At 44.3% G+C, this 576,716-nt stretch overlaps 1 protein-coding gene across 3 annotated transcripts; it reads right to left on the bottom strand.

Annotated features, from left to right (window-relative positions):
• Nucleotides 1-1,284: 1,284 nt before the first annotated feature.
• Nucleotides 1,285-364,850, bottom strand: SHROOM3 (shroom family member 3). 3 transcript variants are annotated; one of them, XM_069743233.1, is made up of 11 exons: nucleotides 282,414-282,649; nucleotides 215,212-215,295; nucleotides 87,779-87,898; nucleotides 81,625-81,756; nucleotides 70,936-74,050; nucleotides 44,209-44,267; nucleotides 33,505-34,344; nucleotides 25,977-26,453; nucleotides 20,891-21,041; nucleotides 3,724-3,996; nucleotides 1,285-2,607 (listed from the first exon to the last, which is right to left on the bottom strand). In XM_069743233.1, the coding sequence occupies exons 4-11, from the start codon at nucleotides 81,681-81,683 to the stop codon at nucleotides 2,275-2,277; spliced, it is 5,307 nt and encodes a 1,768-aa protein (XP_069599334.1). In that variant the 5' UTR covers nucleotides 81,684-81,756; nucleotides 87,779-87,898; nucleotides 215,212-215,295; nucleotides 282,414-282,649; the 3' UTR covers nucleotides 1,285-2,274. The 3 variants fall into 3 exon arrangements, with proteins under 3 accessions (XP_069599334.1, XP_069599336.1, XP_069599335.1); XM_069743235.1 differs by lacking the exons at nucleotides 215,212-215,295; nucleotides 282,414-282,649 and adding an exon at nucleotides 364,832-364,850; XM_069743234.1 differs by lacking the exons at nucleotides 215,212-215,295; nucleotides 282,414-282,649 and adding an exon at nucleotides 145,290-145,658.
• Nucleotides 364,851-576,716: the final 211,866 nt, after the last annotated feature.

The following is a 576,716-nucleotide window of genomic DNA, read 5'->3' on the forward strand; positions in this document are numbered from 1 at the left end:
TTTGCAAATGCCACAAAGTATCTCACCTACAATATGCAAAACAGCACAGAGACAAGCCTCAAAACTTCTGGAACAAGGTAATTTGGAGTGATGAGACCAAAATGAAACTTTTTGGCCACAACCATAAACATTACATTTAGAGAGAGGTCAACAAGGGCTATGTTGAAAGGAAAATCATTCCTACTGTAAAGCACGGAGGTGGATCGCTGATGTTTTGGGGATGTGTGAGCTACAAAGGCACAGGAAACTTGGTCAATGTTGAAGGAAAGATGAATGCAGCATGTTATCAGCAAATACTGGAGGCAAATTTGCAATCATCAGCCCGGAAGCTGTGCATGGGACGTACTTGGACATTCCAACATGATCCAAAACACAAGGCCAAGTTGACCTGTCATTGACTACAGCAGAACAAAGTGAAGCTTCTGGAGTGGTCATCTCAGTCTCCTGACCACAATATCATTGAGCCACTCTGGGGAGATGTCAAGTGCACAGTTCATGCTAGACAGCCCAGAAATTTACAGGAATTGGAGGCTTTTTGCCAAGAAGAGTGGGCATCTTTACCATCTGAGAAAATAAAGAACCTCATTCACAACTACCACAAAAGTCTTCAATCTGTCATTGATGTTGGAGGGGGCAATGTATGATATTAAGCTATTGGGTATGTGAACATTTGATCAGTGTCATTAGGTTGTTTTGGGTGTCATTATGATTTAAAAAGGGAAAACACATTAGTTTGACAATAAATGGCTTCACCCAACCACTAACCATGAGTGGAGAAAAAGTTTTGGTGTTATCATTCATATTCTCTGAAAAAAAGCCAAGAAAGAAAAAATCCTGCCTGGTTATGTAAACCACAACTGTAGCTGATGCAGCTTCTTTTCTCTCAAGAGCAACAGTGAAGATTCGGCACTGGACTCGGTGCTGGACTCGGCTTATAAAGAATAAAGCTTTTTTTTTTTAAATAAAAAACAAAATACAGCTGGAGGACACGGGTGTTTTGAAAATTGAAAACTTCTTTAAGCCCATACAGTGTTTACGTCCTTCGAGAAAAGGCACACACAGGTCTTTTTTTTTTTTTGCAGTGGGGCTTGTCCATGCACATGGTCGTCAATTTCTAGTTTTGCAATAATCACATCATCTAGTGTCTTGTCAGGGAGAATTGAAAACAAAGGTAAGACACAACCGAATGTGACTGTGCTTTCTTTATGCCTCTCCAAACAATGAAAACCACCAGTAAACATTAAATAAATGAACATAAGATATAAAGATAAATAAGTTCAGTAATGAGTTCGTTTCGCACTTTACTTCTATTTAAAAATAATGCAGAAACACGCACAGAATAAAAATATCTGTAAAATAAATTACACAGAACATTTTATTGTCCAGAGGTGTATTTTGATCCTTGAAATCAGAGTTCCTATATGGTGAAATTTTTGTGTCTGTGCATAGAAAACAAGAGCAAATCAACACTGTGGACAACACAGAAGTGACATACATTATGTCTTTGTTCGGCAAAGTGCTTCCTTCAGAAGGACATGTCTTACGTAAGCAGTGGATTAGCCTTTTAAGTGCCAGCACAATGTGTTTTAGGCACTTCATTACACTGTAGGCCTGGCACGTAGTTATACTAACATAAAAACATGGCCATACAGGCTCCTCATTGGCACACACTTCGCAGAAGTTTGACTAAACCGGGGTGTTTTGGCCCAATTTTCAAATTTGTATCTAAAATGGCAATTTTTGACAATCTTAAACAAGTCACTTGATGTAAACTCCAAAAATAAAATCAATATAATATGTCATCTTACTTGTGACATCAGATTTAGTTACATTTCTTTACAAGACATTACAAAGGAATTTTCTACAGAAGAATACAGGTTAGCATATATACAAAACTTACAACATTCACTTAGAAAAATGAATTTTATAAATAGCAATAATTTCAAGGCAGAATCATTAAGGCATTTGTCAGAGGTGGCAAAATCATAAGTTAGGAGTCATGTATTGTCTTCTTGTTCCATCCATTAGTCGCTCAGGGATATTCATTATTCCCAGTAGCACTTATCACTGGTATAAGGAAGAGGCACTGACAAAGTACAAGTGTGATATGTCCTTCAGCATGATATTGAGGTCTCTACCAAATGCTGTCTCACTCACTTGGTATTATTGTCATAAAGAGTCTATAAGTTGTGTCAATGGCTTGACTGTAACACCCTAGGAATTTCACTAATACCTTACCCTACTGGAGTCTTCTGTCTGATTTTTAAGATACCATTAAAGAGAGGTGATTATTGGTGGAAGCATTTTTGCATTTCCCAATGATGATGAAGGCACTTTTCTATTGACCATGAAATCTCTAGGTAAACTCTCTAGCAGGCAACTAAGTTGCTCGTGACCAAGTTTAATCTTGTCATCCAGCTCCCTCTGTTCAATAAGAAGGGCTGATTTCATTTTGACAAATTGCTGGTAGTCCTGAAATTGTTCTCCAGTGAGGTAGTTTCCCAAGATGTCTGCCACCAGTTTCTTGCGACGATCCAAGTTCTCCTTGAGTTCTCGAGCATCTTCAAGTTGTCCACTAAGTTGCTTTTTCTTTTCGTTACAGGTATTCTGCAATTTGTTTCAATAATTGTATTAGTATTGCTGAAAGTTCAACACGAAATCTATCATCTGATATTAAATCTTTAGTGTCTATGAAGTTATTAATGCCTTGTTAAAAGAAGATGGCTGACTATGGAAAAGATCACATGTTCACTTGTGTTCTTAAATCAATTGCTTAAGCAAAGTTCACTTATTCACATTCTATAATGTTTGGTTAATTATTGACTATATTTTTTAAGCTCTACTGCATCATTAATGGCTTATCTTTAGCTTGGGTGTAATAGTATCAGTGGCTATGACAAGCCTTAAACTTCACTGCAGCTCCTTCAGATTGAATTATGCGAATGAAGCTTAAAGGGGTGTTTCACCTATATGATTGGTCATCAATATCAGATTGGTGGAGGTCCAACACCCAACACTCACAAATCAGCTGTTACCAGCTTGGGCAACCTATTTTAAAGCGTGAACAGATCTAACAGCACAGATTTGTACACTGTTTGGTGATCTCTCTCAGATACTACAAATCAGCTGCTATTAAACTAAATAGGACCTGAGCTTCAGTTCTTGTAAGTAGCCATTACCCAGTGAACCAAGCTGCTCAGTATTCACATTGAGTTGCTAATAGCTTATCTTTGGGGGTGTTAGACCCCTAATGATCTGATTTTTATGACCTATCTAAAGTACAACTCCTTTAAGGGGTTAAAGTTAATAATAACACATTATACAGTATCCTTCCATGTTCTCTCTAGTGACTGAAACCAATCAACATCTATGACTGAGCAGAAACAAAATAACACAAAACATTAGATAACCTTAAAATCAAAATGGTGCTCAAGGTGGGACGTTTTCTCCAAACAGATGCCAGTGCATAAAAACTAATTAGATCAAATATTGAATAATTATATATGCTACTTACAAATGAATACTATATTAATAATATTAAATAATCGAAAGCTACTTTAATTCAAAATACTGTTTATTATAGCCACCATAAAGGGGAGTTCCTTGATAGTTTTCCAAGGAGTTTATGAATAGAGGAGCTGGCATAAAATGACATCCAACCAAAGAGTTTCAATCTCTAGCGGGTCACTAAAATAAGATAATGTACAATATAGTGATGATTACCCATTCTTCAGCACTGGTATTTTCTCCAAATGTACTGAGTACGTTTTCCACCTTGGCCAGGCGTCCGGAGAGAGACAGCAGCAGATTGACCACTTTGTCCAGATCTCCAATGAACATCTTATACTTGTCAAACTCATTGGGTTTGCAGAGCTTCTCTATCAGGACTTCCATCTCTTCTCCTAGGCTGTTGTTGAGCTTTACATCAACTAGAAGACGTTCTTTGGAATGCTTCAGAATCTCAAGTTTATGATTAATACTAGCAATTAGTTTAGCCTGTGAATAAAATAAAAATATTCCACATATCACAATGCTTTCCATGACTTACAAAGCTACAAGAACGTACAAGAAATATTCAATGTCTGATGAGAAAATCAACAAATAATAAAGTGAAATCAGATATAAAAGTTTGAATAACCCACATTTTGCTAATGTATTATTAAAGAAATAAAAAAAATAAACATGTATGGTATCATCGTGTCTGTAAAGAGGTAGATCTATGAAATAATAATAATCTTTATTTTTTATATAGCGCTAACGCAGCGCTTTACAGTTTGCATACATTATCATCGCTGTCCCCAATGGGGCTCACAATCTACATTCCCTATCAGTATGTTTTTTCGGAAATGTAAAATTAATTAAAGGGAACCTCTCAGAAACTTTTATCTCGTCAAACCGTTAATATGACTGGGTAGCCCTTTAAAAGTTAAGCCATTCAATTCCTTTATGACCCCAAATTGTTACTTAAGCAGGGAGAAATTTTGTTTTGAAGTTCCGACAAGAAGTGCACTGGGGCGTGACAATGCACTTACAGCTCCTCAGCTTCTGCTGTATTGCTAAACCAGCAGCACCTTCCCTCTCTTATTCACCTGTCAATCAGCCGGGGAGGGTGTTACTGGTTTAGGTTCCAGGCATATGGACCTTTTTACTTAGTGCTAGTTGTTATGGTCTTTACCAAGGGTCACAGGAATTTCTGGGGACGAGTCTTTTGGCTGCTATGCCTAATTACTAGTGATGAGCGAGTATACTCGTTACTCAAGTTTCTAAAGCAAGCTTGGGTGGTCTCCGAGTATTTTGTCGTGCTCGGAGATTTAGTTTTTGTCGCCGCAGCTGCATGATTTGCGACTGCTAGACAGCCTGAATACATGTGGGGGTTGCCTGTTTTTTAGGGAATTCCCACATGTATACAGCCTGTCTAGCAGTAGCAAATCATGCAGCTGCGGCGACGAAAACTAAATCTCCGAGCACAACAAAATAGTCCGAGACCACCCTAGCATGCTCGGAGAAACTCGAGTAACGAGTATACTCACTCATCACTAGTAATTACCCTATGAGCAACACACCTTTGGTAAAGACCTTAAAAATTAGCACTAAAGAAAAGACCCAGATCTCTAGAACTTTATGGCTGATTTAAAAAAAAGAAATTCAACCATTTTAACCTCTTTAAGCAGAACAAACGCCAATACAAAGATGGACAGAGTAGCACAAGATGCTGCTAAACGACGCAGGCAAAGCCTTCTCTCTCACAGGAACAAAGGATTGGACATTTTTAAAACCAACATGCCCAATTACAGTTTACTTCAATTCATTGGAGAAGTTGCAAATACACAGATTATCTGCCAATTCCCTTATTTATATGATCATCATAAAGGGAATCTGTAATCAGGTTTTGGCTAAGTAAGGCCCCTTTCACTCATCAGTCTTTTGCCATCAATCGCAATCCGTTTTTTCAAAATATGACGGATCCGGCGACTGATGCTGCCGGATCCGGTTTTTTCTCATAGACTTGTATTAGCAACGGATTGCGACAGATGGCCTCATGTTTCATCCGTCGTTCACCGGATCCGTCGACAACCGTTTGTCCGGTGGCCGGAGACAACGGACATAGTAACGTTTTTTTGTGTCCGTCGAAAAAATAGACAATGAAGGATCTGTGCCGTCCATCGTTTGCTAGAATGGAAGCCTATGGCACTGGATTCCGTCATTTGGCGGATTCCGTTTTTTTTAGTTGAGCATGCTCCGATTTTTTTAGGATCCAATTAGCCGGATCAGCTAGTCGGATCCGTTTTTTTCGCATCAGTTTTTCACAATCTGCGACGGATCCATTTTTTTCAAAATTCGACAGATTGTGACTGATGGCAAAAAACTGATCTGTGAATTGGGTCTAATCTGAGAGCAGCATAAAGTAGGAGCATAGACCCTAATACCAGCAATGTATCACTGGTCTGCATGCTGTCATTTTGATACAATCACTTTTTTTTACTTCTGCAGATCTAGCAGTGCTGTGAACCCCGCCCACACTGATCAAGTTGACTAGGAAGCACGAGACAACTAGTCCTGTAGTGATAATCTCCTACAGATAAAACAATGATATTGAAAAAACAAACCAAAGCCTAGTACATGACACATCACTGGAGTCTCTGTCCCAATATTATGCTGCTCTCAAATTACAAAGCAAAAACCTGCTGACAGATTCCCTTTAATGCAGACATCATGTTTAACCCCTTAATCCCATATGACGTACTATCCCGTCGAGGTGACCAGGGACTTAGGTCAAAGTGACGGGAAAGTACGTCATAGTCGATTGGCCGCGCTGAGATTACAGCTGACATCTGGCACTATGTGCCAGGAGCGGTCACGGACCGCTCCCGGCACATTAACCCCCGGAACACTTCGATCAAACATGATCGCAGCGTTCTGGCGGCATAGGGAAGCATCGCACAGGGAGGGGGCTTCTTGCGTGCTTCCCTGAAACCCTTGGAAAAATGGCCGCGGGGCACCTTCCGGGTCCTGCAGGGAGGGGGCTTGTAAGTGTCTGCTCAGAGCAGGCGCCAGCAAGCCTCCCTGCAGTGCCTGTGTGATCGCTGATCTGATAATATATAGTGATTTCCCCCCTGGCTCTATGTTATAAAGTAAAAAAAAAATATTTACATGTGTAAAAAAAAATAAAAAAAATTCTAAATAAAGAAAAAAAAAATGTTCCAATAAATACATTTGTTTATCTAAATAAAAAAATAAATAAAAGTACACATATTTGGTATCACTGCATCCGTAACGACCTGACCTATAAAACTGTCCCACTAGTTAACCCCTTCAGTGAACACCGTAAAAAAAAAAAAAACGAGGCAAAAAGCAACTCTTTATTATCATACTGCCAAACAAAAAGTGGAATAAAACGCGATCAAAAAGACAGATATAAATAACCATGGTACCGCTGAAAATGTCATCTTGTCCCACAAAAAACGAGCCGCTACACAGCATCATCAGCGAAAAAATAAGAAACTTATAGTCCTCAGAATAAAGTGATGCAAAAATAATAATTTTTTATATAAAATAGTTTTTATCGTATAAAAGCGCCAAAACATAAAAAAAATATAAATGAGGTATCGCTGTAATCATACTGACCCGAAGAATAAAACTGCTTTATCAATTTTACCAAACGTGGAACGGTATAAACGCCCTGCCCGCAAAAGAAATTCATGAATAGCTAGTTTTTGGTCATTCTGCCTTACAAAAATTGGAATAAAAAGCGATCAAAACATGTCACGTGCCCGAAAATGTTACCAATAAAATCTCAATTCGTCCCGCAAAAAACAAGACCTCTCATGACTCTGTGGACCAAAATCTGGAGAAATTATAGCTCTCAAAATGTGGAGATGCAAAAACTATTTTTTGCAATAAAAAGCGTCTTTTAGTGTGTGACGGCTGCCAATCATAAAAATCCGCTAAAAAACCTGCTATAAAAGTAAATCAAACCCCCTTTCCCTTAGTTAGGGAAAACTAATACGAGGTTAGGTGTGGTTGGGATTAGGGTTAGGGGTATGTTTGGATTAGGGTTTCAGTTAGAATTGGGGGTTTCCATTGTTTAGGCACATCAGGGCTCTCCAAACGCGACATGGCGTCCGATCTCAATTCCAGCCAATTTTGCGCTGAAAAAGTAAAACAGTGCTCCTTCCCTTCCGAGCTCTCCCATGCGACCAAACAGGGGTTTACCCCAACATATGGGGTATCGGTGTACTCAGAACAAATTGTATAACAGCTTTTGGGGTCCAATTTCTCCTGTTACCCTTGGGAAAATACAAAATCGGGGGCTAAAAATTAATTTTTGTGAAATTTATTTTTTTTTTTCATGGCTCTGCGTTATAAACTGTAGTGAAACACTTGAGGGTTTAAAGTTCTCACAACACATCTAGATAGGTTCCTTGGGGGGGTCTAGTTTCCAATATGGGGTCACTTGTGGGGGGTTTCTACTGTTTAGGTACATCAGGGGCTCTGCAAACGCAATGTGACGCCTGCAGACCATTCCATCTAAGTCTGCATTCCAAACGGCACTCCTTCCCTTCCGAGCCCTGCCATGCGCGCAAATGGTGGTTACCCCCCACATATGGGGTATCAGCGTACTCAGGACAAATTGGACAACAACTCTTGGGGTCCAATTTCTCCTGTTACTCTTGGGAAAATACAAAATTGGGGGCTAAAAAATTATTTTTGTCGAAAAAAAAAGGATTTTTTATTTTCACGGCTCTGCGTTATAAACTGTAGTGAAACACTTGAGGGTTCAAAGTTCTCACAACACATCTAGATAAGTTTCTTGGGGGGTCCAGTTTCCAATATGGGGTTACTTGTGGGGGGTTTCTACTGTTTAGGTACATCAGGGGCTCTGCAAATGCAATGTGGCTACTGCAGACCATTGCATCTAAGTTTGCATTCCAAACGGCGCTCCTTCCCTTCCGAGCTCTGCCATGTGCCCAAACAGTGATTTACCCCCACATATGGGGTATCAGCGTACTCAGGACAAATTGTACATCAACTTTTGGGATCCAATTTCTCCTGTTACCCTTGGTAAAATAAAACAAATTGGAGCTGAATTAAATTTTTTGTGAAATAAAGTTAAACCTTCATTTATTTTTTTAAACATTCCAAAAATTCCTGTGAAACACCTGAATGGTTAATAAACTTCTTGAATATGGAATTGAGCACCTTGAAATGTGCAGTTTTTGGAATGGTGTCACACTTGGGTATTTTCTATCATATAGACCCCTCAAAGTGACTTCAAATGTGATGTGGTCCCTAAAATAAAATAGTGTTGTAAAAAAAAGAAATTGCTGGTCAAATTTTAACCCTTATAACTCCCTAAAAAAATGAATTTTGATTCCAAAATTGTGCTGATGTAAAGTAGACATGTGGGAAATGTTACTTATTAAGTATTTTGTGTGACATATCTCTGAGATTTAAGGGCATAAAAATTAAAAGTTGGAAAATTGCGAAATTTTCGAAATTTTTGCCAAATTTCCATTTTTTTCACAAATAAACGCAGGTAATATCAAAGAAATTTTACCACTATCATGAAGTACAATATGTCTCAAGAAAACAGTTGAAGCATTCCAGAGTTATAAACTCATAAAGAGACAGTGGTCAGAATTGTAAAAATTGGTCTGGTCAATAACGTGCAAACCACCCTGGGGCGTTAAGGGAGTCAATCTATGTGACTTCAGATCACACACACTGCCAACATAAGATCCAAATGGTGCATATAAATGTCATAAAATGTAACTTTTATTGAAGTAATAAATACAAAATAAAAACATGAATAAAGAATAAAACCGAGAAATCTCCAATGGAGGACCACATGAAAAATTGCATATGCTGTAAATAGATACCGTATATACTCGAGTATAAGCCGTCCGGAGTATAAGCCGACCCCCCTAATTTTGCCACAAAAAACTGGGAAAACTTATTGACTCGAGTATAAGCCAAGGGTGGAAATGCAGCATTTACCGGTGAATTTCAAAAATAAAAATAGATCATTATTTCCCCATAGCTGTGCCATATTGTGCTCTGCACCGTTCATATTTCCCCATAGCTGTGCCCCATACAGTGCTCTGCACCGTTCATATTTCCCCATAGCTGTGCCCCATATACAATGCTCTGCACCGTTCATTTTGTCCCATAGCTGTGCCCCATACTGTGCTCTGCACCGTTCATTTTGTCCCATAGCTGTGCCCCATACTGTGCTCGGCACCGTTCATTATTGCCCCATATTTGTGCCCCATATACAATGCTCTGCACCGTTCATTTTGTCCCATAGCTGTGCCCCATACTGTGCTCGGCACCGTTCATTATTGTCCCATATCTGTGCCCCATATATGCTCTGCACCGTTCATTTTGTCCCATAGCTCTGCCCCATACAGTGCTCTGCACCACACCGTTCATTTTGTCCCATAGCTATGCCCCATACAGTGCTCTGCATCGCACCGTTCATTTTGTCCCATAGCTGTGCCCCATATAGTGCTCTGCACCGTTCATTTTGTCCCATAGCTGTGCCCCATACAGTGCTCTGCTCTGCACCGTTCATTTTGTCCCATAGCTGTGCCCCATACAGTGCTCTGCACCGTTCATTTTGTCCCATAGCTGCTCCACATAAATCTGTGCCGCCGCTGCTGCTGCAATAAAAAAAAACAAACAAACACATACTCACCTTTCTTGCTTGCAGCTCCCGGCGTCCGGTCCCGGCGTCTCTCTGCACTGACTGATCAGGCAGAGGGCGCCGCGCACACTATATGCGTCATCGCGCCGCGCACACTATATGCGTCATCGCGCCCTCTGACCTGAACAGTCAGAGCGCAGACGCCGGGAAGATGGAGGCGCCGGGAAGATGGAGCGGCGCTCGGCGGCTGGAACGCGGACAGGTGAATATTACATACTTCCCTAGTCCCAGCGATCCTGACGCTCACTCTGCCTGTCACAGCTGGTCTTCGGTGCCGCAGATTCTTCCTCTGTCAGCGGTCACCGTTACCGCTGATTAGAGAAATGAATACGCGGCTCCACCCCTATGGGAGGTGGAGCCGCCTATTCATTTTTCTAATGAGCGGTCCCACGTGACCGCTGAAGAGGGGAAGAACTGCAGCACCGAAGACCGTGGGATGGCAGGGACAGCGCCAGGATTGCTGGGACTAGGTAAGTATGCCTCAGAGCACTCACCCCCTCACCCGCCGACCCTGCCACCCACCTTGACTCGAGTATAAGCCGAGAGGGGCACTTTCAGCCCAAAAATTTGGGCTGAAAATCTCGGCTTATACTCGAGTATATACGGTATATGTATAGATTAGTATTATAGTAGTCAGCATTCCCAGGGCAAACTGCTGATGAGTTGACTCTCTTTAACACTTTTAAGAGATGAAAACTCTCTCTCTCACTTAGGCCTCTTTCACACGTCAGTGTCTCCGATACGTGTAGTGACAGTTTTCTCAAGTACCGGAGACACTGACACACGTAGACCCATTCAAATGAATGGGTCTATGCACATGTCTCCGTGTTTTCATGGACCGTGTGTCCGTGTTGAAAACACGGAGACATGTCCGTTTTTCTCTGGCAGCACGGTCCGCAAAGCGTCCCACACACGTGCACACGGAGAACAGTGTGCACTCTCCTCCGTGTGCACGTACCGCCCACAGGAGAGACCGCGCTACAGTAAGCGCTGTCCCCCCCGCGTGTGGTGCTGAAGCCGGAATTCATCCTTTCTTCCCAGCAGCGTTCGCTGGAGAGAAGGAATGAAAAATCTTTTTTTTTTCTTTTCCCTTAAAAATAAAGTTTGTGCGTCCCCTCCCGCCTCCCATCCCCTGTGCGCCCCCCGCTTGCCAGGAAATACTCACCGACACCCAGCTCCAGCGATGTCTCCTCTCAGCGCCGGCAGCAGGCCGCAGGCCAGCGCATATTCCTCACTGTAATGAGCGGTAACACGTGACCGCTCACACAGGGCCTGCTGCCGGCGCTTAGAGGAGACATCGCTGGAGCTGGGTGTCGGTGAGTATTTCCTGGCAAGTGGGGGGGAGGGGGGGGAGGCGCACAGGGAATGGGAGGCGGGAGGGGACGCACAAACTTTATTTTTAAGGGAAAAGAAAAAAAAAAGATTTTTCATTCCTTCTCTTCAGCGAACGCTGCTGGGAAGAAGGGATGAATATCTGCTTCAGCACCGCACGCAGGGGACAGCGCTTAACTGTAGCTCTGTCTCCTGCACGGTCCGTGTGGTCCTCAGTCGGCACACGGGCAGCACACGGCTGCTGCACGTTTGCCACACCGATGTGCTACGTGAGCACACGGACACACGGACAATTCTGGTACCGATTTCTCCGGTACCGGAATTATCTGGACGTGTGAAAGAGGCCTAAGTGGTAATAGGTGAATTCCAATACGAGATTGCCTGTATATAACACCCCTAGTGGGGGGATAGGACTGTTTGTGGGACAATATTAGTAAAGTACTTGTGTACATGTATTATGATGTGGCAGATAAGAAGAGCATGGGGTATGTGAACTTTTGATCAGGGTAATTTGGATGCTTTGAGTTATCCTTATGATTTCAAAAGAGAAAACACAGTAGTTTGACAATAAATGGCTTCACCCAACCACTAACCATGAGTGGAGAAAAAGTTTTGGTGTTATCATTCATATTCTCTGAAAAAAGGCCAAGAAAGCAAAAATTCTGCCGGGGTATATAAAGTTTTGAGCACAACTGTATATTGTCTAAGGGCCTTTCAGATATCAACAGCATGGATCTAATGGCCAATAATGGTGGGATCGGCCAACCGTCTAATTTGTAAGTGAGCCGACTCTCTGCCAGCAGACAATGTGGGTTAAGGGAGGCATTCAGCCTGTTGTATTTCCAATGGCTGATCCTTTTGTTTGCTGGGAAATAAACCATTGCCAGAGAAGCCTGGCATCTGCCCTCATGGAGAACACAAGAGCGCACAGCCAAGCCTAACTTTCCCGTGTATGTGAAAAATCATCCAGTCAACATTTGTCTGATATGTATAGGTATCTTATAGAATCCCTCCCATGAAGTTTTTCTTACTAAAACTGTGTATATGTGTATGTAGTATAGTGTGAGTGTATACTCACCTACAGCTGCCTTTTTCGGAGTCCAGTGTCGTTCCACTCGTTCTGACTCCCGACTCCACAGCACTGGTCACTACTGAGCATGTGCATAAAGTGCAGCACAGATTCATCTCAGCTAAAAGCTGAGATCCTCACGTCAGGACCAGAACAGACATTTATAGAACACTTCTTAACTTTCCCAAATTCTTATGAAAACATTTACAGCACATCCTGCATTGTACTACTACACCCAATTTAGTATATGTTTGAGGAGTCTGAGTCGGCCGATTTTATTCCCACTCCAGCAAAGTGGACACCGATTCCACATCCCTGGCCCCACTCCTCTTCTGAGTGACGTCACCGCTCTTTAGACTGTTCGCTTCACTCTATGCTGTATACATGAGCCAGAAGTCTCTTTTACAATGTAAGTCTATGGTCATACGTTCCATAGGCTTACATTGTAAAAACCACCGTGCTCCGCTTGACGCACCCTCTCAGAAGTGAGGTGATGGCACTGAGAAGAGGAGCAGAATGGCTCTGGACACTGGAGAGCGCAGCGGTGAGTATATTAACCCCTTTACCCCCAAGGGTGGTTTGCACGTTATGGACCGGGTCAATTTTTACAATTCTGACCACTGTCCATTTATGAGGTTATAACTCTGGAACGCTTCAACGGATCCCGGTGATTCTGACATTGTTTTCTCGTGACATATTGTACTTCATGATAGTGGTAAAATTTCTTTGATATTACCTGCGTTTATTTGTGAAAAAAACGGAAATTTGGCGAAAATTTTGAAAATTTCGCAATTTTCCAACTTTGAATTTTTATGCAATTAAATCACAGAGATATGTCACACAAAATACTTAATAAGTAACATTTCCCACATGTCTACTTTACATCAGCACAATTTTGGAACCAAAAATTTTTTTTTGTTAGGGAGTTATAAGGGTTAAAAGTTGACCAGCAATTTCTCATTTTTACAACACCATTTTATTTTAGGGACCACATCTCATTTGAAGTCATTTTGAGGGGTCTATATGATAGAAAATACCCAAGTGTGACACCATTCTAAAAACTGCACCCCTCAAGGTTCTCAAAACCACATTCAAGAAGTTTATTAACCCTTCAGGTGCTTCACAGGAATTTTTGGAATGTTTAAATAAAAATTAACATTTAACTTTTTTTCACAAAAAATTTACTTCAGCTCCAATTTGTTTTATTTTGCCAAGGGTAACAGGAGAAAATGGACCCCAAAAGTTGTTGTACAATTTGTCCTGAGTACGCTGATACCCCATATGTGGGGGTTAACCACAGTTTGTGCGCATGGCAGAGCTCGGAAGGGAAGGAGCGCCATTTGACTTTTCAATGCAAAGTTGACTGGAATTGAGATGGGACGCCATGTTGCGTTTGGAGAGCCACTGATGTGCCTAAACATTGAAACCCCCCACAAGTGACACCATTTTGGAAAGTAGACCCCCTAAGGAACTTATCTAGAGGTGTGGTGAGCACTTTGACCCACCAAGTGCTTCACAGAAGTTAATAATGCAGAACCGTAAAAATAAAAAATCATTTTTTTTCACAAACATTATCTTTTCGCCCCAAATTTTTTATTTTCCCAATGGTAAGAGAAGAAATTGGACCACAAAAGTTGTGGCACAATTTGTCCTGAGTACTCTGATACCCCATATGTGGGGGTAAACCATTGTTTGGGCGCATGGGAGAGCTCGGAAGGGAAGGAGCGCCGTTTGACCTTTCAATGCAAAATTGACAGGAATTGAGATGAGACGCCATGTTGCGTTTGGAGAGCCACTGATGTGCCTAAACATTGAAACCCCCCACAAGTGACACCATTTTGGAAAGTAGACCCCCTAAGGAACTTATCTAGAGGTGTGGTGAGCACTTTGACCCACCAAGTGCTTCACAGAAGTTTATAATGCAGAACCGTAAAAATAAAAAATCATTTTTTTTTCACAAAAATTATCTTTTCGCCCCCAATTTTTTATTTTCCCAATGGTAAGAGAAGAAATTGGACCACAAAAGTTGTGGCACAATTTGTCCTGAGTACTCTGATACCCCATATGTGGGGGTAAACCATTGTTTGGGCGCATGGGAGAGCTCGGAAGGGAAGGAGCGCCGTTTGACCTTTCAATGCAAAATTGACAGGAATTGAGATTGGACGCCATGTTGCGTTTGGAGAGCCACTGATGTACCTAAACATTGAAACCCCCCACAAGTGACACCATTTTGAAAAGTAGACCCCCTAAGGAACTTATCTAGATGTGTGGTGAGCACTTTGACCCAATAAGAGCTTCACAGAAGTTTATAATGCAGAGCCGTAAAAATAAAACAAAATTTTTTTCCCACAAAAATAATTTTTTAGCCCCCAGTTTTGTATTTTCCTGAGGGTAACAGGAGAAATTGGACCCCAAAAGTTGTTGTGCAATTTGTCCTGAGCGCGCTGATACCCTATATGTGGGGGAGAACCAGCGTTTGGGCGCATGGGAGGGCTCGGAAGGGAAGGAGAGCCATTTGGAATACAGACTTAGATGGAATGGTCTGCAGGCGTCACATTGTGTTTGCAGAGCCCCTAATGTACCTAAACAGTAGAAACCCCCCACAAGTGACCCCATATTGGAAACTAGACCCCCCAAGGAACTTATTTAGATGTGTTGTGAGAACTTTGAGCCCCCAAGTATTTCACTACAGTTTATAACGCAGAGCCGTGAAAATAAAATAAAAAATTTCCCCTCAAAATTATTTTTTAGCCCCCAGTTTTGTATTTTCTCGAGGGTAAAAGGAGAAATTGGACCCCAAAAGTTGTTGTCCAATTTGTCCTGAGTGCGTTGATACCCCATATGTGGGGTGAACCAGCGTTTGGGCGCATGGGAGGGCTCGGAAGGGAAGGAGCGCCATTTGGAATGCAGACTTAAATGGAATGGTCTGCAGGCGTCACATTGCGTTTGCAGAGCCCCTAATATACCTAAACAGTAGAAACCCCCCACAAGTGACCCCATGTTGGAAACTAGACCCCCCCACGAACTTATCTAGATGTGTTGTGAGAACTTTGAGCCCCCAAGTGTTTCACTACAGTTTATAACGCAGAGCCGTGAAAATAAAAAATCTCTTTTTTTCCCACAAAAATTATTTTTTAGCCCCCAGTTTTGTATTTTCCCAAGGGTAACAGGAGAAATTGGACCCCAAAAGTTGTTATCCAATTTGTCCTGAGTACGCTGATACCCCATATGTTGGGGTAAACTCCTGTTTGGGCACACGGGAGAGCTCGGAAGGGAAGGAGCACTGTTTTACTTTTTCAATGCAGAATTGGATGGAATTGAGATCGGTCGCCATGTCGCGTTTGGAGATCCCCCTGATGTGCCTAAATAGTGGAAACCCCCCAATTATAACTGAAACCCTAATCCAAACACACCCCTAACCCTAATTCCAACGGTAACCCTAACCACACCTCTAACCCAGACACACCCCTAATCCTAATCCCAATCGCAAATGTAATCCAAACCCTAACCCTAACTTTAGCCCCAACCCTAACTGTAGCCTTAACCCTAACCCTAGCCCTTACCCTAGCCCTAACCCTAGCCCCAACCCTAGCCCCAACCCTAACCCTAACCCTAGCCCTAACCCTAACCCTAACCCTAGTCCCAACCCTAACCCTAGCCCTAACCCTAGCCCTAACCCTAGCCCTAGCCCTAACCCTAACCCTAGCCCTAACCCTAGCCCTAATCCTAGCCCTAACCCTAGCCCTAGCCCTAACCCTAGCCCTAGCCCTAGCCCTAACCCTAGCCCTAACCCTAGCCCTAACCCTAGCCCTAGCCCTAACCCTAGCCCTAGCCCTAACCCTAACCCTAGCCCTAACCCTAGCCCTAACCCTAATGGGAAAATGGAAATAAATACATTTTTTTCATTTACTTTTATAGCGGGTTTTTTAGCGGATTTTTATGATTGGCAGCCGTCACACACTGAAAGACGCTTTTTATTGCAAAAAATATTTTTTGCGTTACCACATTTTGAGAGCTATAATTTTTCCATATTTGAGTCCACAGAGTCATGTGAGGTCTTGTTTTTTGCGGGACGAGTTGACGTTTTTATTGGTAACATTTTCGGGCACGTGACATTTTTTGATCGCTTTTTATTCCGATTTTTGTGAGGCAAAATGACCAAAAACCAGCTATTCATGAATTTCTTTTGGGGGAGGCGTTTATACCGTTCCGCGTTTGGTAAAATTGATAAAGCAGTTTTAATCTTCGGTTCAGTACGATTACAGCGACACCTCATTTATATCATTTTTTTATGTTTTGGCGCTTTTATACGATAAAAACTATTTTATAGAAAAAAATAATTATTTTTGCATCGCTTTATTCTGAGGACTATAACTTTTTTATTTTTTTGCTGTTGTCGCTGTATGGTGGCTCGTTTTTTGCGGGACAAGATGACGCTTTCAGCGGTACCATGGTTATTTATATCCGTCTTTTTGATCGCGTGTTATTCCACTTTATGTTTGGCGGTATGATAATAAAGCGTTGTTTTTTGCCTCGTTTTTTTTTTTTTTCTTACGGTGTTTACTGAAGGGGTTAACTAGTGGGCCAGTTTTATAGGTCGGGTCGTTACGGACGCGGCGATACTAAATATGTGTACTTTTATTGTTTTGTTTTTTTTATTTAGATAAAGAAATGTATTTATGGGAATAATATATTTTTTTTTTTTTCATTATTTAGGATTTTTTTTTTTTTTTTTTTTACACACTTGGAAATTTTTTTTTTTACTTTTTTACTTTGCCCCAGGGGGGGACAATACAGATCGGTGATCTGCCAGTTTGCACAGCACTCTGACAGATCACCGATCTGTCTGAGAGCAGTGCAGCGTTACCAAGTGCCTGCTCTGAGCAGGCACTTGGTAAGCCGCCTCCCTCCCTGCAGGACCCGGATCCGCGGCCATTTTGGATCCGGGACTTACTGCAGGGAGGGAGGTAGGAGACCCCCGGAGCAACGCGATCACATCGCGTTGCTGCGGGGGTCTCAGGGAAGCCCGCAGGGAGCCCCCTCCCTGCGCGATGCTTACCTGCACCGCCGGCACATCGCGATCATCTTTGATCGCGGTGTGCCGGGGGTTAATGTGCCGGGGGCGGTCCGTGACCGCTCCTGGCACATAGTGCCGGATGTCAGCTGCGATAAGCAGCTGACACCCGGCCGCGATCGGCGGCGCTCCCCCCGTGAGCGCGGCCGATCGCGCTGGACGTAATATTCCGTCCTTGGGAATTAAGGCCCACCCCACATGGACGGAATATTACGTCCAATGGCAGAAAGGGGTTAATACACTCACAATACTCTTAATATACACAGCTTTAGTCAAATAATAACTTCATGGCAGTACTTCTTTAATAGTTGAGTTTTAATTGCAGCCATTGATACCCATCTGCAAGGAGTTTGTATGTTCTCCCCATGTTTGCGTGGGTTTCCTCCGGGCACTCCGGTTTCCTCCTACACTCCAAAGACATACTGATAGGGAATTTAGATTGTGAGCCCCATCGGGGACCGCGATGATAATGTGTGCAAACTGTAAAGCGCTGCGAAATATGTTAGCGCTATATAAATAATAGATTATTATTATGTAAGTGATTAGTGCCTTGCTGTTAATTACATTGGCATGGTGCTTGTGTATGAAAGGCACTGGCATAGTCATTATGAGGGGACTCATTTGGATGCTCAAAGCCCAATTGTTTTGTGAGGGCACATGTCTGCTGGCTTCTTGGAAATGTAGCAACATGTCTTAATTAAAAAACAAAAACAAAGGCCTTGTAGGTCAGGTATGTGACGCGCAGTCATGTCATGTACGGTATGTAACAGAAAGCTCTTACACTAGAGACCCAGTTAACATTGAATGGCAGGGACCGACTGGCGTCTTGTTCTCAATGTGTACTGCTGTTAATTAATGACGCACTGCTGATAATTATGTGCTGTACTCTGGCTTTACACGCTCATGTTTTAGACGTTGAGATATAATCTAGAAGTTGGAACCTGTCAGCACAACTGACAAGATAGCAAGTTACATTTTCACAACTTAAAGGGAATCCATCAGAGGTTTTTTTGCTATGTAATCTGAGAGCAGCATGATCTAGGGGAAGAGATCCTGATTACAGTGGTGTATCACTTATTATTGCACTGCTTGGTGCACTTTTGATCAACTCCCTGTTTTCTCTAATGCAGCAGTGCTATGAATGCTGAGCTCTGTATAATCCCGCCCACACTCCTGATTGGCAGCTTCCTGTGCACACTGTATAGTGTCAATAAAAGAGGACAACAAGCAAACTAACCATTAAAGCCCAGTATAATCAAAAATGTATCAAAATATAAATGTACTTTATTGAAAATCAGGAAGGCAACAAATGGGTACACAAAAATACAGGAACGCTCATCCAGAATTTACAAAAAAACAATATATAACAATGGGCAGTCATATTTCCATAATATGGTACAATGCCAATAACTATATAGGACCATACATGATGACGAAATTATAGATATATTTATTTTATTTGTATAGTGCTATTAATTCCACAGCGCTTTACAAACATTATTTGACACTGTCCGCATTGGAGCCCATAATCTAAATCTATCAGTATGTCTTTGGAATGTGGGAGGAAACCGGAGTACCCAGAGGAAACCCACGCAAACACGGGAAGAACACACTAACTCTTTGCAGATGTTGTCCTTGGTGGGATTTGAACCCAGGACCCCAGCACTGCGAGGCTGCAATGCTAAACACTGAGCCAACATGCTGTCCATATATCTGTCAATACGGTATATACAGTATATCACCAGTTAGTAAGGTGCAGAAGTGCCCAATATAAAGTGCCAGTGCAAAAATCAAGTAAGGAATAGTGAGGGTTGTAATTACTGCAAAGTAATGAAGTAACTGAGGACTCCCTGCTGAGTGGTGTCCACCCTGATGCTTGTTTCAGCTATGGCCTTTGTCACTTGGGTGAGAGGCAAGCTGCCAATCAGTAGTGGGGACTGACTTACACAGATTAGCTTAACATGCCTGCCATGAGACTCTAAGTCCTTCAGTGATACTCTTCTAGTGAGAAAACACTGATTGTATTGAAACTACAGCAAGCTGCTGTGAAAGCGACACATCCCTGCAATCAGATTCTCTGCCTCTATTATGCTGCTCTCAAGTTAAATAGCAGAAACGTGATGATGGATTTAATATAAAGGGGTTCTCTGGGTTTGAGTTAAATTTCTGCAGTCATTCCGCTCATTTGCCAGGTTGGGCAGTCATGTAACTACCAGTACACTGCCTACTGTTGGTTACACGCCAAATAGATAACTGGTGCTATAAAGTATTCTAATTTAGGGTGGTGTGCATGTGTCCGCATGCAGCGATTTGAGGTGTGCGGCGTTTCCGTGCGGTCGCCACACACCTCAAATCGCTGCATGCGGACACATCCGCATACAACGCATGTCCCTGCATACCCAATGTTAAAGATAGGTACCGTACACAGGGAAGCGAAGGACACATGCGGCAGTAGGCGGAGTGTGGGCGGAGCTTCACGGAGGAAGAAAGGAGGAAGTAAGCTGCCATCCACAGCCCTCCTCAACGCAAGTGTGAAACCACCCTTACTGAGATAATGACTTTTGGGTTTTCACTGGCTGTAAGCCATAATCATCAACATTAACAGAAATAAACACGTGAAATAGATCACTCTGTTTGTAATGACTCTATCTAATATATGAGTTTCCCTGTTTGTATTGACGAACTGAAATAAATTAACTTTTTGATGATATTCTAAGTTTGTGAGAAGAATCTGTAGGTCCGCCGAAGTCATTTCAAACCTGAATAGGTCCCTAAAATAATAGTTTTATAAATTTCCTTGAAAAAATGAAAAATTACTGCTACATTTTTAAACCTCCTAACAAAATAAAAGAATATTTTAAAAATGGTTCTGATGTTAAGCAGACATGAGGGTAATGTTATTTAATGACTATTTTACGTGGTATGACTATCTGCATTAAAGGGTTAATTATTATAAGTTTTAGAATTGTTAGTTTTTAGAATTTTTTGTCAAATTTCTGATAGTTTAATAATTAAACGCAGAAAACACCGACATAAATTTACCATTATCGTAAAGTACACCGTGTCACGAAAAAACAATCTCAACATCACTGAGATATGTTGAAGCATTCCAGAATTATTATTACATAAGGTGACACTGGTCAGGTTTGAAAAAGTTGGCCTGGTCACTAAGGGGTTACATTTCCCATTATTGGAAACCATTCTTTACCTTCTTTTCATTCACATCCAGGCGCTCTGCTCCTGCTCCTCCGGCGTGCATGTCTGTTATCCTCTTCAGAAGCTCGACTTCAGGAGCAGACATTGAATAGTACACTGAGGACCTCACTCCATTCCCTGCAGGAATCTTCTCAGTGTCTGTCCTACACATAGAGAAGTACAAACACTTATGTCATTGACGACAAGGGAGAAAGGGATTCTTTTAATGATTGATATTATAGGTTTATATACCGCGAAGGCAGCATGAGGCGCTGCTATGGTGTATGGAAAAAAGCTTTTCCTTTAATGGGAGCGCGTGAAGTGGGGAAATAACAAAAGAGTATGAGCCCAGGTTCACACGGTCAATATTTTACCTCAGTATTTGTAAGTCAAAACCAGGAGTGGAACAATCAGAGGAAAAGTATAATAGAAACATATGCACCACTTCTGTATTTATCACCCACTCCTGGTTTTGGCTTACAAATACTGAGGTAAAATACTGACCAAATACTGAGGTAAAATACTGAGGTAAAATACTGAGGTAAAATACTGAGGTAAAATACCGAATGTGTGAATGAGGCCTACTAATACCCATGAAGGCCTGTGTACAACAATTTCCATGTCACTTTTTTCCCTTCCCTTTAATTATTTCGCTAAAAAAATGAAAGGCTGTATGAGTTTATACCAAGGAAAAGTAACACTTTTGGTATTGGGCCACATCTGGTTTTGCAGCAGTAGTATTTACTACAGTCCATGACCACAGTGACTCCATTTTTGGTAGAGAATAGCCATACTTTTCTCATGCCATGTAACCCACTTAACCCCTCCCACCCCATAATTTAATAGAATATCATGGTACGCGGGTCATTCCTACAAACCAATGTACTGTTATTTTACGGTGATGGTGGGACACTGGAGCTCTGGCACGATCGCCAACTAACATCCTACTGTAACGACTGATATTGGAGTTAATCCCTATCCTGAATATTTAACCTTTTAGATGTGGTGGTCAATAGACAGACATCAGCTAAGGGGTTAGGCAGAGGGAATGGGCTTCAAGTGTATATTCAAAACTCAATTGTGCAGTTCCTATGGATTGTCATGGCAAGCAGGGGCCTAACAAAATGCCCTGTGTCGGCCTGTCAGAATAGCAATGACAAGCAGTGATACACTGAATAACGAAAAAGAAGAAAAAGCAGTGCATAAACAATTTAAAGGGATTGAAAGAAAAAAAAAACAAGTAATAAGAAGTAGCAATGTAATTAAGATGAAGTAAGTAGTAATAGGATGAATAAAAAAATCACTCTTATTACTACAAAAAAACAAAAAAAAAATTATGGGTCTTGGAATATGTTATTTTGTCTATAAAAAAAAATAGGTTTATTGGACAAAAATAGTAAAAAAAAAAAAAAAACTATGCATGGCTGAATATTATTGTACACAGTATGACCCAAAGAATAAAAAGAAATTATTAATTTTACTGAATGATGAATAGTGAAAGAAATAGAAAAAAAACAAAGTTAAAGGGGCTCTTCAGGGACTGACCAGACATATCATCGGTGCAACTTATGCTGACACAAAGGGGCCCAGGAGGTAAAGTAGCCCATTTACCCCTCCAAAGCAGGTGGAATTGTTTATTATCAGGACCCCATGTTCCCACATGGGGTCCTCTTCTGTCTCTGTCTGCCAGTGAGGCATATGATATTGATAAAAAAGAGAAAAGTTGTATATCGGCTCACCAACTGTTGAAAAACGCCCTATATCGAGGTGCGGTACATGGAGGCTTCAGACCGACCTTTGGGTGCAGATATAGCAGCAAAATGGAAAAATCCAGTATATTCAAAATTATATTCAAACATTATTTTATTAGCAACATAGTTAAAAAAAGTGAAAAATAAAAAATCAAAACATAGAAAGAGAATAAAAGGACAAGGGTCTACGTGCTTTGAGCAAACCGCTCTTAGGTAACGTTCACACTAGCGTTATGCTAGTGTGCGTCGGGTTAGTGTCGGGCGACGCAGCGGCGATGCACGCGTCATGCGCCCCTATGTTTAACATGGGGGACGCATGCGTTTTTGTTTGTTGCGTTGTGCGACGCATGCGTTTTTTTTGCCGCAAGCGTCGGACCAAGAAAACGCAACAAGTTGCATTTTTCTTGCGTCCGATTTTTGGCAAAAAACGACGCATGCGTCGCAAAACGCAGCGTTTTTGCGTGCGTTTTGCCGCGTTTTTGCGTGCGTTGTGCGTTGCGTCGCCGACGCAGCGGCGCACAACGCTAGTGTGAACGTAGCCTTAGTCCTGACCAGTCCTGTCCTAGACTAAGAGCTGTTATGATCAAAACGCGTAGACCCTTGTCATTTATTCTCTTTGTATGTTTTCATTTTTCACTTTTTTGAACTATGTTGCTAGTAAAGTAATGTTTTAATTTACTTACCTGATTTCCTATGGAGGATGGATTTTTCCGTTTTGCTGCTATATGATATTGATGATGACCGGTCCATTGGAAAGGTCATCAATATCAGGTTAGCGAGGGTCTGATGAGTACCATTCCCCACTCATCTGGTGACCAGGTATAAACACTAAATGGAGCTGCTGGATACCATTGATCAGCTCCATTCATTGTTTACTTGTACTTTCCACCTAAACGGTGGGGGTGAACGACCCTATTCCAAAAAGAGATTGTCAAGATTGTATGCTAAGAGAATCCTTTTAATAATTGAGTTGTTGGTAGACCAAAATGACTCCATTAAAAAAATGTTTCTCTTGACCTAAAAATGAATGAGATTTGTTTAGCAAGCCTGGGTCTGTCATGTCACCATCTACCACAAGATGGCGCCATATGCACAGTTTCACATGTTAGCCTTTATTTCTATGTTGTGTACTCCATTTTGCTAATTTTTTGTGAGCAAGTACATGTATCAAGTTGAGCCTGGGATATGTGATGCAGAAACAAACCTGACTGGTATCTAATGCCTTGTGATATTCTAAAGGTCAGGAAACGCACAATAGTATGTGAGCTGTGACTTATGATTTTTTCCAGAAATATTACCTTGTCACAGGCAAGTAAAGCATTGTAATGAAATGTTCAAATATAACTTGGGTATCAGTACTTCATGATTTTCCAGATCTATCACTGTCATTTATTGCAAAGTTCTGGTTTTTGTCCAGTGTGAATAGGGGCCAATTGCCTCCACACAATGGTGCATATCATTTCAGCCACCACCTTTATGGTGCATTCAGAGGGGCCATTTCCAGGCCTCCAGTGCACCTTTACGAGCACTGATCGACTATATACAAGTGGCTGATGCTTGTTAGCCAGCCTGTTTGTATAGCCTGAATACTAATAAGTAATGCCGCATGACTGTTCTGTCCCCATACACTATCAGTCATCAGTATATGGGCAGCACATCCTCTGCATACATGTGCTGCCAATGGCAATGATTGTTTAGTTGCTGGCATAAACTGATTACCTTATGACTGAGCATTTCAGTAGTTTGGCAGGGGATTGCCAGCATCTTTACATGTGCTGATAATCGGGAACGAGCGCTCCTATGAATGTCTAAATGTACCATTAATCTTAGCAAATGCTGACCATTGGGGGAAATCCTCTCTGAAAAACCTTCTTCTGTAGATTAACACTACTAACTCCAATCAACAGCAGAAAGTCAAGTGTACAATGACCATAACCATGGTTACATCCCGCCAACTTCTAGAATACAAGGCACATGCGCCTCCTGCCCCTCCCTAGCTTTACCTTTTTATTACTGTTCCTATCAGCAGAATATTTGCTTCCTTATAGACAAGTTTGTTTGCTGATCCCACTAAATTTGGTACATTCTGCCAACAGAAGGGAATCTGTCAAAAGGTTTCTTCACCTTCTTCACCTTATCTGATTGCAGCATGATGTAGAGACATAGACCCCGATTCCAATGGTGTGTCACTTACTGGGCTGCTTGCTATAGATTTGATAAAATCAGCATTTTATTAGCAGGAGATTGGCACTGGAAGACTAAAAACCCTGCTGCCCTGTAGTCCACTATAAATCCTCTATATAACCTCACCCCCTGCACTGATTGACAGTTTTCTGCCTATGTACAGTGTACATTGAATGTGGTCAATCAGTGGTGTGGCCAGGGTGATAAAGAGATCAGCAAGCAGATAAAATGGTAGATCTGTAGCATGTTAAACATTGATTTAATCAAAACTGTAGAAAGCCTTAGTTAAGTAAGTGATACATCGTTGGATTCAGGGTTTCTGCCACTACATCATGCTGCTCTCGGGGTAGCAAAAACTTGGTGACAGATTTCTTTCAAAGGGGCTGTCCCACAACAAATATATTTAATCTATATACAGAATAGGTAATAAATGTAAGATGCTCTCACAAGACCCTTACTATATATGATTCAGCTTGCATTACCTTACGTAAATGTTCCTTTATCTGAAAATTCTGGTAAACCTCACTTCACTTGATTCAAGTGATCCAGACTGTGACCCATTAAGAATTTTATGACTTTATGCTTTCTTCACTCACGTTCCCGCGGCTCATGGTGAGGGTATCACATCATGCGAGCCAGGCGCCCAAACAGAGCGGACATCACAGTCCCTTCCTTTGGACGTATTGAACATCAACAGGTAGTCAGGGCAGTGGCTGCGCTCTTACTTCCTCTTGATGGACAGTGACGCCAGTACTGATTGGACGCAGGGCTCACATGAACTGTGACGGCGAGTACCGAGACCGCTGGAATGGCGCTGGCACCGGAGGTGACTATAAGGCTGCCGTCACACTAGCAGTATTTGGTCAGTATTTTACATCAGTATTTGTAGCCAAAACCAGGAGTGGGTGATAAATGCAGAGGTGATGCATATTTTTCTATTATACTTTTACTCTATTTGTTCCACTCCTGGTTTTGGTATTTTTATTTTAACAGCGCCAAACATGAGGAATGAGAAGCAGTTGTCCAAGTAGTGGACGACCCCTTAAAACAGTGAGTATAATAAGAATCCCTACTTCAAAACAGAATATGAAGAAAAGTAAGTGCGTATCATAGTGTAGTAATTTCTACAGAATTATAAATGTGACAATTTTCTGGGCCACTTACATTTCGTTCTCCGTAGAATTAACCCTTTCTGGGAGAATCCTCTCTTTGATCCACCTCCTATTAGTATCCCTTATTGCACAGGTGCTCTTCAAAAACAGGCCACCCATTAGATCCATAGTGGTCTTCATCTTGAGCTCTGGATCCAAAATATCTGCTAGAGACTTGTCCTTGCTCGCAATCTCTTTGGCCAACTCCATAGATGTAATATCCTCAGGATTCATTACACTTGGGCTGGCCTGACTTAAGTTGCTTTCATAAGTAGATATTTTGCTGTCCGAAATGTCAAGTGCTTTGCAGGGGGTTATCTCATCCTGAGTGGGAGGGAATTGTAAGGAACCGTGACTGGACTCCAGGGAGCTTCTTCTAAACTGAGGTATTTCAGTCTGAGTAGGGTCAAAATTGTTCACAGGTAAATTGGTAGTTTGTGGCTCTACAGTTCCGTTTTCCTTGTCTAAACCTTCTACTTGGATGGGGTACCTATAAAGAGAAGAAAAAATAGGTACACAGCTTTTGGTGACTTTTTATATAATGTGACATCCTTTTAGGCTAGGGTCACACAACAGTATTTTCTCTCGTCAGAGAGAATCTTGCCGATTATGCTAATTATATTGTGATAAAAGAGTTTGATCAGAGTGTGCACATAGCGTGCTACAATATTCTCGAATGAGGAAAAGATCTCCATTTCGTTAGTTCATGAAAATCGGACTGCACTCAGATGTCACCCAAATGTAGTCTGATTTTTTTCTTTGACTCGCAAGGCCGAGTGTGATCCGAATATTGAATGTAAATCGGACATATGCAGCGCCCAATGGAGCAACATTGGTCTGCGTACAATCCGATTATTTTTCAGATATCACTAGGACCAAACTATGGACATCTGCTCAAGTTCTTAAACTGTACCTTTAAACTTTCCTTTTCAGCAATTTTGCACAATTTGTTGATTACCATCTCTAACTTTTTTTTTTATCATTTAGACTACAAAAATAATTGTGCTAATGGTACTATGACACTTATTATGACTCAATTAGAGAACTAATATATATATATCTAATACAGTATATAAAGATAAATGTGTGTATGTGTGTGTGTGTATGTATGTGTGTATGTCCGGGATTGGCATCTGCACTGTCGCAGCTACAGCCACAAAATTTTGCACAGTCACGTCTGGACCCCGAGAGCGTCATAGGCTATGTTGTGAGGCGAAATTTTAACCCCGCGCGTTCCAATTCACCAAAAACTTTTTGCCCCTATCTACATAATGGGGAAAAAGTGAAAGGACAAGTGTTGGAGGCAAATTGACAGCTGCCAGATGTGAACAAGGGGGACTTAAAGAGTGAGAGCGATGGCGCCAAAGAGTATATACCGTACAGTTGCTAAGGTGGGGCCCCGACATGGGATGCTCACCACACACGGGGATATGAACACACACACACAAAATGTGCCACAAACTACCACGTGCTTGAACACATATACCACCCTCAGCACACATTTCACCACACATACACCAACCTCGTCACATAAAAGTCGAAACACAAAAGTCGCCACTCAAAACTCGCCACATGCAAAACTAGGCTCACGCAAAACTCACCACGCGTGCAAAAATCACCTCATGGAAAACTCGCCACACGCAAAACTTGCACACATGGAAAAATTGCCACATGCACAAAAGTTGCAACACATGCAAAAGTTGCCTCACACAAAACTTGCACATACTCAAAACGCACCACACATAAAACTCGCCACGCGCAAAACTCGCCATGCACAAAACTTGCTGCACACAACTTGCTACACTAACCTGTCACATTATTATTATTATTTATTATTATTTATTTATATAGCACCATTAATTCCATGGTGCTGTACATGTCAAAAGGGGGTTATAGATATCGTTAACAGTAAACAAGTTTACAGTGACAGACTGGTACAGAGGGGAGAGGACCCTGTCCTTGCGGACTTACATTCTTCAGGATAGTGGGGAAGATACAGGAGGTTGGTGTGCTGCAGCACTGGTGGTGGTCATGGCAGCAGCTCAGGTGGTCGTGACGGCAACTAGGGTGGACTAACCTGTCATATGCAACTCGACACACAAAAAGTTGCTACACACATGTCGCCACACAAAACTCATCTCACTAAAGTCGCTAAATGCATATGGCCACACGTAACTCAACACACACAACCTGACACATGAAACTCGCCCTAAAACACACACAAGTCTGGTATTATCCTTCAAAAATAAAAATCTGATTAATAAGCAGACAAACTACAAGAGCAACAAATGTACCATATAGGAAATATGGCAGCTGTCAGTCACATGACCTGTCTATTATGTGTATGTGTGAGCTAATATATACTAATACTGCAACCACCGCGCTAAACTCAGGCTGAGAAAAAAAAAAAATCAATGTACTTACTTCTGTTATGGCTGTTTTTGTACTATATGGAGACCCATATGGGTAAAGGGTTACACCTAATTACAGCAATTCACTGAAAGGAAAAATATACAGGAGGTCGGTATATTGATTGGGGCCGTACAAATAAATTACCAAAGATATTGGTTAAGTAAACTCACTGCTCTTATAAGACCGTATAAGGTGTTCCTATGTGAGGTTAAGTGTTTTATAAGACCATATAGACTGCACCTGGAGTGTAAGGGTATGTGTCCACGTGCAGTAAACGCTGCGTGTTTGACGCTGCATAGGGACGCAGCGTCAAACACGCAGCGTCCAGATGTTACAGCATAGTGGAGGGGATTTAATGAAATCCCGTCTCCACTATGCGTGGTAACACGCTCGCGGCGGCCCTGCGACTCCGGACATGCTGCGCGTCTTTTCAGATCGCAGCATGTCCGTATATCTTGCGGCGACGCTGCGTCGCCGCAAGATATAGCACAGGGCCCTATGGTGGGGAGCAATGATCCCGGATGTGTGCTATGAACACATCCGGCATCATCGCGTCCCAGAAAGGGGACGGGGCTTACCGCAGAGCGGCTAAGCCGCTCCGACGATACCGCCGGCCATCCTGAAAGTGGACACATACCCTTACTGTGTGGGGTTGAGCGTTACTGTTTCCACGGTGTAGTAAACCAAATGCTGATAAATAGATAAAGCAAAAATAGAGCAAATAATGGTCTTATAAAAGGAGTAAGTGTATTCCACCAATATCGCTGATAATTCATTTATACGGTCAAATCAGTATATCGATTTTTTGTATATTTTATTTTACCTTCTAGCATTGGTTTATCACACCGTGGAAAGAGAAACACTTAACCCCACATAGGAACACCTTATACGGTCTTATAAGAGCAGTGAGTTTACTTAACCAATATCTTTGGTAATTTATTTGTATGGCCCCAATCAATATACCGACCTCCTGTATATTTTTCCTTTCAGTGAATTGCTGTAATTAGGTGTAACCCTTTACCCATAAGGGTCTCCATATAGCACAAAAACAGCCATAACAGAAGTAAGTACATTGATTTTTTTTTTTTTCTCAGCCTGAGTTTAGCGCGGTGGTTGCAGTATTATTATTTAGTCGGCAACATTTTTTTAACAGTGTCTTGCACAGAACCTGTTTTAACCACCTGCAGCTTCTGGGGCTTCCACCTTATCCTTTTCAGGTGTTTTAGCGCCAGTGTATATACAATTTATATCTTTTTAGCTAATATATACTGCCAGGGGGGAGGGCTTGCTGTTGGCTGGGGATTTATTAGGCTGCCAATAGCAACCAATCACAGCTCCGCTTCTATTTTGCTACAGTTAATTAATCTGAGCTCTGATTGGTTAAAGGGACTCTGTCACCTGAATTTGGCGGGACTGGTTTTGGGTCATATGGGCGGAGTTTTCGGGTGTTTGATTCACCCTTTCCTTACCTGCTGGCTGCATGCTGGCTGCAATATTGGATTGAAGTTCATTCTATGTCCTCCGTAGTACATGCCTGCGCAAAGCAATCTTGCCTTGTGCAGGCATGTACTACGGAGGACAGAGAATGAACTTCAATCCAATATTGCAGCCAGCATGCAGCCAGCGAGTAAGGAAAGGGTGTATCAAACACCCGAAAACTCCGCCCATATGACCCAAAACCAGTCCCGCCAAATTCAGGTGACAGGTTCCCTTTAAAGGGAACCTGTCACCTGAATTTGGCGGAACTGGTTTTGGGTCATATGGGCGGAGTTTTTGGGTGTTTGATTCACCCTTTCCTTACCCGCTGGCTGCATGCTGGCCGAAATATTGGATTGAAGTTCATTGTTTGTCCTCCGTAGTACACGCCTGCGCAAGGCAAGATTGCCTTGCGCAGGCGTGTACTACGGAGGACAGAGAATGAACTTCAATCCAATATTGCGGCCAGCATGCAGCCAGCGGGTAAGGAAAGGGTGAATCAAACACCCGAAAACTCCGCCCATATGACCCAAAACCAGTCCCGCCAAATTCAGGTGACAGGTTCCCTTTAATATAGGCAACAAAGGACATTCTCAGTATAACAAAGCTTGTTTAAGGTAATAGCATGTCAGTTAGGGTGTGTTGGTGGAAAGGCTGATGTCAGTCACATTACCTCTATGGCCGGGATGACACATACGCAAGATACGGCCGAGTCTCGCAGGTGAAAACCCAGCTCTGGCTCCGGCACTCGGGAGCGGAGCGTGCATCTCCATGTATTGCTGTGCGGCTGCACGCTCACCTGCGAGACTCGGCCGTATCTCGCGTATGTGTGATCCCGGCCTATGTGAGAGGATATAGAAACTGCCAGTTACAGACTATTTTTACCACAATAATGCCTCATAAGAAAAGGAATTCCATGGCACGAATGTCAGCTGATGCGAAAGGAAAAGCTGCATTACGGGACAATGAAAAATGTGAAGACCGAGAAACAAGGCTGACACACATGAGAACAGCAGCTGCTTCCTCAAGAGCCATATCCAACTGAGTTCCTCAATTTCTTGGAGCCACAAGGACTTCCTCTTCACAACCTCTTTCTAAAACCTGGAGCACCTATTCTGCAATTGGGAAATTTGGATCCACCAAAGCTGTGTAATGGAACAAGACTCTTGATTAAGAACCTGTTTCCACATGTAATTGAGGCAACCATTTTAGCAGGACGTGCTACAAGAGAAGATGTTTTCATTTTAACAATTCCTCTCATTCTATCTGATTTGCCTTTTGATTTTAAATGCCTCCAGTTTCCTGTTTGACTGGCATTTGCTATGTCCATCAACAAGGCTCAGGGACAGTTCTTGAAAGTAGTTGGAATTGATTTACAATCTCTATGCTTTTCTCAACTTTATGTGGCCTATTCAAGAGTTGGAACAGCCAAAAATCTATTCATCTTTGCACCTGAAGGAAAAACTAAGAATGTCGTTTATCAAAAGGCTCTTGAATAAGTAGTAGAAGATTACTTCACATTACTTGGCCAATTTAGTTAAATCTGTGTGGAATATCTCTGGTGTTGAAATATATGTTGTGAAAAGCTTCTATTAGCTTAGTTTTTGCCTTTTTAATAATTACATTTCTATCTATTTGTTTTGCGGTTTTTGTGTGCAGAATAAATTTTTGCTAACAGCAGCTATTAACCCGGGCGAAGCCGGGTAGTACAGCTAGTATATATATATGTATATATATATTTGTGGAGATTAGAAATGTGACACAATTTTTGAAGGAAGCCAGCTATGTTTTTCTAAAATGTGGATGATCCCCTTAACCATTAATGACTGCCTAGCTTCACGACTGGTGGTGTACTGTATGCCTCACATGATCATTGATGGTTTTCTGGGGCGTGACATATTATAGCTGCTGGGTTTTACCAGCTCTCTCAGTGACTCATGACAGATAGCCGTTTTTCCCTGTAACAGAGCTTCAAAGGGAAAAATAATTACAGTAGATAACTGAATTCTTCAGACGTCTCAAATGATTTGTTTGGGGACATGTTATGTATCAATAATTTGTGCTTTCAGGAGTAATAAAAAATACCAATTAAAAAAAGTCCACCATGATCCAAACTGCCACTATAGCTTCACCAAAAATATCTATCTATCTATCTATCTCTCTATCTATCTATCTATCTATCTATCTATCTATCTATCTATCTATCTATCTATCTATCTATCAAATCCGTGTATATATATATATATATATATATATATATATATATATATATATATATATATATATATACTAGATTGTGGCCCGATTCTAGCACATCGGGTATTCTAGAATATGCATGTCCCCGTAGTATATGGACGATGATTCCAGAATTCGCGGCAGACTGTGCCCTTCGCTGATTGGTCGAGGCAACCTTTATGACATCATCGTCGCCATGGCAACCATCATGACATCTACGTCGATACTGTGCCCGTCGCTGAATCAGAAACGTGGGATTTCTACGTCCTTTATAACATCATCATCGCTGTGCCCGTTGCTGATTGGTCGAGATCTGGCGGCCTCGACCAATCAGAGACGCGGGATTTCCAGGACAGACTGAAAGACAGACAGACAGACAGACAGACGGAAAAACCCTTAGACAATTATATATATATATATATATATATGTATACACAGTTTTGATAGATAGATAGATAGATAGATAGATAGATATTTTTGGTGAAGCTATAGTGGCAGTTTGGATCATGGTGGACTTTTTTTAATTGGTATTTTTTATTACTCCTGAAAGCACAAATTATTGATACATAACATGTCCCCAAACAAGTCATTTGAGGCGTCTGAAGAATTCAGTTATCTACTGTAATTATTTTTCCCTTTGAAGCCCTGTTACAGGGAAAAACGGCTATCTGTCATGACATGAGTCACTGAGAGAGCTGGTAAAACCCAGCAGCTATAATATGTCACGCCCAGAAAACCATCAATGATCATGTGAGGCATACAGTACACCACCAGTCGTGAAGCTAGGCAGTCATTAATGGTTAAGGGGATCATCCACATTTTAGAAAAACATAGCTGGCTTCCTTCAAAAATTGTGTCACATTTCTAATCTCCACAAATTGTATGTTTTATTGCAACTCAACTCCATCACTTCAATAGAGATGAGTGACAAAACCAGAAGAAAACACATGGCCAGGCTTACTGCTGTTTTTGAAAGAACTGGGCAACCCCTTAACAAGGTCTCCCAAAAATTACTAATTAATGACATGACCCATCGTTACTCACAAAGCTCTGTCGGCCAGTACAGATTCTTTTGGAATGGGAATAACAGTGCAATATCACCTAGAATTTGGCCCATTTCAATATTATCTAATCCATCCAGTTGATATTCCTAGTTTGTTCACAAAAGGTAGATTTATTGCACGCTTTTCTGTAACTGAAAATGCAGCTAAAACTCCAAAATGGAAAGGATTTCTGTAAGCCTCATACAAGAGATTGGGACTACACAGAAATTTGCCATGAATGAAAATTTCCCAAATATTCTAAAATAAATGTCATAAAATAATTGGTAAATGCTCAACTAAGTAGGCCTGATAAATCCAATAATGGAATAATAACTTAATAACATTGTGCAATTGTGAATTATTTCCAGCCCGTACCTTTCTTTTAGGTTCTTCTTGATGGGATCTGGAGAAACATTTTGTGTTTTTTCTTGTCTTTCCTTCAGAAGAGCATCCTCCAAAGAAGGTGGTGGGAAAGGAGGTGGAGATGGAAGAACAAATGCCTCTAATACATGTTCCTTGACAAACACTTCATCATCGTCATCATCTGGTACAACCACAGGAGAAGATGACCGGAGACAAGACTCAGATATACGGAGAGATACTTTTCCATGGTGGGAAGGAGTTTCTGGTTCTGATGAACTCGTACTCCACATTGTATTATTGTTTGGCAAAACAACCGAAGGACTTATCTCAGTTACAGAGCAGGAATTGTTGACGAGAGGTAAGTTCGTTCCTTTATCTGAATCCATGCAATTCGTTTTCAGAAGTGGAGGTCTCTGGGGTTGAGAAGACTTTGTTCTTAAATTCTCATTGTTATTTATAAAATGATTGGAATTTGATTCCAAGTCCATATGAGTTTTATTCTTATCTTCATCTGGCAACAAATCCTTATTTTTAGGAGCACATAAATTACCTTCAGTGGCAACAAAGTCTTTTGAATTATGACTGGAAGAAACTTCAGCAAGTTTGAATGAATTTGAAATAGTGGATGGAGTCACCATGTTCAGCCTTCCACTTTGGATGTGATTGTGTAATACAGAGGTTGGAGTGAGACTTTGGGCTCTGGTGTGTCTTTGAATTCCCATTTGGATAGTGCGAGTTGAAGGTTGATTCTGTTTCTCTCCGCCGGAACTAGGATGGTGAGCGGTGTAGGAACTAAATGCTGGGTCATGTGTTGCCTTTTCGGGTGCATCTTCACTTTTGCCCTTCAAGGACCTAAAAATAATTTAAGATATCTATTAATTTCACTGGTTTCTTCTACATGTACATGTAAAGCATTATGTTTAATGCTAGTAGCCATCAATACTACACTAAATGAAGGCCACACATTATAATCCTGACATTGAAGAAGATGCAGGCACATCATACTATTGCACAAACATTTGCTTGGAGATTTTTCAAAGCATGCCAACAAGGTTGTGGAAACCCTATTTACATTAATGGGGTGAAAATGTTTTCAAATTATGCACAATGCTGAGAAAAATGTAGAACCTGTGAAGAGACTCTTTAACTCAGAAATGTTAACACATTTTTATGAGGTTTGTGTAAATATGTGCATATATATATATATATATATCCTTACCAGATGGTGGTCTGGGTATTCTAGAATATGTATGTATATATATAGCAGCCACATAGCATATAGCAGAGGCCACGTAACACAGACAGCCACATAGTATATAGCACAGCCATGTAGTATATAGGAGCCACGTAGTATATAACACAGCCACGTAGTATATAACACAGCCCACGTAGTATATAACACAGCCCATGCACTATATAACACTGCGCACGTAGTATATAACACTGCCAACATAGTATATAACACTGCCATGTAGTATATAACACAGCCCACGTAGTATATAACACTGCCACGTAGTATATAACACAGCCCACGTAGTATATAACACTGCCCACGTAGTATATAACACTGCCCATGTAGTATATAACACTGCCCACGTAGTATATAACACAGCCCACGTAGTATATAACACTGCCCACGTAGTATATAACACTGCCACGTAGTATATAAGTGCCCACATAGTATAACACTGCGCACGTAGTATATAACACTGCTCATTTAGTATATAGCAGCCTCGCAGTATATAACACAGCCCAAGTACTATATAGCACTGTGGACACCATAACCCTGTTAAAAAAAAGAATGAAAATAAAAAATAGTTATATACTCACCCTCCGGAGTCCAGCGAAGCTGTCCCTATGTGCGCGATGCGGTCGCCAGCTTCCGTTCCCAGCGATGCATTGCGAAATTACCCAGATGACTTAGCGGTCTCGCGAGACCGCTATGTCATCATCTCGCGAGACCGCAATGCATGGTCCGGAGCGTCGCGATAAGTGGGAAAGGTGCCAGAAGGTGAGTATATAATGATTTTTTTTTTCTTATTTTTAACATTAAATCTTTTTACTATTGATTCTGTACAGGGTCACATAGCAGCGTTAATGGACTGCCTTACACCGCGGCATAACATGGTGTTACGCAGCCATTAACCCTGTGTGAGCGCTGACTGGAGGGGAGTATGGAGGGGGCACTGACAGAGAGTAGGAAGGAGCGAATTTGCGGCCGGACTGTGCCCGTTGCTGATTGGTCGCAGGATTTCCGTGACAGACAGACAAACAGACAGACAGACAAAGAGACGGAAGTGACCCTTAGACAATTATATATATAGATACCATAGAAGAGAAGCAGGACAAAGGCACAGCTGTATGACCTCGGGTTAATGAAGCTGCACACACCAGGGATTACGGGTGCCACTTCCAAAGAAAGAGAATCTGTATGCCCATAGAAAAGAAAGCGGATTGGCACATACCGTCCCGTGCAACTAAATCCTTTATTGTGGCATCATCAGGCCAACAGCAAGCAGATAAAACATTGGAGCAAATGCAGACAACAATTTTTTCAAATTTACATTGCCCTTCAACAGATCATATGTAGTTGAAAGCTCACAGAATATTTCTCAGCAGCCATTGGCCCTTGTCCCACCCACCAGCAGGTGAAAGCATATCATTAATTGTGAACAAGTGAAAACCAGATACACGCAGTACAAAAAATATTGTTGAAAACAGATAAATAAAAATAAATCACAAAAACACAGCCATGTCGAGTTTGTCATTAAAGCCTAATGGACCTTGAGTCCGAATAATCCATCTAGCCTCCTTTCTTAATAATAGTTTATTGAGGTCACCTCCTTGCGCAGGCATTTTAACGGTTTCGATCCTTGCAAACCGCAAGACTTCAGGATTGCCTGCATGTTTTTTCCTTATATGTTCAATTAATCTAGGGACCCCTTTACCTGAGGTGATGGAATTAAAGTGCTCACGGAAACGTACGAATAGTCTTTCCAATATAATGAAAACCGCATGGGCAAAAAAAAACCGTATACAATGTAATTTGTGCGGCATGTTATAAAATCTTGGACCTTATATGAAATACCTCCCATCTCTAAATATTTGGTGGTAAGATGGAAGGAACAGAAAGAACAATTTCCGCATTAATGATTGCCTACAGGTATATTTTTTTGCAGCCAATTATTGGATTCGATTTTTACACGATTCTGAACTAGAATATCTTTTATATTTTTTGTCCTCCGGTATGTAACCAGTAACCGGTATGTAATATGTGTGTACTATGTGAATATATCTAATATATAATTGCCTAGAATACTACTTCCTGCAATTTGTGCCAACTTCCTGTCCGGAGCTAATGTCCGGAGCTAATGTCCGGAGATAATGTCCGGAGCTAATGTCCGGAGATAAGTGACGTCAACAGTGTCCAGTGTCTGATTGGTTGCCGCCTGCTGCGAGCGACCAATCAGAAACGTGCCGTACTGTGACACACTCCGCCCGCCATTTTGGTGTGATTTTTGAATTTTTACCTCACAGCAAGTTTCTACTGCGTGGAGGCGGGCCCAGTGACGTTGCTCTTCAAGCTCCTGCCGAATTTCGTCAAAAAAATGATAATACCATTTACCAAAACTATATATATTTAGTTGTGAAGTGGTTCAGTGACATTTTCACACCAATTTTGAACTTTTGTTTGGTGTTTTCTCCATATACTGCCTATTATTCACTGACTGTTATACTGAGAGACTGCCGTTTATTAACCTCTTCTTTGCCACATTGGGTATATTGCTCTATCACATAAGGACATTGTCCATTATTGCCCAGCAATTTCTCTGCAATATAAACTGCCTATTTATTAATATCTGCATTCCTGCAAAGAACTATTGCCTATTATTAACTGGGTATTTTCCTACTACCTGACATTGTTCTTAAGCAAAGAACCGTTGTTGTGGCATTTGCCACAACACGCAAAGTTGTCGTCTGATGTCTTTCATCCCTCCCCTCATAAGCATGTTCATGGATCCTGTGTAACTGTACCTTAAATAACAAGAATTGTCAAGAGCTGGTGAGTGCAGCCATTTTTTGTTCTTTCTTACTATTATTTATTACCGTAATTGTATTATTTTTACATTTGAATAAATAAAGTATATATGGATTCTAGACTCCCGATTCTTTAGAATCGGGCTGCCATCTAGTGTATATATATTTCTGGTACTAAAGCCTACTTGAAAGTTTGGAAACCCTTCAAAATTTTCCATATTTCTGCATAAATGTAACCTAAACATAGGTTCTAAAAGTAGATAAAGAGAACCAAATACAGTAAAAGAAAATTTTAGACTTTTTTTATTTACAAAAATGATCCAATAACACATGCTTATGAGTAGCAAAAGTATATGAATATTTGCTTTCAGAATCTGGTATGACCCAGACATAACTGAATGTAAACATTTCTATAAATTGCTGATTAGTACGGCACAATAACTTTACCTCCCCCCAAAAAAATCTTCAAATCTGTTATGTTGGTGAGTTTTCTCCCATGAACTGTGTGCTTCACATCCATCCACAATATTTCTAAGGTGGTATGAATGTTTTTACCACTCGCACCTGCTTTTCCAGATTTGCGTTGGTCTGGAGCATACGCGACTCTTTGTGATAAAGCTCGTAAAGAACTTGCAGCAGTTAGTTGTACTGAACACAGATATACAGTACAGTATATTGCATTGCAGATCTCCTCACAGTGGAAAATCCATCACTGCTCACATTACATTTATAGGACTCTAGCAGTGGGAGATCTGCAGTATACACAACATTGGAGACACTGAGGCTGCTGTGTAACCATCACAAGAAACATAGGGCTCGGGCATGGACATCACAGTAATTATGGGGCTGGAGCATGGACATCACAGGAGAGATGGTGCTGGGGCATATACATCACAGGAGACACTTTGTGACTGCGGTATAGACATCACAGGAAACACTTTGGGGCTGCAGCATAGCTATCTCAGGACACACTTTGGGGCTAGGGCATGGACATCACAGGAGAGACTGGTCTGTCGCATAGACATCACAGGAGACATGGGGCTGCAGCATAGACATCACAGGAGACATGGGGCTGTGGCATAGACATCACAGGAGACATGGGGCTGCAGCATAGACATCACAGGAGACATGGAGCCGTGGCATACACATCACAAGAGACACTTTTGGTCTGCGCTATAGACATTATAGGACACACTTTGGGGCTGCTGCATAAACTTTACAGGGAAAACTTTGGACTGTGGCAAAGATATCACAGGAGACGTTTTGGGTGCCGTGGCATAGACATCACAGGAGACATTTTGGGGCTGCTGTATAGACATCAGATTAGACACTTTGAGGCTGCAGCATTGACATCACAGGAGACAATGAGCTGCAGTATAGACTTCACAGGAGACATGGGGCTGTGGGACAGACATCACAGGACACACTTTGGGTCTGCGGTATAGAGATCACAGGAGACAATTTGGGACTGTGACATAGACACCACAGGAGACACTTTGGGGCTGGAGCACAGACATCACAGGAAACACTTTGGAGCTGCAGTACAGACATCACAAGAGACATTTTGGGGCTGCAGTATAGACATCACAGGAGACAATTTGGGCTGGGGATTGACTTTACAGGAAACAGTTTGGGGCTGCAGCAAATACATCACAGGAGAAAGGGTTGCCACTAGGAATTTCGTGGCCCCATACTGGCAAAATTTTCGGGTCCACTTGAGAATCTGCCCAGGCTCCACCACAGCTCTGCCTCCTCTGTCCCACCACCTCTTGGAAAAACTCAACTTCACCACCACGTCCTCACCAATCAGATATTAACAGTTCCCATCAAACACTAGATCACATTCATAACCAGCAGCTTTTTTTGTTGCCAAAAGAATTTTTAAGCCACCACCATGACGCGGTAGACTCTTTTGGCTGGACCCTACTCTACTCTAACCTATTAAATATAAATATATTTTTATGTATTTTTCTTTAAAGGAAAGAGACACATTTTTTTAAAATGCCCATTAATACCACATACAAGGGACAAATACCGCCACACCATGACCAGACCCCATATTACCACCACATAGTGACCAAATAATACCACATACAAGGAACAAATACCACCACACCATGAGCAGATCACATATTACCACCACATAGTGACCAAATAATACCACATACAAGGAACAAATACCGCCACACCATCACCAGATCACATATATTTACTGTATATAGTGCATAGTGTACAGGTAATACAGTGATCACCACTGACATTGTAAGCAGGAGCTTTGTATACAGTGTCAGTGTATAGGCATTACAGTGATCACCAGTGACATTATATACAGGAGCTCTGTATATGGTGTCAGCGTACAGGTAATACAGTGATCGCTAGTGACATTATATACAAGAAATCTGTATATAGTATACAGTGTATAGTGTCAGTATACAAGGAACACATTGACTCACCAGTAATGTCTGCAGCTGAAGTCCTTGGCTTTTCTTTTTCATCCAGCACAGACCACCGTCACTACTTCCAGCCAGGACTCGTCTCTGCATAAAATAACACATAGTTACCTAGAGTACCTCTTCCATAGCGCATTTCCCACTTTTTCCCTTTCTTCTACAAAGCACATCTGATTACAGACATGCACCCACCATCAATATATAATCGGTTAATATCCAACCCACCATTCCAAATATAAATTATAATCCGCCATTGTGCCCCCACTAACTATAAATAGCCAATTTCCCAATTTCATATATAAATTAATTAGCACCTGCACTCTTTACCCCAATTCATTACCAGTCACTTCATCCTCAACACCCCCCACTGTGTGCCGCCCACTCTAACCCTAACCCCGATTCATTATATTTACATGTCACTCATGCCCCAATTCATTGTCATGCCTTTGTCTCCCAGCCTCTATTCATTATCAGCTGCTCTACCCCACATTGAATACATAATTTACTCCCTCACCCTCAAAATTCATCATTATTTGTTCTTACCCTAGATCATCATTTTCTCTCCCCACCCCCACCTTCGATTCGTCATTTGCTTTCCCCAGCCCTCACCTTCAATTCAATTGCTGTCCCTGTCTCTCACATTGAATTCATCATTTTCTCTCCCTCTCACCCCCTACTTCATCATTTGCAGTCCCCTGTCCCCTCCCCCGACTTCATCATGTGCACTCCCCCCTCCCCCACTTTAATTTGCAGTTCCCCTTACTGCATCAATTGCAGTCCCCAATCACCCCCTCACTTCATCTGCAGTGCCCCTTGCTTCATCATTTGCAGCCCCTATCCCTCTCTCATTACATCATGTGCAGTCCACCATCAGACACACTTTATCATGTGCAGTCCCCCCCACTTCATCATGTGTAGTCCCCTCCCTCCCACTTCATCATGTGCAGACCTCTTACCCCCCACTTCGTCATGTGCAGCCCCACTCCCCCACTTCTTCATGTGCAGCCCCATTGCCATCACTTCATCATGTGCAGTCTCCCTTACCCCCACTTCATCATGTGCAGCCCCACTCCCCCACTTCATCATGTGCAACCACACTCCCCCTTCATCATATGCTGTCCCCTTTACCACCACTTCATCATGTGCAGTACCCCTTACCCCCTTCATCATCTGCAGTTCCCCCTCCTCCCCTCACCCATTGAATTAATTTTATAAAGAAAACAAAGACTTTTTTTATACCTACCTCACAGTCGTTCCCCTGCAGCGCGGCCCTGCTTCCAGCATCTGGTACATGTCGGCACGTACGCGATGATGTCATCGCATACGCGCCTTCACTTGACCGGAAGTACAGAGCACATGGAGGGAGCGGGAGCTGTGCAGCTGTTAAGGTTAGACAGCCGTGCACAGCTCGGAGAAAGCTCCAAGGCCCCAGCACCGATTTGCACACCATAGTGCACAGAACTTTATTGCACGACGGGGCCTGTTCAGCAGAAGCAAAAGAGCTGGGGCCCCAGACCTGTGGGCCCCCTCTGTACTGCTGCTCACCAGGCCCCATAAAGCATCAGGGGCAGTAATGCCCTGATGGCGGCCCTGACAGGAGACATGGGGCGGCAGTATATGCATCACAGGAGACATGAGGCTGTGGTATAGATATCACAAGAGATGTCGGGGTTGCAGCATAGACATCACAGCAGATGACTGGGCTGTGGCATAGATCTCACAAGAGAAATGGGACTGGTGCATAGACATCACAAGAGGCACTCTGTGGCTGCGATATAAACATCACAGGAGACACTTTGTGGCTGCGGTATAGACATCACAGGAAACACTTTACAGTTGCAACATAGCTATCACAGGACACACTTTGGGGCTAGGGCATGGACATCACAGGAGAGATTGGTCTGTCACATAGACATCACAGGAGACATGGAGCTGCAGTATAGACATCACAGAAGACATAAGACTGAGGTATGGACATCACAGAAGACACAGGGCTGAGGTAAAGGTATCACAGGTGACAATTTGGGGCTGCAGATGTACATCATATGAGGTACCTTGGGGCTGCGGCATAGACATAACAGAAGAAACTATGGGGATGCGGCATAGACATCACAGGAAAAGCTGAGGCTGGGGTATAGACATTACAGGAGACATGGGGCTTCAGTATAGATATCACAGGAGACACTTTGGAGCTGCAGTATATACCTCACAGGAGATGCTGTCACTGCTGTTTTCTACTGTGGGCCGGGAGTGCATCGTGCACTAACTCCACCCACAAAGTAAGTCCTGACACTGGCATTGGCAAAATTCAGCTACTGGCCCAAGAACTGTGGTCCTGGTGCTTTAATAGAATGAATTGTGTGCTTTGGTCACTATATGGTGGTAATATGTGCTTTGGTCATGATGTGGCGGTATTTGTTCCTTGCACATGGTTTTATTCAGTTACTATGTGGTGGTAATATGTGGTCTGCTCATGGTGTGGTGGTATTTCTCCCTTGTTTGTGGTATAATTCGGTCAGTATGTGGTGGTAATATGTGGTCTGGTCCTGGTGTGATGGTATTTGTCCCTTGTATGTAGTATTATTGATCTTTTAAAAAAATGCATGAGACACATTCCCTTAAAAAAAAAAAGAAAAATATAACTAAAAAAAGGATTGGGTATTTTAAGAAATGTTTAGTAGGTTAGAGTAGAGTAGGGCCCTGCCAAAAGAGTCTACCTTGTTGTGGTGGCAGGCTTAAAAAATATTTTGGCCAAAACAAAAGCTGATGGCTATGTATGTGATAGTGTTCAATGTGAACTGTTAATGTGTGATTAGTGAGGACATGGTGCTGAAGTGAAGTTTTTCCAAGGGTGGGTGGTGGGACTGTGGAAGGTATGAGAAGTGGAGGCAGAGCTGGCGTGGAGCCTGGGAGGGGTCTTAAGGGGACCTGAAAATTTTGCCAGTATGTGAAACTGAAATTCCTGGTGGCCGCCCTTGTTGTCTTGCTGCATGAGCTAGGTTGTTGCCTTGGAACTTTCTTAAAATTTAGCTCATGGACAGATGTCCTGATATTTTCCTTTAGAACTTGCTTATAAAATTCAGACTTCATTGTTTCATCATTGATGGCAAGTTTTCCTGGCCCAGATGCACCAAAGCAGGCCTAAACCGTAATGGTACCTCCACTTTGTTTCACAGATGGTATTAGATTTCTATGCTGAAATTCAGTGTTTTTCTTTCTCCCATCATAATTCTTCTCATTTTAACCAAAAAAATGTGTTTTGGTCTCATCCATGGACAAAACATTGTTCCCATAGCCTCCTGTATTGCCCAGGTGATCTTTAGCAAATGGCAAGCAGGCAGCAATGTTCTATTTGGAGAGCAATGGCTTTCTCTCTGCAATCCTGTCATGCACTTCATTGTTGTTCAGTGTCTTCCTGAGGTGGACTCATGAATATTAACATTAGATAATGTGAGAGTGGCCTTTAGTTGCTTAGAGGTTACCATGGGATCCTTTGTGACCTTGGCAAACTGTTCTATGTCTTGTGATCTTTGTTTAACAACCACTCCTGTGCAGGATAATAATGGTCTTAAATTTCTATTTGTACACAATCTGTTTCACTGTGCATTGGTGGAGTCCAACTGCTTTAGTGCTGACTTTGCAACCATTTTGAACCTGATGAGCGTCAACAACACTTCTTCTGAAGTCCTCAGAAATATCCTTTGTTCATGCCATGACACACTTCCACTAACTTGTTAAGAAGATCTGACTTTGACAGATACTGTACCTGCTTTTTTTAAAGGGAATTTGTTTTCACGATTCCCCCCACCCCCAAAAGAAAAAATGTGTATATAGTCATGTTGTTCTCTGAAATATAATGAAACTCATACCTATACTTATGCAATCCATGAGTGAAAAATTGCTGTTTTAATTATTATATAAATAAAACTTAACTGCTCTAGGAGTGTGATAGCACTTCCCAAACTTCTGCCTCCTTGGCTTCCATCCTTACCTTATTGGTCTTGACTGTAATCAAGAGAGTGAGCTCGTGATTAAGGTACTGTATGTAAATAGTTTGTTCCAAGTTTATATAAAAAGATAGCATGTATTCAGTATTAAGATATCCCTGGAAGAATGCTAGCACTTTTTACAATATAATTAAACAAAACATTGGAATAATGTTAATGAATTTTGCTCTGTGTTAAACTGCAATTCAGTACTACCAGCAGTACAAGAATTGACAACTTACCGGAATCCTGATGTATATGAGATGTTCTTTACAAACACTTCTTGTTTCATGCTAAAATCCTGAAAAAAATAAACAAAAATGAATTAATTCTGAAGTAATTAATGATGTGATGCCACACTCAGGGAACATGGAACTTCTAAATAAAATATGTTTTTTAAGCTTTTTTCCAATTACAGACTTTAATCACTGTTAGGCTATGTGCACATGTTGCGGATTTGGCTGCAGATCCGCAACAGTTTTCCATCAGGTTTGCAGTACCATGTAAACCTATGGGAAACCAAATCCGCAGTGCCCATGGTGCAGAAAATACCGCGCGCAAACGTTGCGTTGTATTTTTCGCAGCATGTCAATTGTTTGTTCGGATTACGCAGCGTTTTACACCTGCTCCTCAATAGGTATCCGCAGGTGTAAAACCGCAGATGGAATCCGCACAAAAACCGCAGGAAATCCGCAGGTAAAACGCAGCGCATTTTACCTGCTGATTTTGCAAAAAACGGTGCGTAAAAATTCACACATGAATAAGCAATGTGGGCACATAGCCTAACTGGCACAACAAATGTGAAAGGTCAGGATATAGAATTTGAAAAAATTACAAGTGCGCATATTATATTCTTATCATGGCATGTTAACTGGATACTCAGTTTATTGTTATCTTTCATAAATTACTCTTTTTGTTAGGGGACTACTATTACTAGAGTACAATTTTGACCCAGCATACAATAAGAAGTTTATGGACTGGTGTGAGAACTGACAAATATATGAAATGGTAGCATGGCCGCCATCAGGGCATTACTGCCCTGACTGGCATATGGGGCCCGGTGGGCAGAGGGGGCCCGCATTGGGCCCCGTCTCATCTGCCCATTGGGCCCGGGCCCCAGCGGCAGACTTCTGACAGTATACTGAACCTGCGTCTGAGGCGCAGGTTCAGTGTCCTCTGTTGCCTTGAGGGCCCGTCCGGGCCTGCAAGGCAACAGTTAAAGACGCCAGCCAATCGGAGGCTGGCAGCTGACGTCAGCGCGCACGTCGCCAGCGTATGACGTCATCGTCATACGCCGGCGAGTCTGCGCTGAAATGCCCGGGATGGATGTCGGCGCTGGACAGCGGCCAGGTAAGGTGTTTTTTGTTTTTACTGAATGCGGCAAGCCCGGGGCATGATAAAGACAGGAGGGAAGGATGGGGGACACAGGGGCAGGAAAGAAAAGAACACAGGGGGCGGGAATGAAATTAGGGGGGCAGGAATGAAAAACACAGGGGGCAGGAATGAAAACACTGGGGGCAGGAATGAAAACACTACAGGGGGCAGGAATGGAAACACCACAGGGGGCAGGAATGAAAACACTGGGGGCAGGAATGGAAACACCACAGGGGGGCAGGAATGAAAACACTGGGGGCAGGAATGGAAACACCACAGGGGGGCAGGAATGAAAACAACACAGGGGGACAGAATGTGTGACACGGGGCAGAATGTGAGACACAGGGGGGCAGGAATGAAAACAACACAGGGGGACAGAATGTGTGACACGGGGCAAGATGTGAGACACATGGGGCAGAATGGGAGACACGGGGCAGGATGTGAGACAGGGGCAGGATGTGAGACAGGGCAGGATGTGAGACAGGGGGCAGGATGTGAGACAGGGGCAGGATGTGAGACAGGGGGGTAGAATGTGAGACAGGGGGGCAGAATGTGAGACACGGGGCAGAATGTGAGACACGGGGCAGAATGTGAGACACGGGGTCAGGATGTGAGACAGGATGGAGACAGATGGGGCAGGATGGAGACAGATGGGGCAGGATCATGGTGCAGGATTACGGGGCAGGATGGATACGATGGAGACAGATGGGGCAGCAGGATAATGGGACAGATGGGTCAGGATCATGGGGCAGGATGGGGAGATCATATGGGGGAAGAATGGATACTCATGAGGGCAGGATGGGAGAACATATGGCTGGAGCCAGGAATGAGATACATGGGGCCAGGATGTGGATATTATTACCATAGGGGCTAATTAAGGGATATTATTACTACAGTGATGTATTTATTTTATTTTTTGAGGATACTGTTTTAACCCCTTCATGACCCAGCCTATTTTGACCTTAAAGACCTTGCCGTTTTTTGCAATTCTGACCAGTGTCCCTTCATGAGGTAATAACTCAGGAACGCTTCAATGGATCCTAGCGGTTCTGAGATTGTTTTTTCGTGACATATTGGGCTCCATGTTAGGGGTAAATTTAGGTCAATAAATTCTGAGTTTATTTGTGATAAAAACGGAAATTTGGCGAAAATTTTGAAAATTTCGCAATTTTCACATTTTGAATTTTTATTCTGTTAAACCAGAGAGTTATGTGACACAAAATAGTTAATAAATAACATTTCCCACACGTCTACTTTACATCAGCACAATTTTGGAAACAAAATTTTTTTTTGCTAGGAAGTTATAAGGGTTAAAATTTGACCAGCGATTTCTCATTTTTACAACGAAATTTACAAAACCATTTTTTTTAGGGACCACCTCACATTTGAAGTCAGTTTGAGGGGTCTATATGGCTGAAAATACCCAAAAGTGACACCATTCTAAAAACTGCACCCCTCAAGGTGCACAAAACCACATTCAAGAAGTTTATTAACCCTTCAGGTGCTTCACAGCAGCAGAAGCAACATGGAAGGAAAAAATGAACATTTAACTTTTTAGTCACAAAAATGATATTTCAGCAACAATTTTTTTATTTTCCCAATGGTAAAAGGAGAAACTGAACCACGTACGTTGTTGTCCAATTTGTCCTGAGTACGCTGATACCTCATATGTGGGGGTAAACCACTGTTTGGGCGCACGGCAGGGCTTGGAAGGGAAGGAGCGCCATTTGACTTTTTGAATGAAAAATTGGCTGCACTCTTTAGCGGACACCATGTCACATTTGGAGAGCCCCCGTGTGCCTAAAAATTGGAGCTCCCCCACAAGTGACCCCATTTTGGAAACTAGACGCCCCAAGGAACTTATCTAGATGCATAGTGAGCCCTTTAAACCCCCAGGTGCTTCACAAATTGATCCGTAAAAATGAAAAAGTACTTTTTTTTCACAAAAAAATTCTTTTAGCCTCAATTTTTTCATTTTCACATGGACAACAGGATAAAATGGATCCTAAAATTTGTTTGGCAATTTCTCCTGAGTACACCGATACTTCACATGTGGGGGTAAACCACTGTTTGGGCACATGGTAAGGCTCGGAAGGGAAGGAGCGCCATTTGACTTTTTGAATGAAAAATTATCTCCATCGTTAGCGGACACCATGTCGCGTTTGGAGAGACCCTGTGTGCTTAAACATTGGAGCTCCCCCACAAGTGACCCCATTTTGGAAACTGGACCCCCCAAGGAACTTATCTAGATGCCTAGTGAGCACTTTAAACCCTCAGGTGCTTCACAAATTGATCCGTAAAAATGAAAAAGTACTTTTTTTTTCACAAAAAATTTATTTTCGCCTCAATTTTTTCATTTTCACATGGGCAATAGGATAAAATGGATCCTAAAATTTGTTGAGCAATTTCTCCCGAGTACGCCAATACCTCATATGTGGGGGTAAACCACTGTTTGGGCACACGGCAGGGCTCGGAAGGGAAGGCGCGCCTTTTAACTTTTTGAATGGAAAATTAGCTCCAATTGTTAGCGGACACCATGTCGCATTTGGAGAGCCCCTGTGTGCCTATGCAATGGAGCTCCCCCACAAGTGACCCCATTTTGGAAACTAGACCCCCCAAGGAACTTATCTAGATGCATACTGAGCACTTTAAACCCCCAGGTGCTTCACAGAAGTTTATAATGCAGAGCCATGAAAATAAAAAATAATTTTTCTTTTCTCAAAAATGATTTTTTAGCCTGGAATTTCCTATTTTGCCAATGGTAATAGGAGAAATTGGACCACAAATGTTGTTGTCCAGTTTGTCCTGAGTATGCAGATACCCCATATGTGGGGGTAAACCACTGTTTGGGCGCACGGCAGGGCTCAGAAGGGAAGGCACGCCATTTGGCTTTTTAAATGGAAAATTATCTCCAATCATTAGCGGACACCATGTCGCGTTTGGAGAGCCCCTGTGTGCCTAAACATTGGAGATCCCCCACAAATTACCCCATTTTGGAAACTAGACCCCCAAAGGAACTAATCTAGATGTGTAGTGAGCACTTTGAACCCTCAAGTGCTTCACAGAAGTTTATAACGCAGAGCCATGAAAATAAAAAAAAAAATTATTTTCTCAAAAATGAATTTTAGCCCGCAATTTTTTATTTTCCCAAGGGTAACAGGAGAAATTTGACCCCAAAAGTGTTGTGAATTTGCTTTTTGGCTCCCTCTAGTGGTTACTAGTTTTTTGACTCTGGTTTTTCTGTCTTTCCTTTTATCCGCACCTGGGTCGTTAGTTAGGGGCGTTGCTTTATAAGCTCCCTGGACACTCAGTTCTATGCCTGGCAACGTAGTTATCAGAGTTAATCTGCTGTGCTCTTGTCTACTGATCCTGGTCCGGTTTTTCAGCTAAGTCATTTACTTTACTTTTTGCTATTTGTTTTTGGTTTTGTATTTTTGTCCAGCTTGTTCCTAATCTGTATCCTGACTTTTGCTGGAAGCTCTAGGGCGCTGGTGTTCTCCCCCCGGACCGTTAGACGGTTCGGGGGTTCTTGAATTTCCAGTGTGGATTTTTGATAGGGTTGTTTGTTGACCATATAAGTTACCTTTCTATATTCTGCTATTAGTTAGCGGGCCTCTCTGTGCTAAACCTGGTTCATTTCTGTGTTTGTCATTTCCTCTTACCTCACCGTTATTATTTGTGGGGGGCTTCTATCCTGCTTTGGGGTCCCTTTCTCTGGAGGCAAGAGAGGTCTTTGTTTTCCTCTACTAGGGGTATTTAGATTCTCCGGCTGGCGCGAGTCATCTAGGATCAACGTAGGTATGACCCCCGGCTACTTCTAGTGTTGGCGTTAGGAGTAGATATATGGTCAACCCAGTTACCACTGCCCTATGAGCTGGATTTTTGTATCTTGCAGACTTCCACGTTCCTCTGAGACCCTCGCCATTGGGGTCATAACAGTTTGCCAGGCCTATATTAAATGTTTAATGCATTGCAAAAGAGGGATTATAAGAAAGAAGATTCTGAGTTTTTTTTTTTCTCCTCTCTCATTTTTTTTTTTTTTTTTCTTCATCCCCTTTACCTCAGAGTGGCTTATGCTTGCTGCAGACATGAATGTCCAGACCTTGATTACAAGTGTGGACCAGCTGGCTATTCGTGTGCAGGGCTTACAAGATTATGTTATCAGAAGTCCTGGGTCAGAACCTAAGATACCGATTCCTGAACTGTTTTCCGGAGACAGGTTTAAGTTTAGGAATTTCAAGAATAATTGTAAATTGTTTTTGTCCCTGAGACCCTGTTCATCTGGAGACTCCGCTCAGCAAGTAAAAATTGTTATTTCGTTCTTACGGGGTGACCCTCAAGATTGGGCTTTTTCGCTGGCGCCAGGAGATCCGGCATTGGCTGATATTGATGCGTTTTTTCTGGCGCTCGGTTTACTTTATGAGGAACCCAATCTTGAGATTCAGGCAGAAAAGGCCCTGCTGGCTATGTCTCAGGGGCAGGACGAGGCTGAAGTGTATTGCCAAAAATTTCGGAAATGGTCCGTGCTGACACATTGGAACGACTGTGCACTGGCCGCTAATTTTAGAAATGGTCTTTCTGATGCCATTAAAGATGTTATGGTGGGTTTTCCCATTCCCACAGGTCTGAATGATGCTATGGCACTGGCTATTCAAATTGACCGGCGATTGCGGGAGCGCAAGACCGCAAATTCCCTCATGGTGTTGTCTGAACAGACACCTAATTCGGTGCAATGTGATAGAAAAACCGCAAATTCCCTCATGGTGTTGTCTGAACAGACACCTGATTTAATGCAATGTGATAGAATCCTGACCAGAAATGAGCGGAAAATTCATAGACGCCGGAATGGCTTGTGCTACTACTGTGGTGATTCTACACATGTTATCTCAGCATGCTCTAAACGTATAGCTAAGGTTGTTGGTCCGGTCACCGCTGGAAATTTGCAACCTAAATTTATTCTGTCTGTAACTTTGATTTGCTCACTGTCGTCTTATCCTGTCATGGCGTTTGTAGATTCAGGTGCTGCCCTGAGTCTTATGGATCTGTCATTTGCTAAGCGCTGTGGTTTTACTCTTGAACCATTAGAAAATCCTATTCCTCTTAGGGGTATTGATGCTACGCCATTGGCAGCAAATAAACCGCAGTATTGGACACAGGTTACCATGTGCATGACTCCTGAACACCGCGAGGTGATACGTTTTCTTGTTTTACATAAAATGCATGATTTGGTTGTTTTAGGGCTGCCATGGTTACAGACCCATAATCCCGTCCTGGACTGGAAGGCTATGTCAGTTTGTAGTTGGGGCTGTCGTGGTATTCATGGGGATATCCTGCCTGTGTCTATTGCTTCTTCTACGCCTTCGGAAGTTCCGGAGTATTTGTCTGATTATCAGGATGTCTTTAGCGAGTCCAGGTCCAGTGCATTGCCTCCTCATAGGGACTGTGACTGTGCTATAGATTTGATTCCAGGCAGTAAATTTCCTAAGGGAAGACTCTTTAATCTGTCGGTACCTGAACATACCGCTATGCGTTCGTATATCAAGGAGTCTTTGGAGAAAGGACATATTCGTCCGTCTTCTTCCCCTCTTGGTGCAGGATTCTTTTTTGTGGCTAAAAAGGACGGATCTTTGAGGCCTTGTATTGATTATCGGCTTTTAAATAAGATCACTGTCAAATTTCAGTATCCTCTGCCGCTGTTGTCTGACTTGTTTGCCCGAATTAAAGGTGCCAAGTGGTTCACCAAGATAGACCTTCGTGGTGCGTACAACCTTGTGCGCATTAAGCAAGGTGATGAATGGAAAACCGCATTCAATACGCCCGAAGGTCATTTTGAGTACTTGGTGATGCCTTTTGGGCTCTCCAATGCGCCTTCAGTTTTTCAGTCCTTTATGCATGACATTTTCCGGAAGTATCTGGATAAATTTTTGATCGTTTATCTGGATGATATTTTGTTTTTTTCTGATGATTGGGACTCGCATGTGGAGCAGGTCAGGTTGGTCTTTAAAATTTTGCGTGAAAATTCTTTGTTTGTCAAAGGCTCAAAGTGTCTCTTTGGTGTACAGAAGGTTCCCTTTTTGGGGTTTATTTTTTCCCCTTCTGCTGTGGAGATGGACCCGGTCAAGGTCCGAGCTATTCTTGATTGGACTCAGCCCTCGTCAGTTAAGAGTCTTCAGAAGTTCTTGGGTTTCGCTAACTTCTACCGTCGTTTTATCGCTAATTTTTCTAGCGTTGTGAAACCTTTGACGGATATGACCAAGAAGGGCTCCGATGTAGCTAACTGGGCTCCTGCTGCCGTGGAGGCTTTCCAGGAGTTGAAACGCCGGTTTACTTCGGCGCCTGTTTTGTGCCAGCCCGATGTCTCACTTCCCTTTCAGGTTGAGGTGGATGCTTCGGAGATTGGAGCAGGGGCCGTTTTGTCGCAGAGAGGCCCTGGTTGCTCTGTTATGAAACCTTGTGCCTTTTTCTCTAGGAAGTTTTCGCCTGCCGAGCGAAATTATGATGTGGGCAATCGGGAGTTGTTGGCCATGAAGTGGGCATTTGAGGAGTGGCGTCATTGGCTCGAGGGTGCTAAGCATCGTGTGGTGGTCTTGACTGATCACAAAAATCTGATGTATCTCGAGTCTGCTAAACGCCTTAATCCGAGACAGGCCCGCTGGTCATTGTTTTTCTCCCGCTTTGATTTTGTTGTCTCGTATTTACCAGGTTCAAAGAATGTGAAGGCCGATGCTCTTTCTAGGAGCTTTGTGCCTGATGCTCCTGGAGTCGCTGATCCTGTTGGTATTCTTAAGGATGGAGTTATCTTATCAGCTATTTCTCCGGATCTGCGACGTGTGTTGCAGAGATTTCAAGCTGATAGGCCTGAGTCTTGTCCACCTGACAGACTGTTTGTTCCGGATAAGTGGACCAGCAGAGTCATTTCCGAGGTTCATTCCTCGGTGTTGGCAGGTCACCCGGGAATTTTTGGCACCAGAGATCTGGTGGCCAGGTCCTTTTGGTGGCCTTCTTTGTCAAGGGATGTGCGGTCATTTGTGCAGTCCTGTGGGACTTGTGCTAGAGCTAAGCCTTGCTGTTCTCGTGCCAGCGGGTTGCTCTTGCCCTTGCCTGTCCCGAAGAGACCTTGGACACATATCTCCATGGATTTCATTTCTGATCTTCCGCTATCTCAGGGCATGTCTGTTATCTGGGTGATATGTGATCGCTTCTCCAAGATGGTCCATTTGGTTCCTTTGCCTAAGCTGCCTTCCTCTTCCGATCTGGTTCCTGTGTTTTTCCAGAACGTGGTTCGTTTGCACGGCATCCCTGAGAATATTGTGTCAGATAGAGGATCCCAGTTCGTTTCCAGGTTCTGGCGATCCTTTTGTAGTAGGATGGGCATTGATTTGTCGTTTTCCTCTGCTTTCCATCCTCAGACTAATGGACAGACGGAGCGAACCAATCAGACTTTGGAGGCTTATTTGAGGTGTTTTGTCTCTGCTGATCAGGACGATTGGGTGACATTCTTGCCGTTGGCTGAGTTTGCCCTTAATAATCGGGCTAGTTCCGCCACCTTGGTTTCGCCTTTTTTCTGCAACACTGGTTTCCATCCTCGCTTTTCTTCAGGTCATGTGGAGTCTTCTGACTGTCCTGGGGTGGATTCTGTGGTGGATAGGTTGCAGCGGATCTGGAATCATGTGGTGGACAACTTGAAGTTGTCACAGGAGAGGGCTCAGCGCTTTGCCAACCGCCGCCGCGGTGTGGGTCCCCGACTACGCGTTGGGGATTTGGTGTGGCTTTCTTCCCGCTTTGTTCCTATGAAGGTCTCCTCTCCCAAATTTAAACCTCGTTTTATTGGTCCTTACAAGATATTGGAAATCCTTAATCCTGTATCTTTTCGTCTGGATCTTCCTGTGTCGTTTGCTATTCACAATGTATTTCATAGGTCCTTGTTGCGGCGGTACGTTGTGCCTGTAGTTCCTTCTGCTGAGCCTCCTGCTCCGGTGTTGGTTGAGGGCGAGTTGGAGTACGTGGTGGAGAAGATCTTGGATTCTCGCCTCTCCAGGCGAAGACTTCAGTACCTGGTCAAGTGGAAGGGCTATGGTCAGGAGGATAATTCCTGGGTGGTCGCCTCTGATGTTCATGCGGCCGATTTAGTTCGTGCCTTTCATGCCGCTCATCCTGATCGCCCTGGTGGTCGTGGTGAGGGTTCGGTGACCCCTCACTAAGGGGGGGGTACTGTTGTGAATTTGCTTTTTGGCTCCCTCTAGTGGTTACTAGTTTTTTGACTCTGGTTTTTCTGTCTTTCCTTTTATCCGCACCTGGGTCGTTAGTTAGGGGCGTTGCTTTATAAGCTCCCTGGACACTCAGTTCTATGCCTGGCAACGTAGTTATCAGAGTTAATCTGCTGTGCTCTTGTCTACTGATCCTGGTCCGGTTTTTCAGCTAAGTCATTTACTTTGCTTTTTGCTATTTGTTTTTGGTTTTGTATTTTTGTCCAGCTTGTTCCTAATCTGTATCCTGACTTTTGCTGGAAGCTCTAGGGCGCTGGTGTTCTCCCCCCGGACCGTTAGACGGTTCGGGGGTTCTTGAATTTCCAGTGTGGATTTTTGATAGGGTTGTTTGTTGACCATATAAGTTACCTTTCTATATTCTGCTATTAGTTAGCGGGCCTCTCTGTGCTAAACCTGGTTCATTTCTGTGTTTGTCATTTCCTCTTACCTCACCGTTATTATTTGTGGGGGGCTTCTATCCTGCTTTGGGGTCCCTTTCTCTGGAGGCAAGAGAGGTCTTTGTTTTCCTCTACTAGGGGTATTTAGATTCTCCGGCTGGCGCGAGTCATCTAGGATCAACGTAGGTATGACCCCCGGCTACTTCTAGTGTTGGCGTTAGGAGTAGATATATGGTCAACCCAGTTACCACTGCCCTATGAGCTGGATTTTTGTATCTTGCAGACTTCCACGTTCCTCTGAGACCCTCGCCATTGGGGTCATAACACAAAAGTTGTTGTCCAGTTTCTCCTGAGTACGCTGATACCCCATATGTGGGGGTAAACCACTGTTTAGGCACATGCTGGGGCTCGGAAGTGAAGTAGTGACGTTTTGAAATGCAGACTTTGATGGAATGGTCTGCGGGCGTCACATTGCGTTTGCAGAGCCCCTGGTGTGCCTAAACAGTAGAAACCCCCCACAAGTGACCCCATTTTGGAAACTAGACCCCCAAAGGAACTTATCTAGATGTGTGGTGAGCACTTTCAACCCCCAAGTGCTTTACAGAAGTTTATAACGCAGAGCCGTGGAAATAATAAATACGTTTTCTTTCCTCAAAAATAATTTTTTAGCCCAGAATTTTTTATTTTCCCAAGGGTTACAGGAGAAATTGGACCACAAAAGTTGTTGTCCAGTTTCTCCTGAGTACGCTGATGCCCCATGTGTGGGGGTAAACCACTGTTTGGGCATACGTGGGGGCTCAGAAGGGAAGTAGTGACTTTTGAAATGCAGACTTTGATGGAATGGTCTGCGGGCGTCACGTTGCGTTTGCAGAGCCCCTGGTGTGCCTAAACAGTTGAAACCCCCCACAAGTGACCCCATTTTGGAAACTAGACCCCCCAAGGAACTTATCTAGATATGTGGTGAGCACTTTGAACCCCCAAGTGCTTCACAGACGTTTACAACGCAGAGCCGTGAAAATAAAAAATCATTTTTCTTTCCTCAAAAATGATGTTTTAGCAAGCAATTTTTTATTTTCTCAAGGGTAACAGGAGAAATTGGACCCCAGTAATTGTTGCGCAGTTTGTCCTGAGTATGCTGGTACCCCATATGTGGGGGTAAACCACTGTTTGGGCACACGTCGGGGTTCGGAAGTGAGGGAGCACCATTTGAATTTTTGAATACAAGATTGGCTGGAATCAATGGTGGCGCCATGTTGCGTTTGGAGACCCCCTGAAGTGCCTAAACAGTGGAAACCCCTCAATTCTACCTCCAACACACCCCTAACCCTTATCCCAACTGTAGCCGTAACCCTAATCACAACCCTAACCCCAACACACCCCTAACCACAACCCTAACCCCAACACACCCCTAACCCTAACCACAACCCTAATTCCAACCCAACTCTAAGGCTATGTGCCAACGTTGCGGATTCGTATGAGATTTTTCAGCATCATTTTTGAAAAATCCGCGGGTAAAAGGCACTGCGTTTTACCTGTGGATTTACCGTGGATTTCCAGTGTTTTTTGTGCGGATTTCACCTGTGGATTCCTATTGAGGAACAGGTGTAAAACGCTGCGGAATCCGCACAAAGAATTGGCATGCTGCGGAAAATACAACGCAGCGTTCCCGCGCGGTATTTTCTGCACCATGGGCACAGCGGATTTGGTTTTCCATATGTTTACATGGTACTGTAAACCTGATGGAACACTGCTGCGGATCCGCAGCGGCCAATCCGCACCGTGTGCACATAGCCTAATTCTAAAGGTATGTGCACACGCTGCGGAAAACGCTGCGGATCCGCAGCAGTTTCCCATGAGTTTACAGTTCAATGTAAACCTATGGGAACCAAAAATCGCTGTACACATGCTGCGGAAAAACTGCACGGAAACGCAGCGGTTTACATTCCGCAGCATGTCACTTCTTTCTGCGGATTCCGCAGCGGTTTTACAACTGTTCCAATAGAAAATCGCAGTTGTAAAACCGCAGTGAAATGCGCAGAAAAACCGCGGTAAATCCACGATAAATCGGCAGCGGTTTAGCACTGTGGATTTTTCAAATCCGCTGCGGAAAAATCCGCATAGGACCAGAATACGTGTGCACATACCGAAACCCTAACCCTAGCCCTAACCCTAGCCCTAACCCTACCCCTAACCCTACCCCTAACCCTAACCCTACCCCTAACCCTAACCCTAGCCCTAACCCTACCCCTAACCCTACCCCTACCCCTAACCCTAACCCTAACCCTACCCCTAACCCTACCCCTAACCCTAACCCTAGTTCTTACCCCAACCTTAGTGAAAAAAAAAAAATTCTTTATTTTTTTTATTGTCCCTATCTATGGGGGTGACAAGGGGGGGGTCATTTACTATTTTTTTTATTTTGATCACTGAGATAGGTTATATCTCAGTGATCAAAATTCACTCTGGAACGAATCTGCCGGCCGGCAGATTCGGCGGGCGCACTGCACATGCGCCCGCCATTTTGGAAGATGGCGGCGCCCAGGAAAGAAGACGGACGGACCTCGGGCGGCCAGGTAAGTATAAGGGGGGGGAGATCAGGGCACGGGGGGGCGTCGGAGCACGGGGGGGTGGATCGGATCATGGGGGGGGGTGGATCGGAACACGGGAGGGAGGATTGGAGCACGGGGAAGGATTGGAGCACGGGGTGAGGGATCGCTGTGCGGGGGGGGTGTGGATCGGAGCACGGGGGGGTCGCTGTGTGCGGGGGGGGGGGATCGGAGTGCGGGGGGGTTTGATTGGAGCGCGGGGGGTGTGATTGGTGCACGGGCAAGCGGACAGGAGGACGGGGGAGCGGAGCACAGGACGGAGGGGAGCGGACCACAGATCGGGGGGCTGGGGGGGCGATCGGAGGAGTGGGGTGGGTGCACATAAGTGTTTCCAGCCATGGCCGATGATATTGCAGCATCGGCCATGGCTGGATTGTAATATTTCACCAGTTTTTTAGGTGAAATATTACAAATCGCTCTGATTGGCAGTTTCACTTTCAACAGCCAATCAGAGCGATCATAGCCACGAGGGGGTGAAGCCACCCCCCCTGGGCTAAACTACCACTCCCCCTGTCCCTGCAGATCGGGTGAAATGGGAGTTAACCCTTTCACCCGGCCTGCAGGGACGCGATCTTTCCATGACGCATATGCTGCGTCATGGGTCGGAATGGCACCGACTTTCATGACGCAGCGTATGCGTCAAAGGTCGGGAAGGGGTTAAATGGGGGGGGGGCGGTCCTGTTACTGTGCAGAGCGACACTAGGTCGCCTTTTTTTCTTCATCTGGTGTAGTATAGAAGTCGGGAAAAAATTAAGCAATGTGTTCTGCAAGCGGAGCTCTAGATAACTAAGTTATTTCCTGCAGAGATGAGCCCTGGCTGGAAGAATTGATGGCAGTCTGTGCTGGATGAAGATGGAAAGCGAGGCTGAAGGACTTCACCAAGAGACGTCACTGGTGAGTTAGAGTGTTACCTGTACACAGACACTGCATACTAAGTACAGATCTCCTGTGTATAATGGCACTTATGGTGATAGTATTGTGTTTTTTTTAAATTAATGATCAGTATTGCAGTATTCAATCACTATGCGGTGGTAATATGTTGTCCGGCCAAGGTGTGGCGGTATTTGTCCCTTGTATGTGCTATTATTTGGTCACTGTGGTGGTAATATGTGGTGTGGACATGGTGTGGTCGTAGTTGTCCCTTGTATGTGGTATTATTGGTCACCATGTGGTGGTAATATGTGATCTGGACATGGTGTGGCGGTATTTGTTTCATGTATGTGGTATTATAGGTCACTATATGGTAGTAATATGGTGTCTGATCATGGTGTGGCGGTATTTTTCCTTGTTTGTGATATTATTGGTCATTTAAAAATTGAAAAATAAATAAAAATATACCTAAATTGTATTGGATGTTTTAGCAAATGTTTAGTAAGTTACAGTAGAGTAGAGTCCGGCCAGAAGAGTCTACCTTGTCTTGGTGGTGGATTAAAAAATCTTTTCGCCAAAACAAAAGCTGCTGGCCATGTATGTGGTGATGGGAACTGTAAATGTGTAATTGGTGAGGATGTGGTGCAGAAGTGAAGTTTTTGCAAGAGAGGGCAGTGGGACTGTGGATGGTACGAGGGGTGGAGGCGGGGCTGAGGTGGAGCCTGGGCGGAGTCTTAAGGGGGGCCCGAAAATTTTTCCAGTATGGGGCCCCGAAAATTCCTAGTGGCAGCCCTGAATGGTAGTGCTGACTACTGTATGTGCTTCATGGACAACAAGATAGCTATTGTAAATGGCAGGCAATGTGCCTCAATGAATTAGACTATATTGATCTTCAGGCCATGATCACACATTCAGTATTTGGTCAATAGTTTACATCAGCATTTGTAAGCCAAAACCAGGAGAGAAACAATCAGAGGAAAAGTAGAATAGAAACACTTCTGTATTTATCACCCACCCCTGATTTTGGCTTACAAATATTGATGTAAAATGCTGAATGTGTGAATGTGGCCTAATTCTGAGTATCTTTAGGGAATATTAACACATTGCATAAAAACCTGCTGCAAATACTCAATGTGTGCACATTCCATTAGTACGATAGAATGAAGTTACGCTGGGAAAAAAAAATAAAAACAGATGCATCACAAAATAAGAGAATTTAAAAAAAAAATCTATGCACATGGTAGATTTTCAATTGTCTGATCAAGGCCATTATTATTGGACAGAAATGGAGCTGTTTGAATACACCACCATCTGTATGCCTTCTTTGTAATACAATTATAAAAGGTGGCAGTTTATCAAAACCATGACTTTTGGATATGGGATGGACCCCACTCCATCTTAAAACCACCATAACTACTGTAAACCTAGGTACTAAAATAAATACACAAAACACATTATTTTGGTTGTCAAAATGGCGACAGCTTTTATTCAAATCATAGGATTAAATAATCACAGTAGGAGTCAGGTGGAGTGCTAGTACATTGGGATTCACAAGTACTGCGATATCCCCAGCTGTCTGACATACAGCACCAGGACAGACAGCCATAAAGGGGCGGCACGCACTGGCTTGCCATTCAAGCAGAGGCAGTACACTTTCAGGGCACCAATGACCCTATTATCCTCACTCCTGTGCTTAACCACTGTGCCTGCCCCTGATTGATGTTACCATGACAACGTCCTTGAGGCTGGCCATCAAAGCCGAGCCTGCTCACCACCATGAGGTTTTACATCCTCTATTAGTTAAAATGAGTCCACCTTAACTTGTTTGCAACTTCCACCTGACTCCTAAACCGCAAAGCCGTGACGGGTTATAAATTCCAAGTCTCATTTGACACTTTTTTTTAATAATTAAATCATTTTTGTAAACTCAAAAACTAGAAGTCCCTGCAAAGCATTAATGGGACTAAACTTGGCAAACCTCCGACTCACAAAGAGTCATCCTACAGCACTCAGGAGAGGAAAAAACCCCTGTGGAGGAAACCTCCAGGGAACCATGGCTTAAGGATTGCCCTTCCCTTGGGCTTAGAAGGTTACCACAAATAATAACTCTTTATAACTAATATACAATTGAACTGGTACAAGATATACAATGACAAATTCAAAAATACCATAAAGCATCTATCATTGTACAAGCAATAATTAAAAAGTTTTAGGACAGAGGTTATAAACAGGGCGGGAGGGCGGGTAATGTTTCCTCCTGTCCATCCTGTGAGAGAAAAAGGGAGAGCCAGAGTTGCCTCCCCTATATAAGCCCCACCCTCCTCACAGTAATACAACAGGCACAAACATCTAAACTCCTTCCTCTTAAAGCAACAATGCTCTTGTTTAAAATCTACACCGCAATACAAACAAAAGCTGCAGGAGTTCTCTGTCCACCCATCCCCAAGTCATGTCCACCTCCGTCTAGTCTCCGGTGGTTTCTTACTCAAAGGGAATCTGTCACCATTTTGAACTTTTTGAGTTATTACTATGGGCATACAGGTTGTATACAGCTGAAATTAGCCATACCTGTATGCCTTCTGGATGTTTCCTTGTTCAATAAAAATAATCTTTTATAGCTTCGATCTTCTAGGCAGATTAGGCCCCTTAGCCTGGAAGATTGAAGCTATAAAAGATGATTTATAAAAGAAGCTCTGGTCTATATTATACAAGATTTTTACTCCCCTTCTTTTCAGTGTCCCTTTGACGTCATGTGCGCGGCCGGAAATATTGCGCCAGCACATTCTGCCTCCCGTCACTTGTCACTGTGCGCTGGAGATCACTGGGACCGAAAGTTATAGTGACTCTCTGGTGCTGGCGTACATCAAAATTGAAGACAATACCCACAGAAGGGTGAAACAGAGCAGAAGAGAGACGGCAGACAGAATGCACAGGAGATGGATTTACGGCCGCGCAAAAGGCGCCAAAAGATGAGAAGGGGAGGAGAAATCTTGTATAATGACTGGAGGCAGTGTTATCTTCTGGTCAGCCTATATACCATCGCCTTTGAGGCTATAAAAGATGATTTTTATTGAAGAAGGAGGCATACAGGTATGAATTATTTCAGCTGTATACCTGTGTGCCCATAGTAATAACTCAAAAAGCTCAAAAGGGTGAGAGATTCCCTTTAATGTAGTGAAGCTTTCTATAATCAGGAGAGATAAAGCTGAACAAGGGCTCTCTTGTACACTGCTCTCCTTATACGCTTCCAGTGGGAACCACTGTTACGTGACTTCTACACCATGAGCTTTGTTCTCCCAACCCCATGCATATGGAACGGTAGTGCCCAAAACTTAGTAACTCCACACTTCTAGTGTGTTGCCACTGGAGACAACCTGTAAAAGTCCCTTATTCAGTGAATTATTACCTCAACTGTGCTTTCCTCTGAAAGCAAGTGATGAACTGCACTGTAATCCCCAGAGAGGCCATTAATCTGCTGCTTCACAAGGAGACGAAACTGCAGCGCCCCAGAGATCTGGTCGTTGCAGAATGACACTCTGCCACTAAGGGGAGTGATGGTACGTCTGATGGCACTGAAGGAATTCTACTGACCAGGTATCACCAACACACATTACACTTCACACTCCGGCCACTAGGGGGAGAAAAAGGCTTTATTTATTGGGCCACTCCTCACACTGGTAAAACTAGGGGTTGGATAGGAAGTTAGTCAGAAGCTGACTGGGTTGGATTCAGGCAACATCCCGTGGCAGGGGGTGTTGCAGGGAGAAGACACGGGGGGGTCCCTGTCAGGCGTGGGAACCTGGCAGGTGCCTAGCGAACAGAGCAGAACGTAACAGAACCGCGCCTTCACACCCCGCGGCGGTATCCCAAGACAGAGACACGAAGGGAAGGATATTGTGGAACAGTGAGAAACAAAATCAAGCACAAAGGAGAACCAGTAGGAGTCGTGCCGTGAGACCGAGGCAACATCCTACTGAGGCGCGTAGCCGGTGGCCGAAAGACCGTGGGAGTAACTGACTCTAGGTCTTACTTAGAACTCCGCAGGACAGTTAATTATAGGTTGGCTGTCTACCTTAAATTTCCTACGAAGACACAGGAGGCAACGCGTGGAGAGGGGCGTCTCTAGGGTCCCGGAAGAGCTCCGAGCCTTCCCGTCATACGGGTGCGTCCTAGCCATAACATACTGGGGGACGAGAAACTAGTAACATCTGGAACAAGCGAGAGAGAATTAGAAAGAACGAACGAACGAGAACAGCAGCTGTGAGGACTATTCCGAATGCTCAGCAGGGTAGCACTACAACACACAGGCGCTAGTCGTAGGCACTGATTTCCACCTGCAAAGGGAACTCTGGATGTGCCCATCGGATCGGCCGGTCTCAGAAAACCCTGTTAAGTGTGCTCTGGATTGAGGATCCTGAAGTCTTCAGTAAAGAGGTAAAGAGACTGCAACCTTGTGTCCTCGTTATTGACTGCACCTCAAACCATCACCATCCACCTTACTGGGAAGCCCTGGGGACATACTTCACCCGTGTAAGGTATACCATCCAGCTGCCATTCCATCACCCCAGCGGACCCCACAGCAGCGTCGGTCACCCTGACCGAACACCACAGGTGGCGTCACAAAACCTTGACAGACTCATATCACCTTTTATTGGACGCCCCTTAGCAGGGTCACGGACCGGGTCTAGCCACCGTGACAGTCTCAGAACCGAACCAGAGAGGCCCGGTACTGAGAACTCATGGCCTTGTGTCTGGGGGCGCTCCAAAACCTCTTCTCAACCATGAAATACTGAGTATCCTATGCTGTGACAGCCACTGTGACTTTAAGAGAGACTGTAACAAGCGATGAGCAACCGTGCTCAGATATAGTCTTATGCGACCATGCTCTGGTGTCTTCAGCATGTTCGAAAAATATGTTGGATCTGAGACCTCACTACAAAAATACTCAGGCTGTTGCTAGATCCAGCTGAAATCAGTGAGTTTTGTTCGGCCTAGCCCTAATGTGTGTGACTAGTTGTAGTGTTCTTCAGGAACGAAAGCTGTTAACCATACCTATGTAACATGGAAATATGCCGACGTTGTCATTGTTACATAAAGCAGGTACATCATTTGTGTCCAAGAGCCTCCCTCCTGCCACCCTCCTGCCAAAGTCTTTAATCTTGTCACTAGTAAGTATGTTCCATATTAGGGGATTCCTAGCAACGCTCTAAAGAACCCCCCACAGTGCAATGATCTCATCAGAGACGAGTGCATACCTACATAAATCAAGCAAAAATTCTATGTGGTTACTGTACACTATGTTACAGAATCTACTAACATTCATATTCAAAGTCACTGATTCTAACCAGAAACCCAGATCTGCGTACATTTGGTTTACTCAAATGAAGTCCAACTAATCTGATTGACAAACAAAGATGTATAGTAATATTAATAATAATTGAAAGAACATGTTCTGCATGGACAAATGTATTGGGACACCTACTCATAAAGGCCCCTTCACATTAAGCGACGCTGCAGCGATACCGACAACGATCCGGATCGCTGCAGCGTCGCTGTTTGGTCGCTGGAGAGCTGTCACACAGACAGCTCTCCAGCGACCAACGATCCCGAAGTCCCCGGGTAACCAGGGTAAACATCGGGTTACTAAGCGCAGGGCCGCGCTTAGTAACCCGATGTTTACCCTGGTTACCAGCGTAAAAGTAAAAAAAAACAAACACTACATACTTACCTACCGCTGTCTGTCCCCGGCGCTCTGCTTCTCTGCACTCCTCCTGTACTGGCTGTGAGCACAGCGGCCGGAAAGCAGAGCGGTGACATCACCGCTCTGCTTTCTGGCTGACCGACGCTCACAGCCAGAGCAGGAGGAGTGCAGAGCACAGCGCCGGGGACAGACAGCGGTAGGTAAGTATGTAGTGTTTGTTTTTTTTTACTTTTACGCTGGTAACCAGGGTAAACATCGGGTTACTAAGCGCGGCCCTGCGCTTAGTTACCCGATATTTACCCTGGTTACCAGTGAAGACATCGCTGGATCGGTGTCACACACGCCGATCCAGCGATGTCCACGGGAGATCTAGCGACGAAATAAAGTTCTGGACTTTAGGTACCTTCACACATAACGATATCGTTAACGATATCATTGCTTTTTGTGACGTAGCAACGATATCGTTAAGGAAATCGTTATGTGTGACAGCGACCAACGATCAGGCCCCTGCTGGGAGATCGTTGGTCGCTGAACAAAGTCCAGAACTTTATTTTGTCGCTAGATCTCCCGTGGACATCGCTGGATCAGCGTGTGTGACACCGATCCAGCGATGTCTTCACTGGTAACCAGGGTAAACATGGGGTAACTAAGCGCAGGGCCGCGCTTAGTAACCCGATGTTTTTCCCTGGTTACCAGCGTAAAAGTAAAAAAAACCAAACACTACATACTTACCTAACGCTGTCTGTCCCCGGCGCTGTGCTCTGCACTCCTCCTGCTCTGGCTGTGAGCGTCGGTCAGCCGGAAAGCAGAGCGGTGACGTCACCGCTCTGCTTTCCGGCCGCTGTGCTCACAGCCAGTACAGGAGGAGTGCAGAGAAGCAGAGCGCCGGGGACAGACAGCGGTAGGTAAGTATGTAGTGTTTGTTTTTTTTTACTTTTACGCTGGTAACCAGGGTAAACATCGGGTTACTAAGCGCGGCCCTGCGCTTAGTAACCCGATGTTTACCCTGGTTACCCGGGGACTTCGGGATCGTTGGTCGCTGGAGAGCTGTCTGTGTGACAGCTCTCCAGCGACCAAACAGCGACGCTGCAGCGATCCGGATCGTTGTCGGTATCGCTGCAGCATCGCTTAATGTGAAGGGGCCTTTTGTTCAGCGACCAACGATCTCCCAGCAGCAGGGGCTTGATCGTTGGTCGCTGTCACACATAACGATTTCCTTAACGATATCGTTGCTACGTCACAAAAAGCAACGATATCGTTAACGATAACGTTATGTGTGAAGGTACCTTTACACCTACTAGGGCTTTATGACATCCCATTGTAAATCCATAGTCATAACTATGCAGTTGGTCCCCCCTTTGCAATTACAATAGCTTCCGCTCTTCTACGAAGGCCTTCTATAAGATGTTGGAGCGATTGGGGGAATTGTTGCCCATATGGCCAGTATGCCATTTGACTGCATGGAGAGGGAGCGGATGTTATACATCTGTGGCAATAGGAATGAATGAAAAACTTCAATTCAATTATTAAAGCAGCCCTCCCACCAAACTTTTTATTGGCGAAACCTGTGTAATGTATATGTAGTGTGCGGTAATATACTCACCGATCGCAGCATTCCCCGGTTTCCAGCACTGCTCTGGTCCTCTTCTCACTCATGTGATGGCCAGTCTGATTACACTGGGGTTTATGTGTGAGCCACTTTCACGATGCAGGCCTATGAAACTCCTGACTGCAAACATACCATACATTGATAAAGCAGCTTCTAGCTCACACTTAGAGCCCTATGTGATCCGGCAAGTTGGAATACAATTGGGATCATCAGAAGAAATCAGTGTATCTCAAATTATTATTGTTTTGGTCAGGAATATCAAAATATTTTCCCTAAAATAGTTTGCTTATCTTGTACTGAGAGTTCCCTGCAATCCCTGCTATAGGCGGCTAATGGACAGAGGCAGAGATGACCTAGCTGCCCTCCTATGCATTTAGGGGTAGTTTTTCTTTTAATAACTGTACAGATAACTCACATAATGTTAAATCATCACGGCAAGTTCTATACAGTTACTAATCCAGCAATGAATGGGAGATTTGAGCTCTTAAGCCTGTAGAAGCGTGTTTTTACATGTAACAGCTGTCGCTCATTTTCTCCTCCATGTCTATGCTCCTTATGCGTTGACCGAGTAAAGTGCTGTTTTTTAGACATCGGTGGTAAGTGCCGCTATGTCCGATCTCTCCTTCCTTCCAATTCCCCTTCTGCTTGGTTCTGTCCTGAGAGTACTACTAGGGTCAATGCAAAATAGCAAAAATTTGCTAATTTTTAAGCCAGAAAACTGCCAAAGACAAAATAATAATGTTCCCCTATAGTGCCTTTATCGTGTCCAGTTTTTATAAGGTGTTCAAAAAAACACTGCCAGTCAATAAACACGAGAGCAAAGCTGATTGAGTGCTCCTATGTTATGAGAAAGCCGCTGCTCGATATCTCTGAAGGTGACTAATTGCTTATAGACCAAAAGGACTGGACATGCCTGATTCTTCTGCTGCCTAACATCATCTGCGAGGGAAAGGTGGGTGGCCCCCATACACATTAGACTGTTTTCGAATCTGTTGTTATTGGCGGCAGCTACTTTCACACTGGCGTTGTTTTGAATAGGTCGCAATGCGTCATTTAGGGGAAAAAACGCATCCTGCAAAGTTGTTTGCAGGATGCGTTTTTGCCCCATAGAGTAATATTACCGACGCATTGCGACGTATTGACACACGTCCCCGCACCTCACAATGGGGCAGCGGATGCGCCAGAGAAATGCATCCGCTGCACCCGTTGTGCGGCGCATCAAACGCTAGCGTCGGAATCTCGGCCCGACGCACTGCGACGGGCCGAATCCGACGCTAGTGTGAAAGTAGGTTAGGCAAACAATAGTCAAATGTGTATAAAGGCCTTAAAGTATCTGAAGAGGACAATCCCTTTAAGAAAATGTATTGGATACTATATCTGTCATAGTTAATTACAAGTCGAGGCTCCATAACACAAGTTTCCTCCAAAACTTTAATCTATGCAGATAAAGGAAGGTTGATTAAAGCAGTTTTAAAGCAGCAAGGGTACATTTATTACAGCGCTCTGGAATCAGAAAAACTTCAATCTGTTTAGAAATCAAGTTGCTACCAATTACACTAGAAAAAGATTAGAGTTTGTAAACTGAGCCAACAAACATCAAAAAAGCCAAGAGGAAGTTGTATTCTCAGTAAATAGCTCTAACTACAATCTATTCCAAACTGGCAATCAATGCAAATGGCTTGGGAAAGAGAAATTGAAGGAGTGCCCCCTACAGGCAAATAGATGATTCCAGCAATGTATCGCTTAGTTTACTGAGAGCAGCAGCTATGATAGATTTGAGATGCATGTAGCAGAGCTCAGAAAGCTGTCCCCTCCCTTACACCTGATTAGCAGCTTTCTGTATACGTAGTATATTCACAGTAAGCTACTAATCAGTGGTGGGGGTGTGGTTGAACCAGGAGCTGCACCGAGTCCAGCAGTGATAATCACCCGCTAATGAAACACTCATTATATGCACACAGCCTAGCAAGTGATATATCACTGAAATCAGTATCTCAGCCCCTACCTCATGCTGCCCTTTTATTACATAGGAAAAACCTGTTGACATATTCCCTTTAAGATCATCAGCCCATGACCAACCATTAGAGCCTTGGATATGGCATGTAGGGCAAGTTGGGCAAAAAGAGTGTAACTGGCTAAGAACCTATGGGTCCTATTGTTTCTTGGGCACTGCTTTAGTGCACAGTCTACCCCTACGTGTTGTCTGCCGTGTATGCAGTGCTGTCTGCAGGTCTGTTAGCACGCTTCAAACTATCAATACTATGTAGACTTATTCTTGTTTAATAATACGACATTTGAATAAGTCTAAATTTGGTATAATTTCAGCATTTTAAGAAAATGCTTCCTAGCCGATATGAGGACATAACTTAGAGCAGACTGTACTAATTGTAAAAAGTTTCAATATTTTCTAAACTTAATCATTATGCATTATGCAATTCAAGAAAAGGAAAACAGCTATTAAGTGTTAGAAGACCAAAAAAGGTCAGCAAAGCTTCAGTGGAAGGCATTGGGCTTGGGAACGGAATCCTAGTTCTGCTCTGACCTAGTTAAAAGACATTTTTGTGTATTACCCTTGGAGCAGACGCAATTAAGAGACACGGACATTCTAATCCCACATGTTCGGCCGCATTCCCACATACTTCCTCCAGCTCACAGAGTGTGTAACTGACAGTGGTGGAAGCTGAGATATACTCACCGGAATCGACTATGCCAATAATCCAGTCATGCATCCTCTCAGATACTCTGATAGATATGGATTTGTGCACGTGTACTTTCTATACTAATTAGAGTTTAGCAAAAAGATTCGCTTGATCCCTGTTCAACAACCATGTCGGTAGTCTATGGCTGCCAGAGAGCTCTACGCACTTCCTCTTACTTCTCGGCTTCCCTAGCACCTCTTCTGATTAGTAAGCTTGCTGCAAAGTCAACAATGTGTTGCGCCACAAAGGGTGAATTCATTCTGGGCCAACTAATCAGAAGAGGTGCTGGGTATGCTGGCAAGTAGGAGGAGAATTGCAGGGCTCTGGTATGGCGGCCACGGAATCCTGATATTGCTGCTTGACCAGGGCGATGCAAATGTTTTTGCCCAACTCATAACATTAATACATGTATATATAGGGATGCACAGTGATATACTGTGTTAATATTTTTACTTAGAAACACAATGTTACCATCACTATAGGTAACTTCTATTAGGCAATGGTTCACTTCTCATTCAAGGAAAATTCATGGAAATTTTAAGAGGTTAATTACACTCCTCATTTACAGTATGCATATGGACTGTTACTTGGGAGTTTCTGTTTAAATAGATCTTCCAGGACCATGATATTAATGCCTCATCCTTTGGTTAGATCAGATTAGGTTACCAATATCAGTCGGACACACAACATTCCCACCCATCGGTGAACACAGACAGGAGAGCCCCTCTAGGCAATAATAGCATATGGGCCCTTTACAATATACAAGCTGAGAGAGAGAGATATTCCAGCTCCTAAGTTCGTGTCCCCATTGATTTCTATTGGGTTCAGGTGCAGGTTCAAGATCAAGTACAATTCTGGTAACGGAACTGGACCGTGGACTAAAGTTCGGTTGAACAAGACGAACCTGAACATCCATGGGTCCGCTCATCCCTACTCATCTTAACGCACCTGTGTGACATAAGTTACTTGCTGCCTTCGAAGTGGAAGTGGCACATTACTTCATGGGCCTCTGTGCGATCACCCTTCCCCCAATGATCAGCTGTTAGAAGACCTTCCATCGCTGGAAGTACACAGCCTGTGGAGCTGGAACACCACAGATCTATATACTGTAGAAATTAGGAGCTGAGCTCAAGTGCTTGATAATGTCTGCTGCAGAGCTGCGTAAACTGTGTCCAAACTCACCCACACCTGATAAAAGCTGATCAATGGTATACCAACTTTTGGGCCTCACAAATCAGATATTGGTCTTCAAATAGTCTTATGATTGCATCATTATCTCCCCATGTACAGTATGAAGAGCATCTCTGTGACACAATAAATGGAGTATTGTGGAAATTAAGCAAAAAGAAACATCCATGATCAGTGTCGGACTGGGGTGACAAGGGCCCACCAGTAACATTGACCTCGGGGGGCCCACTTTTCATCTGCATACAAATATTACACTACCCTCATTCAAATTTACCTATATCTCTATATAATAATAAACTGGGTAGTTTGGTGAGATGTTGTTTTTTCTGTACAGAGTGAATCAAGTGAATTATACCAAGTACTGCCCATAAAATGGGGTTGGTGGCCCAGATCTGCACAGGGGCCCACCGGTGGATTCCCCTGTTCCTCTATAGACCAGTCCAAGCCTGTCCATGATCACATATTGGGACCTGTTCAGGTTCACAATCTATAAGCCAAATCATTTCTCGAAGAACCTATATTTCTTGGTTAGACATTCTTTTGAATGTCCAGCTTTATATACTACGCTTTCACTGCTGTGACAACTGCAAGCTAAAACTATATAGCCATCGGCGACTTCCCATATTGACAACCGCTGATCGATGGGGACTAAATAAAATAACCAATCACAGCTTGGTTCAGTTTACAAAGGCTTGTCTTGTTGAGACAACCCCTTTAATTTATAATGAAGATGATAGTACAACTTTATGCTTGCATTTTGCCTAAACATTAAAATACCGTAACATTTGCCTCTTGGTTAGATCCATGATCTTATTGATAGGTCTAGAATTCTACACCTAAGCTGCTGCACATAAGTAATGCTGGGACAATACCAATGACTGCACAACAGTGAGGGCAATGGGAACACATAGTGAGGCAGGGGGGCAGAGTTAGAGTGGTTTGGATGCAATGTAAAAGCTTCAAGATACTGTAGTCTAATGTGTTATTATATGCAAACTTTATTATAGGAGAGAGCTGTGTCACTAACATGCGCGCCTCTGTAGAGAATGCATGTATAATGGTCCATTGGTTGATATCTGCATTCTGAATGCTCTTCAACGATGTTATAATGATAGCATTTCTGTCTGAAGCTAAGCGCATGGAATATAAATGAGTACAAGGCCTTTAATGAATAAAGCGAGACCTGTTTATTGAGGATGGGCAGCACTAGTAAAAGAGACTTTTACGTGATGAATTCTTTCCTCCAGAATGCCATCTATTCAGATATGGAATCTCCAGAGAGACAACAGCACAAAGTGAAGGGGGAGCTTGTCTCGCTGCTTGGGTCAAAGAGTCAGACAGAGCCGTCATCGACAATGAGTGAAGCTGCAATAGGCAGGACTGTACCATGCAAGTTACTGAAGCTCAGACCCACGGATTATTCTATCGAATGCAATTGTATATACTTATAACCATCTCTATATCTCATCTCAACAAGTCCAACATATTATTGTCACTTTCTTTTAAAAGATACATCTATGAAATGCAACTCTTATACCATATATAGGGAATAGATAAATTAATTTACCACGCTAGCAAAAAGACCTTCCCAAGTCAGGAGAAGCATCTTAATCTATAAAGTGGAACAAAAAAATAGGGATGATCCAATTCCTTAAATTAATCTTGTAGGATCTAAAAATGCTAAACTATAATTATTAACTAGAATAATAAATAATAATAATAACTAGAATAAAGAGTAAATCAGATGAACCATACAGAACTTTCTATAGGATGAATTACGGTATGTTAAGAGACAATATAAAGGTCTAGTTTCTCTTATAATTAGAAGCAAATCAAAAATCTTGTGTCCTGCTAAATAAATACAGTATGGTGACATTTGTGCCAGTTTTATGGTCCTATATTCATATTATCTACCAGAATGTTATAAATAATATGTAGCAGTGTACATAAAAATAAACAGAATATGCCATGAACATGGTAAACCATGATGGTAAAAAAATGTAATGGATTACATACAGTTGAATTGTACTTATACCTTAATATGATAGTAGAAGGGCCACAAACTATTTATCCCAGGGTACCAACAACCATACGAATATCGATTTATATGGTAGCCAGAACAATATTAATTCCATAAATTTTAACGTAATATATACCGTAGATCCTAAAATACATGTGTCTGCACTAAAAAAATGGAAAAAGGGGTCTTCAACAGGACAATATACATTGTTCAAAATAGCACACTATAACTGTTATACAATGCATGAATCGCACATACCTGGCTTGTTTTCTCACCAGCAGGAGAGGACTTTGATCTCACATGTAGAGAAGCAGGCTGTGACAATTTCTCAACCAAATCTTCAGCTGATGTTGCTCTGTCAGACCTTTCCTCTCTTGAAATCTCCGAAAATCCTGTTGGTTTTGAAGAGGTCACTTCCCTCGGTCGATTTATTAGGATACCTTTGAAATCACTTTTGGCTCTGTTTTCAAAATTAAGTCGTTGTTGGGCAAAAGAACTGGTACGACTCCTGCTTTCTGGATAATCAATCTCCTTCTCTAAGCTTACAAAATCAAAAAATCCTGTAAGTCCAGGGGGAAGCGTTGAAGATATGCGCCCTGTGTTTGATGGATTCTCCCTTGAATAGCTAGGGCAAAATAAGTTTTGCTCCTGAAGTGAATTCATGCTAGATGTAGATGAGACACTTTGATTGTCCATTAAACTCCCAGAAAAATAGGTACTTTGAGACCTTTCTTTTAGGAATCCAGTTTCCTGTGATGAAGGCCTCCGACCGGTTTTACGCTCTATGTAGTCAGCAAGGGCAGTTTGCTGTAGCTGCTTCAGCTCTGGTTTAGACAGGTTAACAGAGGAACATGTTTTGCTATCCCTTTCAAACATTCTTCGTCTGTCTGCCACCGTTTGTTCCAAGAAGTTGATATTTTGTCCTCTTTTTTGAATGCTCGTAGATGATAACTCGTTGTCAGATGCTCCAACTTCATTCATCTTTTCTGGCTCTGAATAAGAACGTTTTTTCTGCTCAGTTGTCAAACGTCTTCTTGCCCCAATTCGAGCTACTTGGTGTGGGACACCTGTTCCTTCTTGACTTTGAGATTCTTTATTCTTCACAAAGTTATCTGTGGGTGTAATACTGTGTCTTTCTTTTGGTGCATGTGGGGACACAGGAGACCTACTGTATACAATCGCTGATGTAGGTCTTTTAACACTTCTATCTGGCTTCTTGTATTGTGGTGGGCTAATTTCTAAATCTTTCCTCCGGTAAGATGTTGCTTCCAGGACTTTAGACTGTGCATCTTTGATACTGTTCCTGTAAGCCCTGTTATAACCAAAAGTGTCCTGTGAAGCACTCTGCCAGTGGTCTTCTTTATTTGGCATTGTTTGAGAATCAACTGTTTTTTTATCACTGTCTGGCAAAGTTTGAAAAACACATTGCTCATTATTAGTCTCCTGCATTTTGTCTGCTTGAGCCTCTGCTGTTGCTTTCTGAGCATCACCTAATTTTACACTGTAGGCACTTCCGGCTGTTGTTAACTCCTGTGTATAAGCAACTTTATCATTAACTTGTGAACTTGAAGGATTTCGGGATTCTATTCCGAAGACATTATCGTGTGAATTAAACTTACTCTTTATGTCTTCAATGCTGTTCACAGATGTTCTGTTACTTGCATCTCTTGGGCATTGTGCAGAATTCTGACCATATATGCTTCCAACTGAAGCCTGAGATTTTTGACTTTCATGTTCTCGTTGTTCAATTTTGCTTATTTTTTCCAAAACTGAAGTTCGTTGTTTGCCATCTGTCCAACCATGTATTGGGTTTCCGTTACTTTGGTTGCTACCTGAATGTAATCTCCTTCTGATATAGTCACCAGAATTCTTTTGAGAAGGTGATGAAGGTTCATCAGATTGTTGAATATTGGGATAAGACATTGATCTATCAACATCTTCATTGTGTTTTGTAAAGCTTGTGCTCTCTAATCTGCTTTTATAGCTGGTCATATTTGGAGACTGCCTTTCATCCAATTTAGTATTAAAAGAAGGGCCACTGTACCCACCGTTTTTTTCTTTATTTGCATCAGTGCTGTTATTAGTTCTGCATAGTTCCAAAGGTGAAGCAGCACCGAACACATCTGCCTTACTTTGGCTGTAGCTCCACTCGTTCTGAAATGCAGGCCCAGAATGTCTCCTTTTTTCAGGGTTATTAAGTTCATATGCATTTTTTCTGCAATCAATTTTCAATGGGTGATCATTTTTAGTAAACTGATTTAATCGTGAAGATGACATTTTATTTTCAATGCTTTGTGGAGAAGCAGTATGATGCTCAGGACTAACTGAGAAGTGGAGTTTATATTGAGCAAAATCTGTAGGTCCATCTACTTTTTTATCAAATCTATTGGACTGGTCTGCTGTCAAAGACAAAGTAGAACTGTTATGAGAATTTTGACTAATTTTTACATTGCTTTCAGAATGCAAATAAGAAACTCCATTACCTCCAGAAGATGATCCTTCTTTGGCAAGTGCTGGGTAAAGTCTTCCATTATTATTCTTAAGAGGTTGTGGAGCATGTGCAAAATGTGGTTCTGGAGGTGGAACAGGATATATTCCAGCCGGAAGCATAGGTTGTCCAGGTTGCGGAATCGGTGAATAAATCTGCTTAGGTTTCATTAGGGGGCTACATTCTGGACTTTTTTCTATCACCGTATGCAATTGTCCTTCCCCATACATTGGTTTCTGCTGTTGACATGTGCTGAAAGCCATAGGTGAACCTAGTCCTTTGGAATGTATTCGGAAAGATTTTTGCTGGTCCAAGCTAGACCAAGAGCTTGGTCTTTCATGATGCTTTATTACTGCATAACTGTCCTTCCGAGCAGGTGGCATGGGAGGGCCCTTTTCCGTTATATCACTCTCAGACAAAAATCTATTGTGATCTATTCTACCAACAGGACTGCCGCTGCTCCTAGAGCATCCACCAGAAAATCTACTTCGTTGTTTGACGAGTGATGAGTTGACCTCATACTCTTCTGACACTCCACGTTGAGAATCATATACTGTCTTGATATACCTTATATCTGCATGCTTTATTCCATCTTGTAAGGTTCCACGAGAAAACATACTTTCCATTGAGTAAGATCTCTCCTTGCAGAACATAATGGGGTGGTATTCTGGAATACTGGAGTTAGTAGAGAACGAGCTGTAAGCAGAGTCTCTTTTGTTGTGCAGATGACTAAGTTGGTCTATGGACTTGGCTGGAGAAAGATGACATTGATGGTATGCTGGTGCCGTGTGCTCCAGGCTTTCCATGCTACCTCTTGAGCTGTATTGGTCAGGGCTCCGTCTTAAGTATCCATGTTCATAGCTGGAGAGATCACTTGCAGATGAACTGAAGCAAAAAAAAGAACACAGGGAAAAATTTTACTGTTTGCAAGAAACATTTGAAAGAGCTTATAAATAAACTTGCAGATGAAATGTTTAGGTTATGGGAGGAACGGAAGAGAAACCATATTTGGATCTTGCTCTGTTCATTGCCAGTTGTCATTCCTGCATATTATAAGTAATTGCTTGTGGCTGCTTTGCTCATTCTTCTAATCACGCAGTACCTTCAGTATTACACAGATGTGTGCAGAATCTTTCACATTTCATAAACAACCCGTTTATTGATAACACTCAAACCTATCACACAGATTATAAAAGTAGAACAGGACAGTAAGAACATGAAAGACTTCAAGTAAAGAATACACTGTATGGGTATGTTTTACTTCTTCTCTTTTTATGGAGTTGAAAGTTTTCCCTGGCAATGTTCCTGGAAACTAGAAGCATTAGAGACATTTGTTTGCTATGAGAAATCTAAACAGACAAGACGAAGGAAAGGCAAAAAAACCCCAAAACACTCAGACATTCAGAGATGACTGTTAAAATGCCCTGCATGGCTCAAAAAGGGGAGGAATAACCTTTTAATTATGGGTGAGTTGAAGGATTTGTAGGAAGACAAGGGATTATATGATTTCAAAAAATAGTTTGGGCTCCCATTATATTGTCTTACCCAACAACTGACTTATTGTTTACAGCGAAGAGCAAAAGGGTTAACAATATTTTGAACTTTTGACTTTCAGACTCCATATCTCACCATCCACTACTGCTTTGATCGTCAGACTGCCATCATTTTATAAACAAACATCTTGACTATCTCATACATAAATTTGACTTGCAACTATTTAGCATATGATTAGTTGTGCAGATTCTTGTCTTGTGTACCCAGAAAGCTGTCAATCAGCGGTGTGTATGTGACGCCCCAGTGTCCTGATAAAAATAGATAAACACGGCACTCTGTGAGGATATGAGTTTTGGTGCTCGAGTAGGGTATCCAACCCTCAGTCACAAGTATTCAAGAATCACCCGGCACTCAAAAATTGTGAAAAGTTACAATTACAGTTTATTATTATCCAGACATAGAACCAGTTTGTTTGTTGAACGTTTTCGGTCCCAGATGGACCTTCTTCAGAACAGTTCAATTTATCTGGAATGGAAGGATAATGCGTATGGCCAGTAGGGGGATCCCTCTGACAATGTACTGGCTATCACCACACTACATGCAATGTGTACATCTGGGGTGTGTAGTGCACAGCGGCGCTACAGAGATCCGGAGGTCAGCACGTGGTGAAGCAGCAGCACTGGTGGCGTGCTAGGTCGCCGACCTAGCACGCCACCAGTGCTGCTGCTTCACCACGTGCTGACCTCCGGATCGCTGTAGCGCCGCTGTGCACTACACACCCCAGATGTACACATTGCATGTAGTGTGGTGATAGCCAGTACATTGTCAGAGGGATCCCCCTACTGGCCATACGCATTATCCTTCCATTCCAGATAAATTGAACTGTTCTGAAGAAGGTCCATCTGGGACCGAAAACGTTCAACAAACAAACTGGTTCTATGTCTGGATAATTATAAACTGTAATTGTAACTTTTCACAATTTTTGAGTGCCGGGTGATTCTTGAATACTTGCCCTAGTGTCCTGGTCGTCACAGTGGCATTTCTTGGAAGCGATGAAAGATCTCTTTTATCAGGTAATCACATACACACAACATGTTCATACTCCAGGCCAGAAGGGGGAGCTCTGAACCTGGATTAAGGGGAACTTCCCTATATTCTGGGCTGGAGGGAAAGGAAGTCAGTCAGTCTGTCAGAGGACAGAGAAGAGAGCAGTCAGACCTTGAGTGTCAGAAAGACTGAAGAGGCCATGCAGCCAGAGTTGCCTGAGCTCCTGGAGAAAGAGATCTGAGAAGGAAAGGACAGTTTGTAGAAAGTGTGCTGGAGAGCAAAGCACAGGAGAGAGACACCAGGGGAGAAAAGCAGCGTTTGGACTACCTCCCTGGCCGAGCGCAGATTCCGGTAGCTGGAAGACCGAGGTTGTGTCGGACTCTAGTAGAGACTGTGTTATGCTGATAGACTCTGCATTGTGAATTACCGCCAAAACTGCCACCATTACAGCACCACGAGGAGCGCAGGAGAAGAAAAGTGTGCCATTGTGGGCGGGGACTGGCTGTGTGGCGTGAAAATAATGGCCACCCACTCCAAATACTTCTGCAACCTGAGGATATGCCCATCAGCCAGCGAGATCCGCCTCCTGATTCTGCATGGTGGGAGAAGGAAGAAGAAGCTCTGCCACCGAAGGAGAGAGCGGGAACCGGACCGAGACACCGAGAGGAAGATTGTGAGCGGCCAGGACCCGGAGCGTGGGGTGGAAGCCGAGGACTCCCCAGCTACCAGGATGGAAGCTGTGGCGAGCCATCACCAGAGGTCCTGGAGATCCTAAAGGCGGAGGTGGAAGAGCTCAGCGACCAACTCCTGCGGATGCAGCTGAGCATCATGACTGGGTGGAAGGAGGCTTTCATCATGAGCCTTACTGGACATTCGCCTGCAGCCTCGTCTGGTCCAGAGTGGGAAAGAAGATCCCACCAAGGACAACATCTGCAAGGAGTTTGTATGCTCTCCTCGTGTTTGCGTGGGTTTCCTCCGGGTACTTCGGTTTCCTCCCACAATCCAAAGACATACTGACAATAGCCTTATACATATATCATAGGTCTGCAGACGTACAAATGGAACCTTTGAGGAACACTGAATGTAATGTTAGCAGCAAATATAAGTACGATAATAAGTTATAGACTAGATTACGTCATCTGCTTATCATACAGTGATGTGCAGTCAGGCCCTGTTCTCAAGATGGGCAGGTTCCAAAATTTGGAACCCTCTTCTATTTACAAGATATGCCATAAATGTCCCGAATAGGATAACCCCTTCAAATGTTTGATTTAACATTTAGCCATCGACAGCTTTAAGAAACTGATTCTAAAAGGCTCAATAACCTGTCTCAGGGCTTTTTTTTTTTGCTGAGTTTTGCTAAGTATTTTTGCAGCTGAAAAAAACTGTGTTTTACTGTACCAGCAAAGTGAATGATATTTCTGAAATCTCTACACATGCTGCTTATATTTTTCCTTGAAGATTTAAACCATCAAAGCAGTTTCTCAAATCTACATGTCAATTCTTTCAATGTTTTTGCACTTTTTCACCCAATGAAATGAATAGGAAAAAAACGTATTTTACACAGCGTTTTTCTTGCCAACACTCTGTTTTTTGCTTCAGAAAAATCAGCTGCAAATACTCAACGTGTGCACATACCCTTAGGCTACATTTATATAGCACAATCTTTGAGTGGAACCTAAAAGGTGCTAAAGTAGAAGTCTTAATTTTACACTGCGCATCCCATTAGGAACCACTTTTGGCCAAAAACAAAAACACAGTATACATTTCACCAAACTGCCCTGTGTGCCCCAGCAGACACCGTGAAACAGTTAAACATATTTCAATTTTTCCTTACCTCATCACAACATAACTTATTTTCCCAAGTGAATACAGCCTGAGATGGCATGAGACACATGACTAGCCTCCACTCAAGGAGCATCATGACCCACTTAGAGCCTTCAAGGATTGTTTCCCCATCTCTGACTGCTACAAATAAATAATGGAGAACAAGATATAATCATTCTCACAATTACTTGGCTGCACACTTACTCTTTGTTCTTCAAAGTCAACCAATGAACTGTCCATTTCAGATCTCATCTCTCCTGCACATATCCAGTGAGCACAGCACATGGTATTGGTAATTGAACACAATGGAGCAAACTATCTTCTGCAGAAGACTAGAAGATGCGGAAGCATCACAAAATCACTGAAGCCGATATACCGAAGGAGAAACTGAATGACATGCCATTGTCTTGGATGATGGTTCTTCTGTCTTCTACTGAGGTCCCCAAGTCAGATTTTTTAAGTATCTCTTGCACATGCCCTGGTACTGACTACAACTAGAATCCCAAGCAGGTCTCTGCCTCCAAAACAGCATGTGCTGTGAATTCATGAGCAGTAACAGACGTTGGAAATCCCAAGCTGAACTCCTCACCCTTCGAGGATTGAAAATGATGTAACATCTCTGGCATGGCTCATTCATTGCACTGTCTTCTGGGTAGTACTTGCTCACTCACTCGTACACTGACATTTTTGCATAATTTCTATTTTGATTGTACCGTCTGCTATTGTTTCCTGGTGGCCTACAATGAATCCCATTTTAAGCAATATTCATAAACAAGGCAGCCTGAACTGTGAGATAACAAAGAACCCCCCATGTCCAAATGTATGCACACACGCCTTTACAGCTAGGTCTTGTTTAATTGAGGCCCTTACTTGGTCAGATATAACAATACTTTTGATTTTAGGTCATAACTCCCGTATTTGTGGTGGGCTTGCCAAATCAAATCTGAGATAAAACAATAAAATTGGCTGGGATCCAGTATTTCAACAGTTAATGTAAAGCGCTTGAATTATTTGCATTTCCCTTTGTTAGTTTAGTCCTACTGTGGTCAGATGGCATACAGTGTGCACTGCAGCACAGACTCTGCAGTTACTACTTGCTACAGCATGAAACTGAAAAAAGGGGCATCTAGATATTAATACTGACAACTCAAGAACAAACTTAAAGTATCACAAATATGTATAGAATAAAAGTGTCATTCCCAATATAACAAATACATGCCATCATGCAATGATGGGTAGAAGACCTTAAAGGGCTGGTCCAGTAAATAGAAGTTATCACCTATCCAAAGGATAGATCTGCAGCGGCTCGACTGCTGGGGAACCCGCACCTTCGCTCCATTCAACCTCTATGAGGCTGTCAGAAAAAGTTTGTTCTCGGCAGCACCATAGGGAATGAATGGAGAGGTGGTCCGGGCATATGTACTGTCGCTCCATTCTAAAGCTAGGTTCCAATTATCCTATTTTAGATCTGAACAACAACACGGGCAGAGTTCGGTCCAATATTATTCAATGGGGCAGTGCACATGAGCTTTTTTTTGTTTTTCATTGACTGAATCTACGTGTAAAAAGAAATTGCAGCATGAACTAGTTTCTTCTGTGTTGGATGAAGACTCGCCCATTAGTCTGCGGGTGCGCCCCCCAAAAAAATTCAATACGGAGCCACAGTATCGCATTACATTGCAATTCTTTAGTAAATGAAACTGTATGTAGTTTTTGTTATACAGTTGTGTAAACTTAGCCTAATAAAAGTGCCGCATTCTGCCAGTTGATGAGTGTCTCATTGGTTGTACCTTCCACGATCTGTAAGTCATCAGCTATCCTGTGGATAGGTGATAACTTGTCGTTACTGGAATCCTCTTTAAAGTATCCAAAATGTTGATAGAATAAAGGGTTATTTCCATTATCACTAGTATATGCCATCACAATGTGATTTTTCGGACTCTAACTGGAGGGCAGGGACCCCTTCGATATTGAAAATTAAAAACCAAGATGCTGGTTTAGCAGTGTCCCCTACAAAGTTTACATGAATGAAGCATTTCATTAAATGAAGATATGCTGTAGTCTTCTGCATAGACATTGGGCAGGTACACAGCTATAGAAGTAAAAACTGTGTAGGGGATGCATCCCTAAATCAACACTCCTTCATTCTCAGGATAGTGGGGGTCTCACCCAAACCACTCACACAGAGATGATATACAGTATACTAATGATGCAAAAATAACTTTTTAAATAAAATCTTAATTTGGACATAAGCTGGAACCAAAATGCCCTGTGTGTCACACATGCTTTGCACATTGCAATGCAGTGAAGAAAAACTAAAGTATAATTATACGAACGTAATTGCTAAATATAATTATCATGATTATAGAAGTTTCTTTCCAAGAAGTAATAATGGTTGTTATAAAGTGCACAGGCCAAACATTCTTCATGTAAAGAAATACTTTTGAAAGTTGCTAATTCCACTGCTGCTCAGACTATACATCGTAGTTCTCTAAGAAAACATTGTAGCGTCTCCTTGTCTTCTGACTATAGAATGCAGTTCAGTTCCATCCCAGAAACATCCCAATTTTTATTTTTAAGTGATTTACAAAACACAGTTCTGTAACATATATATATATATATATATATACACACTACATGGTGGCCCAATTCTAACGCATCGGGTATTCTAGAATATGTATGTCCACGTAGTATATTGCCCAGCCGCGTAGTATATTGCACAGCAACATAGTATATTGCCCAGCCACATAGTATATTGCCCAGCCACATAGTATATTGCCCAGCCACATAGTATATTGCCCAGCTACGTAGTATATTGCACAGCCCACGTAGTATATTGCCCAGCCACATAGTATATTGCCCAGCTACGTAGTATATTGCACAGCCCATGTAGTATATTGCCCAGCCATGTAGTATATTGCCCAGCCATGTAGTATATTGCCCAGCCACGTAGTATATTGCCCAGCCATGTAGTATATTGCCCAGCCACGTAGTATATTGCCCAGTTATGTAGTATATTGCCCAGTTACATAGTATATTGCCCAGTGACGTAGTATATTGGCCAGCCACGTAGTATATTGCCCAGTGACATAGTATATTGCCCAGCCACGTAGTATATTACGTAGCCACATAGTATATTGCACAGCGATGTAGTATAGAGCACAGAGCCACGTAGTATATTGCCCAGTTATGTAGTATACAGCACAGAACCACGTAGTATATTGCTCAGCCACATAGTATATTGCCCAGCCACGTTTGTCACAGGTTAAAAAATAAAAAATAAACATGTTCACCTTCCGATCCGAGGGCCTCTTGTAGTTCTGTCGCCGCCCGGCAGCTTCCGGTCCCAGGGTGTGATGACGTCGCGGTCACATGACCGTGACGTCATGGCAGGTCCTTCTCACACAGGCGCGCAGGACCTGTGATGATGTCGCGGTCACATGACCGTGTCGTCATGGCAGGTCCTTGTCGCATACCATCATTGCCACCGGAACCTGCCGGTTGCATGGAGCGGTCACCGGAGCGTCGCGAGGAGCGGGAAAGGCGGCGGAAGGTGAGTATATAATGAGTTTTTTTTATTATTATTATTTTTAACGTTAGATGTTTTTATCATTGACGCTGCATAGGCAGCATCAATAGTAAAAACTTGGTCACACCGGGTTAATAGCGGCGGTAATGGAGTAAGTTACCCGCGGCATAACGTGGTCCGTTACCATCGACATTAACCCTATGTGAGCAGTGACTGGAGGGGAGTATGCGGGCGCCGGGCAGTGACTGCGGGAGGAAGGAGCGGCCATTTTCTTCCGGACTGTGCCTGTCGCTGATTGCTCATGGCTGTTTTGCCACGACCAATCAGCGACTTGGATTCCATGACAGACAGAGGCCGCGACCAATGAATATCTGTGACAGACAGACAGACAGACAGAAGGACAGAAAGACGGAAGTGACCCTTAGACAATTATATAGTAGATAGATATATATATATATATATAAAACCAGTCAATTTGGGGGAAAAAAATGCCTAATTTTCAGTATTATTTGTGCAGTGAAATGTGGGCAGTGACAAGGCAGATCTTGGGCACTTTCCTTACCTTGAATGGTAAGCCTGGTGCCATGGAGATCCTAACGTCCCCTGAGATATTTGCATCATGCTGGGATTCGGTTGGTTCTCCAGTAACTTGGATGAGTGCCAGGAATGGGGACGAGGAATAGACACACTTTGCCTAGGGAGACATTAAAAAGTATCAGTGCAAATTAGAAATGCTGTCCAAGTTTCTATCAGAAGATTTATGTAAAAAAATATTAATGCATAAAACAACATAGAAGTGTTAACCATAGTGCCAATCAAAAACACCAGCAAAAAAACACAGTAACTATTTTCTACAGAAGTTGGCATTTTTTGTTTTGCAGTCATTACTCTTTAAAGGGACTCTGTCAGCATAGGATAACTGTTCATACTTAGTCACATTGCTCGATACTTCACGGTGGGACCAATAATTTAAATACATCTGCCACCTGCTTGTTTTCCTCCACCCCCTCTTCTTTGATTGACAGCTCTGGCTTCATAGGGCCAGAATAGAGAGGAGATAGATGGAAAACAAGCAGGTGGGAAGGTGCATATACCGTATTTTTCAGACTATAAGACACACTTTTTTCCCCAAAATTGTGGGGGGAAAACGGAGGTGCGGCTTATAGTTGGAATGTACTTACAGTTATCGTGGCAGCAGCAGGAGTTGGGCGATTCTTCCAGTGGTCCGACACTGCAGGGCAATGATCTTGCTCCCAGCCTGATGTGGCAGGTTTGGCGGTGCTCGGTGGTGCGCAGTGGTGCGCAGTGGTGCGGGGGGGGGCTCCGGCGACATTTTGTGAAAGTCTGGAGGCCCCGCACTTCTATTGCCTCAATGCTGTGGCCCTTGGGAAAAAGGCGGCACATGCGCAGATTGAGATCTCGGCTCCGAGATTTCATCTCCTGAGATCTTGTTGCCGACATCTCAATCTGTGCCTGGGGAATCAATCTGGCCTTCAGGAAAATGGCTGCCAGAGGCGGCGCATGTGCTGATTGAGATCTCGGCTCCAAGATATCGTCTCCCAACAACAGGCAATAGAAGTGCGGAGGCTTCAGGCTTTCACAAAATGTTGCCATAGCCCTTGCACCTCTGAGCACCGCTGAACCTGCAGCACTGGGATGGGATTTCCCGGAGACCACCACATCGCAGCAATGGATGTGCGGAGGCTCTGGGATTTCACAAAATGTTGCTGCAGCTCCCCACACTGCTGACCTGCGGACCTGCGCACCAGTCTGGGTCATATCGCTGGACCACCAAACACCCCATGTGACTCCGCTCCACCAACACTGCCAATCTTCCCCCGGGTGCGCTGAATTCAGGACTGTAAGACAGACCCCCATTTGACGCATTATTTTTTTTACCCCGTTTTCCTTCTGAAAATATGGGGTGCATCTTATAGTGCAGTGCATCTTATAGTCTGAAAAATACGGTAAATGATTGGCCCCGCCATGAAGCAACGAGCGCCTGTACTTGGTTTGAACATCCATTCCATGCTAACAGAGTACCTTAACGCCTTTCTGACATCGGGCGCAATAGTATACTGATGTCGGACTCCTTCCTTTCGATGTGGACTCCCGCAGTGAGCTTACATCTTTTGCAGCACATGTCAACTGTTTTGAACAGCTGACATGTGCTGCTAACAGCTTCGGGAGGAATCCCGCGGATGTTAACCCAATAAATGCCACTATCAAACTCTGACAATGGCTTTTAACATGCGCTTCCGGAAAGTGCGCCAGAAATACTGCCCATTGGCGCCGATGTCACATGACCATGGGTTGCCGATGGGTTGGCATGACAGCCAAAGGTCTCCAGCAGACCTCTATGGTTGTTACTGCCAGATTGCTATGAGCGCCGTATGTAATTCTGCTACATACAGGCGATCTGATCATTGCTTGTATGTAGCAGAGGCGATCGGGTTATGGCAGCTTCTAGTCTCCCATGGAGACTATTGAAGCATGCGAAAAGTGAAAAAAATATGTTTTTAAAAATGTAAAAAAAAACATAAAAGTTCAAATCACCCTCCTTTTGCCCCATTCATAATAAAACAATAAAAATATCAAACATACACATATATTTAGTATCAGCGCATTCAGAATTGCCTGATCTATTAATATAAAAAAGAATTAACCCGCTCACTAAACGGTGTAATGACGAAAAAAGTTAAAACGCCAGTATTACGCTTTTTTGGTCGTCGCAACATTGCATTAAAATGCAATAACGGGCGATCAAACGTATCTGCACCAAAATGGTATCTTTAAAAATGTCAGCACGGCGAGCGAAAAATAAGTCCTCACTCAACTCGAGATCACGAAAAATGGAGACGCTACGGGTATGGGAAAATGGTACAATTTTTTTTTTTTAACAAATTTTGGAATTTTTTTCCCACAACTTAGATAAAAAAGAACCTAGACATGTTTGGTGTCTATGAACTCATAATGACCTGGAGAATAATAATGACAGATCAGTTTTAGCATTCAGTGAACATAGTAAAAAAGCAAAACAAAAAAACAATTGTGAAATTGCACTTTTTTGCAGTTTCATCACACTTGGAATTTTTTTCGTTTTCCAATCCACAATATGTTAAAATCAATGGTGTTGTTCAAAAGTACAACTCGTTCCACAAAAAAAAAAATCCCTCACATGACCATATTGACAGATCACAAGAATGGGGGTACCACATCCCATGTTGAAAAAGAAATGTGGTTGAATGGGGGGCTGTGGTGGGACCCGCACATGTATTTGAAATTTTCTACCTCCAGATCTATTACAATTCTATCGCAGTTTCCTGGTTGACAACTGTAAAGTGGCCATTAGTGATAAAACTAGACAAATTACCTAATAAAATGTGAAATCCATGACACATGGCAACAGATATTCAATGTTTAAAACATTAAACTGTGACTGATCTATCTAGATGTCCAGGTTGCTTTAACTGTGCATTAGAGGTTGATACAGTTTGCTTTTAAAATAATCTGCATTTTTTCTGACTAACCCATTTATAGTGGTGTATACATTAAGAATGAACAAAGACATTCCTTCTTGCATGAGTATCCAAGAAGTATCGTTTCTCCTTGTGGAGATTGACATGCTAAGCATGCTGAGATGAGGAGACTTAAAGCCGCAATGCTCCTCTGGGAAATATGCTAATTATGCAAATTGTCTCTTCAGGGAGGAAGAGAACTAGAACTCTAGTGCCACCTATTGGAAGTAGCAATCCTGCAAGTCAATGTTGACCCTTTTAATGAGCCTTGTCACATGACTTAGGATAATAGCCAAACCAGAATCTCAATTTGCAGACACTGTGTTTCAGGGTACTGCCCCTCGTCAGTGCAAAGTGGAGATCTGGTTTGGCTGTGTGAGAGGCGTCCGACCAATATCCAAGAAGTATCATTTCTCCTTGCGGAGATTGACATGCTAAGCATGCTGAGATGAGGAGACTTAAAGCCGCAATGCTCCTCTGGGAAATATAGTGTCTGCAAATTGAGATTCTGGTTTGGCTATTATCCTAAGTCATGTGACAAGGCTCGTTAAAGGGTCGACATTGACTTGTAGGATTGCTACATCCAATAGGTGGCACTAGAGTGGCACTAGAGTTCTAGTACTCTTCCTGTATAAGGAAATTTTGGGGCAGCTGTGCCATTGTTTGTTTTAGGGCTGTGACCTAAGCTTTTGCTTGTAAAGGTACCTTCACACTGAGCAACTTTAGAACGATAACGATAGCGATCCGTGACGTTGCAGCGTCCTGGATAGCGATATCGTTGTGTTTGACACGCAGCAGCGATCAGGATCCTGCTGTGAGATCGCTGGTCGGAGCTAGAAGGCCAGCACTTTATTTCGTCGCTGGATCACCCGCTGACATCGCTGAATCGGCATGTGTGACGCCGATCCAGCGATGTCTTCACTTGTAACCAGGGTAAACATCGGGTTACTAAGCGCAGGGCCACGCTTTGTAACCCGATATTTACCCTGGTTACCATTGTAAATGTAAAAAAAAAACCACTACATACTTACATTCCGGTGTCTGTCGCATCCCCCGGCGTCAGCTTCCTACTTCTCTGCACATCACCTTTATATCTTCTCCATTGATATCTGACCCCTCACACAAGGACTAGAATTCCGCATGATTTTGTTAAGGTAAAGAAATGTTTACTAAAACACATCTTAATGTCGTTAAACCTTAAAGGGAATCTATAACCCCCTGGGACGTATATGACCTATTAATATGGGCATATAGGTGATAGAAATATTAAACTAGTCCTACCTGTATGCCTCATATTTGCGGTCTTGTTGTTGAGAAATTATTATTATTATTATTTATTATTATAGCACCATTTATTCCATCGCACTTTACATGTGAGGAGAGGTATACATAATAAATAATAAGTACAATAATCTTAAACAATACAAGTCATAACTGGTACAGGAGGAGAGAGGACCCTGCCAGCGAGGGCTCACAATCTACAATAGATGGGTGAGAATACAGTAGGTGAGGATAGAGCTGGTCATGCAGCGGTTTGGTCGATCGGTGGTTACTGCAGGTTGTAGGCTTGTCGGAATAAGTGGGTCTTCAGGTTCTTTTAAATCATATTTTCTTTGTTTTTGCTAATGATTTCTTCCAGGCTCTGCAGCGTGCAGTGTCTGGAAGAAATCTCTGCCTCCTGTCTTCATTATCATACCACTGTGAGAAGAGAGTTGGACGCAGGTGCTCACTTCTCCATTCTTTTAGAGTGCGAGCCAGTGCCTCATTCTTGAGATAGTTCCCTTATTAAGGATCTGTATGACCCTTATTACTGTCATTCTTTATGACACAAATTTCCCTACAAATGCACTTCCCGGTCCACCTCCGGGGACCATATCTATCTCCTCTAGAGTGGCTTAATACATTGAATATTTTATTGAAGTCACCAGCTCTGTTGATATGCAACAGTCAAATTCATCACTTTCCTGTAAGGGTCACCTCACTCTAATAAAAATTGCCTATAGGCTTATGTAGAAGAAAGCAGCAATGTTTTTAAATCTTATAATACTCCTTCAAAGGCCAACGTTGTCCCCTTTCAGAAAATCTGGATTCCTTGGTGCAGTTCATTGTAAAAACCAAATACCACTTTACTCACTCTTCTGAGTCCACTGAGTCTATGCTCTGCTCCCGGTGTTTGATATCGGTTAAGGTGTTGTCATCACGTAAACATCACTGCAGCCAATTGCTCAGTGACTCTGCCGTGTAGACAGAAATCTCTGTTCAGAGCCCATGAGCTCAGTGATTGGTTTAGGCTCTGTCGAAGTGACATCAGCGTAGCAATCAACATTAGTGGTGGAAACTCAGCTCTAAACCTGGAGATGACGAGTAAAGTGTTGCTTGTATGATTTTTATAAGAAATTGTGCATGGGGATCGAGATTTTCTAAAAAGGCACAATCCTTCCATGTAGAAGGTCGCGTTAAACTTAACCCCCCCCCACAGGCCAGTAAAGATTAAGCAACAACCACAAGATGGATTTCATCACCCAGGTATCATTGTAATCAGTATAACGGCGCCGACCTGACACTGGCTGTAGGTTACTGTGCACAATCCTGCTGACAGGTTCGCTTTAAAGCAAAGAAGCCACTCCAGTACCACTGCTTTGGTATTGGTTTGGCCAGTCTTTGCTAATAGTTCTGCATTGACGTATTTGACTGTCAGGGTACATGCCCATGATCAGTAATTGCTGCAGGTCTGACGCTGTGTCAAACCCGCAGTGGCCAGCTGTGGCAGCATCGTGGATGGGATTTCTAGATCACCCGCAGACACTGACATGAGGCGCGTCTTTCAAGACTGCAGCATGTCAATTTCTCTTGCTAAGACAAGCAAGAGAAACTACATCAATAGAATGTATTGGACACGGTGAATCCGCACGGTACAGTGAACACATGCGGATTTACCTGCGTTCAATAGACGGCAGCGCTTTGGACACAGCGAAAATACGCTGCTAGTTCCAGATCGTGGGCGCCTTATTGTCGGTCCTCAGCAGTGATCCCTGCATGTACGGCATAGGACCACTTAGGCCAATAAGTTCCTGCTTTCATTCAATTTTTTTAAAATGAATTAGCCCATTTAGAGTCCTAGGATCCGTGGCCTGGATTTCCATGCCAAACCTCGGATTCGGATCAATGATTATGCTCTGCTTCTTAATGACCCCTCACCTGTTTCTGAGGCTCAGTTTAAGTCCATCTCCTGGGCATGCTCCAAAGCTGACGGATGGTTTGTCTTTTGTGGTTTCCAAGCAAGTGTCAGAACATTCCGTCTTTTCAATTAATGAAGCTCTGTAGATGAACAGAATATCAATATATCAGTTTTAAGTGTAGAAAGGGGTAATCATTAGGATTAAATTATGACGAGCAAAAATAAATATACAGTATATTTGGCTGGAAAATTAATAACTCACACAGCTTTCCCATTGAGTACAGTAGTTACACGTAAAAGCCTGCCTGGCATGCTTAGGCTACAAGTATTACAAGAAGCAAGCTATGAGTTAAGCTTGAATATCTGAAATAATTTGCATTCCGCACTTGTTGAAGAAAAGTCATTTAAATCTCCTGCAGGTGCCAACCAGGCAAATTTACATTTAATTTGTAGAAGAACGACATTTTTCACCAGAATGGATTGTGTTTTTAAACTTATTATCTAAGCTGAAAAGAAAGGCTTTGCTCACATCACACCTGTGGCGAATGTGTGACTATATACAGTACGTCATGTATTGTATATGTATATGCTGAATATGAGTGACTGCCATTGTAAAGAATGCACACTGTGCTAAGCATGCTCGCTGCTGATCTATTTTAATATGCTCACGAACCCCCCCATTCATGTGATTCAGCGCTGGATAATTTATCCCTTATACTGTGGATGGGTGATAAGTTGTGATTGTGAGAAACCTCCAGCAAAGTAATATTATTTTAGGCTAATAAACATAATTTACTCTATTATTTGTATTGAGCATTTTACTTTTTTCAAGGAATTTGTCACCAGGTTTTTGTTGCCTAATTTGAGAGCAGCATAATGAAGGGGCAGAGACCCTGACTCCAACAATGTGTCACTTACTGGGCTGCTTGCTTTAGTTTTGATAAAATCACTGTTTTATTAGAAGGAGATTATCACTAGAGGACTAGTAAATCTGCTGCTGTGTAGTCATCTATATTCATGAGCTGTGTATAACAATGCCGAAGGGCAAAGCTGTGATTGATGACATAGGAAGGTGATTGGCTCACTGAGAAGTAGCCAAATTGTTCATCAGTCTTAGCAGCACATCCCTGTTGACATGATAAATAAAATGGACCGCAGTTAGCAACTTTAATGTCCGCATAAAATATGGAAGTCAAATGATTGTTGAACGTGTTTAGATAAGCCTATATTCAGGAATTGTTCATGCACCCGATCATTGACCAATGTAAAAATACCCTGGATAATTTATGTATTAATATGAGAGACTAGTTTTAATATTCAATTAAAATGCACCAATGTTTTGATTCTTGGGTGGTCAGCCTCAGAAGTCTGCTTCAGATAACTTCTTTGATTTTCTATAACTTTCCAGTAAAATCACACTTCTTTTATTGACCTAGAACGGCAATGTCCAAACCATCGATAAACCTTAATATTTGGCTATAGACACTAGCAAAGCCAGAAACCCATCTACAGACAGCTGTTTCGGGGTACTTGGTCCTTATCAGCGCCGAGCAGGGTTTGGCTGTTGAAGGAGCTGCCTTCTGAGACTAAGCAAGGGTTTACTTTCGGAGCATGGTGGTCCAAAAGGATTTCTGGACTGAAAACACTTTACTGTAATTGGCTTCTCTATGGTTTTACTGCTCCTTGGCAGCAAGAGGGTCAGTTCGTCTATATCTATAAATCATAAAATAAGTTTATCTAATGTTCTGAGCATGTTGATATGTGTAATACACTCATGTCAAACAAAGTATTTTATTTGTAACAAAGGCAGATCTTCTGGGTTCTATCTAGGAAACGTATTATAAATCTTACACGTCTGTGTGTTCTTACTATTTTACTGATACATGAGAAGCAGATTACAGTTTGGAACATACAGATCAAGTGTGAACAAAGGGGCAGAAAAAAAACATCTAAATATTAATGGAAAAAGTAGTGACAAGTAATGGATACAGGTCAATGATACCAACTAAGGCTACTTCCACACTAGCGTCGGATTCGGCCCGTCGCATTGCGTCGGGCCGAGATTCCGACGCTAGCGTTTGTTGTGCCGCACAACGGGTGCAGCGGATGCATTTCTCCGGCGCATCCGCTGCCCCATTGTGAGGTGCGGGGAGGTGGGGGCGGAGTTCCGGTCGCGCATGCGCAGTCGGAAAAAGCGGTCCGTCGGCTGCAAAAAACGTTACATTTAAAGTTTTTTGCTCCCGGCGGTCCGCCACAACACGGCGCAACCGTCGCAAGACGGTTGCGACGTGTGTCAATACGTTGCAATGCATCGGTAATGTAACTCTATGGGGCAAAAACGCATCCTGCAAACAACTTTGCAGGATGCGTTTTTTCCCCTAAACGACGCATTGCGACGTATTAAAAAAAACGCCAGTGTGAAAGTAGCCTAGGTGATATGGGTTTCTGTTCAGCTTTACATTATATACAGTCCAAAAGATTTAGGTAGGTGAAGAGAAAAATGCTGCAAAGTAAAGATGCTTTAAAAACTAGCAGTGTTCATTTTAACAGTATGTTTACTTGTCTTTTCCATATCTTTATAGGACTTGTTCCTTTCAACTTTCCCACCCTTTTTCCTTTTCTTCCCCAGTTCTTTATTTTCCTTCTCTCTTCCTTACCTTCCCTAATACCAATTCTTTCATATTTATGCATTTCCTGATTCCCTCTTTCCCATTATTTAAAAAAATTTAATAAATATACCCGCATATACTCGAGTATAAGCCCACCCGAGTATAAGCCGACCCCCCTAATTTTGCCACAAAAAACTGGGAAAACTTAATGACTCGAGTATAAGCCTAGGGTGGAAAATGCAGCAGCTTCCGGTAAATGTCAAAAGTAAAAATAGATACCGTACCAATAAAAGTAAAATTAATTGAGACATTAGTAGGTTAAGTGTTTTTGAATATCCATATTGAATCAGGAGCCCCATATAATGCTCCATAAAGTTTATGATGGCCCATAAGATGCTCCATATTAAAATATGCTCCACATAATCCTGCATAAAGGTTAATAATGGCCCCATAAGATGCTCCATAGACACATTTGCCCAACATAATGCTGCAAAAATGCTGATTATGGCCCCATAAGATGCTCCATAAAGATATTTGCCCCATATAGTGCTGTACAAACCTTGATTATGGCCCCATAAGATGCTCCATACAGACACTTGCCCCATATAGTGCTGCACAAAAGTTATGGCCCCATACAGACACTTGCCCCATATAGTGCTGCACAAACGTTAATTATGGCCCCATACAGACACTTGCCCCATATAGTGCTGCACAATCGTTATGGCCCCATAGATGCTCCATACAGACACTTGCCCCATTTGCTGTTGCTGCAATAAAAAACAAATCACATACTCACCGCTCCATCGCTCAGGCCCCTGGCACTTTCAATATTAACCTGCTCCTCGTTCCGGCGCAGCTCCATCTTCAGTGTCTTCTGCACTGACGTTCAGGCAGAGGGCGCGCACTAACCACGTCACCGCGCCCTCTGACCTGAGTGTCACTGCAGAAGACGCTGAAGATGGAGCTGCGCCGGAACGAGGAGCAGATGAAAATAGCGCTCCCCTCCCTGTTATACTCACCTGCTCCTGGCGCTGTCCCTGCTTCCCCGGCGCCGCAGCTTCATCCTGTACCAAGCGGTCACCGTTACCGCTCATTACAGTAATGAATATGCGGCTCCACCTCCCATAGAGGTGGAGCCGCATATTCATTACTGTAATGAGTGGCACCATGTGACCGCTAAGTACAGGAAGAAGCTGGGGCGTCAGAGAGCCAGGGACCTGCAGGGACTGCGCAAGAAGTAGGTGAGTATAATTAGACAGCCCCCACTCCCCCTCCCCTGCCAACCCCTGGGTATGACTCGTATATAAGCCAAGAGGGGGACTTTCAGCCCCAAAAATTGGGCTGAAAATCTCAGCTTATACTAGAGTATATACGGTAATTTAAATAAAGACTAGCCGTGTTAATAGTATATTTATTATCATATATCAAAATGCTAAGTGAATGAACAAAAGAGAAATCTAAATCAAATCAATATTTAGTGTGACCGCACTTTGCCTTCAAAACAGCATGAATTATTTTGGGTACACTTGCACATAGATTTTGAAGGACCTCGGCAGGGAGATTGTTCCATATATCTTATTCATAGATTAATTTAATCCCACATAAATGCGACAAAGTTGAGATCAGGGCTCTGTGGGGGCCATACCATCACTTCCAGGACTCTTTGTAACCAATCAGATGCCTCCCTGATGGTATTTTATGATGAATAAGTAGCTATTTACCTTATTTCTCACCATGAAGACCACTTCTCGCCAGACTTTTCTGAACAGTAGTTGTGTGTAGCTAGGTCTCACTGGTTACTACCAGTTCTGAGATGATGGCACTGAAGATGCAGCCTAACGTACTCAGGCCCAAAGGCAAAATTTGTTACCGATCATATGTTATTAGCTCAACACAAGTGACTCTTATGTAGCAGAGAAACCTTAGCCCCCTCCAGTACCAGAATCAATATCTATCATTATCAGAAAACGGGACACAAATTTTTTTTTTACTAATTTCTGAAATTTTCTACACTTTTTAAAAGTAATTTGTCAACCGGAAATGACCTGTTATTTATATTATTATTTTTTGCACTAAATATATTACTTATATTTCTAAATATCATATTCGTTTAGACTCTAACATCCTATTTTTACAAAAAAATTCACATACAAATTAGTGACTACACACTGATTCAAACCCTAACTTTTGTATTGAAGAATCTAATGGGTGGGGGCAAAGGTTATTGTGAAGTGAGGAGGAGCAGGGAAAACTGTGACATCACTTTTTGTGAATTGTGGCTCCAATGTTATCAGCTGTGCATAGAGGCGTTACCTCTCATTAAATCCTGCCTCTGAAGATAAGGAAACTGCAGAAAACTCTTCCTGAAAAGACAGGAAGTATGAGCATAAAATAACCCCAGTGGCCAGTATGAAAATTGCAATATTACTATTTTTTTTTTTAATTCAGTTTGTGATATAGAAAAAAAATTAACATTTTAATGAAAAAAAAAAATACATGTAACATGAAAACCTGATTTAAATACTAGATTTACTAGGCAAATCTTTAGTAAATCTTTTCGCATGGTTCTCATACTCTATCCTACCTTACCTTTGCAAGTTGCTGGGAGCTAAACACTGTGACCTTATCTTGCAGAGCGCTGGTTATAAGAACTTGTAAAGAGCTGCTTCATCTACAAATAGAATAGCCCGAGGGCCCCTGAAGGTAATGGGGGTTTAATACTCCCTTCTGGTTCCCACACAGACAGATTTAGATGCTCCACAATTAATCAGGAACATATCACAGTTGTGTTACTTCAGAGAACTGTGTACATCACCAGTCTATGCTAAGGAAACCTAAGTATTTTCAAACGGTTGCATCGACCGAAAGTCTACTTTATCCAAGAAACAGCCGCTCTTATTAATGTGACTGGTATTAGAGTTCACGAAGTCCACGGGATATTTCTCACGCACCAAATGCCAATCTGTGCAGGCCCGGATTGCCCACCCACAAGGTCCAAATCAGCTTCAAAGTCCAAAAGATTCCGAGGCCCCGGGAAAAAAAAAAATCTCATTGGGATTAATAATATAATAACTTTTATTCTTTCTTTAAAAGCCTATGGCAGTAGTTACAAATGAGGTGGATGAATCAAACAACGTTTCGGCCATGACGGGCCTTTTTCAAGGGAAAAATTACAAGTTTGTTTTTGTAAACTTGTAATTTTTGGCTGTCATAGTCTCAATGGAGAAGAACCTCGAAAAAAACACCGTGGGTCAGGGATGGCCAAATAATGTATGCTTTAGGAAAAAATTGGATAATTCCAGAGGTAGATTTTACTTTTAAAAAAGGGAATCTGTCACCAAAATGTTCGTCACTTAATTTGAGAGCAGCATAATGTAGAAACAGAAACCCCGATTCCAGCAATATGTCACTTGGTAAGCTGCTTGCTGTAGATTTGATTATCAATACAGGACTAGTAAATGTGCGGCCATGTAGTCCTCCATATTAATGAGCTCTGTATAACGCCGCCCCCACCTGATTGGCAACTTTCTGCCTATGCCCAGTGTACACAGAAAGCTGCCAATCAGTGGTGTGGGCGGGGCTATACAGAGCTCAGCATTCAGAGCACTGCTAGATCTACAGCAGATAAAACAGTGATTTTATCAAAATGACAGCAAGCAGCCCAGTAAGTGACAAATCAGTGGGATCAGGAACCTACATCAAGCTGTTCTCATAAGGAGTATCAAAAACGTGATTTCAGATTCTGTGTAAGTCACCTGACAGTATACACCAAAAATTGTTACAGAAGACACCAAGAGCAAACTTTTATGTGTATATTGGCTACTTGGTTCCTGAGATGTGTCGCATGGCTGTAGGTAGTATAATAAACATTGTTTCATTTTTTAACCCTTGGCTAACCGACTAATATTATTGTGTTCCTCTTTCTTATTTTTGTGATTTTTAAAAAACATATAATCTAAATTTAAGATGCTGAATTTTCAAACAATAAGTACAATTTTGTATTAATGGGTTGAAGACTTTGCCACTTTCCCTCCTCACTGAGCTAATGACACTTCACATTAATGGCCTCATTCATTATGTCATCCATGGGAAAGCTACTTGTGGAAGTGTACTGACCAGGAATCTACTTGATTATTTATGAGGCGTTATGTGCCCCGTCCACAGAAGTGCTCGGTAAACAGAAACTAAGGCATTTCTTAATACCCCAAATAAATGATGGGCCTCTTGTCCGTTTGTAAGGTTTATGCCTCCTTCTGGCTGGTGTTTGTTTTTATTTGGGGGGGGATCTTTATAACAAATTGCATGTAATCTGTGGTCTTTTATACAAAGGAAACAAGTATCAAAAGCGCAAAAGGAGTCAGGAAAAGTGTGGAAACCAGAACGGCAGCCATACAGGAGCTGGCCTCTAGAACGTTGGAGTGATTGGAATAGGATTGGGTCTGTTTTGATGTTATTGTTACATTTCTACTTCACCTTACTTTAAAGTATTTAAAGGGAATCTGTCAGCATGTTTTTCCCATATAACATATGGCCACCACCTTTCAGCCCTGTTAGGCCAGTCTCACACGTCCAGATAATTCCGGTACCGGAAAAATCGGTACCGGAATTATCCGTGTCCGTGTGTCCGTGTGCTTACCGTGAACATCAGTGTGGCACACGTGCGGCAGCCGTGTGCCGCCCGTGTGCCAACTGGGTACCACACGGAGAGTGCAGGAGACAGCGCTACAAGTAAGCGCTGTCCCCTGCATCTGGTGCTGAAGCCGCCATTCATATCTTCTCTCCAGCAGCGTTCGCTAGAGAGAAGATATGAAAAATCCTTTTTTTTATTTTTCGTGTTTAAAATAAAGATCCCTGTCCCCTCCCCCCTCCGACCCCCTGTGCGGCCGCCCACTGTTACTAAAATACTCACCCGGCTCCCTCAAAGCGTTCTCTCCGCGCCACACCTTCTCCTGTATGAGCGGTCACGTGGTGCCGCCCATTACAGTCATGAATATGCGGCTCCACCCCTATGGGAGGTGAAGCCGCATATTCATGACTGTAATCGGCGGCACCACGTGATCGCTCTTACAGGAGAAGCTGGCGCTGAGAGGACACTGCGAGGGAGCCGGGTGAGTATTTTAGTAACAGCGGGCGGCCGCACAGGGGGTGGGAGGGGGGAGGGGACAGGGATCTTTATTTTATACACAAAAAAAAAAGAAAAGGATTTTTCATATCTTCTCTCTAGTGAACACTGCTGGAGAGAAGATATGAATGGCGGCTTCAGCACCACGCTGGGGGGACAGCGCTTACTGTAGCACTGTCTCCTGCATGGCACACGGACTGCACACGGACAACATCCGTGTGCGGTACGTGTTTTACACGGACCCATTGACTTTAATGGGTCCGTGTAATCCGTGCGCTCCCACGAATACTGACATGTCTCCGTGTTTTCCAAACGGACACACAGTCCGTGAAAACACGCTGACATGTGCAGAGACACATTGATTTTAATGTGACTACGTGAGTCAGTGTCTCCGGTACGTGAGGAAACTGTCACCTCACGTACCGGAGCCACTGACGTGTGAAACCGGCCTTAGAGCGTTCTGGAATGCTGTGTATAAGTCTCCAAGCCTCCCTGCAACACAAAAAGCAGAGCTTTTATTATTCTCACCTACGGGGCAGTCTGGTCCTATGGGTGTCGCTGGTCTAGGTCCGGTGCTCTTATCTTCTTGCGATCGTCATCCTCCTTCTCTGCTTCATGTAAAAGACACATTCTACGTTATCCACACAGTGTTTCTCGTCGTGCTCTTGCACATGCGTACTTCTCTCTGCCGTGTCGGGGGAAGAGCAAGTAAAGTTCTGCGCATGCGCTGGGGAAAAGGCAAAGAGTGACCGCGCATTCGCACTGCAGTACAAGTATATGGGTACGTGGAAAACATTGGACTGAACTTGGATGATATCTGAGTGCAGTTCGATTTCCACGCAGTCACAGAATGGACAAGATGGAGACATTTTCTTCTCCATCTTCTCAAAGAGAATGGTTCTCTCATCCAAGAGGATCGGATCACACTATACTGACTGACACTCAGATCAAAGTCTCATCAGATTTTAATCAGAAGGTTATTAGCACAATCAACCCGATTATCTATGATGAGACAATCTACGGCGTGTGACCCCGGCCTTTCACTCATTGTGAAATTGCTTAATAACTAAATAGGCTAAAAAATGTTGTGGAGTCCAGAACTGTCAAGAGCCAAAATAGTCAAAGTGTCCTAAGTAACAGACTTTGTAAAGACACTTATGTAAGGCAAAATTCACGTGTCAGTTTTTTTTTCTCCAGACAGATTTTCATCAGGAAGCAGGATTAGATTTTCACCTGCTTTTGCAACACACATGTCTATTTTTACCATGCAAGTTTTCTTACTATATATACTCAGCAAGAAAAAAATGACATGGGAATAGTCCCATAGAATATAATGTGCTGTCAATGAAAACAATCGACTGCACACGTATGTAAAAAGTGAAATTTCAATGAGCCCTGAAACAATTCGTTTTAATAGTGCTGGAGGATTACTTGTCATTGGAAATGGCAAAATACTATGACAAGTGCTGGCACAAGTTTCCGATTAACCCAGTGGGTCAATAGTAAGGTTATCTTCACTCGTTAAGTTTGACACACACACCTCTAGTAACACAGTAGTTCTTCTTAGCAAATCTTTTTTGGCACCTGTCCGGCCTGAGCTTAACTCCTCAACGGTCTGTGACAAGTTATTAAATGAAAGCTGTCAGATAGGACCTGGTGTGACTGAAAAGCAACAGACCCTAACTTAGGAACTGTCCTGACAAATTAATCAGCAAGAAACGTACAGAACAGGAATAGGAAAATGTAGCCCTCTTAATGGGTTCACATGTCCCTAACATAAATGCAACTGAAATTCTTTATCTCAACAAAACAAGACAGCAATTTTAATTTACATGTATCTGTGTTTGGGGTCCGTGCAAGTCCCCTGTCTGTTGCCTCCTTCCTTAGAACCATTAGAATAGTTACGTGACACAAACCTTTACATAGATTACATAGAATAATACACTAAATCTGTCCCATAGTAACTGATTAGAGCTGCCACTGAGGCACCCGTCAGTCGGGCAGACCCAAAAAGTTTTCAGGCTAGCCATTATTTAGGCCACCTAGTTGCCATGTGTTTTAGTGGCAACTTTAAATCGGCGTCCGTGTCCGAATCTGTAGTATGTGTGCACGCAATACCATGCTGTACGCATCTGAAGAAATGCCTCTTACTACCAGCCATTGAGGAGAGTGGGACCAAGCGGAGCGATGTACTGTAGATGGAGGCTGTGCATAGAGGATCTGTGGAGAGATGTACTGTAGACCGAGGTTGTGCATAGAGGGTCTGTGGAGCGATGTACTGTAGACCGAGGTTGTGCATAGAGAATCTGTGGAGCGATGTACTGTAGACCGAGGTTGTGCATAGAGGATCTGTGGAGCGATGTACTGTAGACGGAGGCTGCACATAGATTATCTGTGGAGCGATGTACTGTAGACGGAGGCTGTGCATAGAGGATCTGTGGAGCGATGTACTGTAGACAGAGGCCGTGCATAGAGGATCTGTGGAGCGATGTACTGTAGATGGAGGCTGTGCATAGACGATCTGTGGAGTGATGTACTGTAGACGGAGGCTGTGCATAGAGGATCTGTGGAGCGATGTACTGTAGACGGAGGCTGTGCATAGAGGATCTGTGGAGCGATGTACTGTAGATGGAGGCTGTGCATAGACGATCTGTGCAGTGATGTACTGCAGATGGAGGCTGTGCATAGAGGATCTGTGGAGCGATGTACTGTAGACGGAGGCTGTGCATAGAGGATCTGTGGAGTGATGTACTGCAGATGGAGGCTGTGCATAGAGGATCTGTTAAGCGATGTACTGTAGACGGAGGCTGTGCATAGAGGATCTGTGGAGCGATGTACTGTAGACAGAGGCCGTGCATAGAGGATCTGTGGAGCGATGTACTGTAGATGGAGGCTGTGCATAGACGATCTGTGCAGTGATGTACTGCAGATGGAGGCTGTGCATAGAGGATCTGTGGAGCGATGTACTGTAGACGGAGGCTGTGCATAGAGGATCTGTGGAGCGATGTACTGTAGATGGAGGCTGTGCATAGACGATCTGTGCAGTGATGTACTGCAGATGGAGGCTGTGCATAGAGGATCTGTGGAGCGATGTACTGTAGACGGAGGCTGTGCATAGAGGATCTGTGGAGTGATGTACTGCAGATGGAGGCTGTGCATAGAGGATCTGTGGAGCGATGTACTGCAGATGGAGGCTGCGCATAGAGGATCTGTGGAGCGATGTACTGTAGACGGAGGCTGTGCATAGAGGATCTGTGGAGCGATATACTGCAGATGGAGGCTGCGCATAGAGGATCTGTGGAGTGATCCTCTATGCGCAGAAAAGAAACGTACAGAACAGGAATAGGAAAATGTAGCCCTCTTAATGGGTTCACATGTCCCTAACATAAATGCAACTGAAATTCTTTATCTCAACAAAACAAGACAGCAATTTTAATTTACATGTATCTGTGTTTGGGGTCCGTGCAAGTCCCCTGTCTGTTGCCTCCTTCCTTAGAACCATTAAAATAGTTACGTGACACAAACCTTTACATAGATTACATAGAATAATACACTAAATCTGTCCCATAGTAACTGATTAGAGCTGCCACTGAGGCACCCGTCAGTCGGGCAGACCCAAAAAGTTTTCAGGCTAGCCATTATTTAGGCCACCTAGTTGCCATGTGTTTTAGTGGCAACTTTAAATCGGCGTCCGTGTCCGAATCTGTAGTATGTGTGCACGCAATACCATGCTGTACGCATCTGAAGAAATGCCTCTTACTACCAGCCATTGAGGAGAGTGGGACCAAGCGGAGCGATGTACTGTAGATGGAGACTGTGCATAGAGGATCTGTGGAGAGATGTACTGTAGACCGAGGTTGTGCATAGAGGGTCTGTGGAGCGATGTACTGTAGACCGAGGTTGTGCATAGAGGATCTGTGGAGCGATGCACTGTAGACCGAGGTTGTCCATAGAGAATCTGTGGAGCGATGTACTGTAGACCGAGGTTGTGCATAGAGAATCTGTGGAGCGATGTACTGTAGACCGAGGTTGTGCATAGAGAATCTGTGGAGCGATGTACTGTAGACCGAGGTTGTGCATAGAGGATCTGTGGAGCGATGTACTGTAGACCGAGGTTGTGCATAGAGAATCTGTGGAGCGATGTACTGTAGACCGAGGTTGTGCATAGAGAATCTGTGGAGCGATGTACTGTAGACCGAGGTTGTGCATAGAGGATCTGTGGAGCGATGTACTGTAGACCGAGGTTGTGCATAGAGAATCTGTGGAGCGATGTACTGTAGACCGAGGTTGTGCATAGAGGATCTGTGGAGCGATGTACTGTAGACGGAGGCTGCACATAGATTATCTGTGGAGCGATGTACTGTAGACGGAGGCTGTGCATAGAGGATCTGTGGAGCGATGTACTGTAGACAGAGGCCGTGCATAGAGGATCTGTGGAGCGATGTACTGTAGATGGAGGCTGTGCATAGACGATCTGTGGAGTGATGTACTGTAGACGGAGGCTGTGCATAGAGGATCTGTGGAGCGATGTACTGTAGACGGAGGCTGTGCATAGAGGATCTGTGGAGCGATGTACTGTAGATGGAGGCTGTGCATAGACGATCTGTGCAGTGATGTACTGCAGATGGAGGCTGTGCATAGAGGATCTGTGGAGCGATGTACTGTAGACGGAGGCTGTGCATAGAGGATCTGTGGAGCGATGTACTGTAGACAGAGGCCGTGCATAGAGGATCTGTGGAGCGATGTACTGTAGATGGAGGCTGTGCATAGATGATCTGTGCAGTGATGTACTGCAGATGGAGGCTGTGCATAGAGGATCTGTGGAGCGATGTACTGTAGACGGAGGCTGTGCATAGAGGATCTGTGGAGCGATGTACGGTAGATGGAGGCTGTGCATAGACGATCTGTGCAGTGATGTACTGCAGATGGAGGCTGTGCATAGAGGATCTGTGGAGCGATGTACTGTAGACGAGGCTGTGCATAGAGGATCTGTGGAGTGATGTACTGCAGATGGAGGCTGTGCATAGAGGATCTGTGGAGCGATGTACTGCAGATGGAGGCTGCGCATAGAGGATCTGTGGAGCGATGTACTGTAGACGGAGGCTGTGCATAGAGGATCTGTGGAGCGATGTACTGCAGATGGAGGCTGCGCATAGAGGATCTGTGGAGTGATGTACTGCAGATGGAGGCTGCGCATAGAGGATCTGTGGAGCGATGTACTGCAGATGGAGGCTGTGCATAGAGGATCTGTGGAGTGATGTACTGCAGATGGAGGCTGTGCATAGAGGATCTGTGGAGCGATGTACTGCAGATGGAGGCTGTGCATAGAGGATCTGTGGAGTGGTGTACTGCAGATGGAGGCTGTGCATAGAGGATCTGTGGAGCGATGTACTGCAGATGGAGGCTGCGCATAGAGGATCTGTGGAGCGATGTACTGCAGATGGAGGCTGCGCATAGAGGATCTGTAGAGCGATGTACTGCAGATGGAGGCTGCGCATAGAGGATCTATGGAGCGATGTACTGTAGATGGAGGCTGTGCATAGAGGATCTGTGGAGCAATGTACTGCAGATGGAGGCTGCGCATAGAGGATCTGTGGAGCGATGTACTGTAGACGGAGGCTACGCATAGAGGATCTGTGGAGAGATGTAATGTAGACGGAGGCTCTACAGATGGAGCCTGTGCTTTGTGGTCAGCTTCTCTGTCAGCAGAGCAACAGCAGATGCACCTTTTCTCCTGGAGTTTAGTTTCTGTTATCCAGTCTTTTCTGGGTAACAGATGTTTTCATTTACTCATTTGTTTTCCCTCTCACCTATCAGGTGCGGCTTTATATACTTTCCCCTTACTTGCATTTCCTGCTGGTCTCATTTGGATGACCAGCCATACTGCTGTAGTTTAAGCCAGTCAGTGAAAAAACAGCTAAGGTTTATCTCTCTGCAGTTTGTTCTTTACCCTGCACCTATGTACTTAATCCTTTATTTTGTATTTTGTGGTTTGACTCACTCTGGGATCTCTTTCTATTTCAGCAGGTAGTTTGCTCTCTGCTTTATCCTCGGGTTCTTTAGGAGAAACGTGAAGCGCTCAATGGTCTTTCAGGCAGCATAGGTCCAACTTGCCATCGCCTAGTCTGTGGTTAGAACGATCTCAGCTCACGCAGGAATAACTAGGGACTGCGGGGTCAGGATCTCTAGTCTGTACAGGAACCGACAGTGTCAGTTGCAGTTTTTAGTGTGTTACCTATTTTGCCAAGTGAATTGCTACACTATCATAACATCATAACATGCAGGCTGTATCTAGAGATGCTGAGCTGCAATATACTGCCCATGAAAGTTGAACATAGAGGGGCTGAGGAGTGATGAACTGTAAATGTAGGCTTTGTATGTAGAGGGGCCGATGAGCAATGTCCTACAAATAGAAACTGAGAAATAGAAGGACTGAGGAGGGATATACTGGAGATGGAGGCTGTGTATACATGGGCTGATGAGTGATGTAATGTCGTTGTGGGCTGTATGTATAGGGGCGCAATGTATATAACTGCCTTTATATATGCATATATGTATATGTGCACATTGTATATTATTATGCTGTTAGCCCATTACAAAAAAAAGAAAATAGAGCAAAACTGAATAACACCTAATATATTAAAAAATAGTTTCATGTGTCACTGCATAACAAACACGAATATTGTAAGGGGAAAGTAGAGTAATGATGGCTGCTGACCCTATATCATATGTTGCAGCAATATCATCTGTATTCTGCATATATTCTAAGGCAGCGCAGTTCACTGTACACCTGAAGTATAGGAGATATAGTGTCTATGACTGACTATACTTCTTGCGACTGTGGTGTACCCATGACTTTCTGTGCAGCATCCCATGAGCCCCATTTAGTGACCCATCAGGGAGCTCCGGTAGTTTTGAAGCTATCAGCTCCCGCCATCTTTTGCATAGCTTTACAAGAGAAGGTGAGGTGTGATGCCAATAGCTATGAAAGAGGCAAACCCAGGTATGCAGAGATCATTTTACAGCTTGCTCCAAGTTTTTACAATAGCCTCCTCTAGTGATCAGTAGTTGGAAATATAAGGAAAATTCCTTAGGAGGGTTGTTGTTTGATTAAAGTCTGCACTCACTGTTACTCCAGTCTTCATAAATTCTGATAGCGTGCATACGGTGCTGTCTGGATTCGCAGGTATTGCTATAGTGAGAATGGATGGTCAAGTGACCATAAGTATGTGATTTGCATACATATTGTCACATGACATAGACAAGGTAGGTTTCTCTCAATTCACTTGCTTTGAGTGAAGCCAGGCATGTCTAGTTGGAATGTGGCAAGAAGTATTCAGATGGCTTTTTTACGATAAGGAGACAGCCAGTTATCACCCGCAGGCCAGATCAATACTGTTACCCTGTGCACTGCAAGCTTTTAAGATTCAAAAGTGCACTGCTCAAAAAAATAAAGAGAACACTTAAACAACACAATGTATCTTCAAGTCAGTCACACTTCTGTGAAATCAACCTGACCAGTTATGAAGCAACACTGATTGTGAATCGATTTCTCCTATTGTTGTGGAAATGGGACAACAGGTATGAATTATAGGCAATTAGCAAGACAACTCCTATAAAGAAGTAGTTCTGCAGGTGGTGACCACAGAACAATTTCTCTGTTTTCATTATTTTTGACTGTTGTTTTGGTCACTTTTGCATTTTGTCATTGCTCTCCCCCTTAGAGGTACTGTACAGTAGCATGAGGTGGTGTCTACAACCCACAGAAGTTGCTGAGGGAGTGCAGCTCATCCAGGATGGCACATCAATGCAAGCTGTGGCAAGAAGGGTAGCTGTGTCTGTCAGCAAAGTGTCCAGAGCATTAAGCAGATACCAGGAGACAGGCCAATACACCAGGAAACATAGATTGGGCCTTAGGAGGGCAACAATTCAGCAGCAAGGAGGAACACAAAGAGCAGTTCCAGAGGCCTGAAAAATGACCAGCAGGCCACCAACATCCATGCGTCTGCTCTAATTGTCAGAAACAGACTGCAAGTGTCTACAACCCACAGAAGTTGCTGAGGGAGTGCAGCTCATCCAGGATGGCACATCAATGCAAGCTGTGGCAAGAAGGGTAGCTGTGTCTGTCAGCAAAGTGTCCAGAGCATTAAGCAGATACCAGGAGACAGGCCAATACACCAGGAAACATAGATTGGGCCTTAGGAGGGCAACAATTCAGCAGCAAGGAGGAACACAAAGAGCAGTTCCAGAGGCCTGAAAAATGACCAGCAGGCCACCAACATCCATGCGTCTGCTCTAATTGTCAGAAACAGACTGCAAGTGGATGTTGTGCTTACAGCCTAACACTGTGCAGGGCTATTGGCATTTGCCAGAGAATACCAAGATTCAACATTGGTGCGCTGTGCTCTTCACAGATGAGAGCAGGTACACACTGAGCACATGTGACAGATATGACGGTGTCTGGAGACGTCATGTGGAATGTTCTGCTGCCTGCAACATCTTCCAGCATGACCGGATTAGCAGTGGGGCAGTAATGGTGTGGGAAGGCATTTCTTTGCCCTCCATGTGCTAGCCAGAGGTATTGAGATGCTAGACTCGTGAGAGTTTCTAGCAAGTGTGACCCCGGCCTACTACTAAGCATCATTTCCTTGTCTTGAGGCATTTCCACTGAAGTTGGATCAGCCTGTAATTTAATTTTTTCCATGGGATATTAATTCTGATTAACATTGATCATTTTTATGTTTTATTGTTCTCAGCACATTCTACTATATAATGAATAAAGATTTGCAACTGGAATATTTAATTCAGAATTCTCTGGGATGTCTTATTTTATTGTTCCATTTATTTTTTTGAGCAGTGTATATACTGTGGTCACATAGAGTCAGAAAAATGGACAACCGATGTAAGTAGGGAAATACCACCACAAAAAATGAATAAATATATTTAAAATCTTTAGATTAAAACAATTAAAAATAACCAAAAATATATATATAACATACAGTAAAAGATAAAATACAATAACAAAATAAACAATAACTTCTACACAGCCTCGAAGCCAGCTACGCAGCACAATGGTATAAAGCACTTTGTTATACTTCCAGCTAGTAATCCACCCACATATTCAGACTTGTCATTTCACAGACTGTGCTGTGACCGTTCCAGATTATTAACATACAATCAAATAATAATTGTATAGAACAGCACAGCACTGAAAGGTCATTAAATGTACATAATGCGACGGTCCTTTGACAATTCTGCATTGACTGAAAACACAAATAGCGTGCAGACCACACACACTCACATGCACAAGAGCACAGGCGGTTATCTGAACTCAGCATAAAACTGTACAAACTAATTAATACATTAGCGCCAGCATTAAGATCATCATGTACTTGGGTGATGTCGTGAAAACTTCATTTACATATCACGATCTTTATTAAATCGTGATGTTAAGCAGCTGCAATGAATGGAAATTGACAGACCAGTTTAATAGACTATTAGGCTATGTTCACATGTTGCATTTTTGCTGCGTTGTTTTGATCCATTTTTTAATGCAAATTTTAAGCTGCGTTTTACAGTACCAGCAAAGTCTATGAGATTTCAGAAATCTCATGTGCACACATTGGTTTTATTTTTGTGACTGATTTGGAAAACTGCTGCATGTCCCTTCTTTAAGTTTTTTTTTGGCACATTTGCAGAATTTTTTCAATCATTGTACACAATTTAAGTGCAAAATCGCAGCAAAAAGTGCAGTTATCAGTTTTTGCTGCGTTTTTGCTGCAAAACCTTAAGGAAGTTGCCACATGATTTTTGAGGGGGCACTAAACTTTATCAGCATGCACAAGAGGTAACAAAAATGCAGCAAAAACCGCGGCAAAACCTGCTTTTATATAGCAACTTCGAGCAGGTTTTTACTGCAGAGAAAAAAACGCTGCAAAAACGCAATGTGTGAACATAGCCTTACAGTCTCCAGGAAGTGATGCAATTCAGCTCCCTTCCTTGGAAACATGCAGGTAAGTTTTTTTTTTTCTTACATGAATAGTCACATTGTTATCTTTAAAACAGTTAATAAAGTGGGTAATATCAGTTTTGTTATTATATTAAAATACTGTATAAATTGTGTCATTCAGGATAGAACATACCAGTCAATAGCAGTCAATTCAGATGCACAGGGGCCCGTGAAGAAGTAAGAAGCATCTGAATAAAGTCCTGTGTTATTTCTTACTCAGGATGCAGATGTCTATGTGCTATCATCTCTTCGTGTAGATTCTCCTCAGTTGATAAAGGAGCTCAGTAGGAGCTTTAAATATCTAATTAATTACTTTACTTGTAGCTCATCTTTCCCAGTACCTTTTGTATGGAAGGCAATAACATTAAAGGGGTACTCCGGAGAGATAAAAAAAATTTGTACTGTCCCTGCCCTCATAAACTATAAAAATGAGATACCCAGTGCACTTTAATTATCTTTATTACCCATGTAATTCCGTGTGACAGGAGCTGCTCCTCACTGCTCCCCTTTCCCATCTGGGACATTACATCACACAGCAGTGTTCAGCTCCCCTCTGGGAGTAACAGCCAGTCTGAGAAAAGGTGATGTGGCCATGCCCCATGTTCTGTGCAGAGAGACTGGCTGATAGTGACAGCATGGAGCTGCACACTGATGTAAGGTCTCAGAAAGAGGGGTGAGCAGTGCAGTGAAAAGCAGCTTCTGTCACACCAGCACCCTAATAATGTCTCCCTGTCTGCAGTTTGAACTGAGGGGGCATGGCCTGCTCTCTGCTAGGAGCAGCCAGTCCCCTGATAATGTCTCCTTCCCTGCAGCATGCGATGAGGGGGCATAGTGGGGGTGCGGCCTGCATTCCCACCCACCCCAGCTTCTAGTAGCAGCCATCTCCCTGGTAATGTCTCCTTCACTGCAGCATGCGATGAGGGGGCATAATGGGGGTGTGGCCTGTATTGACACCCACCCCAGCTTCTAATAGCATCCATCCCCCTGGTAATGTCTCCTTCACTGCAGCATGCGATGAGGGGGCATAGTGGGGGTGTGGCCTGCATTCCCACCCACCCCAGCTTCTAATAGCAGCCACCCCCTGGTAATGTCTCCTTCACTGCAGCATGCGATGAGGGGGCATAGTGGGGGTGTGGCCTGCATTCCCACCCACCCCAGCTTCTAATAGCAGCCACCCCCTGGTAATGTCTCCTTCACTGCAGCATGCGATGAGGGGGCATAGTGGGGGTGTGGCCTGCATTCACACCCATCCCAGCTTCTAATAGCATCCATCCCCCTGGTAATGTCTACTTCACTGCAGCATGCGATGAGGGGGCATAGTGGGGGTGTGGCCTGCATTCCCACCCACCCCAGCTTGTAGTAGCAGCCATCCCCCTGGTAATGTCTCTTTCACTGCAGCATGCGATGAGGGGGCATAGTGGGGGTGTGGCCTGCATTCCCACCCACCCCAGCTTCTAATAGCAGCCACCCCCTGGTAATGTCTCTTTCACTGCAGCATGCGATGAGGGGGCATAGTGGGGGTGTGGCCTGCATTCCCACCCACCCCAGCTTCTAATAGCATCCATCCCCCTGGTAATGTCTACTTCACTGCAGCATGCGATGAGGGGGCATAGTGGGGGTGTGGCCTGCATTCCCACCCACCCCAGCTTGTAGTAGCAGCCATCCCCCTGGTAATGTCTCCTCCTTCACTGCAGGACTACTAGTAAGGAACACCTTAGACTGCAGACAAGAAGACATTATCAGGGTGCTATTGTGATCAAGATTGCTTATATGTCCATAGGCGGGTACAGTGATGCCAGCACTGATTGGGCATCGAGCTCATGTGAGGCCCTGGAACGCGAGTGTCAACACTGCTGGAATGGTGCTGAAACGGGAGGAGGGTCTAGGTGTTTTTCTCTCAACATTCAGGTTGAGAATGGATTGTTCTAGTAGTGGACAATGCCTTAAACAGGAGTTTGAGCAAACCACCAGTAAATGCATTTGAAAAAAAAAAAATAGATATAGGCTAGTACTATTTTAAGAGAAGTCCACCTTAGTTTATTCAGAGCCTTACCAGGGCTATCCGTGGGAGAGGATCAGTTCACTGCCTTGTAACTAAACGCGGGTAAAAGTCCCTGTAGCCCCTCCAGCTATTTTACCTGACTGTAACAATAATGTCTCTCTATGTGGCTAAAATGGGAATAACATTCTTTATCTGCATCTTAATAAGCCTATGTGGTAGCTTAGCTGTATAGAGGATTGCTGATATTATTCACACCATAGAAGATACTGTACAGAAGTAACCTGGTAACTCAATGTATTGTGAATATCCCATCAACAGCTGAACAGTACATTAATATGAGCAAATATTATTCTAAACAGGTCTGTGGACAAGCAGCGATTTGTGAAGTTCTCTAAAGAGACTATGGAAGAGAAAGGTAGTTCTTTGTTCAGAAGCAAAAAGGAACACTTCCGTTCAAGATATTCAAGGTTTGACTTTTCAATAGTCTTGACAAAGTGGCTTCCTTCCCATACAGTGATGCTTCTCTAGGGGTGGGAGGAGGAATGTGTGGTCTATTGTTCATCTGACGCCATCCTCAAGATGAAATTATGAGAGTGTTTTGGGTCACAATAGTTAGATTAACAGGGCACAGAGGATGTCATGGCATAGAAATTGCAGAATCGTAAATTATAAAGTCTCTTTTTCATTCCACTCATCCTTAAAAAATTTCAAGAATTCTGCAAGTAGGTTCTGAAGACTAACCGTTAAACAATAATTTATTTATATCCACATACAAGTGTGATATATTAGGCGCCTCATCATTGAAATTATACCACCGTGAAGGAAAAGTCATGGAGTCAAGATTGATAGACAAGTTAATGATATGTAAATAATCAAATAAAACAAAATAAAAATTTTAAAACATCTTAATTTATTTGGTATTAAGTATGAGCTCCATGAACAGAAATACATGCACTTACAAGCCTTGACATAGTATCAATGAGGTTATTATTGATTGTCTGAGGAACGTTATACCACACTGAATGTACATGGGAATGTAGTTCATCAAGATCCACTGCTGGCAGCTCCCTTTCCAATTGCCGACCAATGATGTTCCTGGGGTGCTGAATGGAGGTGTTCTGAATATGATCACAATGAATGTTACCACCACCATGTATTTCCTTATTTACAGTACATGTAAATCAACTGCAAGCTACAGAAAAATCAAAAGCCACCATTTTAAGAGAAATCAGAAAATATCAGGGCTGTATGGAAATTTACATGTCACACCACTTCCGTACAGGCAATATCACCAGAATTTGGTGTTAGAATCATTGATACAATCTGCTTTAATGTGCATAAGGCTATGTGTAAAATTAAATGGCTTAGCACACGATAATGGAAACAGCTTTCTACTTAAAATGTTACAAAATTTAAGGAAGAAAAATGTTTCTGACATGCCTACCGAAGTCCAGCAAACATATTGGGCTTGATTCATTTTTTGCAATTTGCACCTTATTTTGTCTTGTTTTTGCTGCTTTTTGCCAATCTTTAATCTTCTTTAAATTGGTACCTTTTTTAAAGCCCATTTTATATATGCTCACCAGTTTTGTTTTTTCATATTTGTAATTGTAGGCGGGGTTTGGTGTGTCTAGATTTTTGGAGCTGAATTATCATTTGCAACTTTTTAAAAAAAATTGCAAAAATGTTTGCACAAATATACTCAAGTTCCTCACAGAACTGATTTTAAGTATTCTATGTACAATGGGAATTTTGGCTTAAATTTTGTGACATTTTGATGGAACAATGTTATGGACCTGGTGGTTAAGAGCACCCGGAACGACCTGATGGTTAAACTCACACAGGACAAGCTCTGGGAAGTGGGAACTCTGCTGACCGCAACCCCTAATCCTGTCACACAACTAGAAATAGCCGTGGAGCATACCTAACATGACCTAGACGCCTCTTCACAGCCTAAGAGCTAACTAGCCCTAAAGATAGAAAATAAAGCCTACCTTGCCTCAGAGAAATTCCCCAAAGGAAAAGGCAGCCCCCCACATATATTGACTGTGAGTTAAGATGAAAGTCACATCACACAGAGATGAAACAGGTTTCAGCAAAGGGAGGCCAGACTTACTAAACAGACTGAGGATAGAAAAGGTATCTTTGCGGTCAGCACAAAAAAGTACAAAAAACCACGCAGAGTGTGCAAAAAGACCTCCGCACCGACTCACGGTGCGGAGGTGCCACTCTGCATCCCAGAGCTTCCAGCTAGCAAGACAAAATCATGATAGCCAACTGGACAAGGAAACAATGAACAAATAATTAGCTAGCAGGAACTTAGCTTCTGCTGGAGTAGACAGGTCACCAGAAAGATCCAAGAGTGAACTGAACCAGTACAAGAACATTGACAGCTGGCATGGAGTAATGATCTGAGTGGAGTTAAATAGAACAGCCAGCCAAAGAATAAACTACGTCACCTGTGGAAGGAACCTCAGAAGCAGCAGCTCCACTCACAGCCACCAGAGGGAGTCCATGGACAGAACTCGCCGAAGTACCATTCATGACCACAGGAGGGAGCTCGAAAACAGAATTCACAACAGAACAAGCAATTTTTTTGCGCTGAAAACTCACAAAAAGGTTTAAAGACAAAAATAAAGAGCATTTTTGATTTTGCGCAAAATTCATGAACTGTGTTCACCATTTTGAGGAAATGGCACAAAAAACTCAATAAATACCATAAGACAAAAAACTAAGGGTATGTGTCCACGTTCAGGATTGCATCAGGATTTGGTCAGGATTTTATGCAGGTAAAATCCTGACCAAATCTGCACCTGAGGTCACTGGCAGGTTACCTGCGTTTTTCATGTGTTTTTTGATGCATTTTTGATGCGTTTTTCATGCGTTTGACGCGTTTTTTCATGCGGATTTGTGTGTGTTTTTGTAAGCTCAATAAAGATATACTAAAAAAAAAAAAGGGTGATGTGATTTCTTGTCCAACCTCATCATCTACATACTCCATTGAAGAATAATGTTTACACACACAGACAGATGATAGATAACAGATAGATCGATAGATGATAGATAGTAGATAGATCTATCGTATCTATCGTATCTATTATCTATAAATATATCTATTGATAGATATATCTATAGATAGCTAGATAGATATATCAATAGATAGATAATAGATAGATGATAGATAGATAATAGATAGATAATACCAAGCCCGATGTTTAGTATATCTATGTATCTTTATTCTGTCTGTCTGGCTGTCATGGAAATCCCAAGTCGCTGATTGGTCGCTGCAAAACGGCCATGACCAATCAGCGATGGGCACAGTCCGGCGGTGAAATGGCCGCTTCCTACTCCCGTGCAGTCAGTGCCCCCTCCAGTCAGCGCTCACACAGGGTTAATGGCAGTGTTAACGGACCGCGCTATTCCGCGGTGTAACGCACTCCGTTAACGCTGCTATTAACCCTGTGTGACCAACTTTTTTACTATTGATGCTGCCTATGCAGCATCAATAGTAAAAAGATCTAATGTTAAAAATAATAATAAAGAAAAACATTATATACTCACCCTCCATCGGCCCCTGGATCCAGCTGAGGCCTTTCCCACTCCTCGCGACGCTCCGGTGACCGGTCCATGCATTGCGGTCTCGCGAGATGATGACGTAGCGGTCTCGCGAGACCACTACATCATCATCTCACAAGACTGCAATGCACTCTTGGGACCGGAGCGTCGCGAGGAGCATTGGTAAACGCCTCGCCTGGATCCGGGGGCCGATGGAGGGTGAGTATAGAACTATTTTTTATTTTAATTCTTTTTTTTTAACAGGGATATGGTTTCCACATTGCTATATATTACATGGGCTGTGTTAGATACTGCGTGGGCTGTGTTATATACTACATCTCTGTGCTATATACTATGTGGGCTGTGCTATATACTACGTGGCTGTGGTATATATTATGTGGCTGGGCAATATACTTCATCGCTGTGCTCTATACTACGTGGCCTGTGTTATATACTGCATGGGCAGTGTTATATACTACGTCTCTGTGCTATATACTACGTGGCTGGGCAATACACTACGTGGCTGTGCAATATACTACATGTCTGTACTATATACTACATGTCTGGGCAATATACTACGTGGCTGCTATATCTACTGTGTTGGCTGTGCTATATACTACGTGGGCTGTGTTATATACTACATCGCTGTGCTATATACTACGTGGCTGCTATATACTACGTGGCTGTGCTATCTATTGCGTGGGCTGTGCTATATACTATGTGGGCTGTGTTATATACTAACTCGCTGTGCTATATACTACATGGCTGTGCTATATACTACGTGGCTGTGCTATATACTACGCGGCCGGCCACGACCAATCAGCGATATTGCAGCAGGATTGAAACACCACTTCGTAAATAAAGTACATACATATTCTAGAATACCCGATGCCTTAGAATCGGGCCACCATCTAGTAGATATATAATAGCAAGGGCGATGTTTAAAAATGAACGTTTAATTTAAAAAAAAAGTGGGGAAAAAAATGGCGTGGGCTCCCGCACAATTTTCTACACCATAGTGGGAAAGCCGACAGCCGGGGGCCAATATTTGTAGCTGGGGAAGGGGGTAATACTCATGGCCCCTCCCAGGCTATGAATATCAGTTCGCAGCTGTCTGCGTAGCCTTTACTGGCCATTAAAATAGGGGGACTCCCCCCCAAAAAATGACGTGGGGTCCCCCTATAATTTATAGCCAGAAAGGCTACACAGACAGCTGCGGGCTGATATTCATAGCCTAGAGAGGGGCCATGGATATTGACCCCCCAGCTACAAATACCAGTCCACAGCCGCCCCAGAAATGGCGCCAATTCTGGCACTTAGCCCCTCTCTTCCCACTCCTGTGTAGCGGTGGAATATGGGGTAATAAGGGGTTAATGTCATCTTGCTATTGTAAGGTGACATTAAGCCGGGTTAATAATGGGGAGGCGTCAATAAGACGCCTATCCATTATTAGTCGTAGAATAGTGAAAGAGTTAAAAAAAAGAAATAAAGACACAGCCAGAAAAAAGTATTTTATTATTCTTAATTTCACCATACTTACCATACTCGATCGCCTGCAAAAAACGTAAAAAAATAAACCGTATACTCCCTGTCCGACGCAGTCCAATTAATAACGAATGTCCCACGACGATCTCCCCTATATCGGGTGATGTCACTGCTCTATATGACCTTCAGTGACATACTGACAGGAGACAATGGCTCCTGCAGTGCATTACTGAGAGGTTACTGTAGTTCACTGGTCTCACTTCATGGCAATTGCTGTGTAGGAACTTTCTCACACAGCAATGCCAAAAGTGAGACTAGGGACTATTTTCTCACAGGGGCGTAGGAATACATTGTGAGGAATACATTGTGGAAGGATACCCTCCATCATTGAATTCCTGGAGAGCGGTCACATCAGCTGTTTTAATTGGATTTCTGCAGATCAAGGAGTATAGTGTTTGTTTATTATTTTAATATTTTTTACAGGTGACACTGGCTTCGGGGATGAAAGTGACAAGTGATGGTGAGTATGTACTCAATGTTTAATGCACTGTATGTCTATATATATGTTGTATGTATGTACTATATGAATGTGTTGTATTGTGTATGGTGCATGTCGTATGGTGCATGTTGTCGCATGTTGTTGCATGTTGCATGTCGTGGCATGTCGTATGTTGCAAGCATGTTGTATGTTGTCGCATGTTGCATGTTGTCGCATGTTGCATGTCACATGTTGCATGTCGTCGCATGTTGCATGCAGTCGCATGTTGCATGTTGTATGTTGTATATCACTTGTTGCATGTCGCATGTTGTCGCATGTCGCATGTTGTATTCGGCTCTACACAGCATCAAACACGCAGCGTTTTCTGAACGTGGAAACATACTCTAAATGTGACTTAAAACCCCAAGCTCAGAATCGACTCATTGCTAACTGTTACTAATTGAATAAATTTGATACAACGGTTTTCTTTTTTTTGTCTCTTAAAAAGGACCTTTCACTGGATTTTTATAATTTAACCCTTTAGTGACTGAGCCAATTTTGACCTTAATAACCAGGATACATTTTTTAAATCTGACCAGTGTTACTTTATGTGGTAATAACTCTGAAATGCTATAACGAATCCCACTGATTCTGAGAATGCTTTCTCATAACATATTGTACTTCATAATACTTGTAACATTTGTTCAATATGACTTGCGTTTGATTGTGAAAATATAGGAAATTTGGCAAAAATTTCAAAAATGTTGCAATTTTCAAACTTTTTATACTTTTGCCCTGAAATCAGAAAGTTATGTCCCACAAAATAGTTAATAAATAACATTTCCCACATGTCTACTTTACATCTGCATCATTTTTAAAAAAAATTTTATTAGGAAGTTGGAATGGTTAAAAGTTGATTAGCAATTTCCAATTTTTCCAACAAAATTTATAAAACCATTTTTTTAGGGACCACATCACATTTGAAGTGACTTTGGAGGGCCTATATGACAGAAAATATCCAATAGTGACACCATTCTAAAACCTGTACCCCTCAAAGTATCAAAACCACATTCAAGAAGTTTATTAACCCTTACGATGTTACACAGGAATTAAAGAAATGTGGAAGGGAAAAATGAACATTTAACTTTTTCACAAAAAAAATTACTTTAGCTCCAAATTTGTTATTTTCACAAGGGTAACAGGAAAAATTGAACTCCAAAATTTGTTGTGGAATTTCTTCTGAGTACGCAGATACCCCGTATGTGGGGGAATACTAATATTTGGGCGCATGGCAGGTCTCGGGAGGAAATGAGCACTGCTTCACCTTTTTAACGCAAAAATGGCTGAAATTGAGAGCAGATGCCATGTCGCATTTGGAGAGCCTATGATGTGCATAAACAGTCGAAAACCACTACAAGTGACCTCATTTTGGAAACTAGACCCTTTAAGGAATGTATCTAGATGTGTGTTGAGCATCTTGAACCCCCAGATGCTTCACAGAAGTTTATAACGTAGAGCTGGAAAATTTAACCGTGAGCACTATTAGAGAAGGGGTGCTAAGGACAGGTTCCCAAACCATATAGATTAATAGTAACAGACCTAGCACTTAACTTTAGGTAAGATGCAGCAGGAAAAATTTATTGTAGTAAATACAGGAAAACATTTCGGTCAATTGTGACCTTCATCAGTTACAGGAGGTTATTAAATAAAAGCCGCTAACGGGAATTATAATCACTGCACGATCATATATCAAAATTAGTTCAGCGTGGTTGTTGTAGGCAAACCTGCTATGAGCAAATAGGAAGATTCCTGGAGCTGCAGTGCTCTCCGACGGGGCATGAGTCAAGCGGTGGATGCTCCGACGGGGCATGAGTCAAGCGGTGGATGCCGGGTCACTCGGGACAGGAGCGTGCGGCTGCATGTATTTCTATAGAGCTGAACACTGCAGTCCAAACTGCCGGCGGCAGTGCTTGGTATTGAGACTAGAGAGTTTCTCGCATTGCAGTTGCAAGTGTGACACTGGCCTTAGATCAGTTGCGTAGTGGAGAGCATAGGTAGGTAGGTAGGGTGATAGACAGAAGAAATATAAGGTGGAAATGTGGGAGGAAATATAAGGTGGTGCAGAATTTTGGAGAGCTTTGTGGGTGAGTGAGATATTGTATTCTGTAGCGAATGAGCAACCAATAAAATGACTAGCACTGAGTAAAGGCATCAGTGTAGCTGCTGAATGTAAATTCCACCCTGCCTGCCGCATTCAGTATGGATTGGAGAGGAGAAAGGTTGTTTAGAGGAAGACCAATCCAAGGCAATTGCAATATCAGGTAGTATAAGTCAGTTACTACAGGGAGTAAAGTTCAGTTTTGGAGAGATTCCATCACAGATACAGTGAGGACATAAAGTTAGAAAAAGCAGACTGAGAATTCCTGGTATTTTGCATTAAAGTGGGGTAATGTCAAGAGAAGAGGTGTATAATTGGGTGTCATCAGCATAGAGATGATACTGGCTGAATATAGGGAGAATATGAGGGGGCCCATGACTGAGCCTTAAGAAACCCCAATAATAAGGGTAAGATTAAAGGAGTAGGAGCTGGAAAAAGATGCAGTGAAAGAGTGGTACACAGGAGGAGAACCAAGAGAGAACAGTTTCATTGAGGCTCGTAAAGCAGAGAATAGTGAAGAGGAGTTAGTGATCTACAGTACTAAATGCTGCAGAAAGATCCAGGAGAATCAGCAAGAAGTAGTGGCCATTAAATTTCGCTGTTAATAGGTAGTTGAGACCTTAGTGAAGGCAGTTTCAATAGAGTGGAAAGAGTGGAAAACACATTTTAATGGGTCAAGAAGAGCATTATCTGAGAGATAGCAGTTTAGCTGAGAGTGGACCAAACGTTCTAGGAGTTTCAAAATGAAGAGATTAGAGACAGGTCTGTTGCTAGCAGTGCAGTTCAGGTCGAGTGATGTTTTTCTAAGTAAAGAAGGGTATGACAGTGTGTTTGACTAAAAACGGAAAAATACCAGAAGAAAGAGAGGTTAAATATTTTAGTTAGGTGGGTGGTGACAGCCGGGGAAACAAACTGAGGGAAAAGTCAGGGAATAGTCACTGGTGCAGGTTGTAGGGCAAGAAGAAGTAAGGTGCCTGGCAATGTATGTGACTGGCTGGAGAGGTGGGAAGGATGGGAATCCAGGTTCTGAGGGGATTGTGCAAAAACCTCCTGGCGAATATGTTTGATTTTGTCTTGGAAATAAATGGCCTGATTGTCAGTGGTGAGGTTGGTTACCTGGGTCTGTACTTTAGGGCTCATTAGAAAGTTGAAAGTTTGAAGAGTCATTCTGGATTATCAGCTTGTGATGTGATGAGGGTGGTAAAGTAGATATCTTTGGCCAGATGGAGAGCAGAGTTATAAGTTTTGAGTATTGATTTGGCTTTTATCCTAAGTCATACTGCACGACTCGTTAAAGGGTTGATTGTGACTTGTAGGATCGCTACTTCCAACAAGTGGCGCTATAGAGTTTAAGTCCTCTTTTTCTCAGAAGAGGCAATTTGCAAGTTTTGAGTATGAACTTAAAGTGGCAGAAGACTTTCTACTGAAGCAATTTTCTCCCAAGAACACCGCAACATCCCTGGAGAAAACATGTTTGCAACGTGTGCCAGGGTTGCTGTCATCTGTGTTGGGTCTTTCTGCGTATAGCAGGTGCTGTTTCATCTGGAGCACTCTACAATATATTATTATAATTTGAAAATGCTGAGTCCGGACAGGAGAGGGAGTTAATGATGACTGTAGATTGTCCATAAGCTGCTGGGTATCAATGGCACATAAATTTCTTTGTGTGATAAGTGGGAGTGTCCAGGGCGAGGCGAAAGTTCTTAACAAATAGGGAAAGAAGCTTGGGGTCAGAGAGCTGGAGAAGGGAGTTAGTAAAGTTGTACACTGAGTAGAACCATAAAAAGACCAGTTTCAGAGTATTTCCATCTTCATGTGTATGAAAATTAGTAAGATATGAAAGGCCGAAGGAGGAGGTTAGAGAAAGGAGATGAGTGGCAGAGTGGAGAGCGGATAATCAATGGGGATCTAAAATGTCCCAATTATGAGAGTGAGAATGTCATAAGATAGAAAGTATGGAAGCAAGGTGGCAAAGTGGTTGAGGATTGGTTGGTTTTGCCTGGAGGGCGATACACAATTGCCACTTGCAAGGAGAAGAGTTTAAAGAGTCTAACTGTGTGGACTTTAAAGGAAGGAAACATAAGTGAGGGTACAGGGGGGACAGCTTGGAAATCAAATTATGATGAAAAGAGTGCAGATCAACATCTCCACCTTGTCTGCTCTCAGGTCTGGGGGTATGTGAAAATTGTAAACCACCATACTAGAAAGTAGCAGCAGCAGTGGTGTCTGACTGCTGGATTCAGATTTTAGTGAGAGCCAGAGGATTAAGGGAATTAGAAAGGAAGAAGTCATGGATATAGGGGGACAGGTGAATAGCATCCTCTGATGGATTAAAATGCAGCAGCTGTCAGATGTACAATATAGCTGACCAGGAAGGACATACTGCTGGTACAGCTGCACCGGGCCTGGAGATGGAGGGCCTTGTAGGCAGGCAGGGCTGGCATCCATTGGCTGGTGGGGCCCACTCCTATGGAGCCAGTGAGTTGGCGCTGGCACCCCCTCATGCTTTAAATTATTTGAAATACTTGCCTCTCCCTGTTCCTCTGCAGCTCCTGTCTCTTCAGCGTCTTCTGACTGTGATGTCTCAGGGCAGAGGGCGAGATGATATCAGTGCAGAGAGACAGAATTTTTAATTCCTGGCATGCCACTTTGCATTAATTCCTGAAAAGCACCCTAGGGTTTAATAGTTTTTGAATATAAGGGTAAATAAGGGAAAATAAGGGTTAAAAGTAGTTTTGAATATGTTGAGGGGTAGTGCTGTTTATAAAATGGTATCACTTTTTTTGGGTTCCAATAGATAGGTCCCTCAAAGTCAATTTAACACTAAATAGGTCACTATATATCATCCTAGCAAAATAAAGGAACATTTTACAGATGGTGTTGCTGTAAAACAGACATGAGGGAAATGTTATTTATTAACTATTTTGTATAGTATAACTTTCTGGATTAAGGGGATCAATGGGATATTCATTCAAAGTGTGAATATTAATTTTTTTTGTATTAATTTTGTCAAATTACTGATATTTTTATGAGTAAATATAAAACATATAGACCTAATTTTACCATAAAGTATAATGTGTCACAAAGCAACATTCTCAAAATCACTGGGATATGTTGAAACATTCCAGAGTTATTGCCATATAAATTGACACTGCTCTGGTTTGAAAATGTTTGGCCCGGTCACTAAGGCGTTAATAGCTGGAAACTGATAGGAATAGATAAAAAATATGCAAACTCCATGCAGATATTTTCCTGGTCAGTACATAAACCTATGCCTTGTTTATTGCTTGGCAACAGTGCTAACTCCACGCATGTAAGGTGTCTCTAAAGGCCCCTTCACATTAAGCGACGCTGCAGCGATACCGACAACGATCCGGATCGCTGCAGCGTCGCTGTTTGGTCGCTGGAGAGCTGTCACACAGACCGCTCTCCAGCGACCAACGATGTCGGTAATCATGGTAAACATCAGGTAACTAAGCGCAGGGCCGCGCTTAGTAACCCGATGTTTACCCTGGTTATCATCCTAAAAGTAAAAAAAAAAAAACAGTACATACTTACCTACAGCCGTCTGTCCTCCAGCGCTGTGCTCTGCACTCCTCCTGTACTGGCTGTGTGAGCACAGCGGCCGGAAAGCAGAGCGGTGACGTCACCGCTCTGCTTTCCGGCTGACCGACGCTCACAGCCAGTACAGGAGGAGAGCAGAGCACAGCGCTGGAGGACAGACGGCTGTAGGTAAGTATGTACTGTTTGTTTTTTTTTACTTTTAGGATGGTAACCAGGGTAAACATCGGGTTGCTAAGCGCGGCCCTGCGCTTAGTTACCCGATGTTTACCCTGGTTACCAGTGAAGACATCGCTGGATCGGTGTCACACACTCCGATCCAGCGATGTCAGCAGGAGTCCAGCGACCAAATAAAGTTCTGGACTTTATTCAGGGGCCAACGATCTCCCAGCAGGGGCCTGATCGTTGGTCGCTGTCACACAGAACGATTTCATTAACGATATCGTTGCTACGTCACAAAAAGCAACGATATCGTTAACAATATCGTTATGTGTGAAGGTACCTTTAGCTTTTAGGCCAAATTCCATCTTTTTCAAGCCTTTGTGTCACTTTTTATACCCCTAGGAAAGCAATCTGCTCTGCCCTGCTTCATATGGGTAGTCTGTTCGTACAATTTGCCAGTGATAATTAATATCATCTATGCAAGGTCGCCATCAGGGCAGTATTGCCATTACTGGGGCCCAGTGAGCAGAAGCAAATGGGAAGGGGCCCGGACTGGGTGAGACATGCTGTCCAGCCTGCGCAGAGGTAGTACAGCCAATCCATTGTATAAATGGCCTTGCTGACTGCGTGGCATGCCGGGTCCTGGGATAATTAGTTTACTTTGCTTTATTAAGCCCTGGGGCTCCAGTCACAGCCACAGCTACTAACATTGTATGGCTGCAGCAGAGGGGGCCGACTGCATCTGACATTAGTGATGTCAGACGCTGCCGGCCCTTTTTTTTCTACTAAGCTGCCGGGGTGCCATTGGCCCAAGCAGCACATTATATGCAGGAGCTAAGGGCCCGAAAGTGATGAGGTGCATGCGTCCACTCGCCCGTCCGACCTCCCATTCTCCTATACGCCCTCCCATTCGCCTGCCCGCTGGCCCACCTGTTACTTCTTGTGCCCCCCTCCATGCTCGTGCAGTGTGAAATTGGTGGCTGTCTGTCTGCTGCCGGCCAGCAAGCTACTAAGTACTACTAAGTTCAACCCTACTGACTGGGTGGTGGGACTGTGGAGGGTACAAGGGGTGGAGCTTCGGTGGAGTCTCAAGGAGGCCCGAAAATGTTGCCAGTATGGGGCCCCTGAAATTCCTGATAACAGCCTTGCACATATGACTTGAAAGTTGTTTGCCTGAAACTGGGCATAAATATTCATGTATATAAACGCAATCATTGGTCTTCTAAATCCTAGTGTACGATGCTGATAAGTGCTAGGGATTACTGCCATTTTGGAAAAAAACGTGCCTAAAGCTTTTAGGGCTCTCTGAACATTTCACAGTGTTAGCAGCACAACATGTAATTTAATAGTCACACTTTCCCAGGACTTGGCTGTTGGGTCTTGCAGGCCAGTTTATGTACTAAGCATAGACAATGCTTCACACTCAACAGATATATCATCATATTTTCCACTGGTTTAGGAAAATAAAATATAATAAATGTGACAAGTGTAGAAAATCAGGCACAATTGAAGCAAGTGTAGCGTCATATTTCTCCGTCCCCTGCTCCGATGAGAATCGGCGGCAATGGTTTCTCTATTCGAGCCCATGTTCACAAACTGTACCATGTAAGCTATTCAGCTGCCGTCCACACACAACTCGTTGGGTGTCTCTTAATGTCTTTAGAAACCAAATTCTTGGGAGCTGTTCAAAGGGTTCAGAACAAAAAGATACCACCTGCGACACTTTCTGGTTGCCTTTAGTTTAGTCTCTTTGTGGGGGGAAATTAAATTCCTTTTTCGAGCATGTACAGTGTGATCCTGTCTGCATTGCAGGGGATTTTCGCCACTGAAAGGCTTAAAATCTTTCGAATAAAGACCTTATAAAATAAACTGATAATGTGACCTCCCTGCGGAAAAATGCTCCTGGTATTACAGGGCCAACAGCTGGATATTCACAAATGTTTAACCCTATGTGTAAAAAGCAAACATTCATTCATTTTTTCTTTTTAAAGCGTGAATTGGTTTTCCTGAAATATATAACAGTAATTTATTGGGTGATACCGTATAGTTCCAGAATCAGTGCTGAACTTCATTATACATCACTATGTATTGTTCTACACCATGGCGTGAGTTATTGCCATCCTATACAGTCAAAAACATGTTGCCAGGACATAGCTTTGGTTAACACTGAGAATTGGGTGAGGAAGTTGTAAAAGTACACCATGTGCCATGTACACATCAGTCAGTTATGTAACTGCTTGTAAATGTTGTTTTAAGTGTACATTTCTTATTGGGATGCCCAACAGTCTCTTCAGGGAATCTGTCACAAGATTTTTGCCTCCTTGTCTGAGAGTAGCATGATGTAAGGGCAAAGAACCTGATTCCAGTGATGTGTCACTTATTGGTTTGCTTGTTTTAGTCTTTGTAAAATTGCTGTTTTATCTGCAGGAGAACTAGTAAATCTGATACATTGTAGTCCTCCATATTGATGAGTTCTATATGGCCCCATCCCCACCCCTGATTGGTAGTTTTCTGCCTATGCAGAGAGTACACAAAAGCTGCCAATCAGTGGTGTGGGTGGGGTTATACAGAGCTCAGCATTCAGAGAACTGGTAGATTTGCAGCAGATAAAACTGTGATTTCATCACAATAACAGCAAGCAGCCCAGTAAGTGACACATCTCTGGAATCAGGGACTCTTTTCCTACATTATGCTGCTCTCAGATGAGATAGCAAAAACTTGGTGACAGATTCCCTTTATGTTCCCTGTTTTCATCACTGCACACTTTCCAGTTAATAGGACTGAAATAGAATAGAAAGGTGCTTGAGCATGCCCGATGCCACGCCATTTATTATCTACTAGATGGTGGCCCGATTCTAACGCATTGGGTATTCTAGAATATGTATGTAGCTTATTTATGAAAATTTAAGAATAATGCAATGAATACACAGGATTCGGCCGGCCGGGCGCGACCAATCAGCGAAGCGTGGTTCAAATCCGGCGACCAATCAGTGAAGCCAGGGTCAACAGCAGGGCCCCCATTTAACACATACCACGATTCATGATGCACAGATGCAGCAGAGAAATATAACACAGCCCACGTAGTATATAACACAGCCCACGTAGTATATAACACAGTCCACATAGCATATAGCACAGCCACGTAGCATATAACACAGGGCACTTAGTATATAACACAGCCCACGTAGGATATAGCACAGCCACAAAGCATATAACACAGCCACATAGCATATTGCACAGCCCACATAGCATATAACACAGCCCACGTAGTATATAGCACAGCCACGTGGTATTTCACACAGCCACATAGCATATAGCACAGCCACATAGCATATAACACAGCCCATGTAGTATATAACACAGCCCTCGTAGCATATAGCACAGCAACGTAGCATATAACACAACCACGTAGAATATAACACAGCCACGTAGTATATTGCACAGCCACATAGTATATTGCACAGCCACGTAGTATATTGCACAGCCCACGTAGCATATAACATAGCCCACATAGTATATAGCACAGCCACGTAGTATATTGCACAGCCACATAGTATATAGCACAGCCCATGTAGTATATAACACAGCCCACGTAGTATATAGCACAGCCCACGCAGTATATAACACAGCCCACATAGTACATAGCACAGATACATAGTATATAGCACAGCCCACGTAGTATATAGCACAGCCCACGTAATATATAACACAGCCCACGCAATATATAACACAGCCCATGTAGTATATAGCACAGCCCACGCAGTGTATAACACACCCCACGTAGTATATAACACAGCCCACGTTGTATATAGCACAGCCCATGCAGTATATAGCACAGCTCACGTAGTATATAGCACAGCCCACGTAGTATATAGCACAGCCCACGTAGTATATAACACAGCCCACGTAGTATATAGCAGAGCCCACGCAGTATATAGCACAGCCCATGCAGTATATAACACAGCCCACGTAGTATATAACACAGCCATGTAGTATATAGCAGCATGGGCACCATATCCCTGTTAAAAAAAATAATTAAAATAAAAAATGGTTATATACTCACCTTCCTGTGGCCCCTGGATCCAGCCCAGGCATTTTGCGATGCTCCCGCCAGGTCCGTTCCCAGTGATGCTTTGCAGCAATAACCTGTGATGATGTAGCGGTCTCGCGAGACCGCTACGTCATCTGGGGTCATTACCGCAAAGCATTACTGGGACCGGAGCATCGCAAGGAGCGGGAAAAGCTGCCGGGGACGCCGGAAGGTGAGAATATCATGATTTTTTTTAAAAATCTTTTTACTATTGATGCTGCATAGGCAGCATCAATAGTAAAAAGTGAAGCGGTGTTTAAATCCCGCCCCAATATCGCTGATTGGTCGCGGCCGGCCGGGCGCGACCAATCAGCGACGCGGGATTTCCATTACAGACAAACAAACAGACGGAAGTGGACCTTAGACAATTATATATATAGATGGGGCCCACAGAAAAAGCCTAGCTCTGTACTTTGCTTTCACTGTCAAAACAATTGATGATGGAGCAGATGCTGGAACTCAACCACCTTTCTTGTGATTGATGGACGTTTCTGCTGTGACATCTCCAGTGGTCAAGTATTTAACAAGTATCCTGTGACTAGCTGATATATATCTTTTGTAGGACAGCACAAAACACCATTAAACACCATTTAACATTATGCATCTTGAGATGATGGTCACAATTTTCCTGACTGTTGCTGAAATTAGTCCACAAAATTGTAGGAAGACTCATCCTAGTAGTTCAGCGAAGAAGCCATAAGGCATTTGGAGAGTTAAGATTTTATTGATAAAATTACTGGACGGTGTCAGGAGTGAAAACTACGGTTACTAGAATGCAAATCACCAATCAATGCTTTGCATAGAAACTGAGCCTGCATGGAAAGATGGGAGACACTGAGGTATGCAGAATAGTGAGTGCTGTTCCAAGCAGGTGGTTATTCGGGGCCTGTACAAATTAAGGAAAACAACTGAAAGGGAACCTGTCGAGCAATTCGGGCAACATGAATCGCAGCCTGAACACACTCTGCACACCATATTGACTGAAAAAAAAACAGAAATGTAGAAATCGCTCAAGAACTGGCCAGGACAGCAGTCTAGCAGCAGTGGCCGAACATGCATAGTGCTTAGAAGCTCATTTCTATGTGATAACAATGTAGCAATAACATTTTATCACCCATACATATATGCCATCCACAATGTCCTTAAAATACAGTCAGCAGCTACTTATCGGTAACTAATACTAATCAAAAGGAAGTCAGAGAGCAGTCGCAGCTCTCATTTTCTGAGTGGTGGATAAACCCTTTAACTTTAGCTCAGCAAGCAAGGTATACTTTGTCTTGTCAAGTCTCTGGCTATGTCCCCCAGCAAGACCTTTAAAGTAATTTTCTCTGATATACCACAGCGAGACTCTGATTCATGCTGCTCATGGTTTGGAAAGCATTAATAAAATGCCAGGTTCCCTTTAAAATAAAGTGTGAGATGGTTGTCAAATTTTCCCTTTCATGTACAACTAATATTCTGTACATAGCTGGGGGCTAAGAAGCAGGTATTTTACTGAGGGACTCTTCATCCATTCCAAGGCTTTTGTAGGTCATGCTAAACATTTAGTGTTTAATATTAAAGAAGTCTGTCACCCTCAAAATTAAATATTTAGAACATTCATATGGGGACTAATAAAATCTTAGCACACAAAGTGCATTCTCATCCCACTTTTGTGCATTGTGGGCGGCCACTGATTTCACATAGGATAACATACCAATGGACAATTGCTACACAAAGGAGTGAGATAAGAATGCGTACACCCACTGCACAGTGTATGCACGCTCTTGATCCCTGCAGTGTCAGTGTGTGGGCATTCTCATCTCCCTCTCGTGTGTGTAGTGGCCGCTCGCTGCACACACGATCACAGCAAATGTTGCCAATGCTGTGGGAAGGGGACATGAGAACGCTGACATTATGTGCATACTCATCTCACTCTCCTGTCAGCATTGGTCGTCTCAGGAGAGGTAGTCAGTTGTTGACTTATTAATAAGTTGGATGGCTATCTTATACTCAATATTAATTAACAATTTCCACTCCAAACTGGATGATCTGTCAGAAGCTCTTTCGGTATGAGAGCTTTTGTAAATAATAATAATAATCTTTATTTATATAGTGCCAACATATTCTGCAGCGCTTTACAGTTTAACAGTTTCAATCACAACAGTCATAAGTAACATCGTTAACAATACAATAATTAAAGCAAAATAAGACGACCCTGCTCGTGAGAGCTTACAATCTGCAATGAGGTGGGGGAGATACAAAGTACAGGTGTGTATTTACAATGATGTATTTACAATGATGGTCCAGCCATCTTCAGGGGATGGAGGATAGATGCAATTAGGCTGGGTTCACACTACGTTTCCCCAGTCCGTTAGACGGTCTGCGTTACACCACGGCATAACGCGGTGTAACGCAGTGCGTTAACGCCACAATTAAGCTCTATGTCGGACGCATCACTAGCGCACACCCAAAATGGGCGTGCGCTAGTGATGTGCCGTCATTGAGTGATGGATCCTAGGACGCGGGTTGCAGCGTTTCTGGGTCCGTCACCGCTAGCGCAGATAGAGCATCTGCTAGTTCTATCTGCGCTAGCGCGATGACATGTCGGCACTTGCGTTAACGCAGCCTGTTTAACGCATGTGTTGAACGGGCTGCTGTTAACACAATGTGAACCTAGCCTAAGTGAATGGGCTACACACACACAAACATAAAATGACTTTGATTAGGGAATGTGATAGGCCGCTCTGAACAAATGTGTTTTGAGAGAGCACCTATAACTATGCAAATTGTGGGTGGTCCTAATATCTTGGGGTAGAGCATTCCATAGGATTGGCGCAGCATGGGAGATGTCTTGGAGTTGGGAGTTGGAGGTATAGATTAGTGCAGAGGTTAGTCGAAAGTTGTTTGCAGAGCGCAGTAGTCGGCTAGGCCCATAGACAGAAATGAGGGAGGCAGGGGCGTAACTACCACGGTCGCAGCAGTCACCATTGCGACCGGGCCCGGGGGGAGTCAGGGGCCCCAGTTGGTCAGATGCACGCCGACACCAGCAAAAAGTTAAAAACTGTTGCCGTGCAGGTGATTCGTCCCGCACGGCAACAGACAGACCTGCCCTCCACCTGACCTGCGGGGCGCACACATCAGATCAGCAGCCGATGCCTGATCTGAAAGGAAGAGCTAAAGATCCTGTGGTGACGTCATCACTATCATAGGTCTTTCACCATTTATCAGTTCCGCCTCCTGATCACATGACGATGACGTCACCACAGGTCCTTCAGCTCTCAGCAGCTCAGTCCTGGTTGTGTGCAGCTCGTGTTCTCTGGTATCAACCAGCAGCAGATTTCCGGTTCCTGCTGTTCTGGTGAGATATGGAGACGGGCAGAATGTGGAGATGGATGGGGCAGAATGTGGAGACGGATGGGGCAGAATGTGGAGATGGATGGGGCAGAATGCGGAGACTGATGGGGCAGAATGTGGAGATGGATGGGGCAGAATGCGGAGACGGATGGGGCAGAATGCGGAGACGGATGGGGCACAATGCAGAGTCGGATGGGGCAGAATGCGGAGATGGATGGGGCAGAATGCGGAGTCGGATGGGGCAGAATGCGGAGACGGATGGGGCAGAAAGCGGAAACGGATGGGGCAGAATGCGGAGTCGGATGGGGCAGAATGCGGAGATGGATGGGGCAGAATGCAGAGTCGGATGGGGCAGAATGCGGAGACGGATGGGGCAGAATGCGGAGACAGATGGGGCAGAATGCGGAGACGGATGGGGCAGAATGCGGAGACGGATATGGCAGAATGTGGAGACAGATGGGGCAGGAGCATGGGCAGGATGTGGATTTGGGTGGAAAATGTTTTGGTGAGGGGGCCCAATTTGAAAGTTCGCACCGGGGCCCATAACTTTGTAGTTACGCCACTGGAGGAAGGAGATGTAAGGGGGTGCCGCACTCTGGAGAGCTTTGTGGGTGAGAACAAGTACTTTCAATTGGAATCTATAATGAATGGGCGGCCAGTGTAACGACTGGCAAAGAGCGGACACGTCTGAATACCGATTAACTAGATGGACAACTGTTGTGAATTCTGTGGCAGAGCTCCCTCCTGTGGTCACAAGTGGTACTTCGGCTGATTCTCTCTGGGAGCTTCTGTTTGTGGAGGAAACTGGTACTGCTGCTTCTGAGTTTCCTCCCTCAGGTGATCTGGTGAGGTCGTTAGGTGCTTCTCTACTTAACCCCACCTAATGCTTTGATTCATGCTTCCTGTCAATGTTCCAGTGTTGGACTTGTGTTTCTCTGGATCATTCCTGTGGCCTGCTGCTCTGCATAGCTAAGTGCTTTTTTGCTATTTGTTGCTATTTTTTCTGTCCAGCTTGTCCATTTTGTTTTGCTGGAAGCTCTGGGACGCAAAGGGTGTACCTCCGTGCCGTTAGTTCGGTACGGAGGGTCTTTTTGCCCCTTTGCGTGGTTTTCTTTAGGGTTTTGTGTGGACCGCAAAGTTATCTTTCCTATCCTCGTTCTGTCTAGAATATCGGGCCTCACTTTGCTGAATCTATTTCATCCCTACGTTTGTCTTTTCATCTTACTCACAGTCATTATATGTGGGGGGCTGCCTTTTCCTTTGGGGTATTTCTCTGAGGCAAGGTAGGCTTGTTTTTTCTATCTTCAGGCTAGTTAGTTTCTCAGGCTGTGCCGAGTTGCATAGGTAGCGTTAGGCGCAATCCACGGCTGCCTCTAGTTGTGTTTGGAGAGGATCAGGGATTGCGGTCTGCAGAGTTCCCACGTCTCAGAGCTCGTTCTATTATTTTGGGTTATTGTCAGATCACTGTATGTGCTCTGACCTCCATGTCCATTGTGATACTGATTTGCCTTTCATAACAGTACAGGAAGCCAAAAGTACTAATGATTCTCAATAGAGGGAAAAAAGAAGTTCTGAGACCATTTTTTTTTTCTTGGCTTTGTGTTTTGTGTTTTTTTTTCCCCTAGACATTTGGGTGGTTCAGTACACAGGTGTAGCGATGGACATTAGAAGTCTGTCTTCATTTGTGGATCAGCTCTCGGCAAAAGTACAAAAGATTCAAGACACTATTGATCAGAAATCTATGTTAGAACCAAGAATTCCTATTCCTGATTTGTTTTTTGGAGATAGAACTAAGTTTCTGAGTTTCAAAAATAATTGTAAGTTATTTCTGGCCTTGAAACCTCGTTCCTCTGGTGATCCAGTTCAACAGGTTTTGATTATTATTTCTTTTTTGCGCGGCGACCCTCAGGACTGGGCATTTTCTCTTGCGCCAGGAGATCCTGCATTAAGTAATATCAATGCATTTTTCCTGGCGCTCGGATTGCTGTACGATGAGCCTAATTCAGTGGATCAGGCAGAAAAGAATTTGCTGGCTCTTTGTCAGGGTCAGGATGAGATAGAGGTATATTGCCAGAAATTTAGAAAATGGTCAGTGCTCACTCAATGGAATGAATCTGCGCTGGCAGCTATGTTCAGAAAGGGTCTCTCTGAAGCCCTTAAGGATGTCATGGTGGGATTTCCTATGCCTGCTGGTTTGAATGAGTCTATGTCTTTGGCTATTCAGATCGGTCGACGCTTACGTGAGCGTAAATCTGTGCACCATTTGGCGGTATTCCCTGAGCTTAAACCTGAGCCTATGCAGTGCGATAGGACTTTGACCAGAGTTGAACGGCAAGAACACAGACGTCTGAATGGGCTGTGTTTCTACTGTGGTGATTCCACTCATGCTATCTCTGATTGTCCTAAGTGCACTAAGCGGTTCGCTAGGTCTGCCACCATTGGTACGGTACAGTCAAAATTTCTTCTGTCCGTTACCTTGATCTGCTCTTTGTCATCATATTCTGTCATGGCGTTTGTGGATTCAGGCGCTGCTCTGAATTTGATGGACTTGGAATATGCTAAGCGTTGTGGGTTTTTCTTGGAGCCCTTGCAGTGTCCTATTCCATTGAGAGGTATTGATGCTACGCCTTTGGCCAAGAATAAGCCTCAATACTGGACCCAGCTGACCATGTGCATGGCTCCTGCACATCAGGAGGATATTCGCTTTCTGGTGTTGCATAATCTGCATGATGTGGTCGTGTTGGGGTTGCCATGGCTACAAGCCCATAATCCAGTATTGGATTGGAAATCCATGTCGGTGTCCAGCTGGGGTTGTCAGGGGGTACATGGTGATGTTCCATTTTTGTCAATTTCGTCATCCACCCCTTCTGAGGTTCCAGAGTTCTTGTCTGATTACCGGGATGTATTTGATGAGCCCAAGTCCGATGCCCTACCTCCGCATAGGGATTGTGATTGTGCTATCAATTTGATTCCTGGTGGTAAATTCCCAATAGGTCGACTGTTTAATTTATCCGTGCCTGAGCACACCGCTATGCGCAGTTATGTGAAGGAATCCCTGGAGAAGGGGCATATTCGCCCGTCATCGTCGCCATTAGGAGCAGGGTTCTTTTTTGTAGCCAAAAAGGATGGTTCGCTGAGACCTTGTATAGATTATCGCCTTCTTAATAAGATCACTGTTAAATTTCAGTATCCCTTGCCTTTGTTATCTGATTTGTTTGCTCGGATTAAGGGGGCTAGTTGGTTCACCAAGATTGATCTTCGTGGTGCGTATAATCTGGTGCGAATCAGGCGAGGCGATGAATGGAAAACTGCATTTAATACGCCCGAGGGTCATTTTGAGTATCTAGTGATGCCATTCGGACTTGCCAATGCTCCATCAGTGTTTCAGTCCTTTATGCATGACATCTTCCGAGAGTACCTGGATAAATTCCTGATTGTGTACTTGGATGACATTTTGATCTTCTCGGATGATTGGGAGTCTCATGTGAAACAGGTCAGAACGGTTTTTCAGGTCCTGCGTGCTAATTCTTTGTTTGTGAATTGATCAAAGTGTCTCTTTGGTGTGCAGAAGGTTTCATTTTTGGGGTTCATCTTTTCCCCTTCTACTATCGAGATGGATCCTGTTAAGGTCCAAGCCATCCATGATTGGACTCAGCCGACATCTCTGAAAAGTCTGCAAAAGTTCCTGGGCTTTGCTAATTTTTATCGTCGCTTCATCTGCAATTTTTCTAGTATTGCCAAACCATTGACCGATTTGACCAAGAAGGGTGCTGATTTGGTCAATTGGTCTTCTGCTGCTGTGGAAGCTTTTCAAGAGTTGAAGCGTCGTTTTTCTTCTGCCCCTGTGTTGTGTCAACCTGATGTTTCTCTTCCGTTCCAGGTCGAGGTTGATGCTTCTGAGATTGGAGCAGGGGCTGTTTTGTCGCAGAGAGGTTCTGATTGTTCAGTGATGAAACCATGCGCTTTTTTTTCCAGGAAGTTTTCGCCTGCTGAGCGGAATTATGATGTGGGCAACCGATAGTTGCTGGCCATGAAGTGGGCATTCGAGGAGTGGCGTCATTGGCTTGAAGGAGCTAAGCATCGCGTGGTGGTATTGACTGATCATAAGAACCTGACTTATCTCAAGTCTGCTAAGCGTTTGAATCCTAGACAGGCTCGTTGGTCGCTGTTTTTCGCCCGTTTTGACTTTGTGATTTCGTACCTTCCGGGCTCTAAAAATGTGAAGGCGGATGCTCTGTCTAGGAGTTTTGTGCCCGACTCTCCGGCTTTATCTGAGCCGGCGGGTATCCTCAAGGAAGGAGTAATTGTGTCTGCCATCTCCCCTGATTTGCGGCGGGTGCTGCAAAAATTTCAGGCTAATAAACCTGATCGTTGTCCAGCGGAGAAACTGTTTGTCCCGGATAGGTGGACAAATAAAGTGATCTCTGAGGTTCATTGTTCGGTGTTGGCTGGTCATCCTGGAATCTTTGGTACCAGAGAGTTAGTGGCTAGATCCTTTTGGTGGCCATCTCTGTCGCGGGATGTGCGTTCTTTTGTGCAGTCCTGTGGGATTTGTGCTCGGGCTAAGCCCTGCTGTTCTCGTGCCAGTGGGTTGCTTTTGCCCTTGCCGGTCCCGAAGAGACCTTGGACACATATCTCTATGGATTTTATTTCAGATCTTCCCGTCTCTCAAAAGATGTCAGTCATTTGGGTGGTCTGTGATCGTTTTTCGAAGATGGTCCATCTGGTACCCTTGTCCAAGTTGCCTTCCTCCTCTGATTTGGTGCCATTGTTCTTCCAGCATGTGGTTCGTTTGCATGGCATTCCAGAGAATATCGTTTCTGACAGAGGTTCCCAGTTTGTTTCGAGGTTTTGGCGAGCCTTTTGTGGTAGGATGGGCATTGACTTGTCTTTTTCCTCGGCTTTTCATCCTCAGACTAATGGCCAGACCGAACGAACCAATCAGACCTTGGAAACCTATCTGAGATGCTTTGTTTCTGCCGATCAGGATGACTGGGTGTCCTTTTTGCCTTTGGCTGAGTTTGCCCTTAATAATCGGGCCAGCTCGGCTACCTTGGTTTCGCCATTTTTCTGCAATTCTGGGTTCCATCCTCGTTTCTCTTCAGGACAGGTTGAGTCTTCGGACTGTCCTGGTGTGGATACTGTGGTGGACAGGTTGCAGCAGATTTGGACTCATGTAGTGGACAGTTTGACCTTGTCCCAGGAGAAGGCTCAACGTTTCGCTAATCGCAGACGCCGTGTGGGTCCCCGACTTCGTGTTGGGGATCTGGTTTGGTTATCTTCTCGTCATATTCCTATGAAGGTTTCATCTCCGAAGTTTAAACCTCGATTCATTGGTCCTTATAGGATTTCTGAGGTTATTAATCCTGTGTCTTTTCGTCTGACCCTCCCAGATTCTTTTTTCATACATAACGTCTTCCATAGGTCATTGTTGCGGAGATACGTGGCACCTATGGTTCCATCTGTTGACCCTCCTGCCCCGGTTTTGGTGGAGGGGGAATTGGAGTATATTGTGGAGAAGATTTTGGATTCTCGTGTTTCAAGACGGAAACTCCAGTATCTGGTTAAATGGAAGGGTTATGCTCAGGAGGATAATTCCTGGGTTTTTGCCTCTGATGTCCATGCTCCCGATCTTGTTCGTGCCTTTCATGTGGCTCATCCTGGTCGGCCTGGGGGCTCTGGTGAGGGTTCGGTGACCCCTCCTCAAGGGGGGGGGTACTGTTGTGAATTCTGTGGCAGAGCTCCCTCCTGTGGTCACAAGTGGTACTTCGGCTGATTTTCTCTGGGAGCTTCCGTTTGTGGAGGAAACTGGTACTGCTGCTTCTGAGTTTCCTCCCTCAGGTGATCTGGTGAGGTCGTTAGGTGCTTCTCTACTTAACCCCACCTAATGCTTTGATTCATGCTTCCTGTCAATGTTCCAGTGTTGGACTTGTGTTTCTCTGGATCATTCCTGTGGCCTGCTGCTCTGCATAGCTAAGTGCTTTTTTGCTATTTGTTGCTATTTTTTCTGTCCAGCTTGTCCATTTTGTTTTGCTGGAAGCTCTGGGACGCAAAGGGTGTACCTCCGTGCCGTTAGTTCGGTACGGAGGGTCTTTTTGCCCCTTTGCGTGGTTTTCTTTAGGGTTTTGTGTGGACCGCAAAGTTATCTTTCCTATCCTCGTTCTGTCTAGAATATCGGGCCTCACTTTGCTGAATCTATTTCATCCCTACGTTTGTCTTTTCATCTTACTCACAGTCATTATATGTGGGGGGCTGCCTTTTCCTTTGGGGTATTTCTCTGAGGCAAGGTAGGCTTGTTTTTTCTATCTTCAGGCTAGTTAGTTTCTCAGGCTGTGCCGAGTTGCATAGGTAGCGTTAGGCGCAATCCACGGCTGCCTCTAGTTGTGTTTGGAGAGGATCAGGGATTGCGGTCTGCAGAGTTCCCACGTCTCAGAGCTCGTTCTATTATTTTGGGTTATTGTCAGATCACTGTATGTGCTCTGACCTCCATGTCCATTGTGATACTGATTTGCCTTTCATAACAGACAACCCTGGCTGCTGCATTAAAGGGAACCTGTCACCCCGAAAATCGCGGGTGAGGTAAGCCCACCGGCATCAGTGGCTTATCTACAGCATTCTGTAATGCTGTAGATAAGCCCCCAATGTTACCTGAAAAAGGAGAAAAAGACGTTATATTATACTCACCCAGGGGTGGTCCCGCTGCTGGTCAGGTCAGATGGGCGTTTCTGGTCCTCTCCGGCGCCTCCCATCTTCATTACAAGATGTCCTCTTCTGATCTTCAGCCACGACTCCGGCGCAGGCGTACTTTGCTCTGCCCTCTTGAGGGCAGAGGGTAGTACTGCAGTGCGCAGGCGCCGGAAAGGTCAGAGGCCTGGCGCCTGCGCACTGCAGTACTTTGTCTGCCCTCAACAGGGCAGAGCAAAGTACGCCTGCGCCGGAGCCGTGGCTGAAGATCAGAAGAGGACGTCTTGTAATGAAGATGGGAGGCGCCGCAGCGGACCGGAGACACCCATCCGACCTGACCAGCAGCTGGACCGCCCCTGGGTGAGTATAATATAACGTCTTTTTCTCCTTTTTCAGGTAACATTGGGGGCTTATCTACAGCATTACAGAATGCTGTAGATAAGCCCCTGATGCCGGTGGACTTACCTCACCCGCGATTTTCGGGGTGACATGTTCCCTTTAAGGATAGACTGAAGAGGGGAAAGTTGAGTGAGGGGGAGGCTAGACAGTCAGTGGCGTTCTGTAGTACAGCGGGGGTAAGGTCAGGGGATGACGTGTATAGTTGTGTGTCATCAGCGTAAAGATGGTACTGAAAGCCAAATCTGCTGATGGTCTGTCCATTTGGGGCAGTGTTGAGAGAGAAGAGAAGGGGGCCAAGGACTGAGCCCTGAGGTACCCCGATAGCGAGAGGAAGAGGAAAGAGGAGATGAAGTGGAGCCAGCAAACAAAACACTGAAGGAGCGGTCAGAAAGATAGGAAGAGAACCAGGAGAGGGCAATGTCCTTAATGCCTAGTAACTGAAGCCTAGAGAGTAGGAGAAGGTGGTCAACAGTGTCGAAAGCTGCAGAAAGGTCGAGAAGAATGAGCAGAGAGTGGTCACCATTACATTTTGCTGTCAGAAGGTCATTGGTCACTTTGATGAGTGCAGTTTCTGTTGAATGTAGGGGGCGGAAACCGTACTGTGAAGTATAAGTATAATAGTGTGAATGTAAAAACAAACCGACATAAATTTCACATATTAATAATGCAAGTAGCACATGGCAAGATACATCAGTCACAAACATTTGATGCTGGCAGCCAGCTAGAGAGAGCATGAAAATAAAAATGTGCGCATAAATTGAGGCAACATTGCTTCTTTCTGTATTGGTGATGAATATGTGACACCCATCTGTTCTACAAGAACCATCCCCTATGCACTGGACTAGCAACAATTTGAGTAGCAAGTAGTGTTGAGCGATATTTTCCGATATTTGAAAGTATCGGTATCGGATGGTATCGGCCGATACCGGCAAAATATCAGATCTCGCCGATACCGATACCCCATACCAATACAAGTCAATGGGACACAAATATCGGAATGTATCCTCGATGGTTCCCAGGGTCTGAAGGAGAGGAAACTCTCCTTCAGCACTGGGATCCGTATTAATGTAAAAAATAAAGAATAAAAATAAAAAATATGGCTATACTCACCCCTCCGAAGGACCCTGGCTGTCACCGCTGCAAGCGTCCGCCTCTGTTCCTGAGAATTGCAGAGAGTGAAGGACCTTCGATGACATTGCGGTCAGGTGACCAGTCACCTGACCGCTCACCTGACCGCGACATCATCGAAGGTCCTTCACTCACTACATTCTCAGGAACGGAGGCGGACGCTTGCAGCGGTGACAGCCAGGGTCCTTCGGAGGGGTGAGTATAGCCATATTTTTTATTTGTATTCTTTATTTTTTACATTAATATGGATTCTAGGGCCTGAAGGAGAGTTTCCTCTCCTCCAGACCCTTGGAACCATACGCACCGCACACTACGATACCGATTTCCGATATCCCAAAAATATCGGAACTCGGTATCGGAATTCCGATACAGCAAGTATCGGCCGATACTTGATACTTGCAGTTTCGGAATGCTCAAAACTAGTAGCAAGAAATTTCTCAATATGAGACCCTGAAAGTAGTTCAGGGAACAGATCAAAATTTAATCTAGAGGTTCTCCAAATTTGCCTATTGTCAGTTTTGCTCGTATTTGATAATTTAGTAAAGTTGAACAAAGAGATCATATTTTACCAGTTTCAACTGATTTGGATTGGCTGATACTACACCTCTTGTGTGAGCCATCAGGTAATTTACCCTGATGAAGGGCTTGATCCGAAAAGCGCGTCGGGTAGCGTGTCTGCCTATACTGCTATGACCACACAGGTAATTACTGCTCATGGCGATAACTAGTTTTACCAGACACTTGTGATCTGGTTTTTGCCTTGCATTCCCCAGGATTATTACCTGCACGGTGCTTACGTCTCCTATTTGAATTATGAGGACTATTACTCTATCTTCCTTAACCTGGTGACTCATTGTGGTTATACCATTTTTTCGGCACATGTATTTTACTACTATTTCTGCACCTGTAGTACTGCATATATGTGATCTGCAAGGCTCCTTTACCTGTTTAAAATATTTGTGGTATTTGCTACACTGACATCCTACTACGTGTACCTTGAAATAGACACACATGACTTTTTTTTAATTCCTATCTGGTGTTCCTTTATTCTATCTTTTGCAAGTTGCAGATCTACAGTGAGATTATACATTGATCCATACATGCATACTTTGGCAACCTCTCAGCACACCAGTGTGGATACATATATATATAGACAAACATAAATATATTCATTTAGTCTATTTTCAATCATGTGTACATCTAGTCTCTTTTGAATAATTAGTATATCTAGTGGTTTATCCATGCCATGTGTTTATTGATGTCAGTATTGTATGGTCTTTTATGGTGGTAATTTTGTGTAATGGGCAGATATACACTTTGTGTTGCTATTATCCTGCTATAATTTTGTGCTTCCCTCTTGTCTTGAACAAATGTTTGCACTTTACTAACCTATTGGTTCTTACTTTCATTTATTGGACCTTATAGTTCGGTTTTCTCTCCTTGTTTGCTATGTACAACGCAGTAGATTATGTTGATGCTACATAAGCTATATATATATATAAATCACACTGCCATTGAATATCTACTGTATCTATCTATCTATCTAGAAATCCAAGCATGAAAAATGTTCACATCTTTATGAACCGAAACGTTGCTGGTTTCACATTTGCGTTTCTTGCCGCTGCGTTTTAGCGCAAAAAAGCATGCGTTTTTTTTCCTATACTTAAGATTAAAAACGCATGGTTTTTTTTGCATGCGTTTTGCCGCCACATGCGTCTTTTCTATGCATGCGTTGTGTTGCACAAATGTAACATGTAGTAATGTCTAGCTGCGTTTTTTTGCGGCAAAAAAACCTATTGCTGTCCATGTAAATGCATGCGTTTTTAAGAACATGCATTTGCATGCGTTTTTAAACGCATGCGTTTTAATAGAAAAACACAAGAACACACACTAATAAGCCAACCCCAAACCCTAACCCTAACCCTAAGGGATTCTAACCCTAACCCTAAGGGATCCTAACCCTAACCCTAGGGGTTAGGGTTAGGGTTAGGATCCCTTAGGGTTAGGGTTAGGATCCCTTAGGGTTAGGGTTAGGATCCCTTAGGGTTAGGGTTAGGGTTAGGATCCCTTAGGGTTAGGGTTAGGATCCCTTAGGGTTAGGGTTAGGATCCCTAGGGTTACTAGGGAGTCTAACCCTAACCCTAACCCTAGCTATTTCTGTTTAAAGTGGGTTTTCTTGTTGATTTTGAGGATTGGCAGCTGTCAGACACTTCTCATCATGCGTTTTAAAAACGCAAACGCAGGAAAAAACGCATGTAAATGCGTCAAAACGCCGCATTTGTATTAAAACATGCAAAAACGCATGCATCTAAAAAACGCAGCGTTTTAACGCGTTTACATGCGTTTTTTTCACCACATGCATTTGCGTTTAAAACGCTGCGTTTTTAAACGCAAATGTGAAACCAGCCTAAGATTGGCTAATAAAAGTAGCTCCTTTTCTTCACTGAGAATGGTGTGCTGCCTCCATTTTTTCAATTTCAACAATTGAGGTTTGGTGTGTGCCTGAGGGGCTCTGCACCCGAATTTTCTTTTTTCATATTTTGTGCTGATCTAATTCTTTTTTTTCTATGTCTATTATATATTATCTATATATCTATCATATGCTGTATTATCTATCTATCTATCTATCTATCTATCTATCTATCTATCTATCTATCTATCTATCTATCTATCCATCCCATATTTATCTATCTATCTGTCCATCCCATATCTATCTATCTATCTATCTATCTATCCCATATCTATCTATCCCATATCTATCTATCTATCTATCTATCTATCCATCCCATATCTATCTATCTATCTATCTATCCCATATCTATCTATCCCATATCTATCTATCTATCCCATATCTATCTATCTATCCCATATCTATCTATCTATCTATCCCATATCTATCTATCCCATATCTATCTATCCCATATCTATCTATCCCATATCTATCTATCCCATATCTATCTATCCCATATCTATCTATCCCATATCTATCTATCCCATATCTATCTATCTATCCCATATCTATCTATCTATCTATCTATCTATCTATCTATCTATCTATCTATCTATCTATCTATCTATCTATCTATCCATCACATATCTATCTATCCCATATCTATCTATCTATCTATCTATCTATCTATCTATCTATCTATCTATCTATCTATCTATCCCATATCTATCTATCCCATATCTATCTATCTATCCCATATCTATCTATCTATCTATCCCATATCTATCTATCTATCTATCTATCTATCTATCTATCAAGATTCAAGATTCAAGATTCAAAGAAGCTTTATTGGCAGGACCAAATACACATCAGTTTTGCCAAAGCAAGTGTATAGAGGCAATAGGGATAGGGACTGAGGGGATGTTGGGTAGGAGCTGTGGGGGGAGGTGGATGGGGCAGATCCAGGGTGGGGGCTATAGTCCATGGCATAGGGGAGATGGATGGGGCAGATCCAGGGTGGGGGCTATAGTCCATGGCATAGGGGAGGTGGATGGGGCAGGGCCAGGTTGGGGGCTATAGTCCATGGCATCATAGTTCTCTTTCTCGTAGTCTATGACATTCGCTCACATACCGCGCTGCTATCTCCACCGCTCTCTCTTCTTCTCCCAGCAAGATATAGGTTTTCTCTTCCTCCTTCATGGTGATGAAGTCTGGGAAGAGATGTGAGAGTCTCCTGAAGTGAGTGTCCCTCACTGCTGAGTATTTGGAGCAGTGTAGCAGGAAGTGGGTTTCGTCCTCTATGGCCTCCTGATCACAGTGTTGGCACAGTCTTTCCTCCCTGGGCTTGTAGCTCTGCCTGTGTCGGCCACATTCGATGGCCAGACTGTGGGCACTGAGTCTATATCGGCTCAGGATCTGGCGGTCTCTGGGGTCCGGGAGTTTCTCCAGATATGGGGCCAGTCTGTAGTCTCTCTGTAGGCTCCGGTACATGGTCAGTTTCTGTGAGCTGATGATATCATTCTTCCAGTCACTGACATACCTCTCCTGGCCTTCATCTGCCATCTTCCTAATTCCGGCTTTTGTCAGGTTGTTGTGATTGGTGTTCTGCTCTGGTTGGGTTTGGCTGGGCTGTTCCGGGGGTTCTGGTTTTTCTGTTTCACCTTCATGTATCAGGGCTTTATGGTGGTGGGAGCTTGGATTGCTCCTATGCAGGTGAGCCCGGAATGACAGCGCCCTCTTTAGAACTGTTAGGTGTAGAGGGAATCTGCCCAGCTCGGCCCGACAAGCACTGTTGGAGGTGCTCCGATGGACCTGGAGAAGGTGCTTGCAGAATTCCAGGTGGAATATTTCTGTTGGACTGGAGTCCCACTTTGACCAGTCTGGGTAGGTGTGAGGACCCCAGACTTCGCTGCCATACAGGAGGATTGGGGCGATGATGGAGTCGAAGATTTTTAGCCAGACCCTCACTGGTGGCTTCAGATGGTAGAGTGTCCTTCGGATGGCATAGAAGGTTTTGCAGGCCTTGTCTTTCAGGGTCTCTATGGCTTGTTTGAAGTTCCCTGACCGGTGAATCTCTAGGCCCAGGTAGGTATATTTGTCCGTTCCTGTGAGGTCGCAGTTGTTGAGGATAAATGATGGGTGTTGGTCTGATCTTCTCTTTCTCCTCTGGAACACCATGGTGTTGGTTTTCTTTAGGTTGACCGGTAGGGCCCAGGTGGAGCTGAATTTCTCTAGGATTTTCAGGTTGTCCTGGAGGCCTTTCTCGGTTGGTGACAGCAGCAGCAGGTCATCTGCATACAGCAGGAATTTCACCTGGGCGTCGTGGAGGGTGAGACCTGGTGCTGAGGAGGATTCCAGGGCGGTAGCCAGCTCGTTGATGTAGATGTTGAAGAGCGTTGGGCTTAGACTGCAGCCTTGTCTTACTCCGCGGCTCTGCTGGAAAAAAGCCGTTCTTTTGCCGCTCACACTCACGCTGCAGCTGTTCTCGGTGTAGGAGCTTTTGATGACATCGTAGGTCTTTCCTCCTATTCCACTCTCCAGCAGTTTCAGGAATAAGCCCGGGTGCCACACTGAATCAAAAGCCTTTTTAAAGTCCACAAAGCAGGCGTATATATTCCCATTCTTTGTATTGTAGACGTGTCTCTGAATGAGGCTGTGCAGAGTATAGATGTGGTCAGTGGTGCGGTGGTTCGGCATGAACCCTGCTTGGCTCTTGTTGAGGACGTTGTGCTCGGTGAGGAAGGTGAGGATCCTCTTGTTCAGGATACTGTTGAACAGTTTTCCCAGGTTGCTGCTGACGCATATGCCTCTGTAGTTAGCTGGGTCATACCTGTCCCCACTCTTGTGGATGGGTGTGATGAGGCCTTGGTTCCAGGTACGAGGGAAGTAGCCGGCACTCAGTACAATATTGAAGAGTTTAACCATTGCAGCCTGTATTTCTGGTGGGCTGTACTTCAGCATTTCTGGTAGGATTCCATCTAGGCCACCGGCTTTTCTACATCTTATGGAGGAGAGTCTCTCGGTTACTTCCTGTAGTGTTATAGGTGTATCCACCGGGTTTTGGAAGTTTTTGATTTTTTCCTCCATTGCTTTTAGTTTCGCCATTATGTTTTCCTGTTCTTGGCTTAGTCCTTCCTTTGGAATGTCTTTATAGAGGTCTCTGAAGTATTGGAGCCAGAGGTTGCCATTTTGGATATGGTTGTTGTTTTTCTTGTCTTTGGTGCCCATGTGGTTCCATAGTTCCCAGAAGGAGTTGTCTTGGAGGGCGTCTTGGAGTTGATTGAGCTTGGTAGAGATGTAACTCTGCTTCTTCCTCCTGAGGATGGTTTTGTACTGCTTTTGTATGGAGTCATAGGCTTCCCTCAGACCCAGGTGGTTGGGGTCTCTGTGTTTCTTGTTGGAGGCTGTTCTCAGGGTCTTCCGTACAGCTTTACATTCTCTGTCAAACCAGCCATTGACCTGTGTTTCTTTTGGTCTCTTGTAGTCGACTTTTTTAAGGTCAGACAGTCTGGCCATTGCGTAGAATATATTGTTGAGGTCCTTTGCTGCTTGGTTCACTCCCTCTGGGTTTGGCATGTACTCAAGGTTGTAGAAGTGGTGGAGCATCCGCTGTATTTCAGGTCTGCTGGAAGCTTCTTTATATCTTAGTGCCGACATTTTGGACCATTTATAGGATGGAGGCCAGGTGAAGAGGCCGCTCTGCTGTGGCTTCTGAGTGGATGGTTTCTCTGTAGATTTTATGTACAGAAGAAGTTGGCTGTGGTCTGACAGGTGCGTTTGTGGGGTGACTATGAAGGCGCTGACATCTGCCAGGTTCAGGTCTGTAATGGCGTAATCAACTACACTCCTCCCTACATGGGAGTTTAGTGTATACCTTCCTAAGGAGTCACCCTTGCTTCGTCCATTAAGGATATGAAGTCCTAAACTTTTACATACGTTCAGGAGCTTTCTGCCACTTTTGTTGACTGTACTGTCATAGCTGTTTCTCTCAGTGTGTACAGGGTCTTGGCCGTCATTCTCTGCTCCAAGTATGTAGATGTTTCCATCCGTGGTCAGGAAGTCTCTCTCTCTCCCTGTTCTTGCATTGAGGTCTCCAAAGATGAGAACTTTGCCCAGGGCCTGATAATGGGCGGCTTCTCTTTGTAAGATCTCGAAGCAGTCTGGATTGAAGTAGGGGGACTCTGGCGGTGGTATATAAGTGGCACAGAGGTGGACATCAGACTGGCAGGTGAGGATGGAGCTGCTGATTCTGATCCATATGTGGCTGTCTCCTTTCTTCACCGGTTTGATGTACTGGTGGAGCTCCTCTTTATACCAGATCGCTACTCCTCCTGAGCCCTGGCCCTGTTTGATGTTTTTATTTTTCTGGGCATGGACCAAGAATTCCTTGTATCCAATAGGCACCAGGGATTCGTTTTCGGCTCTGGTCCATGTTTCCAGGAGGATCTGAATGTCTATATTTTTCATACTTTGTATAAAATCAGGGTCCTTTGTTTTAGATCCAAAGGTTGAGGCGTTGAGACCCTGGATATTCCAGCTGCTGATTGTAAGTGAAGACATTCTTCTGTGTGGTTTGTGTGTATATATCTATCCCATATCTATCTATCTATCTATCTATCTATCTATCCCATATCTATCTATCCCATATCTATCTGTCCCATATCTATCTATCCCATATCTATCTATCTATCCCATATCTATCTATCTATCCCATATCTATCTATCTATCCCATATCTATCTATCTATCTATCTATCTATCTATCTATCTATCTATCTATCTATCTATCCATCCATCACATATCTATCTATCCCATATCTATCTATCTATCTATCCCATATCTATCTATCTATCTATCTATCTATCTATCTATCTATCCCATATCTATCTGTCCCATATCTATCTATCCCATATCTATCTATCTATCCCATATCTATCTATCTATCCCATATCTATCTGTCCCATATCTATCTATCCCATATCTATCTATCTATCCCATATCTATCTATCTATCCCATATCTATCTATCTATCCCATATCTATCTATCTATCTATCTATCTATCCATCCATCACATATCTATCTATCCCATATCTATCTATCTATCTATCCCATATCTATCTATCTATCTATCCCATATCTATCTATCCCATATCTATCTATCCCATATCTATCTATCTATCCCATATCTATCTATCTATCTATCTATCTATCTATCTATCTATCTATCTATCTATCTATCTATCCCATATCTATCTATCTATCCCATATCTATCTATCTATCTATCTATCCCATATCTATCTATCTATCTATCCCATATCTATCTATCCCATATCTATCTATCTATCTCATATCTATCTATCTATCCCATATCTATCTATCCCATATCTATCTATCCCATATCTATCTATCCCATATCTATCTATCTATCTATCTATCTATCTATCTATCTATCTATCTATCCCATATCTATCTATCTATCCCATATCTATCTATCTATCTATCTATCTATCTATCTATCCCATATCTATCTATCCCATATCTATCTATCTATCCCATATCTATCTATCCCATATCTATCTATCTATCCCATATCTATCTATCTATCCCATATCTATCTATCTATCCCATATCTATCTATCTATCTATCCATCACATATCTATCTTTCCCCTCTATCTATCTATCTATCTATCTATCTATCTATCTATCTATCTATCTATCTATCTATCTATCTATCCCATATCTATCTATCTATCCCATATCTATCTATCTATCTATCCCATATCTATCTATCTATCTATCTATCTATCTATCTATCTATCTATCTATCTATCTATCTATCTATCTATCTATCTATCCATCACATATCTATCTTTCCCCTCTATCTATCTATCTATCTATCTATCTATCTATCTATCTATCTATCTATCTATCTATCTATCTATCTACACTGAAATGACCTTACTGCATTACATGTGTATAATGCTATCTACAATGACTGTTTCCATGCAGTTGGCCTGTCAATCAGCCTATCTTGTAGCATTTAGAACTAAGCACTGTCCTATACTTAAGCACACTTCTGGCATTTCTCAGAGACAGCTTTATTGCACGTCAGTCAGCCCTAGTACAGCCATGAAGCCAGGTATGAGCACATAGAATGGTATGAGAAATATTTGATGAAATGACGCTCACCACTTTATAAGTGAAGCACCTTACAGACTTACAGATGTGGTCGAGCTGAGTTGGCACAAGTATTCACCATAACACAATGTCTTACTGTGGGCTTGCATAGTTCTGCGGGTAGACTTATTGCTTCATTTTGAGAGCTTGAGGCACTAACAATGGGCCCCTAGAGATCAGCCTGGCCATGGACATGAGATTTTTTTCTCCAAACACACCCCTGTTGTTGGAGCCCATAAGCATTGTTGTGGTCTGATCATGGGAAACTGAGATCGGAGAGGTTTAATTTTTACCTGTATAAATATTTGTGTACATAAGATAAGCGTCACTGCATATGCCGAATTTGGCAGCAGCTTATTTCCCTACCTCCAGAGAAGTAACCTTCCTATTCATTGGTGCCTAACAAGCACTTTTCTAGGAAAGCCATTTGGGCTGACGCCTGTGAAGAATATGCTCATCTGTGTCACTTCTGTATATACTGTTATACACGCTATACACCTCCATGTAGGTCTCATGTCTGACTGCACACAGCACTGTTTTTACAAGTTTCTGCATATTTTACTTCATTTACGTGTGTTAACGGAGAAATGCAACACTTGACTAGCAAGTTTCCAAACTTAAAAGACATATCTGCTAACACAGGGGTCCCCAACTCCAGTCCTCAAGGCCCACCAACATGTCATGTTTTCAGGATTTCCTTAGTCTTGCCCAGGTAATAATTGCATCACCTGTGCAATGCAAAGGAAATCCTGAAAACATGACCTGTTGGTGGGCCTTGAGGACTGGAGTTGGGGACCCCTGTAACACATACCATTTTGTAGATATGTCATCACATACACCTGCTCATTGGCAGGCATAGAAAGACATGGACAATGCAGATCTAGCTGTAACAACAACTACTGACAGTAAATTGTCATCATTCCGACAGTTATAAATAAGATGACAAAATGACAAGAATAAAATTAGTTAAAAAATGGATCGCACTCGGACCAATGTTATTAATTGGGGCAGTGCAGATGAATGATTTTTTCATTGACCAAATCTGTGTATAAAAATAAACGCAGCATGCATGATTTTACTCCAGAAATCGGATGAGACTCACACATTCAAGTCTATGGGTGAGAGAAAAAAAATCGGATGTCACACGAAGACACAGAAAAGCATCCAATATTTACGGGTACATTGCAATTCTGTGAAATAGGAAACTGTAAATGGTCCTGTAAATTATTAAAATGATTAATAGATTCGGAGTAAAAAAAGAGCAAAAACGGATTGGACGAGTGAGAAAAAAATTGGGCCACTTTTCTGGATGATAATGGGAACAATTTTTTTATACTGTTGTATGACCCTAGCCTGACTGGACCTTTAAGTGGAAAAACAAAAATCACATTTATAAATAGTGTAATTAGCAAGTGGCAAGAGGCCTTGATTACAAATGCTTTATACTAGCTAGAAACAGCATGAAAAACTAAGTGTTACCAATATGTAAATCAATAGAAACAGCAACAACAGAAGCACAAGCAAAATTACAGTATAACAATAATATAAAGCAAACAACTAATAATAATAGTAAATGTACCAACAACTAAACAGTAATAATAATAATAGTCATAGAATGAACAACTAAATAACAATATAATAGTAGTAATAGTACGAACAACTAAATAACAATATAATAGTAGTAATAGTACGAACAACTAAATAACAATATAATAGTAGTAATAGTACCAACAGTTAAATAACAATAGTAATTGTAGTAATAGAATCAACAACTATTATATATATATTAATAATAATAGTATATATATATATATATATATATATATATATATATATATATATATTGTAGGACTAGTACCAACAACAAAATAATAATAATAATAATAATAATAATATTTATGCTAGAACCTAAATATCTAGTATGGGTTAATTTAGTCATTTTAGACTCATGATAAGGCCACCTATCTCACTAGAAAACCATATTCCACATATTTGGCAGGGAAGAGTACCCATTAGTGTTATCTCAGTCAGATTGCTTCCATGAAATATCTAGTCGTCAAGCTCATCCACTTTTTAATTAGGATCTATCGTTATCCATCATACATGCGTTATCCATTTCCTTACCATTTTTACAGTGTCCCATGGGTAACGTGCCTTAGGCTTGCAATGATTGTGGGAAAAGGCACCCGAAGATGCAGCCTCCAAGCTATAGCACAGCAGTGATTGAGGCGTATTCAACAGTAAAAATCCCCAAGCAGCTCTTTTTGTACAAAGCGTATGAGAACCACAACCTCCGTTCCAATGTATCCTTCAACATGGACAAGCAGAAAGGACCCAACAAGAGCTCAGGACTTGTATCTCTCCCAAGACCTTGTGGTGAAGACTTTCCCCTTCCTAGTTGAGACTGCATAGCCAGTACTTTGTCACAAGTGAATGATTTTCTCCTCCTCCCCCTCTCCTCCACATCACTCTTCCACAACCAGGTAATCCCACAAGGAGGCTGGCCCTGATAGGCTGGGACTCAAGAGAAATCAATTTGCATCACAATGGAGATGAAGGCCCTTGTAACATTGGAAAATGGAATTTGGCACTGAAAAGTCAGGAGCTTCCCTCCCCCTTCTGCTGCTTATTGCCTGCATGATTTTCACCCAGAGTAGTAGTTACAGGAGGAAAGGTGGCATTGTAAGAAGAAATACCGACCAGGGCATCTATTAGAATGTCCAGTCAGGGCCTACAAGAAGTCAGGAAGCAGCTGCCGGAGGTAAAAAGTTCATGAAGGGAAAATAAACAATTCACTTCTAAGTGTCTCTAAATGAAACAGATCACATTTCCTAGTATGTTTTCTATTGCAAATCAGCAAACTGCTAAAAGCCCTAAAAAACAACAACATATGTGGAATCCGAGAAAATTCAGCCATTGACTAAATAACATCACAAAATTGTTAGCAAAACTAGCAATTTTCAAATTTTGAATGATTATCTCTTTAATCCAGATAGTTGCACCATAGAAATACATTAATACCGTATATACTCGAGTATAAGCCGAGATTTTCAGCTCACTTTTTTGGGCTGAAAGTAACCCTCTCGGCTTATACTCGAGTCATACTCAGGGGTCGGCAAGGGAGGTGGAGCGGAGCTGTTTAATAATACTCACCTGCTCATGGTGCGGTCCCTGGTTCCCTGGCGCCGGCAGCTTCTCTGCAGTGACGTTCAGGTCAGAGGGCGCGGTGACTTGATTAGTGCGTGCCGCCCTCTGCCTGAACGTCAGTGCAGAGGGCGGGGAAGACACAGCGGCGGTCGGCGGTGGAACGCAGACCAGGTGAATATAGCAAGTGCCGGGGGCCTGAGAGGTGAGTATGTCATTTTTTATTTTTTTAATCGCAGCAACAGCAAATGGGGCAAATGTCTGTATGGAGCATCTTATGGGGCCATGTGCAGCATTATATGTGGCAAATATCTGTATGGAGCATCTTATGGGGCCATGTGCAGCATTATATGGGGCAAATATCTGTATGGAGCATCTTATGGGGCCATGTGCAGCATTATATGGGGCAATTATCAGTATGGAGCATCTTATGGGGCCATGTGCAGCATTATATGGGGCAAATATCTGTATGGAGCATCTTATGGGGCCATGTGCAGCATTATATGGGGCAAATATCTGTATGGAGCATCTTATGGGGCCATGTGCAGCATTATATGGGGCAAATATCTGTATGGAGCATCTTATGGGGCCATGTGCAGCGTTATATGGGGCAAATATCTGTATGGGGCCATGTGCAGTATTATATGGAGCAAATATCTCTATGAAGCATCTTATGGGGCCATGTGCAGCATTATATGGGGCAAATATCTGTATGGAGCATCTTATGGGGCCATAATCCACATTTGTGGAGCATTATATGGGGCAAATGTGTCTATGGAGCATCTCATGGGGCCATAATAAACATTTGTGCAGCATTGTATGGGGCATACTTTAACATGGAGCATCTTATGGAGCCCATCATAAACTGTATGGAGCATTATATGGGGTCTATTTTGTATGGAGCATCTTATTGGGCCATCATGAACTGTATGGAGCATTATATGGGGCTCCTGATTCAATATGGATATTCAAAAACACTTAAACTACTGATGTCTCAATTACTTTTACTTTTATTGGTATCTATTTTTATTTTTGAAATTTACCGGTAGCTGCTGCATTTTCCACCTTAGACTTATACTCGAGTCATTAAGTTTTCCCAGTTTTTTGTGGCAAAATTAGGGGGGTCGGCTTATACTCGGGTCGGCTTATACTCGAGTATATACGGTAAATAACATTTCCCACATGTCGGCTTTACATCAGCACCATTTGTAAAATGTTCTTTTATTTTTAGAGCATTTTAGGAGGTTTAAAAATGTAGCAGTAATTTTTCATTTTTTCAAGGAAATGTACAAAATTATTTTTTTACGGGCCTATCCAGGTTTGAAGTGAATTTGGCAGTCCTATATATTGTCAACCCCCCAAAAGTGATACCATTTTTAAAACAGCACCCCTCGACATATTGTAAACTGCTTCAGATGCTTTTCAGGAATTAATGCAAAGTGACATGACAGGAATGAAAAAGTGTATTTTTACCACCTAAATGTCAATAACTGTTGAACAGGCCAGTGTAGCGGCAGACTCTAAGGGTACCGTCACACTATAACATTTCGATCGCTACGATGGTACGATTCGTGACGTTCCAGCGATATCGTTACGATATCGCTGTGTCTGACACGCAGCAGCGATCAGGGATCCTGCTGAGAATCGTACGTCGTAGCAGATCGTTTAGAACTTTCTTTCATCGCTGGATCTCCCGCTGTCATCGCTAGATCGGTGTGTGTGACACCGATCTAGTGATCTAGCGATGCGATCCAGCGATGCGTTCGCTTGTAACCAGGGTAAACATCGGGTAACTAAGCGCAGGACCGCGCTTAGTTACCCGATGTTTACCCTGGTTACAAGCGTTAAACTAAAAAAAAACAAACAGCACATACTTTCATTCTGGTGTCCGTCAGGTCCCTTGCAGTCTGCTTTCAGCACTGTGACTGCCGGCCGTAAAGTGAAAGCAGAGCACAGCGGCTGTGCTTTCACTTTCACTTTACGGCCGGCAGTCACAGTGCGGGAAGCAGAGACTGCAAGGGACCTGACGGACACCAGAATGTAAGTATGTGCTGTTTGTTTTTTTTTAGTTTAACGCTTGTAACCAGGGTAAACATCGGGTAACTAAGCGCGGTCCTGCGCTTAGTTACCCGATGTTTACCCTGGTTACCCAGGGACCTCGGCATCTTGGTCGCTGGAGAGCGGTCTGTGTGACAGCTCCCCAGCGACCACACTACGATTTACCTACGATCATGGCCAGGTCATATCGCTGGTCGTGATCGTAGGTAAATCGTATAGTGTGACGGTACCCTAAGGCGAATATTTGGTTGTGAATTGTCATGGCAATCATCAGGACCACACAATCATGATCTCAGGGTGTCGATGTAGATAAAGAAGAAGCCCTCACACTCTGTTAACCATTTATTTGATGTAGTCACTATTCACAGCAACATCTAAGGGGTTGAACAGATATAGATGATGCCGACACTGATTGTCGCTGATGCAGCAAGTTGTCGGCTATAGTGTACAGCTGACAGCTGCTGGATTGTCACCTGTATGAGGAGGCTATTCTCTTATATCTCAGGTCAGTAAAAAGACATATTGGCTGTCATTAAGGGGATAATGCATTGGTTCTTGTAGAGCAGGGGTGGGGATTCTTTTTTCTACTAAGGGCCATTTGGATATTTAAGCCATCCTTCGGGGGCCATACAAATTGACACTGACACCACCCACAAAGTACGTGGCACTGGTGTCAGGGTGCATGTGCTCACAGAGAAAGAAGAAATTAATGGGAAGGTCCCAGCACTGTGGTCCCCAGGCATCTGCTCGGGGGATCGGATAAAGGATCTAAGGGGCCGTGGGCTTGAGGTTCCCCACTGCTGTTGTAGAGATTCATGGATTGGTTCATAGAGGATCGATCTTGAGTTTTTCACTTTGTGATTTTATTTGGGAGAATTGTAAAAAAGAACCTTGCCCTGTGCCAGTTCACATACTGCTGAAGCATCAGAGAGCAGACTAATGATGTTCTGCGCGACCGCATGGGCTTCTTCATAATGCTCTGCAGCTTTATTCCATCACATGGTCTATCTCAGCTCTCTCACACTATTTTCTTCCCCACTTCACACCTATGGACAGCAGTGTTTGGAGTTCCACATTCCTACTCTTTGTTTTTCTTTGATACCATCTCTGGGACCAGAACTCAACAAGTCCCAGAGGAACACAATCTATCTCTTTTTCTCTGTCTTTATTTCTCTCTCTAAGGGTACCGTCACACAGTGGCATTTTGATCACTACGACGGCACGATCCGTGACGCTCCAGCATCGTAACAATATCGCTCCAGCGTCATAGACTGCTGTCACACTTTGCAATGTACGACGCTGGAGCGATAATTTCATGACGTATGTGCGATGTAGAAGCCGTTGGTTACTATGCGCACATCGTATACAATATCGTGCACACCTTTGTTACACCATGCGATCATGCCGCCACAGCGGGACACTAGACGACGAAAGAAAGTTTCAAACGATCTGCTATGACGTACGATTCTCAGCGGGGTCCCTGATCGCAGGAGCGTGTCAGACACAGCGAGATCGCTGGAACGTCACGGATATATCGCTGGAACGTCACAAATCGTGCTGTCGTAGCGATCAAAATGCCACTGTGTGACGGTACCCTAAGGCTACGGTCACCCATTCAGTGTTTGGTGAGTTTTTTTACCTCAGTATTTGCAAGACAAAACCAGGAGTGAATCAATCAGTGGAAAAAAATAATAGAAACACGTCACCACTTCTGGATTTTTCACCCACTCCTGGTTTTAGGTTAGAAATACTGATATGAAATACTGACCAAATGCTACAGTGTGAATGTGGCCTAAGGGTTCACTCACACTTGTGTAGAAACCATCGGTCCCTTTCTCACCCAGAGAGTGGGACAATTTTTTTCTCATTTGTCATCCATGTGCTGTCATTATACAATCCTTTTTTTTTTTAACTCATCAGCTATCATACTTGTACAGGGCCATCGTCAGATTCCTATGCTACAGAATTGTAATGTATCCGTAAAAACCTAATGACATACTGGACCATCCATATGACATGCGATTTTTTTCTTGCAATGTCCGATTAAGAAGTGAAATCACAGGATGCAAAAATACACAGAGCTGCCCGGCCTCATTGAATAACATTGGTCTGAGTGCAGTCAGATTTTTTATTGGATTGGACTTGTCCATTTTATAAGCAAGTGTGAGCAAACCCTAAGAAAAAGTTAAGATGGTCTCCAAATCTTGACCAGTCATATTGTTAAGTTTGCTCCTTTGATATTTAACCCCTTTCTGACCTCGGACGGGATAGTACGTCTGAGGTCAGAAGCCCCGCTTTGATGCGGGCTCCGACGGTGAGGCCGCACCAAAGCCGGGACATGTCAGCTGTTTTGAACAGCTGACATGTGCCCGTAATAGGCGCGAGCAGAATCGCGATCTGCCCGCGCCTATTAACTAATTAAATGCCGCTGTCAAACGCAGACAGCGGCATTTAACTACCGCATCCGGCCGGGCGGCCGGAAATTACTTCATCACCGACCCCCGTCACATGATCGGAGGTCGGCGATGCTTCTCCATTGTAACCATAGAGGTCCTTGAGACCTCTATGGTTACTGATCGCCGGTAGCTGTGAGCGCCACCCTGTGGTCAGCGCTCACAGCACACCTGCAATTCTGCTACATAGCAGCGAACAGCAGATCGCTGCTATGTAGCAGAGGCGATCGTGCTGTGCCTGCTTCTAGCCTCCCATGGAGGCTATTGAAGCATGGCAAAAGTAAAAAAAAAAAGTTAAAAAAAATGTGAAAAAAATAAAAAAAATATAAAAGTTTAAATCACCCCCCTTTTGCCCCAATCAAAATAAATCAATAAAATAAAAATCAAATCTACACATATTTGGTATTGCCGCTCTCAGAATCACCCGATCTATCAATTAAAAAAAGCATTAACCTGATCGCTAAACAGCGTAGCGAGAAAAAAATTAGAAACGCCAGAATTATTTTTTTTTGGTCGCCGCGACATTGCATTAAAATGCAATAACGGGCGATCAAAAGAACGTATCTGCACCAAAATGCTATCATTAAAAACGTCATCTCGGCATGCAAAAAATAAGCCCTCAACCGACCCCAGATCATGAAAAATAGAGACGCTACGAGTATCGGAAAATGGCGCAATGTTAGGTGTCTATGAACTCGTACTGACTTGGAGAATCATAATGTCAGGTCAGTTTTAGCAGAGAAAATTGCGCAGGAGCCCACGCCAATTATTTCCGGGATTTAACCCTTTAATTTAATAGCTAGAGACCCCAAATTTGACACAAAGACACTTCTTACAATACTAAAGAGGAATATGTAATAAAAGAAGGGATATGAGATGGTTTACTGTATGTAAACCATATCTCATATCCTGTCGGGTTTGTGAAGGAGATAGGAAAAGCCGGCAATTGAATTACCGGCTTTTCTACTGTCTAGCACTGAATTAAATATATACAGTTAGGGCCAGAAATATTTGGACAGTGACACAAGTTTTGTTATTTTAGCTGTTTACAAAAACATGTTCAGAAATACAATTATATATATAATATGGGCTGAAAGTGCACACTCCCAGCTGCAATATGATAGTTTCCACATCCAAATCAGAGAAAGGGTTTAGGAATCATAGCTCTGTAATGCATAGCGTCCTCTTTTTCATGGGACCAAAAGTAATTGGACAATGGACTCTAAGGGCTGCAATTAACTCTGAAGGCGTCTCCCTCGTTAACCTGTAATCAATGAAGTAGTTAAAAGGTCAGGGGTGGATTCCAGGTGTGTGGTTTTGCATTTGGAAGCTGTTGCTGTGAGCAGACAACATGCGGTCAAAGGAACTCTCAATTGAGGTGAAGCAGAACATCCTGAGGCTGAAAAAAAAGAAAAAATCCATCAGAGAGATAGCAGACATGCTTGACGTAGCAAAATCAACAGTTGGGTACATTCTGAGAAAAAAGGAATTGACTGGTGAGCTTGGGAACTCAAAAAGGCCTGGGCGTCCACGGATGACAAAAGTGGTGGATGATCGCCGCATACTTAATTTGGTGAAGAAGAACCCGTTCACAACATCAACTGAAGTCCAGAACACTCTCAGTGAAGTAGGTGTATCTGTCTCTAAGTCAACAGTAAAGAGAAAACTCCATGACAGTAAATACAAAGGGTTCACATCTAGATGCAAACCATTCATCAATAACAAAAATAGACAGGCCAGAGTTAAATTTGCAGAAAAACACCTCAAGAAGCCAGCTCAGTTCTGGAAAAGTATTCTATGGACAGATGAGACAAAGATCAACCTGTACCAGAATGATGGGAAGAAAAAAGTTTGGAGAAGAAAGGGAACGGCACATGATCCAAGGCACACCACATCCTCTGTAAAACATGGTGGAGGCAACGTGATGGCATGGGCATGCATGGCTTTCAATGGCACTGGGTCACTTGTGTTTATTGATGACATAAGGGCAGACAAGAGTAGCCGGATGAATTCTGAAGTGTACCGGGATATACTTTCAGCCCAGATTCAGCCAAATGCTGCAAAGTTGATTGGACGGCGCTTCATAGTACAGATGGACAATGACCCCAAGCATACAGCCAAAGCTACCCAGGAGTTCATGAGTGCCAAAAAGTGGAACATTCTGCAATGGCCAAGTCAATCTCCAGATCTAAACCCAATTGAGCATGCATTTCACTTGCTCAAATCCAGACTTAAGACGGAAAGACCCACAAACAAGCAAGACCTGAAGGCTGCGGCTGTAAAGGCCTGGCAAAGCATTATGAAGGAGGAAACCCAGCGTTTGGTGATGTCCATGGGTTCCAGACTTAAGGCAGTGATTGCCTCCAAAGGATTTGCAACAAAATATTGAAAATAAAAATATTTTGTTTGGGTTATGTTTATTTGTCCAATTACCTTTGACCTCCTAAAATGTGGAGTGTTTGTAAAGAAATGTGTACAATTCCTACATTTTCTATCAGATATTTTTGTTCAACCCTTCAAATTAAACGTTACAATCTGCACTTGAATTCTGTTGTAGAGGTTTCATTTCAAATCCAATGTGGTGGCATGCAGAGCCCAACTCGCGAAAATTGTGTCACTGTCCAAATATTTCTGGCCCTAACTGTATATACCTATTCTATGTGTACACATTTATTCTACCTATTCTATTCTATTCTGTCAGTGTGATTTTACTGTACACCGTGCTGAATTGCCGGCTTTTCTATAGAACACCGGTGCGTATTTCTCGCAAGTCACACTGATGGTCCGTGTGTAATCCGATTTTTTTCTCACCCCCATAGACTTTCATTGGCGATTCTCGGCTGAGATACGCTGACAATCGCAGCATGCTACGATTTCACTCAGATCTTGAATACGGCCGAGAAAACAACAGATAATAGGAGCTGCCCCATTGATTTACATTGAGCTGAGTGCTATGCGATTTTTTATCGTATTGCACTCGGCCGTATTACGGTCTAGTGTGACTCCGGCCTTAGTGGTGGATCTTGTGTTATCAGCTACATTTAGAGGTGTTACCTGTCATTGTAACTCTGCCTAATAATATGGAGCCTTGCTGAAAACTCTTTAAGAAAGGACAGTACATTCGAGTTAAAAAAAAGCCCCAGTGGCCAGTGTAGAACTTTAAAAGATTATTATTATTTTTTTAAATAAAGATAGGGACAGGAAAAAAGCAACATCGATGACATTTTTTTGAAAATACATGTAACACAAAAACCTTGATCAAACAATAAATCCTTTTATATAATAAGTCATTTTACATAAGAAGGTATTCTAATCTCAGATGATATGGTTGTGGACATTGACCTTCAATGTGATTAGACAAGCTGTTGGTGAAAAGCTTTTTGGATACTACAAATGAAAACTTGGAAATCTTTGACTGTTTGGTTAAAGCAATATAGTAATTCAAACAATAACACTAAGTATAGACATTTCATGACAACTCATACGTACTGGGCTATCATTACCTAAGAATCCCTGTTTTGGGGCAATAATGCAATAACATTATACAAACTGTGCCGGGCCTTTTCCGAGGAGCATTATGTATAGTAAAGCATATTTTGAGAATGTACATGTTAATAGGAAAGTCTATTTGTCAACCAACCAGTTTTTTTAACTATACTTCTAGGCCTTCAGGGTTAGCGCCAGTAAATGCCATTGACATAGTTAAGGATGTCATACAATGTGAACTCAAAGGACAAATCACAACAATTTAAAAGGATTTAGTGTCACATCAGGATAAGTACTTCAGGGTAAGAAAGAAGCTCTAGGCAGCCCATGAGAAGCTCCTAGGACTCCCAGGCACTAATACAACCGCTTCAATGTCTATTACTACTCTTCCTCATACATCTCGTTAATGCTCATTTGGATTTGTCACAGCCACATCCACTGAAGAGATGGGTGCTGGCAAATACCCCATTAGATTGCTTGTATGATTCAGAGTGATAATTCAGCAACCTTGAACAAAAAGCCTAGACAACAGTAGAAAGAGTGATGTCAGCTTCTGGGCTTCTCCAGTAATGGCCGAAAGGAAATGTCCTATCGGTAAGTTATGTAATTGACTCTCCTGTCTGTAGAGCTGCCAGACTATGTGAATTTATTTTACAGGAGTTGGCAATATGTTAGTAAATCCAAACTCAACAATAACCTAATAATGAATAAAGTAAGGAATATTTTGACTTTGCTGTGTCAACATATTAGTTAATCAATGTCAAACCTCATTATGTAGCTAGATAATTAATATGATAGAATATAATTGAATTAGAATTTGCAATTACAGTTTATAAAGGCACAGATGATTGGCCTCGGAGAGACCAAAACATCCAACACCGCGGAGACACCATCACGTGTTTCTCAACGCAGTGATTCCAGAACACTGCCCCCATCCCTTATGGGAAATATGCAGATGCAAGTAAAGAAGCTGCGGAGACACCATCACGTGTTTCTCGACGCAAGCAGTGAATAGCCAGGCCTTTCCCCGGGAAGGAACAACCACGGGAAGGGCAGCATCCTATGAAGGAAAGCCACCTATGCCAAGCATGATATCCATCCACAGACAGCTGTTTTGGGGTTTTTGCCCCTCATCAGTGTGGAGTAGGAATCTGGCTATTAGGAGCAGTGCCTAGTAAAAAGGCTATAAAGGCACAGATGATTGGCCTCGGAGAGACCAAAACATCCAACACCACGGAGACACCATCACATGTTTCTCAACGCAGTGATCCCATAAGGGATGGGGGCAGTGTTCTGGAATCACTGCGTTGAGAAACACGTGATGGTGTCTCCGCGGTGTTGGATGTTTTGGTCTCTCTGAGGCCAATCATCTGTGCCTTAATAGCCTATTTACTAGGCACTGCTCCTAATAGCCAGATTCCTACTCCACACTGATGAGGGGCAAAAACCCCGAAACAGCTGTCTGTGGATGGATACCATGCTTGGCATAGGTGGCTTTCCTTCATAGGATGCTGCCCTTCTGTTGTGAATTCTGTGGCAGAGCTCCCTCCTGTGGTCACAAGTGGTACTTCGGCTGATTCTCTCTGTGAGCTTCCGTTGGTGGAGGAGAGTGGTACTGCGGCTTCTGAGTTTCCTTCCTCAGGTGATGTGGTGAAGTTGTTAGGTGCTGCTCTATTTAACTCCACCTAGTGCTTTGATCCTGGCCTCCAGTCAATGTTCTAGTATTGGACCTGTTTCCTCCTGGATCGTTCCTGTGGCCTGCTGCTCTGCATAGCTAAGTTCCGCTTTTGCTATTTGTTTGCTGTTTTTTCTGTCCAGCTTGCTTATTTTGTTTTTTCTTGCTTGCTGGAAGCTCTGGGACGCAGAGGGTGTACCTCCGTGCCGTTAGTTTGGTACGGAGGGTCTTTTTGCCCCTTTGCGTGGTTGTTTGTAGGGTTTTGTGTTGACCGCAAAGTTACCTTTCCTATCCTCGCTCTGTTCAGAAAGTCGGGCCTCACTTTGCTAAATCTATTTCATCTCTACGTTTGTCTTTTCATCTTACTCACAGTCATTATATGTGGGGGGCTGCCTTTTCTTTTGGGGTATTTCTCTGAGGCAAGGTAGGCTTATTTTCTATCTTCAGGCTAGCTAGTTTCTCAGGCTGTGCCGAGTTGCATAGGGAGCGTTAGGCGCAATCCACGGCTGCCTCTAGTGTGTGTTGGAGAGGATTAGGGATTGCGGTCAGCAGAGTTCCCACGTCTCAGAGCTCGTTCTATGTTTTTGGGTTATTGTCAGGTCACTGTATGTGCTCTGACTTCTATGTCCATTGTGGAACTGAATTACCAGATCATGACACCCTTCCCGTGGTTGTTCCTTCCCGGGGAAAGGCCTGGCTATTCACTGTTTGCGTCGAGAAAAACGTGATGGTGTCTCCACAGTTTCTTTACTTGCATCTGCATATTTCCCATAAGGGATGGGGGCAGTGTTCTGGAATCACTGCGTTGAGAAACACGTGATGGTGTCTCCGCGGTGTTGGATGTTTTGGTCTCTCCGAGGCCAATCATCTGTGCCTTTATAGCCTTTTTACTAGGCACTGCTCCTAATAGCCAGATTCCTACTCCACACTGATGAGGGGCAAAAACCCCGAAACAGCTGTCTGTGGATGGATACCATGCTTGGCATAGGTGGCTTTCATTCATAGGATGCTGCCCTTCCCGTGGTTGTTCCTTCCCGGGGAAAGGCCTGGCTATTCACTGCTTGCATTGAGAAACACGTGATGGTGTCTCCGCAGCTTCTTTACTTGCATCTGCATATTTCCCATAAGGGATGGGGGCAGTGTTCTGGAATCACTGCGTTGAGAAACACGTGATGGTGTGTCTGCGGTGTTGGATGTTTTGGTCTCTCCGAGGCCAATCATCTGTGCCTTTATAGCCTTTTTACTAGGCACTGCTCCTAATAGCCAGATTCCTATGCCACACTGATGAGGGGCAAAAACCCCAAAACAGCTGTCTGTGGATGGATACCATGCTTGGCATAGGTGGCTTTCCTTCATAGGATGCTGCCCTTCCCGTGGTTGTTCCTTCCCGGGGAAAGGCCTGGCTATTCACTGCTTGCGTCGAGAAACACGTGATGGTGTCTCCGCAGCTTCTTTACTTGCAATTACAGTTTATACATAAAATAGTAAAATATAGTCATGTCATGTAGTGCAATGAAAAGGATTTGTAGACCCATAATGCATAAAAAAATAATATTATGTGAGGGTAACCACTATATGAATCAAGTTCAGACTAATACCGTCACTTCCTATATATCAAATATAAAATTGAATTTCATGATTAAACAAAATAAGCTTTATTTCAAAAATCACACACTGAGAGGCAAACAAGCCCCTAAAAAGAGTTAGGGCAGTGTGGTTCAGACAAGATATAACTGGCATGTACAAATATGTTATAAATTATTACATCCAATATATCTAATAGACCAATACATAACCATGTTAGAATATTTATAGGGCACAGGAGTAGGTAAAAAGAGTAAAAAAGATATAATTATGCTGCTAGGTATAAGTTACCTGCACTAAGTCAGTAACAAAACAAAAAAAACCCTGTAAAGCAGCAAGCAAAAGTATGTTAACAGATATAGCTCAGAGATACAGACCATGTGCCATAATAGTAATTGGAACCACAGTGCCCTGCACGCTGAAATTAATTATGCTTAATAACATATTAACTATAATTATAATGATTATTTTATATTTATATTATCACTTAATATTGAGCGGAATTAAGTTTTCGGACATCCCCCTATATATTGTACAGCATGTGCCCCCACACAGCCACCATCTATACAGCCTAATCCCCCACACAACTTCCCTATATACAGCATGAGCTCCACACAATCATACAGCATGGGTCCCTATATTCAGGATGAGCCCCCACATAGCTTCCTATGTACAGCAAGAACACACACATAGCCTTCTAGATACTGTATTAGCCCCCACATGGCCTCCTGTATACAGTATGGGCCCCATATAGCCTCTTATATACAGCATGAGCCTCTACATAGCCTCCAACATACAGCATGAGCCCCCACACAGTCCCCTATATTCAGTATAAGACCTCACATAGCCTCATATATACAGCATGAGCTCCACACAATCATACAGTATGGGCCCTGAAACAGCCTCCCTATATTCAGGATGAGCCCCAGATAGCTTCCTATGTACAGCAAGAACACACACATAGCCTTCTAAATACTGTATTAGCCCCCACATAGCTGTAATAGGGTGCAAGGTTGAGTATGTCACCACGGAACAGACAGACCAACTGTTGGGGGGAATTTATTAACAGGGAGAATATTCTCCTCGCAGGGAGAAAACAGTAGAAAATGAACTGAATAGATAACGGTGAAAAATATGGGAGTCAAACAGTGTAACAGAATTAAGCGGGATTTCTTGAGGAAAAGAACACTTATCAGTCTGATGAGGACTTGCTTGAAGGGTCTTCTTCTCCAATGTAGGCGCCGAGAAACAGCGGCACTTGTCGTCCATCTGTTGTCCGTGGACTGAGTAGTCTCTAGGAGCCCGCTAGCTGGGGTTTCGGGAGTTAATGTGATATGCACAGGCTATGAGTCTTTAGCTTTTGCAGCACAGCCTATCCTGGGAAAACGATGCTCAGTCTATTATTAAGTCTCTTAACAGGAATCAGGGGCTCTGCACTGATACCGTGGGTACCAGGTGTCATAGTCTCTGCACGGCCAGTGTCTCGGCACGGGTGTCAAGGCGCCCCTCTCCAGTCATGGCAGAGTCCGCTTTCATGTACTCACAAGATGCAGCGCGCGGCGGCCGATGTATGGTATAGGGCTTACTGCGGCTTATGGGCCACTGTTTTCAGCCCCCTGACTGTCTCAGTCCGCGGGCCGCACTTTGCCCAGCTCTGTAGTAGACCATTCTTGAGGTGTTGTGACAGAGGCAAACATTACCCTTTTTTGAAGAAACCAATGACGTTTTAATGCAAAATTCATAACATATACATACATACAAATACACCTGCCTGCACTGACAGACTGATACATGTCTCATTTAATTTTTTCTAAAGATGTTACATTTTGTAATAATCTGAAGCCACATTGAAATTACGTTCCCCTTGGGGGTAAAAGTAACCACCCAGTAGCTCATTTACAAGTCATTGTTCATAAAGGTGACATGATGCCAAAAAGTAACAAAAAACGGGTGCAACAATTACTCACAAATGCTTTGAGTTGTGACACCTTTGGAAACCAAGAAAACTCCCATGTCTGCAGGACACAGAACACAGCAGCCGTCCAACTACTAAAGCTGACAACAAACACAGAGCTTTAATTCACTAACCAATAAATGTAATTTAGTGAACTAGTTATTCTCCTTAGCTACTTTTTTTTATCAAAGCAAACAGTGGAAATATTTGTCAGAATTTATGGTTCCTCTGGGGTTTTGAGGTTAGGGCAGCATTTAAACCAAAATTTAATGGAGCAGAATAACTTGTTATGTGAAAGATAGTTTTTCACCATCTGTAATTTGGTTTTAAAATTTTTTGATACTTTTAGACATTTCTCTGAAGTAGCCGCTATTTCTTCAATAGCACACACAAATGTCTACTATCGGATCATTGTGCTTTTCTGACATTGTGTGGTGTGGTTTAAGGTAATTAAGGCTTTATGGTTTTCCCCACCATTATAGTTCTCTGAGAGCAATGAGCAGTGGAGTATCCAGGGGGCTACAAGTTCTGCCTTGGCCAATGGGTTTTGGAACAGAGCTTTGGCAGTAAGCTGGATCTATGCCTGGGTAAATGAAAATCTAGCTACAGCTTTTCCACTCACAGCAACAACCATAATCCATTGGAAGGTGCTTGGTCTCCAGCCCATCTTTATTATAGTCAGAGGCTCACTGATATCAGCAGAGATCGTAGAAGTCAGACTTCAACTGATAGTTTTAATAACAAAATCTATCTTACTATAAATAATAATCATTTTTATTTATGTAGCCCCAACATATTCAGCAGCACTTTTACAATTAAGCAACTACATGTACAGACTAAAAAAAATAAAATGTAACACATTTCAACAGTTCCAAATAAATGTATTTTTAATAAAGAAATTATATTCTAAATATAATTATGAATATATTTGTAATACAATCTTGCCTTGCGCAGGCGTGTACTATGGAGGACAGAGAATGAACTTCAATCCAATATTGCAGCCAGCATGCAGCCAGCGGGTAAGGAAAGGGTGAATCAAACACCCCAAAACCCCGCCTCCATGGCTGAAGATTGTTCCCTCCAAATTCAGGTGACAGTGTCCCTTTAAACTTTTTTTTAATACATTGGAATCTACTGTGAACATGATGATGGTTGCTCATTTGGCCAAGAATGACTGTATATCAACTTCTTTCAAGCAAACATGGATTCTTTAATTGACACTTGGGGCTGATCTCATACATGTTATACTGTTGATCATCCTGCTAAAATTGATCAATGTTAACAACATGTATATACAGCTCTGGCAAAAATTAAGAGACCACTGCACAATGTTCAGTTTGTCTGATTTTTCTCTTTACAGGTATATTTTTGAGCAAAATGTAAATTGTTCTTTTAGACTATAAACTTCTGACATGTCCCCAAATTTCCAAGCAATAAATTTTGTATTTTTTTCTCACAAATGTAAAGCTGCAGTAGCATCGTACGCAGTGAAGAAGCAGTGACCCACAAATTCAAACACAAAAGTCTCTTTTAATGTGTTTCTTCACAGCATTAAAGTCCACTTCACAAAAAAGCATATAACTTCAGTGATCAGTTTACACCAGTTCAAAGTAATGCATATCACATGGCTTTAGATTTGCGGTCCCTAAACAGGCCAGACTTCCCTTGTCCAGTTTCCCTGGGCGACCGCACGCCATCTCACAGTCTCTATACGTCTCCATACACACAGCCTCATATGTTGCAGACACTACACATTCCAGCCCTCCTCTGACTAGTTCTCGTGGGTGTCCTGCATCGCTGTATCACAGTCTCTTTACAGACTCTTACTCACACAGTCGTACACAGTTCAGGATATCCTCCGGATAGCAGTCGGGCACCATATCCACCTGTTTGCAATCGTTGCACATGCTAGTCCTCTTTCGGGCACAGGACATCCACCTCCGGGCACAGAACATCCACCTCCGGCACAGGACTGTCCACATCCAAGACCAGTACCATGGACGACTTGCATCTCTGTACGCTGCGGGTGCCAGGCTATTCAGCTGTCCTGGGTGCTGGCTCTGCTGGCCTCCATGCACTCTGCAGACCAGCACACACCAGACTGACACTAACGTGCACCTCACACACCTGGACTGACCTGGCCAGACACCTAACACACCCATACCCCTTACTGCAGGGCTTTTAAACACACACAAACCTGTGGCCTTCAGCCACCTGGAAAACCCGGACCGGAGATCCGTGACTCTCGTGCACACCTTTGGACTTCATCCGTCTGCATGCACATTCTGGGGAGAACAAACAGCGCCCCCTAGCTGTATAAGAGGCCACAGCCTCACACAAAGAAAAATGGTCAAAAAAACAAACAAACAGTGCTTCAGACCTCAAATAATTCAAATAAAACAGGTTCATAATCATTTAGAAACAACAATACTAATGTTTTAAGTCAGAAATCAATATTTTGTGGAATAATCATGATTGTTAATCACAGCTTTCATTCGTCTTGGCATGCTTTCCACTAGTCTTTCACACGGCTTCTGGAGCAAAAAGTTAAGCCTTTCTAATTTGTTTGATAGCTTGTGACTATCCATCATCCTCTTGATTACATTCTAGAGGTTTTCAATGGGTTCAGGTCTGGAGATTGGGCTGCCCATGACAGGGTTTTGATGTGGTGATCTCTTAATTTTTGCCAGAGCTGCATATAGGATATTGGGCATTCAAGGTTCTCACCACACATCTAGATAAGTTCCATGGGGGGTCTAGTTTCCACAATGGGGTCACTTGTGGGGGATTTCTACTGTTAAGTCACATCAAGGGCTCTCCAAACGCGACATGGCGTCCGATCTCAATTCCAGCCAATTCTACATTGAAAAAGTAAAACGGCACTCTTTCTCTTCCAAGCTCTGCGGTGCGCCCAAACAGTGGTTTACCCCCACATATTGGGTATCGACGTACTCAGGAGAAATTGCACAACAACTTTTGTGGTCTAATTTCTCCTGTTACCCTTGTGAAAATAAAAATTTGTGGGCAAAAAGATCATTTTTGTAGAAAAAATGCAAATTTTTTTTTTCACGGCTCTACGTTATAAACTTCTGTGAAGCACATGGGGGTTCAAAGTGCTCGCCACACATCTAGATAAGTTCCTTAAGGGGTCTAGTTTCCAAAATGGTGTCACTTGTGGGGGGTTTTCACTGTTTAGGCACATCAGGGGCTCTCCAAACGCGACATGGCGTCCAATCTCAATTCCAGCCAATTCTACATTGAAAAAGTAAAACGGCGCTCCTTCACTTCCAAGCTCTGCGGTGCGCCCAAACAGTGGTTTACCCTCACATATGGGGTATTGACGTATTCAGGAGAAATCGCACAACAACTTTTGTGGTCTAATTTCTCCTGTTACCCTTGTGAAAATAAGAATTTGTGGGCGAAAAGATCATTTTTGTGTAAACAAAAGCGATTTTTTATTTTCACGGCTCTACGTTATAAACTTCTGTGAAGCACTTGGGGGTTCAAAGTGCTCACCACACATCTAGATAAGTTCCTTAAGGGGTCTAGTTTCCAAAATGGTGTCACTTGTGGGGAGTTTCCACTGTTTAGGCACATCAGGGGCTCTCTAAACGTGACATGGCGTCCAATCTCAATTCCAGCCAATTCTGCATTGAAAAAGTCAAACGGCGCTCCTTCACTTCTAAGTTCTGCGGTGCGCTCTAACAGTGGTTTACCCCCACATATGGGGTATTGGCGTATTCAGGAGAAATTGCATAACAAAATTTATGGTTATATTTCTGTTTTTACACTTGTGAAAATAAAAAAAATGGTTCTGAATTAAGATGTTTGCAAAAAAAAGTTAAATGTTCATTTTTTCCTTCCACATTGTTTCAGTTCCTGTGAAGCACGTAAAGGGTTAATAAACTTCTTGAATGTGGTTTTGAGAACCTTGAGGGGTGCAGTTTTTAGAATGGTGTCACACTTCATTATTTTCTATCATATAGACCCCTCAAAATGACTTCAAATGTGATGTGGTCCCTAAAAAAAAATGGTGTTGTAAAAATGAGAAATTGCTGGTCAACTTTTAACCCTTATAACTCCCTAACAAAAAAAAATTTTGTTTCCAAAATTGTGCTGATGTAAAGTAGACATGTGGGAAATGTTGTTTATTAACTATTTTTCATGACATATCTCTCTGATTTAAGGACAAAAAAATACAAAGTTTGAAAATTGCAAAATTTTAAAAATTTTCGCCATATTTCCGTTTTTTTCATAAATAATCGCAAGTAATATCGAAGAAATGTTACCACTAACATGAAGTACAATATGTCATGAAAAAACAATCTCAGAATCAGCAGGATCCGTTGAAGCGTTCCAGAGTTATAACCTCATAAAGTGACAGTGGTCAGAATTGCAAAAATTGGCCTGGTCATTAAGTACCAAATTGGCTCTGTCACTAAGGGGTTAATTTGGTCAGAAACATGCAGCTCCATTTCAGCTGCTTCTGATCTGGTCATTAACTCTTCCTATAAAACCTGGCCAGACTTTCTCTGTTATACTGGTGAAAGCTCTGCTTCCTTGCTCTTAGGAGACGCTGTGCTATTTGAGATTCATCTTGCTGTGCTGTGTGCTAAAGCTAAGGAGTTGAGGTTTGGAGTTGTGGTGTTCTGTAGGTTGCTGTTGTACGTGTGTTTTATCTCCTGTTTCCTTTTTCCATTTAGTTTATTCATCCCTGTCCCTATCCTCCTCCCTAATGTTGGTTAGAGCTTTTGTATGTATTTGTTTGTTTTGTATTTTGTAGAGTATTCTGCTACAGATGGATCTGGATAAGTTGGAAACTTGGGCTGAAAGGTGGCAGATGAGGTTTAACAATGATAAATGTAAGGTTATACACATGGGAAGAAGGAATCAATGTCACCATTACACACTGAATGGGAAACCACTGGGTAAATCTGACAGGGAGAAGGACTTGGGGATCCTAGTTAATGATAAACTTACCTGGAGCAGCCAGTGCCAGGCAGCAGCTGCCAAGGCAAACAGGATCATGGGGTGCATTAAAAGAGGTGTGGATACACATGATGAGAGCATTATACTGCCTCTGTACAAATCCCTAGTTAGACCGCACATGGAGTACTGTGTCCAGTTTTGGGCACCGGTGCTCAGGAAGGATATAATGGAACTAGAGAGAGTACAAAGGAGGGCAACAAAATTAATAAAGGGGATGGGAGAACTACAATACCCAGATAGATTAGCGAAATTAGGATTATTTAGTCTAGAAAAAAGACGACTGAGGGGCGATCTAATAACCATGTATAAGTATATAAGGGGACAATACAAATATCTCGCTGAGGATCTGTTTATACCAAGGAAGGTGACGGGCACAAGGGGGCATTCTTTGCGTCTGGAGGAGAGAAGGTTTTTCCACCAACATAGAAGAGGATTCTTTACTGTTAGGGCAGTGAGGATCTGGAATTGCTTGCCTGAGGAGGTGGTGATGGCGAACTCAGTCGAGGGGTTCAAGAGAGGCCTGGATGTCTTCCTGGAGCAGAACAATATTGTATCATACAATTAGGTTCTGTAGAAGGACGTAGATCTGGGGATTTATTATGATGGAATATAGGCTGAACTGGATGGACAAATGTCTTTTTTCGGCCTTGCTAACTATGTTACTATGTTACTATGTATGATAGAGGTTTTCTGTTATCCCTGTTTTGTCTTCGTGTCTGGTTTACCTTTCATTTATGTCCCATGCCTCATGGGTTGGGGAGGGGACAGATTAGGGTTTTTACAGAAGCATAGTAAGGATGGAGACTCGGGCCTCTCTACCTTTAAGAGTACCCCTGGGACAGATGTTATGGAAGCTTGGTTAGGATAAATCTATCCCCATGTGTGCTGCGGCTGTTCCCAATCAGACAGAGTATTTTGAGCGCTCAAGAATGAATGACACTGTACACTGTGGTGACAGAATAACATTCCATCCAATACTGATGCTTTATTGTTCATACATGGTTTTATAGGTGCATATAGAAAAGGGGTGGTTAGTTAATTAACATACAATTAAGCTGCTATGTTATTGGTTGTCTGAATACATGAAGGATTCTGGTTAAGTCATAACAAAAAGCTGATCTAGCACTCCATAAGTAGCTGTCGCCTTTTTCCTGCTATTCAGCAAAAATCGAGACATCAGCTAAGGCATCTGGTGTTGGTTCCTGTTTTTGGTGTCTGGAAAGTACCAAGGAGTTGTCTGATTTGCACTGGTCTGGCATGCGGGGTCATTTTAAGCAATTGATTATAGTGTATATATTAGCTGTGAGTATCTATGAGTACATATGACTATATATGAGTATATATGGAAGTGAGATCTAATGTATACATTTCCATCACACAGAGACAATTAGGGATCTAGCTCCAGTGACAGTTTGATGCCCCTCTTCCTTACTGAAGACGTCACAGCATAACCGTTTCCACTAATAGGCTGGTTATTGGGAAACTATGGTATATATACCTTCGATTCCAATGCATGGAATGTATGTATATAACCCCGATACAGTCACTGCGAACTCCACGATAACTCCAACACTACTCGCTGCCACCACCACTCGTTTTTATTTATATACCGGCTGACTGGAGGTCTTGCTCTGGTAATGTATGGCTTTCGGGGTGTGGTTTACAGAACAAAATGAATAGAACTACCGTATATACTCGAGTATAAGCCGAGAATTTCAGCCCATTTTTTTAGGCTGAATTTGCCCCTCTCGGCTTATACTCGAGTCATACCCAGGGGTCGGCAGGGGAGGGGGAGCTGCAGCTGTCTAATAATACTCACCTGCTCCTGGCGCCGGTCCCTGCAGGTCCCTGGTTCTCCGAGCACTGACAGCTTCCCATAGGGGTGGAGCCGCATATTCATTACTGTAATGAGCGGAACCATGTGACCGCTCAATAAAGGAAGAAGCTGCTGGCACCGGAGAACCAGGGACTGCACCACGCCAGGAGCAGGTGAGTATAACGCAGTGCGGGGTCTTTCCTGTCCTCTGCAGTGACGCTCAGGTCAGAGGGCGTGATGACACGATTAGTGTGTGCGCCGCGCTCTGCCTGAACGTCAGTGCAGAGGACGGGGAAGACGCAGCAGCGGCCGTTGGTGGATTGCGGACCGGTGAATATAGCAAGTGCTGGGTGCCTGAGAGGTGAGTATGTCTTTATTTTTTATCGCAGCAATAGCATATGGGGCAAATACCTGTATGGAGCATCTTATGGGGCCATGTGCAGCGTAATAAGGGGCAAATATCTGTATAGGGCCATGTGCAACATTATATGGGGCAAATATCTGTATGGGGCCATGTGCAGCATTATATGGGGCAAATATCTGTATGGGGCCATGTGCAGCATTGTATGGGCAAATATCTGTATGAGGTCATGTGCAGCGTTATATGGGGCAAATATCTGTGTGGGGCCATGTGCAGCATTATATGGGGCAAATATCTGTATAGAGCATCTTAAGGGGCCATGTGCAGCATTATATGGGGCAAATATCTGTATGGGGCCATGTGGAGCACTATATGGGGCAATTATCTATATGGGGCCATGTGGAGCGTTATCTGGGGCAAATATCTGTATGGGGCCATGTGCAGCATTATATGGGGCAAATATCTGTATGGGGCCATGTGCAGCATTATATGGGGCAAATATCTTTATGGGGCCATGTGCAGCATTATATGGGGCAAATATCTGTATGAGGCCATGTGCAGCGTTATATGGGGCAAATATCTGGTGCCATGTGCAGCATTATATGGGGCAAATATCTGTATGGAGCATCTTATGGGGCCATGTGCAGCGTTATGTGGGGCAAATATCTCTATGAGGCCATGTGTAGCATTATATGGGGCAAATATCTCTATGGGGCCATGTGCAGCATTATATGGGGCAAATATCTCTATGGAGCATTTTATGGGGCCATGTGCAGCATTATATGGGGCAAATATCTCTATGGGGCCATATGCTGCATTATATGGGGCAAATATCTCTATGAAGCATCTTATGGGGCAAATCAGCATTTGTGGAACATTATATGGGGCATATTTTAATATGGAGCATCTTATGGGGCCCATCATAAACTGTATGGAGCATTATATGGGGCTCCTGATTCAATATGGATATTCAAAAACACTTAACCTTCTGATGTCTCAATTAATTTAACTTTTATTGGTATCTATTTTTATTTTTGAAATTTACCAGTAGCTGCTGCATTTTTCACCCTAGGCTTATACTCGAGTCATTAGGCTTTCCCAGTTTTTTGTGGCAAAATTAGGGGTCTCGGCTTATACTCGGGTCGGCTTACACGGTATTACATTTTATATTTATTCCAAAATGAGGCAGAGATTATAAAAAGTATATAAAAGATGTTAAGGGGACAAAACAATACAGCATGTACAGTAAACAAAATAAAAAGGAATAACGGAAGAAACTTACTACATTTCTCACAGAGATGAGTCAACTTAACCCGAAGGAGAGCACTTCAATTTGGGCGGACGTTCAGCGAACAGGTTTCATGCATACATAATGTATATGTCTCTACAGCAACAAAGATCATAAGGTGTCTTGACCTTTTATTAATACCTGAGTTGCCCTGTGATGACCTCATGTGGACCTGGTTGTAGGATGTCCTCAGTCCTTCAGGATTTTATGAAATCCCCAACTAAGGCAATAACTTCATTTCTGATGATCGCAGAAATTCGAGATCACCGCTATGTTTTCCATCAGAATTTTACCTTTCCCCAGACACCAAACATGACATGGCTGTTGTTAGGGATTTGGCCTTTATTGATTTGTGACTTTTAGGCAGGGGTTACAGTTAAGGAAAAAATATGCATCTTCTTCCCCTATTAGCCCTGAAGTTGAAAATGTACAGTACAGAGCAAAAGTTTGGACACACCTCCTCGTTTAAAGATTTTTCTGTATTTTCATGACTATGAAAATTGTAAATTCACACTGAAGGCATCAAAACTATAAATTAACACATGTGGAATTATATACTTACCAAAAAAGTGTGAAACAACTGAAAATATGTCTTATATTCTAGGTTCTTCAAAGTAGCCACCTTTTGCTCTGATGACTGCTTTGCACAGTACAGTAGGCAGAACTGAAGAAAGAGGCGTGGCAGTGGGCGGGGCTTCACAAGGAAGAAATCTTTCATCCACAGCGCTGCCGAACGCTAGTGTGAAACTATCCTTAGAGGTTTTTAATATTTTCTATGACAACAGTCCTAATAGTGGAAATAGCCTGCTGCCTTCCCCATTGATTGTCGGTCAATCGCGTAATTGACCAGACAATAGGGGGCAGCAGAGAGCTGTTCGCTCCAAAGATAACGAGTGGATCTGTGCGACCTCCTAGGCTACAATCTTTGACAATAAGTATAATATAAATCTGCAAAATGAAACTCTATAATAGTATAAGATGACTTAACACATAAAATATCAGACACCAGTAGTTTGACCTTGAATATGAGTCTCCTATTGTAGTGTCTAGAATTAAATATTCTGTATATTTTTCTTTTAAAGATAACTATAAAATATATACAGACAATTCTTCCAAATTTTGCTTGCATATTTCTACAATTTTCTGGTCTTGATAGAAGTTGTATCTAATTACCATTAAATGTTTGAGACTTTGATCCATTGCTGTTGCTATACAGTGCTTAAAAACCAGCTGAGCCTGTTTCTAAAAGGAATGAAATTGCGCAGAAAGGTTAATTCTTTCACATTGTCAAAGCATTTCAGAAAACTGCCAAAACTGCTTTTAAAAGGATGATTTAAAAGATATTTACAAGGCTTGTCAATAAAGCATAAGTGCTTTAGAAGAACTTTCTCGAATTTGGTTTTCTGAAAAGACTGTCTTTTTTACATAAACCTAGACTCTTTAAAACCAATACAGCTTCAAAGAAAGTAACGTCGTGAGGCTGGGACTCCTGTCCTTGAATACTCTGCTCACGGCTGATGATTAAGTTACCTTTTCGGAGGTCAAAATTTCAGAAATTACAGCTCTCTTAAATGCTTAAACACATTCAGTTTTCAGCAAAAGCAACTAAAATCCAATTCTGTAATACGGGCTCAAGAGCATCACAGATTTTTTTTGTGGTCTACAAATAGTTGCTTTTTTGTAACCCTTAACGTAACAAACCATTGTATAACCATTGTAATTTCCATTACAGGGAGAGAGAGACTGATTAATTAAAACAAATCTGTCAGCACAATTTTGCTCAGTAAACTACAGACACTGTCAGATTGGCGCTGTTATATTGATTAAAATGATACTTAGTTTATGAAATCCATATTGTAGTTGTTGTTGTTTAATCTGTACAAACTACAGAGGAATCAGTGACCTGTCATAAGCCATACAGATGAATATGTAAGCACAGCACCACATAAAGCTCCACCCAGGCCCGCCCCAAAGCACAAGAATCTCATTAACTGAAAACTACAAATAAAGATTAAACAACAACCACCATTTTAATCAGTATAAGGCTGCCGTCACACTAGCAGTATTTGGTCAGTATTTTACATCAGTATTTGTAAGCCAAAACCAGGAGTGGTACAAATAGAGGAAAAGTATAATAGAAACATATGCTCCACTTCTGCATTTATCAACCACTCCTGGTTTTGGCTTACAAATACTGATGTAAAATACTGACCAAATACTGCTAGTGTGATGGCAGCTTAACAGCTCCAACTTGACACTGTCTGTAGTTTACTGAAAAAAAGCTGCTGACAGGATTGCAGTAAAGCTTTTATGTAATACATTTGGTATAAAACACTTTCAAAAGTCAAAATACGAAGATGCAGAAAACTTTTAAAACTTTTGCTGTTTTCATGCCAGTTTGAAGCAACTCCGCCAAAATAGGTGGAGCTAGGGAAGAGTTGGCATGAGGTGTGACCACGCCTACTCATTGACTTCGTTAAAAGTACAGGTGTTTGAACGCCAGATATCCTACACCTGTATCTAACTGGAGTAGCATTTCTGGCAAAGTGCACAAAGATACACACCACAGAGATGATGCGCCAAATTCAATATCTGGCATACGCCTCTAAATTAATTTGGTGCTTCATACTTCAGTAAGCACTGCATTAAGACTGCGCTTGTGCAGCTACAATATTTATGAATCAGACGTAAAATGTTCATAATCCACAAATAAATCAAAACCACCAGACTAAGATTATCAGGTTACTGGCACAAAATGTACTAATACATGTCAGGTCCATGTTTTACAAACTACGTTTGCCTTAACACATTTTCGTATTTTGCCTGCAATTAGATATCAAGTGCTGATTCATTATTTAAGATATTCAAAAATCTTCCAGGGTTCAGTTTTTCTGATACAAGCTTCTAAATCCACAACATAAGCTTAAAATATAAAGATAATATGCTTGTGGTCACTAATGTAGTTTTAAAGTGGACCTGTCACGATTCTGTTGTCTGATAACCCAGGGCCAGGGGCTCCTACCCTGTCCCTGAAGCTACGGGTGCAATGCGCCCCAGGTTACTTCTCATGGTGAAGATGCTGGGGCCACGTACCTTGCTGTACTCCTGAATCATCCCTTATCTGTCCCCTCCCCATCCCAGGGAAGTGGGGAAGAATAGTAGATATACTGTATATATACACAAATCAGACAAACAAGGAAGGACGTACAGTGATAAATGAATATAGCAATCATACAAATATGCATTCACAAACAATAGAGGGGTGTGTAAGGGGTTACAGGGGACAGCTTATACTCTGCACCTGCTTTTATGCCCCTGAAGTGCTGGTACATCTTATATGCTTGATATATATATATATATATATATATATATATGTATAGATATTGCTCTGTCTTAGAATGCCTTGTATCATAGTGCTGCTGATTTACATTGTTCCTGTACTGTACAGATATAGGTAAAGTGTAGTGATTGATTTAGCCCACTAAAGGGAAGCATTGTAGGAATAGCAGTAAGAGTAAGATAGGAATTAATTAATATAGGAAAGGCCAACTGTGGGTAAGTCAGTGAGTTACCCGCATTTTAGGCAGTAGGCCTTAGAGCCCGTGCAGGGCAGTTGAGCCATGCAACGTTGTTTTAAGAAAAGGAGCCCAGCTCTTCCAGGTCCCAGGAGTAATGATTGCCATTGAAGAAAAAGGAATGCGGGGCAGCTTCACCATGGTGGCAGACAGCTATATAGGAAGATGTCAGCGTGTCTGGAGCAAAACGGACCGGGAACTCTTAAAGATAGTCAGACTGACTGGTCAGACAGAAGGCTGTGGCACTGGGGATAAAGGTACAATCCTGCGATAGTCCTAAACAAGTGAGGGAGAGCACAGGGAAAGAAAATATTGTATCTTATGAAGAATCTGGTGCTGTACATAAATGTGAACTGGACAAGCTGAGAAGGAACTGAGTAAAATTGTTTGTTTTAAGTTGGAACCTGACTCTGTCTCTTTGTGTGGAACCTCAAGAGGGAGACTCCCAGTGGACCAGAGAGGATCCAGATGGACGGGAAAGTGGGCAGAAAGGTACGCGACTGCTGGGACATTGTGTGCATGTGACATAGGGCCAGGGTGCGCTGAAGCAGCCACCATTGAAAGCCACGACTACAGCCCTGGCCCCCGTTACACTAACACTGGGTAGAATAGGTAGGAAGACTAAATAGGAAAGGATGGAGGATTGCACACAGCCGAAAAACACCTAGCAACAGTCATAGAACAACTCTCCAAAAACACCTCTACTGAACACAGAATCCTTCACGCCTTTACCAGGCAGTACAAGATTAGATTTAACATTGGCAATGTTAAGGTGAGACTATATAGGAGATTGGAGTAGCTGATACGGCACAGCTGAGATCCTCCAAGCTGAACAGTTTAACCCCTGCACTGCTGAAAGAAACCTGCACTGGTTACTATGAGGAAGAAATGATTCTATTCAGTGCAGGAGTACAAGAACTCAGACATTGTGGTCTTCTGGGTACTCTCTGTCTCTGCAAACAAGTGACTGGACCTTTCACCAAAGTTTTCATGCTGAATTGGACACACCATGTAATAGTGGCTGCAAAGCAGAATAAAGATTTCATTTTTAAATGTTGCCTTTCAATTGCAAAGATACTAGCAATCAAGTATTTAGCACCTAAAGCGTTAATGTTAGGTAAGTCCAAGTGGATGGTAATAATAGTTTTCACTGAGGGGTGTGTACTTCTTACTCCTGTATGACACTGACCAATCATTACCAGGCTGCAACATAGAAGTGCTGAAGCACCTGTGATGTTAGCATCAGAGTCACATGACCACAGATCCTTCCACCTGGTCACATGTCCACAGTTCCTTCTAGCTGGAATGTACAGTCTAAATAAGCATTGAAGACACATTACACAGAACAGAAGTGTGGAGCTATTAGCTCCAGTTAATATTTCCATTTTTCCATTTTTTATTTCCTTTGTTTTTGTCTGATACACGAGTGGTCATCTTGTGCAAGATCTTTCATGTGAAAGAAAAAAATACAAGCCCCTTTTGTAAAGGCTTTCACTTCCGACACTATATCAACCATTACTCGTCCAACTGACCAGACTAATGTTTACCATTTGTTCAACCTTCAGCTAACTTCTATCTGATGGATATGGCTACATTGAGGCAGCTGTTATGAAAGGCAATTCAGTAACACAATGTACATAGCGATCAGAGCACATACAGTGATCTGACAATAACCCAAATATAATAGAACGAGCTCTGAGACGTGGAAACTCTGTAGACCGCAATTCCTGATCCTCTCCAAACACAACTAGAGGCAGCTGTGGATTGCGCCTAACGCTCCCTATGCAACTCGGCACAGCCTGAGAAACTAACTAGCCTGAAGATAGAAAAATAAGCCTACCTTGCCTCAGAGAAATACCCCAAAGGAAAAGGCAGCCCCCCACATATAATGACTGTGAGTAAGATGAAAAGACAAACGTAGGGATGAAATAGATTCAGCAAAGTGAGGCCCGATATTCTAGACAGAACGAGGATAGGAAAGATAACTTTGCGGTCTACACAAAACCCTAAAGAAAACCACGCAAAGGGGGCAAAAAGACCCTCCGTACCGAACTAACGGCACGGAGGTACACCCTTTGCGTCCCAGAGCTTCCAGCAAAACAAATAGACAAGCTGGACAGAAAAAATAGCAACAAATAGCAGAGAAGCACTTAGCTATGCAGAGCAGCAGGCCACAGGAATGATCCAGAGAAACACAAGTACAACACTGTAACATTGACAGGAAGCATGGATCAAAGCATCAGGTGGAGTTAAGTAGAGAAGCAGCTAACTACCTCACCAGATCACCTGAGGGAGGAAACTCAGAAGCTGCAGTACCACTTTCCTCCACAAACGGAAGCTCCCAGAGAGAATCAGCCGAAGTACCACTTGTGAACACAGGAGTGAACTCTGCCACAGAATTCACAACAGTACCCCCCTTGAGGAGGGGTCACCGAACCCTCACCAGAGCCCCCAGGCCGACCAGGATGAGCCACATGAAAGGCACGAACAAGATCGGGAGCATGGACATCAGAGGCAAAAACCCAGGAATTATCTTCCTGAGCATAACCCTTCCATTTAACCAGATACTGGAGTTTCCGTCTTGAAACACGAGAATCCAAAATCTTCTCCACAATATACTCCAATTCCCCCTCCACCAAAAGCGGGGCAGGAGGCTCAACAGATTGAACCATAGGTGCCACGTATCTCCGCAACAATGACCTGTGGAATACGTTATGTATGGAAAAAGAATCTGGAAGGTTCAGACGAAAAGACACAGGATTAAGAACCTCAGAAATCCTATACGGACCAATAAAACGAGGTTTAAACTTAGGAGAGGAAACCTTCATAGGAATATGACGAGAAGATAACCAAACCAGATCCCCAACACGAAGTCGGGGACCCACACGGCGTCTGTGATTAGCGAAAAGTTGAGCCTTCTCCTGGGACAAGGTCAAATTGTCCACTACCTGAGTCCAAATCTGCTGCAACCTGTCCACCACAGTATCCACACCAGGACAGTCCGAAGACTCAACCTGTCCTGAAGAGAAACGAGGATGGAACCCAGAATTGCAGAAAAACGGCGAAACCAAGGTAGCCGAGCTGGCCCGATTATTAAGGGCGAACTCAGCCAAAAGCAAAAAGGACACCCAGTCATCCTGATCAGCAGAAACAAAGCATCTCAGATATGTTTCCAAGGTCTGATTGGTTCGTTCGGTCTGGCAATTAGTCTGAGGATGGAAAGCCGAGGAAAAAGACAAGTCAATGCCCATCCTACCACAAAAGGCTCGCCAAAACCTCGAAACAAACTGGGAACCTCTGTCAGAAACAATATTCTCTGGAATGCCATGCAAACGAACCACATGCTGGAAGAACAAAGGCACCAAATCAGAGGAGGAAGGCAATTTAGACAAGGGTACCAGATGGACCATCTTAGAAAAGCGATCACAGACCACCCAAATGACTGACATCTTTTGAGAAACGGGAAGGTCAGAAATAAAATCCATAGAGATATGTGTCCAAGGCCTCTTCGGGACCAGCAAGGGCAAAAGCAACCCACTGGCACGAGAACAGCAGGGCTTAGCCCGAGCACAAATCCCACAGGACTGCACAAAAGTACGCACATCCCGCGACAGAGAGGGCCACCAAAAGGATCTAGCCACTAACTCTCTGGTACCAAAGATTCCAGGATGACCAGCCAACACCGAACAATGAAGTTCAGAGATAACTCTATTCGTCCACCTATCAGGGACAAACAGTTTCTCCGCTGGGCAACGATAAGGTTTATTAGCCTGAAATTTTTGCAGCACCCGCCGCAAATCAGGGGAGATGGCAGACACAATTACTCGATCCTTGAGGATACCCGCCGGCTCAGAAAAACCCGGAGAGTCGGGCACAAAACTCCTAGACAGAGCATCCGCCTTCACATTTTTAGAGCCCGGAAGGTACGAAATCACAAAGTCAAAACGGGCAAAAAACAACGACCAACGAGCTTGTCTAGGATTCAAGCGCTTGGCAGACTCGAGATAAGTCAAGTTCTTATGATCAGTCAATACCACCACGCGATGCTTAGCTCCTTCAAGCCAATGACGCCACTCCTCGAATGCCCACTTCATGGCCAGCAACTCTCGGTTGCCCACATCATAATTTCGCTCAGCAGGCAAAAACTTCCTGGAAAAGAAAGCGCATGGTTTCATCACTGAGCAACCAGAACCTCTCTGTGACAAAACAGCCCCTGCTCCAATCTCAGAAGCATCAACCTCGACCTGGAACGGAAGAGAAACATCTGGTTGACACAACACAGGGGCAGAAGAAAAACGACGCTTCAACTCCTGAAAAGCTTCCCTAGCAGCAGAAGACCAATTGACCAAATCAGCACCCTTCTTGGTCAAATCGGTCAATGGTTTGGCAACACTAGAAAAATTGCAGATGAAGCGACGATAAAAATTAGCAAAGCCCAGGAACTTTTGCAGACTTTTCAGAGATGTCGGCTGAGTCCAATCATGGATGGCTTGGACCTTAACCGGATCCATCTCGATAGTAGAAGGGGAAAAGATGAACCCCAAAAATGAAACCTTCTGCACACCAAAGAGACACTTTGATCCCTTCACAAACAAAGAATTAGCACGCAGGACCTGAAAAACCGTTCTGACCTGCTTCACATGAGACTCCCAATCATCCGAGAAGATCAAAATGTCATCCAAGTACACAATCAGGAATTTATCCAGGTACTCACGGAAGATGTCATGCATAAAGGATTGAAACACTGATGGAGCATTGGCAAGTCCGAACGGCATCACTAGATACTCAAAATGACCCTCGGGCGTATTAAATGCAGTTTTCCATTCATCGCCTTGCCTGATTCTCACCAGATTATACGCACCACGAAGATCTATCTTAGTGAACCAACTAGCCCCCTTAATCCGAGCAAACAAATCAGATAACAATGGCAAGGGGTACTGAAATTTAACAGTGATCTTATTAAGAAGGCGGTAATCTATACACGGTCTCAGCGAACCATCCTTTTTGGCTACAAAAAAGAACGTCCTAATGGCGACGATGACGGGCGAATATGCCCCTTCTCCAGGGATTCCTTCACATAACTGCGCATAGCGGTGTGCTCAGGCACGGATAAATTAAACAGTCGACCTTTTGGGAATTTACTACCAGGAATCAAATTGATAGCACAATCACAATCCCTATGCGGAGGCAGGGCATCGGACTTGGGCTCATCAAATACATCCCGGTAATCAGACAAGAATTCTGGAACCTCAGAAGGGGTGGATGACGAAATTGACAGAAATGGAACATCACCATGTACCCCCTGACAACCCCAGCTGGACACCAACATGGAATTCCAATCCAATACTGGATTATGGGCTTGTAGCCATGGCAACCCCAACACGACCACATCATGCAGATTATGCAACATCAGAAAGCGAATAACCTCCTGATGTGCAGGAGCCATGCACATGGTCAGCTGGGTCCAGTATTGAGACTTATTCTTGGCCAAAGGTGTAGCATCAATTCCTCTCAATGGAATAGGACACTGCAAGGGCTCCAATAAAAATCCACAACGTTTAGCATAATCCAAGTCCATCAAATTCAGGGCAGCGCCTGAATCCACAAACGCCATGACAGAATACGACGACAAGGAGCATATCAAGGTAACGGACAGAAGAAATTTTGACTGTACAGTACCAATGGCGGCAGACCTAGCGAACCGCTTAGTGCGCTTAGGACAATCAGAGATAGCATGAGTGGAATCACCACAGTAGAAACACAGCCCATTCAGACGTCTGTGTTCTTGCCGCTCAACTCTGGTCATAGTCCTATCGCACTGCATAGGCTCAGGTTTAATCTCAGGTAATACCGCCAAATGGTACACAGATTTACGCTCACGCAAGCGTCGACCGATCTGAATGGCCAAAGACATAGACTCATTCAAACCAGCGGGCATAGGAAATCCCACCATGACATCCTTAATGGCTTCAGAGAGACCCTTTCTGAAAATGGCTGCAAGCGCAGATTCATTCCATTGAGTGAGCACGGACCATTTTCTAAATTTCTGGCAATATAGCTCTATCTCATCCTGAGCCTGACAAAGAGCCAGCAAATTTTTTTCTGCCTGATCTACTGAATTAGGCTCATCGTACAGCAATCCAAGCGCCAGGAAAAACGCATCGATATCACTCAATGCAGGATCTCCTGACGCAAGAGAAAATGCCCAGTCCTGAGGGTCGCCACGCAAAAAAGAAATGACGATCCTAACCTGTTGCGCTGAGTCACCAGAGGAGCGAGGTTTCAAAGCCAGGAACAGTTTACAATTATTCTTGAAACTCAGAAATTTAGTTCTATCTCCAAAAAACAAATCTGGAATAGGAATTCTCGGTTCTAACAAAGAATTCTGAACCACAAAATTTTGAATATCTTGAACTCTTGCCGTGAGCTGATCTACACATGAAGACAGACCTTTAATGTCCATTGTAACACCTGTGTCCTGAACCACCCAAATGTCTAGGGGAAAAAAAAGACAAATCACAGTGCAAAGGAAAAAAAATGGTCTCAGAACTTCTTTTTTCCCTCTATTGAGAATCATTAGTACTTTTGGCTTCCTGTACTGTTATGAAAGGCAATTCAGTAACACAATGTACATAGCGATCAGAGCACATACAGTGATCTGACAATAACCCAAATATAATAGAACGAGCTCTGAGACGTGGAAACTCTGTAGACCGCAATTCCTGATCCTCTCCAAACACAACTAGAGGCAGCTGTGGATTGCGCCTAACGCTCCCTATGCAACTCGGCACAGCCTGAGAAACTAACTAGCCTGAAGATAGAAAAATAAGCCTACCTTGCCTCAGAGAAATACCCCAAAGGAAAAGGCAGCCCCCCACATATAATGACTGTGAGTAAGATGAAAAGACAAACGTAGGGATGAAATAGATTCAGCAAAGTGAGGCCCGATATTCTAGACAGAACGAGGATAGGAAAGATAACTTTGCGGTCTACACAAAACCCTAAAGAAAACCACGCAAAGGGGGCAAAAAGACCCTCCGTACCGAACTAACGGCACGGAGGTACACCCTTTGCGTCCCAGAGCTTCCAGCAAAACAAATAGACAAGCTGGACAGAAAAAATAGCAACAAATAGCAGAGAAGCACTTAGCTATGCAGAGCAGCAGGCCACAGGAATGATCCAGAGAAACACAAGTACAATACTGTAACATTGACAGGAAGCATGGATCAAAGCATCAGGTGGAGTTAAGTAGAGAAGCAGCTAACGACCTCACCAGATCACCTGAGGGAGGAAACTCAGAAGCTGCAGTACCACTTTCCTCCACAAACTGAAGCTCCCAGAGAGAATCAGCCGAAGTACCACTTGTGACCACAGGAGTGAACTCTGCCACAGAATTCACAACAGGCAGCTAAGGTTATTTTTATTATTGTTTAGAATATATTCTTGCTTATTGAAAATAGATTATATAAAATAGAAAATATAAAAGATATAGTCAGACACTTTAAAAAAAAAAATGCTGCCTCGAGACATTTTATAAAGTTGCCACAAAATTTATGTAGGAAGTGTAATGTAATACATTATTCTTGTATGATGTTTGGTAATCCTTATTGTTCAGTAGAACTACTCTTGAAAATGCAGAACGGTCCTTTTTAAGTATTGGATTTCTATTCCTAATTATAAATCTAGTGTCTTACAAACCTTTCTTCCTTCACGTATTCAGTTTCCAATATGACTGCAATAAACTCCCATGTGGGCAGTGACGTACACAAACATTATTTACAACCAGACAGAACAGTGATACTTAACATGCCGTCTGTTGTTCTTACAATACTCCTTCCTGCTGGAAAAAATACGCTGTATTTAAAATACTCATATGACAAAAGAAACTAAAAATACATGGGCTGCATTATATTTCTGTTTTCACCATTATTCTTTTATTCATTTACTTTCCTCTTTCCTAATAATTAGATGTACTCTTCGAATTATTATGTTTCACCATACTCAATACCAGTAAGTAAAGGTGACCATGAACATGACCTTTTCCGAGTCATGGCAGAGTATTCACGTTTTAAATGAGAGGAGAAGAGAAAGCCACTGCCAGACAGCTCTAGAAGCAGGTTGTCTTTTCTGTGAACTTAGGCTACGTTCACATTAGTGTTGCGTCGGGGCAGCCGCGGCGACGCATGCGTCATGCGCCCCTATATTTAAATTAAAGAGGTTTAACTATGAGCTGTCCTATCCTTCTCTTCCCCAACAGAAGTGGAAGAAGTGTTGTTTCAGGGGCTCTTTGTGGCTTCCCCTGCTAGTTTCAGCTTGATTGACAAGTCTCTTTCTACTTGCAGAGTCAATTAAGCTGAGTTGGGCATGTTGAAGCCAATAGGAACTGCCCAGTGGACTTTTACCCAAATGCCCAAACACCTTTACCTCTGCTTGTTCTGTTTCTCCAGCTATGTTCATAGCTGTCTGTAAAGGGAAAAGCTTAAAGGGACCCTGTCAGCAGGATTATGCACAGTAACCTACAGTGTCAGGTCAGCGCCGTTATACTGATTACAATGATACCCTGGTTGATGAAATCCGTCTTGTGGTTGTTGTTTAATCTTTGTTTTCAGTTTTGAGTTAATGAGATTCTCGTGCTTCGGGGAGGCCAGTGGGGGGTCTTCATGTGGTGCCCTGATTAACTATTCACCAGTATGGTTTCCAACAAGTCACTGATCCCCCAGTGACCTGCCCCCTATTTTGTATAATGAATATTATATATGGAAAATACACCTGCAGCGGGTACCTGTGCTCCAGCTGATCCCCCAGTGACCTGCCCCCTATTTTGTATAATGAATATTATATATGGAACCCTAAGGAAGAAGAGCGCTGCTCTTCGAAACACGTTGGTTGTTTCCTCTCCCCTTTTTGAGCGCTGTGGCGCTCCATACTGCATGTGATGTCACTAGTAGGAGGAGCCTATTGGCCATCTTTTTTGTTTCACGCAGTACCCAGGGAACGCTGCCGGCCTGGATGTATACTGCAGTCTGCCATCTGACACGTACAGCGCCGCAGACCCGGGTGCACTTACCGGGCAGGTGAACAGTTACTCAGCACGGTACCGCATTCAGCTATATTCATCTGATAGAGGTAAGATGAGGTAGATCGGCACCTGAGGAAAGTTCGTACATACTATGTGGCTAATCAAAAGGTTTTGTTGGTAGATTGATCACTTGTTATTGTTTTCAGGAGGTTCTTGTCACTAAGAATCCACTTGGGGACCTCTTTAGACTACTCGTCCTCAAGTATTCCACTTAGTTGTTGGTCTTTTTTGCATCCTCAAGCGCGGTATCGATTGGTTTAGCAGGAATATTATATATGGAAAAAACATCTGCGCTCCAGCATTATCGCATGTGTAATGTGCAGTTCATTTTTTTATATCATGCTATAAATAAATTCATCAGAAAAAAAAGTCCAATCGCCGATAGCAGCTACTGCGCCGGTGCTACCGGCGCCATCTTGGAGGAGGAAATTTTTTTTCTCTAGCAAGCGGGGCTGGCACCATTTTGGGACACATTTTTTTTTAAATGATTTTTTTATAGCATGATATAAAAGAATGAACTGCACATTACACATGCAATCATGTTGGAGTGCAGGCGTAGCCACCGAAACCTGCCTCCTGCAGGTGATTTTTATTTCAATATATATATAATATTCATTATGTAAAATAGATGGCAGGTAACTGAGGGATCAGTGACCTGTCATAAGCCATTCAGATGAATACCTAATCAGAGCACCACATGAAGACCCCCCACAGGCCACCCTGGAGCACGAGCATATAATTAACTAGAATCTGAAAATAAAGATTAAACCACAACCACAAGAGAAATTTCATCAACCAAGGTATCATTTTAATCAGTAATTAATGCAAATTCAACCACAGGATCCACAGCAGAAATCTAAGGCTGATATTTAGAGATCTGGTATGCCATAGGTATTCATAGACCCTCCAATTATAGATGGTCATTTTGAAAGGAATTTTGGCAATCCCGCAGAAATCTGTTTCAAATTCTCAACTTGAACACACCCTAGATGATGAACGCAGCACACAATAATGATGATGAGTTTTTTCCCCTTTTTCATGTTTTTTTTTTCCTTTTTTATACTTGCACTACCTGTCTGGCTGTGAATCTCAAAGGTCTGTGCAAGACCTTTGTACGGCATACGCCAAGTGTCATCTCTTTCTTTCCCATTATATGGGCACTGTCAGATACTTTAGAACAAACTGTTAGTTCTATACTAAAGAACAAACAAATAGAAGCAACAAAACATTATAAATAATCAATAAACATGTTCATAAAAACACTTGACAAAAGCAACTTAAAAGCAACCTTGAGAAGAAATAACATTGTGATTTTACTTTTATAGGCACTGGAAGAAATTCTCATGCCCCCATGCCCACCTTTAGTAACAACATTAACAAAGCAAGACTGAATGCCTTCTGAAATTGCTCAGGCTCACTGCAAATGTTGTCCATGTTTTATCTCCCGAGAGACTCAAAAACCTTCCAAGAATGAAGTTATAGGAGCGGATTTGGCACAGGGGTGAGCTGGGGAGAGCTGTAATGTACTGTCTCATGCAGACAACAACGACTCGGTGTCAAAGATACAAGACTAAGGGTGGCTGACGGATTCAAGCATAGAGCACACAGAAGAAAAGAAAACAATCTCTTGGCAAAAAACTTGACTCCTAAACAGAAGAATGAAGCAGCAGGAGAGTTAACTCACACTATCGTGTACAAATATATAGGCGAACCCTGCCACTAACATTCATAATGCATCGGAGTACGACAGTATGAAATAATCCACACTTGGAAAACACAGAACAAAGGACGTTTCTTCTCAAAGTCAACAATATAAACTAAAAGGCAACATATAACTTGGAAAGATGAGTCTATAGTATTACCTCTTGGCAAAGACGTTTCCCTGAGACCTGTAGCTTCTCCAACAAGACAGCTTTTTAGCAGTGGTGGGCGCTGCCATCTTTGTGTCATATTCTCAACATGCTTCTAGATATGTCCTATCAAAAGTTCTCTTTTCCAAGGAGTGTGAAGACAGGGAGGTCATGCTTGTTTTAACAACTGCTAGAATGAATCAGCATATCCTGACTCCCATAACTGCATCCATTAGCCATGAGAAAAGCGGATGGAGACATCGGTATCTTTACACAAAACACTATAGGAAACTGAAGCCATTCCCTAGGGATAAAATTACAATAACTACATGGCTACAGATGGTGCAGCGTTTCCTTAGGTCAGTTTGCATTTCAAATGAAGGAAAATTTAAGACAATGTGGTGGGTTCATGATTGATGACCATTTACTAGTCTATGGCCTCATCGAATACTGTAGTTTTTGTGATACACTATTTCATATGCAGTATATATCAGCATTTTAGACTGATAATATTGAAAATATTGTTCTAAAGCACCATTTCAGTGTTTTTTTTATTGCACAGCTGGAGTGGTGCCTTAAAAGTAAGTCCCCTGCCCACCCATCTAATACTCAACTTCCTGCGTTTTCTTCTGTTTTGCTCCAGTGTTTCATGGAGTTGCATGGAGGTCACTTTACAACACAAGCCTATGAGCGCCTCGTTCTGGCCTCATTCTGGCCCTCTCACACTTGCATTGAGAGCTTGTGATGTAGCTTCTGACTTCTGGCCAGTCAGAACCTGCGTTCTCAAGATGGCATAGGGAGACCGGAGCGGAACTGAAAAAATGTGAAGATGCCATAGGGTGAGTATGCGACAGGGGGCAGTGGACTTAGATTTAAAGCACCACTCCAGTGCTGAAAAACAAAACGCCAGAGTGGTGCTTTAAGTAATATTTAGATGTATTGAATTTTGGTGGATTTTTAGCGAAGAAATTTGCAACAGTACAATACATGTAAATATAAGGCAATACAGTAAAAGTCACTACATTTCCTTCATATTAAGGCCTCTTTTGCACATCGGTTTTTTAGAATCAGTCACAATCCATTAAAGTGTTGAAAAGACGGATCCTGTGCTGATTGTAAAAAACTGATGCACTGGATTCCATTTTTGGACCATCAGCGACGTATCCTGCGTCCATTGGCTTCCATTATAGCCAACGGCGGACAGCACTGGACAATTTTACGACGTACACAAAAAACGTTTCTATGTGCGTTGTCTCCGCCCGACGGACACAGAATTTACGGCGGAAGGCCATCCATCACAATCTGCCGCTAATACAAGTCTATGAGAAAAAACGGATCCAGCAGCAACATTTGCTGGATCTGTTTTTTTCACAAAATGACGGATTTTGACGGAAACAAAAAGACTGAAGTGTGAAAGAGGCCTAACTTGAATAAGTCACTATATCCTTAATTCTTATCTTGTTTAACAGACAACACTGAAGCCATCACATACAGCTTTGAACACTCTGTCTTCTTGTAAGTATTGGTAGACACAATTACAATTGAAGCTGGGCTGTAGGAGCAGAGGTAACATGCAGTGGTGTGATGAGTTCACCTGATCAAGCTACTGATTTTACTGCTGCACTGCAAATGTAGTGAAAGTATGAGGAAGGTAAACGCGCTATAGTGGATCTGAAGATACAAGGTGCTTTTATTGTAGATGATGGGATGAGTGGTGGTAGCGTGAGGACATAATTTATAAGACATGATGCAGAGGGAGTAAAGAGTGACAAGGGGCACAGTATAGCGAGGGGAAACTGGAATTGAAACAGCATAAAGTGGGGCCAGTTTGGAGGCAATAGTTCATAAAGGGAACAGTGTTTACCATTATAGGTTATAAGGGTAGACAATATTGTGGTTATATTTCACAAAAGTGGACTGTGCAGCGGTTATCTATAATATAACGCTGGGAGCGTCACTCTGTCCGAAGCCTTTATAGACTGCGCAAGCGCCGGCGCAGTCTGGCCCCCACAGAGTGACGCTCCCAGGAGATCGCGGTATGTGTAAACACTGAACGCACACCGCGATCTCCACCGGAGAGTCAGGGACCGCCAGGAGGGTAAGTATATTCACCTGTCCCCCGTTCCAGCGCTGCGTGCGGCTCCGTCTCCCGGGTCCTCTGCTGTGACGTTCACAGTTCAGAGGGCGCGATGACGCACTTAATGCGCGCCGGCGCCGCCCTCTGACTGACCAGTCACAGGCAGAGGAGCCGGAGTGTGTCTTCAAGAAAATGGTGCCGGAAAGCGCGGACTGCACAGGCGCCGATCCCGGCAGCAGGAATCGGCGCCTGTGCTTTCCGGCGCCATTTTCTTGAAGACACAGGACAAAGAAAATGGCGGCACCTGCGCACTGCAGGTGTGTCTTCAAGAAAATGGCGCTGGAAAGCGCGGACTGCGCAGGCGCCGATTCCAGCAGCAGGAGGACGAAGAAAATGGTAAGTAACAAGTAAGTAACAAATTGCTGTGGCATGAAGCTGTGGCACTTCATGCCACAACAATTTGTTATTTACGCCACCTGATTCCTTTCCGCCGCCATTTTCTTGGTCCTGCTGCCGGAATCGGCGCCTGCAGTGTGTCTTCAAGAAAATGGCGCCGGAAAGCGCGGACTGCGCAGGCGTCGATTCTGCCAGCAGGAGGACCAAGAAAATGGCGGCGGAAAGGAATCAGGTGGCGCAAGTAACAAATTGCTGTGGCATGAGGCTGTGGCACTTCATGCCACAGCTATTTGTTACTTACGCCACCTGATACAGGGGCATATACTATGGAGCATCTTATGGAGCAGCGTATGGGGCATATGAATGGGAGCAGCAAATTAAAGAACGGTGCCGCAGGATGGAAGCAGCACATGACAGAATGGGGGCGCAGGATGGGAGCAGCACATGACAGAACGGGGGTGCAGGATGGCAGCAGCATATGACAGAACGGGGGTGCAGGATGGAAGCAGCACATGACAGAACGGGGGTGCAGGTTGGGAGCAGCACGACAGAACGGGGGTGCAGGATGAAAGCAGCACATGACAGAACGGGGGCGCAGGATGGGAGCAGCACATGACAGAACGGGGGCGCAGGATGGGAGCAGCACATGACAGGACGGGGCGCAGCATGGGAGCACATGACAGGATGGGGACGCAGGATGGAGCAGCACATGACAGGATGGGGACGCAGGATGGAGCAGCACATGACAGAACGGGGGCGCAGGATGGGAGCAGCACATGACAGAACGGGGCGCAGGATGGGAGCAGCACATGACAAGATGGGAGCAGCAAATGACAGAATGGAGGCGCAGGATGGGAACAGCACATGACAGAACGGGGGCGCAGGATGGGAGCAGCACATGACAGAACGGGGGCGCAGGATGGGAGCACATGACAGGATGGGGACGCAGGATGGAGCAGCACATGACAGGATGGGGACGCAGGATGGAGCAGCACATGACAGGATGGAGACCATATGCCAATATAAATGCTCGCCACCCGGGCGTAGAACGGGTTCAATAGCTAGTAGTATATAATGGCAGATAGTTAAAGGGAATCTGTCATCCCATTTCTGGTCTATAAGCTGCGGCCACCTCTATCAGGGGCTTATCTACAGCATTCTATAATGCTGTAGATAAGCCCCCGATGTAACCTGAAAGATAAGAAAAACAAGATAGATTATACTCACCCAGGGGCGGTCCAGGGCCTCCCATCTTCATACGATGTCGTCCTCTTCTTTGCTTCCCGTCGCGGCTCCTGCACAGGCGTACTTCATCTGTCCTGTTGAGGGCAGTGAAAAGTATGCAGTACGTATGTGCCGTGAAAGGTCAGAGAGGCTCGCAACCTGCGCACTGCAGTACTTTGCTCTGCCTTCAACAGGGCAGATAAAGTACGCCTGCGCCATAGCCGCGACGGGAAGCAAAGAAGAGGATGACATCGTATGAAGATGTGAGGCGCGAGACCCGGACCGCGGCGCCCGTTGGACCGGACCGCCCCTGGGTGAGTATAATCTAACTTGTTTTTCTTATCTTTTAGGTTACATCGGGGGCTTATCTACAGCATTACAGAATGCTGTAGATAAGTCCCTGATGGTGGTGGCCGCAGCTTATAGGCCAAAAATGAGGTGACAGATTCCCTTTAAAGTTCATAAGGTGCATGTTGTAGCAATTATAGGCCATAATAGGGGACATTGTGGCAGTTAAAGATCGTAACAGTGGATGGTGTGGCAGTTGTTGTTCATAAAGGGGTCGGTGACAGTTGTTTATAACAGTGCTGGTGTGGCAGTTGCAGTGCATAATGTAGGACAGTATGGTGGTTGTAAGGCTAGTTTCACATTTGCGTTAAAAAACGCAGTGTTTTTAACGCCAATGCATGTGGTGCAAAAAACGCATGTAAACGCGTTAAAACGCTGCGTTTTTTAGACGCATGCGTTTTTGCATGTGGTAAAAAAACGCAGAGTTTTGAAGCGTTTACACGCGTTTTTTCCTGCGTTTGCATTTTTGAAACGCATGATGAGAAGTGTGTGACAGATGCCAATCATCAAAATCAACTAGAAAACCCACTATAAACAGAAATAGCTAGGGTTAGGGTTAGGATCCCTAGTAACCATAGGGATCCTAACCCTAACCCTAGGGATCCTAACCCTAACCCTAACCCTAGGGATCCTAACCCTAAACCTAACCCTAGGGATCCTAACCCTTAGGGTTAGGGTTAGGATCCCTAGGGTTAGGGTTAGGATCCCTAGGGTTAAGGTTAGGGTTAGGGTTAGGATCCCTAGGCTTAGGGTTAGGGTTAGGGTCCCTAGGGTTAGGGTTAGGATCCCTAGGGTTACTAGGGATCCTAACCCTAACCCTAGGGCTAGGGTTAGGGTTAGGATCCCTATGGTTAGGGTTAGGGATAGGATCCCTAGGGTTACTAGGGATCCTAACCCTAGAGTTAGGGTTAGGATCCCTAGGGTTAGGGTTAAGGTTAGGATCCCTAGGGTTACTAGGGATCCTAACCCTAGGGTTAGGGTTATGATCCCTAGGGTTAGGGTTAGGATCCCTAGGGTTAGGGTTAGGATCCCTAGGGTTAGGGTTAGGATCCCTAGGGTTACTAGGGATCCTAACCCTAACCCTAGGGTTAGGGTTACGGTTAGGGTTAGGATCCCTAGGGTTAGGGTTATGGTTGGGGGGTGGCTTATCAGTGTGTATTCTTGTGTTTTTCTATTGAAACGCATGCGTTTAAAAACACATGCAAACGCATGTGCTTAAAAACGCATGCGTTTACATAGACAGCAATGCGTTTTTTTGCCGCAAAAAATGCATGCATTTTTTTGTGGCAAAAAAACGCCGCTAGAAATTACTACAGGTTGCATTTCTGCAACAAAACGCAAGCATAGAAACGACGCATGCGTCAGCAAAACGAGGCAAAATGCATGCAAAAAAACGCATGCATTTTTAATGTTAAGTATAGAAAAAAAAACGCATGCTTTTTTTAGCGCTAAAATGCAGTGGCAAAAAACGCAAATGTGAAACCAGTCTAATTCATAACAGTGGACATTGTGGCAGTCATAGTTCATAAGTGGAGACAGTGTGGAGGCAATATTTTATAAGAAAGGACACTGTGGAGGCAGTGTATCATAGGCGGGAAAGCATGGAAAGCATTTTGTGCAGGGAGCACAATGAAGAGCAATTATTTTTTCAGGAGCACAGCATGGGCAGATATTTTTATTCATGCGGCCCTATAATGATACTAATAATACTATTATTTTTTAGGTCACCATGTCAGGAAGTGCTGCAGAATGTTGGAAAAAAATTGAAGACTTCAGATACAAGCAGTGGCTGTAAAAAGTCAATCATGCATCAGGACCAGATGGAGACAAAAGAAATGAGAACAACTCCAATCTGCAAAGATGTCACGTGTAGGGTACCTGGGAGCATATGTTTACTTGTGATACTGAGTCTAATCAGTAATTTGGTTCCTACACAGTCTGCAATTCGATGATGGCTGGTAACAAATCCCAGCATCATTTCACTATTGTTAAGTACATACTGATAGTTGTAGGTTCCTGCTATACAAATATATATGGCGGGGGATGATGACATTGCATTTGTAATAAGTTTGATGAATGATGTATTAATGTACTGATAATGGTTATGGTGATGTATTTATGCACTGATGGTGGTTCTCATTATGCATTCCTGTACTGATGGTGATTATGCTTATGTATTCTTGTACGGAAACTATAAAAAAAATATAAGTAAGCACAATGTAGCAACTTTTGGAGTTTTCGATCAGTTTCGGCCAGCTCTGCCAAAATGGGAGGAGCTGAGATAGGATGGGGAGTGAGACGGGGCATGGCAATGTCCACTCATCTAATTAATGAAGAGCTGGGGTGTACCTTACGCTGCAAATCTAAGTCCAGTCCCTGACTGGAGTTAGATTTATGGAGAGGTGTACGAAGGAGCATTCAATTTTTAAGATGCTACTGATTAATTAAGAGACATGTGCCTCTTAATGAAACAGGCACCTGACTCTTGATGAATGGAAAAAAATATAACAATTCTAATTATCTCACTTGTCCCTCTATTAAAAAAAGAAGTCTAAAAATAAACATATTTGTTATTAGTTATTACCACATCCATACAAGTCCAGTTTATCAAAAGTATCACAATATAAAACCCATAAGGTAAGGAGAATACCTTTCAATTCCTTTTTTTGTCACCTCTCCTTCCTAAAAAGTAATGAAAAAATGTAGTAATCAAAATGTCATATATGCCCCAAGTTGATATACATAAAAACGTCAGCTCATGGCACAAATAAAGGAGCCCTCACACAGCTCAGAAAAATAAAAATGTTATGGGTCACAAAAATGGCATTACAAATGACAATTTTTTTTCTTTTAGATAAAAAAAATCTATGCAAGCTATCATTGCATTAACTTGGAGAATCATCTTCAAAGGTCATTGTGTTTATTCCCTGCAGGTTTATATTGCACTGTGGAGAGTGGCGTCTTTTCAATTTTTTTGCCTAATGCAGCAGGAAATCTAGAATCGGCCCGGTTAGCACACCTAAAATACAGGTTAATATTAAATTCAATGGAGAATGTACTGTGTGCTTATAAATTTGCCAGTTGCTAGGAACCAGCTGTTGTTACCAAGCCCAGACTGAGTTTATAACCGGTAATTACAATGTAGATTCCATCTGCTGCAGACTGCAATCCATTTTAGAGCTCAGGTTATTTCACATCCATTTATGTTATAAATACCAGGAAATCAGCCAGCCAGTGCCAGCTATTCATCGTGATCCATCAGAGAAAATATAAACTATATTTCGGAGTAATTCTTTTTGGCTGTTACTTTTGCATAGCTTAATACACATTTTGAACCGCAGACATAAACTTGAGTCCAAACTACGGTTATACGTTAAAAAAATGTACATTTTATCCATTCTGTGATTTGTGTGTTTATAAGTAAAGAAAGAATTTCCTGTTTGGGTGGGATTTTTTGGTCGCCAACAAAGCTCCCATGTTTCCCAAAAGAATCAGACGTCTGCATAGAAAATGTGTGAAGTCCAACTGATTGAGACAGGCGGCTCTGGGGACCTAGTTAAAAATCCAACCTTTGCTTGCAGGTTATATTTCCCAGTGTTTGCATGGCAGTCATATTGTTTCCTTCAACATTCCAAAAATATACTTAATGAGGAAACTGGCTTACTAAAATAGGGACATCAAGATATCATTGAGGGTTAGAATTTATGCAAGCCATGTACAATATTGGTAATCTCCAACTATGCAGAGCAAATGAGCAGACTGCAAACACATTAATCATAAACGTCAATCTGGTCAATCAGCGGTCTATAATAAACACATTAACATTATATTATCATTTGGGAAAATGTTTGCAATGTTTAGTAATAATTTCATAATGTAAAATCTATTCATACCATTCAGCTTCTCATATTCTTTTTTTTCTATTTTATTTGCGGTAGATTTTTTTAATTCTATTTTCTTTACTAAATTATGGGGACAGCCATCTTGCCTAAGCTATTGTTAACAGTATTTTGAGATATATGTTTTACAGGACTTTCCAGCAGCCACATGGCCATGGACAGAAAATAGGATCTGAATCATTGACTTCTCTGGAAGATGTTTCTATGTACATTCTGTCACCTGTGCAAAGGCTATTTCACAGGGAGGAGGAAAAATTGAGTTGTGACTACTGACTAGAGATGGGAGATTCGATTTGCAGAACGTTGATCCGCCAGTGACTGCTGCGCATGAGGTCAGTGAATTTCCATACTTCCTAGTATTTACAAGTCTTCTTTTGATTAGCCAGGCTTGCATTCACATTGTGTGAATGTAACAAGATATCACCCCAGCCTGGCTAATCAATAGAAGAGCCAGGAATGCCGGGAGGCAAGGAGGTTCAAGGGGATCCTGTCCAGTGGTCACAGATTACTGACCTTGCCGAAGATCCTGCAAATTGGTTCTAACATCTCTAGTTGTGACCCATCACCCATTGTGAAAGTTAAATCCTGGTATTATATATATATACATATGTTAGCTGTTGTTGTTCTGCCTGTGAGATGACTTCTAAAGTTTGATCTCTACAGACCAGGAAGTATGAAGCTGTTGTTGGGCCTAGTATGAAAAGATCAAGATTTTAGGAAGATTTTTTAATAATAGTGATACGGAAAATGTAAAAAAACCACCTTATTTTTTAAATATTGTGGCATTGCGCCTAATGTTTTTGTTGGGGAACACTTGCTTGGCAGTGGATTAACGCAGTCAGGCACGGTTTCTCCACATAAAGTCTATCCGGTTTATTAAACTTCATAAACCGTGTCACAGACAGTACATTATGTACATCAACGGAACACATCAACCACCGACAGTCTGTTCTAATGGCAGATACTTCTCCGCCCGTAACCCCTTTTATCTGGAGTTACCTTACAGGAGCTCCGGCTCCACACACTGACTCCTGTCAGTGCTGGTTCCCAGGGGAAAGCTGCCTCACTTGGATCACCGTCCTTGTGACCAGGGCACCTCAGATAGTCCAGACCCACAGTAGGAACTTTAGCTTCCCCAACACAGTAGCTGTCCCAGGCTCTACAGATACAGCATCTCCGTGTGCTATTGAGGAAGTCCAGTCCCATGCACTTCCAACACACAGGCCTTCAGTCCACGGTCTCACCGTGTGCTTCTAGGAATCTAGTCCATCCCAGGACATTCCAACACACTGACCATTCAGTCCATAGCCTCAGCAGGTGCTTCCAGGAATCCAGTCCATCCCAGGACATTCCAACACACAGGCTATACAGGAACTCACGCTCCAAACCATGTGACCCACACCCTGGTCACAATACATAGTTTTAACCACTCCCACAGGTGGTAGGTGTGTGTGGCTAGTTCGACCCGCCCAGCTCTCAAACTAGCCCTATAAACCCCCCTTATAAGTAAACACAACAAACACTTGAGGAACTATAAGTCCCAGCATAACCATATCATTTTGGGCTTACAGCGCAGAACACCTCTGCGACACATACCGTCCATTTACAATAATCCAGTCCCTAATGCACCATCACAATTATGCCTCCAAGCGCATCCTGAAGCGCACACAGCGCCCCCTGGCTGTAACATGGGTCACTGCATCACAATATGCTTAATATGAAATCTTGAGTTAAACAATAGGTCATTTTTACACATTTCCTTTAACCCCTTCCCGACCTTTGACGCATACGCTGCGTCATGAAAGTCGGTGCCATTCCGACCCATGACGCAGCATATGCGTCATGGAAAGATCGCGTCCCTGCAGGCCGGGTGAAAGGGTTAACTCCCATTTCACCCGATCTGCAGGGACAGGGGTAGTGGTAGTTTAGCCCAGGGGGGGTGGCTTCACCCCCCCGTGGCTACGATCGCTCTGATTGGCGATCCCCCCCCCCGCACAGCGATTCCCCCCCCCCGTGCTCCGATCCACCCACCCGCACAGCGATCCCCCACTCCGTGCTCCAATCCACCCCCCCGTGTTCCGGTCCACCCCCCCCCGTGCTCCGACGCCCCCCCCCGTGCCCTGATCTCCCCCCCTTATACTTACCTGGCCTCCCGGGGACCGTCCGTCTTCTTTCCTGGGCGCCGCCATCTTCCAAAATGGCGGGCGCATGTGCAGTGCGCCCGCCGAATCTGCCGGCCGGCAGATTCGTTCCAGAGTGAATTTTGATCACTGAGATAGGTTATATCTCAGTGATCAAAATAAAATAAAAAAGTAAATGACCCCCCCCCCCCCTTTGTCACCCCCATAGGTAGGGACAACAAAAAAAATAATTTTTTTTTTCCACTAAGGTTGGGGTAAGAACTAGGGTTAGGGTTAGGGTTAGGGTTAGGGTTAGGGGTAGGGTTAGGGGTAGGGTTAGGGTTAGGGGTAGGGTTAGGGTTAGGGGTAGGGGTAGGGTTAGGGGGAAGGGGTAGGGGTAGGGTTAGGGGTAGGGTTAGGGTTAGGGGTAGGGATAGGGTTAGGAGTAGGGGTAGGGTTAGGGTTAGGGTTAGGGGTAGGGTTAGGGGTAGGGTTAGGGTTTCGGTATGTGCACACGTATTCTGTTCCTCTGCGGATTTTTCCGCTGCGGATTTGATAAATCCGCAGTGCTAAACCGCTGCGGATTTATGACGGATTTACCATGTTTTTTCTGCGCATTTCAATGCGGTTTTACAACAGCGATTTTCTATTTGAGCAGTTGTAAAACCGCTGCGGAATCCGCAGAAAGAAGTGACATGCTGCGGAATGTAAACCGCTGCGTTTCCGTGCAGTTTTTCCGCAGCATGTGTACAGCGATTTTTGTTTCCCATAGGTTTGCATTGAACTGTAAACTCATGGGAAACTGCTGCGGATCCGCAGCGTTTTCCGCAGCGTGTGCACATACCTTTAGAATTAGGCTATGTGCACACGGTGCGGATTGGCCGCTGCGGATCCGCAGCAGTGTTCCATCAGGTTTACAGTACCATGTAAACATATGGAAAGCCAAATCCGCTGTGCCCATGGTGCGGAAAATACCGCGCGGGAACGCTGCGTTGTATTTTCCGCAGCATGTCAATTCTTTGTGCGGATTCCGCAGCGTTTTACACCTGTTCCTCAATAGGAATCCGCAGGTGAAATCCGGACAAAAAACACTGGCAATCCACGGTAAATCCGCAGGTAAAACGCAGTGCCTTTTACCCGCGGATTTTTCAAAAATGGTGCTGAAAAATCTCATACGAATCCGCAACGTTGGCACATAGCCTTAGGGCTAGGGTTGGGTTGGAATTAGGGTTGTGGTTAGGGTTAGGGGTGTGTTGGGGTTACGGGTGTGTTGGGGTTAGGGTTGTGATTAGGGTTACGGCTACAGTTGGGATAAGGGTTAGGGGTGTGTTGGAGTTAGAATTGAGGGGTTTCCACTGTTTAGGCACATCAGGGGGTCTCCAAACGCAACATGGCGCCACCATTAATTCCAGCCAATCTTGTATTCAAAAAGTCAAATGGTGCTCCCTCACTTCCGAGCCCCGACGTGTGCCCAAACAGTGGTTTACCCCCACATATGGGGTACCAGCATACTCAGGACAAACTGCGCAACAATTGCTGGGGTCCAATTTCTCCTGTTACCCTTGTGAAAATAAAGAAATGCTTGCTAAAACATCATTTTTGAGGAAAGAAAAATGATTTTTTATTTTCACGGCTCTGCGTTGTAAGCGTCTGTGAAGCACTTGGGGCTTCAAAGTGCTCACCACATATCTAGATAAGTTCCTTGGGGGGTCTAGTTTCTAAAATGGGGTCACTTGTGGGGGGTTTCTACTGTTTAGGCACACCAGGGGCTCTGCAAACGCAATGTGACGCCCGCAGACCATTCCATCAAAGTCTCCATTTCAAAAGTCACTACTTCCCTTCTGAGCCCCGACGTGTGCCCAAACAGTGGTTTACCCCCACACATGGGGTATCAGCGTACTCAGGAGAAACTGGACAACAACTTTTGGGGTCCAATTTCTCCTGTAACCCTTGGGAAAATAAAAAATTCTGGGCTAAATAATTATTTTTGAGGAACGAAAACGTATTTATTATTTTCACGGCTCTGCATTATAAACTTCTAAGAAGCACTTTGGGGTTCAAAGTGCTCACCACACATCTAGATAAGTTCCTTTCGGGGTCTAGTTTCCAAAATGGGGTCACTTGTGGGGGGTTTCTACTGTTAAGCCACATCAGGGGCTCTGCAAACGCAACGTGACGCCCACAGAGCATTCCATCAAAGTCTGCATTTCAAAATGTCACTACTTCACTTCCGAGCCCCGGCATGTGCCCAAACAGTGGTTTACCCCCACATATGGGGTATCAGCGTACTCAGGAGAAACTGGACAACAACTTTTGGGGTCAAATTTCTCCTGTTACCCTTTGTAAAATAAAAAATTGCAGGCTAAAAGATCATTTTTGAGAAAATAATTTTTTTTTTTTATTTTCATGGCTCTGCGTTATAAACTTCTGTGAAGCACTTGGGGGTTCAAAGTCCTCACCACACATCTAGATTAGTTCCTTTGGGGGTCTAGTTTCCAAAATGGGGTCATTTCTGGGGGATCTCCAATGTTTAGGCACACAGGGGCTCTCCAAACGTGACATGGTGTCCGCTAATGATTGGAGCTAATTTTCCATTTAAAAAGCCAAATGGCGTGCCATCCCTTCCGAGCCCTCCCGTGCGCCCAAACAGTGGTTTACCCCCACATATGGGGTATAAGCGTACTCAGGACAAACTGGACAACAATATTTGGGGTCCAATTTCTCCTATTATCCTTGGCAAAATAGGAAATTCCAGGCTAAAAAATCATTTTTGAGGAAAGAAAAATTATTTTTTATTTTCATGGCTCTGCGTTATAAACTTCTGTGAAGCACCTGGGGGTTTAAAGTGCTCAATATGCATCTAGATAAGTTCCTTGGGGGGTCTAGTTTCCAAAATGGGGTCACTTGTGGGGGAGCTCCAGTGCATAGGCACACAGGGGCTCTCCAAACGCGACATGGTGTCCGCTAACAATTGGAGCTAATTTTCCATTCAAAAAGTCAAATGGCGCGCCTTCCCTTCCGAGCCCTGCCGTGTGCCCAAACAGTGGTTTACCCCCACATATGAGGTATCGGCGTACTCGGGAGAAATTGCCGAACAAATTTTATGATCCATTTTATCCTACTGCCCATGTGAAAATGAAAAAATTGAGGCGAAAAGAATTTTTCTGTGAAAAAAAAGTACTTTTTCATTTTTACAGATCAATTTGTGAAGCACCTGAGGGTTTAAAGTGCTCACTAGGCATCTAAATAAGTTCCTTGGGGGGTCTAGTTTCCAAAATGGGGTCACTTGTGGGGGAGCGCCAATGTTTAGGCACACAGGAGCTCTCCAAACGCGACATGGTGTCCGCTAACGATGGAAATAATTTTTCATTCAAAAAGTCAAATGGCGCTCCTTCCCTTCCGAGCCTTACCATGTGCCCAAACAGTGGTTTACCCCCACATATGAGGTATCGGCGTACTCAGGAGAAATTGCCCAACACATTTTAGGATCCATTTTATCCTGTTGCCCATGTGAAAATGAAAGAATTGAGGCTAAAAGAATTTTTTTGTGAAAAAAAAGTACTTTTTCATTTTTACGGATCAATTTGTGAAGCACCTGGGGGTTCAAAGTGCTCACTATGCATCTAGATAAGTTCCTTGGGGCGTCTAGTTTCCAAAATGGGGTCACTTGTGGGGGAGCTCCAATTTTTAGGCACACGGGGGCTCTCCAAACGTGACATGGTGTCCGCTAAAGAGTGGAGCCAATTTTTGATTCAAAAAGTCAAATGGCGCTCCTTCCCTTCCAAGCCCTGCCTTGCGCCCAAACAGTGGTTTACCCCCACATATGAGGTATCAGCGTACTCAGGACAAATTGCACAACAACTTTCGTGGTTCAGTTTCTCCTTTTACCATTGGGAAAATAAAAAAATTGTTGCTAAAAGATAATTTTTGTGACTAAAAAGTTAAATGTTCATTTTTTCCTTCCATGTTGCTTCTGCTGCTGTGAAGCACCTGAAGGGTTAATAAACTTCTTGAATGTGGTTTTGAGTACCTTGAGGGGTGCAGTTTTTAGAATGGTGTCACTTTTGGGTATTTTCAGCCATATAGACCCCTCAAACTGACTTCAAATGTGAGGTGGTCCCTAAAAAAAATGGTTTTGTAAATTTCGTTGTAAAAATGACAAATCGCTGGTCAAATTTTAACCCTTATAACTTCCTAACAAAAAAAAATTTTGTTTCCAAAATTGTGCTGATGTAAAGTAAACATGTGGGAAATGTTATTTATTAACTATTTTGTGTCACATATCTCTCTGGTTTAACAGAATAAAAATTCAAAATGTGAAAATTGCGAAATTTTCTAAATTTTCGCCAAATTTCCGTTTTTATCACAAATAAACGCAGAATTTATTGACCTAAATTTACCACTAACATGAAGCCCAATATGTCACGAAAAAACAATCTCAGAACCGCTAGGATCCGTTGAAGCGTTCCTGAGTTATTACCTCATAAAGGGACACTGGTCAGAATTGCAAAAAACGGCAAGGTCTTTAAGGTCAAAATAGGCTGGGTCATGAACAATAGGTCATTTTTACACATTTCCTTTAAGATTGTAGCTTGTTAAATAATCAAAGTCCAATTTTATTCTAAGAGTTATTTCCACACAGGCTTTGAAAATTATGTTTGTAGTCCTGCCAATTACCGCCGACGTACGTAAAACTTTAGATGAAAGGGTCTATTTAACATAAACGTTGAGGTGGGACATGGGTTAGCAATGATAGACATATTTACAGGTGAACCTGTAAAATGAGAAGCTGCAACGCTTTATTGGTCAGCTGCTATTTCTTTTTTCACAAGCCACAGTCAGTAAGAACTTATCTCTGACATTACAAAAAAGGTGATTTTTCTAAGGCTGCCGTCACACTAGCAGTATTTGCTCATTATTTTACATCAGTATTTCTCAGCCAAAACCAGGAGTGGGTGAATGCAGAAGTGGTGCATATGTTTCTATTATACTTTTCCTCTGATTGTTCCACTACCTGTTTTGGCTACAAATACTGATGTAAAATACTGACCAAATACTGCTAGTGTGATCGTGGCCTAAGGAGGCTGTATGATATACAATAAAAATTCTCCTTTTTTTTTTCAAGACACCGCGCCCCTCTTGTTCATATTGTCTGGTATTGTAACTCTGCTTTGTCATTTTTGACAGCAAGAATATCACAATCGACAAAACAATTCTTGCCACTGAAAATCCGATGGAATCCTGACAGATATCTTAGTTGCTTCTGTCACTGTCAGTGATCTTTTTGAAAACTTAAATCATTACGTTGATGTGAACACAACCTTCTGGTATGACATTCTCTGAGATCGCCTATTATATTTATCAGTATATCTATTGATAACTACTTTCTCTGGAATAAATAGATCCTTATCACTAAATATGGCGCCTTAGATATGTACGGTAAACATGAACCTAGAAGTGGAAGGTAAGTGAAAGAATGCATATGAAAACCTAATCGCAGTCTACTGAGTATCATCATCAGTCACCCATCAAAGTCAATATTAGAATAAGCAGTAACACCCATTCAATAAAGGACAGGTTAGCAATAGTGCCCTGAGAATATATAACACGTCCTTTGTTAGCTATCTTCATGAAAAATGTAGATTACATCACTGAAATAAAATATGTTGTCTTATTGATTTGAAATGTTTTATTCTAAAATTTGGATATAATGCATAATATTAAAAGTACAAATCTGATCAGAAATAGCCATATCATATTAGCTGATATTTTCAATTCAGTCCAGTACAGAGGATTGGAAAAGGTCTTCGAAACAGTTGTCTCTTCTGTTTTCCTACTACCAGAGTCCACTTTATGGTGGCTGTATACTTTATAGTAGAGTTGGCTGGACCCCCCGATTTCGGCAGACCCTGCCGGCCATCTATTATATATGAGATGTTTGGCTGATATTTGTTGGACATATGTTCGGGAGAAAGAGTTAGGTGTGTTGAATTTCAACATGCTCAATGCTTTGTTTTCACGCAAGATAAGAACTTGCCAGAAGTGTCTGGAAGTGGCTTATTCTTCTTTGCACACTGAATACACATGCATGGTCAGATGAACCAAAAATGCATGTTTATGAGGAGCTCAATAGTAGAAGTAGAAGAATAGCTATGGCCACAGTGTTATCCTGCAGAGTGAGCGAGCCCTTAGGGTCGCCAGAAAAAAAACAACTGTTAACTGGTTGTTCAACTTCTGGGGCCCCAAGTGAACAGGGAGAATGTATGAATGATCCTGACAGCAAGCGCTGGATTTTCTATAGCGACAGTTAAACATTGCATAAGGATTTGTTCATATTTTCAATTATTATATTTGATGAAAAGAATTGGCTGACATGCATTGGTTAATGAGGGACATTAATGCCTTGATTGTACCATTTACAGACCTGTGTACTCATTCATTCATATTTTAGGCAGTGAAAACTTTCATTTTTCTTTATTGTAACCAGCCTGCTAAGCCCAAATAATTGGTACTTTTAAATGGGCTTACAACTCTGCAGTAACTTCACTGATTTGCCAGTACCGAAGTGCTACTGTTCAAACATTGTATGGGGAACTCTAACTACAGTGAGACCCCTGTAGATCATAATGTCTTTCCTTAATAGCTCAATATAGATCACCTCAATTTTTCATCTCTAAAGGAATAGCCACTCATTGCGCTAGCACTATACATTCAAAACCATACCCACAAGCTGTAGCCAATGGCTAATACCTCAGTGTTTTCTGGCAAATTGTGTGGCCATTGGTCACTACATGTAGGCATGGTTTCAGCCACATTTCAATAGAAAGTAGGAATCTCTTGTACAAGTTGCACATTTGGTGACCTCTGTTTTCATGGATTCTGATGGATCCCATTTATCTTAGTGAAGTTTCCATTTTTTCTTTAAAGAAATTTGCATTCTGTACATCAAAAAGCCATGCCAAATGCAGTCTACATCAGTGCTAATACTAATTTTTAGATATCTATTGTTAGGGCTAGCGGAACGCACCTAATAATAAGACAGGTAGAGTATGGTGCGTTCGCAGCCCGGGGTCCACCGTGCAGAGATGGAACCTGCTGCCAAGTAATGACGGACTATATGGCGGTACTCATAAGTATACACACGTGGGTTAAACTTCACCCAGCGTGAAGGAAGCGATCCTGTTGCGTCACAGGATCGCGGTACCGCACATAGAGCGTGAGCAAGTAGTCAGCGAACTCAACCCCAACTAGGTTTTAAGTCCGATTAGACCCTTGCTGGCACAACACCGCAACTGGGTGTGTAAGGAAGCCAAATAACAATATTAGGGCACAAGAGTGCGTGCGGTGCCGCACTGACGAACGCCACTAACCAGCCAGGCTTGGGTAAGGAAAGCACAGAGGATGTGTGGGACCTATGCCCAACTGGGTTGTAAAATATAATGGATCTCAAAAATACTAATAAATACTATATAAATACTATATATTTTTATGGCCCCTACATATGGTGCACAGGAACCGTACAGAATAAAAGTAAAAACAACAATCATCAGCAAGCAATGCAAACAAAAAGCAAGAGGACCCTATCTATAAGGGTGGGGTCACATGGCCATTTTCTCCACACCTGAGAATTTCTCCACATCCTGATCAGACTTTGATCAGAGCTTGATCAGAGCGGCATTGGTTTTTCTCAGACATGGAGAGAGAAAAAAAAAAGTTTCTCCACCTTCTCCATTCTGTCAGTCCGTGAAAATCGAAAAGCACCCGGATGTCATCTGACTGCGGTCCGATATTTTTCACAGACTCATAAACTTGCGTTGTTGATTTTGATTGGACACTCGGATCAAAATCTGAAATGTGCACCGCCCCATAGAATATCATAGGCATGCGTGCTTTACATGAAAACTATGCATAGCGCTAGTACGAGAAAATTGGTTGTGTGCATGAGCCCTAAGAGTGTACAATCAAATTCATTTTATTTGGCATCGCAACAAATGAACATTTCATTCTGCGATATGGAAATAGGCACAGACCTATCTTATGTACTTAAATCGCCACTCCTTGTCCCAGCAGGGCAATTTCTATAATTGTTCTACAATCATAAATACTTCTGTACTTCAGACTTCCTCTTCTCCTTATGCTTAGGATAATGTCAGTACAAAAGATGTTTTGTTAGTGGACGTCAGAAGAAGAAACCTAAGAGCTGAAGGGATTTTGATCATGAGCAGAAGCAGTAGATAGGGTTGCGAGATAAAAGAGCATCTAAATTATTCACTATGTACTGTAGTTAGCACACATGGTATAAGCATGCCTGATACTGGTATCCTGTAAATACGCAAATGGGAAAACACTGGTTAATGAACATCTAAAGAGCAGGATCATATTACTTGTAATGGCGGCAGGGTTTGGAAATGCTCAAGTTTATTTTCATAATTAGGAGATCTCTTAATAATTAATAGGTGGATACCAGTTCTTATTGAAGGAAACCCTGTCTTGTCTTTGAACTGTGCCTGGTATTGCAGCTGTAATATAAGGCAAAGCCTTTGGGCAAGTTGTTCAGTTGCTTGGAAATAAGAGGGTTTTTTTGCTTGAAAATCTTGAATTTGTATAGATTAAGAATTAGAGAGTATTGATAAATCTGAATACGGTAATTGTGTAGGTAATGTTCAACGTTTTTGCAATTTAACATCCATGCAGCCTAAACTCAATAAAAAGAGTGGTATGACTTTCTAAAAATATAGTGAGGATGACGTAAAAAGTTTGACTTAAATATTGTGAAAATGATTTGTACAGATATAGCTGTCATATCCCTACCTAGATCTGAACCCATTGACAGCTGCATGTGTCGCCATCAGCTGCCACATTCACTCTGTAGGTGACATTGGTGCTCGAGGAGGCTATGCAGCATGAGCACTGTCCAACTTGGAATATTGGCGTGGCTGTTACTTCTTGTGCTACCCAATCAGGGAAAGTGTGTGTGTGTATTGTGTACAGCAAAGGTAATCAAAGTATGGAGGAAGCGAAAAGGACAACAGTCTGGTGCTCTTTGTGTGTAAAACATGTATTATTTGTGTGTGTATGTATGTGTAACATGCAGTGTGTGAACCATGCAGTGTTTACAGTGGATAAAGTAGTGTGTGTAAAACATACAGTTTTTGGAACATGCAGTGTGTGTTTAACATGAAGTGAGCAACATGCAGGCATTCAGTTTGTGTGTGTCTAACATGCAGTTTGTGCTTAACATGACGCGTGTGTGGCACCCCAGGAGTCCGGTTGCCTCTGTGGCATTGCCTTCCTCAGGGGGGTGATGCCATGCCTGGAAGCAAAGAAGGAATCCCCTTAGCAGGTAATACAGTCCGCATATAACACCTTATTTTACTCCAGACCAGAAGGGGGAGCTCTAATCTGGTTTTCGGGGGAACTTCCCTAAAAGTTCTGGTCTGGGGGCGGAGTTAGTGAGTTGCAGTTAAAGGGAGTCAGGGAGCAGACGGTGAAGGAAGAGAAGGCAAGTGAGGAGAGCCTGGGAGTGGAGCTGCAACTGAGCTCACCCCAGAACTGAGCGTAAAGGACCGGAGTCTGTGGTTGCGTGGGGACTTCATGCCCAGCAACTAAATTCAGAGGACAGAAAATTGCAGGTCTCATGGCCACAACTGACACCCGGAGGCACAGCAGCAAACTAAAGCCCGGAGTCACCCCAAGAGAATGACACCTGGAAAGGCTCGAGCTGCCTGCCATGCGAGTAGTGTTCCATTTAATGGACAGACTCAGAGAGAGACTTGAATAGAGCATAAGGCATCAAGGACCTAGGGAGCAGTGCTGAGGGAAGGCCTCCAAATCCACCTGGCTAGGTGGATCCTGAAATGCTTCCATGCTGCCCGGACCTCCAAGATCACCTGTCACCAGTGCCCCAGTCTGCATCTGCAATTGAAGGTAAAGAAACTACAGTAGCTGTGTCCTCCAATCATTCCTGCACCCCAACATCCACAACCCCTCATAGACTGTCCTGGTAGCCCTGGGGCCCCCACTCCGCCTGTGGGGAGCAGAACCATCCCAGCTGCATCACCATCAGCCCAAGTGGTCTCCTTAAGCAGCGTCGCCCATTTATAGCCGAATACCACAGGTGGCGTCATGAACAATTCCCCTTTCCCTATACAAACTTTATTCCCATTTCCACCATCATCCATTTTCCATCATCCATCTCTTTTATTTCATTGCACACCCAGGGCCACGGACCAGGTCACCGTTGCCGGGATCACACCTTTAAGAGCCATGCGACCCGGTTTAGAGTACCCCACAGCCCTAGCGGGTGTCTCATGTGTGATATGCAGTGTGTGTAACATGCTGTTTATGTGTGTACAACATACAGTGTGTGCATGTTTAGCTTCGAGTGTATGTGTAATATGAAGCGGATATAAAAAATCTACTCCCCACTGTTAAAATTCCAGGGTTTTGTCATGTAAAAAAATCATACTAAGAAGAATTATTTCAGAAAGTATTCCATCTTTGATGTCACCCATAATTTGTACAAATCCATCGAGAAACAGAGATAAAATCATTATGAAGAGGAAAATAAAAATATGAAAACTAAAATAATTCCGAGGCATGAGATATATCATGGAACATTGTGAAGATGGTCATTAAGAAGTGGCTTAAATTTTGCACAACAGCGACATTACCTAGAACTAGATATCCCTCAAAAATTGCTGAAAGGACAAGAAGGAAATTGGTCTAGAAGGCTAAAAAGAGACCTACAGCAACATTATAGGAGCTGCAGGAATTTCTGGCAAGTACTGGTGTACTACATGTGAGAACAATCTCCTGTATTTTTCTTATCCGGCTTTTGGGGTGTGATGGCAAGACAGAAGCCTCTTCTTACGGTGAAGTCAGCATTGTGCTTTGGGGCTGTTTTACAGAAGCTGGAGTTAGAGCTTTAGTTAATTTTGCAACAAAACCTCCAGGCCTCTTATAAAAAAAAATTAAGATGAAAAGCAATTTCAACTTCCATCACAACAATGACCCTGACCATACCTCACAATTAACAAAAGAATGGCTTAGTCAGAAGATGGTTAAAGTGTTTGAATGCCTCAGACAGAGATCAGATCAATTGAAAAACTGTGGCTTGACCGGAAGAAAGCTGTACATATAAGATGCCCGTACAATCTGACAGATTTGGAGTGCTACTGCAAAGAAGAGTGAGCAATGATGTGCCAGTCTGATAGACTCATACCCAAAAAAGACTAAATGCTGTCATAAGGGTATTTTAACAGAGTATTAGTTTAAGAGTGGGTATATTTATGCAACAAAATTATTTTACTTCTTTATTTTTCTTTTTATACCTGAAAATATATCATTTAATTTTTCAATTGAATTGCATAGATAGGTTGACACTAAAGGTGAGAAAAGTTCTAAAATAATTCTTCTTGGTATAATTTTTTAACATGACAAAAACATGGCATTTTAACAGAGTTTTGAACACTTTTTATATCCACTGTACAATGTTTATATCTCATTCATATTTAAAAATGCAAATAGGAGCATTCATAGGTGTAAACAGGTTGACAATCACCCAATGGATAATCAAGACACTTATTTCTTGGGTGGTTGCATTGTTTATGCTTGAACAAAAAACTTTCTTGGCAGTACCTTGTCGGAGAAAGCTTTAGAGGTACTGACGGCAACATGATACTGTATGGGTACAGAATGATCTATTAGCGATTATTCTGTCCCCACCATTCTTTGGCAGCCTGTGTAAAGTAGCCATTAAAGGGGTTGTCCGGTCATAACCGATATGTCTGCAGTCACTCTGTGTGACTGCAGGCTTATGAATTCCCCCAAGTGTACGCACTGAACGCTGCGGGGATTCGCTGGTTTCAGAGCTGGGAACGAAGGGTATGTATAAGTTATACATACCCGTGGCAAGAGGGCATGGCCTCACTCCATACACTTGTATAAAGCCGAGGCCGCGCCACGTCTAGTGATGCCAGTGGGTGTGTATGACTAGAGGGTGCAGCCTCGCTCCATACAAACCAGCCATGTTGCCTGTTATTGTATTTGATTTCTCAATACTGTTGTTGTGCTTTTGTGGTATTCCATTCGTTATTCTGGCCCGTTTTGTCAGCCAAACTTCCTCTTTCACTGCTAATCCTTCTGCTCCTGACCTTAGCTAGTTTGATCCTTCTTTACTGACTTTTTTTGTACCTGACACCAGCTATTTTCCTGACTACGGTTTTGTGTTGTGATTCTGACCCTGTTTCTGTTCCTTCAATTAATGACCCAGCTAGTTTGTCTTGCTTTTGGCTCATTCCACTGGCCAGTAAATACTTGCTGAACACAACTCGGAGTGCCGTGCTATATTCCAGATTCCTTGATGGGTACCAAATTGGGAGGCCAAGGTTCAACTAGTATCAAGTTTGTTCGAAATTGCTTAATTAGCAGCCTCAGACATACATTACAATAGCATTGAAAAAAGATGGAGAAATTAAAGAAAGAAAAAGGGGCTATAAGAGTGAAAGAGAACACGTAAAAGTCCTCATACGCATAAGAGAAAAGTTATCTGAACTCTTATATTTTAACAGGACCAGCAGACAATCTAATGTGTATGGATGCTTCCTAGAGATGAGCTTTTTAGTCTGAGCAGGATCTAGTTTTGAGTCAAATTCCCTGAAATTTGCAGTTTCACGTAACTTTAAACATTTTGAGATTTGATTCTTGGTTCACCCCCCCCCCAAAAAAAAAAAAAACGCTAACCAGGCAGCATTATAGGGATGTGGACTGTCTTACCCTGTTTTTTCCCCTGAAGACAACAGATGCAGTATGTGAATACTGTTGTCAGTTTTATATGTGCAGTAACGGGTGTCTAGTGTAATGTGATATTATGTATTATGGTGATGTACAGTACATAATGTGTAGAGCATATGGATAAGCTTAGGACATCATAGGATATAGAACAGATTAGCATGTAGATAGGAAATGGCTAAGGTTCGTATTAGCCCAATGGGGCGGCACAAGTAATGATAAGAAGGGGCACTTTCTGGTTAGAGAGAGTTCAGTACCCACCTGATGAACTTGGACTGTTTAATAAAAGTTTGACTGAGGATGGAAGCCTGGAGCCAGAGAAGGCCTGTGGCCTACAAATGAGTGTGATGCACCACATTAGGACTAACACACCCATTGTCTGTAAATGCCCATTTGCGACTACCTTTCAGCAGCACTTTACATTTGGAGTAGTCAGCAGGATCAATCCATGCATCAAGAAAACTTGACAAATGCAGGGAAGGATCCAGCGAATGCAAAACATGGTGCTGAAAACCAATGACAAGTTAGCTGTGAGTGGCGCGAAATGGATAGATGGACCCGCCCATTGTGGGTGTACCCGGAGAGAAACCGCGTAAAAATGCATCCAGCTCAGGGAGAGGCTTGTCCAAAGAGGTGAGCAGTCCCCTCCCCAATGGGTGAGATGAAAGAAAAAAATACACCTGTTGTAGAAAAAGGGCAGTTAAGCCAGAAGAAGCCCCACAAAGGAAAGGGTGGATCCATGCTGGGCCTCAGAAACCAGAAGGAACACCAATTGTGGGTGGCAAGGCAGCGAATGCTGACAGAGGATGAGTGCACCAGCTTCTGGAAATGGCAGACAAGGATGGTGGCCTGCTTTGCAGCCCGCAATAGGGCCAGGCGCCTGGAAACTTTGCAGTCCCAAATGCTGATTGCGTGGGTTTTACGGGCCCAGTCCCGAAGGGGAAAGAGGCCATGCTCAGGTGTGTAAGTTGATGGCCCCCGTGAGCAGGGGCTGAAGAACAACTTCATGGAAGAAGTTATTGCTTCCCCATCTGGTAGGATGCTGATGCTGAGTGAGAAGGCATCTTCCCGAGAGGTACTAGTTCCTGTTCTAAGCGATGCCGGGGTCAGGAGAGTTACAGGCCTGCGATCTGATAGTGAAGTGCTGCCGGGAGAACTGGTGTGAGGTGGCCGTAAATAAAATGTGGTCTGAAGGTTTATTTGTGCCTGTTGCACAGGAAAGGGCCAATTAAAAGGAACTGTTCCATGTTCCTTATAGCAGAAGGCCCTAAAGTGTGCCGGGAACCCCATTGATGCTGGTCAAGATGACCAAAGTGTTTTGTGCTTTTCTTCCTCTCCAAGTTTGTTTTACTCACATTGCGTATCCCCCTGCTGAATTGCTGGACTGTGAACTCTTTAAGGGTCAGAAACCCTTTTCTGTCCCTATGGAGTGTGCAACTTAAAGGGACTTTTGTTAACCAAAGGGGTGGGCAGGAATGGTATTGGACGAGCAATGGATCGAGCCGGGTCAAGACTGTGTTAATTGCACCCTTGTCTTAAAAGAGAGGGACTGCATGGAGTGTGCTCCAGGACTACTGGAGCTGTTGCTGTATTGGCAACAGGGCCTGTGAGTACAAGGAACTTATACACACTGTGTCAGGGTCTCCAAACTGGCTAGACAATGGTTATGCAGACTCATAAAGGAACTATACTATGCCCATGGACTGTCGGGGAATGGTAAGGGCCATTGTTTTCTGAAACATGGTGTCGGATGGACATTGGTCTACAGTTCTGATCGAATAAAAGTTTTGTGTAGGAGAAGGACGTGGTATGCACCCAAGGACTGTTGGGCTGCTGTTAAGTTGGCCTATGGGCCCAGGAACTTGTGCTTTCTGATTTTGGGGTCATTGTACTCATCGGCAATAGACATCCTATATCCCAGAAGACAGGAGACTAACAGTTTAAATGTTTTATGTGATTCTTGCATGCTGATGTTCCAGAATGGTCAAGGACAACAATATTTAAAGAAGGGAAGACTGTAGGAATGTGGACTGTCTTACCCTGTTCCTGCCCCTGAAGACAACAGACGCACTATGTGAATACCTTTGTGCGGTTTTATATGTGAAGCAACGTGTGTCTAATGTAATGTGGTATAATGTATTATGGTGATGTACAGTATACAAAGTGTAGAGCATAATGATAAGCTTAGGACAGCATAGGATATAGAACAGGTTAGCATGTAGGTAGGAAATGGTTAAGGCTAGGATTAGCCCAGTGGGAGGGCTTTTGTGCTGATTAAGAAGGGGCACTCTCTGATTAGAGACATTTTAGTGTCAGCCACTGAAGTGTAGAATGAGTTCAAGTTCAGGTGGGGTGGTAAGTTGCTAAGGGCAGCATGGGCCAAATGTTCAGGGCAGTGGGCAGCCAAATGGAAATCTCTGATGGGTATTCCAACAGTATCTTGTGCCTAGGGCTCAGGCCAGATACCATGGATCAGGCCTGGTCTTCTGACATCACAAGGTTGGTGGACATGGAGTTGTATGGGGGGCAGATGACCAATCCCGGGTGCACTGCCGGAGTGGACAACGAATCTCTGATACTGATGGAGTGGAGTCAGCGGGCTTGAGGGTTGTCCAGAAAAAATGTGTGGCAGAACAGAAGAGGAGTTGTGCTAAGAAGGAAGGAAGTCTGCATTCCTGTGCCCTATCCCACTTGAACCCACCTGATGAACTTGGACACATAAATAAAAGTTTGACTGTTTCAAAGAACCACGTGTCCCATACATTGTGTGTGGTGGTTCCGGAGGATGGAAGCCTGGAGGCAGGGGAAGCCTGCTGCCAACAAGTGGGTGTAATGCACCCCATACCCTACAGCACACTAGGATTGGGACACCCATTGTCTGCAAAGTGCCAGAGCACAACCTACGGATAGGTCATCAATGTAAAAGTATTCCACAACCTCTATAAGCTTTTATGGTCAGTAGTAAACTCTCTCCCATGTCAAGTGTAAGCTCTTTTGGTCATCAAAGTTCTCTCTCCCATTTGTATTTTCCGGGCAAGTACAAAACTTTCAGTATTTAGATTTGTGCTGCTCCATTCGTCGCAAAACAAACATTTTTGAAACATTCGGTGTAGTCATCTCTTGTGCCTCCCAACTTTTCTCAAACAAATGATGAAGAAAGAAGGACAGGACATTTGGAATTTAAATGCCTGCTCACTTGTTTTCCATGGAGATAAGCTGCTGGTTTTGTGTCTGGAAGCAGTTTATTGCCCTTGCTCTATTGAGAACATATTTGGCCAAGCATTCATGTGTATGAGTGTGAAAGAAAGCATGTAAAGGAAAAAGAATGTGAAAATTGAGGAGAATATGAGAGCAGGAACAGCCTATTTGCCACATATGACGACACTATACATTACACATGATTGTGTGGGCCCAGGGCCCAGGAACTTCAAGATGACAGTAAATAGGACTAATAATACAGGTGGGGTCAGTGACACCAGCACTGAATGGGCGCCGGGCTTATGTGTCATAATAACTACATGAGAGATCCGGGAATGCAAATGCTAACACCGCTGGAATGGCGCCGGCATGGGAGGGGAGTATAAGTTTTTTTATTTTATCAGGGGCCAAGAGTGGGGTATGATAAGGGGTTGTCCAAGTATAACTAAAGCTTATATGAACAATTCTCACTCCAGGCTATTGAGCTGTCATAATGGTACTGAGATATTCCGATAATTTCTTTTTTTCTTAAAGCACCACTCCAGTGTTTTTTATTGCACCACTGCAGTGGTGCCTTAAATATAGCCCCCCTGCCCCTGTCTGATACTTACCTTCCGGCGTTTTTTTATCTGTTTTCACCACCGCTCCCGTCAGTCTCCAGTGAAAAGTTGTCTGCTGGCTGCTCCAGTGTTTCATGGAGGTGCGTCGAGGTCACTTTTCAATACAAGTCTACGAGAGCCTCATTTTGACTCTCATATACAGTACTTGCATTGAGAGCTTGCGATGTAGCTCTGACTTCCGGCCAGTCAGAATCTACTGTCACAGGATGGCACCGTGGGACCGGAGCGGCATTAAAAACCAATGAAGACGCTGCAGGGTGAGTATATGACGGGGGGGGGGCTTACTTTTAAACCACTACTTCACTGAAAAAAAAAATTACTGGAATGGTGCTTTAAGTAGCTGTTGGTTTACTAGGATACAGTGTTGGTTAACTGCTTGTGATTCAGTTTTTTTTCCTTTCAATATCAAGTTTGTCCTTTCAAAAGCAGTGGAAGCTATTTGAAGATTTGCTGAGTGACTAGGTTATGGGTATTGGCAAAAAAAGCAATGTTTTATGTCAGTAGGTCATGTTAAAAGATGAAGAGTGTGCTCCTGCGGATAGTCATAGGAGTGAATGCAGACAGGGTGGAGCATGACTGAGGTGTGGGTTGGAAGCTGTGATTGACCAGTGACAGATGACTGTGCAAATAGAAATCTATTGCATGCTATACAAATCAAATAAAACTCACAAAACTTGTATTATCCACTGCAGAGGTGTTTAAACTGTAAAGTATAGTTGTATGTACAGGTGCTTCTCACTAAATTAGAATATCGTCAAAAAGTTAATTTATTTCAGTTCTTCAATAAAAAAGTGAACCTCATATATTATATAGAGTCATTACAAACAGAGTGATCTATTTCAAGTGTATATTTCTGGTTATGTTGCTTATTAAAGCATTAATAATAAATGAGAAAGGGGTCATCTCAATTTCACAACTAATAATTGATATTTATTTGCTCTTTCAACCCCTTAACAACCAGGGATATTTCAGTTTTTGAATATCAGTTTTTGCTCCCCTTCTTCCCAGAGCCATAACTTTTTTATTTTACGGTCAATATGGCTATGTGAGGGCTTGTTTTTCAGAGATTGACAGCAGCATTTAACTAGTTAACAGCTGCCGGTTGATTGCGATAGATCAGCTGTCATGTGCCCGGAAAGTTGTGGGCTCAGCTACGGAACCTGCACCAAACAGGGGGAGTCCGACATGGGCGTACTATTACGTCCAATGTTGGAAAAGGGTTAAGGATTCAAAAAGTGGTTTCTACAGTTATAACATTTAGCTGGAACGATGAGCTGTAGCAAAGTGCAGCTCCTGTTCTAGCTCTTGTGGATGTGGAAAAATCTTGAATTCATTATTTTAAAGGATGCAGCCTATGTGTTGGGGCAGCTTGTATTTAAGAAGGATAATCTATTTTGGAAAAACCATTTAAAGGGCACCTGTCACCCCGAAAATCGCGGGTGAGGTGAGCCCACCGGCATCAGGGGCTTATCTACAGCATTCTGTAATGCTATAGATAAGCCCCCGATGTTACCTGAAAAAAAAGAAAAAGACGTTATATTATACTCACCCAGGGGCGTTCCCGCTGCTGGTCAGGTCGGATGGGCGTCTCTGGTCCGCTGCGGCGCCTCCCATCTTCTTTCCATGACGTCCTCTTCTGATCTCCAGCCACGGCTCCGGCGCAGGCGTACTTTGCTCTGCCCTGTTGAGGGCAGACAAAGTACTCCAGTGCGCAGGCACCGGGCCTCTGACCTTTCCGGCGCCTGCGCACTGCAGTACTATCCTCTGCCCTCAAGAGGGCAGAGCAAAGTACGCCTGCGCCGGAGCCGTGGCTGAAGATCAGAAGAGGACGTCATGGAAAGAAGATGGGAGGCGCCGCAGCGGACCGGAGACGCCCATCCGACCTGACCAGCAGCGGGACCGCCCCTGGGTGAGTATAATATAACGTCTTTTTCTCCTTTTTCAGGTAACATCGGGGGCTTATCTACAGCATTACAGAATGCTGTAGATAAGCCCCTGATGCCGGTGGGCTTACCTCACCCACGATTTTCGGGGTGACAGGTTCCCTTTAAGTCTTGATTTAAATAGAAAATTACTCTATATTTTGTCCATCAGTCATCTCCTGTTCTGTTCATAAAATATTCTGATACTAAGGGCATTTAACATGGTTATTTGTTGTTATATATGCTTACTGACTACTATTTTTTTCAAGAAATAGGGGAGTTGTACCATGAACAAAGACATTTATATCAAATAGATATTTGAATAAAAATAAGTTTCACAATTGGATGCGTTAAAAAAGTTCCTATGTAATGGCCATGTCTTACCGTGCAGGATCACAGTCTGATCATACCACATCTCCTGGGCAGGGGGGTAAGCAAAAGAGAGTATACAGGCAGGACAGCAGGGGATAGCAACTGATTCTTTTTGTGAGGTAAAACATTTGCTGCTTGTTTTTAAACATGTTTTTACCTCACAGAAAGCAGCAGCTGTGATCCCATGCTGTAATGTCTGTATACTCCTTTGTTTCCTCCTCTGCCCAGGAGCTGTGGTATGATGAGACCATGTCCCTGTATGGTCAGACACAGCCATTACACTGTACACAGCAAGAGCACATTTATAAGATTATCTCAAAACAGGAACATTTTTTCTAGTACATCCAATTGTGGAAATTATTATTATTCTAAGATCTATTAATTAAAATGTACTTTGTGGGAAAATTTCTTTAAGATGTATTCTCTAACCCATAGTGCACAACCTGTAGCCTGAAGGCCACGTTCAGCCATCAATGTTCTTCTGTGCAGCCCTCAACTATATGGTCACAGGCTTGCCTGATGGTATCTGGTGGCTGCTGATACGTACTTTTTCATGTTATTGAGTAGAGGATTTCAGGTGACACGGTATTAATGGGTAACTACTATTAATGGTGTACTGTGTGGCAATGTCTGTGACAATGTCATCATCCAGGTAAGGAGTAAATAAAGAAGTGGTCATGCATGAGTCCTACCATAATCATTGTAGTTTATGGGAGAAGGGAAACACTCTACTGTGTTAGCATCTTGCATAATCTACAGTGGAAAAAGTGAAATCCATGGTCTCTTCCCTTCTGGATTGTGAATGGGAGAGAAGAAAGCCCCTGATAAGTGGGAATCCTAAAAATGGAATCAGAACCTATAAAATATTTATTTTTTGATGTTTATGATGTTTTATTGCAGCAGCTCATGGGGTTGGCCCAATTTGGCAATGTGTCTCTCAGGCCAAAAATATTGTGTGCCCTTGATTAAACCATCTTAATATGTATAAAAGCACAGTAGGGACTTGTGTTCCCAAATGCTACCTTCATTCTGTCTACAGCATTATATTTAAATAACCAAAAAAAAACAACTTCACTCCGGGCCAATAAAATTAACCATAATCTTTATTAGAGACAAATAAAAAACAAATATTAAAAGATAGACAGTTACCACAAGCACAGGTAAACACGGTGGGCAACCCAGGAAGTAACCACAAATGAGCAATGTGTACATATATATAAACAAAGTACTAACTAAATAGTATTGTGTGACCATGTACCAACAAGCACAAATAATGTTCAAACAGTGAATATTGTACAAAAATACTAGTACAAGTGTATAACCAGGTAAATATTTGTATAGTTACCAATGGAGTACTCCTGGGGACCCACCACACCCGACGCGCGTTTTGCAATGAAATGCTTCGTCCAGGGGGCATTTCATTGCGAAACGCGTGTCGGGTGTGGTGGGTCCCCAGGAGTACTCCATTGGTAACTTTACAAATATTTACCTGGTTGTACACTTGTGTTAGTATTTTTGCACAATATTCACTGTTTAAACATTATTTGTGCTTGTTGGTACATGGTCACACAATACTATTTTGTTAGTACTTTGTTTATATACAGTGCAGACCAAAAGTTTGGACACACCTTCTCATTTAAAGATTTTTCTGTATTTTCATGACTATGAAAATTGTACATTCTCACTGAAGGCATGAAAACTATGAATTAACACTTGTGGAATTATATACTTAACAAAAAAGTGTGAAACAACTGAAGTTATGTCTTATATTCTAGGTTCTTCAAAGTAGCCACCTTTTGCTTTGATGACTGCTTTGCACACTTGTGGCATTCTCTTGATGAGCTTCAAGAGGTAGTCACCGGGAATGGTTCTCACTTCACTGGTATGCCCTGTCTGGTTTAATAAGTGGGATTTCTTGCCTTGTAAATGGGGTTGGTCCATCAGTTGTGTTGTGCAGAAGTCTGGTGGATACACAGCTGATAGTCCTACTGAATAGACTGTTAGAATTTGTAACATGGCAAGAAAAAAGCAGCTAAGTAAAGAAAAGTGAGTGGCCATCATTACTTTAAGAAATTAAGGTCAGTCAGTCCGAAAAATTGGGAAAACTTTGAAAGTGTCCCCAAGTGCAGTGGCAAAAACCATCAAGCGCTACAAAGAAACTGGAAAGAAAGAACATGAGTCACCTCTGCTTCTGAGGATAAGTTTATCCGAGTCACCAGCCTCAGAAATCGCAGGTTAACAGCAGCAGCTCAGATTAGAGAGAATGTCAATGTCACACAGAGTTCTAGCAGCAGACACATCTCTACAACAACTGTTAAGAGGAGACTTTGTGCAACAGGCCTTCATGGTAAACTAGCTGCTAGGAAACCACTGCTAAGGACAGGCAACAAGCAAAAGAGACTTGTTTGGTATAAAGAACACAAGGAATGGACATTAGACCAGTGGAAATCTGTGCTTTGGTCTGATGAGTCCAAATTTGAGATCTTTGGTTCCAACGACCGTGTCTTTGTGCGACACAGAAAAGGTGAACGGATGGACTCTACATGCCTGGTTCCCACCGTGAAGCATGGAGGAGGAAGTGTGATGGTGTGGAGGTGCTTTGCTGGTGACACTGTTGGGGATTTATTCAAAATTGAAGGCATACTGAACCAGCATGGCTACCACAGCATCTTGCAGTGGCATACTATTCCATCCGGTTTGTGTTTAGTTGGACCATCATTTATTTTTCAACAGGACAATGACCCCAAACACAACTCCAGGCTGTGTAAGGGCTATTTGACCAAGAAGGAGAGTGATGGGGTGCTATGCCAGATGACCTGGCCTCCACAGTCACCAGACCTGAACCCAATCAAGATGGTTTGGGGTGAGCTGGACCGCAGAGTGAAGGCAAAAGGGCCAACAAGTGCTAAGCATCTCTGGGAACTCCTTCAAGATTGTTGGAAGACCATTCCCGGTGACTACCTCTTGAAGCTCATCAAGAGAATGCCAAGAGTGTGCAAAGCAGTCATCAAAGCAAAAGGTGGCTACTTTGAAGAACCTAGAATATAAGACATAATTCCACATGTGTTAATTCATAGTTTTGATGCCTTCAGTGTGAATGTACAATTTTCATAGTCATGAAAATACAGAAAAATCTTTACTTGAGAAGGTGTGTCCAAACTTTTGGTCTGTACTGTATATGTACACATTGCTCAGTTGTGGTTGTGGGTTGCTCACTGTGTTTACCTGTGCTTGTGGTAACTGTCTATCTTTTAATATTTGTTTTTTATTTGTCTCCAATAAAGATTATGGTTAATTTTATTGGCCCAGTGTGAAGTTGTTTTTTTTGGTTATTTATCATTGTATACTTCATGGCTTGATTGGTGGATATATTTAGGTGTTTCTACAGTATTATATGACTACATATATGACAATGGCTTATCACATGGCTTATCACATGGAGTTCAACACTGGCTTGGCACACTATGATGAATGGGAATATCCATTAAAGCAAACATTTTTAACACTGGATGATTTTTCTGTATACATGAGAAAATCTTCTTTTGAGAATTAGAAAAGCTATACTTTCCACATATGCAATAATGGAGGCAAATCATTAAGTTACACCTCTGAACTCTTACTACAATTATAACTTTAGCATAATGGAAGATCATAAATAAGTGAAAACAATTACCGTACCATTCTGCTACAACTACTATCAGTCTGCTGTAATAGGCACCCACAAACAGGTCACATGGAAAGGTGCAATAAAAATCAAATGACTTACTCTTTTGGAGATCTTATCCTGTAGTTAAGATTGTCTCTTTCAACATTAGAAAGGTTTTCCAACAAACCATTTTCAGCAACAATTCTGCAACAATTGAAGAAAAATAAATGATTAGAAATGTGGCAGCTACTCTTTCTTATGGAAAGCTAATAGACATAGCTACTAATAATTCATTAAAATGTCATCATTATCTGATAAGAACACTCTCAGTACTGGCTCATTTCTTCAATAAGAACAACCCGGAATATGATTATGTTTCTGTACTTCAATGTGTCTTGATTGTGAGTTCCCCATTAGCTGCTGTAATTCTAAGCGAGGGAAATTCTTTGCTTTTTCGTGGCTTGTTAAATAGATTTAATGCTATCGGAGCATACAGAAGCTTAAACAAAAGCTACATCATGCAATTGTGTCATGTTTGTTTTTGGAAGTCAAGAGTCAAAAAAGCAGTTCTACATCTTTGTTCTGGGTAATGTCCAACCATTGTTTCTCAATTTCAATTGACAAAATATTAATATACAGGACTTAGACACTGCTATGTTTCTATAGGATATTTCCTGAACTACAGTGTTGATGGTTAGACCTTGGGGCAGACCCTCAATATTAGTGGAGGTCTGACTCCTGATATCTGGTGAACAGTAAACAGGATGCAGGACTTGAGTGCCAATTCAGTCAGCTTTTGTACAAGGGAATGAAGACGCAGGACTCAGTGTGAGGCTCTCGGGATGTAATTTGGAAAGGGGGTGATGTTACTTGACTGGGGCTGCATAGGGAAGATGATGGTGAGGGGCTGTGTGGGGAATGGGGCGATGATAAGACGCTGTGTGGGGAATGGGGGAATGATGAGATGCTGTGTGGGGAATAGGGGGATGATGAGACGCTGTGTGGGGAATGGGGGGATGATGAGATGCTGTGTGGGGAATGGGGGATGATGAGGAGCTGTGTGGGCAATGTGGGGATGATGAGGAGCTGTGTGGGGAATGGGGGGCTGATGAGACGCTGTGTGGGGAATAGGGGGATGATGAGACGCTGGGTGGGGAATTGGAGGATGATGAGATGTGTGGAGAATAGGAGAATGATGAGACGTTGTGTGGGGGTTTAAGGACACAAAATGAAGAGCAAAGGGGGAGATGGGGGCATATATGAGGAAACAGTACAGGGGAATGGGTTGGCATGCATGAAGAAACAGTACGGGGGAATGAGGGCATGTATGAAGAACATGTATGAGGTAGATGGGATGTTTGCAGACATAGTATGGGGAGTCAGGTGAGCAGGCAGTATAGAAAGTGAGGGGTTAAATATATGAGGAGACAGTACGGTGAACAGGAAGGATGTGAGAGGAGACAGTATGAGGTGGGAGGGAAATAGTGTGAAGAGACAGTATGGAGGGAGAAAAGTGAGTGGGCACAGAATAGAAACTGAGTAGTGGGGACATAGCATGGGAGACAGTGTAAGGGCAGTCAGGAGGGGACAGTATACCAAGGAGGGGGAGTGTGATGAGAGAGTACAGTATAAATACTGGGCCCTATAGGGGGGACACAGTATGAGAGGACAGTGTGAAGAGGGGGCCTGTATGGAAAGGAGAGGTCAGTGTGAAGAGCATGTACCATAAGAGGGACAGTGTGGGGGTCATATTTTGTGCAGACAATATAGTGAGTGGCAATTTTTTATTCAGGAGCATTATAATGACACTTGTATCTTTAAGGGCATCATGTGGAGATTTGCTGCAGAAGAGCGGAGAAAATGGAAGTCTGCAGAGATGGCTGTGGATGAGAAAACTCATCATGTGGTCAGGACAAGATGAAGAAAAGGAGAACGACTCCAGAGAAGACACAATCTATAAGGTACCTGGATGTAAATGTTATTTGTGATACTGACTAATTCTCATGTTTTTATTTATGTTAGGAGCATTAAAGGGGATGTCCGGGTTTGTAATGAGTCTGCAGTCATTCTATGTGATTGCAGACGTCTGAAATCTCACAGTGCGCACTGCACGCTGTCAGGATTCTCTCGTGCTGGTGATTTACATTCATGTGGTCACATGCTGACTAGACATGTGTGGCCTCACTCTATGAAAATGAACTGAGCGAGGCCGGGCACGTCTAGTTGGAATGTGGTCAGAAGTAAACAAATCACATGCTTGTGCTGACATGACTGGCCGCCGGCAAGGGAGAATCCTAAAAGTGTGCAGTGCATGCATTGTGAGAATTCAGAAGCTGCGATGTCTGGATTCAGCTCTGCAGGTTCCAGTAGTCGTCACATGGACACTTCACTCATATGCGACTTTCATACTTATGGTCCTGTGACAATGAGCTTCTCTTCTGCTTCTCTGTTTTTCACTGATCATTGAGAACATTAGGGAGAGGAGCTTGTGGGTAAATGACTAAGTGTGCAATACCATATGTCCGGGGGGGGGGGGGGGGGGGGGGGTGCCAAAATGAATCCTTGGCCCGGGTGCCAGAATCCCTAGATACACCTCTGTGTATAAGGGTCTCCAGACTGTCCCCATTAGATAATGTTGCGAGATAAAAATATTAGGCTGTTGAAATTCAATTGCTCAATAATTTTCTTCGGCAAGGGGTGAAAGAGAACACAGGAATGTCTGTCCGATTCCTTAGTATTGCACAGGTCATGGAAGTACCATCACAGCATCACAAATTCTCTCACCTGTGCAATACTATGGAAAACCTGAAAACATGATCTGTTGGGGGCCATGAGGACTGGAGTTTTTCTAAACACTGGTCAAATGTGTGTGTGGGGCTTAACTGTGAGATATCAGGTTAAATTGTTCTTATAATCACAGTCACAGTGATGTGGCACAAAACTGAGATTCATTGGGAACAGAAGTATGTATACTTTCCTAAGGAATCTTTACCGTTTTTTCATCATGCACATGTCAGCTTGGCACGCAAGACTCTTGGAAGGATTAATATTAATACACAAACCGGGACTTAGCAAAGTTTCAGTACACAAGCCCAAGGTAAACATGCTGTGACTCTCATAGAGGTGTTACACATTCCTCACTATTATCTAATAGGCGCAAAGGTCATTATTATCCGTAATGCAAATTACACAGTACTTGATAATAAGACACCTGCATACTAGATGGGGAAAGAAATAGAACAACATAAGACATAAGACATCACATAAATCCTGCTTTATTAACCCCTTTACCCCCAAGGGTGGTTTGCACGTTATGGACCGGGCCAATTTTTACAATTCTGACTACTGTCCCTTTATGAGGTTATAACTCTGGAACGCTTCAACGGATCCCGGTGATTCTGACACTGTTTTCTCGTGACGTATTGTACTTCATGATAGTGGTAAAATTTCTTTGATATTACCTGCGTTTATTTGTGAAAAAAACGGAAATTTGGCAAAAATTTTGAAAATTTCGCAATTTTCCAACTTTGAATTTTTATGCAATTAAATCACAGAGATATGTCACACAAAATACTTAATAAGTAACATTTCCCACATGTCTACTTTACATCAGCACAATTTTGGAACCAAAATTTTTTTTTGTTAGGGAGTTATAAGGGTTAAATTTGACCAGCAATTTCTCATTTTTACAACACCATTTTATTTTAGGGACCACATCTCATTTGAAGTCATTTTGAGGGGTCTATATGATAGAAAATACCCAAGTGTGACACCATTCTAAAAACTGCACCCCTCAAGGTTCTCAAAACCACATTCAAGAAGTTTATTAACCCTTCAGGTGCTTCACAGGAATTTTTGGAATGTTTAAATAAAAATTAACATTTAACTTTTTTTCACAAAAAATTTACTTCAGCTCCAATTTGTTTTATTTTACCAAGGGTAACAGGAGAAAATGGACCCCAAAAGTTGTTGTACAATGTGTCCTGAGTACGCTGATACCCCATATGTGGGGGTTAACCACAGTTTGGGCGCATGGCAGAGCTCGGAAGGGAAGGAGCGCCATTTGACTTTTCAATGCAAAATTGACTGGAATTGAGATGGGACGCCATGTTGCATTTGGAGAGCCACTGATGTGCCTAAACATTGAAACCCCCCACAAGTGACACCATTTTGGAAAGTAGACCCCCTAAGGAACTTATCTAGAGGTGTGGTGAGCACTTTGACCCACCAAGTGCTTCACAGAAGTTTATAATGCAGAACCGTAAAAATAAAAAATCATTTTTTTTCACAAACATTATCTTTACGCCCCCAATTTTTTATTTTCCAAATAGTAAGAGAAGAAATTGGACCACAAAAGTTGTGGCACAATTTGTCCTGAGTACTCTGATACCCCATATGTGGGGATAAACCATTGTTTGGGCGCATGGGAGAGCTCGGAAGGGAAGGAGCGCCGTTTGACCTTTCAATGCAAAATTGACAGGAATTGAGATTGGACGCCATGTTGCGTTTGGAGAGCCACTGATGTACCTAAACATTGAAACCCCCCACAAGTGACACCATTTTGAAAAGTAGACCCCCTAAGAAACTTATCTAGATGTGTGGTGAGCACTTTGACCCAATAAGAGCTTCACAGAAGTTTATAATGCAGAGCCGTAAAAATAAAACAAAATTTTTTTCCCACAAAAATAATTTTTTAGCCCCCAGTTTTGTATTTTCCTGAGGGTAACAGGAGAAATTGGACTCCAAAAGTTGTTGTGCAATTTGTCCTGAGTGCGCTGATACCCTATATGTGGGGGAGAACCAGCGTTTGGGCGCATGGGAGGGCTCGGAAGGGAAGGAGCGCCATTTGGAATACAGACTTAGATGGAATGGTCTGCAGGCGTCACATTGTGTTTGCAGAGCCCCTAATGCACCTAAACAGTAGAAACCCCCCACAAGTGACCCCATATTGGAAACTAGACCCCCCAAGGAACTTATCTAGATGTGTTGTGAGAACTTTGAGCCCCCAAGTATTTCACTACAGTTTATAACGCAGAGCCGTGAAAATAAAAAAAAAAATTTCCCCTCAAAATTATTTTTTAGCCTCCAGTTTTGTATTTTCTCGAGGGTAAAAGGAGAAATTGGACCCCAAAAGTTGTTGTCCAATTTGTCCTGAGTGCGTTCATACCCCATATGTGGGGGGGAACCAGCGTTTGGGCGCATGGGAGGGCTCGGAAGGGAAGGAGCGCCATTTGGAATGCAGACTTAAATGGAATGGTCTGCAGGCGTCACATTGCGTTTGCAGAGCCCCTAATATACCTAAACAGTAGAAACCCCCACAAGTGACCCCATATTGGAAACTAGACCCCCCCACGAACTTATCTAGATGTGTTGTGAGAACTTTGAGCCCCCAAGTGTTTCACTACAGTTTATAACGCAGAGCCGTGAAAATAAAAAATCTCTTTTTTTCCCACAAAAATTATTTTTTAGCCCCCAGTTTTGTATTTTCCCAAGGGTAACAGGAGAAATTGGACCCCAAAAGTTGTTGTCCAATTTGTCCTGAGTACGCTGATACCCCATATGTTGGGGTAAACTCCTGTTTGGGCACACGGGAGAGCTCGGAAGTGAAGGAGCACTGTTTTACTTTTTCAATGCAGAATTGGATGGAATTGAGATCGGTCGCCATGTCTCGTTTGGAGATCCCCCTGATGTGCCTAAACAGTGGAAACCCCCCAATTATAACTGAAACCCTAATCCAAACACACCCCTAACCCTAATCCCAACGGTAACCCTAAGCACACCTCTAACCCAGACACACCCCTAATCCTAATCCCAATCACAAATGTAATCCAAACCCTAACCCTAACTTTAGCCCCAACCCTAACTGTAGCCTTAACCCTAACCCTAGCCCTAACCCTAGCCCTAACCCTAGCCCCAACCCTAACCCTAACCCTAGCCCTAACCCTAGTCCCAACCCTAGCCCTAACCCTAGCCCTAACCCTAGCCCTAACCCTAGCCCTAACCCTAGCCTTAACCCTAGCCCTAACCCTAACCCTAGCCCTAACCCTAGCCCTAACCCTAGCCCTAACCCTAATGGGAAAATGGAAATAAATACATTTTTTTCATTTACTTTTATAGCGGGTTTTTTAGTGGATTTTTATGATTGGCAGCCGTCACACACTGAAAGACGCTTTTTATTGCAAAAAATATTTTTTGCGTTACCACATTTTGAGAGCTATAATTTTTCCATATTTGAGTCCACAGAGTCATGTGAGGTCTTATTTTTTGCGGGACGAGTTGACGTTTTTATTGGTAACATTTTCGGGCACGTGACATTTTTTGATCGCTTTTTATTCCGATTTTTGTGAGGCAGAATGACCAAAAACCAGCTATTCATGAATTTCTTTTGGGGTAGGCGTTTATACCGTTCCGCGTTTGGTAAAATTGATAAAGCAGTTTTAATCTTCGGTTCAGTACGATTACAGCGACACCTCATTTATATCTTTTTTTTATGTTTTGGCGCTTTTATACGATAAAAACTATTTTATAGAAAAAAATAATTATTTTTGCATCGCTTTATTCTGAGGACTATAACTTTTTTATTTTTTTGCTGATGTTGCTGTATGGCAGCTCATTTTTTGCGGGACAAGATGACGCTTTCAGCAGTACCATGGTTATTTATATCCGTCTTTTTGATCGCGTGTTATTCCACTTTTTGTTTGGCGGTATGATAATAAAGCGTTGTTTTTTGCCTCGTTTTTTTTTTTTTTCTTACGGTGTTTATTGAAGGGGTTAACTAGTGGGCCAGTTTTATAGGTCGGGTCGTTACGGACGCGTTGATACTAAATATGTGTACTTTTATTGTTTTTTTTTTTTATTTAGATAAAGAAATGTATTTATGGGAATAATATATATTTTTTTTTCATTATTTAGGATTTTTTTTTTTTTTTTACACACTTGGAAATTTTTTTTTAAACTTTTTTACTTTGTCCCAGGGGGGACAATACAGATCGGTGATCTGCCAGTTTGCACAGCACTCTGACAGATCACCGATCTGTCTGAGAGCAGTGCAGCGTTACCAAGTGCCTGCTCTGAGCAGGCACTTGGTAAGCCACCTCCTTCCCTGCAGGACCCGGATCCGCGGCCATTTTGGATCCGGGACTTACTGCAGGGAGGGAGGTAGGAGACCCCCGGAGCAACGCGATCACATCGCGTTGCTGCGGGGGTCTCAGGGAAGCACGCAGGGAGCCCCCTCCCTGCGGGAAGCTTCCCTGTACCGCCGGCACATCGCGATCATCTTTGATCGCGGTGTGCTGGGGGTTAATGTGCCGGGGGCGGTCCGTGACCGCTCCTGGCACATAGCGCCAGATGTCAGCTGCGATAAGCAGCTGACACCCGGCCGCGATCGGCGGCGCTCCCCCCGTGAGCGCGGCCGATCGCGCTGGACGTAATATTCCGTCCTTGGGAATTAAGGCCCAGCCCACATGGACGGAATATTACGTCCAATGGCAGAAAGGCGTTAATAGCTGTAAATATATTACACTACACATTAGAAGAGCTAGCTATATATTATATTGTGCAATGAAAACATTAACTCATTCCTAATGTTGTAAATTAGATTTTAGCGTTGTCATAACTCAATGCCCAAGTGTTCCATTATAGATAATGAAATCAAGTATATTTATCTGTAATGGCCGACAGGTATTTATTAAAGGATGCTATAAGGACCCTCCCCTTTATACTGGAGGGACGCTCACATACACCTTGTCCTATTATTCGTAACATAAAGCTAAGCCTTTCGATTTTGTACTTTACACCCTTGCAATTCACCTTTACACCCTTGAAATTCAAACATCGTAACCAAAGAAATGAGTGGGAACACATGTTGGTATAACTGCAATGCATAGGTTCACATTCACACTGTGGCCATTTAACAGACAGAATATAAAATGTTCCAATATAGAATATATTGTAATATAGAAGAAAATAAATGAGCAACTACCATAGAGTAAGTAAAGAAAACTTGGATTTACAGGGGAATTCCATATGAGAACATGCATCATCTATTTTTCGAATAGGTGAAAAGAAGTGTTTGGTTTGAAAAAAAAGAATGGCAAGAGTTTGGCCATTAATACCTTATCTCTAGTATGACCACAGTGACTTCTCTACGGAGCACTATGATTGCCTCTCCCTGGGGCTCTCGGTGGACAGCTCAAAAACCAAACAAGTTACTAAAATCAGAAGGAATATAGATTCTAATGTCCCACCAGGAAAACAATAGAAAAAGCTACAGGGGTTAGAAGACTAGAACTTAAAACTTTTACAAGGTAATTTAAAAACAAATGGCCCCTAGAGTACCAATATACATCTACATATGTACATATCTGACTACTGTGAATCCTGGCAAAGGGAGATAAAGTAAAAGAGATGACATTGTGACATTGAGGCAGTTGTGTATTCTGATATTGGAAGAAAAAACAAAGTCCAGCTCACCATATCGACATTCCCAAGGGCTCGGAGCACGGAACCGCTGTGTCAGGGCGTAAACAAACAGGAAAGAGAAGGAGATCCAGTTCAACTATATAGTGAAAAATCCATAGTTTTATTTCACTTCAAAATATAGTGTAAGGATAAAACATCAGCATACAAAAAATTACCCTTGGTTTTTAATTTTTTGTATGCTGATGTTTTATCCTTACACTATATTTTGAAGTGAAATAAAACTATGGATTTTTCACTATATCGTTGAGCTGGATCTCCTTCTCTTTCCTGTATTCTGATATTACCCATACGTATCATGTTATTTTAAAGGGCAGTTTCATCAAAAGGGTGTGTTGGCAGATGTCTCCTGTATTAGCTGGGCTTGACATTACTCATAGTTAACCACTGAATGACTGCATTCCATTGTATGGAATGTCACTTATCTCACCTTACTTTTTACCCTATGCCGCAATTATTATTATTATTATTATTATTATAATACATAGACACATTTCTCCAAATCCAAAGTCATGTGTCACCAAGTCATATGTGAACTGAACATTTAGAAGAATTTAGAATTTCCAAGCAATAGATATTTCATGTATTCATACATTTTTAAAATGGTAATACTAATGTTATATAAAATGTATCAACATGCTTGTGTTGTGGCTATGCATTATTGATTCATGTATCTGTACAATAATCGTGAGCTTTATGTTAAACTGTATAGTAGGAGAACAAAATCATATTGATAAACAGCATAGGCATTATACCAAGCACGAAACATAAAAGATGTAAGAGGGTCTAATGTAAATCTAATCCAGGGGCATACTAAGAAGCTCTTGTGCCACAATACAAAATCTGGTATACAAGGGGTAAAGTTTCTCCTTGTGGAGTGTGACATATCAAGCCTGGCATGCCAATGTGAGGAGGCTTTTAAGTCTTGCAATGCTCCTCTGGGAAATAAAATATGCAAATTGCCTCTTCAGAGAGGAAGAGGACTTGAACTCTAGTGCTACCTATTGGAAGTAGCAATCCTACAAGTCATTATTGACCTTTTAACGAGCCTTTGAGGAGGCTTGGCATGTCACTCTTCACAAGGAGAAATGTTACCCCTTGAGCTGATGAGGGGCAGCACCCCAAAACATCATGTCTGCAAACTGAGATTCTGGTTTGGTTTTTACACTAAGTCATGTGGGAAGGGTCGATAGTGACTTGTAGGATAGCTAATTCCAAGAGGTGGCACTAGTTCTAGTCCTCTTCCTCTCTGAAGAGGCAATAATACAAAATCTACAATCCGGCTTTCCACTTTTTCTTCCATTTATAATAATGGTAAACTCTAATGTGGCAAATGAGTCTTGGGTCATTTTATGTGGTGGGGGCCTTTCGAGCTTCAGAGCCAAGGTGCAACTCCTACCACTATACCCCCTATAACTATGCTGCTAAACTAGTCATAAACTACATCTTCACCGTGTACATAACATCAGCAGGAATGTTTTTACCTACACTAAGCTGTTAATTGGAGATTTACCTTTGTGTTCTGTCCTCCAATACTCCAGCTTCTCTAATTAGTGAGGAGTTTGCTACACAGAAATATGATATAGGCATTAAATCATTTTGTCTTGGGAGATAAATATACAACTGTCAGTTAGCTGTACAAGATTGTTCCTTAACCTAGTAATTTGTATCCGATCTCTTAGCCCCATTCTTTTCTATGCCCTCCTACGTTTCTTTCATCATTTTTGTAATATATGAATTGAAACCATTTAATGAAAATCGACATTCTCCTAAAGTAGTATGTGTTACTTACTATGCAGTGGTTGGTCAGCTGAGCACAATTATACACATGATTAGCTGTCATTAGTCATGAGCGAATATACTCGTTACTCGAGATTTCCCGATCACGCTCGGGTATCCTCTGAGTATTTATGACTGCTCAGAGATTTAGTTTTCATCACCGCAGCTGAACGATTTACAGCTACTAGCCAGCCTGAGTACATGTGGGGGTTGCCTGGTTACTAGGGAATCCCCACATGTAATCAAGCTGGATAGTAGCTGTAAATCATTCAGCTGCGGTGATGAAAACAAAATCTCTGAGCAGTTACAAATACCCGGAGGACACCCGAGTGTGCTCGGGAAATCTCGAGTAACGAGTATATTTGCTCATCACTAGCTGTCATATAATCGTCATTTTAGCTATTTTATCTGACCTGATTCTATGTTTGTTAAAGAGGTTGAGATCATATAGGGCACCATTTTATGTAAAATTATGGCATACTAGGTGTACCAATTTTTTTCCCCAAACAAATAATAACCTATTAATTTTAGGTGCTCTTTTTCTGGTGGTGCACTGCGTGTGTGGCTGTGCTCAGGCCTACTGTTAGGTGTTGGCATTTGGAGATGATTTTAGATCCCTTTATTATATCAAATTCAATTAACGTTTCAACTCCAAGGAGTCTCTCTCAAACCATGCATTAGAGATGAAATATGGCTATATTCTGCGTAATGCAGAAGTCATCTGATTTTTCAGAAAACTAAATGGATCAGGTTGGAGTCACCCACTGCCATGGGGACTTTTCTTGGAAGCATGAGTGCTGCGGGTAACCAGGGTGGTACGGAGTCATGGTGGCAATAGTCGCTGCACAGTGCTATACTTAATAGATTAGGTACATTCTAAATAGTTTGTTATAACTTGTCAGTGGGCTTACACATTCTGATCAAAATGTTAACTAAGCACCTGTGTTCAGTTTTAATTTTCTTTCTTGGCTACAGATTAATGTACAGTATTAGGTTGTGCACTCAAAGTCGTTTTTTTTCTAAAAAAAAAACAAAAAAAAAAACATGGATAAGACAGGTGACACGAAGCAGAATTACCATGGGTGATAAACAGTTATGTCCATAAATATTGGACCAGTTCTTAGATAAGGAATGTTTTATTGTCCTCTGATTGGGGTCTGGTTCTGTTGTGATGACCCCACATGGTCTGAAGGGCAAATTCCTTAGTTCCTTAGTTGATGTAAAACCACTGAGGACTCTAAATTCTAAATATTTTTCTATCTACTGGCTAACACGGTACCAAGATATATATCTTCCATGTAAGGCCACTTGAATCATTTTATGAATTCTTTATATACATTGGAGTCTGCTGTGGTACTGATATCCCTTTTCTCCAAGCTTGTTTTAGACTATTGTTTCCAAAGAGTGATTTTCATAGATATACAGTATAAAATATTAGACTATAAAATATCAGGCTAATAATTAGCATAAATTGATGGACAGGAGTTGTGAGTGAACTCTAAATCTATACAGGCTTTTTAGAATGCACAACCAATGTGGGCGGTATACTAAACTGGCTTCCATCACACGATTTTTGAAGAATTTGTTTTAAAGCTTTTATGAAGTGCAAAACATTTTCTTCATTTTTTACAAGTGTTTTTTTCTGATACCTTTTTTTAACCAGTAATGCGAATTGTATGAGAAAATTTTACAAATTTTAAAGGAAAATGCCACAGGAAGAACATGCTGTTTTTATATAAAAAAGAATAACAAAAGCAGTACCCAAAATTTACACTAAAATTGCAAACAAAAAAAGCCCCTCACTCTGTTGCATATCTGGAAGCTGATGTTTTTTTCAAACCTAAGTTGACCTTAATTAATTGTTTTGGACTAAATTACATAGACTTCACAGATCAGGATGTAATACATTATTATTACTGCATTATGCTGCAGTAAGCAGTGGTCACACCTTAAAGTGAACATCTTGTTATAGATTTATTCTACAGATCTACAGAACATTGCAACATGTTCATGTATTACACTATCATCTATGAACTTTACCACCTCATTCTTACATAGTTACATAGTTCAAAAGGTGTAAAAGGCGTCCTATAATATATCATTTTACTCACTGAATGCAGTGTTACTAATGTAAAGACAGACAATCCTTATGGACCCAATATATTGAAATTTCAATAAACATGTGGACCAATTACTCAGTTCTGCAAGCAAATCTACATTCCCTGCAATATTATGTATTTCTAAAATGACAAATGCATATACAACTCTGGCAAAAATTAAGAGACCACTGCAAAATGTTCAGTTTGTCTGATTTTTCCCTTCATAGGTATATTTTTGAGTAAAATGTAAATTTTTTCATTTATTCTATAAACTACTGACAACATGTCTCTGAAGTTGCAAGCAATAAAATTCGTATTTTTTTTAAGAAAAGGAGAAGTGGTCAAAATTACAAAAAAAAAACTGTGCTTTCAGACCTCAAATAATGCAAAGAAAACAAATTCATAATCATTTAGAAGCAACAATACTAATGTTTTAACTCAGGAAGAGTTCAGAAATCAATATTTTGTAGAATAATCATGATTTTTGATCACAGCTTTCATGGATCTTGGCATGCTTTCCACCAGTCTTTCACACTGCTTCTGGAGAAAAAATGTAAGCAGTTCCTCTTTGATTGATGGCTTGTGACTATCCAGCATCCTCTTGGTTACATTCCAGAGGTTTTCAAAAGGTTCAGGTCTGGAGAGTGGGCTTCCCATGACAGGGTTTTGATGTGGTGGTCTCTTAATTTGTGCCAGGACAATGACGCCAAACATTCTTCAAGAAGCACCCAGAATTGATGGAAACAATGTACTGGAGACATCTGAAGTGGCCATCAATGAGACTGGATCTAAATCCTATTGAACACCTCTGGAGAAATCTTAAAATTACTGTTGGGAGAAGGCACCCTTCAAATATGAGAGACCTGGAGCAGTTTGCAAAAGAAGAGTGCCGTATATACTCGAGTATAAGCCGAGATTTTCAGCCCAAAATTTTGGGCTGAAAGTGCCCCTCTCGGCTTATACTCGAGTCACGGTGGGCGGCAGGGTCGGCGGGTGAGGGGGAGAGGGCGCTGAGGCATACTCACCTAGTCCCGGCGATCCTGGCGCTGTCCCTGCCGTCACACGGTCTTCGGTGCTGCAGCTCTTCTCCTCTTCAGCGGTCACGTGGGACCGCTCATTAGAGAAATGAATACGCGGCTCCACCTCCCATAGGGGTGGAGCCGCATATTCATTTCTCTAATCAGCGGTGCCGGTGACCGCTGATAGAGGAAGAAGCTGCGGCACCGAAGACAGCTGTCCGGGGGAAGGAGCCAGGGACGCCGGGAGCAGGTAAGTATTACATATTCACCTGTCCGCGTTCCAGCCGCCGGGCGTCGCTCCATCTTCCCGGCGTCTCTCCGCACTGACTGATCAGGCAGAGGGCGCCGCACACACTATATGCGTCATCGCGCCCTCTGACCTGCACAGTCAGAGCAGAAAGACGCCGGGAAGATGGAGCGGCGCCCGGCGTGTGGAACGCGGACAGGTGAATATTACATACTTACCTGCTCCCGGCATCCCGCTCCCTCTGCCTGTCACACGGTCTTCTGTGCTGCAGCTCTTCCTGTCAGCGGTCACGTGGGACCGCTCACTAGAGAAATGAATACGTGGCTCCACCTCCCATAGGGGTGGAGCCGCATATTCATTTCTCTAATCAGCGGTGCCGGTGACCGCTGATAGAGGAAGAGGCTGCAGCACCGAAGACCGTGTGACAGGCAGAGGGAGCGGGATGCCGGGAACAGGTAAGTATGTAATATTCATCTGTCCGCTTTCCACACGCCGGGCGCCGCTCCATCTTCCCGGCGTCTCTCCTCTCTGACTGTGCAGGTCAGAGGGCGCGATGACGCATATAGTGTGCGCGGCGCCCTCTGCCTGATCAGTCAGTGCGGAGAGACGCCGGGAGCGGACGCTGGGAGCTGCAAGCAAGAGAGGTGAGTATGGCGTTTTTTTTTTTTTGCAGCAGCAGCAATGGCACAGCTTTCTATGGCACAGCTATGGGGCAATAATGAACGGCGCAGAGCACTATATGGCAGCTATGGGGCAATACTGAACGGTGCAGAGCACTATATGGCACAGCTATGGGGCAATAATGAACGGCGCAGAGCACTATATGGCACAGCTATGGGACAATAATGAACGGTGCAGAGCACTATATGGCAGCTATGGGGCAATAATGAACGGCGCAGAGCACTATATGGCACAGCTATGGGGCAATACTGAACGGCTCAGAGCACTATATGGCACAGCTATGGGGCAGTAATGAACGGTGCAGAGCACTATATGGCACATCTATGGGGCAATAATGAACAGTGCAGAGCACTATATGGCACAGCTTTATATGGCACATCTATGGGGCAATAATGAACGGTGCAGAGCACTATATGGCACAGCTATGGGGCAATAATGAACGGTGCAGAGCACTATATGGCACATCTATGGGGCAATAATGAATGGCGCAGAGCACTATATGGCACAGCTATGGGGCAATAATGAACGGTGCAGAGCACTATATGGCAGCTATGGGGCAATACTGAATGGTGCAGAGCACTATATGGCACAGCTATGGGGCAATAATGAACGGCGCAGAGCACTATATGGCACAGCTATGGAACAATAATGAACGGTGCAGAGCACTATATGGCAGCTATGGGGCAATAATGAACGGCGCAGAGCACTATATGGCACAGCTATGGGGCAATACTGAACGGCGCAGAGCACTATATGGCACAGCTATGGGGCAGTAATGAACGGTGCAGAGCACTATATGGCACATCTATGGGGCAATAATGAACAGTGCAGAGCACTATATGGCACAGCTTTATATGGCACATCTATGGGGCAATAACGAACGGTGCAGAGCACTATATGGCACAGCTATGGGGCAATAATGAACGGTGCAGAGCACTATATGGCACATCTATGGGGCAATAATGAATGGCGCAGAGCACTATATGGCACAGCTATGGGGCAATAATGAACGGTGCAGAGCACTATATGGCACATCTATGGGGCAATAATGAACGGTGCAGAGCACTATATGATACAGCTTTATATGGCACATCTATGGGGCAATAATGAACGGTGCAGAGCACTATATGACACAGCTTTATATGGCACATCTATGGGGCAATAATGAACGGTGCAGAGCACTATATGGCACAGCTTTATATGGCACATCTATGGGGCAATGATGAACGGTGCAGAGCACTATATGGCACAGCTTTATATGGCACATCTATGGGGCAATAATGAACAGTATGGAGCATTATATGTGGCACAGCTTTATATGGAGCATCTATGGGGCAATAATGAACGGTGCAGAGCACTATATGGCACAGCTTTATATGGCACATCTATGGGGCAATAATGAACAGTATGGAGCATTATATGTGGCACAGCTTTATATGGAGCATCTATGGGGCAATAATGAATGGTATGGAGCATCTATTTTTATTTTTGAAATTCACCGGTAGCTGCTGCATTTCCTACCCTAGACTTATACTCAAGTCAATAAGTTTTCCCAGTTTTTTGTGGCAAAATTAGGGGGGTCGGCTTATACTCGGGTTGGCTTATACTCGAGTATATACGGTAGTTCAAAATTCCGGTTGAGAGGTGTAAGAAGCTTGGTGATAGTTATAGGAAGCAGCTGATTGTAGTCATTTACTTCAAAAGGTGTGCAGCCAAATATTAAGTTGAGGGTGCCAACAATTTTGTCAGGCCCATTTTTGGGGTTTTGTGTGAAATGATGTCCAATTGGCTTTTCTTTCTCTGTTTTTTTGTGTTGTTCCAATACACACAAAGTAAATAAACTTATGTATAACAAAACATGTGTAATTGCAGTATTTTTTTTTGAGAAATACTTCATTTTTGGAACAATTTCAAGGCTGCCAGCACTTTTGGCCATGACTGTATAATAAAATCGGTTTCAGGATTCTTGCCATATCGAGGGCCAGTGGTGCATTTAGGGTATGTTTCCACGGTCAGAAAATCTTCAGTATTCGAAGAGGATTGGACGCTGCATACATCCGCAGCATCCAATCCACAGCGTCCAGATGTTACAGCATATTGGAGGGGATTTTATGAAATCCCGTCTCCACTATGTGTGCAGGGTCACATCCGGCGGCCCTGTGTAACCGGACATGCGGCGCATCTTTCCAGAGTCTTTCCGCAGTCTATGAATACGATGCAGTGATTCTGCATGTGTTCAATGAACACATCCGGAATCACAGTGCGTACAACAGGGGGTGGCGCTTTGGGCACTGCGTCCAAAGCGCAGGGATTCCAGACCGTGGAAACATACCCTTATAGTACAGTTGCTGCAGTATCACGCATACTCTCGTGCCATAATACCACATAAGAGGTCAACAGTTACATAAATTACACGTTCATTACTGATGTTGCATTGAGGTTCCCTTAAAGATTATGTTATTATGTATCTGTTGGTGTAAAGGGTGACATCTTGCCATCATTGGCCATCTAGAGCACACATGGAGTATTTCTTTTATTTTACCAAAAGGGAAGCAATTGAGACAGTACAACCTTTCCTTTTGAAGTTTTTATCATCTAAAATATGTAAGTGCATAACAAGAGGTAGACTAGACACACTTGAAATGTTCAAAGCGATATGAGCTACCAAACTAAGAATACTCATAAAATTAGATATGTATCAAAAGTAAACCTTCTACAGCAGCAGAATTGCGAATAATAAAAACTACATGTCGATAAGAAGAATATTAGTTTTTATAGAATGTGACATTTTCAAGTCTGCTTTAAAATTTGTCTTCATTTGTCTACTGTGGGTTAATCAACTGGACAAATACAGACCCTTCAGTTATATTACAATACACCAATATTACAATACAGCCACAATCTCGTATCTTTTAAGGTTAACAAAACGATGATTGCTTTTCCAGGTAAGTTATTTTATAGAACAGAAAGAATAGAGGACTAACTTGACTTTTGGCTTACTGTGATGGGACTTTAACCCTCTTTATTGTCCGGATTAATAAGGCAACTCTTTACTCACTCTACGCAACCTCTTTGGTATTTGTTCACTTCACACTATACATGGATGCCTATGCATCTAGTATAATGGTCGTCGCCCACACAAAGAAAGGTAACATTAATGAGACGGCACCCTGCTTTACCCCAGGGACACAGTTCATCTCTGGGTCGCATCAAGCAAAATGGTTTAAATGGCCACATTTTAGACTTTATGTGTTTTTTCATTCCTTTCTAATAAAGTAATTTGGTACAATTAGTGGCTACTGCAGCACAAAGAAATACAAGTGACATGGTGCATGCCCTGAACTACATCTCACCCTAGGAAAAAGGTGCTGACCCCACAGAAGGTGGACTGAGGTCAATGGCAGGCCAACAGTATGAAAAGTCCTGAATAGTGTAATACAGAATTCATGATCCGCTAAAATGGTGGTCAACTAATGTAATGTACTTCACACTATTGTAACAAATTTAGCAAGTTTCTCCAGACACCTGATAGATGATAACATTTCTAAGATGGTTTATATACAGTATCATCCTATACTAATAATTAATACAAATCAACTTGCACTAAACCACCTACAATATGATACTTGGCTGATAGTTTCCAACTACGGTATTCATGTTGAGATCAGGGGAGATGATAGGCTGGTTTGATATTTGGTTGATGGTTGCCTACTACTCATGATGAGATCAGTAGAAATGATAGGCTGGTTTTATATTTGGTTGATGGTTGCCTACTACTCATGATGAGATCAGTGGAAATGATAGGCTGGTTTGATATTTGGTTGATGGTTGCTTACTACTCATGATGAGATCAGGAGAAATGATTGGCTGGTTTCATATTTGGTTGATGGTTGCCTACTACTCATGATGAGATCAGGGGAAATGATAGGCTGGTTTGATATTTGGTTGATGGTTGCCTACTACTCATGATGAGTTCAGGAGAAATGATTGGCTGGTTTCATATTTGTATCAAAAAGGACTCTAGGCCTAGGAAAGTGGCACTTCCATTATAATCACATCCCATATAGAAACAAGGAAGTTCAATGCCAAGTTATTGAAAAATAAGACAAATTTTTATTTCAAGATTTCTAAACATAACATTTAAAATACATATAATACATATAAAGGGGACACAACCACAAAGTAAACTGCAACACAATAATATGTACCAAAAAGTATTACAGCATCTATTTTTGGGAAAAATCCATATTTACCACTATATAATATTTTGTATTAGCCCACTCTGTGGTGTCCAAATCCCCATCATCCATAGATTCACTAGATAAGTGATTCCAATAGGTATCCTATATAAAATGCCCAGTGTAAAATGCTAGTGCTAAACCACTGATACAATTAAAGTACTATATATGGATGGGTGGACTTGGATCCACAGTGTGCTACATTCAGGCTTGATGCTCATACATTATATAACCAGCACCCATTTTCCATTGTTCACCAATGTGTACACTACAATGAGCAATGTCCGATCTCATATATTTATAAAGTGCTTACTGCATTCTATTATACATAAAGTGCAAAGTGCTACCTACAAAAATAGCCTTCAGTATAGACAATGTATTGTATTGTATTGTGAAGACCTTCACTGCTGACACAGGTTATGTACCATGCTGCACCTTCGATTGTTACTTGTACTTTCTATATAAACTATGTGTCCCTGCTTACTATAGCAATACATTGTCTATACTGAAGGCTATTTTTGTAGGTAGCACTTTGCACTTTATGTATAATAGAATGCAGTAAGCACTTTATAAATATATGAGATCGGACATTGCTCATTGTAGTGTACACATTGGTGAATAATGGAAAATGGGTGCTGGTTATATAATGTATGAGCATCAAGCCTGAATGTAGCACACTGTGGATCCAAGTCCACCCATCCATAATAGTACTTTAATTGTATCAGTGGTTTAGCACTAGCATTTTACACTGGGCATTTTATATAGGATACCTATTGGAATCACTTATCTAGTGAATCTATGGATGATGGGGATTTGGACACCACAGAGTGGGCTAATACAAAATATTATATAGTGGTAAATATGGATTTTTCCCAAAAATAGATGCTGTAATACTTTTTGGTACATATTATTGTGTTGCAGTTTACTTTGTGGTTGTGTCCCCTTTATATGTATTATATGTATTTTTAATGTTATGTTTAGAAATCTTGAAATAAAAATTTGTCTTATTTTTCAATAACTTGGCATTGAACTTCCTTGTTTCTATATGGAATGTGGTTTCATATTTGGTTGATGGTTGCCTTCTACTCATGATGAGATCAGGGGAGATGATAGGCTGGTTTGCAATATTATTGTTTTTGGGGTAATAGAAAAACCTTAAGAAGGGTATAAAGAATGGAACCTATCATCAACTTATCAATTTTCTATGATCAGCTGTAATGCTAGAGAGTTAATTTTTTTTTTTTTTAATTTGACACAAGAAGAGATGTCTGCTTAGTGGCTCCCTATTCAGTCTTTCCTGCCTATCTTTGCTTAATTGTCAGGTTTTTCTTTGTATGCAATAGCGGGAGACCTGTTTATTTATCTTACTCATATACTGTTTATACACATAATGCCATTAATCCACAGCGATTTACATGCATTGTTGTCACTGTTCCCATTGGGGCTCACAAAATAAATTCCATATCAGTTTGTCTTTGGAGAGTGAGAGAAGCCAACGTAAACCCAAGCAAATACAGGTAGAACATGCGAAAACCTTGCAGATGTTGTCTTTGGTGGGATTTGAACCCAAGACCCCAGTGCTGCAAAGCCACAGTGCTTATTTGTCAAAAATACTGAGCTTGGAGAGGAGAAACCTGCTCAATGGACATTTTTTCCCATACTCAAAATTTTCTGCCCTGCTTAATTTTAATATTACAGCATTTGAGACTAAATCATAAAGCACTGTAAATAAGGACCCTTCTGCAATTAGCATAATACAGTAAGCTATCCTAATCTGACACTTCTTCTATTCTATGTATATCTCGAAACATCATTGTGTTGACAAATCTTTGGCATGTTGTAATGAGGTTTGACATTTTGAATAGTGGTCATCTTTGTGGTATGAGCATTACAGATTGCTGCAGTGAAGGTGCCAAGACACTACATTTAATAGTGTTGGTCCGATAGCTATTGTTTCTTTTCCCCCCAAAGAAATGTTGACTCCACTGTTTCCACTGAGCATAGGAAGAAAGTTGCTGCCTGACATCAAAATGCTCAATAAATGTTATCTCTGTCATCTACTGTCAGTCGTAATTCAGAATACCCCTAATCACATACAGACTCCCATGCACATTACATAGATCTTGGCGAATGATTAGTCGGCCAACATCTATCTCTCCCCACTCCGCCATACACAGAAACAGTCAGTTTAGAAATTGCTTTGTTCTCTATGGGAGGCCTGCTGCCTGACTCTTCCATGGAAATTTCAATGGCCAAATCCTTTTGTACCTCAACTCCATCTGTGGTAAGGCCCATATTCACATTAGATGCCTAGTTTTTTCTAATGTGTATGGGAGCCTTAACATATAACTAATTAATGACTCATCTGTATGTCTAAGATCAACATTTTTTTCTTTATTTGTATATGGCCCCAGTATATTAATTCATTATTTCAACCAGTTGTGATTTTTATCATGTTCTTTTAGAAATACAATTACAATTTCTGTCCGGTCATGGTCATTTGCTATCTACATTCTCTACAAATATTCTTTCGCGTTCTCTCATTTACCTTGGAAAAATGACTAAAATTTCCAATGCCCTAAGGTACAGGGGTGGGGAGTTTACATTTCCTTGTCACCTCCTTAAACAATGTCCTTCGTTTTTCTCTAGTCCCTTATCCTTGTCAATTGATATCTCTAATGCTTAAAGGTTCCGGTAATTTATTTCTTTAGCTGAAGGCAAATAATTTGACAGAAGCATGAGGTTCTCAGGAAGCTGATAGTGGTCTAAATTACTTAGTAAATGTGATATCTATGGATAGCCAGTGACGATAACAACGACTTCATTATTGTGTGGGAACTAGGCAGTCAGATCACTAGGCTCAGCCAAAAGGGTTTCTATTTAAAACATATATTCCTATAATTGCAAATTCTTTTGCTACACAGTCATGACCAAAAGTTTTGAGACTGGCACAAACTTTGATCTTCACAAAGCTTACTGCTTCAGTGTTTTTAGATCTTTTAGGCAGATCTTTCAATGGTTACTGGGGTACAATTATAGGCATTTCATAGGGCTTTAATTAATGTTTAATTGACAAATTCATCAAGTTTATACAATGACCGAATATTTACAGTGTCATCCATCATTTTTAAACACAACTACAATTTGCCCCGGCAGCTGGACGGCTGGATATGAGCTTCTGAGCCACATTCTGGCTGATGACAATCCATTTTTGATCAATCGGTGCTTAGAGTGTATCCCAATTTCTGTATTTTTGTTTGTCTACCTGGTTTTTGCGGATTGACCACAAGTTTTCAATGGGATTGAGATAGATCTGGGGAGGTTCCAGGCAATTGACTCAATATTTAAATGTTTTGTTCATCGAGCCACTTGATTTGTGACATGGTACTTCATCATGCTGAAAAATCCATCACCAAATTGCTCCTGGATCATTGAGAGAAGTTGGTCTTGGAGGAAGTTTAGATACCATTCTTTATTCATGACAGTGTTTTTATTGAAAATTGCTAGTGAACCCACTCCTTTGGATGAAAAGCAAACACACACATGAATGATCAGTCTCAGGATACCTTACCATTGTCCAGTCTCAGGGTACCTTACTCTGGACAATCATTCTTTAAGTTGTTCCAAACAGTCTAAAGGAGAGGTAACTATACCTCAGTCCTCTGCAGTTTAATACCTACCTATATGTCCTGCAGAATGTCATTCTGTCCTTGATGATTTTCTTGAATAGAAGTAGCTTAACCCTAGAATGCCGTTTAGGCCTGGTAGCTTACTTTTGCAAACAAATATAAATGCAATGTTGTGCATTTTTCATATCTTACTTTGCAAACCATTCTTGATAACAGACTAGTCTCTATAAGCCTTAGCCTCAATGCGCATGTACATGCACTGACACCTACCTCCTGCCATTTCTGAGCAAAATCTACTTTGATGTTGAACCAATCCCGTAGCTGAATCCTCTTTAGGAGATGGTCCTGGCACTGGCAGGACTTTATTAGGTGACCTGAAGCATTCTTGACAGCAATTGAACCCCTCGCTTTGAAGTTCTTCATGATCTGTTAAATAGTTGATTCAGGGACAATCTTACAAGCAGGAATGTCCTTTCCTGTCAAGCCATTTTGATGAAAAACTGATGTCTGAACATGTTTTTTGGCAGTAGAAGAAGACAGTATAATTCAATCAACATGACTGTGATATTAGGTCCCTTGTAGTGATGAGCGAGTGTGCTCGTTACTCAAGTTTTCCCAGCATGCTTGGGTGTTCTCCGAGTATCTTGGACGTACTCGTAGATTATGTTTGTGTCCCCACAGCTGCTTGATTTGCAGCTGTTAGACAACCTGAATATATGCAGGGATTGCCTGTTAAGGAATCCCCACATGTATTCAGGCTGTCTAGCAGCCGCAAATTATGCAGCTGCGGCGACACAAACATAATATAAGAGCATGCCCAAGATACTCGGAGAACACAGGAGCATGCTCGGAAAACTCGAGTAATGAGCACACTCGCTCATCACAACTCCCTTGTCCTCCATAATAATTTCTACTGAGCTAACCAGATCATTATGATGTAAAAAGGTTACTTTGTGGCAGGGCTGAAGATCAATAGAAATGGGGGATTTAGGATAAAGTTAATTTGCAAGGCAAGGAAGGTTGTTGCAAACTTTTTCGAATTCATCTGGTCACAACAATCTAAAGTTAATGCAAACTGCCACTTTAAAAACTGAAGCAGTAAAGTTTGTGAAAACCAAAATTTGTGCGAGTCTCAAAACTTTTGGCCATTACTGTACAATAGTGATCTTCATGACATTTTCTCACCATATATAGTAAACACTGAGCTTTTGGAAAGGGATTCCCAAGTGGCGATCCAGCCCATTCACTAGTTTTAATGATTCTCTTTCAATAAAATTTTTGCTACATTTAGTTTAAAACTGGAGCACCAAGTACAAAATCCGATATAAATGTGACTCAAAGCACATATATGACATTTAAGTAGAAATTTCAAACAATATTGCTTGCAACCCTTTCACGACCTTGGGATTTTCCATTTTTGCATTTTCATTTTTTTCCGTCAATATGGTCATGTGAGGCCTTTTTTTTTTGCAGGACGAGTTGTACGTTTGAACAACACCATTGATTTTACCATATAGTGTACTGGAAAACAGGAAAATAATTACAAGTGCAGTGAAATAGCAAAAAAATAGCAGTTCCACAATGTTAATATTTTGATAGATGGGGTGTTTCTGAACGCGGCGACAACAAATATGTGTATTTTTTCTTTTTATTTTATTGTTTTAATTTGAATGGTGCAAAAGGAGGGTGACTTGAACTTTTACAGTTGTTTAATTTTTTTATATTTTTGAAAACTTTTTTTTACACTTTTTGCCTGCTTCAAAAAAGCTGCGGTCTTCTAATTGTTTGTGCTACATATTCCAGGGCTTGAACCCTGCTATGTGTAGCAGAAATGCTCATCTGCTATGAACGCCGATCCTGCAGACCCCGGGTTGTCATGTCAACCCATCCCACAATCATATGACACGGGCGCCGATGGGCAGAGCTAATGACGTGCTTCTGGCACAATAATATTAAATGCCACTGTCAGAGATTAACCCTTTTCTGACCTCGGCATTAACCCCTTTCTGACCTCGGACGGGATAGTACGTCCGAAGTCAGAAGCCCCTCTTTGATGCGGGCTCCGGCGGTGAGCCCGCATCAAAGCCGGGACATGTCAGCTGTTTTGAACAGCTGACATGTGCCCATAATAGGCGCAGGCAGAATCGCGATCTGCCCGCGCCTATTAACTAGTTAAATGGCGCTGTCAAACGCAGACAGCGCCATTTAACTACCGCATCCGGCTGGGCGGCTGGAAATGACGGCATCGCCGACCCTCGTCACATGATCGGAGGTCGGCGATGCTTGTACATTGTAACCATAGAGGTCCTTGAGACCTCTATGGTTACTGATCGCCGGTAGCTGTGAGCGCCACCCTGATTTTCTGCTGCATAGCAGCGAACATCAGATCGCTGCTATGTAGCAGAGGCGATCGCGTCGTGCCTGCTTCTAGTCTCCCATGGAGGCTATTGAAGCATGGCAAAAGTAAAAAAAAAAGTTAAAAAAATGTGAAAAAAATAAAAAAAATATAAAAGTTTAAATCACCCCCCTTTCGCCCCAATCAAAATAAATCAATAAAAAAAATCAAATCTACCCATATTTGGTATGACCGCGTTCAGAATCGCCCGATCTATCAATTAAAAAAACGCATTAACCTGATCGCTAAACGGCATAGTGAGAAAAAAATTCGAAACGCCAGAATTACGTTTTTTTGGTTGCCGCGACATTGCATTAAAATGCAATAGCGGTCGATCAAAAGAACGTATCTGCACCACAATGCTATCATTAAAAATGTCATCTCGGCACACAAAAAGTAAGCCCTCAACCGACCCCAGATCATGAAAAATAGAGACGCTACGAGTATCGGAAAATGGCGCAAATTTTTATTTTATTTTTTTAGCAAAGTTTGGAATTTTTTTTCACCACTTAGGTCAAAAATAACCTAGTCATGTTAGGTGTCTATGAACTCGTACTGACCTGGAGAATCATAATGTCAGGTCAGTTTTAGCATTTAGTGAACCTAGCAAAAAAGCCACAAAAAAAACAAGTGTGGGACTGCACTTCTTTTTGCAATTTCACCGCACTTGGAATTTTTTTCCCGTTTTCTAGTACACGACATGCTAAAACCAATGATGTCGTTCAAAAGTACAACTCGTCCCGCAAAAAATAAGCCCTCACATGGCCAAAATGACAGAAAAAAAAAAAGTTATGGCTCTGGGAAGGAGGGGAGTGAAAAACGAACACGGAAAAACGAAAAATCCCAAGGTCATGAAGGGGTTAAACATGCTAACACCCGCGGGTGGATCGCGATTCCACCCTCGGCTGCCATGTGCCTGAAAACATAGACTCAGTGCCGAGTCCGCATCAAACAGGGGGAGGTGACCTATGATGTACCTATACCTATACCCCATAGTTAGTGAAGGAGTTAAAATAAGATGCCAAAAGTAACACAACTACTGTAGAAATTTTGCCTAACAGGAGAAAAGTTGCAAGTAGTGACCATGTCTGAAATCTTGTGATTGTGTAACCTTTTCCCTGATAGGGAAACGCTAGAGATAAACCTGTAATTTTACTGTGACCCATGCCCGCAGGAAATCACCCTGCAGCATTACAGCCATAAAAGGCAACATTTAATTTAACATTTAATAAAGCAACTCCGGTAAAACGGTGACCTGCAATCATTCAGAAAGATACTGTAGGTCTGAGTTCATACATTTCACACCTTTGCACTATTTTGCAACAAGCTTTTTGCTTTCAACTTTCTTATCAATTATTGATTTCTACTATTTGGAGAGGAAAAACAATGATATAACAAAAAAGGAACACAATGTAACATTGCATTACGGAAAGTAAAATATGGTAAAATAGAAACAATTAGAAATTTTAGTGAGCATCTATCATACAGTAATCTACATAATATTATATAGATAAGGTACCATTTAAACTACCGCCGGTCAGGTACATGCAAGCCGATCAGCATTTATTTAACCCCTTTGGGACCTGCTGATATTTTTGTATATTGTGCTATTAGTTTTTCCTCTTCTTCCTCTTAGAGTCCTAACATTTTTATTTTTCCATCAATATAGCCATATTTGTCTTGAATTTTTGCGGGACTAAAATATTTTTCGGACTATAAGATGCACTTTTTTTCTCCCAAAGTGTGGCGGAAAATGGGGGTGCGTCTTATAGTCTTGATATATTGGCTTTGGTTGCGGTGGGGAGGTGGGGGAGTAGTATCGGAGGAGCAGCATGTCACAGAGACAGGATCCGGCGGATCGGCTAATTCCTGTGCCCGCTGCTAAAGAGAAATGAATATGCACTGCATTCCACGCCCATGGACGTGGAGGGCAATGAATATTAATTTCTTCCTGGTATGATTGATTGGCCTCATCCCTGTCCTGGTATCCATGGCCCCATCAGAAAGATTGAAAAAATCAAACCTTTACTCTTACCTTGCTCCGCTCCTTCGTAGTAGCAGCGTCCTGCTCCGGTGCCAGCAGCTGATTAATGCTTGTAAGCAGCACATGGCAGGAACATCATGTGCTGCTCACAAGCAGAGAACAGCTGCCAGAATACTCACCAGGTGTTCAACGGAGATCGCGGTGAGTATACATTCCTCTACAGAAGCGCACTGTCGGCCGCCTGCTTCCTGCTGCTGCTAGCGGTCACATGTGCCGATACTTAAGAGAAATTAATATTCTGAATTTTCCAAGTTTTGTGCATCACTAAACAGCATGTCCTTTTGTCTGTCCCTTATGGAACATGCAAGTTGAGAGGTCTCAAATAAGAAATGATGATGTAAAGAGCTCCTCTGAGTGTCCAACTATGGGATTACTGGTCTCCTGGGACTTGACATGGTGGAAGGAACAAAGATCAGGGTGAGGATTAAGTCATCCAAACTCATAGGTGGTGAGACTGGACCATGTGGAAGAATGGGTGCTGCGTGTAAGCATGCTGGAAGCATTATCTGCTATCCAACCGACCACCAGTTAGCACTAGTGTGGCTTAAGGAGTGGTGTCCCGTGCCTCCATGCAAAGTGGGACAGGAAGCTTTGTGTCATGGATGGGCTTGTTGCATAATTAAAAAAAAATTGTGGTCACCTGTAGCCGGCCAAGCTGTTTTAAATATTTCAAGCCATCGAAATTTCACCCAAAGCACGTTTAAATGTATGGATGACAATAGTACATTTTTGGAACTTAAATTTTGCCACCTGTAGCAGGCCGAGCAGTTTTTAAAAATTTCAAATCACCGTAATTTTACAGAAAACACTTTAAACTGTATGGATGACAATGGTCAATTTTTTTTAACAAAAAATGTGGTCAACTGCAGAATGATAAGCAGTTTAAAAATGTTTTAGTCTCCCATAATTTTTATGCAAAGCACATTAAACTGTATGGATGACAATAATCAATTTTTGGAACAAAAAATGTGGTTAACTGTAGAAGCCAAGCGGTTTTTAAAAATTTTAAACCATCAAAATTTTACACAAACCAAGTTAAACTGTATGAATGACAGTAGTCAATTTTTTGCACAAAAAAATTTGGTCAACTGCAGCAAGCCTAGCGTTATTTAAAATTTTTTAACCACCATAATTTTACGTTACACTGTATGGATGACAATAGTCAATTTTTGGAAAAAAATGTTAACTGCAGCAGGCCAAGCGGTTTTAAAAATTTTAATTTAATTTAATTACACACAAAGCACGTTAAACTGTATGGATGGCAATACAGTCAATTTTTTGAGTCATAAGAAATGTGGTGACCTGGAACATCTATATATTTAGCAATGGACTGGAAAGCCCTAAGCCCTGCCTAGAAGCTGTATTCAGCCACTCTCCTTGCTCCTGCTGTCCCTAGCCTACATGCAGAGTGTAACACATAGAAACAGCCAAGCACAAGATTATTCCTAAGAAGGACTTTTAGTATGATGGTTCAGCAAAATGTCACCACTAGAGGACTATGTTTCTTGAAACTGTGCAAACAGGCCTGGACAATTATTCTCTACCTCCAATAAGAACCGTTCCTGAGCTGTGCAATGGTGTCAGTGTGCCAAGCGTGGTAGCCAGTCTTTTTCTAACCTCTGATGAGGTAATGCAGCCAGGCAATCACGGTAATGCCACTATCAAGATGACCACTATCAAGATGGCTACAGCATTACACTGACTGGTAGCTAATCCGTGCATTTTTATTGGCTGTGTAACAGGCACCAAATATGCGGGGCAGGGATTCGAGCATTTAATCTGAGCACCAGCCAATGCTTGATGAGAGCGGAGCATATCTGAGCACTCAGATACTCGAGTGATATCCAAGTATCACCAAGCATGTTCGCTACTGGATACATGTTCATTCAAATAATTAGTCCATGGACCTGGTTGGACAATTGATTATGCTTGAAATGTAACTTGACCATTCGTGATCGGAACTTGCAAGAGATTGACATTCAAGAAAGATGCTGGATTCAGCATGTTGGATTTGGATGTGCACTTGGAAAGAAATGGGCAAGAGCTTCTTCCAGCTTCTGAATACAGAGCATTGTTCTGACAATGAGTTATTGGTAGAATGGTCATATCCACGACACGCTTGTCCTGTGCTAATCTATTGAAGTTGGCAATACAGTCAACATTCATTCAACATTCTTTTTGTGAATTTTAACTTCAAAGCTTCTCTTCATCCAGCTTACTGTAAAATGATGTAAAAGAATATGAAACCGACGCTCGTCACTGTGTCCAAACGTTTTGTTCAACATTTTTCATTAATAAAAGAAAAATCTGTTTTGAGAGGCTGTTGCCATGAGATTGTATAGTTCACAAAAGATGTCAGCATGGACTGCTGCCCGTGCTTGGCTCTGAAGCTCTCCACTCAAGCATACCAGTAACATTCTTCAAATGCCATGGACTACCCTGTTTCTAAGACAATTTTGTGAACAGTACTCCTTGAGAATCTGTCATCCAGGTGACTTCCAACATAACAGGGCACTATTGTTTCATTAGATACACAGGGTAAATGCATCCAATTTCGTGCATGAGCTGTTGGTGGTCTAAAAGGTGGTCATAATTGTTCCCAAAGCTGTTTTACACTGTGCTCTCATGATGAGTTTTTGGTGAGTTTTTGACACTGCATAATTTCACTGAGTCAAAAATCCAGCATCTTACAGTTCCAGAAAAGTGGATGGGATTTATCGAAATCTCGTGCCCACTGTGGTTTAACACAGCATAAACTGATCTGTGGTACATGTTTCAGATCTTCAACATGTCAATTTCTCTTGTGGGTACGCTGAGTTTTCTGTGCAGATTTTCCCGATAGAATTGCATTATATGTGGAAAATTTGTAGCAAAATAATACACGTGTTTTTAGAGCGCTTGCACAGTGGAAATGCACTAAAAACTCAACTAATCCACACACAACTATATCTACTATATACAGCTGAATGTGTGTGTGTGTGTGTGTGTGTGTATGTCCGGGATTGGCATCTGCACCGTCGCAGCTACAGCCACAAAATTTTGCACAGTCACACGTCTGGACGCCGAGAGCATCATAGGCTATATTGTGAGGTGAAATTTTAACCCCGCGCATTCCAATTCACCAAACAATTTTGCCCCTATCTACATAATGGGGAAAAAAGTGAAAGGAAAAGTGTTGGAAGCGTCGCAGCTACAGCAACAAAATTTTGCACAGTCACACGTCTGGACTCTGAGAGCGTCATAGGCTACGTTGTGAGGTGAAATTTTAACCCCGCGCTTTTCAATTCACCAAACAATTTTGCCCCTATCTACATAATGGGGAAAAAAGTGAAAGGAAAAGTGTTGGAGGCGTCGCAGGTACAGAAACAAAATTTTGCACAGTCACACGTCTGGACCCTGAGAGCGTCATAGGCTACGTTGTGAGGTGAAATTTTAACCCCGCGCTTTCCAATTCACCAAACAATTTTGCCCCTATCTACATAATGGGGAAAAAAGTGAAAGGAAAAGTGTTGGAAGCGTCGCAGCTACAGCAACAAAATTTTGCACAGTCACACGTCTGGACTCTGAGAGCGTCATAGGCTACGTTGTGAGGTGAAATTTTAACCCCGCGCTTTTCAATTCACCAAACAATTTTGCCCCTATCTACATAATGGAGAAAAAAGTGAAAGGAAAAGTGTTGGAGGCGTCGCAGGTACAGAAACAAAATTTTGCACAGTCACACGTCTGGACCCTGAGAGCGTCATAGGCTACGTTGTGAGGTGAAATTTTAACCCCGCGCTTTCCAATTCACCAAACAATTTTGCCCCTATCTACATAATGGGGAAAAAAGTGAAAGGAAAAGTGTTGGAGGCGTCGCAGGTACAGAAACAAAATTTTGCACAGTCACACGTCTGAACCCTGAGAGCGTCATAGGCTATGTTGTGAGGTGAAATTTTAACCCCGCGCTTTCCAATTCACCAAACAATTTTGCTCCTATCTACATAATGCGAAAAAATGAAAGGAAAAGTGTAGGAGGCAAATTGACAGCTGCCAGATGTGAACAAGGGGGACTTAAAGAATGAGAGCGATGGCGCCAAAGAGTATATACCGTACAGTTGCTAAGGTGGGGCCCCGACATGAGATACTCACCACACACGGGGATATGAACACACACACAAAATGAGCCACACACTACCACGTGCTTGAACACATATACTACCCTCAGCACACATTTCACCACAAATACACCAACCTCGCCACATAAAAGTCGAAACACAAAAGTCGCCGCTCAAAACTCGCCACGCGCAGAACTCGCCACATGCAAAAACTAGGCTCTTGCAAAACTCGCCACAAGTGCAAAACTCACCTCATGGAAAACTCGCCACATGCAAAACTTGCACACGCGGAAAAATTGCCACATGCACAAAAGTTGCAACACATGCAAAAGTTGCCTCACACAAAACTTTCACATACTCAAAAGGCACCACACATAAAACTCGCCACGCGCAAAACTCGCCATGCGCCAAACTTCCTGCACACAACTTGCTACACTAACCTGTCACATGCAACTCGACACACAAAAAGTTGCTACACGCATGTTGCCACACAAAACTCATCTCACAAAAGTCGCTACATGCATGTCGCCACACGCAACTCAACACACACAACTTGACAAACGAAACTCGCCCTAAAACACACACAAGTCTGGTATTATCCTTCAAAAATAAAAATCTGATTAATAAGCAGACAAACTACAACAAATGTACCATATAGGAAATACGGCAGCTGTCAGTCACATGACCTGTCTATTATGTGTATGTGTGAGCTAATATATACTGCCAGGGGGAGGGCTTCCTGTTGGTTGGGGATTTATCAGGCTGCCAATTTAGCTTACAAATACTGAGGTAAAAATACTGAGCAAATAACGTGTGAACGAGGTCTAATACAGGAGGAGATGACACAGAGGTATTTACTATATACAGGGGAGATGACACACAGATATATACTATATACAGGAGAGATGACACACAGGTGTATACTATATAGAGGAGGAGATGACATACAGGTACATATATATACAGGAGGAGATGACATACAGGTATATACTATATACAGGAGGAGATGACACACAGGTATATACTATATACAGGAGCAGATGACCTACAGGTATATACTATATACAGGAGATGACATACAGGTATATGCTATATATAGAAGATGACATGCAGGTATATACTATATACAGGAGGAGATGACACACAGATATATATTATATACAGGGTAGATGACACACAGGTATATACTATATACAGGAGGAGATGACATACAGGTATATACTATATATAGGAGATGACATTCAGGTATATACTATATATAGGGGAGATGACACACAGCAAGTATATACTATATACAGGGGAGATGACATACAGGTATATACTATATACAGGAGATGACATACAGATGTATACTATATATAAGGGAGATGACAAACATGTATATACTGAGGTGATGAGGTGAAAATGAGAGGTGTGAGGTGAAAATGAAAAGGTGTGAGTGCAAAATGAGAGGAGTGAGGAAAAATAGTGGAGTGATCAGAAAATGACAGATGTGAGGTTGAAATGACAAGTGTTAGGGGGGAATGAGAGAAGTGAGGGAGAAAATGAGAGGTGTGAGGGGGAAAATGAAAGATGTGATTGGGAAAATGAGAGGCGTGATGGGAAAATAAGACAAGTGAGGTGCTATAACTAACCACAGATATTTACTATGCCCAGGCAACGCCGGGCTCTTCAGCTAGTAAATAAATATTTGTCATAGCCAAATACCAGGAAGTATCAAAAGCAATGCAACTTTAAAGGGAATCTGCCACCCCCGGGACATATATGACCTATTAATATGGGCACACAGGTAATAGAAATGTTACACTAGTCCTGTATTAATGGTTTTGTTGCTGATAAATGTTATATTCTGTCTTTATGTTAATGATTTCTTCCAGGCTCAGGGGCGTGGGGTGCGTGGAAGAAATCCCTGACTCCTCTCCTCATTACAATACTACCCCCCTCCCATGTCCATCAGTTAGGGCCCTGGAAACCTGCGCTGGCACCCTGCACTACCTCAGAAATACATACCATATCCTCCATTCTGTGGGCACTGCATTTACTGATCTTCTGCGCAGGCGAGTCACTGTGACCTCCGGCGTGCACTGATAATATGCTCTCACCATTTCCTCCCTGCACAGTCATCACTAGGAACGATGTGTACATAGCAATGACTATGCAGGGAGAGCACTTTATCATTGCACACACCGGAGGTCACTGGAGCTGAAGTCGCTGGAGCCTGCGCAGAAGACCCCAGAATGCAGTGCCTATAGAAGGGAGGATAAGGTATGTATTTCTGAGGGATTGCAGGGGGCAGGCGGAGGATTCTGGGGCCATAACTGATGGGCATGGGAGGGGGACAGTATTGTAATGAAGACAGAAGGACACTCTGGAGCCTGTAAAAAATCATTAACATAAAGAATATAACATTTCTCAGCAACAAGACCGTCCACTAGTATTAGGCATACAGGTAGGACTAGCGCAACATTTCTATTACCTGTATGCCCATTTTAATAGGTCATATACATCACGGGCGGTGGGGCGACAGATTCCCTTTAATTATAACATGACCTACAAAAGAGAGACAAAAGCCGCAAGGTCAAAAATGTGCTAAAAAAGTATGTAAGCAACTTATACGCAGAAACGCACTAAAACGCGTGTTATCTGCACATGGTTGTATCAATACAGTTTTGTCAAACTCAAATACCAGGAAGTATTAAAAACAAAGCAGCTTAATTCAAAAAGAGATAAAAACCTCAACGTCAAAAACACAATAAAACTGCTTGTGAAAACACGCACTCAAAGACGCAATGAAAAAATACCAAGTATTCTAATTTACATTACAAGCACATAAATTGTACATCAAAAACTCAACAAATACTCAATGTTGGAATGTAGCCTTGTACATTGCCCGTTTATATGTCATATTTGTTGACCAGTTTTCAAGTCGGTCTCCAAATTTCCTCAAGAGAACTTGAACTTTAGCGCTACCTATTTGCAGTAGCGATCCTACGACTTTGTTCACACTTTCAATATTTGGTCAGTATTTTATCTCAGTATTTGTAAGTCAAAACCGGGAGTGGGTCAGAAATACAAAAATGGTAACATGTTTCTGTTATGCTTTTCCTCTGACAGTTCCACTCCTGATTTTGGGTAACAAATACTGATCAAATACTGAACATGTGAAAGTGACCTAAAAGTCAATATCAATCCTTTTAACCAGCCTTGCCACATAACTTAGGATAAAAGCCAAGCCAAAATCTCTATTTGCAGACATGCGTTTCAGGGTGTTGGCCCTCCTCAGTGTAAAGCGAGAGATCTGTTTTGGCTGTATAAGAGGTGTGTGATTAGGGTCTAAGGGGTAAAGTCTCTCCTTGTGGAGAGTGACATGCCTAACATGCCAATGTAAGCTGATTCATAAGCCATGCAATGCTCCTCTGGTAAATGAAATATGCAAATTTCATATTTAATTTTCCAGTGGAGCATTGCATGGCTTATAGGTCTCCTTACACTGGCATGTCAGGTATGTTACTCTCCATAAGGAGAGATTTTACCCCTTACACACTAGTAAGTATCCATAAGTCATTACTTCTAGAAATCTAGGTTGGAAAATCTAATTTGTGTATAACCAATTGTATGAATTATATCAGTTTGTAGTGCATAATTGCCAACTAGTTTAGTTTATACATATACTGTACATGACACAGAAATGTGGTTTTATTACTTTGTTGTCTTGTAATTCTAAGGTCTTGTCTCCAAATTCAACCAAAGACAACATCTATTAGGAATTCCTGTTTCTCCCTGTTTTGTGCAAGTTTCTACATTGCACTAACCACTCCATTGTTTTTGTTTGGTCTGCATGCTGTGGGTTAGTGACATACAAATTAGATTGTGTGACTTATTGGGGACAGGGCCTGATGCGGATGGAAACAGTCTCTGTACAGAGCTGCAGAAGATGTCGGTGCTATAGAATGAACTAGAAATGCTTAAAAGGGTTTTCCACAACTCACCTGACACTGCACAGTTTCATATTTTGTCTAGTGGGCGATATTGGTTGCAAGCTTACTTTCATTCATTTTTATTCTCTTGCATTCAGTAGTATCAGATCCATGCTGAGAGTCAGACTCCCACTAATTTGATAAGATAGGTTAATATTTGAGTTCTTGAAAAACCCATAAATGGGGACTTTTTATCGTATCCATGCTGCACTTGCCATGTTGTCCAAATCAGAGACCAGCTCCACTAATAATGCAGTCTGTTATGGACCTGGTGGTTAGGAGCACCCGGAAGGACCTGATGGTTAAACTCACAGGACAAGCTCTGGGAAGTGGGAACTCTGCTGACCGCAATCCCTAATCCTATCACACACACTAGAAATAGCCGTGGAGCGTACCTAACAGGCCTAGACGCCTCGACACAGCCTAAGGGCTAGCTACCCCTAGAGATAGAAAGTAAAGCCTACCTTGCCTCAGAGAAATTCCCCAAAGGAAAAGGCAGCCCCCCACAAATAATGACTGTGAGTTAAGATGAAATACACAAACACAGGAATGAAAGAGGTTTCAGCAAAGGGAGGCCAGACTACCTAAACAGACAGAGGATAGAAAAGGTAACTTTACGGTCAGCACAAAAAACTACAAAAGACCACGCAGAGTGTGCAAAAAGACCCCCGCACCGACTCACAGTGCGGAGGTTGCCACTCTGCCTCCCAGAGCTTCCAGCTAGCCAGACAGAATCATATTAGCAAGCTGGACAAGAAAACAAGAACAACAAAATTAACTAGCAGGGACTTAGCTTCTGCTGGAGTAGACAGGTCACCAGAAAGATCCAAAAGCAAACTGAACCAGTACTGGAACATTGACAGGTGGCATGGAGTAACGATCTAGGTGGAGTTAAATAGAGCAGCCAGCCTAAGAATTAACCAGGTCACCTGTGGAAGGAACCTCAGAACCAGCAGCTCCACTCACAGCCACCAGAGGGAGTCCATGGACAGAACTCACCGAAGTACCATTCATGACCACAGGAGGGAGTTCCAAAACAGAATTCACAACAGCAGTCATATGTGTTTTACTGTGAAGTATTATTTCAGAGTAAACATCCTTTAAAATACTGTCTGAGGATTAGGTGACTAGGATAACTATCCCCACAGTATAACGACACTGGCTTCTACCCACCCTGCTAGTCTAGACTGATAGGTCTCTCCTCTTGGGTATATATAGGGAGAGACCTGTCAATATAGCTGAGCAGGGCAGGGAAAAGCCGGTGGGGACATACCGCTGTGATTAGTCATCTTAGTCACCTCGTCCCTGACCAGTGTTGATTTTTTTGCAGTGCTGCTTATTTTTCACAATAACTGAGCTGTTCTCAGCTGCTCGCGGTCTAGGCAGAATAATTCAGCAGACAGGTCCCTTTCAATTCTTCATTTTTAAGGTATTATCCCAACAAAAGACAGGCATAGATTATCAGTGCGCAAAAAAAATGTTAACATGTTTCTGTGGTAAGTATGGATCAGCAAAGGAACATTTTTATATCCAATGTTTGAGGTATCATATAGTTTCTTTGAGGGGTTCAGGATCATATTTTAAGTAGGGCTCAGGCAGACTACCATAATTTTGGACCAAGTGCGATCCGATAAAACATTGGCTCGCACTAGGACCAATGTTATTCTAAGGGGCCGTGCACGTGTCCAAGGATGATTGGACGACGCATTTCAAGCGAAACACGCGTTGGGAGTGGTGGGTGCCTGGCTCTCTCCCTCGCAGATATATATGAATGTTCTTGTATTCCTGCTGAGTTGGGCCAGTTTTGGTCACATCATCACTGTGGTTTCAATACTGTTTCTTCTACATACTTTATCACTTCTACCATTCAGCTCAATGTTAGCTATATTTAATGCCTGATATTTATTATATGATTCCCACCTTTTTGCCTCCCTGCATGTTGCCTGCCTTATTTTCTTGTATGATTTTTACACTATTAATGTAATAATAAAATTATATATATTTTTTCTATTTGGTTTGTGGTTTCTTCCTATTGGTGATATATGATTACTGCATATACCCCAAAATTTTTTTTATGGCAGCGGTGGTAATATGCTAATTAGTGAGTGACTAGTCATGGGGGCTACTCATCACACTAATCATGTTGTCATGCCTCTGTGGGTGTAAGCAACATGATTTGAAACATTAGCATCACCTATAGCTCTTTGAAGATCTCTGGCTCCCTGGCAACGCACAGTAAGTCGGATGTACGCACTTCAGCCTCAACAACGCACTAGTCTGGAGACGGAGTACTCAACCAGCCATTACTGCCGGCTGTGCAAATGTCGCAGCTGACTGTGTGCTATGCTACAGCTGCCTCTCTAGGCATGAGTAGTCCGCCGATGAAGCTGGAGTACACCTGACTTACAGCGCATTGTCTAGGAGGCAGAGATTTGGAAAGATCTAGCAGGTACACAGCTCTTGCAAATCATTTTACTCATGCCCACATTGGCATGATGACATGACTAGTGGGATGACTACTCTGGGGAAGACAATGCCCTGAAGACTAGTCACCCACTAATCACCATATGGGCTTGCTAGGAAGGGCATAAATGCAGCAATAAGTTTGGCCAAGCTGTTAAGTTCCCTTTAAGTGTCTTTTTAGCTTTTTTTATTATTAGATAATAGTGTTACAGGATTTTGTATAGGAATATATAATAAGCAATTTACTTTATCTGGAAAATTATGCTAAATCAATCAACAACATTCCATGACATCTATACACCCATAACAAAAGCACTACAAGAAAATGAGTACACACAAGACATACTGGAGTATACTTTGACACTTACACAATGCAATGGAACAATCAGGTCATCAGGTCTCCACCTAAGGGCTCAATACACAAGTTACTAGTTGGAATGCCCTTGAAAATGACACTTGTATTACCATAAAGTCAGTAAAACATAGGTGTCAGCATAACTAAAGTCATACATCTGAGTCATTATTTTGTTAGGTAAATGTTTTAAATATTCATACAGATAAATACGTTGCATTTATAGACATTTGTTTAGGTATTTCATTTGACTTTGGCAATTAACACATTTTAAATAGGCTGCTTTTTTGCGACATATTTAAACCAAGCCTGCCTCTGACATTAGAAATCCATCGGTATTTTACTCTATTTTTGAAATATAAATACCATAAGTATTGAGCCTTCTTGTGATTGTGGCTAACAGTAGGCAAGTAATCAGTTGTTATAGTTATAAAGAGTTAAAAGCTAGTTGCCTAATACTCATTTCTCTCGACATCAGCTGTTCGGAAGACGTGGACAGACAGTAGGTTTGGTTAATACACATTTGAGGACAGGTTTTTTTTTACTTTCATTCATACAATTGGGGCTAATTGTCATTATTGCAGCTTGGCTTCATTAAAACGTTTGCAATTTTTGTCTTTTACAGTTTCTTACAATAGGAAATACAGTTGCTTCTCATAAAAATATCATAGTTAATTTTTCAGTTCTTCAATACAACCAGTGAAACTCATATATTACATACAGTCATTACAGAGTGATGTATTTCAAGTGTTTATTTCTGTTAATGTTGATGATTATGACTTACAGCCAATGAAAACCCAAAATTAATTATCTCAGTAAATTAGAATACTTTATAACACCAGATGGAAAAATGATTTTAAAAGCTAAAAAGTTGGCCTAGTGAAATGTTTGTTCAGTAAATGCACTCAATACTTGGACGGGGCTCCTTTTGCATCAATTACTGCATCAATGCGGTGTGGCATGGAGGTGTTCAGCCTGTGACACTGCTGAGGTGTTATGGAAGCCCAGGTTGCTTTGATAGCAGCCTTCAGCTTGTTTGCATTGTTGGGTCTGGTGTCTCTCATTTTCCTCTTGACAATACCCCATTGATTCTCTATGGGGTTAAGGTCAGGCCGATTTGCTGGCCAGTCAAGCACAGTGATACATTTGTTTTTAAACCAGGTATTGGTACTTTTGGTAGTGTGTGTTAGGAGTCGAGTTTCCTCTGCTGCACAGGGGGAATCTCGATCCGTCTCCGCTGCGGTCTCCCATTCTCCTCCAGCCGCAGTGGAGTCTGCTCAGCAGGGACATCGCTCCCAGTGTCTTGCTCGCTCTCACTCTGTACAGAGAGTTACTGCTGCTTCTTCAGCTCCAGCCATTAAAGTCAGTGCTGGTCAGCGGCGAGCGGACTTCCCTGGGACTAAGTCCTTGTCTGCGCACACTGAGCATGCCCAGAGCAAGATCTCCCGTTGGAGATCGAGGGTCATGTGCTCTGGCTCTGCAGCGCATTCCATTGGTCCTCTTGGCAGGCCCTGGAAGGGCAAAGTTTCTGTGGCCACTTCCTGTCCTGCAATTATATAAACTGCGCATGACCGCACGGCCATGCGCTAGTGTACAATTGAATACGTGTGTTTGTTGTGAGTGCAAGTCGTTCATTAAATACCCCTATCCTATTGTATGACTGTTCGTGTATGGAGTATGGCTGCTATCTAGCGCCCGACAAATCACTCAACGTGTCACACACGTATCAGCGTCTATTGCTGTGACCGCCAGTGCGGCGCCACGCGCCAGTAGTGCGCTTCCTGACCCACGTCTGGGTGCTTAGTGGTGCCTGCCAGCACGGCACAGTTCGCACTTCGGTGCTCTAATTATAAGAGTTGCCTAACACACCCTGTTGTGGCGTTGTGTCAGCAAGTGGTCTAATCGGACTTCAATCCTAGTTGGGGTTAAGTTCGCTGACTGCTTGCTCGCCTTCTATGTGCGGTACCGCGATCCTGTGACGCAACAGGATCGCTTCCTTCACGTTGGGTGAAGTTTAACCCACGCGAGTATACTTATGAGTACCGCCATATAGTCCGTCATTACTCAGCAGCAGGTTCCATCTCTGCACGGTGGACCCCGGGCTACGAACGCACCGTACACTATCAGTCTTATTATTTGGTGCGTTCCGCTAGCCCTAACATTACACTAGTGCCAGGGTCTGGCTAGTGATGATGGACAAACAGCAATCCCTGCGGTATATACAGCACCTGGAGGGTAGGTTGGCGGCTCTCGAGAGCGCAACCTCAGCTGTGGATGTTACCGCAGTTGCTGTACAGGCTGCCAGCGTGGCCGCAGCAACTTTGTCCATTGCCACCCCTGTTCCGACATTTTCTCGCCTCCCGCTGCCAGAAAAATTTTCTGGTAATAGCAAATTTTGTAGGGAATTCGTGAGTCAGTGCTCTATTCATCTCGAGCTTCTGGCTGCACGTTTCCCCACAGAGCGGGCTAAGGTGGGATTTATTGTGTCTCTATTGTCGGACAGGGCGTTGGAATGGGCTACGCCGCTGTGGGAGCGTGGCGATCATGTGGTGCAGAGTGCTCCTCTGTTTTTGAGCACTTTAAAACAGGTCTTTTTAGGACCTCAAGTCACCCATGACACTGCGCTCCAACTGCTGGCATTAACTCAGGGTGTGTCCTTGGTCAGTCATTTTGCCGTCCAATTCCGCACTTTAGCATCTGAGCTGGAATGGTCGGATAAAGCTCTTATCCCCATATTTTGGAGGGGCTTGGCTGACCATGTAAAGGACGCTCTGGCCACTAGGGAGATTCCTGCCACACTGGAGGAGTTAATAACAGTCTCCACTCGAATTGACCTCCGTTTTAACGAGCGGAGGTTAGAGCGAGCCCAGTGTAGGCAGAGGTTTTGGCTGGCTCCTACTTTCGCCAAACCTCTGGAATCTCCGGTCCTGGTTCCTGAGTCACATGAGGCCAGGGAAGTGTCACAAGCGGGACCTAAGTCCCGGACCGCTTGTGCACTCAGGGTCTGTCATGTTTGCCAGCAGTCTGGACATTTAGCCACCAGATGTCCTCAGCGGTCGAGGAAACGTCAGCGTCTAGTGGTCGTAGGTGGAGGTACACTAGACACGGCAACGTTTGCCTCTAAATTGTCCTTTAAGGGGACAATTACTATAGGCTCATTCTCCCACTCGGTAGAGCTCTGCGTGGATTCTGGGGCAGAGGGCAACTTTATGTCTTCTGCCTTCGCCCAACGCCACGCAATACCTCTGGTTATGCTAGCTCAACCTGTAACGGTACGAGTGGTGAATGGGTCGACTCTGCCCTCACAGATAACTCACCAGACCATCCCTTTTACTCTGTCCATGTCGCCATCTCATCAGGAGATTATTTCTCTGCTCGTCATTCCAGAGGGAATTGATGAAGTCCTGTTGGGAATACCTTGGCTACGGTACCACTCTCCTCATATCAAGTGGTCCTCAGGCAGAATTCTGGGATGGGGTGAATCTTGTGGGGGTAGGTGTCAGAGGGAGTGCGTTCAGGTAGCTACAACTGAGGTACCCACAGATCTTTCCTCTCTCCCCAAGCAGTATTGGTCGTATGCAGACGTATTCTCCAAAAAGGCGGCGGAGACCCTTCCGCCCCATCGCCCCTATGACTGTCCTATTGACCTCTTGCCTGATGCTGAGCCTCCCCGGGGTCGAGTCTATCCGCTATCTCTCCCGGAGACGGAGGCAATGTCACAGTACATCCAGGAAAATCTGGCAAGAGGGTTCATCAGGAAGTCAGTGTCACCTGCTGGGGCAGGGTTCTTCTTCGTGCAGGGGAATTGCGTCCATGCATAGACTACAGGGGTCTTAACGCCATCACCGTTAAGAATAAATACCCTTTGCCTTTGATATCTGAACTGTTCGATAGGCTTTGGGGAGCAAGGGTATTTACTAAATTAGATCTGCGGGGTGCTTATAATCTGATTCGCATCCGTGAGGGGGACGAATGGAAGACGGCTTTTAACACCAGGGATGGGCACTATGAATATCTGGTGATGCCCTTTGGGCTCTGTAATGCCCCAGCCGTTTTCCAAGACTTTGTGAACGATATCTTCCGGGATATGCTTTCCACCTCGGTCGTAGTCTATCTGGATGATATTCTCATCTACTCTCCAGATATTGACTCCCACCGGAGAGATGTTTGCAAAGTCTTCGACCTCCTACGGGCAAACTCCCTCTATGCCAAGTTGGAGAAGTGTATGTTTGAGCAGGAGTCCTTACCTTTCCTAGGCTACATCATCTCAGCCCAGGGATTGGCTATGGATCCTGCCAAACTACAGGCTGTGATGGACTGGCAGGAACCCCATTCTCTTAAAGCGGTGCAGCGCTTTATGGGGTTCATCAATTATTATCGCCAGTTCATCCCGCATTTCTCAACTTTGGTAGCTCCCTTGGTTGCCCTCACCAAGAAGGGGGCGAATCCCAAATTGTGGTCTGAGGAGGTCTCCAAGGCTTTTATCTCTATAAAGTCACACTTCGCTAGCGCTCCCATTCTTCATCGCCCCGATGTTGATAAGCCATTTATCATGGAGGTGGATGCCTCTTCTGTTGGTGCTGGAGCAGTCCTCTTCCAAAAGGATGCTCAAGGTCGGAAGCATCCTTGCTTCTTTTTCTCCAAGACCGTCTCACCAGCAGAGAGGAATTATTCCATCGGGGACAGGGAGTTGCTAGCCATGAAGTTGGCTTTCTCGGAGTGGAGACATCTCTTGGAGGGAGCACGTTTTCCCTTCCAAGTCTTCACAGATCACAAAAATTTGGTGTATCTGCAGACAGCTCAGCGGTTGAATTCTCGCCAGGCCAGATGGTCCTTGTTCTTCTCCCGGTTTCATTTCACCCTCCATTTCCTTTCTGGGGAGAAGAACATTCGGGCCGACGCTCTCTCTCGCTCCGTTGTGTCATCTGCAGAGGAGGAGGAGGAGCCTTGGCTTATTGTCCCCACCGAGAGTTTGAGAACCGTGGCCTCGGTTTCGCTGGAGTCTGTGCCCCCGGGCAAGACTTTTGTTCCATCTAGTTTGCGACCGGAGGTCCTCTCTTGGGCGCACTCGTCCAGGGTGGGTGGACATTTTGGTACTAAAAGGACATCAGAGTTACTGGCGAGGACATACTGGTGGCCGCATATGGCTCGTGATGTCGCGGAGTACGTTCGGGCGTGTGTCTCTTGCGCCAGGAACAAGACTCCTCGGCAACGGCCAGCTGGGTTGCTTTATCCTCTGCCCGTGGCTGACAGGCCCTGGGAGATGGTCGGGATGGACTTTGTGGTTGGCTTACCCAAGTCTCGTAATTGCACCATTATCTGGGTGATCACCGATCATTTTTCCAAAATGGTGCATTTGGTGCCTCTTCCACGGCTACCATCTGCACGGGCGTTGGCTGTCTTGTTTATCAAGCATATCTTTCGCTTACACGGTATGCCAGACAAAATTGTTAGTGACCGGGGTCCCCAGTTTGCGTCTCGATTCTGGAGGGAGCTATGTCGTCTACTCAGTATTGAGTTAAATCTCTCTTCGGCATATCATCCCGAGACGAATAGGTTGGTAGAAAGGGCCAACCAGACCTTGGTCACATATCTGCGACATTTTGTTTCTGCTAGACAGGATGACTGGGCATCCTTGCTACCGTGGGCAGAGTTTGCACTTAACAATGCCGTAGCCGACTCTACCGGTCAGACTCCATTCCTCTTAAATTACGGCCAGCATCCGCGTGTTCCTGTGCCCATGCCTGTGTCTTCCGCTGATCCCAGGGTGGCAGACTGGGCTGTGGAGGCACGGGACATTTGGGATCGCACGCAGGATGCCATTCGGGCCTCCAAGGAGAGAATGAGGTCCTCCGCCGATGTTCATCGGCGCCCCGCTCCGACTTTTGCCCCTGGCGACTTGGTGTGGCTCTCCGCCCGTAACATCAGGCTGCGAGTTGAGTCCACTAAGTTTGCTCCTCGCTACTTGGGTCCCTTCAAGGTTCTCAAACAGGTTAATCCTGTGGTCTACCGCCTTGCTCTTCCTCCACGCTTGGGTATCACCGACACCTTTCATGTGTCCCTCTTGAAACCCGTATACATGTCCCGGTTTTCCGAGTCATCTGCCGGGACATCGGGTTAGTCTACGGACGATTACGAGGTGAACGCTATTTTGGGGTGCAAGGTGGTACGCGGCAAAAAGTTTTATTTGGTGGATTGGAAGGGTTATGGTCCAGAGGACAGGTCTTGGGAGCCTGCTGAAAACATTCGGGCCCCACAGCTCATTGCTGCCTTCGAGCGTAGCGAGGCCCAAGGAGGGGGGGCCCTAGGAGGGGGGTAATGTTAGGAGTCGAGTTTCCTCTGCTGCACAGGGGGAATCTCAATCCGTCTCCGCTGCGGTTTCCCATTCTCCTCCAGCCGCAGTGGAGTCTGCTCAGCAGGGACGTCGCTCCCAGTGTCTTGCTCGCTCTCACTCTGTACAGAGAGTTACTGCTGCTTCTTCAGCTCCTGCCATTAAAGTCAGTGCTGGTCAGCGGCGAGCGGACTTCCCTGGGACTAAGTCCTTGTTTGCGCACACTGAGCATGCCCAGAGCAAGATCTCCCGTTGGAGATCGAGGGTCATGTGCTCTGGCTCTGCAGCGCATTCCATTGGTCCTCTTGGCAGGCCCTGGAAGGGCAAAGTTTCTGTGGCCACTTCCTGTCCTGCAATTATATAAACTACGCATGACCGCACGGCCATGCGCTAGTGTACAATTGAATACGTGTGTTTGTTGTGAGTGCAAGTCGTTCATTAAATACCCCTACCCTATTGTATGACTGTTCGCGTATGGAGTATGGCTGCTATCTAGCGCCCGACAAATCACTCAACGTGTCACACACGTATCAGCGTCTATTGCTGTGACCGCCAGTGCGGCGCCATGCGCCAGTAGTGCGCTTCCTGACCCACGTCTGGGTGCTTAGTGGTGCCTGCCAGCACGGCACAGTTCGCACTTCGGTGCTCTAATTATAAGAGTTGCCTAACACACCCTGTTGCGGTGTTGTGTCAGCAAGTGGTCTAATCGGACTTCAATCCTAGTTGGGGTTAAGTTCGCTGACTGCTTGCTCGCCTTCTATGTGCGGTACCGCGATCCTGTGACGCAACAGGATCGCTTCCTTCACGTTGGGTGAAGTTTAACCCACGCGAGTATACTTATGAGTACCGCCATATAGTCCGTCATTACTCAGCAGCAGGTTCCATCTCTGCACGGTGGACCCCGGGCTATGAACGCACCGTACACTATCAGTCTTATTATTTGGTGCGTTCCGCTAGCCCTAACAGTGTGGACCGGTGCGAAGTCCTGCTGGAGAATGAAATTTCCATCTCCAAAAAGCCATACCCAGACCTGCGACACCCGTTGGACCGGATTCCCCAGCATGTGAGTATAATAAAACTTATTTTTATTATCTTTCAAGTCAGATCGGGGGCTTATATACAGCATTATAGAATGCTGTAGATAAACCTTGAAAGGCGGTGGCCGTATTTTATATCGGCCAAACCTGGTGACAGGTTCGCTTTAAATGATTCTATATTCTGCTAAGCAATGGAAAATCGTATAACATGTAGAGCGGAAACAGCACCCATAATGGTCACATGAAAGGAAAATATCAAGATTGATATTTTGCAATCATAAAATGAAGGCATATATTAACACTATGGAAATAAGCCTTTGAGATAAAACTGGAAAACCACTTTCAATATTTAAATTTATTAATACTGCATTTCTCTACAAGAAGCTTATTAGATCTTTAAAGGTTTAATAAGGAGTGAAGAAAATGCTGCCAAAGGCTAAAATATGATACCAGTTGCTGTTATCCCAAGGTGCGGCCTGTCAAAAGTCATGCAAAATAAAGATAAGACTAGCTAATGTTTGGTCTGCATGATGTGTCTGCTGCGTGTACTGTATAGGCGGCTCAAGGTTCATGCACTGAAGGTACACATACTGTATAACAGCATCAGGGACTGGAACATTGACTTGTACAATCTTCAAGCATGATCTGTGTTCATTCAAGAAAGAGTCCACGTATGAAGGATTGTGGATAAGTTAGGCGTAGACCACAATGCTGGACTGCTTAAAGTCCTTTACATCCTGCAGATTAAAATATGTTTGCAAATGTCACTGTCTTTTCTCTAAGCTAAACAGTTGTAAAAATGAAAAGAGACAAAAATTTAGGCTAGCCTACATTTGCACATATTCAACAATAGTATCCAGCACTGGTGTAACTAAAGTTCAAAAGGCCCAGTTTGGACCTGGGCCCTCACCTGTGTGTTGGGCATATGTATGGACCCTTGTAGGGTTCTCGATACTATAAAGACATGCATGTTCGCTCAGCATGTAATAATGTCTCTTGTTTTGGCTCCTTCCTGTAATAATCTCCCCCATCCTCGCTCCTTCCTTTAATAATGTCCTCCGTCATGGGCCCCTTCCAGGAATAATAACCCTCATTCTGGGCCCCTTCCTGGAATAATCCTGGAATAATATCCCCCATCCTGGCACTTGCCAGTAATAAACCCCTTTGTCTTGGGCCCGTCCAGTAATGATGTTCCTCATTCTGGGCCCCATGCTATAACAATGTTCCTTATCCTGAGTCCCTTCCTGGTATAATTTCCCCCATCTTGGGCCTCTTCCTGGTATACTGTTCACCATCATGTAATAATGTCACCTGTCCTCGGCCCTTTATTTAATAATGTTCCCCATCCTGGACCCTATTGCATAATAATGTCCTCCATCCTGGGCAATGTTCATTAATAATGTCCCATCATGGTGCCTTCCAGTAATAATGTCCTGGCCCTTCCAGTAATAATAATACTGTTCACAATCATGTAATAAGTCTCATGTGCTGGGCCCATTATTTAATAATGTTCCATGTGCCACCTGTCACAGGCAAGCCAACATCTACTGCCGGCCTCTCAGTGGTCAGCACTGTGTATTGCAGAGTAGGGAACCAGCGGTTCGCTGCACCACAATACATTTCAACTGAATGTGTGCGCAAAGACGCATATCCAGATAAAATTGGCACTTCCATCAGTCGTGGTCACACCCACTGTGACTGTGATTGTTACCCCCCTGGTATCCAATATTTTAAATATTGTTTGAGAAGTGATGGCTACTAGTCACAGGGATATACTGGTATGAGAGTCACTCGCTATAGTGGATAACTACTTCTGTGCACAGTACAAAGTAGACACTGGCGAGGACCTGGCAGCATCAGAACAGTAGTGGCGGGGAATTGGTGATGTGAGTAGTGCTATTTTTATTTTATAAATCAAACTGAGCATTTTATAAAAAAAAATAAAAATACTCCCCAGATAACTTTAACTCCCTTTGATGTGGGCTCCGGCGCTGAGTCCACATCTTTTCCGGCACATGTCAGCTGTTCTGAACAGCTGACATGTGCCTCTAACAGCCGCGGGTGGAAACACGATCCACCTGTGGCAATTAGCTAGTTAAATGCTGCTGTCAATCTCTGACAACAACATATAACACGTGCTTCCAGCAAGTGTCGGAAATCTCACCCATCGGTGCCCGTATCACATGATTGTGGGTCGCTGATGGGTTGGCATGACAACCAGAGGTCACCAGCAAACTTCTATAGTTGTCACTGTCGGAATGCTATGAGCCCCACCTGGTGGTCGGTGCTCATAGCAAGTGAGCAATTCTGCTACATACAGGCGATCTGATCATTGCCTGTATGTAGCAGAGCCGATTGGGTTATGGCAGCTTCTACAACCCCTGGCAAAAATTATGTAATCACCGGCCTTAGAGGATGTTCATTCAGTTGTTTAATTTTGTAGAAAAAAAGCAGATGACAGACATGGCACAAAACTAAATTCATTTCAAATGGCAACTTTCTGGCTTTAAGAAACAGTAAAAGAAATCAAGAACAAAAATGTGGTGGCCAGTAATGGTTACTTTTTTTAACCAAGCACAGGGTAAAAATTATGGAGTCACTCAATTATGAGGGAAAAAAATATCATTCCCAAAACTAACACCTGCATCAAATGAGGTCTGCTCGTTAGTCTGCATCTAAATAGGAGTGATCACACCTTGGAGAACTGTTGCACCAAGTGGACTGACATGAATCATGGCTCCAACACGAGAGATGTCAATTGAAACAAAGGAGAGGATTATCAAACTCTTAAAAGAGGGTAAATCATCACGCAATGTTGCAAAAGATGTTGGTTGTTCACAGTCAGCTGTATCTAAAATCTGGACCAAATACAAATAACATGGGAAGTTGAAGACACAAAAGAGCATAGCAGAACCAAAAACACTCAGTTTCAAAAAATCACAGTAATCCGCAAGTGCTAGTAAAAAACCTAATCATTTGTATATTACCTGTGTGAACAGGGTTCAGAGAGGAAAAGTCCATGTGGACATGCTGAGTGGAACAGCTTTTGTGTTCCTGTTTCCAACATGGGAAGGCTGTTAAAGGCAAACATACTGGTAGACCAAGGAAGACATCAAAGCGTCAAGACCAGAAACTCAAAGCAATATGTCTCCAAAACAGGAAATACACAACAAAACAAATGAGGAATGAAAGGATGGAAACTGGAGTCAAAGTCTGTGACCGAACTGTAAGAAACCACCTAAAGGAAATGGGATTTACAAACAGGACAGCTAAACGAAAGCCATCATTAACACCTAAACAGAAAAAAACAAGGTTACAATGGGCTAAGGAAAAGCAATCGTGGAGTATGGATGACTGGATGAAAGTCATTTTCAGTGATGAATCGCAAATCTGCATTGGGCAAGGTGATGATGCTGGATCTTTTGTTTGGTGCAGTTCCAAAGGGATTTATAAAGATGACTGCCTGAAGAGCACATGCAAATTTCCACAGTCATTGATGATATGGGGCTGCATGTCAGGTAAAGGCACTGGGGAGATGGCTGCCATTACATCTTGAATAATTGCACAAGTTTATGTTGACATTTTGGACACTTTTCTTATACCATCAATTGAAAGGATGTTTGGGGATGATGAAATCATTTTTCAAGATAATATTGCATCCTGCCACAGAGCAAAAACTGTGAAAACATTCCTTGAAAAAAGACACAGAAGGTCAATGTCACGGCCTGCAAATAGTCCGGATCTCAATCCAATTGAACATCTTTGGTGGAAGTTGAATAAAATGGTCCATGACAAGGCTCCAACCTGCAAAGCTGATCTGGCAACAGCAATCAGAGAAATTTGGAGCCAGATTGATGAAGAGCACTGTTTGATACTCATTAAGTCCATACCCCAGAGACTGCAAGCTGTTATAAAAGCCAGAGGTGGTGCAACAAAATACTAGTGATATTTTGGAGTGTTTTTTTTTGCTTGTTTTTCATGATTCCATAATTTTTAATGAGTGACTCCAGAATTTTTACCCTATGGTTGGTTAAAAAAAAGTAACCATTACTGACTACCAACTTTTGTTTTTGATTTCTGTCTTTGGGGGGCTTCCTTATACTATAGAGTCCACCTATGGGGGGATTCCTTATACTACAGAGTCTGCCTGTGGAGGGCTTCCTTATACTACAGTCTGCCTATGGGGGGCTTCCTTATAGTACAGAGTCTGCCTATGGGGGCTTCCTTATACTACAGAGTCTTCCTATGGGGGCTGCCTTATACTACAGAGTCTGCCTGTGGGGGGATTCCTTATACTACAGGGTCTGCCTATCAGGGGCTTCCTTATACTACAGAGCCTGCCTATTGGGGGCTTCCTTATACTACAGAGTCTGCCTTTGGGGGGCTGTCTTATACTACAGAGTCTGCCTATGGGGGGATTGCTTATACTACATGGTCTTCCTATGGGGGGGCGCTTTCTCATACTACAGAGTCTGCCTATGGAGGGCAGCGTTATACTAAAAAGTCTGCCTATGGGGTTTGCCTTTACTACAGAGTCTGCCTAAGGGGGGCTTGCCTATACTACAGGGTCTGCTTATGGGGGGCTTCCTCATACTACAGGGTCTGCCTATGGAGGGCTGCCTTATACTACAGAGGCTGCCTATGGGGGCTGCCTTATACTACAAAGCCTGCCTATGGGGGGATTCCTTATACTACAGAGTCTTCCTAAGGGGGCTTCCTTATCCTACAAAGTCTGCCTATGGTGAGGCTTCCTTATATTACAGCGTCTGCCTATGGAGGGCTGCCTTATACTACAGAGGCTGCGTATGGGGGCTGTCTTATACTGCAGAGTCTGCCTATGGGGGCTTCCTTATGCTATAGAGTCTGCCTAAGGGGGGTGCATTATACAATACAGAGTAGGCCTATGGGGAGTGCATTATACTATGTGAAGGCCTATGGGGAGTGCATTATACTATATGGAGGCCTATGGGGAGTGCTGTATGCTATATGGAGGCCTAAGGGGAGTGCATTATACTGTAATGAGGACTATCTGGTGCATTATACTATATGGAGGCTATCTAATGGGCCATCATACAGTGTGGAGATTACAGTGAGGGGGCCATCATACAGTGTTGGAGCCATGAAACAGTTTGGGGGCTACTAAGTGGTCAGTATACTGTGTTGGTGGTACTACACAGTGAGGAGGCATTATACTGTGCATAAGAGAGCATCATACTGTATGTAGGAGAGCTGTACGGTGGTGAGACTCAGGACATTATTAAATGTAAAGTGGGCACTTATTGTTATAGGGAAACTGTGACTATCAAAGGGGCACACAGAGGGCAATATTACTTTCTAGTAGACAAAATATGGGCACTGTCTTCTAGGGCACTTGCACCTGGCATTACTATATTATAAAAAGTTGCTTTAGAATTTAGAGTGCACAGAGAACCACATAGCAGGTGCAGTAATAGGGACACATGCGGCAGCAACGGCTTAGTATTGAGGTATCAGCAGGATGAGGAGTTTGTGCAGGTTGGGAATAGATGGTGATGAGGCTGAAATATGAGAAGTGAAACGCGTCTTTGTTGTATTCTCTGCTGCCGAGTCCTGGCTGGAAGAAGTTGTCATGTCGGTCTTGGCCAGATGGAGAAGACGTGAAAAGTGAACGATTCCATCAGAAAGAATGCTAGCGGTAAGTCACCATCTGTAACTGTGCTGTGATCTCTTATATGTTCTGTAAGACTGGCATTTACCACTGACCATATGGCGGTAATATACATGTTGGTCTTTATATAGAGATTATTTTCAGTAACAGTACTGTCATCTGCTGAGGTTCTCCTCCACTATTAGGGTGCGTCACCGAGTTGTATTCAAGGTTACCTGGTTAGGGGCCCACTAAGAAGTTTCGCACCTCCTTAACCAAAACCCTGAACACTGCCTTATGCTGTAGTGATGTTGACAGCTGTGTGCGTTCCCAAAAACCCCCCAAAAAACACTAGGCGTCTGCAATCCCACGCATTTTAAAGAATATCATCCTTCTTCCTCAGAGATGGATTATGGCGTGGGATAGTATGGGTTATTTTTGGAAAGGTGAGGAATATGGTTGCTCTTTTTTTTCATTTACAGGGGACATGGGCATCAATGGATTATAGGCATAAAAGTGAGTATAACTTTATTATTTACCTTATTGTGCTGACTATAAGATGCACCAGACCATAAGACGCACCCCAAATTTTCAGATGGAAAATAGGGAAAAAAATATGTAAAATGGGGGTCCATCTTACAGCCCGAATTCAGCTTACCGGGGAGGGGTTTTGGCACAGATGGAGGAGTGGTCACAGGGGTTGTTCTGTGGTTCAGGCTGGTGCGGTGGCCATGGGGAAATCCCATCCCAGGCTGGTGTGGTGGTGCTGCTCTGTGGTGCTGCTCTGTGGTGTGGCGGGGCTCCGCCGGCATTTTGTGAATGCCCAGAGGCCCACGCAGATCCACTCCTGCGATGCGGTGGCCTCCGGGAAAATGATTCAGATTCAGATCTTGGATTCAGGTCTCTGTGGGGCGGCGGTGCTCTGTGGGGCTTTGGTGGCCTCTGGGGCTGCGGTTGTCTGTGGGGTGGCAGTGCTCTGTGGGACAGGGCGGCAGTGGTCTGTAGGGCGGTGGAGCTCCATTGGCATTTTGTGAATGCGCAGAGGCAAGCGCAGATCCATTCCTGTGATGCGGTGGCCTCCGGGAAAATAATTCAGATTCAGATCTCGGCAGTGAGATCTCAGGAGATGAGATCTCATTGCCGAGATCTGAATCTGAGCATGCGCCGCCCCTGGTAGCCATTTTCCCTGAGGCCACCGCATCACAGGAATGAATCTGCGTGGGCCTTCGGGCATTCACGAAATGCCAGCGGAGCCCCCACCCCTCAGGCCACCACCACCACCACCCCATCCCACAGAGCACCACCACCGCCGCCCCCATCCCACAGAGCACCGCCACTGCCGCCCAACAGGCCACTGCCGCAACAGAGAGCCACACTAGACTGGGAAGGAAGGCTGCAGCATCGGACCAGGACTGCTGCCACGGCATTTGAAAGTATATTCCGACTATAAGACGAACCCCCATATTCCCCACAAAAGTCTGAAAAATCCGGTATGTTTGAATATCTGTGTAAATGATGGTGTTGAGTTTTATTTCAAATAAAGGACTTCATTCTTTTTGTGTATTTAAAAATTTACTATGGGATTAGCAATGGGGGCGTCCATTACTAACCCCTGAGCTTGATGCCAGCTCACATTACAATGCTGACATCAACCCCAACTCTATTACCCCACTTGCCAACGCCACAGGACAAGTGGGAAGAGCAAGACTAAGTGCCAGCATTTTATGGATGCGCCATTTCTGAGGAGGCTGAGGGCTGATGTTGGAAGACTAGGTGGGTGGCAATATCTGTGGCACCTTCCCAGGCTATTCATATCAACCCACAGCTGTCTATTTAGCTTTGCTTGTCTATAAGGGGACCCTACATCATTTTTTTCGGGGTTCCCCCATAAACTCTCCAATAAAGGTTAAGCAAACAGCTGTGAGCTGTTATTAATAGCCTGGGAACCTTTTGGTATATCGTACCTTTTCCCAGATTATTAACATCAGCCCCCAGCCGCGGGCTTTGCCTCTGCTGGTTATGAAAATTACGAGGGAACCCATGCCATTTTTTAATTTAATTCTTAATTTTACACAGGACGTACACAGCAGGTGGTGAATACAACTCCCATCATTGTCGCCTGGTCGCTCTGATCATCAGGGAGACCAGGCGACAATGATGAGAGCGGCGCTTCATCCCAGGCGCCAGTACGTGTCACGCTGACGACACACAGATGTTATTAGTGTGTCATCAGTGTGCACGTGTTCAGCACACATTTTGTCTGTGGAGCGCGCATAAAACTGACATGTCTGCGAATTTTTACATTCCGTGTGAAAAACAAGTGCAGACCACCATTGAATGCAATGGGTATGTGTGTGTCCGTATTTGCGATCCTTAAAAAACGGAACGCATATGGACACAAAAAAGCCTAAAAGTGAGGAAAATGCATATTTGTTGGATGTAAACGCTATATGTGCTGCCGAGAACAATGATATTCTGTTCACACGACTGTACTATTGATAGCTCTGTGCTCATGCAAGTGCAGCAGTCCTGTCTGATAAGGATATTAAAATGAATTACACGTAGCCAATCAACAGTGGTTTAAAGGGGTTGTCTGGCTTTGGGGTGCAAGTCTGCAGTCACTCTTTTGAGGCTTCACGAGTCAGTAGTCACATAGAATGACTTGTTGCCTAAAGCTGGACAACCCCTTTAATGGCCTCGTTCAGCCAGTGTACAGTAAATGCAGCCTGACCCAGATCTTGATACAGTTCCAACAAAAAAATATAAAATATAATGGAACAATAGATTCCTAGAAAGTAATTTTTTCAGATTCTCTTCATTAAGTAACCAAATACTGTATTAACTTGCGCTTAAGGTCTAAGAGATATCCAATCTAGTGTAGAAGTTACTGATGCTGTTAAATTGCATTTACTGTAATTGAAGGTAACTGAATTGTTGGACTGTTTGATTAACCTTTCTGTGATCCTGTGCATTAGAGAGACAGGTTTATATTGAAAAGGTTGGACAATTAATCAAGAGAAACCCTAGATGATAGCAGGCTTTAATCTCACTGCGGTCAAAGTTATGCTTTTATTGTTTTGTAATGTTATTTTAAAACTCTCTGAGGTAGTAAAAGATCCTCCTCGGTGTAACTCTTGTACCTTGAAGACAGTCTCCTGAACTAGGAATTTTTATTGTTAGTTAATTACAGGCTTGAATGATACATCTTTGTAAGTTCCATACCTTCTAAGTATCAACATCTGATCAGGTAGATAAAATGGAAAAAAAACAGCAAAGTCTATTAATTGCATGTATGCTTTTACACTATGCACACAATTGCTAGGAAATTTATATTTTTGATGAGAGTCCTCAGTGTTACCATCTTTTCAGTTAGCCATTAAAATGTATCAACCACTGAGGACTCTCGATTCTAAATATTTTTCTACTGGGTAACACGGTACAAAGATATATACAGCTCTGGCATAAATTAAGAGACCGCCACATCAAAACCCTGTGATGGGCAGCCCAATCTCCAGACCTGAACCCATTGAAAACCTCTGGAATGTAATCAAGACGATGATGGATAGTCACAAGCCATCAAACAAAGAAGAACTGCTTAAATTTTGCTCCAGGAGCAGTGTGAAAGACTGGTGGAAAGCATGCCAAGACCCATGAAAGCTGTGATTAACCCCTTAGCGACCGCCGATACGCCTTTTAACGGCGGCCGCTAAGGGTACTTAAACCACAGCGCCGTTAATTAACGGCGCTGTGGAAAAAGTGTATAGCGCCCCCCACAGGCCGATTTTCTCCGGGGTCTCGGCTGCCGAGGGTAGCCGAGACCCCAGAGAACATGATTCGGGGGGTTTTTAACCCTCCCCGCATTTGCGATCGCCGGTAATTAACCGTTTACCGGCGATCGCAAAAAAAAAAAAAAAAAAAACGATCTCTTTTTAATTTCTCTGTCCTCCGATGTGATCGCAGGTGGCCCCCCAATACTCACCTAGCTCCCCCGATGCTCCTCGTGTCTCCCGGTGGGCGCCGCCATCTTCAAAATGGCGGGCGCATGCGCAGTGCGCCCGCCGGCCGGCACCGGGAGAATCTTTGGGGTCTCGGCTGCCTGGGGTAGCCGAGACCCCAAAGAGCATGATCGGGGGTCGGTTTTAGCGACCCCTGTTTTGCGATCGCCGGTAATTAACTGTTTACCGGCGACCGCAAAAAAAAAAAAAAAAAGTAAAGTGTAATTCTCTGTCCTCTGATGTGATCGCACATCAGAGGACAGAGAAATAGGGGGATTCGGGGACCCTAGCATACTCACCTAGGTCCCTGGATCCTCTTGCTGCTCCTCCTGGCCGCCGGCAGAAGAACATGGCGGACGCATGCCCAGTGCGCCCGCCATCTGTCTCCATCTGCCGGCCGGCAGGAGAACAGCGGTTAGGGCTAAAATTAGGGTTAGGGTTAGGGTTAGGGGTAGGGTTAGGGGTAGGGTTAGGGGTAGGGTTAGGGGTAGGGTTAGGGGTAGGGTAGGGTTAGGGTTAGGGCTAGGGTTAGGTTAGGGGTAGGGTTAGGGGTAGGGTTAGGGGTAGGGTTAGGGGTAGGGTTAGGGTAGGGGTAGGGTTAGGGCTAGGGTTAGGTTAGGGGTAGGGTTACGGCTAGGGTTAGGTTAGGGGTAGGGTTAGGTTAGGGTTAGGGGTAGGGTTACGGCTAGGGTTAGGTTAGGGGTAGGGTTAGGTTAGGGTTAGGGGTAGGGTTAGGTTAGGGGTAGGGTTGGGGCTAAATTTAGGGTTAGGGTTGGGGCTAAATTTAGGGTTAGGGTTGGGGCTAAATTTAGGGTTAGGCTTCTTTCACACTTACGTCGGTACGGGGCCGTCGCAATGCGTCGGCCCGACATACCGACGCACGTTGTGAAAATTGTGCACAACGTGGGCAGCAGCTGTAGTTTTTCAACGCATCCGCTGCCCAATCTATGTCCTGGGGAGGAGGGGGCGGAGTTACGGCCACGCATGCGCGGTCAGAAATGGCGGATGCGACGTACAAAAAAACGTTTCATTGAACGTTTTTTTGTGCCGACGCTCCGCCAAAACACAACTGATCCAGTGCACGACGGACGCGACGTGTGGCCATCCGTCACGATCCGTCGGCAATACTATGGGCAAAAAACGCATCCTGCGGGCACATTTGCAGGATCCGTTTCTTGTCCAAAACGACGGATTGCGACGGAATGCCAAACAACGCAAGTGTGAAAGTAGCCTTAGGGCTAGGGTTAGGGTTGGGGCTAAAGTTAGGGCTAGGGTTGGGGCTAAAGTTAGGGTTAGAGCTGGGATTAGGTTTAGGGTTTGGATTAGGGTTGGTATTAGGGTTAGGGTTGGCATTAGGGTTACGCTTGGGATTAGGGTTAGGTTTGGGATTAGGGTTAAGGTTAGGGTTGTGATTAGGGGTGTATTGGGATTAGGGTTAGGTTTGAGGTTAGGGTTGAGATTAGGATTAGGGGTGTGTTGGATTTAGGGTTTTGATTAGGGTTATGGTTAGGGTTGACATTAGGGTTGTTTTGGGGTAAGGGTTGTGATTATGGTTAGGGTTAGTGATTAGGATTATGGATCAGGTTGGGATTAGGGTTAGGGGTTGGAGCTAGAATTGGGGGGTTTCCACTGTTTAGGTACATCAGGGGGTCTCCAAACACGACAGCCAATTTTGCGCTCAAAAAGTCAAATGGTGCTCCCTCCCTTCTGAGCTCTGCCGTGCGCCCAAACAGTGGGTTACCCCCACATATGGGGCATCAGCGTACTCGGGATAAATTGGACAACAACTTCTGGGGTCCAATTTCTCTTGTTACCCTTGTGAAAATAAAAACTTGGGGGCTACAAAATCTTTTTTGTGAAAAAAAAAAATATTTTTTATTTTCACGACTCTGCATTCTAAACTTCTGTGAAGCACTTGGGCATTCAAAGTTCTCACCACACATCTAGATAAGTTCCTTGGGGGGTCTAGTTTCCAAAATGGGGTCACTTGTGGGGGGTTACTACAGTTTAGGTATATCAGGGGCTCTGCAATCGCAACATAATGCCCACAGACCATTCTATCAAAGTCTGCATTCCAAAAAGGCGCTCCTTCCCTTCCGAGCTCTGCCGTGCGCCCAAACAGTGGTTTACCCCCACATATGGCACATCAGCGTACTCGGGATAAATTGGACAACAACTATTGCAGTCCAATTTCTCCTGTTACCCTTGTGAAAATAAAAACTTGGGGGCTACAAAATCTTTTTTGTGAAAAAAAAAATATTTTTTATTTTCACGACTCTGCATTCTAAACTTCTGTGAAGCACTTGGGCATTCAAAGTTCTCACCACACATCTAGATAAGTTCCTTGGGGGGTCTAGTTTCCAAAATGGGGTCACTTGTGGAGGGTTTCTACTGGTTAGGTACATCAGGGGCTCTGCAAATGCAACATAATACCCGCAGACCATTCTATCAAAGTCTGCATTCCAAAACGGCGCTCCTTCCTTCCGAGCTCTGCCGTGCGCCCAAACAGTGGTTTACCCCCACATATGGGGTACCAGCATACTCAAGACAAATTGGACAACAACTTTTGGGGTCCAATTTCTCTTGTTACCCTTGTAAAAATAAAAACTTGGGGGCTACAATATCTTTTTTGTGGAAAAAAAAATATTTTTTATTTTCACGGCTCTGCATTATAAACTTCTGTGAAGCACTTGGGCATTCAAGGTTCTCACCACACATCTAGATAAGTTCCATGGGGGGTCTAGTTTCCAAAATGGGGTCACTTGTGGGGGATTTCTACTGTTTAGGCACATCAGGGGCTCTCCAAACGCGACATGGCGTCCGATCTCAATTCCAGCCAATTCTACATTGAAAAAGTAAAACGGCACTCCTTCTCTTCCAAGCTCTGCGGTGCGCCCTAACAGTGGTTTACCCCCACATATGGGGTATCGACGTATTCAGGAGAAATTGCACAACAACTTTTGTGGTCTAATTTCTCCTGTTACCCTTGTGAAAATAAGAATTTGTGGGCAAAAAGATCATTTTTGTGTAAACAAAAGCGATTTTTTTATTTTCACGGCTCTACGTTATAAACTTCTGTGAAGCACTTGGGGGTTCAAAGTGCTTGCCACACATCTAGATAAGTTCCTTAAGGGGTCTAGTTTCCAAAATGGTGTCACTTGTGGGGGGTTTCCACTGTTTAGGCACATCAGGGGCTCTCTAAACGTGACATGGCGTCCGATCTCAATTCCAGCCAATTCTGCATTGAAAAAGTCAAACGGCGCTCCTTCACTTCTAAGTTCTGCGGTGCGCCCTAACAGTGGTTTACCCCCACATATGGGGTATTGGCGTATTCAGGAGAAATTGCATAACAAAATTTATGGTTACATTTCTGTTTTTACACTTGTGAAAATAAAAAAAATGGTTCTGAATTAAGATGTTTGCAAAAAAAAGTTAAATGTTCATTTTTTCCTTCCACATTGTTTCAGTTCCTGTGAAGCACGTAAAGGGTTAATAAACTTCTTGAATGTGGTTTTGAGAACCTTGAGGGGTGTAGTTTTTAGAATGGTGTCACACTTCATTATTTTCTATCATATAGACCCCTCAAAATGACTTCAAATGTGATGTGGTCCCTAAAAAAAAATGGTGTTGTAAAAATGAGAAATTGCTGGTCAACTTTTAACCCTTATAACTCCCTAACAAAAAAAAATTTTGTTTCCAAAATTGTGCTGATGTAAAGTAGACATGTGGGAAATGTTATTTATTAACTATTTTTCGTGACATATCTCTCTGATTTAAGGGCATAAAAATACAAAGTTTGAAAATTGCAAAATTTTAAAAATTTTCGCCATATTTCCGTTTTTTTCATAAATAATCGCAAGTAATATCGAAGAAATGTTACCACTAACATGAAGTACAATATGTCACGAAAAAACATTCTCAGAATCAGCGGGATCCGTTGAAGCGTTCCAGAGTTATAACCTCATAAAGTGACAGTGGTCAGAATTGCAAAAATTGGCTCGGTCATTAAGTACCAAATTGGCTCTGTCACTAAGGGGTTAAACATCATGGTTATTCCACAAAATATTGATTTCTGAACTCTTCCTGAGTTAGAACATTAGTATTGTTGTTTCTAAATGATTATGAACTTGTTTTCTTTGCATTATTTGAGGTCTGAAAGCAGTGTTTTTTTTATTTAAATTTACCATTTTTCTTTGTCAGAAAAAAATACAAAATGTATTGCTTGGAAATTCAGAGACATGTTGTCAGAAGTTTTTTTTTAGAATAAAAGAGCAATATACATTTTATTCAAAAATATACCTATAAAGAGAAAAATCAGACAAACTGAACATTTTGCAGTGGTCTCTTAATTTTTTTTACAGAGCTGAATCTTTCCTGTATTTTTGATAATTAATTTTATTATTGAACAACTACAGCGCTGTCTGTCAGTCCAAAAAAGTTAATTAAGCTGAATAGTAAAAGTAAAAGTGAGGTTTTGTCTTTCTTAGTGTAATATCTGTGTGTGCAGAACTATTGGGCAACTATAGTGGGCAGAATTATTTTGCAACTTAATGAAAAATATAAATTTTCCCATCTCAATATTGTAATTTCATCTGTTAAAGTGAGAATAATAACCAAACACCTCAAAATGTACAAAAATAAATTTGTATATATATATATATATATATATATATATATATATATACATATATCTATATATATAATTGTCTAAGGGTTTTTCCGTCTGTCTGTCTGTCTGTCTGTCTGTCTGTCCTGGAAATCCCGGCTCTCTGATTGGTCGAGGCCGCCAGGCCTCGACCAATCAGAGACCGGCACAGCATCGACGTAGAAATCCCGCGTCTCTGATTGGTCGAGGCCGCCAGGCCTCGACCAATCAGCAACGGGCACAGCGACGATGATGTCATAATGGTTGCCATGGCGACGATGATGTCATAAAGGTTGCCTCGACCAATCAGCGACGGGCACAGTCTGCCGCGAATTCTGGAATCATCATTGTCCATATACTACGGGGACATGCATATTCTAGAATACCCGATGCGTTTGAATCGGGCCACAATCTAGTCTATATATATAATTGTCTAAGGGTTTTTCCGTCTGTCTGTCTGTCTGTCTGTCTGTCTGTCTGTCCTGGAAATCCCTGCTCTCTGATTGGTCGAGGCCGCAAGGCCTCGACAAATCAGAGACCGGCACAGCATCGACGTAGAAATCCCGCGTCTCTGATTGGTCGAGGCCGCCAGGCCTCGACCAATCAGCAACGGGCACAGCGACGATGATGTCATAAAGGACGTAGACATCCTGCGTCTCTGATTGGTCGAGGCCGCCAGGCCTCGACCAATCAGCAACGGGCACAGCGACGATGATGTCATAATGGTTGCCATGGCGACGATGATGTCATAAAGGTTGCCTCGACCAATCAGCAACGGGCACAGTCTGCCGCGAATTATGGAATCATCATTGTCCATATATTACAGGGACATGCATATTCTAGAATACCCGATGCGTTAGAATCGGGCCACAATCTAGTATATATATAATTTCCTAAGGGTTTTTCCGTCTGTCTGTCTGTCTGTCTGTCTGTCTGTCTGTCCTGGAAATCCCGGCTCCCTGATTGGTCAAGGCCGCCAGGCCTCGACCAATCAGAGACCGGCACAGCATCGACGTAGAAATCCCGCATCTCTGATTGGTCGAGGCCTCCAGGCCTCGACCAATCAGCAACGGGCACAGCGACGATGATGTCATAAAGGACATAGACATCCCGCGTCTCTGATTGGTCGAGGCCGCCAGGCCTCGACCAATCAGAAACGGGCACAACGACGATGATGTCATAAAGGACGTAGACATCTCACGTTTCTGATTCAGCGACGGGCACAGTATCGACGTAGATGTCATAATGGTTGCCATGGCGGGTGCCTCGACCAATCAGCGACGGGCATAGTCTGCCGCGAATTCTTGAATCATCATTGTCCATATACTACGGGGACATGCATATTCTAGAATACCCGATGCGTTGGAATCGGGCCAACATCTAGTATATATATATATACATACATACTGTATATAGAAGCAGGAATCTATCACACAAGACAAGACCCAAGGTGCAGACTATGCAAAGAAACCTCAGAAACCGTCCAACACATAGTGGCAGGATGCTAAATGCAAGCAGGAACAGCATATACCGAACGCCACAACCAAGTAGTGGGAATTCTATACAGGAACATCTGCTCAGCAAGTCCCCCTAAGTCCAGGTTGGCATACCTCAAAGAAAGTGGTGGAGAATGAAAGGGCTAAAATTCTGTGGGACTTCAAGATCCAGACGGATAAGCAGGTGTTGGCTAACCAACCAGACATTGTGATAGTAGACAAGGATCAGAAGACAGCAGTGATAATAGATGTGACAGTGCCAAGTGACAGCAACATCAGAAAGAAGGAATGAGAAGCTGGAGAAATACCAGGACCTCAAAGGAGAACTGGAGAAGATGTGGAAGGTGAAGGCAACCGTGATTCCAGTGGTCATAGGAGCACTTGGAGCAGTGACCCCTAAGTTGGAAGAATGGCTACAACAGATCCCAGGAGCAACATCTGAGCTTTCTGTTCAGAAAAACAACTAAGATCCTGCTCAGAACCCTCGAACTCCCAGGCCCCCTTATGTTAGCAATTTTAAGAGTGCTGCATCCCTCTGTACGACTTGTAACCAATTTTAACTTTTTGGTGTCTGGTAAATCTCTTTATTGGCCCATTTTGTCTAAGGGAAACAATAATTTACAATAATTAACAAAAACACTTGCAAAGGCTTCCTAAGCATTTAAAAAGGTCCCTTAGACTGTTTCAGTAGGCTCTGCAATCACGGGGAAGACTGCTGACTTGACAGATGTTCAGAAGGCAGTCATTGGAAAAGGGTGAAACTCGGTCAAAGGAGCGCCGAAAGGAAACTATAAGAAAGAACCTGGCACTCAACTTAATGCTCGTGAGATTTTAATGGTAGTAGGCAAAAAAAGTTTCGGTCCTATATCTGGACCTTCATCAGTTACTACAAACGTGGATATAAAGAAAATATTATTTACAAATATATACAAAAAGAAACAAAAGAAAAACATAATGTGCAAAGAAAATATGTACATAGTTCAGAGAACCACAAAGTTACACAACGCAAAATGTCACATCCATGACAAGAGGTACTTAGGTCATCTCGATAAAAAAACTGGGATAGACAAGCAAGTGTCAGGCTGAGTGAGACCGCCGGATATCTAACAAAGGGGTGTGAGATAAAGGGAATGAGGGTGGAACATACCGTACATATTTTCTTTGCACATTATGTTTTTCTTTTGTTTCTTTTTGTATATATTTGTAAATAATATTTTCTTTATATCCACGTTTGTAGTAACTGATGAAGGTCCAGATATAGGACCGAAACGTTTTTTTGGCTACTACCATTAAAATCTCACGAGCATTAAGTTGAGTGCCAGGTTCTTTCTTTTAGTATCACATGGTGTGGGAACCTACCTGGGCACCACTAGTAGTAGTGCACACGGCTTTATCTTTGAAAGGAAACTATGACACCAGAATGGGGTGAAGCCACAACGTGTTTCAACGGAAGTATCATTGTGGCTTCACTCCATTCTGATGTCATAGTTTCCTTTCGGCGCTCCTTCGACTGAGTTTCACCCTTTTCCTGTCTCTGTCCTCCCTCGGAGGTGTTCGGCTGGAGTTGTGGGGGGATTGTGCAGCCTTCCCTCACTAGGGCTACCTATTCGGTGCTCCTAAAGAATCCGCCTTTTCCTGACTTTGTAGAAGGCAGTCATTGACACTCCACAAGGAGGGTAAGCCACAAAAAATCATTGCTAAAGAAGCTGGAAATTCACAGAGCTGCTGTATCCAAGCAAATTAATGGAAAGTTGACTGGAAGGAAAAAGTGTGTTAGAAAAAGGTAGATCACTCTGTAATGACTCTATATAACACTCTATATAACAATACTGAAATAAATTAACTTTCTGATGAAATTCTAATTTAGTGAGAAACACTTGTACATTTTGCTGGTGGTGCTTGAGATAGAAAAGGCACTGGAATCACAAGCGCTGGATAGCACAGGCTCTGTCCAGCCACTTATATTTGTGTGGCTGGGACCTGTAGTGCCATCCAGTCTGGCAGTATGGGTGTGTGCTGTCCTTGTGGAGTTATCAGCTCTCTGCTCCAGCCAATTTGAGAGTACCACATCCTACTTTAGCTTCCAGCTTACTGCTGTAAGCTGCAAGATAAAGTCTTGTGCTTCTCTGTTTAGTTGCTTGTTGTTTCATTGCTTCTTGCTTTGACCTTGGCTTATGTTTTCTGACTATTCTTATAAATCCTAATTTTGCATGACTTCTCGGCTTTGACCCTGCTTGGCAACCAATCCTGTGCACCTCCAGATGGCAGCCCTTCCGTAGGTAGCAATTCACTGGACCCCATTATAAGGGACAGTTTTAGGTAAAGTGGCGCCTTGGTTAAAAGTTTAAAGTGGGGCCCCAAATGCTCACATATAGCACCATCACGCAGAAACATTTTTGTTGTATTTACGTACGCTGAGTTCAGTCCGTTAAACGAGCACGATTAACAAATTGAAGTTATTCGACACTTGTTTCCCGGCTTCTTTACTCCAGGTGAGGAAGAATGATGGGTGCAGATAGTCCTCAATAGAGTATAATGCAGGTCCCTCTATAGTACATATAGTACAGTATAATGCACTGACCATAGTCCTTGATTATGCAGCCCCCCTCAGAGTATAAAACAGCCCCTCTCAAATTATAATGCACCCCCTCTGCGTATAATGCAGACCCCCACAGAGTATAATGCAACCCCCATCAGAGTATAATGCAGACCCCCTCAAAGTATACTGCAGCCATCCTCATAGAGTATACTGCAACCCCCTCATTGTTAGGGTTGGCGGAATGCACCGAGTATATATATATATATATATTTATATATATATATATATATATATATATATATATATATGTGTATTATCAGGTGCATTCAAAACCCGGGGTCCACTGTGCAAGAGGAACCTGCTGCTGGCAAATGGCGGCACTATATGGCGGTATAAGCGAACTCTGTTAACTCCACAGAGTCGCTAGGAACAAGATGCTGTGCCCTGTTAACCTCACAGAGGTACACAGCTACCAACCAGAGCAAACTGTGGTTATGCAGTCAGAGAAAACAAACAACTCCTCACCAGAGGTGCCGGTATTCTAGCGGCTTATTTCAGCCAAGGCCCTGAATATACTCATAGAAACTCCTCACCGGAGGTGCTGGTATTCTAGGGGCTTATTTCAGCCAAACCCTAACCGCATCCAGACATGACTACACTGGCGCTGAGCTCATAGACATTGGTTTGATACTAGTGCCGTGCGGCCATGCAAAACTTTTATAGCTGCAGCAACTTCAGGACCTTCATAGAGGACAAATAGGAGCTTCTACAGTACCTGAGCAACTTCAGGACCTTCCTAGAGGACCAATGGGAGCTGCTGCAGTATCTGAGCATGTGACCCCTGACCTTCAATGAGAAGTCTTACCCTGGGCATGCTCAGAAGGGAAAAAGCAGCACTTAGTCCCAGAGACGTCTGCTCGCCGCTGACCAGTACTGGCTACAAAGGCAGAGCCTGGAAGAACAGTAGTAACTAGTCGCCCAGTATCAGCCTGAGGCAGATGCTGGGACCATCGTCTCTGCTGAGCAGGCTCTAATCCAGCTGGAGAAGAATGGGAGACCGCAGCGGAGGTGGATCCAGATTTCCCCTGTGCAGAGATGGGAACTCGACACCTAACACTCATAGAGTTTAATGACGCCTCCTCAGAGTATAAGGCAGCCCCTCTCAGATTATAAGGCAGCCCCTCTCAGATTATAATGCAGCCCCCCTCAGAGTATAATACAGCCCCATCAGAGTATAATGCAAACCCCTCAGAGTATACTGCAGCCCTCCTCATAGAGTATACTGCAGCCCCCCTCATAGAATATAATGCAGCCCCCTTATAGAGTATAATGCAGCCCCACACACATACACACAGTACAATGCAGCCCCCTCAGAGTATGATGCCACCCCCCAGAGTATAATGCAGCAACACACACAGTATAATACAGTAGTCCCACACACAGTATAATTCAGCCCCCCACAAATATATACACACACACACTGTATAGTGCAGCCCCCACAGTATAATGCAGCCCCCCATACATAATATGAAAGGCTGCAGGTGATCAGCAGCCACTGATTAGCTGCAGCAGTTATGTGACCTAGCAAGGTCACATAATTGGGAGACACAGCACCAACATTATTGGAATGGTGCTGGTTTGTTGGGTGATTATGTTTTTTTTCCATGTCATCTGGGGGCATTTTAGCAATTTAAGAAGCTGCTGACCAGCAGAGGACAAATCCTTTATTGATTTAATGAGCTGCAGAAAAAGTAACAGCCTTTTGTGATCCAGCATGGAAGTTGCACTTAGCCACGGCTTTCTAGTCAATTGTAACTGATGACTTGAATTTAGCAGAGGGCGCTTTCTGGAGACTGGATTTTTATTATAGTGTTCCAAGCGGAAAGAGTCATTATTATTATTATGAGAATCAATAATTCAACATGGCAGCCGCATACTATATAAATAGTTCTATACATGCTATATATAGAAGTGACCGCACTACACCCCAGAATTCATTATACAGGATACAGAATATACTTAAGTAGATAAAGTGATTAATATCACAAGAAGATGAAAACCCACACCTTCATAAAAAGGGGGATAGTCCAAATCAGGGGCAATTACAGGGTTAAAAGTGATTAGTAAAACAGGCGCTCCTTGGAGAAGGGGAACGTCAGTAGCTTACTGCTATGCATGGCACACAGCCAAATCTAAAATATGTGTTGGGAACCGGCCTTTGATAGAACAAACATACTTTTGATAGTTATATTTAACTTGTAGGAGCCCTTGTTTAATATTCAATATTGTAAGACAACACCTCGCAACATTCGTCACAGGGCTGACACATTAAATAAATATGGCTGAATAATATACCAGGACCCAACTGCTTATTCTACACCATGTCTAGTCTTACTGTGCTTAAAGGGAACCTGTCACATTGAACATGGTGTCTGATCTGCAGGTGGCATGGTATACAGCAAGAGGGGCTGAACAGATTGACAGCTGTGTGACAAGACAAGAGCTTCAGTATATCCTGTACTTTATTCACTGGAATCTCCGCTCATTATGGGCTTGACAGTCAAGAGGGCGGTCCTAGTGAATATAGCTCTCAAACAGTAATTATAACCACCCCCTTGAATTTTAAGCTCATAACGAGCAAGGATTTTATGATATACTGAATGTTTTCCCGCAAAACTATACATATCGGTCTGTTCAGCTCCCCCTGCTCTGTAACATGTTGCCAATATGTTGCAATTCATTTCTGAGCTCACACATTCCCATTAAAAAGAAATCACGAGACACCACATTACCACTAAAGGGTTATTCCCACCATCATGGTGTCATGTTGTTGTATAGTACTAGTAAAATAGAGCACTTACGCAATTTACTGCTTAGTAAAATTTGCAACCGTTCTTCAGATATTAACAATTTTATATTGTTTGCAGCTTGTTGCCTAGGAGACCGACCACTGCTGTGGTCTAGCATGCAGGATTGCTAACAGCTTATCAAATAATCACAGACAGACAATATTTTTTATGTACATTATAAGTGATACATGTATCTATATGGAGACATCAGCTGCATTCACTGTAAACTGCAAAGTGACGACAAAAGTCAAAATTATTATCTGTATAGCTTTGCTCAGATTCAAAAAAATCAAGGACGCCTTAAATTGTTTTGTTATGGACAGGTAAAAAAACTGCCCTGTTTTTACAGACTGCCCTGTAATTTTCGGACACTTGGCAACCCTACATGTAAGAACTTACGCAAAAGATAGCAGAAATGAGGAGGTAACAGCACAATCCAGCAATCCAGGGCAGCTTTAAAACACTGTTTACAAACTTAAAAAAAAAAGTGCTTGTGAGCACTGCTCATGTTCTGCTGTCTAGCAGCAGTGGTCAGTTCTCCTGTCTAGCAGCAGTGGTCAGATCTGTCTAGCATCGGTGGTTAGTTCTACTGTCTAGCAGCAGTGGTCAGTTCTACAGTCTAGCATCAGTGGTCAGTTCGACTGTCTAACATCAGTGGTTAGTTATACAGTCTAGCAACAGTTGTCAGTTCTCCTGTCTAGCAGCAGTCATCAGTTCTACTGTCTAGCAGTAGTGGTCCTGTTCTACTGTCTAGCATCAGTGGTTAGTTATACTGTCTAACATCAGTGGTCAGTTTGACTGTCTAGCATCAGTAGTTAGTTCTACTGTCTAGCAGCAGTTGCCAGTTCTACAGTCTACCAGCAGTGGTCAGTTCCACTGTCTAGCAGCAGTGGTCAGTTCTACTGTCTAGCAGCAGTGGTCAGTGTCCAAGGCAACGTACTGTAAATAAAATGTTATTATCTCAAGAACGGCTAAAAATTTTAATAATCAGTAAATTACAAAATTGCTTCTATTTACTAGCACAATATGCATCTATGAAGATGGGAGTAAAGGTGTGGAGATGTTGTTTATCAGAGCCATTGCCTACGACTGCAGCTCCCCAAATCACAGGGGGCATTATGTCACCTCCCTCCTTTCAAGTAAAGATAGCATAAAAGCCCTCTCTATGTTGATTTGTTGTATGTAGAGAAGTCAGAAGATAGTTGATAGTTATCTAAATGTCCTCTTTAGATGGCTAAGAGTAAGCAGCAATCAGTGTCTCAGTTTCCTTTCTGAAGTCTTACAATTGTCATAGTGGGAGACCTTTTACCTCAAGGAGAGATTCTTGTCGCCAGCTTTCTTTGAGCTTCCATTCTCAGTAAAATAAGCCTCCAGTGCCACGGTAGAATGGCAGCCCCCTACGCAAGCCTGAGAAACCAAGGACTGGAGCAGAAGACAAACAGCTACCAGTGAAGAGACAAAACAAGACACACGCGAGGCACAGGTGTCTTACAGCAGAACACCTTCAGCAGTGAATCAGTAGCCACGCAGTACAAAAGGCAGTTCAAACAAGTGCTCCGCAAACAGCCAATCCTCCGCGAGCCAGGCCTTGCTGAGCAGAAACCATGACGTAAGGGGAAGTGCTCCTCAGAAATGACAAGAAATTCAGTTTCACTACTGATTCGTCTACTTCTGTTCCAAAGGGAAGAAATCTGAACGTTTTAGGCAGACATGACATGTTCAAATCCGTAATGCTCCTGTTTCCACAAGAAGCAGGTTATGCAGTCTTCCTCTCATGACCCGAGCGACCGTCTGTCTCAAGAGAAATGAAGGTGTTAACTATTGTCGACCACACAAGTCCTTTAACATTTCATTTTGAATCCCAATGCAAGCAGCATTTTCCATATAGTTTTTGTTTCTCGACACACAAAACAGTATCAAATCAACTGTCATTCTGTTCTCTTCTCATTAAAGAGTTAATTTTATTTGCGGCAATAAATAAAGGTTTTGACTTACACTTGTGGAGTCTGCGAAGTGTCATCGCCAACCACCCCTGAGAAGGGAGATTGTTATTAAACGGTCTAGTTGGGATTATGACACAGAAACACAACTGTTCACGATCATTAGTAATATTCCAAATATGTTAATTCTTCATTTTACATCTTACAAATCCAATTCCAAGAATGGTGTCAATTTACAGTTACTGTATATATGTGGAGTTGCACTTATTATCCGTTGTTTTAATTTTTATTTCATAAATCTGTAGCAGGTACGGACTGGGGCTGAAATTCAGCCCTGGCATTTGAAATCACACAGGCCCATGTTGTCCCCGTCGCCATGAACCAGATGGGAATATATCACTAATATTACCCTGGATGGAGGAAAGGAAGATTTACTACAAGACCAATATTTCTAATGATACCCGTGGCCAGCTGGGGTAAGTGACGGAGTCAGCGACTTGGTGCTCCGTCACAACTCTTAACAGTATGGGTGCCTTAAGAACACCGATTCTATTCACAACGTAGCAGACAAGGCAGCCCATGACCAGACAGGCCCTTTTGGCATTTGCCAGTATTGCCAGATGGCCAGTCCAGCCCTGATCTGTAGTACACATGGAAATAATACACCTGCCATCTCCTACCTCAGTAATGGGACAGATCAAAATTTACAATAGACTACCTCAAAAGGCACAAGCTGAAGGTTTTACAATGGCCCTCACAGTCCCCTGATCTGAACATCATTGAAAATCTGTGGCTAAACCTCAGAATAGCAATGCATGTAAGACAACCCAGAAACTTTAGGCCTTCTTTTCAGTAATGCAGAAAAATTAGGCGGACCACTCTTTTATGCAAGCTTAAAAAGAAGGACTCTTCCAAATCATAGACTAGACAACATCCACAGTGTCTCCATCTGCCTCATTTTAGGGAATCTTCCACCAGAGGTTCAGTCTGAATCACGTATTTCAGAGACTTACACAGAAACCCTGATGTAAGTGCTCAGTGCTGAGCCCGGGAAAGATGTGCGCAGAGCCTTACTGCAATCTTTGGGAGGCAGAATGAACAAATCAAAAGCAGTTTAACAATTGGTCATATTTATTTTTTGCATCATTTTAGTGCAGTATAGGTTGTAGACAGATTTTTTCTTTGGTGGATGCGATTACAACGATCCCAGATTTATATTGGATTTTTATGTATATCACACACTAAAAGGTTTTTATTTTTTATTTTTTGCAAAAACAAGTTTTTGCATCAACATATTTTGAGAGCTGTAATTTTTATATATTTTTGCCGACAGAGTCATAGGAGGGCTTGTGTTTTGCAGGATGAGTTGTTGTTTTTATTGGTGCCATTTTCCTGGCACATAGCAAATCAGGAATTGTTTTTTGCTTTTTTTTATGGCGTTCATTGTGTTGTAAATGTGATAAGGCAGCTTTATTCTTTGGGTCAGTACAATTACAGCGATAACAGAATTTTATAATTTTTATGTTTAGGCAGTTTTAGAGAATAACAATTATTTTATAGGAAAAAGAATTGCTTTTGCATCGCTATATTATGAGAGCCAAACATTTTTTATTTCTCCGCTGTTGGAGATGTATTGTGGAATGTTTTTCGCAGGATAAAATGATGTTTTCAGCTATAATATTTTTACTTACATTTCTCTTTTTGATTGTGTTTTATTTTACTTATTTGGCAGTACAATTAAAAAGCATAGTTTTTCTGCCACTTTTATTTATGGTGTTCACTGAAAAGGTTAAATAGTGTGGCAGTCTTATAGATCGGGTCATTCTGGATGTGGCGGTGCAAAATATGCATACTTTTTTGTTTGTTTGTTTCCGAATTTGCAAGTTTTCTCACCTACAAAGAATGGAGAGGTCTGTAATATTTATCGTAGGTACACTCCAACTGTAAGACACAAAATCTTTAAAAAAAATACAGAAAATAACATTGTATGATTTTTACATAACTAATTTGCATTTTATTGCATGAAATAAATATTTGATACAGTAGAAAAACAACTTAAAATTTGTCACAGAAACCTTTGCAATTACAGAGGGTCAGTAGTTTCCTGCAGTTCTTGGCCAAGTTTGCAGACACTGCAGCAGGGATTGCAGCCCACTCCTCCATACACATCTTCTCCAGATCTTTCAGGTTTCTTGCTGTCACTGGACAACTTTGAATTTCACCTCCAAGGATTTTCCATTGGGTTCAGGTCTGGAAACTGGCTAGGCCACTCCAGGACCTTGAAATGCTTCTTACAGAGCCACTCCTTAGTTGCCCTGGCTGTGTGTTTCGGGTGATTGTCATGCTGGAAGACCCAGCCACAACCTATCTTCAATGCTCTTACTGAGGGAACGAGGTTGTTGGCCAAAATCTCGTGATAAATGACCCCAGCCTTTCTCCCTTCAATATAGTGTAGTCGTCCTTTCCCCTTTACAGAAAAGCAGAGTATGATGTTTCCCCCATCATTCTTCTCGGTTGGGACGATGTTCTTGGAGTTGTCCTCATCCTTCCTCTTCCTCCAAATATGGTGAGTGGAGTTGATAAAAAAAAAGTTCTATTTTGTTCTCTGACCAAATGACTTTCTCCCATGCCTTCTCTGGATCATTTAGATGGTCATTTTTGAAATTCAAACGGACTTGGACATGTGCTGGTGTGAGCATGTGGATCTTGTGTGCAGCATTTTAATCCATGATGGCATAGTGTGTTAATACAGTAGTGGTAATGTATGAGACTGCGGCCCCAGCTCTCTTTAGGTCATTGACCTGGTGCTTCTGTGTAGTTCTGGGCTGATTCCTGACCTTTTTCAGAATAATCCTTACCCCACAAGGCAAGAACTTGCATGGAGCTCTAGACCGAGGAAGATTGACAGTCATATTGTGCTTCTTCCATTTTCTGATAATTGTGCCAGCAGATTGTTGCCTTCTCACCAAGCTGCTTTCCTATTGTCCTGTTGCCCATCCCAGCCTTGTGCAGGTCTACAATTTTGTCCCTGGTTTCCTTAGACATCTCTTTGGTCTTGGCCATGGTGGAGAGGTTGGAGTGTGATTGATTGAGTCCCTGGGCTCAGTTTGGTATAAAAAAACAAACTGCACTTTTCTTACCGTTCCCGCATCCACCAGTAAGTCTCTGCCGCTGCTTCTGGAGTCTGGCATCGGCTGTGGCACTGACGTCACATTGACAGCAGAGCAGTTAGTCAGTAAGCTCAGTCGCTCAGCTTGTGTAGGTGGAATGCCCCACTTAAAGCCACTGAGCTCACTGATTGGTTGCAGCGCTGTCAATGTAATGTCAGAGAATCAGCCTATGCCAATCCGGGAGATGTGCCAGAGACTCATTATAGCACCAGTGGACGATGAGTAAAGCATGTTTTTTTTGTTCTTTCTGTGTTACTTCACACAAAACTTGAAGGAAAGTATGGTCTTATTGCCCTCACCACCCAAAAGTTAATTGATATTTGTGCCCACTCCGGTCTTACATCCTGTGACATTCTTTTCACTCCTTTTCAGTGGGCAGTTTCTATTCTGCCAGCACTCTAGGTTCTATAGCTTCTTTTCATCACTTCCCAGCATGCACTGCATCATCCTATGTCCAATAGCTTGCCTACCTTGAACTGAAAACCAGCCATTTTGATGCCTACATGTAGCTTAACAAACAGAAGAAAAGAGACAAAGCCAAGCCACCAATTTTTGTAATCTGTCTTGGGGTCTCTGCTGCTAGAGCAAGATACAAGGGAAACACCTACTAGTTTGTACTTTTGAATGATGTTTTGAGGGCAGCACCACACACTGGAATTTTTAGATGGTCTTATAAAGTGTAACATTTTGCTTTGCTAGAAAATACATCAATAATTTTCTTTTACTACATTACATTGTTTGGCAGGGGCAGGTTTAAAGAAAATAAAATACAGGATATTTTTGAAAACAGCTTTGGTAGCTAACAATATAAAAGAGATTTGTAGGTGCAGCTGAGGGGAGAGACTATTTTAGATTTTTGGAATATTACAAATGTTTCTTATACATAGTATCCAATTGCTAAGTAATTGTAGTAGAGTTAAGACATACTCCTAGGTAAGTGATTGCTGACCATAAAATTATTACTACTACTTGTGCAGGTAATGCAGTGCAATATATAAAGGTATGAGGACTCATTCACACATCAGTATTTGGTCAGTATTGTGCTGTAGTGTTTGTGTGCGAAAGCCAGGAGTGGGACAATCAAAGGAAAACTATAATTGAAAGATTGACACATGTTCTGTGTTTAGCTTACAAATGAGTGAATGAGCAATTATGCTAGAGTAAATTGCCTTGAAAAGTCGAAAAATCTTTGCACAACCCTTGCGCAAAAAATGTGGCAACTTTGGCATTTTCACAGCAGTTTTGCCCAAAATATGTGTAGCTGGGGTAGGAAGGGGGCATGACTCCACAGTTTGTCTAATTCTTGATCAGCTGGAGCATTCCTTGCATCAGAAATATTACTCTAGTCCTTGACTGGAGTAAGATTTGTGTGTCGAAGGGCATGGAGGTGCACACCACTTATCAGACACTCCTGATTCATAAAGAAGCATGGGCCTCCTAATGAATCAAAAGCGTTTGACGCCAGCACGCCTCCTTATTATTGTAGGGGTTAATCGCAGTTTACCGCATTGTTGGAGATTTGTAATGTAATATATCTTATGGTCAGTAGAGTGCAGAGACGAGATACCGAAGTTGGAGTACAGGGGTTTTGGCGGTTGGTGGGTGGTTGGAGGAGTCGAAGGTGAGTCCGAGTGAAAAGGGAAGCTGCGCATCTCAGTGAAGACAACCAAGTACACAGCATTTTGGGCTAGGCCACATGGTGCTTTATCTCTTAGGGCTTAGGGAAGCTCTGCATTGAAGAGATTGGCATTCCCTAAGAGCTTCAAGATGGAGCTTCCAACTCTAAGGACTTAGGGAAGCCCTGCTTTGGAGAGATTGGCATAATCTAAGAGCTTCAAGATGGCATTTCTGATTATTAGGAACTCAATCCATCAAGGACCCTCCCACTTCAAACTCAAGAGGTAACGGTACCATCTTACATCTGAATATATATGCGCATATATAAATATCCTTATGGAGGTCCCATTAGTTAGGACAAAAAACACATCAAAAACTACTCCGAGTGGGCAATTACCAAAGTACTGGCACAACACTATCATGTTTTTGATTTATGCATAGAAAAGGATACTCGTTTGTAATTTGCTCGCATATAACGGTTAATTCTGTTTAAGTCTACCTGCGTACAGGGCCGCCACCAGGCATTACTGCCCTTACTGGTGTACAGGGCCCAAAGAGCAGAGGGGGCCGTGAGTGGGCCCCCTCTGTTATGCTCACCGCTCCCAAGCGGCAGCATGCTGCCGCTTCAGTAACTGACCGTGCGTCCTCCGATGCACGATCAGTTAAAGTCTGTTGCTGTGCAGGAGACTCCTTCCGCATGGTAACAGTAACAGTTGACAGTTGCCAGCCAATTACAGGCTGGCAGCTGATGTCACTGTCATACACCGGAAAGATGATGTGCGCTTCAGCCGAATTGGAGAGGAGGACAGCGCTGGATCTTGGCCAAGTTAGGAAAATCCTTTTTTTTTGTTGTAAAGCTGCAGTATGGGGCATACTATACTACTATGGGGGGGAGGAAAAGGGGATGCATTATATTATGGGGTGCATTATATCCCTATAAGGCTGCTGTATTACACTATCGGACATTGTGGTGCATTATATCCTTATGAGGCTGCTGCATTACACTATGGGGCATTATGGTGCATTATATCCTTATGAGGCTGCTGCATTACACTATGGGACATTGTGGTGCATTATATCCCTAAGAGGTTGCTGCATTACACTATGGGGCATTGTGGTGCATTATATCCCTATGAGTGTTAGGTGTCGAGTTCCCGCCGCTGCACAGGGGGAATCTCGAACCATGTCCGCTGCGGTCTCCCAATCTCCTCCAACCGCAGTGGAACCTGCTCAGCGGAGACGTCAGTCTCAGCGTCTGGCTCAGGCAGATAATGTGCTTGGTTACTACTGATCTGCCAGGTTCAGCCATTGTAACTAGCACTATTCTTCGGCAGGCAGATGTTCCTGGGACTAAGTTTTGCTTTTCCTCTAGTGAGCATGCCCAAGGGTTGACCTTCCATTGGAGGTCTGGGGTCACATGCTCAGGTCCTGTAGCGGCCTCTATTGGACCACTAGGAAGGTTCTTGTCTGCTACAGCTATAAAAGGTTTGCATAGCCGCATGGCCATGCGCTAGTATCAACCTATGTCATGAGCTTTGCTACTTTGTGGTCATGTCTGCATATGGTCAGGGCTGGCTGCAATAAGCCCCTAGAATACCGGCACCTCTGGTGAGGAGTTTTGTGTGTATGAATTCAGGGTTGGCGTATAGCCACTAGAATTCCGGCTCCACCGGAGAGGAGTTATTCGTGTGCTAGGCTGACTGCATGACCACTGTTTGCTTTCTGCTCTGTTAGGTAGCTGTGATCCTCTGTGAGGTTAACAGGGCATAGCGTTTTCCTATCTTAGCGATTCTGTGAAGTAACAGAGTTCGCTTCTACTGCCATATAGTGCCGCCAATTGCAAGCAGCAGGTTCTCTCCTGCACGGTGGACCCCGGGTTGCGAATGCACCAATTATAACTCATATATATATTCTGTGTGTTCCGCCAACCCTAACAATGAGGCTGCTGCATTACACTATGGGGCATTGTGGTGCTTTATATCCCTATGAGGCTGCTGCATTACACTATGGGGCATTGTGGTGCATTATATCTCTATGAGGCTGCTGCATTACACTATGGGGCATTGTGGTGCATTATGTCCCTATGAGGCTGCTGCATTATACTATGGGGCATTGTGGCGCTTTATATCCCTTCGTGGCTGCTGCATTACATTATGGGGCATTGTGGTGCATTATATCCCTATAAGGCTGCTGCATTATACTATGGGGCATTGGGGTGCATTATATCCCTATGAGGCTGCTGCATTACACTATGGGGCATTGTGGTGCATTATATCCCTATCAGGCGGCTGCACTATACTATGGGGCATTGTGGTGCATTATATCCCTATGAGGCTGCTGCATTACACTATGGGACATTGTGGTACATTATATCCCTATCAGGCTGCTGCACTATACTATGGGGCATTGTGGTGCATTATATCCCTATGAGGCTGCTGCATTATACTATGGGGCATTGTGGTGCATTATATCTCTATGAGGCTGCTGCATTACACTATGGGGCATTGTGGTGCATTATATCCCTATGAGGCTGCTGCATTACACTATGGGGCATTGTGGTGCATTATATCTCTATGAGGCTGCTGCATTACACTATGGGGCATTGTGGTGCATTATGTCCCTATGAGGCTGCTGTGTTATACTATGGGGCATTGTGGCGCACCAATTATAACTCATATATATATTCTGTGTGTTCCGCCAACCCTAACAATGAGGCTGCTGCATTACACTATGGGACATTGTGGTGCATTATATCCCTATGAGGCTGCAGCATTATACTATGGGGCATTGGGGTGCATTATATCCCTATGAGGCTGCTGCATTATACTATGGGGTGTTTTATATCCCTATGGGGCTGCTGCATTCTACTAAGGGGCATTATATCTCTATGAGGCTGCTGCATTACACTATGGGGCATTGTGGTGCATTATGTCCCTATGAGGCTGCTGCATTATACTATGGGGCATTGTGGCGCTTTATATCCCTTCGTGGCTGCTGCATTACATTATGGGGCATTGTGGGGCATTATATCCCTATAAGGCTGCTGCATTATACTATGGGGCATTGGGGTGCATTATATCCCTATGAGGCTGCTGCATTACACTATGGGGCATTGTGGTGCATTATATCCCTATCAGGCTGCTGCACTATACTATGGGGCATTGTGGTGCATTATATCCCTATGAGGCTGCTGCATTACACTATGGGACATTGTGGTACATTATATCCCTATCAGGTTGCTGCACTATACTATGGGGCATTGTGGTGCATTATATCCCTATGAGGCTGCTGCATTATACTATGGGGCATTGTGGTGCATTATATCTCTATGAGGCTGCTGCATTACACTATGGGGCATTGTGGTGCATTATATCCCTATGAGGCTGCTGCATTACACTATGGGGCATTGTGGTGCATTATATCTCTATGAGGCTGCTGCATTACACTATGGGGCATTGTGGTGCATTATGTCCCTATGAGGCTGCTGCGTTATACTATGGGGCATTGTGGCGCACCAATTATAACTCATATATATATTCTGTGTGTTCCGCCAACCCTAACAATGAGGCTGCTGCATTACACTATGGGACATTGTGGTGCATTATATCCCTATGAGGCTGCAGCATTATACTATGGGGCATTGGGGTGCATTATATCCCTATGAGGCTGCTGCATTATACTATGGGGTGCTTTATATCCCTATGGGGCTGCTGCATTCTACTAAGGGGCATTATTTCTCTATGGGGCTGCTGCATTATATTATGGGGTGCATTATATCCCTATGGGGCTGCTGCATTATTCTATGGGGAATTATATCTCCATGGGGCTGCTGCATTATATTATGGGATTTAATTATATCCCTATGGGGATGCTGCATTATACTATGGGGTGCATTATATCCCTATGGGGCTGCTGCATTCTACTATGAACCATTATATCCCTATGGGGCTGCTGCATTATACTATGGGATATTGTGGTGCATTATGCTGCTGCATTATACTATGGGGCATTGGTGTGCATTATATCCCTATGAGGCTGTTGCATTATACTATGGGGCATTACGGTGCATTATATCCCTATGAGGCTGCTGCATTATACTATGGGGTGCATTATATCCATAAGGGGCTGTGGTATTATACTATGGGATGCATTATATCCCTATGGGGCTGCTGCATTATACTATGCGGCTGCTGCATTATAATATGGGGCTGCTGCATTATACTATGGGGTACATTATATCCCTATGGGGCTGCTGCTTTTTACTCTGGATGCATTATATTATGCGGGTACATTACACTCTTATGGGAGTGCATTATAATGCTATGGGGTGCATTATACTGCTATTGGGGTGCATTATACTGCTTTGGGGGTGCATTATACTCTTTTGGGGGTGCATTATACTCTTTTGGGGGTGTATTATAGTACTATAGGTTGCATTATATTACTATGGGGGTGCATTATATCATATATGACTATGGGGTACATTATACTATTATGGATGACTGGGGGCAATATGGAGAGTCATGAGGCAGAATGGGAGGATACTTGGGGTCCAGACAGACTGTGAGATATTATGACTGTAGGGGCTAATTAAAATATATTATTTTTGAGGCTAATGTTTTCAGTGTTGGGGAGGAGATGTCCTGTTACTGTGTAGAGCGACATGGTCGCTTATTTTCTACATCTTGTGTAGTGTGGAGGTCGGTGAAAAATTTGGAAATGTGCTCTAGATAACTGTTTTTTTCTACAGAGATGAGACCTGGTTGGAAGAAGTGATGGTGGTATGCGCTGGATGAAGATGAAAAGCGAAGACAAAAGACTTCAACTAGAGATATCACCAGTGAGTCAGTGTGTTACCTGTACACTGACTCTATACACTGTATACTATATACAGAGCTCCTGTGTATAATGTCTTTGGTGATCACTGTATTACCTGTATACTGACACTATATAAAGCTCTCCTGTGTATAATGTCATCGGTGATTACTGTATTACCTGTACGCTGACACTATATACAAAGCTCCTGTGTATAATGTCACCAGTGATCACTGTATTACCTGTATACTGACACTATATACAGCTCTCCTGTGTATAATGTCACCGGTGATTATTGTATTACCTGTACACTGATAGTATATACAGAGCTTCTGTGTATAATGTCACTGGTGATCACTGCATTACCTGTACACTGAAACTATATACAGTGCTCCTGTGTATAATGTCACCAGTGATCACTGTATTACCTGTACACTGACACCGTATACTAAGTACAGCTCTCCTGTGTATAATGGCACTTATGGTGATATAAGTATTGTTTTTGTTATTAATGATCAGTGTTGTAGTATTGGGTCAGTATGTTGTGGTAATATGTGGTCTGGTCCTGATGTGGCTGTATTTGTTCCTTGTATGTGCTATTACTGGTCATCATATGGTGGTAATATGTGGTCTGGACATGGTTCGGTGGTATATGTTCTTTGTATGTGCTATTATTCGGTCACTGGTGGTAATATGTGGTCTGATCATGGTGTGTCAGTTTTTGTTACTTGTAAGTGGTATTATTTGATCACTATATGGTGGTAATATGGTGTCTGGTTGTGGTGTTGCTGTATTTGTTCCTTGTTTGTGATATTATTGGTCGTTTTAAAAATTGAAAAATAAATAAAAATATACCTAAATTGTATTGGATATTTTAACAAATGTTTAGCAAGTTACAGTAGAGTAGAGTCCGGTCAAAAGAGTCTACCTTGTCGTGGTGGTGGATTAAAAAATATTTTGGCCAAAACAAAAGCTACTAGCTATGTATGTGGTGATGGGAACTATAATGTGTGATTGGTTAGGATGTGGAAGTTTTTCCAAGAGAGAGCGTGGAACTGTGGATGGTTCGAGGGGTGGAGGCAGAGCTGGGTGGAGTCTCAAGGGGGGGCCCGAAAATTTTGGCAGTATGGAGCCCCAAAATCTTTTGTGGCAGCCCTGCCTGCGTATACTTTTAGTCAGTGTTATTGAGGATAATTGCTGTCATTGTATTTGTTACTTATACACTGCTTACCTACCATCCTTTCCTTTGTTTTATAAACTGGTTAGTAATTATTCATATTGTATTATCTAATCTTTGGGTGTCTCTGCTGGTTGTTGCTGTACCCCTCATCCTGTGGCCATCCCTCATCCATGTTTCATTATGACGGGAGAGAAAATCGCCAGTCTGGATGAATCGGAGCCTTAGTGTATGTTTGCACGGGGCAAGTTCGATGCTGACGTTTCTACTACTGAAAATGTTAATGTTTTGCAAAACATCTGCCATTTGTAAAAATCTGCCACTCACTAGTAAAGTTTTTTAAGGGAAAAAAATACACTTACCTGATTTATTTAATTGTAGTCATTAAACAAATGTGTCAAAACTTAATTATGTTCAGCTAAGGCAAGGAAAACAAGTCACACGCGGGGTACAAGAGCTCCCAAACACATTTACAGCAGCCTGCAAAACCACGTAATCTTGTGCTGTATAATTACTCAATAAAACTATGTCTAAAAGAGCCAGTCAGACGGTGAAGTCACCAGTACTTATCGGCCCATAGAATTACCCGCTTTTCACATTCTCAAAGATCCAGATGTATCATACGTGCAACAGGTGCAGTCACACAGGGGTCTAAAGGCAGATAAAGGGGTTCACTGCCATCCTAAAAGCAGCCACCTACTGTCTACTGGATTAATATGAGGTGCCAAGCTAATGATTTTCATCTCTCATAATTACTCATGGATTGTTAGAGGGTTTAAGAGCGTGCTGTGTGATGAGTACCTATACAATATTATTGCTCTGGGGCTCCCTCTTATGTCTCTGAGCACCTTTGTGTTCACAAGTAAGGTGACAAGAGCTTATGTACAGTATTTGGTTATATTAAGAAAGGATGTTGTGTTGCCATTTTAATAAATGAATAGGAATTTAAGAACATAAACCCCTTCCCGACATCTCCAGGATATATGCACTACTGTCGGAAAAGGCTACCCTAAAGCTGATATACGGTACATGGCCGGCACTAGTAAGTAGCACTCTTCTGTTCAAATAGCTGGACTAACACTGCAGAACCGAAATTAATCCGATCATGGCCATTTCACCATATTGGAGGAATAAGTTTCATGTACCCTGAAACAGTACCATTGACAATGAAGGGGTTGTTCACCTCAGGGGAAACTTTTTCTTTTCATTTCTTTCTTAAATGTATGCATTTCGGTTTAAAATTATTTTTGCAGTTTGGTTTCATTAAATATTTTGCACCATTTGACTTTTACAGGATTTTTGTTTCCTTGCAACTTTGATGTGGTCTGTGGCCATAAATCAATTGAAATGAGTTAAAAAAAAAAAGACAGACGGCTCATTAGATTGTTGGAATAAGCTCACTGACAAATTCTCAGTTAAAGGCAATTTGTCACCAGGTTTTCTGCTTCTCCATCTGAGAGCAGTATAATGTAGCAACAAAACCCCTAATTCCAGTGATGTGTCACTTACTGATCTACTTGCTGTTAGTTTGATAAAAAAACTCTGTATAGCCCAGCCCACACCCCTGATTGGTAGCTTTCTGTCCATGCACAGTATACAGAGAAAGCTGCCAATCAGTGGCGGTGATGGGCTACATAGGGCTCATTAATTTGCTTGACTACCTGACAACAGGTTTACTAGTCCTTTTGTGATAATCTCCTGCTGATAAAACAATGATTGTAACAAAACTACACTAAGCAGCCCCAGTAAGTAATAAAATTGCTGGAATCAGGGTCTCTAGCTCTACATTATACTGCTCTCAGATTAGGTGGAAAAACTCTGGTGATAGATTTTCTTTAACTCATTCTGCAATCAGCAATAGGCAGTGCAATACAGAGACTATAGAAGGCAAATAAGGCACATTTTTAATGGAACCCAATTAAACAAAGTGATTTTGAACTAAAATGCATGCAATTAAGTAAGAAAAAAATATGTCCCCAAAAGTAAACAATCCCTTTAAAGTTATTGTGCAAAAAGGAAGCTCTCAAACGGCTAAGTCAACAGGAAATTACCATTTTTTTTTACAGAAAATATTGTTGAATCATAAAAGTCAAAATGTGTTATAGAGGTCAGGGGTTAATTCATATATAGCATTTTTGCATTTTTAGGGTGTGTTCACACATAGCAGATTTGCTGCAAATATTACTGCAGCACAATCCGCGTATTTGTACCATACTGTATTATACCATGTACTCGGATGTATTACAACTTTATTGAGAAAAATCCCATATATGTCAAATACATTCAGCTCTATCTAAAAACATTGTTAGTGAAGTGAGACCCTATCATTCAGCTTTTGCTTCTGGAGAAAATATCTTCTTAGATACACCACTCAATGTATGGCAGCATGTAGAGGCCGTGTTACTCTTCCCAGGGAGCTGTAGACCCTCTACATATTGTGGTCCAGGCTTTGTGCTCATCATAAGCCTAAAGGTGAATAACAGCTGAGACAATGTAATTTACAACAAGATGTATTTTACTCTATGAACCTATCTTAAATGTTGTCTACTTCTCATGAACAATAAAAAGAAGGCACAGCAATTTTAATGAGGTATTAACTGTCATTATCACACCGCTCCCACAATTATTAAGGCTAAGAATCATATGTACTAATCCCTGTATAAATTTATGTACAGTAAAATGTAGCGTCGTCATTTAATGTTTCTTGTGCTGCAAGAGGGCCAGAAAACCATTACTGAGAGCTAATATACAGTCCTGAACATTGAAATTGCAACACCGAGAAGGCAAAGTTGTGGAATTCTGGAAACCGCAGGATCTATAGACTTGTAATGCTCATAGTAGCACAGGTAAACTCTTTCTTATGCCTTAGGCCTGACATATGACATCCAATTTCTTTTGGATTATAGAATGGATCAATTGTGGAACCGGTGGTACTGACATTTCTACAAAGTGTCTCAATAGCCATTTTTCAACACAAAAGCAGGCTGCATGTTGCCTGTGCTCCTGTGAAAAGGCTGGGTGGCCTAATTGTGCCTCTGTGGCCTACAGAGTCTCCAGACTTGACTCCAATTGAGCACATCTAGGACGTCAATGAATGGCAGTTATAATGGGAGCCGACAGAGGCAAATCTTGATGATTTGCGAGCCCACGTGCATTCAGTGTGGCAGAACATTCATCAGACATGTGCAGGGTGGTAGCTGCAGGCGAGGCACTCGTTTTCTCCTGTTACGCCTCAGCTCACTACATGAAAGTGTGGGTCCTGGCCGAGTGTTGGTGTTGTGAGGGCCTTGCGCTCATGCAAGCCTCCTGTAGCCAATGGTGTTGGCCAGTCAGGACCATAGGTTCCAGTGTTTAACAAAGGAGGCTTCTGCTCTAAAACACAGTCTTTACTGAACGGTAACTCGGTAAGGGTTATATCCAAGGGGTAGCGGGTACAAGTCTTATGGACATTTCGTTCACAGTGAAAAGCATATTCACTCACATTGTTTCCTTCTACTGTAGTCTACTCCCGGGTCAGTGAAGCACACTGTTTCGCCCTACTTCGTCACAGCCTAGCTTCTCACCACAGTCCTGATCAGCGGGACCATTCAGCGGTTCCAAGTCCTATTTCTTCCACTACTGGTGCCCTGGATCTACCGCTCAGGACCACCCACTAGTCTCACAAACTTATTCTTGTTTAGGTCCATTACCTTTGGCATTTAGGAAGCTCAGTATTTCTCATGACATGCCATTCTATCCAAAGACCCCTTTAAGTTGGAAGGTCACTCTGTCTCTTCAGCCAGCTCAAGGTTGTGCTACTTTTTTGTTCCCTTATTCTAATTCTTAGTAGCTCATCCAATGGCAGCACTGCTCACATAAAATTTCTACTTGAATATGAACTTGTCCCTATCTAACTATCCACAGGAAGTGGTGTCAATCACTAACCCTCTCCCACTATGGGCTAGTCTCGAAAATTAACACTCACCTTACCCTAACGTCACTATCTAACTACAGTCAATTACCTTATCTTACCGATCTATGTCCTGATCCCTAAACTTCGTCTTATCCTATAGTTACACTATGTCCTACACCTACACTATACTATATGTTTTCAGATGTAGCAATGCGGCAGTAGAGTCCACACCTCTTACACATCCGTTAATAACTCATTGATAGCATCCAAGCGTGTAAGTGCAGGTATTTTGGCGCATGGTACTTATATTTGCTCCTGAATATATTAAGATGTTTTGAAAATCTTGTCAACTATTGGCATACATAAAAATCACAGCGTCCCATAGAAAATAGAAGATATTTATAGTAAGGAAACTTGTTTTCTCGAAGCGGTACACACAGGCACAAAGTCTTTATGGCAACCAGGAAGGTTTATTACTGTTCATATACCTCCGGCAAACAGAAAACAGAGTCTTCTCCTGAATCAAAGTTGGCAAAGAAACAAAAACATTCCATATGGCAGTACAATGTCCAGCAATTTGGGCTCACCTGTTTTAAAATTTGGGTCATTCCTAGTCAGCCACCAAACAAAATTGCCCAGCAAACTATTGGTCTTTCCACCTTCACTCCCAGAAAATACTAAAACAGCTCAGCTGCCTTAAATAGGCTATTCAGTTCCCAGAGTGGAGATATGGGAATGGCCAGTCTCACCCAGCTGTTCTGGCCATTCCTAAAACCCAGACTAAAGATCCGAGCCTATTCAAAAATCCTCTCAGCACCATCGGTGCTGAAGCCTCCGTTTACAGGCTTCACATCACTGAGGTTAACCACCTCAGTGACACATATTTCCTGTCCAGGAGAGATATCAGTCATCATGTGTGAGGAAAGATGCGGGCTCAGTGTGCGAGCATGCATCAAAGGTAGTGACATGAAATATGATGTAAGAGTACGTCATATGTCATGAAGGGGTTAAAGCTTCTTTAAGGAGCAGTGATCACAGTTACTCTGCAACAGGAGCAACAAGAGGCATCGCACTATTTCTCACTGATAGCAGAAATGGAGAAGAGGCTAAAGGCCCCGCTATACACATTAAACAAATGTGGACTGATTCCGCCAATATCCACAGGTCCAATTTCTATTGCCAATCTTTTGCTTTTCTATGAAATAAGCCACTGTCAGAGATCTATTCAAAGTAATTTGAGGATAGTAAGCCTGCAAAGGACTATAATGGTGGCAGATATGCAACAGATACAGACTTATTTGTATGCAGGAGGAGTTTACACTTTTCTGACACTAGATGACGATATTGTTACTGTTATATGCTTAGTTGAATGTAATGCATATACTTGTTGTACTTTGGTTTCAATTTCTCTATGATAAAAACGTCCTTTAGACTTCTTGTTATGCTGTATTAAGAAGCTGATGCATGTACCTCATGTTCTGTGTAGATAAAAGTTGAACTACCCTATATAATCTACTCTCACAAGTTTCTTCTGCGACCAAACTATGCAACATATAAAAGCTACAAAAGGGAATAAATAAAGATTTGAAAGTGGAGAAACTGCATAGAGCGAGGCCTTCTTAAATACAGGTGAAGAGAGAAGTGCAACTCAGACTAAGAGTACTCATTATGAACTACATGAATAAGGTTGAAGTTTAGGTGAGAGGAAATAAAATCTTAATTTTTTGTAATTACTCCACTGACATGGCAAGAAAGAATGAAAGTTTTTAGTACACTGCGCTTTATTTTGGTGCAGGGACCTTAAGGATTTGTTCACCCAATGGTTGAATGGAATAGTTTGTTGCACCGACAACATCCTCGGTATATTTGTTGCAGGATACCACATATAGGAGGGAGAGGTAGGGGAGGTGGTGAGGGATCATCAGCATGCAGAAACTGAAGCAATATTGGCTGGTCAAACAGATAAGCACTAAGCAGTCATAAAAACAGAAGCTAATAGAAAAAATTATCTCAGTATAAGATATAGGATATAAGGTTAACTTTTTAGTGTTAGGGAGGGGTGAAATCCTTTCATTGGCAATAAACTAAAGAAATTAGGTGGAGGGAGATATAAAAGTAGGGTAAAGCCACTGGTACCTATTAATAACATTATAATTATATTAATGATAGTAATATTGTTGGGAGTAGTGAGCAGAATATACCGCAGTTAGATACCTTGCAAATCTTAACCGTGTGCACTTTTACAAAATCATATATATTAATAGAATGAATCCACTGTGTTACTGTTAGGTTAGAGTCACATGAGTCCAAATAAATCAGAGAAAATCAGTCCAATTATGCTAATCACACTATGATCAGACTCTGATCACAGTTTGATAAGTGTGTGATTCGATTTTGTTGAATGTGGAGAATAAAAAAAAAGTTTCTCTACTCCATTCTGTCAGTCCATGGAAATTGGACTGCACTAAGATGTCGATTAATTAAATGATCAGAGTTCAAACTGCACACTCAACAATGTTGTAGTCGGTGCTACAGAGGAAAAATAAAGTTAGAATTGTTGAACAACGTCAAGCACTCAGTTGTGATAATAATGACAGTTCATTATTGATGAAGAAAACTTATCACACAGAAATTAAATTTTATTCTGGGAATTCGCAGCCAATAATGGGTACAACAGAAAAGAGTATCCCCTTTTTCAAGGGTTCATTCTGTAGATAGGAGGGTGGCACCCCAGGAGTCTGGTTGCCAGAGTGACATTGCATCCCTCACAGAGTGTGATGAACTGCCTGGAAGCAAGAAGGGATTCCCTTTGCAGGTACGCTGGCATACAACATCTTTCCTGACTCCAGATCAGAAGGGGGAGCTCTAAACTCGGTTTCAGGGTAGCTTCCCTATAAGTTCTGGCCTGGAGGCGGGGTTAGAGAGTTCAATGTGAAACAGTGAAGGGAGAGGAAGCATGTGAGGAGAGCCTGGCAGTGGTGCTGTGTCTGAGTTCACCCCAGGATTGAGCGCAACAGAGGGGACAACTGAGTCCGTGGTTGTGTGGGAACTACAGGCATTGCAGCCAAATCCTGAGGACAGGAGATTGCAGGTCTCCTGGCCACAACTGACACCCAAAGGCACAGTTGCATATCAGAGCCCGGAGTCACCACGAGGGAGTGACACGTGGAAAAAGCTCAGCTGCCTGCCATGCTGGTAGCATTTCACTAAGTGGACAGACTAAGAGAGGGACTTGAGGAGAACTGCAAGCATCAGGAACCCAGAGAGCAGCGCAGTAGGGAGGCTTCCAAACCCACCTGACTAGGGGAATTCTGAACTGCTTCCAGGCTGCCCGGATCTCTAATACCACCTGTTACCTGTGCTCCGGACTACACCTACAATTAAAGGTAAAGAAACTACAGTCTCTGTGTCCTCCAATTATTCTTGAACCCCAATGTCCACAACCCTTCATAGACTGTTCTGGTAGCCCTGGGGCCCCGCTCCACCTATGGGGAGTCAAATCATCTCAACTGCAACACCACCGGCCCCAGCGATCCCTTTAAGCAGTGTCAGCCATCTCTAGCCAAACACCACAGGTGGCATCACGAATAATCCCCTACAAACATTTCCCTCATCCCTTTTATTGCACATCCAGGGCCACGGACTGGGTCACTGCTGCCGTGACCACCCCTTTAAGAGCCACCCGACCCGGTTCCGAGTACCCCACGGCCCTACCGGGTGTGGCAGGAGCGGCGTCATATGAGGTGTATCCCTTCCTGGATTAGTACCATCCCTGGGGAGGAACAGGGAGGATCCAACCAAGGGGTTACATGCTTGTGACCTCTCTTTCTTTATCAAGCTTGCTGTTCACTTTTAAAGGGGGGCGCATTGAGTAATGTGCTGGAAGGAACTTGAAGCAGCTGGCAGCCCCATGCAGCCAAGCACACATGGTCGAACATCAAACCCGTAACTGACATGATTCATCTGCTTATATCTTTTGTACTTCACCTGTATTTGCATATATGATCATTGTATATGTATAGCCATTGTGTATTTAGTGTTTTGTCTGGTGTTCCCTTAAGGCAAATAAATATATAATTGAACTTGGGCTGCTCTTTTATCTCGATCCATGAATACACATGTCCGTGTTCTCGGTTTTAACTTGCCATGCAATTGGGGCTGGTTTGTGGCCCGATATAATCTCGTTAACGGACCTACCAGTGACCCAGTTCTTCCTGAAGCTGTTCCTGTCTGTCCAATCTGAACTGGGTCTTATCGATTCCTGTATATCAGCCATGCCCATGAGCACCTGCCTGCCTGTATTTCAGTCGTGCCCGCCAGCACCTGCCTGCATCTACATCAGTCATGCCCACCAGTACCTGCCTGCCTGTATATCAGCTGTGCCCAACAGCACCTGCTTGCCTGTATATCAGCCATGCCCGCCAGCACCTGCCTGATGGTATATAAGCTGTGCCCACCAACACTTGCCTCTCTGTATATCAGCCAGGCCCTCCAGCACCTACCTGCCTGTACACCCATCATGTCTGCCAGTAGCTGCCTGCCTGTAAATCAGCCATGCCAGTCAGTATACCTGCTGTGCCTGTCAGCATCTGCCAGTCTGCATACTAGCCGTGTCTGTCAGTACTTGCCTGCCTGTGAATCAACCATGCCAGTCAGTATACCTGCCGTGCCTGCCTGTATCCCTGCCAGCACCTGTCGTTACAGCTTCCTGTCCCTTTGGGGGTCAGCTACCGTGCGTCTGAGGTCTGTCCTGGAGTAGGACCTGGTGTCCATCTTGAGAAAAGTCTAACCCCTCTTTCAGGGTCTCTAGCAAAGAGTTGGTACATGGCACAGTAGGTCCACGATCCATGCGCAAGCTTAACAGGTTGGACAGACCATGGAACTCGCTGATTCCTCTACCCCTGCGCTCTCAGAGCCATTCAAGGAAAGTGTCAGAGAATCAGTATGTGAGATTAGACTAATGCGTCTGGCCCCAACATTTCAATGGCTGCTCATTCCTCGGCCAACTGTTGTTGCGGTCCTTGCTGGACCTATGTAGGTTGGCCACATTGAGCCAGCTGGGCGACTGAATGAGCAAGGTCATTCCAAGGACTTGTGCTGCTGCAATGGTGGCACAGAACTTGCCTGAACTTGCCCTTTGAAATTAGAACTCTCTAGCCTAGGGTCTGTAGAAAAGGCTACGCTGGGTGAGAATAACTCTCCGCCACTATTGACTCTGCCGTCATCTGTCTCTTATAGATCAACCCACTTAGTGGAGGTGGCATCTTTCAATTTTGGATTGGATAGAGTCTTTTTGCAGCAAGGATCCACACCACCTGATGGATGGACCTTTGTGGGCACCTGTTTGAAGACGCCCCTGTGTCCTGGGGCTGGCTGAATGCAGTCTGATATAAATGAGGAATAACTGAGTTTTTAACTATTATTTAGAGCTTTTTGTATGCAAATACGAAGGCTCAAATATGTATTTGGGGTTTTCTATCCACATCCATCTGATTTCAGAAAGCTTTCAGACACTGATATCATATCTCTGCTTTAGTATTTTATCTGGCACTGGAGACTACAGTTCAACATCTTATAGCAACCAAGAAATTCCAAAGAATTAAAGTGGGCAGACTTGTTTTGCAGACCACATACTGCTGTCTTTGTTTTCTCCTGAAAAATATTTAGGAAAAGTATTGCATCTATTGAACGATGGGACATTTTCAGGATAAAAAAATTATGTTTTTAAGGCCTCATTCAGATGTCAATGAGTCACATACATGTTTGTTCTGTGTTTTTCACAAATAGAACTTGTACCCATTATAGTTTATGTAGCTGGTTCACATAAGAGTGGCTTTTTACGAGCCAAGTAGTCTGCAAAAAAGATAGAGACATTTCTGTTTTTGGTCCAAGTCACAGATCAAAATTGCCAATGCAACTCTATGGGTCCATGAAAAATCACTGATGGCACACATTGCCATGCATGTGCAAATTGTGTGCTGTCGTAATTAACATTGTAGTGAGTAGGAGATCAATGCAATTTATTTTTTCAGATATGAAAGGCTGAAAACACTGATGGTAAAAACTGACACTGACCAAACACTGATAAAAATTGGATCAAATTGAATAAAAAACACTGGCCCAATTTTTGCATTCTAGAAAAATCACTTATGTCTGAATGAGGTCTAAGAGTCCGCTCTTATATTTAGGGAATAGTGTAAGAGTAACACTTCAGTCTGAGGTGGATGAATGCTAATTTTGAAGATGATGAGTTTGGGAAGGCTGTATCCCTTTCAAACAATAATGTATGTTTAGTGATAAAACATTTAGTTTATCTAAAATTACAGGCAGTTTTCACTCAATTTTTGATGGAAACTTAAAAGTCCATGCATTGCATATAATAAATTATCACTGCCTTAATGAGAAAGAGGTATTCAGATAACTTTACTGAGTTGCTATACTTTACATCCTTTATGTCGTCATGTAGAGAGTGAAATGAATATTGAACACCAAACCGTCTCTAAAACAAGTAAATCGGGCGGCACTGCCTTCAATCCGGGGAATCAAGCCGTGTGATATTTACACACTCAGTGCTTTAAATAGTTAACCTCAGCCGTAACACAATGACTTCGGGTGCTCCTCGTGGAATGGCAAACAAATCCAAATATAATCCTCAAGTAAGAAGTGGAAAACGAAGGCACTCACCAGTCTTCTTAAATGCAAACCATCTTTATTAACAAGACATCTTAAAAGTCCATGGTCGGGTAACGACGGAGCTGAAGCTCTAGTGAGCAGGGGGGAGTGGAGACGACGGCCGTTTCGCGCTGTGCTTGCGCTTCTACGGGTCAGTACATGTGAGAGCAAGACAGCGGAAATATAGTGCCGGCCATGGCACCACCCCCCACCGCTACATCCCTCCCACAGGACTAAAAACACTCTATAAAAAGCACAATCTAAAATAATGCGACGCAACATACGTTATTCATAATGCAATACAGGTCATTTATACAAATTGACAAAACATCAACTTAGTGTATAGCTGCGAACCATTTCACAATGTAATCATAATCAAAGCTGTCAAATATCTATTAACACAAAAACAGAACTCTACCTTAAATCAACCTCATAGATCTAATAATTCAGAGAAAAATGGACAAATCCACCCTATCGTTGAAACCCAAGGGCCCCATCGCGTCACTGCGCATAATCCATCTAGCTTCGACTCTTAGAAGCAAATTATCAAGATCACCCCCTCTGGCTGGTAGAGACACCTTCTCAATCCCCGCAAAAGTAAGACAATCTGCTTTTCCCCCATGCTTTTCCCTCACATGGGTGATTAGCCGAGGCACCCCTTTACCTACTTCAATTGATCTACAGTGCTCTCGGAAGCGCATAAACATCGGTCGGATAGTCTTCCCAAAGTAGTAGAATTTGCACGGGCAGAAAACCACGTATACTACGTGGTCTGTCCTACAGGTGATGAAATCCTCCACCACATGCGTTACCGCCCCCATCCTGATCACCCGGTTAGTTATATGTTGACTGCAAAACGAACAGTGACCGCATTTGAAATTACCCTGTGGCACTGTTTTACTAAGCCAGTTCTGATTCGGTTTGGTCAAACGGTTTCTCACCAATTTGTCTTTCAACCTTGCACTTCTCTTATTTGCTATCAAGGGACCCCTGGCCACTACACTAGCCAACCCTCTATCTTGCCCTAAAATATGCCAATTTCTTTTTATGGCCAACCTGATCGGGCGGTCCATATTGCTATACGCAAAGCAGAAGGTGAACCTCTTTTCTTTTTCTTTTCTAATAGCCCGTGTCGGTAAGTCAACTTTCCTCTCCATGTGTCTTTCCCTCGCCACTTTTTCTTTTGCTGACACTAATAGATTTTCCGGGTACCCCCGTTCTCTAAATCTTTGTGCCATTTCCTCTGATTGTCGAGCAAACCCCTCATCTGTATTATTGACTCGGCTTACTCGTAAAAACTGGCTGCGCGGTAATGCCAGCTTTGTATGCATTGGATGAAAGCTGTCATACCGCATCATGGTGTTTCCTGATACTGGTTTACGGTATAAAGATGTACAAACACTACCATCTACAATCTCCACCAGCACATCTAGAAATTCCAAACGACTTCCCCCAAAAATGGATGTGAAAGCCATGTTCATATTGTTACTGTTGTTAAGATATGTAACAAAATCTTTAAACGCTTCCTCTGTGCCATCCCAGATCACTATCACATCGTCGATGTATCTCTGATAGAATTTAATATGTTGTAGAAAAGCATTATTACTGGTGTACACGTATTTTTCCTCAAAGAGACCTAAAAATAAATTAGCAAAAGTGCAAGCTACCGGAGTCCCCATCGCAGTCCCCACCTCTTGCACATACCACTCGTCTAAAAACATAAACGCATTGTGAGTTAAGATAAAATCCAATGCCTCACAAATGAAATCGATGAACTTCCTACTTCTATCCGAGGTGCGTAAGATCTGCTCGATTGCCTCCACCCCAGCCCTCTGTGGAATGCGCGTGTAAAGGCTTTCCACATCTATAGAAGCTAAGGCATAGTTTTGATGCCATTCAAAATTTTGGAGGCTGGTTAGGAAAGCATTAGTGTCTTTTAAATATGCTGGAATATCCTTCAACATCGGGCGCAACAACCAATCAATGTACTGGGACAGGGGCTCAGTGAGTGACCCTATCCCAGACACGATCGGCCGCCCTGGGGGGCATCGAACAGACTTGTGCACCTTCGGAATATGGTACCAGTGGGGTCTGGTGGGGAACTCCGGTAGCAACCTTTCCGCTTTTCTCTGGGAAATTACACCCAGCTCTACATACCTTCTTAAAAAGGATCTTCGATCACCTTTATATTTCTGTAACGGGCTCCTTGATAGTGACCTGTACACCAAATTATCAGATAACTGTCTCCTAGCCTTGGCGATGTAATAGGATCTGGGAAGCAACAAAATTTTACCCCCTTTGTCTGCAGCCCTAACCACCATGTCTTCCCAAGATCGTATTTCTCGAAGGGCTGAGAATTCTTCCTTAGTTAAATTATTAGGGGGTTTTGGATAAACAAGTGCTTCCACATCTTTTATGACCTGTGCCTCAAATAGATCTACCAAATTCCCTGGGGAAACGACCGGCATAAATTTGGAAGGGACTCCACCTACGAATGGCGTTATTCTTTCCTCTTCCTCCTCTACCAGGACCTGATTATCAATATTATCGTTAATCCCTAGGAGCAACCTCGCCTCCTCTCTTTCATCGGCCAGAGCCCCTGTTCCTGCCATGAACCCTAAAGGTCCAATAATAACCGGTCTTTCTCCTTCCGGGATATTTACAACTGGTACTTTATTATTGAACATTTTAAAGAGGTGAATTTTTCTGATAGATTTAAAAAGGTCAATCTTGAAGTCGGTCATATTGAATTCCTGTGCAATGCAAAATCCTAAGCCTTTAGCCAGCAAGGACAAATGAGAAGGGGTTAATACATGGTCAGTCAAATTGATAATTATTTCATCGGCCGGACTATCTAATATCTCCGTGTCCACGCTACATGCTTGCGTTTGTGTTGTTTGTTTGTTCCGATTCTTCCTTCTGCTCCTCCGGGTCTTTCTCCTAAAGGGGTTGATGCTTCCGGGATATCTGTATCTGCCACTGGTAACACTTCCAAGGAACTAGCTGATGTGCCTGCCCCATCACTCAAGCTGGATTCAGATTCGGTGGTTAGATATTCTCTTTTGCGGTATTTATTTTTACCTCCATTATTTTTTCTCCAATTATTTCCGTTTTTATTTCTATTTTTGCTTATCAACCCGTCTTCTCTTTTACTGGTATTCCATGAGAAGACATGTCCTGTATCAAAATCAATTTTATCGCGGACAAATTTGTCCTTCTTTCTCTGTTTAACATTAGCTTGGATCGGGGTAAGCTTGTTGTCCAATTTCTTATTTAAAGCAATCCACTGCGTCTCAGATAATCGCGTTTTAAGCTTCGTTTGTGTTTTAGTTAAATCGTCATTTAAAAAATCGTAACTCTGCATGTTCGTTTTTAATACTAAAGCCAACAGTTCTTGCGAACATCTCAACATAATGCTTTCCTATTCCTTCCGGAAAGCTAAATTGTCATGATGTTGAGAGATCTGCTTCCACACTCTCAGTCCTCGGGGAACTCTCCCGTTATTACAATACGACTGAAGGGATTTATTAGTCCAAAACAGTTTAATTTCTTTTTCAGCCAAATTAGTCAATCTGTATTCCAATGCCTTGGTGCTAAAAAAGCGTATCCCCTCCACCTGCTCACATTCATGGAAATAATTATCCACGTCTTCCCGACCAACCTGTAATCCCAATCTGGGTTGTGCAGCTGTTAACTCCATCTGCTCCATGTAACACACCGGAGCTGTAAATTCCTCCCCACCTAGCGGTTAGTTCTTCGGCATGCTCAGCCCCAAAAGATTCAGCATTAAACATCAAACAGTCTCTAAAACAAGTAAATCGGGCGGCACTGCCTTCAATCCGGGGAATCAAGCCGTGTGATATTTACACACTCAGTGCTTTAACCCCTTAATCCCATATGACGTACTATCCCGTCCACGTGACCTGGGACTTAATTCCCAGTGACGGGATAGTACGTCATATGCGATCGGCCGCGCTCACGGGGGGAGCGCGGCCGATCGCGGCCGGGTGTCAGCTGCCTATCGCAGCTGACATCCGGCACTATGTGCCAGGAGCGGTCACGGACCGCTCCCGGCACATTAACCCCCGGCACACCGCGATCAAAGATGATCGCGGTGTGCCGGCGGTGCAAGGAAGCATCGCGCAGGGAGGGGGCTCCCTGCGGGCTTCCCTGAGACGATCGGTACACGGTGATGTACTCACCGTGTACCGAGCGTCTTATCCCTGCAGTCCCCGGATCCAAAATGGCCGCCGGGCTGCATCCGGGTCCTGCAGGGAGCACTTCCGGGTCAGGATCAGGCTGCAGCTGCAGCTCTAATCCTGCCCGGCTGTATGTCAGATCACCGATCTGATAGAGTGCTGTGCACACTGTCAGATCGGTGATCTGTGATGTCCCCCCCTGGGACAAAGTGAAAAAGTAAAAAAAAAAATTTCCACACTTGTAAAAAAAATAAATAAAAAAATTCCTAAATAAAGCAGAAAAAAAAAATATTATTCCCATAAATACAATTCTTTATCTAAAAAAAAACCAAAAAAACAATAAAAGTACACATATGTAGTATCGCCGCGTCCGTAACGACCTGACCTATAAAACTGGCCCACTAGTTAACCCCTTCAGTGAACACCGTAAGAAAAAAAAAAAAAAAACAAGCCAAAAAACAACGCTTTATTATCATAACGCTGAACAAAAAGTGGAATAACACGCGATCAAAAAGACGGATATAAATAACCATGGTACCTCTGAAAACGTCATCTTGTTCCGCAAAAAACGAGCCGCCATATAGCATTATAACCAAAAAAATAAAAAAGTTATAGTCCTCAGAATAAAGCGATGCCAAAATAATTTTTTTTTCTATAAAATAGCTTTTATCGTATAAAAGAGCCAAAACATAAAAAAAATGATATAAATGAGGTATCGCTGTAATCGTACTGACCCGAAGAATAAAACTGCTTCATCAATTTTACCAAACGCGGAACGGTATAAACGCCTCCCCCAAAAGAAATTCATGAATAGCTGGTTTTTGGTCATTCTGCCTCACAAAAAATCGGAATAAAAAGCGATCAAAAACTTTCACGTGTCCGAAAATGTTACCAATAAAAACTTCAACTCGTCCCGCAAAAAACAAGACCTCGCATGACTCTGTGGACCAAAATATGGAAAAATTATAGGTCTCAAAATGTGGAGACGCAAAAACTTTTTTGCTATAAAAAGCGTCTTTTAGTGTGTGACGGCTGCCAATCATAAAAATCCGATATAAAAAACGCTATAAAAGTAAATCAAACCCCCCTTCATCACTCCCTTAGTTAGGCTAGGTTCACATTGCGTTAATGGGTTAACGCTAACGGACAGCGTTGCACTGCGAAAATGTCACAATTAACGCCGTGCAACGGGTCCGTTAGCACAACCATTGACAGCAATGTGATTTTCGGGTGTAGCGCATCGCTAGAGCGTGCCATTTTCGGCTCGCGCTAGCAAGGTGCCGTTCTTTTGTGGCGCGCCTCAGACGCTGCTTGCATCGTCCGCGGCGCGCCCGAGGTCCGATCCCCGATCTTCCAGAGCGGGGACGTTAACGCGACCACTAAACACGACACCTAAAAAGACATTGCGTTAGCGCAATCCGCTAGTGCTAAACGGATTTCCCTAACGCAATGTGAACCTAGCCTTAGGGAAAAATAATAAAATTAAAAAAAATGTATTTATTTCCATTTTCCCATTAGGGTTAGGGCTAGGGTTAGGGTTTGGATTACATTTACGGTTGGGATTAGGGGTAGGATTAGAATTAGGGGTGTGTCAGGGTTAGGTGTGTGGTTAGGGTTACAGTTGGAATTAGGGTTAGGGGTGCGTTTCGATTAGGGTTTCATTTATAATTGGGGGGTTTCCACTGTTTAGGCACATCAGGGGCTCTCCAAACGCGACATGGCGTCCGATCTCAATTCCAGCCAATTCTGCATTGAAAAAGTAAAACAGTGCTCCTTCACTTCCGAGCTCTCCCGTGCGCCCAAACAGGGGTTTACCCCAACATATGGGGTATCATCGTACTCGAGACAAATTGGACAACAACTTTTTGGGTCCAAGTTCTCTTGTTATCCTTGGGAAAATAAAAATTTGGGGGGCTAAAAATCATTTTTGTGGGAAAAAAAAGGATTTTTTATTTTCACGGCTCTGCGTTGTAAACTGTAGTGAAACACTTGGGGGTTCAAAGTTTTCACAACACATCTAGATAAGTTCCGTGGGAGGTCTAGTTTCCAATATGAGGTCACTTGTGGGGGGTTTGTACTGTTTGGGTACATCAGGGGCTCTGCAAATGCAACGTGACGCCTGCAGACCAATCCATCTAAGTCTGCATTCCAAATGGCGCTCCTTCCCTTCCGAGCTCTGCCATGCGCCCAAACAGTGGTTCCCCCCCACATATGGGGTATCCGCGTACTCAGGACAAATTGAACAACAAATTTTGGGGTCCAATTTATTCTGTTACCCTTGTAAAAATACAAACCTGGGGGCTAAAAAATCATTTTTGTGAAAAAAAAAAGAATTTTTATTTTCACGGCTCTGCGTTATAAACTGTAGTGAAACACTTAGGGGTTCAAAGTTCTCACAACACATCTAGATAAGTTCCTTGGGAGGTCTAGTTTCTAATATGGGGTCACTTGTGGGGGGTTTGTACTGTTTGGGTACATCAGGGGCTCTGCAAATGCAACGTGACTCCTGCAGACCAATCCATCTAAGTCTGCATTCCAAATGGCGCTCCTTCCCTTCCGAGCTCTGCCATGCGCCCAAACAGTGGTTCCCCCCCACATATGGGGTATCAGCGTACTCAGGACAAATTGGACAACAACTTTTGGGGTCCAATTTATTCTGTTACCCTTGTAAAAATACAAAGCTGGGGGCTAAAAAATCATTTTTGTGAAAAAAAAAAAGAATTTTTATTTTCACGGCTCTGCGTTATAAACTGTAGTGAAACACTTAGGGGTTCAAAGTTCTCACAACACATCTAGATAAGTTCCTTGGGAGGTCTAGTTTCTAATATGGGGTCACTTGTGGGGGGTTTGTACTGTTTGGGTACATCAGGGGCTCTGCAAATGCAACGTGACTTCTGCAGACCAATCCATCTAAGTCTGCATTCCAAATGGCGCTCCTTCCCTTCCGAGCTCTGCCATGCGCCCAAACAGTGGTTCCCTCCCACATATGGGGTATCAGCGTACTCAGGACAAATTGGACAACAACTTTTGGGGTCCAGTTTATTCCGTTACCCTTGTGAAAATACAAAACTGGGGGCTAAAAAATAATTTTTGCGAAAAAAAAAAAAATTATTTTAACGGCTCTGCGTTATAAACTGTAGTGAAACACTTGGGGGTTCAAAGCTCTCAAAACACATCTATATAAGTTCCTTAGGGGGTCTAGTTTCCAAAATGGTGTCACTTGTGGGGGGTTTTAATGTTTAGGCACATCAGGGGCTCTCCAAACCAACATGGCGTCCCATCTTAATTCCAGTCAATTTTGCATTGAAAAGTCAAATGGCGCTCCTTCCCTTCCGAGCTCTGCTATGCACCCAAAAAGTGGTTTACCCCCACATATGGGGTATCGTCGCACTCAGGACAAATTGCACAACAACTCTTGTGGTCCAATTTCTTCTCTTACCCTTGGGAAAATAAAAAATTGGGGGCGAAAAGATCATTTTTGTGAAAAAATAAGATTTTTTATTTTTACGGCTCTGCATTATAAACTTCTGTGAAGCACTTGTTGGGTCAAAGTGCTCACCACACATCTAGATAAGTTCCTTAAGGGGTCTACTTTTCAAAATGGTGTCACTTGTGAGGGGTTCCAATGTTTAGGCACATCAGGGGCTCTCCAAACGCAACATGGCGTCCCATCTCAATTCCAGTCAATTTTGCATTGAAAAGTCAAATGGCGCTCCTTTCCTTCCGAGCTCTGCCATGCGCCCAAACAGTGGTTTACCCCCACATATGGGGTTTCGTCGCACTCAGGACAAATTGCACAACAACTTTTGTGGTCTAATTTCTTCTCTTACCCTTGGGAAAATAAAAAATTGGTGGCGAAAAGATCATTTTTGTGAAAAAATATGATTTTTTATTTTTACGGCTCTGCATTATACACTTCTGTGAAGCACTTGTTGGGTCAAAGTGCTCACCACACCTCTAGATAAGTTCCTTAAGGGGTCTACTTTCCAAAATGGTGTCACTTGTGGGGATTTCAATGTTTAGGCACATCAGGGGCTCTCCAAACGCAACATGGCATCCCATCTCAATTCCAGTCAATTTTGCATTGAAAAGTAAAATGGCGCTCCTTCCCTTCCGAGCTCTGCCATACGCCCAAACAATGGTTTACACCCATATATGGGGTATCAGCGTACTCAGGAAAAATTGGCCAACAATTTTTGAGGTCCAATTTCTTCTCTTACTCTTGGGAAAATAAAAAATTGGGGGCAAAAAGATCATTTTTGTGAAAAAATATGATTTTTTATTTTTACGGCTCTGCTTTATAAACTTCTGTGAAGCAATTGGTGGGTCAAAGTGGTCACCACACATCTAGATAAGTTCCTTAGGGTGTCTACTTTCCAAAATGGTGTCACTTGTGGGGGGTTTCAATGTTTAGGCACATGAGGGGCTCTCCAAACGCAACATGGCGTCCCATCTCAATTCCTGTCAATTTTGCATTGAAAAGTCAAATGGCGCTCCTTTCCTTCCGAGCTCTGCCATGCGCCCAAACAGTGGTTTACCCCCACATATGGGGTATCAGCGTACTCAGTACAGATTGTACAACAATGTTTGGCCTCCATTTTATCCTGTTACCCTTGGTAAAATAAAACAAATTGGAGCTGAAATAAATTTTGTGTGAAAAAAAGTTAAATATTCATTTTTATTTAAACATTCCAAAAATTCCTGTGAAACCCCTGAAGGGTTAATAAACTTCTTGAATGTGGTTTTGAGCACCTTGAGGGGTGCAGTTTTTAGAATGGCGTCACACTTGGGTATTTTCTATCATATAGACCCCTCAAAATGACATCAAATGAGATGTGGTCCCTAAAAAAAAATGGTGTTGTAAAAATGAGAAATTGCTGGTCAACTTTTAACCCTTATAACTCCCTAACAAAAAAAAATTTTGGTTCCAAAATTGTGCTGATGTAAAGTAGACATGTGGGAAATGTTACTTATTAAGTATTTTGTGTGACATATCTATGTGATTTAAGGGCATAAAAATTTAAAGTTGGAAAATTGCGAAATTTTCTAAATTTTCGCCAAATTTCCAATTTTTTCACAAATAAACGCAAGTTATATCGAATAAATGTTACCACTAAAATGAAGTACAATATGTCACGAGAAAACAATGTCAGAATCGCCAAGATCCGTTGAAGCATTCCAGAGTTATAACCTCATAAAGGGACAGTGGTCAGAATTGTAAAAATTGGCCCGGTCATTAACGTGCAAACCACCCTCGGGGCTTAAGGGGTTAAAGGGTTAACCTCAGCCGTAACACAATGACTTCGGGTGCTCCTCGTGGAATGGCAAACAAATCCAAATATAATCCTCAAGTAAGAAGTGGAAAACGAAGGCACTCACCAGTCTTCTTAAATGCAAACCATCTTTATTAACAAGACATCTTAAAAGTCCATGGTCGGGTAACGACGGAGCCGAAGCTCTAGTGAGCAGGGGGGAGTGGAGACGACGGCCGTTTCGCGCTGTGCTTGCGCTTCTATGGGTCAGTACATGTGAGAGCAAGACAGTGGAAATATAGTGCCGGCCAAGGCACCACCCCCCACCGCTACATCCCTCCCACAGGACTAAAAACACTCTATAAAAAGCACAATCTAAAATAATGCGACGCAACATACGTTATTCATAATGCAATACAGGTCATTTATACAAATTGACAAAACATCAACTTAGTCTATAGCTGCGAACCATTTCACAATGTAATCATAATCAAAGCTGTCAAATATCTATTAACACAAAAACAGAACTCTACCTTAAATCAACCTCATAGATCTAATAATTCAGAGAAAAATGGACAAATCCACCCTATCGTTGAAATCCAAGGGCCCCATCGCGTCACTGCGCATAATCCATCTAGCTTCGACTCTTAGAAGCAAATTATCAAGATCACCCCCTCCGGCTGGTAGAGACTCCTTCTCAATCCCCGCAAAAGTAAGACAATCTGCTTTTCCCCCATGCTTTTCCCTCACATGGGTGACTAGCCGAGGCACCCCTTTACCTACTTCAATTGATCTACAGTGCTCTCGGAAGCGCATAAACATCGGTCGGATAGTCTTCCCAACGTAGTAGAATTTGCACGGGCAGTATACTACGTAGTCTGTCCTACAGGTGATGAAATCCTCCACCACATGCGTTACCGCCCCCATCCTGATCACCCGATTAGTTATATGTTGACTGCACAACGAACAGTGACCGCATTTGAAATTACCCTGCGGCACTGTTTTATTAAGCCAGTTATGATTCGGTTTGGTCAAACGGTTTCTCACCAATTTGTCTTTCAACCTTGCACTTCTCTTATTTGCTATCAATGGACCCCTGGCCACTACACTCGCCAACTCTCTATCTTGCCCTAAAATATGCCAATTTCTTTTTATGGCCAACTTGATCTGGCGGTCCATATTGCTATACGCAAAGCAGAAGGTGAACCTCTTTTCTTTTTCTTTTCTAATAGCCCATGCCGGTAAGTCAACTTTCCTCTCCATGTGTCTTTCCCTCGCCACTTTTTCTTTTGCTGACACTAATAGATTTTCCGGGTACCCCCGTTCTCTAAATCTTTGTGCCATTTCCTCTGATTGTCGAGCAAACCCCTCACCTGTATTATTGACTCGGCTTACTCGTAAAAACTGGCTGCGCGGTAATGCCAGCTTTGTATGCATTGGATGAAAGCTGTCATACCGCATCATGGTGTTTCCTGATACTGGTTTACGGTATAAAGATGTACAAACACTACCATCTACAATCTCCACCAGCACATCTAGAAATTGTGTTGGCTTTAGTGTTAAAAACGAACATGCAGAGTTACGAGTTGTTAAATGACGATTTAACTAAAACACAAACGGAGCTTAAAACGCGATTATCTGAGACGCAGTGGATTGCTTTAAATAAGAAATTGGACAACAAGCTTACCCCGATCCAAGCTAATGTTAAACAGAGAAAGAGGGACAAATTTGTCCGCGATAAAATTGATTTTGATAGAAGGACATGTCTTCTCATGGAATACCAGTAAAAGAGAAAACGGGTTGATAAGGAAAAATAGAAATAAAAACGGAAATAATTGGAGAAAAAATAATGGAGGTAAAAATAGATACCGCAAAAGAGAATATCTAACCACCGAATCTGAATCCAGCTTGAGTGATGGGGCAGGCACATCAGCTAGTTCCTTGGAAGTGTTACCAGTGGCAGATACAGATATCCCGGAAGCATCAACCCCTTTAGGAGAAAGACCCGGAGGAGCAGAAGGAAGAATCGGAACAAACAAACAACACAAACGCAAGCATGTAGCGTGGACACGGAGATATTAGATAGTCCGGCCGATGAAATAATTATCAATTTGACTGACCATGTATTAACCCCTTCTCATTTGTCCTTGCTGGCTAAAGGCTTAGGATTTTGCATTGCACAGGAATTCAATATGACCGACTTCAAGATTGACCTTTTTAAATCTATCAGAAAAATTCACCTCTTTAAAATGTTCAATAATAACGTACCAGTTGTAAATATCCCGGAAGGAGAAAGACCGGTTATTATTGGACCTTTAGGGTTCATGGCAGGAACAGGGGTTCTGGCCGATGAAAGAGAGGAGGCGAGGTTGCTCCTAGGGATTAACGATAATATTGATAATCAGGTCCTGGTAGAGGAGGAAGAGGAAAGAATAACGCCATTCGTAGGTGGAGTCCCTTCCAAATTTATGCCGGTCGTTTCCCCAGGGAATTTGGTAGATCTATTTGAGGCACAGGTCATAAAAGATGTGGAAGCACTTGTTTATCCAAAACCCCCTAATAATTTAACTAAGGAAGAATTCTCAGCCCTTCGAGAAATACGATCTTGGGAAGACACGGTGGTTAGGGCTGCAGACAAAGGGGGAAAAATTGTGTTGCTTCCCAGATCCTATTACATCGCCGAGGCTAGGAGACAGTTATCTGATAATTTGGTGTACAGGTCACTATCAAGGAGCCCGTTACAGAAATATAAAGGTGATCGAAGATCCTTTTTAAGAAGGTATGTAGAGCTGGGTGTAATTTCCCAGAGAAAAGCGGAAAGGTTGCTACCGGAGTTCCCCACCAGACCCCACTGGTACCATATTCCGAAGGTGCACAAGTCTGTTCGATGCCCCCCAGGGCGGCCGATCGTGTCTGGGATAGGGTCACTCACTGAGCCCCTGTCCCAGTACATTGATTGGTTGTTGCGCCCGATGTTGAAGGATATTCCAGCATATTTAAAAGACACTAATGCTTTCCTAACCAGCCTCCAAAATTTTGAATGGCATCAAAACTATGCCTTAGCTTCTATAGATGTGGAAAGCCTTTACACGCGCATTCCACAGAGGGCTGGGGTGGAGGCAATCGAGCAGATCTTACGCACCTCGGATAGAAGTAGGAAGTTCATTGATTTCATTTGTGAGGCATTGGATTTTATCTTAACTCACAATGCGTTTATGTTTTTAGACGAGTGGTATGTGCAAGAGGTGGGGACTGCGATGGGGACTCCGGTAGCTTGCACTTTTGCTAATTTATTTTTAGGTCTCTTTGAGGAAAAATACGTGTACACCAGTAATAATGTTTTTCTACAACATATTAAATTCTATCAGAGATACATCGACGATGTGATAGTGATCTGGGATGGCACAGAGGAAGCGTTTAAAGATTTTGTTACATATCTTAACAACAGTAACAATATGAACATGGCTTTCACATCCATTTTTGGGGGAAGTCGTTTGGAATTTCTAGATGTGCTGGTGGAGATTGTAGATGGTAGTGTTTGTACATCTTTATACCGTAAACCAGTATCAGGAAACACCATGATGCGGTATGACAGCTTTCATCCAATGCATACAAAGCTGGCATTACCGCGCAGCCAGTTTTTACGAGTAAGCCAAGTCAATAATACAGATGAGGGGTTTGCTCGACAATCAGAAGAAATGGCACAAAGATTTAGAGAACGGGGGTACCCGGAAAATCTATTAGTGTCAGCAAAAGAAAAAGTGGCGAGGGAAAGACACATGGAGAGGAAAGTTGACTTACCGGCACGGGCTATTAGAAAAGAAAAAGAAAAGAGGTCCACCTTCTGCTTTGCGTATAGCAATATGGACCGCCAGATCAGGTTGGCCATAAAAAGAAATTGGCATATTTTAGGGCAAGATAGAGAGTTGGCGAGTGTAGTGGCCAGGGGTCCCTTGATAGCAAATAAGAGAAGTGCAAGGTTGAAAGACAAATTGGTGAGAAACCGTTTGACCAAACCGAATCAGAACTGGCTTAGTAAAACAGTGCCGCAGGGTAATTTCAAATGCGGTCACTGTTCGTTTTGCAGTCAACATATAACTAACCGGATGATCAGGATGGGGGCGGTAACGCATGTGGTGGAGGATTTCATCACCTGTAGGACAGACCACGTAGTACACGTGGTTTTCTACCCGTGCAAATTCTACTACGTTGGGAAGACTATCCGACCGATGTTTATGCGCTTCCGAGAGCACTGTAGATCAATTGAAGTAGGTAAAGGGGTGCCTCGGCTAATCACCCATGTGAGGGAAAAGCATGGGGGAAAAGCAGATTGTCTTACTTTTGCGGGGATTGAGAAGGTGTCTCTACCAGCCAGAGGGGGTGATCTTGATAATTTGCTTCTAATAGTCGAAGCTAGATGGATTATGCGCAGTGACGCGATGGGGCCCTTGGGTTTCAACGATAGGGTGGATTTGTCCATTTTTCTCTGAATTATTAGATCTATGAGGTTGATTTAAGGTAGAGTTCTGTTTTTGTGTTAATAGATATTTGACAGCTTTGATTATGATTACATTGTGAAATGGTTCGCAGCTATACACTAAGTTGATGTTTTGTCAATTTGCATAAATGACCTGTTTTGCATTATGAATAACGTATGTTGCGTCGCATTATTTTAGATTGTGCTTTTTATAGAGTGTTTTTAGTCCTGTGGGAGGGATGTAGCGGTGGGGGGTGGTGCCATGGCCGGCACTATATTTCCGCTGTCTTGCTCTCACATGTACTGACCCGTAGAAGCGCAAGCACAGCGCGAAACGGCCGTCGTCTCCACTCCCCCCTGCTCACTAGAGCCTCGGCTCCGTCGTTACCCGACCATGGACTTTTAAGATGTCTTGTTAATAAAGATGGTTTGCATTTAAGAAGACTGGTGAGTGCCTTCGTTTTCCACTTCTTACTTGGTGAATATTGAACACATCATCAATTTTCTAAGTAAATATATCTCTCAAGGTGCCATTGACATGCAGTTGTCACCAGATGTCAATTAACAACCCATCCAATCAACATAGGCAAAGAAATCAAACTATACAGTGAAATGTAAAAGTTTTGCACCCCTGGTCAAAATTACTGTTATTGTGAATAGTTATAGTGGAAAAAATAAGGATTTGGGACACTGCTGATTTTGCACGTTTTCCCACCTACAAAGAATGGAGAGGTCTGCAGTCTTTATCGTAGATAGACTTCAACTGTGAGAGACAGAATAAAAAAAAACCCTGAACATCTCATTGTATATTTTTTAAATAATTACATTGAATTTTATTGCATGAAATAGGTATATGATCACTTACCAACCAGCAAAAATTCTGGCTCTCACAGACCTGTTAGTTTTTCTCCTACTCTGCACTCATTATCTGTATTAATTGCACCTCTTTGAATTTGTTACCTGTGTAAAAGACCTATGTCCACACACTCAATCAATCACACTCCATCCTCTTCACCATGGTCAAGACCAAAGAGCTGTCTAAGGACACCAGGGATAAAATTGCAGACCTGTACAAGGCTGGGATGGGCTACAGGACAAAAGGTAAGCAGCTTGGTGAGAAGACAACAACTGTTGGCACAATTAGAAAATGAAAGAAACACAAGATGACTGTCAATCTTCCTTGATCTGGGGCTCCATGCAAGTTCTCACCTCTTGGGGTAAGGATTATTCTGAGAAAGGTCAGGAATCAGCCCAGAACTACATGGAAGGACCTGGTCAATCACTTGAAGAGAGATGGGACCACAGTCTCAAACATTACTATTAGTAACAAACTACGCCATCATGGCTTAAAATCTTTCAGGACACGTAAGGTTCCCCTGCTCACGCCAGCACACACTCGTTTGAAGTTCACCAATGACCATCTGGATGATCGAGAGGAGGCTTTGGAGAAGGTCATGTGGTCAGATGAGCCCAAAATAGAACTTTTTAGAATCAACTCCCCTCACCATGTTTGGAGAAAGAAGAAGGATGAGTACAACCCCAAGGACACTGTACCAACTGTGAAGCATGGTGGGTGAAACTGCACCATATTGAAGAGAGGTTGGTGGGGTCATGTATAGTGAGGTGGTTTGTGGCTGGGTCTTCCAGCATGACAATGACCCAAAACACAGAGCTAGGGCAACTAAGGTTTGGCTCCATAAGAAGAATTTCAAGGTCCTGGAGTGGCCTAGCCAGTCTCCAGAACTGAACTCAAAAGAAAATCTTTGGAGGGATGTGAAACTCAATGTTACCGAGCAACAGCCCTGAATCCTGAAAGATATGGAGAAGATCTGTATGGATGGGTGGGCCAAAATCCCTACTACGGTGTGTGCAAACTTGGTCAAGAACTACAGGAAACAACTGACCTCTGTAATTGCTAACAAAGGTTTCTGTACCAAATATTAAGTTGTTTTTCTATTGTAACAAATACTGATTTCACATAATAAAATGCTAATTAATTATGTAGAAGTCATGCCATGCAATTTTCTGGATTTTTTTAGATTCTGTCTATCACAGTTGAAGTGTACCTACTGGGGCTAAAACAACTTTATAGTGGTAAAAAAATATTTTTTTTCCTTCACTGCTCAATGGTATAACATTTTGTGAAACACATTTTGTGTCAATATGAACACTGCACCCCTAGATGATTTCACTATCTTATGTAGTTTATAAAATGGGGACACGTCTGGCGGTAATGCTGTGCTGACACATCAAAGGCTCTGCCAATGTGATATGGCACCCGCAAACTATTGTAGGCAAATCTGCTCTTTTCCTTCTGAGGTTTCCATTGTACCTAAAAAGTGTTTTTTGACCACATATGGGGCTGTGCCATATTCAGGAGACATTGCGTAGGAAATTTTGGGGTCCATTTTCCCTTGTTACATTTATAAAAATTTTAAATATGGGGCAAAAACAACATTTCTGTGGAAAAAAATACATTTTTAATTTTCATGGTCCAATGTTTTTTCTACAAAGCACCTGTGAGTTCAAGATACTCAACAAACATCTAGACAAAATCCTTGAGTAATGTATTTTCCAAAGACAGTATCAGCATACTCAGGACAAATTTCTCAACACATTGTATGGTACATTTTCTCCTGTTACCCTTGTGAAAATGAAAAAATTGGAGCTACAAAACATTTTTGTGCTGGAAAAATGTATTTTTTTTTTCATTTTCACGGCTCAACCTTATAAAAATCTGTGAAGCATCTGTGGGTTCAAGGTACTCACTATACCTCTAGATAAGGTCCTTGAGGAGCATAGTTTCCAAAATTTGATCACTTTTGGGGGATTCCACTGTTTAGGCACATCATGAGATATGCAAACGTGACATGGCATCTGCTGTCTATTCCAGCAAATATTGAACTCCAAAAGTCAAATGGTGATCCTTCCATTCTGAACTGTGCCAACTGCCCAAGCAGTAGTTTTATACTGCATATGGGTTATCAGCATACTCAGGATAATTTGCACAACATATTGTGTGGTCCATTTTTTCCTGTTACCTGTTGGGGCTAAAACAACATTTTTGTGCTGAAAATGTGATCTTTATTTTTACGGCTCAAAGTTATAAAATTCTCTGAAGCACCTGGGGTTCAAGGTGCTCTTCAAACATCTGTTACACTGTTTAGGCACATCAGGTGCTCTCCAAAGGCAACATGACACCCTGTCACGCACAGTGTAGGACAGACTAAGTGCAACACAAAGGGATAAGGGAAGGAGAACCAAACACTAGGGATGGGGGAAGTGGAGATCCCTGAACTGATCTAACATTACCCTGTCTGTTCTACCATCCCTATATAGGTTTCGCACCTATCGCCGGGCAGGATACCTAATCCCTGTGTGACCCAGGCAATAAGCCCTGCAGTGGGAAGAACAGAATGAGAGCTAGTCAATCCCACTAACACTAAAGACAGCAATAATAAATGCAACAAGGGGAACACTTAGCTTGAGCAGACTTAGAGAGACACGCCAAGAGGACACTCAAAACTCCAAGAGGACACTAGCAGACTGCTACAGCTCCAAATCTCAAAAGAGAAGTGCAAACAGGAAATAACACCCACACCTCTCAGCAGGAAATAGGGAGTTATAAACACCCAGGTCCAGGTGTGGTCATTAGCACCAGGGGAGGTGACCACTAGACTACAAAGCAAACAACTGAGACCTTCTGCAGACAGATGCAGTGCAATGGTTTGCAGCCTTTGACGCATCCGGGACACACCCATTTTCGATTCCAGGCAGTTTTGAGTTCAAAAAGTCAAACATGCTCCTTCTCTCCCAAGCCCTGCCATGTGCCCAAACAGTAGTTTTCCACCACATATGGGGTATCAACCTACTCAGGAGAAATTGCACAATCAATGCTGGGGTCCATTTTCTCCTGTTAGCTTTGCTAAAATAAATTATTTGGGGCTAAAACAACAATTTTTTTTATTTTTTATTAATTTTTACAGCTCAATGTTATAAAATTCTGTGAAGCATTTAAAAGCTCAAGGTGTTAGGACTGGCGGAACGCACCAAGACAGATGATAAAGGTGCGTTCGCAGTCCGGGGTCCACCGTGCAGGTGGAGACCTGCTGCTAGTAATTGGCAGACAATATGGCGGTACACTAAAGTATACACGCGTGGGTTAAACCTCACCCAGCGTGAAGAAAGCGATCCTGTTAACTCACAGGACCGCAGTACCGCACTAGAGCGCGAGCAAGTGGTCAGCGGACTTAACCCCAGAAGGGATTGAAGCCCGATTAGACCCTTGCTGGCGTAACACCGCAACTGGGTGTGTAGAGAACCTTAGGACAAATATGTGCACAAGAGTGCGAGCGATGCCGCACTAACGGACGCCACTAACCACCCAGACTCGGGTATGGAAAGCGCAAGGCAAGCGCACGGCGCCGTACTGGCAGGCACAGCTATAGGACGCTGAGATGTGTGTATCGTGTAGATGGCAAGTCGGGCGCTAGATAGCTACCATCATCCGCGAACAGTCAACAACACTAGGGAGGGATATTTAGGAGCTTTCATCCTTCGACATACATCCATCTACACACACACATAATAACAAGACAATACTAGCGCATGGCCGTGCGGTCATGCGCAGTTTATATAGGAGCAGCACAGGAAGTGGCCACAGCACTTTTGCCCTTCTAGGACCTGCCAAGAGGACCAATGGAATGTGCTGCAGAGCCTGAGCACATGACCCTCGATCTCCAACGGGAGACCTTACGCTGGGCATGCTCAGTACATGCAGACAAGGACTTAGTCCCAGAGAAGTCCGCTCGCTGCTGACCAGTACTGACTTTAATGGCAGAGACTGGAGAAGCAGCACTAACTCTCTGAACAGAGTGAGAATGAGCAAGACGCTGGGACCGACGTCCTTGCTGAGCAGGCTCCACTGCGGCTGGACAAGAATGGGAGACCGCAGCGGAAGTGGCTCGAGATTCCCCCAGTGCAGAAGCGGGAACTCGACCCCTAACATTACCCCCCCTCCTAGGGCCCCCCCTCCTTGGGCCTCGCTACGTTCAAAGGCAGCAATGAGCTGCGGAGCCCGAATGTGCTCCACAGGCTCCCAGGTTCTATCCTCTGGACCATGACCCTTCCAATCCACCAAATAAAATTTTTTGCCACGTACCACCTTGCTTCCCACAATAGCATTCACCTCAAATTCATCCGTGGATGAACCCGATGTCCCAGCAGATGACTCAGAAAACCGAGACAAACGAACGGGCTTTAAGAGGGAAACGTGAAAGGTATCGGTGATACCAAGGCGTGGAGGAATGGCCAAATGGTAAACCACAGGGTTGACCTGTTCCAGAACTTTAAACGGGCCAATGTAGCGAGGAGCAAACTTAGTGGACTCAACTCGCAGCCTGATGTTACGGGCGGAGAGCCACACTAAGTCGCCGGGAGCAAAGACCGGAGCGGGGCGCCGGTGTGTATCAGCCGAAACCCTCATTCTCTCCTTGGAGGCCCGGATAGCATCCTGTGTGCGGTCCCAGATGTCACGTGCCTCCACCGCCCAGTCTGCCACCCTAGAATCGGTGGAGGACACGGGCATGGGCACAGGGACACGCGGATGCTGGCCGTAATTAAGGAGAAAAGGAGTTTGACCAGTGGAATCGGCTACGGCGTTGTTCAGGGCAAATTCCGCCCAAGGTAGCAAAGATGCCCAGTCATCCTGCCTAGCAGAGACGAAATGTCGCAAATATGTCACCAGAGTCTGGTTGGTTCTCTCCACCAACCCATTCGTCTCAGGATGGCAAGCAGAGGAGAGGTTTAACTCTATGCTGAGTAAACGGCAGAGCTCTCTCCAAAACCGAGATGCGAACTGGGGACCCCGATCGCTGACAATTTTATCAGGCATACCATGCAAACGGAAAACGTGTTTAACGAACAACACCGCCAAGGCCCGTGCTGAGGGTAACCGAGGAAGCGGCACCAAATGCACCATCTTAGAGAAATGGTCAGTGACAACCCAAATAATGGAGCAGCCACGCGACTTGGGTAGACCCACCACAAAGTCCATTCCGACCATCTCCCAGGGCCTGTCTGCTACCGGTAGAGGGTAAAGCAACCCAGCAGGCCGTTGCCGAGGAGACCGATTCTGGGCGCAAGAAACGCACGCCTGAATGTAGTCCCTGACATCTCGGGCCATATGCGGCCACCAGTATGTTCTCGCCAAAAGCTCTGATGTCCTCTTGGTCCCAAAATGCCCCCCCACTCTGGAGGAGTGAGCCCAAGAGAGAACCTCCGGTCGCAAGTTAGCTGGCACGAAAGTCTTGCCCGGGGGCACAGACTCTAGCGAAACCGGAGCTACAGTTCTCAGGCTCTCAGAAGGGACAATAAGCCGAGGCTCCTCCTCCTCAGATGACACTACGGAGCGGGAGAGAGCGTCGGCACGAACGTTCTTCTCCCCGGAGAGAAAATGGAGAGTAAAATGGAACCGGGAGAAGAACAGGGACCATCTAGCCTGGCGAGAATTCAGCCGCTGGGCCGTCTGTATATACACCAAGTTCTTGTGGTCAGTGAAGACTTGGAAGGGAAAGCGAGCTCCCTCCAAGAGGTGTCTCCACTCTGAAAAAGCCAACTTCATGGCTAGCAACTCCCTGTCCCCGATGGAATAATTCCTCTCCGCTGGTGTGAAGGTCTTGGAGAAGAAGAAGCAAGGATGCTTCCGACCTTGAGCATCCTTTTGGAAAAGGACTGCTCCAGCACCAACGGATGAGGCATCCACCTCCAAGATGAATGGTTTATCTACATCGGGGCGATGTAGGATGGGAGCGCTAGCGAAGTGTGACTTAATCGAGAGAAAGGCCTTGGAGACCTCCTCTGACCACAACTTGGGATTTGCTCCCTTCTTGGTGAGGGCGACCAAGGGAGCTACCAAAGTTGAGAAGTGTGGAATGAACTGGCGATAATAATTAATGAACCCCATAAAGCGCTGCACCGCTTTAAGAGAATGGGGTTCCTGCCAGTCCATTACAGCCTGTAGCTTGGCAGGATCCATAGCCAAACCCTGGGCAGAAATGATATATCCAAGGAAAGGCAAGGACTCCTGCTCAAACACACACTTCTCCAACTTAGCGTAGAGGGAGTTTGCCCGTAAGAGGTCGAAGACTTTGCGAACATCTCTCCGATGGGAGTCTATATCTGGAGAGTAGATGAGAATGTCATCCAGATAGACTACGACCGAGGTGGTGAGCATATCCCGAAAGATGTCGTTCACAAAGTCTTGGAAAACGGCTGGGGCATTACAGAGCCCAAAGGGCATCACTAGATATTCATAGTGCCCATCCCTGGTGTTAAAAGCCGTCTTCCATTCATCCCCCTCACGGATGCGAATCAGGTTGTAAGCACCCCGCAGATCTAACTTTGTAAATACCTTTGCTCCCCGTAGCCTATCAAAGAGCTCAGATATCAGGGGTAATGGGTACTTGTTCTTAACGGTAATTGCGTTAAGACCCCTGTAGTCTATGCATGGACGTAAGTCTCCAGTCTTCTTCTGTACGAAGAAGAACCCAGCCCCTGCCGGTGACACTGACTTCCTAATGAATCCTCTTGCCAGATTCTCCTGAATATACTGGGACATTGCCTCCGTCTCCGGGAGAGATAACGGGTAGACTCGACCCCGGGGAGGCTCAGCACCAGGCAAGAGGTCAATAGGACAGTCATAGGGGCGGTGAGGCGGAAGGGTCTCCGCAGCTCTTTTGGAGAACACGTCTGCATGGGACCAATAGTGCTTGGGGAGAGAGGAAAGATCTGCGGGTACCTGTGTAGTAGCAACCTGAACGCACTCCCTCTGACATCTACCCTCACAGGATTTACTCCATCCCAAAATTCTCCCAGAGGACCACTCAATATGAGGAGAATGGTAGCGAAGCCATGGCATCCCCAACAGGACCTCATCAATTCCCTCAGGAATGACTAATAAGGAGATTATCTCCTGATGTGATGGAGACACAGATAGGGTGAAAGGAATGGTTTGGTGGGTAATCTGTGAAGGTAGTGTTGACCCATTTACCACTCGAACGGTCACTGGCTGGGCGAGCATCACCAAGGGTATTGAGTGACGCTGGGCAAAGGTGGAGGACATAAAGTTACCCTCTGCCCCAGAGTCCAAGCATAGCTCGACCGTGAGAGTGGATGGGCCTATGGTAATTGTCCCCTTGAAGGACAACTTTGAGGCAAACGTCGCCGTGTCTAGTGTACCTCCTCCAACTGCCACTAGACGCTGACGTTTCCCCGACCGCTGAGGACTCTTGGAGGCAAGACGTCCTGACTGCTGGCAAACATGACGAACCTTATGTGCACGAGCGGACTGAGACTTGGATCCCGCTCGTGTCACCTCCAAGGTCTCATGTGACTCAGATGCCTGGACTGGAGATTTCAAAGGTTTGGCGAAGGTAGGAGCCAGCCGAAACCTCTGCCTACACTGGGCTCGTTCCAACCTCCGCTCGTTAAAACGGAGGTCTATACGAGTAGAAATAGATATTAACTCCTCCAGTGTGGCAGGAATCTCCCTAGTGGCCAGAGCGTCCTTAACATGGTCAGCCAGGCCCCTCCAGAATATGGGGATAAGGGCTTTATCCGACCACTCCAGCTCGGAAGCTAAAGTACGGAATCGGACGGAAAAATGGCTGACCAAGGACTCACCCTGAGTTAATGCCAGTAGTTGGAGCGCTGTATCATGGGTGAGTTGAGGTCCTAGAAAGACCTTTTTCAGCGTGCCCAGAAACAACGGAGCACTCTGCACCACATGATCATCACGCTCCCACAGCGGCGTAGCCCACTCCAACGCCCTGCCCGACAACAGCGAGACAATAAATCCCACCTTAGCCCGCTCTGTAGGAAAACGTGCAGCCAGGAGCTCGAGATGGATAGAGCACTGGCTCACGAATCCACGACAATGTTTGCTCTCTCCAGCAAACTTGTCAGGTAGTGGGAGACGGGATAAAGTCGGAGCAGGGGTGGCAGTGGACAAACTGGCTGCGGCTACACTTGCAGCCTGCACAGCTACAGCAGTGACATCCACAGCTGAGGTTGTACGCTCAAGAGCCGCCAACCTTCCCTCCAGCTGCTGGACGTACCGCTGTAAACGCTGGTCGTCCGCCATTTTACTAGCCAGACCCTGGCGCTAGTATTCTGTTAGGACTGGCGGAACGCACCAAGACAGATGATAAAGGTGCGTTCGCAGTCCGGGGTCCACCGTGCAGGTGGAGACCTGCTGCTAGTAATTGGCAGACAATATGGCGGTACACTAAAGTATACACGCGTGGGTTAAACCTCACCCAGCGTGAAGAAAGCGATCCTGTTAACTCACAGGACCGCAGTACCGCACTAGAGCGCGAGCAAGTGGTCAGCGGACTTAACCCCAGAAGGGATTGAAGCCCGATTAGACCCTTGCTGGCGTAACACCGCAACTGGGTGTGTAGAGAACCTTAGGACAAATATGTGCACAAGAGTGCGAGCGATGCCGCACTAACGGACGCCACTAACCACCCAGACTCGGGTATGGAAAGCGCAAGGCAAGCGCACGGCGCCGTACTGGCAGGCACAGCTATAGGACGCTGAGATGTGTGTATCGTGTAGATGGCAAGTCGGGCGCTAGATAGCTACCATCATCCGCGAACAGTCAACAACACTAGGGAGGGATATTTAGGAGCTTTCATCCTTCGACATACATCCATCTACACACACACATAATAACAAGACAATACTAGCGCATGGCCGTGCGGTCATGCGCAGTTTATATAGGAGCAGCACAGGAAGTGGCCACAGCACTTTTGCCCTTCTAGGACCTGCCAAGAGGACCAATGGAATGTGCTGCAGAGCCTGAGCACATGACCCTCGATCTCCAATGGGAGACCTTACGCTGGGCATGCTCAGTACATGCAGACAAGGACTTAGTCCCAGAGAAGTCCGCTCGCTGCTGACCAGTACTGACTTTAATGGCAGAGACTGGAGAAGCAGCACTAACTCTCTGAACAGAGTGAGAATGAGCAAGACGCTGGGACCGACGTCCTTGCTGAGCAGGCTCCACTGCGGCTGGACAAGAATGGGAGACCGCAGCGGAAGTGGCTCGAGATTCCCCCAGTGCAGAAGCGGGAACTCGACCCCTAACACAAGGTGCCCACCATACATCTAGATAAATTCCTTGAGGCATCTAGTTTCCAAAATTGAGGGTGTTTCTACTGTTTACGCACATCATGGGTCCCCAAACAATGCATGGCACCCATTCTTGATTCCAGACAATTTTACATTCAAAAAGTCAAACTGTACTCCTTTCCTTCTAAGCACTGCCATGCTCCCAAACAGTAGTTTCCCCCCACATATGGGTTATCTGTTAAGCAGCATAAGTACATGTGGGGGTTGCCTGGTTGCTAGGAAATCCCCACATGTATTTGTGCTGGCTAACAGATGTAAATCATTCAGCTACGGCAATAAAAACAAAATTTCCGAGCACTAAAAAATGCTCGGAGGACACCCGAGCGTGCTCGGGAAATCTCGAGTGATGAGTATATTCGCTCATCACTAGTCATAAAATGACACTGGTCAGATTTGGAAAATTGAGGCACGTACATTAACGTACAAAGAGGCTCGGTCCGTAAAGGAGATGTCTACTACTAGGACAACCCCTTCTTAAACTAAATGTTCAGCCCTTATAAAATAATAAAGCCTATACTCACCTCCTGTGCCAGCACCGTTCCCATAGTGTCGGCATGCTCTCTCCCCAGGACTGTGATACCGTCAGCACTGGCATCACTGTCTCCTCCTTCGGACAAACTGAATATGAAGAGGAAGTCTGGGTTGAGCTGCAGGCTGGACTTCCTCTTCATGTTCAATTTGTCCGTAGAGGCTTTAGTATTTTATTGGAGCAGAACATTTAGTTTAAGAAGGGGTTATCCTAGTAGTGGACAACCATTTTAAGGCGTTAATTCCACAGAGCTTTGCAGACATTATCATCGCTGTTCCCATAGGGGCTCACAATCTAGATTCCCCTTCAGTATGTCTTTAAAGTGTAGGAGGAAACCAGAGTAAACTACACAAACACAGGGATACCATTTAAGCCCTTTACAGATGTTGTCCTTGGTTGGATTTAAACCTACAAGACCATCATTGGAAGGCTGCAGTGCTAACCACTGTGCTCAGTGGTATTTTGCAGATCTGTAGGCATATCTACATCTGAAACCTGTGTTTTTTTGTGCATTGGGCCAACAAAAATTCTAGTATATGCTCTTAAAAATATTAAGAATTGAGAGTCCTCAGTGGTTGATACCTTTTAATGGCCAACTGAAAAGATGGTAATAAATTGCAAGCTTTCCAGACTACATACGTCTCTTCATCAGGCAAAGACTAAAACAAATTCTGAAGAATCACATATTCACATATTACATATTCTTCAGAATTTGTTTTAGTCTTTGCCTGATGAAGAGTTGTATGTAGTCTCGAAAGCTTGCAATTTATTACCATCTTTTCAGTTGGCCATTAAAAGGTATCAACCACTGAGGACTCTCAATTCTAAATATTTTTCTATCTACTGGCTAACACGGTAGCAATAAATATTTCTTTCCTGTAGTATATGCTCTTATAATCTTCTTTGCTTACCAATGAAATTCACTTTCTCTATGCCCTCCAATCTAATACTCATGCGTACCTCCATTCAGCATTGACATCCCATTTCAGAGCAGATTAGTGTTCTGCATGCACAAAAATGCATGCGCTGGTTCAGCAACACAGCAGCCTAATCCAAAAATGTGTCCATTGCTTTGCCTTATCTGTTACATGGATGAAACAAAGCATGCGCTGTCAAGACATCATGTTTGGCCGGAGTTCGGAGATATGTGCAACAGAGGCCAGGGGGGTAGTAGTGGCAGAGGGTGGTAGTACTTGCACACCATGGCCCTCTGGCACATAAATGCATTGTCCCTGATGTTGTGTGTGGAAAGTGTTGTGAATTCTGTGGCAGAGCTCCCTCCTGTGGTCACAGGTGGTACTTCGGCTGATTCTCTCTGGGAGCTTCCGTTTGTGGAGGAAAGTGGTACTGCGGCTTCTGAGTTTCCTCCCTCAGGTGATCTGGTGAGGTCGTTAGGTGCTTCTCTACTTAACTCCACCTAATGCTTTGATCCTGGCTTCCTGTCAATGTTCCAGTGTTGGACTTGTTTTTCCCTGGATCATTCCTGTGGCCTGCTGCTCTGCATAGCTAAGTTCTTCTTTGCTATTTGTTTGCTATTTTTTCTGTCCAGCTTGTCTATTTGTTTTGCTGGAAGCTCTGGGACGCAAAGGGTGTACCTCCGTGCCGTTAGTTCGGTACGGAAGGTCTTTTTGCCCCCTTTGCGTGGTTTTCTTTAGGGTTTTGTGTAGACCGCAAAGTTATCTTTCCTATCCTCGCTCTGTTAAGAAAGGCCTCACTTTGCTGAATCTATTTCATCCCTACGTTTGTCTTTTCATCTTAACTCACAGTCATTATATGTGGGGGGCTGCCTTTTCCTTTGGGGTGTTTCTCTGAGGCAAGGTAGGCTTATTTTCCGTCTTCAGGCTAGTTAGTTTCTCAGGCTGTGCCGAGTTGCATAAGCAGAGTTAGGCGCAATCCACGGCTGCCTCTAGTGTTGTTTGGAGAGGATTAGGGATTGCGGTCTGCAGAGTTCCCACGTCTCAGAGCTTGTTCTATGATTTTGGGTTATTGTCAGATCACTGTATGTGCTCTGACCGCTATGTCCATTGTGATACTGAATTGCCTTTCATAACAGTACAGGAAGCCTTATAGTGCTTATGATTCTCAATAGAGGGAAAAAAGAAGTTCTGAGACCATTTTTTTTTCTTTGCACTGTGTTTTGCCTTTTTTTTCCCCTAGACATTTGGGTGGTTCAGGACACAGGTGTAGCAATGGACATTAAAGGTCTGTCTTCATGTGTGGATCAGCTCACGGCAAGAGTTCAAAATATTCAAGATTTTGTGGTTCAGAATTCTTTGCTAGAACCGAGAATTCCTATTCCAGATTTGTTTTTTGGAGATAGAACTAAATTTCTGAGTTTCAAAAATAATTGTAAACTATTTCTGGCTTTGAAACCTCGCTCCTCTGGTGACCCAGTTCAACAGGTTAGGATCGTCATTTCTTTTTTGCGTGGCGACCCTCAGGACTGGGCGTTTTCTCTTGCGTCAGGAGACCCTGCATTGAGTAATATCGATGCGTTTTTCCTGGCGCTTGGGTTGCTGTACGATGAGCCTAATTCAGTGGATCAGGCAGAAAAAAATTTGCTGGCTCTGTGTCAGGGTCAGGATGAAATAGAGGTATATTGTCAGAAATTTAGAAAGTGGTCCGTACTCACTCAGTGGAATGAAGGTGCACTCGCAGCTATTTTCAGAAAAGGTCTCTCTGAAGCCCTTAAGGATGTCATGGTGGGATTTCCTATGCCTGCTGGTCTGAATGAGTCTATGTCTTTGGCAATTCAGATCGGTCGACGCTTGCGCGAGCGTAAATCTGTGCACCATTTGGCGGTATTACCTGAGCTTAAACCTGAGCCTATGCAGTGCGATAGGACTTTGACCAGAGTTGAACGGCAAGAACACAGACGTCTGAATGGGCTGTGTTTCTACTGTGGTGATTCCACTCATGCTATCTCTGATTGTCCTAAGCGCACTAAGCGGTTCGCTAGGTCTGCCACCATTGGTACAGTACAGTCAAAATTTCTTCTGTCCGTTACCTTGATCTGCTCTTTGTCATCGTATTCTGTCATGGCATTTGTGGATTCAGGCGCTGCCCTGAATTTGATGGACTTGGAATATGCTAAGCGGTGTGGGTTTTTCTTGGAGCCCTTGCAGTGTCCTATTCCCTTGAGAGGAATTGATGCTACGCCTTTGGCCAAGAATAAGCCTCAATACTGGACCCAGCTGACCATGTGCATGGCTCCTGCACATCAGGAGGTTATTCGCTTTCTGATATTGCATAATCTGCATGATGTGGTCGTGTTGGGGTTGCCATGGCTACAAGCCCATAATCCAGTATTAGATTGGAAATCCATGTCGGTGTCCAGCTGGGGTTGTCAGGGGGTACATGGTGATGTTCCATTTCTGTCAATTTCGTCATCCACCCCTTCTGAGGTTCCAGAGTTCTTGTCTGATTACCGGAATGTATTTGATGAGCCCAAGTCCGATACCCTACCTCCGCATAGGGATTGTGATTGTGCTGTCAATTTGATTCCTGGTAGTAAATTCCCAAAAGGTCGACTGTTTAATTTATCCGTGCCTGAGCACGCCGCTATGCGCAGTTATGTGAAGGAATCCCTGGAGAAGGGGCATATTCGCCCGTCATCGTCGCCATTAGGAGCAGGGTTCTTTTTTGTAGCCAAGAAGGATGGTTCGCTGAGACATTGTATAGATTACCGCCTTCTAAATAAGATCACGGTTAAATTTCAGTACCCCTTGCCATTGTTATCTGATTTGTTTGCTCGGATTAAGGGGGCTAGTTGGTTCACCAAGATAGATCTTCGTGGTGCGTATAATCTGGTGCGAATCAGGCGAGGCGATAAATGGAAAACTGCATTTAATACGCCCGAGGGTCATTTTGAGTATCTAGTGATGCCATTCGGACTTGCCAATGCTCCATCAGTGTTTCAGTCCTTTATGCATGACATCTTCCGAGAGTACCTGGATAAATTCCTGATTGTGTACTTGGATGACATTTTGATCTTCTCGGATGATTGGGAGTCTCATGTGAAGCAGGTCAAAATGGTTTTTCAGGTCCTGCGTGCTAATTCTTTGTTTGTGAAGGGATCAAAATGTCTCTTTGGTGTGCAGAAGGTTTCATTTTTGGGGTTCATCTTTTCCCCTTCTACTATCGAGATGGATCCTGTTAAGGTCCAAGCCATCCATGATTGGATTCAGCCGACATCTCTGAAAAGTCTACAAAAGTTCCTGGGCTTTGCTAATTTTTATCGTCGCTTCATCTGCAATTTTTCTAGTATTGCCAAACCATTGACCGATTTGACCATGACTGCGCATTCCAAGATGGGACCTCCGAGATACCAGGCCTCACCTACCCCTCGATCCTTATACCCCGTAACTATTAATACCCCTAAATTAAAACACAACAATTATTTCTTTTGGATAATTTGGCCACAGCGGCCATTTTATTAATAACAAACATAAACAACCATTTATACATTTGTATAAAAACTTGAGGGGAGGGTTCTTGGAGCTAATAAATCTGGCACCTAATAGGCAAAAGCCCAAAAACCAACATGAAAAAACCCTTCTTTACCCTCAGCCGTAACCACCAGCTCGAGGGCACCATGTAACCCGTTTACCGGGCAAACCAACCCCAAAGCTCCCGAGGTAAAATCCCCGTCCAGAGCCAGTAAACCAAAGCCAGATCAACCCCATGAAACCAACTCCAAGAACCCCGCCCCCCGCCACTGTGACAACAATATAACATAAACCCCTACAAAACACAAGATAAGCCCTTAATTCCCCCACTTATTTCCCCGTTACCCTTACAAAGCGCCCAAGCAAGGACCGAAACAAGGGAGGGTGGGTGGGCATCACAGGTCGGAAGTCTAACAGTAATGGCCCCCTTTCCCGCACTTTTCCCATAACCCGCCCCATAACTCTGGGCCACCCCCCTACTCCTCCCCCATCCCCTAAACCAATCACCTCACCCTGCATTATTATTTAAAAATTGCTCCCCTGCGTTCCCTTGGCAACGCAGTCATCGGGGGCTTTCGTTAACTCCGTTCCTACAGCCCCCCCTCTAGAAGGGTGCTGATGTGGTCAATTGGTCTTCTGCTGCTGTGGAGGCTTTTCAGGAGTTGAAGCGTCGTTTTTCTTCTGCACCTGTGTTGTGTCAGCCAGATGTTTCTCTTCCGTTCCAGGTCGAGGTTGATGCTTCTGAGATTGGAGCAGGGGCTGTTTTGTCGCAGAGAGGTTCTGATTGCTCAGTGATGAAACCATGCGCTTTTTTTTCCAGGAAGTTTTCGCCGGCTGAGCGAAATTATGATGTAACATAGTAACATAGTTAGTAAGGCCGAAAAAAGACATTTGTCCATCCAGTTCAGCCTATATTCCATCATAATAAATACCCAGATCTACGTCCTTCTACAGAACCTAATAATTGTATGATACAATATTGTTCTGCTCCAGGAAGACATCCAGGCCTCTCTTGAACCCCTCGACTGAGTTCGCCATCACCACCTCCTCAGGCAAGCAATTCCAGATTCTCACTGCCCTAACAGTAAAGAATCCTCTTCTATGTTGGTGGAAAAACCTTCTCTCCTCCAGACGCAAAGAATGCCCCCTTGTGCCCGTCACCTTCCTTGGTATAAACAGATCCTCAGCGAGATATTTGTATTGTCCCCTTATATACTTATACATGGTTATTAGATCGCCCCTCAGTCGTCTTTTTTCTAGACTAAATAATCCTAATTTCGCTAATCTATCTGGGTATTGTAGTTCTCCCATCCCCTTTATTAATTTTGTTGCCCTCCTTTGTACTCTCTCTAGTTCCATTATATCCTTCCTGAGCACCGGTGCCCAAAACTGGACACAGTACTCCATGTGCGGTCTAACTAGGGATTTGTACAGAGGCAGTATAATGCTCTCATCATGTGTATCCAGACCTCTTTTAATGCACCCCATGATCCTGTTTGCCTTGGCAGCTGCTGCCTGGCACTGGCTGCTCCAGGTAAGTTTATCATTAACTAGGATCCCCAAGTCCTTCTCCCTGTCAGATTTACCCAGTGGTTTCCCGTTCAGTGTGTAATGGTGATATTGATTCCCTCTTCCCATGTGTATAACCTTACATTTATCATTGTTAACCCCTTAATGACCGCCAATACGTCTTTTAACTGACCTTACATATAAGAGAATAGTATCCCCATACTGGTGACAATCCAGTAGCTGTCAGCTGTACACTATAGCTGACAACTTGCTGCATCAGCCATGATCAGTGTTTGCACCGTACATATCTGTTTAACCCCTTAGATGCTGCTGTCAATAGTGACTACATCATTATAAATGGTTAACAGAGTGTGGGGGCTTCTTCTTTATCCCAATTGGTGCCCTCAGATCATGATTTTGTGGTCCTGATGTTTGCGATGGCAATTCACGACCAAATAGCGGCCTTAGAGTCTGCCGGCTGTTGTAACCTGTTCAGAAGTTACCGAGATTTAGGTGGTAAAAATACACATTTTCATTTCTGTCATGCCACTTTGCATTAATTCCTGTAAAGCACCTGAAGAGTTAATAAACTACCTGGCAGCAGTTTTCGATATGTCAGGGGGTGCTGTTTTTAAAATAGTATCACTTTTGGGGGTTTCCCAATATATGAGACCCCTAAAGTCAATTCAAACATCGATAGTTCCCTAAAATAATAAATGTTGTAAATTTCCTTGAAAAAATGGAAAATTGCTGCTTCATTTTTAAACCTCCTCAAATGCTAACAAAATAAAAGAACATTTTACAAATGATGCTTATGTAAAGCCGACATGTGGGAAATGTTATTTATTAATGGTTTGCTGTGGTATGACCATCTGGATTAAAGGGATAATCATTCAAAGTTTGAAAACTGCTAATTTTTTAACATTTTTCTCAAATATTTGATATTTTTTATAAATAAACACAAAACATATTGACCTAAATTTACCATTATCATAAAGTATAATGTGTCACGAAAAAACAATCTCAAAATCACTGGGATTTGTTGAAGTGTTGCAGAGTTATTACCACATAAAGTGACACTGGTCAGATTTCAAAAATTTGGCCCGGTCACTAAGGGGTTAAACCTCATCTGCCACCTTTCAGCCCAAGTTTCCAACTTATCCAGATCCATCTGTAGCAGAATACTATCTTCTCTTGTATTAACTGCTTTACATAGTTTTGTATCATCTGCAAATATCGATATTTTACTGTGTAAACCTTCTACCAGATCATTAATGAATATGTTGAAGAGAACAGGTCCCAATACTGACCCCTGCGGTACCCCACTGGTCACAGCGACCCAGTTAGAGACTATACCATTTATAACCACCCTCTGCTTTCTATCACTAAGCCAGTTACTAACCCATTTACACACATTTTCCCCCAGACCAAGCATTCTCATTTTGTGTACCAACCTCTTGTGCGGCACGGTATCAAACGCTTTGGAAAAATCGAGATATACCACGTCCAATGACTCACCGTGGTCCAGTCTATAGCTTACCTCTTCATAAAAACTGATTAGATTGGTTTGACAGGAGCGATTTCTCATAAACCCATGCTGATATGGAGTTAAACAGTTATTCTCATTGAGATAATCCAGAATAACATCCCTCAGAAACCCTTCAAATATTTTACCAACAATAGAGGTTAGACTTACTGGCCTATAATTTCCAGGTTCACTTTTAGAGCCCTTTTTGAATATTGGCACCACATTTGCTATGCGCCAATCCTGCGGAACAGACCCTGTCTCTATAGAGTCCCTAAAAATAAGAAATAATGGTTTATCTATTACATTACTTAGTTCTCTTAGTACTCGTGGGTGTATGCCATCCGGACCCGGAGATTTATCTATTTTAATCTTATTTAGCCGGTTTCGCACCTCTTCTTGGGTTAGATTGGTGACCCTTAATATAGGGTTTTCATTGTTTCTTGGGATTTCACCTAGCATTTCATTTTCCACCGTGAATACCGTGGAGAAGAAGGTGTTTAATATGTTAGCTTTTTCCTCGTCATCTACAACCATTCTTTCCTCACTATTTTTTAAGGGGCCTACATTTTCAGTTTTTATTCTTTTACTATTGATATAGTTGAAGAACAGTTTGGGATTAGTTTTACTCTCCTTAGCAATGTGCTTCTCTGTTTCCTTTTTGGCAGCTGTGGGCAACCGAGAGTTGCTAGCCATGAAGTGGGCATTTGAGGAGTGGCATCATTGGCTTGAAGGAGCTAAGCATCGCGTGGTGGTATTGACTGATCATAAGAACTTGACTTATCTCGAGTCTGCTAAGCGTTTGAATCCTAGACAGGCTCGTTGGTCGCTGTTTTTTGCCCGTTTTGACTTTGTGATTTCGTACCTTCCGGGCTCTAAAAATGTGAAGGCGGATGCCCTGTCTAGGAGTTTTGTGCCCGACTCTCCGGGTTTGTCTGAGCCGGCGGGTATCCTCAAGGAAGGAGTAATTGTGTCTGCCATCTCCCCTGATTTGCGGCGGGTGCTGCAAAAATTTCAGGCTAATAAACCTGATCGTTGTCCAGCGGAGAGACTGTTTGTCCCTGATAGGTGGACGAATAAAGTTATCTCTGAGGTTCATTGTTCGGTGTTGGCTGGTCATCCTGGAATCTTTGGTACCAGAGAGTTAGTGGCTAGATCCTTTTGGTGGCCATCTCTTTCGCGGGATGTGCGTACTTTTGTGCAGTCCTGTGGGATTTGTGCTCGGGCTAAGCCCTGCTGTTCTCGTGCCAGTGGGTTGCTTTTGCCCTTGCTGGTCCCGAAGAGGCCTTGGACACATATCTCTATGGATTTTATTTCAGATCTTCCCGTTTCTCAAAAGATGTCAGTCATTTGGGTGGTCTGTGATCGCTTTTCTAAGATGGTCCATCTGGTACCCTTGTCTAAATTGCCTTCCTCCTCTGATTTGGTGCCATTGTTCTTCCAGCATGTGGTTTGTTTACATGGCATTCCAGAGAATATCGTTTCTGACAGAGGTTCCCAGTTTGTTTCGAGTTTTTGGCGAGCCTTTTGTGGTAGGATGGGCATTGACTTGTCTTTTTCCTCGGCTTTCCATCCTCAGACTAATGGCCAGACCGAACGAACCAATCAGACCTTGGAAACTTATCTGAGATGCTTTGTGTCTGCCGATCAGGATGACTGGGTGTCCTTTTTGCCTTTGGCTGAGTTCGCCCTTAATAATCGGGCCAGCTCGGCTACCTTGGTTTCGCCATTTTTCTGCAATTCTGGGTTCCATCCTCATTTCTCTTCAGGACAGGTTGAGTCTTCAGACTGTCCTGGTGTGGATACTGTGGTGGACAGGTTGCAGCAGATTTGGACTCATGTAGTGGACAATTTGACCTTGTCCCAGGAGAAGGCTCAACGTTTCGCTAATCGCAGACGCCGTGTGGGTCCCCGACTTCGTGTTGGGGATCTGGTTTGGTTATCTTCTCGTCATATTCCTATGAAGGTTTCCTCTCCTAAGTTTAAACCTCGTTTCATTGGTCCGTATAGGATTTCTGAGGTTCTTAATCCTGTGTCTTTTCGTCTGACCCTCCCAGATTCTTTTTCCATACATAACGTATTCCATAGGTCATTGTTGCGGAGATACGTGGCACCTATGGTTCCATCTGTTGACCCTCCTGCCCCAGTTTTGGTGGAGGGGGAATTGGAGTATATTGTGGAGAAGATTTTGGATTCTCGTGTTTCAAGACGGAAACTCCAGTATCTGGTTAAATGGAAGGGTTATGCTCAGGAAGATAATTCCTGGGTTTTTGCCTCTGATGTCCATGCTCCCGATCTTGTTCGTGCCTTTCATGTGGCTCATCCTGGTCGGCCTGGGGGCTCTGGTGAGGGTTCGGTGACCCCTCCTCAAGGGGCGGTACTGTTGTGAATTCTGTGGCAGAGCTCCCTCCTGTGGTCACAGGTGGTACTTCGGCTGATTCTCTCTAGGAGCTTCCGTTTGTGGAGGAAAGTGGTACTGCGGCTTCTGAGTTTCCTCCCTCAGGTGATCTGGTGAGGTCGTTAGGTGCTTCTCTACTTAACTCCACCTAATGCTTTGATCCTGGCTTCCTGTCAATGTTCCAGTGTTGGACTTGTTTTTCCCTGGATCATTCCTGTGGCCTGCTGCTCTGCATAGCTAAGTTCTTCTTTGCTATTTGTTTGCTATTTTTTCTGTCCAGCTTGTCTATTTGTTTTGCTGGAAGCTCTGGGACGCAAAGGGTGTACCTCCGTGCCGTTAGTTCGGTACGGAGGGTCTTTTTGCCCCCTTTGCGTGGTTTTCTTTAGGGTTTTGTGTAGACCGCAAAGTTATCTTTCCTATCCTCGCTCTGTTAAGAAAGTCGGGCCTCACTTTGCTGAATCTATTTCATCCCTACGTTTGTCTTTTCATCTTAACTCACAGTCATTATATGTGGGGGGCTGCCTTTTCCTTTGGGGTGTTTCTCTGAGGCAAGGTAGGCTTATTTTCCGTCTTCAGGCTAGTTAGTTTCTCAGGCTGTGCCGAGTTGCATAAGCAGAGTTAGGCGCAATCCACGGCTGCCTCTAGTGTTGTTTGGAGAGGATTAGGGATTGCGGTCTGCAGAGTTCCCACGTCTCAGAGCTTGTTCTATGATTTTGGGTTATTGTCAGATCACTGTATGTGCTCTGACCGCTATGTCCATTGTGATTCTGAATTGCCTTTCATAACAGGAAAGGCTCACTTACTTGCACATCTGAGTCCTCTCCAGTCTGTTGGGGGTTTCCTTTCCCACATATCATGCAAAGTCCACATGCAGTTTTAACCCCTATCTGACCTCGGACGGGATAGTACGTCCGAGGTCAGATCCCCTGCTTTGATGCAGGGCTCCGCGGTGAGCCCGCATCAAAGCCGGGACATGTCAGCTGTTTTGAACAGCTGACATGTGCCCGTAATAGGCGCGGGCAGAATCGCAGACAGCGGCATTTAACTACAGCTTCCGGCCGGGGGGCCGGAAATGACGTCATCGCCGACCCCCGTCACATGATCGGGGGTCGGCGATGCGTCAGGATGGTAACCGTAGAGGTCCTAGAGACCTCTATGGTTACTGATCACCGGTGGCTGTGAGCGCCACCCTGTGGTCGGCGCTCACAGCACACCTCCATTTCTGCTACATAGCAGCGATCAGCAGATCGCTGCTATGTAGCAGAAGCGATCGAGTTGTGCCTGCTTCTAGCCTCCCATGGAGGCTATTGAAGCATGGCAAAAGTTAAAAAAAAAAGTAAAAAAAATGTGAAAAAAATAAAAAAAATATAAAAGTTTAAATCACCCCCCTTTCGCCCCAATCAAAATAAATCAATAAAAAAAAATCAAATCTACACATGTTTGGTATCGCTGCGCTCAGAATCGCCCGATCTATCAATTAAACAAAAGCATTAACCTGATCGCTAAACGGCGCAGCGAGAAAAAAATTCGAAATGCCAGAATTACGTTTTTTAGGTCGCCGCAACATTGCATTAAAATGCAATAACGGGCGATCAAAAGAACGTATCTGCACCAAAATGCTATCATTAAAAACGACAGCTCGGCACGCAAAAAATAAGCCCTCAACCGACCCCAGATCACGAAAAATGGAGACGCTACGAGTATCGGAAAATGGCGCAATTTTTTTTTTTTTTTTAGCAAAGTTTGGAATTTTTTTTCACCACTTAGATAAAAAATAACCTAGTCATGTTAGGTGTCTATGAACTCGTACTGACCTGGAGAATCACAATATCAGGTCAGTTTTAGCATTTAGTGAACCTAGCAAAAAAGCCAAACAAAAAACAATTGTGGGATTGCACTTTTTTTGCAATTTCACCGCACTTGGAATTTTTTTCCTGTTTTCTAGTACACGACATGCTAAAACCAATGATGTCGTTCAAAAGTATAACTCGTCCCGCAAAAAATAAGCCCTCACATGGCCAAATTGACGGAAAAATAAAAAAGTTATGGCTCTGGGAAAGAGGGGAGTGAAAAACGAACACGGAAAAACGAAAAATCCCAAGGTCATGAAGGGGTTAAACAAATAACTTTACTGAATTTTTCTCTTAGCTCGTCCAGAGTACTCACAGGTACAACACAGGATTCTTCACACATCATAACCTTTCCTTTCCCTGTGCCGTCCCTTACACCCCAAGGAATATCGCCGGTACCACAATGTTCTGTCTTGCCAGCCTAACTACTTTCAGGATTTCCCTGTCCGTTTCGCCTCAGACACTTAGGCGTCTTCCCACGTAGTTTACTGCAACCATGTTGAAGCTGCCCTGTATTCCTTCGTCTCCCAAATGACCGTTGCTCCTAGACCCTGGACGTGCTGGGCTCCTTTACTTGAATTTTATGTGGCACAGCTGTCCTGTCTGGGCTCCCAGGCCCTACTGCCTCAATTCAGGAAGCCCTCTCTATCTTACATAGTGGGCCCCTCATAACTTAACTAATTCCTGTCTTATTCTTCTTACTATCCCACAATGCTCCTCTCTAGTGGGCTAATCCAAATACTACACTTTCCCTATCTATACAGTACTGGAACGCATATATATATATATATATTATACATCATAGCAGCATTATGATACAAGGCATTATATAACATAACAACATATGTGGGTATCAGACATTCAAGAACTGAGAAGCAGGTGCAGGGTATAAGCTGTCCTCTGTAACCCCATACACATGCAGGACACAGGATCAAGGAACTATGAAGTAAAAGAGAAGTGGAGTGCTATGAGATATTCTGGACACAGGATCAACTATGAAGTAAAAGAGAGGAGGAGCGCTATAACAATGGGACCATACTTTTGAGGTGGCCTAAGAAATGTATTTTTTCCAATAATCTGAAACTACTGAAATGCTTGCAGCCTAAGGATGTAAACTAGCTTTGCACAGAAGGAGGCGAATATCAGTGGGATCAGAATTTGAAAGGAAAAGAATTGTATGTACATGTTCAGCTGAATGCAGGGGCGGACAACTGCACAGGGGGGTAGCAAGTAAGATCTGTCTGCAGGGTTTCTCACTCAGGTCATTGCTGTGTTCCTTCCGTTCCTCCTTTGATGTTGGAGAACAGGTCCTCAGCATCTAATTGCTCAGTATATGCCTTTTATGTAGTTTATTAGTGCTTTGCTTTTTTTGAAGTGTGGTTGCCCCTGGGATTCAAACACGCTTCCTTAGTATGACAGCCATGACTTCTGGATATGGGACGGCCCCCCACTCCATCTTAAAACAACCAACTACAGTAAACCTAGGCACTGAAATAAACACACAAAATACATTATTTTGGTTGTCGAAGTGGCCACAGCTTTATTTAAATCACAGGATTAAAACAATCACAGTAGGAGTCAGGTTAAATACTAGTACATTGGGATTCACAAGTACAGTGATATCCCCAGCTGTCTGACACACAGCACCAGGGCAGACAGCCATAAAGGGGCAGCACGCACTGGCTTGCCATTCAAGCAGGGCCAGTAAACTTTCAGTGCACCAATGACCCTATTATCCTCACTTCTGTGCTTAACCACTGTGCCCGTCCCTGATTGATGGTACCATTACAATGTTCTTGAGGCTGGCCACCAAAGCCGAGTATGTTCACCACCATGACGTGTTACTTACATCCTCTATTAGTTAAAATGAGTCCACCTTAAAGAAGTTGTCCACTACTATAAAGTTTTTTTTTTTTTTCATAAATCTTGCTATTATGTGCCACTGAAAACATCTACTGTGTTTATTTTAGCAATATTACCTTTTATCATGCTGTAGCAGCACATCTTTAGTGCTGGATCCAGCTCTCATGGGGTTAATCGACAACTTCCTTTCTCATGAGTTATTGTGGTCTAATACTACAAGTTCCATGATGCATTGCACTGGCCTGTAACTCTGCACCTGGCACACCCACTCCAAAACACACCCAAACCCCTCCCTCCTCTCCCTCCTCTCTGTTCAGGCTGATGAGGAGAGGTCACATCTTGGTCACAAGCTGAAAGCAGCACCAAGAACTGCACAACCATGGTGATCAAGCTTTGAGCTTTTTTTCTTTCTCATCCACTTCATAGTATAGTTTAGTATACATATATGATATACTGTAAAGAGATCTCACTGCGTATATGTCCTAGATATGTAAATTACACAGTACATGTGTGGGTATATATGTCCATCTACATACACTTGTGTGCATGTATATATTATGTGTGTTCTTATTTTACTACGGACCTGATGCACCCGGATTCCCACAACTGATACATGTACAGGTTTCTCTTGAAAAAGGCTCCCAAGCCGAAACGTTGAAATAATTACCTGTGAAGTTACTACTTGGAGAGTATTATTGTCTCTTTTTTCCACTACGTATGCGGTTTAAATTTATAGTCTCTGGATGAAGAACATTATTGAAATTTCTAATAAATTCACGTTTGAATTGAATTGACTTTTACTGTGTGCCGGAGTTACTTTTTTGATGCTTCTATTTTTTCTCCTGAGCACCAAACTAGTGTAGTGAGCACCCCATTCTCTCTATATTGTTCCTATTTTACACTATTTGTGCTCATATACAGGCACAGTCCGGCCGCAAATTGGCCCCCCACTACTTCCGTCCAGTCAGCGCCCACATAGCGTTTTAGGACTGCGTTTCTCCGCAGCATAACACGGTGTAATGCAGTCCTTTAACGCTGTCATTAATCGTCTAAGTGTGCCCAATTTTTTACTATTGATGCTGCCTATGCAGCATCAATAATAAAAACACATGATGTTAAAAGTAATACAAAAAAAAAATTACATTATATTCTCACCTTCCGCGCCAGCCTTTCACACTACTCGCGACGATCCGGTCCAAATAATGCATTGCGGCAATGCCCGAACATGACGTAGCGTTCTCACGAGACCGCTACATCATCACGTGTTATGGCTACAAGGCATTACTGGCAACGGAACGTCACGACATGGCCTGGATGCGGGGGACGCCGGAAGGTGAGTATATAACTATTTTTTATTTTATTTCTTTTTTTTGTAACAGGGATATGGTGCCCACATTGCAATATACTATGTGGGCTTTGTCATATACTACGTGGGCTGTATTATATACTACATACATATTCTAGAGTACTCAATGCGTTACAATCTGGCCAACATCTAGTAAATCTTATTCACGCAGCGTTTCCCAGTTGAAAACAAAATGGCAAAATACTAGGCAGAAACGTGTTAACGCTGTGATAATGTGCATAGTGCTAATAAGGTGATACATATAGTGCTTACTCATGTGGGTATGGTGCCCGCTGAGTACGTAGCTCCAACGCACGTTTCGCAATATTTGCTTCTTCGGGAGACTTGTGTACTGCTGCTTCAGATTGTTGTGTCATCATTAGTGTTGAGCATTCCGATACTGCAAATATTGGGTATCGGCCGATATTCGCTGTATCGGAATTCCGATACCGAGTTCCGATATTTTTGCGATATCGTAAATCAGAATCGGAAGTTCCTATAGTGCAATTATGCAGTATAATGAAGTGTGGGCGGTGCGTGGGTGGTGCGTGGGCGGAGATTGGGTGTGTGTGTACGGGTGGTGTCTGTGCGTGACTGTGGGGTTCTCTGTGTGTGTGCCGGGGCTCTGCGGCGTGCGGGGTCTCTGTACGGCTTGCGGGTGTCTCTGCGGCGGGTGGGGTGTCTCTGCAGTGGGCGTGGTCTCTGTGCGGCAGGCGTGGTCTCTGTGCGGCGGGGTCTCTGCAAGGCGTGCGGGGTGTCTCTGTGGGGCGTGCATGGTGTCTCTGCGGGGTGTGCGGCATGTCTGTGCGGGGTGTCTCAGTGCGGGCAGTCCCATCGGATGATGCCTACTACATTGACAGTGATTGACACATTAGCCAATGATGGGACAGTAGTAGTCCCATCATCTGGCTAATGTGTTGAATGAAAAAAAAAAATACTCCATACATACTCCATACATACTCCATACAGTACATACAGACATACAGTACATTAAACATAGAGTTCATACTCACCATTACTTGTCATTTTGATCCCCGAAGCCAATGTCATCTGTAAAAAAGGTGAAAAAAACAAACAACCAATATCCTCCCTGTCCGCAGAAATCCACGAGTGTCCCACGACGATCTCCCGTGCAGAACAGCAGCAACAGCTGTTGCAACCACTCTCCAGGGGCCCCAAAAACACAATGACGGGAGGAAGGGATTCCTCTGCCGCTGTGAAAAAAATAGTCCCTAGCCTCACTTATGGCATTGCTGCATGAGAAATTTTCCCACGCAGCAATTGCCATAAAGTAAGACTTTGAACTTTAGCAACCTCAGTGATGCACTGCAGGAGCCATGGTCTCAAACCAGGGATTCAAGCTTCAGGAGGCTAATTTGCATAGTCCAGGTGCCTTCTGGGAGAAGCGAAGTCTCCCTAAGCTAGAAGATCGTTGGGTACAGCCGGGACCAGCTGCTTCGAAAGCATCACCAAACCAGGGATTCAAGCTTCAGGAGGCTAATTTGCATATTCCAGGTGCCTTCTGGGAGAAGCGAAGTCTCCCTAAGCTAGAAGATCGTTGGGTACAGCCGGGACCAGCTGCTTCGAAAGCATCACCAAACCAGGGATTCAAGCTTCAGGAGGCTAATTTGCATAGTCCAGGTGCCTTCTGGGAGAAGCGAAGTCTCCCTAAGCTAGAAGATCGTTGGGTACAGCCGGGACCAGCTGCTTCGAAAGCATCACCAAACCAGGGATTCAAGCTTCAGGAGGCTAATTTGCATATTCCAGGTGCCTTCTGGGAGAAGCGAAGTCTCCCTAAGCTAGAAGATCGTTGGGTACAGCCGGGACCAGCTGCTTCGAAAGCATCACCAAACCAGGGATTCAAGCTTCAGGAGGCTAATTTGCATAGTCCAGGTGCCTTCTGGGAGAAGCGAAGTCTCCCTAAGCTAGAAGATCGTTGGGTACAGCCGGGACCAGCTGCTTCGAAAGCATCACCAAACCAGGGATTCAAGCTTCAGGAGGCTAATTTGCATAGTCCAGGTGCCTTCTGGGAGAAGCGAAGTCTCCCTAAGCTAGAAGATCGTTGGGTACAGCCGGGACCAGCTGCTTCGAAAGCATCACCAAACCAGGGATTCAAGCTTCAGGAGGCTAATTTGCATATTCCAGGTGCCTTCTGGGAGAAGCGAAGTCTCCCTAAGCTAGAAGATCGTTGGGTACAGCCGGGACCAGCTGCTTCGAAAGCATCACCAAACCAGGGATTCAAGCTTCAGGAGGCTAATTTGCATAGTCCAGGTGCCTTCTGGGAGAAGCGAAGTCTCCCTAAGCTAGAAGATCGTTGGGTACAGCCGGGACCAGCTGCTTCGAAAGCATCACCAAACCAGGGATTCAAGCTTCAGGAGGCTAATTTGCATAGTCCAGGTGCCTTCTGGGAGAAGCGAAGTCTCCCTAAGCTAGAAGATCGTTGGGTACAGCCGGGACCAGCTGCTTCGAAAGCATCACCAAACCAGGGATTCAAGCTTCAGGAGGCTAATTTGCATAGTCCAGGTGCCTTCTGGGAGAAGCGAAGTCTCCCTAAGCTAGAAGATCGTTGGGTACAGCCGGGACCAGCTGCTTCGAAAGCATCACCAAACCAGGGATTCAAGCTTCAGGAGGCTAATTTGCATATTCCAGGTGCCTTCTGGGAGAAGCGAAGTCTCCCTAAGCTAGAAGATCGTTGGGTACAGCCGGGACCAGCTGCTTCGAAAGCATCACCAAACCAGGGATTCAAGCTTCAGGAGGCTAATTTGCATAGTCCAGGTGCCTTCTGGGAGAAGCGAAGTCTCCCTAAGCTAGAAGATCGTTGGGTACAGCCGGGACCAGCTGCTTCGAAAGCATCACCAAACCAGGGATTCAAGCTTCAGGAGGCTAATTTGCATAGTCCAGGTGCCTTCTGGGAGAAGCGAAGTCTCCCTAAGCTAGAAGATCGTTGGGTACAGCCGGGACCAGCTGCTTCGAAAGCATCACCAAACCAGGGATTCAAGCTTCAGGAGGCTAATTTGCATAGTCCAGGTGCCTTCTGGGAGAAGCGAAGTCTCCCTAAGCTAGAAGATCGTTGGGTACAGCCGGGACCAGCTGCTTCGAAAGCATCACCAAACCAGGGATTCAAGCTTCAGGAGGCTAATTTGCATAGTCCAGGTGCCTTCTGGGAGAAGCGAAGTCTCCCTAAGCTAGAAGATCGTTGGGTACAGCCGGGACCAGCTGCTTCGAAAGCATCACCAAACCAGGGATTCAAGCTTCAGGAGGCTAATTTGCATAGTCCAGGTGCCTTCTGGGAGAAGCGAAGTCTCCCTAAGCTAGAAGATCGTTGGGTACAGCCGGGACCAGCTGCTTCGAAAGCATCACCAAACCAGGGATTCAAGCTTCAGGAGGCTAATTTGCATAGTCCAGGTGCCTTCTGGGAGAAGCGAAGTCTCCCTAAGCTAGAAGATCGTTGGGTACAGCCGGGACCAGCTGCTTCGAAAGCATCACCAAACCAGGGATTCAAGCTTCAGGAGGCTAATTTGCATAGTCCAGGTGCCTTCTGGGAGAAGCGAAGTCTCCCTAAGCTAGAAGATCGTTGGGTACAGCCGGGACCAGCTGCTTCGAAAGCATCACCAAACCAGGGATTCAAGCTTCAGGAGGCTAATTTGCATAGTCCAGGTGCCTTCTGGGAGAAGCGAAGTCTCCCTAAGCTAGAAGATCGTTGGGTACAGCCGGGACCAGCTGCTTCGAAAGCATCACCAAACCAGGGATTCAAGCTTCAGGAGGCTAATTTGCATAGTCCAGGTGCCTTCTGGGAGAAGCGAAGTCTCCCTAAGCTAGAAGATCGTTGGGTACAGCCGGGACCAGCTGCTTCGAAAGCATCACCAAACCAGGGATTCAAGCTTCAGGAGGCTAATTTGCATAGTCCAGGTGCCTTCTGGGAGAAGCGAAGTCTCCCTAAGCTAGAAGATCGTTGGGTACAGCCGGGACCAGCTGCTTCGAAAGCATCACCAAACCAGGGATTCAAGCTTCAGGAGGCTAATTTGCATAGTCCAGGTGCCTTCTGGGAGAAGCGAAGTCTCCCTAAGCTAGAAGATCGTTGGGTACAGCCGGGACCAGCTGCTTCGAAAGCATCACCAAACCAGGGATTCAAGCTTCAGGAGGCTAATTTGCATAGTCCAGGTGCCTTCTGGGAGAAGCGAAGTCTCCCTAAGCTAGAAGATCGTTGGGTACAGCCGGGACCAGCTGCTTCGAAAGCATCACCAAACCAGGGATTCAAGCTTCAGGAGGCTAATTTGCATAGTCCAGGTGCCTTCTGGGAGAAGCGAAGTCTCCCTAAGCTAGAAGATCGTTGGGTACAGCCGGGACCAGCTGCTTCGAAAGCATCACCAAACCAGGGATTCAAGCTTCAGGAGGCTAATTTGCATAGTCCAGGTGCCTTCTGGGAGAAGCGAAGTCTCCCTAAGCTAGAAGATCGTTGGGTACAGCCGGGACCAGCTGCTTCGAAAGCATCACCAAACCAGGGATTCAAGCTTCAGGAGGCTAATTTGCATAGTCCAGGTGCCTTCTGGGAGAAGCGAAGTCTCCCTAAGCTAGAAGATCGTTGGGTACAGCCGGGACCAGCTGCTTCGAAAGCATCACCAAACCAGGGATTCAAGCTTCAGGAGGCTAATTTGCATAGTCCAGGTGCCTTCTGGGAGAAGCGAAGTCTCCCTAAGCTAGAAGATCGTTGGGTACAGCCGGGACCAGCTGCTTCGAAAGCATCACCAAACCAGGGATTCAAGCTTCAGGAGGCTAATTTGCATAGTCCAGGTGCCTTCTGGGAGAAGCGAAGTCTCCCTAAGCTAGAAGATCGTTGGGTACAGCCGGGACCAGCTGCTTCGAAAGCATCACCAAACCAGGGATTCAAGCTTCAGGAGGCTAATTTGCATAGTCCAGGTGCCTTCTGGGAGAAGCGAAGTCTCCCTAAGCTAGAAGATCGTTGGGTACAGCCGGGACCAGCTGCTTCGAAAGCATCACCAAACCAGGGATTCAAGCTTCAGGAGGCTAATTTGCATAGTCCAGGTGCCTTCTGGGAGAAGCGAAGTCTCCCTAAGCTAGAAGATCGTTGGGTACAGCCGGGACCAGCTGCTTCGAAAGCATCACCAAACCAGGGATTCAAGCTTCAGGAGGCTAATTTGCATAGTCCAGGTGCCTTCTGGGAGAAGCGAAGTCTCCCTAAGCTAGAAGATCGTTGGGTACAGCCGGGACCAGCTGCTTCGAAAGCATCACCAAACCAGGGATTCAAGCTTCAGGAGGCTAATTTGCATAGTCCAGGTGCCTTCTGGGAGAAGCGAAGTCTCCCTAAGCTAGAAGATCGTTGGGTACAGCCGGGACCAGCTGCTTCGAAAGCATCACCAAACCAGGGATTCAAGCTTCAGGAGGCTAATTTGCATAGTCCAGGTGCCTTCTGGGAGAAGCGAAGTCTCCCTAAGCTAGAAGATCGTTGGGTACAGCCGGGACCAGCTGCTTCGAAAGCATCACCAAACCAGGGATTCAAGCTTCAGGAGGCTAATTTGCATAGTCCAGGTGCCTTCTGGGAGAAGCGAAGTCTCCCTAAGCTAGAAGATCGTTGGGTACAGCCGGGACCAGCTGCTTCGAAAGCATCACCAAACCAGGGATTCAAGCTTCAGGAGGCTAATTTGCATAGTCCAGGTGCCTTCTGGGAGAAGCGAAGTCTCCCTAAGCTAGAAGATCGTTGGGTACAGCCGGGACCAGCTGCTTCGAAAGCATCACCAAACCAGGGATTCAAGCTTCAGGAGGCTAATTTGCATAGTCCAGGTGCCTTCTGGGAGAAGCGAAGTCTCCCTAAGCTAGAAGATCGTTGGGTACAGCCGGGACCAGCTGCTTCGAAAGCATCACCAAACCAGGGATTCAAGCTTCAGGAGGCTAATTTGCATAGTCCAGGTGCCTTCTGGGAGAAGCGAAGTCTCCCTAAGCTAGAAGATCGTTGGGTACAGCCGGGACCAGCTGCTTCGAAAGCATCACCAAACCAGGGATTCAAGCTTCAGGAGGCTAATTTGCATAGTCCAGGTGCCTTCTGGGAGAAGCGAAGTCTCCCTAAGCTAGAAGATCGTTGGGTACAGCCGGGACCAGCTGCTTCGAAAGCATCACCAAACCAGGGATTCAAGCTTCAGGAGGCTAATTTGCATAGTCCAGGTGCCTTCTGGGAGAAGCGAAGTCTCCCTAAGCTAGAAGATCGTTGGGTACAGCCGGGACCAGCTGCTTCGAAAGCATCACCAAACCAGGGATTCAAGCTTCAGGAGGCTAATTTGCATAGTCCAGGTGCCTTCTGGGAGAAGCGAAGTCTCCCTAAGCTAGAAGATCGTTGGGTACAGCCGGGACCAGCTGCTTCGAAAGCATCACCAAACCAGGGATTCAAGCTTCAGGAGGCTAATTTGCATAGTCCAGGTGCCTTCTGGGAGAAGCGAAGTCTCCCTAAGCTAGAAGATCGTTGGGTACAGCCGGGACCAGCTGCTTCGAAAGCATCACCAAACCAGGGATTCAAGCTTCAGGAGGCTAATTTGCATAGTCCAGGTGCCTTCTGGGAGAAGCGAAGTCTCCCTAAGCTAGAAGATCGTTGGGTACAGCCGGGACCAGCTGCTTCGAAAGCATCACCAAACCAGGGATTCAAGCTTCAGGAGGCTAATTTGCATAGTCCAGGTGCCTTCTGGGAGAAGCGAAGTCTCCCTAAGCTAGAAGATCGTTGGGTACAGCCGGGACCAGCTGCTTCGAAAGCATCACCAAACCAGGGATTCAAGCTTCAGGAGGCTAATTTGCATAGTCCAGGTGCCTTCTGGGAGAAGCGAAGTCTCCCTAAGCTAGAAGATCGTTGGGTACAGCCGGGACCAGCTGCTTCGAAAGCATCACCAAACCAGGGATTCAAGCTTCAGGAGGCTAATTTGCATAGTCCAGGTGCCTTCTGGGAGAAGCGAAGTCTCCCTAAGCTAGAAGATCGTTGGGTACAGCCGGGACCAGCTGCTTCGAAAGCATCACCAAACCAGGGATTCAAGCTTCAGGAGGCTAATTTGCATAGTCCAGGTGCCTTCTGGGAGAAGCGAAGTCTCCCTAAGCTAGAAGATCGTTGGGTACAGCCGGGACCAGCTGCTTCGAAAGCATCACCAAACCAGGGATTCAAGCTTCAGGAGGCTAATTTGCATAGTCCAGGTGCCTTCTGGGAGAAGCGAAGTCTCCCTAAGCTAGAAGATCGTTGGGTACAGCCGGGACCAGCTGCTTCGAAAGCATCACCAAACCAGGGATTCAAGCTTCAGGAGGCTAATTTGCATAGTCCAGGTGCCTTCTGGGAGAAGCGAAGTCTCCCTAAGCTAGAAGATCGTTGGGTACAGCCGGGACCAGCTGCTTCGAAAGCATCACCAAACCAGGGATTCAAGCTTCAGGAGGCTAATTTGCATAGTCCAGGTGCCTTCTGGGAGAAGCGAAGTCTCCCTAAGCTAGAAGATCGTTGGGTACAGCCGGGACCAGCTGCTTCGAAAGCATCACCAAACCAGGGATTCAAGCTTCAGGAGGCTAATTTGCATAGTCCAGGTGCCTTCTGGGAGAAGCGAAGTCTCCCTAAGCTAGAAGATCGTTGGGTACAGCCGGGACCAGCTGCTTCGAAAGCATCACCAAACCAGGGATTCAAGCTTCAGGAGGCTAATTTGCATAGTCCAGGTGCCTTCTGGGAGAAGCGAAGTCTCCCTAAGCTAGAAGATCGTTGGGTACAGCCGGGACCAGCTGCTTCGAAAGCATCACCAAACCAGGGATTCAAGCTTCAGGAGGCTAATTTGCATAGTCCAGGTGCCTTCTGGGAGAAGCGAAGTCTCCCTAAGCTAGAAGATCGTTGGGTACAGCCGGGACCAGCTGCTTCGAAAGCATCACCAAACCAGGGATTCAAGCTTCAGGAGGCTAATTTGCATAGTCCAGGTGCCTTCTGGGAGAAGCGAAGTCTCCCTAAGCTAGAAGATCGTTGGGTACAGCCGGGACCAGCTGCTTCGAAAGCATCACCAAACCAGGGATTCAAGCTTCAGGAGGCTAATTTGCATAGTCCAGGTGCCTTCTGGGAGAAGCGAAGTCTCCCTAAGCTAGAAGATCGTTGGGTACAGCCGGGACCAGCTGCTTCGAAAGCATCACCAAACCAGGGATTCAAGCTTCAGGAGGCTAATTTGCATAGTCCAGGTGCCTTCTGGGAGAAGCGAAGTCTCCCTAAGCTAGAAGATCGTTGGGTACAGCCGGGACCAGCTGCTTCGAAAGCATCACCAAACCAGGGATTCAAGCTTCAGGAGGCTAATTTGCATAGTCCAGGTGCCTTCTGGGAGAAGCGAAGTCTCCCTAAGCTAGAAGATCGTTGGGTACAGCCGGGACCAGCTGCTTCGAAAGCATCACCAAACCAGGGATTCAAGCTTCAGGAGGCTAATTTGCATAGTCCAGGTGCCTTCTGGGAGAAGCGAAGTCTCCCTAAGCTAGAAGATCGTTGGGTACAGCCGGGACCAGCTGCTTCGAAAGCATCACCAAACCAGGGATTCAAGCTTCAGGAGGCTAATTTGCATAGTCCAGGTGCCTTCTGGGAGAAGCGAAGTCTCCCTAAGCTAGAAGATCGTTGGGTACAGCCGGGACCAGCTGCTTCGAAAGCATCACCAAACCAGGGATTCAAGCTTCAGGAGGCTAATTTGCATAGTCCAGGTGCCTTCTGGGAGAAGCGAAGTCTCCCTAAGCTAGAAGATCGTTGGGTACAGCCGGGACCAGCTGCTTCGAAAGCATCACCAAACCAGGGATTCAAGCTTCAGGAGGCTAATTTGCATAGTCCAGGTGCCTTCTGGGAGAAGCGAAGTCTCCCTAAGCTAGAAGATCGTTGGGTACAGCCGGGACCAGCTGCTTCGAAAGCATCACCAAACCAGGGATTCAAGCTTCAGGAGGCTAATTTGCATAGTCCAGGTGCCTTCTGGGAGAAGCGAAGTCTCCCTAAGCTAGAAGATCGTTGGGTACAGCCGGGACCAGCTGCTTCGAAAGCATCACCAAACCGCGCGCCTTACGGCGCGCGAATTTTTGCCTGTAGGACATTATTGCAAGAGAGCTTGGCTGAGTAGATTACACAAGAAGGAAAACACACAGCAAGTCAGCAGGATCTAGGAGCAACATGGCAGATGTGACAACCTACATGGTGAGCTGCAGCATGTGCTACATGTTCACAGATCGAACAGAAGAAGAATCCAATTTCACCTGTCAGAAGTGTAGACTAGTGGCCCTTTTAGAAGAAAAGGTGCGGGGTCTGGAAGAAAGAATAGCAACTTTGAAACTCATCAAAGAGAATGAAGACTTTCTAGACAGAACAGAAGCATCTCTACTGGTCACAGAAGGTGCAAAAAGTGTCAGAGAACCTCCAAAAGCAGATGAGTGGAAGCATGTGACCAAAAGAAGCAAGAAGACCATGGAGAAATCACCAACCACACAACTGAAGAACCGATATCAAATCTTTGTAGAGGATGAAGATGGCACACCTAAGAATGAAGCAATACCAGCAAGCAAAAAAGAAAAGGGCACACAGCAACAAGTGACAGCAAAAAGTACAGCCAAGAAGCAACGAAGAGTGGTGGTGGTGGGAGACTCACTACTGAGAGGCACAGAAGCAGCCATCTGCAGACCGGACATAACTGCAAGAGAAGTATGCTGCCTTCCAGGTGCGATGATCAAGGATGTGACCGATAGGATACCAAAGCTCTTCAGCTCCAAGGACGTCCACCCATTTCTTCTGATACATGTTGGCACCAATGACACGGCAAGGAAGGACCTACCGACAATCTGCAAGGACTTTGAAGAGTTGGGGAAGAAAGTAAAGGAACTGGATGCACAGGTAGTTTTTTCTTCTATCCTTCCAGTAGATGGGCATGGCACCAGGAGATGGAACAGGATCCTTGATGCAAACAACTGGCTAAGACGATGGTGCAGACAACAAGGATTCGGATTCCTGGACCACGGTGTGAATTACTTGTACGATGGACTCCTCGCCAGAGACGGACTACACCTCAACAAACCTGGGAAACACACATTCGCCAGAAGACTCGCTACACTCATCAGGAGGGCGTTAAACTAGAAGAAGAGGGGACGGGAAGAAAAACATTAGACTCGAACAAAGACGACCCAGGAAAACATACTCAGAAGGGAGGTAAGAACATTTCTAAAACAATCCACAGTGAGGAGATTGGAACAAAACAAAATCCTCTAAACTGCATGCTCGCAAACGCCAGAAGCCTGACAAACAAGATGGAAGAACTAGAAGCAGAAATATCTACAGGTAACTTTGACATAGTGGGAATAACCGAGACATGGTTAGATGAAAGCTATGACTGGGCAGTTAACTTACAGGGTTACAGTCTGTTTAGAAAGGATCGTAAAAATCGGAGAGGAGGAGGGGTTTGTCTCTATGTAAAGTCTTGTCTAAAGTCCACTTTAAGGGAGGATATTAGCGAAGGGAATGAGGATGTCGAGTCCATATGGGTTGAAATTCATGGAGGGAAAAATGGTAACAAAATTCTCATTGGGGTCTGTTACAAACCCCCAAATATAACAGAAACCATGGAAAGTCTACTTCTAAAGCAGATAGATGAAGCTGCAACCCATAATGAGGTCCTGGTTATGGGGGACTTTAACTACCCGGATATTAACTGGGAAACAGAAACCTGTGAAACCCATAAAGGCAACAGGTTTCTGCTAATAACCAAGAAAAATTATCTTTCACAATTGGTGCAGAATCCAACCAGAGGAGCAGCACTTTTAGACCTAATACTATCTAATAGACCTGACAGAATAACAAATCTGCAGGTGGTTGGGCATTTAGGAAATAGCGACCACAATATTGTGCAGTTTCACCTGTCTTTCACTAGGGGGACTTGTCAGGGAGTCACAAAAACATTGAACTTTAGGAAGGCAAAGTTTGAACAGCTTAGAGATGCCCTTAATCTGGTAGACTGGGACAATATCCTCAGAAATGAGAATACAGATAATAAATGGGAAATGTTTAAGAACATCCTAAATAGGCAGTGTAAGCGGTTTATACCTTGTGGGAATAAAAGGACTAGAAATAGGAAAAACCCAATGTGGCTAAACAAAGAAGTAAGGCAGGCAATTAACAGTAAAAAGAAAGCATTTGCACTACTAAAGCAGGATGGCACCACTGAAGCTCTAAAAAACTATAGGGAGAAAAATACTTTATCTAAAAAACTAATTAAAGCTGCCAAAAAGGAAACAGAGAAGCACATTGCTAAGGAGAGTAAAACTAATCCCAAACTGTTCTTCAACTATATCAATAGTAAAAGAATAAAAACTGAAAATGTAGGCCCCTTAAAAAATAGTGAGGAAAGAATGGTTGTAGATGACGAGGAAAAAGCTAACATATTAAACACCTTCTTCTCCACGGTATTCACGGTGGAAAATGAAATGCTAGGTGAAATCCCAAGAAACAATGAAAACCCTATATTAAGAGTCACCAATCTAACCCAAGAAGAGGTGCGAAACCGGCTAAATAAGATTAAAATAGATAAATCTCCAGGTCCGGATGGCATACACCCACGAGTACTAAGAGAACTAAGTAATGTAATAGATAAACCATTATTTCTTATTTTTAGTGACTCTATAGCGACAGGGTCTGTTCCGCAGGACTGGCGCATAGCAAATGTGGTGCCAATATTCAAAAAGGGCTCTAAAAGTGAACCTGGAAATTATAGGCCAGTAAGTCTAACCTCTATTGTTGGTAAAATATTTGAAGGGTTTCTGAGGGATGTTATTCTGGATTATCTCAATGAGAATAACTGTTTAACTCCATATCAGCATGGGTTTATGAGAAGTCGCTCCTGTCAAACCAATCTAATCAGTTTTTATGAAGAGGTAAGCTATAGACTGGACCACGGTGAGTCATTGGACGTGGTATATCTCGATTTTTCCAAAGCATTTGATACCGTGCCGCACAAGAGGTTGGTACACAAAATGCGAATGCTTGGTCTGGGGGAAAATGTGTGTAAATGGGTTAGTAACTGGCTTAGTGTTAGAAAGCAGAGGGTGGTTATAAATGGTATAGTCTCTAACTGGGTCGCTGTGACCAGTGGGGTACAGCAGGGGTCAGTATTGGGACCTGTTCTCTTCAACATATTCATTAATGATCTGGTAGAAGGTTTACACAGTAAAATATCGATATTTGCAGATGATACAAAACTATGTAAAGCAGTTAATACAAGAGAAGATAGTATTCTGCTACAGATGGATCTGGATAAGTTGGAAACTTGGGCTGAAAGGTGGCAGATGAGGTTTAACAATGATAAATGTAAGGTTATACACATGGGAAGAGGGAATCAATATCACCATTACACACTGAACGGGAAACCACTGGGTAAATCTGACAGGGAGAAGGACTTGGGGATCCTAGTTAATGATAAACTTACCTGGAGCAGCCAGTGCCAGGCAGCAGCTGCCAAGGCAAACAGGATCATGGGGTGCATTAAAAGAGGTCTGGATACACATGATGAGAGCATTATACTGCCTCTGTACAAATCCCTAGTTAGACCGCACATGGAGTACTGTGTCCAGTTTTGGGCACCGGTGCTCAGGAAGGATATAATGGAACTAGAGAGAGTACAAAGGAGGGCAACAAAATTAATAAAGGGGATGGGAGAACTACAATACCCAGATAGATTAGCGAAATTAGGATTATTTAGTCTAGAAAAAAGATGACTGAGGGGCGATCTAATAACCATGTATAAGTATATAAGGGGACAATACAAATATCTCGCTGAGGATCTGTTTATACCAAGGAAGGTGACGGGCACAAGGGGGCATTCTTTGCGTCTGGAGGAGAGAAGGTTTTTCCACCAACATAGAAGAGGATTCTTTACTGTTAGGGCAGTGAGAATCTGGAATTGCTTGCCTGAGGAGGTGGTGATGGCGAACTCAGTCGAGGGGTTCAAGAGAGGCCTGGATGTCTTCCTGGAGCAGAACAATATTGTATCATACAATTATTAGGTTCTGTAGAAGGACGTAGATCTGGGGATTTATTATGATGGAATATAGGCTGAACTGGATGGACAAATGTCTTTTTTCGGCCTTACTAACTATGTTACTATGTTACTATGTTACTATGTCTCCTGTCAGTGTGTCACTGAGGGTCCTATAGAGCAGTGACATCACCCGATGTCACTGTTCTATAGGGGAGATCGTCGTGGGACACTCGTTATTAATTGGACTACGGCGGACAGGTAGTATACGGTTTATTATTTTACGTTTTTTTGCAGGCGCTGAAGTATGGTAAGTATGGTTAAATAAAGAATATTAAAATACTTTTTTCCGAATGTGTGCATGTTTTATTAACCCTTTCTTACTATTGGATTAATAATGGATAGGCGTCTTATTGACGCCTCTCCGTTATTAACCCGGCATAATGTCACCTTACAAAAGCAAGGTGACATTAACCCCTTGTTACCCCATATCCTACCGCTACACGGGAGTGGGAAGAGAAGGGCTAAGTGCCGGAATTGGCGCATCTTACAGATGCGCCATTTCTGTGGCAGCTGCGGACTGGTATTTGTAGCTGGGGGGGGGGGCAATATCCATGGCCCCTATCTAGGCTATGAATATCAGCCCGCAGCTGTCTGCGTAGCCTTTCTGGCTATAAAATATAGGGGGACCCCACGTCATTTTTTTGGGGGGGTCCCCTATTTTAATAGCCAGTAAAGGCTACGCAGACAGCTGCGGGCTGATATTCAAAGCAGGCTACAAATATTGGCCCCCGGCCATCGGCTTTCCCCCTCTGGCGTAGAAAATTGCACGGGAGCCCACGCCGTTTTTTTCTGCTTTCTTTTTTTTTTTTTTAAATTCAACGCTCATTAACCCCTTTCTGACATCTGACGTACTATCCTGTCGAGGTGGGGTGGGCCCGTATGACCACCGATGGGATAGTACATCATAGCGATCGGCCGCGCTCACGGGGGGAGCGCGGCCGATCGCGGCCGGGTATCAGCTGCCTATCGCAGCTGACAACTGGCACAATGTGCCAGGAGCGCAGGAGCGGTCACGGACCGCTCCCGGCACACCGCGATCAAACATGCCAGCGGTATAGGGAAGCATCGCGCAGGGAGGGGGCTCCCTGCGGGCTTCCCTGAGACCCCCACAGCAACGCGATGTGATCGCGTTGCTGCGAGGGACTCTTACCTCCTCCTTCTCCTTGCAGGCCCGGATCCAAGATGGCTGCGGCATCTGGGTCCTGCAGGGAGGGAGGAGGCTTCACAGCCTGTGAAGCCTGCAGCTGTGCATGTCAGATCGCTGATCTGACACAGTGCACAGCAAAGTGTCAGATCAGCGATCTTACACTATAACATGATGCCCCCCCCTCCCCCCCCCCCGGGGCAATGTTATAGTGTAAAAAAAAATATTCACATGTGTAAAAAAATTCCCCAAAAAATTCCCCACCCCCAAAAAAATATTGTTCCTATAAATACATTTCTTTATCTAAATAAAAAAAAAACACTAAAAGTACACATATTTAGTGTCGCCACGTCCGTAACGACCCCACCTATAAAACTGTCCCGCTAGTTAACCCCTTCAGTGAACACGGTAAAAAAAAAAAAAAACGAGGCAAAAAAACACTTTATTATCATACCGCCAAACAAAAAGTGGAAAAACACACGATCAAAAAGACGGAAATAAATAACCATGGTACCGCTGAAAGTGACATCTGGTCCCACAAAAAACAAGCTGCCATACAGCATCATCAGCGAAAAAATAAAAATGTTATAGTCCTCAGAATAAAGCGATGCAAAAATAATTATTTTTTCTATAAAATAGTTTTTATCGTATAAAAGCGCCAAAACATAAAAAAATGATATAAATGAGGTATCGCTGTAATCGTACTGACCCGAAGAATAAAACTGCTTTATCAATTTAACCAAACGCGGAACGGTATAAACGCCTCCCCCAAAAGAAATTCTTGAATAGCTGGTTTTTGGTCATTCTGCCTCACAAAAATCAAAAAATAAAAAGCGATCAAAAACTGTCACATGCCCGAAAATGTTACCAATAAAATCGTCAACTTGTCCCGCAAAAAACAAGACCTCACATGACTCTGTGGACCAAAATATGGAAAAATTATAGCTCTCAAAATGTGGTAACGCAAAAAATATTTTTTGCAATAAAAAGCGTCTTTCAGTGTGTGACGGCTGCCAATCATAAAAATCCGCTAAATAACCTGCATAAAAGTAAATCAAACCCCCCTTCATCACCCCCTTAATTAGGGAAAAATTAAAAAATTTTAAAAAATGTATTTATTTCCATTTTCCCATTAGGGTTAGGGCTAGGGTTAGGGCTAGGGTTAGGGTTAGGGCTAGGGTTAGGGTTAGGGCTAGGGTTAGGGCTAGGGTTAGGGCTAGGGTTAGGTTTAGGGTTAAGGCTAGGGTTAGGGTTAGGGCTAGGGTTAGGGTTAGGGCTAGGGTTAGGGTTAGGGTTAGGGCTAGGGTTAGGGTTGGGGCTAGGGTTAAGGCTACAGTTAGGGTTGGGGCTAAAGTTAGGGTTAGGGTTGGGGCTAAAGTTAGGGTTAGAGTTGGGGCTAAAGTTAGGGTTAGGGTTTGGATTACATTTACGGTTGGGACCAGGGTTGAAATTAGGGTTTGGTGTGTGTCAGGGTTAGGGGTGTGTTTAGGGTTACCGTTGAGATTAGGGTTAGGGGTGTGTTTGGATTAGGGTTTCAGTTATAATTGGGGGTTTCCACTGTTTAGGCACATCAGGGGCTCTCCAAACGCGATATGGCGTCCGATCTCAATTCCAGCTTATTCTGCGTTGAAAAAGTAAAACAGTGCTCCTTTCCTTCCGAGCTCTCCCGTGTGCCCACACAGGGGTTCCCCCCCACATATGGGGTATCAACGTACTCAGGACACATTGGACAACAACTTTTGGGGTCCAATTTCTGCTGTTACCCTCGGGAAAATACAAAACTGGGGGCTAAAAAATAATTTTTGTGGAAAAAAAAGGATTTTTTATTTTCACGGCTCTGCGTTAGAAACTATAGTGAAACACTTGGGGGTTTAAAGTTCTCACAACACATCTAGATAAGTTCCTTGGGGTCTAGTTTCCAATATGGGTCACTTGTGGGGGGTTAATACTGTTTAGGTACATTAGGGGCTCTGCAAACGCAATGTGACGCCTGCAGACCATTCCATCTAAGTCTGCATTCCAAATGGTGCTCCTTCCCTTCCGAGCTCTCCCATGCGCCCAAACGGTGGTTCCCCCCACATATGGGGTGTCAGTGTACTCAGGACAAATTGGACAACAACTTTTGGGGTCCTATATCTCCTGTTACCCTTGGGAAAATACAAAACTGGGGGCTAAAAAATTATTTTTCTGGGAAAAAAAAGTTTTTATTTTCACGGCTCTGCGTTATAAACTGTACTGAAACACTTGGGGATTCAAAGCTCTCACAACACACCTAGATGAGTTACTTAGGGGGTCTACTTTCCAAAATGGTGTCACTTGTGGGGGGTTTCAATGTTTAGGCACATCAGTGGCTCTCTAAATGCAACATGGCGTCCCATCTCAATTCCAGTCAATTTTGCATTGAAAAGTCAAATGGCGCTCCTTCCCTTCCGAGCTCTGCCATGCACCCAAACAGTGGTTTATCCCCACATATAGGGTATCAGAGTACTCAGGACAAATTATACAATAACTTTTGGGGTCCAATTTCTTCTCTTACCCTTGGGAAAATAAAAAATTGGGGGCGAAAAGATCATTTTTTGGAAAAAAAAATATTTTTTATTTTTACGGCTCTGCATTATAAACTTCTGTGAAACACTTGGTGGGTCAAAGTGCTCACCACACATCTAGATAAGTTCCTGAGGGGGTCTACTTTCCAAAATAGTGTCACTTGTGGGGGGTTTCAATGTTTAGGCACATCAGTGGCTCTCCAAACGCAACATGGCGTCCCATCTCAATTCCTGTCAATTTTGCATTGAAAAGTCAAATGGCGCTCCTTCCCTTCCGAGCTCTGCCTTACGCCCAAACAGTGGTTTACCCATACATATGGAGTATCAGTGTACTCAGGACAAATTTTACAACAATGTTTGGGGTCCAATTTCTTCTCTTACCCATGGGAAAATAAAAAAATTGGGGGCGAAAAGATCATTTTTGTGAAAAAATATGATTTTTTAGGCTCTGCATTATAAACTTCTGTGAAGCACTTGGTGGGTCAAAGTGCTCACCACACATCTAGATAAGTTCCATAGGGGGTCTACTTTCCAAAATGGTGTCACTTGTGGGGGGTGTCAATGTTTAGGCACATCAGGGGCTCTCCAAACGCAACATGGCGTCCCATCTCAATTCCAGTCAATTTTGCATTGAAAAGTCAAATGGCGCTCCTTCGCTTCCGAGCTCTGCCGTGCGCCCAAACAGTGGATTACCTCCACATGTTGGGTATCAGCGTACTCAGGACAAATTGTACAACAACCTTTGGGGTCCATTTATTCCTGTTCCCCTTGGTAAAACAAAACAAATTGGAGCTGAAGTAACATTTTTGTGAAAAAAAGTTAAATGTTCATTTTTATTGAAACATTCTAAAAATTCCTGTGAAACACCTGAAGGGTTAATAAACGTCTTGAATGTGGTTTTGAGCACCTTGAGGGGTGCAGTTTTTAGAATGGTGTCACACTTGGTTATTTTTTATCATGTAGACCCCTCAAAATGACTTCAAATGAGATGTGGTCCCTAAACAAAATGATGTTGTAAAAATGAGAAATTGCTGGTCAACTTTTAACCCTTATAACTCCCTAACAAAAAAAAATTTTGGTTCCAAAATTGTGCTGATGTAAAGTAGACATGTGGGAAATGTTACTTATTAAGTATTTTGTGTGACATATCTCTGTGATTTAATTGCATAAAAATTCAAAGTTGGAAAATTGCGAAATTTTCAAAATTTTCGCCAAATTTCCGTTTTTTTCATAAATAAACGCAGCTAAGAAATTTTACCACTATCATGAAGTACAATATGTCACGAGAAAACAATGTCAGAATCACTGGGAATGGTTGAAGCATTCCAGAGTTATAACCTCATAAAGGGACAGTGGTCAGAATTGTAAAAATTGGCCTGGTCATTGACGTGCAAACCACCCTTGGGGGTAAAGGGGTTAAGGCCTCTTTCACTCTTGCGTCAGTACGGATCCGTCGCTATGTGTCGGGCTGACATAGCGACGCACGTTGTGAAATTTGTGCACGTCGTGGGCAGCGGATGCAGTTTTTCAACGCATCTGCTGCCCATTCTGAAGTGCGGGGAGGAGGGGGCGGAGTTTCTGCTGCGCATGCATGGTAGAAAATAGCGGGCGCAACGGCCTAAAAAACGTTCACTTGAACGTTTTTTCGTGCCATCGGTCCGCCAAAACACGACGGGTCCGTTGCACGATGGACGCGACGTGTGGCCATCCATCGCGATCCATTGCTAAGGCTACGTTCACACTAGCGTTATGCTAGTTTGCGTCGGGTTTGCGTCGGGCGATGCAGCGGCGACGCATGCGTCATGCGCCCCTATATTTAACATGGGGGACGCATGCGTTTTTGTTTGTTGCGTTGTTCGACGCATGCGTCTTTTTTGCCGCAAGCGTTGGACCAAGAAAACGCAACAAGTTGCATTTTTCTTGCGTCCAAATTTCGGCAAAAAACGACGCATGCGTCGCAAAACGCAGCGTTTTTGCGTGCGTTTTGGTGCGTTTTTGCGTGCGTTGTGCGTTGCGTCGCCGACGCAGCGGCGCACAACGCTAATGTAAACGTAGCCTAATACAAGTCTATGGGTACAAAACGCATCCTGCAAGCACATTTGCAGGATCCTTTTTTTTTCTGCCGGATCTTTTTTTTTCCGCCGGATCTGTTTTTTTCCACCGGATCATTTTTTTCACATATTGTGTGTTGTATGAATGTATGTACTGTGTATGTGTTCTTTTTTTTTTTACATTCAACACATTAGCCAGATAATGGGACTACTACTGTCCCATCATTGGCTAATGTGTCACTCACTGTCAGTGTAGCAGGCAGAGCCTTGTAGTTCCATTGGACGATGCCTGCACACACACACACACACACACACAAATTAATAATTTTAGGACAGTAATTATATCAGGGCGGAAGGGTGGGTGATGTTTCCTCCAGTTCATCCGGTAAGAGAAAGAGGGAGAGAGTTACCTCCTCTATATAAGCCCCACCCTCCTCACAGTAAGGCCGGCATCACACTAGCGAGTTTTACGGATGTATGAGCGCATAAAATACGTCCGTAAAACACGCATTACACACGGCCCAATTATTCTCTATGCCCCAGCTCCTATCTGCCGTATTTTACTGATCCGTATTACACGGCTTTCTACGGCCGTAGAAAATCGCAGCATGCTGCGTTTGTCACCGTATTGCGCAAAAAAATTGCCAATTAAAGTCTATGGAAGCCAGAAAAATACGGATTACACATGGACCAGCAGTGTGACTTGCGAGAAATACGCAGCGGTGTTAGAGAGAAAAGCCAGCAATTCAGTGCAGTGTACAGTAAAATCACACTGACAGATTACAATAGAATAGGTAGAATAAATGTGTACACATAGAATAGGTATACAGTGGGGCAAAAAAGTATTTAGTCAGTCAGCAATAGTGCAAGTTCCACCACTTAAAAAGATGAGAGGCGTCTGTAATTTACATCATAGGTAGACCTCAACTATGGGAGACAAACTGAGAAAAAAATCCAGAAAATTACATTGTCTGTTTTTTTTATCATTTTATTTGCATATTATGGTGGAAAATAAGTATTTGGTCAGAAACAAGCAATCAAGATTTCTGGCTCTCACAGACCTGTAACTTCTTCTTTAAGAGTCTCCTCTTTCCTCCACTCATTACCTGTAGTAATGGCACCTGTTTAAACTTGTTATCAGTATAAAAAGACACCTGTGTACACCCTCAAACAGTCTGACTCCAAACTCCACTATGGTGAAGACCAAAGAGCTTTCAAAGGACACCAGAAACAAAATTGTAGCCCTGCACCAGGCTGGGAAGACTGAATCTGCAATAGCCAACCAGCTTTGAGTGAAGAAATCAACAGTGGGAGCAATAATTAGAAAATGGAAGACATACAAGACCACTGATAATCTCCCTCGATCTGGGGCTCCACGCAAAATCCCACCCCGTGGGGTCAGAATGATCACAAGAACGGTGAGCAAAAATCCCAGAACCACGCGGGGGGACCTAGTGAATGAACTGCAGAGAGCTGGGACCAATGTACCAAGGCCTACCATAAGTAACACACTACGCCACCATGGACTCAGATCCTGCAGTGCCAGACGTGTCCCACTGCTTAAGCCAGTACATGTCCGGGCCCGTCCAGAGGCGTAGCTAGAGCTTTTGCCGCCCGGGGCTGTTCCCGAGTTTGGCGCCCCCCCCCCCCCCCGGCTCAATACACACAAAGGTTACCAAAAACGGTTTTCCTGTTTTGTAGAACTTAAACTGGGCCTAATGGTGTCACCCCCACATGCCACACCTGTGACTTAATACCACCACACCATGACCAGGCCACATAGTGACCGAATAATACTACATACAAGGGACAAATACCACAACACCATTTCCAGACCACATATTACCACCACATAGTGACTGAATACTACAATACTGATCAGTAATAAAAAAAAAACCACAATACTATCACCATAAGTGCCAGTATTCACAGGAGATCTGTACTTAGTATGCAGTATCTGTGTAGAGGTAATACAGAGATCACTGGTGACATTATACACAGGACCTCTATATAGTATACAGTGTATAGTGTCAGTGTATAGGTAACACTGACTCACCAGTGACGTCTCTAGGTGAAGTCCTTCATCTTTCATCCAGCACAGACCGCCATCATTCCTTCCAGCCAGGACTCGTTTCTGCAGGAAATAACACAGTTATCTCGAGCTCCGCTTGCAGAACACATTACTTAATTTTTCACAACTTCTACATTACATCACATGAAGAAAAAAAGGTGATATAGTGTCACTCTGCACAGTAACAGGACCGCCCCCCCATTTAAAACAGTATACTCAAAAAATAAAATAAATACATCACTGCAGTAATAATATCCCTTAATTAGCCCCTATGGTAATAATATTCCCCACCCTGGCCCCGTTTCTCATTCCTGGCTCCAGCCATATGTTCTCGCATCCTGCCCTCATGAGTATCCATTCTACCCCATATGATCTCCACATCCTGCCCCACCAGCCTCCATCGTATCCGTCCTGCCCCATGATCCAATCCTGCCCCGTGTGTCCAATCATGCCCCGTATCTACATTCTGCCCATGCCTCAAGTCCTGCCCCCAGTGTGTCCAGCATATTACCCCCATGTTGTCCAGCAATCTGCCCCAGTGTGTCCAGCATATTACCCCCATGTTGTCCAGCAATCTGCCCCAGTGTGTCCAGCATATTACCCCCAGTGTGTCCAGCAATCTGCCCCAGTATGTCCAGCACTGCCCCCAGTGTGTCCAGCAATCTGCCCCAGTGTCCAGCCTTTCCCCAGTGTGTCCAGCAGTCTGCCCCACTGTGTCCAGCATATTACCCCCAGTGTCCAGCATTGCCCCAGTGTGTCCAGCATATTACCCCCAGTGTGTCCAGCAATCTGCCCCAGTGTCCAGCATTGCCCCAGTGTGTCCAGAAGTCTGCCCCAGGGTCTCCAGCATTGCCTCAATGTGTCCAGAAATCTGCCCCAGGGTCTCCAGTATTGCCCCAGTGTGTCCAGCAATCTGCCCCATGGTCTCCTGTATTGCCCCAGTGTGTCCAGCATTCTGCCCCATGGTCTCCAGTATTGCCCCGGTGTATCCAGCAATCTGCCCCATGGTCTCCTGTATTGCCCCAGTGTGTCCAGCATTCTGCCCCATGGTCTCCAGTATTGCCCCAGTGTGTCCAGCAATCTGCCCCATGGTCTCCTGTATTGCCCCAGTGTGTCCAGCATTCTGCCACATGGTCTCCTGTATTGCCCCAGTGTGTCCAGCATTCTGCCCCATGGTCTCCTGTATTGCCCCAGTGTGTCCAGCAATCTGCCCCATGGTCTCCTGTATTGCCCCAGTGTGTCCAGCATTCTGCCACATGGTCTCCTGTATTGCCCCAGTGTGTCCAGCAATCTGCCCCATGGTCTCCTGTATTGCCCCAGTGTGTCCAGCATTCTGCCACATGGTCTCCTGTATTGCCCCAGTGTGTCCAGCATTCTGCCCCATGGTCTCCAGTATTGCCCCAGTGTGTCCAGCAATCTGCCCCATGGTCTCCTGTATTGCCCCAGTGTGTCCAGCAATCTGCCCCATGGTCTCCTGTATTGCCCCAGTGTGTCCAGCATTCTGCCACATGGTCTCCTGTATTGCCCCAGTGTGTCCAGCAATCTGCCCCATGGTCTCCAGTATTGCCCCAGTGTGTCCAGCAATCTGCCCCATAGTCTCCCGTATTGCCCCAGTGTGTCCAGCAATCTGCCCCATGGTCTCATGTATTGCCCAGTGTGTCCAGCAATCTGCCCCATGGTCTCATGTATTGCCCCAGTGTGTCCAGCAATCTGCCCCATGGTCTCATGTATTGCCCCAGTGTGTCCAGCAATCTGCCCCATGGTCTCCAGTATTGCCCCAGTGTGTCCAGCATTGCCCCAGCCCCAGACAGTCAGACATAAAGAAAAAAAAAAAAAAGTAAAATCCTCACCTCTCCCGTTCCTAGCGCAGGTCCAGTGCAGTCAGCGTCTCTCCGGCTCTGCGACGCTCAGGACAGAGAGGCAGAGCGGCGCGCACAGTAGTGACGTCATCGCGCCCTCTGCTCTGAGACGTCGCAGAGTCAGAGGACGCTGCAGCTGCCGGCGCCGCAGGAACCAGGAGAGGTGAGTATAGAGCGGGGGGCGGGGTCCGGTGGTGGGGGGAGCTGGCCCTGGTCGTGGCGGCAGACGGCGCCGCCCGAAGATTTAAAGGGGCGTCTTTTTTTTTTTTTTTTTCTTCTCCTGCAGCGCCGGCAGCCCCCCGCATTGTGCCGCCCGGGGCGGACCGCCCCCCCCGCACCCCCCTTCCTACGCCACTGGGCCCGTCTGAAGTTTGCTAGAGAGCATTTGGATGATCCAGAGGAGTTTTGGGAGAATGTCCTATGGTCTGATGAAACCAAACTGGAACTGTTTGGTAGAAACACAACTTGTCGTGTTTGGAGGAAAAAGAATACTGAGTTGCATCCATCAAACACCATACCTACTGTAAAGCATGGTGGTGGAAACATCATGCTTTGGGGCTGTTTCTCTGCAAAGGGGCCAGGACGACTGATCCGGGTACATGAAAGAATGAATGGGACCATGTATCATGAGATTTTGAGTGCAAACCTCCTTCCATCAGCAAGGGCATTGAAGATGAAACGTGGCTGGGTCTTTCAACATGACAATGATCCAAAGCACACCGCCAGGGCAACGAAGGAGTGGCTTTGTAAGAAGCATTTCAAGGTCCTGGAGTGGCCTAGCCAGTCTCCAGATCTCAACCCTATAGAAAACCTTTGGAGGGAGTTGAAAGTCCGTGTTGCCAAGCGAAAAGCCAAAAACATCACAACAACAGTGTGTGGCAACCTTGTGAAGACTTACAGAAAACGTTTGACCTCTGTCATTGCCGACAAAGGATATATTACAAAGTATTGAGATGAAATTTTGTTTCTGACCAAATACTTATTTTCCACCATAATATGCAAATAAAATGTTAAAAAAACAGACAATGTGATTTTCTGGATTTTTTTTTCTCAGTTTGTCTCCCATAGTTGTGGTCTACCTATGATGTAAATTACAGACGCCTCTCATCTTTTTAAGTGGTGGAACTTGCACTATTGCTGACTGACTAAATACTTTTTTGCCCCACTGTATATATATATATATATATATATATATATATATATATGTCAGTGAGACACATATATGTATATATTAACATTTCATCCAGCGCGAGATAGCTTTAAAGCGGTAATTCAATTGGAGCATTTGCTATCTCCTTCAAAAACCCGACATGATATGAGACATGGTTTACATACAGTAAACCATGTCATATTCCCTTTTTTTTGCATATTACACACTACTAATGTTAGTAGCGTGTATGTGCAAAATTTGGCCGTTCTAGCTATTAAATTAAAGGGTTAATTGGCGGAAAAAATTGGCGTGGGCTCTCGCGCAATTTTCTCCGCCAGAGTAGTAAAGCCAGTGACTAAGGGCAGATATTAATAGCCTGGAGAGGGTCCATGGTTATTGGCCCACCCCTGGCTAAAAACATCTGCCCCCAGCCACCCCAGAAAAGGCACATCTGGAAGATGCGCCTATTCTGGCACTTGGCCACTCTCTTCCCATTCCCGTGTAGCGGTGGGATATGGGGTAATGAAGGGTTAATGTCACCTTGCTATTGTAAGGTGACATTAAGCCAGATTAATAATGGAGAGGCGTCAATTATGATTATTATTATTATTATTCCAATAGTCTGAAATGGTTAAAAAAAACAAACACATTATTAAAAAGTCTTTTAATTAAATAAAAACACAGGTTGTTTGAATATTTTATTATTCTGGTAATCCACCTGAAGACCCTAGCTCTGTGACAAAGAAAAAATGATAAACCAACAATATACATACCTTCCGAGGATCTGTCACGTCCCACGATGTAAATCCATCTGAAGGGGTTAAAATTTTTTTAGAGCCAGGAGCTCTGCTATAATGCAGCTGTGCTCTTGACTGTAAAACCCCAGCGAATGAATGGAAACTAGGTCAATGACCTGTAGTTACCTTCATTCGCGGTGAGGCGCCCTCTGCTGGATGTCCTTCGAGCGTGGGAAAAAATCAGAAAAGTTCCCAGGCTCGAGTTCATATGAGGACAACCAGCAGAGGGCGCCCTCTTATGAACTCGAGCCAGGGAGCTTTCTAGGAAAGTTCCCACGATCTAGAAACATCCAGCAGAGGGCGCCTCACCGCAAATGAAGGTAAATATAGGTCATTGACCTACTTTACCTACATTCTCCGGGGTTTTTGCAGCCATGAGCATCATTGCATTAGCAAAGCTCGTGGATGCAAATTATTTTAACCCCTTCAGATGGATTTACATCATTGGACGTTACAGATCTGCGGAGGGTAAGGATATTGTTGGTTTATTATGTTTTTTTCTTACAGAACGAGGGTCTTCAGTGACTGGATTGGGCGTAGAATAAAATACTCCAACAACCATTGTTTTTATTTCATTAAAATAATTTTAAATAATGTGTTTGTGTTTTATTTAACCCTTTACTACAATTGGATTAATAATGGATAGGTGTCATAATTGACGCCTCTCCATTATTAATTAGGCTTAATGTCACCTTACAATAGCAAGGTGGCATTAACCCTTCATTACCCCATATCCCACTGCTACACGGGAATGGGAAGAGAGTGGCCAAGTGCCAGAATAGGCGCATCTTCCAGATGTGCCTTTTCTGGGGTGGCTGGGGGCAGATGTTTTTAGCCAGGGGGGGCCAATAACCGTGGACCCTCTCCAGGCTAATAATATCTGCCCTCAGTCACTGGCTTTACTACTCTGGCGGAGAAAATTGCGCGGAAGCCCACGCCAATTTTTTCCGCCATTTAACCCTTTAATTTAGTAGATAGAATGGCCAAATTTTGCAGATACACACTACTGACATTAGTAGTGTGGAATCTGCAAAAAAAATGGAGAGAAGACATGGTTTACTGTATGTAAACCAGGTCTCATATCATGTCGGGTTTAGGAAGGAGAAAGAAAAAGCCGGCAATTGAATTACCAGCTTTCAAGCTGTCTAGCGCTGGAATAAATATTAATATATATACATATATGTGTCTCACTGACATATATATATATATATATATACCTATTCTATGTGTCCACATTTATTCTACCAATTCTATTGTAAGCTGTCAGTGTGATTTTACTGTACACCGCACTGAATTACCGGCTTTTCTCTCTAACACCGCTGCGTATTTCTCGCAAGTCACACTGCTTGTCCGTGTGTAATCCGTATTTTTCACGCTTCCATAGACTTTCATTGGCGTATTTCTTGCGCAGTACGGTGACAAACGCAGCATGCTGCGATTTTGTACGGCCGTAGAAAGCCGTATTATATGGATCAGTTTAATACGGCAGATAGGAGCAGGGGCATAGAGAATAATTGTGCCGTATGTTTTGCGAGTTTTACGGACGTAGTTTCTGCACTCTTATGTCCGTAAAACTCGCAAGTGTGACGCTGGCCTAATAGTTTATTTCTTTTAATCTTTTTCTGATGGGGGGCAATCATACCATGATGGGGATGGGGGCCTATCATACAGTGAAAAGGATGTGGCCATGCATACCAAGACAGTGATGGGGCCCCAGCCTACCAGGATAGGGATGAGGGGGCCATGTATACCAGAATGGGGATGGGGGCCAATCATACCAGGATGAGGATGGGGCCATGCATACCATGATGGGGAAGGGGGCCCTGCATACCAGGATCGGTATATGGGGGCATGCATTCCAGGATAGGGATGAGGAGTCCATGCATACCAGGATGGGGATGAGGGGGCCATGCATACCAGGATAGGGATGAGGGGGCCATGCATACCAGGATAGGGATGAGGGAGCTCTGCATGCCAGGATATGGATACGGGGACCATATATACCAGGATAGGGTATATTAGCTGCAGAATTGACCACATTTTTCGCTTCAATTTTTTTCCCCTTATTTCCTCCTCTAAATCTTAGGTGCATCTTGTCATCCAGGGCATCTTATAGTCCAAAAAATATGGTAAGTATTTGATACAATACAAAAACAAAACTTAATATTAGGTACAAAAACCTTTGTTTGCAATTACTGAGGTCAGACGTTTTCTGTAGCTCACACACTGCAGCAGGGAATTTGGCCCACTTCTCCATACAGATAATTCCTCTTTCAGGGCTGCCGCTGGGCAACATTGAGTTTCAGCTCTCTCTAAAAATTTTCCAGGACCTTCAAATGGTTCTTACGGAGCCAATCCCAATCCTTAGTTGCCCTGACTGTGTGTTATGGGTCATTGTCATGGTGGATGACCCATGTCCCATCTTCAATGCTATTGCTGCGTTAAGGAGGTTGTTGACCAAAATCTCGCTATACATGACCCCATCCATCCTCCCTACAATACAGTGTAGTCAGTCTGTCACCTTTGTAATAAAGCCCCCCCAAGGTATGATGTTTCCCCCCACCATTCTTCGCGGCTGGGACAGTTTTCTTGGACCTGCACTCATCCTTCTTCCTCCAAACAGGGCAAGTGGAGTTGATACCAAAAAGTTCAATTTTGGTCTCATCTGACCATCTCCCATGCCTCCTCTGGACCATCTAGATGGTCATTGGCGAACATCTGCACATGTGCTAGCGATTTTAATCCATGACAACGTAGTACAGTATGTTACAAACGGCAATGTTTGAGACTGTGGTCCCAACTCTCTTCAGGTCACTGACCATGTCCTCCCGTTTAGTTCTAGACTGATTCCTGACCTTTCTCAGAATCATCCTTGCTCCACAAGGCGAGATCTTGCACTGATGTCATGCTGTGACGATCTTTGTTAAGGAAGGGGGTCCTCAAACTGCTCCTGGAACTGGGACCCTAACTATCCCTGTGCCAAGGGTACTCTTGAAGGTTGAGAGACAATAGTCTCTGACCTTACGATGCTACTGTTAATCTCTGGTCTGTCCCCTCCCACACCCCATGAGACATGGAACAGAAATGTAATGTAAACAAGACACAAAAGGAAAAATAGTGTGGTGTTCTTACACAGCTCTTTGGTTTTGGCCATGGTGGAGAGGTTGGAGTGTGATTGATTGTGTGGACAGGTGTCTTTTATACAGATAACAAGTTCAAACAGGTGCAATTAATACAGGTAATGAATGCAGAGTAGGAGGGCTTCTTAAAGAAAAACTAACAGGTCTGTCTGGTGTCTCCTGAGATCTTGATACCGAGATCTCCATCTGTGCATGCACCCCCCCCCCAGCAGCCATTTTCCTGGAGTCCACCACACAGGAAACCATAGAACTGCGTGGGCAGAGGCCCCCACAGCGCCACTGGACACAGCAGAGCAGCAGCACTGGACACAGCGCAGCAGCACCAGACTCCAGCAGCAGCAGCAGCACCAGACAACCACAGTGAAGTGCCCATAAGGTATATCCACATTATAAGACACACCGTCTTTTCCCCCAAAATTTTTTTGGGAAAAAGTGTGTCTTATAATCCGAAAAATACGGTATATGAGCTCGTTCACGTGAAAAAAAAAAGTGTTATTTAATGGAACAGTGCAGATGAGCAATTGTTTTCACTGACTGAATCTTTGTCTGAAAAAAATCACAGCATGCACTAGTTTCTTCCATAAATCAGATGAGACTCATCCATTCAAGTCTACGGGTGCATAAGTATAACCGGATGCCATGTGAAGACGCAGTATAGCATTATGGATACATTGCAATTCTGTATCACAGGAATCTGTGAATGATTAATAGTTGCTGCTGTAAAAAATGGATTGCATACTGACTGCTCACATATACAAGTAACAAGTGAGAACAAAGTTTTTAGAGTTTTCTGGATGAAACTCTGAACAATGCTTTATGCGTGCGTGTGAATCTACCCTATGCATAAGCAATGTGTAAATGCACGTGTAATTTATTAGCATAAGCTTGCTATTTTATATATGTGTGCCTATTGGGAATAAGTATTTAATAGTACATTCAGGTGAGTTATGATGGAGTTGTGGGGGAGCAAGTCTTGCCCAAGAGCTCTTCACTGTCAGTGTCCACCCCTCGCTGAGTGACTTTAATGTTTTTTTAAAGTTAGAAAACATCTTTAAAGGGGTTGTCCAGTAGTAGGACAACCAGTTCTTAATCTAAATGTTTGGCCCCAATAAAATAAAAAAGCCTATGCTCCCCTCCCGTGCTGTCACCGTTCTAATGGTGTCGGCACTCGAGGTCCCGGGGCTCTCGTGAGGTTGTTGTGACATGTAATCCTTACCGTCCCCGCCTTTCGTACAAATTGAACATGAAGAGGAAGTTTGGGCTGCATCTGATCTCTGACTTCCTCTTCAGGGACAGTGATGCCTGTGCTGATTGGGTACTGGATTGAAATATTTTTATTGCGCACTGGATTAAAAAGATTAAAATAACAAACAACCAATATTCTCCCTGTCCGCAGAAATCCACGAGTGTCCCACGACGATCTCCCGTACAGAACGGCAGCATCAGCTGTTGCGACCGGTCTCTAGGGGCTCCAGGAACACAATGATGGGAGGAAGTTATCCTTCCGCACTGTATTCCTCCGCCGCTGTAAAGAAAAATAGTCCCTAGTCTTACTTTTGGCATTGCTATATGAGAAATTTTCCCGCGCAGCAATTGCCATAAAATGAAACTGTGTCCTAAGGTAACCTCTCAGTGATGCACTGCAGGAGCCATTGTCTCCTGTCAGTGTGTCACTGAGGGTCCTATAGAGCAGTGACATCACCCGATGTCACTGTTCTATAGGGGAGATCGTCTTGGGACACTTGTTATTAATTGGATTACAGCGGACAGGTAGTATGCGGTTTATTATTTTACATTTTTTGCAGGCGCTGAAGTATGGTAAGTATGGTTAAATGAAGAATATTAAAATACTTTTTTTCCTAATGTGTGTGTGTTTTATTAACCCTTTATTAGTATTGGATTAATAATTAACCCGGCCTAATGTCACCTTACAATAGCAAGGTGACATTAACCCCTTATTACCCCATATCCCACCGCTACACGGGAGTGGGAAGAGAGGGGCTAAGTGCCGGAATGGGTGCATCTTACAGATGCGCCATTTCTGGGGCGGCTGCGGACTGGTATTTGTAGTCGGGGGAGGCCAATATCCATGGCCCCTCTCTAGGCTATGAATATCAGCCTGCAGCTGATCCCCACGTCATTGTTTTGGGGGGTCCCCTTATTTTAATAGCAAGTAAAGGCTACACAGAGAGCTGCAGGCTGATATTCATAGCAGGCTACAAATATTGGCCCCCGGCCGTCGGCTTTCCCCCTCTGGGGCAGAAAATTGCACGGGAGCCCACGCCATTTTTTCCTTTTTTTTTTTATTTTAAATTCAACGCTCATTAAGGCCTCTTTCACACTTGCGTCGGTACGGGTCCATCACTATGCGTCGGGCCAACTTACTGACGCACATTGTGAAATTTGTGCACAATGTGGGCAGCAGATGCAGTTTTTCAATGCATCCGCTGCCCATTCTGAAGTCCGGGGAGGAGGGGGCGGAGTTTCAGCGGTGCATGCGCGGTAGAAAATGGCGGACGCGACGGTAATAAAAAGCTCACTTGAACGTTTTTTCGTGCCGACGGTCCGCCAAAACACGACGGATCCATTGCACGATAATACAAGTCTATGGGGAAAAAATGCATCCTGCGAGCACATTTGCAGGATCTGTTTTTTTCTGCTGGATCCGTTTTTTTTCATAGAGTTGTATTAGCGCCAGATTGCACCTGATGGCCACACGTTTCATCCGTTTTTTGCTGGATCCGTCAAAAAAGCTGTTTCTACTGGACGGAAAACACATACAGAGGAACTTTTTTTTGTCTGGCGAAAAAACGCACAGCGACGGATCCGGCAAAAAACGGATGAAACTGAGATGTGAAATGATGAATCTGGCCTCCGAATCTGTTTTTTCATGCATGTTTCCATTCAAATCATGCACATTTTCTGTTTATTTATTTATTTATCTCCAAAAACTGCATCAAAAACTGCATCAAAAACCTCACCAAAAACTGCATCAAAACCTGCATCAAAAACTGCACCAAAAACTGCATCAAAACTGCACCAAAAACTGCATCAAAAACCACACTGTTATGATATGGTGGTCTAGGAGCAACATGGAACGAGCTCTGAAGGACGTGGTAACTGTACTGACCGCAGTCCCTAAGCTCAACACAACACTAGAAGTAGCCGTGGAATGCTCCTATCTCTCCCTAGGCATCTCGTCACAGCCTAAGAGCTAACTACCCCTAAAGATAGAAGCAGGAAAGTTATCTTGCCTCAGAGAAAATCCCCAAAGGATAGATTAGCCCCCCACAAATAATGACTGTGAGTGGAGAGAGAAAAGACATACACAGAATGAAACCAGGATGAGCACAGGAGGCCAGTCTAACTAAATAGATAGGACAGGATGGAATACTGTGCGGTCAGTATAAAACACTACAAAAATCCACGCAGAGTTTACAAAAAATCTCCACACCTGACTAAAGGTGTGGAGGGCAAATCTGCCTCCCAGAGCTTCCAGCAAGACAGAATTAATTCACACTGATAAGCTGGACAAACATAGAAAGCACAGAATGGATAAGTCCACAATCTATGGACAGAAAAGGGCAAGCAAAAACTTAGCTTAGCTGAACTGGTCAGGATAACAGGGAACTCCAAAGAGATGTGAATCCAACCAGGAACCATTTACAAGTGGCACTGGCTGAAGATAGAGCCATACTTAAATAGCCAAGCAGAAGAGACGATAAGTGGAGGCAGCTGATGACAGCTAACTCCAAGGAGCAGCCATACCACTAGAAACCACAAAAGGGAGCCCAAGAGCAGAACTCACAAAAGTGCCACTTACAACCACCGGAGGGAGCCCAAGAGCGGAATTCACAACAGTACCCCCCCCCCCTTGAGGAGGAGTCACCGAACCCTCACCAGAGCCCCCAGGCCGATCAGGACGAACCAAGTGAAAAGCATGAACCAAGTCGGTGGCATGGACATCGGAGGCAACAACCCAAGAATTATCCTCCTGGCCATAACCCTTCCACTTGACAAGATACTGAAGCCTCTGCCTCGAAAAATGAGAATCCAAAATCTTCTCGACCTCATATTCCAAGTCTCCCTCAACCAACACCGGGGCAGGAGGGTCAACCGAGGGAACAACGGGCACCACATATCTCCGCAACAAAGATCTATGGAAAACATTATGAATGGCAAAAGAGGCAGGAAGAGCCAAACGAAAAGACACCGGATTAATAATTTCAGAAATTTTATAAGGACCAATACACCGAGGCTTAAACTTAGGAGAAGAAACCTTCATAGGAACATGACGAGAAGACAATTAAACCAAATCCCCCACATGAAGCAGGGGACCAACACACCGACGGCGGTTGGCAAAACGTTGAGCCCTTTCCTGAGACAACGTCAAATTGTCCACCACATGAGTCCAAATCTGCTGCAGCCTGTCCACCACAGAATCAACACCAGGACAATCATAAGGCTCAACCTGCCCAGAAGAAAAACGAGGATGAATACCAAAATTACAAAAGAAAGGTGAAACCAAAGTAGCCGAACTAGCCCGATTATTAAGGGCAAACTCGGCCAACGGCAAGAAAGACACCCAATCATCCTGATCAGCAGAAACAAAGCATCTCAAATAGGTCTCCAAGGTCTGATTAGTTCGCTCAGTTTGGCCATTAGTCTGAGGATGAAACGCCGAAGAAAAAGACAAATTAATGCCCATCCTAGCACAAAAGGCCCGCCAAAATCTAGAGACAAACTGAGAACCTCTGTCAGACACAATATTTTCTGGAATGCCATGCAAATGAACCACATGCTGAAAAAATAATGGAACCAGATCTGAGGAGGAAGGCAACTTAGGCAAAGGTACCAGATGGACCATTTTAGAGAACCGGTCACAAATAACCCAGATAACAGACATCTTCTGGGAAACAGGAAGATCCGAAATAAAATCCATGGAAATATGCGTCCAGGGCCTCTCAGGGACCGGCAAAGGCAAAAGCAACCCACTAGCGCGGGAAATATCATGCATGAAAGACTGGAACACAGATGGAGCATTAGAAAGCCCAAATGGCATCACAAGGTATTCAAAATGGCCTTCGGGCGTATTAAATGCAGTTTTCCATTCGTCACCCTGTTTAATACGAACAAGATTATATGCCCCTCGGAGGTCAATCTTAGTAAACCAACTAGCCCCCTTAATCTGAGCAAACAAATCAGTAAGCAAAGGCAAGGGGTATTGGAATTTGACCGTGATCTTATTAAGAAGACAATAATCAATACAGGGTCTCAAGGAGCCATCCTTCTTAGCAACAAAAAAGAAACCCGCTCCCAATGGTGACGAAGAGGGCCGAACATGCCCTTTCTCCAAAGATTTCTTAACGTAGCTCCGCATGGCGGCATGCTCTGGCACAGACAGATTGAAAAGTCGGCCCTTAGGGAACTTACAACCAGGAATCAAGTTAATAGCACAATCACAGTCCCTGTGCGGAGGAAGGGAACTGGACTTGGGCTCATCAAATACATCCTGGAAATCCGACAAAAACTCAGGGACCTCAGAAGAGGGGGAAGAGGAAATTGACATCAAAGGAACATTACTATGTACTCCTCGACAACCCCAACTAGTCACTGACATAGTTTTCCAATCCAGCACCGGAGTATGTTCCTGTAACCATGGAAATCCCAGTACAACAACATCATGCAGGTTATGCAACACCAGAAAACGGCAATCTTCCTGATGTGCAGGAGCCATGTACATAGTCATCTATGTCCAGTACTGAGGTTTATCCTTGGCCAAGGGTGTAGCATCAATGCCCCTCAAAGGAATAGGGCTCTGCAAAGGCTGCAAGGAAAAACCACAGTGCCTGGCGAATTCTAAGTCCATTAAGTTCAGGGCAGCGCCTGAATCCACAAATGCCATGACAGAAAAGGACGACAATGAGCAAATCAGGGTCACAGATAAGAGAAATTTAGGCTGTATAGTACTAATGGTAACAGACCTAGCGACTCTCTTAGTACGCTTAGGGCAATCAGAGATTACATGAGCCAAATCACCACAGTAAAAACACAGCCTATTCTGACGTCTGAATTCCTGCCATTCTATTCTAGTCAAAATCCTATCACATTGCATAGGTTCAGGACTTTGCTCAGAGGTTACTGCCATATGGTGCACAGCTTTGCGCTCGCGCAGACGCCGATCAATCTGAATGGCTACAGACATAGATTCGCTCAAACCGGCAGGCGTAGGAAAGCCCACCATAACATCTTTAAGGGTTTCAGAAAGACCTTTTCTGAAAATAGCAGCCAGAGCCTCTTCATTCCATTTAGTGAGCACAGACCATTTTCTAAATTTCTGGCAGTATAACTCTGCCGCTTCCTGACCTTGACACAAGGCCAACAGGGTTTCTTTCGCATGATCCACAGAATTAGGTTCGTCATACAATAATCCGAGCGCTTGAAAAAAATGCATCTACATTCAATAATGCCGGATCCCCTGTTTCAAGAGAAAAAGCCCAGTCTTGAGGGTCACCACGCAGCAAGGACATGATGATTTTTACTTGCTGAATGGGATCACCAGAAGAACGGGGTTTCAAAGCAAAAAACAATTTGCAGTTATTTTTAAAGTTCAAAAACTTGGATCTCTCCCCAAAAAACAAATCAATAGTAGGAATTCTGGGCTCTAAAGCCGGAGTCTGGACAACATAGTCCTGGATACTCTGTACTCTTGCAGCAAGTTGATCCACACGAGAAAACAAACCCTGAACATCCATGCCAAAGCATATATACTGAACCACCCAGATATCAAGAGGAAAAAAAAAAAAAAGACAAACTAGAGTACAGAAAAAGAAATGGTTCAGAACTTTCTTTTCCTTGTTTTGAGATGCATTTAATTCATTTTTGGCCACTTGTACTGTTATGATACGGTGGTCTAGGAGCAACATGGAACGAGCTCTGAAGGACATGGTAACTATACTGACCGCAGTCCCTAAGCTCAACACAACACTAGAAGTAGCCGTGGAATGCTCCTAACTCTCCCTAGGCATCTCGTCACAGCCTAAGAGCTAACTACCCCTAAAGATAGATGCAGGAAAGCTATCTTGCCTCAGAGAAAATCCCCAAAGGATAGATTAGCCCCCCACAAATAATGACTGTGAGTGGAGAGGGAAAAGACATACACAGAATGAAACCAGAATGAGCACAGGAGGCCAGTCTAACTAAATAGATAGGACAGGATGGAATACTGTGCGGTCAGTATAAAACACTACAAAAATCCACACAGAGTTTACAAAAAATCTCCACACCTGACTAAAGGTGTGGAGGGCAAATCTGCCTCCCAGAGCTTCCAGCAAGACAGAATTAATTCACACTGATAAGCTGGACAAACATAGAAAGCACAGAATGGATAAGTCCACAATCTATGGACAGAAAAGGGCAAGCAAAAACTTAGCTTAGCTAAACTGGTCAGGATAACAGGGAACTCCAAAGAGATGTGAATCCAACCAGGAACCATTTACAAGTCGCACTGGCTGAAGATAGAGCCAGACTTAAATAGCCGAGCAGAAGAGACGATAAATGGAGGCAGCTGATGACAGCTAACTCCAAGGAGCAGCCATACCACTAAAAACCACAAGAGGGAGCCCAAGAGCAGAACTCACAAAAGTGCCACTTACAACCACCGGAGGGAGCCCAAGAGCGCAATTCACAACACCACACCAAAAAACTGCACCAAAAACTGCATCAAAAATGGTGCAGTTTTGATGCAGCTTTTGGTGCGGCTTTTTATGCGATTTTTGATGCAGTTTTTAGTGCAGTTTTGATGCAGTTTTTGGTGCAGTTTTTGATGCAGATTTTGGTGTGGTTTTTTATGCAGTTTTTGGTGCAGTTTTGATGCAGTTTTTGATGCAAGTTTTGGTGCAGTTTTTGATGCAGGTTTGTGATGTGGTTTTTGATGCGTTTTTTATGCTGTTTTTGGTGCAGCTTTTGATGCAAGTTTTGTTGCAGTTTTTGATGCAGGTTTTTGGTGTGGTTTTTGAAGCTTTTTTATACTGTTTTTGGTGCTGTTTTTGATGCAGGTTTTTGGTGTGGTTTCTGATGCGTTTTGATGCTGTTTTTGGTGCAGCTTTTGATGCAGGTTTTTGATGTGGTTTTGATTGCTTTTTTTTATGCTGTTTTTGGTGCAGTTTTTGATGCATTTTTTATGCTGTTTTTGGTGCAGTTTTTGATGCAGGTTTTGGTGCAGCTTTTGGTGCAGTTTTTGATGCAGGTGTTTGGTGTGGTTTTTGATGTGGTTTTTTATGCAGTTTTTGATGCATGTTTTTGGTTTGGTTTTTGATGCTTTTTTGATGCTGCTTTTGAGAAAAATGGATCCAGCGGAAAAAAAACGGATCCGGGGGAAAAAACGGATCCTGCGGAAAAAAAGCAGATCCTGTGGAAAAAAGCAGATCCGGTTGAATAAACGGATCCGGTGGAAAAAATGGATCCAGTGGAAAAAAACGGATCCATTTTTTTCAAAACTCGCCGGATTGTGCCTGACGGCAAAAACCTGATGTGTGAAAGCAGCCAGTTATATGGATAGCTACATCTATGTATCTATAGATATATCTATCTATAAATATATCTATAGAGAGATATATCCATAGATATATAATAGAAAGGCCGATGTTTCTAAGGCTACTTTCACACTTGCGTTTTTAGCAATTCGTCGCAATCCGTCGTTTTGGGAAAAAAACAGATCCTGCAAATGTGCTTGCAGGATGCGTTTTTTACCCATATACTTGTGTTAGCGACGGATCGCAACGGATGGCCACACATCGCGTCCGTCATGCAACGGATCCATCGTGTTTAGGCGGACCGACGGCACGAAAAAACGTTCAAGTGAACTTTTTTTGGCCATCGTATCTGCCATTTTCTACCGTGCATGTGCCGCCGAAACTCCGCCCCCTCCTCCCCGGACTTCAGAATGGGCAGCAGATGCGTTGAAAAACTGCATCCGCTGCCCACATCATGCACAAATTTCACAAAATGCGTCGGTATGTTGGCCTGACGCATTGCGACGGACTCGTACCGACGCAAGTGTGAAAGAAGCCTTAATGAGCGTTGAATTTTTTTAAAAAAAGGAAAAAAATGGCGTGGGCTCCCGCGCAATTTTCAGCGACAGAGGGGGAAATCCGACGGCCGGGGGCCAATATTTGTAGCCTGCTATGAATATCAGCCCGCAGCTGTCTGCGTAGCCTTTACTGGCTATTAAAATAGGGGGACCCCCCAAAAAAATGAAGTGGGGTCCCCCTATATCTTATAGCCAGAAAGGCTACACAGACAGCTGCGGGCAAATATTCATAGCCTAGATAGCCTAGAGAGGGGCCATGGATATTGGCCTCCCCCCCGGCTACAAATACCAGTCCGCAGCCTCCCCAGAAATGGCACATCTGTAAGATGCGCCAATTCTGGCACTTAGCCCCTCTCTTCCCACTCCCATGTAGCGGTGGGATATGGGGCAATAAGGGGTTAATGTCACCTTGCTATTGTAAGGTGACATTAAACCGGGCTAATAATGGAGAGGCGTCAATAAGACACCTATCCATTATTAATCCAATAGTAATAAAGGGTTAATAAAACACACACACATTAGGAAAAAAGTATTTTAATATTCTTCATTTAACCATACTTACCATACTTCAGCGCTTGCAAAAAACGTAAAATAATAAACCATATACTACCTGTCCGCTGTAGTCCAATTAATAACGAGTGTCCCACGACGATCTCCCCTATAGAAAAGTGACATCGGGTGATGTCACTGCTCTATAGGACCTCCAGTGACACACTGACAGGAGACAATGGCTCCTGCAGTGCATCACTGAGAGGTTACTTTAGGACAAAGTCTCACGTTATGGCTATTGCTGTGTGGGAAAATTTCTCATACAGCAATGCCAAAAGTGAGACTAGGGACAATTTTTTTTTTACAATGGCGGAGGAATACAGTGCGGAAGGATACCTTCCTCCCGTCATTGTGTTCCTGGAGCCCCTAGAGAGCGGTCGCAACAGCTGATGCTGCCGTTCTGTACGGGAGATAGTCATGGGACACTCGTGGATTTCTGCGGACAGGGAATGTATTGGTTGTTTGTTATTTTAATCTTTTTTACAGATGACACTGGCTTCGGGGATCAAAGTGACAAGTAATGGTGAGTATGAACTCTATGTTTAATGTACTGTATGTATGTATTGTATGTAATGTATGAATGTATTGCATGTATGTAGTATGTATGTAGTATGTATGTAGCATGTATGTAGCATGTATGTAGTATGTATGTAGTATTTTTAATTTTGTTTTTACATTCAACACATTAGCCGGATGATGGGACTAATACTCTCCCATCATTGGCTAATGAGTCAACCACTGTCACACAGAGCCTCTGCAAGCCGCACAGAGCCCCAGCAAGCCTGCACAGAGCCCTCGCAAGCCGCACAGAGCCCCGGCAAGCCCGCACAGAGCCCCCGCAAGCCACACAGAGCCCCGGCAAGCCCGCACAGAGAACCCCGCAAGCCGCACAGAGCCCCCAGAAGCTGCACAGAGCCCCGGCAAGCCACACAGAGCTCCAGCAAGCCCGCACAGAGCCCCGGCAAGCCCGCACAGAGCCCCCGCAACCCACACAGAGCCCCGGCAAGCCTGCAGGGAGCCCCCACAAGCCACACAGAGCCCCGGCAAGCCCGCACAGAGCACCGGCAAGCCCACACAGAGCCCCCGCAAGCAACACAGAGCCCCGGCAAGCCTGCACAGAGCCCCTGCAAGCCGCACAGAACCCCGGCAAGCCCGCACAGAGCCCCCGCAAGCCGCACAGTGCCCCGGCAAGCCCGCACAGAGCCCCGGCAAGCCCGCACAGAGCCCCCGCAAGCCACACAGAGCCCCCGCAAGCCACACAGAGCCCCCGCAAGCCTGCAGGGAGCCCCCACAAGCCGCACAGAGCCCCGGCAAGCCCGCACAGAGCCCTGGCAAGCCCGCACAGAGCCCCTGCAAGCCGCACAGAACCCCGGCAAGCCCGCACAGAGCCCCCGCAAGCCGCACAGTGCCCCGGCAAGCCCGCACAGAGCCCCGGCAAGCCCGCACAGAGCCCCCGCAAGCCGCACAGAGCCCCCGCAAGCCACACAGAGCCCCAGCAAGCCTGCAGGGAGCCCCCACAAGCCGCACAGAGCCCCGGCAAGCCCGCACAGAGCCCTGGCAAGCCCGCACAGAGCCCCCGCAAGCCGCACAGTGCCCCGGCAAGCCCGCACAGAGCCCCCGCAAGCCGCACAGAGCCCCCGCAAGCCACACAGAGCCCCCGCAAGCCTGCAGGGAGCCCCCACAAGCCGCACAGAGCCCCGGCAAGCCCGCACAGAGCCCTGGCAAGCCCGCACAGAGCCCCAGCAAGCCCGCACAGAGCCCCCGCAAGCAACACAGAGCCCCAGCAAGCCCGCACAGAGCCCCCGCAAGCTGCACAGAACTCCGGCAAGCCCGCACAGAGCCCCCGCAAGCCGCACAGTGCCCCGGCAAGCCCGCACAGAGCCCCCACAACCCGCACAGAGCCCTGACAAGCCCGCACAGAGCCCCGGCAAGCCCGCACAGAGCCCAGGCAGGCCGCACAGAGCCCCGAGATGCCCGTACAGATCTCCAGCAGGCCCACACAGACCCCGCCCGCACACACAGAAACGCACAGTGTCCACCCATGCACCACCCACACGCTTCCCCTCCTCCGGAACAGGATGTAGAAGGTAAGAAAGGGCTTATTTACATTCCGATATTTGTGTCTTATTGACTTGCATTGGTATCGGGTATCGGTATCGGCGATATCCGATATTTTTTCGATATCGGCCGATCCAATCCGATACTTCTTGATATCGGAAGGTATCGCTCAACACTAGTCAGCAGGTCAGAAACAATTTCAACATGACAGGTTCTCTTTAAAAGATATTTAAGATTCAAAAGACATACTGACAGGGAATTTAGATTGTGAGCCCCATTGGGGACAGCGGTGATAATGTGTGCAAACTGTAAAGCGCTGCGGAATACGTTAGCACTATATAAAAATAAAGATTTTTATTATTTATTATTATTTATTTAAAAGAGATGCTCTCTGCTGAGCTGTCACAACTCTGTTGTCGGGTGTCCTGGGACCAGGGGCTCCTTCACTTTCCTTAACGCTGCGGGTGCTCTATCTCGCCCAATTCCCCAGGTTACTCCTGATAATGAAGATCTCAGGGTCATGTACCTTGCCTTAGCTTCTGAATCTGCCCTCATTCTGTATCCTTCTGCCCACCCAGGGAAGAGTGGAGTAGTAGTATACCAACCAGACTAAAAAGGTAATATGAACAGGGGTAACGAAAAATACCAAACATACATACATACTTACACATATAACAGAGGAATGCACCAGGAAGTGGAAGATGGGGTTAAACCAAAGTAGGAGAAGAAAGGGAATTATCACACACTCAAAACCTAACAACAGTAACAGTTAAATTCACCAAACACCTTTCTCCAATAATAACCACCATCAACCTCCAGCCATGTAACATTAGCCCCTCTGACAGCGAGTGCTAGCCAGGACCCAGTTTATATAGGAGATGGGAGTGGTTAACAATGCACAGCTGAGAGCCTTAACTTAGGAAATCCTCTGTGGCACCCCTGGGGTCCAGTCACCACAGAGTACTGCACCTCATCCAGAGGTGTGGTATTCCACTCTCAGGTAAGGAAGGGGCACGGCACAGAACCCTACACTGCATCCATCTCAGAGCACCTGGGCGTACGTTAAGGGAGGATAGATCATCCCAGTCTGGAAAGGAAAGGGTGTTGGAAGTGTGGGTGGGGTAGGTAGAGTAGGGGAGGAGCTAATTAGGAGGGAAAGTTAGTCAGAGATTGTAAGATCAGGGGAGCAGAGCAGATGTGAGGGTCTGCAGCTCCTGACAAACAGAAGAGAAAAGTGGGAGGGAGAAGCAGAAGGAAGCTCCCAGAAGAACAGAAGGGGTCCTAGGGGCACGGATAGTGAGAGATCCATCCGTGGGTCCCGTATCCGCCGACATGATTGGTGGAGGGACCAGGTCACAGTCAGGGGACCAGCCCCATTCTAGTGGAGAAACTAAGGACTCAGCTAGCTAACCGTAGGCTGTGGCTTTTGTAAGAAGCACAGCCATATCTGCACAGATTCGCTGAAAATGTAGAAATATAGCATCCAGGGGGATTTAGTGCACACCGCTTCACAAGATCTGAGGCTGCTGGTTTGGGACACAGTGTGGCAGGCGCAGGACAGCAGAGGCGAAGCCAGCGCAGAGAGACGGCCATGAAAGGACATATGAAAGAGGGTTCTGGAAAGTGCACCCAAATTGCTTGAGAGCTTAGTGGACCACCTCCTCGGAGGACACATCACCCTGGCTGGGGCAACTAAGAACTGTGAGTAAAGCTTTGGAAACTGCACCTTGCTGTGTCCTCACACTTATTTACTGCACCATCCACCCTGCACTACAACTACCACAACGGCCAACACCACCATATTACAACCTGAGTGCTCTCGGACTAAAGCTCTACCTGTGTAGAGCTGTACCAAGTCTGCTGCATCACCATCAGCCCCAGCGGTCTCTTTAAGCAGCGTCGGCTAACACCTTTATTGCCGAATACCACACGTGGCGTCATGAACTTTAGACTTTATTTCCCAATACGCTTTCTTTCCTCTTCAATTGGACGCCCAGGCCCATGGACCGTGTCACCGCTGCCAATGTGACTTCCCCTTTAAGAACCGTCATGTTCCAAGTACCCCACGGTCCTAGCAGGCGCTTCACCTCCAGGAGCTCTCAACTGAGCAGATTAATCCCTGCACCGCCAAAATAAATTTTCACTGTATAATAAGTAGGTGAAGTGCTTCTAATCAGTGCAGGAGTAGTAGAAATCAGACGCTGCTGTCTTCTGACTCCTCTCTATTGCGGTAACCCTGTGACATGAGCTTTTCTGTTCTTCTATATAAGAAATAAGGATGTATGACACAACTAATTGCAAAGCATTATCACAGAAGTTAGAAGTATGGAAACAAGATCATCAATTCAAACATCACACTTACTTGCAAGTATCGGTTTTTCTTTTAGGTGGTTGATCTACTTTCTGGCAATCTTCCTGTATGACTCAGTTACTCTAATTGCTTTTGTTATAAAAGCAGTGGATGTAAGACTTTTGTAAACTGTTTAATACTTTGACGGCCATTCTGGTTTAATGATCTGTGCAAATAGGTTTATTTTTAGCCATAGCTGTAGTGCAATGAAGCAATGTTAAACATTGCTAGCTCTGTGTGCTTGATGACTGATCTGATAAAAAAGTAACTGTTTTCTTTTGGAATGCATAATATTTAGGAAAGTCTGCTCTAAAATTAAAGGGGTTGACCAACAACGTTTTACCCATCCACAGGTCCAAAGTTTGAATTTAGTGGAGGTCACACAGTACTTGTGTATGGGACTGTCAAACATAGCTAAGTGCTGGTGTATAAAGCTTGATATGTAAGTTGGGAAAATATCCAAAATATGTACATAAAATATATGTATAGCACAGAAATACGCAATTCTATTCAAACCAAACAGACAAAAGGGTGGTTATTCCCGGGCACTGCCACAGAGTGAAGACAAGGGTATATGTTCTCTGGATCTTTCTTCATTCAAACAATGCGTTTTGATGTTGGGTAGACTTCTTTACCACTTATAGTTACTATACCTGATGATAAAGTCAACCCGATGCATTGTATGAATGAATAAAGATTCAGAGAATATACACCCTTGTCTTCACTCTGTGGCAGCGCCGACACACCTGATGAAGAACACTATATTTGATGACATCAACCCAACTTTGAAACACCTTGTATGAATTAATAAGGATCCACAGAACATACACCCTTGTCTTCACTCTGTGGCAGCGCAGACATACCTGATGAAGAACACTATTTCTGATGAAGAAGATAACCCAACTTCGAAATGCATTGTATAAATGAATAAGCATCTAGAGAACATACACTCTTGTATTCACTCTGTGACAGCCCCCATGAATCACCACCCTTTTTCCTGTTTGGTTTGAATACGTTTCTTCCCATTGGTGTGTGGGTCAGTAGTCCGAGCAGCAGCCCTTAATTTTAAAAGTACGAAGTTGTTCCAGGTCACAAGGCAGTGAGCGTATATAATCCTTTGCTCACTGTGTCTTATATTGAGGGTGTCATGGAAAAACCAAATCCATAAAATCTCCAGGAGAAAGATCTGACAATCTAAATTCCTTTTGGAAGTAGGACCTTAAGTTTAACAAAGGGAAAGAGAGTAAATTACATAGAGCTAAAAAGTGACAAAAACAAATTACAATCCCCTTTGAATCAGGGGCGCCCTGCAGTGCCCAAGTGATTAAAACAGGATAACTGTTGTGGCGAACAAGATATCTGTTCTGGAAAATGACAACCAGGCTGAAATGTGTTTACACATGGGAAGAGAACTATGCTTTCCTAGGCACATATTGTAGTCATGTTGTCTCCAATGGTCAGGAATAAATATTGGGGTTTTGTTGATCCAATATTTGTGAGATATAGATTTTCAGGGTCATAGCGAAGGGACCAACATGAAGCAATAATTTACATCAGTGTATGCCAATAGAATCCCACCAATTAAATAATGGGCTGATAGATGATACTACAATTGTCATGTAAATCGTGATACAAATAATACTTTAATATCTAATGCCTGTGATCTTTAGAGGCAAAGATATCTTGAAAGTTGGAGATCTCGTAAACTTCTAACAGACCCAGGACATGCCACAATTCCGCCCACATAAGGTCATCAAGGGGAGGTGTGTGGGTGTAACTTAGGAACTAATAAAAAGCGGAACCTGGGTCTGGATCATTTGTCAGTGTCTAGGAAGACTTAGCTCACTGTGAAGGTTCTGTCCATTTCCTAATCAAATTGCTTCATTCTGCTAAGCTCAAAGCCATTTCTGTAACCCAGATTTAGTCAATTTCTTTTGTTAATCCTTTTTATTTTATGTAATTGTATATGTTACATCGTTTTGACCCCTTTGTAAAATCTTTTATAATTTTTTTTTATAAACACTGCCTATCTTTCTTTATTAAATATAAAATTTAAGAGCTCTGTTCCTTTTGCTCTGTTCCTATTGATGAAGCTATACGCTACCTGTAACGGGTGTCCAATCAGCCTGCTAAAGTATTAGTGTTTTCAAAGGGAAAAAATCTCTAAGTAAATGTGGCGCTAAGCACCTACGGATTTTTTGAATACATCCACTTCAAGTGAAAAATGTTAGTAAAAATTCATTTATTTTTTCAGAATAAAAAAAATAAAATATATTTGTAAAATATTTTTAAAAAACAGTACAACGCGTTTCGGCTGCTATTTTTACAGTGCAGCCTTCCTATTAGGGATATACTCACCCTCGGAAGCGCCCTGGTTCTAACCGGCAGCCTTCCTTCCTAAGAATGAGCAAGTGAAGGACCTTTGATGACGTCGCGGCTTGTGATTGGTCGCGTGACCGCTCATGTGACCGCTCACGCGACCAATCACAAGCCGCGACGTCATCGAAGGTCCTTCACTTGCTCATTTTTAGGAACGCAGGCTGCCGGTTAGAACCAGGGCGCGTCCGAGGGTGAGTATATCCCTATTTTTTATTTTTATTCTTTATTTTACACATTAATATGGATCCCAGGGCCTGAAGGAGAATTTCCTCTCCTTCAGACCCTGGGAACCATTAGTGTCCCATTGCACTGCATTGGGTTTCGTGTTTCGGCCGACCCCGACTTTTCTATAGGATCGGCCGATTTCACTCGACCCGACTTTTGAGAAAGTCGGGTTTCGTGAAACCCGACCCGATCCTAAAAAAAGAAAAGTCGCTCAACCCTACTAGTGACCCAGTGCCACTGGCAGCCATACATGCCCAAGCCATCACACTGCCTCCGCCGTGTTTTACAGATGATGTGGTATGCTTTGGATCATGAGCTGTTCCACGCCTTCGCCATACTTTTCTCTTTCCATCATTCTGGTAGAGGTTGATCTTTGTGTCATTTGTCCAAAGAATGTTATTCCAGAACTGTGCTGGCTTTTTTTAGATTTTTTTTGCAAAGCCCAGTCTAGCCTTTTTATTCTTGATGCTTATGAGTGGCTTGCACCGTGCAGTGAACCCTCTGTATTTACTTTCATGCAGTCTTCTCTTTGTGGTAGATTTGGATATTGATACGCCGACCTCCTGGTTCACTTGGTTGGTTGTTGTGAAGGGGTTTCTCTTTATCATGGAGATTATTCTGCGATCATCCACCTCTGTTGTCTTCCGTGGGCGCCAAGGTCTTTTTGTATTGATGAGTTCACCAGTGCTTTATTTCTTTCTCAGGATGTACCAAACTGTAGATTTTGCCACTCCTAATATCGTAGCAATTTCTCGGATGGGTTTTTTCTGTTTTCGCAGCTTAAGGATGGCTTGTTTCACCTGCATGGAGAGCTCCTTTGACCGCATGTTTACGTCACAGCAAAACCTTCCAAATGCATGCACCACACTCAAATAAATTCCAGGCCTTTTATCTGCTTTATTGAGAATGACATAACGAAGTGATTGCCCACACCTGTCAATGAAATAGCCTTGGAGTCAATTGTCCAATTACTTTTGGTCCCTTTAAAAACAGAGTGGCACATGTTAAGGAGCTGAAACTCCTAAACCCTTCATCCAATTTTAATGTGGATTCCCTCAAATGAAAGCTGAAAGTCTGAACTTCAACTGCATCTGAATTGTTTTGTTTAAAATTCATTGTGGTAATGTCTATAACCAAAATTAGAAAAATGTTGTCTCTGTCCAAATATATATGGAAAAAAAGGTGACAGTGGGTGGATCTGCGCTATACCCCTATGATCTTTGGCAGAGGGTAACACACTTGGAGCATTTTTTCTCTTTTTGCTTCTTATATGCAATTATATGGAATTGTAAAGAAATACATATTATTTACTTATTTGTAGCAAAGATATAACGTGAAAGCTTATATTAGACAATATCAAAGTATCAATGCAAATATGCACCATAAGGGCTCATTCCCACTTGCGATGAAATCGAACGAATTCAATGAAATTAAAAATTGGTTTGCATTTGGACCAATGTTTTTTTATCATCGTGTATTCATCTGCGATTTTTTTTCCAGCTTGGATCCGATCACAATTGGACTAGAAAAAAATTGCAGCATGCTGCGATTGTAATTAGAAATTCGATTGCATTCAGCAATAGAAGTCAATGGGTGTGAGAAAAAAATTGCTCAACACTGACCATGCGAGTGCTGTCTGGTTTTTACACACCAATGTACTTTGAAAAGCCGACAATTCATCTGAGCATACAGTAAAATCACAAATTACTGACAGGAAAGAATAGATAGCTTACATACAGTACATACCAAAAGTTTGGACACACCTTCTCATTTAAAGATTTTTCTGTATTTTCATGACTATGAAAATTGTACATTCACACTGAAGGCATCAAAACTATGAATTAACACAAGTGGAATTATATACTGAACAAAAAAGTGTGAAACAACTGAAATTATGTCTTATATTCTAGGTCAGTGTTCCCCAACTCCGGTCCTCAAGACCCACCAACAGGTCATGTTTTCAGGATTTCCTTAGTATTGCCCAGGTGATAATTGCATCACCTGTGAAATACTAAGGAAATCCTTAAAACATGACCTGTTGGTGGCTCTTGAGGACTGGAGTTCTGGAACACTCTTCTGGGTTCTTCAAAGTAGCCACCTTTTGCTTTGATGACTGCTTTGCACACTCTTGGCATTTTCTTTATGAGCTTCAAGAGATAGTCACCGAGAATAGTTTTCACTTCACACGTGTGCCCTGTCAGGTTTAATAAGTGGGATATCTTGCCTTATAAATGGTGTTGGGACCATCAGTTGTGTTGTGCAGAAGTCTGGTGGATACACATCTGATAGTCCTTCTGAATAGACTGTTAGAATTTGTATTATGGCAAGAAAAAAGCAGCTAAGTAAAGAAAAACGAGTGGACATCATTACTTTAAGAAATGAATGTCAGTCAGTCCGAAAAATTGGGAAATTTTGAAAGTGTCCCCAAGTGCAGTTGCAAAAACCATCAAGCACTACAAAGAAACTGGCTCACATGAGGACCGCCCCAGGAAAGGAAGACCAAGAGTCACCTCTGCTTCTGAGGATAAGTTTATCCAAGTCACCAGCCTCAGAAATCGCAGGTTAACAGCAGCTCAGATTAGAGACCAGGTCAATGCCACACATAGTTATAGCAGCAGACACATCTCTACAACAACTGTTAAGAGGAGACTTTGTGCAGCAGGCCTTCATGGTAAAACAGCTACTAGGAAACCACTGCTGAGCACAGGCAACAAGCAGAAGAGACTTGTTTGGACTAAAGAACACAAGGAATGGACATTAGACCAGTGGAAATCTGGGCTTTGGTCTGATGAGTCCAAATGTGAGATCTTTGGTTCCAACCACCGTGTCTTTGTGTGACGCAGAAAAGGTGAACGGATGGACTCTACATGCCTGGTTCCCACCGTGAAGCATGGAGGAGGAGGTGTGTCCAAACGTTTGGTCTGTACTGTACAGTACAGTTGAAACCAGAAGTTTACATACACTATATAAAAAGACATATGTTTTTCTCAATATATGACATGAAATCAGAATAAACCTTTCCCATTTTAGGTCAATTGATTACCACAATTATTAATATTTGCTAAATGCCAGAATAATGAGAGAGAGAATGTTTTAAGGTACTTTTATTACTTACTGCAATGTCAAAAGTTTGCATACACTAAGATTACCATACCTTTAAACAATTCTGGACTGCCTCATGATGATGTCATGTGTTTGGAAGCGTCTGATTTTGGCAATGTCTGAGTTAATTAGAGACACATCTGTGGATGTATTTTAATGCACACCTGAAACACACTGCTTCTTTGTAACATAATGGGAAAGTCTCAAGATATCAGCCAAGATATCAGGAAGAGAATTGTGGACTTGCACAAGTCTGGCTCATCCTTGGGCACAATTCCAAGATACCTGAAAGGGCCTAGTTCATCTGTACAAACAATTATATGCAAGTACAAACAAGATGGGAATGTCCAGCCAGATGAACATGCTTTGGTCTGACATGTGCATATCAACCCAAGGACAAAAGCAAAAGACCTTGTGAAGATGATGGCAGAAGCTGGTAAGATTGTGTCAATATCCACAGTGAAACGAGCACTGTATCTGGAGCGCCTCCAGACACAGGGCCGCGGGTTACTCGGTACCGGTCCTCTCTGTCTCAGCTCTAGGGTTGTCATGATGGCTGGACCCGGTCCGTGACCCTGCCAAGGGGCGTCCAATGAAAGGGGTGATAAGAGTCAGCCAAGGTTTCGTGACGCCACCTGTGGTATTCGGTCAGGGTGACCGACGCTGCTTGGGGTCCACTGGGGTGATGTGATGGCAGCTAGATGTGTACCTTCCCACAGGTGAAGTATGTCCCCCGGGGCGTCCCAGTAGTGTAGGTGGTGATGGTGTGAGGCGCAGATAATAACAAAGACACAGGGTTGCAGTCTCTTTACCTTTTACTGAAGACTTCGGGATCCTCAATCCAGAGCACTGCTAACTGGGCTGTCTGAGTCCGGCCGGTCTGAAGGCACAGCCAGAGTTCCCTTTGCAGGTGGAAATCAGTGCCTACCACTAGCGCCTGTGTGTTGTAGTTCTTCCCTGCTGAGCATTTGGGATAGTCCTCACAACTTTCGTGTTCGTTCTTTCTCTCTCTCTCTCTCCGTCCCTCAAGTTTATCTGGATAGGACGCACCCGTTTGATGGGAAGGCACGGAGCTATTCTGGGACCCTAGAGACGCCCCTCTCCACGCTTGCCCCCTATGAATTCTTAGGTGATGTGTGGTGGACAGCCAACCTATAATCAACTGTCCTGCGGTATTTGAAGTAATGCTTGGAGTCAGTTACTTCCTCGGTGTTCCGGTCACCGGCTACGCGCCTCAGTAGGATGTTGCCGGTCTTGGGGCGCGACTCCTACTGGCTCTCCTTTGTGCTTTGATCTTATTTCTCACTTCTCCACAATATCCTTCTCTTCGTGTCCTTTCTTAGGATGCCGCCGCAAGGTAGTGCAGGCGCGGCTCCTCTGCGTTCTATCCTTCTGCTAGGTACCTGCCAGGAACCCATCCCTGACAGGTCCTCCCTGGAGCTCTCCCAGGCTGCGTTCTCACTAACTTCCTATCCAACCCCCAGTTTTACCAGTGTGAGGAGTGGCCTAATACATAGTGCTTTTGCTCCCCCTGGTGGCCGGAGTGTGAAGTGTAATGTGTGACTGTGATACCTGGTCAGATGAACTCCTTTAGTGCAATCAGACATAACATCACTCCCCTTAGTGGCAGAGCGACATTACTGCAACGACCAGGACTCTGGGGCGCTGCATATCAACATGGGGTGAAAGGCCACTCTGCCAGGAAGAAGCCATTACTCAAAAAATTTTTAAAAAAATCCAGATTAATGTTTGCAAATGCACACAGGAACACAGTCTTCAATTTCTGGAGACATGTTCTATGGTCTGATAAAACTAAAATTTAACTTTTTGGGCATAATGACCATTGTTAAGTTTAGAGTAAAAATGGAGAAGCTTAGAAGACTAAGAAGACCATCCCAACTGTGAAACATGGGGTGGCAGCATCATGTTGTTTGGTTGTTTTGCTGCTGGAGGGACTGGTGCACTTCACAAAATAGATGGCATCATGAGAAAAGAAGATTATGTGGCAATAGTGAAGCAACATCTTAAGACAACAGCCAGGAAGTTAAACCTTTGATGGAAATGGGTCTTCCAAATGGACAATGACCTGAAGCATACTGCCAAAATGGTAACAAAGTTGCATAAGGATAACAAAGTCAATGTTTTGGAGTGGCCATCACAAAGTCATGATCTCAATCCTATTGAAAATCTATGGGCAAAACTTCTTCAACAGATATACAGTAGTATTCTTCATCAGGTATGGTGGTGCTGCCAAAGAGTGAAGACAAGGCCAGTGTTCCATCCCCTGATGATGCTGCAAATACGGTGAAACATGTTGGGGGGACTAGTGTGCTAAATGTATCAGTCCTTTTCTGCCAGTTAAGCGTTGGCACCCCAGGGTGCTACATACTACGCAGAAGAAAGAGAGCAGCGAGCAATTTAATATAAACAAATAAAGGAAAATTAGGGACTTTAACCCCTTTACCCCCAAGGGTGGTTTGCACGTTATGGACCGGGCCAATTTTTACAATTCTGACCAATGTCCCTTTATGAGGTTATAACTCTGGAACGCTTCAACGGATCCCGGTGATTCTGACATTGTTTTCTCGAGACATATTGTACTTCATGATAGTGGTAAAATTTCTTTGATATTACCTGCGTTTATTTGTGAAAAAAATGGAAATTTGGCGAAAATTTTGAAAATTTTGCAATTTTCCAACTTTGAATTTTTATGCAAATAAATCACAGAGATATGTCACACAAAATACTTAATAATTATTATTATTATTCCACTTTTTGTTCGGCGGTATGATAATAAAGCGTTGTTTTTTGCCTCGTTTTTTTTTTTTCTTACGATGTTTACTGAAGGGGTTAACTAGTGGGACAGCTTTATAGGTTGGGTCGTTACGGATGCAGCGATACTAAATATGTATACTTTTATTGTTTATTTTTATTATTTAGATAAAGAAATGTATTTATGGGAATATTATCTTTTTTTTTCTTTATTTAGGAATTTTTTTTTTTTTTTTTACACATGTGTAATTTTTTTTCTTAACTTTTTTACTTTGTCCCAGGGGGGGACATCACAGATCACTGATCTGACAGTTTGCATAGCACTCTGTCAGATCAGTGATCTGACTTACAGTGCTGCAGGCTTTCCAAGCGCCTGCTCTGAGCAGGCACTTGGTAAGCCACCTCCCTCCCTGCAGGACCCGGATGCCACGGCCATCTTGGATCCGGGCCTGCTACAGGGAGGGAGGTAAGGAGACCCTCGCAGCAACGCGATCACAACGCGCTGCTGCGGGGGTCTCAGGGAAGACGGCAGGGAGCCCCCTCCCTGTGCAATGCTTCCCTGCACCGCCGGCACACCACGATCATGTTTGATCGTGGTGTGCCGGGGGTTAATGTGCCGGGGGCAGTCCGTGACCGCTCCTGGCACATAGCGCCGGATGTCAGCTGCTATAGGCAGCTGACACCCGGCCGCGATCGGCCGCGCTCCCCCCATGAGCGCGACCGATCGCGCTGGACGTACTATTCCGTCCTTGGGAAGTAGGGCCCACCCCACATGGACGGAATAGTACGTCCGATGGCACTAAGGGGTTAAGTTTTAAACCATATAGTAATTTTTAATTTTGAGAATAATAAAAGTTAAATTTTAGGCTTTCTAGTGGTTTTTACCAATAAAGATTCCAGAGAAAAAATGCGAAACTCATCGCGTTAAGTAGATATTCCAAAGTTCTTAATTTCACCATGTGCGGCTTGGACAATGAGTCGGTCGTGCAGATTAGGGTGGCTTGCGGTGGAGAACAAATGGACTAACGCCATTTTGCGTGTGATCGCTTCAATGGGTCAAGGTGAGTAAGTGAGTAAGGCCAGGTTCACATTGCGTTAAAGCAGCCTGTTCAACTCATAGTGGCAGCATTAACGGACTGCGTTACACCGCGTTATGCAGTGTATGCAGTCCATCTAACGGACTGCGTAACGCAATGTGAACCCAGCCCAAGTAAACAAACAGCGTAAAAACAAGGCCTATTAGCAGGACGTGAGGATGCGGGAGAGTTTTTTGCAGATAGCAACCATAAAGCAGAACTACAAATTATAAGTACAAAAACCCTTGAGTCAAAAATATATTTATTAGCTGAAAAAGAAATATGGCTTTTTGGACGATAAAATGATTAGCATCTTACATCGAATGTGATCGAGTACCATGAGGCCTTCGTGTGTTCAAGGAAATTTCACAATTTCAGGATGACCCAATATTTCAAAAAGAATGGGAACAGAATACATTTACAATGTTCTCAAAGTTTACTACGCTTAGTGTCATCCAAAAATGAACAAGTATACACACTCCTCAATGAAGAACTGGAAAAGGCTAAAACTGAATTGTGTTCTCGCTTAACTGAAAATCAAAACCTTTTTTTTTCTGAAAAAATTGGAAAGAAAATTAATAATAACTCAAATTGAAATGAAGCAAAAGAAAAAAGAAAACATTTTACGAGAAAAAAATTACTGTGATACAGGTCACGTTTTTTTCCTGGAATAAATATCGCTTTCATCAGAATAGAAATCGCAACCTCCCCCCCAAAAAAGAGCAATATGGATGGGTGGACCATAGATTAAGACTCTAGTACCACTGAAGAACTGATGGAAGCAACCAGCAGTAATCCATTAAAAAACACAGAAACATCGATCCCTTTAGGACATCCACGAGAAGAGGTGGCGAAAACCTCAAGTCTGGGAAAAAAACGGAAACAAGTCTCCTGGAAGATATAACCACATTTAATTTAAATTCAAGTAAATTTAAAGAACATCAAATTGTGAATCTAACTAAAAGACATTTAACTGCAGATCATGTGTCAATTTTATCTAAAGGACTACATTTCTGTTTACTGGAACGTTTTGACCTTACTGAATTTAGGAAAGACTTATTTAAGGGCATAAGAAAGATCCTTTGTAAATGTTAAAGCAAATGAAATTTCATCTTGTCCAGAGGGGAAAATTCCTACTGCAAATGGTAATTTAGGCTTCATGGTAAACTCGCCAGAATATTCGGAACTTGTTGAATATGCTTCTACACTAGTTAGCATAACAGAATCCATCTCTTCCAAATCATCTGTTATTCTTGACCTCCCCACATATTATAAACCATTTACGGGAGGCCTTCAATCGAATTATATGCCACCTATCTCACCTGGAAATGTGATAGATTTATTCCGAGATTTGGTGATAAAAGACATGGAAGCATTTTATTATAAATTGCCTAAAAAGAATTTAAAAATAACAGAACTCAAAGCCTTGGAAGAAATGAAAAAATGGGATGACATTATATTCAGGAGGGCTGATAAAGGTGGAAATCTAGTTTTGTTGGAAAGAGATTAATCTATATCAGAAGCTTTATCACAATTTAATGATACAAATACTTACCTCCCCATAGACAATAATCCTATACAGAAATATAAAAATAAATTGAGATCTTTACTGCGAAAAAATGTAGAAAAAGGGATTCTTTCAAAAAAGAAAGCTGAGAAATTACTACCAGAATATCCAGAAATACCTCACTGGTACAGTATCCCCAAAATCCACCAGTCGATGCAACAACTTCCTGGCCACCCGATTATATGAGGCGTAAATTCTCTTACAGAACCCCTATCCTAGACTGGTTGTTAAAACCTTTAATGGAAAAAATACCATCCTTTAAAAAAAAAAAACAGGGGACTTTTTGAAAGCATTGCAAGGAATGTGGAAAATGTACATACTCGTATTCACTGAAAATTTGGAATTGAATCCATAGGCAAAATTTTAGCCAGTACTAGCAAAAGCCCTGATTATATAGCTTTTGTATAAGAAGTATTAGAATTTGTACTATCTCACAATGCTTTCAAAATCTTAGATAAATGGTACTTGCAACAAGTCGGGACAGCGTTTTTGCTCTTTTATTTTTGGCATCCTTTGAAGAAAACTACATCTCTAACAAATCCAACCCATACCTTAAATATATACAGACACATCTGAGATTTGTAGGCGATATATTTAGGGTATGGGATGGAACTGATAAAGAATTTCAAGAATTTGTAATATATCTACATACAGCCAACACAGAAAACATGCGTTTCTCCTCATGTTTTCGAGGTAAAAATTTAGAATTCTTAGATGCAAAAATTAATATTATTACAGGTACAAATATTATGCTTCACTATAAAACTGCACACCCCTTTCATACCAAAAAGGTTTACTGTATAGCCAAATGCTAAGACTACGAAAAATTTATAATGAGTTTAACATCATATTTAATAAACAGATAGATTAATTTAAAATTCATTTTCTTGAAAGAGGTCATCCGGCATCAATACTGAATGAGGCATATGATCGAGTGACCAAATTATCCCAAAGGGAATTACTCAACAGAGATGATAAAAATAAAAATAAAATTCCATCAGAAAAAGAGTTGCACAGATTAATTTTTAATTACAAGCACAGTCCATTCGAGAAAATTATAGATGCAGTAATATGAAAAACTGGCATGTTATTAAAACTGACAAAGATTTACAAAACATTGAATCCTTAAATTCTCAATTCTCATATCGTAGAACTCACAATATAGTCCACAATATATTAGTCCACAACCGTTTATTACCCATTGACAATAATTGGTTTAAATTCAAAACTCCAAAAATAAATTTTAAATGTGGAAATTGTCCCAGTTGTCATTTACATTTCACCACCAATCCATTGCGTATTGGACCAATTTTACATAAATTGTCGGATTTTACATCCTGTAAAACTAAATTCGTAGTTAATATTTTATTCTGGCCATGCTTATTTTACTACATAGGAAAAACAATAAGACCATTAGCCACCAGATTTCGTGAGCATTAGCGATCTATCACGTCAGGAAAGGGTTCTTTAAAACTTATACAGCATATACGAGAAAAACATGATTCCAATCTGGAGAGCTTGCAATTTGCAGGTCTCGAAGTAGTGAATTATCCACCACAAGGAGGAAATCATAATAAAATTCTACTTAGACATGAAGCACAATGGATTATGAGAGCTAAAGCGCAAGGTCCTCTTGGACTAAATGATAGACTAGATCTATTGATATTCTGCTAATAATATTTAGTTGTCATCTTCATTAGCATGCAATTACTTAATTGAATACTATATGTACTATATATGTATTATTTTATAAATGTTCTGTATATTTGTCTGCACGGTCCAATCCCTTAACCCCTTCATGACATGCCCCGTACTAGTACGGCGCATGCCGTGTCTCCCCCTTTAATGTAGGCTCCGGCGCTGAGCCCACATCAAAGTCGCGACATGTCAGCTGTTATGCACTGTTGACATGTGAGCGCAATAGCAGCAGGTGGATCGCAATTCCACCTGCTGCTATTGCGCTCACATGTCAACTGTACTATTAACCAGTTAAATGCCGCTGTCAAACCTGACCACAGGGCGCTCATAGCAAGCCTGCAATTCAGCTACATAGCAGCGATCTGAAACAAAAAACGAAAACGCAAAAACGAAAAAGGGCTGCGGCGTAAAGGGGTTGAAAAGGAGATTACTTCACGTAATTACTCACCTGGACCCGCTGAAGCAATCACATGCAAAATGGCCGTAGTCCATTTGTTCTCTCCCCGCATGCCTCCCTAATCTGCACGTCCGACTCACTGTCCAAGCCGCACATGGTGAAATAAAGGACTTTGGACTATCTACTTAACTCGGTGAATGCCACATTTTTTTTCCGGAATTATTATACATTTGTGAAGTTTTCATGCTGAGCACCAAATACCAGTTGATAGTCCCGCCTCGCTTCAGTAAAACAGAATCAATCATCTCCATGTGTGATTTATGTGTTTCACTAGTGCCGTTCACTTTCCTTCTTGTTTGAAAAAGTTTATCTATAAAGATACTGGCAAATAGCAAATTTACAAGACTACTTGATCTAATCATCATGCATGGTTTAAATTAAATCTGTCACTGGGATCAACCTTTCTAAGTTATCTGCATGGGTATGCAGGTCAGGTCATAGAAAGTTGAGTAAAATGATACATTGATATCTGTCATCTGATGTTCAATTTCAAAGAAATCCACGTTTTTCTTATATGTAAATGAGCTGTTCCAGGCTATGGGTCGGACATAGATCTGTATGAGAATCTGCCTCCAGATTATTTTAAATGAAAGGGGAAGTTACCAGTATGAGCTGAGTAATGACTGACACTTTGCTCTCATAGCCACACACAGTTTTAAAGTGAGATCAGAACTAACCCAGTACAGCAGAGCTAATACAGTACAGCAGAGCTAATACAGTACAGCAGAAGTGAACTTTGCCTCATTGCCATCACATTTGCATCTATAATTGCTCTCCCATAGTGCTGTTAGCTCTTGGTTATAAGCAACATAGTGTTGTATAATTGAACCTTGCAAACACATTTGCAGTGCTATCAGCTCTGCTATACTGCCCCTCCCCCACCACACTGGCTCCCTATGAGGCAGGCGTCACACTTGCGAGTTTTACGGACGTAAGAGCGCAGAAACTACGTCCGTAAAACTCGCAAAAAGTACGGCACAATTATTCTCTATGCCCCTGCTCCTATCTGCCGTATTTTACTGATCAGTATTATACGGCTTTCTACGGCCGTAGAAAATCGCAGCATGCTGCGTTTGTCACCGTATTGCGCAAATAAAACGCCAATGAAAGTCTATGGAAGCCTCAAAAATACGGATTACACACGGACCAGCAGTGTGACTTGCGAGAAATACGCAGCGGTGTTACAGAGAAAAGCCGGCAATTCAGTCCGGTGTACAGTAAAATCACACTGACAGCTTACAATAGAATAGGTAGAATAAATGTCTACACATAGAATAGGTATATAAATATATATATATATATATATATATATATATGTCAGTAGACACATACAGTGGGGCAAAAAAGTATTTAGTCAGTCAGCAATAGTGCAAGTTCCACCACTTAAAAAGATGAGAGGCGTCTGTAATTTACATCATAGGTAGACCTCAACTATTGGAGACAAACTGAGAAAAAAAAATCCAGAAAATCACATTGTCTGATTTTTTAACATTTTATTTGCATATTATGGTGGAAAATAAGTATTTGGTCAGAAACAAACAATCAAGATTTCTGGCTCTCACAGACCTGTAACTTCTTCTTTAAGAGTCTCCTCTTTCCTCCACTCATTACCTGTAGTAATGGCACCTGTTTAAACTTGTTATCAGTATAAAAAGACACCTGTGCACACCCTCAAACAGTCTGACTCCAAACTCCACTATGGTGAAGACCAAAGAGCTGTCAAAGGACACCAGAAACAAAATTGTAGCCCTGCACCAGGCTGGGAAAACTGAATCTGCAATAGCCAACCAGCTTGGAGTGAAGAAATCAACAGTGGGAGCAATAATTAGAAAATGGAAGACATACAAGACCACTGATAATCTCCCTCGATCTGGGGCTCCACGCAAAATCCCACCCCGTGGGGTCAGAATGATCATAAGAACGGTGAGCAAAAATCCCAGAACCACGCGGGGAGACCTAGTGAATGAACTGCAGAGAGCTGGGACCAATGTAACAAGGCCTACCATAAGTTACACACTACGCCACCATGGACTCAGATCCTGCAGTGCCAGACGTGTCCCACTGCTTAAGCCAGTACATGTCCGGGCCCGTCTGAAGTTTGCTAGAGAGCATTTGGATGATCCAGAGGAGTTTTGGGAGAATGTCCTATGGTCTGATGAAACCAAACTGGAACTGTTTGGTAGAAACACAACTTGTCGTGTTTGGAGGAAAAAGAATACTGAGTTGCATCCATCAAACACCATACCTACTGTAAAGCATGGTGGTGGAAACATCATGCTTTGGGGCTGTTTCTCTGCAAAGGGGCCAGGACGACTGATCTGGGTACATGAAAGAATGAATGGGGCCATGTATCGTGAGATTTTGAGTGCAAACCTCCTTCCATCAGCAAGGGCATTGAAGATGAAACGTGGCTGGGTCTTTCAACATGACAATGATCCAAAGCACACCGCCAGGGCAACGAAGGAGTGGCTTCGTAAGAAGCATTTCAAGGTCCTGGAGTGGCCTAGCCAGTCTCCAGATCTCAACCCTATAGAAAACCTTTGGAGGGAGTTGAAAGTCCGTGTTGCCAAGCGAAAAGCCAAAAACATCACTGCTCTAGAGGAGATCTGCATGGAGGAATGGGCCAACATACCAACAACAGTGTGTGGCAACCTTGTGAAGACTTACAGAAAACGTTTGACCTCTGTCATTGCCAACAAAGAATATATTACAAAGTATTGAGATGATATTTTGTTTCTGACCAAATACTTATTTTCCACCATAATATGCAAATAAAATGTTAAAAAAACAGACAATGTGATTTTCTGGATTTTTTTTTCTCAGTTTGTCTCCCATAGTTGAGGTCTACCTATGATGTAAATTACAGACGCCTCTCATCTTTTTAAGTGGTGGAACTTGCACTATTGCTGACTGACTAAATACTTTTTTGCCCCACTGTATATGTATATATATTCTTACTTCATACAGCCGCGATATAGCAGAAAGCTGGTAATTCAATTACCGGCTTTTGCTTTCTACTTCCTAAACCCGACATGATATGAGACCTGGTTTACATACAGTAAACCATCTCATATCACCATTTTTTTGCATAATCCACACTACTAATGTTAGTACTGTGTATGTGCAAAATTTGGCCATTCTAGCTCTTAAAATAAAGGGTTAAATGGCGGAAAAAATTGGCGTGGGCTCCCGCGCAATTTTCTCCACCAGAGTAGTAAAGCCAGTGACTGAGGGCAGATATTAATAGCCTGGAGAGGGTCCATGGTTATTGGCCCCCCCCCTGGCTAAAAACATCTGCCCCCAGCCACCCCAGAAAAGGCATATCTGGGAGATGCGCCTATTCTGGCACTTGGCCACTCTCTTCCCATTCCCGTGTAGCGGTGGAATATGGGGTAATGAAGGGTTAATGCCACCTTGCTATTGTAAGGTGACATTAAGCCTAATTAATAATGGAGAGGCGTCAATTATGACACCTATCCATTATTAATCCAATTGAATGAAAGGGTTAAAAAAAACACACACACATTATTACAAATTATTTTAATGAAATAAAAACAAAGGTTGTTGTAATATTTTATTTAACGCCCAATCCAATCACTGAAGACCCTCGATCTGTAAAAAAAAAACATAATAAACCAACAATATACATACCTTCCGCAGATCTGTAAAGTCCAACGATGTTAATCCTTCTGAAGGGGTTAAAACATTTTGCAGCCAGGAGTTCTGCTAATGCAGCGCTACTCCTCGCTGCAAAACCCCAGGGAATGAAGGTAAAGTAGGTCAATGACCTATATTTACCTGCATTTGCGGTGAGGCGCCCTCTGCTGGCTGTTCTGTTATGATAGGCAATTCAGTACCACAATGGACATAGCGGTCAGAGCACATACAGTGATCTGACAATAACCCAAAATCATAGAACGAGCTCTGAGACGTGGGAACTCTGCAGACCGCAATCCCTAATCCTCTCCAAACAACACTAGAGGCAGCCGTGGATTGCGCCTAACTCTGCCTATGCAACTCGGCACAGCCTGAGAAACTAGCTAGCCTGAAGATAGAAAATAAGCCTACCTTGCCTCAGAGAAATACCCCAAAGGAAAAGGCAGCCCCCCACATATAATGACTGTGAGTAAGATGAAAAGACAAACGCAGGGATGAAATAGATTCAGCAAAGTGAGGCCCGACTTTCTTAACAGAGCGAGGATAGGAAAGATAACTTTGCAGTCTACACAAAACCCTAAAGAAAACCACGCAAAGGGGGCAAAGAGACCCTCCGTACCGAACTAACGGCACGGAGGTACACCCTTTGCGTCCCAGAGCTTCCAGCAAAATAATTAGACAAGCTGGACAGAAAAAATAGCAAACAAATAGCAAAGAAGAACTTAGCTATGCAGAGCAGCAGGCCACAGGAATGATCCAGGGAAAAACAAGTCCAACATTGGAACATTGACAGGAAGCCAGGATCAAAGCATTAGGTGGAGTTAAGTAGAGCAGTACCTAACGACCTCACCACATCACCTGAGGTAGGAAACTCAGAAGCCGCAATACCACTTTCCTCCACCAACAGAAGCTCACAGAGAGAATCAGCCGAAGTACCACTTGTGACCACAGGAGGGAGCTCTGCCACAGAATTCACAACAGTACCCCCACCTTGAGGAGGGGTCACCGAACCCTCACCAGAGCCCCCAGGCTAACCAGGATGAGCCACATGAAAGGCATGAACAAGATCGGGAGCATGGACATCAGAAGCAAAAACCCAGGAATTATCTTCCCTTCCATTTAACCAGATACTGAAGTTTCCGTCTTGAAACACGAGAATCCAAAATCTTCTCCACAATATACTCCAACTCCCCCTCCACCAAAACCGGGGCAGGAGGGTCAACAGATGGAACCATAGGTGCCACGTATCTCCGCAACAATGACCTATGGAATACGTTATGTATGGAAAAAGAATCTGGAAGGGTCAGACGAAAAGACACAGGATTAAGAACCTCAGAAATCCTATACGGACCAATGAAACGAGGTTTAAACTTAGGAGAGGACACCTTCATAGGAATATGACGAGAAGATAACCAAACCAGATCCCCAACACGAAGTCGGGGACCCACACAGCGTCTGCGATTAGCAAAACGTTGAGCCCTCTCCTGGGACAAGGTCAAATTGTCCACTACATGAGTCCAAATCTGCTGCAACCTGTCCACCACAGTATCCACACCAGGACAGTCCGAAGACTCAACCTGTCCTGAAGAGAAACGAGGATGGAACCCAGAGTTGCAGAAAAATGGCGAAACCAAGGTAGCCGAGCTGGCCCGGTTATTAAGGGCGAACTCAGCCAAAGGCAAAAAGAACACCCAGTCATCCTGATCAGCAGAAACAAAACATCTCAGATATGTTTCCAAGGTCTGATTGGTTCGTTCGGTCTGGCCATTAGTCTGAGGATGGAAAGCCGAGGAAAAAGACAAATCAATGCCCATCCTACCACAAAAGGCTCGCCAAAACCTCGAAACAAACTGGGAACCTCTGTTAGAAACGATATTCTCTGGAATACCATGTAAACGAACCACATGCTGGAAGAACAATGGCACCAAATCAGAGGAGGAAGGCAATTTAGACAAGGGTACCAGATGGACCATCTTAGAAAAGCGATCACAGACCACCCAAATGACTGACATCTTTTGAGAAACGGGAAGATCTGAAATAAAATCCATAGAGATATGTGTCCAAGGTCTCTTCGGGACCGGCAAGGGCAAAAGCAACCCACTGGCACGAGAACAGCAGGGCTTAGCCCGAGCACAAATCCCACAGGACTGCACAAAAGTACGCACATCCCGCGACAGAGATGGCCACCAAAAGGATCTAGCCACTAACTCTCTGGTACCAAAGATTCCAAGATGACCAGCCAACACCGAACAATGAACCTCAGCGATAACTTTATTCGTCCACCTATCAGGGACAAACAGTTTCTCCGCTGGACAACGATCAGGTTTATTAGCCTGAAATTTTTGCAGCACCTGCCGCAAATCAGGGGAGATGGCAGACACAATTACTCCCTCCTTGAGGATACCCGCCGGCTCAGACAAACCCGGAGAGTCGGGCACAAAACTCCTAGACAGAGCATCCGCCTTCACATTTTTAGAGCCCGGAAGGTACGAAATCACAAAGTCAAAACGGGCAAAAAACAGCGACCAACGAGCCTGTCTAGGATTCAACCGCTTGGCAGACTCGAGATAAGTCAAGTTCTTATGATCAGTCAATACCACCACGCGATGCTTAGCTCCTTCAAGCCAATGACGCCACTCCTCGAATGCCCACTTCATGGCCAGCAACTCTCGGTTGCCCACATCATAATTTTGCTCAGCAGGCGAAAACTTCCTGGAAAAAAAAGCACATGGTTTCATCACTGAGCAATCAGAACCTCTCTGCGACAAAACAGCCCCTGCTCCAATCTCAGAAGCATCAACCTCGACCTGGAACGGAAGAGAAACATCTGGCTGACACAACACAGGGGCAGAAGAAAAACGACGCTTCAACTCCTGAAAGGCTTCCACAGCAGCAGAAGACCAATTGACCACATCAGCACCCTTCTTGGTCAAATCGGTCAATGGTTTAGCAATACTAGAAAAATTGCAGATGAAGCGACGATAAAAATTAGCAAAGCCCAGGAACTTTTGCAGACTTTTCAGAGATGTCGGCTGAGTCCAATCATGGATGGCTTGGACCTTAACAGGATCCATCTCGATAGTAGAAGGGGAAAAGATGAACCCCAAAAATGAAACCTTCTGCACACCAAAGAGACACTTTGATCCCTTCACCAACAAAGAATTAGCACGCAGGACCTGAAAAACTGTTCTGACCTGCTTCACATGAGACTCCCAATCATCCGAGAAGATCAAAATGTCATCCAAGTACACAATCAGGAATTTATCCGGGTACTCTCGGAAGATGTCATGCATAAAGGACTGAAACACTGATGGAGCATTGGCAAGTCCGAACGACATCACTAGATACTCAAAATGACCCTCGGGCGTATTAAATGCAGTTTTCCATTCATCGCCTTGCTTAATTCGCACCAGATTATACGCACCACGAAGATCTATCTTGGTGAACCAACTAGCCCCCTTAATCCGAGCAAACAGATCAGATAACAATGGCAAGGGGTACTGAAATTTAACCGTGATCTTATTAAGAAGGCGGTAATCTATACAAGGTCTCAGCGAACCATCCTTCTTGGCTACAAAAAAGAACCCTGCTCCTAATGGCGACGATGACGGGCGAATATGCCCCTTCTCCAGGGATTCCTTCACATAACTGCGCATAGCGGTGTGCTCAGGCACGGATAAATTAAACAGTCGACCTTTTGGGAATTTACTACCAGGAATCAAATTGATAGCACAATCACAATCCCTATGCGGAGGTAGGGCATCGGACTTGGGCTCATCAAATACATCCCGGTAATCAGACAAGAACTCAGGGACCTCAGAAGGGGTGGATGACGAAATTGACAGAAATGGAACATCACCATGTACCCCCTGACAACCCCAGCTGGACACCGACATGGATTTCCAATCTAATACTGGATTATGGGCTTGTAGCCATGGCAACCCCAACACGACCACATCATGCAGATTATGCAACACCAGAAAGCGAATAACCTCCTGATGTGCAGGAGCCATGCACATGGTCAGCTGGGTCCAGTATTGAGGCTTATTCTTGGCCAAAGGCGTAGCATCAATTCCTCTCAATGGAATAGGACACTGCAAGGGCTCCAAGAAAAACCTACAACGCCTAGCATACTCCAAGTCCATCAAATTCAGGGCAGCGCCTGAATCCACAAATGCCATGACAGAATACGATGACAAAGAGCAGATCAAGGTAACGGACAGAAGAAATTTTGACTGTACCGTACCAATGGTGGCAGACCTAGTGAACCGCTTAGAGCGCTTAGGACAATCAGAGATGGCATGAGTGGAATCACCACAGTAGAAACACAGACCATTCAGACGTCTGTGTTCTTGCCGTTCAACTCTGGTCAAAGTCCTATCGCACTGCATAGGCTTAGGTTTAATCTCAGGTAATACCGCCAAATGGTGCACAGTAGGGTTGAGCGACCTTGACTTTTTTAGGGTCGAGCCGGGTTTTGCGAAACCCGACTATCGCAAAAGTCGAGTCGAGTGAAATCGGCCGATTATGGCGAAAAGTCAAGGATCGACCGAAACACGAAACCCAATGCAAAGGCAATGGGATTTTTTTTTTTTTCTTTTTTCTCTCTCTCTCTCTCTCTCTCTCTCTCTTTCTCTCTCTCTCTCTCCCCCTCTCCCCTCCGTCCGTCCCTGAACTGAAAAGCTGGTGTTACACAGTGCAAATCGCTACATCGCACAAGCGACAACATGGCGATAGGCGTCCACGCCCCTAAGACCTATGTCATCACTCTGCCCACGCCCCTTCATTGGCTGAAAAAAATGGCGCCAAGCGCGTCATACGAAACGCGACTTTGGCGCGAAAGTCGCGTACCGCATGGCCGACCCCACACAGGGATCGGGTCGGGTTTCATGAAACCCGACTTTGCCAAAAGTCGGCGACTTTTGAAAATGAACGATCCGTATTCACGGTGGAAAATGAAATGCTAGGTGAAATCCCAAGAAACAATGAAAACCCTATATTAAGGGTCACCAATCTAACCCAAGAAGAGGTGCGAAACCGGCTAAATAAGATTAAAATAGATAAATCTCCGGGTCCGGATGGCATACACCCACGAGTACTAAGAGAACTAAGTAATGTAATAGATAAACCATTATTTCTTATTTTTAGGGACTCTATAGCGACAGGGTCTGTTCCGCAGGATTGGCGCATAGCAAATGTGGTGCCAATATTCAAAAAGGGCTCTAAAAGTGAACCTGGAAATTATAGGCCAGTAAGTCTAACCTCTATTATTGGTAAAATATTTGAAGGGTTTCTGAGGGATGTTATTCTGGATTATCTCAATGAGAATAACTGTTTAACTCCATATCAGCATGGGTTTATGAGAAATCGCTCCTGTCAAACCAATCTAATCAGTTTTTATGAAGAGGTAAGCTATAGGCTGGACCACGGTGAGTCATTGGACGTGGTATATCTCGATTTTTCCAAAGCGTTTGATACCGTGCCGCACAAGAGGTTGGTACACAAAATGAGAATGCTTGGTCTGGGGGAAAATGTGTGTAAATGGGTTAGTAACTGGCTTAGTGATAGAAAGCAGAGGGTGGTTATAAATGGTATAGTCTCTAACTGGGTCGCTGTGACCAGTGGGGTACCGCAGGGGTCGGTATTGGGACCTGTTCTCTTCAACATATTCATTAATGATCTGGTAGAAGGTTTACACAGTAAAATATCGATATTTGCAGATGATACAAAACTATGTAAAGCAGTTAATACAAGAGAAGATAGTATTCTGCTACAGATGGATCTGGATAAGTTGGAAACTTGGGCTGAAAGGTGGCAGATGAGGTTTAACAATGATAAATGTAAGGTTATACACATGGGAAGAAGGAATCAATGTCACCATTACACACTGAATGGGAAACCACTGGGTAAATCTGACAGGGAGAAGGACTTGGGGATCCTAGTTAATGATAAACTTACCTGCAGCAGCCAGTGCCAGGCAGCAGCTGCCAAGGCAAACAGGATCATGGGGTGCATTAAAAGAGGTCTGGATACACATGATGAGAGCATTATACTGCCTCTGTACAAATCCCTAGTTAGACCGCACATGGAGTACTGTGTCCAGTTTTGGGCACCGGTGCTCAGGAAGGATATAATGGAACTAGAGAGAGTACAAAGGAGGGCAACAAAATTAATAAAGGGGATGGGAGAACTACAATACCCAGATAGATTAGCGAAATTAGGATTATTTAGTCTAGAAAAAAGACGACTGAGGGGCGATCTAATAACCATGTATAAGTATATAAGGGGACAATACAAATATCTCGCTGAGGATCTGTTTATACCAAGGAAGGTGACGGGCACAAGGGGGCATTCTTTGCGTCTGGAGGAGAGAAGGTTTTTCCACCAACATAGAAGAGGATTCTTTACTGTTAGGGCAGTGAGAATCTGGAATTGCTTGCCTGAGGAGGTGGTGATGGCGAACTCAGTCGCGGGGTTCAAGAGAGGCCTGGATGTCTTCCTGGAGCAGAACAATATTGTATCATACAATTAGGTTCTGTAGAAGGACGTAGATCTGGGGATTTATTATGATGGAATATAGGCTGAACTGGATGGACAAATGTCTTTTTTCGGCCTTACTAACTATGTTACTATGTTACTATGTTTCGCTCAACCCTAGTGCACAGATTTACGCTCACGCAAGCGTCGACCGATCTGAATGGCCAAAGACAGAGATTCATTCAGACCAGCAGGCATAGGAAATCCCACCATGACATCTTTAAGGGCTTCAGAGAGACCCTTTCTGAAAATCGCTGCGAGCGCAGCTTCATTCCATTGAGTGAGTACGGACCACTTTCTAAATTTCTGACAATATACCTCTATCTCATCCTGACCCTGACACAAAGCCAGCAAATTTTTCTCTGCCTGATCCACTGAATTAGGCTCATCGTACAGCAATCCGAGCGCCAGGAAAAACGCATCAATATTACTTAATGCAGGATCTCCTGGCGCAAGGGAAAATGCCCAGTCTTGAGAGTCGCCACGCAAAAAAGAAATAATAATTCTCACTTGTTGAGCTGGGTCACCAGAGGAGTGAGGTTTCAAGGCCAGAAACAGTTTGCAATTATTTTTGAAATTCACAAACTTGACTCTATCACCATAAAACAAATCAGGAATAGGAATTCTTGGTTCAAACATAGGCTTCTGAACCACCTAATCTTGAATCTTTTGTACATTTATAACGAGATTATCCATTGAAGAGCACAGACCCTGAATGTCCATGTCCACACCTGTGTCCTGAACCACCCAAATGTCTAGGGGAAAAAAAAGACAAAACACAGTGCAAAGAAAAAAAAATGGTCTCAGAACTTCTTTTTTCCCTCTATTGAGAATCATTAGTACTTTTGGCTTCCTGTACTGTTATGATAGGCAATTCAGTACCACAATGGACATAGCGGTCAGAGCACATACAGTGATCTGACAATAACCCAAAATCATAGAACGAGCTCTGAGACGTGGGAACTCTGCAGACCGCAATCCCTAATCCTCTCCAAACAACACTAGAGGCAGCCGTGGATTGCGCCTAACTCTGCCTATGCAACTCGGCACAGCCTGAGAAACTAGCTAGCCTGAAGATAGAAAATAAGCCTACCTTGCCTCAGAGAAATACCCCAAAGGAAAAGGCAGCCCCCCACATATAATGACTGTGAGTAAGATGAAAAGACAAACGTAGGGATGAAATAGATTCAGCAAAATGAGGCCCGACTTTCTTAACAGAGCGAGGATAGGAAAGATAACTTTGCGGTCTACACAAAACCCTAAAGAAAACCACGCAAAGGGGGCAAAAAGACCCTCCGTACCGAACTAACGGCACGGAGGTACACCCTTTGCGTCCCAGAGCTTCCAGCAAAATAATTAGACAAGCTGGACAGAAAAAATAGCAAACAAATAGCAAAGAAGAACTTAGCTATGCAGAGCAGCAGGCCACAGGAATGATCCAGGGAAAAACAAGTCCAACATTGGAACATTGACAGGAAGCCAGGATCAAAGCATTAGGTGGAGTTAAGTAGAGCAGTACCTAACGACCTCACCACATCACCTGAGGTAGGAAACTCAGAAGCCGCAATACCACTTTCCTCCACCAACAGAAGCTCACAGAGAGAATCAGCCGAAGTACCACTTGTGACCACAGGAGGGAGCTCTGCCACAGAATTCACAACACTGTTCATAGATCGTGGGAACTTTCCTAGAAAGCCTGGGAGCTTTCAAGGAAAGTTCCCACGATCTATGAACAGCCAGCAGAGGGCGCCTCACCGCAAATGCAGGTAAATATAGTTCATTGACCTACTTTACCTTCATTCCCTGGGGTTTTGCAGCGAGGAGTAGCACTGCATTAGCAGAACTCCTGGCTGCAAAATGTTTTAACCCCTTCAGAAGGATTAACATCGTTGGATTTTACAGATCTGCGGAAGGTATGTATATTGTTGGTTTATTATTTTTTTTTTACAGATCGAGGGTCTTCAGTGATTGGATTGGGCGTTAAATAAAATATTACAACAACCTTTGTTTTTATTTCATTAAAATAATTTGTAATAATGTGTGTGTGTTTTTTTTAACCCTTTCATTCAATTGGATTAATAATGGATAGGTGTCATAATTGACGCCTCTCCATTATTAATTAGGCTTAATGTCACCTTACAATAGCAAGGTGGCATTAACCCTTCATTACCCCATATCCCACCGCTACACGGGAATGGGAAGAGAGTGGCCAAGTGCCAGAATAGGCGCATCTCCCAGATATGCCTTTTCTGGGGTGGCTGGGGGCAGATGTTTTTAGCCAGGGCGGGGCCAATAACCATGGACCCTCTCCAGGCTATTAATATCTGCCCTCAGTCACTGGCTTTACTACTCTGGCGGAGAAAATTGCGCGGGAGCCCACGCCAATTTTTTCCGCCATTTAACCCTTTATTTTAAGAGCTAGAATGGCCAAATTTTGCACATACACACTACTAACATTAATAGTGCACTCCCCGCCTCCTAGCTTCAGGTGTTTTAATTATAATAGGTCCAATACCCCTCCACAGTGAGAGAGAATTTGAGTCCAAGGAGAGGTTTCACATGTACCCATTCAGATGGAGACGTTTATTCTCAGAGAGGTAGGTCAAGCGTAGGGCCTCGTATAAGAGAGATGCCTTATCGTGGCTACGAGGTACACATAAAATTGGCCATTTTTATGCGCTAAAAGCTCTCATTTTTCATATTTTCAGTGCAGTAATGCAGTTCAAATTTTGTGTTTTCAAGTTTGCATGTTTTGGCGCTGCAGTGTGCTGCCCTATTTACTTAAATATATACGAGTTGGCGACTCTGGGTTCAGCACCTGTTCACACTGTGTCTATGTTTGGATGTGCAGATCAGGTTTTTTGAAATGTATTCTCTAGCCTTCTGATCATGCACTCCCCGCCTCCTAGCTTCAGGTGTTTTAATTATAATAGGTCCAATACCCCTCCACAGTGAGAGAGAATTTGAGTCCAAGGAGAGGTTTCACATGTACCCATTCAGATGGAGACGTTTATTCTCAGAGAGGTAGGTCAAGCGTAGGGCCTCGTATAAGAGAGATGCCTTATCGTGGCTACGAGGTACACATAAAATTGGCCATTTTTATGCGCTAAAAGCTCTCATTTTTCATATTTTCAGTGCAGTAATGCAGTTCAAATTTTGTGTTTTCAAGTTTGCATGTTTTGGCGCTGCAGTGTGCTGCCCTATTTACTTAAATATATACGAGTTGGCGACTCTGGGTTCAGCACCTGTTCACACTGTGTCTATGTTTGGATGTGCAGATCAGGTTTTTTGAAATGTATTCTCTAGCCTTCTGATCGTGCACTCCCCGCCTCCTAGCTTCAGGTGTTTTAATTATAATAGGTCCAATACCCCTCCACAGTGAGAGAGAATTTGAGTCCAAGGAGAGGTTTCACATGTACCCATTCAGATGGAGACGTTTATTCTCAGAGAGGTAGGTCAAGCGTAGGGCCTCGTATAAGAGAGATGCCTTATCGTGGCTACGAGGTACACATAAAATTGGCCATTTTTATGCGCTAAAAGCTCTCATTTTTCATATTTTCAGTGCAGTAATGCAGTTCAAATTTTGTGTTTTCAAGTTTGCATGTTTTGGCGCTGCAGTGTGCTGCCCTATTTACTTAAATATATACGAGTTGGCGACTCTGGGTTCAGCACCTGTTCACACTGTGTCTATGTTTGGATGTGCAGATCAGGTTTTTTGAAATGTATTCTCTAGCCTTCTGATCGTGCACTCCCCGCCTCCTAGCTTCAGGTGTTTTAATTATAATAGGTCCAATACCCCTCCACAGTGAGAGAGAATTTGAGTCCAAGGAGAGGTTTCACATGTACCCATTCAGATGGAGACGTTTATTCTCAGAGAGGTAGGTCAAGCGTAGGGCCTCGTATAAGAGAGATGCCTTATCGTGGCTACGAGGTACACATAAAATTGGCCATTTTTATGCGCTAAAAGCTCTCATTTTTCATATTTTCAGTGCAGTAATGCAGTTCAAATTTTGTGTTTTCAAGTTTGCATGTTTTGGCGCTGCAGTGTGCTGCCCTATTTACTTAAATATATACGAGTTGGCGACTCTGGGTTCAGCACCTGTTCACACTGTGTCTATGTTTGGATGTGCAGATCAGGTTTTTTGAAATGTATTCTCTAGCCTTCTGATCGTGCACTCCCCGCCTCCTAGCTTCAGGTGTTTTAATTATAATAGGTCCAATACCCCTCCACAGTGAGAGAGAATTTGAGTCCAAGGAGAGGTTTCACATGTACCCATTCAGATGGAGACGTTTATTCTCAGAGAGGTAGGTCAAGCGTAGGGCCTCGTATAAGAGAGATGCCTTATCGTGGCTACGAGGTACACATAAAATTGGCCATTTTTATGCGCTAAAAGCTCTCATTTTTCATATTTTCAGTGCAGTAATGCAGTTCAAATTTTGTGTTTTCAAGTTTGCATGTTTTGGCGCTGCAGTGTGCTGCCCTATTTACTTAAATATATACGAGTTGGCGACTCTGGGTTCAGCACCTGTTCACACTGTGTCTATGTTTGGATGTGCAGATCAGGTTTTTTGAAATGTATTCTCTAGCCTTCTGATCGTGCACTCCCCGCCTCCTAGCTTCAGGTGTTTTAATTATAATAGGTCCAATACCCCTCCACAGTGAGAGAGAATTTGAGTCCAAGGAGAGGTTTCACATGTACCCATTCAGATGGAGACGTTTATTCTCAGAGAGGTAGGTCAAGCGTAGGGCCTCGTATAAGAGAGATGCCTTATCGTGGCTACGAGGTACACATAAAATTGGCCATTTTTATGCGCTAAAAGCTCTCTTTTTCATATTTTCAGTGCAGTAATGCAGTTCAAATTTTGTGTTTTCAAGTTTGCATGTTTTGGCGCTGCAGTGTGCTGCCCTATTTACTTAAATATATACGAGTTGGCGACTCTGGGTTCAGCACCTGTTCACACTGTGTCTATGTTTGGATGTGCAGATCAGGTTTTTTGAAATGTATTCTCTAGCCTTCTGATCGTGCACTCCCCGCCTCCTAGCTTCAGGTGTTTTAATTATAATAGGTCCAATACCCCTCCACAGTGAGAGAGAATTTGAGTCCAAGGAGAGGTTTCACATGTACCCATTCAGATGGAGACGTTTATTCTCAGAGAGGTAGGTCAAGCGTAGGGCCTCGTATAAGAGAGATGCCTTATCGTGGCTACGAGGTACACATAAAATTGGCCATTTTTATGCGCTAAAAGCTCTCATTTTTCATATTTTCAGTGCAGTAATGCAGTTCAAATTTTGTGTTTTCAAGTTTGCATGTTTTGGCGCTGCAGTGTGCTGCCCTATTTACTTAAATATATACGAGTTGGCGACTCTGGGTTCAGCACCTGTTCACACTGTGTCTATGTTTGGATGTGCAGATCAGGTTTTTTGAAATGTATTCTCTAGCCTTCTGATCGTGCACTCCCCGCCTCCTAGCTTCAGGTGTTTTAATTATAATAGGTCCAATACCCCTCCACAGTGAGAGAGAATTTGAGTCCAAGGAGAGGTTTCACATGTACCCATTCAGATGGAGACGTTTATTCTCAGAGAGGTAGGTCAAGCGTAGGGCCTCGTATAAGAGAGATGCCTTATCGTGGCTACGAGGTACACATAAAATTGGCCATTTTTATGCGCTAAAAGCTCTCATTTTTCATATTTTCAGTGCAGTAATGCAGTTCAAATTTTGTGTTTTCAAGTTTGCATGTTTTGGCGCTGCAGTGTGCTGCCCTATTTACTTAAATATATACGAGTTGGCGACTCTGGGTTCAGCACCTGTTCACACTGTGTCTATGTTTGGATGTGCAGATCAGGTTTTTTGAAATGTATTCTCTAGCCTTCTGATCGTGCACTCCCCGCCTCCTAGCTTCAGGTGTTTTAATTATAATAGGTCCAATACCCCTCCACAGTGAGAGAGAATTTGAGTCCAAGGAGAGGTTTCACATGTACCCATTCAGATGGAGACGTTTATTCTCAGAGAGGTAGGTCAAGCGTAGGGCCTCGTATAAGAGAGATGCCTTATCGTGGCTACGAGGTACACATAAAATTGGCCATTTTTATGCGCTAAAAGCTCTCATTTTTCATATTTTCAGTGCAGTAATGCAGTTCAAATTTTGTGTTTTCAAGTTTGCATGTTTTGGCGCTGCAGTGTGCTGCCCTATTTACTTAAATATATACGAGTTGGCGACTCTGGGTTCAGCACCTGTTCACACTGTGTCTATGTTTGGATGTGCAGATCAGGTTTTTTGAAATGTATTCTCTAGCCTTCTGATCGTGCACTCCCCGCCTCCTAGCTTCAGGTGTTTTAATTATAATAGGTCCAATACCCCTCCACAGTGAGAGAGAATTTGAGTCCAAGGAGAGGTTTCACATGTACCCATTCAGATGGAGACGTTTATTCTCAGAGAGGTAGGTCAAGCGTAGGGCCTCGTATAAGAGAGATGCCTTATCGTGGCTACGAGGTACACATAAAATTGGCCATTTTTATGCGCTAAAAGCTCTCATTTTTCATATTTTCAGTGCAGTAATGCAGTTCAAATTTTGTGTTTTCAAGTTTGCATGTTTTGGCGCTGCAGTGTGCTGCCCTATTTACTTAAATATATACGAGTTGGCGACTCTGGGTTCAGCACCTGTTCACACTGTGTCTATGTTTGGATGTGCAGATCAGGTTTTTTGAAATGTATTCTCTAGCCTTCTGATCGTGCACTCCCCGCCTCCTAGCTTCAGGTGTTTTAATTATAATAGGTCCAATACCCCTCCACAGTGAGAGAGAATTTGAGTCCAAGGAGAGGTTTCACATGTACCCATTCAGATGGAGACGTTTATTCTCAGAGAGGTAGGTCAAGCGTAGGGCCTCGTATAAGAGAGATGCCTTATCGTGGCTACGAGGTACACATAAAATTGGCCATTTTTATGCGCTAAAAGCTCTCATTTTTCATATTTTCAGTGCAGTAATGCAGTTCAAATTTTGTGTTTTCAAGTTTGCATGTTTTGGCGCTGCAGTGTGCTGCCCTATTTACTTAAATATATACGAGTTGGCGACTCTGGGTTCAGCACCTGTTCACACTGTGTCTATGTTTGGATGTGCAGATCAGGTTTTTTGAAATGTATTCTCTAGCCTTCTGATCGTGCACTCCCCGCCTCCTAGCTTCAGGTGTTTTAATTATAATAGGTCCAATACCCCTCCACAGTGAGAGAGAATTTGAGTCCAAGGAGAGGTTTCACATGTACCCATTCAGATGGAGACGTTTATTCTCAGAGAGGTAGGTCAAGCGTAGGGCCTCGTATAAGAGAGATGCCTTATCGTGGCTACGAGGTACACATAAAATTGGCCATTTTTATGCGCTAAAAGCTCTCATTTTTCATATTTTCAGTGCAGTAATGCAGTTCAAATTTTGTGTTTTCAAGTTTGCATGTTTTGGCGCTGCAGTGTGCTGCCCTATTTACTTAAATATATACGAGTTGGCGACTCTGGGTTCAGCACCTGTTCACACTGTGTCTATGTTTGGATGTGCAGATCAGGTTTTTTGAAATGTATTCTCTAGCCTTCTGATCGTGCACTCCCCGCCTCCTAGCTTCAGGTGTTTTAATTATAATAGGTCCAATACCCCTCCACAGTGAGAGAGAATTTGAGTCCAAGGAGAGGTTTCACATGTACCCATTCAGATGGAGACGTTTATTCTCAGAGAGGTAGGTCAAGCGTAGGGCCTCGTATAAGAGAGATGCCTTATCGTGGCTACGAGGTACACATAAAATTGGCCATTTTTATGCGCTAAAAGCTCTCATTTTTCATATTTTCAGTGCAGTAATGCAGTTCAAATTTTGTGTTTTCAAGTTTGCATGTTTTGGCGCTGCAGTGTGCTGCCCTATTTACTTAAATATATACGAGTTGGCGACTCTGGGTTCAGCACCTGTTCACACTGTGTCTATGTTTGGATGTGCAGATCAGGTTTTTTGAAATGTATTCTCTAGCCTTCTGATCGTGCACTCCCCGCCTCCTAGCTTCAGGTGTTTTAATTATAATAGGTCCAATACCCCTCCACAGTGAGAGAGAATTTGAGTCCAAGGAGAGGTTTCACATGTACCCATTCAGATGGAGACGTTTATTCTCAGAGAGGTAGGTCAAGCGTAGGGCCTCGTATAAGAGAGATGCCTTATCGTGGCTACGAGGTACACATAAAATTGGCCATTTTTATGCGCTAAAAGCTCTCATTTTTTAACATTAATAGTGTGGATTATGCAAAAAAAATGGTGATATGAGATGGTTTACTGTATGTAAACCAGGTCTCATATCATGTCGGGTTTAGGAAGGAGAAAGCAAAAGCCGGTAATTGAATTACCAGCTTTCTGCTATATCGCGGCTGTATGAAGTAAGAATATATATACATATATGTGTCTACTGACATATATATATATATATATATATATATATATATATATAGACAGTATTTATGTTTTTTTTTTTTTTTTTTACACATGGATCCCTTGTATAGCCGTATTTTGGTTTTGCAAGCCTGCGATAAAAACACGCAGTACGGATGCCATACGGATTACATACGGAGGATGCCATGCGCAAAAAACGGTGACATACCCTGCCTATGGAGGAGCTGCGGACCACTATTTTCGGGACTTTTCAGCGTATTACGGCCGTAATATACGGACCGTATTTTCATACGCTGTGTGTGATGCCGGCCTTTTCTGGGGTGGCTGGGGGCAGATGTTGTTAGCCAGGGGGGTCCTATAACCATGGTCCCTCTCTAGGCTATTAATATCTGCTCTCAGTCACTGGCTTTCCCACTCTGGTGGAGAAAATTGCGCAGAAGCCCACACCAGTTTTTTCCACGATTTAACCCTCTATTTGAACACCTAGAGCTCCCATATTTTACACACAGACACTTCTAACATTAGTAGTGCGGAATATGTAAAAGGGATATGAAATGGTTTACTGTATGTAAACCATGTCTCATATCCTGTCGGGTTTGATAGCCAAAACCGGCAATTGAATTACCGGTTTTTCTGCTTTCTAGCTCTGTATTAAATATAAATGTATATATATATATATATATATATGTGTCTCACTGACAAATATATATATACTAGCTATTGAACCCGTTCTACGCCCGGGTGGCGAGCATTTATATTGGTATATGGTCTCCATCCTGGTATGTGCTGCTCCATCCTGCGTCCCCATCCTGTCATGTGCTGCTCCATCCTGCGTCCCCATCCTGTCATGCGCTGCTCCATCCTGCGTCCCCATCCTGTCATGTGCTGCTCCATCCTGCGTCCCCATCCTGTCATGCGCTGCTCCCATCCTGCGTCCCCATCCTGTCATGCGCTGCTCCCATCCTGTGTCCCCATCCTGTCATGCGCTGCTCCCATCCTGTGATTCGCTGCTCCCATTCTGCGTCCCCATCCTGTCATGTGCTGCTCCATCCTGCGTCCCCATCCTGTCATGTGCTGCTCCATCCTGCGTCCCCATCCTGTCATGTGCTGCTCCATCCTGCGTCCCCATCCTGTCATGTGCTGCTCCAGCATCCTGCGTCTCCATCCTGTCATGCGCTGCTCCATCCTGCGTCCCCATCCTGTCATGTGCTGCTCCATCCTGCGTCCCCATCCTGTCATGTGCTGCTCCATCCTGCGTCCCCATCCTGTCATGTGCTGCTCCATCCTGCGTTCCCATCCTGTCATGTGCTGCTCCATCCTGCGTCCCCATCCTGTCATGTGCTGCTCCATCCTGCGTCCCCATCCTGTCATGAGCTGCTCCATCCTGCGTCCCCATCCTGTCATGCGCTACTCCAATCCTGCGTCCCCATCCTGTCATGCGCTGCTCCCATCCTGCGTCCCCATCCTGTGATGTGCTGCTCCATCCTGTGATTCGCTGCTCCCATCCTGCGTCCCCATCCTGTCATGTGCTGCTCCATCCTGCGTCCCCATCCTGTCATGTGCTGCTCCATCCTGCGTCCCCATCCTGTCATGTGCTGCTCCATCCTGCGTCCCCATCCTGTCATGTGCTGCTCCATCCTGCGTCCCCATCCTGTCATGTGCTGCTCCATCCTGCGTCCCCATCCTGTCATGTGCTGCTCCATCCTGCGTCCCCATCCTGTCATGTGCTGCTCCATCCTGCGTCCCCATCCTGTCATGTGCTGCTCCATCCTGCGTCCCCATCCTGTCATGTGCTGCTCCATCCTGCGTCCCCATCCTGTCATGCGCTGCTCCCATCCTGCGTCCCCATCCTGTCATGCGCTGCTCCCATCCTGCGTCCCCATCCTGTGATGTGCTGCTCCCATCCTGTGATTCGCTGCTCCCATCCTGCGTCCCCATCCTGTCATGCGCTGCTCCCATCCTGTGTCCCCATCCTGTCATGCGCTGCTCCCATCCTGTGATTCGCTGCTCCCATTCTGCGTCCCCATCCTGTCATGTGCTGCTCCATCCTGCGTCCCCATCCTGTCATGTGCTGCTCCATCCTGCGTCCCCATCCTGTCATGTGCTGCTCCATCCTGCGTCCCCATCCTGTCATGTGCTGCTCCACCATCCTGCGTCTCCATCCTGTCATGCGCTGCTCCATCCTGCGTCCCCATCCTGTCATGTGCTGCTCCATCCTGCGTCCCCATCCTGTCATGTGCTGCTCCATCCTGCGTCCCCATCCTGTCATGTGCTGCTCCATCCTGCGTCCCCATCCTGTCATGTGCTGCTCCATCCTGCGTCCCCATCCTGTCATGTGCTGCTCCATCCTGCGTCCCCATCCTGTCATGTGCTGCTCCATCCTGCGTCCCCATCATGTCATGTGCTGTTCCATCCTGCGTCCCCATCCTGTCATGCGCTACTCCCATCCTGCGTCCCCATCCTGTCATGCGCTGCTCCCATCCTGCGTCCCCATCCTGTGATGTGCTGCTCCCATCCTGTGATTCGCTGCTCCCATCCTGCGTCCCCATCCTGTCATGTGCTGATCCATCCTGCGTCCCCATCCTGTCATGTGCTGCTCCATCCTGCGTCCCCATCCTGTCATGTGCTGCTCCATCCTGCGTCCCCATCCTGTCATGTGCTGCTCCATCCTGCGTCCCCATCCTGTCATGTGCTGCTCCATCCTGCGTCCCCATCCTGTCATGTGCTGCTCCATCCTGCGTCCCCATCCTGTCATGTGCTGCTCCATCCTGCGTCCCCATCCTGTCATGTGCTGCTCCATCCTGCGTCCCCATCCTGTCATGTGCTGCTCCATCCTGCGTCCCCATCCTGTCATGCGCTGCTCCCATCCTGCGTCCCCATCCTGTCATGCGCTGCTCCCATCCTGCGTCCCCATCCAGTGATGTGCTGCTCCCATCCTGTGATTCGCTGCTCCCATCCTGCGTCCCCATCCTGTCATGTGCTGCTCCATCCTGCGTCCCCATCCTGTCATGTGCTGCTCCATCCTGCGTCCCAATCCTGTCATGTGCTGCTCCATCCTGCGTCCCCATCCTGTCATGTGCTGCTCCATCCTGCGTCCCCATCCTGTCATGTGCTGCTCCATCCTGCGTCCCCATCCTGTCATGTGCTGCTCCATCCTGCGTCCCCATCCTGTCATGTGCTGCTCCATCCTGCGTCCCCATCCTGTCATGTGCTGCTCCATCCTGCGTCCCCATCCTGTCATGCGCTGCTCCCATCCTGCGTCCCCATCCTGTCATGCGCTGCTCCCATCCTGCGTCCCCATCCTGTGATGTGCTGCTCCCATCCTGTGATTCGCTGCTCCCATCCTGCGTCCCCATCCTGTCATGTGCTGCTCCATCCTGCGTCCCCATCCTGTCATGTGCTGCTCCATCCTGCGTCCCCATCCTGTCATGTGCTGCTCCATCCTGCGTCCCAATCCTTTCATGTGCTGCTCCATCCTGCGTCCCCATCCTGTCATGTGCTGCTCCATCCTGCGTCCCCATCCTGTCATGTGCTGCTCCATCCTGCGTCCCCATCCTGTCATGTGCTGCTCCATCCTGCGTCCCCATCCTGTCATGTGCTGCTCCATCCTGCGTCCCCATCCTGTCATGTGCTGCTCCATCCTGCGTCCCAATCCTGTCATGTGCTGCTCCATCCTGCATCCCCATCCTGTCATGTGCTGCTCCATCCTGCGTCCCCATCCTGTCATGTGCTGCTCCATCCTGCGTCCCCATCCTGTCATGTGCTGCTCCATCCTGCGTCCCCATCCTGTCATGCGCTGCTCCCATCCTGCGTCCCCATCCTGTCATGTGCTGCTCCATCCTGCGTCCCCATCCTGTCATGCGCTGCTCCCATCCTGCGTCCCCATCCTGTCATGCGCTGCTCCCATCCTGCGTCCCCATCCTGTGATGCGCTGCTCCCATCCTGTGATGCGCTGCTCCCATCCTGCGTCCCCATCCTGTCATGTGCTGCTCCATCCTGCGTCCCCATCCTGTCATGTGCTGCTCCACCATCCTGCATCCCCATCCTGTCATGCGCTGCTCCATCCTGTGTCCCCATCCTGTCATGTGCTACTCCATCCTGCGCCTCCATTCTGTCATGCGCTGCTCCATCCTGCGTTCCCATCCTGTCATGCGCTGCTCCCATCCTGCGTCCCCATCCTGTCATGTGCTGCTCCATCCTGCGCCTCCATTCTGTCATGTGCTGCTCCCATCCTGCGTCCCCATCCTGCTACGCACAGGCGCCGATTCCGGCACCAGGAGGAGAAAGAGAATGGCGGCGGAAATGCCGTAAGTAACAAATGGCTGTGGCATGAAGTGCCACAGCCTCATGACACAGCCATTTGTTACTTACGGCATTTCCGGCGCCATTGTCTTTCTCCTCCTGGTGCCGGAATCGGCGCCTGCGCAGTACGCGCTTTCCGGCGCCATTTTATTGAAGACACTGGCAGTGTGCCTTCAATAAAATGGCGCCGGAAAGCACGTACTGCGCAGGCGCCGATTCCGGCACCAGGAGGAGAAAGAGAATGGCGGCGGAAATGCCGTAAGTAAGAAATGGCTGTGGCATGAAGTGCCACAGCCTCATGGCACAGCAATTTGTTACTTACGGCATTTCCGGCGCCATTGTCTTGCTCCTCCTGGGGCCGGAATCGGCGCCTGCGCAGTACGTGCTTTCCGGCGCCATTTTATTGAAGACACACTGCTGTGTGTCTTAAATAAAATGGCGCCGGAAAGCGCGGACTGCGCAGGCGCCGATTCCGGCACCAGGAGGAGCAAGACAATGGCGCCGGAACTGCCATAAGTAAAAACTTTCTGTGCCGGGCGCACATACGGCGCCCCCGTGCTCCCGACCCCCTGCTCTCGTCGGCATCTCCTCGTACTCCCGACCCCCTGCTCTCGGCGGCATCTCCCCGTACTCCCGACCCCCTGCTCTCGGCGGCATCTATAATCTAACGCTGGGAGCGTCGCACCTGCGCAGTCTATTAAGGCTTCGGACAGAGTGACGCTCCCAGCGTTATATTATAGATATATATATATACTAGATGGCAGCCCGATTCTAAAGAATTGGGAGTCTAGAATCCATATATACTTTATTTATTCAAATGTAAGAATAATACAATTAATAAATAATAGTAAGAAAGAACAAAAAATGGCTGCACTCACCAGCTCTTGACAAAAGTTCAAAATTGGTGTGAAAATGTCACTGAACCACTTCACACCTAAATATATATAGTTTTGGTAAATGGTATTATCATTTTTTTGACGAAATTCGGCAGGAGCTTGAAGAGCAACGTCACTGGGCCCGCCTCCACGCAGTAGAAACTTGCTGTGAGGTAAAAATTCAAAAATCACACCAAAATGGCGGGCGGAGTGTGTCACAGTACGGCACGTTTCTGATTGGTCGCTCGCAGCAGGCGGCAACCAATCAGACACTGGACACTGTTGACGTCACTTATCTCCGGACATTAGCTCCGGACATTAGCTCCGGACATTAGCTCCGGACAAAGCCACGGAAGTTGGCACAAATTGCAGGAAGTAGTATTCTAGGCAATTAATCTCCGGACATTAGCTCCGGACATTAGCTCCGGACATTAGCTCCGGACAAAGCCACGGAAGTTGGCACAAATTGCAGGAAGTAGTATTCTAGGCAATTATATATTATATATATATATATATATATATATATATACGTATATAGAGAGTGTATATATGCTTTCATGAATATTTGAGCCCATGGATCCATTCTATGTCCATTTTACAAGCCGATTTTCTCGCCGTATTGATGCCATACGGCGGTTTGCATGTGCAAAATACACACCCACACCTTGCTAACGGATGACATACGGATCACTGTTCAGGGAACATTTCTGCGTATTTGGTCCGTAAAAAACAGACCGTATTTTTATACGTTGTGTGTGACTCCAGCCTTAGGAAGAAGAAAGAGTATGCACACAAATAGGAATCACCTTAGAATATAATCTTTTTATTAACCACAACAAAAAAGAACAGAGATATACCACAATAAAACCATTTAAAATGCCACAAAGGCATCTCGAAAAATGGAAACACAACCCCCAATTTTTATTTTGCAAATGTGTGATTTTTTTTTCACCACTGAAATAAAAAACTAGACATTTTGTGTATCTCAGAAATTGTATTCATGAGGAGAATCATTTTGTAAGGTTATTTTTTACCACAAAATGTACACTGTAAAAACTATTCCCAAAAAACAATGCCATGATTGCATTTTTTCACAATTGCACTACACTTGGAATTTTTTTCCCATTTTCCAGCACACTGTGAGGTAAAGTGAATGGTGTCATTCAAATGTACAGCCTCGTATGTCTATATGGACAGAAAAATAAACGCTGTGGGAAGAAGGGGAGGAAAAAACAGAAACACAAAAACGAAAACTGGCCGTGGCGTGAATGGGTTAAAATAATCCCTGTAGACAGAGTCTCATACAGATCAGTGTCCGGCCCATAGCTCTTAACAGCTCATTTATAGATGAGAAAAATCTGGATTTCTCTGCAATAATACATTGGATTATTGGTATCATTTTATTCGGCTTCCTATGACCTACATGCCCATATTGATGGATTAGGACTGGAGTTGTTGATCCTTTAGAAAGATTCCGTTTGACAAAAAGTTTGACGAGTCATTGTCATAAGATACATGAAGTAATGCAGGACATAACTTATTCATTTCAGCTTAAATGAAATCTTTCACTAGTCTTTTACCACCTAATCTGATAGCAGCATAATGTAGAGACAGAGACCCTGATTCTAAGAATGTGTTATTTACAGGGCTGCTTGCTGTAGTTTTGATAAAAATACTGTTCTACCAGCAGAGAATATGAGAAGACTAGTAAACCTGCTGCCATGCAGTCGTCCATATTCATGAGCTCTGCACAACTCCACCCCCATCACTGATTGACTTGACATTGGTATCGTCGAACATAGGAGGCTGCCTATGCTTCGCCCAACCTCTCCCCATACCCGAAGGTCACTTATCTGAACCCAGAAACGACACCAAAGCCAATGTTGAATAAATTTGGCCCCAGCAGCCTTTATTTAAACAAACAATATTAACATTACATAAATAACCATAAATAAAATCGGGGATGGGTCCTTGAAGCTTGAAATCTGGTGATTAAACAAACCGTAACAGCAGTGGACGAACCAACCGTAACTTACTCCCAGCCGCTACCCCCTGGCTCGGGAGCACCAAATCACCCCGAAGGGTGCCATCGTCCACTGAACCCCTGAGGATCAGGCCAACGCTGGGCCAAATCCCCCCAAAATCACCAGACCAAATAACCACCGCATAAGACCAACTGAGGAATCCATATACCCACGGACCCCCCAGCGCAATTTAGCACCAACTTCATGGACCCCTCCCAACCGCTAGCCACTATGACCCGAAATAAATTAAAAACCCCACCAAGAACATAAATACCAAGGCGGGCGGGCGGGACTACGCGCTGCGCTCTGAGCGGGAAACTGCCCCGCTCCACCCCCAACTAGCCCTATAAACCCCCCTTCATCTAAATAGGCCCACCCCTAACAGTGACTCACCCTCCTCTCTCCAAACCCCAGTCATGGCGGCCTTCACTTAGCGCCGCGTGGGGGAGGGGCGCTTGCTACAGCCTCTGCTTTCACACAGTTTTGTGTGTGCTGTTCAACAGAGCTCAGGATTCCGAAAGCTGGTAGATCTTTAACAGAATAACAGGGATTTTATCAAAATCAGCAAGCAGCCCTGTAAGAGACATATCACTGGAATGAGGCCTATTGCATGCTTCTCTCAGATGGAGTAGCAAAAACTTGCAGACAAATCCCCTTTAATTCCTTTCCAACATCAGGCGTAATAGTACGCTGACGTTGGACTCCCTCCCTTTGATGTGGGCTCCAGCGGTGAGCCCACATCTTTCCCAGTACATGTCAGCTGTTTTGAACAGCTGACATGTGCCCAGAATAGAAGCGGGTGGAATCGCGATCCACTCGTGGCTATTAACCCATTAAATGCCGCTGTCAAACGCTGACAGTGGCATTTAACTCGCTCTTCCGGCCATTGGGTCGGAAACCCGCCCACCAGTTAACCCCGTCACTTAATCGAGGGTCCCTGGTTCATTGGCATGACAACCAGAGGTCTCCGGGAGAGCTCTATGATTGTCACTAGGGTTGAGCGAAACGGGTCGTTCATTTTCAAAAGTCGCCGACTTTTGGCAAAGTCGGGTTTCATGAAACCCGATCCGACCCCTGTGCGGGGTCGGCCATGCGGTACGCGACTTTCGCGCCAAAGTCGCGTTTCAATGACGCGAAAAGCGCCATTTCTCAGCCAATGAAGGTAAACGCAGAGTGTGGGCAGCGTGATGACATAGGTCCTGGTCCCCACCATCTTAGAGAAGGGCATTGCAGTGATTGGCTTGCTGTCCGCGGCGTCACAGGGGCTATAAAGGGGCGTTCCCGCCGACCGCCATGTTACTGCTGCTGATCTGAGCTTAGGGAGAGGTTGCTGCCGCTTCGTCAGAAGCAGGGATAGCGTTAGGCAGGGTCCATTAACCACCAAACCGCTTGTGCTGTAGCGATTTCCACAGCCCAACACCACCTTCGGTGTGCAGGGACAGTGGAAGCTACATTTTTTTTTTTTCCCCCTCAGCGCTGTAGCTCATTGGGCTGCCCTAGAAGGCTCCCTGATAGCTGCATTGCTGTGTGTACGCCGCTGTGCAAACCAAGTGCTTTTTTCAAAGCACAAATCCTCTTGTTCCTTCCTTTCTGCTTAGCTATCTTGTTTGTTTGTCCACACTTTTTATTTAATTTGTGCATCAGTCCACTCCTTATTGCTGCCTGCCATACCTGGCTGAGATTACTGCAGGGAGATAGTAATTGAAGGACAGTTCCTTTTTTTTTTTTTTTTTTGTGGGGGATTAAGATTGGCATTTCTGCTAGAGTGCCATCCCTGTCTGTGCCATCTCTCACTCAGTGGGCCATAGAAAGCCTATTTATTTTTTTGCTTGATTTGGGTTCTAAAATCTACCTGAAAAAATCACTACATCAATCAGTGGGAGAAAAATATTGGCCTCAGGGCTTGTGTGCCACTCCTTACTCCTGTGTGTGCCATCTCTCACTCAGTGGGCCATAGAAAGCCTATTTATTTTTTTGCTTGATTTGGGTTCCAAAATCTACCTGAAAAAATCACAACATCAATCAGTGGGAGAAAAATATTGGCCTCAGGGCTTGTGTGCCACTCCTGACTCCTGTGTGTGCCATCTCTCACTCAGTGGGCCATAGAAAGCCTATTAATTTTTTTGCTTGATTTGGGTTCTAAATTCTACCTGAAAAAATCAATAAATCAATCAGTGGGAGATTAATATTGGCCTTTGGGCTTGTGTGCCAGTCCTAAGCGTGCCATCTCTCTCTCTCAGATAGTGGGCCATAGAAAGCCTATTTATTATTTTTTTTATTGGGTTTATAAATTTTCCCTGGAAAAAAAAAAAAAAGTGGGAGATTAATATTGGCCTCTGGGCTTGTGTGCCAGTCCTGAGCGTGCCATCTCTCTCACAAATAGTGGGCCATAGAAAGCCTATTTATTTTTTTGGTTGATTTGGGTTCTAAATTCTACCTGAAAAAATCAATAAATCAATCAGTGGGAGATTAATATTGGCCTTTGGGCTTGTGTGTCAGTCCTAAGCGTGCCATCTCTCTCTCTCAGATAGTGGGCCATAGAAAGCCTATTTATTATTTTTTTTATTGGGTTTATAAATTTTCCCTGGAAAAAAAAAAAAAAAGTGGGAGATTAATGTTGGCCTCTGGGCTTGTGTGCCAGTCCTGAGCGTGCCATCTCTCTCACAAATAGTGGGCCATAGAAAGCCTATTTATTTTTTTGGTTGATTTGGGTTCTAAATTCTACCTGAAAAAATCAATAAATCAATCAGTGGGAGATAAATATTGGCCTCTGGGCTTGTGTGCCACTCCTGACTCCTGTGTGTGTCCTCTCTCACTCAGTGGGCCCTACAAAGCCTATATTTTTTTTATTTGTTTTCTAAATTCTCCCTGAAACAATCATTTTATTTTATTTGGTTTCTAAATTATTCCTGAAAAAATCATTTTTTTTGTATTTTTTTTTTCTAAAGTCTCCCTGAAAAAAAAAAAAAATCAAATCAGTGGGAGATTAATATTGCCCTTTCTGCTTGTGTGCCAGTCTTGACTCCTGGGTGTGCCATCTCTCTCTCCAATTGTGGGCCATAGAAAGCCTATTAATTTTTTTGCTTGATTTGGGTTCCAAAATCTACCTGAAAAAATCACTAAATCAATCAGTGGGAGATAAATATTGGCCTCTGGGCTTGTGTGCCACTCCTGACTCCTGTGTGCGTCCTCTCTCACTCAGTGGGCCCTACAAAGCCTATTTTTTTTTTATTTGTTTTCTAAATTCTCCCTGAAACAATCATTTTATTTTATTTTGTTTCTAAATTCTTCCTGAAAAATTCATTTTTTTGTATTTTTTTTTCTAAAGTCTCCCTGAAAAAAAAAAAAAAATCAAATCAGTGGGAGAGTAATATTGCCCTTTCTGCTTGTGTGCCAGTCTTGACTCCTGGGTGTGCCATCTCTCTCTCTCTCTCTCCAATTGTGGGCCATAGAAAGCCTATTTATTTTTTTGCTTGATTTGGGTTCCAAAATCTACCTGAAAAAATCACTAAATCAATCAGTGGGAGATAAATATTGGCCTCTGGGCTTGTGTGCCACTCCTGACTCCTGTGTGCGTCATCTCTCACACAGTGGGCCCTAGAAAGCCTATTTTTTGTTTTATTTGTTTTCTAAATTCTCCCTGAAAAAATCATTTTATTTTATTTGGTTTCTAAATTATTCCTGAAAAAATCTTTTTTTTTGTATTTTTTTTTCTAAAGTCTCCCTGAAAAAAAAAAAAGAAATCAAATCAGTGGGAGATTAATATTGCCCTTTTTGCTTGTGTGCCAGTCTTGACTCCTGGGTGTGCCATCTCTCTCTCTCCAATTGTGGGCCATAGAAAGCCTATTAATTTTTTTGCTTGATTTGGGTTCCAAAATCTACCTGAAAAAATCACTAAATCAATCAGTGGGAGATAAATATTGGCCTCTGGGCTTGTGTGCCACTCCTGACTCCTGTGTGCGTCCTCTCTCACTCAGTGGGCCATAGAAAGCCTATTTTTTTATTTGTTTTCTAAATTCTCCCTGAAACAATCATTTCATTTTATTTTGTTTCTAAATTCTTCCTGAAAAATTCATTTTTTTGTATTTTTTTTTTCTAAAGTCTCCCTGAAAAAAAAAAAAAAATCAAATCAGTGGGAGATTAATATTGCCCTTTCTGCTTGTGTGCCAGTCTTGACTCCTGGGTGTGCAATCTCTCTCTCTCTCTCCAATTGTGGGCCATAGAAAGCCTATTTATTTTTTTGCTTGATTTGGGTTCCAAAATCTACCTGAAAAAATCACTAAATCAATCAGTGGGAGATAAATATTGGCCTCTGGGCTTGTGTGCCACTCCTGACTCCTGTGTGCGTCATCTCTCACTCAGTGGGCCCTAGAAAGCCTATTTTTTGTTTTATTTGTTTTCTAAATTCTCCCTGAAAAAATCATTTTATTTTATTTGGTTTCTAAATTATTCCTGAAAAAATCTTTTTTTTGGTATTTTTTTTTTCTAAAGTCTCCCTGAAAAAAAAAAAAAAATCAAATCAGTGGGAGATTAATATTGCCCTTTCTGCTTGTGTGCCAGTCTTGACTCCTGGGTGTGCCATCTCTCTCTCTCCAATTGTGGGCCATAGAAAGCCTATTAATTTTTTTGCTTGATTTGGGTTCCAAAATCTACCTGAAAAAATCACTAAATCAATCAGTGGGAGATAAATATTGGCCTCTGGGCTTGTGTGCCACTCCTGACTCCTGTGTGCGTCCTCTCTCACTCAGTGGGCCATAGAAAGCCTATTTTTTTTTTATTTGTTTTCTAAATTCTCCCTGAAACAATCATTTCATTTTATTTGGTTTCTAAATTCTTCCTGAAAAATTCATTTTTTTGTATTTTTTTTTCTAAAGTCTCCCTGAAAAAAAAAAAAAAAATCAAATCAGTGGGAGAGTAATATTGCCCTTTCTGCTTGTGTGCCAGTCTTGACTCCTGGGTGTGCCATCTCTCTCTCTCTCTCCAATTGTGGGCCATAGAAAGCCTATTTATTTTTTTGCTTGATTTGGGTTCCAAAATCTACCTGAAAAAATCACTAAATCAATCAGTGGGAGATAAATATTGGCCTCTGGGCTTGTGTGCCACTCCTGACTCCTGTGTGCGTCATCTCTCACACAGTGGGCCCTAGAAAGCCTATTTTTTGTTTTATTTGTTTTCTAAATTCTCCCTGAAAAAATCATTTTATTTTATTTGGTTTCTAAATTATTCCTGAAAAAATCTTTTTTTTTGTATTTTTTTTTCTAAAGTCTCCCTGAAAAAAAAAAAAGAAATCAAATCAGTGGGAGATTAATATTGCCCTTTTTGCTTGTGTGCCAGTCTTGACTCCTGGGTGTGCCATCTCTCTCTCTCCAATTGTGGGCCATAGAAAGCCTATTAATTTTTTTGCTTGATTTGGGTTCCAAAATCTACCTGAAAAAATCACTAAATCAATCAGTGGGAGATAAATATTGGCCTCTGGGCTTGTGTGCCACTCCTGACTCCTGTGTGCGTCCTCTCTCACTCAGTGGGCCATAGAAAGCCTATTTTTTTATTTGTTTTCTAAATTCTCCCTGAAACAATCATTTCATTTTATTTTGTTTCTAAATTCTTCCTGAAAAATTCATTTTTTTGTATTTTTTTTTCTAAAGTCTCCCTGAAAAAAAAAAAAAAATCAAATCAGTGGGAGATTAATATTGCCCTTTCTGCTTGTGTGCCAGTCTTGACTCCTGGGTGTGCAATCTCTCTCTCTCTCTCCAATTGTGGGCCATAGAAAGCCTATTTATTTTTTTGCTTGATTTGGGTTCCAAAATCTACCTGAAAAAATCACTAAATCAATCAGTGGGAGATAAATATTGGCCTCTGGGCTTGTGTGCCACTCCTGACTCCTGTGTGCGTCCTCTCTCACTCAGTGGGCCATAGAAAGCCTATTTTTTTTTTTATTTGTTTTCTAAATTCTCCCTGAAACAATCATTTCATTTTATTTGGTTTCTAAATTCTTCCTGAAAAATTCATTTTTTTGTATTTTTTTTTCTAAAGTCTCCCTGAAAAAAAAAAAAAAAATCAAATCAGTGGGAGAGTAATATTGCCCTTTCTGCTTGTGTGCCAGTCTTGACTCCTGGGTGTGCCATCTCTCTCTCTCTCTCCAATTGTGGGCCATAGAAAGCCTATTTATTTTTTTGCTTGATTTGGGTTCCAAAATCTACCTGAAAAAATCACTAAATCAATCAGTGGGAGATAAATATTGGCCTCTGGGCTTGTGTGCCACTCCTGACTCCTGTGTGCGTCCTCTCTCACTCAGTGGGCCATAGAAAGCCTATTTTTTTTAAATTTGTTTTCTAAATTCTCCCTGAAACAATCATTTCATTTTATTTGGTTTCTAAATTCTTCCTGAAAAATTCATTTTTTTGTATTTTTTTTTTCTAAAGTCTCCCTGAAAAAAAAAAAAAAATTAAATCAGTGGGAGATTAATATTGCCCTTTCTGCTTGTGTGCCAGTCTTGACTCCTGGGTGTGCCATCTCTCTCTCTCTCTCCAATTGTGGGCCATAGAAAGCCTATTTATTTTTTTGCTTGATTTGGGTTCCAAAATCTACCTGAAAAAATCACTAAATCAATCAGTGGGAGATAAATATTGGCCTCTGGGCTTGTGTGCCACTCCTGACTCCTGTGTGCGTCCTCTCTCACTCAGTGGGCCATAGAAAGCCTATTTTTTTTTTATTTGTTTTCTAAATTCTCCCTGAAACAATCATTTCATTTTATTTGGTTTATAAATTCTTCCTTAAAAAATCATTTTTTTTTATTATTTTTTTTTTTCTAAAGTCTCCCTTTTAAAAAAAAAAAAAAACAAATCAGTGGGAGATTAATATTTTCATTTGCGCTTCAGTGACAGTCCTGCGTGTGTGGCATCTCTCTCATTTGTTGCCACCAACAACAGAGTGTGTAACATTGTGCCTGATTTTCGTTGTGGTCTCACCCACCTGTAAAGGGGTAGCTAAATCATACTGAAGTTATAGCTCACCGTGTAAGTTGTGTGACAGCAACAAATACCGTTAGTTTGGTAACGTTTTTAAAACAATGAGGAAGTCTGGTGGAAGAGGTCGTGGCCGGGGGTGTTCATTGTCAGCTGGTAATGAGGGTAGTGGTAGTGGTGGAGCATCAGGTGGTCGTGGGAAAAAAAATATTGCACCTAAGTCTGGAGCTGTGGAGCCAGGTTCGTCGTCTGGCTACACAAGGCCTCGAACGCTCCCTTTTCTGGGAGTAGGAAAACCGCTTTTAAAGCCGGAGCAGCAAGAGCAAGTTTTGGCTTATCTTGCTGACTCAGCCTCTAGCTCTTTTGCCTCCTCTCGTGAAACTGGTAAAAGTAAAAGCAGCGCGTCGTTAGTGGATGTTCACGGTCAGGGACAAGTCGCTTCCTTGTCCTCTTCAGCAAAAACAACAACAGAGAAGAATGCAGCAGGCGACACAACGGGTTACTCCATGGAGCTCTTTACACATACCGTCCCTGGCTTAGAAAGTGAAGCAGTTTACAGTCCATGCCCATTACAAGTTGAATCTGACATGGAGTGCACTGATGCACAGCCACAGCCAGACTAATATGCTGGTCCTTTGACTCAGACCACAACATTGCCCTCGCAGGGTGCTGATCAAGAATCAGACCCTGATGAGACTATGTTGCCCCATCACGAACGCTATACCACCGACCGACACGGTGACACAGACGAAGTTGCACACGAGCTACAAGAAGAGGTAATAGATGACCCAGTTCTTGACCCCGATTGGCAGCCATTGGGGGAACAGGGTGCAGGCGGCAGCAGTTCTGAAGCGGAGGAGGAGGGGCCGCAGCAGGCATCAACATCGCAACAGGTTCCATCTGCCGGGCCCGTATCTTGCCCAAAACGCGTGGCAAAGTCAAAACCTGTTGGAGGACAGCATGGCCATCCGGTTAAAGCTCAGTCTGCAATGCCTGAAAAGGTATCCGATGCTAGAAAGAGTGCAGTCTGGCATTTTTTTAAACAACATCCAATTGATCAGCGGAAAGTCATCTGTCAAAAATGTTCAACTACCTTAAGCAGAGGGCAGAATCTGAAAAGTCTCAATACAAGTTGCATGCATATACATTTAACCACCATGCATTTGCAAGCTTGGACTAACTACCAAACGTCCCTTAAGGTTGTAGCACCCTCGGCCAATGAAGCTAGTCATCAACGCAACATCCCTTCCGGCAGTGTAGGGCCACCATTTTCTGCACCACCTGCAGTATCTGTGCAGGTTTCTTTGCCAGGCCAAAGCAGTCAGGGTCAGGGAATCACCAGTTTCGTAGTAGGAAACACTGCATCTAGGGCACCGGCGGCAACAATACCATCTCCCACCGTCTCTCAGTCTGCCATGTCCACCGGCACCCCCGCTAGTTCCACGATCTCCAGCTCTCCAGTCCAGCTCACCCTACATGAGACTATGGTTAGAAAAAGGAAGTACTTAGCCTCGCATCCGCGTACACAGGGTTTGAACGCCCACATAGCTAGACTAATCTCGTTAGAGATGATGCCCTACCGGTTAGTTGAAAGTGAAGCTTTCAAAGCCCTGATGGACTACGCTGTACCACGCTACGAGCTACCCAGTCGACACTTTTTTCCAGAAAAGCCATCCCAGCCCTCCACCAGCATGTTAAAGAGCGCATCGTCCATGCACTCAGGCAATCTGTGAGCACAAAGGTGCACCTGACAACAGATGCATGGACCAGTAGGCATGGCCAGGGACGTTACGTGTCCATCACGGCACACTGGGTAAATGTGGTGGATGCAGGGTCCACAGGGGACAGCAAGTTTGGGACAGTTCTGCCTAGCCCACGGTCTAGGAAACAGTTGGCTGTAGCCGTTCGCACCCCCTCCTCCTCCTCCTCGTCCTCCTGCAGAAGCGAGAGCTCGTCCACAGACCGCAGTCGCACAACCACTCCATCCGCAGCTGCCACTGTTGCACACCAGGTCTCCCATTATGGGGCAGCTACTGGCAAACGTCAGCAGGCTGTATTGGCTATGAAGTGTTTGGGCGACAACAGACACACCGCTGAAGTTCTGTCCGAGTTCTTGCAGAAAGAAGCGCAGTCGTGGCTGGGCACTGTAGATCTTGAGGCAGGCAAGGTAGTGAGTGATAACGGAAGGAATTTCATGGCTGCCATCTCCATTTCCCAACTGAAACACATTCCTTGCCTGGCTCACACCTTAAACCTGGTGGTGCAGTGCTTCCTGAAAAGTTATCCGGGGTTATCCGACCTGCTCCTCAAAGTGCGTGGACTTTGCTCACATATCCGCCGTTCGCCGTACACTCCAGCCGTATGCAGACCTATCAGCGTTCTTTGAACATTCCCCAGCATCGCCTAATCATAGACGTTGCAACAAGGTGGAACTCAACACTGCACATGCTTCAGAGACTGTGTGAACAGAGGCGGGCTGTTATGTTTTTGTGGGAGGATACACATACACGGGCAGGCAGTAGGATGGCAGACATGGAGTTGTCAGGTGTGCAGTGGTCGAAGATTCAAGACATGTGTCAAGTCCTTCAGTGTTTTGAGGAATGCACACGGCTGGTTAGTGCAGACAACGCCATAATAAGCATGAGCATCCCCCTAATGCGTCTGCTGATGCAAAGTTTGACGCACATAAAGGATCAGGCGTCTGCAGCTGAGGAAGAGGAAAGCCTTGATGACAGTCAGCCATTGTCTGGCCAGGGCAGTGAACAGGACGAGGTAGCGGGCGAACAGGAGGAGGAGGACGAGGAGGATGATGGGGATGATTATATTTTTAATGAGGAAGCTTTTCCGGGGCCAGTGGAAATTGTTGGCGCGGCAAGGCCGGGTTCTGGTTTTTGGAGGGACACAAGTGACGTGGATTTGCCTGAAACTGCCCCTCAACCAAGCACAACCACAGATTTGAGAACTGGAACTTTGGGCCACATGGCGGATTATGCCTTACGTATCCTCAAAAGGGACACACGCATAACAAAAATGATGAACGATGACGATTACTGGTTGGCCTGCCTCCTTGATCCTCGCTATAAAGGCAGATTGCAAAATATAATGCCACATGAGAACTTGGAACTAATATTAGCAACCAAACAATCAACTCTTGTTGACCGTTTGCTTCTGGCATTCCCTGCACACAGCGCCCGTGATCGTTCTAACACGAGCTGCAGGGGCCAGCAGACCAGAGGTGTTAGAGGGGCAGAAATCAGAAGTGGCTTTGGCCAGAGTGGTTTTCTGACCAGGTTGTGGAGTGATTTTGCTATGACCGCAGACAGGACAGGTACTGCAGCATCAATTCAAAGTGACAGGAGACAACATTTGTCCAGTATGGTTACTAACTATTTTTCATCCCTTATCAACGTTCTCCCTCAACCGTCATTCCCATTTGATTACTGGGCATCAAAATTAGACACCTGGCCAAAATTGGCAGAATATGCATTGCAGGAGCTTGCTTGCCCGGCAGCTAGTGTCCTATCAGAAAGAGTATTCAGTGCTGCAGGTTCAATACTAACAGAAAAAAGGACTCGTCTGGCTACCCAAAATGTAGATGATCTAACCTTCATTAAAATGAACCACAACTGGATTTCGAAATCTTTTGCCCCACCTTGCCCGGCTGACACTTAGCTTTCCTATGTAAAGGTCTTGCCTGTGGACTATTCTGAACGACTTTTCCAATCTCGTAATTTGCAACACCTGATTGTCCAGCATCCGACATGTTAACACCTCCCTAAATGGCCAAAGTCCCCACACGGGGCCGTGGTATCGCCACTTGGCGCCAGCACCCGTGAGAGTACTGTTTGTCTGAGGAGGTGGGTGTGCCCGCTTTTGGTCGACGGCACTGCCACTAGGTCCCTCATAGTACAATAAAGTGTCTGGCGGTGGTGGTGCGCACCCAACGTCAGACACACCGTTGTAATATGAGGGGCCCTGGGCCTGTACCGCCGGCCACAAGACAGTCCCCCCCCCCAGCTCAAACAGTGCTCTACCACTTGCAAAATTTTCTCTCACAGCTCCACCAATGTTTAGTCTATGCGCTGACATCCTTCAATGCCTGGCACTGTCAATACCATTGTATTGATATTTTTCTTATGTTAGGCCTTCGAAGCCTGTCTGCGGTCACTCCTTCCACTAGGCCTCCACTGACCTGTCTACTGCTGCCCGTGTTCCCCTGGAATCAATTTTAAATTGCCTACAGCCCAATTTTTGTTATGTTAGGCCTTCGAAGCCTGTCTGCGGCCCGTTCTTTCCACTACTACTACACTGACCAGGCCACTGCTGCCCGTGTTCCCCTGGAACCAATTTTAAATTGCCTACAGCCAGCCCAATTTATTATGTTAGGCCTTCGAAGCCTGTCTGCGGTCACTCCTTCCACTAGGCCTCCACTGACCTGTCTACTGCTGCCCGTGTTCCCCTGGAACCAATTTTAAATTGCCTACAGCCCAATTTTTGTTATGTTAGGCCTTCAAAGCCTGTCTGCGGCCCGTTCTTTCCACTACTACTACACTGACCTGGCTACTGCCGCCCGTGTTCCCCTGGAACCAATTTAAAATTGCCGACAGCAAGCCCAATTTATTATGTTAGGCCTTCGAAGCCTGTCTGCGGTCCCTCCTTCCACTAGGCCTCTACTGACCTGTCTACTGCTGTCCGTGTTCCCCTGTAACCAATTGTAAATTGCCTACATCCCAATTTTTGTTATGTTAGGCCTTCGAAGCCTGTCTGCGGCCCGTTCTTTCCACTACTACTACACAGACCAGGCCACTGCTGCCCGTGTTCCCCTGGAACCAATTTTAAATTGCCTACAGCCAGCCCAATTTATTATGTTAGGCCTTCGAAGCCTGTCTGCGGTCCCTCCTTCCACTAGGCCTCCACTGACCTGTCTACTGCTGCCCGTGTACCCCTTGAACCAACATCAGAAAATATAAAAATAAGTATTTTGCTTATAAAAAAGAAAATACTGGAGAGATATCAAATGCAGACATTTTAACATGAAAAACAAACACATACAACAAAAATCTGGTACAGTACTAAAAATGGCCACCAGCTACAATAACTTTCTCCTGCAAGTAGTTAACTGAAAGTTTTTTTCAATTTAAAACACAGATATGGCATCCACCGAGTGTTGTCCTGTCGCGTCTTCTTTATATTATTGCCAAGAAGATGCAAAACAATGAAAATAATAAAATCATTATTTACCAAAAAAATAGAGTAAGTCAAAACCACATTGCAAATAAACATTCATTACAAATAAAGAAGCAGGGCGCGTCCGAGGGTGAGTATATACCTAATAAGAATATAATCACCCTCGGACGCGCCCTGCTTCTTTCCGACAGCCTTCCTTCCTAAGAATCAGCCCTTCCGTGGTGTAGAGAGAGGGTGTGTTACACTCCAAGGTGTTCCCCAGGTTGCCTTTCCTGAGCTTCGATCTTCATGCTCTCGTTTAGTAGTTGTCGGAAAGTAGGCTGCATTAGGCCTACAAATTGGGTATGGGGTGAAGAGAGATGGTGTGTTACACTCCAAGGTGTTCCCCAGGTTTCCTTGCCATTGCTTCGGTCTTCCGACTCTCGTTTAGTAGTTGTAGAAAACTACACTGCATTAGGCCTACAAAATGGGTATCGGGTGGAGAGAGATGGTGTGTTACACTCCAAGGTGTTCCCCAGGTTTCCTTGCCATTGCTTCAGTCTTCCGACTCTCGCTTAGTAGTTGTACAAAACTACACTGCATTAGGCCTACAAAATGGGTATCGGGTGGAGAGAGATGGTGTGTTACACTCCAAGGTGTTCCCCAGGTTTCCTTGCCATTGCTTCGGTCTTCCGACTCTCGGTTTGTAGTTGTAGAAAACTACACTGCATTAGGCCTACAAAATGGGTATCGGGTGGAGAGAGATGGTGTGTTACACTCCAAGGTGTTCCCCAGGTTTCCTTGCCATTGCTTCGGTCTTCAGACTCTCGTTTAGTAGTTGTAGAAAACTACACTGCATTAGGCCTACAAAATGGGTATCGGGTGGAGAGAGATGGTGTGTTACACTCCAAGGTGTTCCCCAGGTTTCCTTGCCATTGCTTCGGTCTTCCGACTCTCGTTTAGTAGTTGTAGAAAACTACACTGCATTAGGCCTACAAAATGGGTATGGGGTGGAGAGCGATGGTGTGTTCCACTCCAAGGTGTTCTCCAGGTTGCCTTTCCTGAGCTTCTATCTTCAGGCTCTCGTTAAATTGTGGTTAAATGGAACAACTGCATTTGGCGTACTAGTTGGTTTGGGGCCTACTAACAGTGTCTGCCGCTCCTTGCTGTTCTCCTGGTTTCCTGTCCTGAAATTCCGTTTTCAGGCGCTCATTAAGTAGTTGTTAATGTTAGACTGCATTTGGCCTACTAGTTGGGTTGGGGCCTACTATCGGTGTCTGCCACTCCTTGCTGTTCTCCTCCACTGAACAAAGCTGTGCCGCCTGTTTACTACGGTTGCCAATTTTGAACTGCATTTCGACTACTTACTGATTTGGGCCTACTCTCTGTGTCAGCCTCTCATTCCAGTTGTCCTCCACTGCAATGCCCCCTGGTTATTCCTGTGTTACCAATTTTGAACTGCATTTAGCCAACTTTATTCTTTGGGCCTATATCTGTGTTTCCTCCTCATCCTGCCCATTGCCCAGCCAGTGATAGATGAGTCTGCTGGTACATTGACCCATAACACAACATTCCCCGTGCACGCTACACAACAACATTGTGACCCTGCTGAAAGTCAGGTTGCTCTTCCCGCATACCATACCACCTTACACGGGGACAAAGAGGAAGGTGCAGATGAAAGTGCAGGTTCCTTCATCAGGTGGGGGGAGGAATACTAGTTGGCGACGTCACTGGCACAGGGCCTCTCATAGTACGCAAAAGTGTTGCTGCCGGTGGGAGGCGCCCCCGCCGTGCAAACACACCGCTGTACTTTGAGGGGCCCTGTGCCAGTGCCAATGCCAACGAGTGGGCCCCCCCTGCTTGCTCAGGTTCACAGCACTTGCAAAGTTGAAATACTTACCTCTCCCTGCTCCACTGCCGTGACGTGGTCCAGATTTCCTGGGCCCACTAATTACTTGAACCAGCCCTACCCACCACAACTTTAGCCAAATGACCCCCAATTTCAAATGCCTTCCAATTATTATAAGGTAAATTACGCTTGACAAGCTTCATTGAGAAGAATGGATGGTTTTGACATTAAAATGGGCACTCTAGGTGTTTTCCTGGCCCCCACTCACTGCCGACTATGCTGCCCCATTGACTTGCATTGGGTTTCGTGTTTCGGTCGATCCCGACTTTACGTCATAATCGGCCGATTTCACTCGACCCGACTTTTGAGATAGTCGGGTTTCGCGAAACCCGGCTCGACTCTAAAATGGTCAAGGTCGCTCAACTCTAATTGTCACTGCTGGTTTGCTGTGAGTGCCACACAGTGGTCGGCGCTCATAGCAAGTGTAATTCTACTACATAGAGGTGATCTGGTCATCACCTGCATGTAGCAGAGCCAATTGGGTTGTGGCAGCTTCTAATCTCCTATGGAGACTATTGAAGCATGCCAAAAGTAAAAAAAAAATGTTCTTGAAAGTATAAAGTAAATAAAAAAAAATAAAAGTTCAAATCACCCCCCTTTTTGCCCACTCAAAATAAAACAGTAAAAAAAAAAAAATCAAACATACACATTTGGTATCGCCGCGTTCAGAATCGCCTGATCTATCAATAAAAAAATTAACCTGATCACTAAAAGCCGTAGCGAGAAAATAGCAAAACACCAGAATTATGTTTTTTTGGGTCACCACAACATTGCATTAAAATGCAATAACAGGCGATCAAAAGAACCTTTCTGCACTAAAATGGTATCATTATAAACGTCAGCACGGTGTGCAAAAACATAAGCGAACACACAAAACCCGAGATCACAAAAAACTGAGACACTACGGGTTTCGTAAAATGGCACAATTTTTTTTTTTTAACAAAGTTTGGAATTTTTTTCACCACTTAGATAAAAAATGGTGTCTATGCACTCACAATGACCTAGAGAATCATAATGGCAGATCAGTTTTAGTATTTAGTGAACCTGGTAAAACAGCCGAGCAAAATAAGTGTGGTCCATGTAATAAAAAGAAAATACACATCTGCACCACCGTTATTAGTTAGACCCTTATTCCTCTCTTATGCTGTAATATTTTGCCGTATATATCCTTTCTTACAAAAAAAGTTCCACCAGGGTGCTGCTTATGCAACAGTTCATGAAGAATCTCAAGAAAAAAAGGAAAAAGATGAAGCGCACTCACCGGTGATGAACCATCAGATTTATTCGGACATAACTTATGTGCTGCAGGGAGGGTTGTGAACACACATAGACGACGGCCGTTTCGTGCTTAGAGCACTTCAACAAGTCCTGTCGGTGAAAACAAGTGTGGGATTCCATTTTTTTTTAAAAATTTCACCGCACTTGCATTTTTTTGCCCATTTTCTAGTACATGACATGGTAAAACAATGGTATTGTTCAAAAGTACAACTCATGCCGCAAAAACTAAGCCCTCACATGGCCATATTGATGGAAAAATAAAAAAGTTATGGCTCTGGGAAGGGGGGGGGGAGCCTCCGGGGGTTAACGGGTTAATATTCCTATGTGTTTTCATGTCAAAATGTTTTTACTCTTTAGATTTTGTGTCTGATGATAAAGCCAAGCAGCCTTGAAGATGTGATATATGCGCAGCGCCCCAGGGTCCTGGTCATTGCAGTGATATCATTCTTCCACCAGGGGGAGTGATATTAGGTTTGAAGGCAATAAAGGAGATCTCTTTACCAGGTATCAGAAACATGCAACACATTTCACACTCCAGTCCACCAGGGGGAGCTATGCTCCTATTTATTAGGGCACTCTTCACAAATAGGTAAAACTGGTGGTCTGGATAGGAAGTTAGGCAGAAGCTGGTTGGGCTTCACCCAGTTAGCTGCTAGCTGAGCTCCCCTCAGTTAGTGGGTCCCTGACAGGGGTGGGATCCTGTCAGAGGCCTAGACAGAAGGCAACGGAGCTGCCCCTGCCCCACGTGCGGCAGCATCCTAAGAAAGAGACACTAAAGGAGAATTGTATTGTAGAGAGTGACAAGAAGTCATAGTAAAAGGAGAGGAAACCAGAAGGAGTTCTGCCATGATACAGCCTGCCTCATTCTGAGGCGCAGGATCCGGTAGCTGGAACACTGAGGGAGCAACTGTCTCTATGCCTTGCTCCAGAGACCGGCCTGCCCTATACCCAGGAGGCACGGTGGCAACTTGTGCAGGCTGGGGCATGCTAGAGCCCCTGTAAAAAGCCTCAGGCCATCAGTCATACGGGTTTGTCCTATCCATCCGGGGGACAGAGAGAGACACAACATCTAGAACATCTATCACAGTTGTGAGGACCTTATGAGAAGCTCAGCAGTAAGGTACTACAACACCCAGGTGCTAGAGGAAGGCTACTGATTTCCACTTTGATAAGGGCACTCTGGATTTGCCTTCAGACCGGCCAGACTCTGCCTGCCCTGTGATCTGGTGCTCTGGACTGTGGATGCTGAAGCCTTCAGTAAAGGTAAAGAGACTGCAACCTTGTGCCCTTGTTCTTCACTGCGCCTCACACCATCCACCATCTTCACACTGGGAAGCCCTGGGGACATACTTCACCTGTGGGAAGGTATACCATCTAGCTGCCATAACATCACCCCAGCGGACCCCTAAGCAGCATCAGTCACCCTGACCGAACACCACAGGTGGCGTCATGAACATTTCCCATTTAAAGACCTTTCCCCCCCTTTTTACAACGGACCTCCCGAGGGCCACGGACCGGGTCAGCCACCGTGACATCCCCCTTGCGAACCGAAGGACCCGGTACCGAGTACCCCACTGCCCACTGGGCGCTCCATATGTTGTCTTTGCCGATCGCCATTATTATGTATTAACTACAGTAGATTTTAATGCAAATTCTTATGCTTAAGTTTTAAACTCAATGCTACCCAAAGCATGAAAAGTCAAGGATAAAAGGGATGTTTTAGAATGGGACAGCACTCGGCTAACTTCAAGCAATTCAAACCCCTTTATGGAGATTGTTGGGGGCTCCAGCAGTGGAATACCCAGTGATTAGACTCTTAACTAAACTGTTGAAAGATAATAAGCTTTAATTATGAGAACATTTTCCTAACTGCATTTCTATAATTTATAGATCTTAGGGCCAGAGAGCTGACATTGTTTGGTGAAGACATGGAAATGACTTGAATATGAATGTATCCAGATAGGGCATGTCTAAAAAGTAATTAATGACAGCACTAATATTTCAAAACAGCGCATTAATAAAAAGGTATTGAAATCAAGGACATGATGCACAAGTAGCAAACAAACAAACGAAAATCGAATTGATATTGTTGTTTTCGTTGCAACATCATTTTTGTGTTTCTTCATTCTTGAAATTCTGTGGGTTTTTAAGAATCCATGGGTCATTATGTCTCTTTATTCTTTACATAACAACATTAAATAATTATGTTATTTCAATAGACACTGCGTAACATGAACTGCACTTTTAGAGCAAGGAGCAACTAATTAACTGTCGCTGTAAACTTCCTCATTCCTTCACATGGCATTTCATTTGTTGACATGTTACTGTGTAACTAAACTATTTCCTGGACTGTTTGAGAAAGTTTTGAATGTTGCTTTATTAAAAATTACTCTGGAAAATTGTTTATATGAGCACAGAAATTAAAATAGTGAAATAGATAAATTATATAACATAACTAATCAGGGCCGCCATCAGGGCCCGGTGAGCAGCAGTACAGATGGGGGCCCGCAGGTCTGGCTCCCCACTCTTGTGCTTCTGCTCAACAGGCCCCATTGTGCACTAAAGTGCTGTGCATTCCAGTGCACACATCGGGGCTGGAGCCCAGGAGCTTTCTCGGAGCTGTGCACAGCCATCTAACCTTGACGGCTGCGTAGCTCCCGCTCCCTCCATCTTCTCTGGACTTCCAGACAGATGACTGTATGTATGCGATGCGTCATTGCGTACACGCTGCCATGTACAGGACACGAGAAAGCAGAGATGCACCTGCATGGTATCGTCAGGGTGGTAAGTATGAAAAACATTTTTGTTTTCCTTATGAAATGAATTAAATAGATGAAGGGGAGGAGGAGTAGGGGGACTGCAAATAATGAAGTGTGTCTGAGATGAAGTGTGTCTGAGGGTTGGGGGGACTGCACATGATGAAGTAGGAAGTGAGGGGGACTGCACAAGATTAAGTGGGGGGTGAGGGGGACTGCACATGATGAAGTGGGGGACTGCACATGATGAAGTGGGGGGAGGGGGATTGCACATGATGAAGTGGGTGAGAAGGGGACTGCACATGATGAAGTGGGTGGTGAGATGGATTGCAAATGATGAAGTAAAGGGGTCTGCAAACTAAAGTGGGTGACTGAAAATGATGAAGTAGAGAGAGGGGACGGGAGACTACAAATGATGAAGTGGGGGTGAGGGTGACTGCACATGATTAATTGAGTGTGAGGGAAAAGGACAGCAATTGGATTGAAGGTGGGGGTGGGGACAGCAAATGATGATCTGGGGGAGAGCAAATCATGATGACTTTTGAGGGTGGGGGAGTAAATGATGTGTTGAATGTAGGGAAGAGCAGTTGATAATGAATAGAGGGTGGGAGAGAAAGACATGACAATGAATTGAAGTGGAAGGGGCATGTAAATATAATGAATCAGAGGAGCAGGAGGTACATAGTGGGAGTCTTTGAGGATGCAGTGACTGGTAATGAATTCGGGCAAAGAGTACAGGTGCTAATTAATCCATACATTAGGTGTGGAAAGAAGCTATGCATAGTTAGTAAGAACACAGTGGTGGATTATAATTTATGTTTGGAATGGTGGGTTGCATAATAACCAATTATATATTAATGGTGGGTGCACATCTGTATTCAGATGTGTAGTGTAGAAGAAAGGGAAGAAGTGAGTAATGTGCTCTGGAAGCGGAGCTCTAGATAACTATGTGGTGGCTCAGTGGTTAGCACTGCAGCCTTGCAGCACTGGAGTCCTGGGTTCAAATCCCACCAAGGACAACATCTGCAAGGAGTTTGTATGTTCTCCCCGTATTTGCGTGGGTTTCCTCCGGGTACTCCTGTTTCCTCCCACACTTCAAAGACATACTGATAGATAATTTAGATTGTGAGCCCCATTGAGAACAGCGATGGTAATGTATGCAAACTGAAAAGCGCTGCCGAATATGATGGCGCTATATAAAGATTATTATTATATGTTATTTTATGCAGAGACAAACCCTGGCTGAAAGAAGAGATGGAGGTCTGCGCTGTTTGAAAAAGAAAAGCAAAGATGAAGGACTTCAGCTAGAGATGTCACTGGTGAGTCAATGTGTTACAGTACAATGACACTATACACTGTATACTATATAGAGAGGTCCTGTGTATAATGTCACTGGTGAACACTGTATGACCTGAACACTGACACTATATACAGAGCTCCTGTGTATAATATAACTGGTGATCACTGTATTACTTGTACACTGACACTATATACAGAGGTCCTGTGTACAATGTCACTGGTGATCACTGCATTACCTGTACACTGACACTATATATAGAGCTCCTGTGTATATTGTCACTGGTGATCACTGTATTATCTGTACACTATACACTATATACAGAGCTTCTGTGTATAATATCACTGGTGTTCACTGTATTACCTGCACAGTGATAGTAAATACAGAGCTCCTGTGTATAGTGGCACTTGGTATTGTGTTTTTTTATTATTAGTGATCAGTATTGTAGTATTCAGTCACTATGTGGTGGTAATAAGTGATCTGGTCATAGCTTGACAGTATTTGTTCCTTGTATGTGGTATTAATGGTCATTTAAAAAAATCTATGTGACTCATTCCCTCAAAGAAAAATACATAAAATATAGTTAAAAAGAGTATTAGATAATTTAGGAAATATTAAAAAGGTTAGAGTAGAGTACAGCCTGGCCAAAAGAGTTTACCTTGTCATGGTGGCGGCTTAAAATTCTTTTGGCCATAAAAAAAGCTGCTGGTTATTAATGTGATCTGGTGTTTGATGGGAACTGTTAATACCTGATTGGTGAGGACGTGGTGGAGAAGTTGAGCTTTTCCAAGAGTGGAAGGTGGAACTGTGGAAGGTTCGCAGGGTGGAGATAGAGCTGGGGTGGAGCCTGGGTGGGTCTCAAAGGGTCCTGAAAATTTTGCCCGTATGGAGCCCCGAAAGTCCTAGTGGTAGCCCTGTAGCTAACAATAGGCAGCTTCATCAATATCAACATTTTAAAGGGAGTCTGTCACCCCAAAATTTCATTTTTTCAGCTTTTTATATTCATAGACTTGCAAGATAGTTCAGAGTCAAAGACTCTTTTTGAGCTCCTGTTTGTTTTTAATGAAAATCCTAAATAAGGATTTTTTTCCCTACGATCTCATCATTTGCTAGCAAGATATTAAAAAACAAAACAACCTGTAAAGTTAATTCTTCAATTTCCTTCAATTCAGGGGACTGAAGGAAATTAGAGATTTTCCAAGATATTTTTTTACATGTTTACTAAAAAAGCCCCATTTTATATCCATACTATTTATCAGCTTCCAGTAGGGCATACTTGACCTTGTCTCTTTGCTTTTACTTTCAGGGCATTCTGTACATCTGGTACTTGATCTACTTCAACCTATTTTTATCTTCAAATGTCAAATATCCGCCCTAGGGATGTCTAAAGATGAACTGCTGAACTGTGCGGTTTTTGTGCCTTTTTTCTATAGGCTACTATGTGGAGCTTGAAAAAACGTAAGGAAAAAAGGCACAGTCGACTTTTTAAGTGCAGAATCAAAGCTTTTCTGTATTATTAAAAAAGTGTTAAAAACACAGCTTCATATCTGCACCAAAATACATTAAATAAGGAGGAAAGCACATAAAAGAAACACAGCAAACATGCAATAATGAGAGAAGATTGTTATTGTGTCGTATGGTGCGGACCTCCAGAAAACGTTCAGTATAAACGCTACGTGTGAAGACAACCTCGACACAACATTTTTATTATATTTTTTATGGGTTTAATAGAGAAATAGTATCACTTATGCTTTTTTTTTACACTTTTTACCAATCCCCATGAATAATCTGATCGCTGTGTTGTCCGGGTCTTTACTATTACATGGACACCAAATATGTCCATGTTATTTATTGATTTGTGATGTTTATTATATTTTTAAAAGTGGATTAAAAATAACATAATTGTAATTGTGTTTCATTATTTTTTAGTAATTTTATAGGAAGGAAAAACATATTTTATTCTCCCTCTAGAATCCAGTGACAGAAATATACTGCTATGTACAATGTATAAGTATAAACTGTCTGTGAAATCAGAGCCTGCAAAATAGATCAAGTGGCAAAATGCTTCCAGTGACAGAGCCTGGGACCCAATTGCTTTAGCTCCATCCTGTAATGTTGAATATTGTGGGTTTGAGATCTGGGGTGACTCACAAAGAAGAAAAAATTGCATTTTTGTAATTGATTTTTAATATTTTTAGTAGGAACAAACAAAATCTGACATTTTTTCACCTCTAGTATACAGGGAATATAGAAATATACTGTTATATGCATTGTATCTCTATGTAAGTGTATACTCTCCTTCTAAGGTCACTGCCTGCAATACAGCCCAACATTACAAATTCTCCTATCAACATCATTGTGTGCTGTGGCTCATAGCTAGAGCTACTGTCTGCAAATATGGAAACTCAGGGAGACCCGAGAAGAAATAAATAATTTAATTTATGTACGCGCAGAGATGCAGCCCTTCCCCTAAGGAGGGGGAGCTACAATGAAGATGTCAGAGAGCAGAGAGGTGAGAACAAGAAGTAGGGACAAAGCCCTAGCTTAGCGGGACTAAGCCCTAGGATGGCGGGACTAAGCCCTCAAATCTAGGACTCTTGTGAGTTATGGCTGTGCTAATGATTTTTCAAAACTACAAATTAATGCTGTATGCTTTGTAGATTTGTGGTTTGTCCATAGCGTATACCCCAAATGTCCCATAATTGGAGATGCTATCATCCTCTTTCTGCAGGAGAAGTAGACACATGCCGACTGCAATGAAAGAAGAGGCAGAGGAGATTGGCCATGGATTTTCACAGCTTTCCCCATTACTGTTTTCACAAGAAATGACTCGTTCAGATGAAAGTTTTAAATAACTGTGTGCTGTCCGTATGAAAAACTGATAAAATACTAACAACACACTGACCAATGCAAGTATATTAATAGTGGCTCACAAGTAAGCTTTTCATGGATAAATTACAATGATAAAAATAGAAAGCTGTATTTGTCCTTTATTAATATTTTACGAAAGTAAAAAATAGACACATGGATGGAAAACATATTGCTTACGGATGAAAATCAAGATTTTTTCTGGATGTAAATGCTCGTCTGAACCCAGCCAAATGGAATGTTTATAGCAGAGAAAGTAGTGATTGTAGCTGATTCTAACTTTTATCCAGGCCCCTTTGTGGGACTAGCCCACTTCACACAACAACATTTACTATGTGTATATCTTTTGGTCCAGAGTTAGGGTGGCTGGTACAACCAAACCCACTTCATGGTGGTTCAAAACTAAAATGTATTTTCATTTTAAATGTCTAATGTCATAATCACTTTTCTAATATATTTTAATTAAAAATTCCCTATCATTCCCTGACTACTTTAACTGCTTTTTTTTTACTACTTCCTGTGTGATGACACTTTGATTGAGAGCCCCAGTGCATGCTGGGATACTCATATGAGTTGTCATCAGGGGGCAGAGATTGAGGTCACGGCCGCAGCCTCTGACCCCATCCTGAAATGAAACGTCATCAGTGATGTCCATTTCAGGGGCTGGGCTAGTCCCTGCTCTACTAAGCATGCGTCTGAAGTCAATTTTTACTGATTATTATTATTATTATACATTTTTATAGCGCCATTTATTCCATGGCACTTTACATGTGAATACGGGGCAAATATAGACAAATACATTAAACATGAGCAGATAACAAGGCACACGAGTACATAAGGAGGGAGGACCCTGCCCGCGAGGGCTCACAGTCTGCAGGGGGTGGGTGAGGATACACTAGGAGAGGGAAGAGCTGGCTGATTCTCAGTAGGATCTTGTCAGCGTGCAATTTACACAGTGATAGTGTCCTTTACCGCTAGCGCTGATGAGAAGTGTTGTTTAGCGATGATCGAGTATAGTCGTTGATCAGGCTTTCCCGAGCATGCTCTGGTGGTATCCGATTATTTGCTAGTGCTCGGAGATTTAGTTTTCGTTGCCGCAGCTGCATGATTTATGGCTGCTAGACAGGCTGAATACATGTGAGGAATGCCTGTTTGTTAGGGAATTCCCACGTGTGTTCAGACTGTTTAGCAGCCGTAAATCATGCAGCTGTGGCAACAAAACTAAATGTCCGAGCACGAAGAAAATACTCGGAGAGGGAAAACCCGAGCTACGAGTATACTCGCTCATCACTAGTGTTGTTCCCACAAGTTACGTCACATTTAGCAGTGAGATAAAATAGTGAGGGATTTTTTAATTAAAGTATATCTGAAAAAAGATTAGATTATGACATTAAATAGATAAGCATTTAGGATTACAATAAGTTTTAGTTTCAATAATGATTGATTAGAGCTTCTAAAATGGTCTGCCAGGTTATAAAGAGAGCTGTGTCATTGTTCTTACCAGTTATTTCAGTCACTGACTTATATTGATGTGATTGATCAGTGCAGGGACTGAAGGAACGTTGTGTCTGACATTTGCAATCTCAGCGACAGACACGTTCGGTATTGGGCTACACATAGATGAAAAGAAAGTGAAGAGAAGAATACTGAGAGACGCAATGAACAATAAGAATAAAGTCACTATATTTATCATATGCCTACCTCTGTTTATGTAGGTTAAGTTAACGCTATTTTTCACTTCTCACCTACAGTTAGGTCCATATATATTTGGACAGAGACAACATTTTTCTAATTTTGGTTATAGACATTACCACAATGAATTTTAAACAAAACAATTCAGATGCAGTTGAAGTTCAGACTTTTAGCTTTCATTTGAGGGTATCCACATTAAAATTGGATGAAGGGTTTAGGAGTTTCAGGTCCTTAACATGTGCCAACCTGTTTTTAAAGGGACCAAAAGTAATTGGACAATTGACTCCAAGGCTCTTTCATGGACAGGTGTGGGCAATCCCTTCATTATGTCATTCTCAATTAAGCAGATAAAAGACCTGGAGTTGATTTGAGGTGTGGTGCTTGCATTTGGAAGGTTTTGCTGTGAAGTAAACATTCGGTCAAAGGAGCTCTCCATGCAGGTGAAACACGCCATACTTAAGCTGCGAAAACAGAAAAAACCCATCTGAGAAATTGCTACAATATTAGGAGTGTCAAAATCTACAGTTTGGTACATCCCGAGAAAGAAAGAAAGCACTGGTGAACTCATCAATGCAAAAAGACCTGGGTGCCTACGGAAGACAACAGTGGTGGATGATCGCAGAATAATCTCCATGGTGAAGAGAAACCCCTTCACAACAGCCAACCAAGTGAACAACACTCTCCAGGAGGTAGGCGTATCAATATCCAAATCTACCATAAAGAGAAGACTGCATGAAAGTAAATACAGAGGGTTCACTGCACGGTGCAAGCCACTCATAAGCATCAAGAATAAAAAGGCTAGACTGGACTTTGCTAAAAACATCTAAAAAAGCCAGCACAGTTCTGGAAGAACATTCTTTGGACAGACGAAACCAAAATCAACCTCTACAATAATGATTGGAATAGAAAAGTATGGTGAAGGTGTGGTACAGCTCATGATCCAAAGCATACCACATCATCTGTAAAACACAGCGGAGGCAGTGTGATGGCTTGGGCATGCATGGCTGCCAGTGGCACTGGGTCAGTAGTGTTTATTGATGATGTGACACAGGGCAGAAGCAGCCGAATGAATTCTGAGGTATTCAGAGCCATACTGTGTGCTCAGATCCAGCCAAATGCAGCCAAACTGATTGGTCGACATTTCATACTACAGATGGACAATGACCCAAAACATAAAGCCAAAGCAACCCAGGAGTTTAATAAAGCAAAGAAATGGAATATTCTTGAATGCCAAGTCAGTTACCTGATCTCAACCCAATTTAGCATGCATTTCACTTGTTAAAGACTAAACTTCAGACAGAAAGGCCCACAAACAAACAGCAACTGAAAACCACCGCAGTGAAGGCCTGCATCAAAAAGGAGGAAACACAGCGTCTGGTGATGTCCATGAGTTCAAGACTTCAGGCAGTCATTGCCAACAAAGGGTTTTCAACCAAGTACTAAAAATGAACATTTTATTTAAAATTATTGAATCTGTCCAATTACTTTTGGTCCCTTTAAAAACAAGGTGGCACATGTTAAGGAGCTGAAACTCCAAAACCCTTCATCCAATTTTAATGTGGATACCCTCAAATGAAAGCTGAAAGTCTGAACTTCAACTGCATCTGAGTTGTTTTGTTTAAAATTCATTGTGGTAATGTCTATAACCAAAATTAGAAAAATGTTGTCTCTGTCCAAATATATATGGACCTAACTGTACTTCTCATTATTTCAATAAATAGATTGATGATGGAAGCATTGTACAGTAAATAAGCATGGGTTTAGTGCAGCCTAATAATTTATTCTGGATCTGATAGAAGTAGACATCACTTTCTTTGGGACTTTATGAGAACATGTTGTTTCGAGAGACTGTTCAGTAAACAACTGTTTTGAATGTCATGTCATGCAGCAGCTGAATATTCCTGCACGATATGTGGGTGGTCATCAATTTTCACTATGGGGCTAGACGTGGCTTGCTGGAGTAATAATATACAGCAATAAAGTAGATGTGCGAAGTGTGGAAAATAACTTCTCATTCAAATGCTTCTTTTTTTTCTTTTCGACTCCATGGTACCGGGTTTGGGAACTGCTCAGCAGTATTGAAACTGGGTGAGAACATTCCATCTCTGTTACATGACGAAAAACGTTGGTTATTTTGTTTGATGGATCCTACTTAACAATAAGGAGTACCCCATGCTGTTGCACCTGCATAGGCACTAGTGCTCTAGGGATCAATTCTGTTTGCCTGTAAGGGATCAGGTTCTTGCAGGATAGAAGATTTTGATCTCATCCCCATTGTCAGCTGTATGCACAGGTGTTACTCTTTATCTATTTCTTCGCTTTATTGCACCATGAAGGGCAATTTTTTTTGTCTAATTTTGACAAGTAATTGTTTTCTGTTTTTTGTAATAGTTTTTTTAAAAGATATATTAAAAGTTACATTTTAATCACCCCACAAATTGCTAATTTACTACAGTGGGAGCCCTCAAAAGTGTTTGGCTTATTATACAGGTTGGGAGCTAATGTGGTGGTCATTATACAGCATAGGAGGTAATGCAGGGGCCATTATATGATTTGGGACTAGTGTGGGGGCCATTATACAGTGTAAGGGCTATGTGGAGGCCATTATACAATGTGGGAGCCAATGTGGGGCCATTATACAGTGGCATGTAAAAGTTTGGACATCACTGGTCAAAATTACTGTTATTTTGAACAGGTAAGCAAGTTGAAGATGAAATGATCTCTAAAAGACCTAAAGTTAAAGATGACAGTATGGAGAGGTCTATAGTTTTTATCATAGGTACACTTCAACTGTGAGAAACAGAATCTAAAAGTAAAGAACAGAAAATTACATTGTATGAGTTTTAAATAATGAAATTGATTTTTATTGAATGAAATAAATATTTGATCACCTACTATTTAGCAAGAATTCTGTCTCTCACAGACCTGTTAGTTTTTCTTTAAGAAGCCCTCATACTGTGCACTCATGCCAGAACATGTCCAGGCCAATTTAAAATGTGTGCCAATCATCATAAGGATGATCCAGAGGAGGCTGTTGTAAATTCTGTGGCAGAGCTCCCTCCTGTGGTCACAAGTGGTACTTCGGCTGATTCTCTCTATGAGCTTCCGTTGGTGGAGGAAAGTGGTACTGCGGCTTCTGAGTTTCCTTCCTCAGGTGATGTGGTGAAGTCGTTAGGTGCTGCTCTATTTAACTCCACCTAGTGCTTTGATCCTGGCTTCCAGTCAATGTTCTAGTTTTGGACTTGCTTCCTCCTGGATCGTTCCTGTGGCCTGCTGCTCTGCATAGCTAAGTTCCGCTTTTGTTATTTTTGTTTGCTGTTTTTTCTGTCCAGCTTGCTTATTTGGTTTTTTCTTGCTTGCTGGAAGCTCTGGAACGCAGAGGGTGTACCTTCGTGCCGTTAGTCGGTACGGAGGGTCTTTTTGCCCCCTTTGCGTGGTTGTTTGTAGGGTTTTGTGTTGACCGCAAAGTTACCTTTCCTATCCTCGCTCTGTTCAGAAAGTCGGGCCTCACTTTGCTAAATCTATTTCATCTCTACGTTTGTCTTTTCATCTTACTCACAGTCATTATATGTGGGGGGCTGCCTTTTCCTTTGGGGTATTTCTCTGAGGCAAGGTAGGCTTATTTTCTATCTTCAGGCTAGCTAGTTTCTCAGGCTGTGCCGAGTTGCATAGGGAGCGTTAGGCGCAATCCACGGCTGCCTTTAGTGTGGTTGGAGAGGATTAGGGATTGCGGTCAGCAGAGTTCCCACGTCTCAGAGCTCGTTCTATGTTTTTGGGTTATTGTCAGGTCACTGTATGTGCTCTGACTTCTATGTCCATTGTGGTACTGAATTACCTAATCATAACAGTACTGGAAGCCTAAAGTACTAATGATTCTCAATAGAGGGAAAAAAGAAGTTCTGAGACCATTTTTTTTCTCTGCACTGTGTTTTGCCTTTTTTTTCCCCTAGACATTTGGGTGGTTCAGGACACAGGTGTAGCGATGGACATTTAAGGTCTGTCTTCATGTGTGGATCAGCTCACGGCAAGAGTACAAAATATTCAAGACTTTGTGGTTCAGAATTCTATGTTGGAACCAAGAATTCCTATTCCTGATTTGTTTTTTGGAGATAGAACTAAATTTCTGAGTTTCAAAAATAATTGTAAACTATTTCTGGCTTTGAAACCTCGCTCCTCTGGTGACCCAGTTCAACAAGTTAGGATCATTATTTCTTTTTTACGTGGCGACCCTCAGGACTGGGCGTTTTCTCTTGCGCCAGGAGATCCTGCATTGTGTAATATTGATGCGTTTTTCCTGGCGCTCGGATTGCTGTACGATGAACCTAATTCAGTGGATCAGGCAGAGAAAGATTTGCTGGCTCTGTGTCAGGGTCAGGATGAGATAGAGGTATATTGTCAGAAATTTAGAAAGTGGTCCGTACTCACTCAATGGAATGAAGGTGCGCTCGCAGCTATTTTCAGAAAGGGTCTCTCTGAAGCCCTTAAGGATGTCATGGTGGGATTTCCTATGCCTGCTGGTCTGAATGAGTCTATGTCTTTGGCTATTCAGATCGGTCGACGCTTGCGTGAGCATAAACCTGAGCCTATGCAGTGCGATAGGACTTTGACCAGAGTTGAACGGCAAGAACACAGACGTCAGAATGGGCTGTGTTTCTACTGTGGTGATTCCACTCATGCTATCTCTGATTGTCCTAAGCGCACTAAGCGGTTCGCTAGGTCTGCCACCATTGGTACGGTACAGTCAAAACTTCTTTTGTCCGTTACCTTGATCTGCTCTTTGTCATCTTATTCTGTCATGGCATTTGTGGATTCAGGCGCTGCCCTGAATTTGATGGACTTGGAGTATGCTAGGCGATGTGGGTTTTTCTTGGAGCCCTTGCAGTGTCCTATTCCATTGAGAGGAATTGATGCTACGCCTTTGGCCAAGAATAAGCCTCAGTACTGGACCCAGCTGACCATGTGCATGGCTCCTGCACATCAGGAGGTTATTCGCTTTCTGGTGTTGCATAATCTGCATGATGTGGTCGTGTTGGGGTTGCCATGGCTACAAGTCCATAATCCAGTATTAGATTGGAAATCCATGTCTGTGTCCAGCTGGGGTTGTCAGGGGGTACATGGTGATGTCCCATTTCTGTCTATTTCGTCATCCACCCCTTCTGAGGTCCCAGAGTTCTTGTCTGATTACCGGGATGTATTTGATGAGCCCAAGTCTGATACCCTACCTCCGCATAGGGATTGTGATTGTGCTATCGATTTGATTCCTGGTAGTAAATTCCCAAAAGGTCGACTGTTTAATTTATCTGTGCCTGAGCACGCCGCTATGCGGAGTTACGTGAAGGAGTCCTTGGAGAAGGGGCATATTCGCCCGTCATCGTCGCCATTAGGAGCGGGGTTCTTTTTTGTGGCCAAGAAGGATGGTTCGCTGAGACCTTGTATAGATTACCGCCTTCTAAATAAGATCACGGTTAAATTTCAGTACCCCTTGCCGCTGTTATCCGATTTGTTTGCTCGGATTAAGGGGGCTAGTTGGTTCACCAAGATAGATCTTCGTGGTGCGTATAATCTTGTGCGTATTAAGCGAGGCGATGAATGAAAAACTGCATTTAATACGCCCGAGGGCCATTTTGAGTACCTAGTAATGCCATTCGGACTTGCCAATGCTCCATCAGTGTTTCAGTCCTTTATGCATGACATCTTCCGAGAGTACCTGGATAAATTCCTGATTGTATACTTGGATGATATTTTGGTCTTCTCGGATGATTGGGAATCTCATGTGAAGCAGGTCAGAACGGTGTTTCAGGTCCTGCGTGCTAATTCTTTGTTTGTGAAGGGATCAAAGTGTCTCTTTGGTGTTCAGAAGATTTCATTTTTGGGGTTCATTTTTTCCCCTTCTACTATCGAGATGGACCCTGTTAAGGTCCAAGCCATCCATGATTGGACTCAGCCGACATCTCTGAAAAGTCTGCAAAAGTTCCTGGGCTTTGCTAATTTTTATCGTCGCTTCATCTGCAATTTTTCTAGTATTGCTAAACCATTGACCGATTTGACCAAGAAGGGTGCTGATGTGGTCAATTGGTCTTCTGCTGCTGTGGAAGCTTTTCAAGAGTTGAAGCGTCGTTTTTCTTCTGCCCCTGTGTTGTGTCAACCAGATGTTTCGCTTCCATTCCAGGTCGAGGTTGATGCTTCTGAGATTGGAGCGGGGGCTGTTTTGTCGCAGAGAAGTTCTGATTGCTCGGTGATGAAACCATGCGCCTTCTTTTCCAGGAAGTTTTCACCTGCTGAGCGAAATTATGATGTTGGCAATCGAGAGTTGCTGACCATGAAGTGGGCATTCGAGGAGTGGCGTCATTGGCTTGAAGGAGCTAAGCATCGCGTGGTGGTCTTGACTGATCATAAGAACTTGACTTATCTCGAGTCTGCCAAGCGGTTGAATCCCAGACAGGCTTGTTGGTCGCTGTTTTTTGCCCGTTTTGACTTTGTGGTTTCGTACCTTCCGGGCTCTAAAAATGTGAAGGCGGATGCCCTGTCTAGGAGTTTTGTGCCCGACTCTCCGGGTTTATCTGAGCCGGCGGGTATTCTCAAAGAGGGAGTAATTGTGTCTGCCATCTCCCCTGATTTGCGGCGGGTGCTGCAAAAATTTCAGGCTAATAAACCTGATCGTTGCCCAGCGGAGAAACTGTTTGTCCCTGATAGGTGGACGAATAAAGTTATCTCTGAGGTTCATTGTTCAGTGTTGGCTGGTCATCCTGGAATCTTTGGTACCAGAGAGTTAGTGACTAGATCCTTTTGGTGGCCATCTCTGTCGCGGGATGTGCGTTCTTTTGTGCAGTCCTGTGGGATTTGTGCTCGGGCTAAGCCCTGCTGTTCTCGTGCCAGTGGGTTGCTTTTGCCCTTGCCGATCCCGAAGAGGCCTTGGACACATATCTCTATGGATTTTATTTCAGATCTTCCCGTCTCTCAAAAAATGTCAGTCATTTGGGTGGTTTGTGATCGCTTCTCTAAGATGGTCCATTTGGTACCCTTGTCAAAATTACCTTCCTCCTCTGATTTGGTGCCATTGTTCTTGCAGCATGTGGTTCGCTTACATGGCATTCCAGAGAATATCGTTTCTGACAGAGGTTCCCAGTTTGTTTCGAGGTTTTGGCGAGCTTTTTGTGTTAGGATGGGCATTGACTTGTCTTTTTCCTCGGCTTTCCATCCTCAGACCAATGGCCAGACCGAACGAACCAATCAGACCTTGGAAACATATCTGATATGCTTTGTTTCTGCTGATCAGGATGACTGGGTGTCCTTTTTGCCTTTGGCTGAGTTCGCCCTTAATAATCGGGCCAGCTCGGCTACCTTGGTTTCGCCGTTTTTCTGCAACTCTGGGTTCCATCCTCGTTTCTCTTCAGGGCAGGTTGAGTCTTCGGACTGTCCTGGTGTGGATACTGTGGTGGACAGGTTGCAGCAGATTTGGAATCATGTAGTGGACAATTTGACTTTGTCCCAGGAGAAGGCTCAACGTTTCGCTAATCGCAGACGCTGTGTGGGTCCCCGACTTCGTGTTGGGGATTTGGTTTGGTTGTCTTCTCGTCATATTCCTATGAAGGTTTCCTCTCCTAAGTTTAAACCTCGTTTCATTGGTCCGTATAGGATTTCTGAGGTTCTTAATCCTGTGTCTTTTCGTTTGACCCTTCCAGATTCTTTTTCCATCCATAACGTATTCCATAGGTCATTGTTGCGGAGATACGTGGCACCTATGGTTCCATCTGTTGATCCTCCTATTCCGGTTTTGGTGGAGGGGGAGTTGGAGTATATTGTGGAGAAGATTTTGGATTCTCGTGTTTCAAGACGGAAACTCCAGTATCTGGTTAAGTGGAAGGGTTATGCTCAGGAAGATAATTCCTGGGTCTTTGCCTCTGATGTCCATGCTCCCGATCTTGTTCGTGCCTTTCATATGGCTCATCCTGGTCGTCCTGGGGGCTCTGGTGAGGGTTCGGTGACCCCTCCTCAAGGGGGTGGTACTGTTGTGAATTCTGTGGCAGAGCTCCCTCCTTTGGTCACAAGTGGTACTTCGGCTGATTCTCTCTATGAGCTTCCGTTGGTGGAGGAAAGTGGTACGGCGGCTTCTGAGTTTCCTTCTTCAGGTGATGTGGTGAAGTCGTTAGGTGCTGCTCTATTTAACTCCACCTAGTGCTTTGATCCTGGCTTCGAGTCAATGTTCTAGTTTTGGACTTGCTTCCTCCTGGATCGTTCCTGTGGCCTGCTGCTCTGCATAGCTAAGTTCCGCTTTTGTTATTTTTGTTTGCTGTTTTTTCTGTCCAGCTTGCTTATTTGGTTTTTTCTTGCTTGCTGGAAGCTCTGGGACGCAGAGGGTGTACCTCCGTGCCGTTAGTCGGTACGGAGGGTCTTTTTGCCCCCTTTGCGTGGTTGTTTGTAGGGTTTTGTGTTGACCGCAAAGTTACCTTTCCTATCCTCGCTCTGTTCAGAAAGTCGGGCCTCACTTTGCTAAATCTATTTCATCTCTACGTTTGTCTTTTCATCTTACTCACAGTCATTATATGTGGGGGGCTGCCTTTTCCTTTGGGGTATTTCTCTGAGGCAAGGTAGGCTTATTTTCTATCTTCAGGCTAGCTAGTTTCTCAGGCTGTGCCGAGTTGCATAGGGAGCGTTAGGCGCAATCCACGGCTGCCTTTAGTGTGGTTGGAGAGGATTAGGGATTGCGGTCAGCAGAGTTCCCACGTCTCAGAGCTCGTTCTATGTTTTTGGGTTATTGTCAGGTCACTGTATGTGCTCTGACTTCTATGTCCATTGTGGTACTGAATTACCTAATCATAACAGGAGGCATGGGAGAAGGTCATGTGGTCAGATGAGATCAAAATTGAACATTTTGGCATCAACTCCACTCGCCGTGTTTGGAGGAAGAAGGATTAATACAACCCCAAAAACATCGCCCCAACTATGAAACATGATGGGGTAAACATCATACTATGGGAGTGCTTTTCTGCAATGGGGACAGGATGACTGCACCGTATTGAAGGGAGGAGGGATGGGGCCATGATCGCGAGATTTTGACCAACAACTTCCTTCCCTCAGTAAGAGCATTGAAAATAGGTTGTGGCTGGGTCTTCCAAGGTGACAATGACCTGAAACACACAGCCAGGGCAACTAAAGAAAGGCTCCATAACAAGCATTTCAAGGTCCTGGAGTGGCCTTGCCATTTTCAAGACCTGAACCCAAAAGAAAATCTTTGGAGGGAGCATAAATTCAATGTTGCCAAGCTACAGCCCAAAACGAGAAAGATCTGGAGATCTGTATGGAGGAGTTGGCCAAAATCTCTGCTGCAGTATTTGCAAACTTGGTCAAGTACTACAGGAAATGTCTGTCCTCTGTAATTGCAAACAAAGGTTCCTGTTTTTCTATTGTATCCAAAACTTATTTCATGGAATAAAATGCAAATTAACTATGTAAAAATCATACAATGTGATTTTTTGGATTTTGTTTTAAGATTCTGTCTCTCACAGTAGAAGTGTACGATAGTTCCGTACATTCCTAAACCAAGAATCTGCAAAAACCCTAGTCCATGCCCTCATCATCTCCCGCCTCGACTACTGTAACCTCCTGCTCTGTGGCCTCCCCTCTAACACTCTCGCACCCCTCCAATCTATTCTAAACTCAGCTGCCCGACTAATCCACCTGTCCCCCCACTATTCCCCGGCCTCTCCCCTCTGTCAATCCCTTCACTGGCTCCCTATTACCCAGAGACTCCAGTACAAAAGCCTAACCATGACATACAAAGCCATCCACAACCTGTCTCCTCTATACATCTGTGACCTCGTCTCCCGGTACTTTCCTGCACGCAACCTCCGATCCTCACAAGACCTCCTTCTTTACTCCCCTCGTATCTCCTCTTCCCACAATCGCATACAAGATTTCTCTCGCGCATCACCCCTACTCTGGAACTCTCTACCACAACACATCAGACTCTCACCTACCATCGAAACCTTCAAAAAGAACCTGAAGACCCACCTCTTCCGGCAAGCCTACAACCTGCAGTAACCACCGATCGACCAAACCGCTACTCAACCAGCTCTGCCCTCACCTACTGCATCCTCACCCATCCCTTATAGATTGTGAGCCCTCGCAGGCAGGGTCCTCTCTCCTCCTGTACCAGTTGTGACTTGTATTGTTCAAGATTATTGTACCTGTTTTTATTATGTATACCCCTCCTCACATGGAAAGCGCCATGGAATAAATGGCGCTATAATAATAAATAATAATAATAATAAAAATTACAGACATCTCCATTCTTAGTAGGTGGTGAAACTTGCACCAAACATCCATAATAATACAATGAAAGCAAGAGTATATCATAAAAAATGAAAAGAACACTTTATTCATACCAAACACATACACAAAATAAATATATGAAAACATTTAAAAAAGGGGAAGCAAATAGTAAAAGATTACGCTTTTACACATCAAAGTACATTTACCATGTCATAATAAGCAAGGCAAGACTGAAGACTAACTCCCACAGGAATAATAAATACACAATGATATAGATTAAATAGGGGGTGTACACATCATAAATCCATTTTTGTAAAAAAAATTATTCAGTCCATCATAACTAATAGTGTGACTTACAATAAATCATATAAGTCAAGATGTCTAGTGTGACGCCCAGGAGACCGGGATACCCAGCACCGGACCAATAGAGTCTGTCTCTTGAGGGGGATGTCACGGGTGGCTTGACCCGGTGCTGTGGCCTCAGGCAATGCACAGTGTAAGGGGTATCATGAGGGGACAGGCACTTACTTGATCAGCAGCAGGTTCTCCCAGCGGTGACGATCCCGATCCTGGATAGATGGCTATTGTCCAAATGAAAGACTGAGGCACTGAAACGTTTAACCAGTTTACTTTAACATAAAAGGATTTACAACCAGTCCTGTCACCGGAGTCTGTATGGGAACTCTGAGTTACTTTGACCCTGCCGGGGTCTTCGCCTCTTATTGTGCGCAATTTCTGTGTGGCCCTGCTGCTGTATGTGAACTGGCTGCCGGCCCAATCTGTCCCCTCCGGGTCCTGGTTCGACGGGCAACCCGAGTCCTTTTATCGGTTTACCCCCTCTGGGAGTACCGCTGAACTCTGTGTCTGTTGCTGCATCCGGCCCTAGTGAAGCTGATATCACCTCACGTTTTTCCGGTTGCTGTATTATATATAATGAATACAGCCACGGATCCGGTATCCGTCTTTGCGCCTGTTCTGGGTAGTGATTAATGCTACCCGGTTCTCACAATGTCCTTTTTCTCTATCCCTCTTCTCCTCAGGCCGGTGATTTAGGCCTGGTAACAGTCACAGGGCTGTTAGAGATTCAACTGTATGACCTCTCACTTTCAGCTCCTTAGCCCAACTGCCATTTCTTCTCTCAGACCAGAATGGATCAAGGGGAGTCTCTGGAGCTCCCCCTTCTGGCCGGAGGTGGTAGTGCAGTCTTGCTATTTTAGTATTTGTACTTACTGTCAGTAACTATTTTTGTGGCAAATACCCCTAGGGGTGCCACATTCCCCCTTAGTTAAGAACAGTACTCCGGGACTGTGGGACAATAACATTTTGAAATAACAATTAATATGTACAGAGTCTTAAAAATGAAAAGTTACAAAAACCACTCAAGGAAACAAAAATAGAGTTCTGTAAAAAGTCACTTCAAATAGCGTCCATTAATACAGTTCTATCCTTGAAGGTATTAGGAAAGGCACTGTACTTAGTGTCCAGGAATTTAGTTCCATTTTTCCAACGGAGTTATCAATATAAAGTCTAAAGAAAGTTCAAAAAGAGCAAAAAGCAAAGTTCAAAAAGCAGTCTTTCCGGAGCTTTGATTTAGTGCCTCCGGGCTGATAAAAAGTTCAAGAATATGCAATAAGTTCATACAGACAAGTCTCTGTAGGCACTGGGCTTAAACGTTGCAGACTGATAACAATGACTATACTACATTTTCTGTTTAACTATATATGGCATAACATATATACAATTCACATTATGAGCTTTATAGTTGGTAATCTGCATACCTGGCCGGTAATTGGCCCTGGGTACTACGCTGTGATCTACGTAATAGCGGTATCTCTTCATGTGGTGTACTACTGTTTACTGCGGATGTAGTATCTGCCCGCTCTGCTAAAGATAATTCCACGACTATGGAGTTGGCAAGTCCACCGTGAATGGGATTACTCTGACCAGGAATCTGTTCTTCCTGGCCTGGAACCTCCTGTAGTACGGGGTCAGCCTCTTCCTGTCTTGGGACTTCTGGTATTGGGTTCGGTGTTGGGTAAAAGGCCACCATGGGAACCACTACTGCACCATGGTATGTTAGTAGGGTTTTGGGAAAGTCTCCTATACAGGTGTGATACACTTCCTCTTCTTTTTCCTTTACTGGTTGAACCTGTATGGGTTGAATAACTTCTGGTTCTGGCTGGACAACTTCTGGCTCTTTCAATGCTTCCGGACATAATTTAAGATTGTCTCTTGACACTAGTACAGATGTTAAGCCTCCGTTTTTGCTAATGAGACACATTTTAGGATTATCCACTCTTGTTGGTAAAACTGTGTAGGGTACGGCTTCCCACTGATTGTCCAGTTTATTGGTTCGACGATTTCTCTTGAGCACTTGGTCACCCGGTCTTAATGGGGTCGCTAGAGCATTCTGGTTGAAAGTTCGCTCTTGTCTTTCTCTAGTTTGCTGAAGGCTTCTTTCCACACTCTCTTGCACTTGGCGATACTGCTTTTGCCGTATGATATCCCAATTGGAGTCTTGAACTTCTGCGTCTGGTTTCAGAATTCCCATTTCTAGATCGATTGGTAATTGGCCGGGTCTTGCACGCATAAGGTAAGCTGGGGTGCAGTTGGTGGAGCTCACCGGGACATGATTATACAGATCCACCAAGTTAGGCAATTTCTCTGGCCATTGATTCCTTTCTGTCTCAGGTAAAGTCTTTAGTAGGTCTATTACAATATGGTTCATCTTCTCGCATAAGCCGTTTGTTTGTGGATGATAGGCCGTCGTCCGGATCTTTTTGCAACCATACATATTACAGAATTCTCTGAAGATCTCTGATTCAAAGGCTGTACCTTGGTCGGTGAGAACCTGTTCCGGATATCCATGGGGTCTACAAAAGTACGTTTGGAACGCTTTGGCTGCTGTTTTTGCTGTCAGATCTTTTACGGGTACTACTACCAAGAAACGTGAATAATGGTCCACGATGGTCAAGGCATAGACATAGCCGGACCGGCTTGGTGTCAACTTCACGTGGTCCATGGCTACAAGTTCAAGTGGTTGTTTGGTGATTATGGGCTGCAGTGGTGCTCTTTGGTTCTTTTGATCGTTTCTTCTGAGGTTGCACGGGCCACAATTTCTGCACCACTGTTCGATTGATTTTCTCATCCCGACCCAATAAAATCTTTCTCTTAGAAGTACTTCTAACTTTTTCCAACCGAAGTGACCAGCACCATTATGGTAAGCTTCGAGGACCATCTTCACATCTTGTTTAGGCACAATAATCTGCCAAACCAATTCATGTGTTTTCGGATTGGTGTATCTTCTACAGAGCTTCCCTTGATACAGGAACATTTTGCCTCTCTCTTTCCAGAGTTGATGCGTCTCTTCTGGGGCATCCTCATCGGGATATGCACTTTGCTCAGTCAACAGTTCCTTCACCAACTTCACAGCCGGATTGCTGTCTTGGGTGTCAGCCCATCTATGGTGTGCTAACGGATTAAAATTCACCTCTTGTTGTTTCTGATAGGTACTTGACTGATGATGTTTTGCCTTGGGACGATGGAAGGCTGGTAGTTCAATTTCTTCAAGCTCCCCCGTTTCCTCTTCTACATCTCTCAAGTGTGGCATCCGGGATAGGGCATCGGCATTTCCATTCTTGCAACCTGCTCGATACTTGATTATGAAGTTGTAATTAGATAACCGGGCTATCCATCACTGTTCTAACGCACCTAATTTGGCTGTGTCCAGGTGGGTCAACGGATTGTTGTCAGTATAGACAATAAATTCTGCAGCGGCCAGATAGTGTTTGAAACGCTCCGTCACAGCCCAAACTACTGCCAGTAGTTCCAATTTGAAGGAGCTGTAATTTTCTGAATTTCTTTCAGTAGGCCGGAGCTTTCTACTTGCAAAGGCGATGACTTTCTCCCGACCTTCTTGCTTTTGTGACAGCACCGCTCCTAGTCCCACATTACTGGCATCGGTGTAGAGGATGAAAGGTTGATGGTAATCTGGGTATTCCAGAACCTCTTCTCCGGTTAGTGCCTTCTTTAGTTGTTCAAAGGAGTCTTCCCTTTCGTCGTTCCACTGAAAAGGAGGGTTTCGGTTTGAAGGTTTCTTCGTCTGCCCTACCAAGGTGTCTTGCAAGGGTGCTGCCAACTTGGTAAATCCTTTTATAAATCTGCGATAGTAACCCACCAATCCCAGGAATTGTCTCACTTCTTTTGCGTTGGTAGGTCTTGGCCAATCCCTTATGGCGCTTATTTTCTCGGGATCTGGTGCTACTCCCTCCGAACTCACGATGTGTCCCAGGTACTGTACCTTTGGCTTGAGAAGGTGACATTTGGATGGCTTGACTTTCATGCCATACCTGGATAAGGCTTCGAACACTTCTGCCAGGTCTATTAAGTGTTGTTCGTAAGTCTTCGAGTAGACGATCACATCATCTAGGTACAGGAGGACGGTCTCGAAGTTCTTGTGTCCGAGGCAGCATTCCATCAGCCGCTGGAAGGTACCGGATGCGTTGCAGAGTCCGAACGGCATGCGATTAAATTCACATAGACCCATTGGTGTGGTGAATGCCGTCTTTTCCTTATCTCTCTCAGCCACAGGGACTTGCCAATACCCGCTTGTTAAGTCTAAGGTGGAAAAATAATTAGCAGATTTCAAAGCAGTTAAGGACTCTTCTATCCTAGGCAAGGGGTAGGCGTCTTTATGGGTGATGTTATTAATCTTCCGGTAGTCTACGCACATTCTCATGGTTCCGTCCTTTTTTTTGACAATCACTAGAGGGGCCGCCCAGGGGCTACAGCTGTCTCTTATTACCCCGGCCTGTTTCATTTCCCTCAGCATATCTTTTGCACATTGATAGTGAGCGGGCGGTATGGGTCTATATCTTTCTTTTATTGGGGGATGGTCACCTGTGGGGATTGTGTGTTCTACCCCTTCTATCCGTCCGAAGTCCAATGGGTGTTTACTGAAGACTTGTTCATATTCCGTCACTAGCCTATACACCCCTTGTTTTTGATGGGTAGGTGTTGAATTTATGCCCACGTGTAGCTGTTGGCACCAATCCTCCATTTCTCCATCTGAGCCATTGCCTTCCACCTGACAGGTTGGTTCTAAGGGCTCAATGGTTGTGATGGCATTGTTGTCAACAGTATATAGCTTTGCCATTGTAGCATACCTTGGCAAAGTGACCTCTTCCTCTCCACAGTTCAAAAGTCGTACCGGCACTCGTCCCCGGTGTACCTCGACTATCCCTCGTGCTGTGAGTATAGTGGGCCTGCTGTCGGTGTACACTGGTTCTATTAAGGCTTGATAATCTCGTCCCTTAGTACCAATGGCTGCTCTACACCATACCAGCATTTCTGTTTTTGGTGGGATTACAATAGACGTTGGATCACTTACCCTCACACTGCCGATTTCTCCACCTGCAACTTCTACCTGTTGCCTTAACATCAATACTTTTATTTCCCTCCGGAGAACTCTCTGCTGGCAGGATTGGGCAGTTTCAGCAATTTGCTGTAAGACAGAAATGACTTCGGAAAAGCAGTTCTCTAACACATTCATTCCTATCAATACAGTTGGTTCACAGTTCCGCCGGTCAACATCAACAACAATTATACCCTGTTTCTTCAGTTCTACTTTACCAATCTTTATGGTCATCTCCCTGAATCCTAGTTTCGGTACCAACTTACCATTACTGGCCCATATATCTAGTTCAACATCAGAGGGCCCTTTATCAATATCTGCATCAGCCCAGTACCTCTTATAAAGGATATACGGTATAGATGAAATCTGGGAACCTGTGTCCAGCAAAGCGTTGAGGGGAATTCCGTCCAGCACGATAGGGATAATGGGTCGTCCTCCGATGTACCTGTCGTGCCAGGGTGTTGGGCCTTGAAAGTTCATTCCTGCGAAGCGGCCCGCATTCCCAGGGGATTCCCGTTTAAATCACAATCTCGTGCAAAGTGGCCCGGCTGCTGGCAACGGCGGCAAATGGGCTGTCCATCCGGTTGGTAGCGGTCGCGGGGTCGTCCTCTCCATGTCGGGTATCTCCGGGGTCTCATCCATGGAACATCCTCTCTACAGTTTGCCAACTCCATCTTGTGTCCTCTCATCTCCTGCATGGTTTTAACCATTGAAGCAACAACATCAGCTAAAGAGTCAAGCTTTTGTTGAAGAGCCTCATTAGTACTGGGCCCCAGGGGCTTAGCAATGGCCCCAGACATAGCTGATGTCACTGGCACTCCCTGTTGTTGAGGTGCCTCTGCCATGGGTTGCGCAGGATCCTGATCCCGAGGTGCCTCTGCCAGCTGGAGACGTATAGCGCTCTCCTTTAATTGGGCAAATGTCAATTCAGGGTTCTTAAAAACAAGCATGCTCACATGCCCCCGGTGAGAAGGGGTGTAGAGTCCCTCAATAAATTGATCTCTTAGTAGTTTATCCGCTCCGGTGTTAAAAATGGGTTCAGCCAGTGTAAGTGATTTAAGGGCTTCCTGCAGGTTTAAGGCAAAGTCTCTCACGCCCTCATTAGCTTTTTGTTTGCAATTAAAGAATCGTATTTTAGCTTTGCTGCTGGCCGTGGTTTCAAATGTAGCTTTTAATCCAGCAAATATGCGTTCAACAGTGCCTTTTAGATCAGCTGCCCATGCTGTGACTTCTCGCTTAGCATGGCCACTTAACTGCATCATCAGGAGACTAACACGCTGAACTTCACCCACAGGGAACATGTCAAAATGGGCCAGCATCTTTTCTCTGAAATCGTCAAGGGTATTAGGCTCACCTTCCTACATTGGAAGCCATGGGCCACCCGGGGTATATGGCATCAGCACCGGCATGATGGGCGCCACTCCTTGCACCGCTGCGCTACCGGACTCTCTATTGACACTCTGTCTTTCAGCTGTATTAGCGTTGCCGGGTGCTGCGGCGTCTCTGTGCTGCGACATACTGTGCCCCCTTAGTTAATCCGGACCCTTCCGGTCCTCCGCTTCCATCGGGATAGTGTAGATTCGTTCCGCTGTGCAGCAGGATCGATTTTCCCCTTGCTCTGATGTCAGAGCGCTCAGCTTGGTGCCGCCCACAATGACACGCCCCCTGCTGCTCCCGCCCGCCGCGCGCTCAGTAATGGCGGATTCTGAAGTTTTTCAGTTAGACTGGGGCTCAGGTAATGGCGTAGCTCAATTAACAGTCTCGTGCCTAACGGTTATGAAGTGATTACCTCAGGGGATGGCGGCCATCTTTACTCCATTATAACCAATGGGGAAAAGTCACTTTCAATAGTTTTCAATGGGGAATGGATTTTTCTTTAATAAAGTCAATTTTCAAGATTTTTCATCCCAGTTTTCACAGTTTTGGGCTCCAATCACGGCACACAATACCCGGTATACGGGCTGGCTAGATCCTGTTCGTGACGCCAATTGTGACGCCCAGGAGACCGGGATACCCAGCACCGGACCAATAGAGTCTGTCTCTTGAGGGGGATGTCACGGGTGGCTTGACCCGGTGCTGTGGCCTCAGGCAATGCACAGTGTAAGGGGTATCATGAGGGGACAGGCAGTTACTTGATCAGCAGCAGGTTCTCCCAGCGGTGACGATCCCGATCCTGGATAGATGGCTATTGTCCAAATGAATGACTGAGGCACTGAAACGTTTAACCAGTTTACTTTAACATAAAAGGATTTACAACCAGTCCTGTCACCGGAGTCTGTATGGGAACTCTGAGTTACTTTGACCCTGCCGGGGTCTTCGCCTCTTATTGTGCGCAATTTCTGTGTGGCCCTGCTGCTGTATGTGAACTGGCTGCCGGCCCAATCTGTCCCCTCCGGGTCCTGGTTCGACGGGCAACCCGAGTCCTTTTATCGGTTTACCCCCTCTGGGAGTACCGCTGAACTCTGTGTCTGTTGCTGCGTCCGGCCCTAGTGAAGCTGATATCACCTCACGTTTTTCCGGTTGCTGTATTATATATAATGAATACAGCCACGGATCCGGTATCCGTCTTTGCGCCTGTTCTGGGTAGTGATTAATGCTACCCGGTTCTCACAATGTCCTTTTTCTCTATCCCTCTTCTCCTCAGGCCGGTGATTTAGGCCTGGTAACAGTCACAGGGCTGTTAGAGATTCAACTGTATGACCTCTCACTTTCAGCTCCTTAGCCCAACTGCCATTTCTTCTCTCAGACCAGAATGGATCAAGGGGAGTCTCTGGAGCTCCCCCTTCTGGCCGGAGGTGGTAGTGCAGTCTTGCTATTTTAGTATTTGTACTTACTGTCAGTAACTATTTTTGTGGCAAATACCCCTAGGGGTGCCACACTAGGAATTTAGGACCTGCGAATGACGTCGCGGCTTCTGATTGGTCGCGTGGCGGTCACATGAGCGGCACGCGACCCATCAGAAGCCGCGACGTCATTCTCAGGTCCTAAACGCGCTCATTTTAAACAAAGAAGCCTGTCGGTTACCCGCGGTGATGTCCAGGGGCCGCCGGAGAGGTGAATATATCAATATTTTTTATTTTAATTCTTTATTTTACACATTAATATGGATCCCAGGGCCTGAAGGAGAGTTTCCTCTCCTTCAGACCCTGGGAACCATCAGGATACCTTCCGATACTTGGTGTCCCATTGACTTGTATTGGTATCGGATATCGGTATCGGCGATATCTGATACTTTTCGGGTATCGGTCGATACTATCCAATACCGATACTTTCAAGTATCGGACGGTATCGCTCAACACTAGTAGAGACCTGAAATTTGTATGCAAGTCCACAAAAAGTTACCTCTATTCGCTTTCATACAACAAAATCAAAGAGGAGCAATTAGGGTTTACTCTGTATTTGTTGGCTACTTTAAAGGTTCCAATGGGTTAGATTCATCAAGACCGGCGTTGTTCATGCTGGAGTCGGATGATCCTGATTTATGAAGAAGTGCACGCATCTTCATATATCTGGAGCGTTTGACAAATGACGCCACTTCAGAAATCTCACTCCAGTCATGAACTCCTCCACTTTTTGGTGGACCTGGGAGAAACTGGCGTGAAAACATTGAAAGTATCAAAATTGTGGCACAACTCTGAGTTGAGCCTAAATTTTGCAACTTTTCAAAGCAGGCGTGAAAGCTATTTTGAATTGGGCCCAATGTATTTGTAAGTTATGGAGCTAGAAAAGTAGGGAGTCCACATTTGTCAAAAACAGAGGATTATATGTAGCTGCTGCTTTGATTTTTCCTATACCAAGAGACATTGCAGCTGCAATATATGAAAGAACAATTTATTTTCATGATTTTATATGTAAGTTACATTTGTTTTACCCTTTGAACAACCAGGGTCTTCCCTGCTGCGTGAAGATGAAAGAGATTGCAAAGAGCCATCTGGTTTTAAATCTTAATTACAGAAACTTAGATTTTCTTCCCGTTGTCTCTTCTGGTATGACAGGTTCATGATCAGACGGATGCTGTGATATGTTGGCTTACTTATGGGTCAATGCATTTTATTGGTTCAGCACTATTATCCTTCTGAACCGATTTCTCCTGTTTCATGCCCTTCTTCTATCACCCTTAAAACTTAATACATGGATGCATTCAGAAGCTTAACATTCTCTCAGTAACACCTCATTGATTAAGTCAGCAGGGAGGGGAAAAAAGCTAAAGTGCATTCAAATGCCACTAGGAATGAATGTAATACCATATTGGTGATTCTGTATGGACAACCAGGTGCCTTCCTTCTGAGGTCAGACATTGTATTACCACAAAATGAGTTAATATTCAGAATTCAGATAACTCCTTCACCCCGGGGCCATTTTTCGTTTTTCGTTTTTGCTTACCTTCTACCCAGAGCCATACCTTTTTATTTTTTAAATTAATATGGCCATCTGAATCTGAGGGCTTGTTTTTTTGCAGGATGAGTAGCACTTTTAAACAACACCATTGATTTTACCATATAATGTACTGGAAAACGGGAAATAAAGTGCAGTGAAATTGCAAAAAAAAGGTTGCTATTTTTTACCATGTTCATTACATGCTAAAACTGAATTATGATTGTGATTCTCCAGGTTGTTATGAGTTTGTAGATACCAAACATGTATAGTTTCTTTTCTATTTAAGTGATAAAATTTTCTTTTTAAAATGGCGCCATTTTCCGAGACCCATAGTGTCTCCATTTTTCGGGATCCATGGTTGGGTGAGGACTTACTTTTTGTGTGAGTAGAAACAATGTTTTGATCACCTATTATTGCATTTTATTTCAATTTCGTGGTGACTGAAAAAACGTAATTCTGGCGTTTAGATTTTTTTCTCATTACGCCATTTATCGACAGTAACAATTATTTTTTTATTTTGATAGAGCGGGCGTTTCTCAAAGCGGAAAAGGGAGGTGATTTGAACTTTTATACATTTTTTTATTTTGTTAATATTTTTTACACTTTTTACTTGCTTCAATAGTCTACATAAGAGATTTCAAGTTGCAGTCTTCTGATCACTTGTGCTACTCATAGCAGGTCTTCAGTATGCAGAGTAGGGGTGATGTGATAAGGGAGCACTACATAGTGCGGGAGGACAGTGTGAACAGGGGGCCCAGTATGGAAAAGATAGGGCAGTGTGGAGGGCATGTACTATAAGAGGGACAGTGTGTGGAAGACATATTTTTTGCAGGGAACATAGTGAGAGGCAATTATGTTTATTCAGGGGCTCAGCATAGGGCAGATACTTTTATTCAGCTGCATTATAATCACGTTGCTATTCTTTAAGGCATCGCATGGAGACGTGCTGCAGAAGACCGGAGAAGATGGAACTCTGCAGAGACAAGCTGTAGATGTGAAAAGTCATTATGCCATCTGAACAAGATGAAGAAAAGAAAGAGAATGATTCCAATCACAGACATCATCATCTAGGAGGTACGTAGATGTAAATGTTTTTTGAGACACTGACTAAATGTCTCAGTGTATCCTCACCCACCCCCTGCAGACTGTGAGCCCTCGCGGGCAGGGTCCTCCCTCCTTATGTACTCGTGTGCCTTGTTATCGGCTCATGTTTAATGTATTTGTCTATATTTGCCCCGTATTCACATGTAAAGCGCCATGGAATAAATGGCGCTATAAAAATGTATAATAATAATAATAATAATAAATGTCATCAATACTGTGGTTCCTGCATGGTCCTCAGTGATGTATTCATGCACTGATGGTAGTTATAGCGATGCATTCATGTACTGATGGTGGTCCTAGTTATTTATTTCTATACTGCTAGTGATTCTGGTGATGTTTTTCTAAACTGATGGTGATTCTGATGTTGTGTTTCTGTGCTGTTGGTGGTTCTGGTGATATATTTCTGTACTGTTGAGGGTTGTTTTCTGTGATTCGGTAGTGATGAGGGTTCTACTGATGTATTTTTGCACTGATGGTGGTTCTGGTGATGTTATTGGTTTTGATCCTGTACACATGTTACAATCAATAACTTGTATGATTACATGATACATGTCTATGCTAATAAAAGCTAGTAAAATATTGTGCCATCTGATAAGTTTAGGACTACTATGTTTTTATTTATGTTAGGAGCATCAAAGGGGTTGTCCAGGTTTGTGATGAAAGTCTGTATTTATTCTATGTGACTGCAGACCTCTGAATTCTCCCAGCCCACACTGTAGGCTGTGGGAATTCTATGGTGCCGACAGTGAGAGTGGGAGGTCAAGAAACCGCAAGTATGTGATTTACATACATGCGGTCACATGCTGAATTGTGCAAGGCCAAACACATCTAGTCGGAATGTGGCTGGAAGTTTGCAAATCGCATACTTGCGCTCACATGACCATCCACTCTTGCCGCTGTCATGGGAGAGTCCTGAAAGTGTGTTGTGTATGAACTGTGAGAGTTTAGGTGCCTGAAGATGCCAAGAGTGACTGCGGACTTTTATCACAAACCTGGACAAGTCCTTTAATTATAAAATGAAGGGATGTAGAATGCCAATCCAAACAGGGTGTAATATACACTCCCTGGCAGAAGTTATGTCACTTATCCATGTTATGTAAATAATAGCTTATAACCTGAAGTAAAATTCATCCATTGGTTGTATAAATTATTCTTTTGAAAGCTAAAACCCTCCGAAATGTGGTTTAGGTTAAGAAATTGGCATCAATGCAGAAATATTGATCAGTTAATGGACACAGAATGGTCAGATTTTGGCAACACAAAGGTTTTGGCGCCTGGTCATATAATGCACCCAATCCTACAAAGTATTGTAGTACAAAGAATTAAACATTTTTTGAAGAGACTGGAGATGTGTTTGACAAGCTCAGGTCCGGCAGACCTCGCAAGACAACTGGTCAGGAGGAACGGCATGTGGGCTCAGCATCGGCCGACAAGATGCAGAGCCTTGTTTTGCCATAGCTGTTTTGACGCCAAAGATTTTGGGACTGGCTGCAGCTGATGCAAGTTATATGCCTGAGTAGAGACTCCCCTCTGGTTAACGGTACCGTAATACTAGATACCCAGGTATCCCCAGATTAAGTCTTTAAAGGGAACCTGTCACCTGAATTTGGCGGGACTGGTTTTGGGTCATATGGGCGGAGTTTTCGGGTGTTTGATTCACCCTTTCCTTACCTGCTGGCTGCATGCTGGCCGAAATATTGGATTGAAGTTCATTCTCTGTCCTCTGTAGTACATGCCTGCGCAAAGTAATCTTACCTTGCGCAGGCGTGTACTATGGAAGACAGAGAATGAACTTCAATCCAATATTTCGGCCAGCATGCAGCCAGCAGGTAAGGAAAGGGTGAATCAAACACCCGAAAACTCCGCCCATATGACCCAAAACTGGTCCCGCCAAATTCAGGTGACAGGTTCCCTTTAAGAGCTTCTTTTATATCTATATGTATTGTATTGTGGGTTTTGATCAACTTATACTCAGTGTGCCATCCCAGGCGGTCCCATAATATCACCTCATCCGATTTACACCTGTTTTCTTGGTACCTTGCATGACCTTTTGTTAGGTACATTGATTTCCGCCCTGGCTGAATGATTGTAAATAATAGGCTGTTTCATACAATATTGAATTTCACTTCATCTCCTATTTCAGTAAAGGAAGTGTTGTTATTTCTGCTTCTGTCTCGGTTTGTGACTCACTGGATCTTATTCGGACCTCTGGTCATTACACATACCATGACTTTTGTTTGTTTGGTCTCCACCACAAAAAGCAGTTGCAGCATCACCTGCTCCCATGCTGACCACAGAAGAAGGGTACATGCCCAGAAAACAACAGCAACAGGCTGTAGTATTAGTGTTGTGGAGTGTACATATGACAAATTTAACAAATAAAACCAGTGTGAAAAATCAGCAGTTTGTGACATGCTCACAATGTGAGGCAGACAGCTGAATTTTCTTTATTCCTCTTTTGTATTGTTAAAACGATTCCTTTCTTCTCAAAAAGGACTCACCAAGAAATTTAAAGTACATTACCAAAAGACAACATGTGCAACAGGCTGTATTATTGGTATTGCATGTATGTCTGTCAAATTTCAATTATAATTAGTACTGCTTGTGACATGTTTGCTTTTTTGAGTCAGTCTCTTAAAAAAAAATTGGTGGCTTGCCTCTGCATGAATGCAAAAATAATGTTAAATTTAAGTGTAACAGTGCTATAACCAATCCAATCAAATAAGTAGAAGCTACCAGCTCTCCTATCTCTCTCCCTGACAGAAATTATTGTATTATCCATTTTTCCTCACACACTAATCTTCTACACTGGTAGACTGTGAAACACATTATCTGTACAATTTGTTCAGTATTGTATGGATTTTCTCCCTAGACAGCAGTATATTCATCACACGGGCAGCATAATTCACACAGAGTCACGTATTCTTCACTTTCCCACTCTCTTCTTCCTATAATCTCTCTCTCTTTCCTCCCGGCATTCACTGCCGTACCTCTAGATAAATTATGTTCTGGCAGTTCCAATTGGGAAAAGTGCCAGGAACGCCATCGCAGCTACTCCTGCCCCAGTCGTAGACCTTGGAGCCTTCTTGGGACTGTCCTTCCTAAGCTGGTGCCTGCCTGCATGATCTCCAGCCTGGGGCCCCTTTCTGCCATAGCAGCTCTATTCTCACGGCTGCCCATGTATTCACTCTCACTGTCCCATACACCCTGCCCTCGCCAAGGCTGCCCGAGCTTCTGCCTCTAATCAGGAAGTGCCCATCCTAACCTCTCTGCTCTGTGCTGCTCTGCTCTGTGGCAATCCCATTTGCTTAACCTCTATGCTGCCTATATCCAACCAACTCTCCTATCCATTCTCTAATGTGCCCCCTCTATTCTAACCCCGTCGTTACTCTATGCTAACTTTTATCCCTAATCCTAAACACATCAAGTACATCACATTGCAATCCATGGCACACATTAATGAACCGCACATTACATTAGCATTAATAACACATTGGGGTTCAGCCCGTGACACAGGTTTACAGTGTTAAGGAGGGAGATGACAAGTGAGGGTCCCTGCCACCTCCTTACACAATCATCTGCAATGTGTAAAATGTCAGTGGCCATTTCAGGAGCAAATCTCAAATTGTTTGAATTTGCAAGCTTTAGCAAATTCCTAAAAATTGAACACAAATTTGATTCACATTGAATCAATTATCTCATCAATATTCAGACGTAATGTACTGTATAGCCTGATATGCTGCTGTTGTTGCAGTGCGTGACTTTGTCATCTTATTTCTTTCCATCACAAAGCTATTGCATTAAATAGTTATGCTGTATAAATTTAATTTTTATATGGGGGTGGTGGAAGTTTGCTTTTTCTTACCTAACATGTCACTACACCTGCCTTACTTTATAATACATCCAAAAGAAACCAGACAGAACAGGGCAATGTTGCTGCTCTCGCCCCAGGTTATTCTACAGGAATGCTGGGTGATTGTCCCAGTACAAAACAAAATGAGAAGCCTTTTTTCTTGATCTAACAATAAGCATTCAGCAGCTGTGGCCACAACAAGACCTTACCGAGTCTCACTTTTCAGATGCCATACAGGTCCAAGAAGTATGATGTCTGGTAAACATACAGTCCCATTATGCATGAACAAACCAGTTATTAAACACACTGCACTGTTTGAAAGTCTTTCGAACAATCCAAAAATCAAACAAATAAGGTGTGAAATAAGGAGATTACATGTGTCACTGTATGTTTTCCAACTCCAATATTATGACAATGCTGAAATTGGTATCTTATTTGGCAGTTTCTTATTCAGCATTTTTTCAGTTTTTACAGGTTTAACAACAAAAATAAAATAATATAATGCAGCGAGGTGCCCCGACATGAAGGCGCTTAAAAGCAGCTATGAAACTGGCACAAAAATGGGCATCAAAGAGGGCACTGAAGGGTGTTATTGAAAGGGTTAAATGACCTTGGGCCACACCACCAATACACAGATAGTGATGGCCCACATCAAATTCAGGTCACTTCAGCCTGGTCCAAATGCGTTCTGGGCATGAGAACTAGCATTACAGTGGGCAAATAGCCAATTTTGACATTTTTGAATAAGTAACTGATGTTTTAAAGGGTTAAATGACTTTGGGCCACTGATCTCACACCAGCAATACACAGATAGTGATGTCCCACATCAAATTCAGGTCACTCCAACCTGGCCCAAATGTATTTTGGGCATCAGAACTGGCATCGAAGAGAGCAAATAGCCAATTTTTACAGACTATAATAAGTTACTGGTGTTTTAAGGGGTTAAATGAGTTTGGGCCACTGATCTGACACCACCAACACACAGATAGTGATGGCTCTCATCAAACTCAGGTCATTCCAGCCTGGCTCAAATGTGTTTTGGGCATAAGGACTGGCATCAAAGTAGGCAAATAGCAAATTTTCACAGATTTGAATGAGTAGCTTGTGTTTTCAGGGGTTAAATGACTTTGGGCCTCTGATCTCACACCAGCAATACACAGATCGTGATGGAATTCAGTTCACTCAAGCCTGGCTTAACTGTATGTAATAGTGGTGTGAAGATCAGTGGCTCAAAGTCATTTAACCCCTGAAAAACACAAGTTACTTATTCAAATCTGTGAAAATTGGCTATTTTCCCACTTTGATGACAGTTCTCTTACCCTGAACATATTTGAACCAAGCTGGAATGATTTGAATTTTATGCGGGGCATCACTATCTGTGTATTGGTGGTGTGAGATCAGTGGCCCAAAAGTCATTTACCGTATTTTTCTCAAAAATTTGGGAGGAAAATGGGGGGTGCACCTTATAGTCCAAGCACAGGCTTACCTGGGGGGTTGCGGCAGTGGTGTGCAGTATCCCTTCCTCGGGGAACCAGTGGAGGCAGAGGTGTGGCGGTGCTGAGGCTCGGTGTTGGTGGTGGACGGTGCTGAGTGCATCTTTGGTTTCCCTGCGGCCATCTTCCTGAAGCCGTGGGCCGCCAGAGGCATGCATGGAATGAGATCTCGGCTGACCTCTCGCGCTTCATTTTCAGAGGCTGTGGGCTTGAGATCTCGGCGGCCCTCGGCTTCAGGAAAATGGCCGCCAGAGGCCGTGCATGCCCATGTTGAGATCTCGGTGACCATTTTCCTGAAGCCAGTGATGCACTCGGCCCTGCTCACCATAAACACCAGGCCGCGGCGTCGCCACATTTCTGCTGCAGGCATCCTGAGGAAGGGACCCTGCTCCATGCTCTGCCTCACTGCCAACACTGGACCCGCAGCATCGCACCGCTGGGATACCCCGGGACAGCAGCATTGCCCCACTTCTGCAGCTGCTAGCCTCCTGAGGAAGGGACCATGCCTCCTGTGACCCCGCTCTACAACCGCCGGCCCTCAGGTAAGATACCGGGAATTCAGACAATAGGATGGACCTCCATATTATAAAAATATTTTTTCTTCTATTTTCCACCCGAAAATTTGGAGTGCATCTTATGGTCCAGTGCGTCTTATAGTCCAAAAAATATGGTAACCCATGAAAATCACCAGTTACTTATTCAAATCTATGACAATTGGCTATTTGGCCATTTTGATGCCAGTTTTGTTTCCGAGAACCCATTTGGGCCAGGCTGGAATGATCTAAAGTTTCTGCAGGTAGTCTCTATATATGTAATATTGATGTGAAATTAGTGGCCCCAAGTCATTTATCATTTATCCCCCGAGAAACACCTGTTACTTATTCAAATATGTGAAAGTTGGCTATTTTCCCTCTTTGATACCCATTCGGATGCCGAGAACTCATTGTAGGGCTTCACTATCTGCGCTTTGTTTGTGTAAGATCAGTGGCCCAAAGTCATTTAACCGCTGAAAAATACCAGTAACTTATTAAAATCATCAAAATCGACTATTTGCCCACTTTGATGCCAATTCTGATGCCCAGAACCTTTTTGGCCAGCCTGGAGTGAACTGAATTAAATGTCGGGCACCCTGATATATGTACAGTATCCGCAGTGTGAGATCAGTAGCCAAAAGTCATTTAACAATTTAAATAATGCCGTTCAGTGCCCACTTTGATGCCCATTTTTGTGCCAGTTGTATAACTTTTGCAGCTGCTTTTAAACGTATTCACATCATGTCACCTCGCTGCATTATATTTTATTATTGTAATTTTTATTTTTGTCATTAAACATGTAAAAAAGCAGATAAAAAGAAATTGCTGATAAGAAACTCCCGAATAAGAAACCAACTTCAGCCCCAAATAAGAAACTGGACGAATAAGAGTCCCACTTCATCAATACAATACAATGTATGATAAAGAAATTGGGATTGTAAAGCTTAGTGATAAAACGATTCAAGAGTATATAAATGTAAAAAACTTCCTTCTCACTCCTAATGGGGGCGGTCTTTGTTGTCCTTTCTCGTTCTCCGGTTCTCTACCAGAGGCCTGGGAATTTGAGGGTTCTGCGCAGGATCTTAGTTGTTCCCAGCATTGCGCTTTTCTGGACAGAGAGCTCAAATGTTGCTCCTGGGATCTGTTGTAGCCATTCTTCCAACTTAGGGGTAACTGCTCCAAGTGCTCCTAGTCCTATCACCACTGGAATCACTGTTGCCTTCACCTTCCATATCTTCTCCAGTTCTCCTTTGAGACCCTGGTATTTCTCCAGTTTCTCATATTCCTTCTTTCTGATGTTGCTGTCACTGTGCCACATCTATTATCACTGCTGTCTTCTGATCCTTGTCTACTATCACAATGTCTGGTTGGTTAGCCAACACCTGTTTATCCATCCGGATCTTGAAGTTTCACAGGATTTTAGCCCTTTCATTCTCCACCACTTTTCCCAGAGTCTCCCACCTGGACTTAGGGGGACTTAGCCCATATGCTGTGCAGATGTTCCTGTATACAATTCCTACTTGCTACTTGGTTGTGGTGTTCGGTATACGCAGTTCCTGCTTGCATTTTGCATCCTGCCACTTAGACTGTTTCTGAGGTTCCTTTGCATTGTCTGCACCTTGGGTCTTGTCTCGTGTGGTAGTTTTCTGCTTCTATGGATCTGGTACTTAGTGCTTGCTCTTGTGCCTCTAAGATTAGTTCCTCTGTGCTGTCTCAGAGTCCTGCTTTCTTAAGCCATTGGTAGGATTCCTCCATGACAGCCAGCTCCATTATCTGTCGATGGTACATCTCATGCAGCGGCTTGTATATATATATATATATATATATATATATATATATATATAGAAAAAAAACCAACCAGCACTCCCAATGTGAACACATGCAAGCTGCAAGCTGTATCATATAGATATAAAGAAACACAGCAGCACATGTACATGAATCTAGGCCATGTGAAAACACAGACAAATATTCGATATGAATCATACTACTCAAAAATATTTTTTCATCAGTCTGCATCCAGACTGATCTTGCACTCCTTCCATTGACCTTGCAGGTGGTGGTAATCATCTCTACTTGCCCATAAATTGTAGGTTTAGCCCAGAGTGACATGTTTGTCCTAAGTTGTAGGCTGGTGGCCCAAGAGTGGCATGTACAGTAGAGTTAGGACCCATCAGAGGGAGATCACCTTGTCGTGGTTGATGGGCACACATGAATTGGCCAATTTATGCGCTAAGAATCTTCATTTTATCTATAACTGTAAGTTTTATGAAAAAAATTTTAAAAAAAAATTTTTTTATGAAAAAATATTTTTGAGTAGTATGATTCATATCGAATATTTGTCTGTGTTTTCACATGGCCTAGATTCATGTACATGTGCTGCTGTGTTTCTTTATATCTATATGATACAGCTTGCAGCTTGCATGTGTTCACATTGGGAGTGCTGGTTGGTTTTTTTTTTTCTCTTTATTTAGTGTATGGATGTGGCTGCATCCAGACTGATCTTGCACTCCTCCCATTGACCTTGCAGGTGGTGGTAATCATCTCTACTTGCCCATAAATTGTAGGTTTAGCCCAGAGTGACATGTTTGTCCTAAGTTGTAGGCTGGTGGCCCAAGAGTGGCATGTACAGTAGAGTTAGGACCCATCAGAGGGAGATCACCTTGTCATGGTTGATGGGCACACATGAATTGGCCAATTTATGCGCTAAGAATCTTCATTTTATCTATAACTGTAAGTTTTATGAAATTTTTTTTTTTTTTTTTAATTTTTATGAAAAAATATTTTTGAGTAGTATGATTCATATCGAATATTTGTATGTGTTTTCACATGGCCTAGATTCATGTACATGTGCTGCTGTGTTTCTTTGTATCTATATGATACAGCTTGCAGCTTGCATGTGTTCACATTGGGAGTGCTGGTTGGTTTTTTTTTTCTCTTTGTTTAGTGTATGGATGTGGCTGGATCCAGACTGATCTTGCACTCCTCCCATTGACCTTGCAGGTGGTGGTAATCATCTCTACTTGCCCATAAATTGTAGGTTTAGCCCAGAGTGACATGTTTGTCCTAAGTTGTAGGCTGGTGGCCCAAGAGTGGCATGTACAGTAGAGTAGGACCCATCAGAGGGAGATCACCTTGTCGTGGTTGATGGGCACACATGAATTGGCCAATTTATGCGCTAAGAATCTTCATTTTATCTATAACTGTAAGTTTTATGAAAAAAAAATTTTTTGAAAAAATTTTTATGAAAAAATATTTTTGAGTAGTATGATTCATATCGAATATTTGTCTGTGTTTTCACATGGCCTAGATTCATGTACATGTGCTGCTGTGTTTCTTTATATCTATATATATCTATATATATATATATATATATATATATATATATATATATATATATATATACACATATACTGTATATATATATATACGTAGATATACTGCATATGTTGATATATACATATGTACTGTATTCATGTATTATATCTACGCTATAATATGAAATATAGCGCATCTAATTAGGGTACAAAAAATATTATCAATCCAAAGAAAACAATGCATGCTCGGTTCATACAGGGTGTGTACAACACGCAAGATCCTAATTCTCAGGAATAATAAGGTAAGAAGACACTTGAAATTAAGCTCAACCTTGAAGCCACTTTTAAATATTGTATGATTTGAAAATAGATATCCTTTTATTAAAGAAAGTGCCACCAACCCCTTGACCCAGACTGTATTCAGGTAAATAAGGCTGTGTTGCAATACTGGACGCAGCTATTGAGCACAAATGGCATTGAGTCCTACTTTCAAGCTTAAAGGGGTTTTCCCAAGAACAAAGTTCATTTTAAACAATAGATCTTTGACTAATAATAATTTCCACAATTGGATGTGTTAAAAAAATGTTCCTGGACTGAGATATTCTTAAAAATGTGCCCCCGCTGTGTACTGTGTAATGGCTGTGTCTGACCGTACCGGAACATGGTCTGATCATACCACAGCTCCTGGGCAGGGAGGAAGCAAAAGAATATACAGACAGGACATACCACTTTCAGGTAAAACATTCCTTAAAAACAGGCAGGGAAATGTTTTGCCTCACAGAAAAAATCATTTGAGTTCCTGTGCCTAACTCTATGGAGGTAAGGTCAGGCGAGTTTGCTGGCCAACCAAGCACAGTGATACTGTTGTTTTTAAACCAGGTATTGGTACTTTTGGCACTGTGGACAGGTGCCAAGTCCTGCTGGAGAATGAAATTTCCATCTCCAAAAACCTTATCGGCAGAGGGAAGCGTGAAGTGCTCTAAAAAACTTAATGGTAGATGGCTGTGCTGACTTTGGTCTTAATAAAACACAGTAGGTCTATGTAAAGATCAGCCAGGGTTGTGGTCTTAACCAAGGACACCGCAACATCTGAGCCCTGGCCTCCCTTCACAGACACACACCGGATCCTGTGGAGCACGCTTTTGTCTACATACTGGGGACTGTAATGTTCCGTAGATGAATGAGCAGATGCACAGTCACAGTAAAACTTGAAATGCAACACTGTAATGTCCGAACTTCTCAGAACATCCAAATCCAGCACAGCGTTAATGACAGCCTTCACATCACATATCAACTCTTCCTTTCTTTCCCTACTTGCCTTGTCACACAGTTCTACAATGGGTTGTACCTCTCTGTACACTTCACCGGTATGTTCCCTGTGCAGCCCGACTTCCTTTGGGAATTCCTTCCGCTGCTTCACCTCAGCTAGAAAGGCTTCTGCCTGTGCTAGGTTCTGCCACATGCTGAACATCCTCCCTCTTGATCCCACTGTGATACTTCTCTTCAGGTACCTTCCTGACAGCACTTCCGACCGTATCTTTTACTCCCAGCAATTTGTCTCCCCTTGTAGTGTCGGCTGATGCTAACCCACGATGGGGAAATGATGCTGCCTTCCCACTAACTGGATGTCTGGGCACTATCTTCTGTCCAAACGTTATGAAGGTTTCTAACTAGCCTGGGCTGGAGGCCACCCAGGCACACAGGCGTCTGAGCCCCGAATCAGCTTCTCCAGCTCCCGAGTCTGACTGCCCTACAAACAAGGAAGCTCTCTTCCTCTAGTCTAGTGACCCCTCATCTATCCATTATGTTATGAAGAGTTATAATAGTGAGTTCAATACCCCCATCCAGTGGCCCAAGGTACTCACTTCACTCTCCCTATATTAAGCTATATGAGGTAGCATAAACATGGGTACAACATTGTGTGAATAGCAGCGACATAACGGGATGACGCCAATACATATAAACATCCCTTTATCATGGGGGTTTAAAGGGATAAAACCACCCCCCCCTTACACCTACATCGGCAGATGAGATGGTTTCTAAAACCAGCACTGATTGTGGAAACTTCACACTAGACCTCAAGCAGCTTGGATTGTGTGCCTCACCACTCTTTCTCCAGACTCTGGAACCTTGATTTCCAAATGAAATGCAAAATTTACTTTCATCTAAAAGCAACACCTTGGACAACTGAGCAACAGTCCAATTCTTTTTATCCTTGGCCCAGGTAAGGTGCTTCTGGCGTTGCCTACTGGTCATGAGTGGCTTGACACAACGAATGTGACAGTTGTAGCCCAAATCCTGGATACATCTGTGTATGGTGGCTCTTGAAGCAATGACCCCAGCAGCAGGCCCCAGAATGGCCTTTTCTTAAAAGTCCTTTCAAAATTGCGGTTATCCCGGATGCTTGTGCACCTTTTTCTACCACACTTTTTCCTTGCACTCAACTTTCTATTATATGCTTAGATACAGCACTCTGTGAACAGCCAGCTTCTTTAGCAATGACCTTTTGAGGCTTACCCTCCTTGTGGAGTGTGTCAGTGACTGCCTTCTGGACATCTGTCAAGTCAGCAGCCTTCCCCATGATTGTGAAGCCTACTGAAACAGACTAAGGACCCTTTTTAAATGCTTAGGTAGCCTTTGCGGGTGTTTTTTTGTTAATTATTCTAATTTACTGAGATAATGACTTTTAGGTTTTCATTGGCTGTAAGCCATAATCATCAACATTAACAGAAATAAACACTTGAAATAGATCACTCTATTTGTAATAACTATATCTAATATATGAGTTTCAATTTTTTGGATTGAAGAACTGAAATAAATTAACTTTTTGATGATATTCTCATTTTGTGAGAAGTACCTGTATGTCTAGCAGAGTTCATGCCAACTGAGAGCACCAAGCCAGCAGTTGACATTGCACTGTTCTGAATGTTATTTATCATTCTTCAGTGGCTGGCTGAACTTGGTCAAGTTGTGTAACAAAAGATCTGGTCTGTCAAGGCCGGCGGTCTCACAGCTATTCAAGTATTGCAATTTACAGACATTATTAATGGGGCTTGACAAATTGTTACAAATGTATTACCCAATTGTCCTTTATTCCAATTCCAGTACCAAAAGTTCTTGTAGAATTCAACATATACTAAGAATTCCCAGAGAATGATTCCTGTAGAGATTATAAGGATCTAAAACGTACATTTATAGTAACAGAGACCCTTAACCACCCCTCTCTCCCCCCTAAAAAAAATAAAAGTGTCCACTCTCCTGTATCACATTTCATCAGTTTAGTCTTCAGGGGTTTCTTCATTCATTTTAGTGCACTCATTGTTGCAGAGTTGTACAACCTGTATTAAGTAGTGTTGCAGCAATGTAATATACTACCGGCTGTCTGAGTGATTTATCTTTTCCATTCAACCCAACTTTTGTCATGAGCTTCAGACATAGAAAGAAAAGTGAAAACCAACACTTAAGCAAGCTACATTCTTGAACCAAGTTGCTCAAGTGTGCACCTGTAAAATTGTTAATACATCAGGCATGTCAGAAAGATATATCAAGTGTTCAATACACACAAAGCAATGACCCGTGAAGCACCTATTTCAAAATGAATTAAATGGATGAAACTTTCCTAAAAGTGCACTGCATTATTATATTGTGATGAAAGTGCATAGCTAATCTGGTTTACCTGGAAAAAAAGGACTAGAGTAAGCCAGGGAAATCGCTAAATGCGGTAGGACCATTATTTTAAAAAAATGTGTGGTGGACAGACACGTAATTGATGTAGCAAGTTCAAAAATACATCGTTAATGTGTTGCTAAGTAATTAGAAATGAACTATAGGAACCAAATTCTTACATTTTATGCACTAACGTTGTCTTCACATGTACTTGGAAAGTTGCTATTTTCCCTATAGAATGGTGAATTAAATATTCAACATTTGAGTAGCATTTACTGAACGTTCATCCAATATTTGTGTGGCCTAACAGAATAACCAATACTTCATTGCCCATTTTTCAAAGGCTGCTATATTTGTCATATTGTTGTTTTTTTTGCAAAAACTCTATACATAACCTGACATATAACCACAAAACATCAATTATAGAGACGGGCTGACACTGGATGTGTGAGTCCAGCTGGTTCAGCTAAATAGTTGAAAAAAGTTTAGGTTTGGGTACCAGAACAGTACCCGGTCACGGACCCCATTCACTTGACTGGGGGGCCCGAACATCCAGTGTTTGCTGCACTGCTTCTGATCAGCGGTAAAATAATTACAGCCGGTCAGATGGTCGCGTTCCCACACTGTCAAATGACAGTGTGAGCCCACAGCTGTGATCGGAAGTGTAAAGTTTACCTCCAGTCACTGGCGTGGCCTGATGGGACTACTGTTCCCATTAGCCTACTCCTGCTATCACTAATAACTGCAAGAGTAGGCGGCAGCTGATGGGAGTATTTATCTCCTGACACCTGTGCTTTAAATAAATAATTAAAAAAAAATGGTGTGGGTTCCCTTGTATTTTTGATAACCAACCAGGCAAAACTGACAGCTGGGCACTGCAATCCTCAGCTGTCAGCTTTAGCAAGGTTGGCTATCAAGAAAAGAGGGGTCCTCATGCTGTTTCTTATATTATTTAAAAAAAATAACTTAAAGAAACACTGTGGGGTCCCCCCCATTTTTGATAACCAGCCTTGCTAAAGCAGGGGGGCTGGTATTCTCAGGCTGGTAAGGGACCATGGATATTGTACCTACGCAGCCTAAAAATAGCACCCCACATCCTCCTCAGAAAAGGACCATCTATGAGATGCGCCAATTCTGGTGCTTTGCCCGGCTCTTCCCACTTGCATTTTTGCGGTGTCCAGTAGGGTAATATTTGTGGGGTTGATGTCAACTTTCTATTGTCCGGTGTCAAACTTTGGGGGACCCCACGCTGTATTTTTAAATGAATTATTTAAATAATTAAAAAAAATAGGGTGGGGACCCCTCTATTCTTGATAACCAGCCTTGCTAATGCTGAAAGCTGAGGGTTGCAGACCCCAGCTGTCAGTTTTGCCTGGCTGGTTATGAAAAATACAGAGGAACCCACACCAGTTTTTTATTTTATTATTTATTTAGAGTGCAGGAGCTGGCTGATGAATACTCCCATCACCCGCCGCCTTCTCTCACTGTTATTAGCGGCAGCAGGCATAGGATAATGGGAGCAGTAGTCCCATCAGCCGATGCCAGAAATCTGAGGTACACTTTTTACTTCTGATCACAGCAGCGGGCTAACACTATAATCTGACAGCATGGGATCTCCAATGAGAAGCCATGTTTACCGCTCTGTCATGCACATGACAGCACGACAAACATTCGATGTTCAGGGGGCCGAACCCAAACAGTATTGCTGCCGTCACACTAGGAGTATTTGGTCAGTATTTTACATCAGTATTTGTAAGCCAAAACCAGGAGTGGAACAAATAGAGGAAAAGTATAATAGAAACATATGCACCACTTCTGTATTTATCACCCACTCCTGGTTTTGGCTTACAAATACTGATGTAAAATACTGACCAAATACTGCTAGTGTGACGGCAGCCTAACACAGACTTCCTGGTGAAGTCTGTGTTCGGTACAGATGTCGAACTTTAATCTCCAGGTTCACCCATCTCTAATGAATTACCTGTCCAACAATAGTTTGCTCTTAGAGTCTTAACACAAGTTGTGATTATACAGCAACTGTGCCTCAGTAACCTTTTTGCTGTGCTCTGTGTTATACTCTTTAGATTCTGTGGCATAGCAACCGGCCATGTGATTAATGGGCAGTATGTATCGCAGAGGTGGGTGGCCCTGTGATGGAAGCCTGGGTATGTTTTGCTTAGCAGATCTACTGCTAAGGGATTTGTTTTACATTGGGAAGGCTTCCAGGTGATTGGAGAGATGGGCGGGTCCAGTCACCTACAAACCCACCCAAAGAGGTGTGTCTGAACACCTAAGATGGTTTTGTGTTTAAGGACCTACATTGATGTCACGCTCACATGACTAGCCATGCGATAGGTACTTGGATGTGATTACACCTATGTAATGGAGGTGTGTTTGGCACATGGGAGCGAGTACTGGCTAGTCTGAGCCAGAGCAAGGAGGCCTGTGAGGTGCTTCCGGAGTGGACGTCTGATAACCATGTGTAGTACTGACCGGGGTCAATGAGAGACGTCTGTGGGATACCTCAGAGGATAAGAGGTATCCGGGAACCTGTGTACCCAGCACCAACAGGTAACGGACAGGGATCCGTGTTATACTGACCGGGGACAGAGAGAAAGACTGTGTTTACTCTATGAGATACCTCTGAGGATAAGAGACATCCGGGAACTTGTGTGATGGTCGCCAACAGGTAACGGATTGTAATCCGTGTTATGCTGACCGGGGTCAGTGAGGGACTGTGATTCCACTATAAAGCTGAATATGTACAGACGGTGTTCAGGCTGTTACAAACTACCAAGTTCATGAGGGTGTGGTTTATGCTGATGTGGAAATAAACCTAAGAAACTGTTTTTGTAAGAAAATCATGCCTGAGTGTGTTTATCCAGTTACGAAGTGAGTGTCCCCCAAGACACGCAGTAAGCATTATCTTACAATTGGTGCTAGACTGCGGGCAACGGTCCAGGGAGTACATGTGGAGGTGATTGCTGTGACTCGGCAGGTCATGAAGATTTTTAATTTTTTTTTTCTCTCAAATCAACGAAGCTGACAAGTGTCTGGCTGTAACTCGGCAGGGTTACGAAGAATTGGTGTGGATCGGCGGGTCCACAAAATCTGCGGTGGAGCCGTGCAGAGCCTTGTGGAAAGGAGCTGCAGCAAGAGGTTCCGCAGCAGCCAGAGCTGCAGTGGCAGCAGCAGTGGCTTGTGATCGGCAGCCAGAGGTGCCGGTGGTCTGTGACTGCAGCAGGTGCTGTGGTGGTACCAGCAGGAGCTGGTGAGGTGTTGTAAGGACATTGGTCCAGATTGTGCAGACTCTTAAAGGGCCAGTGCCGACCCAAAGAGACGTGTTTTTTTCTGTACTGTGCGAACTGGGGCCTGAGAGTACCGTGGGGAGTCCACGGGGTGTACCCCAGGGAAGGGGTGGTGTCCCAAAAAAGGGGGCGGTAACCCAAACAGGGATGGTTGCCCAAAAGGGGGCGGTATCCCAAAAGGGAGTAGTTGCATGAAAGGGGATGGTAACCCAAAAGGGGGCGGGACCCAAACAGGAGTGGAGTCCCGAAAGGGGGTGGTAGCCCAAAAAGGGGTGGAGTCCCAAAAGGGGCACAGTCTCAAAAGAGGATAGTGGCCCAAAAAGGGGCAGAGCTTTCAAAAGTGGAGGCGCTGGTTACCTCAGTGGACATGTCTAAGGAACAGCAGTGTCCAAATACTGCTAGTGTGACGGCAGCCTAACACAGACTTCCTGGTGAAGTCTGTGTTCGGTACAGATGTCGAACTTTAATCTCCAGATTCACCCATCTCTAATGAATTACCTGTCCAACAATAGTTTGCTCTTAGAGTCTTAACACAAGTTGTGATTATACAGCAACTGTGCCTCAGTAACCTTTTTGCTGTGCTCTGTGTTATACTCTTTAGATTCTGTGGCATAGCAACCGGCCATGTGATTAATGGGCAGTATGTATCGCAGAGGTGGGTGGCCCTGTGATGGAAGCCTGGGTATGTTTTGCTTAGCAGATCTACTGCTAAGGGATTTGTTTTACATTGGGAAGGCTTCCAGGTGATTGGAGAGATGGGCGGGTCCAGTCACCTACAAACCCACCCAAAGAGGTGTGTCTGAACACCTAAGATGGTTTTGTGTTTAAGGACCTACATTGATGTCACGCTCACATGACTAGCCATGCGATAGGTACTTGGATGTGATTACACCTATGTAATGGAGGTGTGTTTGGCACATGGGAGCGAGTACTGGCTAGTCTGAGCCAGAGCAAGGAGGCCTGTGAGGTGCTTCCGGAGTGGACGTCTGATAACCATGTGTAGTACTGACCGGGGTCAATGAGAGACGTCTGTGGGATACCTCAGAGGATAAGAGGTATCCGGGAACCTGTGTACCCAGCACCAACAGGTAACGGACAGGGATCCGTGTTATACTGACCGGGGACAGAGAGAAAGACTGTGTTTACTCTATGAGATACCTCTGAGGATAAGAGACATCCGGGAACTTGTGTGATGGTCGCCAACAGGTAACGGATTGTAATCCGTGTTATGCTGACCGGGGTCAGTGAGGGACTGTGATTCCACTATAAAGCTGAATATGTACAGACGGTGTTCAGGCTGTTACAAACTACCAAGTTCATGAGGGTGTGGTTTATGCTGATGTGGAAATAAACCTAAGAAACTGTTTTTGTAAGAAAATCATGCCTGAGTGTGTTTATCCAGTTACGAAGTGAGTGTCCCCCAAGACACGCAGTAAGCATTATCTTACAATTGGTGCTAGACTGCGGGCAACGGTCCAGGGAGTACATGTGGAGGTGATTGCTGTGACTCGGCAGGTCATGAAGATTTTTAATTTTTTTTTTCTCTCAAATCAACGAAGCTGACAAGTGTCTGGCTGTAACTCGGCAGGGTTACGAAGAATTGGTGTGGATCGGCGGGTCCACAAAATCTGCGGTGGAGCCGTGCAGAGCCTTGTGGAAAGGAGCTGCAGCAAGAGGTTCCGCAGCAGCCAGAGCTGCAGTGGCAGCAGCAGTGGCTTGTGATCGGCAGCCAGAGGTGCCGGTGGTCTGTGACTGCAGCAGGTGCTGTGGTGGTACCAGCAGGAGCTGGTGAGGTGTTGTAAGGACATTGGTCCAGATTGTGCAGACTCTTAAAGGGCCAGTGCCGACCCAAAGAGACGTGTTTTTTTCTGTACTGTGCGAACTGGGGCCTGAGAGTACCGTGGGGAGTCCACGGGGTGTACCCCAGGGAAGGGGTGGTGTCCCAAAAAAGGGGGCGGTAACCCAAACAGGGATGGTTGCCCAAAAGGGGGCGGTATCCCAAAAGGGAGTAGTTGCATGAAAGGGGATGGTAACCCAAAAGGGGGCGGGACCCAAACAGGAGTGGAGTCCCGAAAGGGGGTGGTAGCCCAAAAAGGGGTGGAGTCCCAAAAGGGGCACAGTCTCAAAAGAGGATAGTGGCCCAAAAAGGGGCAGAGCTTTCAAAAGTGGAGGCGCTGGTTACCTCAGTGGACATGTCTAAGGAACAGCAGTGTTTATGATTTACCAATTCTGAGTGCGGCATAAACTTCCCATTTGATGACAGGCCACAGGTGTGTACCGTGTTGTTACTCTGTGAAGGATTCTCTGGACTGCTGGACTCAAAGAGTCAGGTGACTCTTATGGGAACTCCTCTCATTCTATGTGTGACTGAGAAAAAGGTCAAGGTTCGCTTCATCCATGGGGTCACTGTATACTATATTGTGGACAGAGTGATGATTGATATTTCCAAAAGTGTTGAGTGCCAAGATGGCGGTATAACACCGAACTTATTGTACCCTTTTGAGAGGGGCCGGGACTTTGTGTTTTTTGAAGATCTATGGGAAGTTGATGAAGTGTGGGGTTGCTCAGAAGAGAAACGGAGTGGTCGTATGGAAGCCCTACTACAGCAGCAGCAGGCTGTGGGGATTCTTGGTAATAGGATGTATAAGGAGGAGGTAGCGTCACCTAAGGGCGATAGTCCAGAGTTTGGGGTGACCGGAAGAAAGTGGGGGTCTGACGAACTCGGGGACTTGGCAGAGGTGACCAAAGGTATGACCATTGAAGATAGAAGTGGGACCTGCTGTTACCAGTTTGACCGAGTGGGTGGTGGTGACTCCCATCCAGATGTTGATGTGGTAGTTGAACAGAGTGGAGCTGACACCCAGATAGAGAGTGACTTGGGGGTTCACCATACTGTGGGGTGTGACACAGACTCTGGGAGTGACTCTGACTCTGAGAAATTAAGGGAGTACAGTAAAGAAGAGCCTCACAAGAAGAGCAAGACCTCCCGTCGCCGGACAAACAAGGGCCACAAAGAAGTTGTTCAAGTGACTGTTGCTGATAATAGAAGGTCGTGTACTATACCATATGAGTTCTCTTTCAGACACTGAAGAGATCGGGAAGGAAGGTGACGTGTCGTTGCCCCTGACAACTGCTAGGGTGGAGTCAGATGACTGGCCAGTTGATGGTGCTGTAGGAGAAGAAAAACTGGAGAGCGCTGATATAGTGAGACTCCCTGGAGGTCATGAGGAACTGACCTGTTGTAGACCCATGTCTGTGGTGACAGAGGGGGTGAAATAGCGGAGTGTGTTAAGTACTCTGAAGTCCCTGAGACACCAAAGAAAGGGCTGAAGCTGACACTGTAGAGACCCAAGAGAGAGTTGAACCTGTTAATGAAGAAATAGGTAAAACTCTGAAGCAGCAGAGTGTGAGTGAGCAAGTTGGCCCATCTGAAAATATATTTAAAGAAGTGATGGTGCTACATATGCTAGCCAAAAGAGAACAGGATCACAAAATAGAGGTGATTAAAGAGACAGTGAAAGACCATGTTGATCGAGAAAGGGTCCTGAGGCAAGTGGCTAAGCACAGGGTGGATGAGCTGGAGAAGGAAGTCTCTGAGCTCACAGGTCAACTTTCAACATGGCAGGGTGTGAATAAAGCCTTAAGGGAAGATGTGAAAGTGCTCATAGAAGCATTAAAGGGAACCTGTCACCCCCAAAATCAAAGATAAGCTAAGCCCACCGGCATCAAGGGCTTATCTACAGCATTCTGTAATGCTGTAGATAAGCCCCAATGTATCCTGAAAGATGAGAAAAAGAGGTTAAATTATACTCACCTGGGGGGCGGTCTGATCCGATGGGAGTCGCGGTCCAGTCCGGGGGCCTCCCATCTTCTTACAATGACGTCCTCTTCTTGTCTTCATGATGCGGCTCCGGCGCAGGCATACTTTGTCTGCCCTGTTGAGGGCAGAGCAAAGTACTGCAGTGCGCAGGCGCTGGGAAAGGTCAGAGAGGCCCGGCGCCTGCACACTGGTTGTGGGTGAAGATGGGATGGTTCCAGTCCTTGTTGTCGGATCCATGGAGAGTCTTGGGAATATCCGGATGATCCTGGGGTATCGCATGGCGTACCTAAAAGAAGTTGAACAGCTAAGACGTGAGAGGGAGCAGATCAACAGAGAGCTGCAGGAAATGGAAAGAAGATGGCCTGCAATCTTCAACTCCTGGTATAGAGAGGCAAAGAGGTTTGCTAAAAATTGGAGGACATAGAGACAAATGGAAGAACTGCTCTTTGGGCAATAAAGACCATGGGAGAAATGGCCAGCAGAGACATAGCAAAGATGGCCTGAAGGAAGAGGTAGAAGTAGTGATGCCTCAGTTAGCTCAGTGCTGAGTTACCTAGGCGGGAGACCCTGTAATGGTCGTGTTGAAAAAGTGTCAGACCAGACAGATAGTATGGATGCAAGGGAACTGCGATGCCGGATTGACTGCCAGGGGTGTGGGTGGTCTGACAGGGGGTCATCTTTATCAATGGACGTGACGGAGATGGATGACGAATGCTTACGACAGGGTTCAGTAGCAGGGCCTGACTTTGACAGACGGTTTGACTGTCAGAGACGACAGAGAAGGATCTCTGGTCTGGTAATAGAAAGTGTCAAGCCCCATGGCTTTAGGCAGAGGGGGGGAATATGTGGCATAGCAACTGGTCATGTGATTAATGGGCGGTATGTATGGCAGAGGTGGCCCTGTGATGGAAGCCTGGGTTTGATTTGCTTAGCAGATCTACAGCTGAGGGATTTGTTTTACATTGGGAAGGAGAGATGGGTGGGTCCAATCACCTACAAACCAATCCAAAGAGGTGTGTCTGAACACCTAATATGGTTTTGTGTTTAAGGACCTGCGGTGATGTCAGGCTCACTGTCAGGAATCCCCTGACCGCTGCCACCAATTCGTCACGATTCACACTGTGACCGTCACCCCTACACCACGGGTTGGGGTGACTTTAGGCCAACAGACGGCTATCACATGTGCCGGGGGCTTATCTTAGTTATCCCTCCACTGCTAACAATGTGATGAGAAAACACACACAAGGCTATTGACCTCTTAGTTTACAGCAGGGGCTTATTCTAGGTATCCCACTGCTTTCAATATACCACAAACTGCAGGGATTTATGTATATCCCTCTTACAGTTCCACTTAAAACTTGCAGCTCTCTGGCGCCCCCTTACTCTCAGGTCAGATTAGGTACTGCACCCTGGGTAATTAGTCGCCAGAAAGGCTGCCTGCTATGTACTGGCTATTGGGCACGCTGCAGCGACGCGATAAACTACTCCCACTCAGGCAGGAACAATAATTATCAACGCCGCAGTCGCTTCAGCATAACCCAAAAGTCAGCACACTCTCGCTGCCACCAGCTTCGATTAAACGGGTCCAAAGCTAACCCAACACAACAGTAGTGTATTTCCCTTCAGAAGACTTAGGGTACGGTTTAGAACAGGAGAACGAACTAATATTAAATATTATATTCCATAAAAATTAGGCAGTGCTTTATCAAAAATATTTTATAAAGATGTTACAAATGAGACAATTGCAAATATGCACACGGGTAATTATAACATAAAGGGAATAAAGGAGAAAAGATAACACTCAGATGTTCAAAGCATGGCAGGCACCCAGGCTAGGGCAGTTTTCCATACGTCCCAGCTCATGGGATGTACTCAGCTCTTCCAGGAAAATAGGACAAGAAGAAAGCTGGGGATGTGTGCAGACAATTTTAGCTTAAGCCTGTAACATCCCAGAAAGGGGTTGGATCACCTCGTCCCTCCTACCTCTTCAGTTAACTCATTTTTTCTAATCTATATCTAATTTCGATAACTCCGCTACAAAACATGTTATGGTCCTAAAAAACTCATAATTCATCTCGGATTAACGTGAGCATTCTAATGAGATCAAATATGTCCTATCTGGGATACATATTTACAGAGAAAACCCTACTTCTTTACTAGATGGAGCTAGAAGCTCAGGTTTTACGTGGTGAATATATCCACCGAGGGGTGTAAAGAATATATATTTTTCCTATTTCTAGCTTAAATCGTTTGCCTAATATCTTACAATAACAGAACAAAGACTCTCATGGATTTCTGGAAAATTTTAAACCGCTCTCTGCTAGAGGAGATTTGAGCCTAGTCGTAAATTCCTTTCGGCAATAAAACCTCTCTTCCCCCATACATTGGCAAAGCAGCTCTTGGCTGAGTGAAAGGGAAGGAATTTGAAGCTACAAACTGTTGCAGCATCACTCCAAGAAGGGGGGCTTAGCCCACGCAGGCTAGCAAGAAAACTAACTTATGATATACATTTTCCTCACACTCACCTGACTAGCCACATGATAGGCACCTGGGTGTGGTTACACCTATGTAATGGAGGTGTGTTTGGCACATGGGAGCGAGTGCTGGCTAGTCGGAGTCAGAGCAAGGAGGCCTGTGAGATGCCTCTGGAGTGGATGGTCTGATAACCGTGTGTGATACTGACCTGGGTCAATGAGAGACATCTGTGGGACACCTCTGAGGATAAGAGGTATACGGGAATCTGTGCGGCACTGACAGGTAACGGAAAGGGATCCGTGTTATACTGACCAGGGTCAGAGAGAGAGACTGTGCTTACTCTATGGGATACCTCTGAAGATAAGAGGCATCCGGGAACCTGTGTGAAGTTCGCTAACAGGTAACTTACTGTAATCCATGTTATGCTGACAGGGGCCAGTGTTGGACTGTGGTTCCACTGTAAAGCTGAATATGTACAGACCGTGTTCAGGCTGTTACAAACTACCCAGTTCATGTGGTTGTGGTTTATGCTTATGTGGAAATAAACCTAAGAGACTGTTTTTGTAAGAAAAACGTGCCTGAGTGCATTTATCCGTTTGCGAAGTGAGGGACCCCCAAGACACGCAGTAAGCATTATCTTACAAATCATATACTATGTCTTCCAGTAAGAGTAAAGCAAAGAATTTTATAACATGCTGCTATGACCATACAGTGCAAACATATTATAAAGTATTGTGCCTATGTAGTAGTACTACATAGAAGAAGGCACAAACATACTGTTTGTTTCATAGAAATTCATCATACAAGTGACTAAATAATAGTTCCATCCATATACTGTAGTAATCTAATACCAGTGTCTGAAAACACAAGGGTCAGTGGGTGCCCTAGTTCGCTAGCAGAAACCGCATGGACTAGGGCACTTCCAACCGAAAGCCCGCTTTCCTTTTATAGTGGGCATAATACTACTCAGACACCACAGGGTGAGGGTAAAACAGTGTGGCAATAATTTATTGAACCACAAACAGCCAAATACATAACATAGTCCTAGCAAAATATCCTATATGGTGCAAAATTACAGTCTCACCTTTCCGTTGACTCACCAGAATAAGAGCAGCTGTGACTTCAGAGCTTCCAGGGCCGAATACCCCACCTGTTGCATACACAGAGAGGAGGTATTGACAAGCTTAGGAAGATGACAGTCCATTGAGGTATGAGACCAAGTGCCCGGAGGGTCACAAACTGGCTTCTCCAAACATCTCCATGGAGCCAGGTTACCGGTGGGTCCCAATCCTGGCTATCTCCAAACATATCCATGGGGCTCCGGTGACCAGTGGGTTCAAATCCTGATTACCCCAAATGTATCCATGGTATCCAGTGATGGTCAAAGGAGTAGATCTGTATTCCTCCAGCAAGGGCCATAGTCCCCTAACCTGGCATCTTGTAGAATGTCAAATCTATGTCCTTCATGATGGAGCCATGATGTCTTGGCTTCTGTCTTGCAAAGGGTCTCTGGTTCTTTGGATGTTTGGATGTCTTGGTTGTCTGGATGTCTTGGTTGTTTGGATGTCTAGATGTCTGGATGTATATGTTGTTACAGAGGTGCATATCCTCTTTTTATGGTTAACAACTGTCCTTCAAGTCAGCATCCAAAGGTAAGCGGGAAGAATGGTGGTGAGATCAACTTGCATTATTTGATTATTTAACCAAATTTTAAAAAACTGACCGATGTCAATTTATGTGGTAATAACTCTGGAACTCTTCAACAAATTCCAGTGATTTTGAGAATGTTTTTTCGTGACACATTATTCTTTATAATAATGGTAAATGTAGGTCAATATGTTTTGTGTTTATTTATAAAAAATATCAGAAATTTGAGAAAAATGTAAAAAATTTTCAATTTTCAAACTTTGAATGATTATCCCTTTAATCCAAATAGTCATACTACAGCAAAACATTCATAAATAACATTTCCCTCATGTCTGCTTTACATCCTCCCCATTTGTAAAATGTTCTTTTATTTTGTTAGCATTTTAGGATGTTTAAAAGTGTAGCAGCAATTTTTCATTTTCTCAAGGAAATTTTCAAAATTTATTTTTTTAGGTACCTATCCATGTTTGAAGTGACTTTAGGAGTCCCATATATTGGGAAACCCCCAAAAGTGATACCATTTTAAAAACAACACCGCCTAACATATTGAAAACTGCTGTCAGGTAGTTTATTAACCCTTCAGGTGATGTTCAGGAATTAATGCAAAGTGGCATGACCGAAATAAAAATCTGTATTTTTATCACCTACATGCCGCTAACTTCTGAACAGGTTACAACAGCCGTCAGATTCTAAGGCCACCATTTGGCAGTGAATTTCCATAGCAAACATCAGGACCACACAATCATGATCTGAGGGCACCAATTGGGATAAAGAGGGAGCCCCCACACTCTGTTAACCATTTACATTATGTTGTCACTATTGACTGCAGCATCTAAGGGGTTAAAACAGATATGGACGGTGCAAACACTTAACGTGGCTGATGCAGCAAGTTGTTAGCTATAGTGAACAGCCGACAGCTGCTGGATTGTCACCTGTATGGGGATGCTATTCTCTTATATCTCAGGTCAGTTAAAAGACGTATTGGCGGTCATATATTTGCATAGTTTTCTCCTCTGTTTTGCAAGTTGACAAGCTAGCTGTCCTGGACAATGTATAAATAGCAAACATCATTGTTCAAATTATCCTGCATTTCTGTCATACAGGATAACAGAGCAATATGTTACAACAAATGTCAACTTAAAATTTGATATTACAGACCTATATGAACAAAAGTCTGTATTTTCTTGACCAACCAAATAAAAACACATACATTCAAATGTAAACATATAGATAACAGTCTATTCCTCCTGGCTTAATGAAAATAGATGTCTGGTTAATTAATATAAAATGCTGTGTTGTCACACAGTGCTATATAAGTAGTATTACAAATAAAATAATATTAATGTGATGATCATAAGTTACCAAGTTATCTGTGCCACTTTGTTAAGCAAGGTTGGCTGATGTGCTTTGTGCTGATATCTTTGCTCAAACTGGTGATTATGCTATAGTAGTGCCACAATAGAGCTATTCACTAGTCCAAAACTAGTATGTTTCTAACAATATCAGTCACATTGTACAGCAAAGTGAACCCCAAACAGTAGTGCCAACAAATATTGTTCTAACCTACTAGTATTTGTACAACCGTAGTGCTATTGCATTACATCCCTGACAGTACTACTGGCAGCATCATCATAGTACAATAGCATGTAAAGGTTTCCGCACCCCTGGTCAAAATTACTGTTATTGTGAACAGTCGAGCAAGTTGAAAATAAAACAATCTATGAAAGCCATAAAGTTAAAGATGACACATTTCCTTTGAATTTTAGGCAAAAAAAGATATATATTGCCTTTAAAAAAAAAAAAAAAAAATTACAAAAAGCAAAATAGGTTGAAGCAAAAGTTTGGACACCCTTGAATATTTGTGTACTCAGAAAACTTTGATCAAAGTTTCAGATCTTAATTAGCCTGTTAGGATTATGGCTTGTACACTATCATCATTAGGAAAGGCCAGGTGATGCAAATTTCCAAGCTTTATGAAAGCCCAGTCTCCTCTAATTTTGTGCCATGGGGTCTTCTAAGTAGCTGCCTAGCAGTCTGAAAATGAAAATGGTAGAGGCCCACAAAACAGGAGAAGATATCAAAGTGTTTTCAAATTGCCCTTTCATCAGTTTAAAATGTAATTAAGAAATGGCAGTTGAAAGGAACAGTGAAATTCAAGACTGTGATGATTTTATAGAAGAAAGCAAAAGTAGACTCTCTGGACCCTGACGACGATCCCCTCACGGAAGAGCTGACCAGGTGGACCGCCCCCTATACAGGGAGAGTTAGGGGCAGGCCCATGAGAGACTATTGCCTCGGAAGCTGGGGAAACCAGACGAAAGACCAAAGAAGACGTGGGACCAGGGGAAACAGAAGAGGCACCAGACTGACGAGAGCGGTAGAGACACAGGACTGATGAGAGGACTGCAGAGATACAGGACTGTAGAGACAGGGGCTGCAGAGACACAGGAATGCAGGGACTAGGAGCGGCGAGAGGACTGCAGAGACACAGGACTGCAAAGGAGCAGGACTCCAGTGATACAGGACTGGCGAGACAAGGCTGCAGAGACACAGGAATGCAGAGACTCAGGAATGCAGGGGAGCAGGACTGCAGGGACACAAGACTGGCGAGGCAGGGACAGCTGAGAGACTGGAATGCAGAGACTCAGGACTGCAGAGACACAGGTATGGCACTGGAAGAAACAAGGAGAGAACCAGGATCAGGAAAACAAGTAGTACACAGAACAAGTGAGCGGCCAAGAGCACTTGCAAACACAAATGATCATCAGGCACAGAGGGGCGGACGGAAGCAGTTTACATACCAGCGCGGCGCAGCACTTCTGGGTGAAGATCCTCCAAGACGATAGAGAGGATGGGAAGAACCGCCAGCAAGAAAGTTTAGAAGTGTGCACGCGCAGTGCTGATCCTGGCATGCGCGTGGGCCCGACGGACGGCAGAGGGCAGAAGCGAGCGCTGAGAAGAAGACGCTGCAGGAGAGGAGACGCACTGGGACACCGAGGACAGGTGAGTATGACAGGGCGCGGGGAGCTGCAGCGGCATGACTGTACCCCCATCTTTACATCTCTCCTTACTCTTTAGGCTAGAAAGAAACCTAGCTAAAATTCGAAAAGCCCGAATGTTCTCCCGAGACTCCCAGGACCTCTCCTCAGGACCGAAACCCTTCCAGTCGACCAAAAACAAAGTTCTACCTCAAAGTTTTTTCATGGCCAAATTGTCCTTAACCTCAAAAACATCATCCGCGGAAACAGGCGAAGGCGAAGAAAAGGTCGGGGCATGAAACTGATTAAAAACTACAGGTTTAAGGAGAGACACATGAAAGGAATTGGGAATACGAAGAGAGGTAGGTAACTTAAGCTTGTAAGAAACATTATTAATACATGCCAGAACCTCAAAAGAACAAATGTAACGGGGACCCAACTTATGCAAAGGGATTTTAAGGTGAACAAATCTAGAAGAAAGCCTGACCCTCTCCCTGGGATGGAATACAGGAGAATCAGGATGCCTTTTATCCGCACGTCTCTTCATCCTATGCTGAGCTAGGTCGAGAGCAGACTTGGTCTCCTGCCAGACCCTGGAGAATTCTCTAGATAGAAGATCTGCCGCTGGCACAGTAGAGACAGGAGGAACCAGTAGAGGAAGACCAGGATATTGCCCATAGACGACAAAAAATGGAGACTTGGCAGAAGCTTCGCTGGTATGGGTATTATAAGCAAATTCGGCCCACGGTAGTAAGTCAGACCAATCATCCTGATGAGCGTTGGAAAAATGACAGACATAAGTCACCAGAATCTGATTAGTATGCTCCACTTGGCCGTTGGACTGTGACTGATAGGCCGAGGAGAAGTCTAGTGAGATGTTCATTGACTTACAGAGAGATCTCCAGAATCGAGCGGTGAACTGGACTCCCCAATCAGAAACAATATGCATAGGAAGACCATGAATGAGAAAAATATGTTGAACAAAAATCTTCGCCAATACAGGAGCCATAGGTAGGCCTGCGAGGGCAATGAAATGAGCCATTTTAGACAAATGGTCCGCAACCTCGAGGATGACAGTGCAACCACAAGAATGAGGCAGGTCAGTAATAAAATCCATTGCAATATGTTGCCATGGAGAAGTAGGCACAGGAAGAGGTTGTAGAAGCCCTGAAGGTAACTGCTTAGGAACCTTGTTTTTAGCACAGGAAGGACAGGAGACGACAAAACTTCGGACATCCTTCAAAAGAGTCGGCCACCAGTAGTAGCGAGATATGAGAGTGAGGGTTTTCTTGATACCAATGTGACCAGCCAGCTTGGAGGCATGTCCCCTGAGTAGAACGCGTTTCTTGTTCCCTTCAGAAACAAAAGTCTTACCCGGAGGTAAAGAGGACAGAGAGACCGGAGCAACTGTGATGTCTCTGGTTGGTTCAATGATGTGCGTGATCTCCTCCTCAGTATCCATCGACAAGAAGGACCTGGACAGAGCATCGGTCTTGAAGTTTTTATTTCCAGGCAGGAAGCGAAGTTCAAAGTCAAATTGGGTGAAGAAAAAGGCCTACCTGGCCTGCCAGTGATTCAGTCGGTGCACAGAACGAATGTATGCCAAATTCTTATGATCCGTATAGATTATGGTCCCGCCAACAGATACCTCTACTCCTCCAGAGCCAATTTGATGGCTAAAAGTTCTCTGTTGCCAATGGAATAATTCCTTTCGGAAGACAAGAAGATCTTGGAGAAGAAGCCACAAGGCACAAAGCGACCAGAAGAGGACCTTTGAGACAGCACCGCTCCGGCTCCGAAAGCGGAGGCATCAACCTCAAGGATGAAGAGTTTATTTGCTTCAGGGCATTGGAGAATAGGAGTGGAGGCGAATGCTCTTTGAGAGATAGGAAAGCATCTTCGGCCTCTGCTGGCCAATGATGAGGGTTGACATCTTTTCTAATCAGAGAGGAGATGGGAGCAGATAAGGAGAAGTGAGGAATAAACTGCCGATAGTAATTCGCGAATCCAAGAAAACGTTGAATTGCCTTCACTCCAAGCTGACGTGGCCAGTTGAGTACGGTAGAAACTTTACTCGGATCCATGCGCAGAACAGAATTGGAAATGATGAAACCCAAGAACGGCAGGGACGACTGTTCAAAGGCACACTTTTCAAGTTCTGCATAAAGACAATTCTCTCAGACGCAGAAGAACATGCCGAACATCTCTTCTATGGGAAAGCAGATCCGGTGAAAACACAAGGATATCGTCCAAATACACCACAACAGGGGGGGCGTGGCCTAGGCAGCAATGGTGTAAGGTGTGCGGTGCCTAAGCTCCTGAGTGACATCGTCTGAAATCAACTCAAACCGTGGAAAAACAGCATCCTTTGGTAAAAATAATCAAGGATATGTTCCCAGTATCTCTCTAGGATAACAGAGAGCCTAAATTTGTGACTTAATTGTCTCTTCTGAGAGAAATTCCTGTCAGCATTTTGAGGCCTGTCAATCTTTGTGACAGGAATCCTCAGCTGTTTTTCCTGCCGGTTTTCTCCCTGTTAAATTGACTGTGATTCCTCAACTTGTCCACCCAGTACTGTGACAACGCACCTGACAACAGAAGAACCCTCAAAATTAACGGGTCACAGAGTTTATTACCTTCACCCCGACACCGGCCCGGCTAATTAGAGAAGTACCAGCTCTCCGGGCGCCATCTTAGAAAATCGTCATCTGACACAATAGGAGTATTTACCTGCCCATCTCTATACAGCACCAAGCCTCCCCGGTCTGAAAGGCGGAGGCAGAAAAGAACAATTAAGGATTCAGGGAGGATCCGGTGAAGTGACAGACAGCGCTTCTCGCCACCTCCAACACTCCCCTGGACTTTGCATCATAGGAGAAAACAGAAGATGCCGCCATTTTATTGGTGGCCAGCGGCGGACCAGGCGACACACACGACCGACTCCTGTTAAAGCTGCGCTGGACAACCCAAGCTGGACCCGATCAGCTGCAAATCTAATCGGCGGTAAGTTCCAGCTCCTGGCTGGGAAAGTCCCTGCACCGGAAGACGACAACGCGGCAACACAAGCTGAGGACTTAGACAGCCGGCCGGACTGCTTCAGCGCCATTTCTGGAGGTGGTGAGTTCCAGCTTATGCTGGATGCTGCATCACAGGGGGTAGAGAGATTAACGGAGTCCGACGGTCCGGAACGCCGTTGGCTTTGAAGACCCTGCCAGATCCACTAGCAAGAAGAGGAGACTACAACACAACTAATCCTGCTGACGACTAGTTAGGAGCCTGAAGGGCTTTTAATGCAAAAGAGCTATAACCTAATTTCTCTGGTAGGATCAAACCCAGGTGAATAGTATTAGTTTACACACCCCTCTGCATCTCTGCATAGTCATAACTACTGCCTGCCTATATAGTACCTTCTCTCTCCTAAATTATATTCTTAGGGTTATTCTAATAAGCAACCCTTTGTCTCTTACTTCAGAGTTACCAGTAGAGAATTCTGATTAATCCTCCCTAAAATTCTTCCACGACAACATATAAATCATTCTATATAACTCCAACTTTGCTGGGAGATTTAGAGTGTGGGCAACCCTCCTACCCTATTCTGTGACTGTCTTAGTTACTACTATCTGAATTCTAGAGCACGGATCGGGGATAATTATGAGTAAATCCTCGGCCAAACCCCAATTCTCAAACATGGCCTTATCTAATTCTCAAAAAGCCCAAAAATTTAAAGGGGTAGGGCGAAATACATCAAAAGACTTGATAACTAAAACAAGTCCCAATAGGTCCAGGTCCCCACTAAAAGATGAGGAAGATTCAGACCACGAAAAACTCTCTAACCAAAATGAAGTAAAACAATCCTCCCCCACTACTATTATAGAGATGGATTCATCTACCTCTTTAAAGAGGAAAATTCCAGAGGTTATAGCCGAAAAATACACTACTCCACATGACTCATCTGACGAGGTCTCAGAAACCTCTCCTAACTTGAGTCCAGCTAAATCCAAGCAAAAAATAAGCAACCCAAACATAGACGATACCCAGGGATTTGATCTGAATTCTGTGGGGATTCTTATATCTAAATTGACAGAGAAAATGGACAAATTCGAAAATGGTATGAATGAAAAATTTGATAAACAAAATAAATTACTAGAAGACTCATTGTCCCTCCTCAGCAAAAGGATGGACGGGTTTGAGGACAGAATTAAAAAAATAGAAGAGAGGCCAGATCTAACCTCTAAAATAAATAAAGACATCACAAAAGAGTTGCACAAGCTGAAGCTCAAAGTAGCGGATTTAGAAGATCGAAATCGCAGAAACAATATTAAAATTAGGGGCATCCCCGAGACCATAGGCCCAAACAAACTGGAGGAATTTACCAAAAAATTATTCAGGAAAATTATTCCCTCCCTAACAGAGCAAGAGCTAGAAATTGACAGAATACATAGGCTGCGAAAACCGCCCACCATCCCTAAAGACCTACCCAGAGACACACTCATGAGAGTGCACTTCTTCAAAACAAAAGAAAGAATCCAAAATTACTTTAGAGAAAATAAACATTTCCCTGAGCCATTTGAAAAACTAAAAATATATGCTGACCTCTCCAAAGAAACGATTGAAGGGAGGAAAACTTTTCAAAGCATTACCATACCTCTCAGGGACAATGAAATCTCCTATAAGTGGGGATTCCCACTCAAGTTAATAGTCAACTACAAAGGCAACTTTATCGTTCTTAATTCTCCAGAAGAAGGCAGAGACTTCTTGCACTCCATCAGTATTCCTCTTCAACCACGACATAAGGATCGCCTTGACTCTGATGGTAAAACATGAAGAGTTTTTGTTCAAGTTTATTGTTTACTTCAATGGGAAACTATCCCGATAAGAAGCTAATACCTATTTTTGGTCGTTCTTGTTAATGTTACATGGGTATAAGTTCAACAACCAAGAAGGTGTTGCTTGGGAGCTAGTAACACGAACTTTTCCCCCAACAGGTGAAGTCAGGATCACCGTAGTGGACCACTTCAAGTGGACATTACAGTTTATTGTTTATTGTTCTTACTCTTACTTAACATATATTGATTTCTTAATCCTCAAAGGTTTGCTGCTACACAATGAGTTTAAAGATATTATCTTACAATGTTAGAGGCTTAAATAGTCCACACAAAAGACACACCCTTTGGAGAGAACTATCCAAAAGCCATGCCGATATAATTTGTTTACAGGAATCCAAATTTAAACACTCAGACAACCCAAAATTTTCGCATAAAAATTTCCCACATATTTACAAGTCGGACAACACAAAAAAGAAAGCTGGTGTGGTCACAATCGTTAAAGGATCTATCTCATTTGAATTTCTAGAGGAGATCAAAGATGCTAAAGGGAGGTTTCATATTCTTGTTTGTTCCTTGAATAACCAGATTTGCACAATCATCAATATTTACTAGTGTTGAGCGATACCTTCCGATATCGGAAAGTATCGGTATCGGTTGGGATCGGCCGATATTCAAAAAATATCGGATATCGCCGATACCGATACCCGATCCCAATGCAAGTCAATGGGACCAAAATATCGGAATTAAAATAAACCCTTTCTTTCCTTGTAGGTTCATTCTACATCAAGGAAAACAACTAAGAATAATGTAGGATGTATTGTGGGAGGTGGCGGAGACATTAAAGGCAATGAGGTTTAGCCCAATCAAATAGAATAGCATGAATTTTTTTTTTTTAAAGACGTTCGGAGTGAAAAAGATATTGAGTATGTAAATTTTTTTTTATTTTGTCAGATATTGATGTTTCACTATTCCACGCCCTTCCCCTTCTTTTTTTCTTTTTTTTTTTTACTTTTCCCACACTTTCATCTTCATCATCATCAGCATCTTTGACATCAACTTCTTCTTCACCTTATTCATCTTCTTCTTCATCTTCTACCTATTTTTTTTTTTTATTACATTCTTCATATTCATTTTATTCAACTATTATTATTCTTCCTATTCTACATATTCTTTTTATTCCACTGTTATTATTCTTCCTATTCTACTTCTTCATCATATTCTCATTTGTGACAGGCATTCCCGTAGTTGTTATCTATAAAAGTTGGAAGATTACACCTTCCGCTCTGCCAGTCACAAAAGTTACATTTGTCCGCGTTCAGTTTGGCCTGCAGCATCAGGCTTTATCCAGGGGCACCACGAGGAGGAACGGACTCACCCCCATACACTGCTTAGTCTTCTTCTGCATATAATTTAGATAATATCTTTTGCTCTGATATTAAGTCTTATGCTTAATGTTCTTCTGCTCTTTGTTCTGCAGCCTCTTGTTTTTCTGCTTCTCGGTCTTCCATGTCGTCGTCTCCAGGGTCGTCGTCTTCAGTGTCGTCATCTCCGCCGTCGTCGTCTCCGCCGTCGTCGTCTCCGCCGTCGTCGTCTCCGCCGTCGTCGTCGTCATCCGGGTGGTCTTCCGGGTCGTCGTCATCGGGGTGGTCTTCCGGGTCATCGACTTTAGGGTCTTAAACTTGGAAATGTAGCAGAAGGTACAAGAAGGCTGAGAAAATGCCAAGAACCAGCTGATGGAACTGGAACTCGGATGGCTACCCGAAGGTTCAAGAGCCTATGGAACTACCGAGGACCAGCTGACGTTACTGGAACCCGGTTACTAAGCAGGAGGTACCCGTGCTAAAAAGCACTACCAAGGACCGCCTGGCGTTGGCGGAACTCGGATACCCAGAAGGAGGCACCTAAGCCAAAGGCTCTGCCCGGAACCAGCTGACGTTACTGGAACCAGGATGGGGAGCAGAAGGTACAAGAGCAAAAGACACTGCCGAGAACCAGCTGACGGAATTGGAACCCGGATGGGTAGCCGAAGGTCCAAGAGCCAATGGAACTACCGAGGACCAGCTGACGTTACTGGAACCCGGTTACTAAGCAGGAGGTACCCGTGCCTGAAAGCACTACCAAGGACTACCTGACGTTGGTGGAACTTGGATACCCAGAAGGAGGCACCTAAGCCAAAGGCTCTGCCCGAAACCAGCTGACGGTACTGGAACCAGGATGGGGAGCAGAAGGTACAAGAGCAAAAGACACTGCCGAGAACCAGCTGACGGTGCTGGAACCAGGTGGTGGACCCGAAGGTCCACAGGAGAGGAGAGAACAGCTAGGCCGCGAGGCAGCCGCAGTTACCGAACCCCAACAGTCCTACAGGGGGAGCTGGGCCTACTGGCACTACAGAACCAGCCTTGACTACCAGTTCACGCAGCCCACATAGGAAGCTCCTAAACTGGAGGCACCCTGGAGTTGGCTAACCCGACCGCACCACGACGGGGCAAGCATAGGCGTCTCAGTGAGCTTGACACAACCCGGAAACAGCTGACGGTGCTGAAACCAGGCTTGGCACGAGAGAGTACCTGTGACAAGAACACTGCCGAGAACCAGCTGGCGGTGCTGGAACCCAGATGCGTTGCCCCAGTGTGCAAGAGCCAATGGCACGACCGAGGACCAGCTGGCGGTGCTGGAACCCGGTTACTAAGCTGTAGGTGCCCGCGCTTAAAAGCACTACCAAGGACCGCCTGACGTTGGCGGAACTCGGATACCCAGGAGGAGGCACCTAAGCCAAAGGCTCGGCCCGGAACCAGCTGACGGTGCTGGAACCAGGTGGTGGACCCCAAGGTCCACAGGAGAGGAGAGAACAGCTAGGCCGCGAGGCAGCCGCAGTTACCGAACCCCAACAGTCCTACAGGGGGAGCTGGGCCTACTGGCACTACAGAACCAGCCTTGACTACCAGTTCACGCAGCCCACATAGGAAGCTCCTAAACTGGAGGCACCCTGGAGTTGGCTAACCCGACCGCACCGCGACGGGGCAAGCATAGGCGTCTCAGTGAGCTTGACACAACCCGGAAACAGCTGACGGTGCTGAAACCAGGCTTGGCACGAGGGAGTACCTGTGACAAGAACACTGCCGAGAACCAGCTGGCGGTGCTGGAACCCAGATGCGTTGCCCCAGTGTGCAAGAGCCAATGGCACGACCGAGGACCAGCTGGCGGTGCTGGAACCCGGTTACTAAGCTGTAGGTGCCCGCGCTTAAAAGCACTACCAAGGACCGCCTGACGTTGGCGGAACTCGGATACCCAGGAGGAGGCACCTAAGCCAAAGGCTCGGCCCGGAACCAGCTGACGGTGCTGGAACCAGGTGGTGGACCCGAAGGTCCACAGGAGAGGAGAGAACAGCTAGGCCGCGAGGCAGCCGCAGTTACCGAACCCCAACAGTCCTACAGGGGGAGCTGGGCCTACTGGCACTACAGAACCAGCCTTGACTACCAGTTCACGCAGCCCACATAGGAAGCTCCTAAACTGGAGGCACCCTGGAGTTGGCTAACCCGACCGCACCACGACGGGGCAAGCATAGGCGTCTCAGTGAGCTTGACACAACCCGGAAACAGCTGACGGTGCTGAAACCAGGCTTGGCACGAGGGAGTACCTGTGACAAGAACACTGCCCAGAACCAGCTGGCGGTGCTGGAACCCAGATGCGTTGCCCCAGTGTGCAAGAGCCAATGGCACGACCGAGGACCAGCTGGCGGTGCTGGAACCCGGTTACTAAGCTGTAGGTGCCCGCGCTTAAAAGCACTACCAAGGACCGCCTGACGTTGGCGGAACTCGGATACCCAGGAGGAGGCACCTAAGCCAAAGGCTCGGCCCGGAACCAGCTGACGGTGCTGGAACCAGGTGGTGGACCCCAAGGTCCACAGGAGAGGAGAGAACAGCTAGGCCGCGAGGCAGCCGCAGTTACCGAACCCCAACAGTCCTACAGGGGGAGCTGGGCCTACTGGCACTACAGAACCAGCCTTGACTACCAGTTCACGCAGCCCACATAGGAAGCTCCTAAACTGGAGGCACCCTGGAGTTGGCTAACCCGACCGCACCACGACGGGGCAAGCATAGGCGTCTCAGTGAGCTTGACACAACCCGGAAACAGCTGACGGTGCTGAAACCAGGCTTGGCACGAGGGAGTACCTGTGACAAGAACACTGCCGAGAACCAGCTGGCGGTGCTGGAACCCAGATGCGTTGCCCCAGTGTGCAAGAGCCAATGGCATGACCGAGGACCAGCTGGCGGTGCTGGAACCCGGTTACTAAGCTGTAGGTGCCCGCGCTTAAAAGCACTACCAAGGACCGCCTGACGTTGGCGGAACTCGGATACACAGGAGGAGGCACCTAAGCCAAAGGCTCGGCCCGGAACCAGCTGACGGTGCTGGAACCAGGTGGTGGACCCGAAGGTCCACAGGAGAGGAGAGAACAGCTAGGCCGCGAGGCAGCCGCAGTTACCGAACCCTAACAGTCCTACAGGGGGAGCTGGGCCTACTGGCACTACAGAACCAGCCTTGACTACCAGTTCACGCAGCCCACATAGGAAGCTCCTGAACTGGAGGCACCCTGGAGTTGGCTAACCCGACCGCACCACGACGGGGCAAGCATAGGCGTCTCAGTGAGCTTGACACAACCTGGAAACAGCTGACGGTGCTGAAACCAGGCTTGGCACGAGGGAGTACCTGTGACAAGAACACTGCCGAGAACCAGCTGGCGGTGCTGGAACCCAGATGCGTTGCCCCAGTGTGCAAGAGCCAATGGCACGACCGAGGACCAGCTGGCGGTGCTGGAACCCGGTTACTAAGCTGTAGGTGCCCGCGCTTAAAAGCACTACCAAGGACCGCCTGACGTTGGCGGAACTCGGATACCCAGGAGGAGGCACCTAAGCCAAAGGCTCGGCCCGGAACCAGCTGACGTGCTGGAACCAGGTGGTGGACCCCAAGGTCCACAGGAGAGGAGAGAACAGCTAGGCCGCGAGGCAGCCGCAGTTACCGAACCCCAACAGTCCTACAGGGGGAGCTGGGCCTACTGGCACTACAGAACCAGCCTTGACTACCAGTTCACGCAGCCCACATAGGAAGCTCCTAAACTGGAGGCACCCTGGAGTTGGCTAACCCGACTGCACCACGACGGGGCAAGCATAGGCGTCTCAGTGAGCTTAACACAACCCGGAAACAGCTGACGGTGCTGAAACCAGGCTTGGCACGAGGGAGTACCTGTGACAAGAACACTGCCGAGAACCAGCTGGCGGTGCTGGAACCCAGATGCGTTGCCCCAGTGTGCAAGAGCCAATGGCACGACCGAGGACCAGCTGGCGGTGCTGGAACCCGGTTACTAAGCTGTAGGTGCCCGCGCTTAAAAGCACTACCAAGGACCGCCTGACGTTGGCGGAACTCGGATACCCAGGAGGAGGCACCTAAGCCAAAGGCTCGGCCCGGAACCAGCTGACGGTGCTGGAACCAGGTGGTGGACCCCAAGGTCCACAGGAGAGGAGAGAACAGCTAGGCCGCGAGGCAGCCGCAGTTACCGAACCCCAACAGTCCTACAGGGGGAGCTGGGCCTACTGGCACTACAGAACCAGCCTTGACTACCAGTTCACGCAGCCCACATAGGAAGCTCCTAAACTGGAGGCACCCTGGAGTTGGCTAACCCGACCGCACCACGACGGGGCAAGCATAGGCGTCTCAGTGAGCTTGACACAACCCGGAAACAGCTGACGGTGCTGAAACCAGGCTTGGCACGAGGGAGTACCTGTGACAAGAACACTGCCGAGAACCAGCTGGCGGTGCTGGAACCCAGATGAGTTGCCCCAGTGTGCAAGAGCCAATGGCACGACCGAGGACCAGCTGGCGGTGCTGGAACCCGGTTACTAAGCTGTAGGTGCCCGCGCTTAAAAGCACTACCAAGGACCGCCTGACGTTGGCGGAACTCGGATACCCAGGAGGAGGCACCTAAGCCAAAGGCTCGGCCCGGAACCAGCTGACGGTGCTGGAACCAGGTGGTGGACCCCAAGGTCCACAGGAGAGGAGAGAACAGCTAGGCCGCGAGGCAGCCGCAGTTACCGAACCCCAACAGTCCTACAGGGGGAGCTGGGCCTACTGGCACTACAGAACCAGCCTTGACTACCAGTTCACGCAGCCCACATAGGAAGCTCCTAAACTGGAGGCACCCTGGAGTTGGCTAACCCGACCGCACCACGACGGGGCAAGCATAGGCGTCTCAGTGAGCTTGACACAACCCGGAAACAGCTGACGGTGCTGAAACCAGGCTTGGCACGAGGGAGTACCTGTGACAAGAACACTGCCGAGAACCAGCTGGCGGTGCTGGAACCCAGATGCGTTGCCCCAGTGTGCAAGAGCCAATGGCATGACCGAGGACCAGCTGGCGGTGCTGGAACCCGGTTACTAAGCTGTAGGTGCCCGCGCTTAAAAGCACTACCAAGGACCGCCTGACGTTGGCGGAACTCGGATACACAGGAGGAGGCACCTAAGCCAAAGGCTCGGCCCGGAACCAGCTGACGGTGCTGGAACCAGGTGGTGGACCCGAAGGTCCACAGGAGAGGAGAGAACAGCTAGGCCGCGAGGCAGCCGCAGTTACCGAACCCTAACAGTCCTACAGGGGGAGCTGGGCCTACTGGCACTACAGAACCAGCCTTGACTACCAGTTCACGCAGCCCACATAGGAAGCTCCTAAACTGGAGGCACCCTGGAGTTGGCTAACCCGACCGCACCACGACGGGGCAAGCATAGGCGTCTCAGTGAGCTTGACACAACCTGGAAACAGCTGACGGTGCTGAAACCAGGCTTGGCACGAGGGAGTACCTGTGACAAGAACACTGCCGAGAACCAGCTGGCGGTGCTGGAACCCAGATGCGTTGCCCCAGTGTGCAAGAGCCAATGGCACGACCGAGGACCAGCTGGCGGTGCTGGAACCCGGTTACTAAGCTGTAGGTGCCCGCGCTTAAAAGCACTACCAAGGACCGCCTGACGTTGGCGGAACTCGGATACCCAGGAGGAGGCACCTAAGCCAAAGGCTCGGCCCGGAACCAGCTGACGGTGCTGGAACCAGGTGGTGGACCCCAAGGTCCACAGGAGAGGAGAGAACAGCTAGGCCGCGAGGCAGCCGCAGTTACCGAACCCCAACAGTCCTACAGGGGGAGCTGGGCCTACTGGCACTACAGAACCAGCCTTGACTACCAGTTCACGCAGCCCACATAGGAAGCTCCTAAACTGGAGGCACCCTGGAGTTGGCTAACCCGACCGCACCACGACGGGGCAAGCATAGGCGTCTCAGTGAGCTTGACACAACCCGGAAACAGCTGACGGTGCTGAAACCAGGCTTGGCACGAGGGAGTACCTGTGACAAGAACACTGCCGAGAACCAGCTGGCGGTGCTGGAACCCAGATGCGTTGCCCCAGTGTGCAAGAGCCAATGGCACGACCGAGGACCAGCTGGCGGTGCTGGAACCCGGTTACTAAGCTGTAGGTGCCCGCGCTTAAAAGCACTACCAAGGACCGCCTGACGTTGGCGGAACTCGGATACCCAGGAGGAGGCACCTAAGCCAAAGGCTCGGCCCGGAACCAGCTGACGGTGCTGGAACCAGGTGGTGGACCCCAAGGTCCACAGGGGAGGAGAGAACAGCTAGGCCGCGAGGCAGCCGCAGTTACCGAACCCCAACAGTCCTACAGGGGGAGCTGGGCCTACTGGCACTACAGAACCAGCCTTGACTACCAGTTCACGCAGCCCACATAGGAAGCTCCTAAACTGGAGGCACCCTGGAGTTGGCTAACCCGACCGCACCACGACGGGGCAAGCATAGGCGTCTCAGTGAGCTTGACACAACCCGGAAACAGCTGACGGTGCTGAAACCAGGCTTGGCACGAGGGAGTACCTGTGACAAGAACACTGCCGAGAACCAGCTGGCGGTGCTGGAACCCAGATGCGTTGCCCCAGTGTGCAAGAGCCAATGGCACGACCGAGGACCAGCTGGCGGTGCTGGAACCCGGTTACTAAGCTGTAGGTGCCCGCGCTTAAAAGCACTACCAAGGACCGCCTGACGTTGGCGGAACTCGGATACCCAGGAGGAGGCACCTAAGCCAAAGGTTCGGCCCGGAACCAGCTGACGGTGCTGGAACCAGGTGGTGGACCCCAAGGTCCACAGGAGAGGAGAGAACAGCTAGGCCGCGAGGCAGCCGCAGTTACCGAACCCCAACAGTCCTACAGGGGGAGCTGGGCCTACTGGCACTACAGAACCAGCCTTGACTACCAGTTCGCGCAGCCCACATAGGAAGCTCCTAAACTGGAGGCACCCTGGAGTTGGCTAACCCGACCGCACCACGACGGGGCAAGCATAGGCGTCTCAGTGAGCTTGACACAACCCGGAAACAGCTGACGGTGCTGAAACCAGGCTTGGCACGAGGGAGTACCTGTGACAAGAACACTGCCGAGAACCAGCTGGCGGTGCTGGAACCCAGATGCGTTGCCCCAGTGTGCAAGAGCCAATGGCACGACCGAGGACCAGCTGGCGGTGCTGGAACCCGGTTACTAAGCTGTAGGTGCCCGCGCTTAAAAGCACTACCAAGGACCGCCTGACGTTGGAGGAACTCGGATACCCAGGAGGAGGCACCTAAGCCAAAGGCTCGGCCCGGAACCAGCTGACGGTGCTGGAACCAGGTGGTGGACCCCAAGGTCCACAGGAGAGGAGAGAACAGCTAGGCCGCGAGGCAGCCGCAGTTACCGAACCCCAACAGTCCTACAGGGGGAGCTGGGCCTACTGGCACTACAGAACCAGCCTTGACTACCAGTTCGCGCAGCCCACATAGGAAGCTCCTAAACTGGAGGCACCCTGGAGTTGGCTAACCCGACTGCACCACGACGGGGCAAGCATAGGCGTCTCAGTGAGCTTAACACAACCCGGAAACAGCTGACGGTGCTGAAACCAGGCTTGGCACGAGGGAGTACCTGTGACAAGAACACTGCCGAGAACCAGCTGGCGGTGCTGGAACCCAGATGCGTTGCCCCAGTGTGCAAGAGCCAATGGCACGACCGAGGACCAGCTGGCGGTGCTGGAACCCGGTTACTAAGCTGTAGGTGCCCGCGCTTAAAAGCACTACCAAGGACCGCCTGACGTTGGCGGAACTCGGATACCCAGGAGGAGGCACCTAAGCCAAAGGCTCGGCCCGGAACCAGCTGACGGTGCTGGAACCAGGTGGTGGACCCCAAGGTCCACAGGAGAGGAGAGAACAGCTAGGCCGCGAGGCAGCCGCAGTTACCGAACCCCAACAGTCCTACAGGGGGAGCTGGGCCTACTGGCACTACAGAACCAGCCTTGACTACCAGTTCACGCAGCCCACATAGGAAGCTCCTAAACTGGAGGCACCCTGGAGTTGGCTAACCCGACCGCACCACGACGGGGCAAGCATAGGCGTCTCAGTGAGCTTGACACAACCCGGAAACAGCTGACGGTGCTGAAACCAGGCTTGGCACGAGGGAGTACCTGTGACAAGAACACTGCCGAGAACCAGCTGGCGGTGCTGGAACCCAGATGCGTTGCCCCAGTGTGCAAGAGCCAATGGCACGACCGAGGACCAGCTGGCGGTGCTGGAACCCGGTTACTAAGCTGTAGGTGCCCGCGCTTAAAAGCACTACCAAGGACCGCCTGACGTTGGCGGAACTCGGATACCCAGGAGGAGGCACCTAAGCCAAAGGCTCGGCCCGGAACCAGCTGACGGTGCTGGAACCAGGTGGTGAACCCCAAGGTCCACAGGAGAGGAGAGAACAGCTAGGCCGCGAGGCAGCCGCAGTTACCGAACCCCAACAGTCCTACAGGGGGAGCTGGGCCTACTGGCACTACAGAACCAGCCTTGACTACCAGTTCACGCAGCCCACATAGGAAGCTCCTAAACTGGAGGCACCCTGGAGTTGGCTAACCCGACCGCACCACGACGGGGCAAGCATAGGCGTCTCAGTGAGCTTGACACAACCCGGAAACAGCTGACGGTGCTGAAACCAGGCTTGGCACGAGGGAGTACCTGTGACAAGAACACTGCCGAGAACCAGCTGGCGGTGCTGGAACCCAGATGCGTTGCCCCAGTGTGCAAGAGCCAATGGCACGACCGAGGACCAGCTGGCGGTGCTGGAACCCGGTTACTAAGCTGTAGGTGCCCGCGCTTAAAAGCACTACCAAGGACCGCCTGACGTTGGCGGAACTCGGATACCCAGGAGGAGGCACCTAAGCCAAAGGCTCGGCCCGGAACCAGCTGACGGTGCTGGAACCAGGTGGTGAACCCCAAGGTCCACAGGAGAGGAGAGAACAGCTAGGCCGCGAGGCAGCCGCAGTTACCGAACCCCAACAGTCCTACAGGGGGAGCTGGGCCTACTGGCACTACAGAACCAGCCTTGACTACCAGTTCACGCAGCCCACATAGGAAGCTCCTAAACTGGAGGCACCCTGGAGTTGGCTAACCCGACCGCACCACGACGGGGCAAGCATAGGCGTCTCAGTGAGCTTGACACAACCCGGAAACAGCTGACGGTGCTGAAACCAGGCTTGGCACGAGGGAGTACCTGTGACAAGAACACTGCCGAGAACCAGCTGGCGGTGCTGGAACCCAGATGCGTTGCCCCAGTGTGCAAGAGCCAATGGCACGACCGAGGACCAGCTGGCGGTGCTGGAACCCGGTTACTAAGCTGTAGGTGCCCGCGCTTAAAAGCACTACCAAGGACCGCCTGACGTTGGCGGAACTCGGATACCCAGGAGGAGGCACCTAAGCCAAAGGCTCGGCCCGGAACCAGCTGACGGTGCTGGAACCAGGTGGTGGACCCCAAGGTCCACAGGAGAGGAGAGAACAGCTAGGCCGCGAGGCAGCCGCAGTTACCGAACCCCAACAGTCCTACAGGGGGAGCTGGGCCTACTGGCACTACAGAACCAGCCTTGACTACCAGTTCACGCAGCCCACATAGGAAGCTCCTAAACTGGAGGCACCCTGGAGTTGGCTAACCCGACCGCACCACGACGGGGCAAGCATAGGCGTCTCAGTGAGCTTGACACAACCCGGAAACAGCTGACGGTGCTGAAACCAGGCTTGGCACGAGGGAGTACCTGTGACAAGAACACTGCCGAGAACCAGCTGGCGGTGCTGGAACCCAGATGCGTTGCCCCAGTGTGCAAGAGCCAATGGCACGACCGAGGACCAGCTGGCGGTGCTGGAACCCGGTTACTAAGCTGTAGGTGCCCGCGCTTAAAAGCACTACCAAGGACCGCCTGACGTTGGCGGAACTCGGATACCCAGGAGGAGGCACCTAAGCCAAAGGCTCGGCCCGGAACCAGCTGACGGTGCTGGAACCAGGTGGTGGACCCCAAGGTCCACAGGAGAGGAGAGAACAGCTAGGCCGCGAGGCAGCCGCAGTTACCGAACCCCAACAGTCCTACAGGGGGAGCTGGGCCTACTGGCACTACAGAACCAGCCTTGACTACCAGTTCACGCAGCCCACATAGGAAGCTCCTAAACTGGAGGCACCCTGGAGTTGGCTAACCCGACCGCACCACGACGGGGCAAGCATAGGCGTCTCAGTGAGCTTGACACAACCCGGAAACAGCTGACGGTGCTGAAACCAGGCTTGGCACGAGGGAGTACCTGTGACAAGAACACTGCCGAGAACCAGCTGGCGGTGCTGGAACCCAGATGCGTTGCCCCAGTGTGCAAGAGCCAATGGCACGACCGAGGACCAGCTGGCGGTGCTGGAACCCGGTTACTAAGCTGTAGGTGCCCGCGCTTAAAAGCACTACCAAGGACCGCCTGACGTTGGCGGAACTCGGATACCCAGGAGGAGGCACCTAAGCCAAAGGCTCGGCCCGGAACCAGCTGACGGTGCTGGAACCAGGTGGTGGACCCCAAGGTCCACAGGAGAGGAGAGAACAGCTAGGCCGCGAGGCAGCCGCAGTTACCGAACCCCAACAGTCCTACAGGGGGAGCTGGGCCTACTGGCACTACAGAACCAGCCTTGACTACCAGTTCACGCAGCCCACATAGGAAGCTCCTAAACTGGAGGCACCCTGGAGTTGGCTAACCCGACCGCACCACGACGGGGCAAGCATAGGCGTCTCAGTGAGCTTGACACAACCCGGAAACAGCTGACGGTGCTGAAACCAGGCTTGGCACGAGGGAGTACCTGTGACAAGAACACTGCCGAGAACCAGCTGGCGGTGCTGGAACCCAGATGCGTTGCCCCAGTGTGCAAGAGCCAATGGCACGACCGAGGACCAGCTGGCGGTGCTGGAACCCGGTTACTAAGCTGTAGGTGCCCGCGCTTAAAAGCACTACCAAGGACCGCCTGACGTTGGCGGAACTCGGATACCCAGGAGGAGGCACCTAAGCCAAAGGCTCGGCCCGGAACCAGCTGACGGTGCTGGAACCAGGTGGTGGACCCCAAGGTCCACAGGAGAGGAGAGAACAGCTAGGCCGCGAGGCAGCCGCAGTTACCGAACCCCAACAGTCCTACAGGGGGAGCTGGGCCTACTGGCACTACAGAACCAGCCTTGACTACCAGTTCACGCAGCCCACATAGGAAGCTCCTAAACTGGAGGCACCCTGGAGTTGGCTAACCCGACCGCACCACGACGGGGCAAGCATAGGCGTCTCAGTGAGCTTGACACAACCCGGAAACAGCTGACGGTGCTGAAACCAGGCTTGGCACGAGGGAGTACCTGTGACAAGAACACTGCCGAGAACCAGCTGGCGGTGCTGGAACCCAGATGCGTTGCCCCAGTGTGCAAGAGCCAATGGCACGACCGAGGACCAGCTGGCGGTGCTGGAACCCGGTTACTAAGCTGTAGGTGCCCGCGCTTAAAAGCACTACCAAGGACCGCCTGACGTTGGCGGAACTCGGATACCCAGGAGGAGGCACCTAAGCCAAAGGCTCGGCCCGGAACCAGCTGACGGTGCTGGAACCAGGTGGTGGACCCCAAGGTCCACAGGAGAGGAGAGAACAGCTAGGCCGCGAGGCAGCCGCAGTTACCGAACCCCAACAGTCCTACAGGGGGAGCTGGGCCTACTGGCACTACAGAACCAGCCTTGACTACCAGTTCACGCAGCCCACATAGGAAGCTCCTAAACTGGAGGCACCCTGGAGTTGGCTAACCCGACCGCACCACGACGGGGCAAGCATAGGCGTCTCAGTGAGCTTGACACAACCCGGAAACAGCTGACGGTGCTGAAACCAGGCTTGGCACGAGGGAGTACCTGTGACAAGAACACTGCCGAGAACCAGCTGGCGGTGCTGGAACCCAGATGCGTTGCCTATTAAAGATTGTCTTCCTAGAGCCCCAACTAGCGGTGTTGGAGCTAAGGGTAAGCAGGGGGAGCAGAGTGTAGGCCGAAGCCTGCACTGGAGGCAGCTTTGTGTCTGCGTTGCGTTTGCAGGACACTTTGCCGGCTACACAGTGGGGGAACAGCTGGCGTTGCTGAACCCCACTAACACAATGGCGTGTGTTTTTCTCTGTGCAGCTAGCACTTGCGGGCAAAAACTAGCGATGTTAGAGCCCGTGTTGAAGCAGGAGGAGGAGGAGAGGAGCAGAGTGTAGGCCGAAGCCTATTTGAACCAATTTCAAAGGAAACCTTTAACCCCCCCTCAGGTGTTACAAAGTACAAGAGACACACCTTGTGCAGTATTAATGCTGCACAAGTGAAAGGTTGCTCTATTAATTTGTCTACTTGCACACGCTGAATGAAAGACGTACACAATTTAGCCCATTCTACAGTCAAACTGTAGTGGATGCGTGACTTGGCTTTTTAAGGAGACGCAGCACAGGTGTCCCAAATAACGCCTTGGTGCTTGGCGCAGCTTCCTGAGCGTTGTTATTTGCTGTACAGGAGTCTGCGCTCTTGTGTTATCCCTTGGCAATGCCCTGTTAGAGCTGCCCGTCTTATGACCTCATTTCATGTTGGCCGGTGCGGTTAACGATGGCCATAAATCCCAGACCCACAGTGCCTTTTCATAAAGTCACACTGCGGTGCTGTGATTCGTGGCCTTGAGCAGTAAATATTTTGGCCGCTCACACACGTCCTTACACCTGCTTCAGACTGGGCGGCCTCTGCTGATCCCTTCTCGCATGCCGCGGCCATGAGGCTGCACAGTCTGAAGAAGGCGGAAGGAGATGAGTTAAGACAGGTGAAGATATGCACTGCTCGTGCCCATCAATCACACCCTCGCAGTCAAAATAAGACAACGAGGATCATTGTTTCAGGCAGGGCGGACGCACAGGCGCAACAAGCCAACCAATGATGTCAGAAGACGGGAAGCGCTACCAAGGGGGGTGCTGCGTATCATTATAAAGGAAAGTCACACCTCAGGGACAGTGGAATGGTCTCAATGAGACACATTTTGTACGTTTTGAGTTCCACGTGGGCAAGGACAAAAAGTCAGCCACCTTGTACAAATTCAGCAGTACTGCTGTACAAGGTGGCTGTTATACATAGAAACACCTGGGGGTGGGGGGCAGGCTCCCTTCAATTTCAGTTCATGTGCCTGCGTGGCGTTTGCAGGACACGTTGCCAGCTACACAGCAGGGGAACAGCTGGCGGTGCTGAACCCCACTAACACGTTGGCTGGTGTTTTTCTCAGTGCAGCTAGCAGTTCCGGGCAAAAACTAGCAGTGTTAGAGCCCAGGGTCAGCAGGAAGAGGAGAGGAGCAAAGTGTAGGCCGAAGCCTGCACTGGTGGCAGCTTTTGGTCAGTTGTGCCAGCGTGGCTTGTGCTGGACACGATGCCGACTACACAGCAGGGGAACAGCTGGCGGTGCTGAACCCCACTAACACATTGGCTGTTGTTTTTCTCTGTGCAGCTAGCAGTTCCGGGCAAAAACTAGCGGTGTTTGAGCCCAGGGTCAGCAGGAGGAGGAGAGGAGCAGAGTGTAGGCCGAAGCCTAGTTGAACCAATTTCAAAGGTTACCTTTAACCCCCCCCCCTCAGGTGTTGCAAGGTACAAGAGCCACACCTTGAACAGCATTAATGATGCACAAGTCAAAGGTTGCTCTATTTAATTTTGCTCCTTGCACACGCTGAATAAAACACGTACACTATTTAGCCCATTATACTGTCAAACAGTAGTGGAGGCGTGACTACTAGTCTTTTTAAGGAGACGCAGCACAGGTGTACAAATTTACACCTAGGTGCTGGGCGCAGATTCCTTACCGTTGTTATTTGCAGTACAGGAAACTGCGCTCTTGTGTTATCCCTTGGCAATATCCTGTTAGTGCAGGCCGTCTCATGACCTCATTTCATGTTGGCCGGTGCGGTTAACGATGGCCATAAATCCCAGACCCACAGTGGCTTTTCCTAAAGTCACACTGCGGTGCTGGGATTCGTGGCCTTGTGCAGTAAATATGTTCGCCGCTCACACATGTCCTTACACCTGCTTCAGACTGGGCGGCCTCAGCTGATCCCTTATCGCATGCCGCGGCCATGAGGCCGCACAGTCAGAAGAAGGCGGAAGGAGGGGAGTGAAGACAGGGGAACATATGCACTGCTCGTGCCCATCAATCACACCCTCGCAGTCAAAATATATGAGACAACGGGGGGCGTTGTGTCGGGCAGGGGGGACGCACAGGCACAGCCAGCCAACCAATGATGTCAGGAGACGGGCAGCGCTAACAATGGGGGTGCTGCGTGTCATTAAAAAGGAAAGTCACACCTCAGGGACATTGTAATGGTCTGTAATGAGACACATTTTGTACTTGTTGAGTTCCACGTGTGCAAGGAGAAAAAGTCAGCCACCTTGTACAAATGCAGCAGTACTGCTGTACAAGGTGGCTGTTATACATAGAAACACCTGGGGGTGGGGGGCAGGCTCCCTTCAATTTCAGTTCATGTGCCTGCGTGGCGTTTGCAGGACACGTTGCCAGCTACACAGCAGGGGAACAGCTGGCGGTGCTGAACCCCACTAACACGTTGGCTGGTGTTTTTCTCAGTGCAGCTAGCAGTTCCGGGCAAAAACTAGCAGTGTTAGAGCCCAGGGTCAGCAGGAAGAGGAGAGGAGCAAAGTGTAGGCCGAAGCCTGCACTGGTGGCAGCTTTTGGTCAGTTGTGCCAGCGTGGCTTGTGCTGGACACGATGCCGACTACACAGCAGGGGAACAGCTGGCGGTGCTGAACCCCACTAACACATTGGCTGTTGTTTTTCTCTGTGCAGCTAGCAGTTCCGGGCAAAAACTAGCGGTGTTTGAGCCCAGGGTCAGCAGGAGGAGGAGAGGAGCAGAGTGTAGGCCGAAGCCTAGTTGAACCAATTTCAAAGGTTACCTTTAACCCCCTCCCCTCAGGTGTTGCAAGGTACAAGAGCCACACCTTGAACAGCATTAATGATGCACAAGTCAAAGGTTGCTCTATTTAATTTTGCTCCTTGCACACGCTGAATAAAACACATACACTATTTAGCCCATTATACTGTCAAACAGTAGTGGAGGCGTGACTACTAGTCTTTTTAAGGAGACGCAGCACAGGTGTACAAATTTACACCTAGGTGCTGGGCGCAGATTCCTTACCGTTGTTATTTGCAGTACAGGAAACTGCGCTCTTGTGTTATCCCTTGGCAATATCCTGTTAGTGCAGGCCGTCTCATGACCTCATTTCATGTTGGCCGGTGCGGTTAACGATGGCCATAAATCCCAGACCCACAGTGGCTTTTCCTAAAGTCACACTGCGGTGCTGGGATTCGTGGCCTTGTGCAGTAAATATGTTCGCCGCTCACACATGTCCTTACACCTGCTTCAGACTGGGCGGCCTCAGCTGATCCCTTATCGCATGCCGCGGCCATGAGGCCGCACAGTCAGAAGAAGGCGGAAGGAGGGGAGTGAAGACAGGGGAACATATGCACTGCTCGTGCCCATCAATCACACCCTCGCAGTCAAAATATATGAGACAACGGGGGGCGTTGTGTCGGGCAGGGGGGACGCACAGGCACAGCCAGCCAACCAATGATGTCAGGAGACGGGCAGCGCTAACAATGGGGGTGCTGCGTGTCATTAAAAAGGAAAGTCACACCTCAGGGACATTGTAATGGTCTGTAATGAGACACATTTTGTACTTGTTGAGTTCCACGTGTGCAAGGAGAAAAAGTCAGCCACCTTGTACAAATGCAGCAGTACTGCTGTACAAGGTGGCTGTTATACATAGAAACACCTGGGGCGGTGGGGGGCAGGCTCCCTTCAATTTCAGTTCATGTGCCTGCGTGGCGTTTGCAGGTCACGTTGCCAGCTACACAGCAGGGGAACAGCTGGCGGTGCTGAACCCCACTAACACATTGGCTGGTGTTTTTCTCTGTGCAGCTAGCATGTCCGGGCAGAAACTGGCGTTGTTTGAGCCCAGGGTCAGCAGGAGGAGGAGAGGAGCAAAGTGTAGGCCGAAGCCTGCACTGGTGGCAGCTTTTGGTCGGTTGTGCCAGCGTGGCTTGTGCTGGACACGATGCCAACTACACAGCAGGGGAACAGCTGGCGGTTCTGAACCCCACTAACACATTGACTGGTGTTTTTCTCTGTGCAGCTAGCACTTCCGGGCAAAAACTAGCGGTGTTTGAGCCCAGGGTCAGCAGGAGGAGGAGAGGAGCAGAGTGTAGGCCGAAGCCTAGTTGAACCAATTTCAAAGGTTACCTTTAACCCCCCCCTCAGGTGTTGCAAGGTACAAGAGCCACACCTTGAACAGCATTAATGATGCACAAGTCAAAGGTTGCTCTATTTAATTTGGCTCCTTGCACACGCTGAATAAAACACGTACACTATTTAGCCCATTATACTGTCAAACAGTAGTGGAGGCGTGACTTGTCTTTTTAAGGAGATGCAGCACAGGTGTCAAAATTTACACCTAGCTGCTGTGCGCAGATTCCTGAGCGTTGTTATTTGCTGTACAGGAGTCTGCGCTATTGTGATCCCTTGGCCATGCACTGTGAGCGCTTCCTGTCTTCTGACCTCATTTCATGTCGGCCGTTGCGGTTAGCGATGGACATGAATCCCAGACCCACAGTGTGTTTTCAAAAAATCACACTGCGTGGCTGGGACTCGTGGCCTTGTTCAGTAAATATGTTTGACGCTCACACATGTCCTTACACCTGCTTCAGACTGGGCGGCCTCAGCTGATCCCTTATCGCCTGTCGCGGCCATGAGGACACCCAGTCTGAAGAAGGCGGAAGGAGATGAGTGAACACAGGCAAACATATGCACTGCACATGCCCATCAATCACACCCTCGCTGTCCAAAAAAATAAGACACCGAGGGGCATTGTTTCGAGCAGGGCAGACGCACAGGCGCAGCCAGCTAACCAATGATGTCAAAAGACGGGCAGCGCTAACAAGGGTGGTGCTGCGTATCATTAGAAAGGAAAGTCACACCTCAGGGACAGTGGAATGGTCTCAATGAGACACATTTAGTACGTGTTTAATTAAACGTGGGCAAGGAGAAAAAGTCAGCCACCTTGTGCAAATGCAGCAGTACTGCTGTACAAGGTGGCTATTATACATAGAAACACCTGGGGGTGGGGGGCAGGCTCCCTTCAATTTCAGTTCATGTGCCTGCGTGGCGTTTGCAGGTCACGTTGCAAGCTACACAGCAGGGGAACAGCTGGCGTTGCTGAACCCCACTGACACATTGACTGGTGTTTTTCTCTGTGCAGATCGCATGTCCGGGCAAAAACTGGCGGTGTTAGAGCCCAGGGTCAGCAGGAGGAGGAGAGGAGCAAAGTGTAGGCCGAAGCCTGCACTGGTGGCAGCTTTTGGTCGGTTGTGCCAGCGTGGCTTGTGCTGGACACGATGCCAGCTACACAGCAGGGGAACAGCTGGCGTTGCTGAACCCCACTAACACATTGACTGGTGTTTTTCTTTGTGCAGCTAGCATGTCCGGGCAGAAACTGGCGGTGTTTGAGCCCGGGGTCAGCAGGAGGAGGAGAGGAGCAGAGTGTAGGCCGAAGCCTGCACTGGTGGCAGCTTTTGGTCGGTTGTGCCAGCGTGGCTTGTGCTGGACACGATGCCAACTACACAGCAGGGGAACAGCTGGCGGTGCTGAACCCCACTAACACATTGACTGGTGTTTTTCTCTGTGCAGCTAGCAGTTCCGGGCAGAAACTAGCAGTGTTTGAGCCCAGGGTCAGCAGTAGGAGTAGAGGAGCAGAGTGTAGGCCGAAGCCTAGTTGAACCAATTTCAAAGGTTACCTTTAACCCCCCCTCAGGTGTTGAAAGGTACAAGAGCCACACCTTGTGCAGCATTAATGCTGCACAAGTAAAAGGTTGCTCTATTTAATTTGCTCCTTGCACACGCTGAATAAAACACGTACACTATTTAGCCCATTATACTGTCAAACAGTAGTGGAGGCGTGACTTGTCTTTTTAAGGAGATGCAGCACAGGTGTCAAAATTTACACCTAGCTGCTGTGCGCAGATTCCTGAGCGTTGTTATTTGCTGTACAGGAGTCTGCGCTATTGTGATCCCTTGGCCATGCGCTGTGAGCGCTTCCTGTCTTCTGACCTCATTTCATGTCGGCCGTTACGGTTAGCGATGGACATGAATCCCAGACCCACAGTGTGTTTTCAAAAAATCACACTGCGTGGCTGGGATTCGTGGCCTTGTTCAGTAAATATGTTTGACGCTCACACATGTCCTTACACCTGCTTCAGACTGGGCAGCCTCAGCTGATCCCTTATCGCCTGCCGCGGCCATGAGGACACCCAGTCTGAAGAAGGCGGAAGGAGATGAGTGAACACAGGCAAACATATGCACTGCACATGCCCATCAATCACACCCTCGCTGTCCAAAAAAATAAGACACCGAGGGGCGTTGTTTCGAGCAGGGCAGACGCACAGGCGCAGCCAGCTAACCAATGATGTCAAAAGACGGGCAGCGCTAACAAGGGTGGTGCTGCGTATCATTAGAAAGGAAAGTCACACCTCAGGGACAGTGGAATGGTCTCAATGAGACACATTTAGTACGTGTTTAATTAAACGTGGTCAAGGAGAAAAAGTCAGCCACCTTGTACAAATGCAGCAGTACTGCTGTACAAGGTGGCTATTATACATAGAAACACCTGGGGGTGGGGGGCAGGCTCCCTTCAATTTCAGTTCATGTGCCTGCGTGGCGTTTGCAGGTCACGTTGCCGGCTACACAGCAGGGGAACAGCTGGCGGTGCTGAACCCCACTAACACATTGGCTGGTGTTTTTCTCTGTGCAGCTAGCACTTCCGGGCAGAAACTGGCGGTGTTTGAGCCCAGGGTCAGCAGGAGGAGGAGAGGAGCAGAGTGTAGGCCGAAGCCTGCACTGGTGGCAGCTTTTGTTCTGTTGTGCCAGCGTGGCTTGTGCTGGACACGTTGCCGACTACACAGCAGGGGAACAGCTGGTGGTGCTGAACCCCACTGACACATCACCTAGTGTTTTTTCTGTGTAGACAACACTTCCAGGTGGCAACTGACAGTGTTGAAACCCAGGGAATCAAAGAGGAGCAGAGTGTAGGCCGAAGCCTGCAGTGGAGCAAGTTGAAAGGGAACCTTTAACCCCCCCCCAGGCATTTGTTGCTGAAAGAGCCATCTTGTACAGCAGTAATACTGCACATGGAAAATGGTGGCTCCGAAAATTATGCTCCTTGCAAACGCTGAAGTACACACTCATATAATGTGTCCCCTCACACCGTCAAACCATCCCGGAAGTGGGACTTTCCTTTGTAATGTGACACAGCACAGCCGTCATTCCAACCCCCTTGGTGCCAGGCGCCACCTCCTCAACGTTGTTTGGTTCTGTCACGGAGCCCACGCTGTAATGTTATCCCTTGGCCATGCACAGTTAGCGGTGCCCGTCTTCTGACATCATGTAGGTGTCAGGCTGGCAGTGCCTGTGCGTCCAAGCTGCCCGAGATCCAACCTTGCAGTGTCATCTAATGTAGTCCCACTGCGGGCCAGGGATCCATGGGCATGCGCAGTGCATATCATCGCCTCTCACTCACCTCCTTCCTGCTTCTTCAGACTGTGCGGCGTCACGGCCGTGGCATGCTATTAGGGATCAGCTGACGCCGCCTAGTCTGAAGAAGCGTGAAGAAGGGGAGTGAGAGGCTAGTATATGCACTGCGCATGGCCATGGATACCAGGCCCACTGTGGGATCACATTAGACGACACTGCGAGGTGTGATTTCGGGCAGCGTGGACGCACAGGCGCAGCCAGGACGACAACAAATGATGTCAGAGGACGGGCAGCGCAAACTGTGCATGGCCAAGGGATAACATAACAGCGCAGGGTCCATGACGGAATCAAACAACGCTAAGGAGGCAGCGCACGGTGCCAAGGGGGTAGCAATGACGGCTGTGCTGCGTCACATTACAAAGGAAAGTCCCACCTCCGGGACGGTTGGACGGTGTGAGGGGACACATTACATGAGTGTGTAGTTCAGCGTTTGCAAGGAGCAGTATTAGTGCTGCACATGGTGGCTCTTTCAGTAACAAACGCCTAGGGGGGGGGGGGGGGACAGGTCCCCTTACATTTTAGTTGTGCCAGCGTGGCGGTCGCATGACACATTGCCGGATACACAGCTGGGGATCAGCTGACGTTACTGAACCCCAATAACAGAGGAGCGACTGTTGACTGTGCACACAGCACTTCCAGGCACAAACTGGCGTTGTTAGAGCCCAGGGACAGCAGGAGGAGCAGATTGGAGGTATTGCCGCACACACAGCTGGGGATCAGCTGACGTTACTGAACCCCAATAACAGAGGAGCGACTGTTGACTGTGTACACAGCACTTCCAGGCACAAACTGGCGGTGTTAGAGCCCAGGGACAGCAGGAGGAGCAGATTGGAGGTATTGCCGCACACACAGCTGGGGATCGGCTGACGTTACTGAACCCCAATAACAGAGGAGGCGACTGTTGGCCAGGGACAGCAGGAGGAGCAGAAGAACAGAGTGTAGGCCGAAGCCTGATTGGAGCAAGTTGAAAGGGAACCTTTAACCCCCCCCCAAGACGTTTGTAGCTGAAAGAGCCATCTTGTGCAGCACTAAGGATGCAAAAGGAAAAGGTTGCTCTTTTAATTATGCTCCTTGCAAACACCAAAGTAAACACTAAAAATGTGTCCCTTTATACCGTTAAACCGTTCTGGAGGTGCGAATTTCCTTCGTAATGGGACACAGCACAGCTGTCATTCCTATCCCCTTGATGCCGTGCGCTGCCTCCTCAGCGTTGTTTTAAGCTGTCGGGATCTCGGGCAGCGCGGTCGCACAGGCGCAGCCAGCCTGACACCAAATTATGTCAGAAGACAGGCAGCGCAAATAGGGCATGCCCAAGGGATAACAGAACAGCGCAGGCTCCGTGACAGCTTAAAACAACGCTGAGGAGGCAGCGCATGGCACCAAGGGGGTAGGAATGACGGCTGTGCTGCGTCACATTACGAAGGAAAGTCCCAGCTCCGGGACGGTATAACGGTATCAGTGAACACATTTTATAAGTGTTAAGCTCTGCGTGTGCAGGGAGCTAAAAAAAAGAGCTACCTTTTCCTTGTGCAGCATTACTGCTGCACAAGATGGCTCTTTCAGTAACAAACGACGGGGGGGGGGGGACAGGTTCCCTTACATTTAGGTTGTTGTGCCAGCGTGGCGGTCGCAGGACACATTGCCGGCTACACAGCTGGGGATCAGCTGACGTTACTGAAACCCAATAACACTGGGTCGTATGTTTTTACTGTGCAGCCTGCACTTCTGAGCCGCAACTGGCGGTGTTGGAGCCCAGGAATAGCAGTTCAGGTGGTAGAAAGATGAACACAGCAGGAGACCTGGATGACACCCAATTACTTAATCAGGCAGAGGAGTGGCAAATTCCTGCGAGATCCAGGCCTGGTTCATTTTCAGGAAAGTAAGCCGGTCAACGTTATCGGAGGATAGTCGCATGCGACGGTCTGTTAGTACACCACCTGCGGCACTAAAGACACGTTCCGATAAGACACTAGCCGCAGGGCAAGCCAGCACCTCCAATGCATACTGGCTTAGCTCTGGCCATGTATCCAGCTTAGAGACCCAAAACTTGAACGGGGAAGAGCCGTCTGGGAGTACAGTAAGAGGGCAAGCCATGTAGTCTGTCACCATCTGACGGAACCGTTGCCTCCTGCTGACTGGAGCCGCCGGTGATGGTGTAGACATTTGGGGCGGGCACACAAAAGTGTGCCAGAGTTGTGCCATACTGGGCTTGCCTTGGGCAGAGGCACTGCTTCTGCTCCCTCTTTGGGCAGAGCCTCCCCCACTGCCTCGACGCACTGAGCTGCTTTGTAAAGCACTAGCAGCACTCCTCTCAGTTGGACAGGAGAAGATGATGGAATTCACCAGTGTGTTGTGGTACTCCCGCAATTTACGCTCCCGGGTCAACGCAGGGATGAGGTTTTGGACGTTGTCCCGGTAGCGAGGATCGAGGAGGGTGAACACCCAATAATCAGGCATGTTGAGAATGTGGTCGATGCGGCGGTCGTTTCTCAGGCACTGCAGCATGAAATCCACCATGTGCTGCAGAGTGCCAACTGGCCCAGGAACGCTGTCCCCTGCTTGAGACATGATCTCTGCCCGCTCGTCATCACCCCACCCTCGCTGTACACACTGACCACTGGACAATTGTGTCGCTCCCTCCTCTGGACGGAGCTCTTCCTCCTCCATTGACTCCTCCTCATCCTCCTCACAAATTGGCCCCTGCGTACCCCTTTGTGAGGAACCACGTGGCGCTGACTCTCCAGAAGCTGATGGAAAAGGTGACTCCTCATCCTCCACCTCTTCCACCACATCATCCCTTAACCCTTGCAAAGTTTGCTGAAGCAGGCAGATAAGGGGGACAGTCATGCTGACTAGTGCATCATCTGCACTTGCCATCCGCGTGGAATAATCAAAAGGACGCAAAACCTGGCAGACGTCCTTCATAGTGGCCCACTCTGTGGTTGTGAAGTCTGATCGGCGCTGACTGCGACTTCTTTGCGCCTGATGCAGCTGGTACTCCATAACTGCTTGCTGCTGCTCACACAACCGCTCCAACATATGTAACGTGGAATTCCACCGGGTAGGTAGGTCACATATGATGCGGTGTTCCGGAAGGCGGAATCGGCGCTGCAGAGCAGCAATGCGGGATCTGGCCAAGCTGGAACGCCGCAAGTGAGCACACTCTAGGCGGACCTTGTGCAGCAGGGCATCAAGATCCGGATAGTCCCTCAGAAAACTCTGCACAACCAAATTGAGCACATGTGCCAGACATGGGATGTGAGTGAGGTTGCCAAGGGCCAAAGCTGCCACCAGATTTCGGCCATTGTCACACACTACCATGCCTGGCTGGAGATTCGCTGGCAGTAACCACACATCGCTCTCCTGCTTGATGGCATTCCAGAGCTCCTGCGCTGTGTGGCTTCGATGCCCCAATGAAACTAGTTTCAAGACGGCCTGCTGACGTTTGGCCACGGCTGTGCTCATGTCGGTCATAGGTAAACGTTCACGGGTCCATGTGGAGGTGGACTGTGACGGATCCTGCAGAGAGGAATCAGAGGAACTGGTGTAAGAGGAGGAGTCGATGCGTACAGACTGGATTCCTGCAATCCTTGGAGTGGGCAGGACACGTCCTGCGCCACTCGCACGATCTGTACCTGGCTCAACAACATTAACCCAATGGGCAGTGAGGGAAACATATCGCCCCTGTCCATGCTGACTGGTCCACGCATCGGTGGTGAGGTGGACCTTGCTACTGACGGCGTTCAGTAGCGCATGTTTTATGTTTGCCTCAACATGCCTGTGCAGGGCAGGGACAGCCTGCCTGCTGAAGTAAAAGCGGCTGGGCACCTTGTACTGTGGGACTGCCAATGCCATCAAGTCACGGAAGCTGTCAGTCTCCACCAGCCTGAACGAGAGCATTTCCAGGGACAACAGTTTGGCAATGCCTGCATTCAGAGCCTGTGCTCGGGGGTGGTTGGCCGAGAATGCCCGCCTTTTCTCCCATGCCTGGACTACCGATGGCTGTAGAGTAGACTGGGAGTGTGAGGATGACTGGGAAGGTGGTGCTGTGGGTGGAATTACACTAGGTCTCTGGACAACAGTGGAGGAAGAGGCAACACGAGATGAAGAGGTGGTAGCTGCCGCTGTTGGTTGGCCTACGTCTTCACTGTGTTTCTGTAACTCCACCGCGTGCCTGTTCCGCACATGTTTCCACATATTTGTGGTATTGAGGTTGCTGACACTTTTACCTCTTTTTACTTTCTGATGACACTGCTTGCATTTGACAAAACAAATGTCATCTGCAACTGTGTCAAAAAAGGACCAGGCACTGCAAGTCTTGGGAGCGCCCTTTTTGGCTTTGGAAAGAGACAGGCTCCTAACGGGTGCCAAAGTGGAGGCTACAGGCTCCGCAGTCTTCCCCCTCCCTCTCCCTCTTTGGCCCGTAAGGGGAAGCTCTTCCTCAGAGCTGCTCCCACCACCTTCCTGTTCCTCACGCCACGATGGGTCAAGGACCTCATCATCTCCACTACCCTCTGCCACCAACTGCTCCTCCTGGGTAGTCTCGGCAGCACAGTACGCATCAGAAAGCGGCACCTGAGTTTCATCATCAGATGCGTACTGCGCTGTGGTCACCGGAGGCACTGGCCCACCTGCCTCTTCAGAGTCAGAGAGAAAAAGCTGTTGGGCATCACTGCACACTGCCTCTTCTTCCATTTCTCCAATGCTGCTTGGCTGGCCCCCTGTTTCCAAGCCAAGAGATTCAGAGAACAGAAGTAGAGACGGCTCCTGTCCTGGGCTCTCTGACTGCCTGGCCAATTTGGCAGGTGGTGAAGAGACAGATGGCTGCTCTCCAGTGGTCTGTGCCTGAGAGGATGTGGCACTAACTGAAGTCGATGCCGAGGCGTTAGCTGCCATCCACCCGACAACGGCTTCAATTTGGTCTTCACGCAGCAGCGGTGCACGGCGCTCTCCGACAAAGCTGCGCATGAAGGACTGTTCCCTGCTGAAACTGAGTGACGACGAGTCACCGGCGCCCGCAGCAGGCACAGAATCACCACGTCCTCTCCCTGCTCCTCTACCTGCTCCGCGCCCACGCCCACGTGCCTTACTCCCTGCCCTCTTCATCTTGGTTGACAGATAAAGATAAGCAGAAAAGTACTAAGGCCTTAGTGTGCTTATTTCTGAAATGCTCCTCCTAACAGGTGTAAGAAACACTAATGTTGTAAATTGTGGACTAAACTTTATTATTTTTCAAATGTGGCCTACACAAGTGTTAAGTTGTGTTTGGTGAACTTAACTTTTTTTTTGGTGCAGATCGGGCTACAGAGCTAGTTTAAATCACACGGAGACCGTGCAGACAGCCGTAAACGGCGCTGCAAGGCCAAAAAACCCTCCTCTCGGTTATCCTATATAGTGTTTTTCCACTATTTAGCTGGATACGAGTGGAAAGACACTAATAGGAATTTTTTTTTTCAAATTTTAAACTGGCTGCACTATTTGAAAAAAAGGAAATTGTTTTTCAAGGTATGAGGCAGTAACGCACCCTGAGCTGAATCCAACCGGCTATGGCTGCACACAGACTACAGGGCGAGCTGCGCTCACACAGAGACCGTGCAGACAGCCGTAAACGGCGCTGCAAGGCCAAAAAACCCTCCTCTAGGTTATCCTATATAGTGTTTTTCCACTATTTAGCTGGATACGAGTGGAAAGACACTAATAGGAATTTTTTTTTTTCAAATTTTAAACAGGCTGCACTATTTGAAAAAAAGTAAGATTTTTCTCTAGGTATGAGCCAGTAACGAACCCTGAGCTGAATCCAACCGGCTATGGCTGCACACAGACTACAGGGCGAGCTGGGCTCACACGGAGACCGTGCAGACAGCCGTAAACGGCGCTGCAAGGCCAAAAAACCCTCCTCTAGGTTATCCTATATAGTGTTTTTCCACTATTTAGCTGGATACGAGTGGAAAGACACTAATAGGAATTTTTTTTTTTCAAATTTTAAACAGGCTGCACTATTTGAAAAAAAGGAAAATTTTTCTCAAGGTATGAGCCAGTAACGAACCCTGAGCTGAATCCAACCGGCTATGGCTGCACACAGACTACAGGGCGAGCTGGGCTCACACGGAGACCGTGCAGACAGCCGTAAACGGCGCTGCAAGGCCCAAAAACCCCCCTCTAGGTTATCCTATGTAGTGTTTTTCCACAATAGAGCTGGAGACTGGTGGAAAAACACTAATAGGAAATTTGAGAAAAAATGTGCAGCAGGCTGCACTAAGAGCAAAAAAGGACAACTGTGTGAGGCAGTGTGAACCCCCCCTGAGCTGAATACAACCGGGTATATGGCTGCACACAGACTACAGAGTGAGCTGCACACACACACACACACAGAGACCTTGCAGAACGCTGTTAAAACAGCGCTGCAAGGCAAGAGCAAGGTGAACAGTGAAGAACACACAGCGTTTTGCTAAATTAGCCTTTGGAAAGGAAAATAAAGCAATTAGCTAGCTCGACTGGCCCTCAGTTAGAACACAGCGTCCTGTCCCTAACTGAAATCACAGCAGAGTGAGCGCAAAATGGCGGCAGCGTTTTTTATAGTGCAGAGTGACATCATTTCAGCAGCCAATCCCAGCCTTGCCAGTACTTACATGCCCACCATGCTAAACAGGATGTGCCCACACTTCCAATCATTCCTCATTGGCTGCTGCGTTCAGTTTGAATTCTGGGAACTTCCGATTCCGGTATCCGATACGCGGGAAGTATCGGAATTCGGTATCGGAATTCCGATACCGCATATATCGGCCAATACCCGATACTTGCGGTATCGGAATGCTCAACACTAATATTTACGCCCCCAACACAGGTCAAATAGGTTTTCTGAACAAAGTAAATAAAAAAGTAATGTCAATCAAGAGAGGTGCCATGATTTGGTTGGGAGACTTTAATTTGGTACCAAATGCAAATATGGATTCCTCCACCCCAAATAGATACCGACCACATACTTTAGACAATTGGATACACCAAAATGAATTATTTGACATCTTTCGGTGTCTAAACACCACTTCAATTGAATACACCCATTTCTCTGACCCTCATCAATCAGCGTCACGAATTGATTTAATCTTATCGGACATTTTTACGCTCCCTAAAATCTATAGAATCACAATAGAAAGGAAAACATTCTCGGACCACTCCCCAGTTTCAGCAGAAATCCAAATTGGCCACTCGGTTAATAAAAATTCACTATGGAAATGTGACACTAACCTACTACACCACCCTGACCATAGATCAATATTAGAAAAATCACTAACAAATTATTTCACAGAGAATTCACCTACTGAAACATCCCCTTTCACCCATTGGTGTGCCCATAAGGCAGTCATGAGGGGTATCATGATCCAAATCTCTGCAAAAAGGAAAAGGTTGCTTAGAATTCAGATTGAAGACATTCAAAATAAAATAAAAGACAAAGAAAACGAACAACTAAGTTTAAACCCCCCGTCTACTCAAATTAAAATAGAGCTACTGAACCTCAGGCAGGAGCTTAAGAAAATCATATTTTCATCATTCCACACCATGGTCAAATACACCACAACACAGGTGTAAAGTAAGTCCCGAAAAACATCATTCACCAACTCTTGGAAGACTGCGGGAGCATTACATAAGCCGAAGGGCATCACTAAATACTCATAATGACCGTCTCTGGTGTTAAGCGCAGTCTTCCATTCGTCTCCCAAGCGAATTCGGATCAAATTATAAGCTCCTCTGAGATCCAGTTTAGTGAAAAGTCGTGCTCCTCGTAGGTGATCGAAGAGTTCCGGGGTGAGAGGAAGTGGATACTTGTTTTTAACCGTGATATTATTGAGACCATGGTAATCAATGCAGGGAAGAAGGGAACCATCCTTCTTCTTGATGAAGAAAAAAACCAGCTCCAGCGGGTGAGGAGGACTTCCGAATAAAGCCTCTGGCCAGATTCTCTTGGACATATTCAGACATGGCTTGAGACTCAAAGGGGGACAGAGGATAAATACGACCTCTGGGAGGAGTAGAACCAGGAACAAGATCTATCGGACAATCTTATGGGTGATGTGGTGGTAGGACCTCTGCCTTCTTCCTGTTAAAGACGTCCAAAAATGAGCAATAAGCCGAGGGTAGATTTGCTAGTTCCGAAGCTGAGGAGGAGGATCAAACAGGCTTGACGGGAAGCAGGCATGTATTCTGGCAAGACAGTCCCCAGTGTAGAACGTCCCCAGTTCGCCAGTTTAGAGTAGGTTTATGATGTCTTAGCGAGGGAAGTCCCAAAAGAAACGTATGAGATAGGGACGGCAGAACATAAAAAGCCAACTTCCCACGGTGTAAAGCTCCAATTTGAATCTCAACCTCCTCAGTGACAAAACTAATGGTCTCCCACAAAGGCTGACCATCAACAGAAGCTATTTGCCTAGGAACTTCCAAGGATCTAACAGGAATCCCAAGTCTCTTAACAAGCTCAATTTGAACAAAATTCCCAGCAGCACCAGAATCAACATAAGCCTCCAGAGAGAAGGGACTGGAACCCAAGTGCAATAAAACAGACAGAATCAAAGGTGGAGAGGAATCATAGCTACCTAGGGAGGCCTCTCTTACCTGTCCTAGGTGGAGGCGTTTCCCGGCTTCTGGGGGCAGGAACGCAGAATATGAGAAGCACTGCCACAATAGAAGCATAGGCCCTGTGCGAGTCTCTCCGTACGGTGTTGTTCGGTGGACTTGAGGCGATCTACCTGCATGGGCACAGGGGATGAAGAGGAAGAAACTGAAGTGGCTTGAGAGAAAGAAGCACCCCGTGTGGCAGAGGACAAATGAAGAGGTCTCCTTTCTCTGACAACTTCACGAGAATACTCCTGAATGCGCAAATCAATGCGAGTCGCCAAGAAAAACATCCAAAGAAGTGTCTCGCCCCGCCAACTCATCCTTTATCCAGGATAACAGACCTCGCCAAAACGCTCCAACCAAAGCCTCATTGTTCCAACCTAAATCTGAGGACAGCATCCGGAAACGGATGGCGTATTGAGCTACAGAAAGAGTACCCTGATGAAGGTTGGAAAGGGACTCAGTAGTCGAAACCAGACGACCGGGTTCATCAAATACCTTGCGAAAGATATCTAGAAAGAGAATAAGTTGAGAAACCACTGGATCGTCTCGCTCCTAGAGGGGGTTCACCCAGGCCAAAGCATCACCCTCCAAATGGGAAACCACAAAGGCTACTTTAGCTCGGTCAGTAGGGTATAGTAGCGGGGATAATTCAAAGTGTAGTTGACACTGATTGAGAAACCCGCGACACAATTTAGGATCCCCACCATACCAAGGAGGCCTGGCAAGACGGGGCGAGGGCTGCGGGGAGGAGGCCTGGATAGGAGCAGAGGCGGCAGTCTGGAGAGAGAGAAGCCGATTGTCTACAGAGGCCATGTAATTCAAAATATGTGACTGAGTGTCCCATTGTTGGCCTAGCTCCTGCTGGAGAGCCGCCAACTGAGAGGCGTTATCTGGATCGGTAGACTGTAAAGCCGCTAGACGTGAATCCATATTCTTAAGGAAGGACATGATTCTAGTCTGGTTCGCTTGCAAAAAAAGTAATTATTTTTGAGTGGCGGAGACACCAGCAGGGTCCATGGCCTGATGATACTGTGACGATTCTATAGAAGAAAACAAAAGTGGACCATCTGGACCGTGATGACGATCCCCTCACGGAGGAGATGACCAGGGGGACCGCCCTATACAGGGAGAGTTAGGTGCAGGCCCATGAGGGACTATCGCCTTGGAAGCTGGGGAAACCAGATGGAAAAAGACCAAAGAAGACATGGGACCAGGGGAAACAGAACAGGCACAAGACTGATGAGAGCGGTAGAGACACAGGGCTGATGAGAGGACTACAGAGATACAGGACTGTAGAGACAGGGGCTGCAGAGACACAGGAATGCAGTGACTCAGGACTGCAGGGGAGAAGGACTGCATGGATACAGGACTGGCGAGGCAGGGACTGCTGAGACATAAGACTGGCGAGGCAGGGACTGATGAGAGACTGGAATGCAGAGACTCAGGTATGGCACTGGAAGAAACAAGGAGAGAACCAGGATCAGGAAAACAAGGAGTAGACAGAACAAGCGAGCGGCCAAGAGCACTTGCCAACACAAATGATCATCAGGCACAGAGGGTTTATATACCAGCACGGCGCAGCACTTCTGGGTGAAGGTCCTCCAAGACAATAGCGCACAGTGCTGATCCTGGCGTGCGCACGCCCAATGGACAGCAGAGGGCGGAAGCGAGCGCTGAGAAGAAGACGTTGCAGGAGAGGAAACGCGCCAGGACGCCAGGGACAGGTGAGTATGACAGGGCACGGGGAGTAGCAGCAGCATGACCAAGACAAGGTCTGGAGTCTGGAAGACCAAAATTTCAGAGAGCTATGAGAGCTACTCATAGAATTAGATTTAGCAGACTCTGGAGTTGTGGTACATTGTTATACTGTTCAAAGACACCTGAACAAATATGACCTTCATGACCTTTATGACCTTCATGTCAGCAAAAGAAAATCTCTGTCTCATCCTCCCTATAAAATTCAGCATCACAAGTATGCGAAAGAACATCTATCAAGCCTCATGCATTTTTTACACCAGTCCTGTGGACCGATGAGGTCATAATAGAAATCTTTGGCCTACAATGGTCAAAGGTATGTGTGTAGAAAAAAGGGCACAGAATTTCAGGAAAAGAACATCTTGCCAACCATTAAGCATGGGGGTGGATCAATCATGCTTTGGGGTTGTGTTGCAGCCAATGGCACGGGGAACATTTCATGGGTAGAGGGAAGAATGGATTCAATGAAATTTCAACAAATTCTTGATGCAAGCAGTACACCATCTAAAAAATAGCTGAAGTTGCAAAGAGGATGGCTTCTACAAATGGATAATGATTCTAAGCACAAGTCAAAATCCACAAAAGATTACCTCAAAAAGCACAAGCTGAAGGTGTTCAATGGCCTTCACAGTGTCTTGATCTGAACATCCTTGAAGATCTGTTCTAGACCTCAAAATAGCAGTGCATGCAAGACGACCAAGGAATCTCACAGAACAAGAAGAATTTTCCAAGGAAGAATGGATGAAAATCCTTCAAACAAGAATTGAAAGAATCTTCGCTGGCTACAAAAAGCATTTACAAACTGTGATATTTTCAAAAGGAGGTGCTATCAGATACTCACCATGCAGGGTGCCCACTCTTTTGTATAGGCCTATTTTCCTATATGTATTGTTTAAAATGTAAAAAATGAGAATATACAGTAGGTACAGAAACTATTCAGACCCCTTTAATTTTTTCACTCTTTATTTCATTGCAGCCATTTGGTAAATTCAAAAAGGTTCTTTTTTCACATTAATGTACACTCTGCACCCCATCTTGACTGAAAAAAAGAGAAACGTAGAAATGTCTGCAAATTTAATAAAAAAGAAAAACTAAAAGATGACTTGGTCATAAGTATACAGACCCTTTTCTCAGACACTCATATTTAAGTCACATTCTGTCCATTTCCTTGTGATCCTCCTTGAGATGGTTCTACTCCTTAATTGGAGTCCAGCTGTGTTTAATTAAACTGAGAGGACTTGATTTGGAAAGGTACACACCTGTCTATAAAAGACCTCACAGCTCACAGTGCATGTCAGACCAAATGAGAATCATGAGGTCAAATGAACTGGCCAAGGAGCTCAGAGACTGAATTGTGGCAAGGCACAGATCTGACCAAAGTTACAACAGAATTTCTGCAGTACTCAAGGTTCCTAAGAGCACAGTGGCCTCCATAATCCTTAAATGGAAGAAGTTTGGGACCACCAGAAGTCTTCCTAGACCTGGCTGCCAAGCCAAACTGAGCAATCATGGGAGAAGAGCCTTGGTATGAGAGGTAAAGAAGGACCCCAAGATCACTGTGGCTGAGCTCTAGAGATGCAGTAGGGAGATGGAAGAATGTTCCACAAAGTCAACTATCACTGCAGCCCTCCACCAGTTGCACCTTTATGGCAGAGTGGCCCGATAGAAACCTCACCTCATTGCAAGACATATGAAAGTCCTCACAGAGTTTGCTAAAAAAAACACATGAAGGACTCCCAGACTATGAGAATAAGATTCTCTGGTCTGATGAGACGAAGATAGATCTTTTTGGTGATAATTCTAAGGGGTATGTGTGGAGAAAATCAAGTACTGCTCATCACCTGCCCAATGAAATCCCAATACTGAAACATGGTGGTGACAGCATCATGCTCTAAGCGTGTTTTTCAGCTGCAGGGACAGGACGACTGGTTGTCATTGAAGGAAACATGAATGCCAAGTACAGAGATATCCTGGATGAAAACCTTTTCCAGGGTGCTCTGGACCTCAGACTTGGCCAAAGGTTCACCTTCCAACAAGACAATGACCCTAAGCACACAGCTAAAATAACAAAGAAGTGGCTTTAGAACAACTCTGTGACCATTGTTGACTGGCCAAACCAGTGCCCTGACCTAAACCTAATTGAGCATCTCTAGAGAGACCTGAAAATGGTTGTCCACCAACGTTCACCATCCAACCTGATGGAACTGGAGAGGATATGCAAGGAAGAATGGCAGAGGATCACCAAATTCAGGTGTGAAAAACTTGTTGCATCATTCCCAAGAAGACTCAATGCTGTACTAGCTCAAAAGATTGCTTCTACTCAATACTGAGCAAAGGGTCTGAATATTTATGTTCATGTGATATTTCAGTTTTTCTTTTTTAATCAATTTGCAAAAAATACTGCATTTATGTTTTTTTTCAGTCAAGATGGCATGCACAGTGTACCTTAATGAGAAAAAAAATGAACTTTTTTGAATTTACCAAATGGCTGCAATGGAACAAATAGTGAAAAATTTAAAGGGGTATAAATACTTTCCACACCCACTGCATTTTTTTTCCCTAAAATAAAATATGTCATCTTTAACTTCAGACCCTTTAGAGATAATTTCATTTTCAACTTGCTTAACTTTTCAGTAATTTTGACCATGGGTGCCCAAACTTTTACATGTCACTGTACATATACAGAACATTAAAACACAAATGTGACTCTGGAAATTTGAAATGTAGATTAGATATACTGTAAGTTAATGCTGGTCATTGTAAAAATCCCTTTAAGAAAAGAAAAAACATAAAATCTAACCAGTGAGAATTACACTATTGTTTCACTGAACATTTGTGTTTTACCTCTTTATAACCAGCTGGAGGTTTTTGTAGGATGCTTTCACTAGTGAGATTGCTTCTTTTCTTGAACTGGTCAGCTTCACACCATTGATCATCACCACTTCATCTCCCACTTGCAGATATGGCTCAAACATACCGACTTTTCCACCTTCTTCGACCTACAGAAATATGAGGATTATCAGAGCTCAAGCACTATGCATCACTGTGACATTGTAAAGATATTTCCACTGATTTTTCATACAATCGGATCATCTCATAACTCTCGCAAACATTCTCAAGAGTTTAAATGTGATACACCAGAGTACCTATAAAGTTAATCCACGACATTCTTAATATAAAATATTGTATACATGTTATATAGAAAAATTGAACTGTGTGTTAATTGGATGACTTACGGTAATACAGTTTTTTTATTCTTTACATACAAATTAGTCTTTAATTCAATGAAACAAAGCCTTCAATGAGTACACATAAATCCAAGAAAAGGGAGAATAATAGAGCCTCAAAATGTGGGTATCCATCTAAAAGAAGGAGTAAGCGTAAAGTGTTGTGTCCCATGAATAGGAACAACTTGTGTATTTTCTGTATTATGTATTGCATTCTGTTGTTGCTATGGAGAAGCTCTGCCTTCTAAGTTTGTCCCTTTGTCTCTCCTGTAGTTGATTATGTGAGACCTTGCCCCTCCCTTCTTCTTCATTATCAGTTTGCTATAGCCATCTTTGGATACACATGTATACTCCTCTGTTTGGGATTACTCTTTCCACCTGCTGCATTGTACTTAATGCAAGATTTCAGAAAATATCAAATCTTGCTTCTTACTGGACCTAACATGAACAACAGCCTCATTGGAGTGCTGATTTACTTCAGTCAGGAACCCTTGGCGATAATGGCCGACATCCAGCAGATGTTTCATTGGTTCATGATGAGGGAAAACAGTAAAAAGTACAAAATTTCAGAAAATATCAACTCTTTTTTTTTCCTGGACTCTTATTACAAGTCAGTACGGCTGAGTTGGCACTGTCTGAGGAAGCCTGGCATGTGAGTACAACAATCATACAGTTATCTAAGGGATTGATGGCTAAGGATTTAGAGACTCATTCTGCCTTGAGTCAGAATAGTGGAAAGAGTGGCATGGCACCAAGAACAGTATACAGCTTACAATTAGGGTTGAGCGACCTTGACCTTTTTAGAGTCGAGCCGTGTTTCGCGAAACCCGACTATCTTAGAAGTCGAGTCGAGTGGAATCGGCCGATTATCGCGAAAAGTCGCGTATCGCCCGAAACACGAAACCCAATGCAAGTCAATGGGGGAGCATAGTCGGCAGTGAGTGGAGGCCAGGAAAACACCTACACTGCCCATTTTAATGGCAAAAACATCCATTCTTGTTACAGAAGCTTGTCAATCGTAATTTACCTTATAATAATTGGAAGGCATTTGAAATTGGGGGTCATTTGGCTAAAGTTGTGGGGGGTAGGGCTGGTTCAAGTAATTAGTGGGCCCAGGAAATCTGGAACACGTCACGGCAGTGGAGCAGGGAGAGGTAAGTATTTCAACTTTGCAAGTGCTGAGATCCTGAGCAAGCAGGGGGGGCCCACTCGTTGGCATTGGCACTGGCACAGGGCCCCTCAAAGTACAGCGGTGTGTTTGCACGGCGGGGGCTGTTGTGAGTTCTGTTTTTGGGCTCCCTCTGGTGGTTACTGATGGTACTGGGTGACTTGTGTTCTCTGCGGTCTCTGGTGTCCACCTGTTCCATCAGGTTATGGGAGTTTCCTATTTAACCTGGCTTTTTTGTCATTTCCTCGCCGGCTATCAATGTAATCAGCGTGTCTTTTTCCCTCTGCTCCCTGTGTCTGTTATCTTCAGGACAAGCTAAGTTTTGATTTTTGTGTTCCACGTTTTGCTTAATTTTTGTCTTAGTCCAGCTTGCAGATATGTGATTCCTTGCTGCTGGTTGCTCTAGTGGGCTGAAATTACTCCTCATGTTCCATGAGTTGGCACATGAGTTCAAGTAATTTCAGGATGGTTTTTTTTTTAAGGGTTTTTCGCTGACCGCGCAGTTCACTTTTGTATCCTCTGCTATCTAGCTTTAGCGGGCCTCATTTTTGCTGATTCTATTTTCATAACTACGTATGTGCTTTCCTCTCATTTCACCGTTATTACATGTGGGGGGCTGCTATTTCTGTGGGGTGTTTCTCTAGAGGCAAGTGAGGTCTGTGTTTCTTCTTATAGGGGAAGTTAATCCTTCGGCTGGCGCGAGACGTCTAGGAATCATCGTAGGCACGTTCCCCGGCTACTGCTAGTTGTGTGTTTAGGTTCAGGATCGCGGTTAGCTCAGGTTCCATCACCCTAGAGCTTGTTTTGTTTTTGTGCTTGTCCTTTTGGTGATCCCCTGCCATTGGGATCATGACAGGGGGCACCTCCCACCGGCAGCAACACTTTTGCGTACTATGAGAGGCCCTGTGCCAGTGACGTCGCAAACTAGTATTCCTCCCCTCACCTGATGAAGGAACCTGCACTTTCATCTGCACCTTCTACTTTGTCCCCGTGTAAGGTGGTATGGTATGCGGGAAGAGGAACCTGACTTTCAGCAGGGTCACAATCTTGCTGTGTAGCGTGCACGGGGAATTTTGCGTTATGGGTCAATGTACCAGCAGACTCATCTATCACTGGCTGGGCAATGGGCAGGATGAGGAGGAAACACAGATATAGGCCCAAAGAATAAAGTGGGCTAAATGCAGTTCAAAATTGGTAACACAGGACTAACCAGGGGGCATTGCAGTGGAGGACAACTGGAATGAGAGGCTGACACAGAGAGCAGGCCCAAATCAGTAAGTAGTCGAAATGCAGTTCAAAATTGGCAACCGTAGTAAACAGGCGGCACAGCTTTGTTCAGTGGAGGAGCACAGCAAGGAGTGGCAGACACCGATAGTAGGCCCCAACCCAACTAGTAGGCCAAATGCAGTCTAACATTAACAACTACTTAACGAGAGCCTGAAAATGGAATTTCAGGACAGGAAACCAGGAGAACAGCAAGGAGCGGCAGACACTGTTAGTAGGCCCCAAACCAACTAGTACGCCAAATGCAGTTGTTCCATTTAACAACTATTTAACAAGAGCCTGAAGATAGAAGCTCAGGAAAGGCAACCTGGAGAACACCTTGGAGTGGAACACACCATCTCTCTACACCCCATACCCAATTTGTAGGTCTAATGCAGTGTAGTTTCCAACAACTACTAAACAAGAGCATTAAGATCGAAGCAATGACGAGGAAACCTGGGGAACACCTTGGAGTGGAACACACCATCTCTCTACACGCCATACCCATTTTGTAGGCCTAATGCAGTGTAGTTTCCAACAACTACTAAACGAGAGCCTGAAGATAGAAGCTCAGGAAAGGCAACCTGGAGAACACCTTGGAGTGGAACACACCGTCTCTACACCCCATACCCAATTTGTAGGCCTAATGCAGTGTAGTTTCCAACAACTACTAAACGAGAGCATTAAGATCGAAGCAATGGCGAGGAAACCTGGGGAACACCTTGGAGTGGAACACACCATCTCTCTACACCCCATACCCATTTTGTAGGCCTAATGCAGTGTAGTTTCCAACAACTACTAAACGAGAGCCTGAAGATAGAAGCTCAGGAAAGGCAACCTGGAGAACACTTTGGAGTGGAACACACCGTCTCTACACCCCATACCCAATTTGTAGGCCTAATGCAGTGTAGTTTCCAACAACTACTAAACGAGAGCATTAAGATCGAAGCAATGGCGAGGAAACCTGGGGAACACCTTGGAGTGGAACACACCATCTCTCTACACCCCATACCCAATTTGTAGGCCTAATGCAGCGTAGTTTCCAACAACTACTAAATGAGAGCATTAAGATCGAAGCAATGGCGAGGAAACCTGGGGAACACCTTGGAGTGGAACATACCATCTCTCTACACGCCATACCCATTTTGTAGGCCTAATGCAGTGTAGTTTCCAACAACTACTAAACGAGAGCCTGAAGATAGAAGCTCAGGAAAGGCAACCTGGAGAACACCTTGGAGTGGAACACACCATCTCTCTACACCCCATACCCAAATTGTAGGCCTAATGCAGTGTAGTTTCCAACAACTACTAAATGAGAGCATTAAGATCGAAGCAATGGCGAGGAAACCTGGGGAACACCTTGGAGTGGAACACACCATCTCTCTACACCCCATACCCAATTTGTAGGCCTAATGCAGCGTAGTTTCCAACAACTACTAAACGAGAGCCTGAAGATAGAAGCTCAGGAAAGGCAACCTGGAGAACACCTTGGAGTGGAACACACCGTCTCTACACCCCATACCCAATTTGTAGGCCTAATGCAGTGTAGTTTCCAATAACTACTAAACGAGAGCATTAAGATCGAAGCAATGGCGAGGAAACCTGGGGAACACCTTGGAGTGGAACACACCATCTCTCTACACCCCATACCCAATTTGTAGGCCTAATGCAGCGTAGTTTCCAACAACTACTAAACGAGAGCATTAAGATGGAAGCAATGGCGAGGAAACCTGGGGAACACCTTGGAGTGGAACACACCATCTCTCTACACCCCATACCCAATTTGTATGCCTAATGCAGCGTAGTTTCCAACAACTACTAAATGAGAGCACTAAGATGGAAGCAATGGCGAGGAAACCTGGGGAACACCTTGGAGTGGAACACACCATCTCTCTACACCCCATACCCAATTTGTAGGCCTAATGCAGCGTAGTTTCCAACAACTACTAAACGAGAGCCTGAAGATAGAAGCTCAGGAAAGGCAACCTGGAGAACACCTTGGAGTGGAACACACCGTCTCTACACCCCATACCCAATTTGTAGGCCTAATGCAGTGTAGTTTCCAACAACTACTAAACGAGAGCATTAAGATCGAAGCAATGGCGAGGAAACCTGGGGAACACCTTGGAGTGGAACACACCATCTCTCTACACCCCATACCCAATTTGTAGGCCTAATGCAGTGTAGTTTCCAACAACTACTAAACGAGAGCATTAAGCTCGAAGCAATGGCGAGGAAACCTGGGGAACACCTTGGAGTGTAACACACCATCTCTCTACACCCCATACCCAATTTGTAGGCCTAATGCAGCGTAGTTTCCAACAACTACTAAACGAGAGCCTGAAGATAGAAGCTCAGGAAAGGCAACCTGGAGAACACCTTGGAGTGGAACACACCGTCTCTACACCCCATACCCAATTTGTAGGCCTAATGCAGTGCAGTTTCCAACAACTACTAAACGAGAGCATTAAGATCGAAGCAATGGCGAGGAAACCTGGGGAACACCTTGGAGTGGAACACACCATCTCTCTACACCCCATACCCAATTTGTAGGCCTAATGCAGCGTAGTTTCCAACAACTACTAAACGAGAGCATTAAGATGGAAGCAATGGCGAGGAAACCTGGAGAACACCTTGGAGTGGAACACACCATCTCTCTACACCCCATACCCAATTTGTAGGCCTAATGCAGCGTAGTTTCCAACAACTACTAAACGAGAGCATTAAGATGGAAGCAATGGCGAGGAAACCTGGGGAACACCTTGGAGTGGAACACACCATCTCTCTACACCCCATACCCAATTTGTAGGCCTAATGCAGTGTAGTTTCCAACAACTACTAAACGAGAGCCTGAAGATAGAAGCTCAGGAAAGGCAACCTGGAGAACACCTTGGAGTGGAACACACCGTCTCTACACCCCATACCCAATTTGTAGGCCTAATGCAGTGTAGTTTTCTACAACTACTAAACGAGAGTCGGAAGACCGAAGCAATGTGGACGAAACCTGGGGCACACCTTGGGGCGGCAGACACCGTTAGTAGGCCCTACCAAACTTGTACCCCAAATGCAGTTTTAAAATTCCTAGAGGCTGAAAACAAGACTATTGACGCTCAGCTTTTTTCAAAGGAACACAGCTGTATTGAGTGGCGCAGACAGACACAGGTAGTAGGCCTTAAACCAAAAATGTGGCTCACTGCAGCTTAAAAAAGGTTACAGGGGTACACAGGCAGCATTGCTCTGGGCAGTGGAGGACAATTTCAATAGTGGACCGCAGACAGACTTTGTACGCCTACTATTAAAAAAAGGATGCTCTATGCAATTAAAAATAGGTTCCAGGGGTACACGGGCAGCAATGGTCTGGTCAGTGTAGTAGTAGTAGAAAGAAGGGACCGCAGACAGGCTTTGAAGGCCTAACATAACAAAATAGGGCTGTTGGCAATTTAAAATTGGTTCCAGGGGTACACGGGCAGCAGTAGAATGGTCAGTGGAGGCTTTGTGGAAGGAGGGACCGCAGACAGGCTTCGAAGGCCTAACATAACAAAATAGGGCTGTTGGCTATTTAAAATTGGTTCCAGGGGTACACGGGCAGCAGTAGAACGGTCAGTGGAGGCCTAGTGGAAGGAGGGACCGCAGACAGGCTTCGAAGGCCTAGCATAAAAAAAATTGGGCTGGCTGTAGGCAATTTAAATTTGGTTCCAGGGGTACACGGGCAGCAATGGTCTGGTCAGTGTAGTAGTAGTAGAAAGAAGGGACCGCAGACAGGCTTCGAAGGCCTAACATAACAAAATAGGGCTGTTGGCAATTTAAAATTGGTTCCAGGGGTACACGGGCAGCAATGGTCTGGTCAGTGTAGTAGTAGTAGAAAGAAGGGACCGCAGAGAGGCTTCGAAGGCCTAACATAACAAAATAGGGCTGTTGGCAATTTAAAATTGGTTCCAGGGGTACACGGGCAGCAGTAGAATGGTCAGTGGAGGCCTTGTGGAAGGAGGGACAGCAGACAGGCTTCGAAGGCCTAACATAATAAAATTGGGCTGTAGGCACTTTAAAATTGGTTCCAGGGGTACACGGGCAGCAGTAGACAGGTCACTGGAGGCCTAGTGGAAGGAGGGACCACAGACAGGCGTAGTAGGCCTAACATAATAAAATTTGGCTGTAGACACTTTGAATTCTCTTGCAGGGGTACACAGGCAGCATTGGTGTTGTCAGCGGAGGCCGATTGTAATGAGTGTCTGCCAGTTAGTAGTCCAAAACAATAAATAAATGTGAATGTCTCGCATTAAAACAAAACGAAAACACTAAAGGGTGCAATCATTAGGTTCAGGGGTGGGATCCTCTGCGTAGTTTCAGACCTACTAATTTAGCGCAAAGTATTTACTGTGGTAAATAGAGGACACTGCCCCTGACTATGTTAAGTACCATCATACATGTCAACACAATGGTATTGTCAGTGGCAGGAATGGAAGGATGTCAGCGCATAGACTAAACATTGGTGGAAGTGTGAGAGATAACTGTGGAAGTGGTAGAGCAATGTTTGACCTGGGGTTGGGTGAACTCTCTTGTGGCCGGCGGTACAGGCCCAGGGCCCCTCATGTTACAACAGTGTGTCTGACGTTGGGTGCGCACCACCACCGCCAGAGACACTTTATTGTACTATGAGGGACCCAGTGGCAGTGCCGTTGACCAAAAGCGGGCACACCGACCTCTTCAGACAAACAGCACTCTCACGGGTGCTTGCGCCAAGTCGCGATACCACGGCCCCGTGTGGGGAGTTTGACCATTTAGGGAGGTGTAAACATGTCGTATGCTGGACAATCAGCTGCAGCAAATTAGACATTCGAAAAGTAATTCACAGTAGTCCACAGGCAAGAGCTTTTCGTAGGAAAGCTAGGTGTCTGCCGGGCAAGGTGGGGCAAAAGAATTCGAAATCCAGTTGTGGTTCATTTTAATGAATGTTAGATCATCAACATTTTGGGTAGCCAGACGAGTCCTTTTTTCGGTTAATATTGAACCTGCAGTACTGAATACTCTTTCTGATAGGACACTAGCTGCCGGGCAAGCAAGCTCCTGCAATGCATATTCTGCCAATTCTGGCCAGGTGTCTAATTTTGATACCCAGTAATCAAATGGGAATGACGGTTGAGGGAGAACATCGATAAGGGATGAAAAATAGTTAGTAACCATACTGGACAAATGTTGTCTCCTGTCACTCTCAATTGATGCAGCAGTACCTGTCCTGTCTGCGGTCATAGCAAAATCACTCCACAACCTGGTCAGAAAACCCCTCTGTCCAACGCCACTTCTGATGTGTGCACCCCTAACACTCCTGGTCTGCTGCCCCCTGGAGCTCGTGTGAGAACGATCACGGGTGCTGTGTGCTGGGAATGCCTGAAGCAAACGGTCAACAAGAGTTGATTGTTTGGTTGCTAATATTAGTTCCAAGTTCTCATGTGGCATAATATTTTGCAATTTGCCTTTATAGCGAGGATCAAGGAGGCAGGCCAACCAGTAATCATCATCGTTCATCATTTTAGTAACGCGTGTGTCCCATTTGAGGATACGTAAGGCATAATCCGCCATGTGGGCCAAAGTTCCAGTTGTCAAATCTGCGGTTGTGATTGGTTGAGGGGAAGTTTCAGGCAAATCTACGTCACTTGTGTCCCTCAAAAAACCAGAACCCGGCCTTGTCACGCAACCAATTTCCAGTGCCCCCGGGAAAGCTTCCTCATTAAAAATATACTCATCCCCATCATCCTCCTCGTCCTCCACCTCCTCTTCGCCCGCTACCTCGTCCTGTACACTGCCCTGACCAGACAATGGCTGACTGTCATCAAGGCTTTCCTCTTCCTCTGGTGCAGACGCCTGATCCTTTATGTGCGTCAAACTTTGCATCAGCAGACACATTAGGGGGATGCTCATGCTTATTATGGTGTTGTCTGCACTAACCAGCCGTGTGCATTCCTCAAAACACTGAGGGACTTGACACATGTCTTGTATCTTCGACCACTGCACACCTGACAACTCCATGTCTGCCATCCTACTGCCTGCCCGTGTATGTGTATCCTCCCACAAAAACATAACAGCCCGCCTCTGTTGGCACAGTCTCTGAAGCATGTGCAGTGTTGAGTTCCACCTTGTTGCAACGTCTATGATTAGGCGATGCTGGGGAAGGTTCAAAGACCGCTGATAGGTCTGCATACGGCTGGAGTGTACAGGCGAATGTCGGATATGTGAGCAAAGTCCACGCACTTTGAGGAGCAGGTCGGAGAACCCAGGATAAGTTTTCAATAAGCACTGCACCACCAGGTTTAAGGTGTGAGCCAGGCAAGGAATGTGTTTCAGTTGGGAAAGGGAGATGGCAGCCATGAAATTCCTTCCGTTATCACTCACTACCTTGCCTGCCTCAAGATCTACTGTGCCCAGCCACGACTGCGTTTCTTGTTGCAAGAACTCGGACAGAACTTCCGCGGTGTGTCTGTTGTCGCCCAAACACTTCATAGCCAATACAGCCTGCTGACGCTTGCCAGTAGCTGGCCCATAATGGGACAACTGGTGTGCAACAGTGTCAGCTGCCGATGGAGTGGTTGGCCGACTGCGGTCTGTGGAAAAGCTGTCGCTTCTGCAGGAGGACGAGGAGGAGGAGGGGGTGCGAACGCCTACAGCCAACTGTTTCCTAGACCGTGGGCTAGGCACAACTGTCCCGAAATTGATGTCCCCTGTGGACCCTGCATCCACCACATTCACCCAGTGTGCCGTGATGGACATGTAACGTCCCTGGCCATGCCTACTGGTCCATGCATCTGTAGTCAGGTGCACCTTTGTACTCACAGATTGCCTGAGTGCATGGACGATGCGCTGTTTAACATGCTGGCGCAGGGCTGGGATGGCTTTTCTTGAAAAAAAGTGTCGACTGGGTAGCTCGTAGCGTGGTTCAGCGTACTCCATCAGGGCTTTGAAAGCTTCACTTTCAACTAACCGGTAGGGCATAATCTCTAATGAGATTAGTCTAGCTATGTGGGCATTAAAACCCTGTGTACGCGGATGCGAGGATAAGTACTTCCTTTTTCTAACCAGAGTCTTATGTAGGGTGAGCTGGACTGGAGAGCTGGAGATCGTGGAACTTGCGGGTGTGCCGGTGGACATGGCAGACTGAGAGACGGTTGGAGACGGTATTGTTTCCGCCGGTGCCCTAGATGCAATATTTCCTCCTACAAAACTGGTGATTCCCTGACCCTGACTGCTTTTGGCTGGCAAAGAAACCTGCACAGATACTGCCGGTGGTGCGGAAAATGGTGGCCTTACAGTGACGGAAGGGATGTTGCGTTGCTGACTAGCTTCATTGGCCGAGAGTGCTACAACCTTAAGGGACGTTTGGTAGTTAGTCCAGGCTTGAAAATGCATGGTGGTTAAATGTCTATGCATGCAACTTGTATTGAGACTTTTCAGATACTGACCTCTGCTTAAGCTAGTTGAACATTTTTGACAGATGACTTTGCGCTGATCAATTGGATGTTGTTTAAAAAATTGCCAGACTGCACTCTTCCTAGCATCGGATCCCTTTTCAGGGATTGCAGACTGAGCTTTAACCGGATGGCCACGCTGTCCTCCAACAGGTTTTGGCTTTGACACGTGTTTTGGGCCAGATACGGGCCCGGCAGATGGAACCTGTTGCAATGTTGATGCCTGCTGCGGCCCCTCCTCCACCTCCGCTTCTGAACTACTGCCGCCTGCACCCTGTTCCCCCAATGGCTGCCAATCGGGGTCAACAACTGGGTCATCTATTACCTCCTCTTCTAGCTCGTGTGCAACTTCGTCTGTGTCACCGTGTCGGTCGGTGGTATAGCGTTCGTGACGGGGCAACATAGTCTCATCAGGGTCTGATTGTGGATCAGTACCCTGAGAGGGCAATGTTGTGGTCTGAGTCAAAGGACCAGCATAGTAGTCTGGCTGTGGCTGTGCATCAGTGCACTCCATGTCAGATTCAACTTGTAATGGGCATGGACTGTTAACTGCTTCACTTTCTAAGCCAGGGACGGTATGTGTAAAGAGCTCCATGGAGTAACCCGTTGTGTCGCATGCTGCATCCTTCTCTCTTGTTGTTGTTTTTGCTGAAGAGGACAAGGAAGCGACTTGTACCTGACCGTGAACATCCACAAGCGACGCGCTGGTTTTACATTTACCAGTTTCAGAAGAGGAGGCAAAAGAGCTAGAGGCTGAGTCTGCAAGGTAAGCCAAAACTTGCTGTTGCTGCTCCGGCTTTAAAAGCGGTTTTCCTACTCCCAGAAAAGAGAGCGTTCGAGGCCTTGTGTAGCCAGACGACGAACCTGGCTCCACAGCTCCAGACTTAGGTGGAATATTTTTTTTCCCACGACCACCTGATGCTCCACTACCACTACCATCATTACCAGCTGACAATGAACGCCCACGGCCACGACCTCTTGCACCAGACTTCCTCATTGTTTTAAAAACTTAACCAAAGTAACTTTATTTGTTGCTGTCAAACAACTTACACGGTGACCTATAACTTCAGTATGATTTCAATATCCCTTTACAGGTTGGTGAGACCACAAGGAAAATCAGGCACAATGTTACACACTCTGTTTTCTGTGGCACCAAATCACAAAGATGCCACACACGCAGGACTGTCACTCAAGCACAAATGTCAATATTAATCTCCCACTGTTTTATTTATTTTATTTTTTTTTCAGGGAGACTTTAGAAACAAAATAAAAAAAAAATGATTTTTTCAGGGAGAATTTAGAAAACAAATAAAACAAAAAATAGGCTTTCTAGGGCCCACTGAGTGAGAGATGGCACACACAGGAGTCAGGAGTGGCACACAAGCCCAGAGGCCAATACTTTTCTCCCACTGATTGATGTAGTGATTTTTTCAGGTAGATTTTGGAACCCAAATCAAGCAAAAAAATAAATAGGCTTTCTATGGCCCACAATTTGAGAGAGAGAGATGCCACACCCAGGAGTCAAGACTGGCACACAAGCAGAAAGGGCAATATTAATCTCCCTCTGTTTTATTATTTTTTTTTTTTTCAGGGAGACTTCAGAAACAAAATAAAATAAAATGATTTTTTCAGGAAGAATTTAGAAACCAAATAAAATAAAATGATTTTTTCAAGGACAATTTAGAAACCAAATAAAAAAAATAAAAAAAAAAGGCTTTCTATGCCCCACACAAGCCCAGAGGCCAATATTTTTCTCCCACTGATTGATGTAGTGATTTTTTCAGGTAGATTTTGGAACCCAAATCAAGCAAAAAAATAAATAGGCTTTCTATGGCCCACAATTTGAGAGAGAAAGAGAGAGATGCCACACCCAGGAGTCAAGACTGGCACACAAGCAGAAAGGGCAATATTAATCTCCCTCTGTTTTATTATTATTTTTTTTTTCAGGGAGACTTCAGAAACAAAATAAAATAAAATGATTTTTTCAGGAAGAATTTAGAAACCAAATAAAATAAAATGATTTTCTCAAGGACAATTTAGAAACCAAATTAAAAAAAAAAAAAAAAAAGGCTTTCTATGCCCCACTGAGTGAGAGATGGCACACACAGGAGTCAGGAGTGGCACACAAGCCCAGAGGCCAATATTTTTCTCCCACTGATTGATGTAGTGATTTTTTCAGGTAGATTTTAGAACCCAAATCAAGCAAAAAAATAAATAGGCTTTCTATGGCCCACTGAGTGAGAGATGGCACACACAGGAGTCAGGAGTGGCACACTAGCCCAGAGGCCAATATTTTTCTCCCACTGATTGATGTAGTGATTTTTTCAGGTAGATTTTGGAACCCAAATCAAGCAAAAAAATAAATAGGCTTTCTATGGCCCACAATTTGAGAGAGAGAGAGAGAGAGAGAGATGCCACACCCAGGAGTCAAGACTGGCACACAAGCAGAAAGGGCAATATTAATCTCCCACTGTTTTATTTTTATTTATTTATTTTTTTCAGGGAGACTTTAGAAACAAAATAAAATAAAATGATTTTTTCAGGAAGAATTTAGAAACCAAATAAAATAAAATGATTTTTTCAAGGACAATTTAGAAACCAAATAAAAAAAAAAAATAATAAAATAAATAGGCTTTCTATGGCCCACTGAGTGAGAGATGGCACACACAGGAGTCAGGAGTGGCACACAAGCCCTGAGGCCAATATTTATCTCCCACTGATTGATGTAGTGATTTTTTCAGGTAGATATTAGAACCCAAATCAAGCAAAAAATAGGCTTTCTATGGCCCACTGAGTGAGAGATGGCACACACAGGAGTCAGGAGTGGCACACAAGCCCAGAGGCCAATATTTATCTCCCACTGATTGATGTAGTGATTTTTTCAGGTAGATTTTAGAACCCATATCAAGCAAAAAAATAAATAGGCTTTCTATGGCCCACTGAGTGAGAGATGGCACACACAGGAGTCAGGAGTGGCACACAAGCCCTGAGGCCAATATTTTTCTCCCACTGATTGATGTAGTGATTTTTTCAGGTAGATTTTAGAACCCAAATCAAGCAAAAAAATAAATAGGCTTTCTATGGCCCACTGAGTGAGAGATGGCACACACAGGAGTCAGGAGTGGCACACAAGCCCAGAGGCCAATACTTTTCTCCCACTGATTGATGTAGTGATTTTTTCAGGTAGATTTTGGAACCCAAATCAAGCAAAAAAATAAATAGGCTTTCTATGGCCCACAATTTGAGAGAGAGAGAGATAGATGCCACACCCAGGAGTCAAGACTGGCACACAAGCAGAAAGGGCAATATTAATCTCCCACTGTTTTATTTTATTTTATTTTTTTTCAGGGAGACTTTAGAAACAAAATAAAATAAAATGATTTTTTCAGGAAGAATTTAGAAACCAAATAAAATAAAATGATTTTTTCAAGGACAATTTAGAAACCAAATAAAAAAAAAAAAAATAGGCTTTCTATGGCCCACTGAGTGAGAGATGGCACACACAGGAGTCAGGAGTGGCACACAAGCCCTGAGGCCAATATTTATCTCCCACTGATTGATGTAGTGATTTTTTCAGGTAGATTTTAGAACCCAAATCAAGCCAAAAAATAAATAGGCTTTCTATGGCCCACTGAGTGAGAGATGGCACACACAGGAGTCAGGAGTGGCACACAAGCCCTGAGGCCAATATTTTTCTCCCACTGATTGATGTAGTGATTTTTTCAGGTAGATTTTAGAACCCAAATCAAGCAAAAAAATAAATAGGCTTTCTATGGCCCACTGAGTGAGAGATGGCACACACAGGAGTCAGGAGTGGCACACAAACCCTGAGGCCAATATTTTTCTCCCACTGATTGATGTAGTGATTTTTTCAGGTAGATTTTAGAACCCAAATCAAGCAAAAAAAGAAATAGGCTTTCTATGGCCCACTGAGTGAGAGATGGCACACACAGGAGTCAGGAGTGGCACACAACCCCAGAGGCCAATATTTATCTCCCACTGATTGATGTAGTGATTTTTTCAGGTAGATTTTAGAACCCAAATCAAGCCAAAAAATAAATAGGCTTTCTATGGCCCACTGAGTGAGAGATGGCACACACAGGAGTCAGGAGTGGCACACAAGCCCTGAGGCCAATATTTTTCTCCCACTGATTGATGTAGTGATTTTTTCAGGTAGATTTTAGAACCCAAATCAAGCAGAAAAATAAATAGGCTTTCTATGGCCCACTGAGTGAGAGATGGCACACACAGGGATGGCACTCTAGCAGAAATGCCAATCTTAATCTCCTACAAAAAAAAAAAAAAAAAAAAAAAAACAGGGACTGTCCTACAATTACTATCTCCCTGCAGTAATCTCATCCAGGTATGGCAGGCAGCAATAAGGAGTGGACTGATGCACAAATTAAATAAAAAGTGTGGACAAACAAACAAGATAGCTGTGCAGAACAACAGGATTTGTGCTTTGAAAAAAGCAGTTGGTTTGCACAGCGGCGTACACACAGCAATGCAGCTATCAGGGAGCCTTCTAGGGCAGCCCAATGAGCTACAGCGCTGAGAAAAAAAAAAAATGTAGCTTCCACTGTCCCTGCACACCGAAGGTGGTGTAGGACAGTGGAAATCGCTACAGCACAAGCGGTTTGGTGGTTAATGGACCCTGCCTAACACTATCCCTGCTTCTGACGAAGCGGCAGCAACCTCTCCCTAAGCTCAGATCAGCAGCAGTAACATGGCGGTCGGCGGGAACGCCCCTTTATAGCCCCTGTGACGCCGCGGACAGCAAGCCAATCACTGCAATGCCCTTCTCTAAGATGGTGGGGACCAGGACCTATGTCATCACGCTGCCCACACTCTGCGTTCACCTTCATTGGCTGAGAAATGGCGCTTTTCGCGTCATTGAAACGCGACTTTGGTGCGAAAGTCGTGTACCGCATGGCCGACCACGCACAGGGGTCGGATCGGGTTTCATGAAATCCGACTTTGCCAAAAGTCGGCGACTTTTGAAAATGAACGACCCGTTTCGCTCAACCCTACTTACAATCCAGAGAAAGGAACATCTATAAAGCTAATTGTGAAGATACAGCAGCTTCATAGAGTCTGCAAACATTGCCTGTGCTGCTAGGAGCAGAATAGCCCCCACCCTTGCATTCCTTGTATAATGGCAAACACAGGAAGGATTTCTAATTCTCTGCCTGATTTACAACAGCAAGAAAAAAACACAGGATCTTGTGTATCCGTCAATGAAAGATCCAAACGCTTGACTAAATGGAACGTCAAAGACAATCTAGAAACTGCCAAATGAGAACTATTTTCCAGTGTAACTTCCCTATGGGAAAGGGTGCAGAATCAAGTGACTGTCTTACCTATGCCTGGTGCTCATGAGTTACCATCAGAGGGAGCCCTGGAACGATTGTACTCAGCTACCAGTCTTTCAAGGACACTTGTGAGAAATATACCTCTGTCTTGGTGAGAATAAACACACCAGATTCTCTAAAGGAACTTCAAAGCTTTCAACAACTCAATTCTGAACGAGACTGAACTGTGCGTGACATCGTGAATAAAACGGAAGCAAAAATCGTGCAGATGTCAGAAGTGTAATCTCGCAAATCCAGGTCCGCTAAGTACTCAAAGCACTCATTCAGATCAAGTGCTTCAAAATTTTCTACCCTCAGTGAACAGCTTATAATAGCGTGTGCCGAAGCAGAAACTATGAAAGTGCAAGTAGTCTTCTCCCAAAGGAAAGCAGAGATGGAAGCTCAATCTGCATGCCAGAAAGCAGAGATGGAAGCTGAATCTGCACGCAAGAAGGCAGACATGGATGCATTGACAGCAAGGGCAGAAGCCGTGGCTGCACTTAAGAAGGTAGAAATAGAAGTCCTACAGAAGGAATGCGAACATGTGACAGCCATGGCAAGGTTAAAGGGACACTGTCACCTGAATTTGGAGGGAACAATCTTCAGCCATGGAGGCGGGGTTTTGGGGTTTTTGATTCACCCTTTCCTTACCCGCTGGCTGCATGCTGGCTGCAATATTGGATTAAAGTTCATTCTCTGTCCTCCGTAGTGCACGCCTGTGCAAGGCAATCTTGGCTTGTGCATGCATGTACTACGGAGGACAGAGAATGAACTTCAATCCAATATTGCAGCCAGCATGCAGCCAGCGGGTAAGGAAAGGGTGAATCAAAAACCCCAAAACCCCGCCTCCATGGCTGAAGATTGTTCCCTCCAAATTCAGGTGACAGTGTCCCTTTAAAGGTCTTTGAACAAGCTCTAAGTTGGAGTCAAGGGGACAGTATCTGCTTGTGTGAGATCGATACAGAAGACCCCCTTAAGCACACAAGAGACTATGTACTAAGCCAAAACAATCAACCACCGATCACCACTAACATTCCTGTCAGTTCCAACACTTCTCCAAGACGCTGATCCACCTGCAGCTCCCAGCATTCACGGTCAGTCCAATGCACAACCAATGTCCAAACCTGAATCTCATTCATGCTCCAACAAAAAGCCAAATGATGTACCTCAGCAAACTCCATATGCCAATGTTTACATGCAACCTAACATGATGGCAAGTCACTATACCTTTGACAACCGCATGGCTCCAGCCTCACATATGACAGAGACTGTATACACCAAACCGGCTGCTGGGTTAAATGCTTATGCCACTCTATACATTCCCATGTTTCTGAACCAAGAAACTATAACCAAAGTGAACAACACTACTTAAGCTAGTTTCACATTTGCGTTTAAATCCGCAGCATTTAATCAGCATCCGCAAGTGGTGGAAAAAATACATATAAACGCGTACAAATGCTGCATTTTTCAGACGCATGCGGGAACGCATGTGGTTAAAAAAAAGCCGCATTTTTATGTGTTTATATGCGTTTTTTCCTGCGTTTGCGTTTTTGGTGCGCATGATGAGAAATTTCACAAGAGAAAAATCTAGACAATCGGACACCGCCAATGGGACTACAGAGGGCGTGTATTATGGGATTTCTTTATATAGACCCCTGAACAGATGTAATCTTCAGATTTTGCTCCTGTATCCTGTGTCATGATGGATCTTCACACGGAGAGCTTTTATTTCAACCTGGATTTAAGCATCAAGCTGTTTCTTGCCTGTACTTTTGCTTGGGAGCAAGACAGAAATCGCGAAAGATGGAGAAGGAGACAATGTAGGCGTTTTTGGAGACACCCCATTATCGAACTACGTGAGAGCCGTGGAGCCTATCACATGCTGTATGGCGAGCTTAATGCCAACCCGGAGAAATTCCATGAATATACAAGGATGTCGCAAGACTCGTTCCGGGATTTGCTTGCTCGTGTCCAAGGAGCCATACGGAGACAGGACACCCAGCTCCGTAGAGCGATTCCAACAGAGGAATGTCTGCTGGTTACATTAAGGTACGTTCCAAATCTAAACCAATGACAGTCCAAATTTTGTGTTTTCTGACATGTATGTTTTGGGTATTTTCCTTTATTTCTTTAGCGTAACCACACCATAAATAGAATAGATTGTAATTTTTTGGGGGTTTGTTTTTCTTACAGATTTCTGGCAACCGGAGAGAGTTTATCACTCCTCCACTTCCAATACCAGCTTGGAATATCCACCCTGTCCGGAATAGTTGCAGACACCTGCCGGGCTTTGTGGAATGTACTCCGGGATGAGTTTATACCCCTACCCACCTTGGACATGTGGCTTGAAATTGTGGAAAAATTCTGGAGTGTGTGTGATTTCCCCAACTGTTTAGGAGCGGTGGATGGAAAGCACATTTGCATTATCAAACCTGCCAGAACAGGATCGGAGTATTTCAACTATAAAAAATATTTTTCTGTTGTGCTCATCATGGCAATAGCTGATGCAAACTGTCGCTTGGACATTGAAGCTTTTGGCCGTGGCAACGATTCCCAGACTTTCAAGAACTCAGATATGGGCCGCCGTGTGTATGGCAAAAATGTCAATTTTCCCCCGCCACAACCTCTCCCCAACACTCAAGGTCCACCGATGCCGTTTGTTATGGTTGGGGATGAGGCTTTTCAGATGTGTGAAAACCTACTGAAGCCCTATTCCAGTCGGGACTTGAACCACACTAGAAGGATCTTTAACTACAGACTGACCAGGACCCGAAGAACAGTAGAGTGTTCCTTTGGCATTCTAGTCTCTAAATGGCGCATTCTTGCATCAGCCATAAATCTAAAAGTGGAAACAGTCGACGAGGTGGTCAAAGCCTGTGTGGTTTTGCACAATTATATAATGGCTAAGGAGCAACCCAACATTGAACTGGATGAACCAGTTGTACACCCACTGCCCGATTTCCAGCATCACCCGCTGCGGTCAACTGCAGCAGTTGGTCACATGCGGGACCAATTTGCTGCCTTTTTTTATTCAGTTATTGGACGTGTGTCATGGCAGGACAATGTTGTGTAAATGTCCTGTTGTAATTAGATCTGTACAAGTAATTTTCTGAAATGATAATAATATTTCTCATAAATAAACTTTAGTTTTGGTTGTGTTGACCATGTCTCCTATGTTTTTCTTCTACAAACCAAGGCTGTCCTAAAACTAGCAGTATTTGGTCTGTATTTAATATCAGTATTTGTAATCCAAAACCAGGAGTGGGTGATAAAGGCAGAGGTGCTAGTTATTATGTTAATATCATAATTTACCTCTAATTGTTCCACTCCTTGTTTTGGCTTACAAATACTGATATAAAACACTGGCCACATACTGCTAGTGTAATGGCAGCCATGTTGCTTTATTGGTAAGCTTGTTGACGTCATTGCGACCTGATTCTGTTCTGCTGTATCCATTGGACACAGACTGAAGAGACAATGACTGTGACACTAAAGAGATCTATACTCATCAAGTCAGGTGTCCTAAATAATGAATTCATGATGCACATATAACAGCCTCATGAATTCACTATTTCTGACACCTGTGCAGGTGAGCATAGATATGCCGTGTGTGACCACCATCGTCCCTTCAATTTGTGTGTAATAGATTATGTACAGAGAAGAGAAAATGGAGGTTATACAAGGCAGTTCTCTACTCACCAGGTCATGTGTCCTAACTAATGAGTTTTTTGACACCTGACCTGTTCAGTAGAGTTCTGCACTGTATATCCGCCATTTTCTCTTCAGACTGCAACACTAGTCACAGGCTAAGCAGAAAGAAGAGATTATGGAGATAATACATCTATTATTTTTTGGCCCACCTCATATCTTTATACTAAAGATACACAAAGCTGCAGTCTTTTTTTATAACTACTGGAGATATGATGTGGCCCAAAAATTAAGTGTGTGGCGAAGTTTCTTATTTGTCGCACGGTGTGTGTTGCCAGCGGCGAAAGACACAATAAACCAAACATAATTGGGGCAAATCAAACTGTATTTATTTTTTAACAACCAAAAAATTTATTTAACTGTGCTGGCTTGGGGTAGAGTGATGTAAACGGGGGGTGTGAAGCACTGAGGCCTGGCTAACCGTGGACAACGCAGAGGTGGCAGGAGAAGGGGTAATGAAACTAGTGGGGTCTGGAAGTTCGGGGATGGGGCTTGACACATGAGGCTTGACATGCACTGGAAGGGTGAGACAAACCTGACATTACAGACACATTGGGAGGTGAAGGGAAAGGAATACTAAGGGTCCTCTGTTTTTTTTTTTTGTTTTTTGGGGGGGTTTGCTGGGTTCTGGGAAGCCTTGGTGGGCTCATATGGCATGGCGTGGTGGTAGTTGACCTGTCAGGGTCCGGCTGCACTGTGTCAGAGTCCATAGTGCTCGTAGAGCGTGCAGCCATGCCAGAGTCCATAGTGCTCGTAGAACGTGCAGCCATGCCAGAGTCCATAGTGCTCGTAGAGAATGCAGCCATGCCAGAGTCCATAGTGCTCGTAGAACATGCAGCCATGCCAGAGTCCATAGTGCTCGTAGAGCATGCAGCCATGCCAGAGTCCATAGTGCTCATAGGACGTGCAGCCATGCCAGAGTCCATAGTGCTCGTAGAGCATGCAGCCATGCCAGAGTCCATAGTGCTCGTAGAGTGTGCAGCCATGCCAGATTCCATAGCGCTCGTAGAGCGTGCAGTCATGCCAGAGTCCTGCTGCATCGTGGTGGTGGCGGTACGGAAGGCCATGCCAGGGTACTGCTGCATCGTGGTGTCAGTGGAGGAGGTCCAAGCAGGAGCAGCGGTTGTCATGGTGGTGGCGGTGGGATGTCCCCCTGCACTCGGCATGGTGGTGGTGCTGTAGTGGTGTCCGGCAGTGCTAGGAATAGAGGTGGCCGTGCAGTGGTATGCAGCAGAGGTCGGCATTGAGGTTAATCGTGACAGTGAAGGCACAGGTGGATATGCTGACACTGTCTGCTGGAAATACCGACTCTGCTGCATAGCCTGCACGTAAGCAGCATTGCAGGCCTGCATGACACTCAGCTGGAGATCAGGAGTAAGGTGTTCCGACATGCCCTGCTCAATTTGGTTAAAAAAATGATGTGCTGGCCTCTGGAGGTCGGCTTTCACTTGGTCAAGGCTTTTTCTGACCTTCTGGATACGTGCATTCAAGAGGCTATGTGAAATATCCATTCGGTCACCCAAAGCCTTGATTGCTTCGTGTAAAACCGAGCTCAAGTGCAAAAACTCGGGCACGAGTGACCTGTCCGATGCTCTCTGCCGCTGCCGGGAGGAGCCCAAAAAAAAGGGGCAGTGGAAGAGGACTGCGAAAGGAGAACACCTGATGGACCAGCTCCCTGGTCTCCAGTTAGTGTGGAAGGCCCACTTGCTGCAGTGCTGCTGGATGGCTGGGACGGGTCCGTGGCTGTCGGATGAAGGACCACTCCAGAACCTGGGCCAACAGTAGTGCTCCATGTGCTGTGAAAAAGTAAAAAGAAAATTAATATCAAAAATTAACCAGACGCAAAATCCTGTGGAATAGAAAAATACAGATTATGGCAATACAATACAACCTAATGCACGTGATAAATACTTATGTTCTCTGGGCAAGGACCGGTCTTAAAAATCCCAGAACTCGATAGTATTTGTATCTTCTGATCCTTGCTCCTGAACCACTGGGAACACGGCTCTCTTGACGCAGGTCCTTGTTGAAGCGGTCCTTCATCGAACGCTAACGTGTTTTGACTTTGTCCACTGTTAAAAAAAAAAAAAAAAAAAAACCATTATGGTCAGAAAAAGGACTTTTGGCTGTGCTCACACAACTGTGTGTGATGACAGAAACTCCTGAGAGTTTCTTTCATCACCCACAGTCGAGTGAGCACGGCCAAGGTCTCTGCTGCTTCACACTGCAGTGCAATACTTACCAAATGCATTTCGGACCTGAGTCGGGGCATTGTCCCAGCCATCCCACATCTCTTTGGCCACCTCATTCCATAGGTGCCGCATCGTGACATTGTTTGAGTGCAGTGGATCCCGGGTGTTCCACAACGGGTCTCGATCCTGGACAAGGGAGATGAGGAGGTCATTTTCAATTAGGTCATCCTTCCATTGTGGAACCTAAAAATTAAATAAAGTCATTAAAGTTTGGTCAATTAACATAAGGAAAAGAAAGAAAAAAGATGCAGAGAAATGGCATGAATAGGAAAGTCAACATACAAAAGGATTGCAGTAGAAAAAGTAAAGAAATAGGAATGGAAAGAAAGGAAGATTCAAGAATATTACACTGAGGATATAGTAAACAGTCAGCCTTGTATACGTACCCGCTGCCGTCTTTCCACCCGACCTTGACTCCGCTACTCCTGCCCAGTCTCTGCCGCAGATGAAGAAGAGCTCTAAGAAAATGAAAAACAAAAATTGTCACATGTGTGGATGTGACAGTGAATACATACCAATCTGAAGAGGCAAGTACTCACCTCACCGACATGTTCGACCTCCGATGGCCGAGGACGTTGCTCCTCATCAGAAGAAGAAGATATTCTGAAGCATGTAGAAAGAAAGAAATGCAAGAAATTAGGACATGTAGAGACAGAAAATAGAAAATAAAGGCATTGGCTAAGATATACTCACATTGTTCAGTGTCTTGTTTTCCTCCAAGATGTAGCCTGTGTCTCCTCTGCTTCAGTGTCTGCTGAGTAGTGACCTGCAAATGTCCCCTACCTCCCTTTATCACCTACTATGTGGGGGGTGGCTTATCAGTGTCTAGACATGTTCAAGAAAAGCACATCCAGCCCATGAATGGCAGCGCTTCCCAGGACTCACATTCAAAGATGATATTTCATATTTTTTTATTTCATAACTTAAAATAGAAGAGATACAACGCGTTTCGGATACAGTATATATCCTTCTTCAGGTATCATAAAAACACCGTACAAATCCTACTAGTATAAAATTCAATTACACATATATAGTATCACACCTTTTATCCCAGTCTCAGAAACTTGATTTGGGGTGTGGACCAAGTTCAGGAAAACACCCACTGATTGATACAGCCTTGTTAACATTGATGCAAGAAAGAGAGAGAAAAAAAAATAATAAAAATAAATAAAAAAATAAAAAAATATATCAAAGGGAAAAAAAAAAAAAAAAAACACAAGAAGAAAAAAAAAATCACAAGAAAAAAAAAAAAAAAAAATCCTCTAAACTCTCTCTATGATATCATTCAATCCATTTGGAAATAATGTTCCCAAACGATATATCCAAAACGTTTCTTTCCTGTTTAAAAGAGCATTCCTGTTTGCAACTCCAGAGGGTATCTGCTCCACTGGAGTTACTTTTATGTTAAAAATTTTATTATGTTTAAGTAGTAGATGCCTTGAGAGACTATGTTTTAAAAAGCCATTTTTTGCTCTATTTCTGTGGCCATTAATGCGGGACCGCAGTGTCTGTACAGTGCGTCCCACATACTGCAAACCACAACTGCATGTGATGACATATACAACATGATCACTACTACAGGTGAGTCTTTGTGAGATTTCAAAGACATCACCAGTATTATTGCATTTAATAGTTTTAGCCCCATGATCTAGGATCCCACAGGTGCAACATTTTTTGGAGTTACATTTAAAAACTCCGGTGCCTTGAAGAACTCCACATAAAGTTTGATCCTTATTTTTATAAATGTTTTTTCTTTTTGGATCCAACTGTTTTTTTTAATTTACTAGGGGCCACCAAATTTTTCAAAGTTTTACCCCTTCTATATGTAATCCCTGGTTTATCAGGGAGATGTTTTCCCAAGACAGGGTCACGCTTCAAGATGTACCAATATTTAGAAAGCACAGTTCTTATGATTTTATTGCCCCTATTGAATGTTGTCACAAAATTCAATTTCCAGCGATCATCACTTTTTTCCTTACCAGTAGTCAAAGTATCCCCCTTCCTGGTTTTTCCTTTTAAACATTCTTCCTGTGTTTTTATTTTGTTGTCCCTATATGCACCATTTATCAAATTTTTCGGGTATCTTTTTTCTTTAAATTTTCTTTTTAAAATTTTAGACTGAGCTACATAATCAGATTCTCTCGTACAATTCTTTCTGATGCGATAAAATTGGCTGTGGGGTATATTAACCTTCCACTTCTTGTAATGTGCACTATTGAAATCTAAAAAGCCATTTGAATCCACTTTTTTGAAGTGGGATTTCGTGATGATTTTTTTACCACTATGGCTGATCTCTAAATCAAGAAATACCATTTTTTCTTTATTAATTTGTGATGTAAAGGTAATCCCCCAGGTGTTATTATTGAGCTCCTTTATGAATTGTGCTGCTTCCTCCTCTGTCCCCTTCCATATGATAATCAGATCATCTATGAAGCGCTTATAAAGCCTTATTTTGTCATAGAAAACAGGCTTAGAAAGTGACGATGAGGACTCGAATCGCCCCATGAATAAGTTTGCGAAACTTGGCGCGACCCGAGTCCCCATCGCGGTGCCGAGCTCAATAATAACACCTGGGGGATTACCTTTACATCACAAATTAATAAAGAAAAAATGGTATTTCTTGATTTAGAGATCAGCCATAGTGGTAAAAAAATCATCACGAAATCCCACTTCAAAAAAGTGGATTCAAATGGCTTTTTAGATTTCAATAGTGCACATTACAAGAAGTGGAAGGTTAATATACCCCACAGCCAATTTTATCGCATCAGAAAGAATTGTACGAGAGAATCTGATTATGTAGCTCAGTCTAAAATTTTAAAAAGAAAATTTAAAGAAAAAAGATACCCGAAAAATTTGATAAATGGTGCATATAGGGACAACAAAATAAAAACACAGGAAGAATGTTTAAAAGGAAAAACCAGGAAGGGGGAGACTTTGACTACTGGTAAGGAAAAAAGTGATGATCGCTGGAAATTGAATTTTGTGACAACATTCAATAGGGGCAATAAAATCATAAGAACTGTGCTTTCTAAATATTGGTACATCTTGAAGCGTGACCCTGTCTTGGGAAAACATCTCCCTGATAAACCAGGGATTACATATAGAAGGGGTAAAACTTTGAAAAATTTGGTGGCCCCTAGTAAATTAAAAAAACAGTTGGATCCAAAAAGAAAAAACATTTATAAAAATAAGGATCAAACTTTATGTGGAGTTCTTCAAGGCACCGGAGTTTTTAAATGTAACTCCAAAAAATGTTGCACCTGTGGGATCCTAGATCATGGGGCTAAAACTATTAAATGCAATAATACTGGTGATGTCTTTGAAATCTCACAAAGACTCACCTGTAGTAGTGATCATGTTGTATATGTCATCACATGCAGTTGTGGTTTGCAGTATGTGGGACGCACTGTACAGACACTGCGGTCCCGCATTAATGGCCACAGAAATAGAGCAAAAAATGGCTTTTTAAAACATAGTCTCTCAAGGCATCTACTACTTAAACATAATAAAATTTTTAACATAAAAGTAACTCCAGTGGAGCAGATACCCTCTGGAGTTGCAAACAGGAATGCTCTTTTAAACAGGAAAGAAACGTTTTGGATATATCGTTTGGGAACATTATTTCCAAATGGATTGAATGATATCATAGAGAGAGTTTAGAGGATTTTTTTTTTTTTTTTTTTTCTTGTGATTTTTTTTTTCTTCTTGTGTTTTTTTTTTTTTTTTTTCCCTTTGATATATTTTTTTATTTTTTTATTTATTTTTATTATTTTTTTTTCTCTCTCTTTCTTGCATCAATGTTAACAAGGCTGTATCAATCAGTGGGTGTTTTCCTGAACTTGGTCCACACCCCAAATCAAGTTTCTGAGACTGGGATAAAAGGTGTGATACTATATATGTGTAATTGAATTTTATACTAGTAGGATTTGTACGGTGTTTTTATGATACCTGAAGAAGGATATATACTGTATCCGAAACGCGTTGTATCTCTTCTATTTTAAGTTATGAAATAAAAAAATATGAAATATCATCTTTGAATGTGAGTCCTGGGAAGCGCTGCCATTCATGGGCTGGATGTGCTTTTCTTGAACTACTCATCCTGTGTGAGCCTTACTCTGGCTCTCTCACTTGGATCCACCCGAGGCAAGCTGCAAGCCCTGTATATTGAAAAGTATCTCAGAGGGAATTTGGAGGATACACGATCTAAAGCCATTTTAGTCTTTTATCAGGTGAGTGCATAAAATTGTGCACCCTTTAAAGACTATAATATTGTGTTTACGCACTTAGGGCGCCGCGATTTGTCTGTTCTTCTCTCCCAAACAGGGTTTTTTTGTACAGTGTCTAGACATGTTTTTCTTTTGTGAAACGCATGCGTTCACGAACGCAAGCAAATGCATGTGCTTGTGAACGCATGCGTTCATATAGACAGCAATGCGTTTTTTTGTCACAATCCTTGCGCAATAGACCGCATACGTTTCCAGGCAGCAAATTGATGCCTCTAAAAATTACTACATGTTGCATTTCCGCGCCAAGCCGCAAACGACGCATGCATCGTCAAACGCAGCAAAATGCGAACAATCAAAAACGCATGTGTCCCTAATGTTAAATATAGGAATACACAATGCATGCGGATATATGCGGTAGAAACGCTGCGGACACAACCGCAAATGTGAAACCAGCCTTAGCCAGCAAGTGTGCTCCCAAAGTCAGAAAGAACAGACACCCTTCCTCCGGTAACATACCGGCATTTGTCCAGCAGCTACATTTTAATATTAATATAATCAAATAGGGTTGAGCGAAACAGATCGGCAATTTTCAAAAGTCGCCGACTTTTAGCAAAGTCGGGTTTCGTGAAACCCGACCCGATCCCACTGAGGGGTCGGCAGTCGGCGATCTTTACTCCAAAGTCGGGTTTTGTGTTATATATATATATATATATATATATATATATATATACATATATCTATATATATATATATGTAATAGAGACATATATATATATATATATATATATATATATATATTTACATTTACTTCAGCGCGATAATGTTGAAAAGCCGGTAGTTCAATTGCCGGCTTTTCATTTCTCCTGCCTAAACCTGACATGATATGAGACATGGTTTACATACAGTAAACCATGTCATATCCCCCTTTTTTTTTGCATATTCACACTACTAATGTTAGTAGTGTGTATGTGCAAAATTTCGGCGCTCTAGCTATTAAATTTGAGGGTTAAATCGTGGAAAAAATTGGCGTGGGCTCCCGCGCTATTTTCTCTGCCAGAGTAGTAAAGCCAGTGACTGAGGGCAGATATTAATAGTCTGGAGAGGGATCATGGTTATTGGCCCCAAGGGTCCCAAGGGTCACCGACAGAAGGCCACAAGGGTGTATAGCATCCTGGATGATCAGAGCAATCGATCACTAGCGAGGTCAGAACTCTTTGATCTGTTCAGTTTAAAGGGAAGCGCCTACCCCTACAACTTAGGCACCTGCAGTGGCATCTCAGAAGTCTTTGGAAGAAGGGCCAGGGGTCTCATGGTAATGACTCTTGAAGATGCCGTAGAAATACCTCTACCCACACTCGTTAAGTGCATTCAGATACCGTCTAACAAGGAAGAAATCCCAACACCAGAAGCCACTCTTCATCACCCTCACCTGAAGACTATAGCAAGCAACATTCCAACTCTCGATCACAATGCAGATATCCTGATTCTACTTGGGAGAGACATCCTCCATCTACACAAGGTATGTCAGCAAATCAACGGTTCTCAAGATGCATCATTTGCTCAACGGTTCGACCTAGGCTGGGTGATCATAGGGAACGTCTGCGCAGTCAAAATGAAGAGACATAATGCTATCTTCTCCCACAAGATGCACATCTTGCCAAATGGTCGCCGCTCTCATTTTCAGCCATGCTCACATCATTACTGGGTGAAAGAGAAACTGAACGACACCAAGTGGCGACTAGAGTTGAGCGACCTTGACCTTTTTAGAGTCGAGCCGGGTTTTGCGAAACCCGACTATGTCCAAAGTCGGGTCGAGTGAAATCGGCCGATTATGACGTAAAGTCGGGATCGACCGAAACACGAAACCCAATGCAAGTCAATGGGGCAGCATAGTCGGCAGTGAGTGGGGGCCAGGAAAACACCTAGAGTGCCCATTTTAATGTCAAAACCATCCATTCTTCTTAATGAAGCTTGTCAAGCGTAATTTACCTTAAAATAATTGGAAGGCATTTGAAATTGGGGGTCATTTGGCTAAAGTTGTGGGGGGTAGGGCTGGTTCAAGTAATTAGTGGGCCCAGTAAATCTGGACCACGTCACGGCAGTGGAGCAGGGAGAGGTAAGTATTTCAACTTTGCAAGTGCTGTGATCCTGAGCAAGCAGGGGGGGCCCACTCGTTGGCATTGGCACTGGCACAGGGCCCCTCAAAGTACAGCGGTGTGTTTGCACGGCGGGGGCGCCTCCCACCGGCAGCAACACTTTTGCGTACTATGAGAGGCCCTGTGCCAGTGACGTCGCCAACTAGTATTCCTCCCCCCACCTGATGAAGGAACCTGCACTTTCATCTGCACCTTCCTCTTTGTCCCCGTGTAAGGTGGTATGGTATGCGGGAAGAGCAACCTGACTTTCAGCAGGGTCACAATGTTGTTGTGTAGCGTGCACGGGGAATGTTGCGTTATGGGTCAATGTACCAGCAGACTCCTCTATCACTGGCTGGGCAATGGGCACGATGAAGTGGAAACACAGATATAGGCCCAAAGAATAAAGTGGGCTAAATGCAGTTCAAAATTGGTAACACAGGAATAACCAGGGGGCATTGCAGTGGAGGACAACTGGAATGAGAGGCTGACACAGAGAGTAGGGCCAAATCAGTAAGTAGTCGAAATGCAGTTCAAAATTGGCAACCGTAGTAAACAGGCGGCACAGCTTTGTTCAGTGGAGGAGAACAGCAAGGAGTGGCAGACACCGATAGTAGGCCCCAACCCAACTAGTAGGCCAAATGCAGTCTAACATTAACAACTACTTAACGAGAGGCTGAAAATGGAATTTCAGGACAGGAAACCAGGAGAACAGCAAGGAGTGGCAGACACCGATAGTAGGCCCCAAACCAACTAGTACGCCAAATGCAGTTGTTCCATTTAACCACAATTTAATGAGAGCCTGAAGATAGAAGCTCAGGAAAGGCAACCTGGGGAACACCTTGGAGTGTAACACACCATCTCTCTCCACCCCATACCCATTTTGTAGGCCTAATGCAGTGTAGTTTTCTACAACTACTAAACGAGAGTCGGAAGATCGAAGCAATGGCGAGGAAACCTGGAGAACACCTTGGAGTGTAACACACCATCTCTCTCCACCCCATTCCCCATTTTTTAGGCCTAATGCAGCCTACTTTCCGACACCTACTAAACGAGAGCATGAAGATCGAAGCTCAGGAAAGGCAACCTGGGGAACACCTTGGAGTGTAACAACAACCTCTCTCTACACCACGGAAGGGCTGATTCTTAGGAAGGAAGGCTGTTGTAAATAAGCATTGCGCGTCCGAGGGTGATTATATTCTTATTCGGTATCTACTCACCCTCGGACGCGCCATGCTTCTTGATTTGTAATTAATGTTTATTTGCAATGTGCTTTTGACTTACTCAATTATTTTTTTAATTATTGATTTTATTAAATTAATAGTTTAACATCTTATTGGAAATAATTTAAAGGAGACGCGACAGGACAACACTCGGTGGATGCCATATCTGTGTTAACAACTCCAAAAAACTTTCAGTTAACTTCTTGCAGGAGAAAGAAATTGTAGCTGTTGGACCTTTGTAGTACAGTTCCAGATATTTGTTGTGTGTTTGTTTTGATTGTTAAAATGTCTGCATTTGAGATCTCAACACGATCTTATTTTTTATAATCAAATTAATTTTTTAAATATTTTATTAGGTTGGTTCAAGGGGTACACGGGCCGCAGTAGACAGGTCAGTGGAGGCCTAGTGGAAGGAGGGACCGCAGATGCGCCACTGTTTCACCCATACACAATTAGTAGGCCTAATGCAGCGTAGTTTCCAACAGCTACTAAACGAGAGCCGGAAGATCGAAGCTCAGGAAAGGCAACCTGGGGAACACCTTGGAGTGTAACAACAACCTCTCTCTACACCACGGAAGGGCTGATTCTTAGGAAGGAAGGCTGTTGTAAATAAGCATTGCGCGTCCGAGGGTGATTATATTCTTATTCGGTATCTACTCACCCTCGGACGCGCCATGCTTCTTGATTTGTAATTAATGTTTATTTGCAATGTGCTTTTGACTTACTCAATTATTTTTTTAATTATTGATTTTATTAAATTAATAGTTTAACATCTTATTGGAAATAATTTAAAGGAGACGCGACAGGACAACACTCGGTGGATGCCATATCTGTGTTAACAACTCCAAAAAACTTTCAGTTAACTTCTTGCAGGAGAAAGAAATTGTAGCTGTTGGACCTTTGTAGTACAGTTCCAGATATTTGTTGTGTGTTTGTTTTGATTGTTAAAATGTCTGCATTTGAGATCTCAACACGATCTTATTTTTTATAATCAAATTAATTTTTTAAATATTTTATTAGGTTGGTTCAAGGGGTACACGGGCCGCAGTAGACAGGTCAGTGGAGGCCTAGTGGAAGGAGGGACCGCAGATGCGCCACTGTTTCACCCATACACAATTAGTAGGCCTAATGCAGCGTAGTTTCCAACAGCTACTAAACGAGAGCCGGAAGATCGAAGCTCAGGAAAGGCAACCTGGGGAACACCTTGGAGTGTAACAACAACCTCTCTCTACACCACGGAAGGGCTGATTCTTAGGAAGGAAGGCTGTTGTAAATAAGCATTGCGCGTCCGAGGGTGATTATATTCTTATTCGGTATCTACTCACCCTCGGACGCGCCATGCTTCTTGATTTGTAATTAATGTTTATTTGCAATGTGCTTTTGACTTACTCAATTATTTTTTTAATTATTGATTTTATTAAATTAATAGTTTAACATCTTATTGGAAATAATTTAAAGGAGACGCGACAGGACAACACTCGGTGGATGCCATATCTGTGTTAACAACTCCAAAAAACTTTCAGTTAACTTCTTGCAGGAGAAAGAAATTGTAGCTGTTGGACCTTTGTAGTACAGTTCCAGATATTTGTTGTGTGTTTGTTTTGATTGTTAAAATGTCTGCATTTGAGATCTCAACACGATCTTATTTTTTATAATCAAATTAATTTTTTAAATATTTTATTAGGTTGGTTCAAGGGGTACACGGGCCGCAGTAGACAGGTCAGTGGAGGCCTAGTGGAAGGAGGGACCGCAGATGCGCCACTGTTTCACCCATACACAATTAGTAGGCCTAATGCAGCGTAGTTTCCAACAGCTACTAAACGAGAGCCGGAAGATCGAAGCTCAGGAAAGGCAACCTGGGGAACACCTTGGAGTGTAACAACAACCTCTCTCTACACCACGGAAGGGCTGATTCTTAGGAAGGAAGGCTGTTGTAAATAAGCATTGCGCGTCCGAGGGTGATTATATTCTTATTCGGTATCTACTCACCCTCGGACGCGCCATGCTTCTTGATTTGTAATTAATGTTTATTTGCAATGTGCTTTTGACTTACTCAATTATTTTTTTAATTATTGATTTTATTAAATTAATAGTTTAACATCTTATTGGAAATAATTTAAAGGAGACGCGACAGGACAACACTCGGTGGATGCCATATCTGTGTTAACAACTCCAAAAAACTTTCAGTTAACTTCTTGCAGGAGAAAGAAATTGTAGCTGTTGGACCTTTGTAGTACAGTTCCAGATATTTGTTGTGTGTTTGTTTTGATTGTTAAAATGTCTGCATTTGAGATCTCAACACGATCTTATTTTTTATAATCAAATTAATTTTTTAAATATTTTATTAGGTTGGTTCAAGGGGTACACGGGCCGCAGTAGACAGGTCAGTGGAGGCCTAGTGGAAGGAGGGACCGCAGACAGGCATCGAAGGCCTAAAATAATCACACATGGCTGTAGGCAATTTTAAATTGGTTCCAGGGGTACACGGGCAGCAGTGGTGTGGTCAGTGGAGGCCTAGTGGAAGGAGTGACCACAGACAGGCATCGAAGGCCTAAAATATTAACACATGGCTGTAGGCAATTTTAAATTGGTTCCAGGGGTACTTGGGCAGCAGTGCCCTGGTCAGTGTAGTAGTAGTTGAAAGAATGGACCGCAGACAGGCATCGAAGGCCTAAAATAAAAAAATTGGGCTGGCTGTAGGCAATTTTAAATTGGTTCCAGGGGTACACGGGCAGCAGTGGTGTGGTCAGTGGAGGCCTAGTGGAAGGAGTGACCGCAGACAGGCATCGAAGGCCTAAAATAATAACACATGGCTGTAGGCAATTTTAAATTGGTTCCAGGGTTACACGGGCAGCAGTGGTGTGGTCAGTGGAGGCCTAGTGGAAGGAGTGACCGCAGACAGGCATCGAAGGCCTAAAATAATCACACATGGCTGTAGGCAATTTTAAATTGGTTCCAGGGGTACACGGGCAGCAGTGGTGTGGTCAGTGGAGGCCTAGTGGAAGGAGTGACCACAGACAGGCATCGAAGGCCTAAAATATTAACACATGGCTGTAGGCAATTTTAAATTGGTTCCAGGGGTACTTGGGCAGCAGTGCCCTGGTCAGTGTAGTAGTAGTTGAAAGAATGGACCGCAGACAGGCATCGAAGGCCTAAAATAAAAAAATTGGGCTGGCTGTAGGCAATTTTAAATTGGTTCCAGGGGTACACGGGCAGCAGTGGTGTGGTCAGTGGAGGCCTAGTGGAAGTAGTGACCGCAGACAGGCATCGAAGGCCTAAAATAATAACACATGGCTGTAGGCAATTTTAAATTGGTTCCAGGGTTACACGGGCAGCAGTGGTGTGGTCAGTGGAGGCCTAGTGGAAGGAGTGACCGCAGACAGGCATCGAAGGCCTAAAATAATCACACATGGCTGTAGGCAATTTTAAATTGGTTCCAGGGGTACACGGGCAGCAGTGGTGTGGTCAGTGGAGGCCTAGTGGAAGGAGTGACCACAGACAGGCATCGAAGGCCTAAAATATTAACACATGGCTGTAGGCAATTTTAAATTGGTTCCAGGGGTACACGGGCAGCAGTGGTCTGGTCAGTGGAAGTCTAGTGGAAGGAGTGACCGCAGACAGGCTTCCAAGGCCTAACATAACAAAATTGGGCTGGCTGTAGGCACTTTAAATTGGTTCCAGGGGTACATGGGCAGCAGTGGTCTGGTCAGTGGAAGTCTAGTGGAAGGAGTGACCGCAGACAGGCTTCCAAGGCCTAACATAACAAAATTGGGCTGGCTGTAGGCACTTTAAATTGGTTCCAGGGGTACATGGGCAGCAGTGTATGGTCAGTGGAAGTCTAGTGGAAGGAGTGACGGCAGACAGTCTTCGAAGGCCTAACATAACAAAATTGGGCTGGCTGTAGGCACTTTAAATTGGTTCCAGGGGTACATGGGCAGCAGTGTATGGTCAGTGGAAGTCTAGTGGAAGGAGTGACCGCAGACAGGCTTCGAAGGCCTAACATAACAAAAATGTCAAAACAATGGTATTGTCAGTGCCAGGCATTGAAGGATGTCAGCGCCTAGACTACACATTGGTGAAGCTGTGAGAGATAATTTTGCTAGTGGTAGAGCACTGTTTGAGCTGGGGGGGGGGGAACTGGCTTGTGGCCGGCGGTACAGGCACAGGGCCCCTCATATTACAACGGTGAGTCTGACGTTGGGTGCGCACCACCACCGCCAGAGACACTTTATTGTACTATGAGGGACCCAGTGGCAGTGCCGTCGACCAAAAGCGGCCACACCCACCTCTTCAGACAAACAGCACTCTCAAGGGTCCAAGCGCAAAGTGGCGATAGCACGACCCCGTGTGGGGAGTTTGGCCATTTCGTGAGGTGGAAACATGTCGTATGCTGGACAATCAGGTGAAGAAAATTACGAGATTGGAAAAGTCATTCAGAATAGTCCACAGGCAAGACCTTTTCATAGGAAAGCTAGGTGTCAGCCGGGCAGGGTGGGGCAAAAGATTTTGAAATCCAGTTGTGGTTCATTTTAATGAAGGTTAGATCATCTACATTTTGGGTAGCCAGACGAGTCCTTTTTTCTGTTAGTATTGAACCTGCAGCACTGAATACTCTTTCTGATAGGACACTAGCTGCCGGGCAAGCAAGCTCCTGCAATGCATATTCTGCCAATTCTGGCCAGGTGTCTAATTTGGATGCCCAGTAATCAAATGGGAATGACGGTTGAGGGAGAACGTCGATAAGGGATGAAAAATAGTTTGTAACCATACTGGACAAATGTTGTCTCCTGTCACTTTGAATTGATGCTGCAGTACCTGTCCTGTCTGCGGTCATAGAAAAATCACTCCACAACCTGGTCAGAAAACCCCTCTGGCCAACGCCACTTCTGATTTCTGCCCCTCTAACACCTCTGGTCTGCTGGCCCCTGGAGCTCGTGTGAGAACGATCACGGGCGCTGTGTGCAGGGAATGCCAGAAGCAAACGGTCAACAAGAGTTGATTGTTTTGTTGCTAATATTAGTTCCAAGTTCTCATGTGGCATAATATTTTGCAATTTGCCTTTATAGCGAGGATCAAGGAGGCAGGCCAACCAGTAATCGTCATCGTTCATCATTTTTGTAATGTGTGTGTCCCTTTTGAGGATACGCAAGGCATAATCCGCCATGTGGGCCAAAGTTCCCATTGTCAAATCTGCGGTTGTGCTTGGTTGAGGGGCAGTTGCAGGCAAATCTACGTCACTTGTGTCCCTCAAAAAACCAGAACCCGGCCTTGCCACGCCACCAATTTCCCGTGCCCCCGGGAAAGCTTCCTCATTAAAAATATACTCATCCCCATCATCCTCCTCATCCTCCACCTCCTCTTCGCCCGGTACCTCGTCATGTACACTGCCCTGACCAGACAATCGCTGACTGTCATCAAGGCTTTCCTCTTCCTCTGGTGCAGACGCCTGATCCTTTATGTGCGTCAAACTTTGCATCAGCAGACGCATTAGGGGGATGCTCATGCTTATTATGGCGTTGTCTGCACTAACCAGCCGTGTGCATTCCTCAAAACACTGAAGGACTTGACACATGTCTTGAATCTTCGACCACTGCACACCTGACAACTCCATGTCTGCCATCCTACTGCCTGCCCGTGTATGTGTATCCTCCCACAAAAACATAACAGCCCGCCTCTGTTCGCACAGTCTCTGAAGCATGTGCAGTGTTGAGTTCCACCTTGTTGCAACGTCTATGATTAGGCGATGCTGGGGAAGGTTCAAAGAACGCTGATAGGTCTGCATACGGCTGGAGTGTACAGGCGAACGGCGGATATGTGCGCAAAGTCCACGCACTTTGAGGAGCAGGTCGGATAACCCCGGATAACTTTTCAGGAAGCACTGCACCACCAGGTTTAAGGTGTGAGCCAGGCAAGGAATGTGTTTCAGTTGGGAAAGGGAGATGGCAGCCATGAAATTCCTTCCGTTATCACTCACTACCTTGCCTGCCTCAAGATCTACAGTGCCCAGCCACGACTGCGTTTCTTGCTGCAAGAACTCGGACAGAACTTCCGCGGTGTGTCTATTGTCGCCCAAACACTTCATAGCCAATACAGCCTGCTGACGTATGCCAGTAGCTGCCCCATAATGGGAGACCTGGTGTGCAACAGTGGCAGGTGCGGATGGAGTGTTTGTGCGACTGCGGTCTGTGGACGAGCTCTTGCTTCTGCAGGAGGACGAGGAGGAGGAGGAGGAGGAGGGGGTGCGAACGGCTACAGACAACTGTTTACTAGACCGTGGGCTAGGCAGAACTGTCCCAAACTTGCTGTCCCCTGTGGACCCTGAATCCACCACATTTACCCAGTGTGCCGTGATGGACACGTAACGTCCCTGGCCATGCCTACTGGTCCATGCATCTGTTGTCAGGTGCACCTTTGTGCTCACAGATTGCCTGAGTGCATGGACGATGCGCTCTTTAACATGCTGGTGGAGGGCTGGGATGGCTTTTCTGGAAAAAAAGTGTCGACTGGGTAGCTCGTAGCGTGGTACAGCGTAGTCCATCAGGTCTTTGAAAGCTTCGCTTTCAACTAACCGGTAGGGCATCATCTCTAACGAGATTAGTCTAGCTATGTGGGCGTTCAAACCCTGTGTACGCGGATGCGAGGCTAAGTACTTCCTTTTTCTAACCATAGTCTCATGTAGGGTGAGCTGGACTGGAGAGATGGAGATCGTGGAACTAGCGGGGGTGCCGGTGGACATGGCAGACTGAGAGACGGTGGGAGATGGTATTGTTGCCGCCGGTGCCCTAGATGCAGTGTTTCCTACTACGAAACTGGTGATTCCCTGACCCTGACTGCTTTGGCCTGGCAAAGATACCTGCACAGATACAGCAGGTGGTGCGCTAAATGGTGGTCCTACACTGCCGGAAGGGATGTTGCGTTGATGACTAGCTTCATTGGCCGAGGGTGCAACAACCTTAAGGGACGTTTGGTAGTTAGTCCAAGCTTTCAAATGCATGGTGGTTAAATGTCTATGCATGCAACTAGTATTGAGACTTTTCAGATTCTGACCTCTGCTTAAGGAAGTAGAACATTTTTGACAGATGACTTTGCGCTGATCAATTGGATGTTGTTTAAAAAAAATGCCAGACTGCACTCTTTCTAGCATCGGATACCTTTTCAGGCATTGCAGACTGAGCTTTAACCGGATGGCCACGCTGTCCTCCACCAGGTTTTGGCTTTGCCACGCGTTTTGGGCAAGATACGGGCCCGGCAGATGGAACCTGTGGCGATGTTGATGCCTGCTGCGGCCCCTCCTCCTCCTCTGCTTCAGAACTGCTGCCGCCTGCACCCTGTTCCCCCAATGGCTGCCAATCGGGGTCAAGAACTGGGTCATCTAATAACTCTTCTTGTACCTCCTGCGCAACTTCGTCTGTGTCACCGTGTCGTTCGGTGGTATAGCGTTCGTGATGGGGCAACATAGTCTCATCAGGGTCTGATTCTTGATCAGCACCCTGCGAGGGCAATGTTGTGGTCTGAGTCAAAGGACCAGCATAGTAGTCTGGCTGTGGCTGTGCGTCAGTGCACTCCATGTCAGATTCAATTTGTAATGGGCATGGACTGTTAACTGCTTCACTTTCTAAGCCAGGGACGGTATGTGTAAAGAGCTCCATGGAGTAACCCGTTGTGTCGCCTGCTGCATTCTTCTCTGTTGTTGTTTTTGCTGAAGAGGACAAGGAAGTGACTTGTCCCTGACCGTGAACATCCACTAACGACGCGCTGCTTTTACTTTTACCAGTTTCACGAGAGGAGGCAAAAGAGCTAGAGGCTGAGTCAGCAAGATAAGCCAAAACTTGCTCTTGCTGCTCCGGCTTTAAAAGCGGTTTTCCTAATCCCAGAAAAGGGAGCGTTCGAGGCCTTGTGTAGCCGGACGACGAACCTGGCTCCACAGCTCCAGACTTAGGTGCAATATTTTTTTCCCCACGACCACCTGATGCTCCACCACTACCACTACCCTCATTACCAGCTGACAATGAACGCCCCCGGCCACGACCTCTTCCACTAGACTTCCTCATTGTTTTAAAAACGTAACCAAACTAACGTTATTTGTTGCAGTCACACAACTTACACGGTGAGCTATAACTTCAGTATGATTTAGCTACCCCTTTACAGGTTGGTGAGACCACCGCGAAAATCAGGCACAATGTTACACACTCTTTTTTTGGTGGCTGCAAATTAGAGAGATGCCCCACACGCAGGACTGTCACTGAAGCACAAATGTTAATATTAATGTCACACTATTATTTGTTTTTTATTTTTATTTTTTTCAGGAACACTTTAGAAACCCCCCCAAAAAAAAAAAATTGATTTTTGCAGGGAGAATTTAGAAAACAAATGTAACAAACTATATGCTTTCTATGGGCCACTGAGTGAGAGATGACGCACACAGGAATCAGGAGTGGCACACAAGCCCAGAGGCCAATATTTTTCTACCAATGATTGATGGAGTTATTTTCTCTGGTAGATTTTGGAACCCAAATCAAGGAAAAAAAATATAGGCTTTCTATGGACCACAATTGGAGAGAGAGAGAGAGAGAGAGAGAGAGAGAGAGAGATGGCACACCCAGGAGTCAAGACTGGCACACAAGCAGAAAGGCCAATATTAATCTCCCACTGTTTTTTTTTTTTTTTTTTTTTTTTCAGGGAGACTTTAGAAAAAAAAAAAATAAAAAAAATATGATTTTATCAGGAAGAATTTAGAAACCAAATAAAATAAAATGATTTTTTCAGGGAGAATTTAGAAAACAAATAAAACCAAAAATAGGCGTTCTATGGCCCACTGACTGAGAGATGACGCACACAGGAATCAGGAGTGGCACACAAGCCCAGAGGCCAATATTTTTCTACCAATGATTGATGGAGTTATTTTCTCTGGTAGATTTTGGAACCCAAATCAAGGAAAAAAAATATAGGCTTTCTATGGACCACAATTGGAGAGAGAGAGAGAGAGAGAGAGAGAGAGATGGCACACCCAGGAGTCAAGACTGGCACACAAGCAGAAAGGCCAATATTAATCTCCCACTGTTTTTTTTTTTTTTTTTTTTTTTCAGGGAGACTTTAGAAAAAAAAATAATAAAAAAAATATGATTTTATCAGGAAGAATTTAGAAACCAAATAAAATAAAATGATTTTTTCAGGGAGAATTTAGAAAACAAATAAAACCAAAAATAGGCGTTCTATGGCCCACTGACTAAGAGAGAGAGAGAGAGATGGAACGCTTAGTACTGGCACACAAGCCCAAAGGGCAATATTAATCTCCCTTTTTTTTTCCAGGGAGAATTTCTAAAACCCCCCCCAAAAAAAAAATAGGCTTTCTATGGCCCACTATTTGTGAGAGAGATGGGACGCTCAGGACTGGCACAGATGGCACACTCAGGACTGGCACAGAAGCCCAGAGGCCAATATTAATCTCCCTTTTTTTCTGGGAGAATTTATAAAACCAAAAAAATATTTAAATAGGCTTTCTATGGCCCACTATTTGTGAGAGAGATGGCACGCTCAGGACTGGCACAGATGGCACGCTCACAACTGGCACACAAGCCCAGAGGCCAATATTAATCTCCCTTTTTTCAGGGAAAATTTATAAAACCAAAAAAAAAATTAAATAGGCTTTCTATGGCCCACTATTTGTGAGAGAGATGGCACGCTCAGGACTGGCACAGATGGCACGCTCACAACTGGCACACAAGCCCAGAGGCCAATATTAATCTCCCTTTTTTCAGGGAAAATTTATAAAACCAAAAAAAAAATTAAATAGGCTTTCTATGGCCCACTATTTGTGAGAGAGATGGGACGCTCAGGACTGGCACAGATGGCACGCTCAGGACTGGCACAGAAGCCCAGAGGCCAATATTAATCTCCCTTTTTTTCTGGGAGAATTTATAAAACCAAAAAAATATTTAAATAGGCTTTCTATGGCCCACTATTTGTGAGAGAGATGGCACGCTCAGGACTGGCACAGATGGCACGCTCACAACTGGCACACAAGCCCAGAGGCCAATATTAATCTCCCTTTTTTCAGGGAAAATTTATAAAACCAAAAAAAAATTTAAATAGGCTTTCTATGGCCCACTATTTGTGAGAGAGATGGCACGCTCAGGACTGGCACAGATGGCACGCTCACAACTGGCACACAAGCCCAGAGGCCAATATTAATCTCCCTTTTTTCAGGGAAAATTTATAAAACCAAAAAAAAAATTAAATAGGCTTTCTATGGCCCACTATTTGTGAGAGAGATGGCACGCTCAGGACTGGCACAGATGGCACGCTCACAACTGGCACACAAGCCCAGAGGCCAATATTAATCTCCCTTTTTTCAGGGAAAATTTATAAAACCAAAAAAAAAATTAAATAGGCTTTCTATGGCCCACTATTTGTGAGAGAGATGGGACGCTCAGGACTGGCACAGATGGCACGCTCAGGACTGGCACAGAAGCCCAGAGGCCAATATTAATCTCCCTTTTTTTCTGGGAGAATTTATAAAACCAAAAAAATATTTAAATAGGCTTTCTATGGCCCACTATTTGTGAGAGAGATGGCACGCTCAGGACTGGCACAGATGCCACGCTCACAACTGGCACACAAGCCCAGAGGCCAATATTAATCTCCCTTTTTTCAGGGAAAATTTATAAAACCAAAAAAAAAATTAAATAGGCTTTCTATGGCCCACTATTTGTGAGAGAGATGGCACGCTCAGGACTGGCACAGATGGCACGCTCACAACTGGCACACAAGCCCAGAGGCCAATATTAATCTCCCTTTTTTTCTGGGAGAATTTATAAAACCAAAAAAATATTTAAATAGGCTTTCTATGGCCCACTATTTGTGAGAGAGATGGCACGCTCAGGACTGGCACAGATGGCACGCTCACAACTGGCACACAAGCCCAGAGGCCAATATTAATCTCCCTTTTTTCAGGGAAAATTTATAAAACCAAAAAAAAAATTAAATAGGCTTTCTATGGCCCACTATTTGTGAGAGAGATGGCACGCTCAGGACTGGCACAGATGGCACGCTCACAACTGGCATACAAGCCCAGAGGCCAATATTAATCTCCCTTTTTTCAGGGAAAATTTATAAAACCAAAAAAAAAATTAAATAGGCTTTCTATGGCCCACTATTTGTGAGAGAGATGGCACGCTCAGGACTGGCACAGATGGCACGCTCACAACTGGCACACAAGCCCAGAGGCCAATATTAATCTCCCTTTTTTCAGGGAAAATTTATAAAACCAAAAAAAAAATTAAATAGGCTTTCTATGGCCCACTATTTGTGAGAGAGATGGGACGCTCAGGACTGGCACAGATGGCACGCTCAGGACTGGCACAGAAGCCCAGAGGCCAATATTAATCTCCCTTTTTTTC

This window comes from Ranitomeya imitator, chromosome 1 (genome assembly GCF_032444005.1).
Source record: "Ranitomeya imitator isolate aRanImi1 chromosome 1, aRanImi1.pri, whole genome shotgun sequence".
Taxonomy (NCBI): Eukaryota; Metazoa; Chordata; class Amphibia; order Anura; family Dendrobatidae; genus Ranitomeya; species Ranitomeya imitator.

Coding starts and splice junctions, on each gene's coding strand:
- SHROOM3 (XM_069743235.1), bottom strand. CDS start 81,683: ATGATGCAAATATCTCAGGGGACGTTAGGATCTCCATGGCACCAGGCT. Junction 44,268..70,935: donor CTGGTGAGAAAACAAGCCAG/GTATGTGCGATT, acceptor TATTTTTTTCAG/GATTTTAGCATGAAACAAGA. Junction 21,042..25,976: donor AATTCTACGGAGAACGAAAT/GTAAGTGGCCCA, acceptor CTCTATGTGTAG/GACAGACACTGAGAAGATTC.